Source organism: Pan troglodytes, chromosome 10 (assembly GCF_028858775.2).
Source record: "Pan troglodytes isolate AG18354 chromosome 10, NHGRI_mPanTro3-v2.0_pri, whole genome shotgun sequence".
Taxonomy (NCBI): Eukaryota; Metazoa; Chordata; class Mammalia; order Primates; family Hominidae; genus Pan; species Pan troglodytes.
The window spans coordinates 35,706,317-36,225,450 of record NC_072408.2 but is presented as its reverse complement, the minus strand read 5'-3'; the positions used below and the strand labels follow the sequence as shown (position 1 = coordinate 36,225,450).

The 519,134-nt window shown below is 35.2% G+C and overlaps 1 protein-coding gene and 1 long non-coding RNA gene across 2 annotated transcripts; one reads left to right on the top strand and one right to left on the bottom strand.

The window, feature by feature from the left end:
* Positions 1-4,166: 4,166 nt before the first annotated feature.
* LOC101058405 (polyadenylate-binding protein 4) lies at positions 4,167-21,276 on the top strand. The gene is given in 3 exon segments (XM_054664097.2): positions 4,167-4,268; positions 20,674-20,745; positions 20,747-21,276. Coding segments are annotated over 3 exon segments (588 nt in total). The 3' UTR covers positions 21,161-21,276.
* A 70,060-nt stretch (positions 21,277-91,336) lies between these two features.
* LOC129136633 (uncharacterized) lies at positions 91,337-476,088 on the bottom strand. Its single transcript, XR_008538451.2, has 5 exons — positions 475,462-476,088; positions 185,286-185,424; positions 129,332-129,863; positions 92,732-92,786; positions 91,337-91,458 (listed from the first exon to the last, which is right to left on the bottom strand). It is a non-coding gene; the product is annotated as an uncharacterized LOC129136633 (long non-coding RNA).
* Positions 476,089-519,134: the final 43,046 nt, after the last annotated feature.

Genomic DNA, 519,134 nt, shown 5'->3' with positions numbered 1-519,134 from the left:
AGTCATTTGAGGGAGAGAAGGCATTCTAGCTTTTTGAGTTTTCAATGATTTTACATTGATTCTTTCTCATCTTTGTGGGCTTATCTACCTTGTATCTTTGTGATTGCTGACCTTTGGAGTTTTTGTGGGATCTTTTTTGTTGATGTTGCTGTTGTTTTCTGTTTGTTCATTTGTTTTTTTAACAGGCAGGCCACTCTGCCTTAGAGCTGCTGCAATTTGCTGGGGGTTCGCTCCAGACCTCAGTCGACTTGCTTTCTCCCATACCTGGAGGTTTCTCCAGTGAAGGATGTGAGACAGCAAAGATGGCAGCCAGCTTCTTCCTCTGGAAGCTTTGTCCCAGGTGGGTAGTGACCCATTGCCAGCCTGCCCTACCTGTAGGAAGTGGGTTGGAGACCCACATTGGGTGGTCTCACACAATCAGGAGGAATGGGATCAGGGACCCAACTAAAGAAGCAGTCTGGCTGTTTTTTGGTAGAGCAGTTGTGTTACATTAGGGGTGGGAGGGTCCCTTCCTCATCTGGGCCACCTTTATTCTCCAAACCTGGCAGGCTGGAGTGGCTGAGTCAACTGAACCACAGAGATGGCAGCCACCCCTCTCCCCAGGAGCTCCATCTCAGGGAGAGTTTGCTTTGTCCGTGGAACCCTTGCTGGAGTAGCCAAAGCCTCGCAGGCAGGTCCCACCCAGTGAGGAGGGATGAATCAGGGTCCCACTTAAAGAAGCAGTCTGGTCACAATCTGGCAAGGCAGCTGTGCTGCATTGTGGGGGATCCTTTCTCATCTGAGCCATCTGTATTCTCCACAATCGGCAAGCTGGAGTGGCCAAGTCTACCAAACCACAGAGATGGCAGCCACCCCTCCCCCAGGGAACTTGGACCTGTCTCAGGCAGACTTCAACCCACTGTCATTGGCTGGCTGGGATCCAAGCCAGTGAGTCTTAACTTGTGAGGTACCATGGAAGTGGGGCCCACAGAACCAAGTTACCTGGCTCCTTGGATTCAGCCCCCTTCCTGGGGATATGTACAGATGGATTTCCCACTTTGCCAAGGATCCCAGGGCTGGACTATGTAAAACTCCTGGGTCTCTGTGAGTGCGTGAGCAGCTGCTCTGCCGAGACTCCACACACCTCTGTGTATCAGACCCAAGACCCTGGTGGTGTGGGCTCACTAGGAGATCTCCTGTTCCGTGGGTTGCAAAGATCTGTGGGAGAAGCATGGTTTCCCAGCAGGCTCACACAATCACTCACCACTTCCCTTGGCTGGGGTGGGGATTCCTTTGGCCTTGCCCACTGTTCTTAGTTATCTGTGGGTTGAGATGTTCTTCCAGTCAGTCCTAATGCAAGAACCTGGATATCTCATTTGAAGGTGCTGAATTCATTTGCCCCTTTTCATTCCTCTCTATGCATGCCACAGACGATCGTTGTTTCTAATCAGCCATCATGGATCCACCCCCCTGGCTGGGATTTTGATTGGGATTAAATTGAATCTGTAGATCAACTTGGAAAAAACTGATATCTTGATAATATTGTCTTCATATCAATGAGCATGGACTATATCTCCATTTATTTAGTTATTCTTTGGTTGCTTTTATCAGATGTTTGTAGTTTTCCTTACGTAGATCTTGTATGTGGTTTGTTAGATTTATGCTTGAGTATTTAATTTGGGGGATTCTAATGTAAATGGTATTGTGTGTTTAATATCAAATGTCATTTGTTCATTGCTGGTATATAGGAAAGTGATGAACTTTGTATTTTGCCCTTATATTCTACAGCCTTGCTATAATTGATTAGTAGTTCCAGGAGTTTTTTGTCAATTAGTTCAGATTTTCTACATAAATGATTATGTCATGTGTGAACAAAGACAGTACTGGGCCTTATACTTTCTGTTTGGGGATATCATTAATTACTGATTTTATTAATTTAATCTGTACAGGCCTATTCATATTGTCTATTTGTTCTCATGTGAGTTTTGGCAGATTATATCTTTCAGAGAATTGGCCCATCTAGGTTATTAAATTTGTGAGCATAGAGATGTTCATCGTGTTGCTTTATTATCCTTTTAATGTCCATAGGAACTATACTGATGTCTTCTCTTTCATTCTAACATTGGTAATATGTGTTTTCTCTCTCTATTTTTCTTACATGGCCTGACTAGAGACCTAACAATTTTACTGATCTTTTTAATGAGCCAGTTTCTGGTTTTATTAATTTTCTTCATTAATTTCCTGTTTTGAAATCCATTGATTTCTGCTCTTTTATTATTTTTTCTTTCACTTACTTGGATTTAATTTTCTCTTTTTTTTTTCTATTTTCTAAGGTTGGAATATTAGATGGATGATTTCACATGTTTTTTCTTTTCTTTTTTTTTCTTTTCTAATATATAAATTTGGGTATGAATTTCCCTCTAAGCACTGCTTTAGCTATATTCCACAAATTTTGATTTTTTTATGTTAGTATAGTTCAAAATATTTTAAAATTTTTCTTAAGGTTTCTTCTTCCATCTAGTTTTATTTAGAAGTGTGTGGTTTAATATCCAAATATTTAGGGATTTTCCAGCTATCTTTCTGTTATCAATTTCTAGTTTAATTCCATTGTGGCCTGAGAGCAGGCATTATATGATTTCTATTCCTTGACATTTGTTAAGATGTGTTTTATAACCTGGAATGTGGTCTGTCTTGGTAAAGGTTCCATGTGACTTTGAGAAGAATGTATATTCTGTTATTGTTGGTTGAAGTAGTCTATAGATGCAGGTTATGTCCAGTTGATTGATAGTGTTGTTCAACTATGTCCTTATTGATTTTCTGCCTGCTGGATCTGTTCATTTTTAATAGAAGTGGGTTGATGTCTCCAACTATAATAGTGGATTCATCTATTTCTCCAAATCGTTCTATCAGCTTGTGCCTTATGTATTTTGACAACCTGTTGTTAGGTGCTTACATTAAAGATTGTTAGGTCTTATTAGAAAATTGATTCTTTAATCATTATGCAATGCCCCTCTTTTCACTTGACAACTTTCCTTCCTGTGAATTTTGCTCTGTCTGAAATAAATACAGCTCCCTCTGTTCTCTTGATTAGTGTTAGTATGGTATATCTTTCTCCATCTATTTACTTTTAATCTATATGCATCTTTATATTTAAAGTGGGGTTTTTTTTTGTAGACGATATATAGTTGGGTCTTGTTTTTTGATCCAGTGTAACAGTCTCTTTTAACTGGTCCTTTTAAACCATTGACTTACTACTGATATATGTGGATTAATATCTACCCAATTTCTTACTATTTTCTATTTGCTGCCCTTGTTCTTTGTTCCTATGTTTGTCTTTCACTCTTTTTCTGCTTTTTGTGGTTTTAATTTAGCATTTTATTCTATTTTCTTCTCTTTCTAAGTATACCAGTTATTTACTTTTTTGAGTGGTTACCCTAGAATTTACAATACTCACTTACAACTAATTCAAGTACACCTTCAAAAACACTGTGTCACTTCATGGGTAGTGTGAGTACCTTATAATGACAAAATCATCCTAATTATTCCATCCCTTGTATCATTACTGTTCATTTCACTTATACATAAGCATGCATAAGAATATATACGTGCGGGAGGGCAGGGCCAAGATAGCCAACTAGAAGCAACTGCAGTCGAAGGCTCCTACGGAAAAGAATGAAAACAGCATGCAAATCCTGCACTGGTAACCAAGGTGTCCAGGTTCTATCATCAGGACTGACTAGGTGGTTGACGTGACCCACAGAGGGAAAGGAAAAGCAGGGTGGTATATCAGCCCACCTGAGAGCCACACAGGGCAAGGGGAGCCCCCACTCTTAGCCAAGGGAGGTGGTGAGTGATTGTGCTACCCAGACTGGGAAACCATGCTTTTTCCACAGATCTGTGCAACCCATGGATTAGGAGATCCCACTTGTGAGCCCATGTGACCAGGGCCTTGGGTCCCAACCACAGAGCTGTTTTATTCTCAGCAGCCATTCAGCTGGAGTCTGCCTAAGACTACCAAGTTCCCTGGGGGAGGGGCAGCCATCATCACTGTGGTTGCCTGCTGCCTAAGTCATCTGAGCTCCCTGAGAGAGGGGTGGTAGCCATCACTGCAGCTACCTGCTGCCTAAGAAAACTGAGCTCCCCAGGGGAGAGATGGCAGCCATCACTGTCACTGCCAGCTGCCTAAAATGCTGAACTCCCAGTGGGGAAGGGCAGCAGCCATTACTACAGCTCCAGGCCATCATTGTTCCCCGCTGGTGCTGGGAAACTGGACGGCTTGGACCCAAGAGGTATTCCCCACAGCACAGCACACCTGCTGTGGCAGCTGGTGTCCAGACTGCCTCTTTAGGCCAGACCCTGACCCATCCCTCCTCAGTGGGCAGGGCCTCCCTGCAGGAACTTCAGCAACACCAGCCAGGGGCTTAGGAAGAGAACTCTGATCTCTCAGGGCCTAATCCCCTAGGGGAAAAGGTGGGTGGTCTCCCAGACTTAGTCTTTCTCATTGCTAGCTCTGAGGAATCCGAGCAGCCCAAACAGTGGGTTTCTCCTCAGCACAGCACACCCCTTTCACCAAGGGACAGCCAGAGTGCTTCGTTAAGCAGGTCCCAGACCCCTGCTCCCTGACTGGTTGAGACCCCCCCTGCCAAACAGGGGTCACCAGACAACTTATACAGGAGCATTCCAACTGGCATCAGGTCAGTGTCCCTCGAGGACAGGGATCACAGAGGAAGGAGCAAGCACCCAACTTTGCTGTTCTCCAGCCTCCTTGGGTGACATCTCTAGGTGCAGGAGGAACCCAGGTGAATACGGCCTGAAGTGAACCCCCAGCAAACTGCAACAGCCCTACAGAAGAGGGGCCTGACTGGAAAAACAAACAAACAACAACAAAAAACTGAAAGCAACAATACAGCATCAACAAAAAAGTCCCGATAAAAACTCCATCCAAAGGTCAGCAGCCTCAAAGATCAAAACTAAACAAATCATGAAGATGAGAAGCAACAAAAAAATGTTGAAAACTCAAAAGGCCAGAGTGTCTCTTCTCTAAATGATTGCAACACCTCTCCAGCAAGGGCAAAGAACTGGGCAGAGGCTGAGATGGATGAATTAACAGAAATAGGCTTCAAAAGGTGGGTAATAACAAACTTCACTGAGCTAAAGGAGCATGTTCTAACCCAATGAAAAGAAACTAAAAACCATGATAAAAGGTTACAGGAGCTGCTAACTAGAACAACCAGTTTAGAGAGGAACATAAATGACCTGACTGAGCTGAAAAACACAGCACAAGAGCTTTGTGATGCAAACACAAGTATCAATAGCCAAAAATCAAGCTGAAGACAGAATATCAGAGCTTGAAGACTATCTTGCTGAAATGAGGCAAGCAGACAAGATTAGAGAAAAAAGAAATAAAAAGGGATGAACAAAACCTCCAAGAACTATGGGACTATGTGAAAAGACCAAAGCTATGACTAATTGGAGTACCTGAAAGAGATGGGAGAATGAAACCAAGTTGGAAAACAACTTCAGGATATCATCCTGGAGAACTTCCCCAACCTGTCAAGATAGGCCAACATTCAAATTCGGGAAACCCAGAGAACCCCAGTAAGATACTCCACAAGAAGATTAACCCTAAGACATATAATCACCAGATTCTTCAAGTTCAAAATGAAGGAAAAGATGTTAAGGGCAGCCAGAGAGAAAGGCCAGGCTGCCTACAAAGGGAAGCTCATCGGACTAACATTGGATCTCTCAGCAGAAACCCTACAAACCAAAAGAGAGTGGGGGCCAATATTCAACATTTTTAAAGAGAAGAATTTCCAACCCAAAATTTCCTATCTGCCCAAACTAAGCTTCGTAAGTGAAGGAGAAATAAAATCTTTTTCAGACAAGCAAATGCTGAGGGATTTCATCACCACCAGGCCTACCTTGCAAGAGCTCCTGAAGGAAGCATTAAATGTAGAAAAAAAAAATGGTACCAGCCACTGCAAAAACACACTGAAATACAGAGACCAATGACTATGAAGAAAGTGCATCAACTAGTCTGCAAAATAACTCACTAGCATTATGATGACAGAATCAAATTCACACATAACAATATTAACCTTAAATGTGAATAGGCTAAATGCCCCAATTAAAAGACACAGACTGGCAAATTGGATAAAGAGTCAAGACCCATTGGTGTGCTGTATTTAAGAGACCCATCTCCTGTCAAAGATACACATAGGTTCAAAATAAAGGGATGGAGGAAAACTTACCAAGCAAATGGAAAGCAGAAAAAAGCAGGGGTTGCAATTCTAATTTCTGACAAAACAGACTTTAAACCAACAAACATCAAAAAAGATGAAGAAAGGCAATACATAATGGTAAAGTGATCAATTCAATAAGAACAGCTAACAATCCTAAATATATATGCACCCAATACAAGAGCACCCAGATTCATAAAGCAAGTTCTTAGGGGCCTACAAAGAGACTTAGATGCGTACACAATAATAGTGGAAGAATTTAACACCCCACTGTGAATATTAGACAGATCATTGAGACAGAAAATTTAACAAGAATATTCAGGACTTGAACTCAGCTCTGGATCAAGTGGACCTGATAGATATCTAGAGAACTCTGCACATCAAAACTACAGCATATACATTCTTCTCAGTGCAACATGGCACTTACTCTAAAATTGATCACATGGGTGGAGTCAAAACACTCCTCAGCAAATGCAAAGGCACTGAAATCATAACAGTCTCTCAGATCATAGTGCAATAAAACTAGAACTCAAGATTAAGAAACTCACTCAAAACCACAAAACTACATGGCAATTGAACAATCTGCTCCTGAATGACTCCTGGGTAAATAATGAAATTAAGGCAGAAATCAAGAAGTTCTTTGAAATCAATGAGAATAAAAAGACAACATATCAGAATCTCTGGGTCCCAGCTAAAAGAGTGTTAACAGAGAAATTTATAGCACTAAATTCCCACATCAGAAAGCTAGAAGATCTCAAACCAACACCCTAACATTACACCTAAAAGAACTAGAGAAACAAGAGCAAAGAAATCCAAAAGCTAGCAGAAGACAGTAATTACAATCAGAGCTGAACTGAAGGAGATAGAGACACATACAAAAATCCCTTCGAAAAATCAATGAATCTAGGAGCTATTTTTTTCAAATATTAATAAAATAGACTGCTAGCAAGGTTAATAAAGAAGAAAATAAAGAAGACTCAAATAGACACAATAAAAATGATAAAGGGAATACCACAACTGACCCCACAGAAATACAAACAACCATCAGAAAATACTATAAACACCTCTATGCAGGTAAACTAGAAAATCTAGAAGATATAGATAAATTCCTTAACACATACACCCTCCCAAGATTAAACCAAGAAGAAGCCGAATCCCTGAATAGACCAATAACAAATTCTGAAATTGAGGCAGTAATAAATAGCCTACCAACCAAAAAAAGCCCAGGACCAGATAGATTCTACCAGAGGTACAAAAAGGAGCTGGTACCATTTCTTCTGAAACCATTCCAAACAATTGAAAAGGGAAGACTCGTCTCTAACTAAATTTTATGAGGCCAGCATCATCATGATAGCAAAACCTGGCAGAGATACTACAACAACAAGAAATTTCAGGCCAATATCCCTGATGAACATCGATGCAAAAATCCTTAATAAAATACTGGCAGCACATCAAAAATCCTTAATAATCTTAAATACTGGCAGCACATCAAAAATCCTTAATAAATCTAGCAGCACATCAAAACACTTATCCACCACAATAAAGTTGGCTTCATCCTTGAGATGCAAGTCTGGCTCAACATACACAAATTAATAAACATATTTCATCATACAGACCTAAAGACAGAAACCACACTATTATCTCAATAGACGTGGAAAAGGCCTTTGATTAAATTTAACATCCCTTCATGTTAAAAACTCTCAATAAACTAGGTATTGTTGGAATATATTTCAAAATAATAAGAGATATTTATGACAGACCCATACCCAACATCATACTGAATGGGCCAAAGCTGGAATCATTCCCTTTGAAATCCAGCATAAGACAAGGATGCCCTCTCTCCCCACTCCTATTCAATGTAGTATTGAAATTCTGGCCAGGGCAATCAGGCAAGAGAAATAAATAAAGCATATTAAAATAGAGAGAGAGAAAGTCAAATTGTCTCTGTATGCAGACGACATGAACTTATACCTAGAAAACCTCATCATCTTAGCCCCAAAACTCCTTAAGCTGATGAGCAACTTCAGCAAGGTCTCAGGATACAAAATCAATGTGCAAAAATCACAAGCATTCCTATACACCAACAACAGATAAGCAGAGAGCCAAGTCATGAATGAACTCTCATTCACAATTTCTACAAAGAGAATAAAATACCTAGGAATACAGCTAACAAGCAATGTGAAGGACCTCTTGAAGGATAACTACAAACCACTGCTCAAGGAAATAATGGAGATCACAAACAAGCAGAAAAACATTCCATGTTTCTGGTTAGGAAGAATCAATATCATGAAAATGGCCATATTGCCCAAAGTAATTTACAGATTAAATGCAATTCCTATTAAACTACCCTTGACATTCTTCACAGAATTAGAAAAAACTACTTTAAAATGTATACAGCGTCAAAAAAAGAGCCTGTATATCCAAGACAATCCTAAGCCAAAAACAAACAAACAAACAAACAAACAAAAAAAAACAAAGCTGGAGGCATCACACTATCTGAGTTCAAACTATACTACAAGACTGCAGTAACCAAACCAGAATGGTGCTGGTACCAAAACAGACACATAGACAAATGGAACAGAATAGAGATCTCAGAAAGAAGACTACACATCTACAACTATCTGATCTTCAACAAACTTGACAAAAAACCAGCAATGGAAAAATGATTCCCTATTTAATAAATGGTGCTGGGAAAACTAGCCATATACAGAAAATGGAAACTGGACCCCTTCTTCATAACTTATACAAAAATTAACTCAAGAATGATTAAAGACTTAAATGTAAAACCCAAATCTATAAAAACCCTTGAAGAAAATCTAGGCAATACCATTCAGGACATAGGTACAGGAAAAAATTTAATGACAAAAATATCAAAAGCAGTGGCAACAAAAAGAAAAAATTGATAAATGGGATCTAATTAAACTAAAGAGCTTCTGTATAGCAAAATAAACTATCATCAGAGTGAACGGACAACCTGCAGAATGGGAGAAAAACTTTGCAATCTATCCATCTGACAAAGGTCTAAAATCCAGAATCCACAAGGAACTTAAACAAATTTGCAAGAAAAAAAACAACCCCATTAAAACGTGGGCAAAGGACATGAACAGACACTTCTCAAAAGAAGAGATTTATGTGGCCAACAAACATATGTAAAACCTCAACATCACTGATCATTGGAGAAATGCAAATCCAAGCCTCAATGAGATACCATCTCATACCAGTCAAAATTATGATTATTAAAGGGCCAAGAAATAACAGATGCTGACAAGGCTGTGGAGAAATAGAAATGCTTTTACACTGGTGGTGGGAAAGTAAATTAGTTCGACCATTGTGGAAGACATTTTGACGACCCCTCAAGGATCTAGAACAAGAAATACCATTTTACCCAGTAATCCCATTACTGGATATATACTCAAATGAATAGAAATTATTCTATTTTAAAGATACATGCACATATATGTTTATTTCAGCACTATTCATAACAGCAAAGACATGGAATCAACCCAAATGCCCATCAGTGATAGACTGGATAAAGAAAACTTGGTACACCATGGAATACTTTGTAGACATAAAAGGGAACAAGATTATGTTCTTTATAGGGACACGTCTGTAGCTAGGAGCCATTATCTTCAATAAGCTAACACAGGAACAGAAAACCAAACACTGCATGTTCTCATTCCTATGCAGGATCTGAACAGTGAGAACACATGAACACAGGCAGGGGAGCAACACACACTGGAGGCTGTTGGGTGAGTAGTGGGAGGGTGAGCAGAAGGTAAGTAGCTAATGCATGTGGGGCTTAATACCTAGGTGATGGATTGATGGGTGTAGCAAACCACCATGGCACACGTTTACCTGTGTAACAAACCTGCACATCCTGCATATGTATTCCAGAACTTAAAATAAAATTAAAAGAAAAAATATACATCTATCTATATATATACATGCATACATAATCAAATACATTGTTGCCATTATTATTTTGAACAAACTGTTATCTTTTAGGCAAATTAAGAATAAGAAAACTAGGCCGGGCACGGTGGCTCACGCCTGTATTCTCAGCACTTTGGGAGGCCGAGGCGGGTGGATCACGAGGTCAGGAGATCCAGACCATCCTGGCTAACACGGTGAAACCCCGTCTCTACTAAAAATAGAAAAAATTAGCCGGGTGTGGTAGCGGGCGCCTGTAGTCCCAGCTACTCGGAGGCTGAGGCAGGAGAATGGCGTGAACCCGGGAGGCGGAGCTTGCAGTGAGCCGAGATAGCGCCACTGCAGTCCAGCCTGGGCGGAAGAGCGAGACTCCGTCTCAAAAAAAAAAAAGAATAAGAAAACTAAAAGTTTTTACATTTACCTTCACCTATTTCTTCTCAGATGTTCTTCCTTTCTTTCTGTAGATCCAAATTTCTGATCTATATAATTTTTCTTATCTTTAAAGAACTTCTTTTAACATTTCTTACAAGGGAGTTCTACTGGTAACAACTCCCCTCAATTTTTGTTTTTCTGAGAAACTCTATATTTCTCCTTAACATTTGAAAGTTAATTTCATAGGATACAGAATCAAAAATTAGTCAGTTTTTTTTCTCTCAACACATTAAATATTTCACTGTGTTGTCTTCTTGGTTACATGGTTTCTGAGACATTAGATTCAATTCTTATCTTTGCTTTTCTAATAAGTAAGGTGTTTTCCCCCTCTGGCCTCTTTCGGGATTTTTTTTTAATCTTTAATTTTCTGTACTTTGAAAATTATATGCCTAGATGTAGCTTTTCTGATGTTTATCCTGCTTGGTGTCCTTTGAAATTCCTCCATCTGTGGTTTGGGTGTCTGACATCAAATAGGAGAAATTTTTAGTGATTATTTTCAAATATTAGTTTCAAATATTGTTTCTATTCCTTTCTCTCTTCTCCTCCTGGTATTCCCATTACACATATGTTATACCTTTTATAGTTGTCCCACAGTTCATTGATATTCTGGGGTATTCTCAGTCTCTGTCTCTGTCTCTCTCTTTTGGGGGGCTTTGCTTTTTAGTTTTTAAAGTTTCTATTGAGATACCCTCAAGCTCAGAGAATCTATTCTCAGTCCTTTCTAACCTACTAAGAAGGCTGCCAAAGGCATTCTTCATTTCTGTTAAAGTGTTCTTGATCTCTTACATTTCTTTTTTATTCTTTCTTAGAATTTTCATCACCGTGCTTACATTGCCCCCTCGATTCTTGCAGATTGTTACTTTATCCATTAAAGCCCACTACATATTAATAATAATTGCTTTAAATTTGTAGTCCTGTAATTCCAATATCCTTGCCTTATCTGAGTCTGGCTCTGATGCTTGCTGTTTCTTTGAAATGTGCTTTTTCTTTTGTTTCTTATCTTTTATTATGTCTTATAATTCTTTCCTGATATCCAGACATAAATAACTGGGTAAAATAAATGTATGTAAATAGGCCTTTAGTAATGTGGTGGTAAGGTGTGGGGGAGGGGGAGCATTATATAGTCCTCTACTTATGTTTCAGTCTTTAGTCAGCCTGTGTGTCTGCACTGTGAACTTCATCTGCTTCTCAATCTCCTTTCCTCCCCTTCTGTGGAATAGGATGGCTAGAGCTGGATGGAGCTGGTTATTTCCCTTCTCTAGGGTCACTTAGACTTGGATACAACTCCAGAAGGTTAGGCTTTGGTTAACTAGTTTCTTCTTGTTAAGAATTGAATGCTCTCAGGTATTTCTAAATGGTTCATTTCCCCCTCACCCTGCCAGAAGCATGAGGTGTTTCTCTGATATTTACTGTGAAGACCTGGCAGAGCTCCGTGAGGCAAGTCTTATAAAAGTGTGTGGTAGCCTCTGTGATGGCTGGGTCCCCCTAGAGTACTTATCTCTCAGATTTGTCCTCATTGAGCCTCTAGCAATTCAAGTACAATTCAGGTTTGCTACCTGGGCAGTGGTGTTACAGGACAGGGGTTCTGATCCAGACCTTAAGAAAGGGTTTTTGGATCTTACATGAGAAAGAATTTTGGATGAGTTCGCAGTGCAAAGTGAAAGTAAGTTTATTAAGAAAGTAAAGGAATAAATGAATGGCTATTTCATAGACAGAGTGGCCCCGAGGGCTGCTGGTTGCCCATGTTTATGGTTATTTCTTGATGATATGCTAAATAAGGGATGGATTACTTATGCCTCCCATTTTTAGACCATATAGGGTAACTTCCTGACATGGCCATGGCATTTGTAAACTGTCATGCAGCTGGTGGGAGTGCAGCAGTGAGGACGACCAGAGGTCACTGTTATGGCCATTTTGCTTTTGGTGGGTTTTGGCCGGCTTCTCCACTGCAGACTGTTTTATTAGCAAGGTCATTATGACCTGTATTTTGTGCTGACCTTCTATCTTATTCTGTGACTTAGAATGCCTTAACTGTCTGGGAATTCAGCCCAGTAGGTTTCAACCTTATTTTACCCAGCTCCTATTTAAGATGGAGTTGCTCTGGTTTACATGCCTTTGACAGTGGTTGCTGCAGAGGTTTCTGCTTCCATAAATTGGATTATCTGTATTTACCTGTTGGTGTTTCCATTTGAGCAGGAGGGTAGCAACTTGCTCCCTGATCTTCACTCTTATGGAGCTAAGAAAAGTTCCTGATTTTTGGTTTGTTGAGTTTTTTACTTGTGGTTAGAACAGAGAATTGACTTCCAAGTTTTTAGATGCTGGGCTAGAAAGTAGATTCACCCCATCCTTTTTTAAAAATTGCTTCTAAATTGGATCTCATCTTCTAATCATTATTTTTAATGCAAGTATATTATTCAATGTTTTCATTTTTGTCCTGAACTTTTATCACACAGTTTATTTCAAGATAGTAATTAAAACTACATTTTTTGAATAATAAGAAAAGGTAACAGTTCTGAAATTTATCAACCTGAAAATTGTTGGTCATCATAAGGGGAAGACTTATGGGCTTGCATTTAAAGTACATATTAATGGAGCATTGATAATCAATCTGTGCCAGTCCCACCTATTAACCAAACTATCTTGATGCAGTTCTATTTTGGGTGATATTAATTATGTAACATTCTGTTAATAGATACAGAACATTTTACAATGTGGAAATTAGAGAAACTTTTGTGGGAAAATGATATATATGCAACAAAGAGAGCTTGAGAAATATTAAGTAACAGATTTACATTTGATTTGATACAAATTAATAGAATTATCTTAAAAATTGGATGGAAAATTAAATGTGAAACACTTAAAACTCTATTTCACTTATAATAAGCAATATATATTAGCCATTATTATCTATTATAAGATCCTACCTCTCAAATATAATTTTACCTCATGAAGCCATTAACCCGTGTCAGTAAGTTAAAATTACATATGAAGTTCCCTAATATTCCATTTTTACTTCAATATAACTCATTGCTATCAAATAAAGGATTTCACAAGGAATGTAGTATTGCAAATAAGTAAGTTATGTATTATAGTACTCTTAATTAAAACAAACTATCTAATCAACATATTTGAACCACTAACTTACTACTGCAGTCATTAGGAATACATTTAGAAATACAAAACCAAATTGCAGTGGCCTATGCAAATAAGTTTTATCCCCCTCATGTAACAAGAAATGCAGAAATGGCTGCCTAAGAGCTGTTTCAAGTCTGAGTGATGCCATCAGAGACCAAGAGTCTTTCTGACTTTCTGCTTTGTCAGTTTTAGTACTGACAAATGGTTTTCACTGTATTTATCACCTCATGACTGCTGCACCTTTCACCATCACTTCCACCAATCATTCCAGGTAGGATGATTGGGAAAGTGCAAACGATGCAGTGCAGAGGGGCAAAGGGCTGTGCCAATTGAACGTGACCCTTCAATCATTAAATAAGGGGCCTTTTCTGAAGTCCATTTTGAGGAGCCTCCCACTGCCATCTCACTAGCCAGAACTGACTGGGTGACCATGTGACCGCTCCTTAACAGTCCAGTGGTGATTCTTCCCTGAAGCTTCAGTAGACTCTGTCTTGCCTGAGCTCAAGGGCCTTTCATCTATTTCTAACAAGTTAGTAACAATAAGAGAAGGTCAGATAGGCTGGGCGCGATGGCTCATGCCTGTAATCCCAGCACTTTGGGAGGCCAAGGCGGGCAGATCACTTGAGGTCCAGAGTTCGAGACCAGCATGACCAACATGGTGAAACCCTGTCCCTATTAAAAATATAAAAATTAGCCAGATGTGGTTGTGGGTGCCTGTAATCTCAGCCACTTGGGAGACTGAGGCAGGAGAATCACTTGAACTCAGGAGGCGGAGGTTGCAGTGAGCTGAGATTGTGCCATTGCCCTCCAGCCTGGATGACAAGAGTGAAACTCTGTCTCAAAAAAAAAAAAACAAAAAAAAACCAAAAACTGAAAAACAAAAAAACAAAAAGAAAAATAGAGAGAAGGTCAGATAAATATTAGGTGCCTGTCATGGTGTGGAACTTGACATAATAAGCTACATATATTAGCTTAATATACACAAATGAATTTCACCTAATAGATAAAATTAGGTAAAAAACATTATGTAATATAGCTTTCATCCACAAGGCTATTAAGTCAAAATAGAAAATATTTTTCTCATATATTTTCTCCTAGACAGAAAGGGAGAAAGAAAGTGTGTTTGTATGTTTGTGCATGTGTTTTTAGGGACAGGGCCTGCTGGGCATGGGGGAGTTGCATCTTGTGTTCAGAGGTTTTCTGCACACCAATTTGGCCAAATTCACAAGTGGTAGTAGTAGGGTGATATATATGACAAATGAATAAAAATATTAAAAGCACATAAACAGCTACATAAACCGTAAAACATATTACTTTATGCATTTGACAAATATATTTGAGTACTTATAATTGTAGAGATGTTCTAAATGCTAAGTTTACAGCAGTAAACAAAATAGTAAAACGTTTAGAACACATAATTTTCTAGTGGAGAAAACAATAAACAAAAAAAATCATTAAATATGTTAGATAATAAGTGCTAAGAAAGTAACAGTGCAGGGAAGGGGGATAAAGAGGTTACAATTTTAGATAGAATGGAAAATGCAAATTAGGTGATATTTGCATATAAAGATAAAGGAGGTGAAGAAACAAGCCATGAAGATTTCTGAAGAAGGAACATCCTGAGCAAAGAAAACACTAAGTGCAAAAGCTCTAAGTTAGGAGTATATCTGGCATGTTCAAGAAAGGGCAAGGTGTTCAGCAGTGTTCAGAGATAAAAAGGGAGAAAGCAGCAGATGAGATCTTAGAGGGAAATAGGGACCAATTTTAGAAACTTACTGATCAGATAAAGGACTTTGACTTGTACACTAAGAGAAAGTAGCATTGGTCACAATCATTTTTCATAAAGCTAGAAAACAAAAACAATACAAATGTCACAAATCAATCAACAGGGCTCTACCATCTCCATGTACATTACCACACCCCACCTGTAGTCCCTGTTCTAATTCACATAGGTCTTCAGTCTATTTTTTTTATATCTAATCCCCTAATCTTTATATCCCATAAATATGCCATATCTAATCTTTCACTCAAATTTACCTCATGACTATTTAACCTTCATGTTCTACCTAGATTCTTATCAAATTACCACCACTGTTCCAAATATTCAATGAATTTTTTGTTTTGTAAAGTAAAAAGATCAATATCAAGAGCATGGTATGAAAATTCCTCATTAGGTATCACTACTTAGCTTTCCAGACCTATTTCTTAATAAGTCCTTTTATAATTTCTAAAATATAGACATATGTGTCTCCTTATTTTCATAAGTCTGCCCTTTTTTTGCCTCATGCTGTTTCATAAGCCTATAATGCTCTTCCCATTTCTTGACCTGATGAACTCCTACTTACTAAGATTTGGTCCATGATTTTCAGTTATTGATTTTTGCAATAAGATTTAAGATGGAAGCTTGACATTTAATTCTTCTAATAAATCTAATTGCACACATTCTAAATTTTGAATAAAATTATCATAGGCTCAGAAAGATAATCTACATTTGTATTTGAAATAGGGCAAATTATGTAAACACATCAGAAAACAAAATTTCTTCTTTATAAAGTGTAGAATGGTTATGTGCAAAATGCTTCGGGACTATTTGCTGTTTGCTCCTCATGAAATGTCCCCTGCTCCTCCTGCAAATTCCTATCTTATCATCCATTAACATAGAAATCAAGCTCAAGTATTTTCATCCTCTGTTAGCAAATAATCTTCCTCTCCTTGCTAATAATCTCCCTAGGTTTTGTCCTTTGCCTAATCACTAAATTCTAAATTTACAGTGCTACTCTGACCAAAGAGTTGCTTGCTATTCGGCCCTCTAGTGGATGAGACGTGTAATTTTTATGGTAAGGTGCAGAGACCCAGTGGGGAAGTGCTTAATCAGAGCACTTAATTATAAGACATAGGGAGCAGCTCTTGCTTAATGTATCTTTATTTCCTTCGAAAATATACTATAACCTTCTTAACAGCAAGCATCATGCTTTCATCCTTAAAAAAATTATCAATAAAGTGCTGAGCATGCCCTAGATGACTGTGCATCCATACTGATTATCTTTGAGAATTTACTGAAGTCTCAACTTAGGTTACAGTGTGGAATATTGACAGTAAAATTATATAGGATTATGCTTCATTTAACTAGTAATATGAATTAGATAAACATCTATAAAACATTAAAAAATCAACTCCAGGTGTAGTTTATAAATACACTTCCATTTTTGACAAAAAATGCATCCAAGTTAGATAAGTAAAAGAAATTTCTTCCTCAGAAGTGACTTGACATGCCACTTGATTCAAGGATCTCAACTTAAGTCTTTAGGACTGAGTCTATTTCCATTGCTCAGTATCAATTTCCTCTCTACAGGTTACATTCTAAGACTTCTTATAGTTTCAAAATGTTTGTCAATTGTTCCAGGCTTACATACATGATCATAGCTTCAAGTCTAGCAAAACAGAGAGCATTTTGTCCTAGTGGCTCCTCACAAGCCCCAGAATTCTGCTTCAATATAGTTGGCCAAATACTCATCATTCAACCAATCCCTGTGTCTAAGGAAGTTCCGGGCTTTCCTTGGCCAGGCTAAATCTCAAATGCAGAGATTTAGCCTGTGACAAAGACCCTCCTGAACCTTGTGGTCTGAGTGTGGATGGAGGATATTTTCCTGAAGGAAATTTGAGATTTTATGCCAGAGAGGAAGAGCTGCTAGGTTGAGAGGCAAAATGGCTGCTATATATTGAAAAAAAAATGACATTAAGTTACTATGTTTCTATTGATTATATTTCTTCATTTCCAATTTGCTTTAATTGAGATAACTTATGTCTCATAGATTCAAATTAAAAATATAATTGTCAGGGATCTAGAACTAGAAATACCATTTGACCCAGCCATCCCATTACTGGGTATATACCGAAAGGACTATAAATCATGCTGCTATAAAGACACATGCACACGTATGTTTATTGCGGCATTATTCACAATAGCAAAGACTTGGAACCAACCCAAATGTCCAACAATGATAGACTGGATTAAGAAAATGGGGCACATATACACCATGGAATACTATGCAGCCATAAAAAGTGATGCGTTCATGTCCTTTGTAGGGACATGGATGAAATTGGAAACCATCATTCTCAGTAAACTATCGCAAGAACAAAAAACCAAACACCGCATATTCTCACTCATAGGTGGGAATTGAACAATGAGATCACATGGACACAGGAAGGGGAACATCACACTCTGGGGACTGTTGTGGGGTGGGGGGAGGGATAGCATTGGGAGATATACCTAACGCTAGATGACGAGTTAGTGGGTGCAGCACACCAGCATGGCACATGTATACGTATGTAACTAACCTGCACAATGTGCACATGTACCCTAAAACTTAAAGTATAATAAAAAAATAATAAATAAATAAATAAATAAATTGTCATTATCATCATATCAAGCTTCTTGACTTCTATGTGAAAGGCACTATATTAAAATTATGTTTGCTCATTACCCTAAGTTGAAATGAATATAATCATTTCCTATTTTAAAGAATAAATATAAAGAACAACTAAATAAATATAAAGCATAATTATATTCACTATCACCAAGTTAAACTTTTGTTATTATATTTTACTTTTCAAGTTAATTATAAGAAAATCTATTTAAAGCAGTTTTTTTCCCATTTTCCACTTCACAGAATTTTCCTTATAAATTTTGTTTACATAACTTTTATGTTAAAATTAAAAAGCCAATCTTAAGCTTGGTGTTGTTAATTTGATATAATATTAGCTTGAAGTCCTAGCAAATGAAAATTAAATTGAAAACTTGATTATATGATACTAATCATTTGAATACTATTTTAAGAAAAATATATGTCAAGTTGTATATTTATATTAGGAAAACAGTGTAATCACACATATTTCTCCAAAGTTCTATTATCTCACAGGTTTTTTATATAACATATTAGCTAAAGAATACTTTTTAAAAAACTAATATGAGAAAAAAGAAGTCCAAATATATCACTAATAAAAGCATAATAGATGCAGTCATCCTCACACTGACACACACACAGTCATGCACCACATGATGACATTTTGGTTAACAACGGATTGCATATATGATGGTGGTCCTATAAGATTATAATGGAACTGGTCTATATAGGAATACCACTTTTTAAAATCTTTCATGCCATATTTTTACTGTACCTTTTCTATGTTTAGATATGTTTAGATACACAAAAACCATTGTGCTATAATTGCCTACAGTGTTCAATACAGTAACATTCTGTACAATTTTGTAGCCTAGGAGCAATAGGCTATCCGTATAGCCTAGATGTGTAGTAGGCTATACTATCAAGGTATGTGTAAGTACACTCTATGATGTTCATACAGTGACGAAGTTGCCTAATGACACATTTCTCAGAACATATTTCCATTGCTAAGTGACACATAACTGTATTATAATAAGCTGGGATTCTTAGCAATTGTATTGACCATTACAATTGTAAATGGTTGGGACTCAGTTCAATCCATCTTAAGCAAATACACAAACACATACACACACACACACACACACACACACACGTATATATACAAGATATTAGCGTACTTCACAGAATTGAAGGAAGAATTTTAAGCCTCAGGGCATCTCTGGCATATTGAAACTTGGCACTCTCAGGATAGTCTGCTGTCTGTTATCTCTGCTTTTCTCTGTATGCAGGCTTATTCTTTCTGTCTGTGTGACAGGTAAATATATTCTGGGCCTATATTCCTGCAACTCTATATCCATAGAAGAAAGAGATATTCACCATCCTCTAAACATGCACGTGTACATAATAACTCCAACTCTAACACATACACATGTTCTAGTTAAAAAGCCAGGGGAGTGATTCTTATTGTCCCTTCTTGTATTATTATGCCTACCCCTGGACCAATGCCTTGAAGCCAGTTTATAGATTATGAATCTCTCAACTTGGGTCACATGTCACCCCTGGGGTCAGGGGCCAGGTTAGGTTATCAGAAATGAGGAGGAGATCTACTGGGTGAAGATGTTAAGTACCACAATAACCAAAGAAAAAGTTTGGTTAGAATAATTTGAACAATTACGCTAATTCTTTATTTATTTTTGCTTCCCTCTGGGTCAGAGATATAAAAACATTAGGTAAGTACATGCAAGCTCTGGAGTTAACAAGGGCAATATATGAGGGGAATGAGCATGGAGAGAGTTATATTGGAATCCTCAGAAGCCAATTAATTGGAAAAAGTTTTCAAAATTGTCAATCTATTCAAATATTTAGTTGCAATTCCAAATGACATTAAATGAGATTTTAATATTTTTATGCTTAGCAAAAGTGACCATGGGTTTATAAAGATTTAGAAAATCAGTGTAACACAACTTACTTTGTTCTATTGACAAAATCCAAACCCTGAAATTGATCCCAAAGTAATGCTTAGAAACGAAATGCTAAATGTCAGCAAATAAATAATAATTAACTTTCTACATATGTGCCATGCCATATCTAGGGAATATTTAGTAAGTCTTTAGAATATTTCTTGATGAACTCTAATTTCTAATTGAACTTGAGATAACATATTCAATCTCTTCTCTATTATCTTTATCACATTGTCACCTAGAGAGATAGAAAGCACAATATTAGCATTCCTGACATAGATGATTTTTGAATACTATCTTTTATTCAACAGAAGAGCATTCCTCACCCTTCCTTGTAAAATTTCTAATTTTACCAATTTGATTTAATTTTTACCTATTGAAGACAAAAACTAAGGGAAGAATGTTAATGAGCCAATCTATCTCCAGAAACATTTAACAAAATTGTATGCATATGATTGTGTTTATTTACGCAGGAACATATATGGAGAGGGGACTCATACCTTTTATCAGAATTTCCAAGGCATCTGTAAACTAAAATATGCTTAAAAACCATTTAAAATTGGGGAAACACAAAGTTATTGCTTATTTGAATAGAAATATGTCAGCAGCTGCCAGTCTGGAGGCGTTCCCACAGCTGTGCAGAACTCAGCGCAGCGCGCTGCTGTTCGCGGCTGTTGCCGCTGCTGCTCCCCGGGCTGGGGCTGTTGCCCGCTACAAATAAGCCTCCAGTGTTCGCAGCTCTCATCTTGCCGTACAGCGCCTGCAGGCACCCCAGCCTGAGGTCCAAGTGCAGGGACAGGAGCCACTGACTACCTCCATGCTGGCCGCAGCACACCCCCAGGAACAGAAGCAGATGCTGGGAGAACGCTTGTTCCCACTCATCCAAACAATGCATTCAAACCTGGCTGGGAAGATCACGGGAATGCTGCTGGAGATCCACAACTCTGAGCTGCTGCACATGTTAGAGTTCCCCGAGTCTCTCCACCCCAAGGTGGATGAAGCTGTAGCAGTTCTACAGGCTCATCATGCCAAGAAAGAAGCTGCCCAGAAAGTGGGCGCTGTTGCTGCTGCTACCTCTTAGACAAGGAAAAACCGATTCAAAAGCCAAATAACCCCTCATGGAGTTCAGCTCAAGGTTTGTAGACTTCCTAGCTTGTCCTGTGGACCTCAAAACCAAGAACTACAAATTGCAAATTTAATAGGTCATTTTGTATCAAAAGGTCGAATATGAAGCGCCTGGAATTTTTCAATTATACGAATATGTTCTCGGGGTTCTGCTGTGGCCCAGTGTGAACTTTTTTTTTCTATTGTGGGTTTTGATTTGTCCCCCAAGAAATTGGTTTTATTTCATGTACCCAAGTATTACGTTTCTCAATAAAGAAAAAAAATCTCCATTAAAAAAAGAAATATGTCAGCAATTTTTACCTTTTGGTCCTAGTTCATTCCACTAGGGATCTGCTAAATACGTTGACTACTAATACAAAACGAACAATACTTAGAAATACATAGCTGGAGCTTGTTATGAGCTGGACTCTGTTACATTCCATACATTACCTAATTTAATACTTGGCACCACCCTTTGAAATAGGTATTATCATGTCCATATTACAGTTGAGAATACTGCAGCTCAGAAACATGAAATACAAAAAAGTAAAATACTTTCCCAGGGTCATATAACAGCAAATGAAAAGAGCCGAAACTGGGATCTGTTTCTAGTTCTCAATCCCATCATGTTGCCAGGAATAGGGTAGACACTCAATAAACATGAATTGAACTTAATTAACATGTCAGCATGAGGAGTGCTTGATAGCAAGATAAGAATAAACCTATCACTTCTCATTAAATTGTCCTTCAAGTAAATAAACTATAATATTCTTTGTATCCCATCCCATCTCATAAATATTATTTTTCATATTTTAAATTTTTAAAAAATATTTATTATTTTATTTAAAGTCCTCTTAATGGGAACAAGAGACACTGGAGACTGCTTGAGTGGGGGAAGGTGAGATGGGTGTGTGGGCTGGAATGCCACCTACTGGGTATGCTCACCTACCTATGCTCACCTACCTTGGTGACGGAATCATTAATAGACCAAACCTCAATAACACGCAATTTACCCATGTAACAAACCAGCACATATACCTTCTGAACCTAAAATAAAAGTAGAAAAAAAAAGTAATCTCAACATTATAATCAGTTGGAAAGAACATGTCTCCAGAATGGGGCAGAATTCCTTAAAAGTGCAAAGCTGTTGAACTATCACATCATTTTTTCTGGGCACTCTACTGCCATTAATGGTAGCATAAGGTCACATTAGCCTCTTAGATGTACATATCACATTGTTAATTACGATCAAGGAAACCTAACTCATCTTCATGTTGGATTCTATTAAACCACATCTTCTTCATTTATACAGATGCTGCAGGTTTTGGGACACAATTATAGTATTTTACTTTTATTTCTATGACAAGTATGAAATATTAAGTTCAAATTTATTCCAATTGTAACCAATTAAAAACTTTAGGATGCTGATTGCTACCTGATATTAGCATTCCTTCCTTTTTTAAAACAAAATGATTGAATTTACAGATTAATCCAAAGGAAATATAAATGTAACTTGAAAAGGGGGAAATTATTATCATTATCTTATCTTTCATCTTCTTATCTCTAATGATGAAATTGATAAGTGGTTATTTAAATAACACCTTTTCGTTTGCCCTCGGAGGAGAGAGAGTGATTGTATCTTTTTTACCTAGTAGAATTAGCCATAAAACACTTCTTCCTGCTAAGGACCTCCTCCCCTTCCAAAAAAAAAAGTAGAAGAAGAAGGGAACACACTGTGGGAGAAAATCCTTATTACTCTAAATCAACAGGATATAGGCGGGAGGTGGCTGAGGTGAGAGAGAGCAGTAGAGGAGGACATCACCTGTGACTATTTCCCTTTAATCCCTGCTGCACTCCCTGAGGCAGCACAGACAATTGGGAGTGATTAGACTTTGTCACATTTTAAAGCTATGTGAGAAATTAATTAAACTGTAGAGCTGCTGGAAAGCAACTAAAACAAAATGGAAGATTATTTTCTGTGTGTCCTGAGAAAGAAATGAAGTCACATCATTTAGAAAGCTAAAGGAGTTTCTCTGAAATCTGTCCTGTGCCTTGCAGTCATACGGTTGGGCACTGAAGCATGTCTTATGAAAATCATCAGTCTGGCTTGTTATAAGTAAAAATTTATAAAAGTCTGACTGGCAATATTCTAACCTAACTTAAATCACCAAAGTCTACTGCAGGCCATGATAGAAATAGAGATAAGATCTGAATCTCTCATAGACCCAAGGGCTGTCCCAGCCTAAGACACAAGAAACACAGGTGGAAAAATAATCCATGGAATTAATTTGATAATTATACTTTAACCTGATGAATATGTGACAGCTGTCAAGAGGAAAGAGCCAAGAAGGAATAAAGTAGGGTAGGGGGACGTTGCTTATCAACTTTCGAGGTGCCTGGTTTTAAGCTTGGCTAGGGAAAATTATTATGGTTTTTGAAATGCACCCTGAAAAGATAAGATAGGATGTTGGAGAGACACAATCTCAGGGCACAGATAGTGAGGTATTGTCAGTATTTAAAATGAGAGATTTAAAATTCCCAAAGTTAGGGATAAATTTTATTAAACATCTCTTTAATCTTCTTAATATTGTGTCTTTTTAAGATTATCTGAAGAACTGTTTTAGAACTGATAAATGAAAAGGCATATGTTTAAGCCTTATTTTAGTTTGAAGATGAAGGTAGATCATCTTATTTAAAATTAAAATGAGAGAACAACTAACCACTGAGGTAGCCCTATAATATGATGTTTGTATTTGATATTAATATTTTATTTATTGTATGTATATATGTATTTTTTTTTTGAGACAAAGTGTTGCTCTGTTGCCCAGACTAGAATGTAACCTCCGCCTCCTGGGCTCAAGCCATTCTCCTGCCTCAGCCACCTGAGTAGCTGGGATTACAGGTGTGCACCACTACATCCAGCTAATTTTTGTATTTTTAGTAGAGACAGTGTTTCACCATGTTGGCCAGGCTGGTCTTGAACTCCTGACCTCAGGTGATCCGCCTGCCTCATGCTCCAAAAGTGCTGGGATTACAGGTGTGAGCCACCACACCCAGCCTACAATTAGTATTTTTAATTTGTGTTTTATTAAAGCTGAATATTAGAGAGGAAAATTAAATATAGAATTACACATGTACAAAATAGGTAGCAAGTCCACATCCGTGACCTGTTGTGATCAGTTACAAATGGTCAGTGGTCTATTTAATAAAATTGCAGCTTTTACTCCTGTGTCTTTGGTAAGTGTTAAAAAGATGTAATGGCATATATCTCCTTATTTTTAGGTGAGATATATAAAAATATTTTCTTCTGAATGAAATAAATGCAACAGAGGGAAGTTACATGGCATGCCCAAATTTGCAAATCATGGAAGAGGGAGACTTTGAATACCTAGCTTCCTTCCAGTACATAAAATATCCTCGATTTCTCCACTTTTTTGCATATTAGAAAAGAATAACAGAGAAACAACATAATATCTAAGCCTAATTAATAATCCATAGTTGGTAGAAATTCACTATTTGATTTGCTGCCTAAAATAAAATATTTATGTTCTTTAATGACAAAGAATATTAGTAGAAAGAAATCAGGATGATCAAGAAGAAAAATATTGGGAAACTATGAGAAAGAATCCACAACAGGAAAATTTTTACATCAATTAAGTGTTTCGATCCAACAAGAGATATTTGTACAGACAGACCAGAAGAAATTTACCTGTAAGTTTTAGCTTTTAACATATTTTTAAGGACTCAAGCATTAATAAGTTAATATTGAATATTAATTTCCTGTGATAGTATCCAGGTAATCATTTTCAGAATAGTCATCTACTTCTTTAAATAGTAAAACATCATTAAAGTGACAATTTTTAGAGCTTCCTCTGCTGTATAAAACTGGCAATTAAAAATTTGTTTTATTCTCCAAATTTCTCCCCATATGCTACAAATTAAATATACATGATTTGGATTAAATATAGTAGTTGTGAAAAAAAACTCTATCTAATAAGTATATAAGAATTGTCTGAGGCCAGGCGCGGTGGCTCATGCCTGTAATCCCAGCACTTTGGGAGGCTGAGGCAGGTGGATCACGAGGTCAGGAGATCGAGACCATCCTGGCTAACACAGTGAAACCCCATCTCTACCAAAAATACAAAAAAATTAGCCAGGTGCAGTGGCGGGTGCCTGTAGTCCCAGCTACTCGGGAGGCTGAGGCAGGAGAATGGTGTAAATCCTGGAGGCGGAGCTTGCAGTGAGCCGAGATCACACCACTGTACTTCAGCCTGGGTGACAGAGCAAGACTCCATCTCAAAAAAAAAAAAAAAAGAATTGTCTGAGACATAATCATTAATAATAATGTTCTATTATTACATTTGTTCATGTATGGAAAGGACAAAAGAATTTTTTTGCTCTATCCTCCTATATTCAACAGATGGGGCCTGCAAATTAGACTGACAAAAGACAGATTAGCAGAAGGAAGAAGACAGAGTTTATTTATGCACACAACAAGCATATGCACGAGAGAACTCAGTGATGAGTAACTTGAAGAAGTGGTTTGATTTGGGAGCTTATATACCATCTTAACAAAGAGTGACAAATTTCTGGAGAAGTGGCAAGACAAAAGAAAAGGAGTTTGGGCTTCTAGGGGCAGCAAATTGTGGGAAGAGAAATACATGAGAGAAAATAATGGAAGATGCCACAATCTAAATGTCTGTGTGTCCCCAAATGTTATAAGTTGAAATCCTAACTCCCAAGACAGTGGTATCAGCAAGTATGGCTGTTGTGGAGGCGATTAGGTCTTAAGGGTACAGCCCTTATGAATGGGGGATTAGTGACCTTAGAAAGGAGGCACAGGGGAGCTCATTTGCACCTACTGCCATATGAATACACAGTGAAAAGACAGTGATCCTCCCACCCAGCCTCTGGAGTAGCTGGAAACACAGACACATGCTACCATACCTGACTAATTATATCTTCTGAGAATAGTGCATGTGGAGAGGTAATAAACATGTTATCTAAAGTATGTGATACTGAAAGTAGCATACCATCAATGAATTCTTCTAAGTGGTTTATGTTTCTATAGAATTCAATTTATTTTCCTGCTAGCCTAAATCAGAAAATGTTGAAATGTTTTGTCTTCAGTGCCAATGTTGCCAAGTGAAGAAACAACCATGGGAATTACAATGAGTTAGATAGTCAGATACTGATACACTGGAAACTGAAAGAATTTGGAAGAGGGTAGATCTATTAACCTTCCAAATTTTTCTTGGACCCATGCATTAACTAACAGAAACAGAAAAACAAGTTGTAGACACAATTTAAAGTGACAAAATGCTTAAAATGTATTGAGTTTTGAATAGTTGCACATCGTTTTAGTCACTAATTATGTCGCAGTAACAAACAAATCTCAAATCTTGGTGACTTATTTCCCATTCACATGACATATCAGTTGTAGGTCAGCTGTGGCTCTGCTCCACAAGTCTTTATTTCAGGATCCAGAAAAGAAGAGAGCCCCTTTTGAGGATATATTTTTCTTCTGGCAGAGCAATGGTTCGAGCTATAAAATGGCTCTTTAAGTTCTGCTCAGAAGCAGCATATATCACTTCCCTTCACATTTCAATATTCAAAGCAAGTGATATGATCAATACTGATGTTAATGGAGTGAGGACTTTAAGTCCGCTAAAGGATATCATTTTGAACAATAATACAATCTCTTGCATAAACACAAAATAATTTCCTATAACAAGTCAAAATTTCTTTGTTCCTAATTCCTACACGGTATAGTCTATTGTTTCTCCTTACAAATAGGTTCTAGAGTTCTCCTACTTCTGCTTCCACTGCCACCATCCTTATCCAGGGCACTTTTATTTCTTTTTCAACCATGATAACAGATTCCTAGCTGGTTTCTTCTCTTTATTCCTGGCCTCTACCTTCAATACACTCTCTAAAACAAGGGCCATCTCCTTTAGATGTAAATAGATTCATGCTAGTGTTTAAAACCTTATCATCATTTTTCTTTCACTCATAACAAAACCTAAACTCTCCCCCATGGCAAACAAGGCCCTGCCTCACTGCTTTTGTTTTCCTCTCTTAGCTCCTCCTTTGCTTTTCCACTTTCTTCAGACACTCAACATAAAATGTTTTCCTTAAACTCTTCAAATGTCTCATCCCTTTCTTATATTTTGGTTTTAGTTTAAATGTCACCTTATCAGACAAGCCTTCCTCAACTACCCTATCTAAAGTGAAACACCTCCCCAATGTCACCCCACTGCCTGTCATTTTCTATTTCAGCTAGTATTTACAGCATGAAGCACAATTTATAATTATTTCATGTGCTTGTCTTCTTGTTTTGTTTTCTCTCCCCTATGTAAGCTTCATATTGGAAAAGACCATAGCTATATTATTATTGTATCTAAGCCCTAAGTACTGTGTCTAGAATATACCATAGTAGTTATTTTAGAAACATGTGCTAGTTTAATTCATAAACAAAGTAAGTCTAGGATTTAGCACTGTCTTACAATAAATAAAAGTATTATACTTTCTCTGAATAGCATGGGACACGAGTGTATTAATAAATGATATACAGTACCAAATCTAGCATGTACTAAAAAAAATCTTTCTAGCTGAAGCCAATTTTGCACAATTACACTAGGAGAGAAGGTCTGCTAATGTTCTAAAGGACCCCCCCGCAGCCTCTAGAATAGAATTCAACCAAAAGGAAGAAATCGATGGTTACACACATTATATTCTGCCCCTCTACATGTGACCCAGCAACCCTGAAGATGTGAAGTGATAAACCATGACCCTGAGGCTAAACAGATAATGAATAATCCAACAATGCAACTCAACCTGGAATAAATGTAGAAGGACCCCAGATACACAGCAACTATGTGAATCCTTTAATAGCTCAGAAGATCCAGAAGTCAGTTTGTCTGAGTCTGTTGAATTTTAGAGATGACTTACTGAAATCTCATCTATTTGCCTTCGTTATTGGATGATAGAAGCAAGCAGAATAGAGCAGAAAGTCTAGAAAGAGTACAAAAAGGTTAATAACAAATATCTATATTTATATACACCTTTATGAAAGAGAGACATATGCTTGCATGCTTTGTGTAGCCACTGCCTCATGGCCACCCAGCACACACATGGCCTCTTTACCACTGTGGTCTTACGTTGATGTCTGCTTCCTCTTGTCCTCTGTAACCATGGGGGTTTTAAAAAATATTTTCTTAAATTTTTCAGAAGACAGATGTGCATAAAGGGGGATGTTCTTTCTAACTCCAGGTCTCAGTAATCTTGCTCACATTGTTTACTATACATACCCCTCTTCTTCAATAAAATAAGCCAGATGGTCATGGTAAATAATAATAATAGTGATAAGGATAATACTTTATAGTACATATTTTTAAATTCTTTACTCTTTTATTCTCTCAACACCACTGTGAGATAAATATTGCATACTCAGTTATTTATTGAGTCCCTAATATGTGTCAGTCACTATTCTGAGGGGAATAGTGTTATCAGACATAGTTCCTGCCCTCTAGGAGTTAAGCTCCTATTAGGGAAGATAGAAACAGGACATTATGATAACATTTAAGCAGTTGGCATTTGTTCTTCCAGAAATTGCATTCCTCTGTTAGGAGATATTTGCTGTTCTTTGGGTGTTTGCTGTACAAAACCAGGGGGAAAGGGGAGGCATAAGAGGGATGCTTTTTTAAGCACAACAATGCTCAAAGACTGAACCCCAGGGCCACAGTTTTAACTTGGACACATAAATAACAGTAATAGCAGTAATAGGAGGTGGTATGGCAGAGATATAGATAAGAGATTATGGATTTTTCCGAGAAGGAGAAAAATATTGCAACTTTGTGGTGGTGCAGAAAGTTTTGTAGTGGAACAAAGAGAGATGGTGTGGAAAAGGGGGAATAGCAAAAGCTTGGTAATTGAGACTGCATTGCACCAGTCCTTGAAAGATGTATTTTATCATGTGGAGTTGAAGGCAAAGTCATTCCAAATAGAAGAAACAGCATGAGCAAAGAACCCCAGAATCTTTAAATAATTGGATGTATATCTCCAAAAGAATGTTTTGTGGTTTGGCTGGAAAAAATAAATCAGTGGGTAAACCAGAGGAGAAGGGTTTGGAAAGTTAAGTTGGAATTGATCATAAAAATTGTTTATGTGGTGTCCAGAGATTTTTGAATGACTTACTAATGGGATTGTGGACATGTGCTGCTTCAATTTTCCTTCTAGGAAGGATTTGGTGCCCAGCTCCTGGGAGTGCTATCAGTAATCTTCCCATTTTGTGGCAAAGGATGTACAACGAGTGCATCACCAAGGGCTCCATTTGTAGTACAATGCATTGCATCACCTGGCAGTAGCCATAATGTGGTAATGATCCTTACACAGCTCACCCAAGGTTCCAGCTTAGGGATGAAAGCTGGTGGAGTTGGAGTGCTATTCTCTAAAATGTTGTAAAGCACTGACTCAATACTATTGTGTCTCAAGTACTCATAATATGTAGGCCTTGCAATCAAGGGATATATGTAGAATTAGACCCTCTTACTATTATGCCCAGAGATCTACCTACAGGCTATATCTTTCTTATCCCTACAACTTTAGACTCTGTTGACTTAAAAGTCCTTGTTTTCTAGGAGAGGAATACTTTCACCAATGAACAGAGTGACACTTTCACTGAAACTAAAGCTATGATAGCTGCATGGTCATATGGAGCATCATATGTGAGAAGACCAGCAAAGAAAATGCTTACTATGCTGGTGGGGGAAAATGAATTCTGATTATGATAAGGAGCTAGGTTCACAGCTACAAAACCAAAATAGGGAGTACATCTGGAACTTGGAGATTGACTGAAGCATTTCTTGGAGCTCCCATGCCTGATAAGACTGAATGGAAAATTGCATTTTCCATAGCTTGACAAAAGCAAAACAACCAAATGCTCAGACTCCTCAGGAATATAGTCTTGAATCATACCACCTAGCATATGGAAGTTTAATAGTGTATTTCTCAGTAATCAGTCATTGAAAAGAAAAAGGCATCCAAAGTCTCAGACTTCTCAGGGAATAACTCCATCATCTGACTGGACAAACACTTAATCAGCTACCATGCTGGTTGGACAAAGGTAAATGGGTGGTAGAGATTGGAGACAAGGAACATTGTTTATCACCTCAGGAAAAGCTGCAGGAGTGGGCACTGTGTTTTTCTCATTAACCTTAATTATTGACTCTTATTAAGAAAATGTGGCTAACTCATGAAGAGTTAATTGACATACTATAATTGATGTGGGTTACAAATAGATCTGGGTGATGTATGGGTGGGTCAGATAAGATGCTTTTACTGGCCTGCAGCACATCCTCTCATTTCACTCCTAATTTTAGTTGCAGTGATGGTAGATACTTCTCTGCATGCTGACAGTACCCCTTCTTGAATGTGAGTCAAGAATCTTGCTGCATTTCTGTCTCACAATTTTCACTGAAGAGGCAGAAGTCCAGTCAGCTCACAAGGGCAGGCATTGCCTGGCAGCGCAGGGCTGTTAATGCTTTAGGGGTTGCGATCTGATAAAAACCTCAGCCATCTTCCACGTGGATGCTGTTTGGAGGCCTTCTACATAGTTGTCAGAAGACATGGCTGAGTTGAAACCCTGTTGCCTACAAATGTGACCTCAATAATTCACCTTTCATTAGCTTTCCTGCTTTCTGTCACATTTTCTCTGTTTCTTCTCTTCAGCTTTCTGGAATGAACTCCCAAGTAAAATACCTGTACCTAAATTTGTGTCTCAGGTTCTGTTTATGGGATAATTCAAACTAAACAATTATGATGGTACTTTGGAAAACAAGGATACGTATATATGAGAATTGCATATAACAACTAACTCATGTGTCTAGGAAGCCAAATAGGGCAAAGAATAACCAAGTACAGTAATTCAGAAGCAATAAAAAGAGTTTTACATTATATAAGTCGGACAGCCAGGAATAATGCTAGTGTTGGGGAAAAGTCCATCTGTCATTTGTGTTAAGATGCTTATTATTAGACATCTTGCATTGCTGTGCTCCATGTACCAAATTAAAATGAATTGAGCAAAACAATTATACGAGTCGCTCATCTCCTCAGTGTTTTCTTTAATACAGCATTTATTGCTTGTTTTTCTATATATAAAGTAATATATATTCATAATAGAACATTTAGATATTACAAAAGTCTATAGAAATATTGCTTATAGGCCTGCCATCCAAGAGTTTTCATCAGTTAGTGTGATACAAGTTTAAAGCTGTAAAATAAATAAATGAACATGTGTATGTATAATTGAAATATATATATATTTCAATTCTGTTAATATAAATGTATGACTATATTTATGCTGTATGAATATAATGTGAAAAGTCTAAATTTCAGTCTCTGTGAATGTAAAGCTGGTCCTCTGCCTCTTCACTTACTCATTGTCCAAGGATAGCCCCAACCCCCTTCAACTGTCATAAGCATGATAATACTTCAGTCTGCAAAAATACTATAGTTTATTGACCTACTCTTAGACAATCAGGTTGTTTTAAATTTTGTTAATTATTATTATTTGAGCAAATCTATGATGGGACAAATAGGTTAAAAGTTGGAAAGACCTTTTTTTTTTTTTTAACAATATTGCCAAATCGCTTTTCTGAAAGACTGAACAAATCACTCTTCCACCAGTCGGCAGTGAATAAACCCTCAAACCCTCTCACCCTCTCCCATACTAGGTTTTGTTTTTATTTTGTTTTTCTTTAACAGTGATAGGCCTGGATCATCAGGGGAGCCAGGTCAAGAGGACCCTGCAGACAAGTAATTTGAATAGTGCATTGTAGCCTGAACAGGTACTGCATGGTAGAGAGTGAATATGAACAACAGTGAGAACTTCACAGGGTACCATCTACACTTGAACAAAATAATGGGGTCTACATCTAATTAACAACTACTTGTCCATTTTTGCATGCATATTTTTGGTTTTACAACACAGAGATCTATTTTCAAATGTGACCCTTAGAGGCATGATATTTTAATAAGAACTGAAACTTTTAGCTTGAAAAAATATATAATCAGATCATCCTCAGTGCTGTTTAGCCCTCTGAGTCAAACTCAAGCCCTCCCTCATGAGTAATGCTGTCCTCATTATTTTTTTTTCTGCCAGATGGCTTGCTAATTTAAAGTCCCTGAAGTGATAGGTGTTTTATTATAGACAATCCACTTGGCTGGGAAAAGTAAGACTGCAGCCTTTCACACCTTCACTGATGAAGTTAATGAGTTCATATCAACTTTATGAAACTCATTTCACTTATTCAGACTTGCAGAATTGGATACAGGAGAATAAACATAGATTTCAAGTTCCAGGAATATTTTGATGAAGTTCATCCAGAAAAAGTTATGAAAATGCAAGAAAAAATATGATGTTATTTTCCATGAACACTACCAATGCCTCTAGTCAAGGCCTTTACTAATTTATGACAGTTTATTGTTAGAGATTATTAATTGGTTTTCTGCTTTTAATCTCTCACTTCTCTAAATCACACTTCATATGATGATCAGGATAAAATCCCTCCAAATGCCTCGAATATCATCCAACTAATGATTATTTGAGGTCTTTCTTGGCCCGTCATTCAAATTCATTCAAACCATCCATTCCTTGCTTGCCTTGCTCATATTCTTCAGCACAATCCCTGCACTTCTCCCAAGACAAGTCCACTCAAAGTCCAGTTATGTTATTTCTGGTCAGTTCACCCTTTTGCTTCTATTTCTGGTCTTGGTTTATCTACTTCTGTTTTTATTATTTTTTTTAACTATCCAAAGCCTGGCTCAAGGGCCGCCTTTCCTATGAAATCCTCTTTGACTTCTTTTCTAAAGTTATTTATGCCTCTCATGAATTCTTGAAAAAATTGTTTTCTGTACCACTCATGGGCAACAATTTACATGCTGTCTTTTATTGCAGTTAAATTTACATATCATCTCTGCAGATTACAAATTATGGAGATGTAGGAAACATGGCTTGGGCACTGTTAACATTCCTTAATTCATTTAGCAGAGAACTTTGCAAAAAGCAGATGAAAAATTAATATTTATTAATTTCAATTCTGTATACATTTTCTAGGTAATATTGATGAATATTAAATGACTCATAATAATAAGTACAATGAATCACTTACCAAAAAAATCCCAATAAATATTAAATAATGTACTTTCTTGTTGACACTGCTAAGATGCCTAAAATAGAGTTGTCTAATATAAACCTAACTCAGGCACATGGATAATTTTTAAATAAGAGCTGAAATATATACTTAGAATAATTGAGAACAAGATATAACACATAAATGTGAATAAGATACTATGAAATTAAAGTATCATACGTGATTGTGTAACTGCAGTTGTGGATAGAAAAGGTCATGATTAAGGAAATTACATAATTTTATTTTAGTAAAATAGTGTTTTTCCTTCTTTAGCTGACTACTTTGGAGAGATTCAGAGGTTTTTTTTTTGGAACTATTTGGAGTGTTTATATCTCTTCAAACGCACTTTGGGATAAATTCTAAATTCTAATAATTTAAGTACTACTAATAAGTTTAAATACAAAAGTTTCTGCCTCTGTTTTCTACTTTTTTTTTTTTTTTTGAGACGGAGTCTCACTCTGTCGCCCAGGTTGGAGTGCAGTGGCGTGATCTGGGCTCACTGCAAGCGCCGCCTCCTGGGTTCACACCATTCTCCTGCCTCAGCCTCCCATGTAGGTGGGACTACAGGCGCCCGCCACCACTGTTTTCTACATTATTTAAATCTTTATGCAAAAATTGTGAAAAATGTTAACTATGCATTTTTGCTGAAATATTAGGGTTCCTATAATTGAACCATTACTCTAAAAAACTTTGAAATATACTCCTTGATTATCAAAAATTAGAAAATTATGATGGTCAAATATTTATTTATCAACAAATACTTATTGGGTAACTGCTATGTACCAGAAAGTATTCAAGTGGCAAAGTATTTTAGTTGTAAAAAGATAGCATTTCTGACTGGAGGAAGTATATATACTAATTAGGTAACACAGACCAAAAAATAGAAAAACATGACAAATAATTATATTTATGTATGTTACAATATGACAAGGACTTAAATAGAAATAAGGTGATTAGCAGTCTTGGAGTACAACTTACACAATTTCTATTTTAAGTCTTATTTCATGGATCTGAAGTACTAACCTAGATCAATTGTAGACTGGATAAAGAAGATGTGGCACATATATACCATGGAATACTACGCAGCCATAAAAAAGAATGAGATTATGTCCTTTGCAACAACATGTATGGAGCTGGAGGCCCTTATCCTATGTGAACCAACACAAGAACAGAAAACCAAATACCTCATGTTCTCACTTGTAAGTGGGAGCTAAACATTGAGAGTTTGGTGTACTCAGAGTTAAGCTCCCACTTATAAGTGAGAACATGCAGTATTTGGTTTTCTGTTCAAAGAAGAGAACAATAAAGAAGGTAACAAAGAAGGGAACAACAGACACCAGGGTCTACCTGAAGGTTGATGCAGGGAGAATTGTGAGGATTGAAAAAATGCCCATTAGGTACTATGTGTGTTACCTGGGTGGCAAAATAATGTGTAAATCAAATCCCCATGAGATGCAATTTACCTATATAACAAATCTGCAATTATACCTCCAAGCCTAAAATAAAAGTTAAAAAAAAAAAAAACTAAAAATGAATTTTAGAGTCTAATTTTCTTGGGGGAAATAAACCGAAACTTAGCTTACTATTCATGAAATTATCTTATTTTTTCTTTTCATAAAGAACATATATCATAATGAATTTCTATTAAACTACTGGCTTAAATCAGAAGTTTTTTATTTCTAAAGGTTGATTCAAATTTAAGGTTGTAAATTGATTTTAACTTGTGTTATTTACTACACGAAATTTTTTTGGCAATGTTTTAAGTGACTCTACTAAAACCTTTTTTTCCAAAGCAATATGAAGACCAAACTTGTAATAACACTTGGAAAAAAAAATTTTTTTTCAATGAGTGACATGATTAGACTCAAGTATAGGTCTAGCAGTTCCAAAATTACTATACATGTGTTTTAAAAAAATCTAGGAACACACAAACACACACACACATATACATGCACACAGATATATAGTTATTTTTGAAAGCAAATATAATGAATTTACCTGTTTACTAAAAACCATCTGCTTGTTTTATGCTTTAGAGTCAAACTTGAAATGAGTGCACATGGATCTCATTTTCAACTGAAATGAGACATTTTCTATCCTTACTCTTGATGCTTGCCTTGTTAAGAATAAACTTGCTCACACATGGAAGAGTTGCAAACTGCAGAAAATTCTTCAGTATTTTCCTATGAATGGCAAGTTACTACCTTTCACAGAAATAGATAACTTGTCTTGGGACAGATTGGAAAATCTTATCTCGTACATACGATTAGACAGTTCACAGCATTCTTCTTCTTTTCTCCAAGTCAAGTTCTCAGGCTGAGAAGATTCAAAGAAAGGATTGTTACTCTATTATACACTTATTGTGAAATGGGGTCATTGGGAAGATGCTGTTCAACTTTGTACTGTTTCGTTTAGGTAGTTTCAATTACAACTTACGATTTAGAAATATATTTCCTCATTATCAAGACCAAGAGGCAGTAAGAACACTTCAAGATTTCCTTTTGGAGTCATGATTTTTCAGAATATTTTGTTTGCTTTTAAATCTAATACTCTTATCATTTGAAGTCAAGGCATTTTCTGAAGAGCCTCATGGGGACTTGTTCAACTGGTTCATGAAGTCAAAAATATGTATTAAGCAGACTGGTTTTCTGCAGCCATTCTTCATCTTCAAACACTCAGCAAAATCTGTAATTTAGCTTTCAACTCACTCTACTAAGAATTCTTTCCCTGTTAAACCCTCAGATATCTGTATGCAGAAGGAGAGTTATGAGCTCTTTTCCAGGTTTTTACAAAGTTTCAAAGCATTCTCAAGTGAACAATCATTGTTTAATAAAGTTAAATAAAATGGTCATCCAGGATTCTCTTAAAAATTTCATTTCCGAGAAGTTTTTGACACAGTATCTCTCTGTGAAAAAAGCAGTGTATGGTGACATTATTTTACAAGTGAAGTGAAACCTCTCATAAAGCCAACTGTTGAAGGTGCACCATCTATGCAGATACCAACCCAGTTCTCCAAGACAAATCTTTTGTTTACAAAATTCTTAAATATATCATGGCCTTTGCTTGTTTCCTGTAGTTCCTTATAGCAGAAAAAGTTTTCTTAAATCTCAATGTTATTTACAAACCTTACATCTGCTACAGCATGACATTTATTGGTGAAATCTGTTGACTCAACAACCTGGAGAGAGAAGTTGTTTTCAGTTCATTACATACAACCTTCTCAGCATGATGTGAAGCACCATCAATACGTCACCTTATTTACTACTGGAAAGTGGGATCATTTCATTTTATTATACTGCATCTTGTGGCATTTTCCTCACTCCAATTTTACATGTTGGCATTATTAGTTTTCTTTTTCTGGGCAAGAAGTTTGCTGCTCAGTAAATTGCTTCTCAGGCTGTTCAAAACTGACTGTTTTGAATTTCCAATTGTTGTTTTAAAAAATCAACGCTTTTACTTATAAAATGGCTGTGAGTTTGGTGGAGCCATTGGTGCATTTGAAAGTTGTTTTCCATAGGCCATGCACAACAGAATAGAAGATGTGAATTATCAACCCATATAAAACACATTGATAAGTAACCTTCCTTGCAAAAACAGGTGATCTTGTGTCCCTTGCTCCACTACTGCAGTGAAGTAACATATATAAGATTTTAGTTTCGCATCAATAACCACATTAAACTTTCCCAGAGGCACAGGTCTAGAATTTTCCTATCTCACCTCTCATCTTCAAAAATTGCCCTATTGGACTTCAAATATGTTTGTAAAACACAAATGCTAATTAAACATAAAATAAAAGGGTGTAACAAGTAACTAAACAAAAAAATTGCAAAAAATACAAAATCTTCACAACACAATTTACTTCTTTCACCATTGACATTTTATAACACTTGCCACAACCACAAAGCAATGGAAGAAGGATAGATAGGGGGTGAGTCAATCAACCAGCTGAATCATGGCAGCTTTTTAGTATAGAATTCCTTTTTTAGAATAGAAATGTCTATCAAGCCTCTACACTTGCAAACACTCTCTCCTGTTTGTGTGCACTTTGGCTACAATCAAATATATTGATGTCATTTAGGTCTTGCAGTGTTGATAAACATGAGGAATGAAAGAAGACAAATTCTGTAAAAAAAAATTAAAATAAAGGTAAAACCCAAGTATTTCACACATTGCTTAGGAAAAAATGACAAAAGGGCTGGAGGGAAAATTCTCTATTATGCTAGCAAATATTTTTTGGTTCCCATATTTCCACTGTGATGGAATTGCGATGTGCAAACACCACTCTTGGAACTATATAGAAAAGCTAAACTGGAAGGCAAGGAAAGTAGATTCTGCTATTGGCTCTTCCACCATCTAAATTTTGGTTCTTTCATTCATAAGTCAAGTCACCTACTTGACTTATGATATGGGAATTTTAAGTTCCAAGATTCCATAATTGTTATCCTTGGTCTCAAGAGGATGCATCAATATATTAAAGAGGATAAATTTCTCCCTTAATCATACATTCAGACTTTTGAAAACATCCTACCTAATGCTACATTGGAAAATTCTACTTCATCTGCTTTGCTCCTTGTAAATGAGGAGGTATGATTTTCTGAACTGGGTATAGAGTATGAAGAAGTTAACCCTTTGAAGTTGCAGAGGGAAAAGGTTACAGGAAAAGTATCATGGAAAATTTGGAATAACTATGGTGATAAAATACTTGACATCACGTCTTCGCACTACTGTTTTGCCTTAGGTTCCAGATTCTGCATTTTTACATCCTGGAAAAGATGTGGGAAAAATATTATTTGAAATATGCCTTGCACATGGCACTCAGCGTGTTTATCTAGGGCAGCGTGTGGCAGCTCAGTCCTCCTGCAATACCTCAAACTGCACAACTAAATAGTCAGCATCTGTTATACTCCCGCACACTTTATTGTTGATTGGAAGCCAAAAAAAAAAAAAAAAAAAAAAAAGCTGTGGCTTCTTCTTCACACAACAGAAGGTAAACTATTGGCACTCAGATGTTAAATAATGCCATTATAAAGAATGTTATGTATGAAAGGTAGTTAAAAAATAAACTCATGTACCACTTAAAGAAGTTTGTTTTATAAGGCTAAGCTATGGTAAAAACAAATAACTGCTCATTACTTTCAAGTCTCTCTCAAGTATATTAATCAAAAAAGTAGGGACCTCAGAATTAAAATTCATGTTGTACATTTACTTTTTGAGTACCAATTCACACAGATTTGCCCCTTAACAACACTGGATTATTTATATTCGTTGACATAAATGAAAACTAGAATGTCACCTCATATAATCTCTCCAGCCCTAAAATTGTATCTAACATTAAAATTAAAATTTTAATGGTTGAACTTGGATGATACTTTGACAAGTTCATTAACAGTGATTACACAGAGGTCAAGTGATAATAAATGTAATGTCTTGTGTGCTTTTATGTTAATATGCCTAATTGGTAGATGAAACCTCCACTCAAAGCCATAGTCTTACAATAAAATTAACCTCAATAATTGTCATAATATAAACCCAAGTATAAAAGAGTTAATAAAAGGATAAGTTTTGACCTTAGAAGAGACTAATAAAGTAGAAAAACTTCACTGTCAATCATGCTGGGTTTGAATCACAGCTCCATCTCTTGCATGCTGGACAAGTTATAGTTCTCTCATCCTCAATTTCCTCTATGTAGAAGGAATAATTAAATACCCCCCGCCATTGAGTATCTTGTAGAGTAAATCACATATGTGTCTAAAGCAGCTAGCATAGTCTCATACAGACAGAGTGCTATGAAAGTCACCTTCATCTACTGCTCCAGATTGCTAAGCTCTCTAGAGTAGGTCAGTATCCCATTAACCATCATATTCTCATTGTGTAATGTTACATCTGGCATATAGTGGATTTTCTCTGGTTAAGTTGTTCAACTCACCTTTTGTTTTCTATCCTTCAGGTCCCATCAACATACTCTAAATATAAAAGCCCTATGTGCTTCTATGTCTTCTTCAATTATTTCCTCAAAGAAAGAAGTGAACAAACAAAATAACATATATTTAGAAAGAGGTTAACACTTAGTTCTCTAATCAGTGACATTCTAGAGAGAGTAACCTAGCAGTTGTCTCTAGTGACTTCTAGGTTCACTGTCATGAAAACCTAAATATAAGTACTAATATTCTGTTAATGCTTTACTGAGTATGGACAAGAGGAAAACACATTTCTCCTGCCTATGCAGCTTCAATAATTATTTCCTCTTAATGTCTCTTGATTACGTGGCATAGATATAAAATACAACATTTGGTTATAACTCTGCAAGGTGTATACTAAGAGTTTGTACCACGTCTGCCACCAGAAGCTGGATGTCAGTGAAAATGGCATCTAATTACAAAAGTTAAATGATAGCCAGAATCCCCTTTCCTCTCTTTTCTGTATATGCCAGTTAGCTTACATTGTTTATGTGTAAGATTATTTTTTTTTTTAAGTTTCTGGAGAGTTTTTTAACTTTCACACCTAGTGCTCCGGTTCAGCGCTACTGTGGTGGCTCCGAGGAATTTCACCTAATTATTACTGAGAGCAAAGCAGGAGGAGCATTCTCTCTTCACCCAATTTTTGGTCTTGTAATATTCAGGTCCTGTATTCAAGGGTGTTCAGCCTAGTGGACACATGTGATGAAATCCATTCCACACTCCATGAACCAACATGTGCCTGTCAAGGCTATGCCTGCCTAGCAGAAATACCTTGTCACAATTTCATGAAACAGCCTCCCAGGCTAGGATATCCCTGGTTTCTCTGTTCTTGACCCAGCACTTGAGTAAGGGCAGCTTTCAATGTACTTTAAATGGATTGCCTTTTAAATGATTGCAAACAATTCTTGTTGTCAAGTCGTTATTGTTATTCATAATAAAATCTTTTTTCTTCCCCATATCCTAATTTGTAGCAGTGCCGTCTTAGGGATGCAGAATTTTTCTACTTTGGGATAAATTATCTGATTACATACTTCTGACAAAAATTCCTCATGCAAACCCGCTTTAAAGTGAAATGGTTTCATAATTTTTGTTGGTACTGACATTAAAGGTATTAAATATATTTTAATGGTTCTCTGCAGTTTACCACCTTCTCTTCTTTCCAGTAAATTACATACAAAACTGGGAATATATTGCAAAAATAACAGAGGTGAGATATACTTCTATGTATTAATAATCCTTCCTTCCTTCCTTTCCTTCCTTCCCTTCCCTTCTCTTCCCCTTCCTTCCTTCCCCTTCTCTTCCCCTTCCTTCCTTTCTTCCTTCCTTTCCTTCCCTTCCCCTTCCCCTTCCCCTTCCTTCCTTCCTTTCCTTCCCTTGCCTTCCCCTTCCTTCCTTCCTCCCTCCACCCTCCCTTCCCCTTCCTTCCTTCCTTCCTTCCTTTCCTTCCTTCTTTCCTTCCTTCCTTCTTTCCTTCCTTCCCTCCTTCCTTTCTTCTTTCTTTTGTTCCTTTTCAGCCATCCATCCATCCATCCACCCATCCATCCACCCATTTATTCATCCATGTATATTCTTTGGCTTTCCAGTCTGGTTTCTTAACCACTATAATTCTGGACTACCTGAGTAAACTGTTCTCCATTATAAAAGAATTGTACAGGGGAAGCAATTGGGCAAACCAAGAATTCTCACGCAGATTGTGATTGAAACTCAGTGGGATAGAAAGACAGCACTTTGATTAGGAGCCCTTCATTGTATTTACCATTTCTACTGTCCTTTAAACTTTATCCCGGCCGGGCACGGTGGCTCACACCAGCACGATGGGAGGCCAAGGCAGGCGGATCACAAGGTCAAGAGATTGAGACCATCCTGGCCAACATAGTGAAACCCCATCTCTACTAAAAGCACAAAAAATAGCTGGGCATGGTGGTGAGTGCCTGTAGTCCTAGTTACTCAGGAGGCTGAGGCAGGAGAATCACTTGAACCCGGGAGGCAGAGGTTGCAGTGAGCCGAGATCACACTACTGCACTCCAGCCTGGTGACAGAGTAAGACTCCGTCAAAACAAACAAACAAACAAAAACACCTTATCCTCCAACATAGATAATGAGAGTATTTTGTAAGATGCGAAGACCATATATGCTTGGGAAGCTTACGCCGAAATACAATTATATAACCTGGGTCATTAGTTTGTGATAAAAATAACATTGTACTTATTTTAAATTTGAAGCTATTTTACCAAATTCTCCTCTCTCCTCTAGTGAGAATACCTTTCTTTCCTTCAAAGGATGCCTTTCCTCAAGATAATTGAAAGCATCCTAAGGGCAACCTCATTCCACAAGTCTAGTTTTGGTCCCTAGCCTTTCCGCTGGAGAGGGAAGTTTGATTTATCCCCGTGGCAATGGAGGACTCTAAAACAGCTACTGGAGGCTGAGTGCCAGTGGGATACTCTGTGGTTGCTAAGCCAAAGGTGGGCATCACTGCTGACTCCCAGAGATTCTACAGAGAACCCTCTTCTTCATTCGCTAGAAGACATTGTTACTATCAGTAAGGTTAAAGGGATTGCCTGCCTCCCCACTGAAGTTAGATGACTCACACTAGTTACTTGAATTTAATTTGTCTATATTTATTTCATGTGGATAAAGATCACAGTGCCATAGCTCTTTAGAGACACATATCTCTCAATATGAGAGATATGAACATAGACTTTCTCTCTTTCTCACCCTCTCTTACATGATTTTTTTTCATGATGTTTCCTAAATATCCCCCTTGTTAAAATAAAATATGTCAGGCATAGTGGCTCATGCCTGAAATCCCAGCACTTTGGGAGGCCAAGGCATAAAGAAAACTTGAGCCCAGAAGTTTAAGACCAACGTAGACAATATAGGGAGACACTATCTCTATAAAAAAATTTTTAAAAGCAGGCATGTGACACACACTTATAGTCCCAGCAACTCAGAAGGCTGAAGTGGGAGGATCACTTGAGCCTGGGAGTTCCAGGCTGCAGTGAGTCAAGATTGTACCACTGCACTCCAGCCTGGGTGACAGAGCAAGACTTTGTCTCAAAAAATAAATAAAATGAGCCAAATCAAAGGGTCCTATTTGTTTTTTTTCAGAGTAAAAATAAGAGGTCTTCCAAGATCTGTGCATCCACAATCAATTGTTTTGAGTGACCTCATGTCCTGCTACCTTGTTCCCTCTATAACCTTCTCACTTCTCTCTGAGGATGCCAAACACCACCCATTTCTAGGCATTCCCACCCATATTTCTCTCTCCTAGAAACATACTTCCACCAGATATCTACTGTGTCTCCTGTCTTCACCTCCTTACCTCCTTTAAGCCACAATTCAAATGTCAGCTTTTCAAAGAGGCCTGCTCAGATTACACCATTTGGATTACAACACCCAATGCCCACCTGTAGTCTCAGGTGTGTTCCCCTTGCTTAATTTTTTAAATTTATGCATTGTTTTTAGTCTGTTCTCACACTGCTATAAATAACTACCTGAGACTGGGTAATTTATGAAGAGAAGAGATTTAATTGACTCACACTTCTGCAGACTGTGCAGTAGCATGGTTGGGAGGCCTCAGGAGACTTAAACCATGGTGGAAGGCAAAGGTGAAGCAAGCACATCTTATCATGGCAGAGCAAGGAAGGAATTGGCACACACTGTTAAACTATCAGACCTTGTGAGAGCTCACTCACTGTCATGAGAACAGCATGGAGGATACTGCCCCTGTGATCCAATCACCTCCCACCCTGTCCGCCCACCCCCACCATCTGGGGATTGCAATTCCAGATGAGACTTGGGTGGGGACACAGAGCCAAACCAATATTATGCATGCTATTTCATTCCATAATTAACATGTCCTTATACAAATAAGATTTCACACTATGTTTTTAAAAATTTTAATAAACTTTACTTTTAAAAATAGTTTTAGATTTACAGAAACATTGGGAAGATAGTTTAGGGAGTTCCCATATACCTATACCCCATACAACCCCACACAGTTTTCCCTATCAATATCTTACATTAGTTTGGTGTGTTTGTTACAATTTATGAGGCAATATTAATATATTAGGATTAACTGAAGCATACATTTTATTTAGATTCCCTTAGTTTTTACTAATGTCATTTTCCTTATCCAGCATCCCATGAAAGATACCACATTACATTGAGTTGTCGTGTTTCCTTTGGCTTCTCTTGGCTATGACAGTTTCTCAGACTTGCCTTGTTTTTGATGACCTTAACAGTTTTGAGGAATATTGGTTAGGTATTTTGTAGAATGCCCTTCTATTGGAATTGCTCTGAAGTTTTTCTTATGATTAAACCAGGGTTATGGGTTTTGGGGAGGAGGCTGACAGAGTGCCATCTTCACCATACCATACCAAGGGTATATACTACCAACATGATGAATCTCTGTTATTAATCTTGAACTCCTGACTGAGGTAGCATTTGTTAGTTTTCTCCACTGTAAAATTTCTCTTTTCCTTTTCCCTCTTTTTATACTGTACCCTTTGAAGGAAGTTACTAGGCACAGCTCCCCCTTGTGGAATAAAAAGCTATGATTCATCCTTGAGTGTGTTACATCTACATAAATTGTTTAAAATTCTTTTGTACCAGAAATATATTTATTCTCTCATTTATTTATTTCTCCTCACATTTATTTATGTCAGTGACAACTCAAGGATGTTTATTTTATACTTTGGGTTGTAATCCAATAACACTTCATTGCTCAAAATGTTCTCATTTTGGCCACTAGAGCTCTTTCAGTTGGTTCCTATGTCCTTTTGGAAAATCCCCAACATTGTGGGGTTTTGTTTCATTTTGCTTTGTTCTGTTCGAGCTTATTGTCTGCACAAGATGATCCAAGCTCCTTGTTCCTTTTATTGGGGAATGGAATTAGACACCAAAACCTAGGCAGTTGTTGCTACTAGGGTATTGATGCTTCTAGGCCCTCTTAGCTAACAGAGTATGAAATATATTTATGTATACTGTATTAGTCAGGGTTCTTCAGAACCAACAGGATACATACACATACATACATATACACATACACATACACATGTATATACGAGGAGATTTATTATAGAAATTGGTTCACATAGTTATAGAGGCTAAGATGTGCCACAGTCTGCCATCTCTAAACTGGAGAACAAGGAAAGTGGGTAGTGTGATTCAGCCCAAAGACCTGAGAACTGGGGCCCACAGGTGTAAAAATCTGATGAAAATCTGAAAGCTCAAGAACCAGCAACACCAATGTCAGAGTGCAGAAGAAGATGAAAGTCTCAGCTCAAAAAACCCTTCCCTTGGCTTTTTTGTCTATTCAGGTCCTCACCCAACTGGATGATGTTCACCTACAATAGTGAGGGTGACGTTCTGTACTCAGTCTATGATTCAAATGGTAATCTCTTCTAGAAACACTCACAGACACACTCAGAAATAACATTTTACCTGCTCTCTGGACATTCCTTAGTCCAGTCAAGCTGACACATAAAATTAACCAGCACATGTAACCCATGTACATCTTATCTATACATATTTCTATATGTAACCATTTGCATCTATATTGCTAAGAATGAGATCATAGTGATATTTCAAACTTTAATCCATTACCACATGAACCATACTAGTCTCCTCTCCTTGCATGTCTGAAAATTCCCACTCCAGCAATGAGAACTTGGTTTCAATCACGTGTTATCTGTTTACTTACTTTTCAGTATACATGCAGAGTGATTTCAAAATTGTTCATCTGTGCCATTATGGGAAAAAAAAATTATTAACTCAAGTGTAGCACTGAAGTGTAGCTCCTTTTGCCTTGAGTCTTACAGTCCACTCATTTCCAAAACCTTTCTTCCATTCAATTGAGTTAATATCTTTGTAGCACAATTAGATTGTTTTGTCACATTCTGCATTCCATCCTGAGATCCTCTTACCTGCTAAATGATTTTTTAAATTTGCATATATTAACATTCATTCTTTGTCCTGGAAATCTCTGTGAGTTTTGACAAATGCATAGTTATATATTTACAATTACAATATAATACAAAATAATTTTTCCACTATAGGAGATCACCTGTCCTTTCTTTAGCCCTACCCTTTTCTCCTCCAGCCCCAGGAAATCACTGATATTGTGACAGTCTCTATAGTTTTGCCTTTACCAGAGTGTCATATAAATGGAATCATGCAGTATGTAGTCCTTTCAGATGGGCTTTTTTTTCCAGTTAACAATACATATTTAAGGTTCATTTATGTATTTTTGTGGCTTCATAGCTAATTTATTTTTATTGTCAAATAATATTCCAATACATGGCTGTACCATAGTTTATCCGTTCTCCTATTGCAGGCCATTTTGAGTGCTTCTAGATTTTGGTGATTATGAAAACAAAACTTAAAATCATTCATGTCCATGTTTTTCTGTAGACTTAGGTTTTAAATCAGTTGCATAAATGTCTAGGAAAAAATTACTGGATATATAGTAAGATTTGTTTAACTTTGAAAGAGATTGTCAAAATGTCTTCCAAAGTAGCAGTATGATTTTTCTTTCCCACCAGCAATAAATGACAATTTCTGTCACTCGATATCTTGGCCAGTATGTTGTATCGTCAGTTTTTTGGAATTTAGCCATTCTAATAGGTGTGTACTGGCATGTCATTATTATTTTAATTTGCAATTCCCTAATGGAAAATGATGTTGAGTATTCTTTTATATCCTTATTTTCCATCTGTTTATCTTTTTTAATGCAGTGCCTCTGGATTTCTTCCCCATTTTTAAATTGGGTTGCTTGCTTTTTTATTTTTGAGTTTTAAGTGTTTGTATATTTCAGATACACATTCTTCATCAGATCTGTATTTTCCAAATATTTTTTTCTAGTCTTATCTTTTTGTTCTCTTAACAATGTCTTTCATAAAGCAAAATTTACTTTAATTAAATCTGTTTTTAGTTCTTTCACAAATTGTGCCTTTTGTGTTATTCTTAAAAATTGCCAAAACCAATGTCACTGAGATATTTTCTTGTTTTCTTCTAGAAGCTTTATAGTTTAACATTTAGGTCTGCAAGGTATTTTGAGCTAAATTTTGTGAAAAGTGTATAGTCTGTGTCTGGATGTCCCTCTCCCCTTTTTCATACGGACATTTAATTATCTGAACATGCTATCTTTTCTTGGTTGAATTGCTTTTGCTCTTTCTTCAAATATCAGTTGAGCACATTCATTTTGGTATATTTCTGGGGTTTTATTCTCATTGATTTATCTATGGGCATTTATTTATTTATTTATTTATTTATTTATTTATTTATTTATGACGGACTCTCCCTCTGTCACCCAGGCTGGAGTGCAGTGGCTTGAATTTGGCTCACTGCAACCTGCAACCTCTGCCTCCTGGGTTGAAGCAATTCTCCTGCCTCAGCCTCCCGAGTAGCTGGGACTACAGGCGTGTGCCACCACGCCCAGCTATGTGCCTATTTTTGGTTGTTGTTATTGATACCAATCTCTTTTGATTATTGTAGCTTTAGAGTAGGTCCTGAAATCAGCTAGTGTTAAGTCCCTCAGTATTAGGTTGGTTGTTCTAGGTCTTTTGATTTTCCATGTAAACTTTAGAATCAGTTCGTGAATATTTATAAATAGCCTGCTGGAATTTTTGTTGGGATTGCATTGACTCTATAGAAAAAATTGGGAAGAACTGACATCCAACAATATTGAATCTGGTGGAATATTTATATAAAATATCCCTCCATTTATTAGATCTGCACTGATCTCTTTCATCGAAGTTTGGTAGTTTTCCACATGTAGCTTCTCTGTGTATTTGGTGCTGTTGTAAATGGTATTTTTAAATATTGAACTGATTTTTCTTGTCCTTTAACATGTTTTACTTTTGTTGAAATGTTTTATTGTTGAAAGACTTACATGATGTATTAGATAATAAGAACGGAGGTATATGGCCATTTGTGTGAGGTTTTATGTTATTTTGGCTAGGAGTTGTACTGTGTTCAATATTTGCTTTAGCCATATGTTCCAGAGACTTCACATTCTATGAGATTCTGTTTTTTTATTCTCTACTGTCTTTGGGCTTCCCTAAAAACTCATATGTAAATAGAGTCTGTGCCTTGCAGTTTTTTTAACTGTTCTCCACTATTACTCACTATTACTATATACACTAGTACCCTGTTGATGTGGTGGTAGCAAGTATGTTAAAGGAATCCTTCTATAATCTTATGATGGGATCTTAGTCCTTTACTAGACCTGTGTTCCTGGGCTGTGATCTACACCAGTATTTCCTAGTTTTGTTCTCCCCTTTCAGGTGAGACAGAATTGCTAGATGGGAATGAAGTTGGGTAAACACTGCTCCTGTTGGGTGTAATAAAGCTCTGAGAAGTCTTTTTCCCAGGATAGTAGGTCTTTGTTATAGAGAATGTCCTGGGCATTTTTTTTTTCATTTGATGAAAAAAAAACACTGATGAGTTTAATGCTCAATGGTAGCAACTTATTGTACAAGATGACTCCATTGCCACAAGAGAGATATGTCTGCCGATAGGGTCACATATTCAGATTGGCTGGATATGGCACTATCATCCCTGGGCAGAAGGCACAAAGCAGTTAAGCCATGAAGTCTTAATACACAAGCATCATGATGCTGCCCTAATGAGAAAAGTGCTCTTTCTATGAAAGATGATCTCTCTCCTCTTCCTTTATTAGTACAATAACAGAGAGTGCAAAGGGAAAACAACATCCTAAATATGGTAGAAACATGATCACGCGCAAGAGAGGCAAATGGACAAATAACATAGAACTCATATCATAAAGACATTATCAGAAAGGTGGGGAGCCACCTGGAAAGAAAAGGCAGTCCCCAGAAAAAAAAGCCATGAGAAGCAGCCATTTTGCAAAGCCTCAATAAAATATATCTATAAATATGTACATTGAAAGTGAGCTAAACAACTACATAAGCAGAAACCAAGTTTGGTCCAACCCTTCTAATGAAAGAAAAAAACCAGTTTCAGCAAAGACAATCATGAGACAAGAATTATCTACCATGCATAGAAGGAGATTAGCAGACCAAGGGCAACACGCCCTTGTAACCACCACTCTGGGCATATTTCTGAGTGAATATTTTTTCCTCTCTGTGCCAGAATTCATTCTTGCTTCAAGATCTTTGCATCTGTAATTTCCTTCTGAGAATCTGTTTCCCCCAGATATCTGAGTCATTTGATCCCTCACTTCCTGTAACTCTCTGCTCGAAAGTCATATTCTTATAGAGGCTTTTGCTTATTAACTTTTATATAATATGTTGTTAATACCCCCAACACCAGCAGGCTGGCATTTCCTCCTTACCCTTTTAACTCCTTGTTATTGTGCGTATTTCTATGTTATGTTTATAAATATTTTCTGGTGGTTTTGGATTATTATCTGCTTCCTCCATTTGTATTAGAAACATGATGGGAGACTTTGCTTTGTTAGCTAATGTAACCCTGGTGCCTAGAATAATCCTTTGCACATAGTAGCATCACAATAAACATTTGTTAAATTAATTTCAAGAATATTATGGGTTATTAAGTTTTTCTTTAGCTATACTTCATCTTCTGTTTAACATTTAAATTGCTTTTTCTCTGTTTAAATTTCAATGGTTATATTACTCATTTTTAGCAGTTCTATTTTATTACTCTCCAAATATGCTGTGTCTTCTCTGAGTGTCTTGCTTCCTAACTTACCTTGGTTAATTAATTATCTTCTGTGATCTGACAACCCCCTGTGCAGATCTCTACTAAAGCACTAATCACACTGATTTATAGGTGCCTATAAGCCCTTAAGCTGCACCTTTGCAAAGACATCTGTATTTTGTCTTTCCATCATTAATGTCTTTATTCAACAGTCATCGAATGCCAGTCAGCTATGTCTTGTATGCAATATTAGGTGCTAAAGGAAAAAAAATGGAAAAAAAAGTTAATCATAGTCATTGCTCTCAATAATTGGTTGTCTAGAACAAGAATTTGGCAATGAGTAAAACTAAGAATAGTAGTAATAATAATTTTAATATTAGTGTAATACTAATAAGGAAGAAGGAAAGGATGCCTGTTACCCTTTAATGAGAACGACTATTTGCCATGTACTGTGCAAATCCTTTCCATGCATTATTTTTGCTGACTGAATGGGAGAATGAATGAATGCTTCATCTACTTGAATTAACAATTATTATTGCATACTGCCATGGGGAAAGCTTTTACGGTCCTCATTAATAATGGTGTTTAGTTGATTTTGTAATCCCTCTGTACTACCAGAAAAACCTATTTGAAGAAGAGCATGGAACTGGGTGGTCTGTCTTTGGAGAAGAGACTTCAGAATCACCTCAATCATGGAATCCTTTGAGGCTCTCCTTTCATACATCTGTCCACTTCTTACTTCCTTCTAACATTTCTCTAGCCCAAGACCCTCCACTTTTGGCCACTATGCCTTATTTCTGGAATTTGTCTTTGTCTTTGTATGTAGTGGAGTATCATATCTATTCTCTTTTCATTTTACCATGTGCACTTTAAAACTTCTCAATATTCATGACTATTTCTCTAGCTCTGATATGCTGCTGCTGCAAATCCTTTCTTTCACCCTAGACATAAAGTCCAATAAGCTTACTACCCTTTTTTGGTTCCTCTTGCTAAACCTACACAGTAATGCAGGTTTTTCCAGGTTTTCAAATGCCATTCCTTACCAAGAAGTCTCAATATCAGACAAAGCACTTTTTACTTTTGTCTAAAATGCCTCAAATAATAGACTATTGGAATTATCTTTCTAATGAGAATTGTGTAAGCTTGATTTGTGATTAACAACTGGTACAATTTACTCTGCTTCTCTCCTAGTATTCTAGAATCCTTTACCCATTTACAACTTCCAATATAATTATTTGTTCTCATTTTGACAAAAAATCAATTTTAAGAAATTTTCAGGCAAGTATCTGGAAATATATACACTGTTTTATTTTATTCTTGGGATAATATAGTAAGTATAGCATTTCAAATTTTATATTTAAGTGTATACAGTATCTTGATGTGTCCCTTTTTTCTACTTTGGATAAAAAATGAAAAATCGACATTCTTCAAATTTAAATGTTATTCTTATTTTCTGTTTATCTCCCAAGTATCCTTAGTCAAGAGTTGTGGAAGCTTTATTCTGTCCTGTAACTCTCTTCTATATTCTTTCAAACTAGGAAACAAATCTACATCATGTTCAATGGGACTGCTTTCTACAACAAATCACTCTACTAGCTCAGTGAGTTTTCTCTTTAAGCATTTCCCACTAAGCTCTAGATTTTTAAATTAAAGATCCTAATTTGGTTTTCTAGTTCACTGTCTTACTGACTAAATATATTTGCGCAGCAAGTGCTTTTATCATAGCCTCTTGCTTAAGTCCGAAGCTTTTTTTCCTTTTTCCATAAAGGCCCGAATTTGCTGACTGCATTCCCCATGATTTGTTTTCATAAACAGGCTAACATATAAAGGTCAACAGTGAGAGTCTAACAACCTGAAATTGAGCACATGATTATCATTTAATGTGCCTCTTTTCCACTGATTCAGGGATGAAATAAACCAACCTTGGAGACAGGATAAAAATTATTTGATTTTACCATATGGAAAAAGTGAGTTTGCTAAGAAGTTTGAGGTCTGAATCCTTTTGCCCTTAGAATGAATTATAGATGGCCAGAGAATCTCCATTCCACCCCCTACCCCCACCATAGAGAAACGCAATCGTTACTTCCTATAAAAACAGGTATCTTAAAAGAAAAAAATTGCCCTGGTGCAGTGGCTCATGCCTGTAATCCCAGCACTCTGGGAGGCCGAGGTGGGCGGATCACTTGAGGCCAGGAGTTCGAGACCAGACTGGCCAACATAAAAAAACTCCGTCTTTACAAAAACTACAAAAAATAGCCGGGCTTTGTGGCGTGCGCCTATAATCCCAGCTACTCGGGAGGCTGAGGCAAGAGAACCACTTGAACCTGGGAGGCGGAGCTTGTAGTGAGCTGAGATTGCACCATTGCAGGACAGAGAAAGACTCCGTCTCAAAAATAAAAAAACAAAAAACAAAACCAAAAAAATACTTAAAAGAAAAAATTAAGGGTTGAGAAGAGATGCAAAATGCATCATCATTTGGTCTGCCTGTCTTTAGACTAGGAACATAGCATTGAAGTTAGTAAAGCAGACTGCCCTGTGCTGTTGTGTCATTTTGCTTGAATCGTGGTCCAGAAGGACCATTGCTCAGAATTAAGGGGCCATCCATTTTCAATGACTGTTGATTACTTTGTTGGTCTGTTGAGAAATTCCAATTACAATGTCAGCTAACAGGTAAGCTTCAATTCACTGGGCTCTCTCTTAAGGCCTGTCTGATGCTCTCAGCAAGTCATTAAACAGATATCCCCTAGTATGATTTTAGGCCACTACTGCTCTCACACAGATTTAATTCAAACACATGGAACCTGAGAGAACAGAATCTGTGTCAATTGTCAATTGTCAAGGAACATTTATATTACTCAGTCTTGATAAAAACAGATATTCTAATGATCAATGGAAATGTAAACATTTATTACAGGGCATACAATGTTCAAAGCAGAGCTGATTTGGATTCTTCTCTAGTTAGGGTATTAAATATGGTTAATTATGGTTAAATTAAATGTAACTAATAGCAACAATAGCTAACATTGCAAAAGCACTATTCTAATAAACATTTTGATATATTCACTTATTTAATCCTCATATTAATATTTTGAGTAGTTACTGTTATCCCCGTTTTACTGATGAGGGCAGTGAAGTATAGACAGAGTAGGTGTCCCCAAGTCTACATGATTAGAGGGTGGCAGAGGTAGGATTTGAAACCAGCTAGTCTAGTACTAGAATTATTGTTTGTAACAACACCACTAAGCTATTGACTGAGGAGTGATAGTGTCTATCCCAAAGAAGGCCAGTCAATAAATTTGTTCTCTTCCCATTTTCTTTTATCTTTCTGAACCCTCTAAAATGATGCCTTTGTTTCCTTTGTTTAATGAATTGACTCAATAAATATTTGCCGAGTGCCTCCAGTTTACCAAACACTTTTCTCCTGCCAGGGATGATGTGGTGACTAAAACAAATATATGAATATCACAGGAATAGACATCACTCCACAAGTGCCCATATTTTTATTTTCATGAGTGGCACTGGCACTCATGGAGTGATGTCTATTTCTGTCCTAATCATTTTACCCCCAGCCCAGACACTGCAGTCAGAGTAAAAGCTGAAAACCCAGCACATTATTTCAGTTCTGCAGCTCCGTTTTCACATAAGTAAGATGAAGATAATGATAATGCTTGCCTCCTAGGGTTGTGAATCATTAATGAGTTAACTTATGCAAAGTACTTAGAACCATGCTTGACATGTAAAAGGGGCTCCCTTGCTCTATTGTTTATCCTCCCTGTCCCCCTCCTCTGTCCCATACCCTGAGTGCTATTCACATATGATTTCCTCAGTAATTATTTGTTGACTAGTTGGATCACAAAAAAGAGGAGCTACTCTTAGGACTGCTAAAGATAATACTATTCTTTGAAAGCTCTTTCTCCTAGTCTAATTTGCTTTGATTTTTACTTCCTTTAACACATAATGCTGAGCCCAGTCCTTACATTTGCAAAGGTCTGCCTTTGGCCTTTATACAGTATTAGTAAAAAGTAAGCTTTCATCATTAGTCAACTAATGAATAAGAGTTCAGCCATTGCTGGACAGACTTGAACTCAGAAGGGAAAAAGGTTATTCTTTTTTTCATTGTAATGAAACTATTTATATGAAAATAGACCATTATGTCTTTGGTATGAAATCTGGGACTTTTGAATAGCTTCTTGAATTTTATTTCTTTTCTTTCTTTTAAATAAACCATTATCAGCCTTTTATTCATTACTCATTCTGTTTGAAAAAATAATATGTTTTTTTTCCTAATATCCAAGACAACCCAGTTTCAGGCTTGGTTTTTTGCTGTTAGCAAGACCACATTGCCCTTGCCAGAGAATTTGGTGGGACAGATTTAAAGCTGACTTAAATTAGTTAATTGTAAAAGTCCCCCAGAGTTGACGGAACTCAATATAAAAATTCTATTCAAATCTCCTCTAGGAATGTTCATTGCAAGGCAAGCTCTCAAGGGGTCCATCTGCATTTATATCCAGCAACAAGAAACAGAGCTTTGCTAACTGGTAAGTCTTCTATGACTGTGATGCTTTCACATTGGACTTGAAGCAAAATATGAATCAGCTGATAAATGTGAAAAATTTCAGTAAGGCATTTAAAATTGAGCAGAAAACAAATTTTCTGGCAGATTATGCCACAATCAAATATTTATTATACATCTTCTAGGCAACATTCCAGGCATTGTGCTAGGTGCTGACATAAAAGATGATGATCATATATCCTCTGCTTTAAAGGATATATGCTTTAAAGGAGCTCTCAGAAAAGTAGCTCTCAGGAAAGTAAATAGGCAAGTTGATTGTTTTACATTTTATTGAGGAAATGATAGCAACAGAGATATACACAAAATGCTGTGGAAGCACCTAATCAGCCTGGTGGTGAGAGACAGATGAGGAAAACTTATTGGAGGAAATAATGCCAAAGCTAAATATTATAGGATGATGAGGGTTAGCTAGACCAAAGGTGGAATAAAAGCATTCTAAGAATGAAAATAACATGAGCAAAGACATGGGAGTACGAACTAGCATAGCATGTCTATGAATTTGCACGTAGTTCTGTGTCACTTGAGTATAAACATAAGATGAAGTGGCATGAGGGGTTAAATTATGGTAACTTTTTGCTTTTCTGTCCTGTTAAGGAGACTTAGTTTTAGCCTCAGGCTATGTGGAGCTGTTGAGGTTTTAAACCTGAGAATGACCTGATCAAATTTGCATCTACGTAGATCATTCCATGAATTGTGTGGAGACTGCATTTGAGAGGCCCAAGATTGAATATAGGTGGGGCCAATACAAGGCTGTAGTTGCAGGAGATGGTAAGAGCTTGACATCAGGCTGTATGGTAAAGCTGGAAGGGGAAAAATGTGAAAGTATTTAGGACCTAAAACAACAGGTCTGTTTGCATGTGCTTGTTTGGATTTGGGGGATGATAAATCAAGGCTGAATCCAAAATTTATCATTTTCATGGTTAAATAAATAAGAAAATTAATATTTTAAATGAATTTATTCTCAGATAAGTATGCTGAGCATATTCCTAAACAGTACCCTAGCAAAACAAAACAAAAAGAAAACAATGCAACACATATGTCATAATAAACAGAATACAATTGCAGAATAGTCTTTACTTTGGGCTCTAAAATAAGTGAAACCAGACAAACCAAATACTCACTTTATGAAAGAGTTTAAATGGCAGAAAAAACAATTTTGTACAAATATACATGAATGTATCCTTGGATAATTGAAATCAATACATGAATTAGATGAGTTCTCCCTGCCAATTGTCTTAATGAATGATGTCATGAAGCCAGACTATCTAGTCTTGGTTCTCTATTTCTGCTGCATTGACAAACCATAGAAAATTAAAGCAACATACATAATTTTGATCCGATTTCCTGATCATTGCAGAGACCTAGCTTAATGGCTTTTTACAATTACTATTGGAATTGTAAACCAAAAGTATCTGAGACAGATCTCAATCAATTTAGAAGTTTATTTTGCCAAGATTAAGGACATGCCATGACAGCCTTGGGAGGCCTTGAGAACATGTGCCCAAGGTGGTCGGGTTACAGCTAGGTTTTATATGTTTTAGGGAGACATAGGACATCAATCAATACATGTAAGATGTACATTGGTTCAGTCTGGAAAGGCAGGACAACTCGAAGCCAGATGGAGGGCTTCTAGGTCATAGGTAGATTCCGAGATTTTCTGACAGGCAATTGCCCAAAAGAGTTTATCAAGACTTGGAATCAACAGAAGGGAGTTCCTTGGTTAAGATAAGAGGTGGTGGAGACCAAGGTTTACATTTTGTAAATGAAGCCTCCAGGTAGCAGGCTTCAAAAATAATATATTGTCCTCAAGTCTCTTTTAATGTTAATGCTGGTCAGTTGTGCCTGAATTCCAAAGGGAGGAGGGCATAATGAGTTATGTCTGACCACCCATTTCCATCATGACCGAAACTTGTGTTTCACGTTCACTTTGGAATGCCCTTGGCTTAGAAGAGGGGTCCATACAGTTGGCTGACAGTGCTTAGAGTTTTATTTTTGGCTTACAGTGTTCACAGTTTTTGCTGATGCCCCAAGTCTAGCTAAATTAGATGTTGTTTTAGTTGGGTTGAGGATTCCAATTGTGTATTATTTTCTCCTAATGAAAGGAAACTTGATATCTTTTATTTTCAGTCTAGGTACAGTTGATATTTATTGCATCCATTCCTTATAAAAACACCAATAATACCTCTATTATACAGAAAAGTAAATGGAAGCCAGAGACACTATTAGAGTGAGAAGTGAAGAAAAGGAGATTTCACTCAGTCTCTTGTGAGTATACATGACCTTCTGACACTGCATCTAATAACCTTGCATGTTCTAATCCTTGGGCAGAGAGAACAAGAGACCAATGATCTCCAGTCACTTTTCTTTTATTATAATTTATCACTCATCTTCCCCCCACCATCTTTTTTTCAAGTAAATATATTTGTTTAAATTAAGAGGAAAACAGTATAGGAACTAAAGTGTATTCAGTGCTTACCATGCACCTCATGCATGAGTTACAAAGACTTTTGAGTCATATGGATTTGAGTTTAATTACAGGTTGTCCTCTTTACTAGCTGTGTAGCTCCAGGCAATCACTTAAATTCTCTGACTCAAGCCTTCTCACCATAAAATCAAGTTTTGTAAAGACTTAATACAATATTCTAAAAAATACTGCATAAAATAGGTAGCTTCTAATATTACTTCTTTAAACCTTTTGCCTAGGTTATTTCACATATGTAAGTCTGTGAATCAATACAATAAGGTATTTAAACAAGATGAGACCAAGACATTAAATAAAATTGTCAACATTATCAGAATGAAGCAGAAGCAAAATTTAAATGTCAAATTAATTCTAAAAAAGTGTATTCTTTCTATTGTAACATTAGAATGCATTTATTATAAATAGCAGATCATATTTATAAAATGTTTACTTCAGCCAAATATTTTGTGTATATGTTTTTAATTTAATTCTAAAAACAGGCTTTTGAGGTAAGCAGGATTTTGTCCCTACTTTTCCCAAGGTCACACATTAAGAAAGTGTTGGATAACTCAATATTCTAGACACACTATTAAATAGATATATGCTTTAAAACATATTTTTCTGCGATCAATCTATTTTGTCAAAATCACAGCTAAAAATTGTTGCACAAGTGTCTATGCCTATACAAACTTGGCCCAATTCAGAACATTAACTGCAAGCACCATAGCCTGGTTCCAATCTATTAAAGCAGCGAAATAAATTTATGGAAAGACTATTGAGTAATTCAGTTTCACTGAGAAGCCTAAAGCAATGGAAAGCCTTCGATATCCACAGTCAAACATGATGAAACCAGTTCAGTGAGGACCCTGCTGCCATACTGCCAAGCCCTGGACTGCACATCTGAGGCCCAGCCACCTCCTGCACTGCACACCAGCTCCAATGGCAGCACCCTTCTCTTATGTCCTGGAAAAAGTTTGCATTGCCTCTGAGGCTGCCAGTTGGCCTCCAGGTTGATTCTCCATGAGCTTCTGGCCAGCTTTGGAGGTAGCTGGCAAGGCAATTATCAGGCAATTTCAGATTCTATTGTTTGAGGTGAGCTCTGTCTACCTCCATCCTCAAACAAAGGAAAAGAATTGAGATTTTGAGAAGCAGTTCTTTCTCACAAAAGAGGCAAATATCTACCCCACTGCATAAGCAGCAATGATCAGGCAACCCAACTCTCACCTTAAATTTGTGCTCACCAGGCCATTTTGTAATATATTTGGCAGTGCTTGGAGTTAAAAAAAAAAAAAAAAAAAAAGCTGAGTTAATAATGAATGAATGAAATCATTCTACAGTATGCATTTTAAAAATAATCGCTCGTATACATTATGCTTTGTTTCTTTTTTACATAACCTGAGAATTTTGAAAAAATTTGTTACTCAATATCAACTAATCTTAAAATATTGATGAGTAATATGCATAAGGTAAATGTATTATTAGCCAAATGACTCATGAGATTTGAGGAGTTTAATAACAAAAAGAGTTATTAAAAGTTGATCATCCTATTTCAACACCATCATTTTTCAAATAAGCAGAAAAAGGCCAAGAAACATAAAGTGAATTTTCTTAAATGTGACAGAGACAAAACAAGGAGTTTATTTCTCTTTGTACGTAGATGCTTCTTTTAAAATTGTTAAAGTTTTAGATTCAGGAGGTACATGTATATATTGAGTAATGCTAATGTTTGGGCTTCTATCAAACCTGTCACCCAAATAGTGAACATAGGACCCAATAGGTAGTTTTTCAGCCCTTCCCCACTCTCTCTCTCTTTATTTTGGAGTAGCCAGTGAGTATAACAAAGTTTCTTTGAATTCTAATTTTAAATAATGATCCTTGATTTTATTAGCTTGATAATGGCTTGATACGTATATATGTATATAAGATATTAAGATTGGTGAACCTTGCCTTAAATATTGCATTGAATCTACTAAGGGCATTGATAGTCATCCCTCATCCTCACTCAACTACTTCCATAACTGCCATAGTTTAGTTTACAGAGACACTGAAAATGGCTATTATGATTATTCCACAAATATATGTCTTCAGTAGATTCTCAAGAAGCCTTATCCTTCCATTCAAAAGTCTTCAATTTTAGTGTATATCATTGGCTAGCTATGACAATTCTTCCTTTTTGTTTGAAGTCAGAATATTGAGAACACATTATTTGCCCTCCAGCCTTAAGGTCTCTTCCTGCATTACCAAAATATATTGATTCAGCCATCTTTATATTCCAACAGTAATCTTGTCCACAGGCATGAAGAAGCTTAATGCCCTTGGGCCAACATTAGCTCAGTTTTGCTTTTGGTCCTATGTAATGTTACTACTCTTCTTTCTTAATTTCTGCATATTTTTCATTAAATTATTCACCAAAAACTGTGGGAATGTATAATGTGCTAGACTACGGAGAGCAAATATATGATGTTCATGTTGCTATTCCTACAACTAGGGCTCAAGATGGACATCGTTAATCAATCCTGTCATTTTGGGTAGTATGATTTTGATTCTTCTCAACAGTCTGTTCTGGGTAGATAGTACCTCACAGTTAGATTGCAAGTTGAAAGCTATTTAAAACCTACTTAAGACCTACTTAAGACTTTTGTGCTAGGTATGGCAAATGACAAATGAAAAAAATACCCTGACCACACAGAATAGTGAGAAAGACTGATCAATAAACCACTAGATACAGTATAGTACTTAACATGTTATTATAGATTTGATCATAAAAATGACAACACTTAAGAAAAGTAGGACTTGGGGAGGCAGATGTGAGGCTAACAAAGGCTCTTTTCAGATAGGGTAAAGCCTGAGTTTAGTTTAGAGGAATAAGTAGAAATTGACCAAGTAAACATGGAGGTGGGTGAAGGGCACTTTATGGAGGCAGATGTGAGGCTAACAAAGGCTCTTTTCAGGTAGGGTAAAGCCTGAGTTTAGTTTAGAGGAATAAGTAGAAATTGACCAGGTGGGTGAAGGGCACTTTATGGAGGCAGAGGCAGTGAAGTGTGTAAAGCTAATTAGCCCTGAGAGACCCTGGCTTCTCTGGAGAATACCAGCACACTTCAGTGCAGCTGGGATCAGGTAGTTGTAAGGGATTTGTCAGAGTCAAGGCAATCCATCCTAAAGGAAATGGGAAGCCATTGATGGCTTTAAGATAAGAATTCCTAGTACGGAAAGGTCACTTTCCCAGATGTTTGGAGGACAGAGGAAGTTAAAGCAGGACACAGGGAAACCTACAGGAAGGCTTTTGTATTAATTGAGAGAAATGACGAGTGCAATGATCATACACAGGAGTTTTTAAAAACTTCTAATTGATAGAACTTCATGACTCATTAGCTATACTGAGAAATGGAAAATTAGAACTCTAAATGAGTTCTAAATATGTAACCCGTGGCCTTATTTATTTCCCTGAATTTCAGGATTTCTTGAACTGATTTCTTAGGCTCTAACTCCCATTATCATCATATCAATTGCTCTAAGCTCCTGGAGTTTCTGCAACCATTAAAACCTTAACATTTAACATTCTCTTACTACTTTAAGAGTCTCCCCTGATCATGAAATTAATTTGGACCCAAGACTAATGAAACACATGACCTGGTTGTCTTTTTCCTAGGTAGCCTGGTTTTGCCACTAGTCTTGAATTTTCCTGCAGGCACATTTTTTAAAAATTCAAGACTCAAATCTCTGTTCTTATTTTGGTATTGCAACTCCTAGTCTCTGACTTACACAGTATTTTTGTGAAGACCCCTTATTCTGTCCTCTCTTGAATTTTTATCTCATTTGGCTACCACCTCATCCTGTAGTCTTAGAAAAGAACACTTTTATTGAGAGGAACAACTTCTATTAAAAAAATGAAAAGTAACTGGCTTTACGATGCTTTTTTAATAAGGCATAAGAATGAGACAAGAGATGCAAACAACTACCTAGAAAATTTGCAGGTACTATATTTTACTTTTATAAGTATAGTCTACAGATTCATAACACTATTATAGGGAATAACGGAGAAGAGTTACCATTATCTCCTGGAGACAAGCACCTTGAGGGAAAAAGCTAAAATCTGTGGTTTCCATAGAGGTGAATTTATCTTCTTGTGTCAATTAGACGTTTCCTGAATTATTGACTGTAGGTGAAGATAGTTTATTTAAAACATGGTGGTGCATTTACTAGGTATTAGAAAGCAAATAACTCACTATAGGCCTTTCCAGCCAAGTCCCTCCTAATTCCTTCATTTTCAAGTCACTAGCACACTCTAGGCAGAAGCCAAGATGTCCTAGTGCTCTGAATGCAATAATTGGGTCAATTTTTGGAAACACTGAAGCAGTTTAAGAAGACTCCTTTTTGTTTGAGACCAGACTGGCCAACATGGTGAAACCCCGTCTCTACTAAAAAATACAAAAATTAGCTGGGCATGGTGGTGGGCGCCTGTAATCCCACCTCCTCAGGACGCTGAGGCAGGAGAATTGCTTGAACCCAGGAGGCGGAGGTTGCAGTGAACTGAAATCATGCCATTGCACTCCAACTTGGGCGACAAGAGCAAGACTCTATCTTAAAAAAAAAAAAAAGACTCCTTTTTTGAAAATAAAATCTAACATAAAGCTTAAGAGAAGCAAAAGCTTTGTTTCTACAGGAGTCTCTCACATGTCTGAAATGTGCTTGTCAGATTCACTCAATGTTAAGGCATTGGTTTGTTCTCATTATTGAGAATGAAAGGCACAGCAGACATCTGAATGAGCGGGATGAGGCAGATACGCCTAGATGAAGGTAAAGTAGAGGTTGGCTGGAAGGAGCTTGAGGAAGTAGGAAAGTATCAACACCGTCTCAGAGGAACAAACTGTCGCTTTGTAGTGTATCCAAATGATCCTCTAAATTATTTTTTGAGAGGCATTGTTCTGTATCAAACAGATCACTGAGTCAACAGGGAAAAGCTGATTTTCCCTTCGGAGTTCATTCATTAGCTGAGTGATCCTAAGTAGTAAGTTGAAAAATGTACATTTATTTTCAGATGGCAGTATTAAATATTTAGTAACTAAAAATTGGCTAGTCGATCTTTCAACTGCAAGTCAAGAGATACTAATGAATTTATTTTTCTTGGAAGTCATTACAAATATGACAAATTATTTTTATACCAGGATAATTGAAATATAAATTGCAATAGGAAGAAAATTACATAACTTTGTATTACACAATTGTTTTGACTTTTATGAATTACAATGATTATTTGTATGGCATAACCATTGAAATTGTTGATCTGTGTGTACATTTGCATGCTGAAATATGTGAAGTAATATCTCTCTTCCTATCTGCTGCTTTTGATTTAATATGATGTTCAGGAATGCTACATGCTTATTTTTAAATTTAGGATGGTTTGGCTTTTTTTGCGGGGGGGTGGTGGGTAATATTACCATTAGCAAACGGCATAAGAATACTATATTTTGGTATGGAGAATGTTTGTGAGTAGCAACGAAAATGCAATTAATACACTTGAACTAAGTAGAAAGCTTTCAAAGTCTTTACCTCTTGATTAGAATTAATCATGAGTTTTGGTTTCAAAAAATTTAAATATTTGTGACAAAAAATAAGGTTGTAAAAAAAATCTGTCAAGTCCTGCTATTTATAGTAAGATAAACAGAGGATATACTGAGGCAGAATCTTCTTTTTGAGATTAGTTGAGATTAACTGGAGGATATCCATCATGATTAATATCAATTGGCACTAAAATAGTTACATTAATTGTACTCTTCTAAATCATCTACATGTGTGTTATGTGACATATTAAAGATAAGCGGAAATTTGGAAATAATTCCTTGAACAGAAATGTGAAATTTTTTTCCCAACTCAACCTGACTAACTCACCTGAGTGGAAAGTTATGTCTGCAATCAATGAAAGTGATCTATTTTGTGGGTCACAAAGTTGAATAAAAAAGATGTCCCTTGAACTATAAGTCAGACTCAACAATATTTGTCACTTCATTCTTCCCTGAAAAATAGATATTAGAGAATAAACTTATTCAACTCTAGCTATTTTACAGAATAAAATCAGGTCTTAATGGTAAGTACATTTTACCTATAAAATATGGCTTAAAGTTAATTGCCCAAATAGGGTGATACTGCTAAAATATCCTTAATCACAGCCATAATTCATTATATATTTAATATAATAAATTTTAAAAGACTGCTAGAAATTAATACAAAGGATAATTTATATTGTATTGGGTAGATAAACTTTGTTTTGTTTTCATACATGTAGAGCTAATATATGAATATAAAGTATCAATATTTTATTGTCTTATTGTTTGAAAGAGAGATACATGGTTTGCAAATATTCTAAATCCTGTATAATCTTCTTGAGTTTGGATAATAATAATTTATTTTCCCTTTTGCCTTTCTGCTTTATCTTCCCTAACTATTCTCTCTGTCTCTTTTTTTTTTTTTCCAATTATACTTCAAGTTCTGGGATACATGTGCAGAATGTGCAGGTTTGTGACATAGGTATACACATGCCATGGTGGTTTGCTGCACCCATCAACTCATCATCTACATTAGGTATTTCTCCTAATGCTATCACTCCCCTAGCCCTCCACCACCCTGACAGGCCCCCCGGTGTGTGATGTTCCCCTCCCTGTGTTCATGTGTTCTCATTGTTCAACTCCCACTTAGGAGTGAGAACATACAATGTTTGGATTTCTGTTCCTGTGTTAGTTTGCTGAGAATGATGGTTTCCAGCTTCATCCGTGTCCCTGCAAAAGACATGAACTCATCCTTTTTTATGGCTGCATAGTATTCCACGGTGTATATGTGCCACAGTTTATCCAGTCTATCATTGATGGGCATTTGGGTTGGTTCCAACTCTTTGCTATTGTTAGTAGTGCTGCAATAAACATACATGCCATGTGTCTTTACATTAATATGATTTATAATCACTTGGATATATATCAAGTAATGGGATTGCTGAGTCAAATGGTATTTCTTGTTCTAGATCCTTGATGAATCGCCACACTGTCTTCCACCATGGTTGAATTAATTTACACTCCCACCAACAGTGTCAACGCATTCCTATTTCTCCACATCCTCTCCAGCATCTGTTGTTTCCAGACTTTTTAATGATCACCATTCTAACTGGCATGAGATGGTATCTCATTGTGGTTTTGATTTGCATTTCTCTAATCACCAGTGATGATGAGCTTTTTATCATATGTTTGTTGGCGCATAAATGTTTTCTTTTGAGAAGTGTCTGTTGATATCCTTTGCCCACTTTTTGATGGGGCTGATTTTTTCATGTAAATTTGTTTAAGTTCCTCATAGATTCTGGATATTAGCCCTTTGTCAGATGGATAGATTGCAAAAATTTTCTCCCATTCTGTAGGTGGCCTGTTCACTCTGATGATAGCTTCTTTTGCTGTACTGAAGCTCTTTAGTTTAATTACATCTCATTTGTCAATTTTGGCTTTTGTTTCCATTGCTTTTGGTGTCTTGGTCATAAAGTCTTTGCCTATGCCTATGTCCTGAATGGTATTGCCTAGGTTTTCTTCTCGGGTTTTTATGGTTTTAAGTCTTATGTTTAAGTCTTTAGTCCACCTTGAGTTAATTTTTGTATAAGGTGTAAGGAAGAAGTCCAGTGTCAGTTTTCTGCATATGGCAAGCCAGTTTTCCTAACACCATTTATTAAGTAGGGAATCCTTTCCCCATTGCCTGTTTTTGTCAGGTTTTTCAAATATCAGATGGTTGTAGATGTGTGGCATTATTTCTGAGGCCTCTGTTCTGTTCCATTGATCTATATATCTGTTTTGGTACCAGCACCATGCTGTTTTGGTTACTGTAGCCTTGTAGCATAGTTTGAAGTCAGGTAGTGTAATGCCTCCACTTTGTTCTTTTTGCTTAGGATTGTCTTGGCTATATGGGCTGTTTTTTGATTCCATATGAAATTTAAAGTAGTTTTTTTTTTCTAATTCTGTGAAGAAAGTCAGGGGTAGCTTGATGAGGATTGCATTGAATCTATAAATTACTTTGGGCAGTATGTATATTGTCACAATATTGATTCTTCCTATCCATGAGCATGGAATGTGTTTCCATTTGTTTGTGTCCTCTCTTATTTCCTTGAGCAGTGGTTTGTAATTCTCCTTGAAGAGGTCCTATACATCCCTTGTAAGTTGAATTCCTATGTATTTTATTCTCTTTCTAGCAATTATGAATGGGAGTTCACTCTTGATTTGGCTCTCTATTATTGGTGTATATGAATGCTTGTGATTTTTTCATATTGATTTTGTATCCTGAGACTTTGCTGAAGTTGCTTATCAGCTTAAGGAGGCTTGGGGCTGAGACAGTGGGGTTTTCTAATTATATAATCGTGTCTTCTGCAGAGACAATTTGACTTTCTCTATTCCTATTTGAATACCATTTATTTCTTTCTCTTGCCTGATTGCCCTGGCCAGAACTTCCAATACTATGTTGCATAGGAGTGGTGACAGAAGGCATCCTTTTCTCGTACCAGTTTTCAAAGGGAATGCTTCCAGCTTTTGCCCATTCAGTACGATATTGGCTGTAGGTTTATCATAAATAGCTCTTATTATTTTGAGATATGTTCCATCCATGTATGTGTGTATGTGTCCAGGAATTTATCCATTTCTTCTAGATTTTCTAGTTTTTTTTTTTTTTTTTTTTTTTTTGCGTAGAGGTGTTTATAGTATTCTCTGGTGGTAGTTTGTATTTCTGTGGGATCAGTGGTGATATCCCCTTTATTGCTTTTTTATTGTGTCTATTTGATTCTTCTCTCTTTCCTTCTTTATTAATCTGGACAGAGGTCTATTTATTTTGTTAATCTTTTCAAGAAACCTCTTGGTTTCTGAATTTGTTTGGTCTTGCTTATCTAGTTCTTTTAATTGTGAGGTTAGGGTGTCAATTTTAGATCTTTCCCACTTTCTCCTTTGGGCATTTGGTGCTATAAATTTCCCTCTAACACTGCTTTAGCTGTGTCCCAGAGATTCTGGTATGTTCTGTCTTTGTTATCATTAGTTTCAAAGAACTTTTTATTTCTGCCTTAATTTTTTTATTTACCCAGTAGTCATTCAGGAGCAGGTTGTTCAGTTTCCAAGTAGTTGTGTGGTTTTGAGTGAGTTTCTTAATCCTGAGTTCTAATTTGATTTCACTGTGGTCTGAGAGACTATTTGTTATGATTCCCATTCTTTTGCATTTACTGAGGAGTGTTTTACTTCCAATCAAGTAGTCAATTTTAGAATAAGTGCAATGTGGTGCTGAGAAGAATGTATAATCTGTTGATTTGGGGGGATAGTTCTATAGATGTCTATTAGGTCCACTTGGTCAAGAGCTGAGTTCAAGCCCTGAATATCCTTGTCAATTTTATGTCTTGTATATTGACAGTGGAGTGTTAAAGTCTCCCACTATTATTGTGTGGGAGTCTAAGTCACAGCTTCAGCAGACTTAAACATTCCTGCCTTCCGACTCTGAAGAGAGCAGCGGATCTCCCAGCACAGCACTCAAGCTCTGCTAAAGGACAAACTGACTCGTCAAGTGGGTCCCTGACCCCCATGCCTCCTGACTGGGAGACACCTCCCAGCAGGAGTCAACAGACACCTCATACAGGAAAGCTCCAGCTAGCATCTAGCGGGTGCCCCTCTGGGATGAATCTTCCAAAGGAAGGAACAGGCAGCAATCTCTGCTGTTCTGCAGCCTACGCTGGTGATACCCAGGCAAACAGGGTCTGGACTGGACCTCCAGCAAACTTGCAGCAGAGGGTCCTGATTGTTAGAAGGAAAACTAACAAACAGAAAGGAACAACATCAACATCAACAAAAAGGATGTCTATACAAAGACTGCATCTGAAGGTCACCAACATCAAAGACCAAAGGTAGATAAATCCATGAAGATAAGGAAAAACCAGCACAAAAAGGCTGAAAATTCCAAAAACCAGAATGCCTCTTCTCCTCCAAAGAATCACAACTCCTCACCAGCAAGGGAACAAAACTGGATGGAGAATGAGTTTGACAATTTGATAGAAGTAGGCTTCAGGAGGGAGGTAATAACAAACTCCTCTGAGCTAAAGGAGCACGTTCTAACACAATGCAAGGAAGTTATGAACCTTGAAAAAAGGTTAGACCAATTGCTAACTAGAATAACCAGTTTAGAGAAGAACATAAATGACCTGATGGAGCTGAAAAACCCAGCACAAGAACTTCGTGCATTATACACACGTATCAGTAGCTGAATCAATCAAGCAGAAGAAAGGATATTAGAGATTGATTATCAACTTAATAAAATAAAGCAAGATGACAAGATTAGAGAAAAAAGAATGAAAAGGAACGAACAAAGCCTCCAAGAAATACAAGATTATGTGAAAAGACCAAACCTACATTTGATTGGTGTACCTGAAAGTGACGGGGAGAATGGAACCAAGTTGGAAAACACTCTTCAGGATATTATGCAGGAGAACTTCTCCAACCTAGAAAGACAGGCCAACATTCAAATTCAGGAAATACAGAGAACACCACAAAGATACTCCTCAGGAAGAGCAACCGCAAGACACATAATCATCAGATTCACCAAGGTTGAAATGAAGGAAAAAATGTTAAGGGCAGCCAGAGAGAAAGGTGGGGTTACTCATAAAGGAAAGCCCATCAGACTAACAGCAGATCTCTCTGCAGAAGCCCTACAAGCCAGAAGAGAGTGGGGGCCAATATCCAACATACTTAAAGAATTTTCAACCCAGAATTTCATATCCAGCCAAACTAAGCTTCACAAGTGAAGGAGAAATAAAATCCTTTACAGACAAGCAAATGCTGAGAGATTTTGTCACCACCAGGCCTGCCTTACAAGAGCTCTTGAAGGAAGCACTAAATATGGAAAGGAAAAACTGGTAACAGCCACTGCAAATAAAACCCAAAATGTAAAGACCATCAAAACTATGAAGAAACTGCATAAACAAATGGGCAAAATAACCAGCTAACATCATAATGACAGAATCAAATTCACACATAACAATATTAACCTTAAATATAAACGGACTAAATGACCAAATTAAAAGACACAGACTGGCAAATTGGATAGAGTCAAGACCCACTGGTGTGCTGTATTCAGGAGACCCATCTCATGTGCAAAGACACATATAGGCTCAAAATAAAGGGATGGAGGAATATTTACCAAGCAAATGGAAAGCAAAAAAAAAAAAAAAAAAAAAAAAAAAAAAGCAGGGGTTGCAATCCTAGTCTCTGATAAAACAGACTATTCTTCCTTTTCTCCTTCCATCTTTATCCCGTTTTCTCTACAATGTCCCACTCTGGCTTCTCTTTCTATTTTCTTTCTAATCTTGCTCTGCACATGCTACTTTTGCAGAGCCAATTTGTTTCCCAGAATGGAAGGGACTGCTTATCTCTAGGAGAAGAACTGTGTCCCATGGAGCTGTTATGGTCAGATAAGCAGCCAGCTGCTGTTTGGACAGGGCAAGGTTGGCTGTTGTCCCTCCTGGACTAAACTAAGCAGCAGGAAAAGAGCCACCTTATGATGGATCAGATAGCCACAGACAAAGCTGATAGTAGGGAATGTTTGGGGTAGGATTTCAGAGACTCTAAACCTAAATATGTTTTGCCTGAGTTCGTCATTTTGTCACAGGTTTCTCTCTTTGGCTGCTAGTTAGCATATTCCTAGTGGATTTACAATGGCAGCTAACCAAGTGTTGTCTCATGAACCTGAATTTTGAAAAAATAAATCTTCTTCCACAGGTCCTCATGAAATATCCCTCTATTAGCAACAAGCATCCCATAGTGTCTTATTATTGTTCTTTGCTGAAAATGGCCCAGAATATGATTTATTTTCAACATTTCATAGTCCATAGAACTTTTCAAAATGATATGTTAAATACTAGTGGTTCATTTTGTTTAGGTATGAAACAGGCATTATAATTAAGGATTTATTTGTGTAGCTTTTTGCCAACAAAGATGATGCTTTTGACCCTACAGCTGTGTGTAGTTGTGGCCAAATCTGCTAATCACTGACCATTGCTTGTCACATCACTGTTTGCATACATACAGCTTTGCTTGAAAACTGAGGCCAGTGACTCTTTTCTGGCTGCCTTTCATTAACATTCTTCCATTTTTCCCCCTTGGATTAGGCCATTGCCAAATGTGGACAAAGCATGTGAAAAAGTACAGAATTGTTTTATGGCAGGCTTTTCTGAGATGAAACTACATTAGTATGCAAATTATTAAAATTATTTGGATAGATCAATAGTTCTCAAAATTTCGTGTGCATGAGAATTACCTGGAGGACCTGTTACAGATTACTGAGCTCCACCCACAGAATTTCTGATTCAGATGGTGTGTAAACGGGCATCCAAGAAGTTTTCTTTGTAACATGTCCCCAGGTGATGCTAATGATGCTGGTCCAGGACAATACTCGGAGCATGCCTGAGGTTGACAAGTCAATTATTACAAATATGAATCAGCCCCCACAGGTATACCTCATGATCTGGTCTACTATATGTTTGATTGCAGCAATCATTAACACCCAGGATCTTACCACCACTCATCTCCCCTTCTGAATATCATTTTATAACTAGAGGATGAGCTTCAGGCTGTTTATGTAAGTTCATAACCTATTCTCATCTTCCCTTTCCATGGCATTTCTGGGATGTTTCACAGTGGTTCATTTTCTCCACATAATGTGTTGTGTATGGCTTTTCTCTAAGAGGAGAACAGTTATGTCCTTTGAAGGTGGACTGGGCTATAGGAAATTGTTAGTGGCTCATCTTTTGAATGGTGAGCTGGGCACACAGACAGGTCTAATCAAAGTATTTGAGTAAATGGGAGCTTCATGTCTATTATCTCAATTCTGCTCATTGTGAAGGTTAGGTGACATTAGAAATTCTGATTTTAAGTTTGGCTTGGAGCTTGAAGCCTCTGCTGTCTGGCTATAGACCAGTTGGTGAAAACAATGTATTGATTTGCTTAATTTTTTTTATCTTTCTGTCTAGTCTTTAAAAGGTCTAACAAAGTCACTGCCTTTACTTTGAAGATGTTGATGAGAATATTTGCAGCAGATGCGATCTGTCTGGGAATGTTGGTATTTGACAATTTTGAGTTGCACCCTAAGCCCTTGTCATTTTGTTACAATAATTAATTACTAGCTACATGTTATTTAGAGTATTGCCAGAAAACAAGGATAGATAAAAAGTATTCCTTGAAGAATATTTGGGGGGATAACTTTAAAGAACCAAAAGTAACTAGATTTTAAGTTCCTTGAAGGCAAAAACCATAGCATCCTTTCTTCTTAATCATTATATCAACAAATTTTTTTTTTTTTTTTTTTAGACGAAGTCTCTCACCCAGGCTGGAGCACAGTGGCGTGATCTCAGCTCACTGCAAGCTCCACCTCCCGGGTTCACGCCATTCTCCTGCCTCAGCCACCTGAGTAGCTGGGACTACAGGTGCCCGCCACCACACCCAGCTAATTTTTTGTATTTTTAGTAGAGACGGGGTTTCACCGTGTTAGCCAGGATGGTCTCGATCTCCTGACCTCATGATCTGCCCTCCTTGGCCTCCCAAGGCAGGATTACAGGCATGAGCCACCGCACCTGGCCTATATCAACAAATCTTAACTGCATTTTGCTCTCAATACTCAAACTTAACCCATGTATTTTTAAAAAATGATATTCCCATTATCTTGAGAAAAAGATATTCTGAGAGACAATGTAGCTCAGCATTCCCAAAGTGTGATCCTTGGAAATTCAGTGTCTTAGAAATAGTTTTAATTATAACAAATTTTTGTAGAATTCAGAATAAATATAACCAATCTCCTCTTCACTTAATCATAATATGCATAAGCAAAATAAAGATCCTAGGAGGTCCTGAAGAAAAAAGATATAATAATATTTTTACCAGCTTTACTGAAGTAAAATTGACAAATAAAAATTGCATATATCCTTAAGGTGCTCAACATAATAATTTGATATACATATTCATTGTGAAGTGATTACCATACTAAAACTAATTAACACATCCATTGCCTTATATAGTTATTTTTTGTATGTGTGGCTAAACACTTAATATCTACTCTATTAGCAAATTTCCGGTATACAATATAATATTGTTTACTATAGTCACCATGTTGTATATTGTATCTCTAAAACTTATTTATGTTATAAATGAAAGTATACTCCCTTTAACCAATGTCTCTTCATTTCCTATGCCACCAATGACAATATTTTAAAATCAAAACCATATATTTAGAATTGTTTAACCTAAGATTCTGCAAATTTATTTAAGCAAACATTGATACAGCATTTTTGAAAACATGACCAGAGTGCAAACGTAAGCAAATATTATTGAACACCTCCAGTACAACCCCCACATACACACACACACACACACACACACACTGATTGTCAAACTACCCATCCAGTTAAGTAGCATTATCCCCTCTTCGCAGATTATAACGCTACAAAATAGAGATGTTAATCAATTAACCTATGGTTTTCCACACATGCGTTGTCTCTCCACTTATCAACGGAAATTGCAGCCCAGGGCTCAAAAACCTGAAAGGCAGCCAGAACTCTTGCTTAGGGGCATTTGCAACACATAGCCACAAGCATAGCAAAAGTTTATTTTAAAAATAATGTGGTAATATTACATAAGCATTATTGAAATAATCATCACAAACATGAGTTTTTAACTTCATTCACTTATTTTACAGATGACAACTTATTTTTATTTCATCTTTCATAAGGGGTTCCCCCAAATCTTTGTAGTGTCTGGGGTCTCTGAAGTTCTTATTCTGTTTCTGCTGTTCCTCCTTCAAAATTCCACTTTCAAGTGTACATTCTTTTTTTTTTTTGAGATGGAGTCTCACTCTATCACTCAGGCTGGAGTGCAGTGACATGATCTCAGCTCACTGCAACCTCTGTCTCCTGAGTTCAGGTGATTCTCATGCCTCTGCCTCTCGAGTAGCTGGGATTACAGGCATGCACCACCACACCTGGCTAATTTTTGTATTTACAGAGACGGAGTTTCACCATGTTGGCCAGTCTGTTCTTGAACTCCTGACCTCATGTGATCTGCCCACCTCGGCCTCCCAAAGTGTTGGGATTACAGGCGTGAGCCACCATGCCCAGCCCCAAGTGTACATTCTTAAACTACCAACTTCTACTCATCCATCTCACTTGCTCTAAGCATTACTTCAGAATTTCTTACTCTCTTTAGACATTCCATTTACACATCACATAACACTTTCATTTTTTATCACTCCCCTACCTCAGTAGCTTCCAGTATCATAATCACTTCTTTGCAAATGCCCTCAATACCATTGCCCCTTTTTCACTCCAAATAGTTGCCTGACAAAACTCGTCCTTGCTATGTCCAAGTTATATCTCTCAAATGGGCACTGAGATTAAACTTCTATCTCTATCCCTTGTTAAATCTCTATTCCCAATAGAACTATTCCATACCTACACTCGTTAAGCTTCCATGTTCTTTTCTGGATCTTCACACTAAGTTGACATCCTCAGGTTTGTAATAAACAAGGATAAACAAAATGGCTTACCACCCTCCACGCTCAATGTTTTCTGTCTTTTCTTCAACAGCAGAAGAAAATTGTTTACTCTGAACAGAGACAAACCCAACTCTTAAGCCCCATATCTTAGTCTCTCATTTTCAAGGATTTTAATGGGGCTGTTTTTCCTTCTTGTGTTACATATATTTCTGTTACTCAAACAGATTATTTATCTCAGTGTACTTTATGGTTCACTTTAAATCATGTCATTTTTATGTCTGGGCCTTTTCCCTATGAAATATTCCTTGTCAAAGTCCCAGATGACTTCCATGCTGCCATAGCCAATAGTTAACTTCTGCTGCTCTCAACTTCCCCTCAGCTTTCTTGATATCACAGGGTTCTAATTTTCTCCCTCACTGGCAGCTCCTTCTCAGGTTCCTTTGCTGTTTTTTCTTCTAACTTCTAAATATTTGAAGTGGTCCAGAGTTGAGACCTTGTCAGTTGCTGTTTCCTACCCATACTCTCTTCCTAGGTTTTTTTTTTTTTTTTGAGACAGAGTCTCACTCTGTTGCCAGGCTGGAGTGCAGTGGCATGATCTCGGCTCGGCACGATCTGGGCTCACTGCAACTTCTGCCCCCTGCGTTCAAGCAATTCTCTTGCCTCAGCCTCCCGAGTAGCTAGGACTACAGGTGCACGCCACCATCAGTTTTTTGCTGATGGATTCAAAAGTTGTTTATTAAGCTACTAACTTCCAGAAATCTGAAGCAAAATATCTAACCACCTATTGAGAGCTCCATTTTTAAGTCTAATATTATCAAGCTCAAACTGGGACTTTACAGAACTGTTCCCTTCTCAGTTTCCTCTACTAAAGTTAATAACACAAATATCAATCATTTGCTTAGGCAGAGTTTTACCCTGATTCTTCCGTTTTCCCTAGCATTGGCTCCATCCAATACCTTAGAAATTCCTATTAGTTTTACTTCAAAATAGTCTTTGAACTTGTCCTTATTTCTTCCATATCTACTGCTAACACCCAAACCAGACTGCTGTCTCTTCCCTGGACTATTGCAATTGCCTTCTTATTTTATCCTTCTAATTTCATTGTCACACATGCTTTATTTACATAGCATCAATCTAATCTTTTAACAACATGAATAATATTATGTCACCACCATACACAAACCTCACAATTACTTTTCAGGGTGAATCAATTAAAATTCAAATTATTTATCATGGTCTCCACTGAAAGACGTATATAATGTGGTCCTTAGCCACTCATATGATCTTATTGCGTATAATTCCACTTCTCGCTAAGTATGCTATAGTCACATTAATCTTTTCTCAGGTTTTCAAGGAAGACAAATTCATTCCTCTTTAGGCTCTTTGCACTGGCTGTCCTCTCTGACTGGAATGATAGTACACTGTTCTCTGTATGACGAACTTCTCAGTTGATGTCTCAGCTAAATTGTGTGAATTTTTGTGTATGCCTCAACTGAAGGATAAGCTACTCTCTAGTGTTATCTGATTTCATGTTGTGTTCTGTATAAAAGAAGAATTACAAAAGAATAGCCAGATAATGAAAGGTAAAATATAAAGTGCTTTCAAAACACAAATTGCATTATAGGTGCATAAAAATAATATACAGCAAAGAGTGTTGCTTTCTAATGGGAAGAGTCAATTGTATAAGGCCATTAAAAAGTAACTCAGACTCCATCATGTTAACGAAAGAGTAAAATTCCATTAGGCTAGGGCTAAGAGGTCTCTATTAATTAAACACTACAGTACTTTTCTGCATATATAGTTCATAGAAACTCATGTAAAAAACTTCCTTTGAAGTAAGACAATGTAGACTGATTTTTGGCATATAATAAATATGACTTCTACCTAATGAAATAACGGAGCTAGTTTATGATCATCAATAGATGCTAAAACATTAGGAGAAATGTTGATATGAAAGTTTTTAATAAAAGATTTACGCTAATAGATTTTAGCATTATTAGCCTAATGTTCATATCAATGTTAACATTACCAAAAGAGGAATCACTTCACATTATGTACCTCCTGATATCATGGGGAAAAACAAATAGAAAAAAAAAGAAATGCACAAAATAACAAGAAGAATGGAATCACACCAAACCTCTAGATGTAGCTACCAGCTACCAGAAATATGTGGGGATAGAAGAACATGTGAAATTATACCACAAGCATATTTAGAGTGCAGGGAATTCTATAGCACAAACAACATACATTGTTATGGTTGGAAAAGTATTCAAGAGAGATATCAAATTCTTTTTTAAAAGTATCACCTAATGTGAGTACAATATAAATATGAAAAGAAGCCACTGGAAGATTTTAAGCATGGTAGTGACATGATTTGATTTCAGTTTGAAAAGATCACTAAGACTTCAATGTGAAGAATAGATTGTGAGTTGCAACCATGGAAGCCTGGAGAATGGTGATAAAGCCATTATAGTAGGTGAGATTGAGAGATGATGGCAGCTTGGAGGTAAAAGGATAGAACAGGTGTATAATAGACAAGAGCCAAGTCTACTTGATAATGTGGAGTATGACAGAGGAACTTCAGACAAATTCTATATTTGGGGCAGGAACAATGAAGCGTGTGGTGGAGACATCACTAAGATGTGGAACACAGGGGGAGGAGGAGGTTTAGGTGTAGAAACAAACAATCTTTGGACTTTGTTGCTTTGAGATATTTATGAGCTATCTTAGTATAGCTGTCAAGAATGGAGGTGGCTATACAAGTATGTATCTCAAAAGAATAGTTGAAATTCAAGCTTGAATAGAGTTTGAATAATCCAGAAGACACCATATGTGTTTCTAGATCCGGTCTTCCTTGGTTATAACTCTTTCAGAAACCTTCCTTTCTTCCATGTATCCAGCCACCATTGCAGAAAGAAACAGAGGGAAAAATAGGAGATCTGAGAAAAAGAGGATTTTATATAATAAAATTGACAAATTACCCAAAACATGTTTATATTTTTATTAGAAAAATATTAATAAATTGTTTCAAAACAATTTTATTTTTAGTTTTATTTCTTGTTATTCAGCTAGTGGGAATTCATTAATAATATCAGTTGGCTTAGAAATGATGGAGATAATTTTTCTTTAAACATTGTTGCATGACAACTTAATTCAGTTTGGCTATTTAGGTTATTTTTGATGAGCAGTAATGAACCCTTACAAATACAGGTGGCAGAAACTTTTAGTTTCCTCCCCCAAATTAAGTTACCTGATGGTTTTAAAGCAAGTCTTCTCAGAATGAATTTTGCCATGCACAAGCCTCTTATTACTACATATATATGTATGTATCTCCACACACATATATATTTGTGTATGTATAGGCACATACATATGTATGTATAGGTGTGTATACATACATATACTTAGGTATGTATATACCTATGCACATACATAGGTATGTGTAAGTGTGTATATATGTATGTGTATTTGTATATGTGATTATTTGCATGTTTATTTACATACATTTATATGCATATAGTTATAATTGTACAAACTGTTGTTGATCATAGGCTTTCAGACATTTTGTGTAAAGATTTCAATAGAAAACAATAATGCAATAATATTCTGACTGTAGGGCTTGCTAAACTTTGCAACAGAATACTTAGTTAAAAGATATTTCTAGACTTAAAAAGTTACCCTGAAGATATTAAGCTTCTGTATTCACTAGATTGTTATAACCCATTTATGAAAAATTAGGCTCATCTGTAAAATATTTCCGGCCATTTATCTTGAACATGACTCATTTCAAAAATTAAAATTTATTTCTAGCATTATTTGTACTAATTAACAAAATTTCTAGTACACATTTAAATATCAGTATTTGAAATTTGCCCATAATTGCTTTTGGAATGTAGAAAGGTGATTATCATTATTTTCAAATGCTAGTTTAACCTCATTTGATGTGTGGATTCCTGATAAGGATACTTAAAAATGTTAAAAACTACCTAGAGAATAGATACAAGTTAACTTATGCACAAATATACTGCATTGGCAAACTCAAAGTATATTAAAGTAAATTATAGAAATAACATTCGTTCAAGTTACAATATCTAAGTGTGTAACTTGGTTACATACTTTTTTGATACATATAAATGGCAGGCTAGATTTTCCTCTTTTATTCTTATTCTTCCTAGTCGATGTGAAAGGTCTGATTATGTGAAGATAGACCACAAAATCAGGATCTCTTTTCCTTCTGATTTCATACTTCTTATTTTCCCTTCTCTCTAATCTTTTCATCAGGCTCCACCCAGAATGAACAAATTAGAATTGAAAAATGAACAATTCATTGAAGAATCTGAAGAATTCATACTCTGAGGGTATGAAAGAAAAGCTATACCACCTGTCATAACAGTCATAACTGATCACTGAAAACTGTATTCACATTTATAATTCCCACATACATAATTCTTTGTGTTAGAGTGTGTTATGTAAGCACTTTTTAAGACTCCAGTGTTTTTCTCCTTTGCTTCTTCCTGGTGAATATTTTGCTATCGACAGACACTGACTGCAATTTGAATAGGGTTCCTAAAATCAAAATTAGTTCTGATAATTTAATAGATGGACTCACAGATCCCACTGAAAGCTATTATACTCACAGTTATGGTTTATTTCAAGGAAATAATACAAATGAGAACCAGCCAAACTAACAGGCACAGAGTCTTGGAAGGTTCCAAAGGAAGCTTCCATTGTCATCAGGATGTTACCCTCTTGACGCCAATGTGTGACAATACACATGGAGGATTGCCAACAAGGGAAATTTACCTGAGCTTCATTGTCCAGAATTTTTATTGTATTTTCATTATGTAGGCATAATTGATCAATTAATTTTCTACATGCTTTGACTCAGTCTCCAGCTCTCTGCACCCTCTTCCTGGAGTTCAGGCTGGTATGATGTGGTCCACAAGGGCCCACCTTGAGTTTCATGACTATAAACTATCACTAGGTGTGGCCTGAGGGTCCCATCGTAAATAATAAAGACACTCATCACTGAAGAACTTCCAAGGATTTGGAGATTGCCTGCAAGGAGTCTGGGACAAGGCCAGACCTCTCTTTGCTCAAGGCCAAATTCTTTACTATACAGTCTAGCACACAGCAAGCAAATCCTGCTATACTCCCTTTTCCTGGAGTGCTCTTTCCATGGTTAGCTTTTTGTATTTATTCTGGATTAAAGTAAGTATTGTCTCATCACAGAAATCATCCTTGATTTGACTCTTAAAAGATAAGTTTTCTCTTTCTCAGCACCTTCCATGTATCCTTAAAAAAATTCCCGTATGAGATTGTTTTACAGGAATTACAGTTTGTTAACTACTTTAAAAGTGTTTCTTCTCTACTAGAATAGAATCCAGAGGACAAGAATCACATTTGTCTTTTTCATCTTTATCTTTAGAGTGTCTGACACATAGTAGGAGTGCAGAAATCTTTTTGAATAGATGACTTGATAGACTATTAATTCTGAGACAGCCGTCTAATATCTTTGAAATTAATTAATCTCTAGAATCCTGCTGGGACTCTGGCATATACAAGGCTCACAATTAGCGTGTATTTAATGACTGAAAATGAGTTAAAGGGCTTTCTATTTTCGATTCAGGCTTAGAGATATTAAAGGATTAAGATGTTACATTCTTTAGGAAGTATTTTATGGAGCTATTCATTGTACTGAATTTATATTTTTGACAAGCATATTCTTCTGATTTAAAATCTCAAGTTTCCCATGTATTCAGATATCAACTTAATTACATTAAGCAGACACTGTGTATTGAAAAGAGCAGTGGATTTAGAATATGAGGATCTGGCCTTCTGTAGTACTTATTGGATATACAATTTTGCAACTCACCTATACACTCTGAATGTCAGTTTGTTTTTCATTTTTAAAATAGTAACAACAACAGTTATTTAGTATGAATGCAGAACATTTATGAAAACAACTAGCTAATATTTGCTATATAGTAAATAGTTTGTAAAAGTTAAAAGAAAAACTCTTTCTTTCCCAACCCAACTAAGCTTCTTTCTATTTATCATGCCTTAATGAGGTTTATTGTTCTTGTTGCCTAAAGACAGTTAAAAGGTAAGGGCGCAATTGTAGTGTTAAAAGATGACTGCAGGTGCAACCGTGTCTGATGTGAGTACCAACACTCTTCCTCCGATGCTGAGAGGAGATTTTGCTCATTGATCAAAACACTTTTCCTAGCTTAGCCAAAGGCAAAGTATAGATTGGTATTGAAGCACATGGGCTCTAGTATTAGGCTATCTGGGTTCAAATTCGTGCTATGCAAATAACGCAGACCTTGAGGAGCCCATAGTAGTAGGTGTAAGCATCATCACTATCATCATAATCTTATATTTGTGGTAAAATTTGCCTTGGTTGAAATAATTTGTGAACCTCGGCAAGGAACTCAACGTCTTCACTAAGTTTTCTCATATAATAGTTCCTAATTTATGGGATTACATATATCTGTAATATATATACAACATATTAAATGTATGTACACCTATATACATACATTATATATATATGTATTAGAACAATGTCTGTATGTGCTTCCCTTTATATTTCAGAGAACTTCTCAGAATTCCATTCAACTAAGCATTCTGGGCAGGCACATAAGTTAAGATGAATTTGCCATTCCTCAACTACAAGTTTTAACCATGTTAACATACAGTTAAGCCCTTTCTTTTTAATGCACAAATGGAAATAACCATGATGTTAGTGCCTTGCAAAAAAAGGTAGGCCACTTAGGAACTCATACACTCACAAACTTCATTCCCCACAGATGGGGCAGACATTCCTGGGATGTTGATGCCAGCAAATTTAGCCAATTATATTTTAGCCACCTATTAAACTCCTTGGAAACAAGATTTTATTTTAACTCAGTATGAAGATTATGCAAAATGGATCACAGATTTGAAGGAAATTATTCCTTCATGTACTATTCATGTACATGAAATAGTACATGAAGCTAAAGTCAGGGAAAGATAATATAGAAAGGACAAATTTGGTCTTCAGCCCCACAGTGTGTCTTCGAATAACAGGTTTTTTTAATGCACAAACACATGGTACTGAAACATTTGAGATGGGAAAGTCAAAACTGTCTTGAAGTGAAGATAATATTGTGAAACAAACTCACTGCAGGACTTCATGAGTTTAAAATTCTCAAATAATAACTTGCTGCAGCATGGAATGACTTAACAAAAAATTTCAGAGTTGAAGTATATAATTATTATTAAACAGTTCTGCAGAGCAGCCTTTCACATATTACTAGACTATAGAGATAGAGTCTTTGTTATATAAATTTGCAAAACATTGAATTGCTAGCAGGTCTGTCAACACATATTTATTGAAGGTGTCTTACATGGCAAGCATTACTCTAGGAACTAGAAATAAATGGATACACAAACAGATGTGGATTTAGTCATATAGTGGAAGGAGCAGACAGTAATTAATTGTGGAGTTAAGTTTAATGGGAATATACGGAACAAGGGAGAAGGAAACAAGAATAAGCCTTAACCTACCCACAGAGGATTTCCCAAGAGGATTATATTAAAGCAAATACCTTAAGTATGGGTGGATTTGGCTAGGATAAACAAAGGAGGGAGGGGCACTTTAAATAGAAATGGCAGCATAGTCAAAAGCCCTGTGGCAGGCAAGACCATGCCCTGTCAAGGGAACTGAACAATGCCCAGTATGACCCGTGTAGTAAAAATCAGGTTATGAGAAGACAGGATGGTAAATTGTATAGGTAACAAAGTACACACAGCTTTATAGCCCATGTTTCAGTTTTGAGTCTTCCTTGTATAAAAATGTTGTAAAATAGCTTATTACTTAAAAGCTAATACCAGGAATCCTAGTAGGCACAAAAATGTTCTTGTTTGAAATAAAAATGCAAAATAAAACTTTGGAAAGTTCTCGGGGTAGAAAGTAAGTCTCCCCGATACTCCTAAGAGTTAAGTGTTGTGGGGCCAATGCTTAAGAACAAGAGGAGCCTAACATTTGCAGGTCCCAGATCAAGAGTACAAATGGACACCTACATACCTTCTTATGTCTAAATATTTTAAATAGTAGAGTGGGGATGTCAACAAGATGTGCAATAGGACTTTCCAATGCTTATTCTGTTAGAGAAACAACAATTCAAACAACTCTCCATGCACAAAAATAACTTCGCAGGAACTAAAGAAACAAGGTGAGGGATTATAGCACCTGGGTGTTGCACAGAAATAAGAAAACATGCATTAAAGGGTGTAGGAAGGCATAGTTTTATATTATCCCTGTCACCCTTCCCCCCAACCCCACACAGCACAGTGTGGAGGTACATACCTTCCATATGGGGAAAGGAGAGAGAAAATAAGCACTGGACCTTGCCTTGTATCCCAACACTGGTCCCGTTGCAGTAAAACCCAGCACTAGGAAGGCCCCCATGCCACAAACTGAGCCTTCAGTGCCATGATGAGTCCTTGGTCTGCTGGGAAAACTCAGTCTCTCGCTGCCCCACCACCAAGTTGATCTCAGAAACCTCAAGCTATGAATTACTCCTGGCATCAGACCAATTCCCAAAGCCCTAGACATAAGACCAACACCCAGATACCCAGCCTCGTGGCTGGTCCCTGTAAATACAAAATGCAGGCCCATCCAGCACTTTGGCCAAACCCAGTGCCAGGTCAGCACTCCTGGCCTCAAATATCAGGCAGGTACTATAGACACAGGCTCAAGGCCTGCCAAGGGCCAGGCTGGTCTCTTCAGCCCCATCTTCCAGATCATTCTCTGTGACCCCACACTCCAGCAGACCCAAAATCTCAGCTTGCCCAAGTAGACCCTAGCACTGGACCAGCTGCCCCAGGCCCAGGCTCCAGGATCATTATTGTGTACCAGGTCCTAGGCCTGCCCATGATGTCCCAGGACCCAGGTCAGCCCTCCAGAACCTAGTCTCCATGCCAGCACCTGCACACACAACCTCTGTGCCAGTGGACTCAGGCTCCAGTCTGGTTTCCATGGCTTCAGCCTTCAGGTTAGCCCCAGCGGCTCCAGGCATCAGGCCAGTGCCCATAATCCTAGGTTCCAGACCAGCCCTTGTATACCTAGGCTCTGTGTCAGCCCCAACACTAGGCTGTCCCCAAGCTCCAGACTAGTCTCAGGGTCCCAGGCTCCAGGGTGTAGACCTACTCCAGCAGATGCAGGGTCCAGACCCACCTCATTAGATCCTGGTGCCAGGGACCCCATGGACTGAGATTTCAAGTCCACCCCTGCAGACCCAGAATCCAGACTTGCCCCCATAGACTCAGGTTCCAGTCCTGCCTCTTTACCAGGTAAAACCTTGTGGACTCAGACTATAGGCCTATTCCAGAATAAACTAACAGAATAAGGGGCCCAGGAATAAATGCATTTATCATTAATTGATTTTTGAGAAAGGTGCCAAAACACAGAATGTGGAAAGGACAGCCTTTTCAATAAATGGGGTTGAGCAACTGAATATCTACAGGCAGAAGAATAAAATTAGACCCATATCTTACACTATACACAAAAGTCACTCAAAATGTTATAAAGACTTTAACATAAGCATAAAAACTATAAAACTATTATGTTGGTGCAAAAGTAATTGCAGGTTTTGCCATTAAATGTAATAGCATAAACTGAAACCCCTTTTGCACCAACCAATACTAGAGGAAAATAACAGGAAAAACCTCCACAACATTAGTCTGGGCAATAATTTTTTGGATATGAACCCCAAAACACAGACAACAATAGCAAAAATAGACAAATAGAATTCCAACTAAAAAGCTTCTTCAAAGCCAAGGAAATAATCAACAACCAAGTTGAAACAAAAACAACATACAAAATGGGAGATTGGAAACCATACATCCGATAAGGGGTTAATAGCCAAAATATGTAAAGAAACAACCTGATTACAAAGTGGACAAAGGATTTGAATAGATATTTCTCAAGGAAGACACACTGATATGGTTTGGCTCTGTGTCCCCACATAAATCTCATCTCAAATTGTAATCTCCATGTGTTGAGGGAGGGGTGTGGTGGGAGGTGATTGAATCATGGAGGCAGATTTCCCCTATGCTGTTCTCATAATAGTGAATGAGTTATCATGTGATCTGGTTGTGTGATAAGTATCTGGCACTTCCCCATTCTCTCTTTCTCCTGCTGCCATGTAAGACGTGCCTTGCTTCCCCTTCACCTTCTGCCATGATTATAAGTTTCTTGAGGCCTCCTCAGCCATCCAGAACTGTGAGTGAATTAAACCTCTTTTGTTTGTAAATTACCCAGTCTCAGGTAGTATCCTTATAGAAGTGCGAAAATGGACTAATACACACACACAAATGGCCAAGAGAGGTATATTTAAAAATGCATTTTCTAAAGGAAGACCGCTGACTCCTGGTGGGCACATCCCAGTGGGCCTGCAGATTTCTTACCACCTGGTGAGGGACTTGACCAGAGGAAGAGATTCATCTAAAGTGAATGGGTTTTTATGCCTGAGTCATATTCCACTATATATACCACAGTTTGTTTAGTCACTTGTTGATCGATGGGCATTTGGGCTGGTTTCATGATTTTTCATTTGTGAATTGTGCTGCTATAAACATGTGTGTGCAAGTATCTTTTTCACATAATGACTTCTGCTCTCCTGGGTAGATACTATTATTCTAAATGAAGTAATTCAGGAATGGAAAAGCAAACATCGTATGTTCTCAATGATATGTGGGAGCTAAGCTCTAAGGACACAAAGGCATAAGAATGATAAAATGGACTTTGGGGAATTGGGGGGAAGAGTGGGAGTGAGGTGAGGGATAAAAGACTACAAATATGGTGCGGTGTATCCTGATTGGGGGATGGGTGAACCAAAATCTCACAAATCTCTACTAAAGAACTTACTCACGTAACCAAATACCACCTGTACCCCAATAACTTATGAAAAAAATAAAGTGAATGGCTAAGGGAGTAACTAGTGGGATATTTTTCTGTATAATAAAAGGAAAATTATTTGGAACTTTCAGTTAAATCTGGGAAGGAAAGGAATAAAAAGATATGAGAGGGTAAGATAAAAATGAAAACCAGAAAGATAGTAGAATTCTGGGATTAAATGAGGTCCTTGGACTTTACAACTCGTTTTTTCATTTAAAAAATATATTGCAGAAGGTAGAGCAAGATGGCAGAATAGAAGCCTATACCATTTCTCCCCCTCCCCCTACAGGAACACCAGATTTTAACTACTATCTGCACACAGAAAGACAGCACCACAATTGCAGTACCAGGTTTTTACTTCATATCACTGGAGGAGGCATTAAAAAGAGTGAGATAGTCTTGAATCACTGATGCCACCCCTCCTCCGTGCCCCCAGTAGCAGCCATGTGGCACCGAGAGTCTGCACGCTTGGGGAAGGAGAGTGCAGAAACTGGGAGACTTTACGTTGAACTCAGTGCTGCTGTGTCACAGCAGAAAGCAAAACAAATCAAAACCACAATGAGATACCATCTCACACCAGTTAGAACGGCAATCATTAAAAAGTCAGGAAACAACAGGTGCTGGAGAGGATGTGAAGAAATAGGAACACTTTTACACTGTTGGTGGGACTGTAAACTAGTTCAACCATTGTGGAAGACAGTGTGGCGATTCCTCAAGGATCTAGAACTAGAAATACCATTTGGCCCAGCCATCCTATTCCTGGGCATATACCCAAAAGATTATAGATCATGCTGCTGTAAAGACATATGCAGATGTATGTTTATTGCGGCATTATTCACAATAGCAAAGACTTGGAACCAACCCAAATGTCCATCAATTAAGAAAATGTGGATTTTCTGACTTTTCAGCTTGTGGTACCTGGAGAACAACTCTGAAATCAAGTAAACAAAGATAAAAACTGCTCACTGGCCCAATTTCAGTCAGAGCAATGTTGGCAAAGTGGAAGGGATGAATTTTAGATTATCATGTGAATGGCTAGCCATTTCAAAAAGAAATGATTATCATCAGCAAGTGAATATTTGAACATTTCTACAAAGGGTTGTCTGAGAAAATGTTGCTGACACTTGGGTTAAAGGAGGAGCCTTGGAAGTTAAGGGGTGGTTGAAAAGCTAGACATCTCAGAGACCAATTTCCCTAGTGTTTACATTTCAAAGGGAAGTGAAACCTGGAGCCAGGCAGCCAGTCATTTATATTGCAATGGAATGCAAATTACTAGAGAAAGGTTTTACTCCCTCTCTCAAGAGAAGAGGGGCAGCATGTAACCTGCATAAACACCAGAATTTAATTTCAGGGTAGTTCTCCTGCAGAACAGACCCCTGTATGTGCAGGTCTGACTCGGGCATTCATGTTTTCACCTGGGGAGCACCAGGCATTGGAAATTAATGTGGTGGTTATAAGTTATAATAACTCTGATCTCTGTCCCACAAACCTCCTGTTCACTTTCAGCATAAAAATGATAATGCTTTTTTATGATTTAATGGTTTTATTAAATGATTATTTAGTGCTTATATTTCAGCATAAATACAAGCATTAAAAACTTATCAGTTGATTCTCCATGACTTTTGTCTTGCAATATATTGTCGCATGTCTGTGCTTGGAAAAGGTAGGGGACGTGGGTAACAGGCAGGCTGGCAACTTGAATTACCTTGCAATGATTAACGATGCAATAATTACTAACTTTTATTAAGCAAAACTACTTTGTGTTTCTTGACTCATTAATTCAATCAACAGAGCAGCCATGTGAAGTAGATGTATTTCATCCTTTTACTACTAAAGAAGCAGGCTCCTAAAAGTCACAAAATTTACCTGCTTGATGGAGTCAAGGAAAAAGCCTGTGTCTGACTCTTAAGCTCTCTTAAGCAGCACATTATATTGTCTCTCAGGTAAAAAGCCTGTATGAACAGAAGTTGGAATTTATAGAATTTGCACCAACTTCAGATACTGCTGTGATAGAGTTTGTTACAAATTAAGAGATTTATTCTTTTGTTGAAGTTCTAGAATATGCAAGTAAACTTAGCTGTCTAATAAAGAAGGAAGAAGACTCTCTTTACTGATGTCTCCATACCCCCTCCATCCCCTCCACTGAAAAAGTTGCTTCTCTACCTCATGCTCTAGATTTGTACCTAGCCATATGAAGTGAATCCTTATGCATTATTTTTCTGTAACATTACCTGTGCCAGCTGTTGAAGACATTCTGCTCACAATGCTGCTTCAGAGGGTCACCTGGATGCCAGGTGCATAAATAGCTGGGTAATTGATTATGCCAGTATTAGTTCTATAGACTTTTATTCTCTGACTCTATATCACTCAATACTTGAAAAAAAGTATGTAATATATGTGTGTATATACATTTGTAACTATATCTCTATCTTATATATAAGAAATGTACATGTGTATATATAGTCTAGTTTGCATATTTATCTGTTTAATCTTTAATACTACTTCTGTACTGCTCCTGGGTCCAGTGAGATGGACATCTCAGTTCCTCAAAGCACCCTGAAGCTACTAGAACAGGTAAAACCTGGATATTAATTAAGTTTATCCCAAGGCCACACTGTTGATAGGCCAAAAAAAGTTACCATTAGCTCCACTGTCTTGCCATTCATTTTCCCACTTGAAATTATGCTCGGTAATATTGTTTGATAGAGTTTGGCAGATAAAGTTACATGATACGTATATCCCAATAACTCCATATGCATGTTATAATATATATTGAATAATAAGATTCTCCTCCCATTATTAAATCAATTCCATGTTGCTTCAAGTAATTTAAAGTTCCATAAAGTAGAGATACCCAAGTGGAACTCTTCTATTTTTTTCTGCAATAGATAATCAAAATGCTAATAATGAAGCCCAAACAAAATAAGCCCAATATATAATAAGCCCCTCTACTGTGTTTTCCTAGAAAAGTTAACGTCATCAAATCTTTCTTTTTTCTTCCTCCTCACATCGAAAATAACTGGAGAGGCCTTATCCTAGAAATATCCTTAGCTGTCTTCCCCTGGACCTGAAATAGCATGTTTAGATTCTTCAGGTTCTTTATTTAATTCATTATTTTCCAGACTGGATGTGGTCTATGTTTTTAAAGTTTGAAAATTTAGAAAACAAAAATAAATCTCTAGGAACAAATATTGTTAATTAAGGGTGATACAATATGATAACATATCCCAAGCAAAACGTTTATGTAACCCTATACCTATCGCAGTGGCAGCTCACATTTTTACTGCTAGGAGACATAAGCCCAGAGATAGTGTATCTGGAGAAAAGGGCTAACAGAGAAAGCAGGAAAGAAAAAACAAGAAAAATCTTGGTTTCAGGTTGGCTATCCTGAGAGTCTATCCATGCCAGTTCAGATAACCATTTGCACACCAAAGTTTCGTGCTCCCCTTCAATGATGAAGAGCTGTTGCTGGGATGAAAAAAAAAAATTCTCAGCCAAGGACTATGTTTCCCAGTTCCTCCAGTATCCAACTTGGGTAACGTGATGAATATTTTGGATACAATATGGTCCGAAGTGGTGTATGCCTTTGCTTAGCTTGTCCTATAAAAGATTCCTGTACAATCCTCCACCCTCCCTCTTTCCTTATTCACTAGCTGAATGGAGAAGATTCTGAGGCTTGATAGTTGAGAAAGGTCACAAGTAGAAGAAACACTGTGGAAAAACCATGAACGACCATATGGAAAGTCATCTACCCACTAGGAATGTCTCATTAAATTTTATTTGAATTACAATTCATCTAACATTCATCTCAAGACTACAGCTTGTGAATTTAGAAGTAATTTGGTAGAAATCATTCATCAAAAGGTTATTTTGTATTCTATTTCTATAGCCTAGTAATATAATCTACTTCTACAAAAACTGCCTCTTCTCTTAGAAAACAGCATCTGAAACCCTCCTAATGTCTTATAATATTTTGCATTTTACAAAGGCGGCTAATCTAATTCCTGTCTTTCCTGTGGCTCTGTTTGCCATCTTAGTGTCCTTTTCTATTTTAAAGCTATTAATTTTAGTTTCCCTTTTGCCTCTCTCTTTTAGACACTACATGTGGTTCTTTATAGGACAACAATATTCTCTCTTTTCTAATCTGAACACTCCACTTTTAGTAGGATATCTTCAAGAAGACCACAGTCATGCATTGCTTAACAAAGGGGATAAGTTCTGAAAAAATGCCTTTTTAGGTGATTTCTTCATTGTGTGAACATCATAGAGTATATTTATACAAACTTAGATGGTATAGCCTACTACACATCTAGACTATATGGTGCAGCCTACTGCTCCTAGGCTACAAACTTGTACAGCATGTTACTGTACTGAATACTGTAGGCAATTATAATACAATGACAAGCATTTGTGCATCTAAACATAGAAAAGGTATAGTAAAATATGGTATAAAAGATTAAAAATGGTATAACTATATAGGACACTTACCATAAATAGGGCTTGCCGGCCTGGACCTTGTTCTGGGTGAGCCAGCGAGTGAGTGGTAAGTGAATATAAAGGCCAAGGATATTACTGTATACTACTGTAGACTTTATAAACACTGTACACTCAGGCTACACTAAATGAATTGTATTTATTTATTTGTTTTTATTTACTTTTATTCTTTGAGACAGCATCTTGTTATTGCCCTGCAGGAGTGCAATGACACAATTATGGCTCACTGTAGCCTCAACCTCCTAGGATCAAGTGATCCTTCCACCCCAGCCTACCAAGCTGGGAACACAGGTGTGTCCCAGCACGCTTGGCTAATTTTTTATTTTTTTTGTAGAAATAAGGTCTTCCCATGTTGCTTAGGCTGGTCTTGAATTCTTGCACTCAAGCAATCCTCCCACCTTAGTCCCTCAAAGTGCTGGGATTACAGGCATGAGCCTCCCTCCGCACCTGGCTTTAAAAAGTTTTCTTTCTTCAGCTGGGTGCGGTGGCTCATGCCTGTAATCCCAGCACTTTGGGAGGCCGAGACGGGAGGATCATGAGGTCTGGAGATCAAGACCATCCTGCTCAGCATGATGAAACCCCGTGTCTCTACTAAAAAAATACAAAAATTAGCCAGGCGTGGCAGCGCGCACCTGTAGTCCCAGAACCCGGGAGGTGCAGGCTGCAGTGAGCTGAGATCGCACCACTGCACTCCAGCCTGGCTGACAGAGCGAGACTCTATCTTAAAAAAAAAAAAAAAAAAAAAGTTTTCTTTCTTCAATAATAAATTAATTTTAGCTTACTGTAACTTTTTTACTTTATAAATTTTATAAACTCTCCAGCAGTCCTCTTCCCCATTCTTCAAGTCTATTACATTAAAGAACAACAACAACAACTTTTTTCTTAAATTGATCTTGTTCTTAGGGCTAACACTTCTTCTGATCAGAGTTTCTTCTTTCTGTTTTCTCTTTTGAGAGCATGTCTTTGTTTTGCTTATGTATGTAGCAATATTTTGCCTGTATGGTTATATTTAGAAAGAAATATAATATTTGTGGCGTCTGAGTCTGAAAAGAATTCAATTTTCAAAAATTATACTCTCAGAGTAATTCTCCCCTGAAGGTCAATTTCACATCCATGCTGGCCATGTGCTCCAACTCCCATGCATCTGTGGGATCCACTTTCAGCGGGTCTCATCTTTCCTTTAGACTCTAGCTCCATATATTTGCCTGGCGTATTTTTTCTAGTTTTCTTGTTTAAAAAAATCTTATGTGACCTTGAAATTCACTGAAAAATGCCTGAATTATACATTTGCGAGCCTCTTTTATCAAAGCTCTCAATTTTTGTGGTTGTTAACAATACCTCTGTACATTTTCACATTTGCATCTTCATTCACTTTAAAATACTCGGCTATAACACATGTACACACACATACACACACACAAACATGTATGCAAAAAGTAAATTAATCAAACATATAATTTTAGATCAATGTTTTTCTAAATATGACACATGGGTTACCTGTGTTAAAATTACCCAGAATGCTTAGTTAAAATACAGGTTTCTGAGCCCCTCCCAAGACTGATTGAATCAGAATTTCAGGAGCCTCCAAAACTACAATTTTAAAAACAGATATTCCAATAATTTTTATGAATTTTATAATTAAGGAACTACTGCTTTTATGTATTTAGTTACTTTAATACTAAGGGAATTGTGTTTGTGGAAAGAAGTTTTTATTTTAATTTTTTCTCTGTGTATATAGAAACATCCTCTCTGTTGAATAAACATAAATTTATACAAGCAGACATATGAACATAACTTTTATGCTTTTGGTAGTTATTAAAATATGCTGTTTTAATCATGCATTCTAGTAATAAGCTTAGTGCATTAACATTCAGAGAGTAAATGACAGAAACATTTTTGTTCTGTACTCTAAAATTATTATCTTTGGTGTTTGAGAACAGATTCATTTAACAGCCGTTAAAGAGTGAGAAAATATACAGCTTTAACCTACATTGAGAGGTTAAAAATAGAAATTCCAGCAAATATATTTAAATATATGTATCACCAGACACATATTTCAGGCAAATCCCTCCCTCCTTCCTTTAAAAATAATATGGGAGAAACTATTGCATGCAATTTGATGTTTTAGTTTTGATTTTTAAGGACCATTTACTTCCTTTTCTTTTCTACATGTCAAAAGTCAATTAATATTTATATGAATTTTGCAGTAAAGCTCTTCCTCCACATATATTTCTCTTTTCAATTATAATTTAGTGGTCTCACCTACATTCTGCATCTCTCTCTCTGAAAGGTGCAATGGTGCAGAGCAGTTACACAATAGGATAGGACAATGTATACACAAGTGAATTTCTCCCACTATACTGAGCATAATATGGACATTCAGTACTGGGATGGATCCCATCCAGAGAAGGTAGCTCCTCAAGGTTTTATGTACTGAGGTTGGTAGTAAAGTTACCCAGCTACCTAATAAGAAATATTCCAGGTTATTTTAGTTTGGGTAGTGGCTGGTAATAAGGACCACACTCTTTCAAGTTGGACAGCTTGCCTTGTTCATATTCACATATGCCACAACTATCCGCACATAAGATTGAGTACTAGGCAAGAAGGGCACTACCACAATCTTTCCATAGCAGGTTGGGTATGTTCATAGCAGGTTGGGAGAATAACAGGGATAAGATTTGTCTCTGTGTCCACAGAGACTCCAAATAGGCTACCCTAGTCTGCGCTGAGAAAACATTTTTTTCAGGAGTGTTCCCCAGCACTCAGTATTGTTAGAGACACTGTGCTTGAAGGTGGGATTTTTAATATTAAGATGTTTGATATGCTGTTTAATATAATGCATATACCTCAAAGGAACCTCAGCCCTTTTCTTTTGTAGGCTAACAGGTCATACTTCTGGATTTTATAAGCCATCACAGATGTGATCAACCAGTCCACTCACCATCTCTTCATCCTATCCAATTGATAATGCTACTTAAAATCCAAATCCACACTTGCATCTTCATAGCAAAACAGCTTATATTTTGGAGTATAGATATTTTTATTATTTTCCCAAGAAATTGATGGTGACAAAAAAAGGGGAGTCTTAAAAATCTAGGGAACCAGACCCAGGGAAAATTGTAGGCATGTTCTTTAGCATCAACACTCTGCTCTGGCCCTTTTCTGGACAGTATTTTTATTTGTTTGATTGTTTGTTTGTGAATAATGCAATTCTCCATTCTCTTTAATGTCAAACTGACCATCCTTCACAGAAGTCAAATCTTTCCTCTATTTCTTGAGGGGTACGGGATGAGCAAGAGAGGACAGGGTTTAGTGGAGTTGGTCTTAATTAAATGTGCACAGTATAGTACTAGAAAAACATGCTATTTTTTCTTATCACCATTACTTAGATAAGAACTTTTAATATTAAGCACAGAATCAGATATAACTTCTTATCTATGTAATTAAATGTGACATTAACATTTGAGATAAACATAAGGTCATTTTTTTTTGCTTTTTTTTTAAAATGAAGAGATGGCTGATATAAAGATAAGCTTTATGGATATCAAGTAGGTCATAATAAAATTCTGGAATGGACAGAAAACTTAACATTTTCTGTTAGAAAATCTTTCTTTCATAGTGGAATCTACAGTTTTTTTCAATTCCTGGTTTTGTTGTTGCTTCTTGGCATTAGTAAATATTTCAGTGCAGTAAACTTTGCTACAATTACACAAACTCTATACAGTGAGATTTGGAAAAGGTATGCAAAGACTTACTTCCAGTCAAAAGAAAGTCAACCACTGTGTGAAATGAGGATTAGAAACTAGATTTGCTGATATATTTGTACAGGGTATTTACTACCTAATAGGGCATGTTTTTATTTATCTTTTTATCTTTCAAAATATGAGGCATTTTCCACCATTAGTGGAAAAAAATTTTTTTAACTCACTACATGAGAGGAAAATGTTATCAATGTGATAGTTAAAATATTTTAATGGCAAACATAGATTTTAAAGGGTGATATCGATTTACTTCACACAACTACATACAATTACAAATGTAGTTAACATTTTTTTACCTATTGCTCTGTAACAAATCACCCCCTAAATCTTAGTTGCTTTTATTTCTCACAGAAGGTGGGTTGGGCTGAGATCTCTCATATAGCTGCTGTAAGATGGTAGCTGCAGCAAGAGTCATCTTAAAACAACTAATGAGGTAATGAGGGTCTGGGTGCAGTGGCTCACGCCTGTAATCCTAGCACTTTGGGAGGCTGAGGTGGGTGGATCACTTGAGGTTAGGAGTTTGAGACCAGCCTGGCCAACATGGTAGAACTCCATCTCTACTAAAAATACAAAAATTAGCTAGGGTGGTGGCAGGTACCTGTAATCCCAGTTACTCGGGAGGCCAAGGCAGAAGAATCACTTCAATACAGGAGGCAGAGATTGCAGTGAGCCAAGATCGATTGCACCACTGTACTCCAGCCTGGGCGACAAAGTGAGACTCTGTCTCAAAACAAAACAAAACAAACACAGAACACCAAGTTAGGGTGGATATTCATGATAGCTTCTTCATTCTCAAGACTGTTCCTCAACTGATACAGCTGAAACAGCTGGAAGTTAGCTGACTGTGTTTTGATTTACATGTGGCCTTCAACATGATAAGCTTAGACCTCTTCACAACATGGTAGTCTCACTGTAGTAAAACTACTTACATAGTGGCTGACTTCCACAGAGCAAGTGGTTCCATATACTCAGATGGAAGCCATGATTTCTTATTATCTGATGTTGGAAGTCACACTTCTTAATTCCTATCACGTTCTACTGATTAAGAGCTACTAAAAGCAGGTCATGGGAAGATTCAGTCCATGGGTGGGTATGTATCTTTGGAGAGTTAGTAAAGATGGTACTCAGCAGTAAGACCAAGAAATTTCAGCGAAAAGTCTCATATATTTCATATCCATTGATTACTGATTTTTAGAACAGGAAAAGACCTTAAGTATCCTGGAAAATATCTGATTTACCCTTGAAACTGACACTCAGATAAGCACTTGGTGTTTACAAAAATAAAAATCCAGTATCTTGTTATTTTTAGGCTATTAGGAAGTCACAATACTTTATGTTATTTTAAATAAAAACTGAGATGTAGGAAACATTAATACTTCTCATCTAAAACAAAATAGACAAGAACAAAATGTACAAAAATTTACTTCATGCAACTACAGAAATCTTCCAAAACATGCATAAGATAAACAATGGCTTTTAAAATTTGTATTTAAAATGTAAAAAAAGATAGTATCTGAAAAAGGATAGATCAAAAAATAGGTTTTGGTTTCTCATTATATTTCTTCTTTTTAATTTAAAAATTCAATTTCTCTATTTTAATTTTTAACAGGTAATTTTTAAGTGACTTCAAAATTAAAAAGGATATAAAGGTTTATAATGAAAAGTACACTGAAAATGATAAACACTGCTGAGAGAAAGAAAAGGAGACTCAAATAAATGAATAGATATACCATGTTCATGGGTCAGAATACTGAATATTGCTAAGATGTCAATTTTCCCAAAGTGGATTTATAGATTCAATGCAATTCCAATCAAAATCTAGAAGGCTTTTTTTTCATGGAAGTTGACAAAATGATTTTAAAATTTATGGCAAAGCAAAGAGCCTAGAATAGCCCAAGAGGCTTATATTTTATTTATTTTGTTCTTTAAAATGTTTTAAACAAAACAAAAACAAACATTTAAAGTATACAGCCTGATGTTATAAGATACATACATACATACAGTTGGCCTTTGATGTTTGCGCATTCTTCATCTGCGGATTTAACCAACTGTGGATTAAAAATATTTAAAAATAAAAATTACAAAAGCAATACAATGAAAAATACAAATGAAAGAATACAGTATCACAATTATTTATATTGTATAAGGTATAAGTAATCTAGAGATGATTTAAAGTATATGGAAGGATATGTGTAGGTTATATGCAAACACTATACCATTTCATATTAGGAACTTGAGTATCTAACTGTAAATTTTGATATTCACAAGATATCCTGGAACCAATCCTCTGTGGATAAATAGGAACAACTATATAGGAAAATGGTTACTGTTGTTCAACAAATAATTAATATATGCACCCTCTCAAATAGTTGCCTGTTTTATTCCCTCTGTGGCAGGAAAAGCTATATTCATTTATCAACAATCCTGAATGCAATACACTATTATTAACTATAGTCCTTATGTTGTACATTACATCTTTTGACTCTTTCATGTTTGCTACTTTGTATCTTTTGATCAACATCTCCCATTTCTTCCCCTTAATCTGTCCCTGATAACCCCTGTTTTACTTTTTATTTCTTTATATCTGACTTTTTTATTTTTAGATTCTACATGTAAGTAAGATCATCCAGTATTTTTCTGTTTCTGGCTTATTTTACTTAGTACAATGTCTTCTAAATCCATCAATGTTGTGGCAAATGGCAGAATCTGCTTCTTTTTTAAGGCTGAATATTCCATTTTAAATATACAAATATACATACATACATATATGCATGTATACATGTATATATTTATACATAAAAAGGGATTATATTCCATACATGTATAAAATATATATAAATATGTATTTATAGATGTATATTTATACATATACATATATATGTGTGTATTTATATATAAATATATATTATATATAACATGTATTTTATATATAAATATGTATTATATATTTTATACTTTATATATTTTTATTTTGTATTTTATATATACTTACATATTTATATATAAAATACATTACAATATATATTTATATATAATATACACATATATACATATATGTATAAATACATATATATGCATTTATACATATATGCATATATAATGCATACATATATGCATATGTATAAATTTATATATAAAATACATGTTATATATAATATAGATTTATATAGTTTATGTTATATATATGTATATTTATATATACACACAAATGTATATATGTATATACACAAATACAAATATTAAGTATGTATATTTATATATAAACAAACATTTATTTTTATAAATTGTTTCACAGTTTCTTTATTCACTTATCCATTGATGAATATCTTGGCTATTGTGAGTAATGTTGCAATGATTATGAGAGTGCAAACCTCTCCTAGAGCTGCTGATTTCATTTCCTTTGGGTAAATATTCAGGAAAGAGATTGCTGGATCATATGGTAGTTCTATTTTTAATTTTTGAGGAACCTCCATACTTTTGACAATAATGGTTGCGCCCATCTACATTTCCACCACCAGTGCGCAAGGGCTCCATATTCTCTGCCCCCTCACTAACACTTGTCTCTGGTCTTTTTGATAATAGCTATCCTAACAGGTGTGAGGTGGTATCTCATGGAGGTTTTAATTTGTATTTTTCTGGTGATTAGTGATGTTGAGCACCTTTCATGTACCTGTTGGCCATTTTTATGTCATTTTTGGAGAAAAATCTATTCAAGTCCTTTGCCCATTGTTTAATTGGGTTACTTATTTTCATGTTTTCTTACTATTGTGTGAATTATTTATAAGTCTTGAATATTAACCTCTTATTTGATATGTGATTTGCAAATATTTTTTCTTAACTTGTAGGTTGGCCCTTTTCATTTTGTTGATTTTTTTTTTCTGTGAGAAGTTACCATTTGTTTTGTTCTGTTATTTCATTTACGAAATTGTGACATAAGTTTGTGTCAGGGTGACATACTTAACCATAAACTTAGTAAGAATGTTTTCATTTGAAATATTTTTATAATTTTGTCAGGTACAGATGATATAAGTAGAAGTATTTTAATTAAGCTAATGTTTCATAAGTAAAAAGCAAAATAGTAATAACCCATCTGGAATTTCCCCCAGATTACTCTAGGAAATATACATAATGAGAGAAAATATTCAAAACTATATATTAGCTCTTAGTTATTTCTGCTCTGTGAGTTCTTTAGCAAGAGACTTGTTATGACTATGAAGAAACTGAATATTTCATTGTTGTTGAATGTGTAGTGCATAAATAGAAACTAGGGTCTGTGGACATACTACTTTGATTTGACTGATAGTTTTGCAATGTGAGAACTCCCATCTGAAAACTCAGTGCACATGAAGAGAAAGAATGTTTTATTTCCTAACATAGCATTGAAATATGTCAAGCACATGAACTGAGACTTGCTCAGCTGATATGTGTTCTGAGAATAAAAGAAACATAAATTGCTAAGGCTCAGGAACATGCCCATTCTATGAATAGAGATTGACTTTGCTGCCAAGGGAAGCAAGTTGCTTGGGCTTTAGGTGACACATTCCCAATCTTTACTTTACCAAGAAAACGGCTTGGAAAGCAAACTACTTGAAATGTTTTCCCAAATGTTTCCAATGAATATCAAACCCATCAAGCATCACATTTATTTCAGACACAAACTCTCTATGCCTCAGGAAACTCTCTCAGCTCTAATGTCGTTGGAAGCACCTGTCATCTTCCTTCACCTTACTGTCAGGCTATCCATGCCTTTAAGGTAGGTCACCTTTCTTTGATATCCTGCTTCATTATGGGAAGCTCAAGTTTTTTTCCCTAAGCTACATTTGGAATTTGAGGCCTTTTTGCTTGTCCTTATATGCTCTGCCCAACATTTCCCATTATGTGGTCAAGCTGCTACTCTCATTTACATATTTATTCAACAAATCTTTCTCTATTATACTATACAAATATTATTTATTTAATATCATAAACTAATATTTTACTAAACCATTACTTTTTTAACTCCCACACTGAAGAAGAGTGTTAAGGATAAACAAGTGAAGGATGTACACATGTCTTTTCCACTGAGTTACATTGGGAGAGAAAAATACCAGGAAGAAGGTGAAGGGGTTTCTGCATAAAAAGAATAAAATAAGGTCTAGAAATACTCTAAGAAACAGCTCCAGTGGAGGCTTTCTCATGACATATATAGAGACCATGCTTTTTCTATCCCAGACAATTTGAGCGTAACTCCTCTATGGAAAATAATATGTTGTTTCCATTAAAAGGGGGGAAAAAAAAAAACAGATTTCCGAATTTTTTTTCCAGATGTTCCCTACCTGACTTAGGAGAAAATGAGCTCCTTGGATTCAGTATGCAAGGTTGAGCACTGGCCAATACGTTTTTGTTTTATTATTCTGGAGACATTTCCTAAAGCCTCTCAAGGTTAATCAAGTATACCAGAGGCATCTATGGGGGTTGCAAAATCTAATTATTATTCCTTGTGGTTACCACACTAGTTTCCTCAACCCATTTTTAGAACTGCTTCGGAGACAATGAACAAGTTCCACAGCCATGTATATAGGAATAGAGTTATTTTCTGACTCTTACTGGATTTTGAAGGGCAAAATGAGGAGAGGAAGAAACTACTTTGGTTTCAATGACTGATCAGAGCAGAGTTTTCCTTTATTCTAATTTAGGTTTTTGTTAATAATGCGAAAGAAAATGGTTTAATAAGCACATCATAAATAATAAGAAGCCCAGATGAAACAGGAATAATTTTGTTTTGAAGGAGTGAGATGGAAAGATAATCATTACCACCTTCTTTATCTTGAGAGCAGGCATAGAAATTCACCTTGATTCAAATAATCTTTCTTCAGTGAAGAATGGGTAGGGAGTCATCATTAAGTTTGTATTTATAGACAAAGCAGTATAGGAGATAATTTTATAATATAACCTTCTCTTCTCTGACCTAGTTAAAAAAATATAGGCCAATGAGGCTCTTGTAACAAAATAATCCTGAAGAAAGATAAGATAGGCTACGGACTTTGTCTTAAAAGGAGAGTCAAAGAATTTGATGGTGAGAAATGATTACTTAACAAGATGAGGCTGATGCTTCAGTCTCCATAGAATAATGTGTGTGCGTGTGTGTGTGTGTGTGTTTCTAATAATGGCTCAGAGCGAAGGGCACAATTAAAAACCAGCTTATAACTTCATACCCCAAATAAGACTTGGGAAGGGACTTGGGCTCATAAAGTCACCTTGCTATAGTTGTTTAAAAGAAAAATAGAATCACGTGATCATCTGAATCAATAGCAGCAACTGTGAGATCTGAGGTTACATTCTGAGGGAGACGTACCAAACTTTCTGTAGTTAACATGTAGCAGACATTGTTGGTTGGTTATCCCAAAGCCATTTCTGACTCCTTTATCCCTGCAGCCTTCCCATCTTATAAGCTGTAAAGTTAGGTCTCCTTCACTGCAGGCGGGGGCATATAATCTAATTCTGGACACTGATGTGTAAAAAGAAATCTAATAGGGAGAGTTCCTGAAAAAGATAGCTTCTAGATGAAATGGTAAGATACAAGAAGAGAGCTGGCTGTCTTCCCCTTGCCAATGCCTGCCTTCCCATCCTTATGTGTGTACCTGATGCTCCTCTGGAGCTTAGAAAGTCATTATATTACTTGGAAAAGGGAGATGGTAACATGCACGTGGGTGAAAAAATCCATACTCTAAGGAAAATTCAGAACACAAAGAAAGCTCGTGACCTTTATTGAACCCACGACACAGTTTTAAATGAAAATAAGTGTCCCTATGGTATAAGCAGTTGTTATTCGGATATTGACATTTATACTCAAAAGCATTTCTTACTGATAAAGTATGTGGGTGTTCAAGGCACTGAAAGATTATATATAAACATACAATTATTTCAACTTTGGGAAGTGGATAATATTTATTTCCTGCACCTTCTCAAAGCCCTTTCACACACAAATAATTTTATCTGGTTACTATATTAATCCTCAGAAGCAGACAGGGTTAGGGTTCTGATTACAGTCTTATAAGTGAAGAAACTGAATACAAAAGTAAAAAGACTTTGTCTAGAGCAACAAAACCTGTATATAGTAGAGACGAGATATGAACTAAGATCTTTGACTCCTTAACTAAGAGCCTCTTTTGGATCATACATCAAGTTAAAAGTAATAATACTAAAATGGTCTTGCATCAAAGGAACAAGATGACGAATGATGCTGATTTTGTCTTTTGTTTCAAACTAGGGACCAGCAATATTCCAAAGTAAACCTTTTTGAAACCTAGGCTTTCTCCTTTTTCTTCATAGAAGGGAATTTGTGCAATTACCCCCAAGAGAACTACCTTGCTACAACAACAATTTACATCCTGGCTGCATTAAATGTGTTTACTGTGGTTAGAAATCTAAAACTGAACAGTTAATAAAAGGAGCTAGAGAATGTTGTAGCTGAACCATTATAGCTCTAGTTTTCCTGTTTTTCTTAATTCAGACCCTGCCACAGAGTCGCACTCCCTTCTGGGATGCATGGTTTGCAAAGAAAAAGAGTAAAACATCCAGTTTTATAGCTACTCTGCTGAAATGCAGCAAATGTATAGTTTGTACCTCAGTCTAGTCATGTAAATCTTGAGATGGGTTAATCCGTCGTTATAGAAGTCTGTTTATCACTATACAGATGGAAGAATCAAGTATAGTGTTTCTTCAAATGTCTTTTGAAAATAATGAAAATTCAATTGTTCATCTCTTACCCTGGTAATCCAGTTCATTTGGGATTATCCTTTTATAATGGAGAAAAGAGTATTAAATGTGAAATTCAAGCCACATCCTATTTATTGTAAATAAAGTTTTATTGGAACACAGCTATGCCTGTTTAGGTATTGTCTGCGGCTAATACTTTCCACTACATCAGGAGAATTGACTAGTTGCCACAGAAAATCAGTGACCTACAAAGCTTTTATTATGTGGACCTTTCAAGAAAAGGTTTTTTGACCCCTGTCTTAGGAAATAAGAAATAAGTGAGGGCTTTAAGCTAGAAAGCATTATAATAGGAATCATGATGTGGTGGACACCCAGTGTAGAATAATAGACATTGGAGACTCGAAAGAGTGGGAGGGTGGGATGAGGGTAGGGATGAGAAATTACTTAAAGGATTCAATGTATATTATTTAGGGGATGGATACACTTGAAGCCCAGATTTCACCACTATACAATATATCAATGTAACAAAACTGCACTTGTACCCATTAAATTTATACAAAAAATACACTCTAGAATCATATTAAAAAATCATTCCCTAGTCAGCTCAGTTTTTATTAGTTTTTTTTTCACATGTATGTGTGTAGATGTATATATTTTTGTTTTGTTGTACTGACACTCTCTCCAGGAAGACAGTGTCAATTAAATTGAACTAGAGGACACCCAGCTGGTGTCCACTGCAGAATTGCTTGGTTGGTGCATGGGTAGAAAACTCCACAGATTTGTTTTCAGAAATGTTGTGTTAAATGGTTTGTGAGAGTAGGAAAAACATTTTGGGTTTTTCTTATGTATAACAATTTTAAAAGGGGAATTTTACCTGGCACAGTATATTTTACTTCTGTTTTCTTTTCAGACATAGTTCCCTGGTCCTGGTAGATCTTAATATAAATATAGCAGTTGCTACCAATGACTAAATGGGTGACGCCATGGGATACATTTAAAATTCATCAAGAATTAGGGTTTGATGTGAGATGTTTCTGATTAAAACATGCATACACCATATGGCTTCCCACATAGTTTAGTTAGTTATCTATGTCATGACTTGGAATTGGTTGGCTTTCCAATCTTCTTTCTATCTGCTTTTGGAGAAACTAGAGAAAAACAGTATAATTGGAGAGTAAGTTAATTGCGGAGGTGGGCCAAACACAGCTTAATAATGTGTAATGTCTGCTAGAAAGTGAACTGGAATCATCACACCAATTTCACTTATAAAATTCAAACTGCAAGAGACTTTGCAACACTAATGATAGCCAGTTGCCTAATTAGCTCTGCAACACAGTCTTTTCAATTTATTAAAGCAGAATGAGTCATAAGTTGTGAACCTGGGGCAGCAGATAGCTTCCTGTTAAAACTCTGGGTAGGGTTTAATGATAGAAGTAGTCTAGTACATGAAAATTTCTTCTGCAAAAGAAAACATGGAAGGGATATCTGTAAATTTAATTATATTAAACAGATAAATACCTGTGTCTTTATCTAAAACAGGGAACTCAATAATAATGTGAGCATATTTTTAAATACACACTAAAATATTAAAAATAATCTGTGTGTATGAGAGAAAGAGAGAGAGAGATCTCTGTCGCCCAGGCTGGAATGCAGCAGCATGATCTTGGCTCACTGTAGCTTCCACCTCTCAGGCTTAGGCGATCCTCCCACCTCAGCCTCCCAAATAGTTGAAACCAAGGTGCTCACCACCACGCTCAGCTGATTTTTGTATTTTTAGTAGAGAAGGAGTTTTTCCATGTTGCACAGGCTGGTCTTGTACTCCTGACCTCAAGTGATCTCCCTGTCTTGGTCTCCGAAAGTGCTGGGGCTACAGGTGTGAGCCACTGTGCCTGGACACTTTTTCACCTGGTTTTGGTTTTAAAGGACTGTATTATTTATTTACTTATTTTAAATATTTTACCCAAATTCTTTATTAGATTTATTTTTTGCTTTGGGAAATGAAAAAAATATGAAATTTATTCTAACAAAGCAATTACTAAGATTTTTATCATCACTTTATCCGATTTTCTGTCTAGGTAATACTCAGTTTTAATTTGGAAGACAACCCAAATTATAAAAGACATGATTGTGTTGCTTATTTTAAACCTTAATATGCAGACATGTAGTTAATACCCACAGGGATCTGCCTTGAAGAGGTAGGTGGAAATAGGGCCAGAGTCATTTCTTCTACTTTTATTGGTATTTTGTTGTGCTTGGAAAATTTGAAACTATTCAGGAAAAAAAAGGGAAAGAGGCTGAGAGGGGAAACCAATAGTATGTTAGGTGAATGTGATAACCTTTACACCATGAAAACTTACCCAAATCCAGCAGTATGGATGGAGTGGAATTTTCAAGACTAGCTGTTCTTGAAATAGGTAACACCATAATATGGCATATCAAGGGTAAACTTTTAGAAATTTCTCAAAACTCTGGGCCACAAAGCCAGGTTACCCAGTTGTTTGAACATTAGCAGCATGAATACTGTGGTTGGCAGAGTCCAAAGACCTGTTTTCAACTTAGAGTGGCTGTAAGTCTCATGCATATGTAGATGTTAAACATCAAACAGACATTTCACTGTTCTTTGTGGCTGGAGAAACATGTGGGTCTTTAACTGAGTTGTTGACTCAGGAGTATAAAGTAAGATTGTATTTGCTTTTGTAGCCCATTAAAATGAATACTCTTGAAAATTAACAGGATTGCACAGCGGTTGCCAGTGGTGGGAGTCTGTTATCATTTTACCTAATTGTTCATTCATAGGTTCTGTAAGTTAAGACAACCTTAACTTATAGAAGAAAAATTTGTAAATGATTTTCTATATTTCACAACTATGTCAGCATCCCCATATATCTGATGATCAATAAAGGAACTCTAGCAAGACAAAGAACTCTCAAAGAATCAGCAGGTTCTTCCTGGTTGCCTAGGAGAACAAGATATTCTTAACAGAAGTGGGTTATCCAGTGGTTTTCCAATTGGATGCATCATACCACCTTGATTCTTCTACCAGAAGGGCAGGTTTCCTTTTCAGAGAAACAAATAAATTACATGTTTCTCACTAGATTGATCCCATGGAAATCTACTTCATTATTATTAAAGAACTCACAGGAACAACTGGTTTTGGCATATATATATATATATTATATATATATATATATAATACTTTAAGTTCTGGGGTACATGTGCAGAATTGTGCAGTTTTGTTACACTGGTATATATTATTAAACATCAATGGAAGAGTAGAATTATACCAGAATTTCGAGTAACTATACTACTCAGGAATTATTCTAATAACACTTCTGCTGTTTTAGAGATTCAGCTCTCAAAATGAAATTTTAAAATAAATAAAAACAATTCCCTAGATGAGGATTTGAATTAACTATTGAAAAACACAAGCCATGTTTACCTGGGTCATGCCATACCTGCTAAGACAGTGATTGGGCTGTGTTTGTTTAGAGAGGAAATAAAAGAAACACTGGCTTTTCTTTTATTATACATTTTTTAGATTTCTAGAAACACATTACGTGACATTTTTGAACTTTTCAACCTGTCTTTGTGGCAGGCTGCTCTGTGGGAAATTGCAAGCTTTGAACTTCTGCAGACTTCTTTGTCAGTTACTGGTTTTGCGGTCTGAGGATAATTACCAAATCACTACAGGCCTTGCTTTCTCCATCTCTGAAATGGGGATTAAGTACCTAAATTATGGACTGCTGTGAAGAATAATTGAGATAAATATGCAAAGTTCTTACAGCACAGTAGTTGTATAAAATTATGCAGTAATTTTACAAAATAACTTTGCTTTTGCATACATAATTTAGAAAATAGTTTATTAAACAACACTTACTTCCATTCCTTTGGCATTGTTGATTCTTTCTGTCGTTGGTACCTCGGTAGAAATGTCCTCCATGCATAGATTAGTTTTGCAAAACACACATACACACAGGCACGCGTGCGTGCGCACGCGCACACACACACACACAATCCTTTTTTAAAGGTTAGGTATATTTTATAAAGCACAAAAACAATTTTATTCCTGTTCATAAAAAATCTATTTCATGCCTGTCATTATGCCTTTTAACATCATCTTTTAACAGAATTTACCTTAACTATATCTTTATTTTTTAGGTCAGTCCGCCTACACACATTTTCTATGCTTTCATACAGCGACTTTCAAAGTTCCTTTATTTTTAGCAATCAAAACCCTGCCCTCCTTTTCAAGCAATCTATTACACAGAACCTCAAAATATAAAAATGATGTAAGTTGACCTTTATTAAAGGTGAAATAATGAATCGACAATTTTCTTATTCACTTTTCCCTCTTCCCTGCCTGCCCACCTGTCCCCAGCAATCCCTGAGTCATTCTGGACAAACTGGGCACAGCAAAAGACAAGTGAAAACTACCATTTTCATCAACCCATTTTGTGCTCTTCAGCTACGGTGTGCTTTCATAGTAACACAAACTGTACGCAACATAGTAACACCACGTTGAGAAAATAAAATCACTAAATATCTCTTTTCTTATTAGTGCACTCAAAGTGTCAACATTATCTATCCATGTTCATCACTGGATGCAGCATGACTCCAGGCATCTTTCTGCGCTATTACTTGTCTGAATTGTTATCCTCGCCACCACATGTACAATTTTAACTTCCTTTGTTAATCTTTACCATATTCCTGTAAACCTGCTTCTCTAGTTTCTTATGGTCATTTTAAATATCAGTTCTACATTGTTCTGTAAAATTGCCGTATGTACAGACTTTCTGCCTTTTCGTGGCCATCATGTTGAATTTGATATGATACTGCTGACCACTAAGACTAATGAAAAACACCAAGTTAATTTTTCTAACAACTGTTGTTTCTGTGTGTTTTTGGTGTGCTTTAAATTTCACTGTGACAATCATCTGCAAATAACTTGAGACCCTCCTTTCTATCAGGCTAGGAATACAGCTCTCATATGAGAGAAAACCTGCTTCCATTCTTCTGTCCATTCACCTTAAAACCATACACAGTCTAGGAACTTGCTGCATACCAAGTAAGAGGAAAAGCATTAGCATTTATACAGTGTTTAAAATGAAAACAAGCACACATTGCCATCAATTTGCTGTATCATTTTTGATCACTAGAACGTCCTCCTTGGGAACCTTTAATTACAAATTCTGCATTTTGGAAAGTCATAAGGCATTGCTGGTACTTCCAGTAGTGACAAATATAAAGTTGATTCAAATGAGCAAAATTTAGGTTTCTGTCTCTATACCTCATTAGCATTAGCAAGTTCCAGTCTCATAGCAACCCAGATCTGATGATGAACACCTGCCAGCCCAGATGGTTTGGGGAGAAAATTCCTAGCTAAATAGAATAAAGTTCTGTTGTTGGGCTGTCCAAGCTGTTATTTAACAGGGATGTTGCAAAAACTCTGAAAAGCTATTATTGTAGAATTTAAACAAAGAAACATCTCCAAAGTTGTCACATGCAATTTCTATCACTTCTAATATCTAATGTCCCAACAATTTTAGTTTGTGCAAATAATATATGGTTATTCTATCTTTAGACATACTACAAATGGTATTGGATGTCCACTGGCATGAACACAACAGTAGAGCAAAATCAATAGCATCTGCACAATTATAAAACAAATACTTGTATTTTCATATTTGCTTTTAAATAAATCCAGTCCTGTTCCTTCTTCTAATGAATTGGCTGATATACAAAAAACAAAATCTTCTGAATAAGATCTTAAGTAAATATTGAGTTGCTACTTCAGCCCACAGTATTTTCTCCCTCATTCAAACTCTTAGAACCTTACTGTTTATGCTGTTTTGTTGGAGGAGGAAAGCAGGTGGTAGGGGAGATATGGCTGGATGTGAAGTCAAGAGCACTGAGATATTGGTTACCCTTGCTCAGTGGCTATTTTTATGACCTGATTGAACCCATTAAACTAAGTTTTCCTGCCTGTAAAATAATTTTGTAGTAAAGACTACTTAGATTTTTTTTAGTGTCAAAATATACCATATATCACCATATATTTTTATATGTGCATAGATTCTTTACACAAAAATGAACTCCTCAGGATGAAGACTGTACTATACATCTCTAATTTGTGGTGCAGAGCTTTGTACACAACTGATGCCTAAGGACTATCAGTTCTACCATTGCTTTCACCTTCTTGGTGAAAATGATGAAGATCATGGACTTGGGTAGATAATTTTCTGTTTTCTAGCTCTGTGAGCTTGGGCAAATTACTTGAGAGTATTGAGTCTCTATTTCTTCATTTGTATTTACTTCATAGGGTTGATAAGAGTGTTAGAGAATTAGCACCTACAGTTTACATTTTGAAAACATGATTTCCTGTGCCTCCCTGCCCTGGGTTGGTACCACAGAACTTTGCAAAGAGTCAACACTGAGGTCAATTCATTGTAATAATTAAGAAAGCCAGAAGATCAAGGTTCAAATCTGGTTTTACCACTTAGTAGCTGTGTGACTTTGTGCAAGTTTGTTAATCCTTCTGTTTCTCAGTTTCACCACCTTCAATGGAGGCAATGGTAATATTCACTTCATAGGACTCATGAAAAATAAATGAATACTTATGAATTACTTAAAGAGTACCAGATACATACCAAGTACTACTTAAGTTTAGGTGTTAGTTTTAACTTTACAAATATTTATTAATCAGGTTTACAAGAAAAATGCTATTATTTTAATATGGATTTAAAACTTCTATACTTGATACTGATTATGTTCAAGATGAACATAATTATTCTTAAATTTGGTGGATTGTATAAGATGTACATTCTATAAAATAACAGATTAATACATGCTTTTTAAACAAATCATAATTTACCAATTTTAATTATACGCTAATATTGTAAAATAATGCAAATAAATTTCTCCTTTACTTTCTGCTTATGTGCTTATTTCTTTTTAATCTCTATATTGTGTATTTGTTCATAAACTAATCATAGTCTAACTTTTTAATACCATCAGACTCTGCCATATTTGTTCACTTTGATGATAAATGAAATTTATAAATACAGTCTCTATGTGCTTTTTAATTTGTTTAGCTCTCAGATTTTTACAAACTATCTCAGTTGAGGAGAGAGAAGTGAGCAGGTCTTTCAACACTACAGTCTTATAGCTAGAGGACTATGTCTTGTAATATTATTGAATGTATTTTTTCTCATACTTGGTATATGTCATTTTTTTTTCTGTAGGTTTCAAATAAAACAAAACCAAGCAAAAACAAACTTTAGTAGACTAAGTGTTATAAATATTTTTTAGGGTGAAAAATCATAATTAACATGAAGTAGGGATATAAAAAGGAAATATTCAGTAATCAAAATCAGTATTCGACTGGTTCTTCTAAAGCAGAGTATTTCAGGTGAATTCCAGACTAGTAACTTTTTCCAATAAAAGAACACCAAACAATGATTTTTCTGGTAAATATCTCACTGATAGCATTTACCTATATAAATATTGTGGAATATAAAGTTAGATGACAATGTAATTGATGTGTGAAGAGTCAATGAAAAACATGCTCTACCAGAGGCCTATTAGATCTACAATGAGAGCAGTTAAGGTATGTTTTTAATAGTAAACTATAAATATGCAAATGAGGCTAATGGGGAAGAGGTTTGCTTTAAAACTACAGTTGTGGTAATTTTTTTTCTTGAGGTAGAGTCTTGCTCCCAGGCTGGAGCACAGTAGCATGATCTCGGCTCACTGCAACCTCTGCCTCCCAGGTTCAAGCGATTCTCTTGCCTCAGCCTCCCCAGTAGCTGGGGTTACAGGCACATGCCACCATGCCCAGCTAATTTTTTGTTTTTTTTCATATTTTTAGTAGAGAGGTGGTTTCGCCATGTTGGCCAGGCTGTTCTTGAACTCCTGACCTTAAGTGATCTGCTGGCTTTGGCCTCCCAAAGTGCTGGGATTACAGGCGTGAGCCCCTGGGCCCAGCCACAGTGGTGGTAATTCTTAGTTGTAGCTACCTTTTACAAATAAATGGAGCAAATGTTTTCAAGCTTTTAATTTGCTTCATGTTTCAAATGTTAATGAGTTTTATGGTTCCACCTGTTGGTAAAAGTACTATCAGGCTGCTTTGTTGTTAATATTCCCCTTGTATCAGTCAAGGTTCTCCAGAAAAGCAGAATCAATAGGATGCAACCAATAGGATGTATGTTTGTGTTTATATGTATTTTATGGAGTTAGCTTATGAGACTGTGGGGGCTGGCAAGTCTGAAATTTGCAGGGCAGGCCTGCAGGCTAGGAATTCCAGTGGGAGTTGATGTTGCAGTCTTGAGTCTGAAAGCAGTCTAGAGGCAGAACTCCTTTCTCTTCGGGAGACCTCAGCCTTTTCTTGTGAAAGTTTTCAACTGATTCGATGAAGCCCATCCACATTATGGATGGTGATCTTTCTTTAAAGTCTACTGATTTACACGACGGTTGATCACATCTAAAAATACCTTCACAGCAACTTCTACACTGGTATTTGAGCTTAGCCTAGCCAAGTTGACACGTAAAATTGGCAATCCCACTTCTCCACCCACTTTTCTACATAGCACCATTCAGAGATCTTAATCCATAGATCTCTATGATTTCACTCTTGCTGTTTCTTCATTGCTCCTACAGTATTGACTTGCATATAACCATTTTTTTCTTTTTCATAACCAATTATCTTCCTCTATCTTCATTTCATAGTTCATATATTTTTCTGAAACTCCTTCTCACTTCTAATATCTTCTTCCTTTTAAGCCCTCTCAGTTTCTGTTGGTACCTGTTTCTCTTCCTCTTATTTTTCTTTCCACTTCTGAATGCCACTCTCATCCATCTCTATTCGTATGAAGCTTTAACTGCCTCCTTTCTCCTTTCCCATATCGAAGATGCCTATAATTTGGCCAGTTTCTTCAAGCTTCTTCCCTCTTATTCACTCAAAATTTCTCATTTAGTACAACTTCAAGCTAGTAAGTTTCCCTTCAAACCTGTGTGCTTCACACATTTCCATGTTAGCTGAAGCACTTCACACCCTATTTCTTATTATTTGTCTCTGCTGCTGTATACAGGCACTAGCTCTTCATCTTAGTTAATGCCAACATTAGGGTCTCCTTCTCCCTATTTCCTCAGCCTCAGCTTCTCTGTGGTCCTGGCAGGGTCTTCCTTTTTCCTTGAAAGTTAATCTTACTACACTGATGTTATGATCAATTTATTCTAACTGGATTTCAGCACTCTGATTTGCTTCTTTTTCTTTTTTCTCAATTTCCCATTTCCTCAGTGTTAAAAACACAGCACTGTTCTCTACTATGCTTATGATCAGGTGAAACCATATTTAGTTTTTTTCCTTTTCCCATTTTATCTAAAATTTAATAATGCTTTTTACCCAGCCTTTCAAAAATATTTTTCATTTATGATATTCTGATCCTCAGCTCCCTGGGTATTCACTTTGCAATCTTCTCATGCTGGACCATCCACGGTCCTGCTGCCAAATATGATTTTTTAAAGTGATGCATTAAATCATCTTACTCTTCTTCACTCGTTCTCAAATCTTTTGGAAGCACAATTTTTAAGAAATGAATTTTCTCTGGGCATAACCCCTGTTCATATCTTATCTATGAGTATTCTGATCAATGATTAATAACTGAAGGATTTCTATTCTTCCTATCTATAAGTTTACATTTTTAAAAAATTTTTCTTCACTGATGTAACTTCTTTTTCTTCTAAATTACTTCATTCACACCCTTTTTAAGAACTCTCACATTTCCTTTGTCATTTTTTTACCCTGTTGAGGTTTTGAAGTTGGGCTTCTGTACCTATTTGGCCTAATTAGGAGTCATGCAAAAGAAAAGTATCAAGTATAAAAATTAAGAATCTGAAAATAGATATGCTATATAGTTTGGAGTTTTCATAAAAAAGTAGAAACAAATTGAGATGTAAAATCACATCACCTGTGTATTTCTATGATGTGTTCTCCAAAAATACATACATCATTAATGTTATCAAAAGCCACCATCATGTTTAATAAAGGAGCACTGAAAGTGTTATAAGTCCAGACAAGATGTCACCAATATTGTTATACCTTGTTCTTGAGATGCCAGATTGAATAGACAAGAAAAGGAAATAAAGCACCAGAAATGTTGATAAGACATTATTATTGCATATATGATTGTATGCTTAAAATACTTAAATTATTAAAAATTAAAAGATAATGTGGCTGAGTAAATATATGGAAATGAATAAGAAACAGGCCTCATTTACAATAGTAATCTCCACACTTTTCCCCCAACTCCCTCCAAAATGCTTGTAAATTTATTAATATAATAAAAAGAGGGGGAAGAAGGGCATATAATATTCTTTACTAGCAATATCTGACATCTTTAAAATGACAGTTTTACCTATGACTAGCTAAATGTTTCATGTTCCCAATAAAAAGATCAAACGGACATCTTGGAACTAGCTAGGCTAATTCTAGTTTATATAACCAGAAAATAAACAATAGCTAGGAAAACTCTAAAAAATAAATATGAATGAGAGGAATTATACTACTAGATAACAGATCTCCGAATTATAACAGAAAATAAAGAAATCAACTAAAATACTGTCATCTGAATGGTATCCCCCAAAATTCGTATGTGGAAACCTAATCTCAATAGCATTAAGGGAGGGGCATTTACAAGAAAACTAGGCCATGAAGGCTCCACACTGCTGATGGGATTAGTCCTGTTATAAAAGAGGTACTGAGGGAGCTTTGCCCAACCTGCAATGTGAAACACAGAGAAGATCCCATCTATGAGGAACAAGCCTTACCAGATGATATGGTTTGGCTGTGTCCCCACTCAAATCTCATCTTATAGTTCCCATAATCCCCACGTGTCCTGGGAGGGACCTGGTGGGAGGTAATTGAATCATGGGGGCTGCTTTCCCCATGTTATTATCGTGGTAGTAAGTTCTCATGAGATCTGATGGTTTTATAAGGGTCTTCCCCCTTCACTTGGCTCTTCTCCTTACTGCTGCCATGTGAAGAAGGATGTGTTTGCTTCCCCTTCTGCCATAACTGTAAGTTTCCTGAGGCCTCCCCAGCCATGCTGAACTGTGAGTCAATTAAACCTCTTTTCTTTATAAATTATCTAGTCTCAGGTATGTCTTGATTAGCAGCATGAGAATGGACAAATATACCAGACCCCAAACTTTCTGGACCTTGATCTTATATTTCTCAGCTTCCAGTACTGCGAGCAATAAATTTCTGCTGTTTATACATTATCCAGTTGAAGATATTTTGTTATAATAGCCTGAATGAACTAGGACAAATACATACAGTAATTTGAGAACATTTAAAATAAGTATCTCATTGGGATCAAGGACAGGTGTAAGGTAAATATTGGTATTTTTGGTGGTTATGGAGCTTATATAAGTGCAATAATAATTTTTTAAAAGGTGGAGTATTTTGGTTTATTTTAAATTTAAATTTGGGTTCTAATTTAAATTTTAATCAGAAATGTTACAAACAGAAAATGGAAGCCAATTGGTATTTCAATAAGCCAGAAATCTTCTATTGCAGCTTTTAAGGAAATATCCAACTACAGTAGTCCCAAGGAAAAAGGCTGAAAAATTAAGCCCAAGATACAGTCACAAGGGTGGCAAAACTGCAGAGGAGATGGGCTGTCCAATCTCAATTACTTATAATGTCAAAGTCAGGACCCTGATATGAAAATATAATTCTGAGGCCTAGGATAGACCCATATATGTGGATGAGTCTGAATTAACTGGTGTCAAAAGTTGCCCTCTTTTTCTTTTGTAAGACAGAAAGTTCTTTATTCTTGGTACTAGTGACTTGACTTGTAACTTGTAAGATAACACTTATCCTACCCTGGATCTTCCCCTGCTTTCTTGGTTTGTATTGCTGTGATAGAATACCTAAGAATGAGTCATTATAAAAAAAACATTTTTTCTCCCACAGTTCCGGAGGCTGGGAAGTCCAAGATCAAGGTGCTGACACCTGGTATTTGGTAAGGGCATGATTTCTACTTCCAAGAGGATACTTTCAGTGCTGTATGCTCTGGAGGGGAGAAACACTATCCTCACATCAAAAAGAGCAGAATAGGGTGAACTCATTTCTGCAAGCCCATTTTATAGCAGCATTAATCTCTTCGTGAGGACAGAGCTGGCATAAACTAAACACCTCCTATTTAAATACCATCTCCCAACACTGTTGCATTGAGAATTTACAACACATGAATTTTTTGCAGGAGACACATTTAATTATACCATCTGCAAAGTTTCATTGACTTCATGACTTCAGGGTGATAATCAGTCAGGTATCAGCACCATCCTGGAAAAAATGCCTTAAAGCTGAATAAATTGCAATACTTGCTTAATACCTACTGTTAGAAACCAATGGAACAGATTTTGGAGTGGGTCTTCAAAAATTTGAAACTAGGAACAGAGCATATGACTAGTTGGTAAAAAATTGTTGACATGAGCAGCTCATCCATCACTTGCTGTTCAATGTTTTGGCAAGGCCATCTGGCCAGTATCTGTTGTGATGGCTACCTGAAGGTTGGATGTGATGAGGGACTTTGCTGAATTTTGGATAAATGACAAAACATTTCTGATATAGTATTGAGGAAAAGGCAGAAGGTCAGGGAGGTATGAATGTTAGAATAGAATGATAATGTAAGGCCTGAAAATCCACCACTTTACTGTATTTCCCGAGAGGGGCTAAAGTAAACCTCTTTCATTAAGGCATCAAAAAATGTACTGTAAAAAGATGACACTAGATTATTTAATAAACTTGTGGTGGTCTTTTTTTGTTAGCTGGAGTTGCTGGTAGGATTTGTTGCTGTGGAACTTAGCTCCCTACTATCAATGGAATAAGGAAATTTAAAAAAGGTAGAGACAAAGTTGAGCACTTAAATGTGGGTGGAAAACTGGGTATAATTACCTTAATGGGCAAAAAGGCCAGAGGGGCAATCAGAAAACCTTGACTGTTACGAATCTTTGGTATTGACTAATCACATGGTGTTTCTTAAGAAAGATGGACCACTAACAAGGGTGGTATTGGGTAATTAAAACTCAAGAACTGTTCAACAAAATACTATGCAAGCTGCTACAATGAAAAAATGTGGTCCCTTGCTTAGATCATTTCAAATTAAATTCACAAACCCAGAGCCCATTGGTTGAAGAAGTCTGGAAGTCTTGAAGAAAGACCCTTCAACACCTCTAAAAATATATACAACAAAACTTTCCAATTCTTTCCCCATGGAAAATAACCTGTGGTTGTTTTCCAGGTGTGTTTGATCTAACATTAATACCTGAGAAACCAAAACACAATTATGGGCTTACCAAAGTAAGAAATTATGAAGGTCAGGTGAAAATAATTTGGGGAAGTCTATCTCTTAGCATATCTAAAAGTACCTATGGATATATTTTGTGATTACCCTGGAATGTATATTTAAAATTGATATACCTAGCAGCTGTCAGAATAATCACATTGGTTTCCTAATTAGAGAAATAAGAGACATTATAGTATGAAATAAAAATGGAAGTCTGAGAAACTTCTGGAACTATTCTGTCCCTGCCAAGATATAAATCAGAAGCAACAATGTCTTATGGGAATAAATGACAGGGATTTTATATTATTTAATCAACTGTTATAGTCCTTCCAAAAATGAGATAGAAAATAGTCTGTGAAAATTGACAACCATAAATTTGAACAATTGATAGATTCAATTTCAGCTGCCATGTTGGATTTTTACTTGAGCAGATCATTAAAGTCTCTGGCACTTTGTGTGTGGTCATTGATCTGGTAAGTGTTATCTTCTTGTTCTCCATCCATAGGGAAAATAAAAAGCATTTTGCCTTTTCATGAAGAGATAGTTGCACTGAGTCCCTGTCCTTCCCTGGGGGACAGGCTAATTCTTTCTCTGTCCACTGGGATGTCAATTACCATAATTTTCCACACACATTGTACCGGTTCACTATCTTGATAGCAGCATACTACTTGAACCTGGTGAGAAGGAGAGACACATATTCTAGATGCCTAAATAAAATGTATATGCCAGAAGGTGGAATTTCAGCCTGTAAAGATTCAAGGATCTGCTACCTCACTGAAGTTAGGGTTCAGTAGTCCAGATTTGGTTAGCCTATCCAAGGTAAAAGCAGATTATTTATACTTTACTACTTCTTTTTTCCACTGCAAAAAAGGTGCAGCTCTCATTTGGTATATTTATATTTTTGAAGTAATCTATCTATCCATCCATCCATCCATCCACATCTACCTATCTATATCTATCTATGTCTGTCCATCCATCCATCCAATGGTGCTGGCATCCTCAAAAGATAATGATGCTGCTTGGTCTTTAGCAAGACATGCTGAAATAATGGCTGATATATGATTCTGTGACTCTAAAAATAAAAAAAGTAGGTCTAAAAACTGAGGAATGAAAGTAGGATTGCCCTCCTCCTCCTAAATTTCGGAGGCCCATTCGAGAGTTTTTTTGTTTTCTATCCTCATATAACCTTAGTCATAAAGTTATTGATCCAAATTCTTATGTCTTTTATCAAAGGCTTTTTTAACCAAAGAAATAGAGTCCCACTGATTTTGGTCATTCTCTCACTTATCCAGTAAACCAGTAGAAAAACAACAGAGTGATTTTAATGGCAGAGGTAATAGACTATTATCACTGTGAGAAACTTGAGTTGCTGCTACATAATGGGGACAAAGATATGTCTGCAATTCAGTGATAGTTTTAATATCTCTTTAAGCTCTTATACCCAGTGATAAGTTTTGCCGGACAATTGCCACAACCACAGCTCAACAAGGACAAAGCAACTACAGGCTCATGAGAAGTGACAGTCAGCATCACTCTATCAAGCCAGCAAAACAGACCAGTTGAAGTGTTGGCTGAGGTGAGTGTATTCTAGGATCAGTGTTAGAGGAGTAGTTGATGACTTACAATTATGGCCTGGGGATCAGCTTCAGCAGTGAAGGCTGAACATTCTTGCTATAAGTAATTAATTGATTGAAGCTGGCTACTATTTTAAACTTATTGTGCACTTTGTGACTCATTGGGCTTGAATCTCCCCTCTTATGTTCTCACGAAAACACAGGCTTCATATTGCAATGTGGAATCTGGATATAATGAAGGGCATGGATAATCTGAGTGATGCAAGGTTTTGATTATATCAAACATGTACTATGCATCTATTCAGATCATCTCTTATTCACTTGTCCCTTCTTCAAGCTGTCAGTATAGCAATTAGATCTGTATGGACTCTGATTAACTTCACATAGTCACCACCCAATGCAGACAACTCTGCTCAAACTTTCTGCCTTTTGGCTCCATTTTGGAGCTTGTTTGTTGATGGTGCCGTTGTGGAAACTCACTCACTGCTCAACTTTGTGCAACTTGGAACTGCAGTGAATTAATTCCTCATGTGACAAAACGACGAATAGGAGGTGGAATCTGAATAATATACTTTTCCTTTCCCAGATGGAAGCCCTTAGACATATTTTATGTGGATTTTCAGGGAGATCCTAATCAAGAACCAATTGCACAATCAGGTTGACACTGCCTTATTTTATTGTCTTTCTCACCTTCCCTACTATACTCCTCAAATCCATTGCTGCTTTCTGGAATTTTACTCCCGGTGCAAAAGAAATAAGCCATCTGGCTTAGACTCTGCTTTCTGAGAAATTAATGCTAAGAAAGATAGTAACAGATTTCATAGAAAAGTTAATACAAAACAGATCTTCAATATATGAAAAGATGCTCAACCTCAAACTAAAATAAGAAAGCTTTCATACAGATGAGATCAAGCATTCTGATCAGACATTAGTGGGTCAAAGTCAGCATACGGAGCTGACCTGAAACCGACCTAAAATCTAGGTTTTAAGGCTCTCTTAGTGCTGGGGCTCTGGATCAAAGGGCACCAGCTTCCTGAAGCATGTTATTCTTACGGTACACTAGAAGAGTGCAAAGGAATTGTGCCATACTTTTTAAGGCCTCAGCTCAGAAGCTGCACACTATAACTTCTGATCACATCTGATTAGTTCAAGCAAGTCATGTGTAGTGTGATGGATTCCCCACTAGGCTTAAGGGTGTTATGTCTGCTGCCTGAACCTTGAAGGCTGGGCAGTGAGCCAAGGCCATGTTGCCCAGCTAAGGAACAGGTATTCTTGAGAACCCAAACATCCCTGGGATGTCAAAAACTTACCAAAAAAAACAAAAAACAAAAAACAAAAAAAAACCCAAACCAGTCTCAGTTGGCTATTGCTGCTTTAATTGTCCCCACCTCCCAGAGTTGCTGGTTTGCAACAACAAACATTTATTTTATCCTCATTGGTATGCAGATCAGCTGTGACTTGGTTAAAGTTGTCTGAATTTGTCAGAGACTCTGGTGGGCCAAAGTCAGCATATGGAGCGGACCTAAAACTGACCTACACAAACACAGTAGGCAAAGAGGCAGAAAATTAGCTTACAAGCAGTTTAGAGATGGGAGGCAGTGCAGATCTCTAGAGCTGTCCTGCCACCATCCAAGAGTGCCCTGTATGTAAGTCTTAATAAGTTGACCTACTTGCCAAGGTGGACTCATCTAAGTCATTCTTTGGTCCCTTAGTTCCTTTCCAGTTTGGGGATAGTGGGAGGTAACAGTCCCAAGTTTTTCTTGTAACAACATGGTCAAGACCAAAGTCAGTGGGGTGGTATAAAATATGGAACCACAAGGGTTTGGGAATTGGAATGAATATTTGCTAAATGACAATCCAACCCATAATAACTTCTATGAAATATGACTTAGCACTATCAACATAGATTCAGAAATTCCACATCCAGGATTTTATAGTATAGATATATGGCACAAGTAAGAAACTGTATGCCTGAATTTTAATCAATAGATGATTTGTAAAGTAAATCAAGTTACACCAATTCAACAGGCTCTATGCCGCCCATTAAAAATAATGAGGCAACATGAAACACACACTTGCAGAAGGACCACCAAGATATACAGTAAAGTGTAAACACAAAGTACAGAAGAGTCTGTATAGTTGCTATAATTGTGAGAAAAATATAAATATATTTGAATATATATACTATCTCTGAAAGGAGTTATTAGAATCTGACAACAGTAATTACTCCAGTGAGGAAAAATGAGCGGCTGGGGAAAGAAGCAAATGGGAGACTTTTTCTCTGTATGTTGTTTTATTACCTCGAACTTGTTGCAAGGCATATTTTTACTCACTTAAAAGTAAAGGTGCAAGATACAAGTTAGAAATCTAAAATTCTTCTCATTTGTCATTGGCTTGTAATTGTTAATAGTCCAGAATTTTCTGAGTGTCTGAACCTTTATCTTCCCCTCTCTCCCCTAGGTAAAGCTATGGTACTTTAGAAAAAGTCAACTCTGTGTAAACCACTGTATCAGGAGAATCTTCTGGTTCTGCCTCAAAATCTGCTTTATCCAACTTGTTCCTCCTTGCATTTACACACTTCTCTACTACTCAGTACTTATAAAAACTTTGCCTTGCTCTGTAAATTCCTGAAACTACTTTCATTGCTTTTTTAAACACTTCAAAATTACAGCAAACATTTTATTCTTAAAGATTTTGGCCATTTCATTACTGTTGAGTTTTAGAGAGCTCACCTAGTTTCAGACTTATACCATCTGCTGATTCGTCTCTTTATCTTCCTTCTTTTTTGCTCTGCTCTTTCCCAAATTTGTGCAAAGGTCCCTACTACTCTCCTTCTGTTATGTAGAGAAAAGTCCCTCCAGTTCCATCCTTAAGCCTCAGGCAACAGACCTGGTCCCTGAAATTTAGGGGGCTCAGCTCCAGTCTCTCTGGCTACACCTCTTCTAAGATATCAAGGAATCAAGGAACCAAGGAGGTGGACTCACTTTGAGTCCAGGCCTTTTCTTCTTCTGGACTATGTTCTGGGTACTTGAAATTCTAGAATTCTCTGTCTAAATTAACTTGAGCCAGGTTTAAGCACCTATGCCCCAGGGCTGACTGTGTTTATACCACTGTGGAAATCCAAATCCTCTGAAAATGAAGTTCAAGCTGGGTCTTCTAGGTTGTTATAAAGATATTTATCACGGTAGGAGAATAGGACATGTCTTGTGTAATGGTTTGTTAGCTTGATTTATAACTTTAAATGTATGATTCTCTATTTGTACTCTTGCTCTGGGCCCTGAAATCTTTTGTCAAGGGCTAGTCAAAAACCATCAAAATCTATGCTTAATTGGGCAAAGTGTGGGCTCCCCTTCTATATGGGAGGGCTGATTACTTTTTTCCTGATGTCATATTTGAGAAGAATGATGCATTAAAATATTCCCTAAGGGCTGGGCGTGGTACCTAATGCCTGTAATCTAAGCACTTTGGGAGGCTGACGCAGGTGAATCACAAAGTCAGGAGTTTGAGACCAGCCTGGCCAACATGGTGAAACCCTGTCTCTACTAAAACACAAACAATTAGCTGGGCATGGTGGCAGGTGTTTGTAATCCCAGCTACTCAGGCAGGAGAATCACTTGAAACCTTGAAACCGGAAGGTGGAGGTTGCAGTGAGCTGAGATGGCACCACTGCACTCCAGCCTGGGCAACAAGAGTGAAAGTCCATCTCAAACAAAACAAAACAGAACAAAACAAACAACAAACACTTTCTAAGAAGAGCCCTAGAGACCCATGTGGAGGTGGAAGGCCCGATGAATAGCTTGGAAAGAGAATGTGAATACATTTTCAAAGCCCTCACTTTCCAGCTCAAAGTACAATCCTCTTTTGATCACAAGTATAGTTAACACCATGCAGTTTTACCCAAGGGAGGTTTGGTTGATATACCAACAAGGTGTTAAACTTGTTTTCTCAAAACACTACTTATATCCCCGTGTTGCAGTGGAGGAAGGGGATAGTCTAACCAAAGTGGTTTATGAATTCTCACAGCCCTGCACCTCACTAGATAATATGATGCTCACTCTACGCTTCTTCCCCACTTTGAAGATTCTGAAGGATTCTCAGGAGTGAAAAACTTTTTAGTTATGGAATTCAATGGTAAGTAAGTAAAAGGTAAGTGAACATTAGCTCTAGGGAAGTAACTAACTCTCCCTCTCAGTTCCCATTGATATGCCAAGCTAATCACAGGGGAGAAATTAACAATCAAACAGAAGAAAAATACCAAAGAAATATAAAACAAGTATTTAGACCATTTGCTTTTGGGAGTCAAGGAATAAAGAACATATTCATTTGTTTTTTTGAGATTCAACTAAAGTTTCATAGCAAGAAAAGACAAGTGTCACCAAAAGTAAAACTGTGACTGAGATTACAGCCACCATAAAACTGACAAACCTGGAATAGTGGGTGTCTTTCAGGAATAAGGACTAAGACAGAGTGCATAATGCAATAAGCCTTAAACCAGAAAGGGAGGGATCATGTGCCTTCAAAGAACATCAATAGCTGGGAAATCGATCACTAAGCCACACGTACTTGCAAAAATAGAAGGGACACAGACACAAACACTTATTGGGTGCAGAGCATGATGATGTATGAGCAACTGGCTTCTCATATATTAGAATGCACCTAGGTTTACTGAAGTGGGGAAATCCTCGAGAGGAATTTTGGATTTCATGCTCTCCTGAACATATGGTCATTCAAGCGATTAATTTGAATATTGTCTTAGTCCATTCAGGCAGCCATAACAAAATACCATACACTGGGTGGCTTATAAACAACAGAATTTTGTTCCTCATAGTTATGGACTCTGAAGTCTAACAGCAAGGCACTAGCAGATTTGGTGTCTGGTGGGGGGACTCTTTCTGGTTCATAGATGGCACCTTATCGTTTTTGTCTTCACATGCTAGAAAGGACCAGCTCTGCGGTCTCTTGTACAAGGGCATGAAAGCCCATTCATGGGGGCTCCATCATCATGACCTAATCACCTCCCAAAGATGCTGCCTTCTAATATCACTGTGAGGATTATAATTTTAAAAGATGCATTTTGGAAATCACAAACATTCAAACCACAGCAAATAGATAGATTCTCATATATGTAATAAGCTTATAAAGTGAATATAGAATGCAATCTGTTATTTCTCAAATTTTTTCCCTTGCAAGAAATATTTCAGACTTCATGTTACAATATCTGTAACACTCATGTTACAATATCTATAATTTCTTTTTAAGATGGGATCATGGTATGTCGCCCAGGCAGGTCCTGAACTCATGAGCTTAAATAGTCCTCCCATTTTAACCTCCCAAATAGCTGGGATTATAGGCATGCACCACTATACCTGGCAATATCAGTAATTTCTATAGTTTTTAATTCATTTTTGTTAAACCATTGAAGCCTTTTGTTAAAGTGCAAATGTTATCTAAGTTAGTGGTTGAAACTAAGATGGTTAAATGAATAATATAGACAGAAGGAGATAGCAAATTCTAATATAGTCAATTGGTTGCAAAACGAAGCTATAGTTATCTTAAGTAGGAAGTAGAAACAAGTTTTTAAAGTCCATTATTGAACTGATAAACTGAAGGTAGAGTAATCAAATCTGAGAAATTAAGAGAAAGGATTTTGTTCTCTAGCCTAGTCTGTATCTTTTGTAGTAATACACTTGTCCGCAGAAGGATTTCTGCAATTGTATTATGGAGCAAATATGCTGAGAGTAAAAACCAAAAAAGAAAGCCTCAGTTCATAAATGGGGTCATGGTGTGAGTTCCTAGATTCTGTGGAAAATGATTGGGAATGTCAGCTATTTAGGAGATTGAGGCATGAGAATCACTTGAACTCGGGAAGTGAAGATTGCAAGGAGCCGAGATCCTGCCACTGCACTCTAGCCATGGCAAGAAAGCGAGACTCTGTCTTAAAAAACAAAACAAAAAAAACAAAACAAAAACAAAAAACAAACAAACAAAAAACTGAATAAGAATGCAGCTGAGTGGTGGAGTGAGTACATTAGATGGACTGAAAGATTAAAAGGAGGAAAATGTACAGAAAATCAATGGATAATACAATCTTTTCTTTTTGGCATCTTTGCGCAATCAGTGACCACAAAACAACTTTGTTTTCTCAGATACCATGGAGGAAGAATATCTGCATATTTTGTGCCTACTTAATCACCAGAAAATACTGTTCATCCAAACAGTTCAGATTCTAGTCAAACTGGTAGCAACACTTTAAAAATATTGGCTGTAAGGGAAATAACAGCTTATTTCACCAAAACCGTCTTTATTTGATTAAATTGACTTTCTAAACAACTTCTGAGGTTTCAAACCTCTGAGACAGAAAAATATTAATGGGATCTTGGTCACTTTCACAACCTGGCTACACTTTGAAAAAGTAGAGCTTTTAAAAAATACTGGTGCCTGAGCTCCATTCTAGATCAAGTAAATGCAAATATTCAGGAAAAATTCTGAGCCTCGGTGTTAAAACAAGTCTCCCCAGGTGATTTGTAATGAGAAGCACTGACTTGAAGAGTGTTGTTGCCTGCATCTATTTTAACCTTAACATATCTGTATTTTCACGGGGATATATAGCTGATTTTTCAAGTTTCTGTTTCCCTGAGATCTGATGGGATTGTTTCAAGGTGTGATAGGTCATATTATTTTACCACAATTCTACGTTTACCATTGCTACATTCCCTTGCTATAGCTTCCCTGTTGGCAGAGTATACTTTTCCACACTATTGATTTCAGATATGGCCATATGACTTAGTTTGATGGAATGTGGAAGTGATAAATTGTGCCAGTTTTGATCTAAGGCCTTAAGAGGCATGGCAGTGTCCACCAATACTCAGGGAGCTTACTCTCTCCATGCAAAGAGCAGCCCCAGGTAGGCATTGATCTTTCAGCCTGAATACAGGAATGAAGCTATATGGAGGAAAAATATAACCCCAAATCAGTAGTCCAGCCTGGTCCAGCTAAGTCAATCTCAGTCTGACTGATAGCTGCAAAACTGTAACTCACCTACAATTCTATGAATCTGAAATAAGCTTAATTTCTTAACTTCTTTGAAATTTTGGAGTTTTATTTTTAATTCAGCATTATTACAGGGGAAAAATAACCAACACACAAGTATTTGTAAGTAATCTGCATCAAGCAATGTCTAATAATAGGTACTAAATAAGTATTTAAGTTAATTTGCTTTTATGGAAGGTTGCTTTACATTTACTAACACTAAAAAAAAATGGAATCACCAGATTTCAAAGTGTTTAAATTTAGGTTCAATGATATTAAAAATAATTCAGTGACCGTTAGAATTTAAGTGGATTAAACAGATTGTATCTCTATGGAATGTTAGTTATTCTGTTCATTTATGAAAAGGATATTAGTGAATATGCTTAAAATTGCTTTTTCCAGTAGCCAAATGGATCAGGTTTTCATCCAGATGGTTTTATGGGAAGCATGTGTCTGCTCAGCTAATGCATGTTTATGAGGATCAAACTTTTGTACTGATTTGGAAATATTACTTGTACTACTAGGATATTGTTAAAATTTTTGGCTAAGATTAAGATAATTGATTTTATTATATAGAAATCTGTGTATTACACCGCTGAGATATATTTTATCGTAAATGCTTAAAATTATTCATAGCAATAAACAACACTTCCTGAGCAATAACTGAGTCAAGATGAAGAATTATGAGCAGAAATCTTTGAAAACTCATTTGAAATGCTAACCCTTTGTGATGCATAAGGAAGTTACAGAGAATTAAACAAGCAATCACAGAAACCTTTGAAAGAAAGAAAATCCTAGTTAGAAAGCAAGATATGTCTTAATCCCAAGTAAACTGTCTTTTTGAAGTTCTCCTTGCCTTGATAAAACATTGTGATTCACTTTATAAAGTGTTTTAGTTATATTTAATGTAACCCCTTTGTTTTCAAAGCTGTTTTCTTAACTTCTTCCTTACAATAAAGATAAATTATTTTTATACTGCTCTTTGATGATCCATCAGTGATTGCTGAGGGATTTATATGTATAAAGTAGAGGTACTGAAGAAATGATCTTTACATTATGGGTAAAGCAAGATGTAATTATGTTGTCACTTATATTTTGAGACTTCTTATAAGAATGCATTAGATAAATGCAGAGAAAACCTGTTTTTAAACTCTGAGACTGACATTCATTAGTGATGTTATTTACAGCAAAGGGAAAAATAACATAGCAGAATAATATATGAAATGCAATGCTCACACAAATTGTCCTCACTGTCCAGTGTGAAAGTATTAATTTTACAGTATCTTGGGGACCAGGCTGATGCTCCACACATAATCCATAGTGTGACAAATGTCCTTAGTAAACCACACTCCCAATTGAAAACCCATCACACCTAATACAGCAGAATGTCACTCAGTGCTCACTGGGTTGCCAAAAAGTGCTAGCAGGATTACCACTATATCACCTACCTTCCGCTGAGATGGGAGAAAGTAGACAATTCAAATTAGGTGTAAAGGAAAGCAGGAAGTATATAGTGCATTTTGATTCCAGTTATTTTGTTTGAATCTATGGGACATGTTGACTAAAATCTCATTCCATTCATTAATACGGTCCTGCTGTTGATAAATGTGAGACTTTTAAATCATATTAATTAGGATGCTAAGATTATCCTACAGTCAATAAGTAGTGGATGACTAAATGTTACATTGCAATCATTTACTCAAATTCCCATATTTTCTTTCACTTACATCCATGGATTATATACAGATCTATGGCAAATATGTGCCCAGTTTAAATGCTCACAAATATTATAACACCAGGAAAAGAATCTGTCGGTAAGAAATGTAGGTTTAATGAGAAAAAGTCCTAAGTCCAAAGGGGAAGGCGAAGTCTGTTCTGAACTTTAGGCAGCCCAGAGACCACAAGACACAAGGAAATACTACTGATAAGATGTACCTTCTTTTAAGAAAGTACAGCCAGACTTTTGTCATTTTTGGGAGACGGAAACTCTTAAAACTTTTGAATCATGGGTTAGTTCAATGAAGAGACAATCTCAGAATTCCTGATGTAGTAAAGGTAAGATATGAGGCAAAAAAGAAAAAAAAAAATTGTAGCACCAAAGAAAGGTTTATGGAAACCAGTTGTGTTACTAAGAAATGAAAGAACCTCAGGCAGTAACTCACATCTAGTCAAAGACATTGCCAAAATTTAAAAGAAAAGTAGTGAGTAGAAGAAAGAGGTGCTTAAAGGAGAAAAGTGGACAAGTATAATACTATTTATAGAACATACATTACTTGTAGGGCACTTATATGTATGTTGCAAGGTAACTTTTAAAGTTTGAATTTCCATTTTTCAACGATGTAGTGCTTCATAGATATTGTTTCAAAAAGGGATATGGCAGCAGAAATGAGACAAAAAAAGCAGTTCCCTTTTTTTTTTGGCAGTGGAGAGGGCATGTTTAAAAGCCTAGACACATAGGGTTACAGATATAATCTTGATATTGATAAAAGATATAGGATAAAATTGCTAAAGTGAGACAACTCTCCCTTCTACCTTCCTCCATCACACTACATCCCATCTCTCTAATACTATGTCTGGGATAGGAAATAAAGTATGTAGAGGGTAAAAGATGAGATATTAGATACTTTTTACTTCTAGGTAAAGTGTTATACTCTCGGCACTATGGACTGTGCCTGGCAAGGCAGCAGCAATTCCGTATAAATGTACGCAGATTAAGATGTGAAGAACTGGCACGGTGACTCGTGTCTATAACCCCACCACTTCGGGAGGCCAAGGCAGGAGGATCACTTCAGCTCATGAGTTCAAGACCAGCCTGGGCAACAAAGTGAGACCCTGTCTCATAAAAAATATATTTAAAAAAATTAGTCAGGCACAGTGGCACACACCTGTAGTACCAGCTACTTGGAAGGCTGAGGTGAGAGGATCGTTTGAGCCCAGGAGTTCGAGGTTGCACTGAGCTATGTTGTATGACTGCACCACTACACTCTAGCCTGAGTAACAGACTGATGTCCTGTTTTTTTTGTTTGTTTTATAAAAATAAAAAAGAGCAGAAGGAACTTGTACTTCCTTCTTTATAGAGTTTTGGGTAGACAATCTATCTAAATTTATATCTATATACCTAGATATAGATATAATACAAAATGAATGCATGATGAGGTGATGGCTCATAATGTGGCCTTAGATGGTCCTAATATACCAGGAGTATCATGATTTACATTAATAGAATAAGTAGAATTAATAGTAAGAGCTATGCAATCTAAGAGTAGAAGAGACATCAAGGACAATTAAGGATCTGATGTTATGCTGGTGCAAAAGTAATTGTGGGGTTACTAATTACTATTAATAGCAAAAACCACAATTACTTTTGCACCAACCTAATAGAACTGTGGTCTATGAATTGATACAGTGTAAATCCCTGGAAAATTAAACAGGAACTTGGGAAAAGGCTAGACATAAACTAACTGAGATTATATACTATCATTTTAGTGGAATAAAGATGTTTGTATAAATTCACTTTTGTACACTGGAGTTTGTAACTGAAATTCATACTATGTATGTATCACCTGATTTAACTCTCTAATACAGCTACAAAGTGTCTCATTTAACAGATGGAAAAAAATAGATTAGAAAGGAAGCTAATCATTTGAATTCACATAGTTAAGATGTGACAGACCCAGGATACAGAAAGATTTATCTTACCTAAAGTTAGCAATATTTTCTGTTGTTTTTTTTCTGTCCACTGTAAAATTATCTCTATATCAAAAACGTACAAACGTAGGTTGATGTAATGCTTTCATTCTTCAAAGAACATGTTTTTATTCTTTGAAGAACCTGGGCATATATACACTATATATATATATATATATACACACACCATATATAATATATATACACACACACCATATATATATATATATACACACACACACACCATATATATACTATATATATATCATATACATATACACCATATATATGCCACATATATAATATATACATCTATATACCATATATATATATAGATATGGTAGATATTAGAAATGAAATTCAATATATGATGTGAGTTTAAGGAAGCCTAGCTTTCTAAACTCAAAATTTACGTAGTTTAATTTGGAGTATGAGTCTCATTTATAATATACATTTTATTAAAGCATGTTGATTCTTTCTAGACATAATTTTTAAATTAAAATGTAGAAGAGTGAGTGGTTCAACTTTCAGTTCTCAGGTTGTTCATCCACAAAATAGAGAGATAGGGCTAGATAAATTCTAAGTTCTGTTTAGCACTACATTGTATGATTGTTAAATGAATAATTAAGAAAATTAATTAATGGATAAAGTATAGTAAGACCATGCCACACTATGGTCTTAATGCGCAGTAAAGGAATTAGCCTAACTTCACAGGGTCTCAAAATACTATCTAAATGATATTCCAATAGAAACTAATATTTTGCGTGTTTTCCCTAAGATTGCAAGTATATGGAAATGTTTCTTATCCCTTTTAACCATAGCTGGTATTCCCATATATTAATATATTATAATTCATTCAACGAGTCCTGCCACATTGACCGACTTTTAGGATGCATTCAGTCTTTTGCTATTACAAATAATGGCACAAAGATGAGCCTCACACAAATATCATTTTGTATTTTTGCCAATCGTGTATTTTGAATACATTTCTATTAGTTAAGATTACTGGACTAAAAGCTTAAAAACATACTTTTTATATGTTGGTGTTTAGAAAAATTTGTAGTTGTGTTGTAATTGGTTCATTTACATCAATATGTTGTGAGTTGTATATCTGTTATTTTGTTACCTAACATGAAAAATAATAAAATAAGCCCTTTTTTTTATCCCTTTCCTCTCCCAAACTTCAAATTAAAAGTGATATAACTATACTCTCATTGAAAACCTACGTAGTTAGTCAGCAAACTTATTCTAGTTTCCAAATACTGTTCTCTGTCCACCCTCCCTCCCACCCCTCAAGGCTGTTATTTGTACTATACACAGTTAAAAAACAATAACAAACATTTCTATACCACTAAAGTGGAGTAATCTACCGCACATTTTATTAGGTAAAAATAGCAGGTGGTAAATATTGTTTCTGGTAGTCTACCTTTTGAGTAATGAAAGGGGATTTGAAATGCTTATCTGAAAAGAGATGGAATAGTAAACAAAAAATCATTAATAATTGACCCTTCAGTGTGAAAGGTGCAGAGTAAAAACAATGCTTCTGTGAATGTAAATTGTTTCAGAGTTTTCATTTTGTTTATGTAAATGCATTTTGTAACTTAGGAAGAAACAAAGTTAAACCAAAGTTGTGGGAAAATTCATAAAAAAACCATACTGAATCAAAACATCTTATTGTTTATGAAGTTGATGGTATTTCAACAAAATAGAAAAACATTATTTCAAGTAATTCTAATACACAGCATTTTTTCAGTAGCTTTACTGATGTATAATTTACCTAAAATAATACTCACCCATTTTAAAATTAAATGTAGATTTTTATCATTTTTGGTATATGTACATAGTCATGTAACCCCACCACAGTGAATACATACACTATTGCCAACTCAAAAAATTCTCCTGAGTTTTTTACAAGCCTCAATTCTGTCACTTTGCCTTTCATATAATTTTATGTAAATATATTAATCAGTATGTTATCTTTTGTTTTCTTTTTTCATTTAGCATGATGTTTTAGTTTTATAAAGTTTAATTTTAATTTTTTTGGTCTAGCTTATGCTTTTTGCATCCTATCTATTGAATATTTATTTAAGTTATAATCAAGATTTTCTTCTATGCCTTATTTTAAAAATTTTATTATTCCAGCTCATACATTTACGTATATGATCCATTTTTATTTTTTTTGTTTTTATATTGTTTGAGGTACAGATTGACATTACTTTTTTTTGACAGGTAGATTTAATTGTTTTGGCACTATTTACTGGATAGGCTATTTTTTCTCCATTTAAATACCTTGTCATTTTCGTTGAAAATTATTTGCCCTTGTATGTGTGATTCTATTTCTGGGCTCTATTTTGTTCCACTGATTTATATATCTATCATTATATGAATACCAAACTTTGATTTCTGGAACTTTAGAATATGTCTTGAAATATGGCAATGTTAATTCTCCAAATTGTTGCTCTTTTTCAAAATTGTTTTGGCTATTCTAGGTCCTTTGCATTTCCAGATAAATTTTAGAATAAAGTACTCAATTTCTATGAAAAGGCCTGCTGTGTTTTTATTGAGATTGTATTGAGTCTGTTAATCAATATTGGCACACTGGCCATATTGACAATATTGATTCTTCTTATTAATGAACATTTTATATAATTCCAACTGTTTACATTGTTTTGATATATTAGTTTTCATTGTACAAATCTTGTACACCTTGTATTAAATGTAATCTTACATGCTTTATATTTTCCATGGTATTGTACATGGTATTTATTTAAATGTTATTTCCCAATTTTTTGTAGCTAATATTTTGACTTTGTACCTTGTGACTTTGCTTAATTGACTCCTTAGTTCTAGTACGTATCTTATAGAATAATTTGAGCATTCTATGTAAGTGATTATGCTATCTGTGAATAAATAAAATTTTACTTATTTTCAAGTCTATAGACTAGTTATTTCTTTTTATTTTATTATTTCATTGGCTAAGTCTTCTCCTAAAATGCTGAATAGAAGTGGTGATCTTATTTTATCTTAAATAGAAGGCATTCAATATTACAGCATTAAGTATAATATTAGCTGTAGGCTCTTTATAGAGGCCCTCTATTAGACTGAGCAAATACTCTTCTTTTTCTAGTTTGCTGATAGTTTATTATCACGGATGAGTCCGTCTTTTTTCTGTATCTAAGTGATTGTATAATTTTGTTTCTCTTTATCCTATTGTTCTGTTAAGCTACTTTGCATTCATTGGATTAGCCCCACTTGTTCCTGATGTATTACTGTTTTATACATTGCTAGATTAAATTTGCTAATATTGTTGAAGAATGTTTACATATAGGATATGAAGTATGCTGGGCTTCTTGGTATTACACTACAGGTCTCTGGAGCTTCAGTATCTTATTCTTCTGTTTTCATACTGGATATTTCAATGGGTCTATTAATTTCATTGATTCTTTTGCTCACTTCAATCTGCTTTTGAGTCAATCTAATAAATTTTTTATTTTAGATATTATAGTTTTCAGCTCTAGAATCTTTAGTTTTATATAATTTCCATTTTCTACATAAATTCTTTATTAATAAAATAATTTAAAGTATATTTATATTACATACTGTGAGCTCTTTGTTTAATAAATCCAATACATGGGGCCCATGTCTATTGACTGCCTTCTCCCTTACCCCACTCCCAAAGATGTATTACACTTTTGTTTTATTACATGTCCTATTTGAACACTGAACATTAGACTTATATATTATAATACCTTTGGAATTAGTGTGTATATATACACAAACATATGCACATATATACATATATATATTATATATATATATAACTTTTTTTCTATTAGAAAGTTAACTTGCCTGGAGCCACACATGGCAATCTGCAGCAGCTAATATCTCTGACAAATTTTTGGCATTTTTGCTGCTATTTTTCTTACCTGGCCCCTGAAGTCTTCCTTCTGCCTATGTAGTTGAGAAATTGATCAATTATTTAGGTAGAGCTGTACTCTGAGGTTCATGTGATTGTATCCATGATCCCCTTATTTCCAGAGTCCCTTCACTAAATTTCCAGTTGTTCTTCCACCTCCAATTTCTGGTCTTTATCACCTCAAGACATCAAAGTTTCCACTATTTTTCAATTCAAATCTAATGATAATTGGGGTAGTATTCTCTGCAGTTTGGGGAAAAAGCTCAGTCCAGCATGCCGCCAATTCACAAATCTCATAGAGGCCAGCAACTTTGCTCCTCCTCACCCTCAGAAGCAAATTACCTTTGCTTGGGATGGGTCAGGAAGCTTTCCTATCCTTTTTCAAGTAGCTTAACCTTGTTTCCTATAAAAAAGGAATTGTGAAGTAGGAGCGATTTTGTGCTTGTGTACCAATGAGGGTACCCTCTCATTAGTGCAGACTGTCTCTGATCCTTCTCTGAACCATCTGATGGAGGTCTTTAGAAAATACCTGTAATTGTGGACTCCTCTCATGTCTAAGGTTCCCAAGGATTGTAAACTCATGCAGACTCACACTCAAGAATCCACGGACATTTGTAGCTGTGTTCTTCCTTAACTACTCATATGATAACCAGCATTTTCTCCTAATCTCTGGAAAAACTAATACTATTCCTGTGCTGCCTTTCCTCTGAATAGCTCATTAAACATTTGAATTTAGTTTACTTGGCTGCCTTGGGACTTCAGATCTCTGATAGATTCCAAAAAAGTTATGGTTTTGTACATCATCTAGACTTTCCCTGTGTAATGAAAGCAATAACATTTTTTTTCAAATCCTTAAGCAGAAGCAGAATTGATCATCTTTTTAAAAAACTTTACCAGATTTTCCATGTCAGCTGTGGAAGAAATTACCCAATTTCTTCAAATCACTAATGACAAAATTCTTGTCTGCCAAACACAGGATTTTGACCATAATCCTTACAATTAAGAGAAAAAGAAAGAAAGAGAAATATCATGAACTATATTCGGTAGTCTTACTATTGGTAATAATATTGGTAATGCTATATTGAACCTAATACAGGAATATTGTATAATAAAGCAAATATGTCAATGCTGATAGTGGTAGGAGGCAGGCGAATTTCTAGGCAGGCAGGAAAGGCTCCTCAGTGAAACTCCCCACCTTCAAGCTGAGGACAATCTAAGGCCTGCAAACCAAGCTGCCAGTTCCGGATAGAATCAACAGACTGAAGTGAGGACTCTCACTCCCATTTGGTGCACTTCCTCCCAATTGGTCCTTAGCTTTCACCTATTTTAGATATACCTACCTTTCTTTGATTGGCCATGGGCGGAGTCTTCATTTGTATAGAGTGAAATGTCACTCCAGTCCCTGATTGATTGAAGGCCAGTCTTCACTTCTGTCTCCAGTTTATTCTTTGCTCTACTGTGTCTCTTTCTGAGTGGTGCTTTTTCCAAAATGGCCTGCATACCAATCAGTACACTACTTCTTCCTCCCGGTTCATGAAAACCCTGAACTTAGCCCCACAGCTGGCAACCCTTTTTAGGGTCCCCTCTATTCTGAGAGCTTTTTCTGTTGCTTAATAACTCCTACTCTGCCTTACTCACTCTCTGGTGTTTGAGTGCCTTATTCTTCTTGGTGGTGGGACAAGAACTCAGATCTTGCCAAATTGTGGGAGTACAGGAACTGTAGCGCTCCAGCTTGCCAAACTGCTGGTGGTGGGAGTAAAAGGGCTGTTTTACTTTCTTGCGCTTGCTGGAAGTCATCACTGGGAACCACTCCCTCCGAACATCAGAAGTAGGGAAGTCGCAACAATGCTACTAAGAACGAATACTTCTAACCTAAAAAAAATAGATAAGGAAAAAAGAAAGAAATTAACTCAAAACACCATAATTTGAAATTTGAATTAGAAGTAATAGCATGAAACTTTGATTTGTTATGCATTTACTAGCTATATGCACTGAAGAGTCCTGGAAACAATGTTAATACTGCAGCAATAAACACACTAATGCCCAAATTCTGATCTCTAAAGACGTTTCTCAGGGCTCCATTGAAAATTGCTTGTTTCAAATATGTTGTAACAAAAATGCTAAATTAGCCTGGAAAATTGCTTTCTGCCAGAAAGCAAGGAGGGTTTCAGACTGTTTGGTTATGACCTGATTTGATGGTTTAAAATAGGATGATCTGAACATAAAAAAGAATGATAATTGAAATGCATGTACACATATCAAACACCTAAAATTCCATGTTTGTAATATATATTTATAATAAAAAGATTAAAAACTTTTTCATTGGAAGTTTCTAGAGCACAATTTAAACCACTACTGTGATGTCTTTTACTTTTCTTCTGTAATTTCCTTGAAATTCTATCATTGGGTACGTACTCTTGTATTATAATTATACGTCTGCAAATGTATTTTCTTATTAAATTGTGAGGCTCTGCAGAAAGGCAGCATGATTTAGTTATTATTATATACCCATTGCCTGTAGTAGTCCCTGATAGAATAAGCTCCCAAAGATATGATGATTAAAGCCAGTAGACGATTGATAATAAGACCACAATTCAATCATCATGGAAAGCAGTCTGATGATTCCTCAGAGCTAAAAACAGAACTACTATTTGACCCAGCAATGCCATTACCGGGTATATACTCAGAGGAATATAAATCATTCTACCATAAAGACACATGCACACTAATGTTCACTGTAACACCATTCACCATAGCAAAGAAATGGAATCAGCCTAAATGCCTATCAGTGACAGAGTGGATAAACAACATGTGGTACAGATATACCATGGAATACTGCACAGCCATAAAAATGAATGCGATCATATCTTTTGTGGGAAGACGGATGAACTAGAGGCCAGTATCCTTAGCAAAGTAGTGCATGAACAGAAAGCTGAATAATGCCTAAGTGGGAGCTAAATGATGAGAACACATGGACACAAAGAAGGGAATAGACACTGGGATCTTCTTGAGAGTGGAAGGTGGAGGAAGGAGAGGATCAGAAAAAACAACTATTGGGTATTAGGCTTAGTATCTGGGTAATGAAATAATCTATACAACAAACTCCTATGACATGAGTTTACCTATATACCAAACCTGCATATGTACCCCTCAACCTAAAATAAAATTTAAAAAGAGGCCATAAAAGGCCCCAAAGTGTACACATCATTGCCCTTTACTAACTTATGATTAGTAAAAAATTTTTGTTATGGTAATTTTGTGCCTCTGCTGTTTCTTCTCATGTGTAGAAAACAAATCATACAAAATGAAAAACTTGTAGACTCTTTTCAAGATGCCAGTAAAACTGCTCACATGGAAACATCATGCTCTAAGGGCCCCTGTGGTGCTAAGAAAAGATTCTCTCAGACTTCCATCTCAGAGCCTTGCTCCACTTCAGGTGTGTTCTGGCTCTACCTGGGGCACTGCAGCCTTCTATTGCTTTCTTTAGCACTCCACTTTGTTAATTTTTTTTTATTTCAATAGTTTTTGGGCACACAGGTGGTTTTTGGTTATGTGAATAAGTTGCTTAGTGGTGATTTCTGATATTTTACTGCACCTATCACCCGAGCAGTATACACCGTGATCAATATATGCTCTTTTATCCCTCACATTCCTCCCAACCTTCCCCATACCCCAAATTCCCAGAGTCCATGATATCATTCTTGTGCCTTGTGTCCTCATAGTTTAGCTAAGTGAGAACATACAATATTTGGTTTTTCATTTCTGAGTTACTTCACTTAGAATAATGGCCTCTAGTTCCATCCAAGTTGCTGCAAAAGACATTATTTCATTGCTTTTTATGGCTTAGAATTCCACGGTATACATGGTACATGGTATACATAGTACCACGTTTTATTTGTCTGCTCATTTGCTGATGGGCACTTGGTTCCACATCCTTGCAATTGCAAATTGTGCTGTTAAAAACTTGTGTGTGCATGTCTCTTTTTCACTTAATGATTTCTTTTCCTTTGGGTAGATACCCAGCAGTACCACTCCACTTTCTTTATCTCCACATTGGTTCCCAGGAACTCTGCTGCATAAGCTCTGCCATTGCCCCTGGTCTCTCAGACTGAATTATCATATCCTCATGTCTTGCCAAGTTCATTTTATTCACTTCTCCTCCAGACCTTTGCTCTCTACCAGATCTTCCATTCTATTATATGTACAACACCTCTTTGCAAATATAAAATTATTTCAAGTAGCAATATTTTCTTGAAGTATTGGAATCCAAGTTTTCAGGAACCACATGAGTCCCAATCACCAGGAGAGTAATGAAGACTGCATTTTTAACTCTCCTTTTCACAGCAAACTGTCTGCATTTTAAAGCAACAAACCACTTTCTCTAGCACTCCACTTGACCCTAGAGAGTGTCTTACTTTCCCTGGGTGCCTATTAAGAGACTGTGAGAAAGTTTCCATCACTCCCTCCTGAGAGCAGAGGGTGTTTTACTTCAAATGTGGGGAACACTGGTCTAGGCCCCAGTGTCTGCCCTATAGCCCTATATGCCTTTGTCTTGAACATATTGATGTTGGCCCAACTTCTCATGACTTTTAGAACATGTATTAAAAGTTGAACCCACAGAGTGGTCCTGAGATAAACCTAAGGAAATTGAATAGTTCTGAATTCTATAGTGAGTGGACTTGTATAACATAAATGGATAGAAATTGTTCCATTTACTGAGCCTCACTCGAAGTGGAATACATTTCTCAAGGATCATGCACTTAGAAGTTAAGAGCAAAGGCTCATGTTGATTTGTTTGAGTTCATTGTAGATACTGGATATTATTCCTTTATCAGATGTATAAATTGTGAAGATTTTTTTCCAACTCTGTGGGTTGTCTGTTTACTCTTCTGACTGTTCATTTTGCTGTGCAAAAACTCTTTAGTTTAATTAAGTCCCAGCAATTTATCTTTGTTTTTATTGCATTTGCTTTCGGGTTCTTGGTCATGAAATCCTTGCCTAACCCAATGTCTTTTCCAATGTTATCTTCTAGAATTTTTATAGTTTCAGGTCTTAGATTTAAGTCCTTAATCCATCTTGAGTTGATTTTTGTAAGAGGTAAGAGATGAGGATCCAGTTTCATTCTCCTACAGGTGGCTAGCCAATTATCCCAGCACCATTTGTTGAAAAGGGTGTTCTTTCCCCACTTTATGTTTTTGTCTGCTTTGTCAAAGATCAGTTGGCTGTAAGTACTTGGGTTTATTTCTGGGTTCTCTATTCTGTTACACTGGTCTACATGCCTATTTTTGTACCAATACCATGCTGTTTTGGTGACTATAACCTTATAGTATAGTTTGCAATCAGGTAATGTGATGCCTCCAGATTTGTTCTTTTTGCTTAGTCTTGCTTTGGCTTTGTGGGCTCTTTTTTGTTTCATATAACTTTTATCATTGTTATTTCTAATTCTGTGAAGAATGATGGTGGTATTTTGATGGGAATTGCATTCAATTTGTAGATTGCTTTTGGGAGTGTGGTCATTTTCACAATATTGATTCTACCCATCTATGAGAGTGGGATGTGTTTCCATTTGTTTGTATTGTCTATGATTTCTTTCAGCAGTATTTCATAGTTTTCCTTGTAGAAGTCTTTCACCTTCTTGGTTAGGTATATTCCTAAGTGTTTTTTTGTTTGTTTTGCAGCTATTGTAAAAGACATTCAGTTCCTGATTTGACTTTCAACTTGGTTGCTGTTGATATACAGAAGAGCTACTGATTTAAACTCAAATAAATCAACAAGAAAAAACGTACAATCTCATTAAAAAGTGGGCTAAGGATGTGAATAGACAATTCTCAAAAGTAGATATATGAATGGCCAACAAACATATGAATAAATGCTTAACATCACTAATAATCAGGAAAATGCACATTGAAACCACAATGCTATATCACCTTATTCCTGCAAGAATGGTCATAATCCAAAAATAAAATAATAGATGTTGGCTTGGCTGTGAACAGGGAACACTTCTACACTGCTGGTGGGAATGTAAACTAGTACAAACATTATGGAAAACAGTGTGGAGATTCCTTAAAGAACTAAAAGTAGGTGACCATTTAATCCAGCAATCCCACTACTGGGTATCTACCCAGAGGAAAAGAAGTCATACAAAAAAGATACTTGCACACACATGTTAATAGCAGCACAATTCACAATTGCAAAAATGTGGAAGTAACCCAAATGCCCATTAATCAACAAATGGATAAAGAAGCTGTGGGGTGTGTGTGTGTGTATGTATGTATATGCGTGTGTATATATATGATGGAATACTACTAAGCTATAAAAAGGAATAAGTTAATGGCATTCACAGCAACCCAGATGAGATTGGAATGGAAAACCAAACATCATATGTTTTCACTCATAAGCGGGAAATAAGCTATGAGGATAAAAAGGCATAAGAATGATATAATGGACTTTGGGGACTCAGGGGGAAAGGGTAGGGAGGGGTTGAGAGATAAAAGACTACAAAGAGCATGCAGTGCATACTGCCTGGGTTATGGCTGCACCAATATCTTAGAAATCACCACTAAAGAACTTACTCATGTAACCAAACACCACCTGTTTCCCAATAACCTATGAGGAGGAAAAAAACCTTAAAAAAAAAAAAAAAAGAGCAAAGGCTCAGATAAAAAAAAAATTCTTGCTTTTAATACAGCTCTGTCATTTGTTAACTTTGTGATTATTAGCAAGTTGTTATAACCTTACTGAGTCTCAGTTTCCTCATCCATAAATGTGGAGAGTGGGACCAAATAAAAGAATATATGTAAAGTGCTTTACCCAAGGTCTGATCCATGGTAAATATCCAATAAATACGTATGTATATTTTAGTTAAATTTTAAATGAGAGTAAAAAAACTGGATTTATTTATCTAAATAAACTTCTTAGACAGCAAGCATAAGACTCATAAGACTGGTTCTTATCTTGTGTTTCACAAGTATAATAGTGCAAAGAATAAGTAAAGTGAAACCTAAAAAAGATCCAATCCTAAACTAGTACTTTACAATTGGATAGTGTATGACTTATTAAGCTTACTAATACTTAGATCTCCTCACATGGCACAAAGAATGTAGTATCTTTCATAATTCAGAACTCATTTATTTTCTTGTTATTTTTGCATATGATCCACTATGAGAATGAAGAACTTGTTAAGTGAAGGCTGTGGAGTCAGCTTCACGGCATTCTGTCTGTGTAGATGCCAATGACTTCACAACTACAATGTTATTTTGAGCAGTGAAACAATTTATTAAAAATGAAGAAAAACATAAATGACTCCTGTAAAGAAATTAAATTAATGTTAGGTACTAGAACACAGATGTTCTGTGTGCCATACCTATGCAACCATGTCATTAAATCCAAATCTCTAATTAACAGACTCCTGTTTCTTGTTCAAATTTGAAATGATTCATTAAAACCATTTAGAAACAAGTATAACTCATGAAGAAAAAAAATGTTGACCTTTTCTCCACTTTAATTTTTTTCTACTTTGTTATTATTTTTAAAAATTGACTAGCTTACTGACTCAATGATTCAGAATTGAGACATATCTGACACTTCAAAGCCTGTCTCTCTTACTCATTAGCTTCACATCCTGTACCAACAAAAAATTGTGCAATAAAATCAGAAACACTAAATAATATTAAGTCATGAAAACGGTTGCCAAAACTTGGGAAAAGTAGTGCAATTAATTTTTGGAGAAAAGATGAACTAAGTTTAGACTTACACTGTTGCTCAGCTTCTACTTATAAAGAAACATTAACATTTTAATTTAATTAAGCAAATATTGTTGAACATCTATCTAATAGAGAAGTAACTGTATTTCAGTAGACAGAAAAAAAGGCTTCAAATAAGATAGAATTTATTCAAATTCTAATTCTGAAACTAACTTTGTAACTTTGGTAGTTAGCTTCTCTGAATTCCCTTTTGCTTACCCATGATAATAATAGTATTAAGACCAACATCAAGGACGAAGATAGCTGAACAGAACCCTCTAGCAATCATCCCATCTGCAGGAACACCAAATTGAACAACTATCCACACAAGAAAGCATCTTCATAAGAACCAAAAATCAGGTGAGTGATCACATTACCTGGTTTTAATATCATATCAAGGAGAGAGACATTGAAAAAAGTAAGAAAGACAGTCTTGTATCACCTATACTACTGCATCTCAAGGCAGCTTTGTGCCATGGAAGGGCAGGGTGGTGGGGAGAGAATCTGTGTGCTTGGGGAAGGGGAAGTAAAGCAATTGTGAGGTTTTGCATTGGAACTCAGGGGTGCCGCTTCACAGCAGAAAATAATACAAGGCAGAATTCAGCTAGTGGCCACAGAGGAAGCATGTAAGACCAGCCCTAGCCAGAGAAGAATTGCCCATCCCAGCATTCAGAACCTGAGTTCTGGCTAGCCCCGTCATCTAAGGCTAAAGTGCTCTGGGGTTCTAAATAATCTTGAAAGGCAGTCTAGGCCACAAGGAAAGCAATTCCTGGGCAACTCCTAGTGCTCAGCTAGGCTTGGACCCAATGGGCTTGGGGTGTATGTGATCCAGTGAGACACCATCTGGAGTAGCTAAGGGAGTCAGTTTATGACCCCATCCCAACTCTAGGCAATGAAGCTTGAAGTTCTGAGGGAGACCCTAGGCAATGAAGCTTGCAGTTCCTCTGCTTGAGAGAAGCAGAGGGAACAGTAAAGGGGATTTTGCCTTGGAACTTGGATACCAGCTCAGCCACACCAAAATAAAGCACCAGGCAGAGTCCTGAATCTCCCATTTCAGACCCTAGCTACTGGATGACATTTCTAGACCCACCCTGGGTCAGAAAGGAACATATTGCCTTGAAGGGAAGGACCCACATCTGGTAGGCTTCAACACCTGCTGACTAAAGAGCCATGGGCCTTGAATAAACATCCGTGGTAGCCAGGCAGGAGTCACCACAGGCCTTGGGTGAGATCCAGTACTGTGCTGGCTTCAGGTGTGACCAAGCACATTGCCAGCTGTGTTGGCCATGGGGAGAGAGTTCTTCTACTTGAGAAAAGGAGCAAGAAGAGTAAAAAGGACTTTGTCTTGCAACTTGGATACCAGCTGAGCCACAGTAAAATAAAGCATCACACAGACTCCTAAAATCCCTGATTGCAGGTCTTAGCTCCTGGATGGCATTTCTAGACCTGCCCTGGGTCAGAAGGGAACCTGTTATTATGAAAGGAGAGATGCAGGATTCATCGCCTGCTGATCAAAGACTGTTTCAGCCTTGAATAAACATCAGTTGTAGCCACACAACAGTCACCACTGGCCTGGGATGGTAGTGGCTGTGGGGAGAAACTTCTGCTTGAGGTAAGGAGAGAGAAGAGTAAAAAAGACTTTGTCTTGCAACTTGGGTGCCAGCTCAACCACAGTAAATTAAATCACCAAGTAGTTTCCTAAAATTCCTGATTACAGCTACTAGTTCCTAGATGGCATTTCTAGATGTACTCCAGTCCAGAAAGGAAACCAATAACCTGAAAGGAAAGACATGGGCCTGCCTAGATTCACCATCTGCTGACTAAAGAACTCTTAAGCATTGAATAACCGTCAGCAATAGCTACGTAATAGTTGTCACAGGCCTTGGGCAAGAACCAGTAATGTGCTGGCATTGGGTGTGACCCAGAACATTCTCAGTGGTGGTAGTCATAGGAGTGCTTGTGCCACTCTTTTCCCAACTCCAGGCAGCTCAGCATGGAGAAAGAGATGCTGTTTATTTGGGGGAAAGTAAGGGAAGGGAACAAGAGTCTCTGATAGACAATTGGGGAATTATCCTAGATTTCACCCGAGACTACAAAGGCAGCACACCTATGAGTCTGCAAGAGTCACCCAGTTATGGAGCTTGGGGTGTCACCTAATGCAGATACAGCTACAGTTCCCAAAGACTTAGATTACAACACTCAATTCCCTTTGAATACTTGGAAAGTCTTCTCAAGAAAGATGGGTACACAGAAGCCTTGACTGCAAAGATTAAAATAAATACCTAACTCTTTTATGACAAGACACTGATGCACATCCACAGGCTCGAGACCACTCAGGAAAATTTGACCTCACCAAATGAGCTAAATAAGGTACCAGTGACCAATCCTGGAGTGACGGAGATATGTGACTTTTCACACAGAATATTTAAAATAGCTGCTTTGAGGAAGATCAGAAAAAATTAAGATAACAGAGAAGGAATTCAGAATCCTGTCAGATAGATTTAACAACGAGATTGAAATAATTTTAAAACTCAAGCAGAAATTTTGAAGCGAAAACATTTGATTGACAAAATGAAAAATGTATTAGAGTCTCTAGACAGCAGAAATGATCAAGCAGAAAGAATAGTGAGCTCAAAGATAGGATATTTGAAAATACACAGTCAGAGCAGATAAAATAAAAAAGAATTACAAAATGAAGCATGCCTACAAGATCTAGAAAATAGCCTCAAAAGGACAAATCTAAGAGTTATTGGCCTTAACAAGGAGATAGAGACAAAGATTTGGTTAGAAAGTTTATTCAAAGCAATAAATAACAAAACTGTAAAAACTTAAGAGAACAATATCTATATTTAAGTACAAGAAAGTTATGACACAACCAGCATATTTGACCCAAATAAGACTACCACAAGATGTTTAATAATCAAACTCCCAAAGGTCAAAAGAAACAAAGTTTCATACAAGTAGAAAGAGGAAAGAAACAACACATAAAGAATCTCCAGTGCATCCAGCAGCAGACTTCTCAGCGGAAACTTTATCAGAAGAGAGTGGCATGACATATTTAAAGTGCTGAAAAAAAAACCTTTTATCATAGGATATTATACCCATTAAAAATATCCTTCAAACATAAAGAAAGACTTTCCCAGGCATATAAAAGCTGACGAATTTTGTCAACATCAGATCTGTCCTAAAAGAAATTCTAAAGAAACTTCTTCAATCATAAAGAAAAGGACTTTAATGAGCAATAAGAAATTATCTCAAGGTACAAAACCCACTGGTAATAGTAAGAACACAGAATATTATAACACTGTAATTGTGGTGTGTAAACTACTTGCATCTTGAGTAGAAAGACTAAAAAATAAACCTAAAAAATAGTGACAATAATTTTCAGGACATAGACATATAATCAGATAGAAATAGAAACAACAAAAAGTTAAAAAGCAGGAAAGATGAGGTTAAAGTGGAGTTTTTATTGGTTTTCTTTGCTTGTTTGTTAGTTTCTTTATTTGTTTTTGGAATCAGAGTTTAGCTATCAGTTTAAAATAATGAATTATATGATGTTATTTGCAGTCCTCATCGTAAGCTGAAATAAAAAACCTATAATGAATTCACACACACAAAAAAGCAAGAAACTAAAACATCCCACCAGAGAATATTTCTTTCACAAAAGGGAAGACGGGAAGAAAGAAAGAAAGAAAGAAATGAAGGAAGGAAAGAAAGAAGAAAAGGCCATGCAAAAAGCAGAAAACAGATAACAAAATTGCAATAGTGAGTTTTTACTTATCAATAATAACGTTGAATGTAAATGGACTAAACTCTCCAATCAAAATACATAGGGTGGCTGACTGGGTTAAACAATGAAACACAAGACCCAACTATCTGTTGCCTACAAGAACCATACTTCACCTATAAAGACAAAAATACACTGAAAATAAGAAATGGAAAAAGATTTTCTGTGGTAATAGAAACCAAAAAAGAACAAGAGAAGCTATAATTTCATAAAATGAAATAGATTTGAAGACAAAAACTATAAGAAAAGACAAAAAGCATTATTATGTAAGGATAAAGGGGTCAATTCATCAAGAGTATATAAGAATTGTAAGTATATATGCACTCAACACTGGAGCACTCAGATATATAAGGCAAGTATTATTAAAGCTAAAAGAGAGACCCCAAAGCTATAATAGCTGGAGACTTCAATACCCCATTTTCAGCAATGGACAGACCATCTAGAGATAAAATCAACAAAGAAACATCAAACTTAAACTGCACTGTAGACCAAATGGAAAAAACAGATATTTACAGGACATTTTATTCAATGACACAGCACAACACACAGTTTTCTCCTCAGCACAAGGATGGTTCCTAATAATAGACTTATGTTAGGACACAAAACAAATCTTAAAAACTTAAAAAATAAAATCATTTCAAATATCTTCTGTGATCACAATGGAATAAAACTAGAAATAAAAAACAAGAGGAACTTTGGAAACTATACAACACATGGAAATCAAATCATATGCTCCAAAATGACCAGTAGGTCAGTAAAGAAATTTTTGAAAATTAAAAATTTATTTAATCAAACAAAAATGGAAACATTTCAAAACTCATGGGATAGAGCAATATTAAGAGGAAAGTTCATAGCAATAATTGCCTACATCGAAAAAGTAGGAAACTTTAAATAAACAACTTAATATCACATCTTAAAGAACTAGAAAAGCAAGAGCAAACCAAACCCAAAGTTAGTAGAATGAAAAAAATAAAGATCAGAGCAGAAATAAATTAAATTGAAACAAGAAATACAAAAGTCAATAAAATCAAAAGTTTTCTTAAAAGATAAACAAAGTTGACAAGCCTTTAGTCAGACCAAAAAAAAAGTGAGAGAGAGAGAAGATTCAAATAAATAAAATCAGAGAGGAAAAAGGATACATTAAAATTGATACAGCAGAAATTTGAAGGATCATTAGAGACTGTTATGAGCAACTATATGGCCATAAACTGGAAAAGCTAATCAGAAATGGATGAATTTCTAGACACATGCAACCTACCAGATTGAACCATAAAGAAACTGAAAGCCTAAATAGAACAATACAAGTAACAAGATTGAATGAGATTGAAGCCATAATAAAAAGTCTCTCAGCAAAGACAAGCCTGATACCTGATGGTTTTACTGCTGAATTTTGCAAAAAAATTAAAGAAGAACCAATACCAATTCTATTCAAACTATTCTGAAAAATAGAAGGAATGCTTCTAAACTCATTCTATCAGGCCAGTATTACCCTGATACCAAAACCAGACAAAGACACATCCAAAAAGAAAACTACAGGCCAATATCTCTGATAAACATTAATGAAAAAATTCTTCAACAAAATATTATCAAACTGAATTCAACTGTACATTAAAGTCATTCGTCATGGTCAAGTGGGACTCAGTGCAGGGATGCAAGGATGGTTTAACATATACAAATCAGTGAATGTGATACAATGTATCAACAGAATGAAGTACATAAACCATATAATCACTTCAATTGATGCTGAAAAAGCATTTGATAAAATTCAACATCCCTTCATGATAAAAATCCTCAAAAACTTGGGTATAGAAGGCACATACCCCAACATATTATGCCATACCATATATGGCGGACACACATTTAGTATCAAACTGAATGAGGAAAAACTGAAAACTGAAAAACTGAAAGACTTTCCTCTAAAATCTAGAGCATGATAAGAATGTCCACTTACACCACTGTTATCCAACATAGTATGAGAAGTCCTAGCTAGAGCAATTAGGCAAGAGAAATAAATAAAAGGCACACAAATTGGAAAGGAAGAAGTTAAATTTTCCTTGAATATATATATATATACACACACACATATATATATATACATATATATACACACATCTATATACACACACATATATATACACATATATATACACATATATATACACATATATATACACACACATATATACACATATATACACACACACATATATATACACATATATACACACATATATATACATATATATATATATACATATAAAAAACCTTATATTTGGAAAAAACTCCACCAAAAAACTATTAGAACCGATAAATTTAGTCAAGTTGCAGAATACAAAATCAACATATAAGAATCAGTAGCATTTCTATATGCCAACAATGAACAATGTGAAAAAGAAATCAATAAAGTAATCTTTTGTTGTCGTTGTTGTTGTTGTTGTTGTTGTGGAGATGGAGTTTTGCTCTTGCTGCCCAGACTGGAGTCTAATGGTGGGATCTCAGCTCACCACAACCTCTGCCTCCCAGGTTCAAGCAATTCTCCTGCCTCAGCCTCCCAAGTAGCTGAAATTACAGGCATGTGCCATCATGGTCGGCTAATTTTGTATTTTTAGTAGAGACGGGGTTTCTCCATGTTGGTCAGGCTGGTCTCAAACTCCTGACCTCAGGTGATTTGCCCACCTTGGCCTCCCAAAGTGCTGGGATTACAAGCATGAGCCACTGTGCCTGGCCTAAAGTAATCTTATTTACAATACAATAGCTACAAATAAAATAAAACACCTAGGAATGAACTTAAGCAAAGAAGTGAATTATCTCTACAATGAAAACTATAAAATATTGATGTAAAGAATTGAAAAAGACATTAAAGGAAAGACAGTCCATGTTCATGGATTGGAAGAATCAATATTGTTTAACTGTTCATACTACCCAAAGCAATCTACAGTCAACACAATCCTTATCAAGATACTAATGTCATTCTTCAGGAAAAAATAATTCTTATAGAAAAAATAATTCTAAAATTTATATGGAACCTCAAAAGATCCAGCATACCCAAAACCACTCTGGGCAAAATGACCAAAACTCGAGGAATCACATTATCTGACTGCAAATTATACAACACAAAATGGCATGGTACTGGCATAACATCAGACACATAGACCAATGGAACAGAAGAGCCAGCCCAGAAAGAAATCCACACAGCTACAGTGAACTTATTTTGACCAAAGCTGCCAAGAACATGCATTGGGGAAAGGACAGTCTTGTCAATAAGTAGTAATGGGAGAACTGTATATTCATATGCAGAAGAATGAAACTACATCCCTATCTCTTATAATATACAAAAATCAAATCAAAATGAATTAAAGGCTGAAATCTAAGACCTCAACTTATGAGACTACTACAAAAAAAATTGGGAAAAGTCTCCAGGACATTGGTCTGGTTAAGCATTTCTTGAGTAATATCCCACAAGCACAGGAAACCAAATCAAAAATGAACAAGTGAGATAACATCAAGTTAAAAACCTTCTGCACAGCAAAGAAAAACAATCAACAAGTGAAATGACAACCCATAGAATGGGAGAAAATTTTTACAAACTACCCATGTGACAAGGGATTAATTACCAGAGTATGTAAGGAGGTCAAATAGCTCAGTAGGATAAAATTTAATAACGTGATTAAAAATGAGTAAAAGATTTGAGTAAACATTTCTCAAAAGAAGACAGACAAATGTAAAACATGCATATAAAAAGATACTCAATATCATTGATCATTAGAGAACTGAAAATCAAAACTACAATAAGGTATCATCTCACTCCAGTTGAAATGGCTTTTATCTAAAAGACAAGCAATCACAAATGTTGGCAAGGATGTATAGAAAGAAAACCTTCATACATTTTGGTAGGAAGGTAAATTAGTACAGCCACCATGCAGAACAGTATGGAGGTTTCTCAGAAAACTAAAAATAGGATTACCATATCATCCAGCAATTTCACTGCTAGGTAGGTACCCAAAAGAAAGGAAATAAGTATATCAAACAGATATCTGCACTCCCATGTTTACCGTAGCATTATTATCAATAGCCAATATTTGAAACAGATGAATGAGTAAAGAAAATATGGTACATACACACAATGGAGTACTGTTTAGCCAGTAAAAAGAATGAGATCTTGTCATTTGCAACAACATGGATGGAACTGGAGGACGTTATGTTAAGTGAAACAAGCCAGGCATAGAAAGACAAACTTCACATGTTCTTACTCATCCATGGGAGCTAAACATTAAAATAATTGAACTTATGGAAGAAGAGAATACAATGATGCTTATCAGAGGTTGGAAGGGCAGTGGTGGGTGTGATGGTTAATGGGTACAAAAATATGGTTAGATAGAATGAATAAGAGCCAATATTTGACAGCACAACAGAGTGACGACAGTCTTTAAAATTTATTGTACATTTAAAAATAACTAGAAAAGTATAACTAAAATGTTTGTAACAAAAAGAAAGAATAAATGCTAGAGATGATAAATATCCCATTTACTCTTATGTGATTATTACACATTGGTGCCTTATCAAAATATCGTGTACCCCATAAATATACACAAACACTATGTCCCCATAAATTTTTTTAAAAATAGGGCAAACTATTTAGAACAGAACAAATGCCATCTTTAAAGCACTGAAAGAAAAAAATGATTATCAACCTAGAATTCTCTATATTATATAGACATACTTAATATGTGAAGGAAAAATGGAAAATTCTTAGATTAAAAAAATGTTAAGCAATCTTATCAATAGAACTATACAGGAAAGGTTAAAGAAATTTAGACTGAAGGAAAAATGATACCAGAGAGAAAGTTACATCTACAGAAACCAATAAAAAGCAGCACAAATAGAAAATATATGGTTAAATATAAAATGAATTTTTCTTCTTTCTTAACAAAGAAACCTCTTAAATAAAAATAATATGTTGTGGCTTTTATAAGATATGTAGAAATAAAATGTGTGACAAAATTAGCTCAAAATGTGGGAACAGTGTAAATGGAAGAATACCATTTTAGTTTCTTACATTATACAAGAAGTACATAATAATTCTCAGTTCACTGTTATAAGACACATACTATAAATTCATAGGTTAACTACTAATAAACAGTTACAAATAAATGTTAATAAATGAAATAAAATATATTTGTTTAAGCTCAGTTAATACAAAAGAACTTAAACAGGAGAAAAACAAAACAAACCAGCCAGTCTAACAAGTAACTCATATGGGATAAATGAAAAGTAAATAGCAATTTTTTATCTTTAAGCCTAACTGTAGAAATAAGGCACAACTCTTTGTGACACCTGTATCTGAGATAAGGACTAGACTCAACCACAAAGAGTTTGTTCTAATCTTCTTACAAAAAGCCCTTTGAAGTACAATGACATTAAAATTTATTCATAATGCCTCTGATATCAGCCTGGTGATTGTTGTCATTTTTACCAAAATACCACACTTCATCGCCTGGTGTCTGGTTTCTGAAAAGGTAAAATACCTGTCTACAAAATGGATTCCTGAAGGTCGACTTCTAGGCTCCAATCCAGAATAAGTAAATAAGAGAGATTTTATCAAACTATAGTTTCAGTTCCTTCCCAGTATTCTGAGGCTTATAAAAGATTTCTTATAGGCCAGGTGTGTGGTGGTTCACCCCTGTAATCCCAACACTTTGTGAGGCCAAGGTGGGTGGATTGCTTGATCCCAGAAGTTCAAGGTCAGCCTAGGCAACATGGTGAAACTGCATCTCTACAAAAAATACAAAAATTAGCCAGGCATGGTGGCACATGTCTATTGTCTCAGCTACTCCAGAGGCTGAGGTGAGAGGATTACTTGAGCCCAGGAAATAGAGGCTGCAGTGAGCCGTGACCACACCACTACACTCCAACCTGGCTGGGCAACAGAGCGAGACCCTCTCTCAAAAAACAAACAAGCAAACAAAAACAACAAAGTTTTTTAATACCAAGAGTTAAAAATATCTGGATATAAAAGTAAGCCTTTGGGCTATATAACATAGATAGGCTAAACTCCACCACTGTCATGAGTTTTCAGACTTTCTAAGACCCACCTCACATGTAAGCTTAGAACACTGGAGACAGTGGTGGTGTGTTTAAGTGGAAAAATGAAACAAGATGCTATGCAAGGAAAAGGCCAAATGCCTGGCTACATTCCTGGGATTCTTTTTGATATTTTCCTTTTGGAGTAGGTGACATCTCTTGCTGCACTGATAGGGACTTTGGCATATGTTTAAGGCCTCATCACTATTTTTGAATATACTGAAGCTAAGAAGCTGCTACCCCTGTAATGTGCAGTGACTGGAACATAAAAATTACCATTGGGAAATCTCACTTTGTCTTAGAGAGTGGCCCAAGTTATTACATGCTTGATTTTTCGTTGTTGGTCCTTTTTTTCTTTGCTTTGATCCAATTAAAAAAATTATGTATTTCTGAACATGAAGAGTAAGACTTTTACTGAGGCCTGAGATTTCCAAATTCGCTTATTCTTGACTACTCCTGTGTTTCCTTTCCTCAGCCCTTGACTCTGATTCCTTGCCCTTCTAAGATTGTCATCTGCTCTTTTGGTCTAGTCCAATTTGGAAACCAATTAGGATTATATTTTCTAACTTTCCTCCTGGTTTTTATATTTACATGATACCATGATACCAGGAAAATGATTTTCATCTTCTCTGAAAATTTTTTATTTTTCTTAGAAATCTAAGAGTGGTGTTGAATAATAATTTTAGGATTGGAAAGAACACAACAAAGTGGGAATAAAGCTATTAGATAAAAATTTAAATAGAAATTTAAGTAGGAGCTCTTACAAGAAAAAAGGACTGGGTAGATTTGGTACCTACAATGAAATAGAATCTAGTTGAAAAGGCATGTCAGTGTTGGAACTCAAATCTCCAGGGAGTTTCTGATTATTATAAGCACATTTCCAAAATAATTATTATATACAATTTGGGTAAAATAACATGTGAGGAGGCAGCGGGGTGAAAAATAAAATTTTCCTTTAAGTTTCTCTGTTTAGTTGTTTTGTTTCAAAAGACTCAGGGGGAATTCTTAGATACAGACACACTATCTTTGTGGAAAACAGAGGGCACAATTCAGTCTCCAACAGATTGTTTAGCAAGATGATTTTTCTCTAACTGTGAAGAAAGAGAGGAGAGAAGAGAAGATGGCAGGAGGGAAGGGGAAAGAAAGGAAGGAAAGGAGGGGTGGAGGGACAGAGAGGGAAGGGAGGAAGACTGAGGTGTATCTGGGAGTTCTGCAAGTAATTGTTCTTGTTTCCTGCTGACCAGTTATAGTGGCATAGGAATGGCAAGACCCAAGAGAGAGAGAATTGTGTAATATGTCAGGTCAGATGGGATTCTCAAGTCCAATATTTGGCATAAAGTAGCAATATAGTCATTTTCAAGTTTTGTGTACTACATAGAAACAGCAATAGAATCAGTGAAACTGAAGGAGTGTAGAAAAATAGATGGATATTTCGGCGGCAGCAGCCTATGTGAAAGGCAAACCAAGCACTAGATGCCTTCCGCCACTGAACTCTCACTCAAGCGTTTGTATGGGATTAAATACAAGGACTGTGGCAACACCATGTAAACTAACCATGGAGATCAATGATGTTAAATGCATTGTCATGATGGCTCATGAGGACTGGAGGCTGGTATTCAAAACAAACAAAAAAAGGGAAATAAAATTATTTTAATAAAAGTAAAAACATTGTGTTACATCTTAGTTTGTGAATAGACATTTCTGTTAATGGCACTAAAAGTTAACAAGTGTTTTGTATACGGTGTTGTGCTAAGAACTTTGCACACAGTATCTGGTTTAATCTTCACAATAATTTTTTCCTATGAATTCCAGACCATTATTTTAAATTGTATCATCCACAAGGAAATTTCCAAAAATTGTACCCAGACATTTTAACCTCCATGAGAAACCCAAGGCTTAGAAGCTTGGTTCTATCAGTCAGCCAAGTTGGTTTTTCTCTTTGTACACACTAATTGTTATTGTTATAACTATGTTATACCTCCCCCCTCAGCTGTATAGGCATGAACAAAAACTGAGTGGTTTCTCTCTGAGCAAGAAAAGCAGCATATAAAGCTGATGGAATTCTTCAGGAAGAGAATTGCTTGCTAAGAAGGGTTAATATGGAAGAAAGACCTAGAACATATGGTGTTCACTGCATTAGTTCATGTTTTATCTCTTTGTTTCTTCAACCCAAATTGCTCTATGCATGAGAGTGAATGCTTAAGACTTTATGTTTTAAAACATGCTCTTGGGGACACTATTTCTACAGAATGTTAATAGGCATAACTAAAACGGTTTGTAGGTCAGCATAAGTGAAGGAAACTGAGTGTAACAAGATTAAAATCTGTGTGTGCAAGAATGGAGAGGGGGCAGGTAAGTTCTTTTTTCAGAATTCACAAAGCCTTTAATAACTGCAGAAACTCTTAGATGTTCTAATGAGTATTTCAGTGTAAATCTCCTAGGATGATTATAATTTGGAATGTTTCTTCAACTTATTTAGGCAGGGGTTTCAAAAATACAGAAAACATTTATTTGTTTACATATGTTTATGTGCATATGCATTTACATATGTATTATTTGATTGATTTGCTAGGTATGCAACTTTTGTGATAAGATGTATATTATAAAACACTGGTCTATAAGAAAGATATTACTAACTAGCTTAAAATCTATGAATCAGTCTTCCAGTCCCCTATGGGGCCATTACTGGAGATGCTGAACCTTTTTACTTTGTCAATTATCTTTGCTTGTGGGCACAGGAAGACCATGCTGCAAGACCTGCTTCCTTGGGTAAGTGGTACTTACATGGCAATGTAATCTTATCTTTGAGTCTTTGGCAATGATTTGAACTTTTAACAATAATGCACAGGCAATCACTCTGCTGACTATGATACCTGGAAATTTCACTGCTTGGTATTTTTACATTTTTGACTTTATTTAGGCAAGCCAGTTGATTATTCTGCAGTTTAATTTGCCCTTCTGTAAATGAAAATCTGAGCTAGAATAACCTTAATATCTCTTTTACATATATAATTCTCATATTTTACCCCAAAGTTTAGAAAGATTTTAAACTCTACCAGATCAACAGCCTGTTTAGTAGCCTCAGGATGTTATTATCAACAAATTAGCCTCCATGGTAAATTTCTCCAAGTATTTCAGAAAAGCTTGTTTGTACTTCTTTACAGCTAATTAAAAATATGAAAATATAATAAAGAGAACAGCTGGCATGGTGCCCAAATCCCCCCATTCAATTAACCCCAAATCCTTTTTATGAAGTAATACATGAAAATTTTAAAATGCCATTATTTTTAAAATACATACTTTTTTCTCTTGGTTTAGAAATGCAGAATTGCTACTTCTCTTCCCCACTCCCTCCTCTTTCAATCCTCATTCTCCAGAGAATGGCAGACATCTTGCATTAGACCTGTGACCGTTGCCACATGATATTTTCCTGAGGTCATGTTTTTCTCTCTGTGCACATATTTACTAATTTATGAAAGCATATTTCTTGAAAAGAATATCTAAAAGGGAACATAGGGATGTGGATCAATAGGAACCATGACTTTAAAAAGAGACTAGTGGGAAACCACAGAAAATGTCAATATAAAAACTCTTATCAGGTCTACACAAAGCTGTTTAAGAAGTAAGCTTTGCCTTGGGTTGCTCTAAACCAGTTATTCATTAACTGACAGGAAATGCCTCACCCAAGGGATATTATTATTTCGAACTTCATCTTTTTCTTTTCTTCCCAAAATCTACAACATCTCTATTTCACTGAATGCTTCTAATAAAATCCTTTTTTTGGCAACGACACATTTTCTAGAAAATGATAAATTGTGTGCAGAAGGAAAAATAGAATTTGTTTTAAATGTTGTCTGAAGGTTACAATCTTGTTAGAAGTCCATGAATTTGAAAAATGTTAACTATGCGATGTATGACAGCTCCTGCATTATGCAGCAATTGACATCACATTAGCTAGTGCCATTCTCTGCAAATATTTTTGTTCAGAAATTCCACCAAATTTTTATTTACCTAACACATAATTATTGTTCCTAAAACATTACATAATTTTTGGTTTATAATTTTATTAGTTTTCATTAAAGACCAATTGATGACTGAGAATGTATAAACTGATGAAATGTAATATTCAATTTTATGCACGTTTTTCTTTTCTTTTGCTAAAAGTTGTGTCTTACATCTCTTGAATACCATCTATCATCTCTGTATTTAACATTTGGTTCACCAGAATACAAATGGTAGTATTTTGAAACTGGTCTCTAACCTGAAAATGTTTTAGGATAATCCAGTGTTTTGTATGAGAAAAGTCTAAAGCAATAGCTATAGCTGATAAAACTGTCCTGAATAACTCTGCTGTGCATTTAACTCCTGAGCTTTGTTCCCATAATTCCAACCTTGAGCAATCAACTTTGGGATGAATTATTAATAAAAGAAAGTACATGTTCACTCTAAATTGTAATGGCAAATGATCTTCAGTGTTTCTTGTTATATGGTAAAATGAAATCCAGGGTAAATAACTTTTAAGTAGTATGTGCTATATTTCACAACTGCTTAGGACATTATGTTGTCAGGAGAGTGGCGGGTATGTTACATAACAATTAGTGCCTGCCTGTATAACACCTGTTATGTATGTGTAAGTGCTCTTCTGCTTTTCTCTTTGGAGTATTTTAAAGATTCCCTGGTACTGCTTGGGTGACATCAGGAAGGTTAGCAATGTTTAGATTCTGGCTAAACGGTAAACAAGAATACTTAGCAATATCCAAAAGGAAAAATAAGATACATTTAAGACGTATTATGAAAAAATATCAACTGGCTTCATAGGTCTCATTTATGGGTTAGAAGAAGAAATGAGACATGGTCACAGTTTTTCCAAAGATTTCATTCACAAATTATCAGTACTCTAAAAATAGTTCAAAACAGAGAAGCAAATTCTCCCTCATTGTGTACTTATTTGCTATTCTCAGGTTTTGGACTAAGTAGACTGGCTTGTCTTCTGTGATTCATATATTTTTGAAAGATTTATCTCTAAAATGTTTATCAGTGTAAGTGAATTACAAGAAAATATTTTAATATCAATAATGAGGTCTAAGCACACTGAATACTTAACATTCCAATTAAGTTTATGTGAAGTAGTGAGGTAATAGGAGACCATATGACACCATGCCTTCTTTGGAGGCAGAAGGATGAAATATATAGTCAAGGGAATTTATAACAATACGAGAAATGTCATGAAGAAATAGGAGCATAGGAAAGAATAACTTGTAGCCATGTAGTAATTAGATGCAATGGATCTATGCAGACTAATATTAATTATATATGGAATAGAATGATCAACAGCAATCTAAGAGACTATATATAACCAACATTTAAAAATCTACAGCTGATTTAAATGTTTCATTAAAAAATTTCTATAAAGATGTAGATTAACACAAACAAAAAAGGCAATTACTGCAATTACTGTTTGTATGTTTCTAGCCAATGACTTTTATAGGCTCCTGACAAATCAGATTTCCAAGGCGTACCCTAAGTTGTATTAATACAATTTTTTTTTTTTTGCAAAATATCTTTAACATGAAAGAGTTCAGGAAAAGTGGCAGAAGAATTACTAGTTTTTCAATCATATTATGCAAATTGAAAAACCCATTCATTGTTGCATTCAAGCCTCTCCGACATTAGTGGGCTCTGCAATTGGAGAATGAAATATTTACATTTTTCAGTTCAAACACTCTAGAGTGCCAGAATGTCTACATTCATAATCTTAATGAGTAAAATAAATTTTGATATTAAATTTGTTTAAAATATATCTGAGAAATGAGAAAACAGGATTATCTTATCCATCCTTTCATTAATATTTTAATTCAATGTTTTATATATTCTACAAATAGACAATTTTTAAAAAATTAAACACAATCTTAGGCACGGGGGATGCAGAAATGAATAAGACTCAGGGATGCTTAGTTTGTAATTGAGAGGATTGTTGGTAAGCATTCAATTGCAATTCAAGTGCAGTGTGGTTTGATAAAGGTACAATGTACTTTGGTTTAGCCTAGAGAATAACTCCTTTGAATTGTCCTGTAGTTTATTCTGCAGTTTACTCAGGTGGGAATGTCCACTAGGCAAGGCATACATCCAAGGAGAATGATTTGGGAGTCACAAGCATCCTTTAGGGCTCACTTCCTACCCTGCCTCTTTCTCCGCCAGTGCCTTCTAAGACTTCTTCACCTAGAATTTAATTGTATCCTTGTCCTCTCACAATGCTTCCCATCAGAAGTATTGCTAATTTCCCAGTCATCTGCTGAGGATTGTATTCAAGGTGTAACTTAATAGCACAACAGCTAATCTACATCTTCATTTACTTTTTCTTTTCTTTGGTTGAAAAAGGAAGGTAATTTCTGGAGTCCCTGACACCTGCCAGATCCTTTTTGTTACCAAGTGATTGATGGAGTTCTCCCTGGCTGACTACCCCAGGACAGAATGCCAGAAGAATTCTGACTCCTTTGGCTTGGGCAGGTAATAGGCTTCTGGGCACAGGCCACCAAACGTATTGTGACTACAGTTATGTAAAAGGCTAAAGGTGTTCTCACAATGAATCTGCCATACTTCACATGACAAGGATTCATATATGTGCGCCTTTTGTTCTGCTCATATTCTGCAAGAACTGCCTCCTAACTGGCATTTTATTTTACCAGGCCCCATTCTTAAGAGTGGTTGTAGCTTCCATCCTCAAATTTCAAACCAGATCACCACAGTTCCATTAGCAGTCTTATTTTGGGCAAAAACACAAAAATGGTAAGCTACCATAAAATAAAAATGTAATTCTATTTTTTTATTCAATTTCCTGACCACCATATTGGAGCAAAATGGTTGTGACGTCCTCAAGGGAAAGCATCATTTGTATATTTATGTTGGCCAGGTAGCCATTATTCCTGGTTGGGTATTATATTTATAGATCTCTCTCAAGCCTCATAAGCTTTAGCAGCACCAGACTATGAATTTACAGTTTATGGCCCTCTAGAAGGATTGACAGGCAATATGGACCATATACAGATGTCCTGTTTTACATAACCAGGCATATCAGAGACAGCTGTAACCATCAGTATCTGTCACAAATTCTAATGTGCATCTAACAATGACTAAAGCTGCAGAGCTTATTTACTGTCTTTTACTGTGTCATCATTTTTTATTTACTGTCTTTTACTGTGTCAACATTTGATGTGTTTCATCTGTAACACAGAATGGAATTTTGTGCTACTTTGATTTTCCTGGGTCTTTTTTTTATAATGCAGAATGTCTCAAAGAGTGACAGTCACACTTGACTCATTATTTTTTTGTTTATGAAAATATCAGAAAGATGATACCTAGGATAAGTTTTCAGTATCAGTGTATGTAAACAATAGCAGTAAGAAAACAAAGGCACTTCCTTAAATCTTTTTCACTTAAATAGCGAGTATGATATTGTATTGGGGGAATAAAGTTATACTTGGGATTTTTAGATGTTTAATTTCTCAACAGATATTGTTTACATCAATAGTTCCTGAGGCAAGAGATATACATCATAATTAATGTCTATCAAATTATTATTTTATGGGAATCTGCAAATAATTTGATTTAAAGAAGGGCTCTTCATTCTGACCTAAGTGAAATATGTACTCCTATTCTTATAGGTAATGGATGGAAGGAAAATATTGAATAATTATTTTTGTATTCTAGAAAAATCTTCTATTGAAAAATATCAAGTTTAAATAATAATCTTATCCTGCCTCTCCTATTTCAAGCAACTATTTCAATGTCATTACCAAACAACAATCTTATGCCTGGAACTGTAAAAACACACATTATATTATTTATGTTTTACAACTCTATGAGGCAAGTTTTATTTTCTTCTCTTAAAGAGAAGAAAACAGACTTAGAGCACTGTACTTTGGCAAACAGGACCACAGCCCTATTATGTGACAGAACATACATTAAGCCATGTAGGATTTAATACTTCTGCTGTACGCAAGCCAACAAAAGGCAAAAGTCACCTTCAAAACAATGCTGAAGAGACAAGGATCAGCAATTGTAAATAATTATATTAAATGAGAAGTTCATTTCTCAATGATGGGTCAACTTCTCTTAGCTGCTAATAATATTTTTTGAAATATTTATTTGCTCTTTTTATGGAATGTCTGGGGTAGGTGAAACAAACAACCTTTTCAATTTTAGATGGGTTTAGATGCTGTTTAGATTCTAAACAGCAAATTAGATGTTTAATACAGTTGTTCTATGATTAAAGTTCTTATGGGAGACCTTCCTACCAAAAGAATTCATTCAGTAGGCAAGAAACCGCTGCACAATCTTGGGTGACTCTTAGAATATTCTTCAGTTATGATGACCAAGAACAATTAATGGTATAGAGGATTCTGGAATGTATGTATGTATGTATGCATTTTTGAGATAGAGTCTCACTCTGTTACTCAGGCTGGAGTGCAGTGGCGCGATCTTGGCTCACTGCAAGCTCTGCCTCCCGGGTTCATGCCATTATCCTGCCTTAGCTTCCTGAGTAGCTGGGACTACAGGTGCCCGCCATCATGCCTGGCTATTTTTTTATATTTTTAGTAGAGATGGGGTTTCACCGTGTTAGCCAGGATGGTCTAGATCTCCTGACCTTGTGATCCGCCTGCCTTGCCCTCGCAAAGTGTTGGGATTACAGGCATGAGCAACTGCGCCAGACCTCTGGAATTTATTTTTCTTTTATTTCTTGGGTTATCACTACATGAGCTGCAGATGCAGAAGCCTTGCAAAGACTTCTGCCATAGCTAATTTTTTTTTATGGCTTTTACTCATTTGCATGACTGATATACTCATATACTTAAGTGTAAAAATGGCATTCTATTGAAAATTTCTAGGGAGTTCCCTAAATGCAAAACATATTTTGAAAGGAGAAAAATGACATCTATATTTTTATAAAGGGTAACTAATCACAAAATAAGATTGACTTTTTAAATACACCTTTTTGTCTTGGAGTAGTTTTAGATTTACAGAAATGTTGCAGAGATAGTACACAGAGTACCTATGTACTTCTACACCCAGTTTCATTATTAAAAGTTGACATTAGTATTGCACATTTGTCACTACTCTGAAGTGATATTAATACATCATTGTTAACTAAAGTCCATGCTGTATTCAGATTTTCTTAGTTTTTACCTAATGCCCTTGTTAGGTTTCAGGATCCCATCCAGTATACCACATTACATTTAGTTTTCGTATTTCCTTAGACTCTTGACTGTGACAGCTTCTCAGGTTCTCATTCTTTTTGAAGACCTCAGCAGTTGAGGAGTACTGAATAGGTATTTAGACTGGGTTTCTGGGTTATTGTGAGGAAGACCACAAAGACGAATTGACATCATACATTACATCAAGGGTATATTCTGTCAACATGATTTATCACTGTTGTTGACTTTAATCACCTGGCTGAGGTAACTTGTCAGGTCTTTCTACTGTAAAGTTCTTCTCTCTCTTCCCATACTTTTCCAAATCTAAACTAAAATCACGTTTAAATTGTAAGAAATTTGATGTTTAGAGATTGTCTGTAGCAATACAATTTATGTAGTTTTCTTTACCAGAGACCCTTTAAATTGATTACTAAACAATATTAACTTAAAAAGTCAGCACTTTTCCCCATCATTTTGGTTGAAACTATCCAAGTGCTTCAATACAACACACAGTAGTTACTGAAAAGTATTAATTTATTTCTTCTGTCCCTCTGAAAATATTTGCATACAGAAAAAATAGGTATCGTTCTACCAAATGGATCCACTCTTTGAATACAAGGGATTAAAACAGTCAAGAAATGTATGTTTCCTCATTATGTGTTATCCCAGAAATGGCATTATCATCAAGATGTTCTGCCCTCTTGAAGCTGATAATGCCTGCTTTTTATTTTTCATTTTTTGCTTACGAAAAATTAAAGCAAAAATAATAGGAGAGACTATAACTAGAACAGATAATGTTATTAAAAAATATAAAACATAAAGTGGTCATGATGGTGCATGCCTGTAATCCTAGCACTTTGAGAGGCCAGGGCAGGAGGATCGCTTGAGGCCAGGAGTTCCAGATCAGCCTGGACAACATAGCAAGATCCCATCTCTAAGAAAAATTTAAGAATTAGTGTAGTATGGTGGCACACATTTGTAGTCTTAGCTACTGAAGTGACTGAAGCAGGAAAATTGTTTGAGCCTGGGAGGTCAAGGCTGCAGTGAGCTGTGATTGTGCAACTCACTGCACTCCAGTCTGGGTGACAGAGTGAGGCTCTGTCTCTAAAAGAAAAAAGATGTATAAGAGGATGAAGATGACTTTGAATATGAATAAGAAATCCATTGTTATAAAAAGTGTTATATCAGGGAAAGGGAATTTTCAGCCAGCAAAAAAACAAATTCCAGTGCCCCACACTGTTTCATATGTTATTAAAAAGACTGAGACAGATCCCATACTTGTCCTTCTTTCATACCTAGAATAACAACTAATTTCCTTCCTTGCATTTTAGTGAGATACATATGTTACTCTGCAAATGGTAAATTCTTACTTTGCTATGCTCCTTTTTAGAAAAATATTGAGTATTTTGCTGCCTACTTCGCAGTCTATGATAATGGCCTAATAAGATATAATACATAGTATGTGAATTCAAACCAAAGGCAAAGAAGTTGAAAACTTTGAAAAAAATTTAGACGAATGTATAACTAGAATAACCAATATAGAGAAGTGCTTAAAGGAGTTGATGGAGCTGAAAACCAAGGCTCGAGAACTATGTGAAGAATGCAGAGCCGATGCGATCAACTGGAAGAAAAGGTATCAGTGATGGAAAATGAAATGAATGAAATGAAGTGAGAAGGGAAGTTTAGAGAAAAAAGAATAAAAAGAAAGGAGCAAAGCCTCCAAGAAATATGGGACTATGTGAAAAGACCAAATCTGCGTCTGATTGGTGTACCTTAAAGTGACGGGGAGAATGGAACCAAGTTGAAAAACACTCTGCAGGATATTATCCAGGAGAAATTCCCCAATCTTGCAAGGCAGGCCAACATTCAGATTCAGGAAATACAGAGAATGCCACAAAGATACTCCTCGAGAAGAGCAACTCCAAGACACATAATTGTCAGATTAACCAAAGTTGAAATGAAGGAAAAAATGTTAAGGGCAACCAGAGAGACAGGTCGGGTTACCCACAAAGGGAAGCCCATCAGACTAACAGCGGATCTCTTGGCAGAAACTCTACAAGCCAGAAGAGAGTGGGGGCCAATATTCAACATTCTTAAAGAATTTTCAACCCAGAATTTCATATCCAGCCGAACTAAGCTTCATAAGTGAAGGAGAAATAAAATATTTTACAGACAAGCAAATGCTGAGAGGTTTTGTCACCACCAGACCTGCCCTAAAAGAGCTCCTGAAGGAAGCACTAAACATGGAAAGGAACAACCGGTACCAGCCACTGCAAAATGATGCCAAAATGTAAAGACCACCGAGACTAGGAAGAAACTGCAACAACTAATGAGCAAAATAACCAGCTAACATCATAATGATAGGATCAAATTCACACATAACAATATTAACGTTAAATGTAAATGGACTAAATGCTCCAATTAAAAGACACAGACTGGCAAATTGGATAAAGAGTCAAGACCCAGCAGTGTGCTGTATTCAGGAAACCCATCTCATGTGCGGAGACACACATAGGCTCAAAATAAAAGGATGGAGGAAGATCTACCAAGCCAATGGAAAACACAAAAAGCCAGGGGTTGCAATCCTAGTCTCTGATAAAACAGACTTAAACCAACAAAGATCAAAAGAGACAAAGAAGGCCATTACATAATGGTAAAGGGATCAATTCAACAAGAACTAACTATCCTAAATATATATGCACCCAACACAGGAGCACCCAGATTCATAAAGCAAGTCCTGAGTGACCTACAAAGAGACTTAGACTCCCACACAATAATAATGGGAGACTTTGACACCCCACTGTCAACATTAGACAGATCTACGAGACAGAAAGTTAACAAGGATACCCAGGAATAGAACTCAGCTCTGCAACAAGCGGACCTAATAGACATCTACAGAATTCTCCACCCCAAATCAACAGAATATACATTTTTTTCAGCACCACACCACACCTATTCCAAAATTGACCACATACTGGGAAGTAAAGCTCTCCTCAGCAAAGGTAAAAGAACAGAAATTATAACAACCTGTCTCTCAGACCACAGTGCAATCAAACTAGAATTCAGGATTAAGAAACTCACCCAAAACCGCTCAACTACATGGAAACTGAACAACCTGCTCCTGAATGACTACTGGGTACCTAACGAAATGAAGGCAGAAATAAAGATGTTCTTTGAAACCAATGAGAACAAAGACACAACATACCAGAATCTCTGGGACACATTCAAAGCAGTGTGTAGAGGGAAATTTATAGCACTAAATGTCCACAAGAGAAAGCAGGAAAGATCTAAAATTGACACCCTAACATCACAATTAAAGAACTAGAAAAGCAAGAGCAAACACATTCAAAAGCTAGCAGAAGGCAAGAAATAACTAAAATCAGAGCAGAACTGAAGGAAATAGAGACACAAAAAACCCTTCAAAAAATTAATGAATCCAGGAGCTGGTTTTTGAAAGGATCAACAAAATTGATAGACTGCTAGAAAGACTAATAAAGAAAAAAAGAGAGAAGAATCAAATAGATGCAATAAAAAATGATAAAGTGGATATCACCACCGATCCCACAGAAATACAAACTACCATCAGAGAATACTACAAACACCTCTACGTAAATAAACTAGAAAATCTAGAAGAAATGGATAAATTCCTCGACACATACACTCTCCCAAGACTAAACCAGGAATAAGTTGAATCTCTGAATAGACCAATAACAGGCTGAAATTGTGGCAATAATCAACAGCTTACCAACCAAAAAAAGTCCAGGACCAGATGGATTCACAGCTGAATTCTACCAGAGGTACAAGGAGGAACTGGTACCATTCCTTCTGAAACTATTCCAATCAGTAGAAAAAGAGGGAATCTGGGCTCTAAGGCAAAAGAACAAAGCTGGAGGCATCATTCTAGCTGACTTCAAACTATGCTACAAGGCTACAGTAACCAAAACAGCATGGTACTGTTACCAAAACAGAGATATAGATCAGTGGAACAGAACAGAGCCCTCAGAAATAACACTGCATATCTACAACTATCTGATCTTTGACAAGCCTGAGAAAAACAAGCAATGGGGGAAGGATTCCCTATTTAATAAATGGTGCTGGGAAAACTGGCTAGCCATATGGAGAAAGCTGAAACTGGATCCCTTCCTTATACCTTATACAAAAATTAATTCAAGATGGATTAAAGACTTAAACGTTAGACCTAAAACTATAAAAACCCTAGAAGAAAACCTAGGCAACGTTAGACCTAAAACTATAAAAACCCTAGAAGAAAACCTAGGCATTACCATTCAAGACATAGGCATGGGCAAGGACTTCATGTGTAAAACACCAAAAGCAATGGCAACAAAAGCCAAAATTGACAAATGGGATCTAATTAAACTAAAGAGCTTCTGCCCAGCAAAGGAAATTACCATCAGAGTGAACAGGCAACCTACAGAATGGGAGAAAATTTTCACAACCTACTCATCTGACAAAGGGCTAATATCCAGAATCTACAATGAACTCAAACAAATTTACAAGAAAAAAACAACCCCACCAAAAAGTGGGTGAAGGACATGAACAGACACTTCTCAAAGGAAGACATTTATGCAGCCAAAACACACATGAAAAAATGCTCACCATCACTGCCCATCAGAGAAATGCAAATCAAAACCACAATGAGATACCATCTCACACCAGTTAGAATGGCAATCATTAAAAAGTCAGGAAACAACAGGTGCTGGAGAGGATGTGGAGAAATAGGAACACTTTTACACTGTTGGTAGGACTATAAACTAGTTCAAACATTGTGGAAATCAGTGTGGCGATTCCTCAGGGATCTAGAACTGGAAATACCATTTGACCCAGCCATCCCTTTACTGGGTATATACCCAAAGGACTATAAATCGTGCTGTTATAAAGACACATGCACACGTATGTTTATTGCGGCACTATTCACAATAGCTAAGACTTGGAACCAATCCAAATGTCCAACAATGATAGACTGGATTAAGAAAATGTGGCACATATACACCATGGAATACTATGCAGCCATAAAAAATGATGAGTTCATGTCCTTTGTAGGGACATGGATGAAACTGAAAATCATCATTCTCAGTAACCTATCGCAAGGACAAAAAACCAAACACTGCATGTTCTCACTCATAGATGGGAATTGAACAAGGAGAACACATGGACACAGGAAGGAGAACATCACACTCTGGGGACTGTTGTGGGGTGGGGGGAGGGGGGAGGGATAGCATTAGGAGATATACCTAATGCTAAATGACGAGTTAATGGGTGCAGCACACCAGCATGGCACATGTATACATATGTAACTAACCTGCACATTGCGCACATGTACCCTAAAACTTAAAGTATAATAATAATAAAAGATAAAGAAAGAAAGCAAAAGAGGGAATCCTCCCTAACTCATTTTATGAGGCCAGCATCATCCTGATACCAAAGCCAGGCAGAGACACAACCAAAAAAGAGAATTTTAGACCAATATCCTTGATGAATATTGATGCAAAAATCCTCAATAAAATACTGGCAAACCGAATCCACCAGCACATCAAAAAGCTTATCCACCATGATCAAATGGGCTTCATCCCTGGGATGCAAGGCTGGTTCAATATACGCAAATCAATAAATGTAATCCAGCATATAAACAGAACCAAAGACAAAAACCACATGATTATCTCAATAGATGCAGAAAAGGCCTTTGACAAAGTTCAACAACCCTTCATGCGAAAAACTGTCAATAAATTAGGTATTGATGGGACGTATCTCAAAATAATAACAGGTATCTATGACAAACTCACAGCCAATATCATACTGAATGGGCAAAAACTGGAAGCATTCCCTTTGAAAACTGGCACAAGACAGGGATTCCCTCTCTCACCACTCCTATTCAACATAGTGTTGGAAGTTCTGGCCAGGGCAATCAGGCAGGAGAAGGAAATAAAGGGTATTCAGTTAGGAAAAGAGGAAATCAAATTCTCCCTGTTTGTAGATGACATGATTGTATATCTAGACAACCCCATCATCTCAGCCCAAAATCTCCTTAAGCTGATAAGGAACTTCAGCAAAGTCTCAGGATACAAAATTGTTGTACAAAAATCACAAGCATTCTTATACATCAATATCAGATAAACAGAGAGCCAAATCATGAGTGAACTCCCATTCACAGTTGCTTCAAAGACAGTAAAATACCTAGGAATCCAACTTACAAGGGATGTGAAGGACCTCTTCAAGGAGAACTACAAACCACTGGTCAATGAAATAAAAGAGGATACAAAAAAATGGAAGAACATTCCATGCTCATGGGTAGGAAGAATCAATACTGTGAAAAAGGCCATACTGCCCAAGGTAATTTATAGATTCAATGCCATCCCCATCAATTTACCAATGACTTTCTTCACAGAATTGGAAAAAACTATTTTCAAGTTCATATGGAACCAAAAAAGAGCCCGCATCACCAAGTCAATCGTCAGCCAAAAGACCAAAGCTGGAGGCATCACGCTAGCTGACTTGAAACTATGCTACAAGGCTACAGTAACCAAAACAGCATGGTACTGGTACCAAAACAGAGATATAGATCAATGGAACAGAACAGAGCCCTCAGAAATAACGCCACATAACTACAACTATCTGATCTTTGACAAACCTGAGAAAAACAAGCAATGGGGAAAGGATTCCCCATTTAATAAATAGTGCTGGGAAAACTGGCTAGCCATATGGAGAAAGCTGAAACTGGATCCCTTCCTTACACATTATACAAAAATTAATTCAAGATGGATTAAAGACTTAAACGTTAGACCTAAAACCATAAAAACCCTAGAAGAAAACCTAGGCATTACCATTCAAGACATAGGCATGGGCAAGGACTTCATGTTGAAAACACCAAAAGCAATGGCAACAAAAGCCAAAATGGACAAATGGGATCTTATTAAACTAAAGAGCTTCTGCACAGCAAAGGAAATTACCATCAGAGTGAACAGGCAACCTACAGAATGGGAGAAAATTTTCACAACCTACTCATCTGACAAAGGGCTAATATCCAGAATCTACAATGAACTCAAACAAATATACAAGAGAAAAACAAACAACCCCATCAAAAAGTGGGCAAAGGACATGAACACACACTTCTCAAAAGAAGACATTTATGCAGCCAAAAAACACATGAAAAAATGCTCACCAACACTGGCCATCAGAGAAATGCAAATCAAAACCACAATGAGATACCATCTCACACCAGTTAGAATGGCAATCATTAAAAAGTCAGGAAATAACAGGTGCTGGAGAGGATGTGGAGAAATAGGAACATTTTTACACTGTTGGTGGGAATGTAAACTAGTTCAACCATTGTGGAAATCAGTGTGGCGATTCCTCAGGGATCTAGAACTAGAAATACCATTTGACCCAGCCATCCCATTACTGGGTATATACCCAAAGGACTATAAATCATGCTGTTATAAAGACACATGCACACGTATGTTTATTGCGGCACTATTCACAATAGCAAAGACTTGGAACCAACCCAAATGTCCAACAAGGATAGACTGGATTAAGAAAATGTGGCACATATACACCATGGAATACTATGTAGCCATAAAAAATGATGAGTTCATGTCCTTTGTAGGGACATGGATGAAATTGGAAATCATCATTCTCAGTAACCTATCGCAAGGACAACAAACCAAACACTGCATGTTCTCACTCATAGGTGGGAATTGAACAATGAGAATACATGGACACAGGAATGGGAACATCACACTCTGCGGACTGTTGTGGGGTGGGGGGAGGGGGGAGGGATAGCATTAGGACATATACCTAATGCTAAATGACGAGTTAATGGGTGCAGCACATCAGCATGGCACATGTATACATACGTAACTAACCTGCACATTGTGCACCTGTACCCTAAAACTTAAAGTATAATAATAATAATAAATAAAATAAAATAATAATACATAGTATGTGACAAGTGTCAGAGATGAAGTAATTTTTAATTTGAAAGAGTGGAAATTTCAACTTAAAAACCATATGCAATTTTATTCTCTAACCATATTACAGCATCAGACATACCCATTAGACAATCATTGCTGTGTCAACTAGGCAAAAGTTTACATGTATATTTTCTTTTATATTATTTCTGTGTGTGCTTATTTATACTTCTAAGTTTTGTCTAATATTGATTGTCTGTTACAAAGTGCTAGAATTGCTACAGTTACACCAAGCAGATTTAGGCAATGTACTCAGAATAAGCCAAAGCTACATGCTGAAGACCATAGTGACAAACACACCTCATGTGTAATGAGTGTTTACTGTGTAACTGGCTACATTCATTTAACACTTTCGATTTTCCTTGAGGCAGTAAATTATTATTCCTACTTTATAGATGAGAAAGCCAAACCAACTGTTTGGGCTCAAATTCCAGCTCTGTCACTTATTTTACAAGCTTCGAAGCAGCAGTTGGTTTCTAGATACTGCCTTCACCTATTATGTGCTTACATTGCTTTGCAATGTCAAAAAAATAAAGTCAAAAGAAATTAAGAAATAATAACTAAGAAAGGAATTTTAGAGTCAATGATTATTATTTGTGCTCTCTTGTTGCTACTGACCCGAAATGTGAAAATCACCAGCAGAAACACCCTTGCATCAAAGAAATAAAATGAATAGGCAAACTCTACAGTGATAGAAGTTCATATAAATGTGAAATTACCTCTGAAGATTATGTTTAATAATATTTTTATTGTACATTTCATTAATTTTATATATGTGGTATATTTGTCCTCTGTATTCCACTTAATTCAAAATAGAGAAAATTCTACCCTCTAAGATCTTTCAATTTGAAATTAGAATTGAAATCAGAACTCAACAAGTCAATATTGTCATTCAATGTCATTACTTTTTTGCACTAAAAACAATAATTCAATCTATTTCTCTAAATATTTTGAAATGGTAATCTAAAATCCCTGCATATAGGGATTCTATGCAAGTGATTCTCTCCTGCCCTTTAAGCCTGCACATGGGCTTCTAAGTCAGCTACGCAACAAATGAAGTTTTCTTGAAGCTATTTTTAAATTATAAATTTCTTCAGTAAATAACCACAGAACAAAGGTGAAAAGCTTCATGACATTAGTCTAGGCAATGATATTTCATATATGAATCTGTAAGCACAGGCAACAAAAGCAAAAATAGACAAATGTGATTACATCAAACTAAAAAGCTTTTGAACACCAAGAAAACAAACATCAGATTGAAGAGACAAATTGTGTAATGAGAGAAAGTATTTGCTAATCACACATCTGATAAAGGGTTAATATTCCAAATATATAAGGGACTCAAACAATTCAGTAGTAAGAAACCAAATGACCTTACGTAAAAATGAGCAAAGACTCTGAATGGACACTTCTCAAATGAATACATAAAAATGGCTATCAGACATATGAAAAAAATGTTCACAGTCACATATTTTCAGAAAAAGGCAAATTAAAACTACAATAAAGTATCACTTTACACTTGTTAGATTGGCCATTATCAAAAGGATGAATGATAATAAGTGTTGAAGAGGATGTGGAGAAAAAGAACCTCTTGTGCGTTGTTGTTGGGAATGTAAATTAGTAGAGGAGTTGGAAAACAGTATGGAGGTTCCTCAAAAAAATAAAAGTATCAAGAACTACCATTTGATCCAGCAATCCTACTAACTGGGTATATATATATTAAAAAATGAAATCAATATATGAAGAGTTTCTGTACTCCTGTGCTCATCCCAGCATTGTTCACAATAGCCAAGATATGGAATCCACCTATGTGCCCATCAACAAATAGATAAAATATAAATAAATATATATATATACACACATATACACACACACACACACATACAATGGTATACTATACAAACTTAAAGAAATAAATCCTGTTATTTGTAACAACATAGATGAACCTGGAGGACATTATGTTAACCGAAATAAAAAAGTCACAGAAAGACAAATAACATGTGATTTCCACAATATGTGGGATCTGTAAAAGTAGAACAAGTAGAATGGTGGTTACCAGAATCTGGGGATAGGGCAAGGGTTGGAGAGATATTGATCAGAAAGTACAAATTTTCAGTTAGATAAAAAGAACAAGTTCAAGAGTTCTATTGTACAACCTGGTGACTGTATTTAACAACAATGTATTAGAAAATTACTAAGTGAATAAATGTAAGTTTTCTCACCTCAAAATATAAGTATGTGAGGTAAGACATACGTTAATTAGCCTGATTTAGCCATTCAACAATGTATACATATTTCAAAACATGTCATACATAATATATAAAATTTTTGTCAACTTAAAAAATTAATTAATTAAAAAAAGATTTGGTCTGGCAAAGGAAATAAATCCCAGATTGTGAATATATGGCCTATCCAGAGAACAAGTAACTATGTTGTGTGTCTGGAAGTAAAATGGTGAACATCTAGAAAGATGAGTTAGACAGAAGCCACCTTGATAATATCCAAATAAAATATTTTATTAAAATTCTAAACATTTAAAAATTATTTTAGAAACCTCAGAATACTTTTTAACAGATGCTGATTGTACTATCATAATGACTACAGATTTCTGAGAAACAAGCAACCAACCAGACTTCTTGGTTTAATTCCAAGTTCTAAGATAACATCCTTTTTCCTGTTAGAATAAAGAAGGCGGACTTCCTCCTTAGGTCAGCCAAGACATGAATCTGATTCTCTTTTCAGAGATCTTGAGTATCAATCCAAGGCACTCTCTTCCTATATGAAACTGTCATATGGAACCAAAAAGGAGCCTGCATAGCCAGGACAATGCTAAGCAAAAAGAACAAAGATGGAGGCATCACACTACCTGACTTCAAACTATACTACAAGGCTACAGTAACAAAAACAGCATGGTAATGGTACCAAAACAGATATAAAGACTAATGGAACAGAACAGAGGCCTCAGAAATAACACCACACATCTACAACCACCTCATCTTTGACAAACTCGACAAAAACAAGAAATTGGGAAATGATTCCCTATTTAATAAATGGTGTTGAGAAAACTGGCTAGCCATATGCAGAAAGCTGAAACTGGATCCCTTCCCTACACCTTATACAAAAATTAACTCAAGATGGATTAAAGACTTAAACATAAGACCTAAGACCTAAAACCATTAAAACCCTATAAGAAAACCTAGGTGATAACATTCAGGACATAGGCATGGGTAAAGACTTCATGATCAAAACACCAAAAGCAATGGCAACAAAATCCAAAATAGACAAATGGCATCTAATTAAACTAAAGGCTCTGCACAGCAAAAGAAACTATCATCAGAGTGAACAAGCCACCCACAGAATGGGAGAAAATTTTTGCAATCTATCCATCTGACAAAGGGCTAATAACCAGAATCTATGAAGAATGTAAACAAATTTATAAGAAAAAAACAAACATCCCCATCAAAAAGTGGGCAAAGCGTATGAACAGACACTTCTCGAAAGAAGACATTTATGTAGCCAACAAACATGAAAAAAAGCTCATCATCACTGGCCATTAGGGAAATGCAAATCAAAACCACAATGAGATACCATCTCATGGCAGTTAGAATGGCGATCATTAAAGTCAGGAAACAACAGATGCTGGAGGGGATGTGGAGAAATAGGAATGCTTTTACACTGTTGGTGGGAGTGTAAATTAGTTCAACCATTGTGGAAGTCAGTGTGGCAAATCTTCAAGGATCTAGAACTAGAAATACTATTTGACCCAGCAATCCCATTACTGGGTATATACCCAAAGGATTATAAATCATGCTACTATAAAGACACATGCACACAATATGTTTATTGCGGCACTGTTCACAAGAGCAAAGACTTGGAACCAACCAAAATGCCCATCAGTGATGGAATGGATAAAGAAAATGTGGCACATATACACCATGGAATACTATGCAGCCATAAAAATAGTTGAGTTCATGTCCTTTGCAGGGACATGGATGGAGCTGGAAACCATCATTCTTAGCAAACTAACACAAGAACAGAAAACCAAATACCGCATGTTGGCACTCATAAGTAGGAGTTGAATAATGAGAACACATGGACACAGGGAGGGGAACATCACACACCAGGACCTGTTGAGGAGTCGGGGGCTAGGGAGGGGTAGCATTAGGAGGAATACCTAATACAGATGATGGGTTGATGGGTGCAGCAGACCACCATGTCACATGTATACCTATATAACAAACCTGCACATTCTGCACATGTACCCCAGAACTTAAAGTATAATAATAAAAAAAAAAGAAACTATTTCTACAGGCATCTTTGCATGAAATGCACACATGCATAAATCTTTCCCATTTAAAGAAAATAAGTTCTTGACTCCCTTTACTAATCCAGATGCTATTTCTTGTTCCTTTTCATAACAACTTCTTAAGGAGTAATCTAAAATGTTTTTTGTCAATTTTTCACTTTCTACTCACTTTCCAACCCATTCCATTTTAATCTTTATCACTCCACTCAAAGTGTAAAAGCACCAATGTTCTTTTTGTCACTGAATAAAAAGACATTTCTTAAGGCATTATCTTATGTGACCTTTCAGCATAATTTTACCTAACCTCTTTCTCCCTGAAGCAATCCATTTCTGTTAAACATTCTCCTGGTTTCCATCTGTTCTCCTTTTCTATCTTTTCTACCTTCCTTTAGATGCTGATGTTGCCCAGGATTCTTTGAGTCAGGTTTTTCTGCTCCTACACACTCTTCTGTCACAACCCCATTCATTCCCAAGGCTTCATTTACCATCTACATGCCAACGATTTCTATATTACTATGTCTAGTCCAAACCCCTTTCTGAGCTTGAGATTTCCATTTCTAACTGCTTATTTGACATCTTATGTATCAAAAGCATCTGAAAATCAGCCCCATCTAATTGTTTAAACTTGAAATCTATAAATCATGCTTTACTCTGTAGTTTCTTAATCCCCATTTCTAATAAAAACTAAAATCTGGTTTAAAAATATTCCTAGTAATTTATTGTGAATTTTGGGGCCTATAATTTATTTTTTGTTTATATTTTATTGTGGTAATATACAAATAACCTAAAATTAGCCTTTTAAACAATTTTTAAATGCAGTAAAACAGCATTAAGTACATTTACATGATTACAAAACCACCACCACTATCCAACTCCAGAAATTTTTCATTAGTCTAAATCAAAGCTATTGTTTTAATCAAGAATATTTCTTCATAATCCACTGATTTTCTTCCATGATAATTGCTTCTACACTATATTATTGCTGTTGATTCCTAAATAGTATTTCTACATACATACTTTATATTATAATCCAATCCTCATATTTTAGGCTGATATTTTTTAAAGTTTTAGACTGTTTGAGGTTCCATTGTATTTAGGAAAAAAAGTTAATGCATAAAGCAAGTCTTTTCTAGTTTTATTTTCTGTTGTTCTTTTGCTTAATGTGCTTTAATGGTTTTATTTCAAAGTTTTCAACTTTTTCAAATCAGCTTTGCTTGCTCTTACCGTATTTGGCAGTCTTTGCAAGTGCTATGCCATCTCCTTGGAAATCTCTCATTGCCATCTAAGTCATATTCATGCTCAATGTAGGAGACCTTGCCAAATATTCCAATCTAGGTTATGGTCATCTGATACATTCTGCCATGCCACCATGCAAGTCTTGATTTCTGTTACTCAATGTTCTCAAAATTAACTTGGTCAAAGTTTTGTTTTTAACACTAGAGTGAAATCTTCAGAAGATGATATCAATAACATTTCTGATACTTAATATTTGTTGAATGTGTTAATGTCTCAAATATTTATGGTGTCTACTCTTCCAGATACCATTTTAGGCACTAAAGATACAGCAATGAGCAAAATTGAAGTCATTGCTCTCTTGGAGATGCCATTCTGGTAATACAATGTTGACAATGAAACAAAACAAATAAATTCATATCAGTTGATAATGTGCTAAGAAGAAAATTAAAGCAGGATAATGGAAGAGTGATTAGTATAATATTTTAAATAGGTTGAAGACAGTTTTCTTTTTGATAAGGCTTTATTTAGTGAAATACTTGAATGAAATAAAGTACCATGATGGATATCTAACAGGAAAGCAATCTAGAAAGAGGGATTCTAAAAGGGCACGAGGCAGTGTGGGCTTGACTTGATCAAGGAGGAAGCCAGTACTCCTGGGGTGGAGCAAGTGAGAAAATGGTAAGAGGACAGCAGATGAGCCAGCATCTAGGGCTTTAAGAACACAGTTAGGATTTTGAGTGAAATAGTGAGCTATTGCACATTTGTGAGTGCAAAAGTGACATGATCTGGCTTTCTTTTTCAAAAGAACAAGATGGCTGCCTTGAAAAGTATAGGCTTTAGAGAGAGTGAGTATGGAATTAGAAAGACCTCATAGGAGACTACTTACATGGTCCTGGTAAGTGATGATGGGTTAGAGCAAAGTGATCAAAGTAGAAATGTTTAGAACTGGTTTGATTCAGGATAAGTAAGGTAGAACTAACAGAATTTGCTTATGAATTTGCTGTGGGATAACAAACACGGAACAGCTTACTATTTCACTCGCAGTCCTAACTATGGTCTTGAAGCCCTAGATGATCACTCATTTGCTGTTCTCTTATCACTTTCTCACTTGCCCCACCCCAGGAGCACTGGCTTCCTCCTTGACCAAGTCAAGCCCACATTGCCTCAAGCCCTCTGAAAATCCCTCTTTCTGGATTGCCTTCCTGTTAGATATCCACCATGGTACCTTATTTTATTTAAGTATTTGAAAAACTAAACTATAATATATATAATTCCAAGAGTTTTGGCTTAAGAAACTGGGTGGATGATGTTGTCATTTACTGAGATGAAAATAGAGAGGAGCAGATTTGATAGTGGCAATAAACAACTCATTTCTGGACATATAAAGCTGAGATAACTCAAACATAGTCAAGTGAAATAGTGAGTAGACAGTTAAATATATGAATAAATAAATTTCACTTACTGTGTAGTCATGAAACAAACACCCTGAGCCTTGGTTTCTTGGTCTACAAATTAACCCAGTTACATTCTTTTTTGTGATTAAAAGAGATATAAATTCAAGTATTCAAACTATACCAACATGAAATAAACATTCCATACATTTTAGGATTTTTTTCTCTCATTAAAAGTCAGCTGATTTCATAATTTTTGTGAGATCGAAATAGGGTATAGGAAAATTTCTATAAACTCAGAAACATCAAAATATAAAGTGTTAGTACTATTACCACTGGCAATATAACTAATAAGATCTCGGTACATTAAATTTGTTTTTATGCTAGCGTTGCTTTTGGAGTATAAGGCAACAGATTAAATATGTATAGGAAATATAAGGTCTATTTCTTTGGCTTTTGTGTAGTAGAAATCTCAAGAAAAAGAAGCTGTTTTATTTTCTTGACCTTTATATAACCTTCAAGTCAATGGAAAATTGTAGTTCTTAATCATTAGTTAGACAAAAGTCATATTAGTACCCAAGTATTATTTATGGCATTAATTTCTTAGACGATACAAGTGGGATAATTTTTCCTGTGAAAGAAAAGATACAATCAACTAGGAATCATGACCACTTTTCAGGATATAGAAATAGATGGTGCTCAGTGCCACAAATACAATTTATCCTGGTATAATCTGGTTTCAGTTTGATTAGACATCAGATAAAGGGAGCAACACAAGCAGAATGTCTTCTCTAATAAAACCAAATTTTTATTATAAACCTATCAGTAGTGCTCTTCTTTCTTTAATCTTTGTCAACGTCAACTACTCTAAGTCCTGAATACTCATGAGACGCTGATAAAGACAGTATATCCTTTCTGCCCTTTTTATCAGCATAATGTAGAAAATGAAAAAAGGATCTCATTCTGATATCTATCATGTTAATGGTCATGAAAGTAAGATAGAAAAATGACATATTCATTTATTTAATGTAATAGGTTTATTTCCAAAAGTCAGAGAGAAGAGATCAAGTGAGATAGTCATTTCTGAGTTAAAAAAACTGACTATGGTCCTATAGAAACTCATTAATAAGTGTTTAATAACTTCTAAGATGGAGATCAAAAAGAACAATTCAAAAGAGATTTTCAACCAAAAGTCAAATACGTTTTTATATTCCTATATTTCCTCTGTGAAAAGCTACATTGTCTGAGAGTAGTTCTGAAAACCAAAAATAAAACATTAAAAAAATGGAAGAATAAAGCTAATAGTAAAATGTTGAAAGTGACAACTTGATCAGTGTGAAAATGTATGAAGTAAGCAGACTGACACTAGTATATTAAACTCTGAGTAAGAGTCAGGCAGAGGAGGAGGTGTCATCACCAGTAGCTGTTAGATATAAAGGCACCAAAGCGTGCTCCTTCAATTAAGTAACTGGCTTTTCTCTCCTTATTTTGTTGTATTTAACTTAGAGGTCTGAGTTGTGATATGCATCTTATCCTTATGTCTGGTTTAATGACCTTGAACATGAAAACCTGTCTTTAACCCCCAATTCTTGGTTTGCATATGGATTATGATTTCCATTACCTTTGCTTTTGATCACTTAGTTTTTGCTTAGTTTACACCACAGATTTCACTGCTTTTTCCTGACTCATAACTTTTTATTGCCTCCTTTCCTTGATGACTTTGCTTGTGTATCTAATCCTTAACCTCCTCTAACTCTGATTAACTCAACTATGGTAGCCCATATAAAGAACCAGACACTCATTGGCAATGAAGATGATTTAGTTCAGATAAGAGGTTAAGTGATAATTGAATATGTTTTACTGTCCCTTTTACAATCAGAAGGTGCTAAAAATATTCCTCTCACCTCTCAGAGTCCAAAAGCTGAGATACATCCCTGTTATCTTTGGTAAGGCCTTTTCCTTGGTAGAGAATTTCCTGACTTCAGCATGTTCTCTTTGAGTGCAGAAAAAGAAAAGCTATTGCTGTTTGCAAAGCTCTCAGCTTTCCTGCAGAATACATTGCTTTATTCATTAAATCAATAAATATTTCCTGAATGGGCAGAGCACTATAGTAAACACTAAGAGATCTAAAGCAAGGTAAGGCTCAGACCCAAAACCCCGAAGCTTATCAGTGCTAGACACCTGGACCAAAAAGGTCATCTATGAATCTTGATAGCAGTACCTCATGTATGTAGGTGGCAACTTTCTTAGGGTTCTTATAAAATCATACAATGGCAACTAAGTGTCTTGCACTGTGGCATGTTTTAGTCTGTTTCGTCTTAATGGAGATTGTCAGAGAATGTAGAATTAAGGACGAAAGAAAGAAACTGCATATACTTTCAATGTATGCATTTTTAGAAACACACAGCACTTGATAAATGCTCTAATAACATTAAGCAAGATTAAAAGGGTTTTATTGATCTGTATGGATTTATATTTGGACAAAAATTATTTTCTTAGAATATATTCCAAGTAAAATAGCTAACCAAATGAGAGTGTAAAAAAAATTCTTATGGAGGTCCTTGCAATATATCAGACCTGAGTGCATGTATGTGTCATGATTTCCTATCATCCTACTTTTTATGAATCCAAACAAATTGGTTGCTTCTGTACTAGTATCTGAAATATGTTATATTCAAAAAGCAATATTATAACCTTTACTCAGTGACTTTTAACATTCTAACTGATTAATTTGTCAGCTGAATGTGTTTTCCAAATGCTTTCATTAGTTATACATTTTTCTTTTATTTTACAAATCTTTCCAAGAGAAATATAAGAAATGATTACATTTCCAGAACAAAAGATTAAGTTTCAAAAGAAAAACATGTCCAGATTCTGAATGGACTGTCTCAAAGAATCTTCACCCTTAGAGGGGAAGTTATTGATAATTAGGTTAACTCTTTTCACGAATGAAGACCCTGTGATTTATGTCAAGTCGTTTCTTTTCAAATCAGGCAATATAGCATAATGCTTACCTATCAAGGCATTTGGAAAAGACTCAGAGGTTCCATGCCAGCTGTGCCTCTTTCTAGAAAGTCAGATATTCTCTCAATTATCATCATTATTATCTGTTAAATTAGAATAACAACACTTCTCACCTCACAGGGCTATTTTAGGATTACATGTGATCCTGCATACAGAGCACCTAGTAGGGGGTCTAATAATATTCTCTCTCAGCTTGACTCTAATTAGGGACTGCCCAAGTGGAAAGGTGAGAATAATTATTCACAGGCTTGTCTTTAAGAATCCATGAGAGACATTTAAGTTTAACAACACAAAGGAGGAAGAGAGAACAAATATGTATGTTGGGAGTGGTTGGGGAATGGTGGGTAAAAAGGAATTTGAACCTTGCTAAAATCAGTTCAATTAAATATATTTAATGATGTATACCAAATCTCCAGAGGAATACGAAAGTGGAATGGAATCCGTGAGTACAATAACCCATTGAGGGTTGCAGATCGGGCAGTGATAATGGCAAGTTTGGACTGACCACATAACCAAAACAATAAATGAGCTGAGAATTAAACTCAGGTTGTCTGATTCTTAATTTAGAGCCACTTCATCTTTCTTTCACACACCCCTAGGCTGACATTCCTTGGCTTTTTTTTTTTTTTTTTTTTTTGCTTTAAGTTAATGCAAAGATTGATGCCATTGTAAATTCTTCTATAATTTAGAACTATTCTGGATTGGCTTAGTCCAAAGTTGAATTGACTACTGATCAAACCAATAGTAACATTCCCAGGATATGCAACTTGGATTCCTGAAAGATAGTTCTCTTATAAAATGACAAATTTCAAAGCAAATTATTTTGCCCATTTCTGTAGCAGTCTTGTCTTATTTTCTTGTTCACTCACTGAGGTATAAGACATGACAAGCTTCCTTTGACAAGGTTTTAATTAGTTTCCATATGTGTTACTTTTATACCATGTGGTCCTGGAATTTTCTTTTTGTATGGGAAAAAAAGGCCACTTAAACCATTTTAATTATTTACCTGCATCAGTTCTGATAATCCCCAAACAGATGGCTTTGCCACTTTTTTGCTTATTTGTGCTTCTGATTTTTTTAAAGCTTTGCTTTCATTCCAGCAAGTCAGATGGACTACTTTCTGAGCAATTGTATTAGAGAAAAAGTAAAAGATCAACTGTAGGTCAGCTGAAGGATTTTGTGCAGTTAAACTCAATTACAGGGAATGACTGAAATGAATTTAAAATTGCCTTTCCTGAAGGGTGAATGGATGTTGTCCTCTGGTTTCTGACAGGACAGTGCTCACACGGCTTTATCAAGATGGACAAGATTTTGGCTTTTTAAAATATATTTTTGGTCATGGGAGTTGGGTGGCAGAAAAGAAAGTTGTTGTTTGGTTTGAGCTTCATTCTATTTCCACAGCTGCATTAAACTAACAGCCAGTTTCGGCAAGAATAAATCATTTTGTATAAGCAAATGAGGCATGTATTTGACAGGACTGACTAATTTTTAACGTAGATGAATCTTTTCCACTCTTGAAAATGAAGGTGCTAGCTGTGCTGCCTTTTGAGAGTCAAGGGGGAACACTGACCCCTTTCTCTTCCTCTTTCTTCTTGACCTTGGTTAATCTTGTGCCTGGCAGAGAGCTGCAAAGAGGAGTCCACAGGAAGGCTTGAAGGCTATACTCTCTCAGAACTTTGACAACTCTTTCTAATCTCAGAGTGTCCCTTTATACCTCCGCCAGCCTAAAAATTCTATTTCCACCCCATCTCCTCTTTTCAAATCTCTGCTTTAAATTTGCCTCCTTCAAGAAACTTCTCCTTTTCAAGCTCCTCCACACTAATTCCCCAAAGCCTTTTGTTTGGCATTTACAGCATGAACACTTCTTATTTACATATTACACTTGAACACTTCTTTTAATATACGTATGAAAGTCCTGTGTTCTTAACTGGAATTTTAAATCCTTCTAAAGCCAGATATATTATTATTTCATTTTATGCTGTATAATACTTAATACTCTCTATCCAGACAGCATTCCAGAAACTTTGAAATTCCCTCTTCTCCCACCTCTCTGCCTCTCACTGATTTTTGAATTGGTATCTCGAGTTTCTTTCCTGCTCTTGATTTTCTTGGTTCACAGTCCTTCAGTTTTAGCAGTTGTGGCTATTTAGCCTCAGCTGATAATGCCATTCTCATTATTCACTACTCTTTTTATTTACTTCTACTTAATCATATATCTTATTTGCCATAGTATCTGTTCTAAATTTTCACTAGGCTTCTCAGTCTCCTTAGCCTTATAACTACTCTTGACTCCAGCAAATGACATAGCCTCCTACATTACTGCAAAATTTGAGGCTCTTCATCTCCTTTATCTCTACCTATATTTTATAGGTGTATTTTCATACTACTATAAAGAACTGCCAGAGATTGGGTAATTTATAAACCCAAGAGGTTAGTTGACTCACAGTTCAGCATGGCTGGGGAAGGCCTCAGGAAACTTACAATCATGACGGAAGGCGAAGGGGAAGCAAGGTACCTTCTTCACGAGGCGGCAGGAAAGAGAAGTGCCCAGCGAAGGGGGAAGAGCCCCTTATAAAACCGTCAGAACCCATGAGAACTCACTCACTATCACGAGAACAGCATGGGGAAAACCGGGCCCCTGATTCAACTACCTCCACCTGGTCTCTCCCTTGACAGGTGGGGATTATGGGGATTATCATTCAAGATGAGACTTAGGTGAGGACACAAAACCTAACCATATCACTCTGTATCTTCCCACCTGTCTCCTTTGTAGCTGCTGACCCTGAAGAGGCGTCCTTCTTCCCCTCCAGCACATGCTACTGATCCTTCCCATGACTTACTCTCCTCTCAGAAATGCTGACCCATGGATTACTTACTACTGCTACCATCTCTACTCCCCTTACTTAACAATGTGCTTGAATCTGTCTCTGACACATTATAGATTCCCAAGAGCATTATTGCATTCTTGGATGAATGAATGATTGCTCTTTTATTTTTTCTTCTTTTTTTTTTTTGGATGGAGTCTCGCCGCTCTGTCGCCCAGGCCGGAGGGCGGTGGTGAGATCTCGGCTCACTCGGCTCACCACAAGCTCCACCTCCCGGGTTCACACCATTCTTCTGCCTCAGCCTCCCGAGTAGCTGGGACTACAGGTGCCCGCCACCACGCCTGGCTAATTTTTTGTATTTTCAGTAGAGACGGGGTTTCACCGTGTTAGCCAGGATGGTCTTGATCTCCTGACCTCGTGATCCGCCCGCCTCGGCCTCCCAAAGTGCTGGGATTACAGGCGTGAGCCACCACGCCCGGCCCGTGATTGGTCTTTTCTAGCTACTCTTTTTCTCCATCTAGCTACTCTTTTTCTCCACTTTTAATATCAAAGTGCTGTATATATTAGGCAACATTTGGTGTCTTTACTTTCTAATCACAGATGAATTGCGTAATTCTAGAAATCACATTTCTGTGTTCATCACATCACTGAAATTGCTTTCAGCAGCAGACAGAAGACTCCTCCGTGTTGCTTTCTAACATCTTCTCTCATCTCTTGTTTCTCTTTATTTTTTCTCTTGGCTCTACATGTCATTCACTTAGTTTTGAAATTTTCGAATCTGGTTCACTGTTAATTGCACCCTCTTTTTTCCCTTTACATTTAAGTGTCTTCCCAAGTTTATTTTTTTCCTTTCATCTACTCATTTTTTCCCCTTGAAAATCTTACATAATTGGGTAGTTTCAGTAATCAAATTTTTCCTAAATTATCTCATAGTTACATCTTTTGAACTAACATATCACCTACAGGAATTTCTACCTAGAATTCCAGAAAACTGCCTGATCAATCTTGGATCCCAAACTTAAATTCAGCATGCTGTCTTCCTAACATGTCTACGTTACTTTACAAACAAATCCCTAAAAGTATTTTTTTATTTGCAATAATATTATACAAACTAATCAATCCATTATTTTTGACTCACCTACAATGTGTGTCATATGTTTCGTCTTATTTCTTATCTGGCTGCCACCTCACCTGTTTAGGCTAACACACCTGTTCATGCCTCTATTATGTCCTGTAGTTGGTTCTTAGCAATTACCACAACTCCAATATTTACTCCATTAATCCTCTGCACTCTTCTATGCCAGCTTAATTTTTCTCTATTGATGAGGCTAACAGTAGCTATATTATAATAAATAAACAACTAAATATCGGTGGATAAATGCAACAAAATGTTAATTATAGTTCACATAAGGGTCCAAGATCATCCCAGGTAGACAAGGAAGGTTGTGAATTTGCCCCAAGTAGTTATTCAGAAGCTTAGACTGGCAGAGGCTTAGACAGCCAAAAGAGATGGCTCCCAATGTTGCCTTGAACCTCAGCATCCAACTGATTGGGTGGGATAGAACAGCATGGAATTTCCTGTGGGAGGTAATTATATGCACCATGATAGAAAATGAAGGCAATAACTTGTGCATCCATTTCACAGGTTAGAATTTATGGCCATATGGCCACATGTCACTGAAACAGTTCTAGAAAGTATCATTCCTAGCTGTTCAGGCACTTCTCAGTAACAATTCCATAGCATGGAACAGTAAAGCACAGTAGAAATATTTCAGTAGTAAAGCCATGTGGGCATAGAGTTTGCTTTGCAAATTCTTTTCTTGTAATAATTCAATTTCTTTAACAAATATAAAAGTGTCTTACCACATGTGTGCACACCTTGGGAATCAGAAATGGAAAATTATACATAGAATAAAGGATACACTTTTATGCAGTTCTATATTGTCCAATATATTCTATATTGACCCATGACTTTTTATCTCCTTAGTAGCTCTGAACGTCAATATTTGTCTTTCCAGCCAAGTGAGGCTGCCACAAGGTTTCGGACACTGCTTTCTTATTGGCTTTTATGCCTTAGGAATAGAATCAGCAAAAATCTTAAGTGAAAAAAAAAGTTATGGTAAATGGTAAACACAGGACTTACTACAACATAATTACTGTTTCTTGGAAATATTATATTTTTGTTATCAATTGAAAGGTTAGTCCAAGGTAACCTATTCTATTTTAACTGTAAGCAAAAACCCCAATAGGGGATTTTAAGCAAGGAAGAAATGTGAGATTTGACTTAAATTTGAGAATTTCACTGTGAATACTGGGTAAGAATAGACTATAAGGGAGGAAGGGTAAAATTGGGAAGAAAAATTAGGTAGCTATTAAAATAATCCAGGTGAGAGATAAGGATTAAGAAAACATTGATGGTGCTATACATTCCCTCTATGTGAGGTCATTCTGCTATGCAGGACTGAAGAGCCCTGGCAATTCCCCTTTAAAGTGTCACCTTCCTGTGGCCCCAGCTTAACTTCTTTTGGAATACTGTCTATGAGTCAAAATAATAAACATTAGGTCACCCTATAGCAGCACTGTAAATATATATAAGCATTTAATTAACCCTCCCTCTACTATGTATTTTCATTATCATAAAAGATCATATGGATATTTCCTTTCAAGTGTTAGTGATATAAATGAGCAAGATTAAATGTCAGAAATGATTTGCTTCACTTTGAAAAATATTTTCTTTCTCACTCCAAAAAAAAATCTGTCATTGATTGATTTATGTGGGATAAAACAAATCAATTCTTCTCTTGCGTATCATCTATTTATTATTAATGAGATAAACAAGTATTTGCCCTCACTTAATGTTTATCTATTTAAAGATACATCAATGTAATATTATTGATTAAATTATAGTACATTGATTTTTTTTTTTTAATATTATACTTTAAGTTTTAGGGTACATGTGCACATTGTGCAGGTTAGTTACATATGTATACATGTGCCATGCTGGTGCGCTGCACCCACTAACTCGTCCTCTAGCATTAGGTATATCTCCCAATGCTATCCCTCCCCCCTCCCCCCTCCCCACCACAGTCCCCAGAGTATGATATTCCCCTTCCTGTGTCCATGTGATCTCATTGTTCAATTCCCACCTGTACATTGATTTTTAAAAACCATTCAGAATTCTTAAACCATGGGTACAAATCAGGCTTTCTTTAAATATTTTAGCTCTTCAGGCCAGGCGTGGTGGCTAACGTCTGTAATCCCAGCACTTTGGGAGGCAGAGGCAAGTGGATTACCTGAGGTCAGGAGTTCGAGACCAGCCTGGCCAACATGGTGACACCCTGTCTCTACTAAAAATACAAAGATTAGCTGGGCATTGTGGTGGGTGCTTGTAATCCCAGCTAATCGGGGAGGCTGAGGCAAAAGAATTGCTTGGACCCGGGAGGCAGAGATTGCAGTGAGCCAAGATCGTGCTGTTGTACTCCAGCCTGGGCAACAAGAGTGAAACTCTGTCTCAAAAAAATAAATATGTATATATATATATATATATATATATATATATATATATATATATATTCTTCAAAAAGCAGTATTACAGAGAGGTTGCCCTGGAATAAATTTGCTGGCTATAAAGGCTAGCCATGTTCCATGCTAGTATTATTAACCTGAGCATATGTACTTATTTAATAAAGGAATTGTGAAACCTAAGTAAAATAATCATGGAACATCCTTAGGAATAAGGACTTATGCTGGGATCACAATAAATTATTCAAATTTATAAATTGAATGCAAAGGATACCTTCATTTTTAGAGGCAAAATTTAAGGTATCTGCAAGATAATTTACTATTATCTTTTTAAAGTTTAGATGCTCTATTTCCTTCCAGCTACCCCATTATCAATAAATATCTAAGATGAAATGAAGAGAATGCTGAGAGTTACCCAAAGCAAATTGTATTAGTAACAATAATAAAAATTTAATTGACAAAGACTGACAAACCAAAAAATGCTGAAGTTCAACTTTTTTTTCTCCTGTTTCTGTAGTTTTACAAAAACAGCAATTGAGAAAACATATTTCATTTTTCCTTTGGCTACCGAGGAATATAAATTGGTAAATATAAATCTACTTGTAATTCTGAAAGTATAGCATACTTTATCAAGCAATTGGGTGCTTCATAATCTGGCTCAATTGCAATTGGATTGTTGATATGCCAAAGTGAGCTCCAAATACATAAAAATAACTTTGATTGATATATTTTAACGTGAGCAAAGTGATACCTCAAACCTGCATCTTAGCTCATGAGATAAAACATGAGTGGCAGGCATTGCTAGGACTATTCCCTTATGGATGACTGCTGCAGCATATTGAAGAAAACACATTATTAATGGGCTATACTTAGGACAGAAAGTTTAGTCAGCAAGAGAAAAACAGCTTTAGTTAATAAGGATAAAAAATAACTATTGACTCAGTAAAATGATTCTATATATTTCAAGGCTGTTTCACTGGTAGAAAAAAATTCTGTGTCAAGTGTGGTATATTTGTCTTATGTCTTTTCACTTTCTATGATTTATTTTAAAATGTTTTTGAGTACTTTTTATAAGAAGGCACAGTGGGAGATGCAAAGATAAATAGGCACGGCCTCTAATGTCTTGATATAAGGTAGAATGTTATAATTGATAAGAAAACCATAAATATAAAATATGATGCTTGAAATAAAAGTCCACTCTGGCCAGAGAGATACAGTAAGACTGCAAAAATAGTGGTGTCTGATGTGGACCCCAACTGATAGATATGTTACATTCATGCCTTTTAGAATAGAGGAAAGACATTTTTAAAGAAATAAAACATAGGAAATTGGAAATGGAGAAAATAAAAGTTATGTGTAAGAACCAAAAAAAAAAAAAAACACCAAAATGTACATTAGGTTAGAAAAGTTAGGTTGGGTCCAGGTTGTTGAATAATACAGGGTTTATTTCTTTACTCCTGGGACATTTTGGGACTACTGCAATTTTTTGAGCTGACAAATTTCAGGGTGTGTATTAAAGAATTATTTATATCTCAGGACTTTATTAGATTGTTTAGAGAGGGAAAATAATTGGGACAGACAGATCAATTAAAAGCTTATGAAAGTAGACCAGCTAAACTGATTTTAGAGCCTGAGCCTGAATAGGAATGGAACTAAGATAAGGCATTTTTAATTTTTACTTACTGATCTTCCTAAATTATTGCCTCTGTGTAGTTTAAATTCCAATTTAATTTATTGAAAAGTAAAATTAGAAAGTGCAAGTGAAGCTGTACGTATGACGACATATTTCATAGAACTTGAAATAATACTTAGGCCACAGTTTCCAGGTTTCAGTAGCTGAAACCCCAATTTGGAGGAGTGAGAGCTGCGTCAGTACAGGTTGTTTAAAAGTGACCACGCCAGGCAATTTGGTGATCCTGTTCCCTGAGTAGCAGTGTCTGAGAAAGAAATTTGCATTCAGGAAATTGGCTGGAGAATGCTCTCAGACCAACACCTAACTGGAGCCGGACAGACTTTGGGAGAATTGAACTCCAAAGGCCTCAACCAATCCTCTGCGGAGCTCTAGAACTGAGATAACCTTTCAGAGTCGTCGTGGATTGGGAAAAGGAAACACTAGAGTAGGGCTGGCCAAAAAGAATTCAGCTATCAGTACTTCCAGCGGCTGAGACAATGAGTGCTTCAGTCCAAAAAGTGGTGGTGTCACAATCTGGACAACATACCACAATGAAGTATACAAGGGAGTAGAGATGGGAAGTCATGTGTAACCTGAGTTCTTTAAGAAGATAATGTCAGCATTGTGAGATGAGAAGCAATTTTCATTTAAAGAGTTAAATCATCATTGACTCACACATTTAATTAATTATTCTCCTATTTTTGAATATTTCCTAAATATTTTTTCGTTACATTATAATAAGCATCTTATCAGGCATAGTTTTCCATTAGAATTTTTTTTAGAATATTTGCTTTTGATATATTCAAATCTGCATGCTTTCAAGGTAAATATAAATACTGATTCTCTAAGTAATAGAATCTGTCAGTTTCTGAAGATCTTCTACTAGATGAATGCATGGCTTCATTCATTCAAAGTTCATTCAAGATTAATCTAACAGAGATTAATTGGCTGCCTAAATGCCTGAAAGTAAACCACTAACGATTACTCATCAGTCAAAAATTTACATTTACCCTGTCCATATCAGAGCTTCATCTTTCTCAATTAATATTACCCAGTGAATCACACAGTTTCACAGTAAACTCTCTTCCTCTGAATTTATAAAGCACGGATACGATCTGGTCATACTATTCTTTATTGGCTGGTGCAATCATGGAAGATGAACAAGCCAGGCAGGAATCAGATGTAAGGAATCACACAATTACTACTGCAGGGTGATTCCACAGCTTGTGGTAAGAAATAATTATGGAATGGTGCACAATAACTGTGATTAACTGTGCACCATAACAGGGATGGTGACCTGTCACTATTGGGCCACTGCCTATTCTTTACTGGCAGCAAGTGCCCACAAAATGTGGCAGAGTTGGATGTGGTGACAGAGAGCAAGAGAAAGCAGAGGGTCTAACGGATTTCCTTAGGGCTCCGAAAAGAGAAGCACTTTCAGTGTTGCTAATCAAGAAAGAGCTGTATCTGTATCTAAGCTATACTTATGTCTATATTTCTCTCTATATCTAGTTAATCTATATTTATATAATAGGTATTTTTGTTGTGTGTAATATAATCAGGGCACTTTTATATTCGTTAATTCTTCTGGCAACCCTTTGAAGCAGGAGTTAATGGTATCAATTTTCAAACATATGTTGCATAGAAATGGCAGACCTAGAATTGAATCACAGAACAGTCTATTTCAAGCCCACATTCAGAGGTTCCCAATCCAGGCTACACAGAAGAAACACACTTGGAGCTTAAAAGCAATTACAGAGGCTGGACCACATACCTGGGAATTCTGATTCAATAGGTCTGAGATAGAATCTCAAAAATGTGCGCTTTAAAAATGCATGGGTGGTTCTGACAAAAAACTAAGATGGAGAACTATCGCCTGTAATTATTCCAGTCTATTTTTCTGCATTTTATGTCAAAAAGAGATGGCCACCAAGTTTCCCAGATTGCTTATTATTGAGAGTACTTAGTATTGAGAATATATACACTATGCCTGAAGGTTATGCATTGTGGATGTCTGGTCAAAAAAGTTTCTGTTCCTGTTTAACATCACAGCCATCTGTTATACTCATAAACTTGTAAAAATATTTTATAAGTTATTATGTAAAAATGTACTAATATTATAGATAAGCAGGACATATTGACATCATAGTAAAATTGTTGCATCAATGATGCAAATAATTAAAATACTTAAGTAGAAATAGTATTTTCCCTACAGAAATTTTCCTGTTGTAAATACTTTTTGCCATTCTTGATTTATTTCTATTCATAAAATTTTATTTGCATTTTCACTAATGACCATTTAAATTATAATTTCTTAATGGTGCGCAAGTTGTATCAAGATGCCGAGCATTACTGTGAATGGAGATTTTTCAGTCTGAACCCATATAAAAGAACCAACACAGTGAATACCTATTAAGTTATAAGCACCTAACCAGGTACATTAAATTGTTTTAAATTGAGCACTTACTATGTGTCAGACATTATGCTAGGAATTTTATATTTATTTAATTATCAGAACAACCTAGGGATTGGGGAAGCATTCCTGCTTTCTATCTACAGATGATATAGCCAAGGGTCAGAGAGGGTAGGCTAGCTGCTCACGACCACACAGCATCCAAACTAGAGCCGAATTCAATGCAGGTAAATTATCTGAATTATGATGGCTTCCCAAATTGTTTTTGATATTAGGATATCTAATATTCCTTTTATTGGTTTGAGTGTTATTCTAATTTCTGCTGTGACATTTATTCATTCATTCATTTGTTGTTTCTTAAATTCAGATTTTCATATATATCTGACTCTCTATCCCATTTTTTGCCTTTTCTTTAGATGTACGATGCATAATATGTTTATCTGGGCCACCTTTCTTTACTATTTATTGTAGTAAAGAAATAATTCACCATATTGGGGAAATATAAATCTAGGAAATGCTATCATTTTCTCAGAAATGGCCATTTGATATTAAACCTTGTTAATTGTTTCAGTGTGCTAGATATCTAATATAATACTGACAATATTTCCAAAGAAATGCAAATATTTTTGCTTTTTTTAAAAATATTTTCTGTGATTAGCTGTTTTCTAAAAGGTGTTGGTATATTAGTTGTCATCTTTTTGATAAATGCGGAAAGAATTGCCTAACCCTGTGGTATTCCCAGAACATCACTCTCATAATTCTTACATTTTGTAAAAGGTACCCAGATGTGCCTGCTTTCCAGATTATTCAGTTTAGATTGATATAGAGTATTAAGCTCAAAGTCACCAATCACCACCATATAAAATACACAGAAAATACCTCCAATAATTTCTCAAGCATAGTTCTTCTCACGTATTGCATCATTTTATTCAGAATGTACAATTTTAAAATGTCCATTTGGACCTCCATAGTAGATACATTTGTCAGCATAGGTCTAGGAAATGTTGCTTAAAGGCTAATGAGTTGAGTTCTGTACTTTAGGAGGTACCTTTTTGATCCCAAAATGTTCAGTTTGAAAATGGAAGCAATGAGAAATGGTAACTGTATTGATATTTGAACAGTTCTTTTTGGTCACCTACTCACATTTCTCTTCACTCAAATCCACTAGGTACGTTGGTCTGTCTCTAATGAAGGACACTAGGTACGTTGGTCTGTCTCTAATGAAGGACACTAGGTACGTTCGTCTGTCTCTAATGAAGGACACATGATAGATGACTATATTCCAGGGTTTTGATGCAAGGAAAAAAGGTACCTACATTCTCCTGTCTCTATTTCATTCTCCTTCTTTTTTGCTCTTGCTCTCATTCTTCCTTATTTTTTTCTCCTTTCAAGAGCTGCAATTTTAGCATTATAATAAGATTTGGGAATGAGAGTGACCCCAGATTAGAAGCTACTTTCTTTGGCTTTGGGGAACAAAAGGACAAGAAATAAATCAGGCTGAAAGAAACATTTCTTGCCTTTCTAGTAAAGAACGGAGTTCCTCAGGTGTTCAACCTACCTCACCACGGGGAAGAACAGGCAGGAATCCAAGGAAGAAGCATTGCTGAAGAATACAGAGTGTATTCATTCTTGAAGAATGGCATCTGAGTATTCATTTATTTTTTAATTCTTTTTTATACTTCAGTATGTTAGTGGGGTTGGGCCTTAGTATAGATCCGTCATTCTCAATTCAGAAAGTATAGGGAGCTTTTAAGAGCTGCAAATACTATGTATTCTCCCTATTGGTTCAGTTTTAGTTGGTCAGGGCTCACACACACCTAGTCATTGGACTCTTTAAGGTGCTTTTCATGTAATTCCTATATGCAGCCAAAAGTCAAAACCACTGATCCAGAGACAGCTAAAGACACACTTCTGGTACTCAATTTCTACTTTAGATCAATCAATCCTGAATAAAGTTTCAGAGTTTAATTAATTTCTAGACCAGTTCTCTGAGATTTATTTTGCAATATTAGTTTAGCAGTGTTTTCTGCAATGTCACCCTTTAGGTATTGTGGATTTCAAATTCAGGGGACTGAGCTTATGACACTCCAAAGCAAAGCAGTGACTTGAGGACACTCACCTGAGAAATTCCACTTTTATGAACAGCCCTGAATTGCACATGACCAAGGAGTGATTCTGTTGGTATGTCAGTGTCACAGAGAAAGGATGGCAGGGCACGGTACAAGGAGGGCAATCACTGACCAGAAGATCCCGTGAAACTGAAAGAGTGAATGAAGGGAAAAGAGGGTTTTGAGAAATGATCAAGCTTGCGATCTTAGATCTGAATTGGTATTTAAATATTTATATTCAATCATAGTTCAGCAAGAAGATTTTTCTTATAATTTTCTCTAGCCAGGAATCATGCTCAAAGACAGACAACTCATTTCCTCAGGTGAGTCTAGGCAAATAATTTTACTTGATTAGGAGTCTGGAGATGTGGAAGCTAACTGGAATATCTGATATCAGTAACAAAAAGTCAGAAAAAAAGGAACATGACTGTATTTAATGTTGTTCTATTTAATCTTAACTGCAGCACTCTGTGATACTCAGAAAACATAAAAATGAATCGATATTGAGCATAGGGATTTTTCAAGTTATTTACTCTGGGATTAAGGTGATGCCTGACAAGAGATATAGTACGCTTTTCACACGTTGCTGTAGAATCTCACTGGAAATTTCTGCTTCATAAATAGGAAACTGTATAACATTATTATTTATATTCTTTATGTTGTCAAAATCAGGACTTAGTCAATGGTGTAGCAGACCAAACCCGGAGACTAGGACGCTTTGCAGAAGAACCAGTAATGTTGAAACTGTGGGCAGTGACCCTACAGAAGGTGAAAACACATCTGAGACTCCAGAGTAACCAGGAAATAGCAAACTTAGACGTGGTTGGTCAGTATTAGGTGATTCAGAGAAAGGAAGCTACCCTCTTGAGAGAATGTCAGAGGATTTGATTAGCAATATGTAGCTTTTGTAGCTAAAGTAGTTTTATCATGGAACGCAAAAATAGGACACTTCTTCTGGGACTGAGATAAAAGTGAGAGCATATTCACAGAGTAAACACAAGGTCAAAAATTGGGGTAGAAGGCACGAAACTGTGGAGAAGGCTAAATTAAAGATAAAACACCCAATCTGACCAGGGACAGTAGCTCATGCCTGTAATCCCAGCACTTTGGGAGGTTGAAGTAGGAGGATCACTTAAGCTCAGGAGTTCAAGACCAGCTTGGGCAACATAGTGAGACTCTGTCTTTACCAAAAAATTAAAGAATTAACCAGGAGTGGTAGTGCACACGCTTATAGTTCCAGCTACTCAGGAGGCTGAGGAAGGAGGATTGATTGAGCCCAAGAGTGCAAGTCTGCTGTGAGCTCTGATTGTGCCACTAAACTCTTCCCTGGGCTACAGAGCAGAAATACACTCAGCTTGCTCCTGAATAGTCTTTTACATCCCCCTAGATGGAACATGGTAGTGGTGAAATTCTAATGTATCTCAAAGCAATAAAAAATAAGTGCAAATCCTAGTACAAAAATCACATTATAGCATGCAACTCTTTGATTTGCATTTAGAAGTTAAATTCAGTAGTGTATTTTAAACCTTGATATTACCATGCAAAGTATATGCTAAAAATACATGCAAAATTTTGAACTGTACTTTAAATTTTTCCTCAAATGGGGTGAACCTCATGATGACATAAATATATTTGAAACATTTTTGTATTATTTTATTCTAACTCAAATAATTTCTTTTCTTTTAAAAAAGTTTTATTGAGGTAGAATTGACATAAACTGCATGTATTTATAGTGCACTCTTGGATAAGTTTTGACTATGTGTGTGTGTGTGTGTGTGTGTGTATATATATATATATATATATACACTCATGAAATCACCACCAAAATTAACATAATAAACATATCTATCACTCCCAAAAGTTTTCTTCTCCCCTTTTGTAATCCCTTTGTCCTGGTCTCACTGCCCACGTCCAAGCAATCATTGATCTGGTTTTGTAACTATAGACCTCTTTGCATTTTGTAGTTTTATATAAATGCAATCATACATTATGTAGTATTTTTGCCTGGGCTTTTTTTTTTTTCATTCTGCACAGTTATTTTGAGTTGTGTGTTTCAACAGTTTATTCCTCTCCCCTGGTTTTTTTCTTTCCTGAGTAGTATGCCACCACAGGAATATATTACAATTTGTTTATCTATTCATCTATTGATGGATGTTTGTGATATTTCCAATTTTTAATGAAATAAAGCTGCTAAGGAGCACATGTACCATTTTACCATGTGTAGAATCCTTGTGTTTTCATAGTATAGCTATTGAGCTTCGGAGGTCAGAAAAAAATTAATGAAGAAACTGTTTAAGAGATGTTTCAGAGTGTGTCAACAGAAGGCAAACTGACATCTCTTCCCCTCCGTGACATTTTGTTGTGTTCTGTCAAGGCAAGAACCTGATGTTTCTTATTGACTCAGGATGAATATATACCTAAATGAGATTCTGTTGTATATTAAAGTATAATGAAGTTAACTTCTCTGTTAGTTTGAATGTCAAATACCATCATTGCATTTCGTTATTCTCAGAGTGCTTTTCTAAGAAACTGTAATGCACATGTCCAAGCTTCATAATTGCAATGTTTTCAATATTATCATCTTCAAATTATTTCTTATTAAATTTTAAAGCTTTCAATAAAAGATATTCATAACCACATTCTTTGATTCCTAAGATGTTCTAAAAGGCAGACTTGAAATTCATTATATTTGAAAGCATTTACAACTCATTGAAAACTGTTCTGCAAAACAATGATAATGGGCAGTAAATAGGAATATTAAACAACATCCTCTCAGTTACTCAGTAAATACTTTGCACAAGTTAAAATCACAGGGTGTAAGAATTAGTTGAAAGCTTAGATGTTATCCAGTCATGGCTATTCATTTGATACTCGAGGTCAAATAATTTGCTTTGAGCCACACAAGAACAGTTGCTAGTGACTGAGTAGATTTTTAAGTCATTTACCTCTGATGCAGTTTTATTTTTATTACTATTCCTTACTATCTCTTAATATTCCTCTTGCCTTCTCAATTTTTAAAATGGATTTTCAAATGTGAGGAGACATATAATATTTTTATGCTAATTTTTTAAGGAAAATAGATGTGGGTTTTCTTAGCCAGAAGGTATCATTTTACCTTCTGGTAAAATGGTAAAATAACAAGCTGTCATCACTGTGACAGCTACAAACTTTTGTCCATGGAGACATTCAAAATCATACTTTTGTTCTTCCTCTAAGTAAAATGTTGTCTTTATTTACTTTAGCTTAGGGCTGCTCTTGCTCGTAGAAATGGCAACAGTTTGCTTTAGATTAAATGTTCTTTTAAAATGTCATAGCTCTCTTTCCTCCTACCCAACTACCACATTTCCATCTAAAGAATTTTCTATATATAAAATTTATTCTGCATTTGTAATGATAAAAAAGAAGTAAAAAAGTTTATTTATGCCACATAATGGATAGAGTATGTGCTTTGAGGTCAGACTATTATGCCGCTTAGTAACTGTACAAACTTGTGCATTGGAATTTAGCTCCTAAAGTTTAGGTTTTATTAGAACGTATGTATAAGATTCTCTACTGTGCCTAATTCAGAAGTTTTTATGAGAAGAACATGAGATATTTTATGGGAAAGCACTTTATAGACTACCACATGATAGACAATATAATTGCAATTTTATCAGTTCTCTGAGGTTGGATAAAGCCAATGTGAAAAGTCTTGTCAAAATGCCAAGTCAAATGTATTTGGGTTCCTACATGGCAAAGTAGAGTAAAGTGCTACAAATTTTAGAAATGCAGATCCACTGGGTCAAGACACTGCAATGGCTTTAACAACAAATATTAATTCTGTGCCTGAAGTGTGCTGAACACATGATGAAGGGTGTCCTCATGACGGCTAAAGCACTATTGGGGGGCGAATAGGATGCAGAAGTTTCCCAAGACAAAAAGACTTGTGTGTTGAAGTATGGATTCTCTCTGCCTCATTCATATTTCAGATTTGAGTTGTATAATTGAGCCATAGTTAACTGAGGCTATCACATTTTAATTCAGACATGTAAATTTAACATTTGTGTACTTAAATAATTTCCTGTAAATCAAGCATTGCTAATTCATGGATATATATTAACAGACAGTATCAACATAGGTTCTGATTTCAGTAACTTATAACTGTATACATAAACTTTCAATTGTTTAACACAAACTGGTAGATGAGTGAAGCTGTAGAGTGATTTGTGAATCTCACCAAGATTTTAGAAGTAAAAGATCAAATTACAATAAAGGAAATACTTCTTTGCATCTTCACTTTATCTCCACTCATTTAATTCCAATACATATTTTTATTGCTGCTACAGTCCAAATGTTTGTGAATCCTCCAAGCCCCAACAAATTCATATGTTGATACAATGTGATGACGGTAGGTGGGGCCTTAGGAAGGTTATTAGATCATGAAGGTGGAACCCTTATGAATGGGATTAGGGCCCCTTGAAAGAAGCCCTAGAGAGCTGCCCTGCCCCTTTCACTATGTAATGACACAGTGAGAAGGCACATCTATGAATTAGGAAGAGGGTCCTTACTAGACACAGAATCTGCCAGTGCCTTGTTCGTGAACTTCCCAGCCTCCAGAAATGTGAGAAGTAAATTTCTGTTGTTTAAAAGTTACCAGTATGTCTTTATTATAGCAACTCGAATGGAATCAGACAATTGTCTACTGATGTTAGTCATTCTCTATTTTTATAATAGGGAGTGTTGTAAAAATACATAGGTAACATCTTTGACAAATTTCCAATGTTTTGTGATAAATATACTATGAAAATTTGTACATAATAAGCATCTGCTCCAGAAAAATGATATTTGTTGATAATGAGAATTTAAAAAACCTTAGCTTAAAATATTGTAGAGTATCTGATATATGTAAATACAGCCCTGGAGTATGATCAGCTTCCAGATTTCATATTCCAAATGGTTCTGAATTTCTATTGCATTATGGAGAATAATTCTAATTTTAGTTTATGATTGAATTTTTAAAATATATCTGAACTTCAATTTTTTCTTGAGTAGAGATCTCTGGTTTTCTTTGAAAAGTCTGGCTGAAGTAAAAAGAGTAATTTTAATTTTAAATATTTAGGAACTAGATTAAAGTATGTCTGCTTTCAGAAATTATCTTTCTAACTTAAAGGTCACATAAATCTTGAGTAAATTCTTATTTCATTTTCTTTTATTTATAAAGCCATTTTCATTCATATATATTTTAATTGCTAAAACTAAAAGTTAACATTTGGAAGGAAGATTATGACTTTCGATTTCACTTTTGCTGCGATTGTTTTAGATGTTAAGAGAAGTTTAAGCATTGCCTTTTATGGAGCAACTGTGCAAGCATGGATAGAAGTTGGGCACTCTCACCTGAGCAAAGGCTCTCTCCCACCAAAGCTGATCTAGCTGCTTCTGAATTCCAGAACCACAAAACAAGACACAAATGCCGGGCCCCAGATATACTAACATCTCTCAAGGAATCTAGCTAGCTACTTGGAAGCCAATTATTGATATCAGAATGCTTTTACTATGAAGGTGACAAAGTTATGGTCCTAGTAGAATATTTATCTATTCTGGATATGGGTTTGTCTTCACTGTTTATAATACTTAGGCCAGGATAACTATGTGACTGCTTTTAGGAAATTTGATTTACTGATACAGGATGCTTAGTTCCACCTTGGATCAAGGAACATTTCTTGGATGACAGACTATAGGCTTGGGATCCTGTTTTCCAAAAAACAGTACCAGTATTGGACAAAAACATATATATGGCACACTTGCTCAATAGCTACAATAAATGATCCCCAAACCAAGAGTGGTAGTAGGATTTGCTCCTCTCACCATCACTCTCAAATTGCAAAATGTATGCTTTGTGCCTATGCAACTGTAAGTTCTGCTGGATTGAAGGTCCTGGTCAACGGGGGTATGCCTCTATCGCATAGTTGGAGACTTTAACACCTCACTGACAGTATTAGATCATCAAAACAGAAAATTAACAAAGATACTCAGGACTTGAACTTAGCTCTGGATCAAGTGGACCTCACTGGTATCTGCAGAATTCTTCACTTCAAAACAACAGCATATACATTCTTCCCATTGCCACATGGCACTTACTTTAAAATTGATCACATAATCGGAAGTAAAACATACCTCAGCAAATGCAAAAGAACTAAAATTATAACAGTCTCTCAGGCTACAGCTCAGTCAAATTAGAACTCAAGGCCTGGCATGGTAACTTACGCCTGTAATCCCAGCAGTTTGGAAGGCCGAGGTGGACAGATCACTTGAGGTTAGGAGTTCAAGACTGGCCTAGCTAATATGGTGAAACCTTGCCTCTACTGAAAATACAAAAATTAGCTGGGTATGGTGATGGGTGCCTGTAATACCAGCTACTCAGGAGGTGAAGCAGGAGAATCGCTTGAACCTATGGGGGTCAGAAGTAGCAGTTACCCGAGATTGTGCCACTGCACTCCAGCCTGGGCAACAGAGCGAGACTCTGTTATTTTATTTTGTTAATTTTTTTATTAGAATTTAAGATTAAGAAATTCACTCTAAACTACATGGAAATAGAACACCCTGCTCCTGAATGATTCCTGGGTAAGTAATAAAATTAAGGCAGAAATCAATAAGTTCTTTGAAACTAATGAGAACAAATAGACAGTATAGAAGAATTTCTGTGATGCAGCTAAAGCAGTGTTAAGAGGGAAACTTACAGCACTATGATGCTCACATCAAAAAGCTAGAAAGACCTCAAGTTAACAACCTAACATCACAACTAAAAGAACTAGAGAACCAAGAGCAAACAAACCCCAAAGCTAGCAGAAGACAAGAAGTAACTAATATCAGAGCTGAACTGAAGGAGGTAGAGACATGAAAAACCATTAAAAAAAATCAATAAATCCAGAAACCGGGTTTTTGGAAAAATAATAAAATAGATAGCTAGCTAGCTAGACTAATAAGAAAGGAGAGAAGAACCAAATAAATGCAATCAGAAATGATAAGGGGGATATTACTACTGACCCCACAGAAATACAAACAACCATCAAATAATACTATAAACACCTCTATGTATATAAACTAGACAATCTAGAAGAAATTGATACATTCCTGGACATATACACCCTCTCAAGAGTAAACCAGGAAGAAATTGAATCCCTGAGTAGATCAATAATGAGTTCTTAAATTGAGGCAGTAAAAAATAGCCTACCAACCAAGAAAAGCCCAAGACCAGATGGATTTGCAGCTGAATTCTACCAGAAGTACAAAGAAGAGCTGGTGCCATTGCTACTGAAACTATTCCAAACATTTGAAAAGGAGAGACTTCTCTCTAATTCATACTATGAGGCCAGCATCATCGTGATATCAAAACCTGGCAGAGATACAACAAAAAAACTTCAGACCAATATTCTTGATGAACATCAATGCCAAAATCTTCAATAAAATACTGGCAAACTGAATCTAGCAGCAACATCAAAAAGCTTATCCACCATGATCAAGTCAGCTTCATCCCCAGCATGCAAGATTGGCTCAACATACACAAATCAATAAATGTGATTCATCACATAAGCAGAACTAAAGACAAAAACCACATGATTATCTCAATAGATGCAGAAAAGGCTTTCAATAATATTCAACTTCTCTTCATGTTAAAGACTCTCAAAAAAGGAAGCATTGAACAACGATACCTCAAAATAATAAGAGCCATATATGACAAATCCACAGCCAATATTATAATGAATGGGCAAAAGCTGGAAGCATTCCCTTTGAAAACTGGCACAAGACAAGGTGCCCTCTTTCATCACTCCTATTCAACATAGTATTCGAAGTTCTGGCTAGGGCAATCAGGCAAGAGAAAGAAATAAAGGGTATTCAAATAGGAAGTGGGAAATTCAAATTATCTTTGTTTACAGATGACATGATTCTATATCCAGTAAATCTCATTGCTTCAGCCCAAAAGCTTCTTAAACTGGTAAGGAACTTCAGCAAAGTCTCAGTGTATAAAATCAGTGTGCAAAAATCACTAGCATTCCTACACCAACAACAGGCAAGTGGAGAGCCATATCATGAATGACCTCCCATTCACAATTACTACAAAAAGAATAAAATACCTAGGAATACAGCTAACAAGGGAAGTGAAGGACCTCTTTGAGGAGAACTACAAACCACTACTCAAAGAGATCAGAGAGGACACAAATGGAGAAAGATTCCATGCCCATGGATACAAAGAATCAATATCATGAAAATGGCCATGCTGCTTAAAAGAGAATTAGAAAATAAAACTATTTTAAAATGCATATGGAATCAAAAAAAGTACTTGTATAGCCAAGACAATCCTAAGCAAAAGAACAAAGCTGGAAGTATTACTCTGCCTGACTTCAAACTATACTACAAGGCTACAGTAACCAAAATAGGATGGTTCTGGTACAGGAACAGACACATAGACCAATAGAACAGAATAGAGAAATCAGAAATAAGACCACAAACATACAACCATCTTACCTTTGACAAACTTGAAAAAAACAAGCAATTGGGAAAGAGTCACTATTTATTAAATGGTGCTGGGAGTGCTGGCTAGCCATAAGCAGGAAAATTGAAACTGGACCCCCTTCCTTACACCCTATACAAAAATTAACTAGAGATGGATTAAAGACTTAAATGTAACACCTGAAACTATAAAAACACTAGAAGAAAATCTAGGCAATACCATTCAGGACATAGGTACCAGAGAAGATTTCATGACCAAAACTCCAAAAGCAATTGCAACTAAAGCAAAAATTGACAAATGGGATGTAATTAAACTAAAGAACTTCGGCACAGCAAAAGAAACTATTATCAGAGTGAACAGATAACCTACTGAATGGGAGAAAATTTTTGCAACCTATCCATCCAACAAAGGTCCAATATCCAGAGTCTATAAGAAATGCAAACAAATTTTACAGGAGAAAAACAACCCCATTAAAAAGTGGGCAAAGGACATGAACAGACACTTCTCAGTTGTTGTGGCCAATAAACACATGTAAAAAAGCTCAACAGCACTGATTATTAGAGAAGGGCAAATCAAAATCACAATGAGATACCATCTCATGCCAGTTAGAACACCTATTATTAAAAAGTAAAAAAACCAACAGAGGCTGGTGACGTTGTGGAGAAAAGGGGACACTTCCACACTGTTGCTAGGAGTGTAAATTAGTTCAGTGTGGTGATTCCACAAAGACCTAGAGGCAGAAATTACCATTTGACCCAGCAATCCCATTACTGGGTATAAACCCAAAGAAATACAAATCATTCTATTATAAAGATACATGCAAGCGAATGTTCATTGCAGCAGCATTCACAATAGCAAAGACATGGAATCAACCTAAATGCCCATCAATGATAGACTGGATCAAGAAAATGTAACACATATACACCATGGATCTTTGCAAGGATATTATGCAGCCATAAAAAGGAATGAGATCATGTCCTTTGCAGGGACATGGATGGAGTTGGAAGACATTATCCTCAGCAAACTAACACAAGAATAGAATACCAAACACCACATGTTCTCACTTATAAGTGGGAGCTGAGGGATAAAAACACGTAGACACATTGGTGGAAACAACACACACTGGGGCCTGCCAGGGGTGTGCAGGGAGGAGAGCATAGGGAAGAACAACTAATGAATGCTGGCCTTAATACCTAGGTGATGGAATAATCTGTGCAGCAAACCACCATGGCACACATTTACCTATGTTAACAAACCTGCATATCCTGCACATGTACCCCAAACTTAAAATAAAAGTTGAAAAAAAAAAAACGGGTCTCACTAAACATATAACTACTCCTGTTGCCTGGTCACTTTGGAGTCCTCATGCAGGTGGATGAAAAGGTGAAGAAAGGACTTTTTATCCTAATGGAGATAATCAGCTCTACCTTTCTTGGGAAGATTTGGTTACTGCCATGTAATTGTGTCAGAGATGAGTGTTTGAAACTTACAGATTTTACTGAGTATCTTAGAACTTTCATGACCAGTGAAAATAGTGCATGGGCAATTGCTGAAACCAAACCTGACAAGACCAAGGACACTAAAAACACAGACACCCCAGAGATGAACATCTGACTGACCCCATCAGACAACTTGGACCAGGTGAAGTGCTGGCCAAGAGTGAAAGGAATCTAGAGTGGGTAGATGAAGAAGATGATGAATATTAATTATGACTTCTATGTCAGCTGCAAATGGGAACTGTAGGTTGTTTTCTTAACTCTAGTGTAAACAAATCTTATATTTAGAGATTGCAACAAGTACCACCTTGAAGAGTCAGCAACACAGTGAACTAAATATGAGACATAAGCAGATTCAAGTGGTATAACTGATGATCTATGCGTGTGATGCGCCATACAAAATCTTGGCCCACCTGAATTCAGCAGAAATGTTGTATACTGTTCATTCACCTGATCTTACCGACACAACACATATATGCAGTACAATCTCTTTTTCTGTGCTGCTGTGTAGCTTTCTCTTCAGCTGCAAAAGACTGCTTAGCATTGTGCTACTGCAATCTCAAGTTTTAAGATAGTTAAAGTGCCCTGGGAAATTCCTCAACCAATAAAGGAAAGGAGTTGGTGTGTAGTTCGGTCAGTCCCCTTATTCTCTGGGGAGAATGGCCAATTTGGAGGCACATTCTGTGTGGTTTCTCATCTTTCCCCAGTGGGATTAAGCCCTATATTTTGCAGAGGTAACCAGTTAATTAACATATACTTTATTGGTTTTTCTGCCTTCCATGTCTCATGTTCTCCTCTTTATTTAAATTTTAAGAGCTATTAAAATATGAGGTATAAAAGAACCAAGGGGAGATTATCTCAATAACTTTCATAGCCTCTCTGTGCTAAGTGGCCACATGCAAATGTACTGTTGAAGGATGTCCTACAGGAATATTTACCTAACACATTTCATTTCATCTGTTTTGTTGAGAGTGGTTAACTGTTTGTCACTTCTATACAGAATTCAGATTTCTCAACCCAGAACATGTCTGCATTTCAGTATAGTTTCTATTCCCAGACAACGACTATTTTTGTTCTATAAACTTGCTTTTTGGTTTGGGACTTTAATGTAACGTACATTTCTTCCCTTCATTTCCAGATCATGGTGATGCTTAAAATGCAATAAATGCTGCAGCAAAATAAATTGACACCAGGGAGTATGGAAAGGAACATATATCTGCTTAAGGAGATTTTTTTCAACCTCAATCTGAATATTAAACAATGTTTGTGCCATCAAAGAAGGCTGAATCAAGGGATATCAAATGAATAGCCATCCTATTTAGAGCTGGCACTTGTATTCCTAATAGACTAACAAATATCAAATAGCTAATATCAATTCACTATTCTTTAGCTTAGTTTATGGTCAGTGGCTTTTATACTCATTTATCTAGAGATGTTCTTTATAATAAGATTAAAAAAATTTATGATGTGTTTAACAATTCCCCTTATGGTATCAGGAGACTCTAGGGACAGTAAATTTGAGTACGTTTCTGATTATTATTTCTAAATACCATCCAGGAAGACATCTCCAACAATACAATCATTTCAATTCTTTTTCTTTTTAGTCTTGAATCTAGACAATATTTTACCAAGTAACAGAGGAAATATAAATATTTAAATTTTATTCATCTAAAGTTTCCATATTTTCTATTTAATAGCAAAAAGTATTTAAATGATGACACTGAGGATGCTCAATGCCCAGGCTGGAGTGCAGTGGTGAAATCTCAGTTCACTGCAACCTCTGCTTCCTGGGCTTAAGTGATCCTCCCACCTCAGTCTCCCGAGTAGCTGGGACTACAGGCTAAATTTTGTATTTTTTGTAGAGGTGGGTTTCACCATGTTGCCCACACTGGTCTGAAACTCCTGGACCCAAGTGATCCACCACCTTGGCCTCCCAAGTGCTGGGATTACAGGTGTGAGCCACCTTGCCTGGTCTATCCAGAAAATTAGCCAAAGGATAGGAAAGGATAATTCTATCCAACATACTTACTGGATGCTTAGTAGGTGCCTGACACTGAAGCAAATCTAATGCGATGGGTAAATCTATACAATGTAAGTCTTAGCTTTGCTATTTCCTGACAATGTCATTTGGATTATTATTACTAACTTATCTGCCAATTTCTTTATCATTCAAAGGAAAATATGAATTCTTGTATACCAAGCCTGCTGTTAGGGTTTTATGAAATAGTATATGTAAAATGTCATGCAATGCCTAGGGCAAAGTATTCAACAAATGTTAGTTATTTTTGGACTCCAGGGATCCAGGAATGAACAAGTGAGACATCTCACATGGAGGCAGACAATTTAATATGTAATTAAAATACAGCGTGATAGTGGTAAGTGACAAAGAGAGTGTGTCATAAGACAAAAGCAAACAGAATCTAGATGAAAGTAATATTTAAGTCCAGATCTGAAGAGAAAGAGAAAGTTAGGAGGAAAAAATGAAAAGAATGACATTCCAGAACAAATGAAAAGGCCAAATGAATGAAAGAGTATTATGACTTCGAGGAGCTAAAATAACTTAAGTTTAGCTGAATAGGTAGCATGATTGATGTTGTAGCAAGAGGTAACATGACCTCAGGAGAGGTCAGCAACCTTAAATCAGTGGCTCTCAAACATTTTGGTCACAGGAGCCCTACTCACCCTTAGATACTACCAAGAACCTCAGATGGCTTTAGTTTATATGGGTTATATCAATCAATCAATATTTACCATATTAGAAATTAAAACAGGACGTTTTAAAGTATTTATTAATTTATTTAAAAATAGCAACAATAAACTCATTATGTGTTAACAAATATTTTTATAACAAATATTTTCCCAAAACAAAATATTGTTAGAAGATTGGCATTGTTATACATTTTGAAAATCTCTTTAAAGTCTGTCTGAATGGAAGATAGCTGGATTATTACATCTGCTACTGAATTCAAGCTTCTGTGACAAGTTATTTTTGTTGACATGTATAAAACAAACATAATCTCATAGAAATTAAGTAGGAAAATAGAAGGAATATTTTAATAGCCCTTTCAGGATCTATAGTTTTGTATAGATAGTTTTATATAGTCTTCTATCCACAATTATCTATACAAAACTATACAAAAAATCAACATGGAGTAGTTTCTTAAAGGTTAGTTGCAAGGTGAGACATGACCCCATGCCGATTAACTTTTAATATACTGTTATATTAAAATTCATTGGTCTATTTTGGACTTTGAAAGTTTTACCCATGTATAATTTTGCATCACCAGACATTTGATCATTTGTAAAATATTGACTCACTGTATTGTCCCACAGTTGTCTCTTCAGAAAAACTCTTACGTATTGGGAGGTAACAGGTTAATGATGTTTCATTCGTTTCTAATTTTAACTGAGAAGCAGAAATTTTATTATTGGCAACAAATACTATCATTTTTAAAATAGTCTTGCTCATTCATTTTTGAGAAAATGTTAGGCAAATATCCAATTCTTAATAACCACAGTTTGTCTTTCAGTTGTTCTTTCAAGTAAGAATGATGTTCCATTGTGAAAGTGAGTAGTTCAACTTGCAAATCAAACAATTGCCAAGTGCTTCAGAAGTACTTTACCTATACTTCCCATTCCTTCACACAAAATATTAAAAAGACTTGTCCACGGCCGGGCGTGGTGGCTTACGCCTGTAATCCCAGCACTTTGGAAGGCCAAGGCGGGTGGATCACGAGGTCAGGAGATCGAGACAATCCTGGCTAACACTGTGAAACCCCGTCTCTACTAAAAATACAAAAAATTAGCTGGGCGTGGTGGTGGATGCCTGTAGTTCCAGCTACTCGGGACGCTGAGGCAGGAGAATGGCGTGAACCCGGGAGGCGGAGCTTGCAGTGAGCCGATATTGGGCCACTGTACTCCAGCCTGGGTGACAGAGCGAGACTCCGTCTCAAAAAAAAAAAAAAAAAAAAAAAAAGACATGTCCACAAGGGGTGAGACATGAGCAACATTAATGAATCTTACTTCTTTATTGAGATAATTTTTAAATAAAAGTGTATTTTTAAAAACCTGAGAGTGTATACAAATGAATAACGACCTAGAAAGTTTGATGCCACTGTCTGGATTTGTGATTAAGTGATAGTCCACCTTTATTTTTGCACTATCAGTACAAAGGGCAAAATATATTCGGTACTGTTATGAAAAAGTTATGATCATAAAGACCTCTGCTAGGGTTTCAGTTACCCAGGCATTTTGGCCACACTTTTTCTAAGAACCATCAGATTATAAAATCAAAAATATCCAAGAAAAGGAAACTGATTACAATTTTAAGTGGTGTGTAGTTTATGTTATTTAATTGTGTTTGTTCATCATACAAAGGTCTCATTAAGTGTTTAGGGAGCTGTCACGTAAATAGAAATTAGGTATGTCCTGTGTTTGGTTTCTATGGGTAGAACTAAAACTAATAAATATAAATGGCAATCAGATTGATTAAGGGGCAGCATAAACATGAGTTCCCTAAACATCACTGACTTTTTCCCATTGAAAGCTATTTGGTGTTGAGTTTCTAGGAACTGAGCCAAGGCAGAAAAATCATCAATGCTATTGGGTAGGTTTAAATGCTAGAGAGGTCGCTGGATAAAATGACCTTCAAATTTTCCTAAAATGTTGAGATTCTGTGATTTTTTTATTTATTAGATTACCTGAAATATAAAACAATAAGAAATGTATGAAAAATGACAACCAAAGGCTTTGTAAAATTAGTTCTTCAGGTTTTTTTTTTCTTTTTAATTTTGCTGTTTAACACAGTTCCACTGATTTCCATAGAGCAACTGCTCTTGGAAGGAAATTCTAATGCTATGTCATTTGGTGAAAGCGTCTACCCAAACAATCTGCTCAGGCCTGAATAATGTTAAAAGCTGCACATGGAATTGTGTTAAAACAGAAATAAATTATTTGTAATTTTGCTTAGTGCCAATTAATTACTTTTTTGAAATAATTGTTTTTAATGAAATGTATGTTTTATTTGTCTGGTTATCATAATCACTTTTTGCTTTGTTAATTTATTTTTCATTTTTCAAGTGTGCAATGGAATTTGCATATCAATTCAAAAAGGGTTAGAGCAACTGTACATGTTGAGGAACTACATATATTAAGGAATAACATAATGAGTAGTCAACAAGTTTATTAATTGTTTTAATGAAATTTTACCTCCAGTTAAATTTATGTGACACCTACACAACCATCAGTTAATTTGGAGAGAAAGAAGTGCAGTGATGTTGGATGATCATAGGCTTTCTGTATATTTCAGTAAATTATACTGATAATTTTTGATGCTGTATATGTATAGCAAAATACACTTTGATTTAAAATAATCCATTTTGTATTTTGTCAACTAATTATCATAATGTGTAAAAAGGTACAGAGAAATCTCACTCTCTCCTTTTCTCTCTCTTTCTTCCTATCTCTTTCTCTCTTTCAGTAAAATAAAAAGTAGTAAAGAGACATAAGAAACTAAGAGATAAAAAGATGCTCATCTGTGAAATACATGGAGGTGAAATCATCAGAGATTTTAAAAACAAATGTAAAAAGAAATCCGTGGGTTTCTTTCATTCTTCATTCTCACTGTCTCCTTACTAATATTTAAGAACATTCCAATCACATCATTCCCCATCTGAAGTGGCTATTATCTGCTCCCTTGCTCTTAAATCTCTTCTCTTTTGCATGGTAGCTTCTTTCATCTTTAGCTGTTAAAAGATAACTCTAAACATTGTTTAAAGAACAAGCAATCTGAGGTGAAGTTCAAAAAACACTAAAGAGTATTACATTTATTGAATTGTGCTTAAGATCAATGCATTATGAATTTCCTATTAGAGCTCTTCACTATTTTCTGGACACATTCTTCTATTCTTTGTTACATGTATAATGTACTGAACCTGCAGGTAACCAACATTCAGCTTCACCTTCAGACTTGTCTTGGTTTTCTCATATGGGCTTTCAGTAATTCTCTCTAAATCAATATTTGTTCTTTCTACTGAAATACAAGCTCTTACAAGCAAGATACAATTTACTGTGGATACGAAATCAGCAGAATATAAGCTCAGAATTGTGGTAATTCTAATGCCTGAGATTTCAATACAAAGAAAAATTATTTAACTACAATGTGGAATTTGTCTGCAATAGAAGTTAATTTAAAATTACTTAAAATATTTGTTATAAGGTAAGCCTTGCTGAACAGCTTTTAAGGATAAGATTTACGTAAGTTACAGCACACTCTCAGTATCATGATTACAGTTTTTTTGGAGTTGATTTTTATAAGCCCCCAAATTAAACAAATTTGATACATCTTTTCTTTACTCACTGTGGTTCTCATTTAACAAGGCAAAAATTGTACCTGACAAAATTAAACAGGCAAAGAACACTTTATTTAGGCTAGTGCAATAGGAGAGAATGAACTTAACTCTGATGAAACAGAGGGCTGGAGAGTTTTTAAGAGCTGAGGTTGGGAAGATTCTAGGCCACCTCTATTTGCTAATTAGCTTTACCCAAAGGAAAAGTAAACTTTTTTGTATTTTCATGACAGGAGGTAGTTCTACAACTTGGAGCAAGACATCCACGGAAGTTACGCTATTACTCTCCTATAGAAACAGGGAGATAGGGGTACTATCTTCCTCAATGTTTACATTTCAAAAGAATGGTTCCCAGGTCCTTGAGACAGATCTTCCTGTCTGTCCATAATCATGATATTGATACCATAGTCATGATATTGAGAATGTGCTGTAACTTACTTAAATCTTATTCTTATAAGCTGTTCAGCTAGGCTTACCTTATAACAAATATTTTAAGTAATTTTTAATTAACTTCTATTGAAGAAAAATTCTACATTGTAGTTAAATTATTTTCCTTTGTATTGAAGTCTCAGGCATTAGACTTAACACAAGTTGTAAAACTCGTAAAAAGCTTGTAGAACATTTCCATAAGTTTCATAGAGACAGAGAAAGAATTGACAATTGACAATTTTCTAAAGTAAATTCTCTAAGCAAAGGGAGGTTGAGTTTAGGGGCAGGAGAAGCTTGTCTAATGTTTGATCAGATTGAGGGAAAGAAGAAAACTGTTCTGGTCACATGAACATTTTCTTCTATTGAGACCTGTGGTCTATTCCTTTTTCATCAAATTAGGTCATCCTAATTTCTGACAGATAAAATAATTATATATTACCAAATTTGAAGGGAGTGATTATTGTTTCATGGACTTTTGTAATAAAAATATCCATAACATATTTTTGATTAGTTGTTGAGAGCCCACATGTATAAATTACTTTTGAGTACCATGAAGAAACAGAACTTATAAGATATTTTCTAATGTTGAATAGCTATAATGATGTATTTGTCTTGCTAATTGGTGATTATGACATTTCTAGTATTTACAAGATGGGGAATGTATTAGTGTTCCCTAGGGGGACAGAACCAGTAGGAGATATGTATATATAAAAATAAGTTTATTAAGGAGAATTGACTCACATGATCACAGGGTAAAGTCCCACGATAGGCCATCTGCAAGATGAGGAGCAAGGAAGCCAATAGTGGCTCAGTCTGAGTCCCAAAACCTCAAAAGTAGGGAAGCTGACAGTGCAACCTTCAGTTTGTGGCTGAAGGCCCAAGAGCTCCTCGCAAACCACTGGTGTAAGTCCAAGAGTCTAAAAGCTGAAGAACTTGGAGTCTGATGTTTAAGGGCAGGAAGCATCTAGCACAGGAGAAAGATGAGGGCCAGAAGACTGAGCAAGTCAGCTTCTTCCACCTTCTCCTGCCTGCTTTTTCTAGCTGCACTGGCAGCTAATTGGATGGTGCTCACCCAGATTGAGGGTGGCTCTGCCTCTCCCAGTCCACTGACTCAAATGTTAATCTCTTCTATCAACACCTTCACAGACACACACAGGAACAATATTTTGCATCTTTCAAGCAAATCAAGTTGACACTTAATATTAACTATCACAGAGGATAATAATAATTGGAAAAATAATTGGTTTTTCTTTCTAAAGTCTTGGCAAAAGTTACATATAAGACATGCACAATCATTTGGTTTTAACCAATATGCCTTGAATAGATGTCTATTTTAATCATCTCAACATTATTTATTCTGTGGAAATCTTCAAGGATCTCAAAAGACACATACTTCATGATCTCAGTTGCATGTGAAATCTAAGAAAAGTTGAATTCACAGAAGTAGAGAGTAGAATGGTGGTTACCAGGGGCTGGGGGATTGGGATTGGCAAGACGTTGGTCAAAGAGTATGAAATGTCAATTAGACATTCATTCAAAGAATGATAAGTATGTGAGGTAATAAATTTATTTACTAGCTTGATTTAGCCATTCTACAATGTATACATATTTCAAAATATCCTGTTATACACTATATACATCATTTTTGTTTGTCAATTAAAAATAAATAACAAGAAAGAGAAAGCAACTTAGAAGCATATATTAATATAATTAAATGCAATCGTAGATAATGTCAAGTTCTGCCATATCATTTAATAGGTGAGGAAAAGGATACAAATGAAAATGAGACAGTCCAGAGTCACAGTGACCATCTGGAGGACTTTAACCCAGTCACTAAGCTCTTAAATATTCCTTCAAAGGCAGAAAGTATATATGATTTGAATTTGTCTGGAGAGTTGCTAAGTACTTGATTAAAAACATTTCTTAGGAAACTATGGACACGAGTGAAATGAAGATTAAAGAAATACTAGCACAGATCGTAAAATAAATATTCAACATATGGTCGAGACAGTTGCAAGTAAGGATCACCTTATAATTGTTAAAATTCTACTTTGAACATATTATAATGAATATTGCATTTTATCAGATGCTTTAAAGTGTAACTTGACTATGTCCTATAATTATTTATTGACTCTGACCAAATGTGTGTATAAAGAAAACTTTAATCTTATATGTTGAGAAAGAGTAGTTTTTAGTACCATTTTACAGAAAGAAGTTAGTTTGAGTGACCCCTTTTTATATAGGTCTTGACTGCTCTTAATTTGAATTGAATGGATAATTAGCAGGCAGAATTACCTAGAGAAAACAAGTTATTCTGAGTTCTCCAGTGGGAATTAGCTAGTAGGGGTTCAGCCTAGTGTGCAGAACATCACATTCAAATTATTGTAGAAACATCTTATGTATGGCCATGAAATGGTGCTGTTTAAAGACTTTTCTGAGGATATGAATTAAATAGAGCATTTTGTAATAAAACAAGAGAGCAAAATGGAGTGATAGTGGAGGCAAACCTAAGGAATACCCTTGGCATGAGCATGCTTTTGTTGTTTCTTATTGGTAGCTTAGCCTTTCCATTTCTTTTTCAGCATGGTATATAGACATCAGGAATAGAACTAAAGCTGAACAGAATATTGTTTTAACAGAGCCAAAGGCAAAGTACATCCTCAAGTAAACTTCAAATGCAACCTGGGAAATTAATTCCAAGTTGACTCAAATGACAACACTAATTTTGGTTTTAAGGCAGAGTAGTGTGGAGGGGATAAGAATATTATTACTCTATCATTACTGTGTGTGTGATGACAGGGTTCAAGCTGCATAATTAGATAATAATGGGAAGCAAATGTTCCAGAAATTTAGATACTGAGAAGAGGTGGTCAGAAATGTAATGCCTCTATAAGGAGGTGACGAGTACACTTTTCACCCTGTACATTATCAAAATGGTTCCTGAGTAAAAGAAAAATAACTAGTTTTATACAATCCCTTTAGTATAAATGTTTCCCTATATGGTCTGTAATAAATACATTAAAAGATATTCTGAGTGCTGACTTACATATTATTAGTTTCAAGGGAGTATTGAATGTGACTATAATGTCTATCTTTGAAGATATGAGTATTCAAACAGCATATATATAAATGTATAATATCATATGATATATTTATATGTGACTGCTCTTGAATTGAATAGATAAGTAACAGGCAAAAAGGCAGAAACACCTAGAGAAAATGTTATTTTCAGTTATCTAGTGAGAATTAGCGAGTAGATATTCAGCATATTGTGTTGGTTTTATATGTATATAGCAAGTGCCTAGTTCAGTGCCTAGCACATCCCTGATAATAATAGCAGCTTCTTTTTTATTATTGCTTATGTTGATACTACAAAAACTGTGGAAAACCCTAATACTTATATTTGACTTAGATATGTAGTCTTTGCTTACTATACAATTAAGATACGAATATATTTTATTGTATAAGACTCAAGTGCAAACAAATATAAAGAGGAAATTGTGCAAGTTCCCGTACTCCCTCTCCTCAGGCCTGCTTTCAACTTTCATGATCACCACTACATGGTGTGTATTTTTTGGCTTTGCATTTATAAGCACTTACATGCAAACAGAGAATGTATGAACTTTTTTTTGAAGCTACATAGGGACAAAGGGAACTTTCCTTCCTCTCCCTCCTGAAGGTTAGATAATGTGAGTTTATAAAACAAATTGATCTAGCCTGGGCAATATGGTGAAACCTTGCCTCTACAAAAAATACAAAAATTAGCTGGGCATGGTGGCATGCATCTGTAGTCCCAGCTACTTGGGAGGCTGAGGTGGGAGGATCACTTGAGCCTAGGAGGCGAAAGTTGCAGTGATCTGAAATGAGGCCACTGCACTCCAGGCTGAGCAACAGAGAGAGATCCGGTCTCGAGAAAAAAACAAAACAAAACAAAAAACTCAAAAAACAAAAAACGCAGTAACAAAAACCGACCATAGAGAGATTAACAGGAATTAAGGCATATACATTTATTAATGGGCATAAACACAGAGCCATACAAAATAGGAAGCTCAAAGAAGAGTCAGATGACTGAAACTTTTATACCATCCTGAGGTTACAGAAATATTGAGATTGGACTTTTGGGATGGGGAAGTGTCGTCATAGGTTATGGGAGAGTAGGGAGAGGAAATCATGATAAGCAAAGAGTTTCTTGTTATGCAGATACAAATCTTTCAGGTAATCTCAGAGCTACCTTCTGAAAAAAATAGATGATAGCCTGTGGAAAAAGTTTCTCCATCAGATCTTTAAAAATGTCAGATTTGTAGCCCTCTTTTTCTGTCAGTTAATCTTTCCTAGATCCAGGTAAATCAGGTAAATGAGTCTCAGAGATAGGGTATTGGCACCTGCTGTTTATTTCACTAATGTAGATTTCCTCTACAGATGCAAATCTCCCCCACAAAAGACAGCTTTTCAGAGCTTTCACTGTATTTGAAGCCCCTCTAAATGGTTGTCTTGAAATATACCAAAGAAGTATATTTTGGGGTAAGCATATTTTGGCTTCTTTCATTCCCCCATTTCAAACTTAATTTTCAGAAAGTTTTATATATAAAGTAAGGTTCAGAACTATGGAGAGATTTGGGTCAGAAGTTTTGGGATAAGACATTGATACAGGGGGAGAAAACAGATTGGATCAAGCAGAAAAGAACAAATTACAGCACATTTTCCCATGTTTTCTTGAATCAATCTCTTAGTCTTCAGAATAGGGAAGTTAAGTTAAAAAGTTGTGTCTCATTTCAGGAAGTGGTATTGGAGATGGACTTCCATCAAGGTTAGTTCTCAGTATGGTATAAGCATCTCTATATGGTAGAAGCACATAGGCATTCAATAAGAGACTTTTCTATTAAAACAAAAGAAAAACAAAGGTTAATGTCTGGAGTAATGAGCTAGTCTCTGAGTCTGGAGGGCAATCAGTTGAGAAGATTCTAGACTTGGCCTTAAAGTATTTTCAGTTGGAGTGGGTGCAGGCAGTGACAGGCAATGTGACAGATTGTCCTGGGTTGCATTTTGCATGTCACAAAGTTTGTCCAAATATAAGCTGTTATGGTGACTTTTTTTAAAGCCAAGTTGACTAGCTTCAGATTGTAGGGCCTCAGGTAAGAGGCAGTTTTAATTTCTAGAGATTCCAAATAAGAAGGGTGGGAAAAAAATGGGAATGTTCATTTGGAGACTTGCAGCCAGGAAAGAATTCAGAATTTATTCCAAATTGCAAGTAAATAATAGAATTTCAAAAACCAATGAGCTGGAATCTAAAAACATAATAGGTGTACTATAGGAATTTTTTCTGAGACATATTTTTTCTCTATATATTTACCTCCATTTTTACCAAATATAGTTGTGGTAAGACTAATTTGTTTGCAAAATAAGTTGCCCAGGCTGGTCTTGAACTCCTGAGCTCAAGTGATTCCCCTGCCTCAGCGTCCCAAAGTGCTAAGATTATGTGCATGAGTCACCATGCCTAGCCTATAAGAAATCTTGAATTAGGCTTAAAAGCCTCTAAAGGCTAGTGAGCGAAGATAGAATTGACTCACTCTCAAATTGTGTCTGTAATTATAGTGTCTGGGTGAATTCCTCTCTTCTCAATGTCTTCAAAATAGCTCATGGTTCTTGGGCCTGCCAGAAAGTGACATTCTTTACCTACCTGCAGGGAAACCATGTGGACTATGCATTTAAATTATCAGACCATTTTTTTCCAAGGGGTTTTTACTGGCTCCATAAAGCCCCTTAAAGTAATCTTGTCACTTCTGAAAATATTACATTCTAGTCAAAGCCTCAGTAAAATAACCATTGTTTCTAATTGTGTCCTATTACAAAAGAACACAGATTCTTATTCAATTTATCCAAACGTTATATTGCCTAAAATATGAACACTCACAGATAGGTTCCTAATTCTAAAAGGATCAGTAGAGACAAAGGTAAATGTTTCAATTCTGTTTACAAAATTATACTTAACCAAATGATTGCAAGCTATAAATAACTTAAAAGTGAAAAAGTTTCCTTAAATTTGGAAAACAAAAGGAATCACCAATGTTCCAAACAAAATGTCATAAAAAGACGTTTTATTCAAATGTAATGAATTTTTGTTTTTTGGAATTGAGTTGGCAGTTTCATGAACCCATGTATCTCTTTTTTCATGTCTTATTGGCATTTATTTTATTTTATTTTTTTAACTTTTATTTTAGGTTTTGGGGTACATGTGCAGGTTTGTTATATAGGTAAACTTGTGCCATGGGGGTTTGTTGCATAGATAGATTATTTTGTCACCTAGTACTAAGTCTAGTATGCAATAGTTATTTTTTTCTGCTCCTCCCACTCCTCCCACCCTTTATCCTCAAGTAGGCCTCAGTGTCTGTTGTCCCATTCTTTGTGTTCATGAGTTCTCATCATTTAGCTACCACTTATAAGTGAGAACATGCAGTGTTTGGTTTGCTGTTCCTGCGTTAGTTTGCTAAGGAAAATGACCTCTAGCTCCATCCATATTCTTGCAAAAGATATTATCTTATTGTTGTTTTATGGCGGCATAATATTTCATGGTGTATAGGGACCACATTTCCTTTATCTAAAATCTGTCATTGTGGGCATTTAGGTTGAGTCCATGCCTTTGCTACTGTGAATGGTGTTGCAATTAACATTAGTGTGCATGTTTCTTTATGGTAGAATGATTTCTATTCCTCTGGGTATATACTCAATAATGGGATTGCTGGGTCAAATAGTGGCTCTGTTTTTAGCTCTTTGGAATCACTATACTGCTCTCCCCAATGGTTGAACTTATTTACACTCCCACCAACATTGTAGAAGTGTTTCATTTTCTTTAAAGCTCACCAGCATCTGTTATTTTTTGGCTCTATAGTAATAGCCATTCTGACTGACATGAGATGGTATCTCATTGTTGTTTTGATTTGCATTTCTCTAATTATGAGTGATATTGAGATTTTTATATATATATGCTTTTGGGCGCATGTGTGTCTTCTTTAGAAAAGTGCCTGTTCATGTCCTTTGCCCACTTTTTAATGGGGTTCTTTGCTTTTCTCTTGTACATTTGTTTAAGTTCCGTATAAATGTTGGATATTGGACCTGTGTCAGATGCATAGTTTGCAAATATTTTCTCCCACTTTGTAGGCTGTCTGCTTACTCAGTTGATAGTTTCTTTTGCTGTGCAGGAGCTCTTAAGTTTAATTAGATCCCATTTGTCAATTTTTGCTTTTGTTGCAATTGCTTTTGATGTCTTTGTCATGAAATCTTTGCCCGTTTCTATGTCTGAGATGGTATTGCCTAGGTTGTCTTCCAGGGTTTTTATAGTTCTGGGTTTTACATTTAAGTCTTTAATCCATCTTGAGTTGATTTTTTTACATTGTGTAAAGAAGGAGTCCAGTTTCAATCTTGTGCATATGGCTAGCCAGTTATCACAACATGATTTATTGAATAGGGAGTCCTTTCCCAGTTGCTTTTTTGTCAGCTTTGTTGAAGATCAGATGGTCATAGGTGTGTGGCCTTATTTCTGAGATCTCTGTTCCTTTGGTCTATGTGTCTGTCTTTGTATGAGTGTCATGCTGTTTTAGTTACTGTAGCCCTGTAGTATAGTTTAAAGTCAAGTAGAATGATGGCTCCAGCTTTGTTCTTTTTGCTTAGGATTGCCTTAGCTATTAAGGCTCTTTTGTGGTTTCATATGAATTTTAAAATAGTTTTCTATAGTTCTGTGAATAATGTCGATGGAAATTTAATAGGAATAGCATTGAATCTGTAAATTGCTTTGGGCAGCATGGCCATTTTAATGATATGGATTCTTCCTATCAATGAGCATGGGATATTTTTCTATTTGTTTTTGTCATATCTGGTTTCTTTGAGCAGTGTTTTAAAATTCTCCTTGTACCATTCTTCCACTTCCCTGGTTAGCTGTATTTCTGGATGTATTATTCTTTTTGTGGCAATTGTGAATGGGATTGTATTCCTGTTTTGTCTCTCAGCTTGGCTGCCGTTGGTGTATAGGAATGTTAGTGATTTTTGTACATTGAGTTTGTAACCTGAAACTTTGCTAAAGTTTTTTTTATCATCTAAGTAGCTTTTGAGCCAAGACTGTGGGGTTTTCTAGACATAGAATTGTGTCATCTGCAAACAAGGATAGTTTAACTTCCTCTCTTTCTATTTGAATGCCCCTTATTTATTTCTCTTGCCTGATTGCTCTGGCCAGGACTTCCAATATCCTGCTGAGTAGGAGTAGTAAGAGAGGGTATCCTTGTGTTGTGCTAGTTTTCAAGGGGAATACTTCCAGCTTTTCCCCATGCAGTATCATGTTGGCTGTGGGTTTGTTGTATATGGCTCTTATTATTTTGAGAGAACCCATGTTTCTTTATTAGATATTTGGAAGCTCTTACCCAGTCCAATAAGAAGAACATCAGTATAAAGCAATTAACTGTGGACAACAAGACTAAAGTAGCCGTGATTAAACATCTAGTGGGAGTTCATACAACCTGCAATTGATGAAGAAATTTGGCTATTTCTATGGCATATCATATTTTAATGTAACAACCAAAATGGTGACATTTATATATGACATATTAGATTTTTAATAATCCCATACAATTATGTAATACATATGTCCGTAACATAGCCACACAAACATAACTCAAAGAAAGTTGAAAATTACTTCTTATTTGAAAATGCTTTTTGTATGATTTTAAAATATCAAATAAACCTAATTGTTCTCATTTTTTCTAACTGGAAAGGTCCGTCTTAAATGTCCAAAAGTTGATTTCAGGTGAAAAAACCTTAATTTATAATTTGAAATTGGATTTTAGAAAGGTTGTCAAATGTGTGAAAGGTTTAAAATATTTGATCTAAATAAGATTGCAGTTCACTGTGAAATAATAATCATCCATTTAAGCAAAAGACCTAATAAAGACAGCATGAGGCACACAGGATCTGTTTCTCTCTCTTCTTTTACTCCTTTGTTTGTTTATGCAGTTTGTTTAAAAGGTGAACAAAAATATTTTATATCTTAACAATGTTATACAAAAATCTTATTTAAAGGAGAGTACCAAATTGTAGTTCTGTATTAATCTACCTTGAGAATTAAGCCTCAAAGAATTTTTATTATTATACTTTAAGTTCTAGGGTACATATGCACGATGTGCAGGTTTGTTACCTATGTATACATGTTCCGTGTTGGTTTGCTGCACCCATTAACTTGTCATTGAGATTAGGTATTTCTCCTAATGCTATCCCTCCCCCATCCCCCCACCCCACAACAGGCCCTGGTGTGTGATGTTCCCGCCCTGTATCCAAGTGTTCTCATTGTTCAATTCCCACCTATGAGTGAGAACATGTGGTGTTTGGTTTTCTGGTCTTGCTATAGTTTGCTCAGAATGATGGTTTCCAGCTTCATCCATGTCCCTACAAAGGACATGAACTCATCCTTTTTTATGGCTGCAAAGTATTCCATGGTGTATATGTGCCACATTTTCTTAATCCAGTCTATCACTGATGAACATTTGTGTGAATTCCAAGTCTTCGCTATTGTGAATAGTGCCACAATCAACATATGGGTACATGTGTCTTTATAGCATGATTTATAATCCTTTGAGTATATACCCAGTAATGGAATCACTGGGTCAAATGGTATTTCTAGTTCTAGATCCTTGAGGGATCGCCACACTGTTTTCCACAATGGTTGAACTAGTTTACACTCCCACAAACAGTGTAATAGTGTTTCTATTTTTCCACATCCTCTCCAGCACCTGTTGTTTCCTGAGTTTTTAATGATCGCCATTCCAACTGGTGTGAGATGGTGTCTCACTGTGGTTTTGATTTGCATTTCTCTGATGATCAGTGATGATGAGCATTTTTTCATGTGTCTGTTGGCTGCATAAATGTTTTCTTTTGAAAAGTGTCTGTTCATATCCTTTGCCCACTTTTTGATGGGGTTGTTTGTTTTTTTCTTGTAAATTTGTTTGAGTTCATTGTAGATTCTGGATATTAGCCTTTTGTCAGATGGGTAGATTGGAAAAATTTTCTCCCATTCTGTAGGTTGCCTGTTCACTCTGATGGTAGTTTCTTTTGATGTGCAGAAGCTCTTTAGTTTAATTAGATCCTATTTGTCTATTTTGGCTTTTGTTGCCTTTGCTTTTGGTGTTTTAGTCACGAAGTCCTTGCCCATGCCTATGTCCTGAATGGTATTGCCTAGGTTTTCTTCTAGCTTTTTATGGTTTTAGGTCTAACATTTAAGTCTTTAATCCATCTTGAATTAATTTTTGTATAAGGTGTAAGGAAGGGATCCAGTTTCAGCTTTCTACATATGGCTAGCCAGTTTTCCCAGCACCATTTATTAAATAGGGAATCCTTTCCCCAGTGCTTGTTTTTGTCAGGTTTGTCAAAGATCAGATGGTTGTAGATGTGTGGTGTTATTTCTGAAAGTCTCAAACATTTTTTTAAAAGCCCTTATATAAATTCATTCAATTTTAGTCAGTTTCATCACATTATAATTTTTAAATAAGATTTATATTTTGTAACCATTTTACAATTTTCCTATCCATTCAGTTTTACATATATATTATATATATATTTATATATATTTTGTATATATATTTATATATATTATATATTTACATATATTTTACATATATTTTTATATATATAATTTTTTTTTGAGATAGAGTCTCACTCTGTCACACAGGCTAGAATGTAGTAGTATGATCATAGTTTACTGTAGCCTTGAAGTTCTGGGCTTAAGCAGTGCTCCCACCTCATTCTACCAAGTTGCTAGGACTATAGGTGCACACCATGACAACAGGCTAATTAATTTTTTTTTTTTTTTTGTAGAGATGGGTGGTCATGCTATGTTGCTCAGGTTGAACTCAAACTCCTGGCCTCGAAAAATACTGTTGCCTTGGACCCCTAAAGTGCTGCCATTACAGACATGAGCCACCATGATTGACTGAAACAATTTTAAATAACCTCTAAACTATGCAAAGTGACTTTTCCTTCAACAAAAATACACATCCTCTTGTCTTCCTTAAAACTTTCCTTACCAAAAGCATAATAGTCTGTTCTTCTTGTGAATTAATCTTTCCTAGATCCAGATAAGGCAGGTAAGGAAGTCTCAGGGAAAGCTGTTTGGATCTAGTATTTACTTCACTAATGTAGATTTCCCTCTACCATTGCAAGTCTCCCCAACAGAAGACAGCTTTTTAGAGCTATCTGCATGCTAGAAGCCTTTCTGAATAGCCATCTCAAAATATGCCAGAGAAGTATATTTTGAGGTGGCACACTTAGGTTTCCTTTATTTACATGAGATCATAGGATAAATACATTATGGCAATTTGTGTATTTCAGTTACTAGATTGTGGTGATATTTCCATATTTGCAAATTTTTTCTTAATGGCTGCAGTGTTAATGTATCATATATTATGCAGTTTTTCATCTCTTGATGAACAAGAGATTTGCAATTGCAAACAAATCTGTAATGAACTTTCTTTAGAACCTTTGTGGACTGGTATATTTCTTAGGTTTAGATTTTTAGATGTTGAATTTTCCTGTCAAATGCATACAGTTTTAAAATCTGTTAGGTCTTTCAAAAGCTTCTTTGAAAAAATTGTTATGGATTTACATTTTAACCACCAGTGTAATTGTGCTCACTTCCTTACATTTTGCTCCTTGCATAACTATTTTATATCTTTTGTCATCATACTGTGTACATAATAGAAAAGGGCTTGTGTGATTCTTGACTTGGTGGAATTTAAATTATTTCATCATATTTTGAGAGATTTTACAGTGAGCTATTCTGCACTCTTCTCCACAGGCCAGGACATTATATAATGACCAGTGGCATTAATTCTCTCTGAACAAACATTTTGTTGAAAACACTGCCTCAGAACCTTTAAAATCTTGAGAGCTTACAGAGTTTTATGATTACCTTTTGGAATCTTCCTGTGAAAGCTGCCCTTGAAAAACTAAGTCCTATAATTTTATCATCTAGTGTCTGCTTTTCAGAATTTATTATAGGCTTTTCCCTTATGATTTTGGCTGATTTATTTTGTCTTTATTCTCATATAACACATGTCAAAAATACAAAGTAGGAGAATGTTGATGACATATATTGCTAATAATTGCTTTCACGTATTTTCTAGGTAAAAGGTAACACTTGTTTAATGTTATTATTAGTGTCATGAATATTATCTATATAAAATCAGATGAAACAAATGAAACAACTTAGATTTCCTTTATACAATACCCTTTCAATTGTTTTTGTTGTTTTATGTTATTGACTACTATTTTTCCCCACACTTAAAAAAATCATTATATTGATAGATGAACTGCAAGAAATAGAAAACAATTTGTTCTTGATGATGTTATTTTAATTCAGGCAATATTTCCCTATGTCCCTTAAATATATAAATATTGATGTTAAAATGGAAGCAGTACATATTTCCTTGTCAGATACCTCATATGAAAAATGACTGGAAGAAAGTGTGAACAATAAAAGCAACAGGGCATTTATTGAGCATTTATTATTTGCCTAATATGATGACTTATAAATCTATCATTGATCATATGTGTATAAAAGTATTAGCTGACAATTTATTTAATGCATTGCTATGTAAATACAGAAATTTGCATATATTGGTAAAATCCTTTAAAATGTGCTAGAGAAATCAAGAACATCTGGTTCCTTAGCAGATAAAAGTTTATTAATTGAAAATAAAATCTTCTGTATTGATTTCTAAAATGATGAATTGTAGCAAAGAGCTCAGAGAATACATATTTTAACTAGGTTTTTAATAAATGCCTTGATGGGTCAAGAAAGACAGATTTCTGCTCTCTCATTCTGATACATGCTTGGCTCATCCTAAATTACAGCAATGTTTAATTGCCAGCGAAATTCTCAAGATAAAATTCTCAGCACAACTGCTTGCTAAGCAAAATGAAAAACATAAATTTTATCTGTGCTGAGCAAATGCATTTGGAAACTGACTTTGATTTGGCTTGCAGCGTCTTTTGCAGAACAAAGTTTCTGCTGATTCTTTGGAGGATTTGGTTAAGGTTGAGAGGATAATCTGTTTGACAATCAACTGGTCTCCAGGAAGGGTATTCCAAAAAACATGTTTTCTGTATTGTAAACAGAATTGATTCCTTTACTAACAGCTCACACCAGTTCTTTTTTATAAAAACATATTCTCCTCTGTTTATAGGGAATCTAACATTCCAGCTATAATTATTTTGTTACAATTTTATTAAAGGTATTTTTACTTCTAGGAAAACGATCACATAGAACAAAACATATGCCCATTTCAATTTATCCAATAAAGTTCATTTCAGTCACTGCCATATTCCTTGTATTCTCAAATAACATGTTTTCTGTTTCTCAGTGTGTGGGTTGTCTAAAATTTGTAAGAAGTCAAGTAACGCACATTTATTTTCATGCCCTTCCATTCCCATCATTTATTTTTTCTTATAGTGATTACTTGTTCAAGCAGATAGATTTTTCACATGATTCCACTGGTTTCCTCAATACTTTTTGTTTATTCAGTATGCTAATTCCTAAGCCCTGCTGTAAATTACTCTGTTTCTAGTGTTGCCAAAGAAAGGAAATCAGAACAGATGCTACATGCCTTCTTTTATGTACATTGGATTCCCCATTTCTTTTTTTGAACAGGTTTTCTAATTGTTTAGATTCCCTATTTGTGTTTATTCTTGTTCATACTTGCCTTTTCTTTTTAATTTGAAAGAAAAGGGTTGAAAACCAATGGTCAATGCACAAGTTGGCTGCTAGTCATGTAATATTTAGTTCCAAGGCATAAGTGTGTTTATTTTCTCTATCGAAATAATTTTTTCCTGAATTCACTACAAACTGATTTTAACAGGTGGGATTGAACATGTGTTCACTTCCAGTCTTTCCTAAAACTCCAGTGAAATGTAAATAAAGAGATTTTAAAAGGCATAAAATGTCAAGGACAAATAGAAAACAAGTGACAAACATAGCAGTGATATTTTGAGGCTGGAAAGCAAAAATAGTAAAACACACACACACACACACACACACACATACACATACACACAAACATCAATTCCCTTTCTTGGTCTTTCTCCTTAGCACTTACTAATGGGCTCTGGTCTATTGCCTGAGTCTTAGCTAGAACAGGATCTACATTAAGGATATGGACATGATTCCCAGTAGAAGGTGGAACATATGTTACCATGTCCTGGAATGTGAATCACCATCTTTATCAACTGATGTTACAGTTGATAGAAGTTCAATGTGAATATTAGTTTATGGTATTTTTTTTCATGTAGTTTATAAAATCCATAATAATGTTCCCATTATTCTATATCTTCACAGATAGTGATAATGCAAAGCTTGGAACTCTTTTTAGTTCATGCCATTTAACCAGGAAGACACTACTGCTTTTTCTTCTTACACATTGTTTTATTCTGTGCTTAAACTTTATGCTAGACTTTATTTTATACTAAACTTTGTATAAACTAGTTTATACCAAACTTTATTTTAACCTTTCATACTAGATAAGTTTAGAGAAAAAATATTTCTTCCAACTTTAAATAGATCGGTCTTGGCCAATGAAACATGATCAAACCTAATGTATGAAATTCTGGGTAGAATGTTAAAAGAGAACTATTGTTCTGGCACCTTCCTCTTCCCTTCATGCTGGGTGAAATACAGATAAAATCTTGCTATATCTCCAATCTAGTCAATATATTCTATAGCTACTGAAGCTAGTCAATATTTCTATAGCTAAGGGAAAGAAATTCAAATCAATAATTATATTGCCTACACACATTATGCTAGAGAAATATAGAAGTTCTATCTTATTTCAGCCATGTTATTTTGTTTTTCTATTATAATCTGTTACTGATTGCACTATGTCTCCTTATCCCTCACTTCCCACTTCACATTGAAGTCCTAATCCCCCATGTGACAGTATTTGGAGATAGGACCTATAAAGAGGTAATAAAAGTTAAGTGAGATCATAAGGTGGGGCTTAAACTTGATAAGACTGTTTTTATTAGAAGAGGAGACACCAGATCTCTCTCTCCACCCCACCCTGCCTCTGACTGTGCACAGAGGAAAGCCTGGGTGAGGACACAGCCTTTGATTCTGGGCTACATGGCTACATAGGAAGTAGCCCAGAATTAAAGATGTGGTTGAAATTGTTGACTTCTCATCTGAGCCCATTGTTTTAAGATGATCTCAAAAGATCGTATATTAAGTTGTAGGAGTGGAGGTTAATCATAGAGAGGCTGGAAAACAGAATAATACATTTGTTGGGAATAAAGTTTATGCCTGTAGAGATCATTGTCTGTGGTTACTTCTAAAGAGAGCTAAATGAAAACAAATACAATTGAAATCATCTAAATTTTGAGGCTACAATATTGTCAAATAAATAAGACAGCTCTACCAACTTATACATTTTTTTTCAAATTCTGTGTCCTACTACTGAAATCCAAATCTGCACTTGTAAAAATATTCCTAAAGCTCCAAGTAAAGGCATGACTTCCAATGATCCCTCCAGATAAGGCCCCATGAAAAACTGGAAAAGGAAGCACAACATAGAGGGACAGGCCAGGGGCCATGGAGAAGAATATTGGGTTAGGGAGTTTTTCTAATGAACCCAAAGCAAGGGCTTCCAAAGGGACTATACAAGAAATTTACTGCATTGTAACGGCAGGAACTCCTATACAAATCCAGTCTGCAAAATTGAGTAATTGCAAAAAACAAATGATTTCTTTATGTTTGCATTTATCACTTCAGAGTGTTTGCTTTTTTTTAATGCAGTTATTCTATTCCTTTTCCATTATTCTATAGTGGTGGCGAAGAGGGAAAATATGCTGCTTTTTATAGGTTTAATTTGTAGGTGGATGGACTACGAAGAGCCATGGGGCCTTTTGAAAAAAAACTTGGCAATTCTCTGAAAACCTTAACTTTGAGCTAAACTCAGGAACAGTATATAACTCTGCATGGAAGGTAGCATATATGCACATTTGGATGCCTCAAGATGTACACTGTATCAGGAACTGCAAATTGCCCTTTAATATCTATTCTCGATTCATTATGTAGTAACAGAAATATTTATCTTTAAGAGAGCACATGGTTAAATGGGTGACAAGAATAAATCTAAATTTCCAGAACAACTTGAATCTAACTGGAACCAAGCTCTAAGTTTGGGTCAACTTCTTGATTGTGAAGTTAAATCAAAAGGGATTTGTGTATAGGGTTAATATACATATCCAAACATGGTGAACACAGCACAGAACTTCCTGCTAATCAGTGGTTCACAGCCATATCGTCCAATAGAGAAGACACTGAACACTTGTGGCTTTTGAGATTTGAAGTTTGGCAAGAGTAATAAAGAAACTGAATTTAAAATTTTATCGAATTTGAATGCTTAGAGATTGAAATTAAACACAGTTATTGAAAAATATTTAAATATGTTTAGAAAGACTTGGATATGTACACCTTTTTCAATTGTCAATTTTATAAAATCTAAACATAATTCAATCATTTTCAATAAAAATGTAGTCTACTTTGAGACATCCTATAAGTGTAAAACAAACACCATTTTAAAGACTTAGTACAAAACTGTAAAATATTTTATTAAAATTTTTGTATTGTGAAATTAATAACATTTTAAATTATTTAGATCAAATAAAATGTTACTAAACTAATCTTACTGATTTCTATTTAAATAATGTGGCAACTAGAATGTTTTAAATTGTACATGTGTTTTCTATTCTATTTTTATTGGTCATCACTGCTCTATAACTAAAATCAGATCAACTTGGCCTCATTGTTGCAATATAGAGGCCTTAACTACACCTCCATTACTCTCTGTGTTCCTTCCCATTAGCTGAAATGAGGAAATGAAGGGGATCATATGGCAAGATTAACATCCTAAAGATGGCAGAGCAACCAGAGAGAATCTAGATTCATCACACATTTTAGAGCTGAGCTGCCAGACTTTTGCAGGACAGAGAGCCAAATCTGTATCCAATTTAAAACCTTGGTTTTCAGATCTCTATTGTATGCAGCAAATGTAAATCTTAACCAAAATAAATAAGACAGAGAGTGAAATAGATAAATCCCAGTACCCCCAAACCCTGTGATTATTAAGACACTTTAGAACTCAAAAATAAGCCCAACAATAACATGTATTATTTTTGGATCATTAAATGCAAATTCAGCAATTTAGTTTAGAGGGATACATTAAAGGTTGTGCACATAAAGGGCTCTCTAACTTAATTAATCCTAGTTAGAAAATCAAATGTACCCAGTATCAGAAAAATGTCAAATGTATATTCTATTATTCAGACTGCATTTTGTTGAGGTATCAAAGGAGTGTGGAACAGGCTGGTTCCTGGCTGCAAGAAGTTAGATAGGGGAAAGAAAAGCACTTAGCTGATCTATCTGGCAAAGCCAGCAGATAGGTTTAGAAATGCATTTATTTAAGTATATATCTCAAAAGTTAATCCAGTGAGGTCATACGAGAAAAAAGCTTTCTCAGTTAAATTATTTTGCAACATTAAGTGTTATATGCTTTTATCAAATATTTAAAATACACATTAACTTTTTAATGTTTCAGGAAGATTTGCAGGAAACTCATTTAGCTGTTATTAATTTAATATTTTCCAATTTCATTTAAACATCATACACTATCTTCTCTCTTTTTTTCCACATAGCACTATATATTTCTGGAGGAACTGGGGCTTACTAGAACATGTATTGGGAAATACTAGTCAAGAAATGAAGAACTTGACATCTAATGTTTGACTAAAACTGCCAAAGACGGCCTAAATTCTTGTTGGATCACGATAATTTATTTTTTTCTTTGTGTTTTTAGTTGATGCTTACCAAATAAGGATTTTTCCATCAGTTGATGACAATGGCTTCTAACTTCTATTTGAGAATTAATGTAGTATCTTGGAAACTGACTCCATAGTCAGCCAGGTTTCTATTTTTTTTTTTCTTCTAGAAGTTTTATTATTTAACTTTTTACAAAATAAAGTATAAGGTTTCTATTTGTGTTGACTCATCTATATTCCTCAGAACTAATTGTAGTTGGGAAGCTAGCTGTGAGTGGTTGTTGTCTATTTCATATAACTTCTAATTAATTGATTGCTGGGTTATTAACCTTGAGGTCAGCTGTGGCCTTTTATTCTTTGGAAGTATAGGTAAATTTAGGTAAAAAACTCAGTTCTATGGCCTAAAAGATTTAAACTCCTTCCTAGGATGTCTGAATTACTATTGGGCTCATTTGCTCATCAGTCTGCCTTTGTTTATTTTTTTTGCATCCATAACTTCGTTTCTCCTATTTAATGTCATTATCGATGTGAAATCACTTGCTTACAAGTTTCTATATAACCCAAAACCACTAATACGAAGGATGTATAAGTCTGGGGTCATGGGTTAACATCTTTGAACTTATTACTTCCTGACGATTCTCTTGCTTCCTACTTTTATCTCATTTTTTGATATTCTTTCTCTTCCCCTATTCTTTTGAGAACGATTTTTCCCCATCATACATAGCAGTAACGTTACCTATCTCTATTGATAACAAGAACAGTCATCTCAAGTAGATTCTCAAAGTAATTCTTTGTAGTCATTTACTGTTCTTTCAAAAAGCACTCCTAAAAAGTAGAATTTTCTTCATTATTTGCAAGAAGAGCAAAGGCAAGCCAGAAGGTAGATTACATATTTATTCATATCTATCTGTGTGATAGAAGTCAAAAAGGAGGTCAAAGTATGGAACAGTCAATGTTAGTAAGAAAAATTGTTAGTAAAATCCATGTGAGTAAAATTTGCTTCAAAAATAATATTTTGGTGTCACTCTCAGATATAAAGAGCTTGAAATAGCTCAAAACAACCTCAAAGCTTCAATTTCATGACATTTCTTGAACCCATTAAAGTGCAAAGGTTATAGGGCAATTAACACTGTAACCTAAGAAGAGGTAGGTTCCTGAAAATACAGATAAGATGTGAATATGCACTTACTTGGGCAAGGTCCATGTGGACATTGATAATAGGTGTTCAGCTAGGGTGACTGGTGAACTGGTAAAGGCCAGCTGAGTGTGCACTGGGGAGACATGGGGAAGCTTGGTGCTATAAAAAGACAAGAAGTATGCACCTTTTTCTCCCAGGAAGCTTTATCAATCATTCACAGAAAATATCAAAAGAGTTCTAAAAATGTCTCCATTCTTGTTCAGAACTAGAAATAAGGAACAGCAGCAACTGTGAAAGAAACAGAATACTCTACTAGACCCTTTTATCCTATCACCCCTTTAGAATAAAAGCCTTAATTTGTGGTAAAAGAAAAAAAAAAAAAAAGACGGTTGCACTTAGGGCACTGGTGAAAATTCATTGCATTTAGGGGAAGAGGAAAGGTGGGAAAAAAAAATCTACCCTGTTTGGAGGAGGGCAGGAATAAGTTTGGGGCTCAGAAGAATATTAAGGAGGAAGCTGAGAAGAACACTGTAACAATAGATGAAATAAGTGGAGATAAAATATCTTTTTTCTAACTTTTAATTTCTTTCAAGATTACTCACATTCTAATAAATTATTGCAATATATTTTACATTTTTAGCATGTATAAACAGAAGATAATATGATGGTAGTAGAACATAGAATTAGAGAAAGGAATTGGGAATATATTTTCATAATTGGAAATATATACATGAAGCAGTGAATATACATGTGTCTTATATATAAAGATATATGTAGATTAAAAATAAAAGGCTAGAAAAAGATAAACTATGTGAACACCATTCCACAGGAAGGTGAGGTAAATACAGTAAATTAAAGATGGTCTCATTTTAATTAAAATGTATATTAAAACTATAGATATCTACTAATTTTTGAAGTTTATAAATATTAGGTCAATAAATAAGTTAAAATAAAATTATAAAAAGTCTCAATTACTTAAGACAAGGCAAAATATAAAGAAAAACTCTATTACAAATAGAAAATAGCTAGGAATAAAATAGACACAACTATATCAATGGCATTAATGTCAATAGTCTAAACACAACAGTTAAAATACAGAGAAATTAAAACAATGAAAAAGCAAGATCTAACTATGCTAGCTGCAAAAAAAAAAATTCACTTTAAATAAAGATAAATATACAGGTTAAAAATAAAAAGCTAAAAATAGACAAACTATGTGAATACTATCCCAAAGAAAGTTAGGTTTAGACAAAGTAGAATTCAGATCAAGAAATATTATCAGGGATAATGATAGGCATTGCATAAGGCCAAAGGGAAAATTTTCTAAGAAGGCATTACGTTATTAAATGTGTATGTACATAACACCAGAACTTCAAAATAGTGAGGAGGAAATGTATATAGCAGAAAAGATAAATAGACAAATACAAAACAAAACATGAAGACTTTAGAATTATTTTCTTACATAGGAAGAGAAAATGAATAAACTGTTTCATTAATGTTAATTTTCTCTTTTTGGTTTCTCTTCTAAAAGGTATCTATAATGCAACTCTGCCCATAGGAAAAAAATATATTAGTTTAGTTGATGAACTCCAAAATATTGTTCAAAAGCAAATAGTTGAGTGGTAACATCGGTGAAATGGAAGACTAGGTAGACCCAAGGGCTTGTCTTTTCAGATACAAACATTAAGCAAAAACTGTTAGAATCAACTTTGTCAGAATTCTAGAAAAAGTCAAAGGCTTATAGCAACCAAGTAAACACAGAATCAAGAAAAAAACAACTTAAAATGATAGAAAAGCTTACAGCAACTTTTACTTGGACATTTTATTTACCATTGTACATCACCATGCCTTTACTTCCGGCTGATCTTGAGTTTAGCACAAGCAGGAAGTAAATCTAAGGTAGAGTTGCAAACAGCTTGGATAAGTGTTAAAGGAGTGTTCCAACACAGAAGCAATCTACAAAGACTAGGAGAACTGTTTCCCTCCCTCCCTCCTTCCCTCCCTTCCTCCCTTCCTTCCTTCTTCTTTCTTTCCCTTTCTTTTTCTTTCTTTCTTTCTTTCTTTCTTTCATTTTATTTTATTATTATTATTATACTTTTAAGTTTTAGGGTACATGTGCACAATGTGCAGGTTAGTTACATATGTATACATGTGCCATGCTGGTGTGCTGCACCCATTAACTCGTCATTTAGCATTAGGTATATCTCCTAAAGATATCCCTCCCCCCTCCCCCACCCCACAACCGTCCCCAGAGTGTGATGTTCCCCTTCCTGTGTCCATGTGTTCTCATCGTTCAACTCCCACCTATGAGTGAGAATATGCGGTGTTTGGTTTTTTGTTCTTGCGGTAGCTTACTGAGAATGATGATTTCCAATTTCATCCATGTCCCTACAAAGGACATGAACTCATCCTTTTTTATGGCTGCATAGTATTCCATGGTGTATATGTGCTACATTTTCTTAATCCAGTCTATCATTGTTGGACATTTGGGTTGGTTCCAAGTCTTTGCTATTGTGAATAGTGCCGCAATAAACATACGTGTGCATGTGTCTTTATAGAAGCATGATTTATAGTCCTTTCGGTATATACCCAGTAATGGGATGGCTGGGTCAAATGGTATTTCTAGTTCTAGATCCCTGAGGAATCGCCACACTGACTTCCACAATGGTTGAACTAGTTTACAGTCCCACCAACAGTGTAAAAGTGTTCGTATTTCTCCACATCCTCTCCAGCACGTGTTGTTTCCTGACTTTTTAATGATTGCCATTCTAACTGGTGTGAGATGGTATCTCATTGTGGTTTTGATTTGCATTTCTCTGATGGCCAGTGATGGTGAGCATTTTTTCATGTGTTTTTTGGCTGCATAAATGTCTTCTTTTGAGAAGTCTCTGTTCATGTCCTTTGCCCACTTTTTGATGGGGTTGTTTGTTTTTTTCTTGTAAATGTGTTTGAGTTCATTGTAGATTCTGGATATTAGCCCTTTGTCAGATGAGTAGGTTGCGAAAATTTTCTCCCATTTCGTAGGTTGCCTGTTCACTCTGATGGTAGTTTCTTTTGCTGTGCAGAAGCTCTTTAGTTTAATTAGATCCCATTTGTCAATTTTGGCTGTTGTTGCCACTGCTTTTGGTGTTTTAGACATGAAGTCCTTGCCCATGCCTATGTCCTGAATGGTAATGCCTAGGTTTTCTTCTAAAATTTTTATGATTTTAGGTCTAACATTTAAGTCTTTAATCCATCTTGAATGAATTTTTGTATAAGGTGTAAGGAAGGGATCCAGTTTCCGCTTTCTACATATGACTAGCCAGTTTTCCCAGCACCATTTGTTAAATAGGGAATCCTTTCCCCATTGCTTGTTTTTCTCAGGTTTGTCAAAGATCAGATAATTGTAGATACGTGGTGTTACTTCTGAGGGCTCTGTTCTGTTCCATTGATCTATATCTCTGTTTCGGTACCAGTACCATGCTGTTTTGGTGACTGTAGCCTTGTAGTATAGTTTGAAGTCAGGTAGCGTGATGCCTCCAGCTTTGTTCTTTTGGCTTAGGATTGACTTGGTGATGTGGGCTCTTTTTTGGTGCCATATGAACTTTAAAGTAGGTTTTTCCGTTTCTGTGAAGAAAGTCATTGGTAGCTTGATGGGGATGGCATTGAATCTATAAATTACCTTGGGCAGTATGGCCATTTTCACGATATTGATTCTTCCTACCCATGAGCATGGAATGTTCTTCCATTTGTCTGTATCCTCTTTAGACCAATATCCTTGATGAACATAGATGCAAAAATCCTCAATAAAATACTGGCAAACCGAATCCAGCAGCACATCAAAAAGCTTATCCACCATGATCAAGTGGGCTTCATCCCTGGGATGCAAGGCTGGTTCAATATGCACAAATCAATAAATGTAATCCAGCATATAAACAGAACCAAAGACAAAAACCACATGATTATCTCAATAGATGCAGAAAAGGCCTTTGACAAAATTCAACAACACTTCATGCTAAAAACTCTCAAGAAATTAGGTATTGTTGGGACGTATCTCAAAATAATAAGAGCTATCTATGACAAACCCACAGCCAATATCATACTGAATGGGCAAAAACTGGAAGCATTCCCTTTGAAAACTGGCACAAGACAGGGATGCCCTCTCTCACCACTCCTATTCAACATAGTGTTGGAAGTTCTGGCCAGGGCAATCAGGCAGGAGAATTCAATTAGGAAAAGAGGAAGTCAAATTGTCCCTGTTTGCAGATGACATGATTGTATATCTAGAAAACCCCATTGTCTCAGCCCAAAATCTCCTTAAGCTGATAAGCAACTTCAGCAAAGTCTCAGGATACAAAATCAATGTAGAAAAATCACAAACATTCTCATACACCAATAACAGACAAACAGAGAGCCAAATCATGAGTGAACTCCCATTCACAATTGCTTCAAAGAGAATAAAATACCTAGGAATCCAACTTACAAGGGATGTGAAGGACCTCTTTCTTTCTTTCTTTCTTTCTTTCTTTCTTTCTTTCTTTCTTTCTTTCTTTCTTTCTTCTTTCTTTCTCTTCCTTCCTTCCTTTTTCTTTCTTTTCTTTCTTTCTTTCTCTCTTTTTCTTTCATTCTTTCTTCTTTCTTTCTTTCTTCCTCTTTCTTCTTTCTTTCTTCTCTTCTTCTCTCTCTCTTTCTTTCCCCTTTCTTCCTTCCTTTTTTCTTTCTTTTCTTTCTTCTTTCTTTCTTTCTCTCTTTCTTCTTCCTTTCTTCCTCTTTCTTCTCTTCTTCTCTCTCTTTCTTCCTTTCTTCTTCTTTCTTCTTTAAAGCATTGAAGGAAATCTCCGTCAAAACATAAGTGAACACGAGCTAAAGGGACAGAGACTTCAGAGACTACACACAACAAGAAATGCAGATTTTACAAAAAAATAGTTTATAAAAAGCAATAAACAAAAACAACTACAACTGATGGCAAACAACAAACACTCCTGAGAGGAAAGAAAGGAAGAAATCTAATTTCTAGAGTTGTTACATATGATATTCAAAATGTCCAGTATTTACCAAAATATTATGTATCATGTGAAGAAAAAATAAATTATGGCCCATGGATAGGAGAAAGTAACAGAAATTGTGCCTGAGGAAGCACAGACATACTTACAAGACAGACTTAAAATCAATAGTCTTGAATAAGTTTACAAAGCTCATGGAAACCATGAACAAAGAGCTAAAAGACCATGATAACAATGTCTCAATAAATAGAGTATATCAATAAAGAAACAGAACTTATATAAAGTGACAAAACAGTAATTATGGAGGGGCTAAGTACAATGACATGAATGAAAAACTAGTTTGTGAGTGTCTACAGCAGATTTGAGCAAGAAGAATCACCAGAAAATTTTAAATTAGTTTATTTGGAATTATCTAGTCTGAAAGCAAAATTGAGAAGAATTTAGAAAAATGGAAGAACCTAAGAGAATTGCGGGATACCGTAAAGCTTATCAACATACGTATAACAGTGACCTTAGAAGGAGAGGAAAGAGAAAAAGAGACAATATTTAAAGAAATCATGACTGAAAACTTCTCAAATTTGATAAAGGACATAAATTTACACATCAAAGAAGCTCAGCAGACTCCAAGAGGGATAAACAGATATCTATATCGAGATGCATTTATAAGCAAGGAGCTGACAGTGAAAAAGAAAGAGAAACATCTTTAAGTGAGAAAGAAAGAAGGCAAATGTCACACACCAGTGATCCTCAATAAGATTAACAGTCTTGGTTAAAGATTTCTCATAGAAACCACAGAGGACAGAAAGCAGTGGAATTACATATTTAAATTACTGAAGAAACCCCTGTTAATCAAGTATTCTATATTTGCCAAACCCATTCTTCAAAAATAAAGAAAAAACTTTTATTTATTTCCAAATAAATAAAAGCATGGGGAGTTTATTAGTAGCAAATCCTTCCTACAAGCAATGCTAAAGGCAGTCTTCCAGGCAGAAATAAAAGGATACCTGACAGTAACTTGGAGTCATACAAAGAGAAAAAGAACATCGGGACAGGTAACTACATAGGTAAATTTTAAGAGTCAGTTTTATTATATTTTTGGTAGCTTTTTTCCCATTATTTAAAAGACACGTATAAGATAATAATTATAAATCTACGTTAATCTGCACACAATGTAAAGATATAATTTATGGCACAACAACATTAAGTAGAAGTATAAAGATAGATATTTTGTTATTAATTCAATCTAGATTGGTATAAATTTAAGATGTTTACTAACCCACATAAGAAAAAAAACTGAAAAATAAATACAGAAAAGGAAATGAAGAGTAAATTTAAAAGGTTCCATAGAAAAAAAAATCAATCAAAACAATCTCAAACATACAGAGCCTCCCTCTCCATTCTGAGCCACCTAACGCTGAGAGTGGAGTGACACAAGCACCCCTGTGATTGTCACTGCTATGATTGTGCTGGGTCAGACCTGAAGCCAGCACAGCCACTGGGTCTTGCCTGAGACCTGCTACAACCATTCCCTGACTACTGCCTATGTGCCTATGTTCACTCAAGGCCCTGGGCTTTACAATTAGCAGGTCGCAAAGCCAGCCAGGCCTGTGTCCTTCCCTTCAGGATGGTGAGGTCCCCCAGGCTGGGTCCAGGAGTGCTGTCCAGGAGTCAAGGACTAGAGTCAAAAGCCTCAGAAATATACCCAGTATTCTATTGTATTATGGCTGAGCTGCCACTCGAACCACAATACGCAGTCCTTTCTACTCTTCCTTCCTCTTTCCAAAGGTAGAGGAGCCTCATACCATAACCACTGCCAACTCTGGCCATGAGGAGTACTGCCAGATTACCACCAATGTTCCTTTAAAGCCCATGGTCTCTTAAATCAGCTTGTGGTGAATGCTGCCTGGCCTGGAACTCACCCTTCAAAGCAGTTGGCTCCCCTCTGGCCCAGGACAGGTCCAGAAATGCCATCCAAGAGTCAAGTCCTGAAATTGCAGACCCTAAGTGCCCACTTGGTGCTCTGCTCCCCTGTGCGGTGTTTCCCCTTTACTATTCCCTCTGCTTTTCTTAGGAAGGAGTTTTGCCCCATGGCCACCAGATCTGGTGAGGTGCTGAGTCTCCCTTAAAGCCATCAAGTCTTGGAGACTCACCAAGAGCCTTGTAGTACCTGGCTATTGCTGCTGGTTATTCAGGGCCCAAAGGCTCTTCAGTCAGCAGGTGATAAACCCTGGGAGGACTGGGTCTTTTCCTTTAAAGCAGCAGGTTCCCTTCTGTCCCAGGGTGTGTCTAGAAATGTAGTCTGGTACCTAGGGCTTGGAATGGGGGCTTCATGACCCTGACCAGTGCCCTAACCTGCTGTGGCTGAGCTGATATCTAACATGCAAGACAAAGTCCTTCCCTGTCTTCTGTCTCCTCTCCTCAAACAGAAGAAAGACATCTCTTTTGGAGCCAGCAGCTGTGCAGACTTAGGTTAGAAGAGGGGTGATGCCAACATTCCCTTGACTGCCCAAGCTGGTGTCTCAAAATGTCATGTGCCCCCTAGTTCACTGTCTCTGGGCCTAGTTCAGCCCCAGGACTCACCTAAGAGTTGCAGTCCTAATGGCTTAGACTTCCTTCCAAGTTTACTTACAGACCAAGAGCACTTTGGTTCTTGGTGGTGAGGTTTGCAAGCACTCAAGTTGGGATCACTGGGATCGAAAATTCCCCTCTGGCTAGGGCTGGCTTCAACTAGACTGACAAAGAAAAATAGAAAGAAGCTTCAAATTACTAAAGTCAGAAACGAAAGTGAAGACATTGCTACTGACCTTACTGAAATTAAAAAAAAAAATTATAGAAGTTCACGAATTGGAAGATTTAATATTGTTAAGATGGTAATCCTACTCAAAGCAACCTATAGATCCAATGCAATCCCCATTAAGATTCCAATGGCTTTCTTTGTTAAAGTGAAAAAACTGATCCTTAAATTCATATGAAGTTGCAAGCGGCTCCAAATAGCCAAAATAATACTGAAAAGTAAGAACACATACAGAGGACTGACAGTTTTTCATTTCAAAACTTACTAAAAAACTACCATGTTCAAAATAAGGTAGTACTGGAATGAAGATAGATATATGGACTAATAGAATAGAATTGAAAGTCCGGAAATAAATTCATACCTCTGAATAATTTATTTTCAGCAGGGATGCCAAGACCACTTAATAAGGAAATGAGTAGCCTTTTCACAAATAATGCTTGACATCTGAACATCCACAAGCAAAAGAAGACAGTTGGACCCTTACAACATATATTAAAATTAACTCAAAATGTACCAGTGACCTAATGGGCAACTTAAGGGTAGAGCTAAAATCATAAAACTCTTAGAAGAAAACATAGCTAAATCTTTGTAACCTTGGATTTGCCAGTAGATTCTTAAATATGACACTAAAAGTATAAGCAACAGAAGAAAAAATAGATAAGTTGGATTTCATAGAAATGAAAAAGTTGAAGGCATCAAAAACATTATTAAAAAAGTGAAAAGGCAGCCTACAAGATGTGAGAAAATACTTGTGAATCATATTTGGCTTTGATAATTGTGTAGTATCCAGAAGATATAAAAACATCTTATAACTCAAAAACAAAAAGACAAACAACCTAATTAAAAATATTCAAAGGACTTGAATAGACATTTCTCCAAAGGGGATGTGCAAACGGCCAACAAGCACATGATAAAGTGTGTAAAATTATTAGTTATTAGGGAAATGCAAATCAAAACCACAACGAGATACTGCTTCACAACTACTTGGATGAATATAATAAAAATATAAAAAAGAAGTGTCGGCGAGTATGTGGGAAATAGAATCCCTTGTACATTGCTACTGGGAATGTAAAATGGTGCAACTGCTGTGGAAAATATGTTCACGGTTCTTCAAGAAACTAAAACATAGAATTCCCACTTGACCCAATAATTCCTCTCCTACATGTATACCCAAATGAATAAAAACCAAGCACTCAAACAAATTCTTATTTATGAATATTTGTAACAACAGCACTATTTTATATAGCCAAAAGGTAGAAACAACTAAAATGTCCATCACAACATGAATGGGTAAATTAAATGTGATATATACGTACAATGAAATATTTTCAACTATAAAAATGAATAAAGTACCACTAATTCATGCTACAATATCAATGAACCTTGAAAACACAATGCTAATTGAAATAAACAAAGTACAAAAGAAAAACATTGCATAATTCCATGTGTATAAAATATCCAGAATATACGTCTGTCTATGGAGACACAAAGCACATTGCTAATTACCAGGGTCAGGAGGTAGGAGGAAATGTCAATGACTGCTTAATGAGTAGTAGGCCTTCTTTTGGGGTGAATAATTTGTTTTGGAACTTGATGTGAGAATAATTGCTATTAAATGCCACTTTAAAATGACATTTAAAATCTGAAAGAAAACAGCCAATTTTATGTTATTTGAATTTTATCAAGTTTTAAAAACCCCATAAACTATATGAAGCCATAAATCATCAAGCTGTTGATTACTTAATAATACGGAGGAAATGTCCATGATATAAAGTTAAGTATACATAAAAGTTCACTAACCTGTTCATTCAGTATAGCCAAGAATTATTATAGCATAGATATTCTTATATATTCATCTTGAATAGCAGAAATATATCAAATTTTAATAATTATCTCTGGTTAGTACTGGGATTTGGGTAATTTTCATTTTCATCTTCTTAATTTTTTTAACTTTCTGATTTTTATTTATTAAACATGCATTGTTTTCTATAAAAAAGACAATAATCATTATTTAAAAAGGAAAAAAAATGTAATGGGAGTTCAGTTTTCAGCTAATACATGTAAAAAACTTCCCAAGTTGTCACTTTCATCCTTAAAATAAGAAGCTGAATAGACTGAAAATTCAGTGTTTTATCTTGGCTCCATCGGAGAACTATGATTGCAAGGTAAACCACCACCCTAAAATCTGGAGAGGTGGGCAAATTCATAGTCACAGAGGAAACTTGCTTTTCTGGAGCAAAAGCCACTGGAGCCATAAATGAGTAGGATCACCTAATTGGTATTTTTAACAATTTGATGGAGACTTCATAGTGACTCCTAGGAAAGTGAGAAACTCCTGGTTGCTGCAGACTTAGGAGGCCATGCTTGCATGTGCTTTCCCTATGGAACACAACCAGATCATCACAGGGAGGACTAGAGAAATATGCCTCTCATGGTTCTTGCAGGAGGAGAATGAGTTTAAACCTTGTGAAATAAGCCAGGCAAAGAGAAAGAGCAGTTCTTCCATTCCAGCTGCCTTTAACCTCCCTGTCTCACTTAAGGGGAAACAAAAGTTAAGAAACACGTTGAGAGTCATAGGCCCACTAGAAGACCAATGTAATGATAAGTTTAATGATAAGATTATAGGGTCTCTCCTCTCCATACCTTACCTCACAACAACGAGGCTCCAGTAAAGTAGTGGTGCATTACAATGAGGAATTTGACTTCAGATCAAAATCCTATGTGTCACTTTTTTTAACTCAAAGATGAACAATTATAAAGCAAAGGCTAAAAATCAAAACCACTGTAACAGAAATTAGAAATGCCTATTATGGGCTTGTCAATAGACTGGGCATAGCTGACTAAAGAATCTTTGGGTTTAAAGATTTGTTAGGAAACTTCTCAAACTGAAATGCAAAGAGAAAAGAGAATGAAAACAAGCAAGCAAAGAAGAAGAAAATATCAAAGGATTATGGAACAATTTTAAAAAGTAGAGCACACACATAATTGGATTACCAAAAGAAGCGAAACAGGAAAAAAAAATTATACGAAGCAGCTAAAAAAATGGCCAAGCATTTTTGAAAATTAATGACAGACACCAAACCCACAGATCCAGTAATCTCAGTTAATACTGTTTTGATGTATTTAATTTTTAGGTCATAATTATTTGTGTTAGTAGGATAGGGAAGGGAGTGGACTCAGAAAGAAAGCAAATAAATAAAATAATCACTATGCAATCAAATGGTGAATGTTTCCAAAAAGGAAATAAAGCAATTTAATTTGATTAGGAATTCAATTGGTAGAGTGTCAGGATTTGAGGGTGCGTACATTCGGTGGGCAGGGTAACCTCTCTTACATAGTGATTTTTTTTTAGCTGAAATTTAAATAAGAAGAAAATGGAGAACTGAGAATATATATTCCAGGTGACGACAACCGAGAGAAGGCCCTAAGGTTGTAAATATATTCATGTTTTTAAGAAACAGAATATAGACATAATAACTGAAGAATGCTGAATGAGGAAGACAGAGGCAGGAGATTAGGCAAGAAATATGGTTACATACCCAGTCTAGAGAATCGATGTAATGAGAAGTCTTTCAATGGTCTGATTAGCTCTGAAAAGGTGGTATCTCTGACTGCTATGTAGCAAATGAATTACACATGAGTAGACAAAGGAAACTTACTGCAGTAGTTCAAGTTAGAGGTTATAGTGACTTGTACTAAAAAGAAAGTAATGGAAAAGCAAGAAGTGGAAAGACTCTGGATGTATATTTTTGGTAAAACTGGAAAGATTTGCTGATGGGGTAGATGTGAGAGGAAGGATAAAAGCAAATATAAAGAGCAGGTTTTTGGCTTGTGCAATGAGTGGCATGACTGTGTCATTTTTGAAGGTAGGAAAGACTGAGGGAGGAACATATTTGAGAACAGTAATTGAAAATCCTATGTGGAATATTTTATGGGTAAGGTGCTTGTATGTATGCACACATATTTAATTGAAAGGATAAAGTAGGAAAATTATAGGATTTTCAGGAATTGTTGAGTGTCTATTTGAGACTTTTAGTCATAAACTTAAAAAAATATTATTCATCATGTTTATGTGAACTTTTCCAGTAGTGTTCAGATGCTAAGGGGAGGCACAATAAAGTCTGATATGTTTTTTCCCATATCAAGTTATGTTTTATCCATGTAACTGGAATGGAGAAAGAATAGAGAAAGGAAATTTAGGAAGCTTGCATCAGACAGAGTTGTAATGAAAAACCAAGCCTGGTATATAATGATTAGGTACCAAATTTCACCCAAACAATATTTAATTCACTTCCAATGAAACTTTCCATGCCTTACACACCCAAAGTATATCATTCTCAGTGATTTAAATCACTGGAAAACTTTCTATTAGGTTGTTGCAAATGTAATTGCCGTTTTTGCCATTACTTTCAATGGCAAAAACCACAACTACTTTTGCACCAAGGTAATACAAAGTTATAATTCCTCTGTGTATCTACTCAGTATATAGAAAGCATGAGATTCTTGCCATCCAACACCATCTTGCTTTTACAAAACAGCTGTATATTTTTAAAAAATAAGTATATATTAGATTTGAAACATTTGAAGTCTTCCAGTATGGGTTTGTTTGATTGAGGTAATGAAGGCCAGATGTAATCAGGTTATCTCACTGTGTAAGAAGGGGAACTCTAGGCTAAGAAATATCTAGAATCTGCTGAATCTGTGTCATCATGGTCAAATTCAATCTCTCCAAACATAAATTTACTCATCTACATAACTGCCTATATTATAAGGGAGATTATATGATATATGCTAATGTTGGAGCTTAGAAAATGATACCCCAAAGAATGGTGCTTTGGCATGCTGAATACTTTGAATTGAAGGAAACTGGAAAGTCTTAACAGTTGCCTGAGAAACAAGGTCACTGACTTTCCCTTGTTTCTCTACTTCCCTCCTGTCCCCCAAGCACAGGGAGGGACTTTCTCTGAAGTTTCCTTATCTGAATGAACGAAATTCTTCCAAAAGGAATGCAATTGTCTTGACCTCTCCCTAGGAAATCTCATCAATTCATCAAACAACCAGGGAAGATTAATCACCAGAGAGGAGATTAAATGTCATTATCGTATCCACATGGGCAATCACCTCTTCTTCTGGAGACTGCTCTGAAATAACTTTTATTACAGGAGAGACTTTATCTGCATAATGAAACAATCTTTGTTCATCATGTGGTTCCTCTCCTTTCCCTCAGGTAACTTGTTACCACCTCCCGCAAAAGCCCCAAGCCCTTCTTCCCTTATAGCATAAAAACATCAACTATCTGGCCTCTCCTTTGAATCTTGTATTCTTTTGTTAGGCTCCCATGCACATACATGAAATTAAATTTTTTTTACTCCTGTTAATCTGTCTATTGCCAGTTTATTTTAACAGAGGCAATTATTGAAACTTCAGAGGGAAAATGGAAATTTCCCTATAATATACATCACACATAACATGTAACCTGACAGTAAGTTTAGCTTAATGCAAGTTAGCTATAATTTTTATCAACAAAGGCAGAAAAGTCTGCAGCATGTGTCCTGGTGACACATGTTCAGTTTGCTATAATCTGATCTAAATCGATTCACCTGATAGAGTATTTGAAAGCTAAATTTAGTACAGTTATTAGAAGGACTTTCTTGCCAAGTTAAGGAGTTTAAATTCTATCCTAAGGTAAGGAGAAGTAATTGGAGACTTTTGAATTCAAGTGATCAAAAAATAACACTAAGGATAGGCATTTGGCATCAGAAATAGACTATATTGGAAAAGGTTAAAATTGATAGATCTGTTAAGAAGCTCTATTTCAAGTTGAATTAAAGAATTACCCTCACAGTAGTGACATGTACAGTCAATTGATAAAATACTAAAAGTATGTAAGTAAAATTCAAAGAAAAGAAAGAAAAAATTGGAGGTAGAAGCAACAAAATGTCAACTGAAAACAAGAATGTATAAGCTAGAAGTGGTTCTACAATTTCAAGTACCTTCAGACCAAAATATAGGCCTAATCACAAAGAAACAGGGTACTTCCTCAGTTTATGGGTTATATAGAGACCTTGAATTGAACTCCTGCACGAAACTAGTGACATTAAAGTTATGTACTACCCCTAGAAAGGAACCTAAACATTGTCTCTCAACTCAAGAGTTTTGAAATAAAGTTTATGTAGTGCCCTGTCTATGGGAGGTAAAAAAAAAAGTCATCGATGAGAAACTGAATCTTTAAGCTGGCACCCTACTTTGAAGAATCATCTTAATGCAATATTTTACTGTAATTTGGAAATTTTCAGCCTGAAAAATTAAAATGAAAGGTGGTTTCAGAACCGTAATATTCTAGCACCCTGACATAAAAAAAAAAAAAAAAAAACAGCTGCTTTATTGAAAAATATCCTTAAACCGGGGGAAATTAGATTCCCACAAATAGAATAATATTAACTAACTTAACAGAAAATAATAGTAATGATAGCAAATTGTAATAAAATAGAAACCCCATGAACTCTGAGTCATTACAATGCATACTGAACAGTTACAAGTGAAAGGGAGAAAAATTATTTTTCTAAAACTGAAGTAATGGAATAACCTGAAAGTTTTATAATGTAAACTTCATTTAAAGAGAAATATATAGTTTAAAATGTTACAAAAAAAAGCAAGTTGAAAACAAATGAAAAGAAACCAAACTGAAAAAAAAATGTAATGGATGATTAAAAAGTGGAATGGTTCATAAGGTAGTAGGGAATGGGTGATCAGAATGCAAAGGAGGGTTCAGGTTGGTTGATATGGATTTGACAGCCAACCATGAGATTCGAGTAACATTGTATTCTCAAGATGTGAATCTTGTGGTTGGCTGTCCAATGTTTGTTACAGCAAAAACAAAACACAAAACATAACTGAGGATCTCTCTGCAGGAAATACTTTTATCAGAAGGCAAAATGGTGGAAAACAATGTTAAAATCAAAAAGAAGTATACCAAGGACAATACTCAATTGCATTTCCATGGTTTTTAGAACTTCTAGTGTTTCAAATAAAGAATCAGGCATTCGCCAGGCATCAGTCACAGGACACAAAATATCTCTCTCTCTCCTCTCTCTCTCTGTTTCTGTTCTGTATCTACATATTGAATCACAAATAATGTGATTGATAGAGGGCAAATAAAACTTATGCCTTTTGGCCAGGCCAGTGGCTCACGCCTGTAATCCCAGCACTTTGGGAGGCCGAGGTGGGTAGATCACTTGAGGTTAGGAGTTCAAGACCAGTCTGGCCAACATGGTGAAACCCCATCTCTACAAAAATACAAAAATTAGCCAGGCATGGTGATGGGTGCCTGTAATCCCAGCTACTCAGGCGGCTGAGGCAGGAGAATTGCTTGAACTTGGGAGGCGGAATTTGTGGTGAGCTGAGATCCTGCCACTGCACTCCAGCCTGGGTACAGAGAAACACTCTGTCTCAAAAAGCAAACAAACAAACAAACAAACAAAAAAACCTTATGACTTTGGATCTGAAATCCTGATGCTAACAAAATGTGACTTTTTAAAATTTCTTTAAGGTGCCATTATTAGAACATTTTGAGAGGGAAATATGTATCTTGAGTACTGTTGGAATCCAGAATGAATACATTATGTGGCATGTTGGATTTTAATAGTGTATTTAAAATAATATGATAGGAGGATCTGATTTTTGTCAGAAACCATGAACTGAATGATTTATTTTATAATAAACATTTATCCATTGAATCAATGTGTAGTGTTTAGGCACTTTCTCTATGTTTAGTTTCCATTCATGCCGTAAATTGTAACGAATTCTTTAGAGCAAATAGGTTATAAATTGTGAATTCACATGAATGATAATGCACAGTTCCATGTGACAAATTTGTGAGAAGAAATAAGTAGTAAAATATTTCTTAAGGGATATTTGTGAACCTCTTGATTTCTTCTGAAACATGAATGTGGAATTATTAATACTTTAACTCTCAATGAAGGTGTATTTCAGAATAAAGTAATCTAGTTTTGCTATTTAATACTCACTGTATGTGTGCAAATTATGGACACATATATATTCTATGTATAGACTATAGGTCAAAGGATTTCTAGATATGTATTATGCAAGTTTTGTGCCTAAATTAACAAATTCCAAGTTAATTTTAACTCCTTGTACTATACATAAGAATATATCTATTATTTTACATAATTCAGGGCCTGTTCACTTTTACATAAAATTTTTTGAAATTTGCAATTTGAGAAAATCATAATTAAAATCCTAGACTGAAATTCTACTAGTACCTATTAAAAATACATTATTTAGAAAACATATTAGAAACATTGTCATCCTTCAGTCTTTCCATAGGCTTCATAAATTATTTTGGATACCTAATACCTCTTCTTTTTAAAACTATAGAGTAGAATTAATATGAAAAAACTTGAAGTTTTGGATAAATTTAATGCATTTCAAATCCATAGTGAGATATAGCTGCTATAGAGCAAATATAAATTTAAGGTTTTTAAATGAGTATATGGTATCTAAAATGTGACCTGCATAGATTTGTTCTATTTTACTCAAGTCTGACCATAATGGTAATATTAGATTCAGTTCTATGTTCCATACCTTGAAAGATATTGATCAAGTTTCATGCATTCAGCGAAAAACAAAAATGGTGATAAAAATGAAAAGCAATGAAAGGAACAGGAGACATTTACAATAAAGAAAAGAGGATTGCCAGCAATATGCCACTTATTGCCAAAATTTGAAGACCTGTCATATGGAAGAAAGATTGGATTTATGTTCTGTGACTCTAAATAGTAAAACTAAAAATAACGTGGTGACTCCAGGGGAGAACAATTTTAGTTCAATACATGGCAATACTGTTTCTGCTTAGTAATGATGTACCCGACAAAATTAAAGACACTTCTACTGCGATTTCCTTGAGTGGTTTCAAGTTTCATCTGATGTTGATTTCTTCATTTATAGTGAGCTCTATTTTTAATTACTGCTAATATATCACACTTAAAAACTAACTTTGAGATGAAGAGTGGCACCATGAAGTGGTGGAATGAGCAAGGTGTTTAGACTCACAAAGATTTGGCTTTCGAATGTAGTCTTTGACTTGTAAGAGCCCTTTACTTCACAAGCCCTTTATCATCTGTTAAAAGAAGTGAATAATATCTTCTCAATTTTTTTGCTTTTGTATATTGAGCTCTAGTCTTCTGGTCACTCAAAGCCTAAAATGCAGTGGCAGAAGAGTAGTGCAAAAACTAATTCTAAAAGCCAACTTTCTGGGTTTAAATTCTAGCTTGGCTATTTAAAAGCCATGGGACCTAGACGAAATCACTTCACTTCTATGAGTCTCAATTTCTTCATCTACAAAATGCAGATAACAATAGCAGTTATTTAATAGATTTGTTACAGTGTTACATGAATAAGCACAAATAAAGCTCTTAGAAAATAATGACACATGGTAAAAGCTTAGTAAATATTTCATCTTATTAGTTATTAGTCTATTCTTTTTTTTTTTTTCTTTGGGGATGGAGTCTCACTCTATTGCCCAGGCTGGAGTGCAGTGGTGCAATGTCTGCTCACTGCAACATCCACCTGCAAGGCTCAAGCGAGTCTCCTGCCTCAGCCTCCCAAGTAGCTGAGATTACAGGTGCCCACCACTATGCCCGGATAATTTTTGTATTTTTAATAGAGATGGGGTTTCACCATTTTGGCCAGGTTGGTCTTGAACTCCTGATCTCAAGTGATCCACCCACTTTGGCCTTCCAAAGTGCTGGGATTACAGGGATGAGACACTGCAAGTGGCCAGTCTATTCTTTGTAACTCGCTGGTTACACAACCCATGTCTAATTGTTCTTTCAATTCTTCTATTTCCCTAACTATTCTTTTCTCCATTCCTTCTACTATAATTCTATTTTTTTAGGTTATTTTTACCACTTATTGGATTTGTCATACTAAACTTCTAACTGGCCGACTTCCTCCTTTTCACCCTTCCAGCCCAGTTTGAAATTGCTGTCAAGTCTTCCCAGAAAAACTATTCATCATTTTTCTACCTTTTTCCATATATGCTGAAAACCTCTCTAAAATGACTTCAAAATCTATCCTGAACCTACAACTTCTAGATATCTTCAACTATTTCCACAGAATCTTCTACCTCAGCCTTCTTTTGTATTTTTTTTCCTAAATTTGCGTCTCTATTCATCCACCAACCGTTTAGCTAGAAGAACTTGGCCTACTAACATTTTGGCAGTCCTTGAAACTTCTTCCTGAACTTGATTCCACATTACCACACCCTTAGGCTTTCATTGATCTCTCCCTACAATGAAATTTCATTATGCCAGGTTATCCATCATATTATTTTCATAATGTATACCTTGTGTATTGAAATTTATTTTGAGATATCTTGTAACTTTTCACAATTTTTAGCACCAGTTTTACCAAATAAAAATATTGACTACTATGTATGGATCCTTTTAATAAATTTGAAGTCTTTTGTCAATTAGAATATTAATTATACCCTGTAATGTCAATTAGATTATTAATTATAGATTATTAATTATTACTAATTATGCCTAGTTTGGCCTTGCACATACTAAGTTTTCAAATATGTGCAGATTGGTGGACCAACATAACTTCAAGTGTGTGGATTAGTCTGTTCTCACTGCTAATAAAGCTATACCTGAGAATGGGCAATTTATAAAGAAAAAAAGGTTTAATGGGCTCACAGTCCCACATGGCTGAAGAGGCCTCACAATCATGGTGGAAGGCAGAGGAAGAGCAAAGGCAGGTCTTACATGGTGACAAGCAAGAGAGCATGTGCATGAGGGCTGCCCTTTATAAAACCATCAGATTTTATGAGACTTATTCAGTATGGCGAAAATAGCCCTGAAAAAACCCGCACCCATGATTCAATTACCTCCCACTGGGTCCCTCCCATGACATGTAGGGATTATGGGAGCTACAATTCAAGATAATATTTCAGTGGGGACACAACCAAACCATATCATTCTCCCCCTGGCCCCTCACAAATCTCATGTCTTCACATTTCAAAAGCAATTATGCCTTCCCAATAGTGTCCCAAATCTAAACTCATTTTAGCATTAACTCAAAGATTCACAGTCCAAAGTCTCATCTGAGACAAGGCAAGTCCCTTCTGTCTATGAGCCTGTAAAATCAAAAGCAAGTTAGTTACTTCCTAGATACAATGTTGGTACAGGCATTGGGTAAGTATGCCCATTCCAAATGGGAGAAATTGGCCAAAACAAAGGGGCTACAAGCCCCATGCAAGTCCTAATCTAATAATACAGTCATTAAAACTTAAAGTTCCAAAACAATTTGACTCCATGTCTCACATCCAGGTCATGCTGATGCAAGAGGTAGGTTCCCACGGCCTTAGGCAGCTGCACTCCTGTGTCTTTGCAGGGTACAAGCCCCATCTTGGCTGCTTTCATGGGCTGGTGTTGAGTATTTGTGGCTTTTCCAGCTGCCTGGTGCAAGTTGTAGGTGGATCTACAACTTGCACCATGTCCTGAGGCTGCATAGAGCAAAGATGCCCTGGGCCCAGCCCACAAAACAGATTTTCTCTCCTAGGCCTCTAGGGCTTTGATGGGAGGGGTTGCCATGAAAGTCTCTGACATACCCTAGAGATATTTTCCACATTGTCTTGGTGATTAACATTTGGCTCCTGGTTACTTATGTAAATTTCAGCAGCTGACTTGAATTTCTCCCCAGAAAATGGGGCTTTCTTTTCTATTGCATCATTATGCTGTAAATTTTCCAAACTTTTATGCTCTGCTTCCTCTTGAACGCTTTGCCCCTTAGAAATTTATTATGTCAGATAACCTAAATCTTCTCTCTCAAGTTCAAAGTTCCACAGATCTCTGGGGCAGGGGCAACATGCCACCAGTCTCTTTGCATAGCAAGAGTGACCTTTACTCCAGTTCCCAACAAGTTCCTCAACTCCATCTAAGGCCACCTCAGCTTGGACTTAATTGTCCATATCACTATCAGTATTTTGGTAAAAGCCATTCAACAAGTCTCTAGGAAGTTCCTAACTTTCCCACATCTTCCTGTCTTCTGAGCCCTCCATGCCTCTAGTAAGTTTCATACTTCCCCACATTTTCCTGTCTTCTTCTGAACCCTCCAAATGGTTCTGACATCTGCCCATTACCCAGTTCCACAGTTGCTTCCCCATTTTTGAGTATCTTTTCAGCAGCGTCCCACTACCTAGTAACAATTTACTGTATTATCCTGTTCTCACACTGCTAATAAAGACATGCCTGAGACTGAGTAATTTACAGAGAAAAAGAGGTTTAATGGATTTATAGTTCCACATGGCTGGGGAGGCCTCACAATCATGGTGGAAGGCAAAGGAGGAGCAAAGGCAGGTCTTATGTGGTGTCAGATGTGTGCAGGGAGTCTGCCCTTTATAAAATCATCAGATATCATGAGACTTACTCAGTATCACAAGAACAGCATGGGAAAAACCTTCCCCCATGATTCAATAACCTCCCAACAGGTCCCTTCCATGACATGTGGGGATTATGGGGGCTACAATTCAAGATGAGATTTGGGTAGGGCACAGCCAAACCATATCTGTATGCCTCCACTTCTTACAAACTTTGTGATATTTTATATAATTTAAAAAGATTACCCCTCTCACAATTCTTGCAATCAGTGAAAGTTACAGCAAATAGCTATAAATTATATTTTATAAATTAGTTTCTATTTGCATAGCAGTTTTGGAAATTCAAATGAATTTTTTGTTTTGTTTTGCACTGAGAGTAGATAGTTTTAGAAAGAGAAATGGTAGAACAGTAGAAAAAACATAAGGTTTTGAATTAAAAGACTTAGGTTTTAGTCTTGGTTTTGCCATTTCCTAAGTGTTGGCTGTAAGCAAATAACTTAGTCTCCAAGTCTCTTTCTTCTTGTGTAGAATGTGTGTGATAATTCTGACAATCTGTAAGCTCCTCATAGGGTGTTTGTCTGTTTTGTTCACTATCGTATCTCAAATATTCAGAACAATATCTGCTACAGAAGAAATACTTAATATATTTGTTGGCTAAGCACCTCCTCCAAGAAAAGTACTTGTCATGATGAAAAGTATTAATGCTTGTGAATGGGTTTTGATAAGGAGCTCCTTATTTTTATGCTAAATTTTATGTAAGTTCCTTAAGAAAAGAACAATCATTTAACAACTCTTCCCTACTTTCTGACATGTGGGAAGTGCACTATTGACTCATAACATTCCTGAAGGTGGAAGTAGAGGCTGACAATAGTAATTCCTGTACTTTTATTTGTCATTGTACTTGTATGCCATTGATTGCCTTGAATTTCCTCTTGTCATTTTAAGTATGCTCTGACTGATACAGTTTACAGAGCTAATCTGTACTTGTGTGTCAAAGTCAGGTGTCACTAAGGTACAATCCAGACTGGTAAAGCTATATATGAGTGTAAGATTTTTTAGAGATATATTAAAATATGTAAAGACATTCAGGGAAAACAGTCAAATTAATACATACTGGCCCTGTTATGGAATCTAAATTATTAACTATCCTTCCAATCTAAAAAATGTATTGCATTCCTACTATGTAAACAGAGATGAACATAATGCATTCACATTCTATTTGTTTTTCTTAGGAAAACTATAACTTAGCCTCATTAAACCAATTAATTCTTAGCACCATCCATACAAATGCAGTAAATATGATTTACAGTGAAAAATGAAACAAAATGAAAAGACAAGAACTTAGGCAACTAATTTCCAGACAATGTCAAGCCATACCATATAGTTTGGATGTTTGTTCTTCAAATCTTATGTTGAAATATGATACCCAACGTTGAAGTTGAGGTCTAAGTGGAGATGTTTGGATCAAGGGAGTGGATTACTTATGAAGTGATTAATGCCCTTCCTGGGGAGGGTAATTGAGCAAGTTCCTATTCTATAAGTTATGGTGAGAGCTAGTTGTTAAAGAGAGGTTGTCACCTCCCCTCTCTCTCTTGCTTCTGCTCTTACCATGTGATCTCTGCACACACTGGCTCCCCTTCCCGTTTTGCCATGAGTGGGAGGAGCTTGAGGCCCTCATTAGATGCAAATGCCAGAACCATGCTTTTTTACAGCCTCCAGAGCCATGAGCCAAATAAACGTCTTTTCTTTATAAATTACCCAGCCTCAGGTATTCCTTTATAGCACACAAATACACTAAGGCAAGCAATAATTGTAGTAATATCATTAGCATTTCTTTTAAAAGTGTTGTGTGTCCTACAAAGCTAGGACTCACCTGTCTTCTTCATCACTACATCCCCCTTGACTATATTTGTTGAATGAATAAATAAGTAAATAAATAACATATTAAGAATTCAAATAAGTTGCCAGGGAAATCCAAAATGAAAAGATTTATTTTCGATGAGAGAATTTGAGAAAGGTTTTTAGAAGATAGAGAATTGTGTTGGGGTTTAGTGGAAGAGTGGGAATCTTGTTACATGAAAAGATACAAGATATAACAAATACCTTCAGAGTGGTATTTTATGCAAAAGACTGGGCATAATCCTATTTCTTGAAGTAAAGAAAGGAACAATATTCAACAACTAGAGATTTAACGATGACAGAAGAGAAGATTAGAATGTAGATTAGAATGTGCTCAACTAGAGTATACCCTAGTTCCTTGAGACACCAGGCTTTGGAGTTTGGATTTCAGTTTACATTAAAGACATTGTATGTACTTTACAATTATTATTCTTATAACATTGTGTGGATGGTACTGATAGTAGAGAAGATGGAGCTGAAGAGTTTGTTGGAATAATAAAAAATAGCTCAGTAGAGAGATAACTTGTTTGAAATGCAGTATGAGAGTGCGAAGGAAAGACTGCATGCAACTATCCTGTATATAGCCTTATTTAAAATGGTATCTCAACCCAGTTTTGAGGTATTGGCTAGAGGCTGGTCAGTTTCCCTTCTTGAGCAGCTGGTGAAACCTACAACAAAACCAATTATCAAACTGTTAAACTCCAAGTCCGTATGCACCTGTCCTAATTGACCCAAAGCCAATTACAATACAACTAGGGGGAGCCACTGTGCCCTGAACCCAATAAATTATTCAAATTAGCCAATCTTCAGGAAGCCCACTAAATATATAGCTAGCCCCATCTTGCTTGCCATGCATAAACTGCCCCAACAGCTCCAGCTTACTGTTACTCTGCCCCCAGTCGTAATTCTTTGAGTGGCCCTGCCTGCCAGCCTTCTCTCTTTAGGAGCTATAATAAAAATTGGTGTCTTTTATGTATCCTAGTAGTATTGTGTTGTATCTTGCCATCTAAAGGAGCTTTAAATCTTTTAAAAACACATCCCAAGTCAGATTTATGATCATCTGGTAGCTAAACGGAGGGAGTAGAGTAAAATATTTAGTGGAGTAGAGGGCATAAAAATTCAAGGAATCATCAAAGTAAAATATGCAGCAAAAAGAAATCCAAGTACTGAAGTCTAGGGAGTGCCTATATGTATGGAGTGGACTGAGGAGGGTATAAGCAAGAAGTCAGAATAAACGATTGAAGCCATAGCAGGAAAACTGGAAGAAAACAAGCCAAGGATCATTATGGGGTCTGTATCCATGAAAAATTTAGCAACCACTGTAATTGCTAGGAAATAGAAATGAATAATCTACAGGTATAAATGCTATAGCAAGGGAGAACAGGAACATGACTTAAAAGAATTTAATGGCTACTTAAATTACAAATTAATCTCTGTGACAGCTTCTTTAAGCAATGGGTAGTTTTCTATGCTGCGTTCTCAGCCATTAGTGCATACCCCTTATTGTGGCACTTACATGTTGTACTGTCGTAATTTGTCTGTTTCGTGCATTACAATATAAGCACTCTGAAGATATAAATCATGGACTTGTTCAGCTGTCTGAATTTAATTCTAATATCACTTTTGGTCACCAAGATAGAGCTGTTACTTGGTGAGCATTTGTTGAAGGAAACAAATGTTTATTTTACTCCATTGTTGATATTTTAGCACTCTTCTTCATATTCAACAGGTTAACTGCCTAATGTCCTGGAATTGGAAGAGATCCCTTGCAGGTTTTCTGACTTTCCTTATATAGCTGTGATAATCTACAGAAGCTCAGCTCTGCAATGACTTGAAAATTTGCACTGCCATGCATGTTTAAAATGTTCTCCCCAATATTTTTCCAGTAAGAGCTAGAGAAACTAGACAATTTTGTGTCAGAAGTTCAAAATCAAAGTACTCTTCAATTTTATCCTGTTCCCATAGCAATAGCCCCACCTCATTCTATAAGACATTTCATGCAAAGATGTTCTATATGTGATACAGAATCATGAGTCTTTCCATTGTTAAGTCAGTAGGTTAAAATATTCTGCTTATGAGAACAGTGCTATGGGGAATAACTTCTCTAGGGGCCAATTACATTCATTCTGCCTTATGAATACTGAGTATGTTCTTTACCCAAATAAATCATATTAAAAGTCTATATTCCTGGTCATGGAGAAATTGAATAAGAAAATGTATACCCAAATTTTAAAAATGAAAACATGGCTGGGCGAGGTGGCTCACGCCTGTAATCCCAGCATTTTGGGAGGCCGAGGCGGGCGGATCACCTGAGGTCCGGAGTTCGAGACCAGCCTGACCAATATGGAGAAACCCTATCTCTACTAAAAATACAAAATTAACCAGGCATGGTGGCACATGCCTGTAATCCCAGCTACTCGGGGGGCTGAGGCAGGAGAAGCGCTTGAACCCGGGAGGCGGAGGTTGCGGTGAGCTGAGATTGTGCCATTGCACTCCAGCCTGGGCAGCAAGAGTGAACTCCATCTCAAAAAAAAAAAAAAAAAAAAAAAAGGAAAACATACAGCAAAGTAATATAACACATATATATTGATTTGCTCTTCTGTGCCAGGTAATTGGATACTGGGTCTCTGTCCTAGGCAAAAAGAGGATGGATGGAGAATGTGTTATCTTAGAGGAAAGAATGCTTTTAGTGGGCACATTGACTACTTAGTATTCCTTGCTCCCAGGGAAGGTAAATGATGGACATAAGAATTAAATCAATCACTTGTTAAAAGACCAACAGAATATTATAGTTAAAAAAAAAACTTCTAAGATATTTATAAGTAACTAAGAAGCAAGCCTACAACAGTCGCTCTAACCCTGACAGTGTGTTAGTATCACCTGAAGAACGTGAAATAAACAGTGTTGTTGCCCTCTCCCAGAGATGTTGATTTAGTTATTCTGTGTCTGGCCTACATTTATTATGGAATCATGAAAAGATTAAATGGTATTTTCCTCACTGGGAGAATGAAGTATGATCATATCTGAATGATGAACATCCAGAGATTACAACAATACCTTTAAACAGCCAGATATTCCTGCATTAGTAAGACAAAATCTGCTTTTCAAAAACAAAAGGCAAAGTAAAATAAAGGGAACACAATGCTATTTCCAAATGAAAAGTGAGAATGGACCTTAAATAAAAATGAGCAAATATTTGTTTTTATTATGTTGCTGTTATCACCAACACAAATACAAATTTCATTGTTTAATTTTATTGAATTCTTTGTTTTTTTTTATTTTAGAAACTAAAGGATAAAATTATGTTGTGTGCTGGCTTGTATTTATAGATGCATGTTTATTTACCAAAAAATACAAAATAACTGCAAAATTTAAATAATTCCTAAACTAGAGAAAAAAACTAATTACAAATGTAGTTGTTGAGCAGCAAATAATTTGCAGGACAGAAATTCAAATGAGCCTCAATTCAGGTTTTAATGTGCAGCCAAATTTGAGAATGCAGCCAGGGTTAAGAACACTATCCTTCAAATCCAACTTGAAAAAGTGATAAATATTTTATTCACAATGGAAATAAATATGTACTAGATGTAAACTGAAGAAAAATGTGCAAAAATAAATAAACTAAAAGGCATCAAGAAGTACACAAGGGATCTTGGAGAAGAATGAATTAAGTGGAGAGAGATGCTATAATCCTGAATTAGAAAAGTCAACGTTTAAACATGCTTATAAAATTAAATTTACAAGCTTAATATAACTCCAGTAAAGCATCTTATAGGTCATATTAGTTTTAGGAGGGAGAGTGATATCACAAAAGCATTCTAATTTTGTTATACTTTTCTACTGAAGGATTTAGTTTAGGATTTTGATGAGCATAAAGTAGAATCTTAATAAATGTCTGGTATTTCAGTAAGTATTCAAGACTCAGTTTCAAATGATACTTTAGTATCAAATAATATAACAAATAAGTTATACTAGTGGTTTTTTAAAAAGTGTTTCTTATTAGGAAATGTTCCTCTGAGTTTTATTTATTGAAAATTCAACCTTCTTGTGGTTCTCAATAGACCAAATATTAAACCTTAATAATGTTTAAATGCAGACCCAGAGTTCTCACTTCAGGAGTGGGAGTAAGTTTTGAGGAGCCCTATGTGGATGACATCTAAAATGTATTTCACTCAGTCTCTTGGAGATAAAACTTAAGTCCATTATGGGTCCACTGGAAGCAAGTCCTTAGTGGAGTCAAACTTATTGCTAATCAATGCTATCGCGGGCCAAAAGCCTCATGTGAGCAAAGCCACTTCTCAAAAACTATTTAAAAAGTCAAATGAGCAAAACACAGCTTCCCGTTTTTTTTTTTGTTTTGATTTTTACTTTACTTCTTTGAGACTCCCAAATTTTTTTCCTGACATTGTAGCTTTCTATCCCATCTTCCACTGACTTGTAAAATATGGTTACATGAAGATATTAAGAATAATTTTAATTAATTTACATGGGATAAATGAGTTATTGCCTCTAGTAATACAAATTTACAAACATTCATTACAGTAAAATGATATATTGAGTTTTCAATAATAATAGCATATGTTCAAAGATTTCTTAACCTGTTAATGGGTTATAATAAGTTTCCCTGGAAGTATATTCAAAAACTTTAAAAAGATAATCCAGAAGATGGAGACATTATAATATCCAAAATCATGAGAAACTGTAAATATATTCATCTAGATATTGTGTAGAATAATGGAAACCCATTTTTTTTCCATTTATGAATGAAAATTTGAACTACATAAGTCATAGGAATAACTTTTTTAAGTACTAAGAACTAATTAAAAAATAAAAAAATGTAAAAGATTTGTGTTTTAATTCAAAAGATACATTTATATGTGTTATAAGAAAACAAAATTTCCTGTGTGACAAGTACTCAAGTAACTAACTCAATGCCTTTTTGGTCAAGAATCCCAAATCCCCAAATCAATTTTTCTAAACTAGATTCTCAAAACAGATCTGGCTGGCCACGGTGGCTCACGCCTGTAATCCCAGCACTCTGGGAGGCCGAGGCAGGCAGATCACTTGAGATCAGGAGTCCCAGAACAGCCTGGCCAACATGGGGAAACACTGACTCTATTAAAAATACAAAAATTAGCTGGATGTAGTGGTGTGCTCCTGTAATTCCAGCTACTCAGGAGGCTGAGGCACGAGAATCGCTTGCACCCGGAAGTTAGAGGTTACAGTGAGCCGAGATCTCGCCACTGCACTCCAGCCTGGGCGATAGAGCCAGACTCAGTCTCAAAAACAAATAAACAAAACCTCCCCTCCTTTCTCTCCTGAAAGAAATGGGTGGGGTGAGGAAAGAAAGACACACACGCACACACACAAAGACACACAGACACACACAACGGAGACAGAAAAAGGGAGGGAGGGAGGGAGGGGGGATGGCAGGAAGGAAGGAAGGGAGGGAGGGAGGGGAGGGAGGGGAAAAGAAAGAAGAAAGAGAAAGAAAGAAGGAAAGAAAGAAAGGGAGAGAAGAAAGAGAAAGAAAAAAGAAAGAAAAAGAAAGAGAGAGAGAAGAAAGAAGAAAGAAAGAAAAGGAAGGAAGGAAAGAAGAAGAAAAAAAGGGAAGGAAGGGAGGGAGGGAGGGAAGAAGGAAGGAAGGAAGGAGAAAGAAAAAATAAAGAGAAAGAGAAACAAGAAAAAATTTGTTTCATTGCAAGGAAGCTCATGCTGGTTTAGGCAATTTCTTTACTTCACAGGATTTTTTGATGCCATTAATATGATACTATGCATTGAGAATCTGCAAGCAGAGCAGAATATGTACAATTTCCTAAACTTATTTGGGCACAAAAGCCTTTTTATTGCTAAATATCTGTTAATATACAATAAGGTTCATTTAGAAAATACTCCCCTAAATGATTAGAGGTTCTTAGAGAAAGCAGTTAAGGTAACATTATACTTTTACTCATTCCAATTCTATGATGTCATATTTTTCAAATATTAAGCTAGATCATTCCTCAATTGCTTCTGATAATGAGACAAAGGAAGTAAACTTTTTTATTCTTAGACTAATATGTAGCATTATTATAGCAGTGCTGTGCCTGTTATGATGTTTGTCAATATCATGTAATTATCTAATTTACCACATAGTTATATAATTTTTTGATTATTATTGCTCAATTATCTACCAGTTTTATTACTATTTCTCTCCATTACATTATCAATGGGAGCTTAAGATGACTTTTTAGAGGAATTAACTGTTAAATTTATAGCTGGATACATGCTACTTTCATTTCTTAATGTGGTTCTAATAAAATAGAACAGAGCTGTCACTGGCTAATTTATTTCCATGCCAAACCATTTAAACTCTCCAGAGAAACTTCTGTTTAAATAAGGCATGCTTTACCAAGAAAGGTTGTCATGTATTAACTGTCTCTGTGGGGAGCTGATGTTAAAAATATAATTTGTTCAGTAGAGAGAACAGAAAATAAACTCTATTATGCTAAGTCAGAAAAGCAGCTCCTCGTCTTCTCTGCATGTGTCACTTCTAACTAACACAATTAGCAATGGGAAGATTTCTGCATTTCAAATATTCAGGATTTTTGTTTTTGTCCTGAGGATAAAAATTTTCTTAATGTGCATTCTGATTGGCATTTATTTGTTAGAATGTGAAAAGTTACACTCCAACTTCCTTTTTCTCTTATCAAAGAGAGAATCAGCTTTCCTCTTATTTCCCCCTTATTTCTTTTCTCAATTTTTTTCATGATACTGTATTTCTCCTGGTATTTCATATTTTCTTCTAATACAGAGAGCACATTTATGCCTTGGGATTTCAATGTTATTCTTATGCTATATAAGCAGAAGTATTCTCCAATGCTACAAAAGCAAAACCATTTTTAAAGGGAGAGAAAAAGATAAAAGACAATCTCAGTTACAAGGAGAATAAAAATCCTTTTTGGATTTTTAATTCATATTTCAAACAAGGTTCTGATTTCTTAATCATGGTATAGAAAGACTAATGCAACCAATAGTGAAAACTCTTTATCCCATCTCTCTTTAAATACCTCTACTCAGCAATAATTTCAACCAGGATAAAGTACTTTATATAGTTCTTCACTGTGATTACCAAGTGTTGATACTGCAAACTACAAAGGCATTTGCAACCTAAATCTCAGTTTATTTTAGAAAATGCTTCATCTTCCCTTGGCAGCACAATTTATTGTTTCTATTGTCTTTCCAACAACATTAGGTCAGACTAACTTTTTGAGCTTTCAGAAATGATAGCTTAGTACTATTTGTATTCTCTCTCACACAAGCAAAAAGTGTAAAATGTAGTGACTGATTTGACTTCTAACTGTTTTGTGGTAAGAGAACATGGGTTATTTGCTGTTAATGTTTTGAAATGTTAGGCTTAGGAGTGGCCTAATGTATAATTAACATTTATATAGTTTAATATATACTTAATAATAGTTTATAATTTCTACTAGTTTGTAGTAACAATAATGCAGAAAGATAATTAGTTTTGTTTTTTAAATGTTTATATCCATGTTAAAATTTTTGATCTACATGATCTCAATTTTCCAAGAGTTTAATAAAAATTTCCCACTGCAATTGGTGGGTTTAAGATGTCCATATAAGTTTCACAAGTTTTGTTTCATATATTACTTATTATTAAATGCCAACACATTCTTTATTTTAGCATGTTCTTATCCAATAATTTCTTTTATTACATAATACTAAAATTTATCTATACCTAAATACTATCGTGTCCAATGTCAATATTGCTGAGGATAATTATTCTTTGTTTAGCGTTTGGATCATATATTTTTTCCATATCTTTATTATTTGACTGCTCATTTTGCTTTAAAAGTTATTTTTTCAATTTACATGTAATAATTATACATATTTATGAGGTACAGTGTGTTATTTCAATACATGTAAACAATGTGTAATGATTAATCAGGGTAATTAGCATATCCATCACCTCAAGCATTTATAATTTTTTTGTGTAAAGGACATTCAAAATTCATTTTTTCCAGCTATTTGAAACTATGCAATAAATCACTGTTAACTATAGTTGCCCTACAGTGCTGTAGAATACTAGAATTTATTCCTCCTATCTAGCTGTAATATTATATCCCCTAGCAAACGTTTTTCTCTTCTCCATCTCACCCCTGTTCCTGTACACTTCCCAACCTCTAGCAACCACTATTCTACTCTCTACTTCTATAACACCAACTTTTTTAGCTTACACATATGAGATAGAATGTACTATTTGTCTTCTTGTGTGTGGCTTATTTCTTTTAACGTGGTGTCTTCTAGTCTCATGTTGCTAGGAAAGACAGAATTTCATTTTTTATGGCCAAATAGTATTCCATTGTGCATATGTACCACATTTTCTTTATCAAGTCATCTTTTGATGGACATGGGTTGATTCGATATCTTGGCTATTGCAAATAATGCTTCAATAAACACTGGCATGCAGATACCTCTTTTACATACTAATTTATTTTCTTTTCTTTTGGATTTATACTCCAAAGTGGGATTGCTGGATTATATACTAGTTCCTTTTTTTTTTTTTTTTTTTGAGGAAACTTCATCGTTCACAATGTTTATACTAATTTACATTCCCACCAACTATGAATAAATGTTTCCTTTTCTTCATATCCTCACTAGTATTTGTTATTTCTTGTCTTTTAATAATAGCCATTCTAACTGGGGTATGGTGATAAAAGTCATTGTGGTTTTGATTTACATTTCCATGTTGATTAGCATTGTTGAGCATTTTTTTCATATACTTGTTGGCCATTTATATTCTTCTGAGAAATGTTGACTAAGATCATTCAACCCATTTTAAATATTGGGCTATTTTGGTTTTTGCTGTTGAATTGCTGTATAGTTTGAATATTAATCCCTTGTAGGATTAATAGTTTGCAAATACTTACTCCCATGCTGCAGGTGGTCTCTGTATACTGTTGTTTCTTTTGCTGTGCAGGAGCTTTTTAGTCTGATATGATCTCACTTGTTTATTTTTGGTTTCATAGCCTAAACTTTTGAGGTTTTGCCCTTAAAATCTTTGATCAGTTCAAAGTCACGAAGCTTTTCCCTATGAATTTTTGCAGTTTTTGTACAGATTTGGTACTATTTTTATGTCTTTAATCCATCTTCATTTGATTTTTGTGTGTGGTGAGAGATGGGGTCTAGTTTCATTCTTCTGCATACAAATATCTAGTTTTCCCAGCACTGTTTATGGAAGAGCGTGTCCTTTGCCTAATGAATGTTCTTGGTGCCTCTGTCAAAAATCAGTTGTCTGTATGTGGCTTTAATCTGTGTTTTTAATTCTATTTCATTACTCTACATATCTGCTTTTATGTCAGTACTATGTGTTTTGATTACTACAGGTTTTGGAAGTCACGTAGTATGATGCCTTCATCTTGGTTCTTTTTGCTCAAGATTGCTTTAGCTATTTAGAGTCCTGTGATTCCACGTACATTTTAAGATTGCTTTTTCTATGTCTGTGAAAACTGGCATTGGAATTTTGATTGAAATTGCATTGAATTTGTAGATAACTTTGATAGTATGGGCATTTTTATAATGTGAATTATTCTAATCCATGAACATGGGTAACTTTTTATTTATTTATGTCTTCAATTTCTTTCATCAGTGTTTTATAGTTTCAGTGTACAAGTGTGTCACTTCCTTGGTTAAATTTATTCCTACTTTAATGTATATTTTTGTAACTATTGCAAATGGGATTGTTTTCTGTTTTTGTCTGTGTGTGTGTAGTCTATGATTAACGTATAGAAACACTAGTAATTTTCTTTAGTGGTATGCTTTGATTCCTTACTTTGTATTCTTCCTGCATCTACTATAGGCTTTTGTTTTGAGGCTTACATAAAATATCTTGTTACAGTGGGTTACTTTAAGCTAATTACACTTAGCTTCGCACACAAAACCTCTACACTTTTATTCCATCATCTCCTACCCCACACTTTAAATTGCTGAAGTAAAGTTACATCTTTTTATACTGTATATTCCTTAACAAACTTACCTATTATTTTCTTTAATAGTTTGGCCTTTTAACCTTTATATGAAAGATATAATTGATTTGTACACTAATATTACAATATCAGTGCATTCTTAATTTGACTGTGTACTTACATTTTTCAATGAGTTTTACACTTTCATATGTTTTCTATTCCTTATTGGCATCCTTTTCTTAAAGCTTTCAGAACTCCTTTAAGAATTTCCTGAAACCCAGCACAGGCCTTTCCTATACAGGGTTTTACTCTGGCAGGCTTGGTATTGGTGTCTGAGGCAAAGTTCAGTGTTCACTTACCTTTCCTTCTCCTCTATGCTGGAGTCTAGAAAGGAGTGGTAAGAGTAATGTAAAAATGTCCTTCCTATCCTCTTCAATGTGTGTTTTTTTTTTATTTCTGTGCTACACCCAGGCACCATGATCTCTTACCTGGTTTTCTTGGCTTTTGTGAAGATATTTTTATGGATAATTGTTCAAATTTATTTTCTGCAAGGGGATGAATATAGAAAAGTCCTGTTTTGCCATCTTGCTGATGTCAGTCTTCTAAAATATTACCTTTGCCTTTGTAGTCTCTCCTTGAATATAAGTATTCATTTGATGAAAATCTTTCTCACTCCCAGGAATTCTTATGAACCCAACTGATATGGTTTGGATTCGTGTCCCTACCCAAATATCATGTCAAGTTGTAATTAGCAATGTTGGAGGAGAGGCCTGGTGGGAGGTGATTGAATCATGGGGGTGGATTTCCCCTTGCTATTCTCATAATGGTGAGTAAATTCTCATGAGATCTGGCTGTTTAAAAGTGTGTAGCACTTCTTCCTCCTTCACACTCTTCCTCCTGCTCCAAACATGTAAGACGAGCCTCCTTCCTCTTCACCTTTTTCCATGACTGTAACCTTCCTGAGGCCTCCCCAGCCATGCTTCCTGTACAGCCTGCAGAACCACGAGCCAATTAAGCCTCGTTTCTTTATAAATTTTCCAGTTTCTGGTATTTCTTTATACCGGTGTGAGGATGGACTAATACACCAACTTTTGTGCTTTATGTCTATCTAAAAAATTGCCTTTGTAAGTAAGGTTCTGTGGCATGGTGGTGAGGTAATGTGTAACATCATAAAATTCCCTAATTAACATGGAAAGAAAACTAACAAAACCACTTGCATTTAAATGCTTTTCTCATTTTATATATTTTGTGTATGCCATGGAAAATCCTGAAAGCTTTTTAACTCACTGAATCAAAATACATAGAGTAGTCTGCAAAGTAATTCTGAGATAATGCCCATCTGCTCACTTTATAATATACACTGGGTGTTTGTAGGTGAACTTTGCATAATACCCATTTTGCATTTTTCTTTTCTTAGAAAGACTTAGAATTAGTGGCTTGGCAAGTGGAACCACTTTTAATTTTTTATATTTTTCTATTTGGTTTGGAAGGGTAACTTTCATTATGTCTAACTAACTACAGAGAAAAGAGAATGATCTTTGATCCTCACCACCTTCCACCTAATTTTTTTCCTCACCTTGAACAAGGGAGAAAAGCTTTCTACATTGAGAGATACACACAATCACCAAGAGACAAATGTTGATAATTGGCTTCAAAGTTGATTTACAAAATTTTACTAAGAATCCTGTTGATCACTATTAAATGATAATGAATGACTAATTTACACCTAGGTAGCATCTCTAATCTTGGTTTCTTCCTAACTTAGGTATCCAAATGATGATAATGTTATAAATAAAACTGTGCTTATTATCAAATGAAAGACTAGCTTCCATTATTGTTATAAGGAAAACACCTCTACCTTTTTCTGGTGGAGAGTAAATTTTTTCCTGGCAAAACAGTAAATGTTGAAGTTGAGACTCAAGTTTGTTGAATAATCAAGCTATAAGAAGCTAACATTTTGTTAACTTTCCTGGATTTATAGTTTCTTGATATCTGCATTATGTGACATCCTCTGTAGTTATAGTAAAGTGCATCATTACTATACAAAGAAAACAAGTTGAATTTACTTGATGTAGAAAATTACATAAATATAAACAAAAAACTAAATAACAATATTAGAACGTTTCTGAATACTATTGCCTGACAAAATATCTTAGTGTGAGATCTGTGTTCTCTTTTGAAAAGGAGGATTAGTTAGTGCTGGACAGAGATTAATGATATGCTAGTACCAAAATGAGTGCTTTTCTTGCCAAAATGAGAGAGAGAAAGAAAAAGAGAGAAAGAGAGGACGAAAACTTGAAAAAAAAACTTTGTTATTGGTGACTCGATATAATTTAATGCTATTTTTTCATATACCTAAATTGGCCCTTCTTTCCATCAGAGGTAAGGGTCCCATTCTTTGGATACTCTAGTGTCCAGGCTCCATTGCCCAGCTATGACCCAAAGAACAGTCATTCTACCTTGACCAGCTGAATGGAAGGTACCATTTTGAGATGTTGTCTAGGACTCATTCCTTATATATTGACTGTTTAAGATATGGGAGTGTTAACATTTCTCACTTATATTTACAAAACAAAATTTAATTGCTTTGAAGACAAATGATCAAATATAAAACTTGTAAAATTTGATGCAGGAGTATCAAGCAATGGAAAAGTCACATAGCCATTTGCAACTATTTTTGAAGATCTACTGGAAAATGCTCAAAATAAAATAAGTAAAAATGTATATAACTTAAGTGTATATACGTAGTCATATATTTAAACAAAGAGAAGAAACAATGAAGGAAATGCATTACAGTGCTCAGCATAGATTTCTATTGCCTTATCTAGGATGGTAAGTTATTTTCTGTATATACCAACCTGTCTTGTAAAAGGAATATATGACTTGCATATTTTAAAACCAGCCACAATTTATTAATAGATATGGAAAAAAGGCACTGATACTTAGAATCAAGACCTAAAGTATCTTCAGAATTTGAAGGTAGAGCCAGAAAAATCTAATAATTAAGAAAGGAAGGTGAGATTAGAGATAAAGGTATGATATTGTCATAACTGATTCTCCTTCTGAAAGATGTTTTGAAATATATTTGGGAGACCCAAATAAGCTAATTCAGGATAGCAATTAGTATTTCAGTAGCATTAAAATTTCACTTAATTAATTTGAAGTAAAATTGTCCCAAGTAATAATGTGATGACAGAGGATAATGACCTGAAATAAAAGATAAGTATGAATTTAAAAATACAGAAATGTCATAAAAATGATTACTCATATACTTACTGCTTATAATGGTGACTTTTTATATTTTAAAACATCTCAATGCCTTTGATTGCGTGATTTCTAGTACATAAACGTAAGGAATGAAAAAAATATAAGTTTTCAAGAACAAGTTTTATCACAATGATTTCTAAAATGAGCAGATTTTATTACAGTAAAATAAGATTTGACAGTTATTATTTGTGTAACTTTTTGAATTCTTAGTAATGATACACATGTCTCTTTTATTCTAGCCATAAAGGAAACAACATTCATATACTAGATTTAAATGACCAGAAGTTGGAAAAACTGTTTGTGAAATAAGAAAAAGTATATAATGTTATCTTTATTCTTTTTCTTAATCTTTCAAATTTAATCTCAGGTTTCCATTTTTAAACTAACTAAAATCAATGTATTTCTTTATAGGATATAAATTATGTGATTCAATGTTCAAGAGTTTTTTTCACATATTATCTGTGAGAGGAGTTTAAATAAAATGAAGAGCAATGTTTATTGGCAAATATAAGGATAATTTTATTGCAGAGATTGTATATCAAATATGGCATTTAAACTGGCCAAAATATGTATTTCAAGAGAAAAGATACAAATCACAAAGGATGTACAACCACCTTTTTTTGGTTTTTGGAAAGATTTTAACTAGAGTAATACTACTGGTTTCTCAAGATTCTCCTTCATTTCTCCCCCAGGGAAGAATTGTTATAATGGGAGAAGGAAGTGATATTTGGAGCTCAAGAATATCTGGAACTCCTTGGAAGATGCCTGGCAGAATATACATTTTAGATATATTTAAAGGGAAACACTACAAAGAGAAATAAGTTTTTTGTTTGTTTGTTTGTTTGAGATGGAGTCTCGCTCTGTCACCCAAGCTGGAGTGCAGTAGCACGATCTCGGCTCACTACAACCTCTACCTCCCGGGTTCAACCATTCTCCTGTCTCAGCCTCCTGAGTAGCTGGGATTACAGGCACCCACCACCATGCCCAGCTAATTTTTGTATTTTTAGTAGAGATGGGGATTCACTATGTTGGCCAGGCTGGGCTTGAACTCCTGACTTCAGGTGATTCACCTGCCCCGGCCTCCCAAATTGCTGAGATTACAGGCATGAGCCACGACGCCTGGCCAAGAGGAGTGAGTATTATTAAAAATAACTTTCCCAGCACTTTGGGAGGCCAAGGCGTGTGGATCCCGAGGTCAGGGGATTGAGACCATCCTGGCTAACACGGTGAAACCCCGTCTCTACTAAAAATACAAAAAAATTGTAGTCCCTGCTACTCGGGAGGCTGAGGCAGGAGAATGGCGTGAACCCACGAGGCGGAGCTTGCAGTGAGCCGCGATCACGCCACTGCACTTCAGCCTGGGCGGCAGAGCAAGACTCTGTCTAAAAATAATAATAATAATAATAATAATACTTTTCTATAAGAAAACGAGGCAACAGGATAGAAGAGTTGCAATTAAAACTTAACTTATCTAAGTGTAATGTGTCCACAATTATAATTTGAGACTATTTAATGTTGTATATATTTTTTTAAATATTAGATCAGAAGAAAAAAATTAATCATTACAATATGATGACATATGATGACATACCTGCACAAAGAAAAAATGTTGTAAAACACTTTAAAACACAGTTTTTCGTTGTTGTTGTTTTGATTGTTTGTTTGTTTTTTTGAGACAGAGTCTCTCTGTTGCCCAGGCTGGAGTGCAGTGATAAGATAAGGTAGAGTGCAACCTCCACCTCCTGGGTTCAAGTGATTCTCTTGCCTCAGCCTCTTGGGTAGCTGGGACAACAAGCGCCCGCCACCACACCGGGCTAATTTTTTTTGTGCGTGTGTTTTTGTAGAGATGGGTTTTCACCATGTTGACCAAGCTGGTCTCAAAACTCCTGACCTCAAGTAAGCCACTTGCCTCAGGCTCCCAAAGTGCTGGATTTACAGACATGAGCCACTGCTCCTAGTCTAAAACACAGTATTTAATCTGTACTTCTAGTAGGATGTGTTCTAAGAAAAAAAGAACAGTACAGAAATCTTGAGGTCTATTCAGAGTGTTATTATTTTTTGTATTGTCACATTGGTATATATATACTTGGAACTATAATGTGTATAATGTAAGATATATCAAATTGAGTAACTGTGTGGAATCTTTAAACTAAGGTAAAATAAGTAAAACAATCAACTGATTAAGTAAAACCCCCATAATCTTATATTTGAAATGAAAATGTTAGTAGGAAGATATGATTTTGTTTTATTTGTTCTATGCCGTTTAAAGTCCAAGAAGCAATAACAACTCAGTTGCAATGAATTCACCTACTACCCAGATGATAATCTCTAAATATGATTTCTCCTACATACACACACACACACCAACACACATACACACACACACACACACACACACACAAAAGGAAGTTTCTTGCGGTAAAGAATGGCTGACTCAGATCTGGGGGAAAATATGCAAAATTAACTTATGATATCTTACTGTTCCAAAGAGAAAGGATCATATAAAAATTGGAGTCATGTCAAAGAAAACAAGAGATAGTTTACAGTTTGTCAATATTGGGAGAATTTTAGCTTAAAAAAGAATGTTTAATGCAATGAACTGAAGCATGTCAAATCTATATAAATCTAGAATTTATAAGGCTACTCAAATAAATCTTATGCACCATCTAGTATACCAACTCTTTATTCTGAAAAATGGTAAAAGAGAAAAGAAAAAGAAATATTGGTTTTTCTCTGCTTTATTATTGGGTAGTCAATAGTTAATAAGAGAGAATCTTCTGTATAAATAAAAATCACAGGTAATAAACACAGGAGGAATGATATAATTTTTAAATTTCTGTTTTTCAATCTCCAATGAAATAATGGATCTAGGCAGTGATCAATAGTGAATGCTAAAAGCATGTGGTGAAAGGTTGATGGGGAAGTTTATAAAAGAGGAATAAGTCTGATGCATTAGATTTCTATTGCTGTCTTAGGAAATTACCAAAAGTGAGTGACTTAAAGCAAATTTATTACATTACAGCTCTGTAGGTTAGAAGTCCAAGCACGATGTGGCTGGTCTGGCTTTCTTGCTGAGGTTTCACTATGCAGAAATCAAGTCATTAGGACTGTGTTTATTTCCAGAGGCTCTGGGGATGAATCTATTTTCAACTTCATTCAAGTTATTGGCATAATTCATTTCCATGAGATGGTAAGACTGAGATCCCATTGACTTGCTTGCTTTTGGCTAAAGAGAATTCTCAGCCCCTGGAAGCTGCTTATATTCCTTGGCCTTGTCGCTTCCTCCATCTTCATAGTCAGCAATAGCAGGTCTAGTCCTTCTCATGCTATGACTATCTTTGACCTCCCCTTTCTATCTCTTCAATTCTGCTTTCTCTTCTCTCTGACTCCAGCCTGAGAAATTTATCTGCTTTTAAAAGCTCAAGTGTTTACATTAGGTCCACCCAGATCATTGAAGATGATCTCCCTATTGTAACTACATCCACAAAGTCCCTTTTTAGCACTACCTAGATTATTGTTTGAATAACCAGGGGTTGGGAATCTTGAGTGGGCATCTTTATAATTCTGCCTACAAGAGCTGACAACACTTAAACCCAGTGATTAATCTCAATTGTAGTTTTGATTAAAAACAAGTGATGATGGGGTGACATTTTAAAGGAGATTGGCAGCCGGGTGCGGTGACTCACACCTTTAATCCCAGCACTTTGGGAGGCCAAGGTGGGCAGATCACTAGGTCAGCAGACTCAGACCATCCTGGCTAACACAGTGAAACCCTGTCTCTACTAAAAAAAAAAATATATGAAAAATTAGCTGGGCGTGGTGGCGGGCGCCTGTAGTCCCAGCTACTCGGGAGGCTGAGGCAGGAGAATTGCTTGAACCTGGGAGGTGGAGCTTGCAGTGAGCCGAGATCGTGCCACTGCACTCCAGCCTGGGTGACAGAGCAGACTCGTCTCAAGAAAAAAAAAGAAAAAAAAGAAAAAAGAAAGAAAGGAGATTGGCAAAGTGTTTACTGCTGGAGGCGGGTGATGGGTACACAGGATTTTATGATGTTATTACAAAATCCATCTTTTTAATGCATATGTTTCCATAATAAAAAGAATAAACACACAACCACCTCAGAGTTTCCAAGATTAAAGCCTCAAGTGCATTCAAGAATGCATCCATAGTTCATTTCTTATCCAGACTTCTAGCTTCTTCTCTCTTCTCCAGACCCATAAAATTACTACTTTTCTTGGAAGAATCTTAGTTGGCGACTGCAATTGGTGAAACCAATCCTGCCTTGAAGGTAAGGAGACAGGAACCCCTCTCCTAATAGCTAAACAGCCAATGCTGGTTATATTCACCCTTTGTAATTGAATTTATAAATGGAAATGCCCAGTTGTATCATGGAGCCTTCATTACCGGTGTACTGGTTACAACTTGCTAAATACCCTGGCCACCTTTTATTAATAAATTTGCTGCAGCAGGGAAGAAGCATATGCTCTATGTTGTGCTGCTTCCTGATCTGTTTCCATTTTCCTTGAAGGATCTTATTTCCATCCCTATAATGATTTTTGACTTCTCCATACTTCACAGTTTGGCCCTTAAATCAGTTTTAAAGAAATGTCATTTCTACCAGAAATATAACATGGATTTAACTTACCACAGATAGATGATAACTTTAAAAATACACAAAATAAAGCTAAGTAACACTATTAAAATTTATCTAAATTTCTGCATTCTTTTAATTGTAAGGCTTCCTCAGTTCCTGCTGCAAGATGACATTTCTCAGGTTGATGAATGGTCACAAAACCAATTTCCACTTCATGTGTCAATTTGCAGTCTTTTTCATAGCCTCAATTGTACCAAGTTACAATTATAAAAATAAAATATTCGAGTTTTTTTTTTGGAAAGGCTGAATAATTCAGCCTTATCTATGGTCACCTTGCTTCCTGATGATACACATTGATCTTACTTGAACTCACCAAAACATAAGGAAGCTCTAGCAACAATACCTTGCACCTCTCTCAGAGCTTGCATACTGCTTACATGCTTCTTTCTGAGTGTCTTTCCTACTCTTTTCTTACAAAATGAACTATTACTTCTAAATGTTCTGGAGGAAATCAGTCATGGGATCTTGCAAATTAGAATGACCTGTATTGGTAAATTTGTGGAAAAGCCAGCTGGTTCTTTATCTCCAGCAACCGCCGGGGTTACCAGCTAGTCTAAAAATAATCTTCAGTTGAGTTAGTTTTCTGATCATAGTTTAATAAACTGTCATACTTGGGCAAAGTGTGGTCTAAAATTTTCATGAATAAAAACTGTGTTTGGGTAATTACACCTTTCAGAGTTTGAACCTGTGGTGTACCCTGAATGACATGCCCAGTATACAGTGAAGCAAATGAGTTAAGCTGAGTGATAAATATAGTAGTCAGAACGAAAGACAAAAGAAAAAATAAATTAGAAATGTCTAGAGGCTATAATCAGCAGAAAAACATTTTGAAATCCATTGCTTAAAAAATGGAGGAAGAAATAGTAAACAGAAGAAGAAATACTAATTAGAGTTTCAGTGAAGCTTTGGTTTATTCATTAATTTTTGTTTGTTTGTGTATACCATCCAAACCAAGGCAGAACTGTGTATATTTGAAGACATGACTTGAAGGATATAGGGAAAAAAAGATTTAATACTTTTGGAAAAGGAGGGAATGTCTGATCCACTTAAGAATTAGAAACAGAGGTACTATGTTAACGTATTTCAGGTGGAAATAACAATAGATAATTTGAAGCTGTGTGAAAATATACAAGTCTGATCTACACAGAAGTACTGTATTATGGCACACTTTTGAAGACATATGACATACAAATCGAGTTCTTCTGGGGGAATAGAGTTGGCATCGATGTCATAGTATCTAAGTTTATTCAACAGGATAGGAAAGGAAAGATTATTTTCAGTTCAAATAGTACTTTATTGGCTTGGTTCTTATTCTCTTCGTCTGAAAATATAATATGTGTTGACTCTAAAAGAGCATTAGATTTTACATTAAAGTAGCTACTAATCATGAAAGTAAAAGGTATTTGAAATTTATTTTTTGGAATGTAGGTAGCATATCATGGCCTTGTATCATTAAATTGGTTTGCTAATGTATCTCTACAATTAAAAATATAATCTAAGGCTGTAATTGGATTCCTCTATAAACTGATCCAGAAAGCCTGGTTTTCAAGAGGTCAAGAAAGTACAAGTCATCAGATTAGCTCTGTGCAGATGGGGGCACAGAAGGGACCAGACAGGTGAAAAGATGCTTGCGACAGTCTTTTATAAGTCTCATCACTTTGACTTGTGAAGAAGAAAAGGAAGCCATCTGTGCTGTCATTCTTGTTAACTTTCTGCTTTGGATAGGAAAGATAAACTAAACACTGAGAATAGGTAAATGAATACAAAACAATATTTGCATCAGGGTTATTGAAAATCAAACTAAGGATGAATAACCTTGCTTCTGTCTGTCACACACATTATCCATGTTTTTGCAGATACTTATTTTTATGACTGAGAAGCTATTTGTTTTATGAGAAAATACTAAGCATTAATTCTGATTTATATTTGAAGCCAGTCTATATATTAACCCATTAAAACATGTTAATGTTCATTCACTATTCATTAAGTAATAATGGCTTTTATTTTTAATGTCTGAGTAATCCTTAATTACAAATCAGAGACAGAAAGTAATTCTGATTTGTACATGTCATTTAGAGGAAAGGGTGAAAATTTTAATGTTAATTAAGCCTATACATGTTTTGTTTTGTTTGACTAATAATATTGTCTTCTGCAGCTGCTAATCCCCCAGTTTTATGCTATATAATTGATTTAAGTTTTCAGATCCTTAAGACATTCATTTATTTCCTCCTATCATATTCTGCTTCAGGGAAGAGAACTAATACCATTCAGATACTCAAAAGCCTACTAAATATACGTTATCAGTCACAATAGGTCCTTATTTCTCTAAGTGTCTAGTATTTGGTGTAAAATCGTCTATTTGACCAATCTGTATTTCCATAATTTCTATATCTTATGTTGAACTAGGTGTATGTCTGATATGGTTTGGCTGTGTTCCTACCTAAATCTCACCTTGAATTTTAGTTCCCATAATCCCCACATGTCATGGGAGGGACCTGGTGGAAGGTAATTTAATCATGGGGGCGGGTACCCTTATGCTGTTCTCAGGGTAGTGAGTGAATTCTCACAAGATCTAATGCTTTTATAAGGGCCTTTTCCCTTTTGCTCCTTCTTCTCCTTCCTGCTGCCATTGAAGAAGAACATGTTTGCTTTCCCTTTCACCATGACTGTAAGTTACCTGAGGCCTCCCCAGCCATGCTGAACTATGAGTCAATTAAGTCTCTTCCCTTTATAAATTATTCAGTCTCAGGTATGTCCTTATAGCAGCATCAGAATGGACTAACACACTAAATTTGTACTGGGAGTAGGGAGCTATTTTAAAGATACCCAAAAATGTGAAGTGACTGTGGAACTGGGTAACAGGCAGAGGTTGGAACAGTATAGAAGTCTCAGAAGAAGACAGGAAAATGTGGGAAAGTTTGGAACTTCCTAGAGACTTGGAAGGCTCAGGAGACAGGAAAATGTGAGAAGGTGTGGAACTTCCTAGAAACTTGTTGAAGGGCTTTGACCAAAATGCTGATAGTGATATGGACAATGAAGTCAAGGCTGATGTGGTCTTAGATGGAGATGAGGAACTGTTGGGAACTGGAGAAGAGGCATCTCTTGCTATGTCTGGATGTCCACCCAGAATTTTGGTGCAGGGGCAGGGTCCACCTAGAGAACCTCTGCTAGGGCAGTGCAGAAGGGAAATGTGGGGTCAGATTCCCCCACACAGAAGCCCCACTGGAGCAATGCCTAGTGGAGCTGTGAGACAAGGACCACCATCCTTCAGACCCCAGGATGGTAGATCCACTGACAGCCTACACTGTGCACCTGGAAAAGGCAGTGGCATTCAACACCAGCCCATTAAAGCACCTATAAGGGGAGCTGTACCCTGTAAAGCCACACGGGAGGAGCTGTGCAAGGCCATGAGAAACCACCTCTTGCATCAGCGTGCCCTGGATGTGAGACATGGAATCAAAGGAGATCATTTTGGAGCTTTAAGGTTTAATGACTGCCATATTGGATTTTAGACTTGCTTGGAGCCTTTAGCCCCTTCAGTTTGGACAATTTCTCCTATTTGGAATGAGTGTATTTACCCATTTCCTGTACTCCCATTGTATCTAGGAAGTAACTAACTTGCTTTTGATTTTACAGGGTCATAGGCATAAGGGACTTGTCTCACCTGAGATGAGACTTTGGACTTGGACTTTTGAGTTAATGCTGGAATGAGTTAAGATTTTGGGGGACTGTTGAAAGGGCATGATTATGTTTTGAAATGTGAGGACATGAGATTTGGGAGGAGCCAGAGGTGGAATTATATGGTTTGGCTCTATCCCCACCCAAATCTCATCCTGAATACTAGTTCCCATAATCCCCACATGTTGTGGGAGGGACCTGGTGGGAGGTAATTTAATCACGGAGGCAGTTACCCTCATGCTTTTCTCATGAGAGTGAGTGAGTTCTCATGAGATCTGGTGGTTTTATAAGGGACTTCTCCCCTTTTACTCCTTCCTTTCCTTCCTGCCACCATGTGAAGAAGGATGTGTTTGCTGCCCCTTCTGCCATGATTGTAAATTTCCTGAGGTCTCCCTAACCAGGCTGAACATTGTATCAATTAAACCTCTTTCCTTTATAAATCATGCAGTCTCAGGTATGTCCTTATAGCAGCTTGAGAACAGACTAACACACTGTCATTTGTATTATTTAACTTATATCTCTACCCAATTTTCTACTTAGAATCTCTTGCTTCATCTCTAGTACATACCACGATCTTATTAAATGTGTGCTTTTATTTTCTGGCCATTTCATTACTCATAGAATAAAATCTAAACCTCTTGGTACAACATGAAAGCTACTTTACAATTTGTCTGAAACTAGCATACAGAGCCTCATCTCCTTTGGCTCCACCTCAGACACTGAGTCAGCTGAAGCTCTAGTCTTGCAGTTTCTTCCTTATACACTAGTTTCTTCCCTAGAGCATACACATCTCACCTCTCCATTTTCCCAAGGACAATCTTCAAAACCCAGCCCTGCTTAGCCCATGTAAATCCTTTATGTAAATCGTTACATTTTTTCCATAATAATGACTGTTCTAGAACCCTCTTTTTGTTAGAGCTTCTCCTCATTTTCTCACAAAGGGAAATGGGAAATAAACCTGACTCTGCAAATGTGGAAAACATGTACCTCGTATTTATATTTGACTGCCATCAGTAATAAATTTAGATAATTGTGAAGAAGATATTTATTTTAGAGGTTTTTCTTCTCAAGTTTATTATTGATTTGGTGTAATTATAATTAAATTCTAAAATTTAGAAAGAAGAATAAGGGACTATATATATATATTCTTTTGTAGTATATGTATATTCCAAAGCTGATGCCATTATATTTTTAATTGCAATACATTATAAAATAATTTATTATATAAAACAGTAACACGTGGTTTTAGAAAGTTATTTGCTTATATGTCTGTCTCTACCTTCTACACTGGAACATACATGGTAATAAATACTGTTTTGTATGATTTTTTTTCTAAATGTAAAGTATCACTATAAAAAATGATTCAAATAATACTGAAAGTAATGAGAATTAATATTATTTTGACATGCTAAATATCATCTCATGGCCATATTATCTTAGTGTAGGTAAGTAAGTTAACTGAATAGAGGGACATCCCCTGAGAGCTTAACTCATCAGTTGTAGGTCATGGCTAAAAATTTAGAAAATTTGGTAGTAGTTTCATCTCAGATTCTAAGCATAGTGTTATTATTTGCAGACTCTAACATTAACATTTCTAAATAACTATTATGTGTTATTTCCTGAGACCTGGAAACAAAAGATATTTTTATAAGTGTTTTAAAGGAAATAAACATACATTACCTAGCCCTTAAGAAGAAGAAAATATCCCATATTTTGAGATTCCTAATGAGGATCAAACAGTGAGATGAAATGGGTCATGACATTTGACTACACATAAGAATAAAAAATCACAGAGACACGCCCATTCAGGAACTCAGGTTTAGGTGGGGGTGAGACAAGACACACTGTCAAGTTTTGGCAATTTCAAGTTTTCAATTAGGAAAGCATATTACTATGTAGCATATTACTGTGGAAACAATTTTCTTATTATTCATTTTACATAAATATCTGTATAGACTTGCTATGGATCAGGCAGCAAGGGCTGCATACAAAGCAACTCAGCACTCAAAGACAAAGTTAGTCAGAAGTTGAGCAGTTTGCCCACAGGCAGCGGAGAGCTAGCTACTGAAAAAGGGTTCAAGAGCAGTGTTCAGGAGGTGTAATCTTTAAATGCAATGCTTACATGACTATCAAGGCAAGGGAACAGAAAAACACTGGCAGATAAATAGTCTATAACTTCTTGATTTTATTTCTCATCCATATTATTACTTTATGAGGAGTTAGAAGTAGAGTTGGAAGGTAATTTAATAACATTCTTTTTCTCATGATCACATGCAAGACCGCAGGGAAAATTTAATGGATTTGATCATCTGTCTATTTTCCAAATGTACTTGATTGTCATAGTCTTGGCTATAATCTTCCCTTTTTTCCCAAATCCTATTTTTAGCCCTCTTAATGTGCTTGTCTCTGAGTAAAATTCTATCAAAAATTATTAATCTATGGTCAAATTTCTGTTTCTATATTTTTCATGCAGGAATTCAGTTGGCAGTGTCATAGAGATTAAGGCAAATTTATAACTTCAGATGATTGCCATAATAGAAATGCTGAGTAGAACATAATAAATAGTGCCCGTTCATTCAAAATATCTACTTCAATCCTTAGTAAAATAAAATATAAATACAAGGTTTTCTTAGACATTTATAGAGCATTTCATGTGCACACATAGGCATTATTTGATGTAATTCTTTTAAACCTGGCTTCCAGTAGCATCAAGCAAATCCATTATATACACATGAATATTAAGGCACATTAAAATTTAATTAATCTGAATAAGCTGCAGTATCAGTGTTCTAATTATATTGTTAAAATGTTCAATATAAAAATCTCAGGAAATTATTAAATATGTTCATATATATTAAATTGCTATTTAAACATCTTCAGTTTCTATTCTCATCAATGAAATTTTTTTTGCTTTATTATGCTACCATTCAATAAATTATACTTTCAATCTTTTGTATACAACTGAAAGGTTTACCCACAAAGAATATGCTGAGTAAAGCATTCCTAAGTTTCTGTTTGTACTTTATCGTTTTCATTTTGGAATTCAGATACTTAATGAAAATAATTATTTTTTGATATTATTAACTATTGAGCATTACCTATTTGATCAGCTAGTTTTAATTTACTACCTGCTAAAAGAGAATGAAAATTTTAAAAGGCACAGCATAAAGCTTTTTAAGATTTATTGCCTCATGATGAAACAAGGCAAAAAAAGTATCCCCTGACTGCCTTTAATATAATGTCTGAGTCTTATAATTATGATATGGTGCTAAACCTCTTTGCTCTAGATATTATAGATGAAAGTGCAAATTCCAAGCTTATCTGGAGTACAGATTCATTATGAAGTCGAGAGAGTTAAGAATGAGAAATAAGGTGAGCAAGGTAGAGTAGGACTAGGTTGTGCACAGCCTTAAATTTCACTGTTTCCTTGTGTACTAGGACAACAAAGAACTCTGAGACTTTTAATAGAAAGTAGCATGACAAAGAGTGACTTACAAAGGTTAACCTGGTAATAGGTTCTGAAATTTTATAAGAAGTTTACAGAATGTACTGCTCCATTTCCCTGACTTAATCTTCTATTATCAGTGTATCCAGCCTTAAGCCATTAGCTTGGAGATCACACACGGAAGAGCTTTAGAAGAGAGGAAGACTACCAAATGATTTAACCAGGATCTTAAAATAATTATACTATGTCAACTAGCTTATGGCTACAATATAAATTTCCATTGGTTGAATTGCCAGATCAGTATAAATAAGTCACTTATTAATATTGATAGATTTGGAGAGGCATACTAAGCAGGAACATCTGAAATAGTGTTAAGGAAACTGTGTTTGCCGTCAGTTCTGCTTATAGAAGGCCAAGTGTACTCAATTTATTTCTACCCCATCAAAAAGGTAGGGCATTTAAATAACATGCAATAAGTTAAAAGATAATTGGCCTTTTGGGAAAAAATAATCTTAATGATAAGAGAAAAATATAAATATTTAATAATATTAATATCATCTATGCACTAGTAAATGAAAGACACTCTGATTTTTAAATGGTCAGATAGTATTGAGTAATTTCACAGAGAAAGAAATAACAACTGGTCAATAAAATATGTAAAGAAATTTAACCTAACAGTTAAATAGTGTATTTCAAGTTAATATATTTAGCTGTATTTTTTCCTCAACAAAATGGGACCAGATTGATAATATACACATTGATGAATTTTAGAATGAATAGGTATTCACACTCGGTATGGGTTCTCAGTATACCTGGTATATTTTGAAGCATAATGTGTCTGTTGCATAAGAAAAATTCTAGTTTCAGGAATCTAATCTAGAGAACAACAATCACAAAGACGTTCCCTGGAGCATTTTGTAGTAGTGAAAACCTCTAATGCTAAAATAGGATGCAGCAGTTAAAACAGTAAGATGGAACTATACGATTAGCATGGAAAAATCTTCATGCTAAGTGAAAGGCTGGTGGCAGAATATATACAATGTGATTCTATTTCTACTCTCAAAAACCCAAAGGAAAAAAAATGTGTGTATGTGTGTACACATGTATAACTGTGTGTGCATATATATACACATGTATACATACATCACAATATCACATATACATGAACATATAATGAGCATGAAGAGTTTTGGAAGAAATGCGCTAAAATAAAAACAGTCCATAACAGTTATTGCCATCAAGAAGGAATGCGGTATGGAGGTAACAGCAAGCAGTCCTTTCACTAGTCATGTACTGTTTGAAGTTTTCAGACAAATGGTTCAAGTGTCACTTGTAAAATGAAAAAATAAATGCTTGTGAGGCCATATGATCTTGAAAATAACTGACACAGATTGAATCTAGAACAGATTGAGTACTCTGTAAATTCAAGTATATTTTATGTAATTTTAAAAATGATTTACAACTTTTTAAAATTATAAATATTGGCCGGGCACGGTGGCTCACGCCTGTAATCCCAGCACGTTGGGAGGCTGAGACAGGTGGATGTCCTGAGCTTAGGAGTTCGAAACCAGACTGGACAACACGGTAAAACCCCGTCTCTACTAAAATACAAAAAATTAGCCGGGTGTGGCAGCAGGCACCTGCAGTCCCAGCTACTAGAGAGGCTGAGTCAGGAGGATTGCTTGAACACAGGAAGCGGAGGTTGCAGTGAGCCGAGGTTGTGCCACTGCATTCCAGCCTGGGCGACAGAGCGAGACTCCATCCACCCACCCCCTCCCAAAAAAAAAAAAAGAGAAAGAAAATTATAAATATTTGGCTAGATGTAAGAGTAAATTGTATTTCTGCAGCTCTTGAAACAAGAAGAGTTACTGAGGAAGAATGGTATTCTCTGTAGTCACAAATTAATATGTCAAGTGTTATATTTTAAGTACTGCATGATTCCACTTATATGAGGTATCTAAAATAGTCAGACTCGTAGAAGCAGATAATACAATAGTGCTTTCTAGAGACTGAGGGGTGGGGGAAATGGGGAGTGATTGTTCAAAGATATGAAGTTTCAGTTACACTAGATTTAAAAAATTCTCCTGTAGTTAACCATATGATATTGTAAATTTCAAATATGTTAAGAGGGTATGTCTCATATTAGATGTTCTTACTCCAAGAAGAAAACAAAAACAAAATGGAAAAACCAAAGGAAATTCTGGGAGGGATTGAACATGTCTATTATCTGGATTGTGGTGATACTGTCATGGATGTTTACATATGCCCAAATTCATGAAATTGTACACATTCAATATATGTGGTTCTTTGTACATCAATTGCACTTCAATAAAGCTGTTAAAAACAAATTTAAATCACTTTTAAGTATAAAATTTGCTTTCATCAATCTTCTTTGCCATTCTTAACTTTTCAAAGTTGTAAATGTAGCCATAAATAGAGATGCTGCCGTGCATCTAAATGAGTGAGCATGATGAATGACCTTCCCCATAGAGCTGTACTGCATCACAGCATGCATCTCATGTGGCATGCAGGTGTTTCTAGAGGAGCTTCAAGTTCAGGCGACTATTTTCCTCTGATATTTCTTGGTTTAGGGCACATATCTATAGTACTTCTAGTCTATCTGATACCATTTTTCTTCTCCATAAAGTCAGTATCTATAGATTTTGTTATTGATTTTAAAGTCTTAGTCCAATTTATGGTGAGGATTCTAGTCTAGCTCTGCCCTTTGCCAAACCTGGGACACTGGAAAACTTTACCCCTTTCAACATTAATGTTCCCAGTTGTAAAAATAGGGTTATTTACCCTTTTTATAGGAACTTGTGTGGATTGTATAAGATAAAATAATTAAAGCACTCAACATTGTACCTTATTGATTTTAATAATTCAAATAATAAGTAATCCACTTTCTCAACCTACTTCTTTGTTGCTACTTATATTTTCTGTCAAATCCTCCATGTGTGTTCACTTTCAATTGAAAGGACTCTCACTTTTATAAAAATTTTAAACCAGTCAGTCCACTTCTTGCCATTCATGTCATAGATGAACAATATATTGCACGTCATATGTCTAATGCGCTCTTTGGTTTTTCAAAGCTGTGTTGTCATGGCTATTCCTTCACTATTGGACAACAAGGTCTTGGCTGTTTTCATAAATGTAGCCCTCTGAAAATTCAGCATGGTCTAATTTTTAGACATTTAAGTTTCTACTTATAAATAATAAAGTATGCTTATATAATATAATTACAGGTTTGTGGACTATCTCTGAAATACACATATATACATAGCCCCAGTTTTATGTCATATAATTTTTGTCTTCTTTCCCTTAAAATCTAAGAAGCTCATTCATAAAAAACAAATTCATAATAACTAAAATTTCCAAATAAGAAGTCAGAAAAATGCAAATATTCTTTCTCATAATATTACCTGAAATTACACATACTGCATAATCAACAGCCCATTTAGCAGCCTAATAATTTATAATAATATTTATGTGCTGTGTGAATATATTTATTATACTTATAGTTCTCATATTTCTATAACTCCAATTTTAAACCATCTAATTAATTCTGTCATAGTTTTCCCCCTTTTACTGGTTATTACAACTTCATTTTATTCCCAGTGAAAGTGATGTAAATAAATAAATATATACTTCTCTGTTTTATGTAGTTATTTTATTTTATTTTAAAATTCAGTAAGCAGATGTTTTCCTGTTTAGGAATGTTACATGCTGACTAGCATCTAACTTTCTCCTTTTTCTTCTGACTCTCCTCATTCCAAATTCCATTGTCAAACTGTAAAAAAATCTATCAAATGTGTCTCTAATGACACCACGTTTCCTTCCTTTCTATTTTCTCTCTGTGACTGGAGTATTCGTGTTGGATAAAATTTAATATGCCAGCCCCAACTGACAACATTAAGTTTCTCTGCAAGTGTTATTACTTGATCCATAGGTGCAGACAGTACAACGGACTCTGGAGAGGTTCAGAATATAATTTGTTCTTCACTGGTATTGTCATTAAGCCCATATATATACAGCAGCAAGGCAATATTTCAGTCAAGATTGGAGGCACTGTATTATCAGCCATTCCTTTAAAATTGAGTAGCACCAAGTTCTGTCCAGCAAAATAATTCCTTCAACAAATCTACTCCAGCCACAAGATATTTCTAGGCATAATATTTATGTGAAAACTTATCATGAAGACCCTGCTGTGTTTTTGGATGGTTGGTTTTCCAAACCACTGGAGAGGCTGATAAGCAAATACGACTATAGTAGAAACTCTGGCTTAACTTCTATGAGATGTGATTTGAAGTAATTAGTCAAGCTCACATTGACTTTATCCTACTCTGAATTTCTAATTTATTCTGGGGAAGAGAGCTATTTTCTGTGTTTTCCTGGACTTCCACCACACCTCATAAAATAGGCGCTAATAATCTTCAGCCCTGTTCTAGGAGTAATAAAAATAATAATGGCGATAACATTTACACCATTTATTATGAATCACATGCTGTTCTACATCTATGTATTAATTCATTTAATCCCTTCGACAGCCCTGGAAGTAAGTTCCTTATTATTCTCTTTCTGCAGATGAGGAAACTGAAGCAACAGAGAGTTTAATAGTTTGCTCAAAGTCATAGAGATAAAAGGGTCAGAACTGAGATCCTAAACAAGGCATTATGGCTGCAGAGTCCAGTTCTTTACCACTACTATATTATACAGAAGAACTGAAAAACACTTTTCTGCCAGTGATTCTACCAGCTTTTTCTTTGTTCCTTAGAGCATGCTATTTCTCTGCTTCTGTTTGGGTGTGCTCAGAGCACCTGAGCCAGGGCTTAGTGGCCACCTAGGGGTATGTATCCATCAAGTTGTAAACAACAGAAGCTAACTCTTGCTCATATAAACAGAAAAGCATTTTACTGAAAATGTATTGCATAGTTCACAGAATTGCTTAAGATGTTTTGATAGCAAAGTTAAAAAAACCAAACAAACAAACAAAAACAACAACAAAACAGATAAGAACAAGGACATGGTTCCCGACTCTACTAGTATCAAGCTTTGTAGTGAGACTTGCTTTGAACAATGAAACGTAAGCAGAAATTTTAAACACTACTTCCAAGGAGAAGCTGTAGGAGACATTGCATGATTCTAACATCTCCCTTTTTTTCTATCACACAAGTCACTACATCCCATATAGGAACTGTTCCTAAGGTGTGAGTCCCAAGCGGAAATAAATGATTATTGTCGATGATCTCTGAGTTTTTACTTTACCTGGTAAACACCATAATCTAGTTTAAACTGATTCATAAAAGGGACAATCAGTAGTAAACATTACCATATCCACAGTGAGGTAACAGTGTCAGTTCAATTAGGAAACTGTTTCGTTCTCCAAGGAAATCTGTGTTTGTTAGTTGGCATTGCTGCCATTGTTGGTACTAACACTGAATCCCAATCTTGCCACCATAGGCATCATTGCTCCAGAAAGAGGATTTGCTGTTGCCATAGTCACTGCCATCATGGATTTTGCATTGCTCATGTTTCTTTAGTTCCTGATTCAGTGATTCAGATGTGACTTGAAGTAATTACTCAAACTTACTTTGACTTCATCCTACTCTGAATTCCTAATTTAATCTGGGGAAGAGAGCTATTTTCAGTGTCTGGGAGAGAGGGATCTGATTATTGGAGTCTAGGACTAGTATTTGTGTATGCCTCAGTTGGAAGGGTGTCTAGAAAAGCAAATATCTGAGTTATTCAGGTTTTATAGTAGTAAAAGGGCACTTCTCATCCACACTCATGATGAAGAATTGTTTAAATAACAAAGTGGAATCTTATCAAAGTCATTAGAACTTTCAAGACCTCAAATCTCCCAAGTAAGGCAAGTTGGGTTCTCTCTCCACCCCCTCTCTCAACCCATCACCCCATCTCTCAATTTCTCTCCCTCTGTCTTTTTCTGTCTCTATCTCTGCCTCCCTCTACCTTTAACTTTATCTCTTTCATTCAACTGAGTTCTAAAACAGCTATGATCCTCCATAAATAAGTGAATTATACATGAAGAAAAGAAGTAGGATGAAGACTAAAATTTAGTCTCTGATGAAAGTTACATTGTTTAGTCCAGATTTACCATTAACACAGCTGACACAAATATCTTAATTTGAAAGCTATATGTATTTCTCCCTTTGTTCAGAAACTATAAGAAGGAAAGAGTAATGATTACTAGTCTGCCTCAAAGCCCAATACACTTACTCCGTGAACAATGAAGTAGAGGAGTCTAGCTTCATTCTTCAGAAAAAGATACACAGAGATAGCCCCTAATTAGACCTGCTATTCCTTACAATGGTGCTTGGTCCTGCAGTCCAGAAACTGGATTTTCTTTGTTTATATTTGATCATTTTTATCAGGGACATAAATTTACATAAATAGAATTTAGACAAGAAATATATATATAATATATTGCCAATGTATTAATTGAAAGATATTCCTTTCTAGGAATCAGTATATTGTCTCTTATAACCATTTCTTAAGGAAAAATTAGTAATCAGAAATTTCTTGATGTCATTTATCCCATTGGCTGAGAAACACAACTTCCATTTGCAATGCAGTATCTCTTACTAATTCCAACTATAATGGGCTTCTTTCCTTCTCTTGAGTTAAAAATGGCCATGTGTCTCAGCTATAGCAAATAAATTATAATCAAAAGTCTGGGGTCAATGGGATTCTGAGGAAGCTTTTGCTTTACTGATAAAAGAGACAATCTAGCATTGCTTCTTCCATTTTATTATTACCCTCAAGGCCCCTGTGGAGCAGTGGTCACCATTTGGCAAACTTGATAATACAGCACAAGGAAGAAAAATTAATATGGTGAGGATGGTAGTGCAGTAATATAGAAAGTCCCAGTTACTTGAATACACCTTTTAACAACTGTATACATACCATCTATTTACACCACAGTTGTTAACAATAAATATCTTTGTATTTTAAGCCACTATTAGTCAATTATTTGTTAATTGAAACCAAAAGTATTTTCCACGAATATACCTGATGAACATGAAACCATATGAAAGACAGTAAACTGTTCTAAGAGAAAGGGTATTTAACACAAACATTGGAAAACCCAGTGAAATATTTTCCCCACACAAAATAGAGAAATTTCTTTAGAGGAAAAAAAATTACTTCTGTGACTTTATTTCCAGTGTATTTCTTGAATAGACAGTATTTAATGTACTGTGGCTTTTGTCTATGTAAGCTTATTTTCCATAATTTTTGGCTAGTCACCAATTGCACGGAAAAATTCACATTTCTAATTCAGATTGCCTATTTTTTTTCTAGTAGTAATTTTGTCTTTTATCTTCAAGGGTTGACATGCATCAGTCCCTTGATTATAATGGCATCTTAGAGTTACTGCTTTTAGAGTTGCAGTCTGATTTTTGCAACTAATTAGCTGTTGATCTTAGGCAAGTTATTTAACTGGAGCTTTATGAATCTATGTCTTAAATTATATCTTGGATATTTAATTTCTATACATATGTGCTAAAGCTATTGCTAGCATTGAAACATCCTAGGCTCTCCTCGAAATAAAAGCATACTATTTTGATGCACTTTACAGTTTTTAAAGTTGCTTATACATTTTTAAACACTTGCCTCTGTGATTTTCTCAATAGAAATAAGCAAAACAGCAAAACATTTACAACAGTGACATTGTTTGGCTCTGTGTCCCCACCCAAATCTCACCTTGAATTGTAATAATCTTTACTTGTCAAGGGCAAAATCAGGTGGAAATAACTGAATCATGGGGCGGTTTCCCCCATGCCTTTCTCATGATAGTGACTGAGTTCTCAGGAGATCTGATTTGTTTGTTTGTTTGTTTGTTTGAGATAGAGTCTTGTTCTGTCGTCAGGCTGGAGTGCAGTGGCGTGATCTCAGCTCATTGCAACCTCCGCCTCCTGGGTTCAAGCGATTCTCCTGCCTCAGCCTCCCTGGGAGCTGGGATTACAGGTGTGCGCCACCATGCCTAGCTAATTTTTGTATTTTTAGCAGAGACGGGGTTTCACCATGTTGGCCAGGATGATCTCGATCTCTTGACCTCATGATACGCCTGCCTCAGCCTCCCAAAGTGCTGGGATTACGGGCGTGAGCCACTGTGCCCGGCCGATCTGATGGTTTTATCAGGTGCTTAGGGCTTCCCCCTTCGCTTGGCACTCATTCTCTCTCCTGCCACCCTGTGAAGAGGTGCCTTCCGCCAAGACTGTAAGTTTTCTGAGGCCTCCTCAGCCATGCAGTACTGTGAGTCAATAAAAATTCTTTTCTTTTTACACTACCCAGTCTCAGATATTTCTTCATGGCAGCATGATAATTGACTAATACAAACAGTATCTGCTAAAGAGGAAAATTGCAACAACAACAACAACAACAAAAACAAAACAAAAATAGCTAATGAATATTGCCAAAATTCATTTATTTTAAAATTATATGTAAAAGTTAGTGTGAATGACAGTTAAAAAGACATTATAAAATTTATGCTAAATATCAGTTTTTCCTTTCACTGCCTTCAATCTAACCTGTAACAGACTTTGGTATAAAGATATTTAGTGAACTTTGATACTTACTTTCCTCTGAAAGAGGAGGGAAATCTGTAATGAATTCTTCAAGAGAATATCATCTTCAGTAAATGCCATTACAATCATAAGGTTGTTGGTATAAAGTTATGAATGATCACATTGTTTAAACTTTCAGTGAAAAGCATGACTCATGCACACCTGACATATTTAGGAGGACTATTGGGCTGCTTATGAAACTGATCTCTAAATCTTAGGAATGTTAAAAATACATTTTTGTTTCTATCTTTAATATTATCATTTTTGTCATTGTAGAATTTTCAGGGTATTTAGAAATTCAGCCAACTTTAATTTCTTGGTGGTGAAATAAATAGCTACTCTTTTCTGCCTTAATGTTTATACATATTCAATACTAAATTATTTAAATTCAATGTTAATGCTTGATAATTTAAGCAGACAAATTAGACTATGCAAAATTAAATCTGATTACATGATTGTTGAAAGGTAATATCACATACAGCTTGGTACACCCCAGAAAATAATTCTTTATAAAGGAGCTGAAACTTTAATTACCTGTGTATATCATTTTATATTATTATCCAAATTATTATGCTCTCCCTCACATAAAATTCTAATTTAGTTACAGTGCCATGTAATGTTCCCTACATTCATTTTTTAATGTTCCTCAATTTTAAATTTGGTCTTCTTGTCATATAATAGTATTAATATTATATAGACATATTTATTTTTATCCATTTTATTCTCAAAAGGTATTTAATATCATTATACTTTTCTTTCACAAAGTAATTGAATAATAATCAGAGACTAGAGGAAGCATTTAGAATCTAATAAAGGATTATTCCTTTCTGATATTTGATTCCTGGTAACATTCAAGCTTCATTTCTCCTCCTATACCTTCTGCTCCATATCTGGGCAAAGTTGATAAGAAATCTTTGTGCTCTCTCCTTTCAGCCTGGTTGGAAGTTCAAAGAGTGAAAACCCTGGTTCATACATAAGAACCTTCACCTCAGTCGCATCCCCTAACTACCATAGAAGCAGAGCCAGTCTCCTTTTAGATTGTCATGGGAAGTTACTGTGCTTGTGCCAGAAAGCCTCGATATGTGAGGAATAAACTTTTGTATACTTTCTTTGTGTCTGTGTGTGCAGCATCATTAGTCTCAACCTGAACCAATGCTCAGGGGAGTTTCCACCTTCTTTCTGAATTGGTTACAATTGGCACTCTGGGCAGTTTGTCTAGGCAGTGATCACCACCACTAGGCACCATTATTCTCTCCTGCTTTGGCCTGCTAAGTGGTTTTGGTGCCTGCTGGTAAGCATGCCCTAAAGCTGTGCTTCTCTGTATTGTGGTTGTTAAATCCCACTGAGCCTTTTATAGATGTATAAATATAAGTCAAAAGTTTTAATAGTTGCCATTTAAGTACAGAAGTATGGGACTGGGACTTTCTTAAAGTGACCTTGGATCACCTGTGTTTGCCCAGACCTATCTTTATATCTTAGCTTGAGTCATGTGTCTCGATTCTAGTGTAAGCCACAACTGATGTTAGGCTCAAGGCAATGGCTTACCTTGTGACTGCTGGCTGTGTCTGAACAGAGGCCTAGGTACCCATTCTATAGAGTACTCAGAGAAAAAAGAATGATATTCTTTGCAATATATGCCCCATTGGCTGGCTGTATGGAGCAAGAATAGTTACCATGTGGCATCAAGAGGTCACACTGCTAAAAGCAAATGACTTACTAGAACCCTACAAAATGCTTCTGCTCTTGCTACTGGCTGTACTTTTGTGGCCACAAGAAAAAGATCCTGATCCACTGGGTTCCAGGGTAAAATGCCCATGTGCTGCTGTGGTACAAGCACAGGGCTAATTCAAACCTGATTCAAACCTAGTTACTTAACACATATAAAGCATCCACCAGCTTGGGAGAAATCCCTAACCATGACAATACTGATTTAAGGATCTCTAAAGGAAGGAACTTACAAAAATAGGCAAGACAAACAGGATATGCTTCTGGAGTAGAGACCATAGCCAAAGAAGAAGAGGAGAAAGAGCTTCCTTTTGGATATAGAGGAAAAATACAAATACCTAAAATATAGTGCAAAATTTTACTCATTTGGAAATCCAAAATTTACTAAAACTTTTTTTTACAAAAAAAGGATAAAAGTGTGCTGATTAGCCATTGTGCTTCCACAATGTAAATTCTGAATTAACTTTAACATCTTCTGAAATGCATCAATTGGCAAACTTTAATGGCTTTAATAGAAGGGCTCACTCAAGTTACAGTTATATCTGGGATTCTACCAAGTTTAAATAATGTATCCCCTGTACTCTTTTGGGAATTACCAAATATAGAAGAATCTCACTTTAGCCATTGGAGCTACTGCCTTACTTAAAAATCCCACAGCACTTACTGCCCTAAAATATCCCATAGCAGGCATGGACATTCCAATTCAATGAGTAATACATTAAAATTACACTAAGTCTTTGGGAATTACAATTGGCTTAACAAATAAGATTTGCAATGGACCTCCTCCTCTCCCCTCACTCAAGTTAAAAGAGTTAAATATAGTTCAGTATAAAGGAAAACAGATCTTAAGAATTGAAACTCATTATACAAAACCTGTTTTGAAAGGGGTGATTTTCCCTGTAATTTCCCCATAAAAGCATAATTTGGCCAGATTTTAAACTTGGAAATAATGAATGGAGACTTATTGTAGATTACATCACCCTTAGTGATGTGGATTTACTCATTAAGGCACTCATATCCAATGTTATTGAAATTACTGACTTCATTCAATCAGACTTTAGTAAGCTCTTTGTAGTTACATATTTGCTTCCTATGTATGTTCAGAGCCTATTTCAATAGCCTCACAGCTGAAGTTTGCCTTCAAGGTGAAATGAACACAATGCACTTTTACCTGGCTACCCATAGAGTACTTCAACAGCCCAGCTATCCCACATAATCATTGTAGGAAGGATCTTAATTCTATCCAACTTTCTCTAGGATCATAAGTATGACATTGCATTGATGAATCCTTCTTCAATGAGATTCAGTTGATTCACTCACTCAGGGTATATAAAAACTCACAAAGGAGCTTTACAAAAAAGGGGTGGGCCATTGACCCATATGTAGTACAAGGCCCTGCCACCTTGGTTAAATTTCTGAAAATTACTTGGTTAGTCAAGAGCTTCTCCATCACTGACGCTGTCAAGAAACATGCTCAATACTGAGCATGTCAATGCTGTTTCTTGACACAAGCCAGACAACTTTTAGGCTTTTTTTGTGTTCTGAAGGCAACAACTTTCTCATTTATAAAGTTTACTTAAACACAGTTATACTGTTGCTTACAAATCAGCCCACATTGAATACGTTCCCTTATGACAATAGCTCTAGAATCCATTTGAGTTGCAATGCAACGGCACTCCCCTTAATGTCTCTGAGATATTCGGCCAGTGCAGAAGCTGCAGCAACCTCCTCCCATACATTCTGTAGTCTCTAAATCAAATCAACCAGGGTGTCCATAAATTTCCCATGGGCTTCCAGAGCATGAAACTGCCCTTCCTGAACATTTGCACTCCTTGTAGTGCATACCATTACAACAGCAGTTGCTGGTAGCATGCTGGACCCACACAGGCTCTAAGCCTATCACCCTTCATACCCAGCTGCTTATTATGCCCTGGGTCATGAAAGCAGCATTCTGAAAGCTTGGTATAGTCAAGGTCTCCTTACTAAAATGAAAAGTATACCTACAGGATCAAGCTAAATCTGGGTCTTCTGGCATATCCCAGCTGCAGGGGGCATAGCCTTCCCTATCTCCAGTGTGTTGTCAGATTCCATGGTGTTGTGGAAGTTTACTTCCTCTCCTACTCCTACACCTCACCTAGAGAGCCTCTTGAAATCAATTGAATGAAGAGAAAAATGAAGATAGTTTATATACTTTACAGATGGCAGCAACACTATTGTATGTGATGGAGCTTACTGGAGATCTGCTGCTTTTCATTCCTTAATGAGAACATCGCTGATCAAGGATGGAACCCAAGGTCTAGCACAATAGTTGAAATTTGGGCAGTGATCTTAGCATCAGATTCACTGCTCAATGATCAGTTTTATCTGTATGTTTTTATAGACTCTTTGGCTATTGTCTGGTCCAGCCAATGTCAGCAACAACTATGTCCTATGCAATATTGTCCACTTTGGAATGAAGAATTCTGAGAAGCTCTTGGCTCAAGGTCACATATGTCTCACTCATAATAAAGCCAGTATAAAAGGCCTCATCAATATACTCCTCATTCCCTTCTGAGTTCTAGATACTATCGGTAGTGACCAGGCAACTCATTTCAGTTTTCAAAATACATAATGTTGGGCTTTTAACCAAGGCATTCAATGAAACTTTTATCCTCATTTTTAACACTGAGTTATAGATCTCATAAAGCACAATAATGACTTACTTAAGCAAGTTCAAATTCAATTGAATAAAGCCTGGAATATTTCAGCCATCTGACATTGGAATTAATTGCAATAATGAGTCTAATTCCATTTGTGGTATTTGATGACTGAGAGCTTTTTAGCCCCACCACTCTCCTTTAACCTTCTGATTCACATGTGGGGAACACTGTAAGAAAGCCTGGGTGTTCTCTTCTTTGGCACCAGTGGATGTTAAATCATGCAAGCCCCAGCTGGCATATGGAAAATCTGGCTCCAGCCTTACTACGTAATCACCATGGAAGATGAGGTCATACTGGCTTGGGAAGCCACCCTGCTTTCCCTAGACAGGCTTATTATGTCAGTTAACAATACTTTTTATACCCCCTTGGTGCGTATGTGGCATCATCACTCTTGACACCTGTACTGAACTTGATTGGGGTAATCTTATCCTGCCTCTTTAGAGTTTCTAAACCAGAAACATTGTACATCAAATTTCATTCTTTCCACTATAATAGAATACAGAGAAAATAAAAAATTCAGTGTCCTCAAAATATCTAAGGCAAAAACCACAATAGTTTTTTTGAGCATTTTAACAATCACAGATTCCCGCATTACTGAAACACTGATTGATCTTATTAGATGAGTGTTAAGATATTTAACAACAACAAATAGTGCTATTGCTCTTTTACAGAACCACACCAAAAAAATATGTTTGGAAGGGGGAAACAGTTTGTAGGTCTCTGTTTCCACATTATTAAAATGGTTGATTGTTTTTGCTTTGTGTTTAAGCAAAGAAGCTTGGAAGCATTTTTATCTTTCCAATTATGGTAGTGAATACAAATATGGTGCTTGCACAATAATCACATATATTAGTAAATTTCTGACCCTTGGAAATAAGCATGACTTGCATGTCTGTCTTTAGAATCATTTGCATCCAGCAGTTAATTGCTAATCAACTAGTACCCATGGGAAATCAAAAGCAAAGAAGAAAAAGCACAGAAAAAAATAAGTAAAAGAAAATTTAACACTGGGAAAAGTACGATGTCATTATAAAGTCAAAATCATGCTTTAATAGTAACTTAAGATGTATTGATTCACAGATCAAAATGAAAATAATGCACATTATCCAACCCAAGGAATTTCAAAGTGCAGCAATCAACACGATTTTCCAGTTTTATTTCCTTTCCCTAAAATATCCAGGAATGTATGGGTGCTTAATAGTGTCCCAAAATACAGCTCTGTTGTTTTTTTGCCTCACCACGGCAAAAAAGAAATTCAGATGAACTAAGAGGAATCTTCCATTTTTTCTAGAGGCAGCTTGCTCTGGTATAAGCCCCCTCTTCAAAGAGTCATTGAACTTTTGCTGTAGCCAAGTTCTAGACAATTGCACACAAATTTTAGAAATTTGCTTGCTGCATCACTGTTGCCCATGTTCTTATATTGCAGCATCAGTTGGAACTATAACTATTCACACAGGATGAAGTCCTGGGTCAGGCTTTTAGCTGAGGCCATTTCCTCCTACTCTAGTGTGAAATGATGCTCAGACTACAAGAGTTCTTCAAAATGAAGAGCAATATGGCATCTCTCACTTCAGTATGATGTGCAGCCAGGTGGCACCCATGTCCAAACTGACTTAATTTCCTAATATTAAAGAGAATGGCTGAATTTATTCATTGCCACATCGTCAGGGTAGTCTGTCTATCAGGTGGATTAGGTAAGGTCTCCAGCACAAAGTAATCATTCTTTTTCTACTTAGTGCACTAGTAGTCCTGCTTGTCCTGTCCTTTTCTTTTCTCAGATTGATTGTTTTTTTAATTACACGGGTCTATTTTTCTTCCCACTACAATCCACTGCAAGAGATTTTAATAACTTCAATCTCAGGAAGAAGTGGTTAGAATAAATAGTCTTTGTCTCTAATGGAAATTTCTTTACTGTTCAAAATTTCTCACATTTTATAATATTTCAATCTCATTTAATCAAAAATTTATAGAAAAAATACAGTACTTATCTCTGTTTGAACAGCATTAACTCAATTGCATTCTACTTTCCAGCAACATTTAGGATGCCTCAAAAATAAAAAAAATATATATATATACATTAGAATTAATAGCATGGATTTTTTATTATTTTTATTATTATTTTTTTATTTTTGACACAGAGTTTCGCTATTGTCGCCCAGGCTGGAGTGCAATGACACAATGTTAGGTCATTGCAACCTCCAACTCCTGGGTTCAAGTGATTCTCCTGCCTCAGCCTCCTGAGTAGCTGGGATTACAAGCATGTGCCACCACACCCGGCTAATTTTTTGTATTTTCAGTAGAGACGGGATTTCACCATGTTAGCCCAGGCTGGTCTCAAACTTCTGACCTCAAGTGATCTGCCCACCTCAGCCTCCCAAAGTGCTGGGATTACAGGAGTGAGCCACTGCGCCGGGCCATGGATTTTTGACTTTTGAAAACTTTTTTGTTGTTCAGGCAATGATTTTTGAGTTAAATCATGTGGATGCAATTTTTTAATTTTAATTTTTAATTTTTATGGGTTCATAATAGTTACACATATTTACAAGGTACATATGATATTTTGGTACAAGCATACAATGTGTAATGATTAAATCAGGGTAATGGGAATACCTATGGCCTCAAACAATTATATATTTGTTTGTGTTGGAAACATTCCAAATCCATTCCTCTCATTATTTTGAAATACACAACAAATTGTTTTTACATGTAGTGACTCTATTGTGCCACTAAACACTAGATCTTATTCCTACTACGTAATTGAATTTTGTACCAATTAACCAATCCCTCTTTATTCCCCTACTCCTCACTACTTTTCAAACCTCTAGTAACGATCATTTTACTCTCTACCTCCATGAGACCAATTTTTTAGCTCCCACATATCAGTGAGACCATTCAGTACTTATTTGTCTTTCTGTGCCTGGCTTATATCTATGTTATTGGAAATGACAGAATTTCATTTTTCTTTTATGGCTAATAATATTCCATTGTGCATATGTACCACATTTTCTTCATCTATTCATCTGCTGATGGACACTTAGGTTGCTTCCATATCTAGGTTATTGTGAACAGTGCTGCAATAAACTTGAGACTGCAGCTATCTCTTTGATATGCTGATTTCCTTCCAGTCTAGTAGTAGGATTGCTGAATCATAAGGTAGTTCTATTTTTAGGTTTTGGGGAACTATCATACTGTTTTCAACAGTGGTTTTACTAATTTACGTTCCTATCAACAGTGAACAAAGTTTTCCCTTTCTCTGCATTCCTGCCAACATTTTTCATTGACTGTCTTGGGGTGAGATGATATATCATTGTAGTTTTGATTTGCATTTCTGTGATGATTACTGATATTAAGCATTATCTCATATATATGGTGGCCATTTGTATGTCTTCTTATGAGACATGCCGCTTCAGATCGTTTGTCCATTTAAAATTTATTTCTTTCAATAGCTTTAGAAGTGCAAGTGTTTTTCTGTTAACGTGGATGAATTGTTTAGTAGTAAAGTCAAGGATTTTAGTGCACCAGTCACCCAAGTGATGTATTTTGTACCCAATAGGTAGTTTTGCATCCCTCATCCTCCTCTTTCCTATCCCCTTCTGAGTCTCCAATGTTCATTATGCCACTCTGTATACATTTGTATACCCATAGTTTAACTCACAATTTTAAGCAAGAACATGCACTATTTGGTTTTTGATTCCTGAGTTACTTTACTTAAATAATGACCTTTAGTTCCATCCAAGATGCTACAGAAGACATTATTTTGTTCTTTTTTATAGCTGAGTAGTATTACATAGTATGTATGCATACTACATTTTCTTTATCCACTCATTGATTGATGGGCACTTAGGTTGATTCCATATCTTTGCAATTGTGATGTGTGCTATAATAAACATACACATACAGGTGTCTTTTTGATATGATGACATTTTTCCTTTTGGGTAAATACCCAGTAGTAGGATTGCTGGATCAAATGGTAAATATACTTTTAGTTCTTTGAAAACTCCTTCCTGTTTTCCATAGAGGTTGTAATAATTTACATTCCTATCAGCAGTGCACAAATATTCCTTTTTCACCACATCTCTGCCAAATCTGTTGTTTTTTTGACTTTTTAATAATGGTAACTCTGGCTGGGGTAAGGTGATACCTCATTGTGGTTTTAATTTTCATTTCCCTCATGATTAGTAATGTTGAACATTTTTTTCAACGTTTGTTGGCCATTTGTATATCTTCTTTGAGAAATGTCTATTCATGTCCTTTGTCAGTTTTTTAATAGATTTTTTTTTTTTTTTTTTGCTGATATATTTGAGTTCCTTGTAGATTCTGGATACTAGTCCTTTGGCGGGTATATAATTTGCAAATATTTTCTCACATTCTGTAGGTTGTCTGTTTACCCTGATGTTTATTTTTTATGCTGTACAGAAGGCTTTTAATTTAAGTAGGTCCCATTTATTTATTTTTATTTTTGTTGCATTTGCTTTTGGGATCTTAGTCATAAATTCTTTGTCTAGATCAATTTCCAGAAGATTTTTTCTTAGGTTTCCTTCTGGAATATTTATAATTTCAGGTTTTAGATTTAATTATTTAATCCATCTTGAGTTAATTATTGTATATGGTAAGAGATAGAGATCCAGTTTCATTCTTCTACATGTGGCGATCCAATTTCCCCAGCACCATCTATTATTCAGTAGATGGCTGTCCTTTCCCCAATTTATGTTTTTCTATGCTTTGTCAAAGATCCACTGGTTGTAAACATTTGGCTTTATTTTTGGGTTCTCTATTCTGCTCCATTTGTTTATATATTTATTCTTATACCAGTACCATGCTATATTGGTTACTATAGTCTTGTAGCATAATTTGAAATTGGTCTCAAAACAAAAACAAAACAAAAATTAACAAGGCCCCACCATGTGCTGCCCTTTGAGACTCACCTCCACTTTAAAGACACACATAGACTGAACGTGAAGGGATTGCAAAAGTATTTCATGAGAATGAAAGCCAAATAAATTACTTAATGAAGCATCTTGAAGAATTAAAAGAAGAAAACAACCCAAACCCAAAATTAACTGAAGAAAAGAAATAATAAAAATCAGAGCAGAAATAATCAAATTGAGACAAAACATGAAAGATTAATGAAAGAGAAAGTTGTTCTTTGGGAAACATAAGCAAAACAGAAACACCTTTAGCCTGATTAAAGATAAAAGAAAGATGACTCAAATAAATAAAATCAGATATGAAAAAGGAGACATTATCACAGATATCACAGAAATTCAAAAGGTAATTAAGGATTAGAGACTATTATGAACAAATATATGCCAATAAATTAGAAAACCTGAAAGAAATTGATAAACCCCTAGACACATATAACCTACTAAAATCAAGCCACGAAGAAATAGAAAACCTGAACAGACCAGTAATAAGTAACAGGATGGAAGCAGTAATAAAAAGTCTCCCAACAAATAATAGCCCAATATCTGATAGCTTCACTGCTGAATTCTACCAAATATTTTAAAATATTTGTGTGTTAGATCCATTCGGTCCAAAGTGTCCAATTGTATTTTATTTTGTTGGTTTTCTCTGTAAGTGATCTAACTACTGTTGAAAGTCTGGTATTGACTTTTTTTACTATAATTGTATTACTGTCCGAAACTTCCATATCTATTTATATTTGTTTTATATCTTTAGGTGCTCTGATATGAGATGCATGTAATTTATAATTGTTATTTCTTCTTGATTAATTGACCCTTTTACTATTATTTAATGACACTCTTTGTCTCTTTTTACAGTTTTTGGCTTAAAGTTTATTTTTGTTTGAAATAAATATAGCGGGCAAGGCGCAGTGGCTCACCCCTGTAATCCCAGAACTTTGGGAGGCTGAGGCGGGCGGATCACGAGGTCAGGAGATCGAGACCATCCTGGCTAACCCGGTGAAACCCCGTCTCTACTAAAAATACAAAAAATTAGCCGGGTGTGTGGCGGGCGCCTGTAGTCCCAGCTACTCAGGAGGCTGACGCAGGAGAAAGGCCTGAACCCAGGAGGCAGAGCTTGCAGTGAGCCGAAATCACACCATTACACTCCAGCCTGGGTGACAGAGCAAGACTCCGTCTCAAAAAATAAATAAATAAATAAATAAATAAATAAATAAATAAATGTAGTGACCACTACTCTTTTTTGGCTTTCACTCTCATGAAATACTTTTGCAATCCCTTCATGTTCATTCTATGTGTGTCTTTAAAGTGGAAGTGAGTCTCAGTAGATAGCACATGGTGAGGCCTTGTTAATTTTTGTTTTTGTTTTTGTTTTTAGACACAATCAATCACTCTACACCTTTTGATTGAATTTACTTCATTTTTATATAGAGTATTTATTGATAGGTAAGGTTTCACCATTTTCAATTTGTTAATTGTTTTCTGGATGATTTTTATATCCTTTGTTCCTTTCTTCCCCTCTTGCTGGTTTTGTGTGTGTGTGTGTGTGTGTGTGTGTGTGTGTGTTTTGAGGATTTTATGTAATCATATGCTTTGGTTCCTTTCTCTTCATCTTTCGTATATCTACTATAGGTTTGTGCTTTATGGTTACCGTGATGCTTACATATAACATTTTATATTTATAACAATCTGCTTTAAGGTGATAACAACTTAACTTTGATTTCATATAGAAACTCTACCCTTTTACTACCCCTGAAATAAATTGTGTTTTTGATATCATTCTTTATGTATTTTTATATTGTATACTGATTAAAAATTATGGTAGCTATTATTATTTTATTAACCTTTATACTGGACATATAAGTGACTGATTTATCACCATCACTGTATTAGAATATTCCAAATTTGCCTATATACTTACTACTTCCAGTAAGTTTTACACTTTCATATATTTTTATGTTACTAATTACTAATCTTTTGTGTGAGCTTGAAGAACACCCTTTGGCATTTCTTGTAAGGCAGGTCTAGTGGTGATTCATTTCCTCAGCTTTTATTTTTCTAAGAAAATCTATTTCTCTCCTCCATTTCTGAAGGATGGCTTTCTGAAAATAAGTTATTTTGTTTGGTAGGTTTTTTTTCTCCATTCTTTCAATACTGTGTACATTATTTCCCAGTCCTTTCTGACCATGGAAATTTATTGCTAAGAAATCAGCTGATAGCCTTACAAAGGTTCCCTAGCAGAGGAACTTCTCTTTTTGTTGTTGTTGCTTTAAAAATTATTTGTCTTTGACATTTGTCTGTTTGATTAAATATAACTTGGTAAAGTATTTCGGATTGAATCTAATTAGAAACCTTTGAGCTTCTTGTACTTGGACATTAATATTTTCCCCAGATTTGGGAAGTTTCAGCCATTTATTCTTGTTGCCTCTCCCCTTTATTACATTTATTATGAGACTAATGAAGGATTTTATTTTATTTTAAATTGTGTATATTTAAGGTATACAACAATGTAAATAGTGAAATGGTTACTATAGTCATGAAAATTAGCAGACTCATTATCATACATAGCCTTTTAAAATAAGCTTTCTGTCCCTTTCTCCCTCTGTTCTCCTGAAACATTGAGAATGTGAAAATTAGCTCTCTTTATGGTTTTCTATTAACTCCATTAGGCATTCTTCCCTTCTTTTCATTCTTCTTTTTTTTCTCCACTGGTAGAATACTTTCAAATGAACCGTCTTTGAGTTTACAGATTCTTTCTTCTGTTGTATCCAGTTCACTGTTGATGGTCTCTTTTGCATTTTTTCATCTAACTTATTGTCTCTTCAGCTTCAGTATTTCTGCTTGGCTCTTTTTAAAATAATTTATATGTCTTTGTTGTTTAACTTCTTGTTTTGCTTATGTATTGTTTTTCTGACCTTCTTTTCACCTCTCTGTGCTCTCTTGTAGCTGTTAGTTTCCTTAAAATAATTATTTTACATTTTTGGTTAGCCAATTTGTAGATCTTCATTTCTTTGTGGTTGGTTACCAGAAACTTAGTGTGTTCTTTTGGTGATGTTGTATTTTCTTTCTTTTTCTTCATGTTTCTTATTGCTTATGTTGATGTGTGAACATTTGATGGTGCATCACCTCTTTCAGACTTTGTCATCTAGTTTCAGTGAGAAAAGAGTTTTACCTGTGAATAGATGTGAGGGTGCTAGTTGATGGGGTTTTTCATCTAGTTTCAGTGAGAAAAGAGTTTTACCTGTGAATAGATGTGAGGGTGCTAGTTAATGGGGTTTGTCATCTAGTTTCAGTGAGAAAAGAGTTTTACCTGTGAATAGATGTGAGGGTGCTAGTTGATGGGGTGCAGCAATTTCAGCTCCAATGAGGGTGTAGTAGCAGTCCCATGTACCTCTGCCAGCTGATTGGCAAAGATTGCAGGGATTTTCAGTGGCCAAGGATGTGGGTGTCCACAGTGGTGGCAAGGGCTGCTACCGTCTCAGTGGCAAATACTGCTGGGGTACTCCTCCTAATCTTTCTATTCCATGAGGGAAGTTGTGGCCTTAGCTTTTGTGTTTACAGTGTTGGTGCTATTGTAGTGGCCATGGAGCTGGGGTCTTTCTAGAGTGCGAACATGTGCAGAGCAACAGTAGCTCTCAGATGCAGAGCACAAACCTGTCTGCTGGGGTGGTGGCTCCAGCATTTGATGTTCAAGTTTGTGTGATGTGGCTGCAGAATTAGGGTCCAGAGGGCAGACATTTGTGGAGTGACAATGGTTCTGGGGTCTGGAGCATGGGCTATTTCACTGTGTTTATGGCTCTGATGTTTGAGGCACAGGTGCTCATGGAGTGATGGTGGGACTTGGGATCAACAGCATGGGCATGCAGAGTGACCATAGCTTCAGGGCATAGGCCGAGGCTACCCTGCAGTGGTAGTGTCTCCTACGCATGAGGCATTGATGTGTGCTCTGCAGCTATGGAGCCAACATGTAGAGCACAGGCATTTATAGAGTGGCCAGAGTTCCAAAGCTCTGGGCACACACAGGGTTGAGGGGGTGGCCGTGGTCCTGGGTTAGCACAACAGTGGCTCTTTCTTGATGGGGTCATAATCATCATCAACTTCTCCCTCTCTGAGGGGAAGGTCAGTGCTAGTGATGTCTGTCCTCTGTAGAGCAGGCACTGAGGATCTCAGTGACACCCACTGTGTGGCTTACATTGATAGTCTCTTCCTTTGTTCTTTGTCCCTAGCCACCTCCAGACCTCTCAGGTAAGTCAGTGTCCTCAGTGACCATTTCTGTGTCATTATTCTCCATTTTTTGCTCAATTAAATTGCTGCAGTTTCTTAACTGGAGCCTTGAATCCTCTCAAGGCTATTTTTGTTCCTGACCAGCTGTCTAATTGCTGTTTTTTGTGAAGGCATTAAGGCTGGTGTCTTACTCTGACGTCTTGCTGACATCACTGATGGATTTCTGTTAATAAGATCTCAGTATCTGTGTCTTCATTCATGATGTGTGCATAGCCTATCTCGTCCTGTGGAAATTTTCTTTAATGGCCTGCTTCTCCATGAATATTTCCCTAAATCCTCATTGGAATAAGTTATCTTTTATCTTAGAACATATCATAGAATATTTATATCTTTGTTGTAGAATATTGTATTCTCGCTTGTTTTCTTGTTGTGAGCATGCCTGTAAATTGTAGTGTGAGCCACGGACTATGGTTTATTCAACATCTCTACATCCATAAATATACTAGTTCATTGTGCGCAGTAAATATTTCCTAATAGTTGTGTTGAAATCGGAGCCAATTATACAAATGTTTTAAGGTTGTAATAGGCTTAAATAAAGATAACCAGCATTTCTGTGAAAGAGGTCATTGCAGTTAGGTAGACTTTCTTATAAATATATGAATGTATTTTCTCTCATTGGTCTATCTTTGTAGAATAGGAGAAAATATGGTAGATAATTGTAGGTGAGGGTAGTTACCAATATAATCTGCATATATTCTCACTTCTTATTGTCATTTGAAGTAAAGTTATTATAAGGCCCAATACAATTGTTGCTCATCTGAAAAGCACTGTGTCTTTACATGATGCCAATAAATATTAGGTGTTATTAGGCCTGGGAAAGCTAATTATGGCTGTTTATGCCCTTATATATCACACTGTTAATACTACTATAAAGCCCTTATCATAACTTTCAGTTTATTTCCTCTGAGCTACTTGATATAAAGACTGCCTTCTTTATCTCCTATCTTTTAATACTGGGAGATAATTCAATTCATACTGCATTCTGCATACTCAAACATATTTGTAGAATGAATACATTGTCTCCTTTGGATTTTAAGTCTGCCACCTGGAACTATAGAACACTTTCTATTTCTTAATAAATTTTGTCATTACATATGGCTTTAAAAATCTGTAAATGTATTTTAAGCAAAATATAGTATTGTCTCTATCAGCTTAATTTTAACTTTTGAAGACATGATTAAAAGTATAAATAAAAGTTTAGTTATAAGAGTTTGCAAGGCTATTATGTAATGATTTGGTCTGACAGCTGTTGAGTTAAAATTCTCATCTTTATTCTAATAAATGTTTCTCAGACACATTCAAAGAGAAATTTGCTGCTGGTGCTTCATGAACCTTTATAAGTAAAATAAACATCAGTTATGTAGACAAAAAACAGAAGAAAAAACTGTTACTACTTCACTAAGTTTTCTTCTACCAAAGGACAGATTGTCATTAATAATTCATGTTATTATAATAATAAAGTTTATGGTAATAACTAATACTAACTTTGCTCACACTTATTTCCATTTCCCAGTAGATTAATCTACTCCTGATTTTTAGAGGAAAAAAGTAGTGGTACATTTTTTGCCAATGCAAAAATCAGGAGTAGAATAGTAATGTCTTGTATTTGTAGAGCCCTATTCAGTTTATAAAATATTTTTTAAATTCCTGATGATATAAAGAATATATATTTTTTCAAAATTTTAGCTTTTTAAGCTGAAATGACCTGAGTCTAAAGCGGCTTGCATATAGAATCCATTCATCAGGTGGGGAAGTAGACTGACTTATTTCCAGGGCATCTCCCCTGATAGTCTAGAGCTTGATCCTAATAACAATTTCAGGTAGAAGAAGCATTTTGAAAAACATATTTTTCTACTAGGTTATAAAAACCCTAGATACCAAAATATGAGTGTCTCAGAAATGCTTACATTTCTGATTATAATATTTATGTAGATTGTCCACTGATGGCTTTTGTCAATCAACCAGAGTAGTGGTTTCCAAATTATTACTGTGGAGTCCAAAACCTTGTGCAAAGCACAAGGAGTAGAGAGGAACTACAGGAGAAGGGTTCAGGACCACACACTAATTAATAGAAATTTTAGTTTATTTATTAATTATATTGGAGTGCTTGAAAAAGTATGTATTTGAAAACAGGGGAAGGGTAGGAGGGACAGGGTAGGAGAAAAACAGAGAAAGAGAAAAAGAGGAAGAGGAGGAAGTGAGAGAAGGGAAGAAGAAAAGGGATAAAGAGGAGAAAGAGAAAGGAGAGAAGAAGGAAAGTAAGGAGGAGAGGGAGGAAAAAAAATGCCCTGATCTAAGGAATTAAATGCATGAGGAAGAACAGAAAATCTCACAGGAGTACCTGAAAAACATCAACTGAAAAATTAATACCAATTCACACATAGTTCAAGTAAACATGTAAATAGGAAGATAAAAACAAAAGTTCCAGGTAATATATATGTGTGTGTATATATGTGTGTGTGTATACATGTGTGTGTGCATGTGTGTGTGTATTTATTTATACTTCCCTTTTTACTGACATATGAAATGATAGCAGGGAACAAATTTTTATCTAGCAATTGTTTCCAAGCAAAACATACTAAGGACAGAGACTAAATTGAGAATGCTAAGGGTTAACTTAACTGTCATTTCTGACTGATTAATAAATGTCAGAAATAAAAGGGATATGCATTGTATTATTTTTTCTACTTATTAAAATCTATGCTATGAGGATATATCAGAAATTTAATTTCTTGATTTCAAGCAAGGAAATAAAATAGCATGACCTTTACATTGCCCTTTCATTTTTGAGTGATAAGACATTTCCTTTGGTTACTTCATCAGAGATTTATATTCCTTATGTTTATTGTACAGAGATTCAAGCACATTCGATCTGCACTTGAGAGTTTAAGTCAGAAAGATGAAAACAAGAAAGAAGAGTGAACTACATTGTTGCCACATACAGAGATACACAGAACAATGAAAAACTTGTTTGTATGACCCTGATATGTTTGGCTGTGTCCTCACCCAAATTTCATCTTGAATTTTAGTTCCCATAATCCCCAGATGTTGTGGGAAGGCCCAGGTGGGAGGTAACTGAGTCATGGGAGTGGTTACACCCATACTGTTCTCATGATAGTGAGTGAGTTCTCATGAGATCTGATGGTTTTATAAGGGGCTTTGCCCCCTTTGCTCAGCACTTCTCCTTCCTGACGCCCTGTGAAAAAGGTACGTTTCTTCCCCTGTGTCTTCTGCCATGATTGTAAGTTTCCTGAGGCCTTCCCAGCCCTGTGGAACTGTGAGTCAATTAAACCTGTTTTCTTTATGAATTACCCAGTCTCAGGTATTTCTTCATAGCAGCATGAGAACGAAGTAATACTGACTCTTCAAAGGGGATCTGAGCAAGAATTTTTTGAAATGCCTACCAAGAATATAGCACTGTAGCAACGTGTTCTGGAGTAGGATTGTGTTTTTAAAATCTAATCCTATATATTTCTAATTTAATAATTTAATGCTTCAGTTTCAACATTTGTACAATGAGGATTTTGAACTATTTTCCTCATATATTTGCTGTTGCCTGAATGACAGAGTCCATGTCAAAAGCTTAAAATAATATCTGAATACGTATCAAATACTCAGGAAAGGCTAACTGATATCGTTATAATGGGATGCATAAGTAAAGACATGAACATTTAAAATAATAGTACTGATTATTCTCAATCAATTTGTACTGAGCACTTGTGGGATGCTTCAACCCAAATATGGGATAAAAGAAAATGGCATCATGTAAAACTTTTATATGAATTAGAATCCCAGATGTTTGCTACCTTGGACAAATTAAAATCAATTTTTTTCTTTGTAAAATGGGGAAAAATAAGGTTTTAGTGATGCTTGAATGAGAAGTTCTTGTGAGGATTTTATCATAGGATATTAATAAAGAAATATTGAAGTCTCCAACTATAATAGATGTACCTATTTTTTCACTTCTGTTCTATTAGAGTTTGCCTCTCCTATTTTTACTCTTTGTTGTTAGGTGCATACTTATTTAGGGTTGTAATGTCTTGTAAGAGACTGACTCCATTCTCATTACATATGGACCTTGAATAATTATCCTTCTCCTGAATCTTATCACAGATTTTCAGCTTTCTTTTGATTAGTGTTAACATGTTATATCTCTCTGTATTCTTATACTTTTAACATGCCTGAGACTTTGTTTTTACAGTGACTTTGCAGAAAACATAGAGTTGCTTCATTTTTAATCCATTCTGATAATATTGCTTTCAATTTGTGCATTTATACCATTTACTTTTAAAATGACTATTGACATAGGTGGGTTTGTATCTATTATGGCTGCATATGTTTGCTCTTCAGTGAACTTGTTTTTGTTCCTTTTATCCTCCTCTTTACCTGCCTTCTCTAGTTTTAATTGAGCATTTTATATGATTCCACTTTCTCTCCTCTCAGCATATGAGTTTTGCTTCTTATTTTGTATGTTTCCATAGATTTTTCATTCTACATTATAATTAATCTCGGTTCACTCTCAAATAAATCTATATCACTTTACATGTAGTATAATTATCTTATAACAAAGTATTCCAAATTCTTCCCTTTCATGCCACATTATTGCTGTCATTCACTTCACATATCCATACACTATAATCATCAAATACATCGTTGTGATTATTACTTGATACAGTTTTCTTTTAGACTAACTAACAATAAGTGAATAACATATTTTATTTTACCTTTATTTTTACTCTCTGACATCCTTTCTTTAAATAGATTCAAGTTTCTGACATATCATTTACCTCTTCTCTGAAAATCTTCTCTTTTCACAGAACATGTGTGCTGGCAATGAATTCCATTTTTGCTTGCTTAAGTCTTTATTTAACCCTTATTGTGGAAGAATAATTTTGCTGAATATATAAATTTAGGTTGATATTTTATTTTTTTTAATTCAAAACTCTAAATATTTTGTTGCATTCTCTTCCTACTTGGAATTTCTGCTTAGAAGTCTACTGTAATTATCGTTCCTTTTCTTCTGCAGGTATACTGTTTATTTGCTTGCTTCTGAATCTTTTCAAGATTTTTTCCTTGCCTTTGATTTTCTGCAGTTGAATATAATATGATTAGGTGTAGCTTTCAGGATATCTGTCCTGCTTGATATTCTTTGAACTCCCTGAATCTACAGTTTGGAGTCTGTTACTAATTTTGGAAAATTCTGTTATTTTTACTTCAGGTATTTTTTCTGGTCTGGTCTATCACTCTTCTCCATCTTATATTCCAATTCCACATATGCTACAATTTATGTAATTGTCCCACAATTATGGGATGCTTTGTTCTGTTTATTATTACTGTTATTATTATTTTCTTTTTGCATTTCAATTTGTGACATTTCTATGGAACATGCTCACGTGTTTTTATGATTGTCCAGTCTACTGACGTGACCACAAAAGGAATTCTTCCTTTCTCTTTATGTGTTTTGATTTCTAGAATTTTCCTTAAATTTTTTTCTTAGAATTTTCATTTCTGTTACTGATCTGTTTTTGAATATTGTTCTACTTTTTCTGTTAGAGCATTTAGCATATCAATCCTAGTTATTTTAAATTCCTACCTGATAATCTCACCATCTGCATCATATATGAATCTGGTTCTGATGCTTGTTTGTCTATTTAGACTTTTTTTTTTTTTTTTTTTTTTTTTTGCTTTTCAGCATGCCTTTGGATTAAGGAATAGAAACTAAGGTAAATAGGATTTTAACACGACTTTTTTTGTTGTTAATCTGGCTAATAACTGGACAGTGGATGTTTGCTGTAGCTTTAGGTACCAGAGCCTTTACATTCTTCTTGTGTACTTATTTTTATCTCTCCTGTTTGCTTTGGATTCAGTGTATACATTTAAATAAAATCATTTAGGAGGTCAAGAGACCTCAGAATGGAATAAAAATGTGACACAATAATCTGATTGTATTACAAATATGTGAAACAACTTCTTTGAAGGAGGTATCTGGCAAGTTGCTGGCCTAAGTAACCTTGGAAATGAGTGGCATCTATAAGAGTAAAACCAAAAGTATTTATGAATTGTAGTCAGTTAACAAAGATGCTTCTTGTGGCATTTTGAGTTAACAACTCTTGTACTGCTACATATGTGAATAGTTAAGTAAATGGATTTTGCATGGTGGGATCTACACTGCTCTTGTTAAAATAAGTGGTTATACATAAGCAGGTGGAGGAGGCTAGACTGATCTGCATAATAGTGGATAGAGCTAGAGACATAGTGTGAGCTCATGTTTAGCATAATATAGCTACTGATGGTTACATATAGAAATATTTATAAATATGTATATATACATAGTTTTGTATAAACACATATATTTCCTTGCTCTGTCAGTTAAGAGGTCTAAAAACAGTGACACCATAGTATTAGTAAGCACATTAGCACCCAGCTATTGGTCTCTAATACCATTCCCCAGTTAAAGGAAACTACGAGCCTTTAAGAACTGGTTGATTCTAGCAATGGGGCAGGAAGTATACAATATAAACTTAAAGCATCTTAAAATGCTAGAAAGTAAAAAAAAAATACCTACACATGCACACACAAAAACACAAACACATTGATTGGGGTATGTAAAAGGAACACAGCAGCCCTCTGTAAGAAATTCTGAGCTTTTGGTGGCCAAAGCTGGAACTGTTTGAGTACCACCATGAGTAAAATCTTATCAAATAATAACTCAAAATATAAAATAAGCACAAGTACATATTGACATCAGTATATTTATATTTATACTGATGTAAATAGCTGAATGAATAAATAAATGGGGAAATAGAAAAATATCTATTTTTCTATTTAAAATATCTAAAGTGTAACTTTATACTGGAGAAACTGGACAAAGATTGTCTGAGCCAGGTGATCAAGTTCAACTTTAATAGTAATAAGTCATGTTTATGACATGTACCCTTGATATGACGTGATTTAAAAAGTACTTTACCTCTGTGGTCTTTCTACCCAAACTCATAACACACAACTAATTATGATAAAAATATCAGGCAAATTGCAATATGGGAACATCTTATATAATACATGACAAGTATTCTTAAAACTATTAAGGTCATCAAAATCAAGGAAACTTTGAGAAATTGTCTCAGCTAAGAGAAGCCAAAAGCAACATGATAATTATATATAATGTGATGTCCTGGATAGAATCCTGGAACTGATATAATATGTGGGGTTAAACTCAGGGAATCTGAATAAATAACTTCAGTTAATAATAATGTATTAATCGTAAGGGATAATTGGAAGGACAGCCAAGAAAGGAATGAGGCCAGTAGACCCAAGTTCAGGCAAGCTGATTTATTGTCAGTCCCGTCAGGCTACCTCCTGACAAAAGCAGAGGAGGCAGCCCCGCTTACAGACTACTGCAGGGCTTTATAGGGCAAGGAACGAGGTCAGGGTGGGGAAGCTGAGTTGGGTGTGCAGGAGGGCTGAGTCAGGGTGGGGGAGCTAAGTCAGGGGTACAGATGTCTTGACCGCATCCTGGAGATGTTTTTTGTTAGCTTTGTTATGCGAGGTGAACAGACATGTTAACTGCATCCTGTAACTGCCTGGACAAACAGTTACTGGAGGGGTCAGTGAAGTGGGGTTTGTCTTTAGCCCTGGGGGAGCTGTGCAGAGGTCACAAAGGACTGCATTGTAAGACCTATGGGAAGGGAGGGGGAAACAGTCTGGTTGGGGTGACCCTAACATTAATATTGGTTCATTAATTCTGATAAATGTACTATACTAATGTAAGATGTTAGCAGTAGAGGAAATAGGGTATGAAATATATGGGAACTCTGTATACCATTCTCTTAATTTTTCTATTAATTTAAAACTTACCTAAAACAAAAACTTATTTAAAAATATATTGTACCTCTTCCTTCTGGCCTTCATGATTTCAGGAGAATTCTGCTTTCATTCAAATTGGTGATATTCTATACATGATGAGTTGTTTTTGTCTGACTGTAAGGATTTTTTTGTTATTAATTTTCAGAAGTATAATTAGAAATCTTGCCATAAATTTCTTTGGATTTATCCTATTTTAAGTTCACTTTTCTTCATGAATTGTTAGTTCATGTTTTTATTTTGGTTCTTTTTTGTTTTGCTAAATTTGAAAAGTTTTTAGCTGTTATTTCTTCTGAGAAAAAATATATTTGGCCACATATGAAAATATTTATGAACTTTCTATTCTGTTCTATTAGCCTGTATGTTTGTCTTTATGCCAGTACAATGCTGTTAGGTTACTGTAGCTTTGTAGTATATTTAAAATCAAGAAGTGTGTGTCCCCAATTTTGTTATTCTTTTTCAGGATTTTGTTATCTATTTGGGATCCCCAGAGATTCCATATGAATGGGTGAGTTTTTCTAATTCTATAATAAAACATCATTGAGATTTTGATAGAGATTGCATTACATCTGTAGATAACTTTGGGCAGTCTTAACATCTTAACAATAATAAATCTTCCAATCCATGATCATGTTATGCCTTTTCATTTATATATTTTCATTTTTTAAATTTCTTTCAGAAATATTTTGCAGATTTTATTGTCCAAGTTCTTCACCTCCTTGGTTAATTACTAAGTGTTGTATTCTTTTTAATGCTGTAATAAACAAAATCGTTTTCTTAATTTTCTTTTCATATTTTTATTGTTAATGTATAGAAATACAATGAACATTTTTTGTGTTGACTTTGTGTCCTGCTACTTTGCTGAATTGGTTTATTACTTCCAACAGCATGTTTTTTGGTTGTCACAGCATTTTTTACTGATATATAAGAAAATTTTTAAAGAAGAGTAATTTTTTAGAGTTTCACTTTTTTCAGGGAAGTATTTTCAAAATAAAAACCAAAACTGAAATGGTGACATTTGTTCAGATTCTGTCTTTTGAAGTTTTTGCTAAAAATTACAATAGCTCAAAATGTATTATTTAAAAGACATTGAGAAATGGAAGGGATTAACCAGAAATATTTTCTAGGTATGAAAAAGCCTTACATGCTGAGGTTAGTATTTCCAAACCTGACTGACACAATTGAAGTCTGAGAAGAAGCCAGACTTCCTCTGTCTGCTTCTCTCTTGCTTTTTGTGGATTATAACATCTCTTCCAGACTTGGCCACACCTCTGCATCCTTGAATAGTTGTAAGTTACCATCTCCTAGTTTCATGCTAATATTCATTCACCTGTGGCCCAGGTGACCATTAGAATTGGTGAATAAACTGTAGCATCATTGTAGCTGGTTAGGCTATCATGGTACCCTCTTCCTATTACTTTCTGCCTTACTCAGGGTATGCTGGAACAGGTTCATACTGACTAGCAAGAGCCAATCGTAATTTTTAAAAAATTGTATGAGTTGGTTGTGAAATAGATGTTATTAGAAAATAAATTACATGAACTTTCAATTAAATAAGTGATGTTAAAATAACTGGTAATGAAAATCTAAACGTCATAATTTCCTAATTATTTTGCCATATTTTACTATTATCTATGTTCTTAAGGTCATTTTTATCTCTTGTACCTATATGTTGGAAATACTGTAAATGGTATACTGCTGCACATCTGTTTCCAAGGTCACGTCACATTGGTACCTTTGAATGGGGTATGATGGAAGTAGTTAGATTATACAGATTGACAAAGGCTATAAATCCAAGATTTCACTATAGAGCCAGCTACTAAATATTTACCAGTACACCACTGCCCTAATCCTTTTATATCTTCCTATCTTTGACTAAACCTCAATATTTCCTATTTCATAGAAATTGCATTATTGCATATTAAGATGAGTACTACTATAACCTGGAAATTTGATTATGAAAGTCACTCTCCTCATTATCTTGAATAATGTATTGCAACCAACTGCTCCAAATTTTAGAGGACCAGTACTAATTTCTAATATGTGAAATGTCCATTGTTAATAAGGGAATAGAATAGATGCTATTCAGTGAGAGCTGTAAATTCAAGAGAGATAAATTTGTATTTCAAAATCAGAGGACTAGGAAATAAGGAAATATAAACATTGCCTTTTAAAATTGTTAACACTACTTTATGTCTTTAGTATTAGTCACCTTTTTAAAGAGACAGGAATAGAAGTTTAGAGAAGGGTAGCAATTAAACCGGGGTGCCTCAGTAAGTACATTGCAGAGCTGGGATTCCCAGTCTTCTGAATTCTAGGCTGAGGTTCTTTCTAGCATAATAATTTGTTTCTCAAATTCACTTTCTATTTGGCGTATTTTCCCATCATCTACCATGGTTTCTCTTGAATCACGTTAAAAAGAAGCACTTATTTCCTGGATGTCAAATATTTCTACAGAAAGATATAAGGCAATATTTCTTCTATCTCTCAAATGTTAAAAAGTTATATGCATTATTAATCAAATTAATCCATTTGTTAAAAATGTTTAATACCTTTGTTTCTATTAAACTTTCTTTTCTTAAAAATCAGTAATATTTATCTGAAATACTGAAACCACATTGAAGGACACAAGTAGGTAATTAAATAAAGTATCATTATAAGTCCTTGTAAATCATAGAGAGGATATTCCTGTTAATGCTCATTCTTTTTTTTTTTTTTTTTTTTTTTTAGATGAAGTTTTGCTCTGTCCCCAAGCTGGAATGCAGTGGTGCAATCTTGGTTCACTGCAACCTCCGCCTCCCAGGTTCAAGCTATTCTCCTGTCTCAGCCTCCTGAGTAGCTGGGATTACAGGTGCATGCCACCATGCCCAGCTAATTTTTATATTTTTAGTAGAGACTGGGTTTCACCATGTTGGCCAGGCTGGTCTCGAACTCCCGACCTCAGGTGATCCGACTGCCTCAGCCTCCCAAAGTGCTGGGATTACAAGCATGAGCCACTGCGCCCAGACTTAATGATCATTCTTTAACAGCCCTTTCTTGATTTGTGTGTTTGTATGTGTGTGTGTGTGTGCGTGGGTGTGACTGTAATGCATGTAGTGGAGGTGTTTCTTATATATTATTTTTCCTTTTCCTTTTTTCTTATGTCTATTACTACTCCATTTTATAACATTTATATTCTATATTAGCAAAATTGTTATCTCAAATTTAATGTTTGTAAGGTTCTTGTCACTAACCAATCTATCTTTATAGTTTCTCTGTCAGCAGTTTTTTTTTTATAACAGAGTTATTTACTTTTTTATTCATGCTTCTTTTCATTCATCATCTTTTGGTGTGTTTCTCTCTGTAGTGGATATCATGTTTGCTCATCTTTGAAATGTCTTGTTATATATAACATTTGTAAGAAACATGTTGAAATTTTATGCTCACATTTTCAAGCTGCATTTCAAGCTCTTTCTCTTGGTCTGTAATAATCAATTTATAAGGTTATTTCATTCACAAACTAAACTTAAAAAATTCTGATATGGCATGCTTGTTCATTTGTATGTCTGGATTCTGGTCATACTTACTCTTTATTTTTATTTGTACACATAAATTATACTTCATGAATATATATTTTCATTCATTAAGAATAAATAAAACATTAATAAATCAGCATTCTCTTACTTTCAAAGGACATTGCTATTGATTGCCATTATTTATGAAGTCACTAGACTTAGGTAGTCAGCAGTGCTTACAAAGAGGGGAACTTGAATAGAGTTAATAGAGTTAAATGCTTTTTTCCATATGTTGTCACCTCCTCTATTTTGTTGTAGTTTAGACATTGTAAATGAAAATGTTTTTCTTCTGATAGTAATTAAACAAAAATTATTTTAAAATATTAATTTTTTGAGTTTGTTGGATTAAAGTTCTTAATCAGTTCAGTAATTTTTATTATTTGGTTTTTAAAATTATCTTCCATTTAATACGGCGTCAAATGAATAATACATACTAAGTTCTTATTCTACATATAACATGTGGCAAGGTGAAGATGTATAAAAGTCAAAGGTTAGAATGAAAAATTGACCTTTAAACCGTTACATTAGATACAATTCAATAACAAATTTATATTTTTATTTATATTACGTACATTTTCTTTCTATGAGCCAAGTCACGCTTTACAGCGCCTTGTTGGTTTTCCTCTGTTGAGTTTCCTCAGGTTGGTTTCTATAGTATAACTGAGGAAATGTAATTTCTGGAGAGAAACTAAGTTGTATGCGCATTATTTACCCTCTATCTCAAAATAGCAGAGGCAACAAAAGCTCTTGCCCACTGTCAAACTATCACTCTCACTGGCTAAACTGAGCCCCTTGGTGGTGAAAAAGCCATTCTTTAATTTCCTGCTTCTTACACATTGTCTAAATAAATATAAGCTGGACAAAAGAATGCACACAATCTGTTTCAACCTCTCGATACATTAATGTTGCTTTAACAGCATTTTCGAAACCTGTACATTTAAGTGATGTGCTGTGGTGACTTGGAGAAGTTCATGTAGAGTGGATACAAACAGTTTCCAGAATTGCTACATGCCTAACGACTTCTTTTCAGTGGTTACAGAAACAGAAAACGCCAAGAACCCTGACCAGAGTTGAAGGGTGGTGTAAGGAAGGAGCAAAAAGTAGAATATTATTTCACGGTGTTTGTCTATTGATTAATTGGCTTTAATAAGGTAAAACTTAGGTTGAAATGTACAGATCTTAAGTGTAAGTTAAATGATTTTAGACAAATGTGTGTAGGGTATAGTAAACATCTCTTCTGATTTACATTTCCATCACCTGTGAAAATTTGTTTATGTCCCTTTTCTATTAATTCTACCCTCCTATCCCTGCAACACACACCCCATTCCTGAAAACCCCTTGTGATTTCATTCAGTACTTAGTTTATGGTCATAGACCAAGTTCAACGTAATGATGCTAATACTTCATAAGCGGTTAAGTAACTGGTTTATAAAATTTGTGTATCATGTTGGTCTTCTTGATTAATATTTGCTAAGATTCTAGTGATACCTTTTAGCTTGATGTGTTTAATTTCTCTGGAATCTATGAATTGCTGTCTTCCACATATGCCTATCCTTGAAGGCACTATGTAGAAATTTTGGGAAAAAAAACAGACTACATATTCTGGGATCTTTCTAAAGGGATAAGATCACTGGTATGTGTGTGAAATAAGGAGCATCTTACAATAGGGGCCCAGTGTTTGTCCAAGTATAATCAAGTATATGGATAGTCTAGATCAGTATCATGCTTACTAAAATTCAAATTTCTGAACCCCAATCAACATAGATAATTTAGAGTTCAACATAGAAAATTTAGAGTTCAAATCATGATAAAATAATCCCTAGCCTTATAGAAAGTAGAATCTTGTTTACTCTGTGATAAAATTAGAAGAAGACATAGTTGTTTTAAGGATACAAAATCAATGTGCAAAAATAACAAGCATTCTTATACACTAATAACAGACAAACAGCCAAATCATGAGTGAAATCCCATTCACAATTGCTTCAAAGAGAATAAAATACCTAGGAATCCAACTTACAAGGGAGGTGAAGGACCTCTTCAAGGAGAACTACAAACCACTGCTCAATGAAATAAAAGAGGATACAAAGAAATGGAAGAACATTCCATGCTCATGGGTAAGAAGAATCAATATCATGAAAATGGCCATACTGCCCAAGGTAATTTATGGATTCAATGCCATCCCCCTCAAGCCACCAATGACTTTCTTCACAGAACTGGAAAAAACTACTTTAAAGTTCATATGGAACCAAAAAAGAGCCCGCATCACAAAATCAATCCTAAGCCAAAAGAACAAAGCTGGAGGTATCACACTACCTGACTTCAAACTATACTACAAGGCTACAGTAACCAAAACAGCATGGTACTGGTACCAAAACAGAGATACAGATCAATGGAACAGAACAGAGCCGTCAGAAATAATGCCGCATATCTACAACCATCTGATCTTTGACAAACTTGAGAAAAACAAGAAATGGGGGGAAGGATTCCCTATTTAATAAATGGTGTTGGGAAAACTGGCTAGCCATATGTAGAAAGCTGAAACTGGATCCCTTCCTTACACCTTATACAAAAATTAATTCAAGATGGATTAAAGACTTAAATGTTAGACCTAAAACCATAAAAACCTGAGACATAGAGCCTTACAGAAAACCTAGGCAATACCATTCAGGACATAGGCATGGGCAAGGTTGTTTTAAAATCAGTATAGTCACATTAATTTTTTAAAAAGAACTTTCTTCCTTGTCTATTCTTCAGAAATATTAAATGAACTTAAAAAAATAAAAGTTATAAAACTCTATATATACGAATCAAATTTTAAAAGACTTTTAAAAATTATATTTAAAAATTCTGAGTGCCAACCAAGAATTCTCAGTGCTAACCAAGGCCAAGGCCTTTAGATTAATTCACTGAATTTTAAAACAAAAAACATGTTTTTGAGCTACTTGGGATGTGGGGAGGAAGGGCTCCTTGGAAGAGTCAAAATATTTAAAGCATTGGGAGTTAAACATTTTTAAAAATTTCTTTTAATTTTCATTTTACCTTTATATAAATACCTATATAAGATTCAATAGATGGTACAAGACCTTATAATCTGAGTCATTAAATGCTTGTTTTACGAAGCCTCTCAAATGAACAACCTTATTCATATTAAAAGTTCCTCTAAATGTCACTGCAATTCCAAATTGCCCTTGGTGAAATTATACCAGTTAGAGAGATTTACATATGAGTTAAGATTGCAATATGAGGCAAGAAAGAAACACATTTTCAGTCTGGAGAGAACACAGATTTAAAAGGCTCCATGAGAACTGCAAATATCAGTAAGGATTATACTCATGAAAACATGTGTCTCCAGAACATGACCATAGACTAGTAATTACCAATTTGTGGCCCAAAAGAAACCTCTAGCTCTGGCACATGGAATTAAATGAAATGTTTCAGAGGAACACAAAGGCAATACTAAGAAATATTCTTAGAAGGTTTTGAAAAGGTGAACTGACATAAAATTTGTCCAAAGAACATGGTGGAACATGAAATTTTGAAGCACTCAGGTGCTGTTTTAGCTTGGAGGCCAATTTACCTTACCTTTTATCTGTCTTCTTCCCTTCGTTACCGGTGGAGGGTGACCAGGTTCTTGGCATTTTGGACAAAGAATTGGACAAAACACACAAAGCAATGAGGAAAAGCACAATTTTTTTTAAACAAAAGTACACTCCACAGAGTGGGAGCAGGCTGGGACAAGTGGCTCAAGAGCACTAGTTACAGAATTTTCTGGGGTTTAAATACCCTCTAGAGGTTTCCCATTGGTTACTTGGTTTATACCTTATATAAATGAAACAATGGCCTGCAACCAGTCTGATTGGTTGTGGAATGTGACCAATGAGGCGGAAGTGAAATTATTAATACAAAGTTACACATGAAGACTTGGTCTGCAACTAATCTGAATAGTTGCAAGAGGAGACCAATCAGAGGTACTTTCATTTTTCATCTGTAATAAGAAAAAGGGGTGGGGATTGCAAAGAGAGTAGCCGCTGATCATTTTGTTACTTGGGGGTGGAGACATGGTGTTTTCCTTTTAACTCAGTTCTAGGAAGTCAATGTGAATCGGCCTTGGGTGCCCTCTGCCTCCAGACCCTATTCTCCTGCCTCACCTTTAAACTTCATTTTATAAACCAAGTGTCAGCAAACTACAGTAATGGAGGCTAAATCCAGACCAAGACCTATTTGTGTAAATAAAGTTTTACTGCAACACAGATTTATTCATTCATTTACATATTTATGGATGTTTTACTGCTACAATAGAGTTGAGTAGTTACAACACAAATGGTCTGGTCCACAGAGCTTAAAACATTTACTATCGGACTGTTTACACAAGCATATCTGCTGAAGCTTTTTAGACATAGAGCCTTACAGACAATCAATTGGCAGAGAAGATGGTTAGTGGCAAAAGAATGCTTTGGAAAATCATCACAAAGAAATTGTGTACAAATTTGACCAAGTGACTGAGAAGTCTGGGACATTCTTTTCTCAGGATAAAGAAGTAAACCTAATATTGAGGACTCTGTGAAACGGTTGGAGCTCAGATTCAGTGTAAAACTTAACTACATAGTCATGGGCAGGGTGGCCTTCAGCAGGGGGCAATGCCACATGTCTCAGTTGTACACACTATTACAGAATTGAGGTCCCTGTAGATATCAGTAAGGAACTTGACAAATCTCATTGAGGATTCTGCTTGTTAAGCTTTAACAGACTAAGACCATTAGGGACACTCTGCTGTTAGGTTTATTAGCTTGTTACAGGAAAAGAAAATGCAAACGATGGGGAACCACGAAGATTCTCAAAATGGAGAATCAGGGAAGGTCATTTATAGCATTTTGGATACTGGAGGTTATTTATAGCATCTTGGATACTGGAATTAGTCATCAGATGGTCTTCATAGGGATTGATATGATTTTGTAAAATAAGCTGCTGGAAGATCAGTGGTCTTATCTTTAAAATATATGTGTCTTGGAGTTACTGTTAGATCAGTTGATCTGTGCTTTAGCTTAGAACATAGGGTCTGAATAAACCCGTTAAACGGGTTTGAGCTTAGGTAGTTTGTCTTGTGTGTCATGCTTTGGTACAATTTATTTGTTTTGTGAGTCCTAATATAGTTTTGAAAATATAGTTTCTGTTTCAAGGCTCAGAGTATGAGCATGCATTGGAATAATAACAAACACATTCAGGCTGGTGAGAAGAAAATGCACCTGAGGATGGATAGGTACAGCTTCCATTTGTATTTTTCTTAAATTGGTACAGCTTAGTCTATATTTTTTGTAAGATGCCCCTCCCACCTTTTCTACCAGTAACCACTAATAGGAATTAAGAGTGGAGTGACCAAAGACTAGATACTCCTGCCAAGATCCCTCCCTTTTTCTTCACATTTGACATTTTCAGCTTTATCCCAGTACCTTCTGCTTTAAATTCTAGGGGGATTCTCAATGTTCCTTTTAGCCTGTCATCTTCACATAAGCATTTCTTGTATTCTATTTGTTTTATTCTTTTCATAGCCCTTATCATCTGACATAATATATATTTCATTTATTTCTTTAAGTATTGGTGTCTTCTGTGGTAGGCAGAGTTCTAAAGATGCCTGCTCCCAAGATTTCTGTCTGCAGGACACCCAACCAAACATGAACCTAGGTACTTCTGTGAAGGGATTTTACAAATGTAATAAAAGTCCCAAGTCAGTTGACTTTAAGATAACAGAGATTATCCATCTAGATGGGACTGACTCAATCAGATAAGCCTTTTAAAAACATAATTTCCTCTGGTTGACAGCAGAAAAGAATGTCAGAGATACCTGAAGCATGAGAAGAATTGGATGTGTCACTGCTGGTTTTGAAAATAGAATGGGTCATGTACAAGTAACAGCTACAAAGAGCTGAGAGTGACCTTTGGTTGACATCCAACCAGAAAATGAAGACTTCACTCTACAACTGCAAGGAAATGAATTCTTCCAACTGCTGGAATGACCTTGGAAGCAGATTTTTCTCCAGAGACTCCAGTTAAGAGCCTAGCCCTGTTGGCAACTTGGTTTCATTCTTGTGAGAAGTTAAGCAGAGACTCAGGCAAAACCAGTCTGACTTCTGACCTATGAAATTGAGGTAATAGGTTGGCAGTGTGTTAAGATGTTATGTAGGTAGGGATTTTTCCCATTTTGTTTACTATTAAGCCCTTACTTCCTACAACTGGACTTGATATTTAAGAAGCATTTCAGAAATAATTCCAATTAATCTACTTGGCTAAACACCATGAAGAGTGTGATACTGTTTAATCCTATACACAACCCCTAGATATTTAACTGTAAATTCTGTTGGGTAAAAGATGAAGGGTTTAAACTTTGAAGAATCCAGCTAAAAGTTTTCAATAATTTCTGATAAAATTTTCTTAAAATTAGAAAAGGCATCAATGATATACTTACAAGTGTTTAAATCATTTTTTAATGAATTGATTACCAGACACTAAATATCTAATGTAATGCATGTTTTATTGTACTTTATGTGACACAAATTAATTTTCAATAGAGGCAGGAAACCTATCTCTAAGGTAATTAGTCATGGTCAAGTCTTAATTATCTTCTTAAATAGGAAAACAGCAGGCATATAAAGATATCTATTACGATATTTTTAAGTGGTAATTTCTTTTATTTTGTAATATTCTTTCTACTAAAATAGAAACATTTGATGATACAGATTTCAACACAAGGACTTTGAAATGATACTCACTTTTGAACACCTTCAACCTTTCTTGTACTGTACATTCTTTCCAAACCCTACAAGGTGCTTGTATCTCTATTTTCTACATGAGGAAAGTGAGACACAGAGATATTCAGCAACTAGCTCAAGGTCAGAAAACTTGAATTGGTAAGTCTAAGATTTCAGCACAGGTGGCTGCATATCTAAAGTTCCATGCTTGTCCCATTCCGTCACACTGTCAATCAGTGAATCTTTTGTTGATTAAATGCATCTATAATTATTATTAATATATAAATGAATATCCATATTTGAATATCTATACAGTGTTCATAACAGAGCTTTATTGAATATGAACAAGATATGATTATTATTTCCCCAGACAAAAATTTTATATTGGGATCTGTTAAGAAAAACCGGTTTACGTGAATGATGACGGCAAGAGTCTTTTGCAAAACATATGCAAAAGCAACTTTGATTTACAAAATTAATGAATAACCTTCTTTTAACTAATTATCAATTAACTGACATTTCTTTTCCTGCCTTCCTGCCGGCCTTCCTTCCTTTCTTCCTTTTCTTTTCTTTTTTCTTTCTACATACATTTATTCAGAGTACACTGTGTGACCTGAATTAGGCTCTAGGCTAAATTAAATATGAGAAATTTGTTTTTCATATTTTGGGAGCTTTGAGAGAAGGATTCAAGGTGATATATTGATGGGGAGCTGAGATTGTAAGATGAGAGATGAGTAGGTGGTAGTCTTAAGAGGGGCCACTTAAAGAAAGAAAGACAGCAAAAAGATACGAATATTCCAGACTGAAATAAAGCAACTAAAATGGAGAGCTTGTAGTTTTATTTTGTTATCGCTGTTTTGTCTTGTTTTATTTTATTGCAGGAACTGAAAGAGGTGTAGTGCTATTGGATAATAGAGTACATTGTCGTGGTAAGGGAGGATATGGACAGAGAGATTTAAAAAGATGAGATTTGTGTTTGCAATGCCTCCTAGGTCACATTAACAAAGTTGAAATTTATGTGTTGCCACTGAAGGGAATGCAATAAATAGGTGTTATATTTGTTCATTCACTCATTCAAATATATGCATTCAAGGCTTGCTTAGTGTACTATGTGCCAGGTGCCGGTGCATTGGTTAGAAGTTACAGACAGCAGTGAATTTCTCTTTGTCAGGGGCCTTTCCTTCATGGAGCTTATTATCTGAATTGATGTTTTGAAAGGTCATTTTGGTGTAACATAAATAATAAATTGTAGCAAAGCAAGACCAGATAGAAGGAACTGGAGTAGGAAGCAAACAGAGATGATCGTCTGAGCTAGAGACTCAGGATCTAGCAACAAGGATGTCATTGGTGACAGACAAGAGGATATATTGGGGTAGGAGGCATTTAGATCCAACTTCTTTTTGTAAAGGAAGGACAGGGTGAAGGGCAGGTACTGTCTATGCTTGTCACTGTATTTTCAGTCCTTGACTACTAATTTAACCTTGACTCTAAAATCACAACATTTGAGAAGTCATTGATTCCAAGCATTCTTGATTTTTAAGAATGTTCTATATCTGTTTAACTCAATAATGGGTGTTGAATTGATGAATTCAGGCCCCTTTTCCCAATATTTTAAATTCATGAATAAATATTATTATTTGGGTAATGAATACCTTGACTTTTTGGACGTTTTCTTTTAATCATTATAGGAATACAGTCATGTTCAATTAAATAGTACATTACATGGTAATGAGTTGTTAGTCACTCCTCCTTTACCACAAATATCTACTAACCTCCTCACAAATTTACATGATCTTTGCCCAAATTGACTGTACTACCACTGCAGTAGCTATTTGTGCATTTATCTTTTGTCCTGTGCAACTAATTCTTGTATAGACAAATTTGCTCTATACTTGATATGTAAGTACTGGCTCCCCTCACCGTATCTTAAACAAAAGTGTTCAAATATATGTTGTTTGAATTTTCTTCCATACCCTTGAAATAAAAAAGTAAATAAATTCACTCCTTTTTTTTTTAGTATTTAAAATTATATAACCTTATAGAGTTTATGTTTTTAAAATTATATTTTTGGTTTTAGAAAAGTAAATGTCTTCAACAATTTAATAATTTTCTGAATATTAAGGGTAGAATATACTTATAATTTGAAAAGCAATTTATTCATTCACCACACCCTTTAAATAAAAGCATAGGTCCTCTATTTATAACCTCTACTTTAAGGCCCCTCATTTTTTCAAAAAAGATGATAATTGGAGATATGAAAGGTTGTGAGTTTGTATTTTGGAACTGACAGATTCTACTCTTACATTGCTGATAATTTTTAGCATCTCAATGGTTAATTTCTTATTAGCCATAAGATAGCTTATTCATATATTTGATGGAAATCATAGGGATAAACTTGGACATATTCGTGTTTAGCTTTGCATCTGTTAAATTTATTTGTTTTAGTTTGCCTATTTTTTCATCTCAAGTATTATACATTCAATATTTGGTAACACTGTATTATAAATCATGTAGAATAAGTTTGGCAGTTTTAGAGAACAATGTGGAGAATTATTTCTTCAAATGGTCATAGTCTTTTAATAGTCTTGACCAACTTGGCAACATAGCAAGACACTGTGTATGTACATGATGATGATGATGATAATAATAATAATAAAAGCTGGGCATGGTGGTGCTTGCTTGTAGTCCCAGCTACTCAGAAGGCTGAGGTGGGAGGATCACTTGAGCATAGTAATTCAAGGCTGCATTGAACAATGATCATGCCACTGCACTCCATCCTGGGCAACAGAGAGAGAACCTATCTCTCAATAAATAAATAAACAAATAAACAAACAAACAAGTATCATTCATTTCTTGCATTTCATTTTACGTTAGATATTTCAGTATCCTTAAATGTTTATGGCCTCAGTATGCAAACAATTAACATAAACTGATAGGTATCTTAAATGAACAAGCATTTTAAATTCCTAATAAAAACAAATAAGCATTTAGAACTATTCCTATTTAAGTAAGCCCTCAAAAAACCTAGCCTTTACTATTATAATTTTTATATTGCCTTTAACAGATGAAGGGCAAAGTTAGTGAAATAAGTCAAAGCTTTACATTGGAAAATTTATGAACACATTATAGATACTAAAGGGTAGAGAGGAAATAAAGGTTTTGTTGTTGTTGTTTTGTTTTGTTTTGTTTTTACCTGGAAGGTACTTTTATATGTTCCTCTGGTATTATTTCTATGATAAAAATCTTCCTAGCAAAATATTTTTCTAGTAAAAGGTTTCTATATAATTCAGCCAGGCTTGCCTTATAATTTGTTAAGAGGCGCCTTATGAATGAAACCTATAATTGGTGCCTGTAGTTTATGTCAAAGCCTAATACTTTTTTATTACTTAGAAGATTTTAAACATTAATTATATCTATTAAAATGTATTATTTTCCTGCTCAAAAAATTATTTCTGCTTTTAATATCCAAACATGATTGGTCAATGGCATTTCTCCAAAGAAATTGACAGTAGGATTTAAAATTCTGTTTCATTTTTTTCCTTATAAAATCTTAATTATATTCTTTTGGCTTTATGAAGGTGGACTATAAAATTGACTGATAAATAAGAAAATTTCACCCTGAGGTATAAAAACTGATATGGAAAAAACAGGTTTTGTTAACTATTCAAACATTATTACTCTACTGTCTACTGCAGACTCTTGAACATAGAGGGTGCTGTTACATTAATGAAGATCATCTTTTCATGCAATGTTGTTCGTAGGTTCTTTTAATGGTAAAACCATTAGTTTCAAGGTATTAAATGACTGCTATTTGTTAGTCATTGTTTTTCTTTATCTCAGTAAGTATCTTTTTCAGAATGCCTAAATGAGGTCTTTTCCATAGGCTTTCATTTGAGATAAGTAAAGATGTGAAAGTGAATGCATGGAAATATTTATGGAAAATATTAGCTTATATGTTAAATATCTCATGAAGTTTCCTAACAGCACCACTCTTAATTTTTAACACATATAATAATATTTCATAAAAAATTCAGTATGAATCACTAAACATTAAATATTAAAAATGATGGAAAGACCAATAACTTTCTTCAGCATTCTGGAAAGGCACACATTTTGTCATATTTATGCTCTAGCATAATGCATATGCAGACTATTATGTTTTGTCTGAGTGATATACAATAATTCTAGCAACACATAAAGTCGTCCCAGCTAGTTGTCATGTTAATCATTCCTAGAAAAATTATGTTGTTGAAAATATTTTGGTTGTTAAATTGCATTGTTCTTTAATTTTTATCTAGCTGTCTTGAAAACACAGGCAGTATCTAATCCACTAATAGGTCGGGTTACAATTTTTTCTAAAGTGAGATAAATCAGAAGAGAGATACCAAATTCTTAGTTTGGAATAGTATTCACTCTTTTTCTCCCAGTGCTTAACATTTTACTCACTCCTAAATGTTTACTACCTGTGTTACCACCTGAATTGTATTATTTTCCTTTAGCAAAATTCATAAACCGGCCCAGCTTCTGGGACTGAGCCTTAGCATAACAGAATATATTATCAGAATGATTAGATAAGATACAGTTATACAGTTACTGATTATCATCAATTTTCATACAATAGGTATCAGGCAAATAAAATATCTTATAAACAGCACGTGTATCAAGAGCCGTACATGTGTTTGTATCTTTAAACCACTTCAACCTCATTTTCTAGAATGCTTTCTCAAGGTAATGTTCTGAAAAAGTAAAGATATCTTCATGCAAAAAAAACAAAAAAAAACAACAAAAAAAAAACAGATGACTTTTGCAATGCTGGAATCATCCCAAATGATTGTCATGTCCACTCAATGTGATATTATTGAGATATTGAAATAATTAGTTTGTAAATGATCCCAACATTGACCTTTTTTGTATTTTGTTGTTGTTGTTGTTGTTGTTGTTGTTATTTTGTTTTTTTTTTTTTAATGGAGTCTCACTCTGTCACCCAAGCTGGGGTACAATGGCACAATCTCGTCTCACGGCAACCTCCACCTCCCGGGTTCAAGCCATTCTCCTGCCTCAGCCTCCTGAATAGCTGGGGTTACAGGTGCCCGCCACCCTGCCTGGCTAATTTTTTTGTATTTTCAGTAGAGACAGGGTTTCATTATGTTGGTCAGGCTGGTCTCGAACTCCTGACCTTGTGTTCCGCCCGCCTTGGCCTCCCAAAGTAACATTGACGTTTTCAATGATCTTTGAAATAGAATAGAAAATTGTAGAGTACTCCAGTTAGAATTAATTAAAAAACGTATATTCATAAACATAGAAAATGCACATGAAAGAAATGTAATAGGTGAATGTTGGGCTGGCCAAATTATAAGTGAATTTTTAAGATTCTGTTATTTTGTTATGTTGTATTTCACATATTTTGTTTTTTTGTTGTTTTTACCAAGTTTTACATGGCATAGCAGTTAAGGCATGGATTCTAAAGCTTATTAGCTCAGGTTCCATTTCCAACTGTATTCATCACCAGCTGTGTCACTTTGCTAAACAGTAATCTCTACCTCAGTTTTCTCATCTGTAAAATGGGTATAAAAATGGGATTTTTAAATACAATTTCATAGAATTGTTATACAAATTAAATGATGTGGTTTCCAGCAGGATGTTTAAAAGTATGTTTAGACCATATTAAGGGCTTGCTATTGTTATTTTCATGGATTATAATATTAAGGTGATATTTTATAAAAAATACGTTTTCAGTTACCAATGCCTAAATCTTAACCTCTATCCATACACTATTCAAAGAAAAGATGTTACCAAAAGATGACTTTGTGTGTGCATGGTGGCCTTTGAGGGGGAGGAAATGAAGGTATAATGACCAGTTAATAATATCCTGCTGTACCGGAATTAAGTTGGAATATTCATTCACATCTTATCTCTGTCTGAGAACTAAGCAGACATCAAAAGTGCCCACCTATTATAATTTTGTCCTTTTGTTCCCTGTCATACTTCAATTATGATGTCCATATATGATATTGTCATATTCTAATAATGAGATATTTGTGCTGTTTTATGTGTTTTTTGATGGGAAGAGATATCAGTTGACAATTTAGAGATTCCATGACTGCAGAGTTAACCTCTTACCTGTCACTGGCAAGATTGCTTTTCATAATAGTTACATGAAAGTCATAGAAATTTCAAATCACTCTGCTTATCTTTTATGACACCTCCCTCAAGCTCCCAGGCCTTTGCCCTACATATAATTGGACACTCTAAGCTTCCCCTATCATGGAACTTAATCTTCCTATCCCACACTTACTGACCTGCCAGAGGGCCAATGTCCTCATTTCATTTAAATCTGCCTATATGCCATCATATTAGAGACGGTTCCTGGAACCACAGGTACTAGAGTAGCATCACCATCCTATAACTCTATATTGCCTAATTTGTTAATTTCTTGACGTAGCAATTATGTAAATGCATATTATATTTATTTAATTGTCATTATATCTATTTAATTGTGTATTTTTGTCTCCCTCTTCTAGAATACAATTCTACTGAAGCATGAGCTTTGTCTCTGTGTTCATTCCTACCCACTCTGAGAATATAAAACTAATCAATCAATAAATGTTAAATAGCCAAATGAACATGACTGACAAATTTTATTCTAAATGGAGATGAGATTCAAATGATCTTGAAACTATGTAACTTGTAACTAGGTAAACTGGTTTTTTAATAAGTTGCAGTAGCACTAATAGCACTTTCAAATATTTACAGACTATTCACAAGAAAAAATAATTTTGGGTATCTTCCATAAATTACAGAGCAACTGAGAAAGGGCAATGAAAGCATCAAAGTAAAAATAAAAATTAAAAATCTTTTTAAAAACTGAAGAATAATTTTTGTTTCTGTTTTTTAAATGGTGAGTGCATTTAAAAATAGAAAGAAAATGACATTTTACCTAATCTTAATCATAATTTATGTACTTTTTGGATTATTTTATGACCAGACAGGAGTTTCCTGAGTTGAAAGATAATTATATTTTGGTTTATGCAACAACAAGATTTGTCATTTTATGTTTCAGTTAAATTGTGTGCACTGGGCAAATAAACTGAGAAATGCTAATACCCAAATGGCATTATCTTGGAATATCCTAAGTATTCATATTTTATTGTCTTTACTTAGAGTCAAAAAAGGTAACGATTCTCTCTGAGAGAAAACATAATAAATAGCAAAGCTTCAGGGACCATCCTCTTATATTAAGTACCCACTTGACTTTCTGTAAGAAACCATAGTGTCATAATCAGAGAATCTCAAGTATAGAAATACAATTATCAATCTTATTCCACTGATTCACAACATCTCAACTCAAAATAAGCTTTTGTCTCTTAATATGTTATTTTGCTTCATTTCCTATGTACAAGTCCTGTTTCAATCACTAAAGCACTCTTCAGTGCTTGGAATTTTAAATAATTGAATAACTTTTAATGACGAATGAAAATAAAAATAACCTCAAGTTAGTAAATCCTCAGAAATACATTATGAGACCCTGCCCGGAGAATTGACACATATAGTGATCTCCATAAAGACAAGATTCAGGAGCTCAAAGAGATGGGCTTTGGAGCCAGACCACCCAGATTCAAATCTTGGCCCTCTGACTCAGGACATGTGTAACCCTTGACTAGTTACTTAATTGCTTGTGTCTGCATCTCTTTATAAATAAAATGAGGATTCATGGTATCTTTGACATTGAGGTTGTTTTAAGAATTAACTGAAGAGAACATCTGGACCATTATACACATATACAAAGTTATTATTTCTATGGGGTTTGCCAGATATTTTTAGAATAATATGTTGTTTTGATCATTTCTGACAGTTCTTTTGAAATATTTCTAGAAAATGGTAGAAAATTCATTAAAATAAATATCTTACATGAGCATTAGTAACTTTTTAAAAATCATTGGTGTGGGAGTCCTGAGGTATCTCTACCCTGATCGTGACTTGATAAACTGGCCTTCATTAACTGTTCATAAACGTGATTCATAGTGATATTGGCATGACCACTGTAAATGCTCACTAACAATACTTTATGCCTAATACTGAGAAAAGTGCTTGGAGGAAAGTGATAGAGAACGTAAAGTATGCTTATAACATAGTTGTGGTCCCCTAAGAGATATTCTTATGTATAAATATGGGAAAACATCAGAATGTAACTTATTTTTCAGAAGTCAGGCATAGGTTAGTTCAATTAAAATACTAACATTATATTTTGCAATATTCATTCTCTCTTATTAATGAATTTTTAGGTATCTCACCAAAACCAAGAAACTCCCTTATAAAACTTAGTGAGCTGTCCCCTTGGAGAAAAACCATACTTTTACTAATTTTTTTCTTTGGAAAATATTATGGCATCATTGGAATTTCAATCAATGCCTTGATATACAGGCTTTGGTAAATGACTGTGCTGCTAAAAATGGAAAGGGATTGATATAACTAGAATTTGCATTATTTTGGTTCTTCATAATATTTTTTACTCTTAACTCTCATACCTCTCCCTTTCTCTTACATGCACATGCACATACACCACATACACTCATCTGATACAAAGTATGTTAAACAGAGAATTTAAATCATCTATTTATTGAAAGATAAGCCAGGTAAAGAGTAGGTCAGAAAAATGTGGCACTGTATTAGAATCAAACATGAGGCATATTCAGTGCTAGTCTGATGTTTGTCTGAATTAACTACAATGACTAGGGGACCCAGGTTGTATTTGTTAATCATTTTTCCCTCTTTAATTTTGCATTTATGTGTATCTTCCAAATTGGTTATATATTTTTGGAAATTTTTCTTTGAATATCAGAATGAGAGTTAACATTGTAATATGCCTTTGCTAGCAATACTCTGCTAGGTAATGTTTGTTGTAACATCTTTGTTTCTGTGAGAAAATTTGATGTATAGTCAGTAAGTAACCTGCTAAAAATATTTTAAGAGGAGCTTACCCTAGGGCATGTCCTTTGCTTCGCTTAGTATAATTCCATTGCTTATAATTGTTATTATAACTGTTATTAATATAATTGCTTATTATAATTTCATTGCTTATCCCTTGGTGAGGATGTGCCCTCACTCCTTCCCCCTGATAATACAAGTCCCATAACTATTTAGCTTTCTGACTTTTAGCAGATAGGTTAGATGACTCAGCTCCATTAAAATATTACTGAAGAGTTGATCTGCCTCAGGTTTTCTTCTTAGGATTCTTCTAAAATATATTTAACCATAAAAAATAAAAGCAAAAATTGTGAAGACAAAACTGGAAAAACCTAAAGTTAATCATTATATACATAGCTTGCACAGCACCATTTCCATTTTTTTGTTTTTCAAGCTTATTTCTGTATTAGAATATGTGCACCTAGAGGCTTAAGCTGTGTACTTGCTATGAGATCACATTTATGGAGCATGATATTTATCTTCAGAAACCAAAATAAAATAAAAAATATTCAAGATAAAGTGTAAAGTGGTTATTTATAATGTAATATTAAGACCTTAAATGTTATAATAATGCAAGTATTTATGTTTTATTCTGTATAGGTTACTCAATATGAACAGATTATATAGTTTAGCATTGGACCTGGGGAAGTTTTCTCATATAAAAAAATCATGAAACATAATTATTGATATAAGCAATAAAATTATACCTGACTAAAGTAAGCAAAAATAACACATTAAAAGACCATTGGCAGCAAAAAGAATCGTTGAAGAGCCTGATGGATGAGGCTCAAAAACATGAAGACAAAGTCATATCCAACAGCATGATACAAACAAGTAGATCTGCTTATTCAAGGTTGAGGACTAGATGTCACAACTTGTGCCCTAGCTGTGACCATTCTGATTTGTTCACTGGAGTATCCAACTGTCACTGATGCAAGCTGCTGATGTCACTGATGCACTAATCCAGGCACTACTGCCTTTGGAAATGAAGTGATACTGCCACTGTTGAAGGTCCTGCCAGAAATGACTTCCTTAGCAACTTCTTTTATGATTAGGGCAGCTATATGTGTTTGGCTCAATCTAGAGCATATGTCTATGCTCTTGAAGCAACATACACCAGGAAAATAAATATTTGGCATGTTCTGCTTCTTCTTGTCATTATTTCCCCCCTAATGAGTATAAGACATATGGCATCCAATCTAAAAAATGCCATCTCCTCTCTGTATGTATCTATCCTTTTGTGGTATCTTCCCCTCAAATCTGGTTGGCGCTGTAACTCACTCTTGACCAACAGGATGTGGTGGAGGCAAGGTCAGAAAATTTCTTACTGCTGTCACATGGGTCTTTTGGGACATTCACCCTTGAGTTACTTACTTTAAAACCCAACCACCACACATTGATGAACATGAGAAGCCACGTGTGGAATCTGGTTGACAGCCTTGGTTGAACTTTCAGTTAGCAGTCTCAAATCTCAGCCATGTGAGTGAGCCATCTTAGGTCCTATGCCCACTCAAACTTTAAGACTCTCCAGTTCTCAGCTGACGTATGACTTCAATCCCTTGAGGGACCATAAACAAGAACTAATCAAATGAACCCAGGAAGCCCACAAAATTCATGGACATGACGAGGTCATAATAAATTGCTGTTTAAGTCACTTCATTTTGAGATTGTTTGTTAGGTAGTACTAGTTATAATAAAAAGTAGAGAATTCTGCAAATGTAGGAATGTTTGCAGGACTCTGCAGAAGAGGACAAAGAGAGCGTAAGTGAGAGAGGAAAAAGAAGGAGAAGAAGAGGAAGAGAAGGAGGAAAATAAATAAATATAAATTTTCAGTACAAATTTACAAATTCTCCCTTGTCTGTATTTCATTCAATCCATTATATGTAGACTTAATAATAACTTTTAAAAACACTAGCATTTCTTGAGTGAAAAGGATTGTACTAGATATCTTGCCTTACACCTCTTTATTTTTCTTGACTGTCTGTATGTCACAATTTTTTGAAGTATACAATTATATTTTATAAAATAAAAAAACAGATTCAGAGAAGATAAAGAATTTTCCTCAGACACAGCTAATGGTTACCAGAAATGAGTTGTGAACTAAAATCTTTCTGAATCCAAAGACAAAGTTTAGCTTTATCAGATTGCAAAACTTTCCTTTTTTTCTGTTATTTGATAGCCTGAAATTGGCTCAGTAATTTCGCTTATGTATTTCAAAGGAAAATATGCAACACACAACAGTTCAAAATTGATTAGAATTGCCCATGTGATTTTGAGAAGACAACAGCAATACCTGGTCATCTATATTAGCAATTATGTGTCTAGTTTCATGAACAAGGCTTCTGGTGAAGTTCTCTACACCAAATTATTTACTTTGAAATACGCTTCACTAATTAGTGCTTCTGTCAGTATATGCCTTCAGAGTCATTCTGAAGACATGCAAACCACCCACTTATCCATAAGCTGTGCCCGGCAACCTAAGGATTTAGATATAAACATAACGGTGAATTGTGGGATAAGGGCAGAGAGGGCAAGATGGTTCACAGTCACTATTCATTTATAAAAACCAAAGTAGTGGGAGAATTATTTGATATTTTTAACTGGCATGTAAAAGTGAATGATTATGGAGTCATAATTAAACTGTTACTAAAATAAACTGATCTATTTATAATGAATCTTTGTTTTGGCATTACTGCTAGCCAGTTGCTGTAACAGGTCAGTTATAACAATGAATATGTACAAACACATTATTTCCTAAGGGCATGCTAAGCTACAATCAAAACAGGCATCTATCATCATGTATTATAGTTGAATAGCAATTAAATAAGCCATGATACATTTTCTGATTTGCCTTCCGAATTACTCAATTTTTCATAAACTATGTAATTCAGAAACAGTGCTAAAATAAGAAACCCAAGTGTATTAACATTTGCAAAACTTTTGTGGATAGTTAATAAAATTCCCTTATGATCTAAAGAGAATGTAAAATTATATATTGGAGTAGTTTAACATTTTGTTATGAAATGTGCATTTTTTTGAAGTTCCAAAATACAGATTTTTTTCTGGAAAGAAGGAATGCATTTTTAATCCTAAATTATCAGGCAATATATTGTAACTAAAAATTAAAATAAAATTATCAATTTTATTGAGTTTATCAAGTTTACAATGACTGTCTCATTATTTGGGAACGACTGACTCATTATTCTAGAGAAAACCTTGACATTGGCACACAAATTGTATTATTTAATTTCCCCAGACTTACAAATGTCTTTTTTGGATCCCACTCCCCTATCTAGTTATTGTTCTATCCTTCCTTCGTTCCTTCGTTTCTTCCTTCCTTCCTTCTTTCTTTTTTTTTCGGAGTCTTGCTCTGTCACCCAGACTGGAGTGCAGTGGCATGATCTTGGCTCACTCCAACCTCTGCCTCCTGGGTTCAAGCGATTATCCTGCCTCAGCCTCCTGAGTAGCTGGGACTACAGGCGTGCACCAGCACGTCCAGCTAATTTTTACATTTTTAGTAGAGAAGGGGTTTCACCATGTTGGTCAGGCTGGTCTCGAACTCCTGACATCGTGATCTACCTGCCTTGGCCTCCCAAAGTGCTGGGATTACAGGCATGAGCCACTGTGCCTGGCCATTGTTCTACATTTTTGTGATTGGTGCTACCTTCTTGAAACATTTTCTTCTGTCAGCACACCACCATCTCTTTGATTCTCTTCTTTCCCACTCATTGCTCCTCAACAGTTCCATTTCATGTTTTCTCCCCATTTTCCAGACTTCTAAAACTCAGAGTGCTCTAAAAACAATACCAAACAATATGACTGCTGAGTCCCTTCACCAAGACAGGACTCTGAAGCTCATCTGCCACTACTCCTTAAGCCCACAGAGAATAACCAGACCTATGCTTGGCCTTCCCCCATACCCATTCTTTGACAGAGAAACCTGTTCCAGAGGAAAATGAGCCCATAAACCAAACTAACAAGAAATTTGAAGACCACCTTTATTTTCATAGATAACAAAAAATGCACTGTATTACACACATTGTATCAAGAACAGATATATCAATATTAAAAGTTCTAGAATTTTATTCACTTAATAATCATAGTAACTTACGTAAGAAAGTAGATTGTCATGAAAACATTAAAAAGCCAGTTATAATACTAGACATGGAAATATGTGAGAATTAAAACACATATTTAAATAGATAGAATAGATACAGCTGAGGGATGAATTAGAAAAAATCAGAATCAAAAGCCTCATAGAAGAAAGAAGATTCATCTGTTTGTGTTGCTATAAAGGAATACCTGAGGGATGGTTATTTATAAAGAAAAGAGATTTATTTAGCTTATGATTCTTAAGTCAGGAAAAGTTCAAAATTGGGCATCTGTATCTGGTGAGGGACACAAACTTCTTCCACTCATGGTGAAAGGCAGGGAGCCAGTGTGTGCGGAGATCACCTGATGAGAAAAGAAACAGGAGAGAGGAGGGGAGATACCAGCTTTTTTTAACAACTACCTCTCATGGACTGTAATAGGGTGGACATTCACTCATTACTGTGAGAATGGCACCAAGTGATTCATGAGGGATTTGCCCCCAAACCCAAACACCTGTCACTGGGCCCCATCCCAACACTGCTACACTGGAGATTAAATTCCAACAAGAGATTTGGAGCAGCCAAACAAACCATATCCAAACTATAGCAGCAACATCCCAAGAACAAGAAAATACAAAGGAGATGAAGAATAAAGGTGAAAATGTAACATGTGGGTAACAGGAATTCCAGAAGAACTGAAAGATAAAAATGAAGAAGAAAAAATATTTGAAAAAACAGTAGACATAAATGTATTGAAATTTTAAAAAATAAAATGATAAAATATCTTGATATTGAAAGGGCTTATGAATTGCCAAAAAGGAGAAATAAAAAAACACACAGTTCTAGATATATGAGGAAATTTAATGTACAAAGACAAACAGAAAAGATTGCAGGGAGGAAAAGAAGATTAGAGACAAAAAGAGCAAGATAAAGGAGAGGGCAATATCACACTGAAAGGGCAAAAGCTGGAAGCATTTCCCTTGAGATGGGCAATCAAATCTTAAAGCTCCAAAGTGATTTCCTTTGACTACGTGTCTCACATCCAGCTCACACTGATACAAGAAGTGAGTTCCCATGGTCTTGGATAGCTCTGACCCTGTGGCTCTGCAGTGTACAGTCTCCCTCCTTGATGAGATCATGGGCTGGCATTGAGTGTCTGCAGCATTTCCAGGTGCACAGTGCAAATTGTCATAGGATCTACCATTTCCGGAGTCTGGAGAATGGTGGCCCTCTTCTCACAGCTCTACTAGGCAGCACCCCAGTTGGGAATCTGTGTTGCGGCTCTGACCCAATATTTCCCTTCTGCACTGCCATAGCAGAGGTTCGCCATGAGGGCTCTGTCCTTGAAACAAACTTTTGCCTGGACATCCAGGTGTTTCCATACATCCTCTGAAATCTAGGTAGAGATTCCCAAACCTCAATGAGAGGTCACTGAAGGATATTAAGCCAGGTCACTAAATGATCAGATTTTTATTTGGAAAAAAACCTTAAGAAAATAAATAAATCTTACTTATCCACAGCCTCTAGTATGACTCATGGTATATAAAAATCAACTCAAAATAGATTAAATACTTAAATATAAAGCCTAAAACTATAAAAACCCTAAAAATATACTAGGAAAAAACCATTCTGGACATCAACCCTGGCAAAGATTTCATTATGAAGACTCCAAAAGCAATTGCAACAAAACAAAAATGGACAAAGGTGATCTAATTAAACTAAAGAGCTTCTGCACAGAAAAGAAACTATCAACATAGTAAACAAACAACCTACAAAATGGGAGAAAATATTTGCAAACTGTATCCAACAAAGGTCTCATATCCAGAATTTATAAGGAACTTAAACAAATCAACAAGCAAAAAACAAAAAATGCCATTAGAAAGTGGACAAACGACAAGAGCAGACACTTTCCAAAAGAAGACATACATATGACCAATAAGCATATGAAAAAATGCTCAACATCAGTAATCATTAGAGAAATGCAAATCAAAACCACAATGAGTCACCATCTCACACCAGTTAGAATCGCTATTATTAAAATTTTAAAAATAACAGATGCTGATGAGGTTGCAGAGGAAAAGGAACACTTATAAACTGTTGGTGGGAAGAAAAATTATTTCAGCCACTATGGAAAGCACTTTGGAGGCTTCTCAAAGACTTTGAAACAGAACCACCATTTGACAGCAATTCTAGTACTAGGTATATATTCAAAGGAAAATAAATCATTTTACCATAAAGACACATGCATGTGTATGTTCATTGCAGCACAATTCACAACAGCAAAGACATAGAATCAATCTAGATGTCAAACAGTGGTGGACTGGATAAAGGAAATGTGGTGCATATATACCATGGAATACTATGTAGCCATAAAAAAAGAGCAAAATCATGTCCTTCACAGCAACATGGATGCAGCTGGAGGCCATTTTCCTAAACAAATCAATACAAGAACAGAAAACCAAATACTATATGTTCTTACTTATAAGTTGGAGCTAAACATTGAGTACACACAAACACCAAGAAGGGAACAACAGACACTGGGGCCTACTTGAGGGTGCAGGGTTGGGGGAAGGTGAGGATTAAAAGACTGCCTATCAGATACTGTGCTCACCAACTGGGTGATAAAATAATTTGTACATGAAAGCACAGTGACTTGCAATTTACCCATGTAACAAACCTGTGTATGTACTCCAGAATCTAAAATAAAATTTGAAAGGGAAAAAAAGAAAGAAGATTGACAATAACTTACAAAAACTGTATGAAAGAAGATGATACAATTATATTTCTAGAGTTTGAAAAAAAAACTTAGAATTTTATATCTAGCAAATTGTCATTTAAACAGAGGGCATGAAATATATTCTTAGTTATGTAAGTCTTCAGAAGCTTTCTTACATGAAAACCACCTTGAACAGAGCTATGTATAAAGTACATAAATACCAGCAGACATGGATTAAGGAGCTATCTGAAGAAAATCTGAGCAGATATCTTACAAACATTTGTCACTATCTTAAAACATGTATCTCTATATTTATTTATTTAAATTAATCTATTATCTAATTAATTTTATCTATTTATCATCTTTCATAACCTAGTCTTATAAATCTATGCAATATTAATAATGAAGTTGGGAATTTATCAAGAGTTTTAATAATGTGGTGAAGTTATTTTATTCTTAAGTTGAAAGTAAAAGTACTGTTTTATTTTTAAGGAAGGAAGGATTAAAATAAACAAAAGACCAGAATAAGCTGATATAACAAATTATGTTACTGAAGCAGATCTAAATAATTAATAGAAATGTACTAAGCTGGTCAGTTAAAAGGAAAAAATTGGCAAACTGAATACTTCCTTGTGATGCTATCATTTAGCTTCTGGGCTTGACATTCATTTAAATATTAATTCATCTGTATTTAAATAAATAAGATAAACCTGACTCCCAGGTTGATCTTTCCACCTCAAACTTATTCCCAGAGCTTTATAGTCATATACACAATTACCTGCTCAACAGCAACAATATTGAATATTCCCTTCTTAGAAAGAGTTAATGGGATTTTAATCTGGGGGAGGCCCATGAAGGTTTCCTAAATAAACTGTCATTTGTAGTCAACTATAAAGAATAAATACAGGGAAACAAGTTGAAGTGGGAGCAGGGAGTTTTTGGAGGAAAAGGAAGAGACTCAGCAAAGGCTCTGAGACAGGAAGGAGGCTATCACATTTGATGAAACGAAAGGCCACGTGGCCAGACCTGAGAATACCGAAGGAAAGTGATTCAAGCAAGGCCTTGTATATAGATAGAGCAAGGATCTTCCAGAGTCTTTTAAACCTTGTGAAAGATTTTGATCATTATCTCAATGAGAGGTCAATGAAGGACACTAAACCAGGTCACTAAATGATCAGATTTTTATTTGGAAAAGAACCTTAAGAAAATAAATTAAATCTTACTTATCTACAACATCTAGTATGACTCATGGTATACAGCAGAGGTCTAACAATTTTCTTTAAATGTATGTGAGATTATTCAGAGCTCTATTGTTAATTATCAGATTTTAAGAATTTTATTATTATTGTCTAATACTGGAAAGTAGCTTTTCCATCAGCTCTGTAAAATTGTATTGCTTCATGCAAACACCTCCCCCTTTTATATTATTTTAGATATGTTGTGAGTTAGCAATGAACTGTATTTTTCGAGTCATAATTTATCCATTTAATATAAACTTGAAAAGGTAGAGTGGATTTACTGAGGGTTGTGAATATCTAATGAGCGCTTAAAGTCTGGTTCATGTTATGTGACTACGTAGAAGTTCAAAACCCATTTTTGACTCAGTTTCAGTTCAGTGCAGTGGGCTACTAATTGAAATTAAAAAGAAAAAAATATTTTTACACATGGCTGGCAAACCAAATCTGCTGAGGTTTTATAAAAGTGTAGCTTGCTTTTGTCTGCTATTTAATTAACCAGTTCACAAATAAAATGTCCTTAGTTTAATTTCCATTTCGTAGCTCAATACTGTAAACTATTCACAGCGTAATTAAAAGTCCTGAATTCTCCCAGGAATGATATTACCAGTAAGCAACCAACCCATGAAATAGAGAAGCCTGACTGTTACTCTGCTAAATTGTGTGTGTTAATAAAGCTGAACAAGTGTTCTTTGCTTAATCTGACTGAGCTGAGAAAACTCCAGCTGGCATCCAAGCTACCTGCTTTTAAAACTCTCCAAGCGTCTAGCTCCAGGAGAGCTTCATTAAAGTTAATATAGGAATTGTGTCATATTTTATTGAATTTCATCGAATTTTCTTTGTGAAATAACTTACTTTCCGATAATACAAACTCACTGCAATGCCACCAAGTATAGTTATTTTCGTTTTATGTTTGTTGTTTACTTTGAACACCCAGAGTAAAAATAAATACACTAAGGTTTTAAAAAGAAAAAACAGAAAAATTATTTAGGAAAAAATAATTCATGATGTTTAAGATATTCATATAACGTATAGTTTTAAAACTAAATTCTGTCCATTATCTTGATAGTTATTACTCAAAGAATCAATAATTTGAACACTTAGCTCAAATAACCATGCATTGTTGATGATGCTATTTCAGTCCTATGCAAAGAGTCTGATCACTGCATGGTGAATACATTCACCAATTGATTTGCCAGTCACATTGAAGAGAGGAAAAACATAGAATAGCGTATTGCTACAATGTTTGTATAATCATTCTGTGTACCCTGGCTGTCCTCCTGAAAGTCAAATATTTTCAGAAACCTAGGCTATTACTTGTTACTTTGATATTTTGATGCGATGCATTAAAAATGTTTTATGGTTTGGATTAAATCTAGGTTTTATGAATGATGCTCCTTCACTCGAATTACCCCAATGCATGATCATTTTGTAGATAAATAGAAAACAGAAAAGTTTGGCCTTATTTTATTTTCAGAAAGATTGCACATTTCTTTAATTGTCAAATCCAAACTGATCTCACACTTGAAAAATTATCACTTGAATAGCACACATTTATTCAGAGTGTTAGGGTGAATGTTATGTGCAGAATACTAGTGACTGTGAATGAAGGAGAGAATGAGTGTTGGGCTATTTCATAAATGTTTCCTTGGCAGGTGACAATGAGGAGCCAGTGCTATTGATTTTGATGCTGACTTGCATGTTGCATATTTAAAGAAATTCAATATTAGAATTGATGTAGGTTAAACAACTAAGTATGCACAGTAGACCCTCACAATCATCAGATTCACAGAAGGCTAAAATGACCATGTAGAGATTTCTGAGTTCGGCTTAGAAACTATGTATTCAAATAGCTATAAAAGTTTCAGGGGAAATGCTCTGTAATATCCTTTGATAACTAAACCGGGTACTGGTGTTTTAGAGAAATGTTTCCCCACAAACATTTTCATAATTTTATTTATATGTTGACCTGAACGGAAATGTAAAACCATGTTCTGAAGTTAGTATCCCTTCCAGTAGGTGAGCTATGAGTAAGTTTTTCCTTCTCTAGGCTAGATTAGGAGCCAAACTGCATCCAAATTTGTGTATGGGAGTCGATTTATTAAACATGCCTTTGCTGTTGTTGTTAATGTCTAGATTGTGTTTTGGAAGAGGATGACACTTACAAAAATTGGGTTATAATACTATCAGTTCAGCACCTGCTTTATATATGTATTAGTAGATTAGTATCCCTTGCAGACTTTTGAATATATGTCCCCTGGATAACATGGTCTCAGTTTTCTGTGTCTACTTCTTTTTTGTAAAAAATACTATAGTATTGAAACTTGTGGAACTAGCTTCTCTCACTTAAAAAGCAGATGAGTTTCATCCAAGTTTTTGCATAGGTCAATAGTGCATTCTTTTTATTGCTGAGAAGTATGCCACTGTATGGTTATAGTCTATTTTGTTTATCCATTTACCTTTTGAAGAACATCTAAATTGGCATCAAGTTTTGTTGATATGAATGACTACTATAAAATTATGCAGATAGGTAGATAATAGATTTTGGTTTGGGGAAAGAAGTGGAGAAAATAAGTTGTCAATCCATTTGGATAAATGCCTAAGGTGAGAATGCTGGGTCTTATGGTAATTTGGTAATAAATTTTACTCCTAGGTAGATTTCCAAAATAGTTGTATTATTCTGCATTACCACTAGAAATGGATGAGAGTTCCAATTGTCCAACTTCCTCATCAGCTATTAGTATTTTTTATTTTAGCCATTCTAATAGACATATAGTAGTATCTTACTGTGTTTTTAATTTGCATTTCCATAGTGACTAATGATGTTGAACATCTTTCATATTCATATTTACCATCTGTTTTTCTTCTGTTGGTGAACTGACTTTATAGATGTTTTCTTATTTTTTTAAAATAATAATTTTCTCATTGTGAATTTTAAGAGTTCTTCACATATTTTGAGGAAAAAATGCCCTTTATCATATGTGAGATATGCAGTTATTTTCTCCCAAACTGTGGCTTATCTTTTAATTCTCTTAATAATGTCTCCAGGAGCAAAATTTTAAATATTGATTAAATGGCATTTATCATTTTTTATGGATCATGTTTTTGGTGTGGTATCAAAATATTGTTTGTGAAACACAACCTCCCATAATCGATCTCCCAAAACAGATCTATTTTGCTTACAAAATAGATATATTAGTGTTAGAATATAGCCTAAATATTCAGTACATGGAATAAAGATGCAGGACTAGAGGAAAAAATAGAGTTAATGAGCATATAGCTAATGACTTACAGAATTTACAAGCAGATGTGTTAAATAGGAAATTGGACTTTAACATATATTTCTAAGTTAGAAAGATAGACTTGAGTAACAATTTATATAGGTATACATTGAGACCATTAGTGTTTGGGTGGTCACCATGAAAGTAGACAGATGAAGAAGAATGGACCATCTAGGATTGGGATCTCTATAAGAAGTGAAAGCAAAAAAATGTTGAGTCTATTACTGAGAAAGAGAAATAATAAACAATGGGTGAGTGAAAAATCAAGGACACATGATTTTCTAGAAGGCAAGGGGGAATATTTTAAGTATTAGTTAAGAACTATAGGTAAAAGTAATAAATCCTTCAAAACTGCTATGTCAGATAAAGATTGAAGAGATACATTTCAAACCAAAAACTTAGATACTAATTTTGTTTATTTTATTTAAAAAATTACATTGAGCTTCCTACTAGTTTTCTGGCTGCTGAAAATCTCTATATAGGTAATTCTTATCCACATTGCAGGACTGTGTCAAACTACTGTCATATTGGCCATCAGCTTTTAGAGAAAAAAAAGCCAAATTGTCTCTCGCTGATATTTTTAGATTTATTGATAATGGCACTGAGGTTATATGAGGCACACCCGTAAGTATTTATACAGAACAAGAGAATAAACACTTCCCTCTCCCTCATGACTCACCTCACTAAAACCTCTCACCATCTTCTCTCTATCATTACCATGATTTGACATTTTTATCATGTCTTCAACAGTCTGTTGTAAAAGCATATTAATATCTTTTTCACTTCTAGTATTTCCGTTGCAATCTATTTCCATTCTTCTGCCAGGATTCTTTATAAACACAAATCTGCCCTCTCACCTAATTAAAGACCTTTAATGACTCACCAAGTATTTCCAATCCTCTTTGTAGCATGGATCCAATTTGCCATTCTAGCCCTTTCTCATACCATAGTCTTTCAATAATCCCTAGATACCCATAACTTTGAATTGTTACTTATGGTTTCCAAAATATTTTATGCTTTTTAATATTTTCAACGCTGTATAAACGTCCTTTACGTTGCTTTGCATTTTATAGATTTGAGAGTCAGGTAGATTTGGGTTTGAATACTGGATTCAATACTATATATATTTCAAATTAGAAAAATTTTATTGCTAATCCTTTAATGATCATTGTATTACACATCAAAGTTAATTCAGAAAATTACCAGTTATATAGTCATATACACTCAACTCTAGGCATCTGCATGAAGAATAATTTCAGATTTGTTTAAGTTTACTTTGGGCACAGTATGTGTCTCCAACCATTGCGGTACCATTTTACCATTTAAAATGGTATAAAATTACCATTTAAACATCCTGCTTTTAAATGGTAATTTGGAATAAACTATGATAAAATGGCAATTTAAAACACAAAGAAGCAGAACTCAAGTTTCTGCAATCCTTCTATGTGATCACTTGAATGTAAAAACAAATTCTGCATTGTATTGAGAGTTGGATTTTTACTTAAACCAAACACATTCTTTATTTATAAGATTTTCCCTTTGGGTATATCTTTTATTTACATTAAAAAAGTTTTCAAAAGTAAAGTTTATAAAATCATTCTTTGATCAACTACGTCAACTACGCATGAAAGCAGATTGAAAAATTTGGGTGTACAATCTTTGAAAATGAATATTCAAAGAACAATTTTGATAAAGCCATTGACGACTTCACAAACTGAAGGCTTGAAAACAGAAATATAATACTATTATTAGCCTGATGCTTTTAAGTATATATATGTTTCCTTTATTTAAAAATATATTAATATAATTAAAATTATTAGCACATCATTTTTCCTTTTTTGTAAAGGTAATTTCTCTATTTTCTATTTTATGTATTTTTACTAGCATGATCATATTTTTGAAGTATAATAAAACACTTTTACTTCTGTGTTTCATTTTTGACCACTTTGGTTTCATTTCATATAGATTAGTATTTGAAACAATTTTGTCATATAGAGGAGCATTTATTCAGCTTTATTAACAGGTTTTTAGGTCCCTAAATTTGAGTTTATTGCCAATAGCTCTTACTGTGCAGTTTTTTTTTTTTTTTTAATTCAATTTTCTTTTTATCTCAGTATAGGTGGTGATATGGTTGGGCTGTGTCCACACCCAAATCACATCTTAAATTGTAATCCCACAATTCCCACATGTAGTGGGAGGAACCAGGTTGGAGGTGATTGAATTATGGGGGCGGCTCTTTTCTATGTTGTTCTCATAATGAATGACTCTCATGAGATCTGATGGTTTTAAAAACAGGAGTTTCTCTGCACAAGCTCTCTGCTCGTCTGCTGCCATACAAGATGTGCCTTTCACCTTCTGCCCTGATTGTGAGGCCTCCCAAGCCATGTGGAACTGTAAGTCCAATAAACCTCTTTCTTTTGTAAATTGCCCAGTCTTGGGTATGCTTTTATAAGCAGCGTGAAAACAGACTAATACAGTAAATCGGTAATAGTGGAGGAGGCATTGCTGAAAAGATACCTGAAAATGTGGAAGTGACATTGGAACTGGGTAGCAGGCAGAGGTTGGGACAGTTTGGAAGGCTCAGAAGAAGACAGGAAATTATGGGGAAGTTTGGAACTGCCTAGAGAGTTATGAGTTATGGAATGGCTTTGCCCAAGATGCTGACAGTGATATTGACAATAAACTCCAAGCTGAGGTTGTCTCAGATGGAAATGTGAGGCTTGCTGGTAACTGGAGCAAAGGTGACTCTTGTTATATTGTATCAAAGAGATTGGTGGCATTTTGCCCCTGCCCTAGAGAGTTGTAATATTTTTAACTTGAGAGAGATGATTTAGGGTATCATGCAGAAGAAATTTCTAAGCAGCAAAGCATTCAAGATGTGACTTGGGTGCTATTAAAGGCATTCAGCTTTATAAGGGAAGCAGAGCATACAAGTTTATAAAATTTGCAGCCTGACAATGTGATACAAAAGAAAATCCCGTTTTCTAAGGAGAAATTCAAGCCAACTGCAGAAATTTGCATAACTAATGAGAAGCTAAATGTTAATCCCCAAGAGAGGGGTAAAGGTCTCCAGGGCATGTCAGAGGTATTCATGACAGCCCCTGTCATTACAGGCCCAAAGGCCTAAAATAAAAATGTGGTTTCGTGGGCCAGGCCAAGGGTCCATGTGCTATGTGCAGTCTAGGGACTTGGTGTTATATGTTTCAGCCCCTCCAGCTGTGGCTGAAAGGGGCCAATGTAGAGCTTGGGCTGTGGCTTCAGAGGGTGCAAACCTCAAGCCTTGCCAGCTTCTACATGGTGTTGAGCCTGCAAGTGCATGGAAGTCAAGCATTGAGGTTTGGGAGCCTCTGCATAGATTTCAGAGGATGTATGGAAATGCCTGGATGTCCAGGCAGAAGTTTGCTGCAGGGGGGTGCTCTCATGAAGAATTTCTGCTAGGGCAGTGCAGAAGGGAAATGTGGGGTCAGAGCCCCACACAGAGTCCCTACTGGGGCACTGCCTAGTGGAGTTGTGAGAAGAGGGCCCCAAACTACAGAATGTTAGATCCACTGACAGCTTGCACTGTTTACCTGGAAAAGCTGCAGACCCTCAATGCCGGCCCATGAAAGCAGCTGGGAGGGAGGTAGTTCCCTGCAGAGCCACAGGGGCAGAGCTGCCCAAGACCATGGGAAACCACCTCTTGCATCAGCATGACGTGGATGTGAGACATGGAGTCAAAGTAAGTCATTTTGAAGCTTTAAGATTTGACTGCCCCTCTGAATTTTGGACCTACATGGGATCTGTAGCCCTTTTGTTTTGGCCAATTTCTTCAATTTGGAACAGCTGTATTTACCCAATGCCTATAACCCCATTGTATCTAGCAAGTAACTAACTTGCTTTTGATTTTACAGGCTCATAGGTGGAAGGGATTTTCCTTGTCTCAGAAGAGACGTTGGACTGGGGACTTTTGCAATAATGCTGAAATGAGTTAAGATTTTGGAGGACCGTTGGAAAGGCATGATTGGTTTTGAAATGTCAGAACATGAGATTTGGGAGGGGCCAGGGGTGAAATGATATGGTTTGGCTTTGTCCCTACCCAAATGTCTTCTTGAATTATAACTCCCACAATTCCCATGTGTCATGGGAAGAACCCGGTGGGAGGTAATTGAATTAGGGGGCGGGTCTTTCTTGCACAGTTTTTGTGATAGTGAATGAGTCTCACGAGATCTGATTTTTTTTAAAAACAGGAGTTTCCCTGCACAAGCTCTCTTCTCTTGTCTGCTACCATATGAAACGTGCCTTTCACCTTCTGCTACAATTGTGAGGCCTCCTCAGCCATGTAGAGCTGTAAGTTCAATAAACCTCCTTCTTTTGTAAACTGCTCAGTCTTTGGTATGTCTTTATCAGCAGCATGAAAATGGACTAATACAGGTGGTTTGTTTTTTAATCTCTTTTCTAATCAAGAAAATTTTTCAAATGTATTTCATACTATATGCTTAATCTGACATTTCATACTTTCAACATTTATGTTAATTGTGCGGGCTAATACTTTATAGATAACTTGTATAGTTATTTCTGATTTATGTATAAAAGATAGTGTCTAATTTAAAGACAAACAAAACTTTCCAAATAAAGAAACCATGCCTTCCTTTTTTTCCTAAAAAAAGGCAAACTTTTTTTTACCAAGTTAAACAAAGCTGAACATGACAAAAAAGCCTTACATTTTCAATGTCAACAGCCCATTTTACCTATGCAATTTTCACAAAACTAAGTACTCCTTAAATAAATGTAGTTTGAAACTGTTTGTTTATGAAATCTTGCTTGTAGTATTTAACAACTGAACTAGATATTACATTTTCATTCTGTGGAGAAAATGTCTGTTCATGTAAAATGGAAAGAAATAGCACATAAACGCAAAGTGTCTGGATAGTAAACTCAGAACATATAAAAATTGGAGCAAACTATCTGTGCTTGGATCTAATATTTACAACTTGAAAAGTGTTTAAAGGGTATTTTTAAGATGCTGTAAATAAGACAAAAGGAAAAAAGAAACCTTAGCTAAACTTTATGAGGAAGAGTAGCAGAGCCAGATATTTAAAAATCACATTATACAATTTTAATGTTATTGTCTACAGGGTTTCTACATAAGTGCTTCATATACAGCCAAAATCTACTCAAAGAAGGTAGGGGTAGATTTCTTTTCAAATCCCATTGATCTTAATGAGATGTTTTCCTTGCCTTACATCTTTGGTTCCACATAGTGGACTGTCCCTTCATTGAAAGAGCTATAAATTACCATGTGTCTAGTGCTCTAATCAGAGAGGCATACTGTACAATTTTTACATTCTTCCTATTGTTTAAAGGGTCATGTGTCTTTTTATTCACCCCACAACCCATGCTTCAGCTTTCCTTGCTTTAGATTCCTAACTCACTGTTCACTAAATTAGCTGTGGGCCTTGTCCTTAATCTGAGGCTAGGAGAGCATATGCATCCAGACACTTCTAAAACTGCTCTTGTGGTAAACATTAATGCTGTTTGGTCAAGAACAGGGTGTGGAAATTAGTTCTCCCAGAAATGGAAATCATCAGCACCTCTTGATGATTTCAGCCCATGTAGGTAAAGTAAATAACACCTGTGGCATTCATCCTTTTTCCTAGTATCATTGTTTTAAGGCCCAGAAACACAATACACGTTTACAAAAGTAATGGTATATGTTGAAAGATAGAATTATTTTAACATTGAATGGTTTTCATCCTATTTGGGGTGACTTTAATAAGATGCTATCAATCTTTCATATGTATATGAGATTTCTTAAAAATTGAATTAGAAACATAATTGTGGTGTGTTGATTTTAGGAAGGTGAAAACACATAGAAATTTAGTATGTTTCAGAAGTGAGGTAACAAGTGGGTGGAGACAATAAGGTGGGAGCCAAGGGAACAGAAACAAAGGGAGTTCTGGATTAAGGTGAAGATAAAGGCGGGAGAGAGAACAGCAGGGGATAAGCAAATATAATATTGGATATATCAATCCTAAAACAAATTAGTAGATAGAGCAAAATGGACAGGCTGAGTAGAAGCAGGTAGATGTATCCTGAGTAGAGGCTAACTATTCTTTGTGGATATAGAGAAAGGCAAGCAGTGTGGCAACATCAGAGAGAGTTTCTAGCAGGAGCTGGTGTGGTTCTCATGTTGATCATTTGCCTTTAGTCTGGTGGTAATAATCATAAATGGCTTTGCACTTCCTCCCTTACTTCTGGATTGGAAATTTGACCTGGTAATTTTAGGTAAACCTCATTCATCCAAATAGCTAAAGTTTTTGCAAAGTATATTCCCTGGAGCATTGGTCTTGCAACCCTCCTTTAAAATACATGTTCCTGAAATTCTGTATATTGTAATCTTCACTTTGAAATCTTCAAAGCATACTTGTAATTCAAAAGCATTATAAGGTCTTGCTCTGCTATAGACTGAAAGATTTAGTTCCTTAAAACTTCATATATTGAAATCCTGACCACCATTATGAGAGTATTAGGAGGTGAGTCCTTTGGTAGGTGATTAGGTCCATCCTCGTGAACAGGTGAATGGGATTAGTGTCTTTATAAAAAAAGACTTCAGAAAGCTCACTTCTTCTGCCATATTAGGATACAAGGAAAAAATGCATATCTATGAAACCAGAAGGAGTCCCTCATCAGGCACCAAATCTACCAGCACCTTGATCTTGGACTTCCCAGCTGCCAGACCTGTCAGAAAGAAATTTCTGTTGTTTATAAGCAATCTATTCTGTTATAGCAGCCTAAACTTAATTTAAGACATGCTTAAAAGAAATGTGATTATCCTGTGTAACTCAAACTTCCCCAGATTCTTTAACCAGGTGTTCATTTATTAATTTTTACTTGTACTAGTATACCATTTGAGATTGTATACAATAGACTAGAAAATGTGATATTAGTCAATCTGTTTAACTTAGAATAGCCTTTAGACGTCTGCAAGGAATTTTATTATTGTTATGAAATCTTTTACTTTATAGGTCTCAAGTTCCCATTTTCTTGTATAAAAAGATTTCTAAATATTTTATTATTATAGTGAAAAAATCATTTTAAATTTAAATTTGTGGAATTATTATAAAGAAACCAGAAATTGGGGGGTCATACAAATGTGAGTTCACGTTTTGCTCTACTACTCATTAGTTATGTCAACAGTGATCATTATTTAAAATCACTGTGTTGTACTGTCTTCTTCTAGAAGAGAAAAAAAGATTGTAATGTGTCTTTTATGTGGTGATTGTGAAGATTAAATGAAATAGGACAATATACACAAAAGCAATTATTTTTGTTCCGATCTCACATAAGTCATTCAATCAATGTTATTTTCATTGTTATTTTCCCCTTTAATGAAATATATCTTTTTCATAGTTTCCTACTTGTGAGAATAATGTGTCTAATAATAGTTTTTAAAACTATATTCTCAAATATGTATATAAAACATTTTTCTTCCAGACAAATTATGGGAAAAATTTTAGCAAATACTTTTATTAACTTTTAAAAACAGTTTTAGTTTTTTATGACAAATATTTTGGGACAGAAAAATTCACATTAATTATTTTTAAGAAGTGCTAATTTGCATCAAACTCTTACAATATGTTTTCCCTCTGACCCCAAGTTTTCTATTTTATGAATCTATCCTTAGATAATAATCACACAGTAGACAAATAAGTATCTGTAGAAAGTTAATTGAAAGACTATTTATAGTAATAAACCATAAATGAGAACAACTTATAGCCAATAAAACACTATGTTTAATATTTGCACAATACATTTTTAGAAAATTCTACTTGGATATACATCAGATTTTAATAACATCTCTTAGATACGAGAAATAAGTACACTTTTTCCCCTTCTTTTGTTATCCTGGGTTTGCTATATTTTTCTACAATGAGTATTACTTGTATAAATTTCAAAATGGCAAAAATCAGTTGAAAAGAAGAATTACATTTTTTCTTTGAATTTTGAAGAACATTTTGAATATTTGTTAATTACCCTAAGGAAAGTCAAACTTGATTTAAATGAAATGCTCCAAACTTGGCTTAGTCATAGAAATTGCATGTTTTTCTGTATTCGCCCTAAATCTATGTCTATTTCTGTCCTCACTGAGTACAAATGACAAGACAAAGAATGGGTAAATTCAGAAAATGTCCCTAGAGCCTTCCTGATAACAGTTATAATATTTGCTATATCAATGTTTTGTAAATCAACTGAAGACATTTTGCTGATAGCAGATGGAGCACAATTCCATTCCATGAAATTAGGTCACTGAAATTTTAAGCAAGATTTGACTGTTTGAACCAGTCTGGCACTTTTCAGTAGTTTAAGTAGATGATAAATGTGCAAGTTGGACTATGCCTTGTATATTAGCCTGTTCTCATGCTGCTGTGAATAAATAATCAGGACTCGGTAATTTATAAAGAAAAGAGCTTTTACCATGTTGGTCAGGCTGTTCTCGAGCTCCTGACCTCGTGATCTGCCCACCCTGGCCTCCCAAAGTGCTGGGATTACAGGGGTGAGCCAACTGTCTCTACTAAAAATACAAAAATTAGCCAGGTGTGGTGGCACGTGCCTGTAATCCCAGCTACTCAGGAGGCTGAGGCAGGAGAATCGCTTGAAGCCGGGAGGCAGAGTTTGCAGCGAGCCAAGTTCATACCACTGCACTCCAGCCTGGGTGACACAGCGAGACTCTGGCTCAAAAACAAACAAAAAAAAATGTAGAACAATAACTAGAAAGGGAGGCGGGGAAAAAAAAAGAAAGAAAAGAGGTTTAATTAACTCACAGTTCTGCATAGCTGGGGGGGCACAGGAAACTTAAAATCATGGCAGAAAGCACCACTTCACAGGGCAGCAGGAGAGAGAATAAGTGCCAAGTGAAAGTGGAAGCCCCCTTATAAAACCATCAGATCTTGTGAGAACTATTACGAGAACAGCATGGAGTAAACCACCCCTATGATTCAATTATTTCCACCTAGTCCCACCCTTGACACCTGAAGATTATTACAATTCAATGTGAGATTTGGGTAGGGACACAGAGCCAAACCATATCACCTTGGCACTAATTATATTCTGCTTTGTGTGGCATAGCCTTATTTAATATGATCAGTATCATAGTAAATCTTACCAAAGTTTAGGCTGCCTATTGAGAATTAGCCAAGAAGAACTCTAGACAGCAAAAGCTACCAATAACTCAAATATAATTTGAACATTACAACATATTATTGTCAAACCTATAGAATCAGAAAACAAATGCCAAAAACATCAAAGGGCATGAAACTGATAGCTATATCGTTCTTAACTCTTGTAAATCCCAACACGGTAACGAGATTACTTTTTAGTGTACCTGCCTTTCATTTCACGATCTAAGGCATGTAACATTTTAGAGGGTCGAAATGAAGGTTGGAAAACAAAATCACATAATTATACTGTGTATTCTACAAAAGTATGCATTGTTCCTACAGCATTTGAAGTTTAATTTATATTACTAACTGCCTTAATGAATCTCCAAAGTTTGGTACATGTGAGCTCTATTTTATTACCCTAGAAATTTGAGAATTGTGTGTCAGAGACAAGTGTAATGCAAGATTGGGTGGGGTTTGAGCATATACTCTTGCAATGGTAAGGAAAGAAAGATGCCACAGATCAAATCCAGATATGGGAAATACAGAACCAGAGGAGCAGTAGTTGGTAGTTTATAACAAAGTACCTGAACATGGTAGGTTTTTCAAGCATTTAGGGTCTAATTCTTTTACCATAAATCAAGCAAAGAAAAAGAAAGCAAAACATTTTATTTGCTACAATGGTCAAAATATAAAATAGCTTATATGTCAAAAATAAATATTTACAAAAAAAGCCTATGAAGATTACTAATGCCAATGATTTCTAAACCTTCAAATGCCTAACATTAAAGGAAATACGTTTAATATTTATTACTGTTTTGTTGTCAAGAATATTTCTTAATTCTATAGTATCATAGTCATAACTCTTGAGTAGAATTTTGTTATAAATTTGCATAATTTAAAAGCCAAGAATTCTTATATATAAAATGTGGGAAAACAATGTGAATTCTAAGTTCTGCCTTCCAATGCTCAATATATCTCTTTATCTCATTATAGATACACTTGAAGTAAAAATCACAATTTTAAATTGTAGGCTAGAAGGGGATTTAATAAGGCATCAGGTCTGACCTCCTACATAATTCAGGAATTCCTGTGTATTCTTAAACATCTCCATTAAACAAAAATTCACAAAGCAAAACACTCTAGATAAAAGCTTTTATTACGAACTTTTTCCCTTAAAGGCGATTTAGACTTTGTGTGGGTTCCAGAATTTCCATAAATAATTTTATTGCCTACATTACAAATTGAATGAGGACTGGAAGCTATGTATTCTTCAATATCATATAAGAGCCATAAAATCAATTGGCTGTGTATATCAATGAATAGGTAGAAGCTATTAGGATTATGAACTTTTTAACTCTACCAACAATTAATTGTAGGAACGACTGCGTGGACTAGTTTAAAACTATTATCACAGGTCAGCACTTTATATATATTTTAGATATAAAAACGGTAAGATTCCTGGAAACCAGGACTGATGGGGCAACCTCCTGAAAAGCAGTTGATTGGGGTTGGAGATAGGTCATATGTCTGCTTTCTGGTTAACAGTGGAGAATTCAGATTGGTGGGTCTGTTAGCAAGGGTGCAGACAGGTATGGCTCCCACCCAATCCCACTTTGGTATATATCCAAGAGAAAGAAAATCAGTCTTGAAGAGAAATCTGCACATCCATGTTCATTGCAGTATTACTCACAATAGCCAAGATATGGAAACAACCTAAGTGTCCATCAGCAGATGAACGGATAGTGAAATTGTGGTGTCTGTGTGTGTATACATACACACAAAAGAATGTTATTTAGTCTTAAAAAAAATCCTGACATTAACAATATGGATAAACCTGGAGGACAATATACTAAGTGAAATAAGACAGAAGCAGGCAGAAAAGTACATTTATGCACCATAAAATAACACTTCGATCAACTATGGACCACATATACAATGTTGGTCCCATAAAACTATAATGCAGCTGAAAAATTCCTGTTACCTAGTGATGTCTTGATGATCTTGACTCTGTGTAGACCTAGGCTAATGTGTGTGTTTGTGTCTTCGTTTTAAACAAAATTGTTTAAAAAGTAAAACAACAACAAAAACAACAAAACAAAAATAGAGAAAGCTTAAACGATATAAAGAAAGAAAACATTTTTCTACAGCTGTACAATGTATTTGCATTTTAAGTTAAGTGTTATTGCAATACAGTCAAAAAGTTGAAAAAAAGTAAAAAAGTTTCTAAAGTAAAAAAGTTAAGGTTAATTTATTACTGAAGAAAAAAACGGTCTTTATAAATGTATTGCAACCTAAGTGTACAGTATTTATAAAGTATACAGTAGTGTCCTAGGCCTTCACATTCACTGATCACTCACTCACTGACACCCACTCCTGCAATCTCCATTCATAGTAAGTGTCCTATAGAAGTGAACCATTTTTAAACTTTCATACCATATTTTTACTGTATCTTTTTATGCTTAGATATGTTTAGATACACAAATACTTACCATTGTGTTATAGTTGTCTACAGTATTTGGCACAGTAACATGCTGTACAGGTTGTAGCCTGGAGCGGTAGAGCTAAGTGTGTATGAGGCTGTACTATTTAGGTTTGTGTAAGTACATTCTGTGATATTTGCATGACAAAATCACCTAACAATTAATTTTTCAGAACATATCCCTATCCTTAAGCAATGCATGATCTCAGTTATATGTGGAATATTAAAAAGTTGAACTCACATTAGCAGAGAGTAGAAAGGTAGCTGGCTGCCAAGGGCTGGGGGATGGGGAAAATGGGGAGATTTTGGTCAAAGAGTACCAACGTTCAGTGATGTAGGATGAATAAGCTCTGGAGACCTAAAGTAGAATATGCTGACTGCTAATAATACCATATTGTATAACTGAAATGTGCTAAAAGAGTTGGTCTTAAGTGTTTTCACCACACACACACAAATTATAGCTATGTGAAGTAACGATATGTTAATTAGCTTGATTGTGATTGTCACTTCACAAGATATGTTTATCAAAACATCATGTTGTAACCCTTAAATATATAAAATTTTTATTTGTATACTTCAGCAAAACTGGAAAACTATAAGAATAACTACATTCTTTCTTTTAACCCATTTTACAGTGAAATTATAGTACCTTTCCTCATACAGTATATAGCATGAATTCTTTACCCTCTTTGTTTCTAGTGAAGACTTTTAATGATTTTCCCAGTTTATGTTAAAGGTTGTCTATTACCTTAAATCACTATTCTCAGATACTGGTTGGCATTTAATATATATTAAATTTTTTCTTGAAATAATTTTAGACAAAAAAGCTTGCAAATACAGTATGGAGAATTTATGTGTACATTTCACAAGCTTCCCCTAATATAAGCATCTCTTATAATGATAACAAAATTATCAAAACCCCAAAAGTGAGATTAGTGCAATATTATTAACTAAACTACAGATCTTATTCAAATTCCACCAGTTTTTCCACTAAAGCTTTTCTTCATGTTCCTAAATCCAATCCAAGATCCATATTACATTTAGTTTTAATGTCTCCTTAGTCTCTCCAATCTGTGATGTTTTGTCTCTCCTTGCCTTTCATGACATTGGCACTTTTGAGGAATACTGGTTAGTCCCTCATTTTTTACTTGTTTTTCTTCTCCTGAATAGAATGAGAATGCATTTTTGCAGAAAACAAATTCTAATTAATATAAAATGAAAGAGGAAACTAGAAAATCATGTTTTAAATAATCATATTTATAGTTGCTGCAAATGAGGTCCATCAAAAGATGCTACAGTTATGAGACCTGGTTATTTTTATTGCATAAAGGTGCTTAGAAACCCAAATGTGGTTGCTATGAGTGTTCAATTCTGCTGGAGTAGCAGGGTCTAGGCTTTCTCAGTTGACAGAACTAGCAAATATATGTATCCATATTAATTCAACCATGTACACACTCCTATATTTATTTCTGTATCTATATATTTACATATTGAAAAACATGAGTTCATATTAATATCATTGATTCTCATTAAATAGTGCAGTTTATTCTAGCTTGCTTCTTTGCCTTATTTGGAGGATTTTTCCAAATGTGAAAAATTAAGTTCAATATATACAATGCATCTTCATGTATTCTCAATTCTATATATACATATTGGAGTTTCAGAATTGCTAAACCATATCTATGTCAAAAAACAATTTGCTAGCTGTATTTCAGTATTTCTGTAGAGGTCCTTTGTCTTTAGCTCCATAGTAGTAACTAGTAAAGATGCTATTTAGCTCCATAGTAGTATCTAGTAAAGATACTATTTCACAAAGTAAAGTATTAGTTATTTTCTTCCTCAATGTAGTTATCCATTTATAATACAGTTAGGGTCTTTTGTTATTGTTTTTATTCCATTTGCCAGCCCCACTCTGATTTGTTCTATTTATTTTGAGGGTTTCTGAAACACTACTATGGTGGTAAGGTTGATGGCTATATAAAAATCTACACTAGGAGAGAGGCACTCCTCCCTAATACCTACTACCTTATACCCATTCCACTCTTCTTTCCATTCTTTCCCCTCAATACCTGTAGTTAAGCAATCCTTTTCTTTTCCAGTTTATTGTTTCTGCATGTCTTTTGCATGGATGAAAAAATAAATGTGTATTTTCTCTTTCAGGAAGTATAGTTTATTGTGCTCTTTTGCACTTTGTTATTTTAAATTAAATTTAAAAACTTTTTTTGTTTTTTAAATTAAATTAAAATTTGTTTTAAGTAAATTAACAGTTGCATTAGTGTGCCAGGGCTTCCATAAATAAGTTCCACAGATTGGGAGCTTAAAAAACAGAAATGTATTGTCTTATAATTCTGGAGGCTAGAAGTCTGAAATCAAGCTATTAGCAGGGACGGTTTCTTATGAGGCTTCTATTCTTGTCTTGTGGATCGCCATCTTTTCCCCATCTCTTCACACGGTCTTCCTTGTGTATGTGTGTGTATGCATGTCCAATCTCCCTTTCTCCATGAAGGTGTTAGTTGTATTGGATTAGGGCCTACCCTAATGATTTCATTTTAACTTAATTACTTCTTTAGAGACCTTATCTCCAAAAACAGTCACATTCTGAGGTACTGAGGTTACAATTTCAACAAATGAATTTCGAGATGACAAAATTCAGCCCATAACAATAGTATATTCTGGTAAGCATTCCATATTTAAGTCAATAGAAGTTACCTTCTCTCTCTCTCCTTTTCACTCTCTCTCTCTTTGTAACAGAGCCTTAGTATTCCATTTTAAGGATGTACCAACATTTATTTAGCCACATGTTAATAAATGATCAAACAGGATATTTCTGATGTTTTGCAATTACAAGAAATGCTGCAAACAATAACTTTGTGTCTATCTATTTTCATATAGATGGAGCTGTATTGCCAGTATAGAGTCCTACAAGTTAGAATGCTGAGTCAAAGAGGAAATGCATACGTAGTTTTGTTAGTCTTGACAAATTTCTGCTCAGAGAGTTTTACCAGTTTACATATCAAACCATTTTATATATTAGTGTATTACACTGCCTGTTTCCCCAGAGCTTCGCAAGGAGAATTTTTTTTGTCTTTGCTAAGTTGCTATATGAGAAAAGCCACTTCAGTGTTATTTCAATTTCATTTTTCTCATAATGAATAGGTTTAAAGATATTTTCTTTGGTCTGAGGGCCATTTCTATTTCTTTTTTTTGAATTGTCTATTCAGGTTTTCCCCACTTTTAACTGCAGTTTTTAGTTTTTTGTCATCCAACATGTAAGAGTTCTTAACACGTAAGGCATATAGCTCTGTCTGTTATATATTGCTAATGTTTATCACAAATTGTCAGGTTTTTTTTAATTTATGCTGTTTTATTAGGCATGTACTATACACACATGCAGAGATATTCTCATCAAATTTTTCGAATTGTATTTAAGGTATAGGTAAAAAAAAAAAAAAAAAAAACCCTTTCCCTATCACAAAATTAAAGAGAAATTCGTCCATTTTTTTCTAATATTTACATTTTTAACTAGCAGATTCCTATTTTGAACTTATTTTAGCTAAGTGTATGAGATACAAACCTAATTTAACTATTTCCAAATAGTTACCCAGTTGCCCCTTCCACTATTAAAACATGTAGCTTTCCCCCAGTGACTTGATGAACTATTTTATAATACACTAAATTTCCACCTATATGTTGTTTTAATTCCAGGCTTTATAATTAATTTAGTGTTCTACTTGTCTATTCATACACCAATGCCACATTGTCTTAATTATAGTGACTTTATAATATTTCTCAGTGTTTGGAGGAACATTTCACAATGTTCCCCTATTGTGTTCTTTTGGTTATACATTATGCTTACTTTTTCATTTATACTTCAGTATCAACTTGTCTAATCCAGGAAAATTTTGTTGATGTTTTTATTAGGATAACGTTACCTTTGTAAATTACAAGAAACTGAAATTTTTATAATGCTGAGTCATCCCATACAAGAAAGATGAATTACTTCTCACTTTGGTGTCTTTTGAGGGTGTTTTAAAATTTTCTTCTTTGGCATATTTTTGTTAGTTTATTCCTAAGTTTTTAATTTTCTTTCTTTTTTTTTGTCATTGCAAATGAGGTTTTCTCTATCATTGTGTTCTCTAACTGGTCACAGTTTGTTTGAATGAAGGCTATTGAGTTTTGTTCGTATGATACTTTTAAATTTCACTCTAGTATTGAATTATTATCCTGTATGAGATATTTATCATTGATCTGAAAATATAATTTTATTTCTTCTTTAAAGTTTTTTTCCTTGAATGGCAAACACTTCTAGTACATTCTGAAATAGTAACTGAGCTAGGGGTCATCTTTACGTATTCCTAATGTGAATGGAAATATATAGAATGTTTGCCTATCAAGTGAGATAGTACCTTTAGTCTTAGGGGCTACCTTTAGTCTACATTAATATATTTTAAAATGCACACCATTAGCTCTTTGGCTGAAATTTTCCCAGTCATCATTTGTTTAGATAAAGCTCATCCTCTATCATAATTGTAATAGTTGAAAAATTAGTTCTTGAGCCAATCCAGCCAACCAATTTAAAAAGAATAATTTCTTTTTTTAACATTTTATATGGTTTAAAGAATTCAAAAGAAGATTAAAATCTCATAACATGTGAAAAATATATGAAATACTCCTTGCAAACATATTTACGAATATAGTTTTATTGGAACAGAGTCCTTGGATTTATTTGTGTATTGTCTGTGACTACTTTGACACTGCAATGACAGAGCTGAGTAGTTGCAACAGAGATCTTATGCTCTTGAAAGGCTAAAATATTTGACAACTGATGCTTTGACAAAAGAGTTTGCCAAGACTTATGTAAGTAGATTCCTCAAGAAAGGCTTATGGATACATGTTTTTCTAGCTTTTGTTCAAAACCTTTTTTATACAACCACAAGAATTAAAGAAGAATTCAGATAGAAATCCTTGATTTACACTTTTTTTCACTCAATGTATTTAAACAAAATATTATCTTATTTCTTCTTCACATTTTACGGTTTTAAAATAAACTTTTTATTTTAGAACAAAAAAATTGTGATGTGCAGTGAAGTCCCATATTCTTCACACACAGTTTCCACTTTCATTAATACCTGACATTAGCAAGGTTGAAATTAATGACCCAATAATGAAATAATGATATATTTTTATTAAAGTCAACATATTTTTCAAGTTTCTTAGATTTGTCTACTGTCCTTTTACTATTCTAGGATGCCATCCAGGGTGCCACACTACATTTAGCAGTCATATCCTTGGCTCTTCTTAGCTGGGGCAATTTCTCATTACTTTCCTTATTTTGATGAATGGAAAGCCTTAAGTTGGGATTTTTCTGATGTTTCCTCTATATTGGGTTGAAGTTAGATGTTTTGGAGAGAAAGATCATGGAGGTAAAGTGTCAGCTACATCATATCCTATCAAGATTACTTATTATCAACATGATGTATTTCTGTTGATGCAAAGCTTGTGCATCTGTCTAAGGCAGATGTCATGTTTCTCTAACATAAACTTATTAGTGTTTTTCTCACCCTTTCATATTGAACTCTCTTAAGGAATTTACTATGTGTAGTCTGCATTTAAGGAGTGGGGAGTTATGTACCTCATGGGGGGAATTATCTACATAAATTATTTGAAATTTTTCTGAATAGGAAATTTGTCTATTTTTCCCTATTTATTTAGTCTATGATTTATGTATATTGGTATAGACTCATGGACATGGATTTTATACTTTGGGTTATATTCCAATGTTATTTCATTTATTTTGTTCCTTAAATTATTCTAGCTTTGGCCATTGAGAACTCTTTCAGTTGGCTCCTGTATCTCTGTGACATCATTGTGAGATGTTTTTGTTTGTTGCTTTGCTTTGAGCACTTACTTACTTTCTGCTACTAAAAAATCCTCCAGGCTCATCTTGTATAATGCTGCCCCAGTGACAGAATCACTTATTTCACCAAGGAGACTTGGGAAAGGTTTTTATGGGAAAATGATTGATAGCAGAAACCAGCATCTGAATATGAGATATACTCATTTATGCCAGGATGTGATTACTTCTAAACCCTCTGTGTCCATATTAAGCTAAACAAAGTTTCATAGTAATGTCTCCAACTGTAATCTATTAGCAGATGGATAATGCTAGTGTCCTTCCCTGGTTTATCTGTAAATAGACCTTTAGTGTTAAGTGTTATGTTTATGAGGCTAGTATTTGAGGTATGTTTAATGTTTGCTGTAGCTCTAGGTGTCAGAGACTTCATCTTACTGCAACATCCTTGTTTTTGCCTCCATTTTGTTTTTGGGTTTCTCAAAGCACTGTTCTTCAGAAAGGGACTGTCTCTTGCAACTCTTTCAGCTGTAATTCACTGTTATTATACTGGATTTTTGTTGGTATGGTGGTGAGAACTGGGAGAGGATCTTTCCTGAATCTTCACAATGAGAACTTGATGGAGTTTCTTTACCAAAACCCCACAAAAATATGGAGGTTTTGCTATGATTGTGGCCACAGAAGTTTCCCATTCTCCAACTAATCCACACTCAGTCACCATTAATTCATTGAAGTTACTATTTACCTGTTCCTATCAATTTATGGCTTCATCAGCTTCTGCCCCAAGTAGATCTCATCTATATCTGTCTAGATTTGCCCATCTTTCATCATGCAGGTGTGGTACTTTGTTCTGCAACATCACTTCTCCACTGGGTTCAAGAAGTCACTGATTTTCAATTTGTTTAGTTTTTTCTTGTTGTAAGGCCTGGAGTATTTACTTTTAAGAAATGCCTATGTTGTGCTGAAGCAAGAAGTCCTGTAAGTCTATTTGAAAAGCTTTAAGCCATTACATCTAATTCTTTTGCCTTTGTTAATTATATAAACTGTTTGCCTTCAGGCTTAGAAGATATATTACTTATTTTTGAAATCTAAAAGTTTTACTAGGCTATATCTCAGAGTTGATTACTTGAAGTTGATTTTGTTAGGTATCCATTCATTGAGGCTTTTTAATGTTAAATTTAGCTCTTTTCTATTTCCATAAAATTTTCTGATTGTAGTTTTAAATAATAGCTGTATTAAATTGTTTTGTTTTAGCTCTTAGGTACTGTGATACTGCAATTATTCTTCTTTGCATTTTCACTATTTCCAATATCATTCCAACATTTCTACTCCTTTCTTTCTGATCATTTTTCACTTCTTTTTTTGTGCTAGTTTCTTTATTTGGCTATTTTCCTTTCTTTATAAAATGGCTTTATTAAATTATCATTTCAGTCTTTTCCACTTTAAACTTCTCATTTATTATTTACATCTGATTTTCTTAAGTTTTGTGCTAAATTCATTCAAATATTTTTCTATGATTTTTGTTCATTTCTGCTTGTAATTTGTAAGTTTCTGAATCAAAGTGATTTCATATAATTAAATGCTTGTGCAAGTATATTTAATTTTCTTTGGACTGCTGACTTAAATTTTTCCTGCTTCATTGATTTTTTGAGGGAGAACAAGAGGATCTCCCTTAATTGAAATTGTGAAATTCCCCAGTTGCATGAAATGTTATTTCCTGAATTCCTGCAATTACTTTTAGTTTGGCTTTCCTGTTCATTTTTATCATTTTTATGCATTTTACAAGAATCCTAGTTTAATGATGCCCTCTTCTGTCAGTACAGGTATTCTGTCAGCGTAAGTACCACAGGTAGTTTCGTGGGATCATTTTGGTTGATTGGTTGGATTTTGGTGGAAATGTAGTTGTGAGTCTTCTGATTTCATGGATTTGTTTATTGTCTTGGAGATTCTAAAATGTTCCTTATTTCTTCTTGTTTCTTTCACTACTTCAATGCCAAAGGGTGCTTCTCCCTTCTTTTGTATGTTCTCCACCCCAGCGGCTTCCAGCTAGACAGCTAGAATGTACGCATAACAATGTCTAGCTTTTAAATTTTACCTGGCTCATTAAATTGTGCCCTTGTCTTTAAAGCATACGTACTCCTTTCGAATCAAATGCCTTTTTTTTTTTTTTTTTTTGACGGAGTTTTGCTCTTGTCACCCAGGCTGGAGTGCAATGGCGAGATCTTGACTCACTGCAGCCTCCGCCACCTGGGTTCAAGCGATTCTCCTGTCTCAGCCTCCTGAATAGCTGGGATTATAGGCGCATGCCACCACGCCCAGCTAATTTTTGTGTTTTTAGTACAGACGGGGTTTGGCCAGGCTGAAATCAAATGTACTTTGAGGTTTATTCCCTGTGGTTTATAATCTAATCTGCATGGATACATTTTTAGCATTTTCAGCCTTAATCTTTCTGGTGGCACTTTCTGATGAAACTGGGGCCCCTTTACTAACTTTCCTCTTTTGCTCTCTTCCTGCACTCTTTTTAAATTTTTGTTTTTTTGTTGTTTGATTCTTTTGTATTATTGTTTACTTTTTGTTTTTCTTACTTTTTAAACTTCCCTTGATGGAACAGAGAAAGACTTGTAGCAGCAACAAATTGGGTTGGGAATACAAGTTCATGTACAGGGATTTGGTGTTTTTCTCCTTTTATTCACAGTTAATTAGAAATTTGTCATTCTCTTTCTTTAAGTCATTTTGAGCGCAAGTTCCTGTAGATTTATCTTTTTCTTCTGTTGTTTGGTATTGTTCTTGGAGGCAATATTAGTAGACAGGGAACAAGGCTGCCATTACTGTCTACCTCCATTGGTTTTCTTTATTTTTTATATAATTTAGATTAAAATTATATGAATTATGTAAAAATTAAAATGTTGATTATTCTGTATTCACCTACTTCCATGAGATTTTAATTAATGCAAAGGATTCTCACTTTTTAAAAAGTAATGTTGAAAATATTTAGAGCCACATAGGGGATATCCAATTAAGAAAGGCATTTGAGAAGCAACTTAATATTCCTATAACACTTCCACTCATCAAAATATTCTGACACTAACTGGAAGTGTTTTCACAACTAGCCTCTAGCCCACATTTTAAAATATTCTCAATCTTTTCAACTATGCATTATTTTTGGCCCTCAATAATAATACTCTGATTGAGCTTAGTATTATCTTAATAATATTTGGCTTTATCATAAAATTGAATTGAATCTCAAAGGGTAAAATTTTTATATTCTTCAGCTCATTTATTGAATTATTTTTCTGGTAGAGAAGATGATTTTAATAGCCTAATTAAAATATTTTAGAAAAGCAAGAAGATTATTTTGAAAGAGAAAATACTAATTTAGAGGCATAATGTTAGTGCTTTAGCTTAGATAAAGCTCTCTTTATCTTACAGTTTCAGTTCTCCTGTGTATAGCAGGCCTGTGTTGAATATCCATGAACAGAGTAAAGGTTTAGATTTTAATTTCTTATGATTTCTTTCTAATTTGCTCTAGAGATATGTCTCTTGAGAGTGGCCATAAGTTCTAGCCCAGTCCTGACCAGGAGGAAAGTTAAGTTCAGCTGTGTGTGTCTGATGAGACACAATGAAAAATTGAAATCAAAATGCATGAAACAGAAGAAATTTATTATTCACAGGTCCCAAACAGGTTAGTGGTGCTGATCAGAGTCCAATGGGAAGTCAGAGGTGGCAGGGAGCTCAACCAGCAGGTGGGGAGTGAGAGAGAGAGAGAGAAAGAAAAAAAAAAACCTGTAAGATTAATCTTTTATTACCATTTATGGGCATTATCCCTTAGGTTTTTCCAAGGGGGTTGGTGGATTGGCTAGTTTAAAGAAAACACTACTGAAGAGAGAATCTTATTTACATCACTCTTGTGTTAACCATTAAGTTTTATCATGATCAGCATCTGTGGGGTATGCTGTGGGGTTTGGCTCAGCGAGATAAGAAATAAGGGGACAATATCACAAACAACCACACAAGGAGGGGAAGTTTTAACTAGGCCAAAAGTGACCAAGAACAGCAAAGTTTCAGGAAATTTATGTGAGGCCTAAAGATGGATGCCAAAGCAGCAAATATATTAAACAAACTCATAACAGTAACATACCAAATTCATCCTTTTATTTCATTTTATACTTCAAATAATAAATGGACACCAGCCAGTTATTGTAATTTTAGTTAAATTTCATAGTGCATTTATAAGTGTTTTACTATTATATTTGGAACATATTTTAAATATAAAATTGTATTTTCTCAAAGATATATTTCTTAAAAATCTCATTTACATTGGTACTATGGATAACCACAATATTTTTAATATTTCTAAGTTAGACATTTCCCAATGTCTGTTTATGGTTTATAATTTTTAACATTGTGTTTTCATGAGAATCTTTAGCAAGCCATTTAAGTATCTCCTCTCATTCATGTTGCTTAATCTGAAATAAATATATAGTGTTCTTTTCTTGTTGTGCATTTGTGCTGCTATAATATTTGATAGTTCTCTTTGACATAAAATAATGAAAAATAGTCAATACAAAAAGGTGCAATGGCAAACAAAATATATAAGTCTTCTCTGTTTATGATTCCTCATTGTATTTTATCATTTTCATTCAATTTTTATGAGAAAAGATATTAATTTTGAGTCTTCCTCAAGTGTCAAATATTTTAAAGAAAATAAGCTCATTCTTCATATTTTCTACTAGAATACAATTTTCCACTGTTCTTAAGTACAAAACTCTTTATATTCATTCAAAATGAAGATTTATATTAAAGAAAGTAATTTCTGTCTCTGATCATTTACCTTGTGTTTGGTCTTTCAAATCCCCATGTGGTGCAAAATAATATGTATCTCATTGAGAATAGGAAGAAGATAACATTCTACTATTCAGATGAAACAAAGAGAAATATTTGCTCATTTTAGAATACTTACTATGAAACTTTATGGATCTGAGAAATTTATTTTTTACAATAGGGGTTATACTCTTACATATTGAGAAAAACTAATACATTGGTTATTGATATATATTGATCACTTTTTAATTGGTGGTTATAATCATTGGGTTAATAATAATATTAATCATTGGGTTATAATAATAATAAATCATGAAACTTGGCACTTTAGAATAGCCTAAGACTTGAAGCTTATTTAGTAATGAGTTTGTATGTTAGTCAAGTGAGGTATGCGACATTATAAAAGCTTAGCAGATGTTTTCAGAGATTAAACTATATGAATAACTTTTCTTATTCTTCATCCTTCTTTTGATTTGACCAATATATCAACTACACTCATAATATTTTTTTCATGTAAACCAGAAGATATTCCATATTATTTTAGAAAGCCACTTTCTTAAGGCTTTATTGTCACAAATTATATTGGTTTCCATCAAATCTCATGGTATTATTTGCTCAGAAAAATAATCTTGTTAATTTAATAGACAGTTTCTAGTTTCACACTGATAGATGATCATTACCCTAATTAGATCCAACTGTAGTTTAAACATAATCTCAAGTGTAATGTTCTTTTTATTTATAAAAAAACGTAAAATTTAATTACTTTTGAAAATTTATGTGTTATATAAAGGTCTTGGAATATGAATTCAGTTGTTTTTCTTTCCTGAACTTCAATTTGACAACCACATGTTTTATGAGACCGTTGGAAGATGTTTACAGTTAATAGATCCCTCACTAGAAATACTTTCACATTAGCTACAGCCTTATACATGATAGATTTGGAATAATTTCTTTTCATAGGGAATTTCAAGGATTTCCAAAATTGTTCATTTCTCAAAATGTTGAAGAGTTATTTAGGAAAAGAGGTAAACTTTTCTAAGGAAACTTTGGTAAAGTTTCTGGTAAAGCTTTTGATAAAGAAACTTTGGTAAAAAGAAACTTTTGTTGTGTGTGAGAGAGAGAAAGAGAGAGAGGAAAAAAGCCTAGATCAGATGGATCACCAATTTCCTCACTCCCTGACACAAGATATGTTTCTTGAAATACCTTTAAGAATTGAATGCACTAAAATAGTGGTGGATTTAGAAAACTAGATGTGGTTTTAGAGAGATACTGTTTTATAATCTTGAAAGAATATTTTCACTTGTTTATAAAAATTCTACAGATTAATCCATTACACTGGACTTGAATGTGTAGACATGGTCTGAGCTTTCCTTTTTGAAAGGTAATTCACTTTGAAGTAAATATCTGTAACAACATTCAAATAAGTCTTTTGTATTCAATTAGCAAATTCATAGATAATTATAATATAGAGATGATTCTAACATACGGGTGAAGGAGAGGAAGTAACTGTAGGCCATTTTCTGTCTTTGAAAAACCCATTGCTATTAAACTGTTGTTCTAGTTTCACCACTTCTTTTAGGTATCATTTATATAGTAGCTCTGGTTTTGTAAATAGAAGTACAGCTAGTTCCAAGTAAGTATAAGTGGACTGAAAGGGTGTTCATAAAACACAAGCTGGAAAATTCGACATTTGATATTATAACAATCTCTTCATAGAAGAAAAATTACCTTTGATTTGTGACCTTCTCTCAGTACCTTAGGAACTTCTTACATAAGAAGATCCTAGGTTTCTGAAGGTGCCATGTACAAGCAGTGCAGGGAATATTTTGGAGCTTACTAGAAATGCAAAATCTCAGGATTCTCCCTGAAACTACTGAATTAAAATAAGCTTTTAAATTAAATCTTCAGGAAAATCAAAGGCACACAGAATTTATAAGAACCATGGCCCTAGAATATAGTGCTATCTAGGAAAGATGAAATTTACCCATCAGATTTAGTGCAAAGGATGACCTTGGTTTTACTAAACTATTTTTCTCTTGGCTATTGTACAATATGATCTCAAATCATAATTTTTCTTAAGCAATTAGACATAAAGTTTGAATTTTTTGTTACATTTGATTGAGTAGCTAATGAAAATATCATTTCTGATTTTACAAAAGAGACATTGCTGCTATTTACTTCAATTGTATGACTAAATAAAAATTATAGTCATGGACTTAAATTGTGAGGGTTCTCTCAGAGATAATATGTCAATAATTCTCCAGATAATCCTAGAAAACTCTCAAGGTGAAGGTTTGCTGAAATTAAGTGACTTCTTAGTGAAAGGTATTGCAGTATTTGCAGCACATATATTTCAGGTTAGCAAGATGATAAATATATACCCTGCGCTTTAAACAGCACAGTATTAAAATATTCAAGTACAACAAGAATGAATAGAAAAATAAAGAGGAAAAAGATCCCACAATAAATGAGCAGGTTTGTGCTATTTTATTTCTTTTGCAAGCTGTGAAAATCCCTGCTGAGAATGCCATAATTTCTTACAGATTGTCATTTCCTTTGGATATTATTACATGCAGTAAGTTAACTGGAGCTAATATAGTTCCAGGAGATGTAGTGAAGACTTAGAAGTGCAAAGCCTTTTATCAATGTAAAAAACATCCTGATTAGTAGTACTGGTTATCTTCTGAAGCTGTTTCCATGAACAACCCTGCCTACACAGAGCCTGATAGGCAGGACTGCCAGTAAAAACTGTCCAAAGAACTATTGCCAAGATGTCTGCTTCTTCCTGGAAATGCCTCCTGACTCATTGCATGAGTACCTAATACACATGGTGACTACACATGAACAGTGACACAAGAGGAAAAATATGATTTACCAAGCAAAGAATTTAAAAAGGCACCAAGAGGTCACATGTCATACAGATATATGATACATATGGGCTCGTGCATAAGACGAACTCTGCCATTAACCAGCGATGTGTGCTTCTTTGGGCTTCAGTTATCTTATGAGGAGCTTAGAGTGCATCACAGGTTCTCAAGACTGGCTGCCCATTAAATTTACCCAAAGAGCTTTAAAAAAAAATCTACACCTTACTCCAAATAAAGTAAGTCTTAGCCTCTGAAAGTAGAGCCCAAGCACAGAGTTTTATTTATTAAGCTTCCCAGGTGATTCCATGTATAACAAGGTATCAGAACCACTGAACAATAATAATCACTTAAGTCTCTTCCACATTTAATCTTCCACGCTTTCTAGGAAACCGTGTCTCCTGCCTTTTTTTACTCTCATCTCTTCTTTACATAAATATATACTGTATAGATTGAACATAGTAAAAAGACAGATGTTATTATTTTATTCACAAAGTTTTATAAATAAATATGTGATTTTTTCATCTGCACATGACTCTGGCTACAAACCCAGGTAACCCATATCAGGAAAAGCTGTTTCATATGGGAAATGTAATAACTGGGGAGACAAAGTACAGCTAAGATGTTTTAGACAATATTCCCTTCTACTCTTGAATCATAACTGTTACAGTTCAGAATGGCGCAACAAAAGAATTTTTGGTAAATCAACAGGGAAAGTATTTTGCATGACTTGACCCAGGCTGTGACTCATCTATTAGGATTTACTAGAATGTATCATAAACACTATCAGGCATAACATGGGGAATTTTCCTACTATTCCCTAATGAGCAATGAGCATATAGGATTTTGTTGTATTTCTTTTTATTATTATTATTATTATTATACTTTAAGTTCTGGGATACATGTGCAGAACATGCAGGTTTGTTATATAGGTATACATGTGCCATAGTGGCTTGCTGCACCCATCAACCTGTCACGTACATTAGTTATTTCTGCTAATGCTGTCCCTCCCCTAGCCCCCCAACCACTGACAGGCCCCGGTGCATGATGTTTCCCTCCCTGTGTCCGTGTGTTCTCATTGTTCAACTCCCACTCATGAGTGAGAAAATGCAGTGTTTGGTTTTCTGTTCCTGTGTTAGCAAACTAACTGAGAATGATGGTTTTTCAGCTTCATTCATGTCCCTGCAGAGAACATGAACTCATTCTTTTATATGGCTGCATAGTGTTCCATGGTTTATATGTGCCACATTTTCTTTATCCAATCTATCATTGATGGGCATTTGGGTTGGTTCCAAGTCTTTGCTATTGTGAACAGTGTTGCAATAAACATACACATGCATGTATCTTTATAGTAGAATGATTTATAATACTTTGGATATATACCCAGTAATGGATTCCGGGTCAAATGGTGTTTCTGGTTCTAGATTCTTGATGAATCGGCACACTGTCTTTCCACAATGGTTGAACTTATTTACACTCCCACCAACAGTGTAAAAGCATTCCTATTTCTCCACATCCTCGCCAGCATCTGTTGTTTCCAGAATTTTTATTGCTCGCCATTCTAACTGGCATGAGATGGTATTTCATTGTGGTTTTGATTTGCATTTCTCTAATGACCAGTGATGATGAGCTTTTTTCATGTTTCTTGGCCACATAAATGTTTTCTTTTGAAAAGTATCTGTTCATATCTTTTGCCCACTTTTTGATAGTTTTTTTTTCTTGTAAATTTGTTTAAGTTCCTTGTAGATTAGCCCTTTGTCAGATGGATAGATTGCAAAAATTTTCTCCCATTCTGTAGGTTGCCTATTCACTCTGATGATAGTTTCTTTTGCTGTGCAGAAGCTCTTTAGTTTAATTAAATCCCGTTTTTCTCTTTTGGCTTTTGTTGCCATTGCTTTTGGTGTTTTAATCATGAAGACTTTGCCTATGCCTATGTCCTGAATGGTATTGCCTAGGTTTTCTTCTAGGGTTTTTATGGTCTTAGGTCTTATGTTTAAGTCTTTAATCTACCTTGAGTTAATTTTTGTATAGGGTATAAGGAAGGAGTCCAGTTTCAGTTTTTTGCACATGGCTAGCCAGTTTTCCCAACACCATTTATCAAATAGAGAATCCATTCCCCATTGCTTGTTTTTGTCCAGTTTGTCAAAGATCAGATGGTTGTACATGTGTGGTGTTATTTCTGAGGCCTCTGTTCTTCTTGAAGAGGTCCTTCACATCCCTTGTAAGTTGTATACCTAGGTATTTTATTTTCTTTGTAGCAATTGTGAATAGCAGTTCACTCATGATTTGGCTCTCTGTCCATTATTGGTGTATAGGAATGCTTGTGATTTTTGCACATTGATTTTGTATCCTGAGACTTTGCTGAAATCGCTTATCAGCTTAAGGAGATTTGGGGCTAAGACGATGGGGTTTTCTAAATATACAATCACATCATCTGCAAACACAGACAATTTGACTTCCTCTCTTCCTATCTGAATACATTTTATTTCTTTCTCTTGCCTGATTATTCTGGCCAGAACTTCCAATACTATGTTGAATAGGAGTGGTGAGACATGGCATCTTTGTCTTTTGCCGTTTTCAAAGGGAATGCTTCCAGCTTTTGCCCATTCAGTATGATATTGACTGTGGGTTTGTCATAAATAGCTCTTATTATTTTGAGATACATTCCATCAATACCTAGTTTATTGAGAGATTTTAGCATGTAGAGGTGTTGAACTTTATTGAAGGCCTTTTCTGCACCTATTGAGATAATCATGTGTTTTTTTTCATTGGTTCTATTTATATGATGGATTATGTTTATTGATTTGCATATGTTGAACCAGCCTTGCATCCTAGGGATGAAGCCGACTTGTTCATAGTAGATACGCTTTTTGATGTGCTGCTGGATTTGGTTTGCCAGTATTTTATTGAGGATTTTCCCATCGATGTTCATCAGGGATATTGGCCAGAAATTTTCTTTTTTTGTTGTGTCTCTGCCAGGTTTTGGTATCAAGATGATGTATTTCTTACAGTACATGGAGTGGTAGGAAGAATTTTACAACAGTAAGAATCCCAATTCTGAACTCTGTAACAAAGCCAAGATAAGTAAACACTAAGACATTTTTAGAAGAGTCAGAAAAAAGTTTAAATGGTTGAAATCTAGAATATCAAATATAACCAAAAACATGTACCAGTTAAGTAAAACACCCTGAAATGCTCATTTGAAATTAGCAGAATTGTGAATTCACCCCTATATCTTAAAAATATATATTTTTAAACTTTAATTACAGAAAAGCCTGGAAAGAATGACCAATTCAGTAGTAATGTACACACACTGGCAAATAAATGAAGTTCTGGGATGCATTGCAAAATAATTTGGGAAGATTGAAATGATATAATGTGAAAAAGATCAGCTATAATTTAATAGTTGTTGGAACAAGATGATTTGTATACTCAGATTCATTTTATTCTACTTTTGTGTAAGTTTAAAACTTTCTATAAATTTGAAATGAATGACTCTACTTTGTCAAGTCTCAATATGTTCATCTATTAAATGAGAATAATATATGACAGTTATTTTCATATGTTTAAAAATTTTGTATAATTTTTACCTTCCTTATATGTGTAGAAGGAATACAAATTAGACTTTTCAAAAGCCAAACTGCTGTGTAATAATTCAGTAAGTTACCTAAAAATACTGAAAATACTAAGAAACCTCTTTTATATTCAATAATTATCAGTAAGGCAAATTTAAGGAAACTACATCAAAACAGAAAAGATTTCATTATCCTCTTGATGCATTAATGGGGCAGTTATCACTCTAGTTCCATAGATTTGTGAAGGGCAGATAGACCTGTGGATTGCCTTTAATGAGCCAGGCCTATGACCTTGGTCAGGTTATTAAACTTTTGTCATTTGTGAAATAAGAGGTATAAACTAGATTTTCTTGGGCGTGATTAGCATGAGCAGCATTGAACATTTAACATTAATGAAAATATAGATAGATAGATAGATAGATAGATAGATAGATAGATAGATAGATGATAGATAGATACAGGTAGGTATAGAGAAGTGATGATGGTTGAATTTGAAGTTATATTTATCTGCCTAACCCATTGTGCTGAAACTAGCATAACACCCTTTAATGCTACTCATAAACTTAAGTTGGCTCTGAAGAAAAACAGAAAGGGAAACTTGTTCATTACAGTCTGTATTCTAGAGATTTTCTAGCTGTCACCATTAATCCCCAACTCTTTCCCCCATGACACAGTGTTCAGTTTAGATGGAAACATTTAAGTATTTCTGAATAAATGTTAGATAAAAGCTATCCTTTAATCCACAGGGATTGTTCATAACAATGTTGTTTTCATCAATAGACTTATATATTAAAATTGAAAAGTTAGTCAATTATCTGGAAAATTGAATATAAAAACTCAATATTTTTCAGAAATGTGCTTCAAAGCTCTGTCAGTAGTGGGATAGGCAAGATCATGGGAGTCAGATATTAGGAAAATAATGATGCTTACTAGAGTCAGTTATACATTAAGTTCAATTTACCTGCTGATATTCACAGAGGTATGACAGATGATTTAGTGATCCATACCAGTTCCATACTGAGTCATAGCAGTAGGTGTGTTCTGACTTGAAAAGAAGCAACAAGTAGATGTCTTAGCAGGTAGAACAGTACAACAAAGACAAAGCAGCTTGTGCAAGCAGGAATTACACAGAGAATGACAAAGAGATGTAATTCCAGGAATATATGGAACAGGGAGTGAGGCCCCCATGCTGCATACGGGAGATCAAGGTAGAAATTTAGGGAGGAGGACTAGCAATGTGGAAGCCTTGTCTCCCATGCACTGGTGTACAATGTAGGAACAGGGCATGCTTCTGACATTAAGACATGACTTATGTTTACTTTTACTTAAGTCTGCTTAATATTGAAAAACGCTCCTTGCATGTTTTGACTGAACACAGCTAATCCAAAGCCATAATGAAACTCAACCTGAAGGCAAAGGGTAAAGGAAATAGCTGAATAAGTATAAAGAAAGCCAAGAGAGTCAGGCAGGTCATTGCACTTACAGTTTATGAATGGCAGTAAATAGTTTTGTATGGGGATCATTTTCAGAATTCATATTTGGATTATTCTTGATGAACAGATTTAATGAGCACCATCAAATTCAATAATAGCATGCTCAAAGAGACAATACTTTATTTTGGGAAAAGTTCATCTTTTTTGAAAAACTACATAAGGAGAGAAGAGTGGACATTTTTTTCCTACAGGAAGATAAGAAAGTCAAAGCTTGAAAATAGGTCTTTCCCAACTGAGTTTAAAGGAGAGAAATCTCTTTCTCTTTTCTGTGCACATGAATTATATTAGAATGTTATGCTAAGGATATTTGGCTTTCCCACATATTCACAAATCCTATTCTGATCCCAACTTGATTTTACAAAGTATCATTGGCATACTTTCAAATCAATCTCTGATTTATTCCAGAAGGAAAGGAAATGGAATAATTCCATAAAGAGGGTCTTTTTATTGGTAATAAAATTGGTGAACTTCATATGGTAGAAATATCTCACAGTATTTTTATACTGGAGGAAGATTTAACAATGGAAACTAGTGTACCCTTGACACATTTCATTGTGTAAAGCATATCTATTTAACTGCTTTAATGCAGTCTTGCAGATTTCAGTTCACTGGCAAACCAAGAACCTTATAAAAAAGAATTGAGGCGCTAAAGATACATGATCCTTCAATCATCATAGAGAGTTGCACCATTCTTATTTTATCACATCATCAAAAATGATAATTGTGGTTCGATTAAGGTTGTGTAATATGAATAAGATTACAGAATAGACTTCAAACAATGTGTGGATTTCAGGACTAAACTTTTCAAGGATTAACAAATGAACTTCAATGGTTTCCTTAATAACTCTGAGTAAATTTATGCTAGAGTGTTGAATCTGAAAGATTTGAGAAAGCAGTTTTTATTGCTGACATTTCTGCTAGGTTACCTTCACCATCTAACTGAAATCTGCCCAGATGGTATCCTCTCTTGAGTGTTGAGGTGCTACATAAAAGACAATCCTGACAATAGTAATTAGATCTTTTTTATTGATAAGAAGCTTTTAATCTGTATGTTTCCTTGGAGCCAGCTTTTTTTTTTTTTTATCCCCTTTTAGTGTAAAGAGCATTTTCTTTCTAGGTTTCCACTAGGATAAATAGTCCTAAACGTGATTTTTAAAATGCTCTGTGGTTGTTTCAAAGTCAATTGAAGGATGCAGGTCAATTTTCTTCAGGTTTATTTTTCTTTTCCTCATTTGAAGTTTATGCTGAGTCCACTTGCCAAGATTTACTGTGGGGTCAACCCAATAAAATTTGCCAGGACTGAACTGTACTGTAGGATCCAATTCAAGAGAGGAAATTAGGATTAAGAGGAGTATTGATAATTTATTAAAAAATGATAATTGAGAAGATTTCAATGAATGGAATCAATATTTCTCTAAGAATATTTGATATTATTTAATTTCCTACTGTTATTATACCAGAGGAGTTTATTCTCATTGCATTTAAATAATGAACAGATTAATTTATGTGTTGGGAAGATAATACAGTGATTATTTTTCATAATAAGAGGGCATTTTTCTTCTAACAGGCTATTTTTATTATCCATTTCAATCATGGGAAATTTACTAATTATATATTTATTATATAACATTTGATGAACACAGGATAGATATTGATAACCTGTTTATATGTTTGAAACTATAATAATAAAATTATAATTTTATCCTTTGTGAATTCACTTATCACTTAAGAATTAGAATATTTTCAATTCATAAAAATGCTTATATGCTTCTGTATGTATCTCTCTTCCATGCAACCTCAGCAGCAATCATGATTCTGTTTTGAATTTATATTTCCTAGATTTTTGTATAGTTTTACCATGTAGATATGGCTCTCTAAACATGAAAGTTTTGACTTTTAAATTTACAAAAATGGTAATATATGTTTTCTACCATTTTTATTCAACATTAAACTTTAAGATTAATTTATGTTGTTAAAATAGTCTCACCACTGTGTCTTTTGAGCTTTATATACATTATTTCACTTAACTCTCAGAAGATCATCACAAAGTACATATTTTTATTGTCATATTAAAAGGTAAGAAATCAAAGTTAAGAAATTTGAGGGAAATGCCTCAAGGTCACATGTCTGGAAGATGACAGACCTATCTCATCTTAGTAGCTGCTCCTCTTTGACTCTTAACCATACATTATTTAATAGCATCATTCATACTTCTGTATAGCAAACGAGCTCAAGGATAAATTGCTTTTAAGGTTGTTATATCCACATAAAACACATGAGAAAAGTGGAGGCATTTCCTACGGTTGCCTGTTGTGGATGGCAGAATGATGGCCTTATCAAGATATCTACATCCTCATCCCTGGAACCTGGGAAGACATTGTTATGTGAAAAGAGAGAATTAGGGTTGCAGATAATCAAGCTAACCTTAAAATCAGGTCATTATCTTATTTTATTTGAGTGAGCCCCATGTAATCTTAATGTCCTTTAAATGTAGAAGAGGGAGGCAGAAGAGTAAATGAATATACTTACTTGAGTAAATAAATTTCTAATGTGATTTTTAAAATTCTGACTGCTAGTACATTGCATTTTCCACACATTGTATTTTTTGAAACTTTAAAGTTTTTAATTAGTAATTTTTATGGATGCAATACATTAACATAGTTCAAAATTCAAAAGATGTAAAAGAACAACAGTAAAACACATATTATTTAAAATACCTGATCTACAATTATACACTTTCTTTCCGTAAGTGCAACCTGTGTTATCATTTTCTGTGACGACTTTCTACATAAAGATTTGTTATAAAACCAAATGTGCATCTAAACTCATGCACACTCCCTCCTTTTTTGCATAGTTGATAGCAATTATGCACATTGTTGGACAGTTTTTTAACATCACAATGTATCTTAGAAATCATTACATGAGAAGCTTTCTTGTATTTTTTAACCAACTACATACATTTGTATTACATTGATACACCAGGATTTATTTAACCATTTTCCAATTGATAGACATTTAGACTGTTTCCAGGTTTTGCTATGTCTCATACCCTAATAATGTAAACAAAGGTCTGTTTTACCTAGGAGTAAACAGGTAAAACATTGTGTACTCACTTTTTCATCTTTATCAATATGAAAATAGAAAAAAAGTCATCTTAGTGTAATCTTTATATTTTATTATTAGTGAAATGAATATTTCTCATCCTTTAAGGTTTCTTTACCTGTCCTCCCCTGAGGAATCTCATTGTAGCTTATGCTCATTCTTCTATCATTATGAATTTTTCTCATTGTTGTATAGTAGTTCTTTATATATTATGAAAAATGGCTCTTTCTCTGTAAAATGAGTAGAAATATGTTTTCCAACCTGGCATGTATGCTTTTTTTTTGGTAGGACTTTTAAATTGTTTTATAGCTGAAATTTAAAATATTTTTTGGTAAATCTCAAACATGGTTTTATTCTTCTATGCAAATATTTGATGTCTGAAGTTAATCCTAATGTAGAGTGAAGTTTATTCTTATCATTATTTTTTAAAAGGTGACGACAATGTTTTACCACTTATTTGAAATGCCACTTCTAGCCAATCCAAACTATGAATGTATTTTTGCCTCACATTTCACTCTTTGTGTTTCTTCTTGTTCACCTAATACCATCAAGTGCTCATTATTGGGTCTTCCAGTGGAGCCCAGACAATATTCTGGTTGCTAAAAAGAAGGTCAATGAGGTCAGTGGTAACCCAGAGGTTATCACATATATGGGGTCTTTTATAGATAACAAAAAGGAAGTCTTGCTTCTTCCATTTTTTATTTTTTGGAGAGGCTATTAATATAAGGGAATGTGGGATAAGGAAATAGAAGGTGATGGAAGAGATGGCATGGGGTATGCTTTTCCATCTGGCTTAGACAGATAGTTTTAATACCCAATGGAAAGAGGGATAGAGCAAAGGATATATAAATTCTGTCTTCATAAAGACTCTGAATCTAGAGGCATGAATACTTCTTCCCTGAAGTTCATATGGTAGATTGCAAAACAGAGTCAGCAGCACAGCCATTCTACTCCAAATCTTCACCCAAGTCCTAGTATATCATGGAATAATGCACCATCGTTGACTGATCAGAGTGTACTTGTCAGTCTTTCCTCCACAGCATATACAAGTAGTCAGAACTAGCTCTAAGCGTGATGATAAAGTTCTCTGTTTAGAAGGCTAAAATTAAATAAGAGAAGATTTTCATTTCTGAGAATTTGTTTTTTTTTTTTTCCTTCCATTGCTGCAACCCCTTCCCTGAGTGTCTAAAAAATGATACCGACATGATGGTGTGGAATTGGAGAAGGCTTTGAGCTACATGTAAGCTCATATCCTAGTGAGCATTTCCAAGCTACATGCATAAGTTAAGAATTCATGTTGTTAGTATCATCAGCATTTAAAGACTTTTTAGGATTGGAAAATTAGATCTAAAATATACCATGACATTTTAAGAGAGAAATATTATTATAATACACAAAAATATATCTTTATTAAAATACTATATTTCTTCAACAAATCAATGGCATAAAAAGGGGAGGAAAAGTCTTAGTTGAAAGAGACTTAAAAGATTATAATAACTAAAAGTAATCAATAAATTTCATTGAAATCTTACTTTGAATTCTAAAAGGGAGATGCTTGAGGTAATATGTGATACTTTAATATAAACTAGATACATGATTATTTTAAACATTTCTTGTTATTGGTGGTGTAAATATATGTATGTGTGATGTAAGTACAGTGCTTTGGTAATAAGATGCCCACTTTGAAAACATATGTTAAATGAAATACATAAAGTGAAATTATTTAAGTTCTGAGATTTATCTTACACTTTTAGTACAGACACTTTAAGAATGAGTAGAAGAAGAGAAATATTGATAATTGTTAAACCTTTAACAAGGGTATTAGGGATTTAATTATACTCTTTTATCTACTTTTGTAGGTTTGAAATTTTTCTTCATAAAAATCTGCCCCCAAATTTATGACTTTAAAAATCTTTCTGATTCAAAAATACTCTTTAAGCCTTAAGTCTACAGATTATCCCTTCCAAGTGGTAGATATGATAATATCATTGAACTTTCCTGGGTAAGAAAAACTTTAGGCATAGAGAGGTTTAGGAATGTGCCCAATGCAACAGAACAAGGCCGTCTCGGGAGAATCTCGGGCTTGAACACGTCTCCTCCGGCTGCCCAGCTACCCTCACATTAGGCTGTAACGTTCAAAGGCTTTTCCTGAAGTTTGTTCCAAAAAACACAGGACTATGTTTAAATGATGCCTTTCAAATTGATCTGAAATAATAAAAAAGTTTAAGTTTAAACTATCATTTTATTTCAAGAATAAAGCAAGTTTTCTTTTATTGCTATAGATAACATGGCAAGAGAAGTTAAATCCAGATAGAAACTTTCAAGAACTTAGCGACAAAAGTTAGAATCTCTTGTGCTTGCTATAACCGCCATTTTAGATGTATTTTATTTTCATTTTCTTTGAAGAAGCAGGAAATGAATTGAACAAAGATTTATGCCATTTAATGTCACAGTTGATTACCAACTGAAATTGGAGGAATGCAATTTTTATGACTTTATGTAAAAGTGAGCTATATTTCAGAATGAAATGGAGATTGGCTAGACAGACAGATTTAATTTTTAAGAATGTATGTTATCTTACAGGAAATATTTATATAAATTAAGAAAGTTTAAATCTCTAAATTATTAGTTTTAAATAATTCATCTGACCTGGTACTAGTCACATGCATGTCTGAAATATAATTTTATGAACCAAACTCTTCTGGAAATATGTTTTAAATTTATATATCTTTATATACCAAATTACTAAAACTCATAAAATGCTGAAATCTTGATTAATTTTCTGAAGCATATAGACATTACCTAGCATTTGTTTTTCAAATTCTCTGTCTGACATGGTACATATTAAATATTTAGTAAACCCCTAAAAATTATACCCATTCATTAATATTGGATGTACATAGGTATATTGCTTTCTCTTTCACAGAAACGTTGCCTTCCTAAGATAATTATTTTCATGTTAAATAGTAAGAGCCTGGTTTTGAGGGTTACAACCAGGTTAAAAAAAATCATTAAACAAGGATAAATATAGTCTCTGTCTTTTTCTTCCCTATCACATCCAAACCATATGGAAATTTTATAAATTTATTTATCCACTTATTTAATAAATATTTTGAAGGTGCTTCTTAGGTACTACACACAGTGCTAAATGTTACAGATAAATCTGTTTTACAAAATCAGCAGTCCTCATTGATTACTAGAAAAGACAGTTACTGATTTGTGTCACATGCCTTAAACACAGTAAGCAATTCTATTTCTCTATATATTTGGACATGTTGATCCTTCTGCTTTAAATATCCTTTCATATGTGGAACACCTAACAAATTTCTCCTTATTCCCTCAGGCCAAGTTATACGGTAATTAGATGGCTAGTTTTCTTTTTTCTAAAGCTGTCTGTGAATTACACTAATTCAGTAATCCTGTTATCTATATTTAGAAATCACAACTTCTAGCAAGTGCATGTCACCTCTCTGAGAAGATTTAAAATATTGATGTTATTTGAATTTGCATAGTACATATATATGTATGTATACACACATATATGTACATATACACACATAATCCAACTGCCCTCATTTACAATAATACAGATAATTTTAATATTGTTATACTATTCATATGCTATTAAATCAGCATGTGTTCATTTATTTGAAAAATGAAGAAACTAAAAATAAAATGGTCAGCTTCACATAATGCAGATAAACCTGTAGAGACTTGTCCATATGGAAACTTCTCTCATGTAACAGAATAACTTATGCCAAAATAGGCATAAGAATTGCAGAGGTGGTGTGAATACTTCAATGATTTGATCAGTTTCCAAAAGTGGTTTTATCTGGCTTTTTCAGTATCCTTACTCTATTGCTTGTTACCTTACACTATAAGGATGGTTGCTGTATCTAAGGTAGCACGTATAATTATCATGCAGAAAGAAAGTGAACGACAAAAGAAGAGGACCACCTAAGTCTGATATATTTTCTTAGGATATCAACAGCTTTTTCAAAGTGCCACCTGGACTAAAGCTTATATACATTATTGGCCAGATATAGATCTGTTATACGAATTTAACTGCATGGGAATTTAGAATGTTAAATAATTCTTACTTGGTGCATTATAATTCTGGAAAATGTCCAAGTTCAATTAGAAAAAATATATACAGAGAATGGACATTAGTAGCTACCTTGGAGTATCTATCACACGTGGTCCTGCCAAATATTAGGTTGGTGCAATATTAGGTTGGTGCAAATATTAGGTTGGTGCTGTTTTTTTTTTTTTTTTCCATTAAAAGCAATGGCAAGAATCACAATTACTTTTGCACAAATCTAATAAATACTTTAACTTTAATTTTTCTTTGTATACAAATTTCACAGTAGTTTCAGCACATGCATGCACATTCTTAATATATGTGGTTCCCAATGTATTTGATCTGTGTATTGAGATGGTCCCTAAAATAGCTTTAGCTTGCTTGGTAAAATAAATTCAGTAATTTGACAGAAATAAAGATTCAATAGCATTTATGGAATTAAATAGTTCAGTAACTAAAAAATTATTGATATTCAAAAATTCGCAAATATGATAGATCACTGAAAGCAGAAATTCTTCAACTTCACTGCTGATGTTCCAAACAAAAGTTGCATCCGTAGACCAAAACATAAACTACATAAATGTAAAATCCTAGGGAAAATATACATTTATCTAGCATGGGCCCTGTTTTCTCAGGTGGAGAATTAAAAACCAGGGAAATAAAATCCCTTGCCCAAGTGAAACTCTTAATAACAGATCAAAGAGAAGAATCATTGTGGAGTCTAGTTAAATTATATATATTTACAAACGCATACACACATATACTATAATATATGTATACACGTATACATAATGATGTTATCATTTTCTTATGCACAATGCTTCACATATAGATACAGGCATGGTATTCAAACACATCATTTGAATTATTTAATGTGACATTCTTTTACATGCTTCAGGTTTTTAAAGTAAGAGTTTTTTTATGTAGCCAAAATAGAATCAGGAAAATCAGTACATTAAGATCACAATAATATCAACACAATAAAATCAGCAATATTCAGAAACTCAGAAAATTTTATTTTGTATGAGTGCAAAGTCATAGAAAGGAGTCTTTTAAAAATATTATATTTATAGGAACTTAAGAGAATCCAATGGCTATTGTCCCTTTTTAATTCTTTGGGGGAAATTATTGCTGTAATTTCATTGTCATGAGAAGAATAACACAGACAAGATATCTGCTCTCTTTTCTTGAAATTTTTTTAGTAACTATAATGCTCAAGAGATTTTTTTTTTCTGTGCTGGTAAATGTATCTTAAAAGAAATGCAATTTAACACTTAAATGTTATGTATAGGTTTGCAATTTAAGATGGAAGACTTAGAATAAGCATTTAAATACCATTATTTCCCAACTGCACACCCAATGGCCCATCGAAATAATAGAAACAGGGAAACAACAGCAAAGAGAAGAAAGGGGTCTTTATAAGTGGATGAAAGATTATAAAATAAATTCTGTAGCTGGACACTGGTAGAATGCTAATGGATGAGGCAGATAAGAAGATGCCAGTATGTCACAAATGCCTGGTCAAACCCAGGAAAGGCTGTAGGCTTCTCTTTGGCAGTTTGTTGCAGGGCTAAGATGAGGAGAGGTGCTGAAAACAGGGGGGTTAGTTGAAGTTTAATAGAGAAACAGCTGTATCTTTTGGTACACTACACAAGTGAAAAATACCATACTGTCTAGTGTTTATAGCCCCAGGATAAAAAAATGGTAGATGTCTTCACTGAAGAACTGAGCAAACCTGTGGGGAGTTTTCTTTGTTATTATTGCAGCATTTGAGGAAACAGCAATAAACAGCACAACTAAACTCACTGTAAATGGAAGAAAATTTCCCCTCTCACATGTCACGTTAACAATAGGCAAGCTTGATAGTAAATAGACATGTATTACATGTTCAGCAGAGGAGACTCAAAACAGCAACTAAGTAAAAATGAAAGACAAGAAAATGAACAAAAACTCATTCATGGAAAAATGAAAGATAATTCAGGGAACAGAAAATAATTTAAAAACAAAACTTTGTTTTTAAACAAAAACCTTATCAGAACTTTATCAAAAGATATTACCATTGGCTTACAGGAACAATATAATGATTTTTTAAAAAATGGAAACAAAGAATATTCTTACAGGTTAAAAATATGGTTGCTGAATTGAAAAAGTTTATACATGGGCTTGAATACAAGAGTAACGTTCTTAGAAAAAAAGATAAGGATATAAAGATACAGTAAACCTCAGAGGAAAAAGAAAATTAGAAACTTATAAACAATCAATACAGATGAGCCAATATTCCAGTAATAAGTTTCAGTATGAGAGAAAAGATAAACTGTATAGGAGAAAGTTAACTGTATAGGAGACCAATAAAAAAACTCCAGTGCTGAAAATAAACATGGGTCTTCAAGTTGAAAATATCCACCCAATGTACAGGAAGGCAAATTTTTAAACGGTCACCTAGACATTGCTAGTAAAATTTCCAAGCACCAAAGGAAGATAAAATTAAAGTTGAAGACTCTCCATTTGGAGAAGGTGCTATAAACTTGTTTTTCCTACTCATCCCAGGTAGGGCTGTCCAGAGTAGCACTGGACAGCAGAACGACCACTCTACAGAGCAGGCCCGTCCCATAGGCAGAGTGGCCCAGAGTAGCAGTGGACAGCAGAATGACCGCTCACAGAGCAGGGCTGTCCCGTAGGGAGAGTGGCTCACAGTATCAGTGGAAAGCAAAGTGGCTGCTCCGTAGCCCAGCAGCCCACAGCAGCAGCAGCAGCAGTGTAAGGCAATAGCAGCAGTTCAGAGCAGCAGCCCCAGTGGATTACTGGCTAACTATACTATACCCACTCTTTATTATATCCTAACAAAGGGGCATGTTATTCAGAATATTCTAGAAAAAAGGATGTGGGAGTCCTCAGAACCATATACAGTAATTTCTGCCTAGTTGCCATGTCATTTGCAAACTGTCATGGCGCTGGTAGGAGTGTATGCTAATGAGCATTGCAGGCAACTAGAGGTTGCTTTCTTGGACATCTGCTGGTTTCAGCAGGTATCTTTAGTACGTCCTGTTTTGATCAGTAACGTCCTGATCAGAAAACAAGTCCTGTTGATGTACCTCAATACTAAGAACCAAGAAAATCATATTTTGAATGGAAAAGAGAACTGACACCTATGCTGAGATAAAACAGATGTTGAAATTATTTGATAAGGAAATTTAGAGCATCAGGAAAAAAAAGGAACAACATGAAGGGCAGAAATAAGGGTGTATACCACTGCTATTCTTTTCCTCAGATTTATAAATTACGTCTCTTGATTGAAACAAAAATTATGCCACTTTTTGATATTCAAGACAATAATTTTTGTTTGTTTGTTTTTAGACGGAGTCTCGTTCTGTTGCCCAAGCTGGAGTGCAGTGGCTCAATCTCAGCTCACTGCAACCTCTGCCTCCCAGGTTCAATTGATTCTCCTGCTTCAGCCTTCCAAGTATTTGGGACTACAGGCACACACCACCATGCTCAGCTAATTTTTTTTTTTTTTTAATTTTTAGTAGACACAGGATTTCACCATGTTGGCCAGGCTGGTCTCATGCTCCTGACCTCAGGTGATCTGCCCGCCTCGACCTCCCAAAGTGCTGGGATTACAGGCATGAGCCACCGCACCCAGCCAAGACAGTGATATTTAAAAGTGGGGAAGATAACAGAACTTAAATGGGAAGGAGATGTCCACATTTTACCTATATGGGTAAAATGTTAATATCAATACACTCTTATAAGCCATATATTTATACCTTTAAAGAGCAACCATTTTGAAAATTATACAGATACAGCAGGTCCTTGAATGACATAGTTTTGTTCAATGTATTTTTATTGTAATGTAGATGAGAAAAAAGAACTATATTCTAACTGGAGCCACTATCTGCATGGATTTTCCCCATGTACTCCTTTTTCCTTTCACATCCCAAAGCTGTGCACATTAGGTTAATTGGCATGTCTACATTGTGCTACCTGAGGATGTGTGTGAGTGAGTCCTTCAAGGGAAGAATGTACTCTCCAGGGTTGGTTACCACCTTTCAGCCTGAACTTATGGGATAGACTCTGGCCAACTGTGACTCACACCTGAAATAAGTGAATTGGAATTACTTAATTAATTAATACAAATTATTGCAAAACAAAAATTCATGAAGTGTACCATAGTCATTCAAATGCACAATGATAAACAGTGGGGTAAAAAAGTGCACTGCCAGATAAGTTATGGTTTGATTTTAAACTGTGTGGTGGTAGGACATGCTTTCTGCAATTTTCACTTTGCAAGCATCTATTCCTTGATTTAATCCACCACCAGTATGATCCCAGTCACTCACTGATGAGCCAAAAAATGGGCAAATAATTATGTTTTCATTAAAATTTTTGAAATATGTATAGCTCACATGTATTTCAATATTTAATATTAAAAGTGCTTTGGTCTTTATTTAGATGTTTGGTGATGGTGACATCACCAGATATATGCCATAGAAACTTCACTTGTTTAACTCAATTAACCTATAGCAAAATTGGTTTTGTTAAAATTGGTTTGTTACACTTGAAGTAATGATTTTCAAGAACCTACTAATGATGCTAAATGAAGACTTACTATACACTCAAAAATACTATCAATAAATCAATATGTAATTCTAGAAAAAGTAAGTAACCTGTGAGAAGGTAAGAAAACACAGAGGACTGCAAACCAAAGGAAATATGGAAAACAAATAGTCAAATGGCCGACTATATACTAACCCATCGATAATTGCCATACATATAAATAAACTAAATGCAACAGTCAAAAGACAGAGGATTGACAGAGTACAAAATGTAGAACCCAGATTTATGCTGCTTACAAGAAATTCACTTAATTTTAGTGAGATTTATGCTGCTTACAAGAACTCACTAGATATAGATATACTGAAAATAAAAAAAAAGAAGACATTCCATGCCAACATTAATTTTAAAAAGGAAGTGGATATATTAATTTCTTATATAGTAGACTTTAGAGTGGGGATAAGGAGAGAAATTATGTAACAATAAAAGGATTAATTCACAAGGAAGACAACAATCCTAAAAGTGTACACACTAGAGTCTCAGATACATACAGCAAAATCTGAAAGAACTAAAATGATGAGCTGGGGACTTCAGCATACCCTTGTCAACAACTGACAGAACTATTACACACAAAATCAGCAAGGAGATAGAGAAGCAGAACAAGAAATCAACCAACAGGATCTAATTGACATATATAACACACTCCACCCGACTGCAGAACATACATTTTTTTTTCACATGTCCATGGAACATTCATCAAGACAGACGATATCCTAGGCTAAAAACCAAATCTCTAGACAATTAAAATTACAAAAGTGTATTTTCTTAAGAGAAGGGCAACAGGCACTCTTCCAAATACTAAAACTAAACAACACATTTCTAAATAATTTCTGCAGCAAAGAAGTCTTAAAGAAAATTTTTAAAAATGTAAAAGACCCATTGAAAACAAAAACACACCACATCAAAATTTGTGGTATGCAACTAACACAGTACTGAGAGAAAAATATATAGGACTAAGTATTAGCATTAAAAAAGAAAAGTCTCAAATCAATCTCAGTTACCACTTCAACAGGCTACAGAGAGAGAGAAAGAGACTCAAATCAAGCAGAATAAAAGAAGTAATGAAGAGCACAAATCAGTAAAATGGAAAACAATAAAATAATGGACAAAGTCAATAAAACAAAAGCTTATTCTTTAAATAAAAATCACTGAAGTTGACAAACCTCTAGCAAAACTTAAAAAAAAATGCAAACTACCAATATCAGCAACAAAATGATAACTATCTCTACAGAACTTGCCAGGATCAAAAGGAAGACAACAGACTAACAAGAGCAGCTCTAGACAAATTAAAACAGATGGATTTGACCAATTCCTGAAAAAGCACAAATTCTAACAACTCATCTAACATGAAATAAATAATTTGGATTACCTTAAAACTAACTATTAAGTAAATTTAATTTGCAATTTGAAAACTCCCCCCAAAATGGACCTACTCCTCAAAATCCATAAACTATTAAAACTCAAGCAAGATTAATTAAAAATCTGAACAGCCTATATCCACCAAAAAACTGAATTTATAAATTGGGTCTGGAGTCACTGGAAAATTCTAAAAAACTTTAAAAAATGTAACACTAATTTTACACCATTTCTTCCAAAAATATAGAAAATGGAGAGAAGACTTTACAGCACATTTTATGAGATTACTATTATCCTGTAACAAAAACATAACCAAAAAATTAAAAACAAACAAATGAAAAACTATAGACCAGTATTTTTCATCAACTTGGAAGTAAAAGCCCCCAATAAAATTTTAACAAATAGAATCTAACTCTGTATAGAAATGATTATACATCATGACAAAGTGAGATTTTTCCCAGGTGTGCAAAACTGGTTCAACATTTGAAAATCAATTAATGTAATTCACCATATCATCAAGCTAAAGAAAAAAAATGATATGATTCTATAGACAAAACAATGCCACCCGCACCCCACCCTCACCTCCCATGGCCGAAAATGTCCAAGTCCTAATTTCTAAAATTGTGAATAGGTCATCTTAAATGACAAAAGGGATTTTGCAGTTGTGATTAAATTAAGGATTTTGAGATGAAGAGATTATCCTAGATTATTGGAGTAGGCCCAGTGTAATCACACAAATTCTTATAAGATGAAAGCAGGAAGATCAGAGTAAGAAAACGAAATATGATGATGGAAGCAGAGGTGAATGAGGGACAGAGAAAGAGAGATTTGAAGATGCTACATCACATGTCTTGAAGATGTTGGAAGAGGCTATGAACTAAGGAATGCAGAAGGCCCCTGGAACCCAGAAAAGGAATAGCAACACTTGATTTCTCAGAGCTTCCAGAAAGAACTCAATCCTTCCAACACATTGTTTTAGGACTTCATGATTTTAGAACTAAAAAGTAATATGTTTGTATTTTTTTAAGCCAAAAGTTTATGGTTTGTTATAGCAGCAATTTGCCAAAAGCCAACTTCATTCATGATAAAATTCTCAGCTCGTTAGGAATATAGGGAAATTACTTCAATTTGAAAAAGAGAATCACAAAAAAATCTACAATTCTCATACTTAAAGGATGAATGACAATGTTTTCCCCAAAGATAAGGAAAAAGGCAAGGATGCCTACTCTCACTGCTCTTATTCAACATAGTATTGAAAGTTTTAATGATAACAAGAAAAAAGTCATACCGATTTATATATGATTAAAAATATGATCTTTATTTATAGATAAATGATTATCTATATTAAAAATCTTAAAGAGTCTACAAAAAACAGCTATCACTGATAAATGAATATAATAAGGCTGCAGGATGCAAAATTAGCTAATAAATGTCAATTGCATTTTAATACACCAGCAACGAGCATGTGGAAAGAGAAATTAAAAATGCAATACTATTCACAATCACTACAAATAAAAATAAATACTTGGGTATTGTTAACTTAAAAAAAACACAATTTACAAATTTAGAAAAGGAGAGGAGACTTTATTTCTGATAAAGCATTATAGCCTGCAAGGTGGCCCTCCTACAGGCTAGGAATGGTGCCTTCAGCCAAGACAAGACAGGTACATCAAAGGAGGAGGTGATGGATTAGGAGCTTTATGCTGAATGGGTTGGCTAAACATACATATTCAACAGGTTACAGAAGGAACTATGAATATTCACGAAGGTGGACCTGACACATTTGTGTTGAACAAACATGCATGTGACACACTATTTATGTTCACTTTGGGGTGGAAACTTAACATTCAAATGTATTGCAATTAGGTTCTATTGGTCAAAATGTCTTTTCAGGACACAAAGGCAGGCAAGTATGCAATATCTATAAACCCACCAGCACCAGAACCAGTCCAGACAGTGGTTTTCTTATGATGAGAGAGTTACTGAAATCAGTTTCTTTTCTAATCAAACCTATAGTTATGACTGGTAGAACAGGGCATCAGTTAGTCAGTGTCTGTGAGCTGGATGAGTTGTAATTGTTTGAATATTGCTTATCTTTAGGACAGTGTTTGTTTAGCTGCTAGAGTAAAGAAAACCTTGCGCCAATTGGAACATAGTTCCTTCTTTAAGTGTAGGGATGCGTGACTTAACCCTTGCCCAACACGGCCTTACGTTTTATTTATAGTTTGGTATAGTATTGCCACAAAGAGTCTGTTCTGTTAGTCTTAGAATCTCCATTTAGCTTTTTAACATTAAGTTGTATCTAAACCACAAAACAGAGATTTAAGGCGTGTCTGACCTCCTATCCTGTCACGGTGAGGAACTCAGTTTTAAAGTTATTATGGGGTCCCCTTCACCACAAGGGGGTCCATTCAGTCAGTGGGGAGCTTAGGATTTTATTTCAAGTTTATGAGAATTGTAGATATTTTTGCAGATTCTCCTTTTGAAATCGAAGTAATTTAACATATACAAAATATAAATGTGTACAAATATGTACAAAAATTACAAAATTCTGACAAAAGATATCAAAGGAGACCCAAATGAATGGAGAAATAAATTATGTTCATGAATTTTCATTTAAGATATCAATTCTCCCCTAAATGGCTTATAGGTTTAATACAATTCCTATCAAAATCTCAGTAAGGTTTTTGATAGACATAGGCTATTCTAAAATTTATATGAAGAGGCACAGATCCCAGAATAAACAACCTTGTGATGAAGAATAAAGTGAGAGGAAGGAATTATTTTCCATAATATTAAAGCTTTCTATACATGTATATACAAATGTATGTATGCATATATAATAATTAAGACAGTGTATTATTGATGAAAGGATAGTCACATAGATCAATTGAGCAGACTAGAGATCCAAAAATAGACCCATGTAGTATAACCAATTGATTTTTGACAATAAAAATCAATTTGATTGAGGATAGCTAGCCTTTTCACAAAACATTCCTGTAACAGTAGGCAAATGAATAAACTTCAAATTAAACTTCACATTTTATACAAAAATTAACTCTAAATGGAACACAGATTCAATTGTAAAACGTAAAACTCTAGATCTTTTTTAAAATAATAGGAAACCTTTGGGATGTGGGGCTAGGCAAAGAGTTCTTAGATTTTAAAATAAAAACATAATCTGTTAAAAGGAAAACTTGATTAAAAAAATGGGACTCATGAAATTTAAAAGATTATTTGATCTGTGAATCCCCATGTGAAGAGAATAAACAGAAAATCTACAGAGTAGGAAAATGTAGTTACAACCCAAATATATGACACAGGACCAGTATCTAGAATACAAAAAAAAAATCTCAAAATTCAACATTAGAAGAAATCCAATATAAAAATGGACAAAAGACATGAACGCAGCTATCACTGGACAGGATGTACAGACGTCAAGTTGCATGTGAAAAGATGTTTAGCAGCGTTAATTCATTACAGAAATGCAAAAAAAAACCACAGTGAGACTTTATACACCTATCGGAATGGCTAAAGTAAAAAATGATGACACCACCAAATGCTGAGAAGGATGAAGAAACATTGGATTGCTCATACATTGCTGATAGGAATTTAAAATGATACAGTCACTCTTGAAAACAGTTTGGTAGAATCTGAAATAAACTAAACATACAGCTACCATATGACCCAGCACTTGCGTCCCTGGGCATTTATCTCAAAGAAATAAGAAGCTATGTTCACACACACAAAAATCTGTATGTATTATAAGTAGCTTTATTTGTAATATTAAACAACTGGTATCAGCTCAGATATTCTTCAACAGGTGAATGGTTAGACAAACTGTACTACATACACACTCTGGTTTACTAACCAGCAATATAAAGGAACAACCTATTGATACACAAGCAACTTGGATGAATCTTCAGGAAATTATGCTGAATCAAAAAAAAATCCACTTCTAAAGGCTTACATGATGTATGTTTCTGCTTATATAATAAAATGTTTGAAATAATAACATTTTAGAAATGGAGGCACATTTCTAGTGGCGAGGAGTTGAGGGAGAGGCGATTAAATGGCAATAGGAGGAATATTTGTGGTGATGGGAGTACTCAATATCTTGACTGTGGTGGTGGAGATGAGAGCCTACACAGGTGATACAATGGCATAGAATTTAATACACATCCACACACACATACACACACACACACACACACACACACAATCAAAACTGGAAAAATTTGAGTAAGAGTGGTGAATGCTATCAATGTTCACATCTTAATTGTGATACTATATAGTACTATAGTTTCATAAAAAACATTACCATCAGGGCCGGGCGCAGTGGCTCACGCCCGTAATCCCAGCACTTTGGGAGGCCAAGGTGGGCGGATCACGAAGTCAGGAGATTGAGGCCATCCTGGCTAACACAGTGAAACCGTGTCTCTACTAAAAACACAAAAAATTAGCTGGGCATGGTGGCGGGCGCCTATAGTCCCAGCTACTCAGGAAGCTGAGGCAGGATACTCGCTTGAACCCAGGAGGCAGAGGTTGCAGTGAGCCAAGATCGCGCAACTGCACTCCAGCATGGGCGATAGAGTGAGACTCTGTCACCAAAAAAAAAAAAAAAAAATTACCATCTGGTCAAGTTGATAAACTGTACAAGGTGTTACTTTGCTTTATTTCTTACAACTTCACGTGAATCTACAATTATCTCAATTTAAAAAACAATATCTAGAACACCTAAAAAAAAATGGAACAGAAGAGATAACACTCAAATCTCCTCAATGTAATTATTTTTGACAATTTTATTTATTCTATCCCCATGCAATAAAATATGAAGTCAAAATAAACATATTTTTACCCATTCTAGAACACACACTTTTTTTCCTTGAATACCCTTCAGAGGAAGATCTTTCATAAACCACAACAAAATAATGCCAATAAAAGAAGAAGTCTGAGATTTCAGTAAAGAGAAAAGTTTTGGAACATGTCAAGAAATCAATTAGTCTAGATTGAAACTTTAGGGCTCCCGAAGAGGTGTTTCAGAGAAAATAAATTGACTTCACATAAAAGGAAATATTCTTTTAAGGCTGGATATACATGAGGTGAATAAGAAGCCACATTATTATTTTTTGACAGCATTAAGAAATGACTGTTATTCAGCAATTTTAGGAAAACAAAAAGCTGTTCATCAAAGTGGTGATTAGTTGGTACAAAGTAACTTGTGATATTGTTTCAAAAAACTGAAGAAGTGTTGGGTAAGCATATGCATTTGACCTTGAATATAGGGACATCCTCCATTTATTACACATACAGATTTTTCATTCATTATTATTTCGCTACTGGACCTTTTTAAGTTTATTATTCTTTGGCACTATTAAAGACATCTTTAAGTTGGATTTTTAATCATGTTCTCTGTAAGCTGTATAATTTTAGCAAATGTGCAAACTGCCAAAGATTACAAAAAAGTGTTGATTTCTTACAAAGTGCTAAAATAACTTTTGATTACAACTGGATTGGATTCCTGTCTGTTTTACTAAATGCATTTTTATTCTTTGTATCATTAATATTTCTTTATATAAAATGTAATGTTTTCAAACCCATAATAATCAATGAGTCTAAATTGTTATCTGTTATTTCTACAATATGTGTTTCCTTCTCAGAAATTAATGGAAGTTTGCAAGTCATAATAATTAGGTGTGACTGTTTATCTGAATGACATATGTTGGACATTTTAATAGTTTCAGAGAAATCTGTAAGCATCGTGTAAGAGTCATATAATGAAAAAGCCACCTGATATGAAAAAGAGAATTGTGGATGGTGGAAAATTAGCTATTAAAATAGAAAAATGCAGTTGGCAAAGGAGCAAATAGAAAACAGTAAACTGATGAGCAATTTCTCAACCAGGGAATAGGGTCAGGATGAAAAATGTTACTACAGTGGAATCATTCCTTAACTATTACATTTGCAGTTTTCCTATAATGAGTCAGAAATCCTTATCAAGAAAAAACAATTACTAAAGAATGTACCTTCTGGGAAGTAAATTTATAAGGTGAACATACTTAAGAGACTAAATTTAAAAAAAATTAAAAGATCACTAATATTCTCACAAAACATTAACATTTTATTGGTTGCTAGAAGTTGCTGACAGGTTGTTAATAACAATAGCAAGCATAGAAAAGTGTGCCAAGCTTCCTGTTAACCAGTCTGTGTGGCTGTCAATTTTAGAGATTCATTTTATTGTGTGTACACATTACCAGATGAAATCAGTAGGTGGGTTGGTTTTGCCGCATCCCCCCACCCTACTTTGACTTGAGAAAATGCACTGGTATTTCTATTCAGCTCTACACTAATGCACCTGACTACTTCCTGAAACATTAATCAACCACAGCCAGAATGAAAATCAATATAACCCTGAAACATAGCTCCGGATACCAAAAATAAGTGTGAAAAAAAGACAGAACATGCAGCATTTTTCTCAATGTTTTGGAGAATTGTGCTAGCATTGCAAAGTACAACTGTTCTTTCTTCCCTCTGTAAACAGCTATGGATATGAATTTTATATGACATTTTCAATGCTACGTGATGTACTCCCAAAACAATATTATTAAAGGCTGAGTCTCTGTCCTCTACCGGCTGTTATTTATGATTGCTGCTTTGTGGCAAACAAAACACCAAACACAAATAATGGTGTGCTGTGTATAAAGTTTTTCCCCCCAGTGTAAAAAGCAAATGTATACATTTTGGCATTTGCTCATGAAAGAGGTTTGTTTATGTAAAACAGCATTCCTTTCAAGAGATCATGTAAGAAAATAAAACTGAGGTTGGCAACAAATTCTGTTGTATGAACTAATTGATTCAGCTGATAAACTGTAATCTGGGGCATGACAGATGGCAAGCAGGCCACTGCACCTCAATAAAGAGGAGGCCAAGCCTAATTGTTCTCTCTCTGTCTCTTATACACACACATTAGACTTAAATAGATAGACAAGAGGAGTGAAATCTCTATTTCGTCATAATTTTAGATGTTTAATTAGCAGTTAATTTCAGAGCTGTTTGTTCACCCATATTTAGTTTTATTTTTTAAATAAACAGTATCGTTCAATAATTGTAGATCCTTTAATTTAATTGCCACATTAATTTCTTTGTTAATTTAATTTAATAATTGTTGATGCTTTGTAAATTTAATTAACAAATTTTGATATTTTATCGTTAGTATTTTTTTCTTTTTTTTTCCTTCCTTTTTCGAGACAGTTGCGCAATCACGGCTCACCGCAACCTCTGCCTCCCAGCTCAAGCAGTTCTCCAACCTCAGCCTCCTAAGTAGCAGGGACTACAGGGCGCATACCCAACTTTTTTTTTTTTTTTTTAATTTTTCGTAGAGAAAGGCTGGTCTCCTGAGCTAAGGGATCTGCCTGCCTCTGCCTCCCAAAGTGCTGGAACTATAGTCATGAGCCACTGTACCCGGACCATTAGCACCTTTTTAAAAGTGTCAGAAAATAATATAAAAATGGTGATGATCTTCCACATTTAAAATGAATTGAGATAAATATAAAATTTGTTTGCAGACCAGTAAAATACTGGAAATTCGATCATTATATTTTGTTCACAATCTTGATGCATTAGAAACAGAAAACTTAGGTAAACAGTATTTCATTTTATTACAGAGTTCGTTGTACTGGCACTTTACTGTGCTCTCCAATATTACATAATTCTCACTAAAACACAGACATTATACTTCTCTCCCCCAGTTCTGTAACTAGTGTTTTCTCTAATTTTCATATTATTTCTCATGCACTATCTCAGTTGCCTATCACACAGAAACATTAGAGAGCGTGTGTGTTTTACATAAATATTTTACAGAATTTTACAGAAAAGGAAACTGAAGTTCAAAAACTTACAATGTATATACCAGATAGACAACTTCTGTCCAAATTAGGCAAGCTTTATTCAGGTGTGGCTCTCTCTCTAACCCCTAAACAGTCACCTATCTCACAATTTTAAAGAGGTCACGCTTCTTCAGAACTGTTTTCCTTTTGCTTTCTCTCATCTGGACCTTATGCTTCATTCTTCTTAAGTGAGACTTGGTCAAGGTGTTGACATGTACCCACCAAAAAGCTGAACCTTATTCTGTCAGATAACCACCAAGTCATAGCATTTGTGTTTGTTTTTCTTCATGTTACACTCCTCTAGTTAAAATTCTTGCCAAAAATCTAATTCTCATTCAACCTAGCACAAATTTAGTTTTTTTCTCATTATTTTTGGAGATTATTGTTTTTATGTTGATTCATGGTTTCTAATGTGTTGGACATAATAAGACATTTTGCAAAGAAGTTGGTGTGCACATAAAATTTACATAATCACCGATTACCTCCAGTGCAATGAATGGATCATGCATCCTTCTCATGGCAGTATCTTTCCTTTAGGTTATACAACTCTGGCACATCAAGTTGGCCTATAATCTTGAGCCTTAAGTCCTAAGATTTAGTGCTTCTGATTCTTTTTGGAAATAGACTAAGAAAATTGCCCCTTAGTGTATGTTTTTATAAAGCTATTTAGCAATGAGATTCTGGGCACGTGGGAACTTCTGGGAACACTGTATTTCCATCAGTCTGAGGAAGTCTCCGTTAACATCTGCTAGACGGCACTGATTCACAGCATTAAGTGGAAGCTCAGGACATTTAGCAGTAGGAATTGTTAAAAGTGCTTAAAAATGGTTAAAAATATAGTTAATTTGAGTTATACTTCTCATTCCTATCATTTGTTTCCCACTGCTAGAGAAGATACTTGCTCAGCAAGTGTTCAAAGAAATTCTCAGAAAGAAGCCAAGGGCAGATATAAATCCCTAATAATAAATAATAAGGTACAGGCTGTGCAAAAATGATATTAGAACAATTTTATTGCTTTAGATGGATCTTAAAATTCCTCAGCAATAGAAGAATAAAAGATGATTTATAATCCTTACAATTATGGCATTTGAATAACTGAATCCTGTTTTTAAATCATTGGGTGTGATAGTTCCCAAGTTTCACATGTGTTCTTTGAATTCATTTTTCAAAAAAGAATTATAATCTTCTGAACTTATTATAATTGTGCTAATATCTTCACTGGTCTCATCCTGGAATCCTGAAAGAAGCTTTTCTTTTTCCAGACATTATTCACAAACCTGTTAACTGCGCACCAGGATTTTTGTTTATTTTGGATGCTGCAGCTACACTCTGGCTACTTAAGACAACGCACAGGGTGAGTTTTAGAGGTCTTTAAGATATTTGCCTAAAAATTTCTGAGACTTCATTCCATATTAGTCTTTTTTATGCAATACTGGGAATTCTGAATCAGTCTGGAGCTATTAGGTTCTCTATGTGAGCTTTATATTAAGAAATCAAAAATGCCAAGTTTTCTTGTTACCTAAGGATTATGAATAACAAGAAGTACATGTTATGCACCTTCCTTGTATTAAAAAAAATAGAACTATTACCTCTAGTATTTCAAACAGCGTTGATGTTTTCTTCCTCTCATGGTATTTGCATGCTCAAAATGTCATAAACTTTCATTATTAGACTAATAGGATTTACCCTGATTGAGTCTATGTACTGAACTCTATCCTAGAAACCATATATATGTATACTATAGACATAAGTTAATATATGTAAAGAACTTAGAACCTACTTTGACACATAAGCACTCGGGTAGAGTTTTCTATTATGATGTTTTACTTTACTCTTACAATGTGACATAAGAGATTGTGCCCTCATTTTATAGGTAAGTGATCGAGGTTCACAGGCTAACTTTCATAAGTTAATATAGTTAATAAATATTTGTTCAGTAGTTTAAATGTACATTTCTGATTCCAAAGAAGGTAGTGGTTTCACTAGATTATTTTACCTCTCGTTTAGGGGGTAGAATAAAACTCTCATAATTTTAGTCTCATAACATTTTGAAAATAGTTATTCCCATGTAAGTATTTTGATTTTGGTAGAGAAACACCACATTTTAAGAGAATTATGAATTCCACAAATATCAGAACAAATTACATGATTCAAATACGCACAAAGAGAAAAAAATATTTAGCAATGAAATGTTGTATTGCAAGACTCTTCAACTACAGCCTGGAATTCTGCTCATATGGCTTCATTTTGAGCTATATTGATTCTTATATAAAATATAACCCATAAAAGCTTTGATATATATTTTACTAGCCACAAACAGATTAAAGGCAGTAGAAAAACTATGCAGGTTATTTGAGAAAAATATCATTACTGCTGAGTTTTCAATGATTGACAGAAAGTATATGAGAATAACTTTAAAAGTAAAATTTTATCAAAAACTTGTGGTATAAAATATGATACTCAAAATTAGAAATCAAGGCATAGAAACAATAAGTGTAGAAACAGTATCCTCTACTTTTAAAGACCATCACGTAATTACTCATAGAACTAAGCTTCATTTTACTTGGAAAGTTATTTAAGTTCAGTACATTTTCCCTCAGCAATTCTATACCCACAACAGATGCATAGACTCCCACAATTCCATATGTAAACAGTCTTTAACTGCAACAACATTGGAAGATAAAATCAGGATTGTGCATGTAAATGTAGCAAGGTTAAATCGGCCTCCCATATCGAGGATATACAAAACCTGCTGTACATTTCTACTTATGGTGCATTATCCAGACAATGAGTGTTTAAAAATCCCCTTCCACAGTGAATTGGAACTTGTCAACAAGTTTTCTACTTGTCATTATTTCCCAATATTATTGATAGCTAAAATGTTAAATAATGAAGAAAAGAATTAAGTATCTATTACAATGTTTCAATGGAGTACAAAAGAATGTTGTAAAATTATAGTGCCTTGAGTGATGAAAAAGTTACACAGAAGGGGAAGGAGTATGTAACACACACTCCTGATATGATGCATATTATTTAAATGTGATACAAAACCTGTTATGTATTCTTTCAGCTAAAATAAATAAATAAATAAATAAATATATATATATATATATATAGTGTTTCTAGCAAAAAAAGAGATAATGTTAGAAATGATAATACAAGAAAATGTATATAGGTCACATACATTTATGAATTTATTGTAGAGTGTAAAATATTTTTATCTTGATAAGCTTTCATGAATTAAAATATTTATTGCATATTTGCCAGGTGCTGGGAGAGAAATCAGGGATAATGGGGCTTCTATAGGGTCTTTTTGTTCAAAGATTCATTCATTCAATGTTTCTTTATTTGGTTTGCCAAATATTTACCATCTACTGAACACCTACCAATAAGAGTGGTATGCCTTAAAGATACTGGTCTATATATCTAGATGCCTACCAAGCAGGACCTTCAGCAGGTAACTTAGAGTGAAACTAGATCAAATTAAGTCATTATCTTTGCCTTTTCCCATTCACCAATCCTTTTATGTCCTTTCTATTGATAATTAGCCTCACCCTCAACCCTGTCTCTAACCTTGACACTTCATTCTTTCTGACATCATTTCAGTGTCCCCAGCCAGCTACTAAGCCTTATGGATGGTACCTTATAAATTGCAACTGAATGTGTTTCTTTCTCTTTATTCCATTTGCAGTTATTCCATCCCCTTTATTTCTCATTTGAATTATTACAATTAACTCTGTGCTCAAGGTTCACTCTCTTCATGTCCATTCTCATTGTAGATATCAGTTTGCCCTTAACTAAAGTACACATTAGCTCATGTGGCAAACCACTGAAGAAGTTAGAGCAGAATAGACATCACCTACTGTGTGCTTTAGTTAAGAAAGGGCATATTACTTACATGGACTGACAAGTCATTCTAGAATGGTTCTTGTCTATATTTACTATTTTGTATCTAATAATTGTCTCACTCTCATCCTTCTTTCCAATCACAGTGAATCATTTATAATTCATAATATACAAAATTTAGTTTTAGATATCTATGTCTTAGAACCTCTTGGTCCATTGATTTGTTCAAATAAATACTTAAACATTGAAGTGATTATCTCTCAATTTTGCCTGACCTATGTTTAGTCCTACTTTTTGTATAGTAGGAGACAGAGTTACTCTCTCGTCCTTGTTAGAGGAGTGTAGACATAAATAGAATAAGGCCAAAGAGATTTTCTCTTGAGATGTTTCTATCTTGACTGAAGACAAACAGAGGTGAAAGGCCATTAAAGAAGTGCACATAAGATGTGGCCCAAAAGTTCTTATTAAGAAAATAATGTTTGTCAAATTTTTTTTCAGTAATAGTTTTTATCAAAATGTTTTTTCTTTATTTAAATCATCATATGGGGGCTTCCTTCTTTATTCTGCTAGTTTGGTGAATGATATAAATTTATTATAAAATTTTAAAGCACCTTGAATTCTTGGAATAAACTCAACTTTGTCTCCATGAATAATCAGGTTTGCACAGCAGATTTTTAAAATTTGGAGATTCAAAATATATTTTAATAATTTTACACATGATAAATGTGTAAATCAATAAATATTCAAAAGTGAAACACATTCTTGGAAGCCAAAACCAGTTCAATATATAGGCCAGTTGCTATAGACTTAGTCTGTATATGCCCCGATCTGCAAATTGGTAGGAAGAAACCTAATCCTCAGTGTGATTCTGGAGACTCTGGGAGGTGATTAGGTCATGAGAGCAGAGTCATAATGAATGAGATTATTGCCCTTATAAAAGAGACACCAGAGAGCTTTCTTTCCCCTTGTGCTATGTGAAAACACAGAAAGAAAATTGCTTTCTATGAACAAGCAAAGAGGCTACCACCAGACATGGAATCTATCAGCCCTTGATCTTGTACTTCCCAGCCATGAGAACTGTAAGAAATAAATTTCTGTGGTTTTTAAGCCACCTCTTTATGGTATTTAGTTACAGGAACTTGAACATACTAAGATGTTAGTATAAGTTCCCCCAGAAGCACACCTTGTTTCACTTTTCAGCCAAAATGTCCACTAGTTGAAAACACTCTCCTGATTTCTGTCATCATGGAATAGTATATCTTGTTTCTGAAATTTATACAAATGAAAAGGATTCTTTGAAGTAGCCTGCATCTAATAATTGTTTGGCATAGACAAAAGGCTGACCCCATGCTCCTTTTTCACACCTGGGGCAATTCTGAAGGGCTATTTCAAGCTTCAAAGCCCTCTGAGGCCTTGCTGTGTCTGTGACATGTAACAAGTTACTTTGCCTGTCTGAGCTTTTGCATTCATTTTTTTAAAAGGTTGAAATAATTGTAGTACACAATACATAGAGTTATTATGATCATATGTGAGATTATGCATGTAAAGTCATTAGCATGAATCTGAGAATACAGTAAGGACTCATTATATAATTCTTATTGTATATATTAGACTCTGTATTCAGAGTCCATCACATTTGAATCCTAAATTCCTAAAGAATTAGTTCATTGTTCAAATTCTAAAATATTCGTGTGATATACCCATTATCCTCCTCATTCCAGTTACTACGGTTGTGTAACAAATTATCATCAAATTTAGTGGCTTAAAACAACAACCATATTATGTTCACAAATTCAGAGGATCAAAAATTGAGAAAGAATACAGTGGGGACAGCTTGATTTTGCTCCACAATATCTGGATCATCAGATGTCAAGACTCAAGGGCTGGTGATGACTCAGATGGTTGTGGGCTAGAAGCATCTGAAGGCACATGCCCTCATATATTTTGTGCCCACTCGTGGAGGACTCAAAATCGGGGCTGCTTACTGGGCCACCTACTTGTGGCATTTCTGTTAGGCCTGGCTTCTGCATAATATAGTGACCTCAGGGTAGTTGGAGCCCTAACTGTAAATGTTTGAATAAGTTAAGCTGGAAACTGCATCATCACCTCTTCTGATGAAGCCTCAGAAGTAATGCAGCAGAATATCTGCTGCTTCTATTGCTTACAAGAAAGTTACAAGACCACCAAAGCCTCACCAAAATTATTGTTATGTTTCCTTGCATAACTTTTTTTTTCTATTCTTTACAAGCGTAAGTCTCAAAGCAGTGGGGATATGCCCCATATCCAGTACATGAGGGAATTGAAAACCGTGTGACATAATTGCAAACGGGTGAGTGGTAGAAAGGAAAAAATGAAAAATATAATGAAGATTACAACTCAGAGTCTTCATTTAGTTTGGTATTTCATGAGGGCTTGTTCAAAGAAGTTACATTTAGGCTTATAAATATGTGGTTTCTGAAATTATAAACTCTTGTCTTACACACCATTAATCCTGAAGAAAATACAACTTTCTAATAAGAAACATCTCTCAACTAGACAAAACTTGCTGCAGACAACTCCTCAGATGAGGCCAGTGATTCTCTGGTCACTATTCATTAGAAGATGATTTGACACATATGTGTATTGGAACGACATATAATCAAATGCTCTCTAAAAGTCTTCAAGAGAGTCCCTGTCAATAAAACAGACCTAATTGGTTGGAGACATTTGTTTTCATTTACTACATTAACAATCAAATGTGCTGTATCTCATCATCCCCAAAGGACACCAGTAAGAGTTGGCCCTGGCCTCCTAAGATTACTTCTGATTCTTGGCAGAATATAATAGACTACAGAGCATTGTAAGAGACACTGTAACATCTAAAGATTTCTGTGAGATGTGCTTGATACTATAGAAATAATAACAGATAAACTGTATCACCATTATCATCATCACTAATATTGAGTTATTTCTATGTGCCATGCACATTTTAAAGAACTACAGAAAATAATTTATATTATTGTCTTTATTTTATCATTAACAAAAAAAAAATTCTCAAAAAGAAAATGCTTAATGTTCCCAAGGCCACACATCTTTGAAACAGCACAATCAATATCCCAACCAAAAAAAAAAAATTATTTTTTTTACGTTAAACTTTATGCATTGGCACATGACAATTTTGCTTTCTTGCAAATCTAAATTACTATTGAGGCTGCCCATACTCCAACCTTTAAAAAGGAACCTTAGAGCACAAAAAGTGAGCTAAATGTATGCAAATTTTAAAAACATTTAGGAAGTTGTGAGATCCTATGTTGGAAAACAGAATGTGACAAAACAACTGGGGTGTATTATATGACATAACCTCAGGAATATGACAAGGAGTTAAAACCTACTGACAAAACTAACTTTAGAAACAACTCTAATGAATAAAGTTGTTTCCCAACATTACTGCATTATAATCCTCCATTCATAACCACAGTTATTTGTGCCTATTCTCATTTCATATAGTCATTACTTCCTTCTTTTCTTCTTTCTTTCCTTCTTGCCTACCTACATGCAAGTGGCTACCACGTGGTAGAAGACAAGACAAATAAATATCAGACCTATCCTTTTAACGCTTAAAACCCACTAAGAGGAGATAGATATTAGCATCAACAAGCAGAGTGACAGAAAAATGCACAACATATAGGAGGGCTACATAAAGGAATTTGCAATTAATTACTCCAATATACATAAAAGGAAGACATTAAAAGGCTACCCAGAAGGACTAATTTATATAAGGTAGACAATCCAGTTGTTTTTGTCTGTTTCTATTAACTCTGTCACAAAAGTCATTTCAAAAAATATTTCTCATCTAGCCAAAAAAAAAAAAAAACCCCGGGAAACCAAAAACTACATTTTTAGTCATAGGCAATGCAAACAGTAGATTTAACAGCTACAAATCTATATATACAAAAGCTTAAGTCAAATAAAGTGTATGACTTTCATGGAGGTCAGGATGTGGGCAGTTCCAGGCTAGTATGGTGGTCCTTCTCCATGAGGTCTCCAGGAACTCAGCCTTTTCTCCTCCTGATTCATCAACAATAGTATGTAGCATTGTTCTAACGATTCAATATGTTAATTAGGTCTGGAACATATAATTCACATTCAGGTAGCAGATTGAAAAAACAGGTCTAGGAAAATGGGACAGGGATGACAGCTTACTGCCTTTCAGGGAAAGTTCCAGGAATTTGACCTATAACACTCCTATATAAAGTGTTACATACTATATACTGTGTAACTAAGTATAGAGAATGTAGCATTTATTCAGAACCACTATACACTCAGCTACAATTTTACAATATAGCTATAGGTTCTACCGCACCGACTTACGATCCAGAGGGAATTAATTTGGTCTTTCTGAACATATTTATAAATCAACATCACCATTTTATAGCCATTACACACAGATTGTGGCTATAAAACAATGCTCCCTGGTATAACTTTATGCACTGATGAAAATTTATAAATTTTATAATATATATCTGTATTCTTCAATAAAATGGCCAGTAGCCTCATGAGCTATTATTGAGCACTTGAAATGTGACTTATGTGATTAAATAACTGAAATTTTATTTGATTTGTTTTTGTTTGCTTTAAACTCAATTTCAATAGCTACATGTGGCCAGTGGCTACCATATTAACAGCATAGCTAGAAAATTTAGAAAGCTCTCATAACAATGATTGGCTAAAATTTTCTTCCCAGCATTCGATGGACCACTTACAGATTTGTTTGCTTGATTACCTGTGAAGAGCATGCTTTCCAACGTATAGGAGACTTTTGTGATGATACATTAAACAAAACCATAGCCACAAATACGTGTTCTCTTCCTTTTTCCTATTTCCCTGTAAAGATTTTAGTCTAAATTTCCTATAATCTTGCTGCCTTTTGTATTTCTCATTTTAAAAAATAATAAAAATTTTAAAAAGGATCCAGTATGATCCTTTGTATTAATCTGTACCAATGTCTAAAAGAAATTGGGTCCTCACCCATCCCAGTGAGTGATGCCATAGGGATACATGGTAGAATTCAGCGGTAAAATCATCCTTTCCTTGGCTTTTCTTTGATGGGAGACTTTTTGTTACTGATCAATCTCATTACTCATTAGGACTGTTTGGGTTTTCTATTCCTGTTTCAAAATTGGTAGGTCATTTGTGTCAAGGAATTTATTTATTTATTTTTCCAGGTTTTCCAATTTGTTGGTGTATAGTTGTTAATAATAGTTTTAATATTCTTTTTATTTCTGTGTTATCAGTTGTAATGTTTGGGTCTTCCCTTTTTTTTCCTAAGTCCATCTAGCTAATGGTGTATCGATTTTGTTTATATTTTCTAAAAACCAACTTTTCATTGTTGATCTTTTGTATTTTTGTCTCTATTTAGTTCTGCTCTGATCTTTATTATTTATTTCCTTCTACTAATTTTGGGTTGGGTTTGTACTTACTTTACTAGTTACTTGAGTTACATGTACTTCAAAACTGAATACTGCTACATTACCTGAAATGTATTTCCAAAAAAAAGTTTAGAGAATTTTTAATAAATTTATTCCTAAATTGTTATTATTACTGAAAGTTTTTTTCTGAGGAAAATGCAGTTGAACTGACTACCGACTGCAAAAATCTAACAACTTTCATTTCAAAGAAAGCATGATGTATGCTGTCAAACATGTATTGTTCACCACACACTGTCACAAAATTCTTTTCTTGCCAGCATTCCAGAACAGATTTAAAGATAAATCAAACATTACCTGAGAATGACTGATTTAATCAATGCTCAAATGAAAGCAAGAAGCATTTTGCCTTAAATATTACACAAGAATTCATCATAAATGCACCACATTAAGAAGTACACTGCTATATGTTAGTATCATGCATGATTACTAAAGAACAATATGTTTACTATTTTTCAAAAGCCAGTGACATTTCACAGAAATATAGTTCTAGAAATATTTTATTTCCCATTAAGTTACTAGTGAAAATATTCCTGATGTATATGGGTAGCTGTTGAAATGTTATTTGGCTTTATTTGGTCTAATAATTCATTAACTAATATTTCAATTTGATCTAAAGGACAGACACTAGATATGAGGGGTGAGCTAATGAGTTCAAAATGGATGAACACTATGACATCCTCTTCACTGCTACCATACATGTTTCTAAAATAATCAAAATAGGCCAATGTCTTTGTAGAGTTATTTATTATTGTGTGATAAATTACCACAGACTTAGAAGCCTAAAATACCACACTTTAATATCTCACAGTTACTATGAATGAGGAATCAGGCCACAATATATTTGTGTCCCCAGCAAAGCTGCATGCAAGGAAGGTGTTTTCCAGGGCTGGTTTCTCATCTAAATGCTCAACTGGAGAAGAATTCACCTAAAGGCGAATGCTCTCGTAGCTATTGGTCGCATTCAGCTCTCTATGGACTATTTGCCTGAGTATCTCTCTTTCTTACTAGGCTGGAGGCAGCCCTCAGTTCTATGCCATTTGACCCTCTTATGGAAGCTCACTCCATGACAGCTCGGTTCTACAAAGCTACTTAGGGAGAGTCTCCTTGCAGGACAGGCATTATAATCTTATGTAACACAACCACGTACACATAATGAAGCACATCCTGCTTCTTTGCCATATTCTATTTTTCAGAAGCAAGCCACTGGTTTCACCCACACTCAAAGGGAGGGCATCACATAAGGTTGTGAATACTGAGAGGCAGGTATCACGAGGTCCAGCTTAGAGTCTGCTTGCTACAACCACTTTTAAAAATTGGTTAAAAAAACTGAAAATAGAATATTCATTTCCTACTGATAAAATTCATAATCTGGTGTCAAACGATTTTTACAGTTTCATCCTTTGTCATTTAGACCTGTTATCTAAGTTCCAGTCACTCACTCAAATATTCTTAAAGTTTAAAAAATATCCTTCTTGGGCCGGGCGCGGTGGCTCACTCTTGTAATCCCAGCACTTTGGGAGGCCAAGGCGGGTGGATCACGAAGTCAGGAGATCGAGACCATCCTGGCTAACACAGTGAAAGCCCGTCTCTACTAAAAATACAAAAAAAAATTAGCCAGGCGTGGTGGCGGGTGCCTGTAGTCCCAGCTACTCGGGAGGCTGAGACAGGAGAATGGCGTGAACCCAGGAGGCGGAGCTTGCAGTGAGCCAAGATTGCGCCACTGCACTCCAGCATGGGTGACAGAGTGAGACTCTGTCTCAAAAAAAAATAAAAAAAATACCCTTCTTCTCACTGAAGTATTCCATCTGTATGAATACTTCCCTTCTCCATGTTCACAGATAACTTTCTGCACAGTATTATTTTGTTACTTTTAAGAATAAATTGTATGTATTTGTTTATAGTCAATCTCTGCAACTATACTAGGAGTTCCTTTTTAAAAGTCAGGTTTCTTGCATTTACTTACACAAAATAAAATTTACTGAATACATGAATGTGTAAACGAATGGGGGGGATATGGTTTGATAGGAAAGAAATGTCATGCCATTATTACTTAGATTTAGTGTTTTATAATGTTCTTTTTATTTTCTAGGCTTAAATATTCTAAATGTATTAATGTTAATCACTATTTTAATTTATTTATCCAAGAACTCTTTAGCAGTAATAATATGACTACTTGGTTATTACCTATATTTTGTGTTTTAAAAACTCTAAAATCCTCCTTCCCCTACAATATGCTGTTTCTTTTTGTTCTTCTGAAAGTTCTGGGTAATTGACTCATTTCAGTTAAGATACTAAAAGTTCTGTTTACCAAGTTAATATAAATTGGGAAATTTAACATAATATCCATTAGTATGACAGTATATATGACTTGACATTTGAACTCAGTAAACTTGCAAGACCCAGAAGCTCCAGAAGGTTCCAATGCTTGAATCGAAAAAAATAAGTGAAGGAATATACAGTGCTCAGGACGTTCTTGACAGATAAGATCTATATATGGTATACAGATGAACTAATTTTCATTCACTGATTAATTATTTAATATTATTGCATATTCTTTAATATTTTTCTAATAGTTAGAGATCCTTAAGTTTGAGAAGTCCTGATAAGATACCAAACTTATATTTTAATCTAACAAATACTTCTTGATGTTTATAAGAATGATCATGGACTGACCACTGCTCTTAATGAATTTATGGTCTAAAAAGGCTTTTTGGTATCTACTCCTTGGTAGTCCCAGCTGCAACCTTTCTGCGGTGCAAAGGCTAAGAATGATTTAGGACCAGAAAAGGTAAAATTAAAACATTCTCTCCCATAGAAGGCTCACAAACGGTTAGGAGTTCAGGTAAATTATTGCACGTTTTAACTCACCTATTGGGGAACACTTCTAACTTTAGGAGAGGTGGACAGTGTGGGTCATACTTACGTGGAATGGTGGCCTAAACAAATGCTTTATATTCAGTATCCAAAGGTAAATTGTTATGGAGAAACTGAAGCAGCAAACCAGGAGCCAACGGCAGGGTAATCAATGAGTGAGCTGAACATGAAAACCAAGAATGTAAAAAGATTTTTCACTTAAAGGACAACAAAGTGCCCCTGCTTTCTATTTTGTCCTCAATTCAGACTGTCAATTTGGTCAGAAATACTAACTTATTTTAATAAGACTGAGCAGGAGTTTTTTTTAATCCTAAAATATTAAGCAAAACAAACATTGGTGGGCAAAGAAATAGACACATATATGGAACACGAAGAAAGGAATTTAAAAAAAAAGCAATGTCTTGGTGTGGCAATGATAGCTTTTCATAATTGAATATAACTGATTTATGTATGGTCTTTAATTTTCACACAAACCTCTTAGACATTGTTGCTCCCATATTGTAGTGGAAGAAACTAAGCTTCAGAATTGAGTGATTTCCTTATGACTGATGGGATTTGATCTAAGGTCTATCTGACTCCAAAGAGTAACTTCTTCACAGCCTAACTGTGTTAGTCGAAAATGAATTAAGCCAACACTCTGTTAAGTGACAGTTTAGTCACCATAAATACATACATGCATAACCCCACAAAAAGTCCTGAATAATACAAAGGACATCTCTACAATGTCACAGTAATTTGTAGAATCACTTGTGCAGCTGAAGGACATGTATTTGAAAGAGAAATCTCTAATATTTACAAATTCTTGTGACTCCTTTGAAAGAAGTCATTTCAAGAATATTATTGGTAGCATTTGGAGGGTGCTGTTTGCTCCCTTGGTAGGGTATTAAAGATGTTGTGATTTAAAAGGCAGGCACAATTAAGGAGCATGTTACTAGACAACATCGAGATTGATAAAGGTTAGTAGGTAATATGGGAAACTTTTGCCAAATGGAAATTTGCCAAAATATCCTTGGAGAGACTGTAAAAGCTACTCAAGGAATTTGGTTTCAAGGATATTCAGAATTTTTGATTTAGTGTTCCTATTTATAACATTATATATGAAATTGAGCCATATAGTAAATGACAATGGTCTAATATTTTGAACTCCAGGCACTGTATAAGGCACATATTAAAAGGCAATAAAAAACATACTACCTGCCTCCCAGGAACTCACTCTTTATTAGTTTCCTATGATTGCTATGACAAATTACTACAAACTTGGTTGCTTAAAACTAAAGACATTTATTCTCTCACAGTTCTAGATGTGTTTTCTTTACATTCTTAAAAATTGAAGATCCTAACAAACTTTTGTTTATGTGGATGGTATCTATTGATACTAAGACATTTTAAAATATTTATTTTTAAGTTTATGTAAAATAACAATATTAAAAAATAATAAGCCCATTACATGTTGACCTTAATAGCCTACTTTAATTTAAAATAGTTACATTTTCCAAATTAAAATTTTATTGAAAGCAGGTTTTGTTTCACATTTTAAAAAATCTCTTTACTTTCTGGCTTGAAAAGAGAGCTTCATTCTCACATCTGTTTATGTGTTCATTCCAGGTCAATGTTTTCAGTGAGCTGAATAGTGGCCATGCAAAGATATTAGGTCCTAATCTCTGGAAACTATGAGTGTTACCTCATAAGGAAAAATGATCCTTACGAATGTCATTAAGTTAAAGATGTTGAAATGGGAAGATTACCCGGAATTATCTGGGTGGGCCCTGAATGTAATCACAAGTATTGTTATAAAACAGAGGCTAAGGGAGGTTTGACACAGAAGAGAAAGCAGTGTGATCACAAAGACAGAGATTGGAATGATGCGGCTACAAGCAAAGAGATGCCTATAGTCGCCAGAAGCTGGAAGAGGCAGAAAACAGATTCTCCCTTACAGTCTTTAGAGAGAACAGGGTCTTATCAACACCTTGATTTCGACTCAGTGATACTGTTTTTTGGTGACTTTGACATCTAGAACTTTGAGAGAATAAATGTCTTTAGTTTTAAGCCATGACGTTTGTAGTAATTTGTCACAGCAACCACAGGAAACTAATATAATGTTACTTCACTTGATATTAATGAAGAAAATGTCACCTCCTATGAATAAATAGTTGGAAAAGGACTATTTTAATAGCTTCTTAAGATAATTGCAGACCTTTAATTTGATACTATGCCAAAACTCAATAGATGGTAGTGTTTATTAAAGGTTGTTTGTAATGTGGTGCTTAAACTTTCATACTCTGTTATTTTAAAATCCATTCATCAGTTTTGTGATTTCAATGGATCTTTTAACCACAGATGATTTGAAACATCCTGCATTGGTTGCTTAGAACATTTTTGTTTACTGAGTTATGAAGATCTAAAATTTTATATATAACTTTAATTTAAAATAGTTATATTTTCCAAATAAAAATTTTATTGAAAACAGGTTTTGTTTCACATTTAAAAAATCTGTTTAACTTTAGGCTTGAAAGGAGAGAGCTTCATTATCATATCTGCTTATGTGTTCATTCTGGAACAATGTTTGCAGTAAGCTGAATAATGGTAATGCAGTCACCAGAAACTGGAAGAGGCAGGAAACAGATTCTCCCTTAGAGTCTTCAGAGAGAAGAGAGTCTTACCAAAAGAGTTTTCCCTTTCTCTCACAACAACATCCAAACATATGGAAAGCCCTTTAAAATACAGCATCCAATTATCATACTAGTCTTGTATTTGATCACTATATTCCAAACAACTTAAGCAACAATGAAACTAAATTTTTACTCTTTCTTGCCTTAAGTCATTTGACAAATATTGACTGCATGACTCCTAAAAACAGACAGCACTTTACTAGGTAGTAGACAAAGAAAAATGAATGTCTTTGAAACACTTATTTCTAACTGTGGTAGATCAGATTGTATACCCTATTCCTCCTTCTGGGAACACCTAGACAATTTTAATGAAACATGAAGACAAACAAAAGAAAATCTCTTTGAAGGCATTGGAGAAATACCAAGACAGTCAAAATGTGCAGGGCCAACATACTTGCTAGAAGGGAAATGTAAGGAAATGAGTTTGACATTGTGTTCCTCCTTTCCTCTCATGAAATTTGCATTTGTCAAACTGTATTAGAGAGCCCGAGAAACAAAGAAGGTAAATAGAAAATTTAGGCAATAAATGGGAGAGGAAGACAAAAATTATAGTTCAAGACCTATACAGTGAAAGAGAATGACTACACACTCTAAGCTTTCAGTTTTGATCTTTAAAGGCTAAACTCTAGGAAAAGGGTGGACTCTATGTAGAACAACAATGAAACTGAGCTTCAAATTAGTTAAATCTTAAATGAATGAAGGTGATGTGCCTTTTCACTAGCTGTCCTTTAAAAGCAGAAGTAAACAGTCTATGAAGAAAGGTAATACGTAGTGTCTTAAAATGTCTTTACAGCTTATAATATTCAGCCCTCAATAAAATACAAATTTGGCATCTAAACCAAAAACAAAACACAAAAACATGAACTGACTTAAATAACCAAACAAACCACACAACTTAAATAGATGCACCAGAGATCTATATATTGGAGTTAACAGAAAAAAGGTGTTAATATAAATATAATTCATATTTTAAGAGATGGCAATATTGAGGGTTAAGTGAGAAGAAAAAAAGATAGAAAATAGAGAAAAGCATATAGGATACATACAGAACCTTTCAAAGAGCAAGTCAAACACATGTTACTAGATTCCCAGATGGAGAAGAAAAGTACATGGAGCAGAAACAATATTTGATGAGATAATGTATGATAATTTAAAAAAATCAATTTAAGGGCATGTATTTAAGAAGAAGTAAAGGGGGTAAGATAAATTTGGAGAAGACCACATTGAGTTACATGAGAGTAAAATTGCTGAAAATCATAATGTAGAGAAAAATCTTAAACACAGTCAGAGGAGAAAAAAAGACTATCTTTGAAATAATGAAAGCAAGACTGGTAATTGTCTTTTAAGCAGAAATGAAAGAACTCAAAATATAATGAAATGGACTATCTTAAGGATGAAAAGTAAACAACTGTCAATTTTTAATTCTATAACCAATAAAATGGTGCTAAAAAGAAAACTTAAAAGAGATATTTACAAACAAATAAAAAAAAACTGACAAAACTAGTTAAGAGAGGACACCTAATAAAGTAGTTATTTAGGCAGATAAAAATTGATCCCAGATGAAAATATGTAAAGGCAGGCAGGAATAAACAACAAAGAAACAGTAACTATGTTTATAAAGACAAACGAGTATTAACGCATAAAACAGTGATAACAACAAATTTTAGAGTTTAAAAATATGTAGAATTAAAGCATGTAACAATAAGTTCACAAAAATAGGAGAGGACTGTATTTAAGGTGTTTTAAAGCACCTAACATTGTAAAGGATGTGGTAAGAAAACAATTTATACTGCTCAAGAGATAATAATGTAAAAATAGGAAAACTGTTTAAGTAACAAGTTCATAAAGTGAGAAAATGAATAATTAATAATACTTAGCCCAAAAGAAAGAATAAAAATGAAAAAAAAGTTGGTAAAACCAAATAAAAAATCAAATGGTATAAGGTAATTGTCAAATAGCACATATCAATAATTATGCATATATTAAACACACTGCTGGAGAAACGATTGTCAGACTGAATAAAAACAAAACTCAGAAATATGCTGCTTTCAAGAGATACTTCTTAAAAACAATAATATCCAAAGGTTAAAAGTAAAATTATAGAAAAAAAAAACCTCATGAAAACTCTACTCCAAAGAAATCCAGCATAAAATTTTAAAAGTAGACTTTGCAGCAAGATATAGGTTCCATGTTCCTTGGAAAGTAGACTGTAAGATGAAAATTAGCTACAGGAGTCTTTTTGGATTAGCTACAGTAATTCTTTTTGGATCAATGCCTGTAGGGGAAAGGAAGGAAATAGGTATAGGAAAGGGGCAAGACAGGTTATGCTACAGTTAGACAAAGGACTCAGGTGACTCCATGCAAAGAATGAAGCTGAGAAAGCTCTTGAGAGTTGCAGGAGTTGCAGTGAGGTGGCTAGACTCTTAAATTAAAACTTTTTATCAACCAATCACTGAATGTTGGCTGTCATCAGAAAGGGGGCTTGACCAGTGGGTAAGATGTCTTCCTTCAGCAGAAGGGTAAAAGTTGGAGTTGTCAATCAGGAACATTTCTAATAGCTGGGAGAATAAATCCTTTAGTCCTGATGGGGATCTAAGGAGCACAGAACAGTCAACTATACAGGCTTTTCTTGTTTAGGAACAGACCAACAAGAAAATGGTGCCACTGACATTTGTGCCAAGCTATGCTAAATCATTTATTACTTGAATTCTTATAATAATCATAAAAGATGGGCATCCTTACCATATGCTTACAGATGAAAAATTGAGAATCTGGAAGTCAACTATCCTTATAAGAAAAGTTAAAGCAAACCTAAGTTGATGTGACTCCCAAGTTTTAGTATTTCCACTATGTTTGTAATTTGTAGCCTAGTAAGTGATTAACTGTAAGAGGAATTTGATAGTACAGATAAAAGTTTAAAAGTTGAACTGAGCTTACTTTTAGTTTATTTTCATCTTGTTTTATTCTTTTCTGAACAAATGACACATTTATTCCATAAATAGTTCCATTTTAGTTCCATTTTAGTTTGAAGGAAAGTGATTCTATGTCTTAAAAGTACTCTAGAAACTAGATGTAAAGTACTTTTAAATCTGGCATCATTTGATACAGGGCATCCCAAAGAAAAGCCAGTATGACTCATGCTACTAATATGGTTTTCTCTGTATCACAGAGACAATGAATTTGATTTTCCTTTATTCTCAAGGGATTTCAAATGTGATCATTTCCAATGACTAGCCATATTATTCCACAGCTACAATCTTAGAGCATATAGTATAAAATTGCCCAAGTATTTGGATCAAGGTATAAAATGAAGAAATCACTGTGTACTTTGGCTCAATTTGGGAAAATTCTACAATGGTATATTAATCCTCTAATATTCTATTTATACTGAGTAGTGTAGAATTTGGAGAGAGATAGTAAAATAACCAAAAACTGGAATAAATCTATTAAAGTAGGTAACATCTCCATTAGTTTTCACCTAGGTAAATCAAAAGCAAACAAGTCAGGGTCAGCTATGGCCACTATTTCTATTAGAATTTTGTAAGGTTAGGTATTCTCTTCAGAAATCAGTGTGTGTGAGTGTGTATGTGTATGTGTGTTGTGTATTGTGTGTGTATTTATGTTTGTGTGCTAGCCTTCACATGTGTGTAAGAACCAGAGCAAAGTGATAGCACATTTTTGAGCATCTATAAACAGGAAATTTATTTGGAGAATTATTATCTTAATATGTTTTCCCCTGTTTTCTGGAAATTGAAGAACTTCGATTCTCACTGCCTTACTGTGACAGAGATGCCATGAGATATCCATACATCTTGAAGGCTAACACAAAATCAATTGGAGTTATTATACAATTTAGCTGCATTTGTGGTGCTAATTTATCTACAGGCATCTGTAAATGACTTTTTTATAAAAAATTCAAAGGCTTTGCTAAAAGCCAAATTAGGCTTGGTGGCAACACAAAAACATTATCAACAAGGGAGGTATCTAAAAGCATGAACAAACAAGGAAATATTACGTGATTTCTGGAAAGACATAAAACCTGATATCAATTTATTAAGTACTGACTATTGTTTTAGTTGAGATCTGAACGAAATTGTGTTGATGGTGGATTTGCCAAGTTTCTCTACTGGGCAATTTACCTTTTTCCTCTTGCATACTTCTCCGACAAGGTAACTGGGGCCTGCAGTTATTAGCAAGTTACAGTTACCAAAGTTCAGTGACTGCTCAATGCAGGAGAGGTTATAAATAAAGAAAGAACATTCCTTTATATTATGGTTCCAATGCTATAAAAAATAAAAAATAAAAAAATAAAAATTTGGTACACTGTGAACATCAGTGAAAAGAAACAATGAAAACTAATTTGATCCAATGGCAACAATCTTCAAAATTCATAGAGAAAGCAACTAACATATTAGAGATGCTTATATTTATGCCACTGACAGTAATGACAAAAGGAGGCACTTAATGAAGAAAAAAAATTTAAAAAGACCTTTTTTTCAAAGTCATAAGTACAATTATTCATTTTATTTGAATCTGGTAAATTCTGTCAGACTAGTCACAGATAGAGTTTCTGTATGCTGTAGGTCCTTGCAAAATGTTAAATTTGACAGAAATTTTAAAGGTTATTTGATTTGACATCCTCATTTTAAAGAAATATACAAGCCAGGTGCAGTGGCTCACGCCTGTAATCCCAGCACTTTGGGAGGCCGAAGTGGGTGGATCACTTGAGGTCGGGAGTTTGAGATCAGCCTGACCAATATGGTGAAACCCCGTCTCTACTAAAAATAAAAAAAATTAGCTGGGCGTGGTGGCAGGTGCCTGTAGTCCCAGCTACTTGGGAGGTTGAGACAGGAGAATTGCTTGAAACTGGGAGGCGGAGGTTGCAGTGAGCCGAGATTGTGCCACTGCACTCTAGCCTGGGCGGCAGAGCTGGACTCCATCTCAAAAAATGTAAATAAATAAATAAATAAATAAATAAATAAATAAATAGAGATACAAAAAGTTTAGTGATTGCTCCACTGTGGCTGAGATGAAAATCCATCATATTTTTTTCCTCAGCTGTCTTTCAATCATACTGAGCAATAGAAAATTCTTCCCTCATTTTTTTTGTGGTAATTTTTAGCTGATAGAACTTAGTAACTAAACAATTGATCTTTATTTAAAGGCCATAGAGAGATTTAAAGTCTTAGAATTATATCTATCATAAAACTTCAAGAAAGTTCACAAATGCAAGCCACTACACAAATAAAATGAACAGGCTTATAAGTAGGCTTTCAAAAAGAACATTGTTCATTCTACAAATAGCTTGAAGGGTCAACAAATTGAAGATTTATTAGATGAGAAATTCTGGTCTTTAGTCTCTACATGAAAACGCCACAGTAGCTTGAGTTGAAAATCTTAGAACTAAGTATTCTTGATGCTTTCAATGCATATGAGCAGAGATATTTCTAAAGGCATTGAGGCAAGTTGACAATATTCTTTATAGATGAAATCAAGTGAGTTATATCGATTTTATTACAAATAAATTAACAACCCATTGATATGTAAACAGAAGGATAATGTTTGAAAGCTGGACACTAATTATCACTTAACAGTGCTCTCCAGGTATCCTCAACTCATTTATATGGCAGATTTATCATCTGTATAAACACATACATTTAGGCATTATCCATAGAAGTAATTACTTAAAATGATATAGTTGAGTTTTCTTAGAATGGTAAATGGGCAAACTGACCTATAGCAATAATCACTAATGCTGCTGCAGTCTTTGCCCTTTAGTGTTTTATACTATGCATTGTATGTAACAGCTGTAAAATAGACATGAAATAAAGAATCCAGGTGACATCATTAAAATGGAATTCAAAATGTCATCATCCTCTTCCTTCTGCAAAGTGGTTATTTGTAACTCTGTTGTAGTTTGATTCAAATTAGATATACTATAAATGATTAAAATATGTTTGTTCACAAACAGAAACATTCACATATTCACATATTCATATACTAGTCAATGTTTCACTGATTCAAAGTGATTTTTCTGACAACCTCATGTATTTAAAGTGAAGGTGACTATAGAAGAAGGAAGAAATAATTACTTCAGGCTGGTACAATCAGGAATCACTGTATGGAGAAAACGCACCTGACCAGGAAGCTGAAGTAGGCTTTAGATATTCAGAGACAGTAGGAAGGTATCATTCAGAGACAGTAGGAAGGCCAGAAATCAGCAGTAGCATAATCAGCCAAAGCCAGCTAGGAGAAAATTATCACCTGATACCAGTCAAGTCAACCATTATGTATCCTGAAGTTATGTTGGACTAGAATAACTAATGACATTTCCCCTAAAATTCAATCATCCTTTTAATGTTTTAACATCTGCTCAAGTCTCCATTTGTTTCTGTAGTAATCAGTGTTTGAGGATAATTTAATTTTTTTTCATATTTGTCAAAATTATTAAATGTTAAGAATGAGAAATGTTAAAAAAAATTATGAGAAACCGTTGATTTGGGTTCAGCTCCTGTACTAACTCTCAACAACCAAACCAACATTGAGTCACTCATGCTAAATTTCCACATCACCAAACCAAAACTAAGTTGTTTATCTGACCTTCTGAGAAATCAGAGGAGAAATGATAGCCAAATCCCCACACAGGCCAGTTTTAGCCAGCATGATAAGAAAGTCCCCTCTGGTTTAACCATTGCAAGGAAAGCAATCTAAAGTAACCTGATGTTAACCAATCTGCTTTTTGTATGTGCTATTTTTGTAGTTATTGTTGTTCCTTCTGAAGCTATCTTATAAAAACTAACTGTTCTGCCATATCCAGTGGAGCACTTTTCTGTTCTTCAGATGAGATGGCCAATTTATACATCAGTAATAAAAGCAATGAAATATTAAAACTAAATTTGTTATAATTTTGTCTTTTGGCAAAATATTGTTGTGTACTTAGGTGGAACTTACATTCTTTAATGGTTTTATTTGTTTTTAAATACACTATATGTGTGCAATTCATATATTATAATCAAAATTATAATATACGTTTTCTTACAGATTTTCTAATGAATGATTTTGTAAAGAGTAATTCTTTAAAAGTTAGTTACTTTTATATTGTTTCCTAAATAAAAAATTTCATGTAAAATTTTAGGTTAAGTAATTAAAATATAATAACATAATAATGTCACTTTTAGGATTCCCAAATACATATAAAAATACTCCATGAAAGTTAGATTTTGTATCATCTGGTGATTTTTTTACAAAAATAATTATAGGTGAACTAGTCTTGAAACCAGTACAGTCAACATACTGAAAGTTTTTAATAACAAAAAAAAGCACAGAACACATCAAAGTAGTGAAGTCTTAATTGGGGGAATTGTATGATGTTTTAAGAGACTGGGGGGCTGGGCGTGTTGGCTCATGTTTGTAATCCCAGCACTTTGGAAGGCCAAGGCAGAAGGATCACTAGAGACAAGGAATTCAATACCAGCCTGGGCAACATGGCAAAACTCCATCTCTACTAAAAATACAAAAATTAGCCCGGGGGGTGCGGGGGTGTGGCGCATGCCTGTAGTCCCAATTACTCAAAAGGATGAGGCATGAGAATCGCTTGAACATGGGAGGCGGAGGCTGCAGTGAGTCAAGGTCATGCCACTGCACTCCAGCTAGAGCAACAGACTCTGTCTCAGAGAGAGAGAGAGAGAGCGCAAGTGATTAGGGGAAAATCAATCGGGGCCATATAATGGAGGAATCTGATTGCCAGACAAAGAGTTTCGATTTGGTTAGGTTATGGTAAATAACATGAGCTTGTTTGTATTTTAGGAAAATTTATAAGCACCATGTAAGCTAGATTGAAATGAGAAAAAACTAAGCAGGGCAATAGACCTGTAGACCAGTAGACAATTTAGTGCAGGTGAGGGACAACGGGTTCCTAGTTCAGACTGGGGCAATGTGTGTATGGATATGTGGCGGTGGAACATCTATGCTGCTGTGATTGCAGTTAGTTGGAAAGACGGCCAAATGTGTAAGTGACTGGCAACATTGCTCATACATTATTTGTAACCAGGGAGAAAGATGATTATGAAGCACACAGAGAGAAATGAGGTGAGAAAATGTCACATACATAAGTGAGTAGAAGGGGCAATTTAAAAAAAAGAGAGAAATAGCTTCAAAGCAAAAATTGTATTCTCATGTCCATTGAAATTTTAATATATAGTTTTGATTCTTGAATTATATTTTAATTTCCTTCTACTCCAGTTTAACTCATAAAATAGCATAACAATGATGCTTTAGTGTTATTTAATTACCACCCATTCCAGTGATCTGCATGACCCCATGACTTATAAAAGCAGCCAGGCTTATAGTTCTCTTAATCTTCTACTTTGAAGATATATTTCTAATGTGCAATCCAAGCCCTTTTAAAGGATAATTCTGGATTCTATTACTCTGCATCTTGCATCTAGAATTAAATCGGATTCAGGGAGTCTATGAATGTGGAATGGAAAACAAATTACATCATTATTTCCACCTAGGCCTAACTGCAATTTAGCATTCCCTTTTATATGAATGTGGGCAACAAACTACAGCCATAATAAAAGTATTTATGAACTTGCTATCAAAAGAAATCCCAAATACATTTATATCATATTGCAGTTGTTGAAGCTATCTCAAAAAAATTTATTCTCATTTTCATTTTGAAATTACCAACACAATCACAGACTTCTTGTTTACAGACACTCACGTAACACTTGCCCAACAATGGGCAACCCTGTGCTTAGTCATTCAGTGATTAAACTTTAAATAAAGTCACATCTTCTTAACATTGCTTTCCAAGGTTCCTTATCTTCAGTTGTTGTTTGATGAAGAGGTAAGTTAAAACTATCCTACAATATAATGCGCTAATTCAAACTAAACAACAGACTTTACACTTTGCCAATTTTTTAAATGTATTTTTTGTTAAGTTCATTTAAAATCACGTAAGTCACAATATCACATTGTGTATATTTTGATAGCTGCTTTTCAGTGTAATTAATTTTATTTTCTATTCAATACATGTTATTTTATATATTTAAAATAATGATCTGAGAATAGTTTAATAGACTTCATGTGACCGCAACTGTTACATGTAGTTGGAATAAGCAAGACCTCATGAAGTAGCATATGAATGACACTTTTTGCTAAATAGGTGCTAGAATTCAAAGGACTTTTGTGCAAATAAAAATATACAAAAGTCCAGAAAGAAGTGCATAATAACGGTAACTATTAGGACTTTAGCAAAGCTAATCTGTGATTGACTGGAAAGGACACTAGTCTGTAAATCTTGATTTTGTCTTAATGCTATGCTTTTGGGCAACTCAAGTTTCCTAGATCTCTCTCAGTGCAAAATGTTGGGTTTCTGTCTGACAATATCTATCATTGTTTGAAAATGTGATTATATACCTATTTTATTTTTAGTTTAACATTGAGCTAAGAGAAAATGGAAAGTTCAGACAGGGATAGGTAAAGGTAGATTCTAATTATAGGAATGAGCTTATGGCGAGACAGGCTTGCCAAGGAGAGGGTCTCAATAGGGACGTGGGTCTCCAGGAAGAAGTTATAAGAAAAATGTCTGAAAAATAGTTTGAAGAAAACCAATGTATATTTTAGAATTTTCATTTTCTCTCTTTTATATTAGTTTCTACTATAAATGTATACCTGAGGCTCTCAAATATTATTTTCTTTTTCAGAGAAGAAGTTATTCTCTCTGGGTTGCTGAACTTTAGCCAATATTTTTAAGGCACAATTAATTGACCTCCACCTTTCAAAGCATTGTGTGCATTTAACTCAATTTCCTTAAATTACATAATTTAGGCGTCAGATATAAACTTCGAAATGTTATTTCTGAGACGTTAATAGTGCTTTTATTTGATTCAGAAGAACAAAGGAAAGCCTTTCACAAGGCATTCTGTAACTGATAATTGCTCTACTGCAAAAACGTCTTCTTAAGTCATAAAAGTGTTAATCATAATTATCTCTAGGTCTTGGAATGTGCAGTAGTAGCTGTCCTGTGGCTCAGTTTTAGGTGTAATTTTCCACCATTTGTCTAGCTTTTTTGTGATTTTTTTTCTTGGTTTGTCATATCTTTTTCTTGAGAGTGTTAACAGGTATAAAGTGATACATGACTATCTAAATTATATTTGTGCAAATACTGGTATCATATTATGATCCTCTGATATCACCATAAAATGGTACAGTGCTTCTTATCTAATATTGTAGTGGGCAGAAAGTGAGCACACTAGTTAGTTCTAGTACTCATGAATAATGTATAAGGGTCAGGTAAAACCAGTGAAAGATGAGAGAACATAACTGGGCTTCCCAATCATGTGACCAAGCAGCCTGCAAATTGTCAAACATTTGGGCAAGGCCATCCTAGATAATTCAGCCACAGATTAGCCAACACACACAAGAACTACACAACCAATATAGAAAATTATGAAAATAATAAACGTATGTTCCTTTAGGCCCCTAAGTAGTTATTGGATAGTTCACTAGGCATCAAAAGCTAAGTGATGAAAGAATGGCAGAGTCAACTCATAGTTTTAGATTTCTTGTTGATTTTTTTTTTGGTTGTGCTGAAATGTGGTTTTGCTTAAATTTTAAAATGGGACAAATGTAAACATGCTTAAATACTAACAAGTATAAGTAAGTCTGAAAGACAGCATTGATGTTCCAGGAAGGAGACATGATATTTCTAATACTAAATAAAAACTAAATAAATAGTTTTTAAATAAGAAAATCCCACACGGGAGGATCTAATGTAATGGAAAAACAAAAGAGAAGGGATCAATCTATTAGGGTGTGGCGTTGCAAAGTTGAAGTAATTATTATTTATTACCTTACCATTCTCATGTGAAATAAGATGTTGGGTCATCTCTGAGCCTGGATAAGAAGAAGGTGATTCAGTATTTTTAGCAGAGTAGAGAAACTTTTAAATACTGCTTTGAAAATAAGAGGCAGTGCTGAGCAGAGGAATAAAATGACAGTCTCCTTTGGAAATGAGAAATGACATTAGAGCTTAGAGTTTAAGTTTCAATTTTGTGATTCTTATTGCACAAAAGAAAATCCAATATATTAGTTATGAATAAAATACATACTAAGCCTTATCCTCTCCATATGTAAGTCCCAGAGAGACATAATGCCTACTTCTGGGGTTTGAACAACAGTTGCTCTCACACTGCCTTGGTTGAAAGCCCCCTCAATATACTGCTCTCTTAACATCTGACCTTAGACTTCAGGTCCCAGACAGTATTATTCTTTTACTTTTATCAATCATTATTAATCCTCATCTAGACAGATAACTTTTTAAAATAATCATGTGAAAGCTTATTTTGTTTTCAAATTTCTTCCTTGAGTTCTGATTCAGTTTCTTTGTGGGAATTAGTGGTGTTCCTGATTCATTTTTGGTTTGGTGCTGATGTGAGAAGGAAGGGTAATTATGAATAATAGTAATAGAAACTGTTGCTTAAGAGGCTAGATATTTTAGGTATCACTGCTGTGCTTTTTAGATAACATACACATACCCACATCACATATTCATTAGATTCTCAGGAGCAACAAATTTTTATTTTTTACACTTAACTCTTTGTCTCATCTGTTGATGGACAGATGAGACAGAGAGGTTCAATAACTTGCCCTAGGTAAAAAATTTGCAGTAGCAGAGGAAAGAGGCAAACCCGGGAGTCTGATTGTAGAATTTGTGCTTTTAACTATTAACCTTGTCACAATAGACACTTAGATTGCCAAAGTTATCTGACAAATGTGTTAACATACTATATTATCTTGACAAACATATTAAACATATTAATTCAGATAAATGATATATTTCTGCTAGGCAGAAACTATTTTGAATGAAACAGATGAGTTAAGCAAATGAATACAATTTTTAGTGGTATCAACAGGTCAAAACTTATACTTTAAAATAAAAGGATTTATTTCAGCATTTATTTGGTTCCTCAAACATTAAACATTATGGAGATGTAGAATTCATTATCCACTTGTACATAATTAAGAAATGGTTGTATAAATTCATAAATGTATATGATGTAGAAGAAATGCTTGAATAGCATTGTATTGTATAAGAATGATAAACTTGAATAAAGGTAATAATAGTTTTGTTTAGCAGCCTTTTATGCTACTGAAATCAGTAATAAGATATATTCAAAACTACAATGACAGAAGCTCAAATAATTTATATGTATTTAAACATGCATATTTCTAATGATATTGAAAGCCTAGAAAAATGTAATCACAAAACTTGATATAGGAAACCATTTAGAATACTTAGGCAATGGTTTATGAAAGGGAAGAAATGCTACAATGATAAAATAGTCTTTCTGATGACATCCAGAATTTTTGATTGTCATTTTGACAAAGCTCATTGATAATCCAATGATCAGCAAATGTTTATAGGCCCCAAAACAAAGTCAGTTGGATTAAGTGAATGTTTAAAAATATTGTAATACAGACTGAATATGCAAAACAGGATAAGAAGGACCTCTTTAATTTCTTTTCTATAAATATCATTTTTTAAAAGTTGGAAGAAAATGTAAAGGATAAGTTAATGTTCTACTTTGTATGTTTATGTAAGAATAGTTCAGGGCTAAATTAAATCTTTGTTTGTTTAAATGAAGAACAAAGTTTATACTCAAGTTTTGAATATCCAGTCTAAAATTAAAAATTAATATATACTTGAAATACATACACAACATATTAAGCAGTTAACACTTGTTGAAACAGGCCTGAATCTAACTCACAAAATATAAATCAATATAGAACCTGTTTTCTCATTTAAAAACTTTTTGGAATAATAATATTTATATTTAGATATTGCCTGAATTCAATGGTACCTCAAATAGTTTATTCCAAAACTTCCATGTAAAACAAGACTCGAATGAATTTTTTTACACTAGAATTCTCAGGCAATTTTTGTTGTTGTTGTTACATTTCACTATAGTTGATGAAAGGGATGCACTTCAGAAGTCTGATAGGGCAGTAATGCAGAGCAGCTGTGTCCACAGAAGCATTCTGCTTCTCGTGTTTCTGTTCTGGAGAGAATTCCATGGACGTGTGCTAATGTTTTTGTTGGTCTCCTCCATACAATTATCTCTCACCTTCACTAGTGAAAACAGGCTCCATATCATTTAATCACTTATAAGAAAGGAAATATTTGTTTCTGATGTCCCAACACTTGCCTTACTTTGCAGAAGTAAGGAAAAGCTGAACAGGAAAAATTACATGGAATATTTATAATATTATTACCCATGTTTTCTAATAAGAAAAATCTCCCTTTATAAAATAAGAGTGCTTATATGTTCCTACTAAAGACACTAGCAGTCTTAGCTAGATTTGGTTCAAATATTTTTATCCAAAATTGTGAGGAAATGGTTAGGCAAGGTTTTACTGCTACATTGAAATTTGTCATGTAACTATATTCATTCATTATGCATGATTCTGCAAATGAGTAGTCTCTCTATTGGCAAATGAGTAATTGCTTCTTCCTGTAACTCTTTTTATTGTTTCACAATTAAATATAAAATACCTAAGAACAAAACTGAATAAGGAATATGAAATATATCCAAAATAACTCTGCATAAAGTAGATCTCAATTTACCACTCCCACCTGAGCTCTTTTCATTACCTGTCTATATTCTGCTCAGCTTGGACAATTTGCTCTTCCCTGGACATATCTTGTAACTTGTAGCCTCAGTGTATTTACGGTTGTCATTGCATCTGCTAAAATATCCGTTTGTTAAAACCCTAGCCTTTCTTTAAGCCACAGTAGTGATGTGACATCCATGAAATCATCTCCAATCATTATAACGAAATTATTTCTTCTGGCTTCAATAGCATCATGTATGTTTTCTGAACTATAAATCACATAATGTATTGAATTACAGTTGCTTCCATAAATATCATCTATTCTACTATCTGGTCATTTTTTGAGAACTGATCTTTGTATCTCTGTAAGCCGTTTTAGCCAAGGTCATCTTAAGCCAGCCCCGATCTACTCTACAGCTGACCATATATGCATGAGTTAGCCCAGCCACGATGAGGAGACCTCAACACAGATTATTCAAACAACCCAGTTGATTTATAGATGAATGAGAATAAAATAAATGGTTATCGATTCAAGACGAGATGTTTGTTATGGCTTGTTTTACAGTAAGAGCTGATATTGCAGTTGACTGCCTTTGTGAGCTCTGTTAATTCTAATGAGTCTAAATGTTTGTATTTCATGTGTCCTGTAAGGTGCCACAGTACATCCTCATGACTATTCCTCCTGACATCTTGCTTTTGGTATCCAAAGTATTTCTGTTGTAGCCTAAGATTACTCAGAGCTGATCCTTAGATCTCTCTGTTAACAACCACGTATCTCATGGTGGTCTTCTAGCAAGTTTCTTCCAGAAATACTAAAGAGGCTCCATATGCTTTCTTTTATTAGCAATTTTTAGGTACTACATCTCCTCTAAGGACAAATTACTGAAGTGATGTATATATTCACCATATATTTAAGCACTTCCTTTGATCAGAGGCTCATTTAGATGTTTAGGTTTAAACAGTGATGAGTAAGACTTGGTCCCTGCACTAGAGTTTTGGGGGAGAATGTGGTACTTACTACTCTTATTTTATAGTAATTGAATGGTTTTCTAATATCATATAGTGCTGAGTTAAATCCTAGCTTAGCCACTTACAAATGCTGTGTACTTGAAAAATTTACTTCTTTCTGTCATATGCAATAAAATTTGATTGAATTAAATGTGTGAATCTGAGAAGTGAGGATAACAATAGATGATATGGAGGATTACTTTGAAACTTCAAATAAAATAATGCATGTAAAATACTTAGCCTAATATCTGGTCACATAGTAATGATTCAACAAATCTTATTATTATAAGTATTTAATTGAATTTTAATGTGACAAATATCATATTAAAGGTGTGCAAAAAGTATTATGAAAGTACAAAGTAAATTATTCTCACTGAAAGAGTGAGGTGAAGATACAGGGAAGAAAAGGCATTTGATCTGAGCCTGAGAGGATGAAGGGAAAGTTGTGCAGAAAAGGAAGAAAAGGCAATTCCACATGGAGATACTAGAATGAACACAGGCATAAAAATGTCCCTGTGTGTCAGGAACATCGTTCTGGTGTTGTCAGAACACAGGATGTTTACATTTATGAGGGGGTAGAGACCAATTTGACTTCTCTGAAATTGGGAAAATATAAAAGTAAATAATTATAATTATTCTCTAGTAAACACTTACTATGCACCAAGAATTATGTTAAGATCTTTGGTTGCAAAATCTCAATGACATTATGACATTGTAGTACCTGACATTATTATCCCACTTATTTGATGAGGGATCGAGGAACAAAAAGATTCAGTTACTTAACTAAGGTTATAGTATTGTTACAACAGACTTGTTGCAGAAACATAGTAAGTGCTAAGGTTAAGATCTGAACCGAGGCCAAATGACTCCAAATTCCATACCACTTCCTGGACAATGAAAGCTTAGCTAAGAATATTTAATTTTACATAATTAAGAAGTCACAAAATCTACTGCCTGAATAAGCTCAGCAAACAACATACATATATGAATCCAAAAACCAAAAAATACTGGGGAAACTTAAAGTCCATGGAACTAGAGAATACATGCCCAGCCATGAAAGATTTGAAATCAAATATTTTCTAAACTAGATGAAACAGTCTAAGGGTCATACTTGTCCAGCTAGCCAGTTTTCAACTATGCTAAACAGTAAGTAGTGTGAAAAACTTTTAAGCCACAGAGTGACATGACAGGTTTTATAATTTATAAATTACAAATAAAGCAGGGTTGTATTGTAGTGGGGAGAGATTGGAGAGAGAGATGCAAAAGGAAAACAAAATAAAGCTAATAGAGTCATCCAAACAAAAATGAAGTTGTGGACTGGAGCACTGGCTGTGGAAAGGATTAAAGGTAATAGCCCAGAGACCCTTGTGATAGCCTAATTAAGCAAGCCTGTTATTTTGTTGAAAATGAGACTCAATAAAGGGACTTCAAGATATCCCTTATTCTGTGTTATTTAAAAATACAATCTTCAGGGAAAGTGATTCTTTAGAGATGCATTAGGAAAACCTCACAAGACTCCCTTTCATTATTATTGACTTCCCTACAATTCTCTTACAGCACCTGCCACCTCATCCTTCCAACTCAGGCACAGAGTCAGAGTTGTAATTCAGGCACAGCACTAAACATGAGTTTGTGGCAAATACGCTTGAGTTAATAAAGTAATGATTAAGTCCCAGAACTGCCTGGGTTTAAATTATGGCTCTCTAGATTGAGATATTATTTTCGTTACAATGAAACAGAAAATAATATTAGGAATGTAGAGTGCCTAACACAGAGCATGGCAAGAGGAAAACACTGAATAAATGTGAACCATTTATGCTATTATTTCTATTATTGTAAAATCAGTCCAATGTCTCCTCCAAAACACATGCCGAAATTTAATTGTCATTGTAATGATATTAAGAAGTGGAACCTTTAAAGGTGATGAGGACATTAAAGGTTTGCCCTCACAGGTGGGAGTAATGTCACTATAAAAGAATGAGATTGGCCTCTTTCCATTCTCTTGCCTTCTCTCCTGCTGCCATGTGATGACTCAGCAGAAAAGCCCTTGACAGATGCCAGCACCTTCATATTGGAATTCTCAGCCTCCAGAACTATGAGCCAATACATTTCTGGCAATAAAGTATCCAGCATCAGGCATTCTGTTACAGCAGTACAAAATAGACTAAGACAGAAAGAATAGAAAGTAATACAAATGGGGGCATCACTAGAATTTATGAAATAATTCTTTAGCTTACTTTTCAAATGAAGACATACCAAAATATTGGAAGTATATATTAACACATGCTTTCAATAAATACTTTATGTCTGATAAAATATATGTAATATTTTTATATATTTATGTAAAAATATATAAATAATAGAATATATTTCTTGTTTAACAGACATTGCTAAGTTAGATAAGAGTGGTAGGAAAAAAATATCCCGTTGTCCTCTCTTCATGTTTTTATGGTTTCCTTCTGTAAGTCAGAAACATGAACTTTTAATCTTAACTTGGCGCAGCCCATTTCTTGGTATTCAATATGTAATGTGATTATTAGGACAAGTTATTGTTTTAAGTTTTTGGATAACATGCACATTGTTAGTTTCTTAGGATGATTGCAAGATTATATTCCAGTTTTTATACTCAGTTGAAGTAATTCTTTGGATTTCAGAAAAAGGAAATTGAATTACTGTTGTTCTGAAAGGACAGCTTTACCTTTCCTACAGCAAAGTAAGAATTGGGATTATGTAACAGAGTCCTTGATTCTGTTATTTACTTAAACTAACAAGAGATAGTGTCAACTTTAAAAGCTCTAATGTGACACTTTCTTTATAGGCATTTATATTAACTTGTAGAAATTCCATAGATCTCTTTTTGACAGCTTATCAAAAGCAAATTTGATAGCTAACTCTTTTCAGTAAAATTCTGTAGAAAAAAAAATTCTAACAGAATATAACACTATTCTTCTTATTAAAATATATGCATGGTATGTATGTGATTTATTTATGTATGTGGTTTATGAATAAAAACCTTATGTGAAAAATGTGGTAGTGTCACTCTTAGGATTTACTATATAAAATTATACTTTGTATATAATAGAATCAGCTTCTCAATGTTTGGAAAACATATTTGAATTCAATTCTCCACCTCTATGAGTAGAATAGCACTAAAACAATTCCATAAAAAATTACATTATCTCTCTTTAATCTCCGTATCAAAAATATTTCTAATTTTATTTTTGCTTCAAACAACACAGAAGGAAGCTGATTTCTGTGGAAATGAAACATAATAAAATATGCCATAACACAGGGTACATGCGTTAAACAAAAGGTTGCTGTCCAAAGCGTGGTCATTGTGAATTTCATCAAATATTTAAAAAAGTAAATATCTAAATTCTGGTCCATTATGTCCACTGGGGGCCTGGCACCTGCATTTGGGTGACTATGGCAGACGTTTATTGGTTTGCAATGAATAATGCATAGAGGAAGCAAGGTGCTTGCATTTTCTCACTGGAACTTACTTCCAATTGAATTGTATATAAGCAAACATAGAGTTACTGGCTATTGAGATTTTTCTGTTTGTAGACTACCTTCAAATAGATTCTTGACATCAAGAGTAAGGAATATGTTTGTCTTGGTATTTTAGTGTGCCCTTTTTTTCCTCTCTTTATATGAGTATCAAATTATGATTAGCATTGCTAGTCAGAGGATAATGGACCAAATGCAACGGCAGAAAACTTTCAAGGTTTATCTGCTCTATCATCTCAGTATACAACCACAAACTGTGAGGTAAATGGACAGGAGGAAAATTAGCATGAAGCACTGAAGCCTCAGTTACAGGATCTGATATTACACTCCAATAAAAAATTAGTAATTGCTAAATTTATTTAATAAAACCCAGAAATCTATGGCTTTAAGATTTTTCCAGTAGTATGCACATGCAGAAAAAATATATGTTAACCTTATATACTAACATTAAACTCATGCTTTAATTAAATATCACTTTTGGTAAACACCATACTGCTTTTCCTTAATGTAAGTAGAATGAGAGTAAACAAATCTCCAAAATTAGATGATTATGTTTTGTTAAGTTATTCTTAGTAAAAACACACATTTATGTGATGATCTATATATTTTATACCTAAAAATGACTTTCACTGAAATATATTTGAAAAGAAGGTAATCTTCTCCTTTAACTTTGCTATGTTTTGTTGATGAGTTATTGAATTACTAATTTTATTCTGTATATGAAAACTACAGCAGAGTTAAAATGAAAATCAGGTGACAATAAACTATGTGAGAATCATTTTCTCAAATGATAAAAACAGTTAACATTTCCCAATATTTGCCATGTGCCAGGCACTGATTTAATCCTCACATCAACTCCATAAGTAAGTAGTACTATATCCCCATTTCACAGATCAGAAACTGATTCTAAGAAAATTATCAAGGTTGCACAGGAAGAATTCAAGGTCATGTGCTCTAGCTTCAAAGTTCGTGCTTTTCATCACTGTATTTTACCGTCTTAATATTGCAGCATAAATTCCTCCATTTTTTTTCACATGCAGAATTTAACAAGATGGAATACATAGAGAAGAAAAGAGAAAAGGAAAGCTTTTATGTAAGCAAATTTGAAAGCAACATGGGAGAAAAAAATTAAACCCATGCAAGCATGAGTTGTAATTTTCATAAATTTTTGCAATATCAAAAGAAAATTCTGGACAATCAATGTTTGTATCTTTTGCCACCTTCTGTATTCTTTGTGCATGGCTTTTTTTTTCATCTGATATCTTGAAGAGACTTCAGGTCTGTGATTTACTATCAGCATGAAGAGAAATATATGGTAAGTCTTATGAAACTAATTTCCTAGATAATTTTTAAAATTCAATGAGTTTTCAAACTAGTAGAATAAATGTAATTTACTCTGAGAAAAATGGTGATTGTATATTTTGATCAGGAAAATGCTGTAATACAAGCAATTGATTAGTCTGATTATTTAGTGGGCATTTATTGGTGTACAGGGGAGATTGAATTTGAAAGCACATCTTCATTTTACAATGTATACATATTTCAAAGCATCATATCATACACAATAAATATTTACAATTTTGTCAATTAAAAAAATTAAAAAAGAAAATGCATCTTTATTATTCATTTATTCACTCATCAATTTATGAAATATTGTCAAAACCTCCTAACTGCACTCAGGCATTGTGCTCAGCATATAGGATACAGAGGCACCAGAGAGGTACAGTCCCTATTTTAGTCATGCCGATAATCTAGCATCCAGGAAACCATTAGAATGATGCCATCAAGAGATGATAAAGGCCTGACCTAGAAAGACATATTTTTTAAAAGTTCCAATGTGAAAAAGGCCTGAAGAAAAAATGTTAGGCCTTAAGGACTGACTGTGAAAAAGAAAGAAGGAAATCAAACTGACTAAAAGAGAAACTTAAAAGAAAATATTTTTAAAAAAAATTTAAACATTTTATAACAAATTATATCTGAATGGTTATATCACTAACATGCTAAGGTATATCTTAAGTTCATAATTGATATTATGCTTAGAATTTAAAATCACTCTAATTCAATCAGGCCAAAACCAGTTATTCTTGTAATAAGTCTTCTATTATATATGCACTTTTTCTTGAGAAACCCAAAGCAATATTCTTGCCTACACATCCTTTAGAGATGGAAATAGGGAAATAATTGAGAGTTAAGTGGACAATAAAAAGGGTATGAAATCCTTGGACCTTATTCATGAATACCCTTTCACTCTTCCATTATGCTCCTAATAAAATACCTTCAAGGAGCACAACTTAAGCAATGGACGTCCATCAGTTTTATAAAAGTTTGTGGCTACAACCGAATAAAATTTTATGATAACCTAAGCTACATGATGTAGAAAAGTTTTGTCTAAGATTGATGGATACATAGTGATTAGCTAAGTATTTGGAACAATTACAGCATTCCAAATGACTTCCAAAAAATATTCCACATCTAAATCTCAGGCCATAATAGTTTACCTCTAACCCAGTTGAGAAATGTTAGTGTAGGAGAAATAGTCCCACTAGGAAGAAGAGTTAGTAAAAGAGCAAGAGAGTTGACACAGTGTGTAGGATGTGGCTATTTAGGCTGCTGACAGAGGACACCTTCAGTCAGGGACTCCATAAGAGAAACAGCCCTGACTATTTCTCACTTAGGAGAATGCAAAGGGGGAAATCAAGGGAAAGAATGAGAAAGCTCCACAAGGCACAAGAGTGGTGCAGGGATGGATCACATACTCTGCTAGTCTTAAAACAAAATCTAAACACAATTTTGCATACTCAAATTACAGTAAATAGAAGTGAAAATGTAGAAGAAATATGAGAGTATTAAAAACATTCTAGAAAAATAAAGATTAGGAAACTTCATCCTAAAGATCCTGAGACAGATAAACTTCGGAAAACAATTTATTACAAAAAGTAGAAAAAAGAATGTAAGCAAGTTGGAATTCCTGCTACGACTTAGAAGCGATAGTGGTTAGAGATTAAGACTATAGAAAATGAAACTAGATCACCTGGTCTGGAAACGGGCCATACATACTGCTTACTAGCTGTGACCTTGGTTAAATTTATTATAATTAAGAAACTCATTTCACCATGAAATAATTGCTTTTTGACTTGTAGAAATGAAGACTGTAGTTTCTACCCGTATTTTCTTTATTCTTATAGCCTATGAATTTTTAAATAATTTAACTATTTGTCTTCTGCCTAAATATTCACAGATCTTATTATATAATGTGTATTTTGACGCTTAATTTTATAATATGTTTATAATATGAAGAATATTGAGTTGGGGCTTTATTGAAAATGAACTGAAAATGGGCAGATTAATAGGAGAAATAAAGGCATATAAAATTATTTTAACATGCATAGCATGAGGGACTCACAGAAGGATTACCTAGTAACCTAATGTGGTACAGATGCTTATTTATATACCCTTCTTCATATGCGGAGATGAGAAATGTAAACATTTCTTTTGAGGGGTTGTAAATAATTATTAGGAAGCACTAATAGACCTGGGGAGACAGAAATAACTTGTAAATAATTCCCTCTGGAATTTGAATAAACCCAGGAGGCAGATACTATGTTGTAAAAAAGTCTGTCCAGGTATGGTTGCCTTTTTCAGTCTTCTTTTTTGAAACAAATAATAGATTTCACGGAGGAGATGGAAGTCAAATGTGTTCCTCTTTGAGGTTCTAGTTTCTAGTTACATAAGGGAGCTTCAGAGAATAACTTTACCCTGTTGATGGGGGAGAGTGAAGGTTCAAAGAGACCTTGAATCTGCTTTAGTACAGTATGTCAAAGCCACACTTTTCAAGGCATTGTTTCATGTTCCCCAACAGGAGCATGTCAGATCTAGGGGAAGCTACTTATAATACATTATAGTTGGGTGAATGTGGTTTTGGCAGCATGCAAAATAGTTGCATTAAGTTAGGCAGAAGCACCTTTAATTATGCAACGAATGATGTATATAGATATTGCGCAGCAAAAGTGATAAGCTACAGTGAATTTTTTACTGTTTTTGTCCAGTACCTGAACACTTTTCTCTGCTTCTTTCGCACCTTGGCATATATAATAGCTCATCAGTTTGTGACAAAAGCTAAGCCAATCACACCGTGCTAACTGATGTAGCATGGAGTGAATATTCAACCTTGATTCTGGTGTTAGTAACACCAAAAAGTAGTGACAGTTAAGAATTTTTTCTACCAACTATTACTCTGACCATCAGAATCTGGAGTATACTGAAGACAATGACACCAGAATCATAAAGTCCATCAATGCTCTATTATCTCCTGATGATGATTATGCTGGCTGTGCCTGTCAGTCATTTGTACCCAGCATGAAGAGTGGTGGTCTGGAGGTATTTGAGAGATCTCTCTGTGTTCTCAACCTTTCTCTCTTTCCTCCCACTTTCCGAGGTTGATTTACTAGGCTTTCAGTGAAATCTGTGAGGTTCATGTTATTCATCCAATAATCAATCTTCTAACTACATTAATTGGACTTAATTTCTGTAATTTGCAACTAAGAACCAGGATAGCACATTTATTGACTGAGACTAATGTGTGCGGGTTGGTTAGGGGAATTCAAATAAATCTGAAAAGTTCTGCAAGAGAAAAGTTGACTATGGTGAAATAAAAATAATTGGCCTGAGATTTTCTGACTAACAAGACAACATTGATTTCCAAGTCAACCCAAATGAAACATTTTCATGAATTTTTAAGCATTTCCATAGCTTCAATTTATTGGGCAATTGTCACACCCTTCATAATTTATGTCAGACTGATATCTGGAAGTCTAGATTACAAAAAAAAAACTGTTAAGAAGAAGATGAATTCTGGATAACAGACAGAGGTTAGAACAGTTTGGAAGGCTCAGAAAACAGGAAAATGTGGTTAAGTTTGGAACTTCCTAGAAACTTTGAGGACTCAGAAGACAGAAAGATGTGAGAAAGTCTGGAACTTCCTACAGACTTATTGAATGGCTTTAACCAAAATGCTGATAGTGACATGAACAATGAAGTCCAGGTTGAGGTGGTCTCAGATGGAGATGGAGAACAGGAGTAAAGTTTACTCTTGCTATGCAAAGAGACTGGTGGCATTTCGTCTCTGCCCTAGAGATCTGTGGAACTTTGAAATTGATGGAGATGATTTAACATTTCTGTCAGAAGAAATTTCTAAGTAGTAAAGCATTCAAGAAGAAGCAGAGCATAAAAGTTTGGAATATTGCAGTCTGATAATGCAATAGAAAAGCAAGCCCCATTTTCCGAAAAGAAATTCAGACTGGCTGCAGAAATCTGCATAAGTAACAAGGAGCTGAATGTTAATCACCAAGACAATGGGGAAAATATCTTCAGGGTATATCAGAGACAGCCACAGCAGCCCATCCCGTAACAGGCCTAGGAGAGAAAAATGGTTTCATAAGTCAGGCCCAGGGCCCCTGTGCCCTGTGCAGCCTCGGGACACGGAGCCCTGTGTCCCAGCTGCTCCAGCTCTAGCCGTGGCTAAAAGGGCCCAATGTACAGCTTGGGCTGTTACTTCTGAGGGTGTCAGCCCCAAGCACTGGCGGCTTAGACACGGTGTTGAGCTTATGGGTGCAAAGAAGTCAAGAATTGAGGTTTGGGAACCTCTGCCTAGATTTTACAGGATGTATGGAAATGCCTGGATGGACAGGCAGAAGTGTGCTGCAGGGGAAGAGCCCTCATGAAGAATCCCTACTAGGGCAATGCAGAAGGGAAATGTGGGGTTGGAGCCCCCACACAGAGTCCCCAGTGGGGAACTGCCTAATGGAGCAGTGAAAAGAGGCCACTGTCCTCCAGACCCCAGAATGATAGATCTACCTACAGCTTGCACCTGTGTGCCTAGAAAAGCTGCAAGCACCCAACACCAGCCCATGAACAAAGTCACAGGGTTGGAGCTACCCAACACCATGAGAGCACACTTCTTGCAACAGCATGATTTGGATATGAGACATGGAGTCAAAGGTGATTATTTCAGAGCTTTAAGATTTAATTACTACCTCACTGGATTTTGGAATTGCATGGGGCTGGTAGCCCTTTTGTTGTGGCCAATTTCTTCCATTTGGAACAGGCATTTACCCAATGCCTTTACCTGCATTGTATCTAGGATGTAACTAACATGCTTTTGATTTTTACAGGTTCATAGATGGAAGGGACTTGCCTTGTCTCAGATAAGACTTGGGACTTGGTCTTTTGGGTTAATGCTGAAATGATACAAGATTTTGGGGGACTATTGGAAGGGCATGATTGTGTTTTGAAATGTGAGGACATGAGATTTGGGAGGGGCCAGTGGGGGAATGATATGGTTTGTCTTTGTCCCCACTCAAATCTCATCTTGAATTGTAGTTCCCATAATCCCCACATGTCATGGGAGAGACCCGGTGGGAGATAATTGAATCATGGGGTCAATTTTCTCCATGCTATTCTCATGATAGTGAGTAATTTCTCACAAGATCTGATGGTTTTACAAGGGGCTTACCCTTTCACTCAGCTCTTTCTCCTTGCTGCCATCATGTGAAGAAGGACATCTTTGCTTCCCCCTCTGGCATATTTGTAAATTTCCTGAGGCCTCCAGAGCCATGCTTAACTGTGAGTCAATTAAATCTCTTTCCTTTATAAATTACCCAGTTTGAGGTATGTCTTTATTGCCAGCATGAAAACAGACTAATACAGTGCACAGTTAATTTTACCAGTGGGTTATATAACTTCAAATGTTTTCTTTTTGTACATAATTTTTTGGGTTTTTGTTTGTTTGTTTTCAGTTTGAAGAACTTTCGTTAGCATTTTGTGTAAAATGGGTCTGGTGGTGAATTTTCTAAGTTTTTGTTCGTCTGGAAAATACTTTATTTCTCCCTCATACTTGAAGGGTAACTTTGCTGTATACAGTATTCTTGTATGGCAGTTTTTGTTGTTGTTGTTATTGTTGATTTGGTTTTTGTTTTTTGTTTTAGGACTTTGAAAATGTCATTCCACTCCCTTCTGGCCTGTATGGTTTCTGTTGAGAAATCTGTTGCCAAATGGTTGGAGCTCCTTTATTTATTGCTTTTTTCTTTTCTTCTGCCTTTAAGATCCTCTCTTTGTGCTTGACCTTTGAGAGTTTGATTATTTTATGCTTTGGGGTAGCCTAATTTGGTGTTTGACCTTCCTATAACTATATACTTGTATTTTTTCTGAGGTTTTAGAAAGCACTTTGTTGTTCTCTTGAGCACCAATAATTCTTAGATGTAGTCTTCTCAGGTAATTTTATGATTTTTAAATGAACTTTGCTCCTTTCCATTCTTCTGCAATTTTTTTTTTTTTTTTTGAGATGAGGTCTCATTCTGTCACCTAGGCTGGAGTGAAGTGGTTTAGTCCTAGCTCACTTCAGCTTCAAACACCTGTGTTCAAGCAATTCTCTCACCTCAGCCTCCTGAGTAGCTAGGATTATGGGCATGTGTTACCATGCCTAGGTTTTGTCTGTCTGTTTTTGTAGTGACAGGGTTTTACCATGTTGGCCAGGCATTTTAAAATCCTTTTATTTTCCTTTTTTTATTTCTCTCACTGTGTATTTTCAAATAGCGTATCTTCAAGCTGACTGATTTTTCTTCTGCTTGATCCACTCTGCTGTTGAGAGCCTTCATACAATTTTCAGTTCAGCATATATGTTTCTGATCTCCCAGATTTTTTTAAAATTATTTTAATGTCTGTTAATTGTCTCATAAAATTCTGAAGTTCAGCTTTTATATGTTATCTTGGAGTTCACTGTTTCTTTAAGGCTGCTATCTTGAATTTTTGGTTGGAGAGCTCACAAATCACCATCTCATTAGGGTCAGTTACTGGTTCCTTGCTTTGCTTATTTAGGGAGATCATAGTTTTGTTTGTTGATGTTCCTCATGAATGTACATCTATAGCTTTGTATTAAAGGATTCATTATTTATTCCATTTTCTGTCTCTGGCTTGTTTTGTTTTTTATTGGTGATATTTGCTTAGGGATTCTTTACTTCAATGTTTCTGCCTCCTTTTTGGTTCTAGATGGTGCATTAATACTGCTTTAAGATCAGGTTTGCCTGAGATCTAGGTAAGGATTAAAGTGCTACCCCTTGCAAATAGGATACGTCCCTAAGGGGATATCCTGAAAGTGTGGGAAGGCTGGCTAGAAGTTCATGCCCAGGGCATAGGTAGAACGTATCTACTACAGCATGGTGTTGATGAGCAGCAAATCTGATTTGGGATCTCTTTGGCTGAGTTACACAGTAGAGTTTCAAGGGCCAGGGATGTTGATCCATTTCCTCACTTTGTTTCTGTCCTCAGGAATATTTCTGCCTTCCAGCACTGACAATGCTTCCCATGGGTTGAGGCAGGAATTGGTCTCCTGCCAAAGAACCCAAGATGGTAGAAAAGATAGGTGTCCACCTCAATCACACTTTTACCAATGCAGCAACCATGAATTAAGGAAAATTTTCTGCCCATTCATTTCCAGGCAGATTTGGAGGAGGGGTATTGTGGATATACAAGTCCAATTCTTTTCCTGTCTGCTTGGAGTTTTTTTCACTTTTTCGTGGCCCCAGGAACTGTGTCCTCTCCATATCTGAGTTCTGGGATATTGCTGGTGATAATTTTAGCACTGTATATTTGTTTTTGCTTTTCTATAAGGCGGGAAGTAAAATCAGTTTGTTTCTATACTGTCATTTTGAAAATGGAAGGTTGATTTTCAACTTATAAAAAAATTGTGCAAATGTAAGCAACCATTGTTTTTTCTCAAAATCATTCCTCAGGAATGAGGAGGTTGCCTTATTTTTGAGAACTTACTTAGGCTTTCACATTATGGAGTATATTTTTCAATTGTTTGAAATATTATGGAGTCATTTTGTCTTATCACTAGGTCATATTACAGAGGGGCAGCAGGAGCTGTATTATGTATATTACATATGTAATAGTATATGATATTACAATGAGAGATACAATCAATCATCTGACAACTTGGTTATAAGATGTCTGCCAGTACTCCAATTCTACCATTATGCTTATTGGAAATAACAGTAATTTAGAATCTAGAAGAGAAGTAGACAGAGAAGGTAAAACTTTTGCATAAGAACACGGACTTAACTTCATTAAAACTTCTGCTAAGATTGCTTGCAATGTAGAAGAGGCATTTCTTAACGAAAGAAATTTATAAACAAAATCCAAGAAGGAGTCTCTCACATTGATAATGGGGCAAATAGCATTAAAATTGGCCCTCAGCATGCTGCTGCTATGCAACACATACAGGTTATCAGAGAGAGCAGCAGGTCAGGAAATGCTGCCATTAACTCTGTTTTTACAGTCTAGCTTCCCGAATGGGGTCCACTCACTTATTCTTTCATCCCTTGCCTCCTGCTCAGTTGATACATGAAACTATTTAAAATGGCTTTATGTCTCAGAAGAATTTAATCCTTCAAAGTAATATGATTTTGAATAAACGGTTAATGTTCATTTTAAGATGGATTTTAGAGTTTGTAGTCATATGTATTTACAGTTAATTTCTAAGTCAATTTATAACTATTTTTGTTAAATGTTGTCTTGTGGCATTAGCTATGACCTGAACTGTATTAAATGCTACAAAGTCATCCTGCATATTTTAAATTGGTTTGTGCAGTTAGGTTTCCCAACACCTGTGGTTAGTTAATGCTTAGAATTATAGAACTGCCCTCAAAAAGTCTGTTAATTTTCAAGGATATAAAGAAAAACAGGACTCTTTTAATTCTAGATTTATCATTTACTTTCTGTATGTATAGTTTAATAACCTGCTTGGTGTAATTTACTAATGAATTTTTTAATGTATTTGCATGAATTCCATATTGTTTAGAGCTTAAAGCTACAGAAACATTGTTAGAAATTACTTGGACACTGAATTTTAAAATTTTTAACATTGTTAACAAGCATGCTCATCTTTTCTTGTCACTAGTCTGATAAAAATACCCTTAATTTATATTTTGAAAGGCTTTAAATATGTTAACCTGTTTTAATGCCTACAGTTTGCTATTTGTGCACAATTTCTTTAGATCTTTGGGTAAACACACAAGATAATGAGTAAAAAGGGAGCAAGCAAAAAATTTTCTACATCTTAGCAACTTCAAGAGGAATGAGTATCCACATTTAGATGACACATTATAAGTACGTTAATCTTTCCTTAGATGAACATTATCTTTTTCTTTTATTCACATGATTTCTAATGCATTTTTCATTCTGGACAGCTTTGAAACCTTGGTGTACAGTGACTGTGTAAAATTTGTCTTTCAGTAGCAATCTCTATAACCTTTAAAATACAGTAAGCATCTTTTCTGTTTTGAAAGGAATATGATAATAAATCTACTATATGAAAAATCTTGTTAAAAAGTAGAAAAGCTTTAGTAATTTACTTATTGTAGTGGCTTTATTTTTGTTTTCTTTTTCTCCCTTGGTCTATAAAGAAAGTGCATTTTTTCCTTCCACAGGAAAGTACAATATTTATATTATCTATAATTGAACTAAAACATATTGATATAAATAGTTTGTGCATCTGCATATGTTTCATATTACATTAAAATATAAAAATATAGAATTACAGTATCTATAACTAAAATGATATTTTCAAGTAGGTAATATTACTATTTTTAGGATTTTATTTTGCTGGTGTACCATTGTTTATTTGATCATTACCTTGAGAATTTATCCTGAATTTTTATCTTTTTTGTTATTATAGTACATACTGAATTGAACATAATTATAGGAATAGCTCTATGAATATTAATAATTATGTCTTTGAAATAAATATCTAAAATTAGTATTAAGTCAAAAATCATTTTCTTTTCATAGCATTATTGAGATACAATTACAATCAATATACTCCATCAAGTTGTACAACTTGATAAGAATTCATATACATATACCATTATATATTTAATATACCCACTATATATATTTCCATTTTATATATACACACACACACACACACAGATATATGTACATACATATTAAATTAACACCAAAATCTAGTTCATGAACATACTCATTTTCCCCAAAAGGGCCCTTGTGACCATTTTAAGTCATGTAGTTTGTTTTTTTGGTCTGGTTTCTTTCACCTGGTATAATTATCATAAGAGTCATTCATGTTGTTGTGTATTTTAGCAATACATTTTTATTCATTCCTGGTTAATTTATCACCATGTGACTATACCACAGTTTATTCATATATTTACTAATTGATGAATATTTCGACTGCTTCCAGATTTGGGTTATTAAAAATAGAACTTCTATGAATATTTCAATACAAATATTTATATGGGCATATGTTTTTATTTCTCTTGGGCAAATAACTACCTAGGAGTGGTAGGGCTGGATCATGTATTATAACGAATGTCTATAACATGCAGTAAATGAAAATAATGGCACTCTGTTTTCCAAAATGGTTGTACCATTTTACATTTCAACCAGCAGTATATCAAAGTTCTACTTTCTCTCCATCCTCATCAATGCTTAGAATAAAAATTCTTTTAAATTTTAGCTCTAATAATGTGTGCATAGCTATATATAATTGTGATTTCCATTAGCACTTCTTTAATGACTAATAATATCAAGCATCTTCTCATGTGCTTATTTGCTATCTTTATAAAGTATCTGTTCAAATTATGTCCCAATTAGTGGTGGCAGGACAAGTCTTTGTTTTTATTAATGAGTTTTGACAGATTTTTATAATATATTCTGGATATATCCTTTATCAGCTGAATAATTTCCAAATATTTTCTCATAGTTTGAGCCTTGTATTTTCATGCTTTATGAATACAACTTGAATATCAGAAGATTTTCATTTTGAAAGTGAAAATATGCTATTCTTCTATATGAATCTTGTTTTTATAGTCACATGCAAGAAAAATCTACCTAACCCAAGGTTGCAAAATGTTCTTTCCTCTTTTCTTGTGGAAATTGTATATCTTAAATTCCTTATGTAGATCTATCATCCATTTTGAGTTAATTTTTATATTTTGTGGTAGGTACGGAGAGAGAAGCATAGATTTTACCTGAATGTGAATTCATTCACACTATATGTTGAAAAGCATGTTTTTTCTTACTAAATTGTCTTTGCATCACTGTTGAAAATCATTTTTCTATATGAATCTAGTTATGCATATTTTCTACTCCATTGACCAATTTGTCTATCAGCATGGACATACCAAAATTTCTTGATTACTGAAGTTTTATAACTAGTCTTGAACTAAGGTAATATTAGTCTTCCAAGTTTTTTTTTAAATTTTCTTTGGCCAAATTTCTGATTCTTGGATTTGAATATAAATTTTTCAAACAGCTTTCCAATGTTTACAAAATAACCTTTGCTGGGATTTTGAATGGCTTCACACTATAACTTTAGATAAATTTGGAAGAACTGAGAGCTTCAAAATACTGAATTTTCTTAACAATGGACACGCTTGTTCATATTTTTATTTTTTCTTAGTACACAGGTTTGCATATTTTGTCAGATTTATCTCTAATGTTTCATATTTTGATGCTATTACATAAATAGAAGAAGTTTCCCATATACTTGCCCAGCTTCTTGCAATGATATTTTACATAATACATTATCAAAATCAGGATATTGACATTGATATAATACTATAACTAAACTACAGAACTTATTTGAAGAGCAACAGTTTTTGCATGCCCACATTTTTTCCCCATTGTTGTTGCAGTTCAGTTCTGTGAAATCTATTTTGGTTTATCACATGCTGTTACATAGTTCTATGAAACGTTACCAAAACAAAAGAATACGGTATTGTTCAATCATCACAAAGAAACCTCCTTGTGTTTTTGTCCCTTAGTCATACCGGTTCCCAATGCTAACTTATGGTAAGCACTGATATGTTCTCTATTATTATAATTTCGACATTTTCAGAAAGATGCATCATGTACTATATAGCCTTAAGATATTGCTTTTTTGTCCTCTTCATAATACCTTTCATGTCCATCCAAGTTGTTGTGTATATCAGTGATTCATAATTTTCATTGCTGAGTAATAAGCCACTGCATGGCTGTACCAGGGTGTATCCATTGGTCAATTGAAGAACATTTAGGTCTATTTCCATTTTTTATCTAGTAAAAATAAAGCTGCGTTGGACATGTTTTTGTTTGTGAATATAAGTTCTAATTTTTCTACAAAAATACTCAGGAGTATGATTGCTAATTCATATGGTAAGTGTATGTTTAACTTTACAAGAAAATGTCGAATTGTTTTCCAGAATGGCTGTACTCTTTTACATACCACCAACCATGTATGAAATATTCATTTGACCTAAATTCTCACTAGCACTTGGTATTGTCATTATTTATTTTAGGTGCCATATCACTGTGGATTTAATTTTCATTTCTCTAATAGCTGATGAGTTTCAACACCTCTTCACATGCTTACGTGCCCTCCATGTAACTTCTTTCAATTTGCTTGACCATTCTCTAATTGATTTGCTTTTTACTTGTGGTGGAGTTTATACAATTTATTATACATTCTCCATAAAAGCCTTTCGTCAAATATGTAATTAGAAAATATTTTTCTGCAGGCTATCTTCTGTTTTCATCCTCTTAACAGATTATAATCTGTGAAATATAAGTTTAAATGCAATGTAAGAGTATTAGGATAAAGAAAATGCAATGAACTACTGTAATAAATCAAATGTACCAATAAGCATGCCCTTAGAAGAGATTCTCATCTCCCATCTCTTATTTATTCCAATTATACATAAATTTAGGCTGCTTGAAGTTGTCATACAGCTTACTGAAACTTTAATATTTTATTTTTTATATGTTTTATTTTATACAGTGCCTATGTTATGACTTAAATTTTTCTAATCTTTTTTTTATTGTTCAGATAATTTTTCAAATCTTTATCTAATCTACTGTTAATCACACTGAACATATTGTTCACCTCATACATTACAGTTTTTGTCTCTAAAGCCCCATTTGTGTCTTTAAAACATGTTCTATGATTCTACTTAGCATTCTGAACATATGGGATAATGACTAACTTAATATTCTTATCTATTTACTTTTGTGTTAATTCTGGGTCAGTTTTAATTGGTTAAGTTTTAAACTTTCCTTATGAACCACATTGTCTTGCTTGCTTGCATGCCTAAATAATTTTACTATATTCTAGTATATTATAGTATTAGAACTTACATTCCAATATTTTAAATGCTGTCTTGTTGGATGCTAGATATTTTTGTTTACCTATTCTTGAGCTTTGTTCTAGGACACAATTTGTGTACTTGTCAAGTTTTATTCTTTCTGATGTGCTTTTAAATTTGTTTGACGGGACCAAGGCAGTGTTTAGTAAAGGGTAAATAATTCCCCACAGTTGAGGCAAGACTTTTCTGTGTACTCTATTCCATCCTCCATAAGTTAATAATTTTTTCAGGACTTGTGGAAATAGGTATTATTTATGGCCTTCTAGGAGAACCACATGCCATTTTCTCTAGTCCTTCCCTATGATTCCTTTCCTTGGGTGCTTTCCTTATAAGAATGCACTCTCCTGAATACTTTAGGGGGTTCCCTACAAATATCCAGGGTTCTTTCTTTTTTAAGTGCTCGCCTCTGTTTTTCTGTCCAATAATTTGGATTTTTCATTCTCCTTGAATTTTCAGCCCCACATCCTAACTAAGGTTGTCTGCCAAACTCTTTCATGGTTTCTCCTCCATGTGCTGAGATCTGGAAACCCTCTCAGTAAAGTCAGCTGGACAAATATTAAGGCTCACCATTTTTCATTCCTGCCTTTTAGGTAATATTATCTTTTACTGCCTAATAACTATTTTTTAACCATCACTTCAAATATTTGGACTGGTGCTTAGTTGTTTCAGACAAAATGATAATTCTAGTCCCTGTTGTACAATCTTGGCCAACATTGCTTTTGTCTTGCAATTCTGCTAAGATATAGAAAATTTAGAGGTTTGCTTTTGGTTCTTCTTAGGTAATTGGCCTGCCATAATTATATTACAAAGAACCTGTTGTGGATATTTAAAGAGTTGTTAAAAATGACTATTCCCAATTTTGCCATAAGAGAGTTTTGCAAATTCACTGGACTCAAATTTTACTTATCATCTGACCTCAAGCTTTCCCCAATAAAGATTTATTTCCTTGGAGATTTTAAGGGGCTAATAAGGAAATGGTTCTAGAAACCTCCAAATATTCTGGATATTTCCTCTCACTGAGAACAGAGGTACACAATTAAATGGCTACAGATAATTTTGGTAAAGGTTTGATTGAAAACATATTGTCTATACTTTTAATAGTATTGCCATTTATTCCTCAAATGAATTTAATTTTTCAATAATAGAGTAATTATTTGGGAATTGGCTTGGTTTTGGAAACTTACTGAGAGTCTCAACACCCAATTGTATTGACTCAATTCATTTTTTTGCTTACCAGGCCCAGAATTTTTCAGAGTCAGTACAAGTAATATTTTAGTAAGCTGTCTATCCATTTTATTCAAGACACAAGGTGACAATGTATAACCAAAGATCCTTATGGGTCAAAATATTCTAATTGCTATTCTAGTCCTAATTCTCATTACGGCAATTTCAAGCATCTGGTTTTTAAGCATTGCCGCTTGGCTTCTAACTCTGCATTTATATAATTTTCATTGAAATCAAGGAGATTATTCAATGGCATCAACTCCCTTTATTTTCTTTGACATTCAGAAATAACCACAGCAGAGGTTTTCAAGGATTTTTTTTTTCTCTCAGTAAGGCTTTTCTTAATGCCTTAGTTAAAGAAATGCAACTCTAAGCTTTCCCGAGGACATAGTGGGAAGGTAAATCTGTGATTCACAGTACCACCTCTTAGTCCTCTAAACGTTTAGAGTCTTTTATTTATAATATTTAATGGAAGTTCTAGCCTCTCAATATTATTGAATGAAGATCATATTGAATCCAACTTTTAGTCAATCAACTAAGACAACTATGAAAACCCCTCTGAGTTGCTCAAGATAATACATTGCATTCAAATCTCTTCTTAGGTACCAATAAGGGTACATAAGGTTTATTATGGGAGTTCATTCCATTTTTTTTACTCTAGTACTCTAAATCTGCATTTTATGAATATATTATGCATATGATAATTATATATATCTTTAATATAAATAAGTAATATTTTGAAAATATTTTAGAATATTAGCCATCTCCTCTCATGTTAGATATTAGCAAGAAGAAATTGATTGTAGTCATGAGTATGAAGACAGTGAGTGGTGTTTAAAATGACCATAACTATACATAAAACTGGAGTCACTAAAAGATGAGGCATAGTTCAATGACCCTGTCCCAAAGGGAGGGTAAGGGCGAGACTGAGAGAGATAGAAACAGAGTTAGATTGTTTTGCACTTCTTCTGATTTTCTGATCTTTCACGTGTCTTTTACTGAAAAATCTAGCAGTGACCCAGATAATAAGAAGCATAGGAAATGTAGCCCCAATAAAATGGAACAGTGCAGGAATCTAGAAAGATATATATGGAGCAGAAACACAACAGGCAATTACCTCATCATACTCACGAGCAACAGATTTATGGTCAATTGTATCTCATGCTAGAAGAAGAGACAGGAAATAAACATGTTCTCAGATCTAAATAATAAACAATGTTGATTAACATTGTTAAAGCGATCACCATTCAATGTTCTGATAAATCTTGTTGAGTCCCAGTTACAACTTGGCAGTAAAATTCCTATGCTATTGATTATGAAAATACTGAGATAATAGAAATAATTTCTTAGAAGGCAGAAATAAAGAAGCATTGCAATTCAATCCTTTATACACATAAAGTGTTGATGCAAATGCTTGTATAGTTTTATCATGAGAAAATAGAGATTTGAAAAGTTGCTGTTTGTTGCAATACCTTCCATGCAACTTTTAGGTTATCAGAATTGTTTTAGGTATGTGGGAGTACTGCCCCTCAATGTTTCTTCCAATAACATGGCACAATTTACTAGACAAATACAAACAAATATTATATTCTAAGTTGTTAATTACATTTTGTAGGCAGACACCATCTATTTGTCAGCTAATTCTACCAGAATTCTCAACATAGTGGCTTGCGTGTCTTAAGTGCTTAATAATATTACTGAGTCAACAAACGCACAGATGGATATATATTGTCCAACTTTTCTAGCAACTAACCATATTTCAAAGATTCTGAATAAAAGGATATTTCTAGGCAACTATAGTATAAGTGAGAAGGAGTTAAGTAGAAATTATGCAATAAAAATGAAATCATTATATTTTAAGTATCCCAGGCTGCTCTTTTCTCTACCAGAACCAGTCAAGCCTCAAGGTTTTATTAGATAACCCTTCATGCTAATTTTGTATATGAAGAGACTAAGGCTACTTTAAGCATACACATTGATTTTTGATGCAATCAGGAAGGTTGACTATACCATTTATTTATATCTGAATCCACTATTGGTTCTATATAAACATTCTTCTAAGAACTTAATATATTTCTCGCATATTTCTTCTTAAAGCCAACACATTTTTAGCAACATAATGTTATTTACATATCTACTTATTGAATCCAACTGAATTTCTATTCATAAATGTGTTAAGTATCTATTACTACTATATTAGCCCATTTTGCATTGCTATAAATAAATACCTGAGCCTGGGTAATTAATAAAGAAAAGTGATTTATTTGGCTCACCGTTTTTTAGGCTATGCAAGCATTGTATCAGCAACTGCTTAACTTCTGGTAAAGCCTCAGGAAACTTTATGACAGAAGGCAAAGGGGGAGAGGCTTTCCACATAGTGAGACAGGGAGCAAGAGAGAGAGAGCAAGAAAGAGATGCCAGGATCTTTTAAAGAACCAAATCTTGCATAAACTCATAGAGCAAGAACTCACCCATTACTGCACAGAGGGCACCAAGCCATTCATGAAGAATCCACTCCCATGACCCAAACACCTCCCATCAGGCCCCACCTCCAACATTGGGATTACATTTCAACAAGAGATTTGGAGGGGGAAAATATTCAAACTATATCAGCTACATAACAAGTTACTTTAAATTAGTGGCTTAAAACAACACATATTTTATTAACAGTAGAGAAAAACAGTGAAGGATGAAGCATCAGAAATCCATCTCTCAATTTTTACAACAAATAAATTGTCAAAAATCGTCTGAAGTGATTATTGAAAACTCTGGAATATTTTTATACATTTCAGCATTAAAAGGACAACTTGCATGGTAAAGTGCAATTTATTTCTGTCAATTGTACCAATCAGAGTGGCACTGCTATCTATCACACCACCCCTGCAGCCTGTGGCAGGCAGCCGTGGGGGCGAAAACATAGTCTCTGTTGAAGTCTACTGGAGCCAGGTGAACAACAAGGAACAAGTTCTTCAGATCTTGGTGTTCTGTGTTCAGGTTATAGATTGCTGTTTCTTTTCTTTCTTTTTTTCTTTCTTGAGACAGAGTCTCACTGTCCCAGGCTGCAGTGCAGTGGCACGATCTCCACTTACTGTAACCTCCACCTCCTGGGTTCAAGCTATTCTCCTGCCTCAGCCTTCCGAGTAGCTGGGACTACAGGTGCGTGCCACCAGCCCGGCTAATTTTTATATTTTTGGTAAAGATGGGGTTTCATCGTGTTGGCCAGGCTGGTCTCAAACTCCTGACATCAAGAGATGCACCTGCATTGGCCTCAAGAGATCCACCTGCATTGGCCCCTCAAAGTGCTGGTATTACCATGAGCCACCACACTCGGCCAGATTGTTGTTTCTGATTGCAGAGGTGTATACACAGGGGTGGGCTGCCATTGTTGACATTTACCAGCTGAAACAACTTACAGGAGATTTAAAGCAACAGAATATTTTTTGATTTGAGACATTCAGAAATGAACACAAACATGGGAGTATTTAGAAAATACCACATATGCCTATAAAAAGATTCAGCTCAGAAAAAACCTGAGAAGACCTTAAGTTTTCACCTCAGATTGATAGGCTCAGCACAGAGATACCCTACAATAATTAAAAATAATAACACTAACATCAGGAAGATTCAATTTTCAGATTCTACATAAAAGACTTAAATTTCCAATTTTCAACAAAAGTCACAAGACATACAATGAAAGAGAAAAAACGGCCCATTCAAGGGATCAAAATAAATCAACAGAGAATGTACCTAAAGAAGTTCAGTCATTGAACTTATTAGACAAAGACTTTAAAGTAGCTGTCTTAAAAATGCTCAAAGAGATAAAGGAGGGCATGGACAAAGACAGGAAGACAATGTGTAAACAAAACGAGAACTCAATAAAGAGTGAAACATTATAAAAAGGACTAAAAATATTATGAAAAGAGCAAGAACAGAAATGAAAATTGCATCAGAGAGTTTCAAAAGCAGTTCTGAGCATACAGAAGAAAGAATTGACAAACTTGAATATAGGAAAATGGAAATTGAAATCTGAGGAAGAGAAAGAAGATACGAATAAAAAAAGCGAACAAAGCCTAAAGGACTTGGGAGATAACTCAAGAATTAACAAACACTGTAAGAATATCAGCAGAAAAGTAAAAAAAAAAAAAGAGAGGGCACAAAGGATCTTTGAAAAAATAATAGCTGAACACTTCTTAAATTTTTGACAAAAGACATGAATCTACAAATGTAAGAAGCTCAACAAATTCCAAGTAGCATAAACTCAAAGAGACTCACATTGGGACACATTATAATCAAACTTCAGAAAGCCAAACGAAAGAAAGAAAAAATAAAAGAAAAGAAAATTTTGAAAGTAGTAAGAGATAATTGTTTCATCATCTACAAGTGGTTCACAGTTTATTTCCCATCAGAAATCTTGGAGGCTAGAAAGCAGGTTGATATATTCAAATTGCCTAAAGAAAGTCTTTCAACTAAGAATCCTATATATAGAAAAACTATCCTTTAAAAATAAGGGAGAAATGATGATGTCCCAGATAAAAGGTGAGGGAGTTTATTACCACTAGACCTTCTTGGCAGGAAATTATAAAGGGAGTCCTTTAGGTTCAAATGAAAAGGTAGCAGACAGTATTTAAAAGCATTATTAAAAATAATGGTCTCCAGTAAAGGCTAACCTGGGATAATTCAAAAATCTGCATTATTGCAATTTTGCATTTAACTGTACTTTTTATTTTCTATATGCTTTAAAAGACAAATGCATTAAATTGTTTGTACACTGATGTTCATAGCAAAATTATTTACTGTATTCAAAAAATGAAAACAACCCAAGTATCCATTAATGGATGAAAAGATAAATAAAATATGATATATACATATAATGGAATATTACCCAGCCATAAAAAATAATTAAAGTTTAACATAGTACAACATAGATGGAAGATGAAATCATGTTTAGTGAAATAAGCCAGACATAGAGGATAAATACTGTATAATTCCTCTTATATGAGGTACCTATAATAGTTAAATTTATAGAAACAGAAAGTAGAATAGAAGTTCCGAGCGCAGTGGCTCATGCCTGTAATCCCAGCACTTTGGGAGGCCAAGTCGGGTGGATCACCTGAGGTCAGGAGTTTGAAACCAGCCTGGCCAACATGATGAAACTCTGTCTCTACCAAAAATACAAAAATTAGCTGGGCGTGGTGGTACACACCTGTAGTCCCAGCTACTCAGGAGGCTGAGGCAGGAGAATTGCTTGAATCCAGGAGGCAGAGGTTGCAGTGAGCCGAGATCATGCCACTGCACTCCAGCCTGGGTGATAGAGTGATACTCCGTCTCAAAAAAAAAGAAAAAGTTACTGGGATATCAGGGGTAAGGAGGATTTATTGTTTAACGGGTACCAACTTTTTTGAAGGATGATAAAAACAATTTTGGATTTAAATAGTTGTGTTAGTCTACTCTCCCACTGCTGATAAAAACACATCTGAGACTAGGTAATTTATAAAGGAAAGAGGTTCAGCTGACTCACAGTTCAGCATGGCTGGGGAAGCCTCAGGAAACATACAATCATGGCAGAAGGGGAAGCAAACACGTCCTTCTTCAGATGGCAACAGTTAAGGCGAAGTGCCCAGCAAAAGGAGGAAAAGCCCCTTATAAAATCACTATATCTCATGAGAACTCATTCACTATCACAGTACAGCATGGAGGTAAACACCCCCATGATTCAATTACCTCCCACCAGTTCTCTCCCATGACACATATGGATTATGGAAACTACAATTCAAGATGAGATTTGGGTGGAGACACAGCCAAACCATATCAATAGTAGTAATTCACAACATTGTGAATGTATATAATGCCATCTAATTGTACACTTATGAATGGTTAAAAAGATAAACATTTTATATATATATATATTTTACCACAATAAAACAACAAAAGCAACACGTTTATTATTTCCTAATTTCTGTGGATCAGGAATAAAGGCCAAATTTAGATAGGCCTTCTGCTTCAGAGTCTTTCAAAAGAGTGCAATCAATGCATTTTCTAGAACTAAGGACTCATCTGAAAGTTCTACCGGGTAGAAATCTGCTTTGACATTTACTTACGAGGTTGTCCACTGGGTCAGTTCCTTGAGAGCTGTTAAATTGGGAGACTTAGTTCCTCATTGGTGAGTGGCCCATTCTCACTTCCTTGCTACATGGGCCTTCCCAACATGGCAGATTGCTTCAGCAAAGCCAGGAAGAAAGATAGAAATTACAATCTCTTATATCCTAATTACAGGAGTGAAATCTCATCACTTTTGTCATATTACCTTGGTTAAAATTAAATCACTAAGTAGAGCCAACAATCAGATGAAGAGGATTACACAAGCATGAAAATAGTAGGAAGTAGGGGTCATTGGGCACCATCTTAGAAGTCAGCTTGCTACAAGAGATTGTTATCAGATGAAACCACAACATCTGGATGTAAATTATTAATATCACACTTTTGTATTATCACACAGTACCAAATCAAATATTTCTAAATAGTTGGCAATATGTTGCCAAAAATTGAGATGATTGTCTTAAAATATTCACCCGTATTCTGTATTTTTCTGGCACTGCAAAACAAAGACACAAAGATAAATATATTTATTTTGATACTTCCACCATTTGTTTTTGAAATATGGGAGAATTTTGCATGTCAGCTTATATAAATGACATTTTTGAAAGATGTTCAAACTATCTGGCCTTCTGAGAATCTGATTGCTTTATTATTGAACATCAATACCTTTCTTCCAACAATTTGACATGCCATTAATTGTGACTGTAAATCTTTGCTAGATCCTTGTAGAATTGTAATTGATGCCTAATGGCATCTAGCTAGTGCCTAAATTGTTTATCAATAAAGTTAATTCAGCCTTTGAAGAATATATAAATAAATGTGAATGTGTATGAATGAATGCATATATAATTTGTGCACCAAAATAGGCTGATGCTTTCTAAGAAAAACAGTGGCAAACCCTAAAACTCTGCCTAGTTCTTAGTAAAATAAAACTTTCTCATCTTACCTGGCCTCTCAGCTCTGAGTAAATTGGCTAATTTACTCATATTCCCTTAAGAATAATAACAGACATGTCATAGATGTCTATCAAGAGCCTGCACAGGACTAAATCCTGCTTTCAGTATCAGAAAGTCCAACTTATATTAAAATGGATACTAAGGCAACATAACATTATAGGAATTTACTGCATCTGGTGTGGAGTTGGGTAGGAAATAAGAAGGGCATAGAAAGTTTGATAAAACACTTCACCTTACCAAATAAATGTAATAGTGGCTTCTGATTTAACACAAATAACAACAACAACAAAAATTCAGGTTGAATATGTGTCTTTGGGATAATTGTTCAACAAATTCAACATTTACACTTTCTATCAGTGTTATTTCCCTTCTCCTAATCACCCCTCTGTTCTTCTTTAGAATCTGTAATACTACTAATCTATTACTACTACAGGTCTCCCAAGGACACAGTGACATTTTTTATTTTTTTTATTGCTATTCTGGTAAGGTAGAGAACTTTCAGAGGCTTCCACATAATCTTTCCTAATTTACAGTCCTCATGAGAGTATGAAATATTAATGGTATTTGGTGACTGAGTCAATTCCAAGCCTGTGTTTAAACACCTTGAAACTTTGGAATTTCTCTTTTCCCAGTATACAGTCATTCTGGAAATAGTCTTATGTTTCTTTATGGAAAGGCTGGGAGAACAATTTACAGTAAGTAATTGTGGAAGGATTTCAGGATCCTGCTTAGAGTGACCTCGTCTTATTGCTCATCAAAGAATTCCAAGTATATGAAGTGACTCAGTGTCATTGAAGTATAGTTCTTAGGAATACAAGAACTGAGACCAATCGTGTTAGTTTAAACTGGCTTTGCAACTCATAGGTTGGGTAAGTTTGGGCAAATAACGTTCCTGTGAAACTATTCCTCATTAATAAAGCAGGATACTTGAACATCTATCTCCAAGATTTGTTGTGAGAATTAAACAAATTAAGAGAATTAAGCAAGTTAAGAAATTATTTATTTATTTATTTATTTTTCTTTTTTATTTTTTTAATTTTTTTCTTGAGACGGAGTCTAGGTCTGTCACTCAGGCTGGAGTGCAGTGGCGTGATCTCGGCTCACTGCAAGCTCCGCCTCCCGGATTCACACCATTCTCCTGCCTCAGCCTCCTGAGTAGCTGGGACTACAGGCACCTGCCACCATGCCTGGCTTTTTTTTTTTTTTTTTTTGTATTTTTAGTAGAGACGGGGTTTCACCGTGTTAGCCAGGATGGTCTCGATCTCCTGACCTCGTGATCCACCCGCCTCGGCCTCCCAAAGTGCTGGGATTACAGGCGTGAGCCACTGCGCCCGACCAAGAAATATATCTTAAAGAAGGGGTGCTAAAGCAAGCCAATTCCTGAGAGGCATAGGACTCTTTTAAAATCTGACTTTGATTTAAATAATCTAAGTGACTTTGTCAAACTTTAAATTGTCCTATGGTCCCTAACTTTTTCACTCAAATATTCTTTCCTTTTTCTTTGACTTGGATGTAGATTTCCACTGAAAGCTGATAACTGTACATGATTTTACAGGGTCTCTCTCCATTTTTTCCCACTAGCATTTAACCTAATAAAACTCTTGCTCATTTAATTCTGTCTTGATGTCTGCTTCTCAGAGAGTACGTAGCAAAGGGCATGTTATCACTCAAATTAACTAGGAAGCAGGCTCTGAGACACAGAGTAGCATTCATTAAGCTTATTAGGGGGTGCTCTTGTATATCTGTGAAGAAATTAAAGGGAGAATACCTGGAGAGAGGAAGAATTTGGACTGTGTGGCAGTATCAACAAAGTTCTCACCAGAACCCATGAGGAACTCACAATGTGAGCAGGCTTTTTTCATGTGTCCCAGTTTGGAATTGGTGGCTAGATTTTATACCTTTGCATTTGTCAGTAATTGCATGCAAAACTCTCTAGGAATGCGGTATGGCGTTAGGCAAAGCAGCTTACTCTACCCAGGGACAACTCCCAGATACGGCTAAAGGCTGAGGGCTGTTAGAATGTAGCATTTCTGGCATCTGGAAAAATAATTACTTCGGTCTTGAAAGTGGAATAATACTGTGTATTAAACCATCTATGTAGCCATGACAATAGAGCTAAAGGAAAATTTGGGCCAGTGATGAAACCTAGCAAAACCTCTAGTCAATCAATCAGAAGTATTATTATTGTTTTATGAATATAATATTCTCACTTATGCATTTATAATTCTCAAATCCTATTTGCATATCATCCCTTCCTTCCTTTCTCTATACTGAATTTCTTAAGTTTATGTCTAAAAGTGAATTTTTATACCCAGTGTCCAGACCCCGGCTTTTATTATTATTCTCCAATAAATAGAACCAGGGGAGAGCCACTTCTAAAGAAGTAGAGTAAGGACCTCTGACTATTTATTCTTCCATAAAGGCAATATGAATACAGGCAAATATTTTTAAAATGCACTTCCCAGGTTTTTGGAAATAAACAAGGAGCTTGCAAGAATATGAGGAACATTTATTCAAGAAACTGGCTGAATACTGACAAGATGAGTGAATTTTGTGTCACTTTATCCTATCTAATTCCATCCCTCTTCTCCCGGCTCCACAATAACGTTGAAAACCAAGAGCCTCACAGAGAAACCTTCAACCTCATAGTAAACTCTCAAGGAGACAAAACGATTTAAGGCTACTCCCCAGAAGCCCATGCTCTGATATTTGTCATTATTTTATCTGTCTTGCAGTTTATTTGAAATCCTTATATATATAAAGGACTTACCTGTACTTAACCTGACTCAGCACATACTCTCTTGAAACAGCCTTTTGATAGCATATTTGTAAAAAAATGATTAGCAATATTTATTTAAATTATAGTTGCAAGAGGCAATGATAACAGTTGGAACAAAGAAAATAACTGAACTTAAAAGAAAAGCCAGGGAATTACATGTCCATATAGGACTTTGAAAAGCTTGGGCATATTCCTGGGAATTTAGAAGGCAATTTTCATGTGTAGGACTGTGTGCCTGCTCAGGAAAGCCTTGAGATGAGCCACTTTTCTCCATTCTAGCTGACATTGAGGCTCTCTGGAGGCAAGAAGTGAACACAAAGATAGACTTGTAAACCGCCTACTAGAGCAGGGGTCCCCAACCCTTAGGCTGCCGATGGGTACCTCTCCATGACCTGTCAGGAATTGAGCTGCACAGCAGGTCAGTGGTGGGCAAGGGAGCATTACTGCCTGAGCTCTGCCTTCTGTTAGATCAGTGCTGGCATTAGATTCTCATAGAAGCAGGAACCCTATTGTGAACTGCACATGTGAAAGATCTAGGTTGTGTGCTCCCTGTAAGAATCTAATGCCTGATGAGAATCTAATGCCTGAGGTGGAATAGTTTCATCCCAAAACCATGCCCCTCCCCATAGAAAAGCTATCCTCCACATAACCAGTCCCTGGGGCCAAAAAGATTGTGGACGGGAACACTGAAAACATGCTGAAATACACAAAGAGTCTCTTGGCAGAAGCTGGGAGATTTATGGGTTCAGGGCACTTAAGGAGATCTCTGTCTACTTATTAAATGAACACTATGCTAACTAAGCGAAGACTTCAGTAACTACACATGACAAAGGATACAGAAATTACAGAAGTTGTTAATGGAAGATACTAAACAAACAGTAATAACAACAAAAACCAACTCTTTGCAAGGAATTTAATTTTGAATTCACACATTATATTGTTTAAAAGGTACATTTTCAATAACACCCCAAAATACATAACATACAAAGAAACACAAAAGTCTGGCCCATACACACAGGGAAAAAGAGCAGTCAATAGAAAGTGTCCCTCAGCAATCTCTGGAATTTCTAGACTAATTTAAATCAGCTAATGTAAATATTTTAATGGCTTCCTGGATGGGATCCTGAAACAGAAAAACATCATCAGCGAAAAATCAATGAACTATCCATAAAATATGAAGTTTAGTTAATATTAAAGATCAGTATTGATCCATTAGTTGTGAAAAATGTAACGTAGTAATGTGGGATTCATACAATAAGGGAAACTGAATATTTTGAAATTTAAAAGTGTGTATACATGTTTCTGTTGGCAGTAATTTTTTAAATTATTTGTCTGAAAATGTCTTAAGCTCAACTGAAAACTTAATTCATAGTTATCTTGGATATAAGGTAAGGGTTAGCCTTTTTTTACTTTTTAGAAATCTGCTTTTTGTCTAATTGCTCTGGTTTTAAAAGTAATCCATACAGAAATGCAATTGTTACAATGTTACTTGTTGAAAAAACTTTGCTTCTGCCATTTGGCTCCTTTGTAAAAAACATATCTATCTATACGATTATCATACCTATACGATTCTGCTTCTGGAGTCTTTATTTTGTTTCTATAAATAAGAGTTTTTATCATGAATGACTATTCATTTTAAAAATACCTTTCCTGCATTGCTATCTTCATATTATATTCTCATTTATTTTGCTCACATTGCTAATCATGTTAATTGATTTTCAAGTGTTATACCTGTCTTACATCCATGCACTATGCTTTTTTATATGTCACTGGTCTCCATTTGCTGTTAATTTGTTAAAGTTTCTGCATCTATAATCTTGAGTAAAATTTCCATGGAACTATTCTTTAATTTTATTGTTGTTGTCGGGCTATGGAGAATGGATTACTGCCCTCAAAAGTATCTTGTCATAGATGGCCCTTCTTTCTCTATTTTCTGGAAAGTTATATAAAATTGGTATTTGTTTTTAAATTTTTATTTTTGGTTTGGGGGTACATGTTAAGGTTTGTTACATAGATAAACACATGTCTTTTTTATTACTGGACAAGATGGCTGAATAGGAACACCTTGGGTCTGCAGCTCCCAGCAAGACCAAGGCAGAAGGCGGGTGATTTCTGCATTCCCAACTGAGGCACCCAGTTCATCTCACTGGGACTGGTTAGACAGTGGGTGCAGCCCACGGAGGGTGAGCTGAAGCATGGTAGGGCGTTGCCTCACCCAGGAAGTTTAAGGGGTTGGGGAACTCCCTCCCATAGCCAAAGGAAGCCATGAGGGACTGTGCTGTGAGGGACGGTGCTATCTGGCCCAGATACTACACTTTTCCCGTGGTCTTTGCAACCCACAGACCATGAGATTCCTTCAGGTGCCTACACCACAAGGGCCCTGGGTTGCAACCACAAAACTGTATGGCCATTTGGGCAGACACCGAGCTAGCTGCAGGAGTTTTTTTTTCATACCCCAGTGGTGCCTGGAACGCCAGCAAGACTGAACCGTTCACTCTCCTGGAAAGCGGGCTGAAGGCAGGTTGCCAAGTGGTCTAGCTCAGCAGATCCCACCCCCATGGAGCCCAGCAAGCTAAGATCCACTGGGTTGAAATTCTCACTGACAGCACAGCAGCATGAAGTTGACCTGGGACGCTCCAGCTGGGTAAGGGGAGGGGCTTCTGCCATTCCTGAGGCTTGAGTAGGCAGTTTTCCCCTCACAGTGTAAACAAAAGCACTGGGAAGTTCGGACTGGGCAGAGCCGCAAAGCCCCACAAAGTGGCTGTAGCCAGACTGCCTCTCTAGATTCCTCCTCTCTTGGCAGGGCATCTCTGAAAGAAAGGCAGCAGCCCCAGTCAGGAGCTTATAGATAAAACTCCCATCTCTCTGGGACAGAGCACTTGGTGGGGAGGGTTGGCTGTGGGTGCAGTTTTAGCAAACTTAAACATTCCTGCCTGTGGGCTCTGGAGACAGCACAGCACTCGAGCTTTGCTAAGAGACAGACTGCCTCCACAAGTGGGTCCCTGACCCCATGCCTCCTTATTGGAGACACCTCTCAGGAGGAGTTGACAGACACCTCATACGGGAGACCTCCGGCTAGCATCTGGTGGGTGCCCCTCTGGGATGAAAATTCTAGAGGAAAAAGCAGGCAGCAATCTTTGCTGTTCTGCAGCCTCCACTGATGATACCCAGGCAAGCAGGGTCTGGAGTGGACGCCCAGCAAAATCCAGCAGAACTGCAGCAGAGAGACCTGACTGTTAGAAGGAAAACAAACAAAGCAATAGCATCAACATGAACAAAAAGGACGAACATGCAAAAACTCCATCTGAAGGTCATCAACAGCAAAGACCAAAGGCAGATAAATCCACGAAGATGTGGAAAAACCAGAGCAAAAAGGCTGAAAATTCCAAAAACCAGAATGCCTCTTCTCCAAAGATTGCAACTCCTCACCAGCAAGGGAACAAAACTGGATGGAAAATGAGTTTGACAAATTGACAGAAGTAGGATTCACAAGCTGAGTAATAACAAACTCCTCTGAGCTGAAGGAGCATGTTCTAACCCAATGCAAGGCAGCCAAGAACCTTGATAAAAGGTTAGAGGAATTGCTAACTACAATAACCAGTTTAGAGAAGAATATAAATGACCTGGCAGAGCTGAATGACACAGCACAAGGCTTCATAAAGCATACACAGTATCAATAGCTGAATTGATCAAGTGAAAGAAAGGATGTCAGAGATTGAAGATTAACTTAATGAAATAAAGTGTGAAGACAAGATTAGAGGAAAAAGAATGTAAAGGAACTAACAAAGCCTCCAAGAAATATGGAACTATGTGAAAAGACCAAACCCACGTTTGATTGGTGTACCTGAAAGTGACAGGGAGAATGGAACCAAGTTGGAAAACACACTTGAGGTATTATCCAGAACTTCCCCAACCTAGCAAGACAGGCCAACATTCAAATTCAGGAAATACAGAGAACACCACAAAGATACTCCTCGAGAAGAGCAACCCCAAGACACATAATTATCAGATTCACCTAGGTTGAAATGAAGGAAAAAATGTTACGGGCAGCAAGAGAGAAAGGTTGGGTTACTCACAAAGGGATGCCCATCAGACTAACAGTGGATCTCTCAGCAGAACCCTACAAGCCAGAATAGAGTGGGGACCAATATTCAACATTCTTAAAGAAAAGAATTTTCAGCCCAGAATTTTATATTCAGCCAAACTAAGCTTTAAAAGTGAAGGAGAAATAAAATCCTTTAGAGACAAGCAAATGCTAAGGGATTTTGTCAACACCAGGCCTGCCTTACAAGAGCTCCTGGAGGAGGCACTAAACATGGAAAGGAAAAACCCGTACCAGCCACCACAAATACAACCCAAAATGTAAAGACCATCAGCACTATGAAGAAACTGCATAAACTCATGGGCAAAATAACCAGCTAACATCATCATGACAGAATCAAATTCACATATACCAATATTAACCTTAAATACAAGTGGGCTAAATGGCCCAATTAAGAGGCACAGACTGGCAAATTGGATAGAGTCAAGACCCATCAGTGTGCTGTATTCAGGATACCCATCTCATGTGCAAAGACACACATAGGCTCAAAATAAAGGGATGGAGGAAGATTTATTAAGCAAATGGAAAGGCAAAAAATGCAGGGGTCGCAATCCTAGTCTCTGATAAAACAGACTTTAAACCAACATAGATCAAAAGAGACAAAGAAGGGCATTACATAACGGTAAAGGAATAAATGCAACATGAAGAACTAACTATCCTAAATATATATGCACCCAATACAGGTGCACCCAGATTCATAAAGTAAGTTCACAGAGCCTACAAAGAGACTTAGACTCCCACATAATAGTGGGAGGCTTTAACATCCCACTGTCAATATTAGACAGACAAATGAGACAGAAAATTAACAAGGATATTTAGGAATTCAACTCAGCTCTGGGCCAAGCGGACCTAATAGACATCTACAGAACTCTCCACCACAAATCAACAGAAGATACGTTCTTCTCAGCACCACATCGTACTTATTCTAAAATTGACCACATAATTGAAAGTAAAACACTCCTCAGCAAATGCAAAAGAATGGAAATCATAACAAACCGCCTCTCAGAACACAGTGCAATCAAATTAGAACTCAGGATTAAGAAACTCACTCAAAACCGCACAACTACATGGAAACTGAATAACCTGCTCCTGAATGACTACTGGGTAAATAATGAAATTAAAGCCAAGATAAATAAGTTCTCTGGAACCAATGAGAACAAAGACAAAACGTACCAGAATGTCAGGGACACAGCTAAAGTAGTGTTTATAAGGAAATGTATAGCACTAAATATCCACAGGACAAAGCAGGAAAATTCTAAAATCAACACCCTAACATCACAATTAAAAGAACTAGAGAAGCAAGAGCAAACAAATTCAAAAGCTAGCAGAAGACTAGAATTAACTAAGATCACAGCAGAACTGAAGGAGACAGAGACATGAAAAACCCTTCAAAAAATCAATCATACCAGGAGCTGGTTTTTGAAAAGATTAAAACCACCAGCCAGATTAATAAAGAAGAAAAGAGAGAAGAATCAAATAGACACAATAAAAAATGATAAAGGGGATATCACCACTGATCCCACAGAAATACAAACAACCATCAGAGAATACTATAAACATCTCTACACAAATAAACTAGAAAATCTAGAAGAAATTGATAAATTCCTGGACACAAACTCTCTCCCAAGACTAAACCAGGAAGAAGTTGAATCCCTGAATAGACCAATAACAAGTTCTGAAATTGAGGCAGTAACAGTCTACCAACCAAAAAAAGCCCAAGACCAGACAGATTCACAGACAAATTCTACCAGAGGTACAAAGAGGAGCTGGTACCATTCCTTCTGAAACTATGCCAAACAAAAGAAAAAGAGAGACTCCTCCCTAACTAATTTTATGAGGACAGCATTATCCTGATAGCAAAACCTGGCAGAGACACAACAAATGAAGAAAATTTCATGCCAATATCCCCAATCAACATCGATGTGAAAATCTTCAATAAAATACTGGCAAATTGAATCCAGCAGCACATTGAAAAGTTTATCCAACACGAACATGTCATCTTCATCCCTAGGATGCATGGATGGTTCAACATACACACATCAATAAATGTAATCCATCACATAAACAGAACCAATGACAAAAAACACATGATTATCCAAATAGATGCAGAAAAGGCCTTCAATAAAATTCAACACCCCTTCATGCTAAAAACACTCAATAAACAAGGTATTGATGGAACATATCTCAAAAATAATAAGAGCGATTGATGACAAACACACAGCCAATATCATACTGAATGAGCAAAAGCTGGAAGCATTCCCTTTGAAAACCTGCAATGACAAGGATGCCCTCTCTCACCACTTTTATTGAACATAGTATTGGAAGATCTGGCCAGGGCAATCATACAAGAGAAAGAAATACAGGGTATCCAAATAGGAAGAGAGGAAGTCAAATTATCTGTCTTTGCAGATGTCAAGATTGTATGTTTAGAAAACCCCATCATCTCAGCCCAAAGACTCCTTAAGCTGATAAGCAACTTCAGCAAAGTCTCAGGATACAAAGTAAGTGTGCAAAAATCACATGCATTCCTATACACCAATAATAGACAGAAAGCCAAATCATGAGCAATCTCCCATTCACAATTGCTCCAAAGAGAATAAAATATCTAGGAATAAAACTTACAAGGGATGAGAAGGACAGCTTCAAGGAGAACTACAAACCACTGCTCAAGGAAATTAGAGAGGATACAAAAAAAGGAAAAATATTGCATGCTCATGGATAGAAAGAATCAATATTCTGAAAATGGCCATACTGCCCGAAGTAATTTATAGATTCAATGTTATTCCCATCAAGCTACCATTGACTTTCTTCACAGAAGTAGAAAAAATACTTTAAATTTCACATGGAACCAAAAAAGAACCCATATAGCCAAGACAATCCTAAACAAAAGGAACAAAACTGAACACATCATGCTACCTGACTTCAAATTATACTACAAGGCTACAGTAAACAAAACAGCATGGTCCTGGTACAAAAACAGACATATAGACCAATGGAACAGAACAGAGGCCTCAGAAATAACACCACACATCTACAACCATCTGATCTTTCACAAAACCAACAAAAACAAGCAATGGGAAAAGGATTCCCTATTTAAGAAATGGTGTTGGGAAAACTGGCTAGCCATATGCAGAAAACTGAAACTGGACCCCTTCCTTATACCTTATACAAAAATTAATGGAAGATGGATTAAAGATTTAAGTGTAAGACCTAAAACCATAAAAACCCTAGAAGAAAACCTAGTCAATACCATTCAGGACATAGGCATGGGCAAAGTCTTCATGACTAAAACACCAAAAGCAATGGCAACAAAAGTCAAAATTTACAAATGGGATCTAACTAAACTAAAGAGCTTCTCCACAGCAAAATAAACTATCATCAGAGTGAACAGGCAACCTACAGGATGGGAGAAAATTTTTGTGATCTATCCACCTGACAAAGGGCTAATACCCAGAATTTACAATGAACTTAAACAATTTACAAGGAAAAAAAAACACAATCAAAAAGTGGGCAAAGGATATGAACAGACACTTTTCAAAGGAAGACATTTATGTGGCAAACAAATATATGAAAAAAAAGCCCATCATCATTGGACAAATTCAAATCAAAACCACAATGAGATATCATCTCACGCCAGTTAGAATGGCAATCAATAAAAAGTCAGGAAACAACAGATGCTGGAGAGGATGTGGAGAAATAGGAACACTTTTATACCGTTGGTGGGATTGTAAATTAGTTCAACAGACAGCGTGGCAATTCCTCAGGGATCTAGAACCAGAAATACCATTTGACTCAGCCACCCCATTACTAGGTATATACCAAAAAGATTATAAATCATTCCACTATAAAGACACATGCACACTGCACATATATGTTTATTGCAGCATTATTCACAATAGAAAGACTTGGAACCAAACCAAATGCCCATCAGCGTTAGAATGGATAAAGAAACTGTGGCACATATACACCATGGAATACTATGCCGTCATAAAAAGAATGAGTTCATGTCCTTTGCAGAGACATGGATGAAGCTGGAAACCATCATTCTCAGCAAACTAACACAGGAACGGAAAACCAAACACCACATGTTCTCACTCATAAGTGGGAATTGAACAGTGAGAACTTAATGGGCACAGGGAGGGGAATATCACACATCGGGGCCTGTGAGGGGTGGGAGGCAAGGGTAAGGATAGCATTGGGAGAAATACCTAATGTAGATTATGGGTTTATGGGTGCAGCAAACCACCATGGCACATGTATACCTATGTAACAAGCCTGCACCTTCTGCACATTATCTCAGAACTTAAAGTATAATAATAAAAAACAGAAATAAAGTCATTAAATAACTAAAAAAAAACACGTCATAGTGTATTTTTGTAAACATTATTACATCACCCAGGTATTTAGCTCAGTACCCAGCAGTTATCTTTCCTGCTCCTCTCCCTCCTCCCACCCTGCACCCTCAGGAAGACCCCAGTGTCTGGTGTTTCCTTGTATGTGTTCATAAGTTCTTATCATTCAGCCTTCACTTTTAAGTGAGAACATGTGATATTTTGTTTTCTGTTCCTGTTTGCCAAATATGGTAGCCAGCTCCACTCATGTTCTCATAAAAGACATATTGTCATTCCTTTTTATGGCTGAACAATATTCCATGGTGTATATGTATCACATTTTCTTTATTAGTCTGTCATTGATGAGCATTTAGGCTGATTTCATATCTTTGCTATTGTGAATAGTGCTGCAATGAACATTCACGCTCATGTGTCTTTATGGTAGAATGTTTTATATTCCTTTGGGTATATACCCAGTAATTGGATTGCTGGGTTGAATGGTAGTTCTGCTTTTAGCTCTTTGAGGAATCACCATACTGCTTTCCAAAATGGTTGAACTAATTTACACTCCCACCAACAGTGTAGAATTGTTCCCTTTTCTCCACAACCTCACTGGCATCTGTTATTTTTTGACTTTTTCATAGTAGCTATAGACTTCCTATTTCTTATTTATGTGTGTTATAAAATTCAGCTGTGATGTAATCTGGACTTTTTTTTATTAGTGTGAATTTTTATTAAAAAGCAATGTATTTTATAGATATGTTTATTTACAATCTCTAGCTCTTTTTTGTAATTTGCTAAGAAATTTTCCAACTAATCTAAATTATTGAAAACATTGGCAGAAAAATTTTTATACCATTCCTTACACAATATTTCTCTTTCGTTCATGAGATAACTTGTAATCTCTTTTGTTATATCAGTTGTGTTAGGTAGTTAGACATCAGCAGCTTGGAGGAGGTGAAAGAGGAAAATAGAAAGGCTGTCACTAAGACAGCCCCTGGCCCACCTTAGTTCAGCCCCAAGACCACCTTCACTCCACTAACAGATGGAGTTTGCTGTAAAGTCTGTGGCCAGCACTTCCTCAAGAGAAATTAGGGCACAGGTGGAATCCTCTGAAGTGGCACATGCCCGGTAAGCTAAAACTGTATTTTCGAGTTGACCCTGCAGTGGGCTTTTCTTAATGAATTATAGGTAAAAACATGCATAGTTTAACTTTATTTATATAACCATAAACTGCCAATCAAATAACATTATCCTGTCACTCAGACACAGCCCAAATCTCGACTCCTCTCCACAAACCCCATAAAAGTGAAATGGCCTCATTGTCTGGAGTAACACCTGAAATTAGTTGTCTCATGGCCATGGAAAACTAGGATGTGGACACACAAAGAGTGAGGCTGAGAGTGGAAGATTAATGGGCGAAAGAAAGAGAAGAGCTCTCTGCTGCAGAGAGGGGTGCCAGAAAAATGGTTGCTAGCTCTGTGGTGAAATGCAAGAGGTTTTAGAAATGCCTGGTAAGAAGGCAGTGTTTGATTTACATAGGGTGCAAAAGATGAGTTGGACCAGGAGTGCCAATTGCATAGGGCATAAAAAACTGGTTAGGACTAGGTGTGTCATTTGCATAGGGTGTAAATTTCTGGCCACCCCATCCTAATCTTTTATAATGAAAGTGGGTCCTCTGCCTGAGTTGCACCGTGTTGCACTTTTCTTTACTGTACACGTGGTTAACAAAAACAGGGAAGATGGAGCCTCCATGTTGGACATGCTTGGCCCCCAGGTAGCCCTTTCCTATTGGCACAGCTGCCGGCATTCCCTCATGCAAGCTTCCACCTTGCTTATCTATGTTTGCAGCTTGATTTTTCAGGCTGCTCTTTGTTAGAAAAGAAATTATTTTGGGGCTTCTTTTTGTTAGAAGGGAAGTTCTCCCTGAGGACTATGTTGCCTTCACTATCTGCCTAAATAATTTCTTTTTACCTCCTGCATCAGAAGCACCTTGAGTTTTGTAAAGAGGGGCTGATTTCACTTTATATAAATCAATCCGCTCTCCCTCTGAGAGTGTATTACTGTGCTTCAATAAACTGCTTTGAGCTCACCTTTTGGTGTTAGTTTGCAATTGTTTGCTCACTATCACAAGATCCAAGATTCCTGCTCCAGAGCTTCAGCTCTGTTGATCTCCCAAGGATCCACCCTAATGTAGAATTCTCAGTAACAACTGGTCTAGCTAAAGGACTATCAATTTTATAGAATTTTATAAGTAAAATAATTTTGCTGATATTAGTTTTCTCTATTGTTTGCCCATTTGCTATATTTTATTTTTATTATTGTTATTGGATACTATAGTATAGTATCCAATTTGTTTTCCTTTGTATAATATTCGGAAGCCTAGATTACTTATTTTCTGTTTTTCTCTTTTTTATAATACATATTTAAAGTGATACAATTCCCTCTAAGCAAAACTTCATCTTCATCCCACAGATTTTTATCTGCTATTTTTAAATTTGTATTTAGTCACTCAGTTCATGGTAACTATAATTTTTTATTTTTTCTTTCACTCATGATTTATTTATCTTACTGAATTTTTATTTGAAAATACTGGGAATTCTGATATTTGATTTTTCTATGAATGTAAGGTAAGTCAAGATGCTTGATACTTTTGTTCCAGTGTTCCCTATACTTAATGATTTTCTATTTGTTTATCCATTACTAATGGAGGAGAATTGAAATCCTAAATATAATTGTTAATATCTATGTTTGTCATTTGTTGCTTTATGCATTTTGAAACTCTGTTATATTTGATAACATTTAGAACATTATGCTGCCCTCTGAGTTAACCCTTTTCTATTGTGAAATGCTCCTGATGCTTGATAATATAGTGTCACTCTGATGTCTACTTGTTATTAATTTAGCCACTCCAGCTTTCTTATATTTAGTGTACTCCAGCTTTCTTGTGATTAGTGTTTGGATACTGCATCTTTTTCTTTGCTTATACTTTTTTATCTACTTTGGCTTTATATTTAAATTGAGTTTCTTGTAGGTAGCACGTAGTTGGGTTTTGTATTTTTATCCAATATGACAATCTCTACCTTAAAGTGTTTAGAATAATATTTAGTGTAATGATCTGTATGGTTTGATTTATATCAGTCATCTTGGTTTTCATTATTTGTCTCATGTTCTTTGTTCCAGGTTTCCTACTTAGCTGCTTTAGCTGCATTAAAGTGTAATCTTTAGAATTCTATATTATATTCATTATTATCTCATTAATACATTAAAAATTAAATTTTCCTTTGTCAAAAGAGCTTTGGTTCAATTATATTATGTATACTATTATAAAATAATTATATATTTACTGCAAAATTTCACATTAAATATTTATGATTCTACATATTAAGTAAATTCTCTAATTGCCAATGTTAAAGGTAAAAGTTTATATCATACCCATAAGGACATACAATAACGATTTTTTGATCTTCCATACAAAACATCAAAACTACTAGGTTGAGAAAATTCTACAGTTCAATATTTTCTTCTATGGTGCTCTTATAAAAAGATCAAATAGACACTATAAATATGCTTCTTAGCTTCGAGAATAGAGTGTAGAATACCTTAGGCACTCCCAAATTCTTAAGAGTTTCTAAAACAGAACTAAAATACTAGTATTATTTTTAATACTTTATCTACTATTGTGTACCTGAGGAAAAATCCTCAGGATATTTATATCAAGCAGGAATTCCGTGTAAGTTGCTGTGGGCACTTTTCTAGAGCTTCCAGCACTTGTTCTCTGTTTAGGTGTTAATCATCCTGTGAACTCGAACAAGTAAACCTCTGTCCCTACTTATTTACAGATGCTTTCAGCTCAGCCTTACCATTTTTGTAAGATCTTTCACATAAACAAGTGCTGTTTTCGTAATTTATACCGTAAGGGCAGATAGTGATAATTAATATCCAATAGAATATCCTAATATTCTGACATTAAAAATAGGTTGAGTAAATGTTTCAGAGACTTCTAAATTTGATTTCTTAGGTATTCATTGGCCAACATTTTTCTATATTCCATGGATCATGATAAGTACCCCTAAACAGCAAAACAATCATTTTTGTGCTTCCTATAAATACAGGATCGGTGGGAAAAGTTAACTGAACAATCAGGACAGTGTAAAGGCAGAGAAGTGTTTTATTATGGGCCTCTTTAAAGATCAGCTCATCCTGCCCATAATAACGAGTTCAAATGATCCTGCGTGAGTCTGCTATTAGCAGTTGTACTGTTATATTATGCATGGCATTTGACTATTCATAGAAAAGGAAATGCACTGTTTTCCATTAGTGGTTTTCTATGAGTGTAAGTCTACAAATTACTGATGATGTTTAGCCTCATGTATTGCTCCTTTGCATATTTATAATGCTCCTGTCGCATTCATTATTAATATGAATATAATGTGAAGGACTAAAGAATATGATTTCTATCAATTTTAGATTTTGTGTTTGTGATTCAAGCACTTATGCAAATGTGACAGTGTATTTACATACTAGTTCACATATGCATGAATAGAAAATACCCTTGCACTATGTCTTATATCATAGTTGGTACCCCGAAGTGTAAAATGAGATATCAAAATAATTTAAAGTAAATGTTATTTCTGAAACCAGGATATGATGACATTCTACAGTGGCTGACAATTTTTCTGGTCCAGAGGCACCTGTAGACAATTAATAGGAAGTCAAGCATACCAGCACACAATTATTCTCCAGCTTTTGTGGTATTCTCAACTTTTGTGGTAAATATTCCAAAAAGAGGGAATTTTGTAGGATAAGAATATGAAGAGGGTTCCCCAAACTCTGAGAGGCTTATTATTTCTTTTACTGTTTCTGAGTATAAACATTTTTATGCCACATGATTTCTGAAGGTGTCTAGATGATGGCTCTTATGAAAGCTTAAAATTCTGGGTGAGTAAGAACAGAATATATCTTACATTGTCACTGCATCTGTCACAAATTAGATTGGAGACAATTTAGTTTTCTGGTCCCCCAAATTTATAAAGTTTAATATGAAAATAAATTATTAAAGGTTTTGCTTTCAGGTTTGACAATGTAGATATAATCAGACCATAAATGACAGATAAAATTTTTACAAAGAAAGAGAAAATAAAGCCCTAAAAACATGTGTTTAAAGGCACTGAAGAGTACTCGGCACTCAATTGGATGAGATTGAATAACAAAACACATTGAGTTGACCTGTACATTTGTAGGAATTTTTCTCTTGGGACTTTTGGTCATCAGAAAGCACAAGCTTAGAGTTCACAGTAGTCTCAATGATTTACCAATGCAGTCAGAACTTGAAGAACCAACACCTCAAATAAAAGTCAATCAGAGTTTATTTCAGGTTGCAAGCATATTTACATGGTTGAAAATTAGTTATGTACCTTACTACTTAGTAGACTAAATGAGAAAAATTATATATGATGCATAAAATATATTTGATAAAATTCAGCATCCATTCTTGGTTTGAGAACACAAAATTGAAACAAGCCCTAACCAAAAAATTTTTGGTAGCCAATAATAGCAAGGATCATTGATAAGTTCTTGGAAATTGCAACTTTAAGAAAAACAATGTATAAAAAAATCTATTTTTTTCTCATGAACATTATAACAAAATGACATTGATTGAAATAACATTATTCACTTAGTTTCACTTGAAGTCACAGTTTCCAAGAACCTACTGACAATGTTAAGTGAGGGCTTACCCTGTGTACACACACACACACACACACACACAGAATAAGTGTATACTGTATATACAGATACAGTTGACCCTTGAACAACAGGAGTTGGAACTACATGAGTCTAATTATATGCAGATTTTCTTTCACTTCTGCCACTCCTGTGACAGCAAGACCAACCCCTCTTTTTCATCCTCTTCCTCAACCTACTCAACATGAAGATGATGAGGATGAAGACAGCTATAATGATCCACTTCCACTTAATGAACAGTAAATATATATTCTCTTCCTTGTAATTTTCTCAATACCTTTTTCTTTTCTCTAGTTTACTTTATTGTTAGAATACATACATACAAAATATATGTGAATCAACTGCTTCTGTTAGCATTAAGGCTCCTGGTCAATGATAGTCTATTAGAAGCTACTCCGGAGGCTGAGGCAGGAGAATTGCTTGAACCTGGGAGGCGGAGGTTGCAGTGAGCCCAGATTGTGTCACTGCACTCCAGCCTGGGCAACAAGAGAGAAACTCTGTGTAAAAAATAAAAAAAGAAGAAGAAGAAGAAGTTACATTTGGGGGAGTCAAAAGTTATACATGAAGATTTGACTCTATGAGGAGGGGTGCATCCCAATGCCCATGTTGTTCAAGGGTCAATTGTATATATATGTGTGTGTATACATACATGGAGAGAGAGAGAGCAAGCACCGTATTTAAAGGCAAAATAAAAAAAATCCCCCAAAATATCAGAAAATTAGAGACACTGTTACTCTAATTCTGGCACACACAATAAAATACAATAATGAGAGAAATGGAAGAAATAAAACTCCTGACACAACATTATTTATATAGAAAATCCAAAATAATAAACATGTAAACTATCAAGACTATAAATAAATGTAGCAAGATCACTGGATACAATGTCAATATACAAAAATAAAATCCACTTCTATATATCAGCAACAGGCTATTAGAAAATGGAATAAAAGAATACATTTGTAATAACATCAAAATAATTAAAAATATTGGGAATTATCTAATAAAAGATGCCTAAAGCTTCTTTCTAGAAAAGTAAAACATATTTCTGGGAAGCATTAAAGAAATTTTAAATAAATTGAGGGTATAACATAGACTGCAAGAATATTATAAAAATGCTCCGTCTCTTAAAATTGGTCTTTGCATCCAAGACAATTTCAATTAAAATACCTAAAGATATCTTTTGTTTTGTTTTTCTTTTGTTTTTTTTTTTTTTTTGGCCTGAAGAAATTGATAGGATGATTATAAAATTTATTTGGAAATGCAAAATACCAAGAATAGTGAAGATACCTTTGCAAGGAACAACAAAGTTGAAGGACTTGTACTGTCTGTTATACCAACTTATTTCCATATGGTTGAAATACAAATTGAAAAGTAGATAGATGCAAATGAATATTGAGTCCAGATACAAACCTATTTATATAATCACCTAATTTATAACAAAAGTTGCCACTGTGTTTATGCTGAATCAACAGAATATCCAGACAGAGAAAAGAGAACCTTGACTTCTACATTATACCACACAAAAAGGAATCAATTCCAAATGAATTGTAGGCCTAAAAGGAAAAAGAAAAAATTTCCAGCATAATATTAAAAAAACTTCATGACCATAAAATATGCAACAATACCTTTTTAAAAAGCAACATTAATAAGAGGGAAAAGATTGATACATTGAATTTTATTAGAATTTAAAACTTTGAGTTTATAAAATATATCACAATCAAGAATGTGAAAAGGCAGACCAGAAGATAAGAGAATATATTCAGGATACATATGTCAGAGGTAGAACTCATGTACATTTATATATAAAAGATTGTTATATATCAATAAAAAGGGCTTACTCTGCAATAGGAAAATGAGAAAACGACTAGAAAAATGTCTTTCAAAATAAAATATTAAAATTACAACCAAACATCTAAAATATATTCAATATCACTAGTCAATCACAGCTTTTTACCTGTATATGCCACCAAATTATCTAAAAGATAAAAACTGAAAATATGAAGCATAAGTGAGAGTACTGGGATACTAGAACTCACATACATTACTGGTAGGTGAGTAAACTGGCATAACCACTTTTTAAAAAATAAATTTAAATGTATGCACATACTATGATGAAGCAACTTCATTTTCAGAGATATAACTAAAGTATGTATGTATATCTTTACATCAAAAATAGATGTACAAAACTGTGAAAGCAATAAACTCAATGAAAAACAAATCAAATGTTATCAAGAATAAAATAGGTAGACCAGGCACAGTGGCTCATGCCTGTAATCCTAGCACTTTGGGAGGCCATGGTGAGTGCGTTCACTTGAGGTCAGGAGTTCGAGACCAGCCCGGCCAACATGGTGAAAACCCATTTCTATTAAAAATACAAAAGTGGCCGTGTGTGGTGGCTCACGCCTGTAATCCCAGCACTTTGGGAGGCCGAGGTGGGCGGATCACGAGGTCAGGAGATCAAGACCATTTTGGCTAACAGGGTGAAACCCTGTCTCTACTAAAAATACAAAAATTAGCTGGGCATGGTGGCGGGTGCCTGTAGTCCCAGCTACTCTGGAGGCTAAGGCAGGAGAATGGAGTGAACCCAGGAGGCGGAGCTTGCAGTGAGCCGAGATGGCGCCACTGCACTCCAACCTGGGCAACAGAGCAAGACTCCATCTCAAAAAAAAAAAATACAAAAGTTAGTAAGGCATGGTGGCAGGCACCTGTAATCCCAGCTACTCGGGTGGCTGAGGCAGGAGAATTGTTTGAACTCGGGAGGCAAAGGCTGCAGTGAGCTGAGATCATGCCACTGCACTCCAGCCTAGGTGACAGAGCAAGACTCCATCTCAAAAAAAAAAAAAAAAAGTAGGTAAATTGTTATATACTCACACATAGTATTATAATCAAATGAATAAATCACCACTTTGTGCAGCAGCAGAGATGAATCACACAGATCATTGCTTCATAAAACAATGAAGAATTGTTGTATGAAGATGAATCTCAAAATTATAATTTTGAGTGAAAAAAAGCCAGAATCCAATGTATATAATGTATGGTTTCACTCATATAAGTTTCAAAAACAAGAACAACTAGTCTCCTGATAAAACTCAGACTAAAGTATATATCCTGACATGATATCAAGGAAGAAGCACACAGATATTTCTGGTTCTCATGGTAATCATTTATATTTTGATTTAAGTGGTTCTTGTACAAGTGTGTTCACAGTGAAAAAATTAAAGAAGCTATACACATGTCATGCATACATTTCCCATTCTGTGTACTGTATTTCAATAAAAATATTTTAAATAAAACCTTGATATAACATTTGTTTCAAGGAAGTTGTTATTCAAATAATTACTATATTTCTACTAATAGGAAATGTAAGATCATACAAGAGTACAGATGCTGTGCTATCATATCATAACATTTACTTCTGAGAGAAAAATCATGGAGAAAGAACATGAACAAGCATGATTTTCTTGTTTTCACCATCCAAATGTTAACCTTCATTTATGGGAGGGAAATATTTTTGATATGAATCATAATAAATATGTTATGAAAGAATAGCCATTTTTATTACAATAATGGATTTCTGCTATCAAAACTGTACTCCTACTTTTTTTTTTTTTTTTTAACCCCAGATGTAGTCTTGCTCTGTCGCCCAGGCTGGAGTGCAGTAGCGCCATCTTGGCTCACTGCAACCTCCGTCTCCCCGGTTCAAGGTATTCTCCTGCCTCAACCTCCCGCGTAGCTGGGATTACAGGCATGCACCACTATGCCCTGCTAATTTTTGTATTTTTAATACAGACAGGGTTTCACCATGTTGTCCAGGCTGGTCTCAAACTCCTGACCTCATGGATCTACCCACCTCTGCCTCCCGAAGTGCTGGGATTACAGGCATTAACCACTGCACCCAGCCTGTAATCCTGCTTTCAAAGCTTATTTCACTTGCTTATATTAATTGTAGCTTCCCTAAGATCTTCAGTCAAAATAAATGTTCCTTCTGTTACTCCAGAGTGCTTTGCTTGTTGTCTTTTTTTACTATTACAACACATGTCTAATTTTGTTTTATATCATACATCATACTTTTATCTAATGCCCTCTTCCTCATTGAACAGTTGCTATTGCAAGACAATAACAAGTACACACATGAAATATGTGGAGTTTCTATCCTCTAGATTTTCATTGAAAAGAAAAGCATACACATTCATGAGGAACTATGAATTTTATACTGCAACAGAAACCTGTAGTAAGTACTGCAATTGAGATGGAAGAAGGATACATTTGAACAAAATGTATCACAGGTAAATCTTATCAGGAAGGATATGAGCTAAATCCGGGGGTATAAGTAAGTTGTTCCTTTGTTAGTTCATTTAGTCAATTATTTAAGATTTACTGAGTACTTCTACATGCCCAGTACTGAGATAGATGCTGGAATTGTACAAATGAATAAGATGCAGCCTCTACTCCAGAAAAATTCAGTGTTTAATAGTAGAAATCCACATCTTGACATATAGTCACAACAAAGTGGACTGCATTGCATACGTAAGAGTTATAAAGTATTCTGAAAGCATAGAGGAAGGAGAAATAGTAGCTGGTGGTCAGTAGACATAAAAACAACATCGACAATATTTTTTGTGAGTTTAGCACACATAAAGCACTACACTAAGGGTTTCCCATGCATGAGTTCTCTAATTTACTCCTAGACTAAACATTTCCAGTAGGCATTATTACTAGGTGTAATGGATGAGGAAACCAAGGGACAAGAAGGCAAGTTAGATTGCCTAAGGATACATATTACTCATAGATTCAAGATCATAAACTCAAATTGTCTTGTGTCAAAGCTCTGAAAATACTATCCTCACCTTTAATCACACAGTCTCTGTGACATATTCTAAAGTGCTGCTTTTCAACCTTCAGGCATTAAGGGCAGTGACTGAAAATAATTTACAAAACTGTAAGATACTAAGGGGACTCAGAATTTTTACAAATTCAGATCTACATTCATTACTAATCTATCAGTAACACTGTGTTATAATGTCCTCCTTGGAGAAGTCTCTAGAGGGAGAGAAACTTTGAGCAGAGGTTAGGTAGGAGAAAAATTGTGAAGGGTGGGAGGACCTGAGCACATTTCTAGCCCAGGAATATAGTAGATGGAAGACACAAATGACTAAAAGAGGTGATTTAATAGTGAAATTTCAAGCACAGTAGTTCCAGAAACTCTAGTAAAGGTATATAAAGGGAGAATACGGCAAAAGTGCCGGAGTAAGATTTCAGCAGACATAGGTATGAGTGAAGGGCATTCTGCATAAATAAAATAGTGGCAGCAGTGAACAATGGTGTGACATTTTTAGCTTAAAGCTAGTAATACGTGGAAGCAAAATGTCAAGTGAGCAAATAGTGCCTTGCACATAATATGCATTTAATATATATTTATTGACCAGACTTTAAAAAGACTTTATTATTTACCGAGTTACAGAAGTATAAAAAATTAACATGTTTATTTCCTTTATTATTATTTCAAGTTTTAAATACATAGCTAAGGGAATATGCAGTGCACTGATTTTTTTCAGGATTCTTATTTCTTATTTTGAATTTATTAACCTTTACAATGAGTAATAATAATTACATATGCAATTTAGACTTGTAATTGTATAATAAATCTCTACTTTCATGATATATCTCTGCTTGATATTTAGTACCTGGGATTAACATCTAGGATTACTAAATTTCAGAATCAAAATATATGCAGTATACACCTTAATTTGTTCCATGTTTGATTCAACTGATTAAATGTGAAGAATTATAAGGCAGTATAGGTATTTTGTATCGAAAATCTACTGAAACTTGAAACTTGATGTCTAAAGGAGATTCAAAACGTATCTGATGGTACAGCACTTGCTGAAATCTAAGTGTGAGACACAGGGTGTCACAACCCAAGATGACAGAAACTTGTGTTACTGAAAAAGGCCTTTCCCTTTGACAAAATGTCTGCCACAAAGCATCCCACACTCTTTCATACAGAATGCAGGAAATTGTCATTTTGATGTTTTCTCATGCATGGATTACAGAAGAGAAAACAAAACTAAAGACCATAATTTTAATGTCTGAAGTGAATGAAAGAGAGTAAGCCTTAATTAGCCCATAAAATACAGAATAATGGAAAAAAAATCTACAGCAATTCTCGAAGACTAATTTTAGCTGGTAATTTTAATGCACTTCCCAATAGAACTATTTAATCAGAAACAATGAAAATTAATGGCCACTGGACAGCACTTCATTTTCAAAGAGCTTTAGAAAAGTTAACACACTGTTATATGGATTTAGCTCTAATAGGCTTCTGGGTCACTGGCGAGCCAGTTCAAATATGGATCTACCATGCTGATTAGTTATGAGTCATGTATCTCCAATTGCAAGGGTTGTGCTTTGAGTATTCGTCAAAGACATTCTGTATAAACCAGCTGTCCATTAAAAGCTTTTCTCCAAGCTACGTGAGTCAATTCAACAGTGGAGACACTCCTTTTATTGTTAAGGAAAAAAAAACAACAACAATATGGGCATGTGAGAGAGTAACTCAATGTTTGAATACATAAACAGGTTCCTACAGTAGAATGTCTTATTAAAATAATTTTGTTTAGGTGTTCGATACCAACTCTGATTTTTCTACTACAATTTCTTTCTGAACTAAAAAAAAAATGATTCCTTTAACTATTTTATCTTTCTCTGCTCATTTTGTAAGTCTTCCTCCCTGAAAAATATTTTCTTCTAACTCTGGATGGCATCATTTACTTCCAGCTTTTCAATTCTCACCTGCATCCCCCTTGTAAGTCCTTGCATTCTCTAGTCTCCCACTGACAACCGCTTATTTACTTTCTGTCATTGGTTACATTTTTCTAGAATTTTATATAAATGAATTATACTGTAAGTACAGGTTTTTGTCTGACCTTTTAACTTTACATAATGAGCTATAATTAATCCATGTTGTGTGCATCAGTAGCTCCTTCCTTTTAATTATTGCATAGTCTTCCATGTCATAAACATCCATACATATATCCTGTGTATATGTTACAATTTGTTTATCCATTCACCCATTTCGCTTTTTTTCCAGGCTGGGGCTATTACGAAAGAAACTGCAACAGATTTTCAGATTTGTTAACAAATAATTTTAAAGATATATGCTTTCATTTCCTATGGGATAATTCCAGGAGTAGAACATCTGCATCATATGGCAGATATACATTTAACTTAAAAAAAACAAACCTGTGAAACTGTGTTGCAAAGTAGTTGGGACATTTTAGCTCACCACTAGCAGTGTATGAGAATTTCACTTGCTCCAGGTTCTTAACAGCACTTATACTTTGGTTTTAGCTTTGTTATTTTAAATATGTAGTGTTAAAAAGTTGTGGTATTGTGCTTTTAATTTACCTTTCTGTAATGATGACAATGATGAACACCATTTCAGGTGCTTATTTGTCATCTGCATAACTGCTGGGATTGTCTGCTTAAACACTACGTGTGTATATATATATATTATATATATACACACAGATATATATATTTTGTCTGTGCCTTTGACACAGTATACATATATATAAAGTTATATATATATGTGTATATATACACACACATATATACACATGGATAATGTAGAGAGAGAGAGACAGAGTGTGTCAACAGGCACAGACAAAATTAGCTCCCAACAAAGGCCTGCTAACCAAAAAACAGGAAAACAGCAGCTTAGTTAACAGAAAACTTTTAGATAATAACTGTTCTACTTTAGCCAAACATACACACCAAACACAAAAATAAAAATAAAAAGTTACCTCACCTTCCCTCTCACAAGCAAAGCCTAGTTGAAGATCGCAGATTATCCATTTGCCAAGCTGTAATGAAGTGCCTCCAGTTACCTTGTAGGAGTGGTTTCAAAGGTCAGAGAGGGAACCTAGACTTTCATTCCACCTTTGGATGGTATCAAAAGAGTCCTGGTAAAAGGTTATCATCAACCCCCAGTGGTAACAAGACCATCCCCTCTATGGTGTCAGTGAGGCCTTGTATAGAAACGGTAAGAAGACATTGCTGCGGCCAGGCGCGGTGGCTCACGCCTGTAATCCCAGCACTTTGGGAGGCCAAGGCGGGCAGATCATGAGGTCAGGAGACCGAGACCATAATGGCTAACACAGTGAAACCCCGTCTCTACAAAAATACAAAAAAATTAGCCGGGCATGATGGCGGGCACCTGTAGTCCCAGCTACTCAGAGGGCTGAGGCAGGAGAATGGCATGAACCAGGGAGGCAGAGCTTGCAGTGAGCCGAGATCGCACCACTGCACTCCAGCCTGGGCGACAGAGCGAGACTCTGTCTCAAAAAAAAAAAAGGTGGCATTGCTGCCTCTCTCAACCAGGTAGTACCAGTGGGAGCCTAGCGGAGAGCTGGAAAACCCAAGCCCCTCAGTATAAATGAGGAATGTCAACGTTGGCCCCATGGGGAACCTTAACTACCAAAACCATCTGGCAATAACAATATGTTTCTCTTACTCCTTCTTCTGATTGATCAGTGTCACAGGGGACCAGCTATATCAGAAGATATAAACAAGATCAACAATATAATACAATTTCCAGATTTCAAATAAAACTTTCTTATTATACGACATACCAAGAAAATCTCAACTTGAACGAGAAAAGATAATCACAGATGACAACACTGAGGTTATAGAGTTATAAAACTGCCTTTCAAGGGTGTCAAAGCATCTATCATGTAACTGCCTACATGAGCAATCATGAGAATGCCTGAGATGAATTACAAAATATAAGGTCTCAACAAAGAAACAGAAGATATAAACTATTAAATTGAAAATTTAAAACTGAAAAATTTGGTATATTTTCTTAAATGAGTGGATTGGTTCAAAAACAAAATAAGGTATACAAAGGAAGGAATTAGTAAACTTAAGATAACAACTAAAATAGAAATTACCCAATATAAACAGCAGTAAGAACCTAAACTAAAAAGTAACAATCTTAGGAACATTTTGGACTATAATTACGTATGTGACATTTGCATCACCACAGTCCTAGAAAAAGAGGAGAAAAGAGTGGAGCTGGAAAATGTTTCTGAGTAAATAATAGCCTAAACACTTCCACAAGTTGGCAACAGATATAATCCTATGAACTCAAGAAACCGAACAAATTCGAAATAAAATGATCAAATGCTGTCTTTTTGTCCTGAATAGCATGTTTGTTCCCCATGTTCCTTCTTTACATAGTGTTTCGATGTAGTGAGTAATACTGAAAAAGCTTAATAGGATAGAATGTTTCATAACCAGCTATTTGGAATTTAAATAATTAATGTTATAGGAGATATTTTATGTTTAGGAAGTTTTAATTGCCTTTCCAAAATATAATTGTTATAATTTGTGTCGCAAAGAAAAAAATAGTTTCCATTCTCATTTAACTCTTAGCAATTTAAAATGTTTTATCAATTTAAGAAATGTTTTAGAAATCTTTTAATTCTCAGAAGTTGATTAGATGCAAGTCTGATTATGTTTGATACTGTTAGAGTGATGTGTTATCGAGTCTTATAGAGCTATTTCAGTTTACAGCAAAAAGCATTTGACCACAAAGCAAAGGTTCAGATAACACACTCTCAGTCTTTCTAACACATGCTCTCTCCTGTTAAATGCTTAATATTCCCAAAGGTAAATAGGAAAGCACTTTCTTCTGTATTTTCTGAAAGCAAACATTTTAGATCTTTAATCTTGGAGAAATTAAGCAATGATTTAACCTTCAAACTAAATACTATATAGCACAGACATTTGAAAATGTAGCCTCAATGTGATTTTATCAGGATATTAGGTTTCATTATTTATAATGTTTGGAGATTAACTACGTTATATGTAAAGGCCAATGAAATAAGCAAAGTTTGTAGTGAAACCATTTGAAAGAAGGTTTTCTCCTAGATAAATTAACTGATTCTTTATCTTGATTAGGCTTCATTCTTTATTCCAACGGATACTTAAGTGGGTGAATCCTACAGACAATAAATTCACATTTTTCAATAAATTCAGTTTTTTTAAAACTAATCTACTTCTCCAGATATCTGGTTTAGACTAGGTTTGATAAAATCCAAGAGAAATGTTGAGCCCTAAAACTTCAATTAAATAGACCTTTGAGACCAGAAACAACTTGACATTGAAACTTTTATTTGTCTGGTAAATTATACTTGAATATTTTCAAATGGCTCTACCTTTTTTTTTTGTTCAGACAAATAAGAACCAAAAAATTGGGGGTATTTATATAAGAGTAGCATATTTGAATCAAATTTCTAAATCATTGTCAAGCTGATTTTAAAAATTGTGTTGACACTGTGAAAAGGTCTGTTTTATTTGTACTTATCAGTTATGTTTAAATCTTATTTCCACAATACATACTTCAATGATAATCTATGTCAATAAATTATTACAAGTGGAAAAAATACTTTATACAATTCAATAAAACCAGTGGTGTCTGGAAGAATCTAAATGATTAGGCCCATCAACTAACATTAAAGTATTTAGAACCAGCAAACCTTGGCAGAAAGAAGGTGTTGTGGGGAACTTTCAGAGAAGAATGTCTGTGAAAGTCCAGCACGTCTAATTGCTTGGCAGAGTATAGAGAGACAAAATCTCCTGAGAGGACAAAAATCTTCCTTTTGAAACTCCCAGTTGTGTATGCTCAGTGGGTTTTCGAGTGAATGAAGTAAGCTGGAAAGCACACGAGGGCAGCCTGTGTCTACTAAACCTTGAATTCCAGAGCTATGTGTCAGAGACCCTAATCATATCATAGGAAAGTATGGCCCAGGCATGGTGGCTCATGCTTAAAATCCCAGCTACTTGGGGAGACTAAAGTGAGAGAAACACTTCAGTTCAGAAATTTGAGACTAGCCTGGGATAAAAGACTATCCACTGGGTACAGTGTACACTGCTTGGGTGATGGTGCACCAAAATCTCAGAAATAAAAAAAAAAAGAAATAAAGAAATGTTTGGAAGAAAATGTGTTTCAGGTCAAGGAGCTATATGCTACCTACAATCTCAGCTGCTACTTTTAGTAGAAATTCTACTGTTAGTAGAACTTCAGAAGAGTTGGAATTTGACAATGAGAAAATATATTCTGATATTACATACCAACTCATAAATTGAGGTCTCTAAATGCTGTGTATTAAAATTTTAATGCAATTCTATGCATACAAGAGATAAGATATTGGGAAGAGAGCAAATTGTAATATACATCAAACATTGCATTTTGAGTTACACTCTTGTTCTTGAGTGTCTGCTATCGAAGACACAAATGTTAGATCACAAATAAGAGGCAACAGAATTGACTGTGCTTTATTCATTTTCTAGCTGCAATGTTTTGGTCATGTTACTAAACATCTTTGAATTGTAGTTTTCCCACATAGAATAAATGTTATCATAATAGTTTCTATACAAGGTTAAGAATTAAATAAAATACTTTATATAAGCGAAAATAAGCAAGAAGCCAGCACATAAACTACAGTTACTGGTAATATAATTGATTATTAGTGATAATGTACACATGATGATTAATCTCAATATCACATAATTTACTCAGTATAGTTCTATCTCCTTTGTCATTGTTCATAGAGAAGCACATTTATGTGTTTGTCCCGTAGCTTATTTCTTCGTTAGTTTTTACTCTTTTGACCCATTTTCTCTCCTGGTATGAAATCAAGATGGTGACTGATTTCTTAACATTTGCCTGTCTCTTGTTCTCCTACTTGGGTTTCTAGTGTTGAAATGCATGTGAGTCCTGTTCAAAGTCTTCTTTTCCTAACATGGTATTGATATTTTGGATAAAGTTTGATGTGAATATTTGCTTCACATAGATGTCCTCTGAGTTTTTAAAAAATCCCATCTAAAAAATTATGTATTATCCCTTCATACCATTAAGCTTTCATGCGCTGCCTTAAACAAGCCTCTATCTGAACTCAGTTTGTAATTCATTTCCTCATTCCAATCAAGATTCCTGACTCTTAGTTTGAAAATGTTCTATGGAAAAATAGAATGTGTAATCTTTGGCAAATTTTGATCTTCTGGTGAATTTGTTGTAAGTGCAACAAAATCTGTATATATGTAATAATCCTAATAACTCTTTCTTTTATAAATAGGGTAGCAGAAATTCATCTGTAATTAAGGACTTTTACTATATTAAAAAGAGTAAGCTTTTTTAATAAAAGAGGGGTAAGCTGGGATTGGTAAACATCTCTTGTCCATAATTCTGCCCCTTCTCTCTGCTTTCAGCAAGAGTGAACTCTGTTTAATGGATGCACTTGACAGTGGCAATCCATTATAAGTGCTTTAAAGGCAGACATACGTAAAACAACCTAAACCACAACCATTGTTAATAATTGATGTTTAGTCATCATTGGCAACTATTGATTATAGACTTAAAAAGAAGTTCTTTGTGTATTGATTTTGGACCCTTTACTTTGCTATACAGAAAACTGCAAGTGACTTGAACTTAAGGGAAGTGTGTTACAATTCTTAAAAAATTAAGTAGCCATTAAAGAAACAAGGTGCAGTGTTCCATGGCTTCTTGTGGAATAAAAACAGGTTGTCTTTGAAGAGATTCATGAGAGAATTCTCTTGAGTTTTTTTTTAAACAGCTGACTATTACTAATAATGCAGTTACAATTAAGAACTGTTTATCCTAGAGATTTTAAAGATGTGCATCTTACATTTCATAATACATGTGTAAGTTGAAACTGAATTTTATCAATTGTTTGAAATACCAGACACGCTGTTGGAAATATGTCTAGTCCATTTGTTTTGCTCATGATTTCAAGCATCATTTCATTCTATGACATAACAGGGGCCTATAAATACGCTGATGGAAGGGTGGAACTGGTATAATGTGGTTTTCATGCTTACTATGGCCTCTTGATTTGAGAAATTACACAAATGATGAGAGAAATGAGTCACAAGGAAGAACAAACTAGAACAAACAATACTTCCGTGCTATATGAAACCCTAATTTGAGGTGTAATTTGAACGATATAATTGCATTCTAATATTGGAGCTATCATTCATTAGCTTGGAACATTTGACTTGTCACAAAGCCTGTTGTTGCCCACATAAAAAATGAGGGAGGATAAAAATTATTTAACTCTCTAGCTGGATGTTGCAAATAGTAAACTGACAACATGTACATGGAATCAGATTAAAAAGTATGAAAATAAAAAAGGGTTAAGGATAGAGTCTAATTATTACTTTTCTAGACTTAAGATAGGATATGCTAAAGCCATCGCAAATATAGAAAAATTGGTTAAAAGCAATTATAAAAGTGGTTTTAGTATCATGTGAGTATAATCATTAGTAGTTCCAAATGTCAAGCTGTTGAGACAACGTTTTTGAAGAAATACAAAATAGAATATTTAAGACAAATTGTTTCATTGTCAATAACTTATCCTTTTGGGAACACAAGCAAAAGACTATTAAAATATGTATACCTTTCTATTATTGACTCTTACTTATTTCTATGAATGCATAAAATGTGTGTTCTCTTTATTTTTAATAATATTTTAACTTTTTTTAGGATCGGGGTACATGGCAAGTTTGTTATGTAAGTAAACTCATGCTGTCTTTTTAAAGTGAAAAATCTAGTGCCATACTCTATGTTCATAACGTTAGCAAGTATGTATATCCACCACATATACATCTGCTAAGATATACATTTGTATATGGAAATACATTTTCTAGGCATAGTGGTAGATACCTGTAATGCGCTTTCACAGAACTGTAGTATGGTGAAAATTAATACAGTTTGAAATAAAAAAGATCTCTATTCACATCCTAGCTCTGCTGTTTACTAACAGTTTAATTTTAGATGTTATTTATTATCACTAGTTGATGGTGATCTTTATTGTTATGAATTTAAATAAAAGAATGGAAATGAAAATATTTAGCATGCTTGTCATATAGTAATTGCTCAATAGAGATTAATATTCCTAGCAAGTCAACTGTATTTTCTTAAGACTTTCTATATGTAGCTGTGATACGGCAAACATTATAAACATTTAATAAACAAACTTTTATTGTAGTTTTTTAGAAATCTGTCCATATTTATTTCTCACAATAACCCTCAGAATGCTTTTTTTTTATATATATTATTTTATTTTATTTTTTGAGATGGAGTCTCGCTCTGTCACCCAGGCTGGGGTGCAGTGGTGCGATCTCGGCTCCCTGCAAGCTCCGCCTCCTGGGTTCACCTCATTCTCCTGCCTCAGACTCCCGAGTAGCTGGGACTACAGGCGCCTGCCACCAAGCCCGGCTAATTTCTTTTTGTATTTTTAGTAGAGACGGGGTTTCACTGTGTTAGCCAGGATGGTCTTGATCTCCTGACCTCGTGATCCACCCGCCTCGGCTTCCCAAAGTGCTGGGATTACAGGCGTGAGCCACTGCACCCGGCCAGAATGCTTTTAAATACAAAAGACAACACAACTCTAGCTGACAAAGAACAGAAATAAATATTATTAGTTCAATAATTAAATGTCCAGAGACAGGGTGGGGTTTTGGCCTGGTTTGACCAGGAATCCAGTTTTATTTATTTATGATTTTCTTAGCTCTGCTCTTTTCTATTTGCCATTTTAGTTGAAATCTTGTCAGTAACATGGATAACTGACTGCTTTTATTTCAGCTTTCATGTTTGTACTTTACATCATTTAGACAGAGTTTCTGTATCTCAAATAATTATTAAGTTTTATACTAATGGGCCACCCCTGAAGAACAGAGAAATTCCATGTGGTTGGCCAATTCTTGAACTACTTGAGTAAATCTCTGTTATAATGGAGATGTTAATGCTCATAATGGCTTAGAATCCAATACAGGAGCTGGTAGTAGTATAAATCCTATCCAAACCATATGCCTGCTCTATGATGGAATGGATACTAAGCTAATAATCACAATGTTCCTGTGTTACTCTGTGGCACATGTACAAAAATATCTGTCAAGTTCCTTATTTGTAGTATCACAGTACAGGAGAGGAACTTGCAGATTATCAGTGGGCTTACTTTCCAAAGCTTACGAAGTTTGAATGATATGACTTGTTCAAGACAATTTGAAATTTTTAGTAATGCTGATTCTGTTTGTTTTGCTTTGTTTTGTTTTGAGACGTCTCTCTGTCACCCAGGCTGGAGTGCAGGGGCTGGAGTGCAGTTGCACAATCTCGGCTCACTGCAACCTCCCCTTCCCAGGTTCAAGTGAAGGAATGCTGATTCTGTATTCATACTTCTGACGGCAAGGATTTCCAACAATAGGAGTGATTGCTTACTTATTGACTCTGGACCGCAGGGTTAATGAGAAGTATGGAGTTACTCTAAGGTATTCAGCAATTTATCTATCAAACATGATTTGCATGATAAATAAATAAAATATTATTATCACATGTGAATTAACATTAAAATATGTCCTCATTCTTGAAAAAACTGGGAGCTGTTGCACTGCTACAGGCAGTGCACCACTTAAGATGAAATATGTTTGAAATGTTTATGGGGAACTAATTCTAATTCTTTTTTCATATACTTCTTAATAGTAAAAAATTAATATATACATTAAATTTTTAAACAAGTTATGATGTGTTTGCAGGTACTATAATTGTCAGCTACAATAACAAGTACAAACCAATATTTATGTTATCTCAATGTTCATGGAGTTGAATAGGAAATGAAAAAGAATTTAAAATAATTTTTTCAATGGGAAAGACCAAAACTTGTTCAAAATTCAAAGAAAGGTTAACTTAACTTTGAACACAAATCTTGTTTAAGAAAAATAATAATTTAATTGATAGTCCATGTTAAAAAGATAGAAAACATTTCCAATTTTTCTTATTATGGAACACATGATGCTTTTAAAGATTGAAGCATTTGCACTTTTTCCCACTGTAAGGAAAGAGGAGGCTTAAATCTTCAACTACTTGCAGTATACAATTGTAGACCTTTAGGGATAGAATACAATTTTGCAAAGTATAGATTTACCTAGAAATAAATTAAGTCCAAACGTGGGAATGATTGTTGAATTAAATTATGGCAGAGAGCCAAATGAGATGATACAACTTCAGCTTTCAGTCTTCTCCCTGACCCCACAATTTCTTTTTTATATAATTTTTAGTTCATCTAGTCCAATAAAATATGCAAGACTTTAGTACAGTACGTGGAGGTAATCCTGCATACATGAAAAGAAAAATTATGCTGATATACATCGATATAAGAAAATAGAAGATATGGAGAAGGAGCTTTGGGAAAATTTTAGTACAAACAGGATGTGCTTGAGGTCTGGATTGCTACTATTTTCCTAGTAGCAAATATATGAAGCCCTCTTATAAGCCTCCATTAATAATATTTTTTCACTTAAGTTTGACTTAGGATTTACTGTTTTCAAACAAAACAAGCCTTAACTAATACATATACGCACAAAAGAGAAATTGAAAGTTTAAAATTGCTTAATATTGAAAATATTAATATAATATTAATAAACATAATATTAAGTGGTAGTTCATTATGGTTTTAATATACATTTCCCTGATAATTAGTGATGTTGAGCATTTTTCATGTTTGTTAGCTATTTAAATATCTTTTTTGAGGATTGTCTATTCATGTCCTTTGCCCACTTTATGATGTGATTATTTGTTTTTTTCTTGATGCTTTGAGTTCCCTGTAGATTCTAGATACTAGTCCTTGTCAGATGCATAGTTTGCAAATATTTTCTCTCATTCTGTGGCTTGTCTGTTTACTCTGCTGATTATTTCTTTTCCTGTGCAGAAACGTTTTAGTTTAAGTAGGTCCCATTTATTTGTTTTTGTTTTTGGTGCATTTGCTTTGGGGCTCTTAGTCATGAATTTTTTGCCTAAGCCAATGTCTAGAAGACTTTTACCGATGTTATCTTTTAGAATTTTTTTCAGGTCTTAGATTTAAGTCTTTGATACATCTTGAGTTGATTTTTATCTAAAGTGAGAAATGAGGATCCAGTTTCATTCTTCTACATGTGGCTTGCCAGTTATCCCAGCACCATTTATTGAATAGGGTGTCCTTATCCCAGTTTATGTTTTTCATGCTTTCTTGAAGATCAATTGGCTATAAGTATTTGGCTTTATTTCTGCATTCTCCATTCTGTTTCATTGGTCTACAGGCCTATTCTTATACCAGTATCATGTTGTTTTGGTAACTATAGCCTTGTAGTTTAATTTGAAGTCTGGTAATGTGATGCTTCCAGATTTGTTCTTTTTGTTTAGTCTTGCTTTAGCTATGTGAGTTTTTTTTTTTTTTTTGGTTCTATATAAATGTTAGGATTGCTTTTACTAGTTCTTTGAAGAATGATGATGGTATTTTGATGGGAATTGCATTGAATTTGTAGATTGCTTTTGGCAATGTGATCATTTGCACAATATTGATTCTATCCATCCATGAGCATAGGATGTGTTTCATTTCTTTGTGTCATCTATTATTTCTTTTGGCAGTGTTTTGTAGTTTTCCTTGCAGAGATCATTCACCTCCTTGGTTAAGTATATTCCTAGGTATTTTATTGTTTCTGCAGCTGTTGCAAAAGGGATTGAGTTATTGACTTGACCCTCAGCTTGACTGTTTTTGGCATATAACAGAGCTACTAATTTGTGTATATTGACTTTATATCCCAAAACTTGACTGAATTAATTCATCAGATCTAAGAGCTTTTTGGATGATTCTTTAGGTTTTCTAGGCATACAATTATATCATCTTTGAACAGCAATAGTTTGACTTCCTCTTTTCCAATTCGGATGCCATTTCTTTCTTTCTCTTATCTGATTTATCTGTCTAGGATTTCCAGTACTATGTTGAATAGAAGTGGTGAAAGTGGGCATCCTTGGCTTGTTCCAGTTCTCAGGGGGAATGCTTTCAAGTTTTTGATTCTCTTTGACAGCAGGTTATATTCTTCCATTATCCAGCAGGCTATCCAGGTTTGTTTTCATGGAGACACAGATACAAGATAAAAATTTAAAATGTGAAAGACCTCTTCAGTTCTAGGATCAGAACTGGCTCTTCATCGATACTATACTCCCACATTGTATTTGCTAAATTAAGTCAGAAGGCCAGCCTAAATTCAAAGATTATTGAAATATCTTTCTTTTCTTATTGGAAAGACTGATTGCAAAGTATGGATAGAGAAGGAATGATGTTTTCTGGCTATTTTTATAATCAATATGTTACATACAGCTCTCATCACCACCAGAGTAGAGATAATTCTTTTTTTATTGTTTCTATTTGAAAATAAGAGATCTACAATTGACTGAAATTAGATAACATGCCTATTCTTGAACCAGTCACCTAATCCAATGGGCAATGTACAGATTACCTGAAGGCTGATCATTCAGCCCTCTTGCTGTCTAATACACATTATCCATATCTAATTATAAACTACTACAGATTTTTATTACTTTTCCAGTGTCAGCATGTAGCTTAAAATATGAAAGTCAAACTTGAAGTCTTTATCGTACTGAACTTATTCATTATATACTCACCCTCCTCTTTGTTGCACTCTTGATATACTTAATTTTTAAAAATCCATACTCATTTATTATTTTTGTTCTTTGCTGTAAATTCTATCCATAAACTAAAATACTTAATATCATTTTTAGAATATCTTGATCAATCCACCGTTTGCCTGTTTCATTCTAAATATGTAATCACCTGAGAAGTACTCATCCAGTCTTCTAATTTCAATACCATATATATGTTAATAGCACCAAGGCTTTATTTATAACTCACCTTTAAATTTTTACAGTAGGTACCCAGCAAATTCATGCTGAATAAAGGAATAAATGAGTAAATAAAATAATGGACATTAAAGTATTCAATACATCCCAAAGCTCCAAAAATAACAGTTGTTATAATTATACAAAAAGGCATGCAGCTCCATGTGCTTCTAGAAGTTTCTTTGTTTTGCAGGTCTATTTAAATGATTGAATCACTTTATATTTTTGTATAGTCTGAAATATTCATGTTTACAATTAATTTAATTATAAGGAGATTGTTTTTCTTTCTCATTTGTGTTTTTACCCAAATATTGACACTAGTTTTGTTTTTATTTCATTTTAATAGGGATCAACTGGTTCTGACTGGCAGCTTGCCATTAGAAGGGGGTGAACTACCTATTATGATCCTGTATTAAATTAATTGGAAAGAGTTTATGTTTTCAGTATTCCAGCATGCTCGAAGTTTAAGATGCAGACAAGGAAAACAAGGCAGCCTAGAGAACATTTACCTTTGCATATTCTCATACAATTTTTATCCATTTTGCTTCTCTTAATAAACTTTACACAATCACTGCCTGGAAATGTATTTGGTTGTGTGTTTGCTTTGGAATTCTGCCCTTTCACTGTGTGCATCAAAATGATTTGCAACAGTTTGTTTATTGAATGACTTTAGCAAATTCAGCCATCTTCAAAATCACCAGTTGCTATTTCTAAAAGCAGGTAGATTTAAAATGAGCTGCCACTGTTTGCCAAATGTAGAAGTGTCAAAATGTTCCCAGTGAATAACATCACTTATTACACTGTAAAAATGTACTTTGGGAGCATTATTTACACACAGCTCATTTCTAACCTACATTTGGAACTTGGACTAATTTTAAATGGGCCGACATGCCATTTTTATATATTGATGAGAACTCTTTCTGAGCAAGCCAAGTAACACCTGAAAATAATTTTTAAATCACTCCTCATTGGAAAGATACCACATAGAAACCATTTACAGGTAAGATTGCCAGATGAAAGCATTTAATTATTCTGCTTTTAGAAAGGATACTAAAATTCTGGGCCAATAGCTTGTGATACTTCATTTGAAGTACAGTCATACCTCACTTAGTGAGTCACAGGGATAAGTTCTGAGACATGCGTTTAGGTGGTTTTTCGTGCAAACATCATAGAGTGTATTTACACAAATCAAGATGGCATAGCCTACTACACACCTAGGCTATATAGTATAGCCTATTACTTCTAGGCCACATGTCTATACATCATGTTATTGCACTGAACACTGCAGGCATTTATAACACCATGGTAAGTATTTGCGTATCTAAACATATTTGAACATAGAAAAGTTACAGAAAGAATATGGAATAAAAATAAATACGGTACATGTATACAGTACACTTATCTCGGTTAAAGCTTACAGGACTGGACATTGCTTTGGATGACTCAGTAAGTAAACAGTGAGTAAATGTGAAGGCCTGCAACATTACTGTGGACTACTGTAGACTTTAAACACTGTACACTTAGGTTATACTAAATTTTAAAAAATTTTTTTCCTCAGTAATAAATTAAACTTAGCTTACTGAAACTGTTTTACTTAAATGATTTTAAACTTTTGGACTCTTGTAACAACACTTAGCTTAAAACACAAACACACTGTACAACTGTACAAAAATACTTAATATAATTCAAATATATTTTTCTATTTTTAATTTTTTATAATTATTGTTTATTTTTTAAACTGGTTAAAAATAAAAGACAAACACATATATTAACCTAGGCTTACACAAGATCAGGATCATCAATATCACTATCTTAACACTTCCCTATCTTGTCCTACTGAAAAGTCTTCAGGGGCAAAAACACTCACGGAGCTGTCATCTCCTATGACAACAATGAGTTCCTTTGAAATTCCCTTTGAAGGACCTCCCCGAGGTTGTTTTACAGCTACCTTTTTTAGTAAGTAAGAAAACATGCTAAAATAATGATAAAAATATAGTATAGTAAGTACATAAGCCAATAACTTTATTATTTTCAAGTATTATGTACTATACATAATTTTACATGCTATACATTTTTATTGATTCAAAACATTTTACATATTTAGGGGCTGCATGCATCTGTTACATGCATAGATTGTGTAATAAAGTCAAGATATATGGGGTATCCATCATCTTGAGTATTTATCATTTTGGTTTTGGTAACATTTCAATTCCTCTCCTCTAGCTACTTTGAAATGTATAATACAATGTTGCTAACTATAGTCACCTTACTCTGCTACTGAATTTTGTTGCTTATTTGTTCTATCTAACTGTATATTTGTACCCACTAATCAACCTTTCTTAAATTCCCTACTCCCACCTACATACACTTCCTATTCTCTGGCATCTATCCTTCTATTCTCTACCTCCATTCGATCAGTTATTTTAGTCGCCATATATGAGAGAGAATATGCAGCATCTGTCTTTCTGTGCCTGGCTTAACTTAACATAATAACCTCCATTTTCATCCATGTTGCTGCAAATGGCATGATTTCATTCTTTTTTATGACCAAATAGTTCTATATTTTTATACAATTGGCAGTGCAGTACATTTGTATACATAAGCATCATCACAAATGTGTGAGTAATGAGTTGTGCTATGACATTAAAATGACCATGTCACTAAGCAATGTGAATTTTTCAGTTGCGTTATAATTTTATGGCCCTGCCATTATATATGTGCTTCATCGTTGGCTGAAACATCTTTATGTTTCACCATTGACTGAAACACCTTTATGCATGAGAGTATATGCACAATATTCCTATAATCTCTTGTATATTATAAACAAGAGTTACCCAATTAGAAAAAGCATCTTCAAACAGAAAATATAAATAATCAGATGAGAATTACTCTTTAGTTAAACTTTTTATTGAAATCAAATGTTTGTTACTGACATTAAGTTTTAAGGCAAAATCACACAGATTATATTGTTTGCCTTGTGAAAAATAAGAATAAACAATCAAAAATTGCCAGCATTTTACAACATAATTGTGTAAAGTGACTTTAATTTGAATTTGAGTCTTGTTTACCAACGGCAGTTCATATTATATACGTGTATACACATATATGTGTATATACACATATATACACGTATATACATACATACCCATATACATATATATACACACACACATATATATATACATGCTTCCTTCTTTTGTTATTCTCTTAATGCAAATTAATGGGTATAAACTGTAGGAATATTTCACAACATGCTGTAAATAGGCAGAGTATAAACAGATTTTATTCTTTCTTGGCAAAGAAAAGTGTTTATTAAAAATAATATACTCTGTTTTTTAAAGTGTATGGCTTTGAAATATAACATAAATTTGGAGAATATAGCTAGGAATTTGATATCATGGTTTTACTTAAAAAAAGTATATTGGGTATTGTAACAAAACATGCTAAGCTTAAACTCTCAATGGTCAAACCATGAATCACTTGTCCTGGAAATAGTGTAATTTAGGAATAAGTGTGAACACAATTGGTGGGTGAGTTTCAACATACTATCAGAATTAATGTCATTTTTACTATGTTTCAAGCACTTTCTATGGATGATGTATTAAATATAGTAGCTCATTTAATTTATTACATCGACAAATGTTTGCATAGGAGGAAATACAGATGTATAGAGATTCAATAACTTTGTTATTATTATACAGCTAGCAATCTAAACCCAGATGCCCTGATTATATCATCTTGAGCCACTTTCTTTCTAGCAAATGTTACCTGCTATTCAGGACAAATGGCTTCTGGAATAATAGGGTTCTGATATCAGCTCTAAAAATAGCTAAAGCATACAAGCATTATCTAATTAAATACTTTTTTTTTTTTTTGAGATGGAGTCTCGCTGTCTCCCAGGCTGGAGTGCAGTGACACCATCTCAGCTCACTGGAAGCTCCGCCTCCCGGGTTCACGCCATTCTCCTGCCTCAGACTCCCAAGTAGCTGGGACTACAGGCGCCTGCCACCACGCCTGGCTAATTTTTTTTTTTTGTATTTTTAGTAGAGACGGGGTTTCACTGTGTTAGCCAGGATAAATACTTTCTTTAACATCAGGCTGAGGCATATGCTTCAGAATCTATAATTATGCCAAAAGGATTTTAATAAGAACAACTTTAAAACTGTGCCTGTAACTGCACATTTGATACTGAGATTTCCATCCAGGTATTAAACAGCCAACTAAAAGTAAATCAGTAAAAAAGAAATACCTTCATTCACTTACCCCCATACTGAGAGGTGACAACGTGCTAGCAGCCCTTGCTCGCTCTCGGCTCCTCCTTGGCCTCGGCGTCCACTCTGGCCGCGCTTCAGGAGCCCTTCAGCCCGCTGCTGCACCGTGTGGGAGACCTTCTCTGGGCTGGCCAAGGCCGGAGCCAGCTCCCTCTGCTTGCGGGGAGGTGTGGAGACAGAGGCGCGGGCGGGAACCGGGGCTGCGCGCGGCGCTCGCGGGCCAGTGCAACTTCCAGGTGGGCGCGGGTTCGGCGTGCCCCGCACTCGGAGCGGCCGGTCAGCCCGCGTCCCCGGCCCGGGGAATTAAGAGGCTTAGCACCCGGGCCAGCAGCTGCGGAGGGTGCGCCGGGTCCCCCAGCACTGCTGGTCCGCCCACACCGCGCTGGAATTGTCGCCCTGCCTCAGCCGCCTCCCCGCAGGGCAGGGCTCAGGAGCGGCAGCCCGCCATGCCTGAGCCCCCCTCATGCTCCCGCCGTGGGCTTCCGTTCGGCCAGAGCCTTCCCGACGGGCGCTGCTCCGCGCGCCCAGTCCCATAGGGCTGAAGAGGGCGGGCGCGCGCCGCGGGACTGGCGGACAGCTCCGCCCGCGACCCCTCCGGGGCGATTCACTAGGCGAAGTCAGCTGGGTTCCTGAGTTAGGTGGGGACTCGGAGAACTTTTATGCCTAGCTAAAGGTTTGTAAATGCACCAATCTGCACTTTGTGTCTAGCTCAAGGTTTGTAAACACACCAATCAGAACTGTCAAAACGGGCCAATCAGCTCTCTGTAAAATGGAACAATCAGCAGGATGTGGGTGGGCTCAGATGAGGGAATAAACGCAGGCTGCCCGAGCCAGCAGCGGCAACCCGGTGGGGTCGTCTTCCACGCTATGGAGGCTTTGTCCTTTTGCTCTTTGCAATAAATCTTGCAGCTGCTCACTCTTTGGGTCCAAGTTGCCTTTATGAGCTATAACACTCACCAAGAAGGTCTGCAGCTTCACTCCTCAAGTCAGTGAGACCATGAACCCACCAGAAGGAAGAAACTCTGGACACATCTGAACATCAGAAGGAACAAACTCCCAACACAGCATCTTTAAGAACTCCAACACTCACCAGAAGTGTCCGGGCTTCATTCTTGAAGTCAGCAAGACCAAGAACCCACCAATTCCGGACACAATACCACTATTTTTTCTCTTATGATTTCTCTTCTTAGTAAGTGCCTACATTATTCATCTTTCCTCAAATGCGATAAGAGTTGGAAAAAGTAATCGTTGACTAGAAAGGTACATCCAACCAAGATACAACAGAGAAAAAAGAGCAAAAGTCTTTGGTGAACAGCAAGCCATCTCTGGAAGTCTTCCACTCAGGCCACCAGAAAATAATGTGCAGGTATTTCCCAAGTCCAGAACATTCTCACACTCTTCCCCAGATGAGCAACCCATAGTTATTTAATTCAGCTCAAAGCATTAAGAAATCTAAACTGTATGTACTTATCTCCAGGCTGAAATGCAGCCTCGTGTGATCTGATGCCATATAAATGAGAAGTCAATATATCTGTCTCCATTTTATTCTACTACAAACACACATATATGAGTGTCCGCTGGTGGAAGAGGTAAACCATAATTGCAGCAAGGGCTTTTACTGGGAAGAATGGGAAGAAAACACAGTACCACCGGCCCATGGCAATGATGAACTCCTGTAGTAGATCCTGCTTTTATGGCAGTGAGTAAAGTTCCTTGTGTTTACTTTGATTTAGCTTTGATTTATTTTGATTTACTTTGATTTATAATAGAAATTCCTCTCTCTGTTGTCCTTCGTGTTACAGACTCAGTGGTCTTAAAAGTTTTTCTTGTTCATCATCCTCCATAGACATGTTCGAGGTAAGTATTGGGGACAACCACACTTTTGGAGGCTTACTATAACTGCAAAAGGGTTGTTTTTAGGACTCAAATATTCAAAGGTTTATTTTAGTCAATAATTTATTTAGCAACATAACTCTCTCAAAAACCTTACAGGCTTGTGATTTGTTTATTTCTAGTCAGTTCAGTTCTGTCAGCTAATAACCACACCAAAAATCCTTTCCAGGGATACTTCTGAAACTGTTTTATTTATGTTTCTTAACTTCTTCAGTTATTTCTGTTTACATAATGGATGACTTTGAGGATGCCTGCATTAACAAGTTTGGATGAAGGTCACTTTTTTTTTTTCTTTCTTGAGACGAGTCTTGCTCTGTCGCCAGGTTGGAGTGCAGTGGCACGATCTCGGGTCACTGCAACCTCCGCCTCCCAGGTTCAGGTGATTACTCTGCCTCAACCCCCCAAGTAGCTGGGACAACAGAAGTGCACCACCACACTTGGCTAATTTTTTGTATTTTAGTAGAGGCGAGGTTTCACCATTTTGGCCAGGATGGTCTCCCATCTCCTGACCTCGTGATCCAAGGCAGGTGCCTTGGCCTCCGAAAGTGCTGGGATTATAGGCATGAGCCACCGTGCCCAGCCGAATGTCACATTCTTAATCTGATCTTTGCCAGAAGTGTAGGTCCCAATGGGCCTATGCATCCAATAGCTTTTCCAATTGCATCTCTTACTTTTTGAGGTCTAAAATCAGTTGACTATTCAAACGTTTGAGGCCCCAAATTTCTAGATTCTTTCTATTAGCTTTTGGTATTTGCAAGCAAATTTGGTCAGTCTTGTCAGAGATCATCATTTTTCTCTAATACCTGTTGACTCAGACAATTTCAGTAAATACATGCTTCAAAATAGTGTTTCTCAATGTCTTTCCATTTAGCTTTACTCTCAGAGGGCACCTGGTCACTCTTGAATATCTGACACTTTTACCAATGAAGATATTTTGTCTCCAAATTTCCAACTCTGTTACAAGTTTTCTCTCTGCCTAGTGATGAACTCCTAAGCTGATATCACATTTTTTTAGGGTTTTTAATTGTCATTTTTGTTACAGAAACATCAACATTAGGTTACCAATATCTGTACTATTCCAAATAAAATTAGCAGCTGTAACAAAAAAAATAACATTTTAGTAAGCGATTTCACCTTCAGAGTTCTTAGTCTGATTTGCCATTGTTGTATCCTGACACCTTGACTTATGTGCAATGTTGATTTATCCTGAAACAAATTTGAAAAATATTGAATATGTTGATTTGAACAGGTGAAAAATGAAGAGATTAGTCCATGAATTTTATTCCAATAGTTGTAATGCAAATCCAGAAATGTCCAGAATATGCACATATAATTACCCAGCTCAATTTATGATTTTATTATATAAAACACTTCAGTGAGAAATTTTGTGAATTAACTAGTAAGGGAAAATAAAATGTATTGAAAGTGGGTAAACATTGAAAAGGAAGAAATATGGCTCCCCAAAAACAGAAAACAAACAAACAAAAAAGGTAAATTATAAAATTGTCAATAAAATAGAAGGAAAAATCAATTTCTTGTATGACATTGCTTCTGCAACATGTCTTTAGCAACAAAGTTATAGTAATTTTGAATACATAAAATATTCAGGAGGTAAGCCATTTATTTTTATAACTATGTACATTGAATGGCTTTTTTTCTTTGCATGTGATTATAACAGTTTTCTCAAAACTTAAAATGTCAGAAATTCATCTGACATTTCTTATATATCTGCTCTAGCAACATTATTTTAATTTAACAGGAGATTGTACTCTGTTTTGTTTTTTATATATTCCACATTATCCTTAAAAATGAAAAGTAAACAAAATGTCAAATAAATATAAAAAGAAAAATATGTGACTACGTGGTCACATATATTTTATGCCCAGTATTGTGTAAAGCAGTTTATCCATTTTCTCTAAATCTATCTTTGCCACCACCATGTAAAATTGGTTTTATTATCCCAATTTTACAATTTAGAAAAATATAGGTTCACATAACTTGTCAAAGTCAGCGAGCTAGTAAGAGGCTGACTAGAATTTTGAACCTAGGGAATTCTGCTAGAGAAACCGTGTTCTGCCCTTGAGGATCTCAAACTGTATTTAAGTAGAAAGGCATAAATAAATAGAAATGCTTTGTGGTTAATATTACAATCAAATAACAGGCAAACATCTGTGAGTGTACAGATGAAGGAGAGATAAATCTGAAATAAATGGCTCAAAGATTGTTTGGAAATAAAATGCATAAAACGTTACTTCATGTGGGTCTTCGAAGGCAAGATGAGTGAAATTTACCAAGCAGCTAAGTAAAGGGAGTAAGATCTCTAAGCAGAATCAAAAGCATCAGTAAAGACACAGAAGCGTAGGAATGGCTTTTTTCATAGGTAAGTGCTTTGGTGAAAACTTTGGTTTCTAAAAATAGCTTCATCCCTTTACCCAAATAATGTGATATCTACTTTATTTCTTTTCAGTTGATATCTCCATCATATTTTGCCATTTTGGCATTTCAATATAAAGTTATCATTATAACTTTACCTTTCATTATAAAGTGTTTTCTATATTTTTCAAGGCAGTCAAATATATGTTAAGCTCTACTGTAAAAATTTCAACAACTGGGAATATGTAAGTCAATTCATATTTGAACAAATGAAACATGGCCAAAGATTAAGAAATACTTAGGATGAATAAAAACGCTAAATTTTTTCTGCTTGAATCTAAACAAGAAATGCAAATTGATTTTATATGTTATCTCTCTAACTTTCAAAATAATGCAAAGAAGAGAAGTAATTGATTACATTCTTCTAAATTCTATTTAAAATATGTCTACCAGAAGTAAATATTCAAATATATTTTATGTTTCCATTGATTTCTCATTGACATTTCATTGTTTTACTGTAATTCTTCTTATTCCAATGTTTCCCAAAATTTTCTTTGCCATTTCTTTTAATACAATTTGAAATGTTAAAATACAATACATATTAGCAAAGAAAACCAGAATTAGATTATTTGACACTATGAGAGCTAGTCTTTTATAATACGCATTGAAAGATGTCTGAGACGGGTATCAGAGTGGGATTAAGAAGAAGTACAGGCCCAAATGGGATGCAGAATTATGGAACATAATGCTGTTTTATTTTAAGGCTCTGTCTTCTTCTTCCTCAGATACTTGTAAAGTTTACATTTACCTACACTAATTTTAAAACATACACATCTGTTTCACATCGTTGAGTATCATTTGTGTTTACTGATACATGTGTGTTATTTCCCTCAGTGTAGTGTATCACAAGTCAACTCATTTGTTTTCTTCCTTCCAGGATGTTGCCAAAAGAAGGCATCTCTTGTGCTTTTAGTAGGGTCTCTTTAAGCCAAATTGACATCAATACATGTAACATTTAGCCTCTTCCAAAAATATCTTCATAAAATACAAGTTTGTTGTGCCAGTTACATTTTTAACTCATATAAAATAAATACATAACTATTAAAATTGAAATGTCACTAATATACCACCTAAAATTATCTTATGCAGCACAATTATAAGTATCTCAAGGTTAATTCTAAAGGAAGATGATGTCTAAACCTCTTACCCAAATTTTATAATTTTATGGCTATAGTTCTCCGTCTCATTTGGCCTTGTACTTCCTCTTAATTCCACCCTAAGACCTATTTGAGAGATCTTTCAAATGTGTGTTATAATAGACTAATTCCCATAGTGTCAAGTAATCTATGAAGGGATAGAGAGTAAATGATCCTTTATCTGTTCATGGGAAGAAAATTTTGTTTTATTGTGTGTTAATGTTTGTGTGCATGGATGAATTCTCTTAGAATTATTTTATTTTATGTAGTAGAACAATATTTTGCTTTGAATAAAAAACTAGAGTAAAATAAAGATTTAAAATAAAGATAAGATCGTATTTCCTGTGAATTTTTGTCATTAGAGAACCTTAACTTTCTTAGCTGTATTTATTTAAAGTTTGTATCATTTACGCAACTTTATATCACTCTATGGAAATTGCTAATTATAGTAAAAATGAAAGTTCTACAATACAGTGTAAGTTCTTACATAGACCAATAACATATGCAGTTAAAACTAAATTGGTTTAATATTTTGGAAACAACATTTTTTCAAGGGTAATGAAGAACTTCTGTATCATTCTCTTCAATCAAGAGAAAATATTGGGTATGTAGATTAATATTTTGAACTTCATAGAGTTTTAACTGCTAAAATCATCATTGAAAATATGCTGTATTAAACTTTAGGACTGACTCAGGTTTTGAAGGACTTGACCCTAAAATCATATTTATTTTCAATTCTATTTAATTAATACACTCAGAATTTATGTCTTAATTACATCACACATCAATGCATTTCGCATTTTGATTAGGTAATAGTTTTGTATAATTCTCTGGATCATTTGATTAGGCATCCATGGAAAAACTAAATGATACCCATTAGCCTCACAAAGGATAAAAGTTATATTTGCTGTATTATTGTTTGTAAAATTAATTTACTGCCTTCATGGAGACTTCCTTTCTGTGCTTGGCATTGTACCACCCAGAATAATTTTTGGTGAGTTTCATCCCTAAAATGGTATTTGTGATCTCAATTACTGATAGCAATTTTTTTTTTTCTTTTTGGAGACGTAGTCTCGCTCTGTCACCCAGGCTGGAGTGCAGTGGAGCAGCGTCGGCTCACTGCAACCTCTGCCTCCCAGGTTCAAACAATTCTCCTGCCACAGCCTCCCAAGTAGCTGGGACTACAGGTGCATGCAGCCATGCCTGGCTAACTTCTTTTGTATTTAAGTAGAGATGGGTTTTCACCGTGGTGCCCACGCTGGTCTCGAACTCCTGAGTTCAGGCAATCTGCCCACCTAGGCCTCCCAAAGTGCTAGGATTACAGGCGTGAGCCACCACACCCGGTCAGCAATTATTTACTCATCAATTCCAACTTGCCAATCCTTATAGTGCTGTTATGATTAATTTAGTAGCTTTAACATTGTAATAAGGTCTTCTGACAGTTCAAGAAAATTGCTGGACTCACTTTAAAGCTTTGAGATACTGATAGAGAGCAACAATTATACTTAATATTATATGATCAAATATAAGTAGGATTATTACTTATATATTTACATAAAATATATATTTTACATGATTATAATATATAATTATATTTTATATATGAGCATACAAAATTATATATGATCATCTATCAATCTATATACAACTATATTATAGTAGATATTATACCTTTCCTGCCATTAATATCTAGTACAAAGTATTACCTAGTGTTTTTGTCATTTTGATTATTTGGGTGCTGAGAGTGACACTATTGAAAATATATAATAGAATGCTGAGCAGAATTCTATTCTATTCACAACTGTCTGCCTGGAAGAAAACAATCCGCACAGTTTTTTAAAAAATGAGTATACCCAGAATGCTCAATATTATTTAGTGAAAAACTATATATTTAAATAAAGAGAGGTGTACCTCATGACTTTTACTCCACTATCATAGAAGATGGTCAAGTAGAAGAGGAGGGTTATAAAGCACAAAAAAGCATAAAAAGTAATGCCATGATATCCATTTTCAATTTTTGGAAGTCTCTCTCAAACATATTTGCTAGATATTAAATTCAGATTCTTAGATTTAAAAAAATGCAATGTGGAGGTCACATTTTCTTGTGGATGTATGACAGAATCAGGTTAAATAAGTAGTATTTGATATTAAATGCAAAGCAGGGATTCTCATTTCCCAGCCTGTCTTGAGCTGATAATGGTTGTGAAACATATCACAAAGACTACTATAATGGGAGGAACCAGACATGCCTGCTGTGAATTTTCTTTTTTCTCTAGAAATGGGGTATCATATTTAATGTTGCAAGATATCAATATGCATACCTTATCCTACCAAAAACAAGTCATTTAGTAATGTAATTAAGACTAAATCACACCACAAGTATCCAGCACTCACATTGAAATGTAAATTCAAGTAGAATTTATAAAAGTTCAGGCTATTTCACATTTTTCTTCTTCACTGGGTTTTTTTTTTTCTTATAAACTTTTTTTCTTTACACCACTTTTAATATTTCCAACAGCAGCAAAAATAGAGTTTGGGGGCAACATTTTTTAATAAAATGTTTCAAGGGACTATCTGTCTTCAACATTGTACTGTAGGTCCTTGTGAGATTATAGTCTTTCCTTCCATCAAAAAGCAACATTATTATATTCAAGTATATTTCACTGTCTCTTTGCTGGCCTTTTGTGACACCTCAGTACCAGTGGCGGGATATTGTTAGAGAACACAGTGATAGAAAATCACTAATGGAAATTTTTGCAACTGTCAGCAGCTTTTCACTTTTCACATGAGGATGAGTTTGCTAATTGGATTGAGTCTGTCTCTGGTTGTAATCTAAGCAAGCATTGGTTAAAGGAGGATCTGCCGTGTCACACCTGAGTTGTGTGCTAGGAAGTGAAGCACACAATTAATAAGAATTATTTAAAGCACAGCCCATGTGCATAATTAAATATGCCTTATTTCCTTGATTAAAAATCTGGTTATCAAGGAAAATTTTCAACTAAGTCTTCAGGGATAGCTGAAGTAACTACCTGTAATATTTGAACTGGTGGTAGATTAACAGTGCCACAATGTGTTTAAATTATTAAGCAAAAATATTGCAGCTGATTCTTACAGGATTTTAAAAGAGTGTAAATACTGACTGCATTAGTTCGTTCTCATATTGCTATAGAGAACTATCTGAGACTGGATAAATTATGAAGAAAAGAGATTTAATTAATTGACTGACAGTTCAGCAAGCTGGAAAAGATGCATGGCTGGGGAGCCCTCAGGAAACTTACTATCATGGTAGAAGGCAAAGGAGAAACAGATACAATCTTCACATCAGCAGAGCAGGAGAGAGAGTGAATGAAGTGGGAGGTGCTACACACTGACAAACAGCCAGATCTTGTGAAAACTCTGTCACCGGACAGCACTAGGGGGATGGGGCTAAACCATTAGAAACCAACACAATGATCCAATTACCTCGCCCCAGGCCCCTTGTTTAACACTGGAAATTACAATTGACAGAAGATTTGGGTGGGGACACAGAGCCAAACCATATCACTGACTTTTAGTGATAGTGTATGGCAGAGAATTACAGTGTTGCTTAGAATATTTTTAGTAATGAAATACAGGATCCAAGAGAACATAGAGGATAGCCTCTAAGTATGGAAACTACTCATGAGCTAATTTTTATTCGCATAATGTAATGGTATTTACTGTAGCAGAGAGTGACTTACCACTATCAATAGTCTCTTTTTGTTATAAAACTTCCAGAACACATTCCCAGTGTTTTTGCATCGATGTGGGGTCAAATGACCCAGCTTTAGCCATTGAAAAGTGAACAGAAGCAGCTGGCCACTAAAATGTCCCCCAATATTCTCTAAAAAGTCTCTATCTTTGGTCATTGGCTAATGAGGTACAGAGTTTCCAGTGGAGTACACTAAAGGCTACAGGATAGGCAAATCATTAGGTGGAATGAGCCTGGGTTCCAAATGATTGCATGGAGCAGAGACACTCTCTCTCACCTCTGCACCTGACCCATATTACACTATGTGTGGAATGAGAAATAAACTTGTTATTTATAAATTATTACTGTAATACCTGGAAAATGAGAATCCTGGAAAAATGTTTGGTGGTTGATATAGCTTGAAATTTCTTCTGTACTTTGTGAGGTACTAATGCTGGTATTCTTGATTCTTAAAGAGTTAGTGGGGAATTGTGAGATTTCCTATATAGAACGGACATTTTCTTTTAGTCTGTGCTGTCCCTACCCCCACTATTGTCAGTAGGTGTTAGCACAATTCAACAATTCAGCATCCTCCACACAGTAACTTAGAAAAATGACCAAAATGCCAACATTGTAGTCCTTTCCTTACTTTTTCCTTCAGGATGATTCACTTCCTGGTGTTTACTCTTAGGCTCAACAGTTTCGGGCAGAGGCAGCATGGATAATCTCAAGAAATAAGCATACCATTTCTCCTGCGTGTACTTCTCTTTTTATCCATCACACGCTTTTACTTATGTATATCTCCTAGCATCAAAAGGAGAAGCTGAAGTATATTTCTATTATCAGCTTGCATGGATATTAGAAGACACAAATGTGCCACACACTAAATCAAGCCAATCTGCCAACCCTATGGTCTGTAACCAGCTGAAGCTCCAAGTAATATGTTGTTGAATAGCTCTGTTGCCCTCTAAGGTTGTAAGCAGTATGCTACAATTAAATAGCCATTTAAAAAGATGAGGGTTTTTGTAGTTGTTGTTGTGGTTTGAGATGGAGTTTCACTCTGTTGCCCAGGCTGGAGTGCAATGGCACGATCATGGCTCACTTCAACTTCTGCCTCCCAGGTTCAAGGGATTCTCCTACCCCAGCTTCTTCAATAGTTGGGATTATAGGCATGCACCACCATGTCCGGCTAATTTTTTGTGTTTTTAGTAGATACAGGGTTTCACCATGTTTACCAGGCTGGTCTCAAACTTCTGACTTCAGGTGATCTGCCCTCCTCGGCCTCCCAAAGTGCTGGGATTACAGGCGTGAGCCACCGTGCCTGGCTACATATGAGTTTTTATACAAAAATTTTTTTAGTAAAATTTAGGCATATGTAGCAATTTACAGCTATAAAATTCACAAACTTTATGAACAATTGTCAATTATACCACTTGGGGATAAAGCATTTAGGAAGGGTTTATTATTACAAACTGAGTTAGAATAAAGCATGGAGAAAGAAATATTATTAGGTCATTTGTCAAAGTCCTATTAAGAATAAATGTGATTTTAAAAACATATTCTTTATTACAATTCGACTTCTATCCTTTCAGTTACAGTAAGTGGCTATTATTTTTAAAAACTGTGTTAAAATATTTTCCTTGATTCCTCTTCTTCGTTCTTAGAAATATGTACAATATCATACATAGGAAGTCAATGTTTTGTAAGGAAAGAAAGGATACTTAAGTAGGAGCGACAAAACTCATTCAATCTCTAATTAGCTTTATGCTCTTGAACCATCCCTTACCTCCCAGTGCCTTGGTGCATCTATACTGGATAGTCCCTAAAATCACTTCTAAGATCCTTTATGCCACATAAAAGAAAATGAGGTAAAAATTTGAATAGCCATACAGTTCCTTTGAATTTTTTTGTTTTTACTTCAAATACCAAGTATCTTTTAACTCCTCAATCTCTTTTCCTCTTTAAATATGCAAAATTTTCACCTAATTTTGACTTAGCCTCAATCTCCAAACCTTCTATCAAAGCAGTGTATAAAAAGGCTCTCAGAACAAGACGAGAAAAGTAAAAACAACATCAGTCTGTTGTCTACATCCTTCATTTATTAGTTCACTGAAGAGGAGTCTTAACTCTTTTTTTATTTTTAAATCTTGTATTACCAAAAAACCAACTTTAGGCAAAACATTTTTGTTTCAGCCATTCCATATAATACTACTGGGATAAAAAATTTATTAAAATACCTAACTCTTGCATAGAAAACCATGTATTAATTTCACAAAAGTTTGTACATAACAAGTTAGTTGAGGACCCCATGATAAAATAATTTGAGGGATAATTAAAGACCATTTAGAACCAGCCAACATTTAATAACATTAGAAGAAGACTAATGGAACTATAAATAGACCTTCAAACTGCCAACAAAAATACACAGGAAAACAAAACAAATGGAACATAAAGACCAGACATGCAAGCTTAAAAACTTTACTTGTATAGTAAGATCCTACACTAACCATAAATTACATATTTGGTTTTCTCAAGCTATATCAAGTATCCCTAATGGAAGAAATGCCTTATAGCATAATTTTACAAGTCTTCTCTGATTTATCTGCTTTGAGTCTCTAGCTGTGTGAGATATGTTTCCACAGAGAAAATAAATGCCTGTTCTTTATAACCAAATTCCTTCTAGCATTATATGATTTTTACCCACACTATGTTACAGGATACTTGGGGTGTCACTTTGCCAGCCAGAAACCTCTGTGGCCAGTGGTACCTTTGCCTGAGTTTTACTCTGGCCTGCTGGGCTCATTCCATCCACTCGGCCTAGCAGGCTGCACTCAGCTGATGTTACCGACCTGGACTGCATGCCTGCCATGGGTGAGTCAGGTGTGGATTGGCGAAGGGTGGGTGAGCGAACATGGGGTCTGGCCACTGTGCACAGCCAGGCACACTGGTTACATTGGCATGGCAGCTCCAGGCAACAGAATGGGTGCCAGCTCCCTACGAGGCCATGGCTGGACCAGGCATACCACAAGCAGCTTCCACGGCTGGCACTGGGGAATGTTGTGGTACCTGGAAGCTTGTGGATTCCAGGAACCACAGAGCACCAAGGAGGGTGTCACAACCCTGGTTTGGGGAGCTACTAGGCCTGAGATCCCCAAAGGGCTGCAGCTCTTCTCTGCTTCTTTCTTCTCTCCTTCTTGTCACCCACAACCTGGCAAGCAAGGGGCGTGTTTCAGTCATGTTTGTGTTATAACTCTTTTAGCCCCACCATTCAGGAGGTCCTGAGTTCTTGTTCTGTGTCCAGGAAGAATGAACTACATGGACAAGTAGAAGGTGAGCAAGGAGAAGAGGTGCTTTATTGAGTGAAAGACCAGCTCAGAAGAGACACACATTGGGTGGCTCCTCTCTGCAAGGTGGCCTCATAAGCATTCAGCTCTCAGCACAGAGGAGACCCTGGAGTGGGTAGCTCCTTTCCACAGCTAGTAGTCCCAATGTTTGCTCAGCTCTCAGCAGAGAGGAGACCCTGGTGGGGTGGTTAGCTCCTCTCCGCAGTTCATCATCCTGTCATCTCCTCAAGTCTGGCTTGTCCAGGATTTTTATGGGCTTCAGAGAGGAGGAAGTGTTTGCTAATTGGTTCATGGGCAACCATGGGCAGGCCTGGACAAAGCACCAAGTTCCAAATTCTCTCTATAGGACTGGCAGCACAGGCCCCAGGCTTCAGCCATTCACAGCTTGAAGATGGGGCTTCACCAGGGAGCTGCCCTTTCCGCCCCAGAGCCTGTCTGCCTCCTGCTGCTGTTCCTGTCACCCAGGCTGTTTGTGCCAAGGGGCACCTGCAGGCTTGTGCCAGCTGCCCTCGGCCTCCCTCTTGTGCTCATTGGTGCCCAAAGTCCACAGGGGGCCAAAGTAGCAGCTGCTCTGAGTGTGCACACACCCAGCTAGGCTGCAGCAGCTTCCTGGCTGGGACCCAATCTTGTTCTGAGATTGGAGTGGGCACTGAGAGTAGGGAGAGGCCAAGTGGTGGGAGCAGACACCTCCAAGCCTGCAGGGCAGGGGGGACCTCCTCAGGACCATGAAAATGCAGAGATGCCCAGGTCTGCAGCCATGGCTTGGGTGGCTGCAGCTATGCTCAGGAAGGTGGGGCTGCTGACTGCTCCCAGCTCCTAGGAACACAGGGAGGCCTGGGTCCTAATCTGTCAGCCATGACTTGGGTGGCTGCAGGTACACCCAGGAGGGTGGGGTTCCTGCCAGCTCCTGGCTCCCACCAGCTCCCTGGAACATGGAACCCTGGCCACACCTCCCCCTCCTGCAGCTGGCGTCATGGCAGCGGCTGTTCTAGATGGGCCACCACTGCCGTCACCATTAGGATTAATCCGAAATATCTACAGGTAAGGCAATTATGTCTTACAAGAAAACGCTTGGTAGAATGACCCCAGCAAGTTACTCCTGTAACCCAGTGACTTTAAAACATATTTAGAATGATTCAGAAGATAAGGAGGTATATGTATGTGTATATAAATATTTCATATTCATAAAATGCATTTGGTAAATATAGGAAGACATTCACACAAAGAATGGAGTCAATGAAACAATAGATATTTCACATTATTCAAATAAATATGAAGGGAAGAATCTGTTTCCTTGCTCATTCAGCTTTGGCAGAATTCAGTTCTTTGCAATTATAGGGTTGATATCTCTGTTTCTTGCTTGTTGGTGGAAGGCCATTTCCAGCTTTTAGAGACTGCCACATTTCTTGGCTCACAGACCTTATTCTCATGGCTTATCATGCCAGCCCACTGTTCTGCCTCCCTCTTCTTTTAAGAATCATGTGATTAGATTGGGTCCACTTAGAAAATTTCCCCAACTCAAGGTCTTTATTTAAACTTAATCACATCTGCAACTCTCTTTTGCCATATAAGGCGATATATAATGTGTCATGGATATTGTTGGAGGACATTATTCTGCCCACCACAGAGATTTAGTATGAAAACAATAAACACTATAAAATTAAACAATTTAAGAATTTTGGGGAAAGAATATCTTACCTATTTAAAAAGATTAAAATTAGTTCTGGGTCATTTGGGAATATTGTGAAAGCTTAAATAGTCTTATGTATTGTCAATAGTAACCTAATTCTTTAAGGTTTTAATATTTAGCAGATATTCTTATACAGATAGAAATTATTTTCAATATGCTCAGGAAATGTCTTTGTACTGAGAATATTTCTCTTATAAAAATAATGAAGAAGTCAATTCTATTTTAAACAATCTGTTTTTCAAAAGGAATCGTATCTGTAGTATATTTTGATGATTGACTTTTGATACCAAAAGATGTAATTTGTGTAGAAGATATAAATATCCACAAAGCTCTGAACTAATGCTCTTTAAAAATTGAGTTGTTAGGCCAGGCATGGTGGCTCATGCCTGCCGAGTGAGCCGAGGCAGGTGGATCACTTGAGGTCAGGAGTTCGAGACCAGCCTGACCAATATGGTGAAACCCTGTCTCTACTAAAAATACAGAAATTAGCTGGGCATGGTAGCATGTGCCTGTAGTCCCAGCTACTTGGGAGGCTGAGACAGGAGAGTTGCTTGAACCTGGGAAGCAGAGGTTGCAGTGAGCCAAGATCATACCACTTCACTCCAGCCTTGCTGACAGAGCAAGACTCCATCTCAAAAAAAAAAGTGAGTTGTCACAGATGTTTCATCCTAAGACCATGACTTTTAATTTGGGAAGTTCTCTGAATGCCGCAAATTTACAGGGACTTGCCAACTATTTTACTATATTTTATCTTTCTTCTTTTACTTTCTGCTGGCTCTAGCAGTTTATTTAATTTTACATTTTCTGAAGTATTTTCATTTTAAAAAGTAGGGCCTTGAGCTACATACTGTGATGGACAGAGACAATAAATATCCACTTTAAATTCCATACTTCCTACGAAACTATAAGAAAATTGCTTTAATATGACTATTATTTAATTTAGAAGTTTATTGAAAGTAAATGAACTATTTTACTTGTATTATATTAAACAGCAAATTAACAGACATGCCGAGACCAGCTCGGCATGGTCGTAGAGACTCTAACCCAGCAGCACTAGAGGAATTAAAGACGCACACACAGAAATATAGAGTGCAGTGTGGGAATCGGGGGTGACAGCCTTCAGAGCTGAGAGCCAGTAACAGAGTTTTACCCACATATTTATTGACAGGAAGTCAGTGATAAGCATTGTTTCTATAGATTATAGATTAACTAAAATGGGAAACAAAGGGATGGGCTCTGGCTAGTTATCTGCAGCAGGAGCATGTCTTTAAGGCACAGATCCCTCATGCTATTTTTTGTGATTCAGGAATGCCTTAAGCGGTTTTCCACCCTGGGTGGGCCAGGTGTTCCTTGCCCTCATTCTGGGAAACCAACAACTTTCAGAGTGGGCATCAGAGCCATCACGAGCATGTCACAGTGCTGCAGAGATTTTGTTTATGGCTAGATTTGGGGGCCTGTTTATGGCCAGATTTGGGCACCTGTTCCCAACACAGACATCTGCAATTAAATTTTATTTATTGAAGGGGAGGATATTTCGTACTATAGGCACATGGATAAAGATGGTTTGGAAAGGAGCCATAAGATCAATTTTTTATGAATATGTAACCTAATACCATCGTAACCAAAGTATCATTAAATAGGTTATTTGCATTTGAATGTATATATTTTTGTCCTTGATCTTATGGGGGAGGTACTGAATCCCTGCAAGACATTTTGATGGGGAGAGAACACCTTTTTCAACAAATGGTGCTGGGACCACTGCATATCTTATGCAAAAAGTGTTGGACACTACCTCACACTGTATACAAAAATTAATGGATCAAAAACCTAAAAGTAAGATTTAAAACTAAAATTCTTAGAAGAAAACAAAGGCATATTTCTATGTGAAAATGGATTAGTCAGTGTTTTCCTACATATGATACCAAAAGTACAAGCTACTAAAGGAAAAATTATGATAAATTGACATCTTGAAATTTTTTTAAAAATGTCTTTCAAAGATACCGTCAAGAAAGTGGATCAGGTGTGGCAGTTCCCAACTGTAATTCCATTACTTTGGGAGGCGGAGGTAGGAGGATTGCTTGAGGTCAGGAGGTCAGGGCTACAGTGATCTATAATTGCACCACTGCACTCCAGCCTAGCAAACAGCCAGACCCTGTTTCAAAGAAAATAAAAAGTCAAAAATCATATATCTGATAAAGACTTTGTATCTAGACTATAAAGAAATACTACAATTCCATTATAAAAAGACTATAGCATCTAGAATATAAAGAAATATTACAACTCAAATATAAAAAGAAAAGTAATACAATTACAAATGAACAAAAAGGTAAATACACATTTCTCCAAAAAAACATATATAACATCTTCTAATCACATTTAAAAAATGCTGTCATCATTAGACATCAGAGAAATGCAAATCAAAACCACAATGATACCACTTTACACACATTTGGATAACTACTATCAAAAAGGCAGATAGTAACAAGTATTGGTAAATGTATTTACAACTTGATTCTCCTCATACACTACTGGTGTGAATGTGAAATGATGTAGTTGTTTTGGTAAACACTGTGGCAGTTCCTCAAAATGATGAACATATAGTTATCATATGACCCAGCAATTCAACTCCTAGAGATAATCAAGAGAAATGAAAGCATATGTTCACACAAAAACTTATACATAAATGTTCATAGCAGCAGCATTCATAATGGTCAAAAAGTGGAAACAACCCAAAAATCCATCAACTAACAAATAGAAAAATAAAAGGGATGTATTTATAAAGGGGATATGTCCATACAATGAAATATCATGTAGCAATAAAAGCAGGTTAAGTCCTGATCCTGGCTACAACATGGATGAACCTTAAAAATATTATCTTATGTAAAAAAGACAGTTTCAGGTGACTACATATTGTATATATTTATATAAAATGTCTAGAACAGGTTAATGCATAAAGACTAAAGTTGTGGGTATGGCAATGAAAGAGAAAAAGAAATGACTGCAGGTTTCCTTTTAGGGTTACAAAAATGTTCTGAAATTTTTTTTCTGATTGTTGTACAGTTCTGAATATTCTAAAATCATTGAATTATCTTATTTAAATGAGTAAATTTTATGCCATGTGATGTATATATCTAAAGCTTTTATAAAAATGAATATCTGTGGTAGAGGAAAATATAAACAAATAGGTGAGTGGAATTACATAGGCAGTCATGTATGCTGGTATAGTGTGTGTGTGATCTCTAGGCTTGTATATCCTTCAATCTTATTTATATGTTACTATATATTTTCTTACTGGGAATAGAAAAGATTTTCTTATGTATATGAGAGTTATTATTCTGTTATTGTGGTAATCTACCAGGTATTTACCTTGTTATTTTTTGCTAGAGAGCTTGGACCCTTGGGGAAGCACAGGGCTTCAAGGTCAGAATAGCACACTATCTCTGTTCAGCTTCAGGGATGGTTACGGAGACTTACAAGGAAAGAACCCACTGTTAAAGAAACTGTTTCATAAAAATGCCTGAGGGCCAAAGATGAAGAGAGGCTTAATTTGAAATTGAATTTATAATGAGAAAAGTAGATATTAATGCATGACTTAACAAAAAATAATACCTAAAAGCAAGTTAGGTAAAGGATGTGTTAAAACAAACATGAAGAAACAAAATATAATAGGGATACCTACTTTAAATCTAGGAGTAGAAGAATTTACCTCAAAGTAAGTGATGTTTATGCTAAGACCTAAGAAATTACCTAGTATATATTTTGAATCAGTTTTTATATGTATTGCAATATATTAATTGATGATTATTATATGTTTTATTTGAGTATGAATGCCTAATTTTTATTTAATCTATTAAGTTGACTTTGTGTCTTTGTCTAAAATCATTTATCTCTATGTGTGTTACATTATTCCTAACCCTCTATTGTATTTCGTTTGTCTATATTTTCATCTTTTCCCCAAATTCACACTCTTTTTATCACTATCATTTTATAGTAGGTCTTTATTTCAGGTAGTGGAGATTTTCCTTTTTTTTCCACATTCAATGTATTTTCCCTGTTAAAATTTTTTGAGTTTCTCTACAATTTAGAATCAGATTGTCAATTCTACAAAAGAATATACTGAGATTTAGATTGGAAAGGCATTGAATCAATAGGTCAGATGGAGAGAATTGATGTGTTTGAGGTTTATGTGCGATTGTTTTTAATAATGGATACATAATATACATATTTATGGGGTGTGTATGATATTTCAATACAAGCATACAATGTGTAATGATTAAATCATGGTATTGTGATATATATCACCTCAAGCATTTATCATGTCTTTATATTAGGAACATCTCAATTTTACCTTTAGTAATTTTGAAATACACAGTAAGTTATTAATTAAGTCACTCTATTGGGCTACTGAACACTAGATTTTATTTTTTCTGTATAACTGTATTTTTGTACTAGAATTAATGTTTTAACAATAGAAGAACAGAGTATGACTCTCTAGTTAGGTATTCTTGGATTCCTTTCATCTGTGGTTTGTGTTTTCTAGGGTATAGAACTTGTATTTTGTTAGATTTATACTTAAATAATAATTGTTTTGGATACTATTGCATACACGAGTTTTCTATTTTATAATTTTAATTACCCACTGTTTATTACTAGTCTGTAGAAATATGATAGAGTTTTGAAATGGGTCTTGCATTTTGTGATTTTATAAAGTTGTTACTTCTATTAGCTTTTAAAAATATTTTAAAATATTATTCTACATAAAGAGTTGCCTTCTTTTTACATTTTCAATTTGTATACATTCTTATTTCTTTTTCTGGTCTTACTGAACTTTCTAGAAACTCAGGAAAATGTTGGATAGAACTGGTAAAAGAATAAAATATAACTTTGTTCTTGATTTTTAGGTAAAATTAATAGTAGTTGTTTGAAAAGGTTTTTGTGGTAGGTTTTCTCATCAGATTGATGAAGTTTTATGCTATTTTAGTTTGCTGAAAGGCAAACTAAAATTTATGATTTTAAATTATTATTATTTAAATTTAAAATTATGTTTAAAATTTATTTATGATTTAGCATAAATAAATGACACATTTTGTTACTTTTTCTTTTACACTTATTAAGATATGGTTTTTGTTTTTGTCTGTTGATATGCTGAATTACAATAATGAATTCTTAAATGTTGACCAACCTTGAATTTTCTGAAAAAATTCTACTTGGTCATGATATATTATTTATTTTACAACTATTTTCAAGAAGAGCATTGGTCAGTAGTTTTCATATATTTTTTTAATTTTAGAATCAGGGTAATATTGGCTTCCAAATATGAGTTGGGAAGTGTTACCTCCTCCTCTGTATTCTGAAACAGTTTTGTGAAGAATTCATATTTCTTTCTTAGACCTTTGATATATTTTTTTCTGTAATTCCATATAATCTTAAGTTAGAAAGTCTTACTGATGCATTAAACTCCTTTAGTAGCTATGATTTATTAGTTTATTTTTTTAATAAAGTGAGACAAGTCAGGCTATTCCTTCCGTGTGTTTTGCATTTCTTCCAAGTTGTAAACTTAACAGGCATAGAGCCATTTTAAGTATTTTAGTATTTTTGTACTTTAATAGTAAACTATTATTTTAATGTCTGTAGGTGATAGAGTTGGCTCTGTGTCTCCACTGAAATCTGATCTCAAAGGGAGGGACATGATGGTTGGTGATTGGATCATGGAAACAGTTTTGCCCATGCTATTCTCATGATAATGAATGAGTTCTCAAAAGAGCTGATGATTTTAAAGTGTGGCCCTTCCTCACTATCTCTTACCTGCCACCCTGTAAGACATGCATGACTTGCTTCTCCTTCACCTTCTGCCATGATTGTAAATTTGCTGAGGCCTCCCAGCCATGTGTAATTGTGAGTCAGTTAAATCTCCTTTCTTTATAAATTACCCAGTCTCACATAGTATCTTTAGAGCAGTGTGAAAATGGACTAATACAGAGAATTGGTTACAGGAGTGGGGTACTGCTATATAGATAACTTGAAAATGTGAAAGTTACTTTAGAACTGGAAAAATAGGCAGAGTTTAGAGGGCTCAGAAGAAGACAGGCATATGTGCAAATGTTTGGAAATACCTAGAGACTTGTTAGATGGTTTTGACCAAAATTCTTATAGTGATATGGAAAGTGAAGTCCAGGTTAAAGTGATCTCAGATGGAGATAAGGAACTTATTGGGAACCGGAGTAGAGGTCACTCATGCTATGTTTTAGCAAACAGACTGGGGGCATTTTGCCCCTGCCATAGAGATCTATGGGATTTTGAACTTGAGAGAGATGATTTAGGGTATCTAACAAAAGAAATTTCTAAGCAGCAAAGCATTTAAGAGGTGACCTGGTTGATTCTAAAAGTATTAAGTTATATATACTCACAAGGAGATGGTTTGAAATTGGAATTTATGTTTAAAAGGGAAGCAGAGCATAAATGTTTTAAAACGGTGCAGTCTGACCATGTGGTAGAAAAGAAAAACCTATTTTCTGGGAGGAATTTAAGCCAGCTGCAGAAATTTGCATAAGTAATGAGGATCTGTATGCTAATAGGTGAGACAATGGGGAAAATGTCTCCAGAGAATTTCAGAGATCTTCATGGGAGCCCATCACATCACAAGCCCAGAGGCCTACAAGAAAAAAAAAATTGTCTTGTGGGATAGGCTGAGGGCCTTACACCTCTGTGCAGCCTCAGGACTTGGTGCCCCCATTTCAGCCACTCTAGCTCCAGCTGTGGCTTAAAGGGGCCAAGGTGTAGCTTAAGCTCTTGCTGCTAAGGTTGCAATTCCCAAGCCTTGGCAGTTTCTATGTGGTGTTGGGCCTGCAGGTGCACAGAAGACAAGAATTGAACTTTGGGAACCTCCATCTAGATTTCAGAGGATTTATGGAAATGCCTGGATGTCCAGGCAGAAGTCTGCTGCAGGGATGGAGCCCTTATGGAGAACCTCTGCTAGAGCAGTGAAGAAGGGAAATTCTGAGTTCGAGCCCCCACAGAGTCCCCACTGGGGCACTGGCTAGTGTGAGAAGAGGGTTACAATCTTCCAGACTCCAGAAAGGTAGATCCACTGACAGCTTGCACCATGTGCCTGGAAAAGCTGCAGGCACTTAACACCAGCCCATGAAAGCAGTCACAGGGGCTGTACTCTGACAAGCCACAGGGACAGAGCTGCCCATGTTTGTGGGAGTCCACCCCTTTCGTCAGCATGCTCTGGATGTGAGACATGGAGTCAAAGGAGATCATATTGGAGCTTTCAAACTTAATGACTGCCAAGCCAGGTTTTGGACTAGCATGAAGTCTGTGGCCCCTTTGTTTTGGCCAATTTCTTTCTTTTGGAATGGGAACATTTACTCAATGCCTGTATCTCCAGTGTATCTTGGAAGTAACAAATTTGCTTTTGATTTTACAGGCTCATAGGCAGAAGGGGCTTGCCTTGTATCAAATGAGACTTTGGGTTGAATTTTTGAGTTAATGCTGGAATGAGTTAAGACTTTGGGGGTCTATTGGGAAGGCATGATTGGTTTTGAAATGTGAAAAGTACATGAGGTTTGGGAGGCTCCAGGGCAGAATCATATGATTTGGCTCTGTATCTTCACCCAAATCCCATCTTGATTTGTAATCCCCATGTGTCCAAGGAGGGACCTGGTGGGAGGTGACTGGATCATGGGGGTGTTTTTCCCCATGCTGTTCTCATGATAGTAAATGATTTCTCATGAGACCTGAGGGTTTCAAAGTGTGGCACTTCCCCTGTGCTCTCTGGTCTCTCTCCTGTCACCCTGTAAGACATGCCTTGTTTCCCCTTTACCTTCTGCCATGATTGTAAGTTTCCTGAGACCTCCCCAGCCATGTCGAACTGTGAGTCAATTAAACCACCTTTCTTTATAAATTACACCATCCCTGGTAGTATCTTTATAGCAGTGTAAAAATGGACTAATACAGTAGGTTCTGCAACGAGCCTCATTTATTCCTATTATTTGTAGTGTGTATGTTTTATTTTTATTGGTTAGTGTAGCTAAGGATATATCAATTATATTGAGCTTTTTAAAGAACCAGCTTTTAGCTGTTTTGACTTCTCTATTTCTTTTATGTTTTCAGTTTTATTGATTTCTGCTCTTTTCTGTATTATTTGTTTCTTTGTGTTTTTAGTTTCTTAAGTAGAAAGTTCAGATCTTTTATATGTGTATGAGTGCATATTTTGTAAAATATTCAAAGTAGTTTCTAATATCCTCTGACTTATTCTTTTTAAAAAAAAATTCTAACTTTTACTTTAGGTTCAAGGGTACTTGTGCATGTTTCTTAGGTAGGTAAATTTGTGACTCTGGGGCAAGTGTACAGGTTATTCTTTCACCTGTATACTAAGCATAGTACCTGACAGTTATTTTTTTCTTCTGAATCTCTTTTTCCTCCCACCTTTCTCCCTCAGGTTGGCCCCAGTGTAACTTCTTCTTGAACCCATAGATTATTTTTAAGTGCATTTTCTAATTTTCAAATATTAGACAATTTTCTAGATATCTTTGGTGTTTATGTTCCAAGAACACACTTTTGTATAATTTGAATTTTTCAAATTTGTTTAGGTTTGTTTTATGACTTTTGAATGTTTTATAGATTTGTCAATGTTCCCTGTGTCTTTGAAAAGAAGGTATATTCCAATGTTGTAGGATGGACTGTACTGTAATCTAACTGACATTCTCCGATCAATTATTATTATACCTTCTTGGCAAATTGATCACTTTATCATTTTAAAAAGAAGCTTTATCTGTTTTTCTTTATCCTGTATAATCTTTCTTTTTCTGAAGTCTCTTTTTTTCGGATACTACGATAGTCATGCCAACTTTATCTAGATTGGTTTTTGAATAATATCATTTCCATTACTTTAATTTTAACCTATCTACATTTAAAGTGGGCTTATTGTAAATAACATAAAGGGAGGGTTCTGGTTTTTTATCTAATTATTCAAGTTCTCTCTCTTAATTGATATGCCGTTACGTTTGGACTGATGACATTTAATGTAATAATTGTCTAATAGTCTATCATTTGTAGAGCTGTATTCTGTTTACTCTTTGTTTCTTTTCGTTCTTTATTAGGTTATTTTTTATTGAATTTTATAATGAAATTATTTTTTTCTCTAGTATTCACTTTTTTATACTTGTTTTACAATTTTGTTAGTAATTTTTGTTTGGTGTACACTATATATCTTTAATTAATTGCATCTTTATAAAATAATATTAAAATGCTTCAAAATCTCATTCTCATGTTCTGGTGTATATAACTTATCACAAGAGGTCTGCCATACTTATTATTTTTGTTAATTTTTATTTGCTGTGGCCTTGTTCTTTGTGACTTTCATGGTTTCCTTTTTATTATCAGTTTGGAGAAGTTTAAATATTATTTGTCTAGGGGTGTGTGTGTGTGTTGTTTTTGTTTTACTTGGTGTCACTCAACTGGTTGAATCTGTGCTTTTATGTATTTTATTAACTTTGGAAATTCTAAGCCACAATACTTTTTAAATATGTATCCTTACTGTTCTCTCCTTTCCTGTGCATATTGTGATTATTTATATGTTAGACTATTGATATTGCACCACAGATCTTGGATGCTCTGTTTTGCTTTCATTCTCTCTCTCTCTCTCTGTCTCTTTTCTCTCAGTGTTTACATTGGATAATATACATAATTGACTCACCCTCAAGTTTACTTTTTTATTTCATTGGCTCTGACGAGCTTATCAAAGGTTATTCATATCTGTCCCTCTTTGATTGCTAGCATTTTCATTTGCTTCTTTCTTAGTTTCCATCTCTGTCAAATTCCCCTTCTATTCATGTGTGTTGCTTATCTTCTCCACCAAGATTATTAACATATTGCTAACAATTATTTAAAATTTTCTGGTATTTTAAACATTTATGTTAACTTCAGTCCAGTTTTGTTAACTGCTTTGTATTTAACTGCGTGAGGTTTTTCCCTTGCTTCTTTGTGAGTCTCACAATTTTTTAATGAAAGCCAATATCTTGTGTAAAATAGCAAGTTAGAGCCATTTATGCCTGGAAATGACACTTTTTTTCTTTCTTAGGCCTTTTGTGCCTGGGTTGAGTCAATCTAGCCAGGAGTTGAATTGGCCTTAGACTTTTTGTTGCTATGTTTACCCTCTTTGTGCCACAAGCTTCAAATTCTTGTAATATTACCTTGTGTTAAGTGTAGGGCTGACTTGCCAGATGGTTGTTCACAAATATGTATTGCCCCCTTAGCTTGCTTTAGGTCTTCTTTTTGTGGCGTGTGTGTGTGTGTGTGTGTGTGTGTGGTTTTTTTCCTCACTCATGTATTTCCCGTCTTCCAGCTGTAAGTGTTGTTGTTACTCGGCCCTCTTTAGGCTGGTTAGTTGGAAATCAGGGTAGCGTTTGCTGTTATTTTATTTCATCCTCAGTGGGTGCTGAGGTTGGGCTTTCTCAACAAACTTGCCCTCCCCTACTGTTAGATTTTTCTAATAATCTGGCCTCCTGAAGCCTTCCTGCACTTCCACCATGGATAGAGGGTAATAATTTTCTGTTTTACTTTCTCAGAAGCAATGTGTCTTTACCTCTGGCCTGAGGGTGACAGGGGATGCTGTACATTCCCAGTGGCTTCCCTTAAGGGAGAGAGGGAAGAACTGTCCTAGGAAGGATTCTGTCCTTTTGATGCTTTCTGTGGCTGCTCTTCTCCTTCCTTCATCCTGTGTCATAACTGAGATCTCCTCTCATATTTCACCCTTCCCTTGATCTTTCATGTAATTCTACAAGTGGCTGTGAATCCCTCTTGTGTCTGCAGTTCCTAGGACTTCTATGCCCTTATGCTAGCCTACACTTAGGCTTTAGCAATTTATTACAACTTTCACCTAAATTATTTTTACTGACTTTCATCATTTCCTGCATAGACTCCAGGTATGCAAGTATTTGTACCCTGATTCTCCTTGGATTTTTGTCTCTTCTTAAATTTCAGGTTAGTTTCTTATCCTGTAAGCTCTCTGATTTGTTCAAATAATTATAATTTCAGAGAGTGTCTGGATTTTTGTTTTTGTTGAAAAGATTAGAGTGTTAACTCTTTCAAGCTTTCTTCATTCTAAGGAAAAATAAGTATCTAGTAAAAAGTTTTAAAAAGAAAATTTATGCTCAAATTTTAATATTTTAAGAAAATAAATATCACTTTGGCTGGTTATAGAGTATGAATATGTGGGGTACAAATTTAGAAACAGAAATAAACATTAAGAATCAATAGAGAAAATTTTGGCCAGAGATGATACAGATGCTAATTGGAACTCCAGCCCCTTATGCCTTACAATAAACGTTTTGTTCCTATTACGGGCCAAGTTTTCATGTGGCTTTTGAAGCAATTTATTGGCCTGCATGGGTCCTCACTCTTTGGCCCTTTAAGGATTCTGCCAACTTCCTTTTTTTTTTTTTTTTTTTTTTGCCATTTGTAAGTTCTTATCCCAACCCTCAAGTTCTCCAGAGGTTACTATTTTATGTCAAGAGGGCAAATAAACATTGCCCTCTGGAATCCAAGGGCTGCTATTTTTGCAAACATATGAAGGCTTTCCATGAGTATTTTTCTCGCTTTCTCCCACTTCCTCCTGTACCCTCCATTTCTCTAATCACTTCAACGCCCTTCTCAATATGCATCAAGACCTTTAAGTTCATATTTGAAGGTTGGGGAATCCTGCTCCCTTGTGTCAGTTAGTTGAAAAACAGGCTTCTTATCTACTTAAAGAACACGAGACATGGGAATTTGAGAAAAGAGATAATCACTCTGTTGCTAGTATGCTCTGATTGAGAGTCACTATAAGGTCACAGAGACAAGAATATAGGACAGCCCAAGGCTGCAGGTGCAAGAGACCCAAAGGACAGAGATGAAGGTTGGGACCCGTCTAACAGATTAGAACAGAGATGAAGGCAATGTTAGGGGTACATGATAAGACTGGTTTATTCCAGGTCCCCAAGGATAAAAAGGAGAGGGACTTCTGTTCACTTTGGTGTCTCCTCTGATCTCAAGTGGGTAATTGTGACGATTGGACCAAAGTTAAGGGTACAGTAAAACTGATTCATTCTGGAAACCTAAAGATGAATAAGAGATGCCCCATTCAGGATAATAGGAAAGTACGGAGAGATGCCTTCTTTTGCTTTTTTCTTTTTGGTCCTCTGTTCTCTCTTTGCAAATAGGTAATTTGATCTCCATACCACAGGACACACCCCTCGGATGCATCCTCAAGAACTGGGGAAAAGTGTGATCCTCAAACGCTAAAAATGAAAAGCTTAATATTTTTCTGTAACACAGCATGGATTGAATATAAGCACTGGGGCCAGGCATCTTGGCTTGAAAGTGGAAGCCTGAATTTTAATACTAACAACTAGATTTGTTTTGTCTCCAGCAAGGAACGTGGACAGAAATGATAGCAGCCATAGTCAGGCAGCCCCCTCTAGTTCATTCAGCAGACCCTTTATTGGGTTTACCCAGGGTTCAAGCCTCAGAGGAACCAAGGGAGGACTTAATTCAAACCCCACTGCCAATTCTGCCTCATTATATCCAAGTCTTTCAGCCCTGGAGCCTTCCCTGCCCTACCCAGGGCTGTCCTCTGGACTCCATCTCCTTCAAGAGGTAACTGGCCTCACTGGACCCACTAGAGTCCAGACATTCACTATGCAAGTCCTGAGCCCAATTAACGTGGAACTAAGGAAGTTTATGGAGGACCTTGACAGATACATTGAAGGGTATTTGTAAACTGGGCTTAACATTTGAACCCACCTGGAGGGATCTCTCAGACATACTAGGGCAAACACTGTGCAAGAGAGAACATGACTCCATTATGGAGGCAGCCCAACAATTTGCAAATGCAATGCATATGACTGACCCTGGCAGCTACCTGTAGGAGCCACCACAGTCCCCCAGGTTGACCCCAATTGGTATTACAATACCCAGGGTGATATATGGGCAAAGAACCACATGTTCCTCTGTGTGATTGAAGGAATGAAAGCTAACAGAGAAAAGCCTGTGAACTATAATAAATTGGCCTTAATAGATTAAGGCCCTCTTGAAAACCCCACTGCTTTGCTAGAGAGGCTACAAGAGGCTCTGGTGAAATATACTAACTTAGACCCAGAGACACCAGAAGGGCAACTGGTCCTAAAGGACCATTTCCTAACTCAGGCAGCTTCAGATGTTAGGAGGAAACTCCTAAAGCTAGCACTGGCCCCCAATACCCCTGTGCCTGATATTCACAAAATAGTTTCCTCAGTCTTTTACCACCAAGAGCATGAAGAAGAAAAAATGGCTCAGGAAAGGGAGAAGTAAAAGGGAAAGAGGCAGGCTCAACTATTTGCTGATTCATAAGCTCTCCAGCCTCCTCCAGGTTGCCCTCAGAATATCATTCCAGGTAATTGCCACTGATGTGAGAAGCCAGGCCACTGGAAAACAAACTGCCCCAGTGGGATAAATGGAAAAAAGACCCACACAGCTTGACCCCTCTGCCACAAGCTCAACCACTGGAAATGAGACTGTCCTGAGGGCTGAAGAGCCCCTGCGACAGAATCCCAACCCTTGATGGCCTCGAAGTGAAGGAGCTCTACACTCCAGCCTTCTTCCAAATTAGACATTGTCATCAACAGGACAAAGTCAAGGGCAATTCTGAAAGCAGCAAGTAAAATTATAAGTTTCTCTTTTGGGTTTAAGAGCTGCCTACTCTGTGCTAGTCTCTTTCTCTGAGCAACTCTTTTCCAAATCCTGTCTGGTAATGGGAGCAAATCACACCCCCTCCCTCCAAAAGAAAAGATTCACACCCCTTTATTTACTTAAGAAACTAATTACCATTCTCCTACCAGTCCCTAGTAATGTCTAAATATCCCACACTTCTCTGGGGCCAAGATATACTTTCCAATGTGGGTGCCTTCTTAATGCTTCCCCAATCTCTGAATTCACCTTTCCATCTAATAGCTGTATTTTTCCTGGGGAAGATTCCGAAAACATTAACCAGTAACTTTAGCCTGGATGGTCCTGCCTCAGGGGTTTAGAAGTACTTCACATTTATTTGGACAAACTCTAGCAAAAAATTAACCAATCAATCTCTTGAGAGATGAAACTTCTAGAGTATATAGATTATCTCCTTATCTACTCCCCCTTCACAGGAGTCACACAGAACCACACAGTACAAACCTTAATTTCCTAACAGGAGGAAAATGACTCTTGTCTAACTTAAAGATTATAAAAGTAAACAGGTATTTTGGGTAAAGAATGTTGTTAAAGACAGATTTCATATGAAAAAGGATCTTGTATGGTAAATTCATATCCTAAAGTAAAATAACTGGTTGTTTAAAAATAGAGATGTTTAGGACCAGTCAGAAAGTCTAAGCATGCTGCAGATGGTCAGTGTAAGTCATAAACAAAATTGTAAAAGGGAATTTATAAAAGAAATGTTACATAATTTTAAAGGTTATTAGGCCTACTAAATACTGCATATACTGCTGCTACGACTCTTAACTATACAACTTACCTGCTTTAAAGCTAGTTAAGGCCTGAAACATAAAGAGTTAGCCATTTCCCCCAGCTGTGCTGGAAAGAGTCAAGCCTTATCTTCACTTCTGTCTGGTGTCCTACGCTGAAAACTTAGTATATAATTAGAGTCATTTACTTAGCAGATTTTTCACCAAAAGTAAAAGTTCTAACAGTGTAACATGTACTTGAGACTACTGGAAAAAACAGTTTACATGCAATGCATGTAAGGAAAGTACAATGTGTTTTTGGTAAAATATCATAAAAAGACATGGGAATGTGGATTTTTCTTGCCTAGTTTAGAGGGTTAAAGGATTGTTTTAAGTTAAATAGGATAAAGCTGAAGGGTTGAGAAACTTGTGGAAAGTTTTTAAAAGATTCATCTTATAAAAGAAATTCTGTATGTTACTATATTAGTTGAAGTTAAAGAGATACTCTTCAGTTTATCCAATATTGAACATTGGAATAAAAATACATTTTTTAACTTTTATTTTAAGTTCAGAGGTACATGTGCAAGTTTGTTAGATGGGTGAACTTGTGTCATACGGGTTTGTTGTACAGATTATTTTATCACCCAGGTATTAAGCTTAATACCCATTAGTTATTATTCCTGATCCTCTCCCTCCACCCTCCAATAGGCCCCAGGGTGTGTTGTTTCCCACTATGTGTCCATGTGTTCTCATCACTTAGCTCCCACTTTGAAGTGAGAACATGTGGTATTTGGTTTTCTGTTCCTGTGTTAATTTGCTAAGGATAATGGCATTCAGCTCCATTCATGTCCCTGAAAAAACATGATCATGTTTTTTTATGGCTGCATTCCATGGGCTATATGTATCACATTTTCTTTGTCTAATCTATTATTGATGGCCATGTAGGTTGATTTCATGTTTTTGCTATTGACAACACAATTTTCTTAGAGCATTGTTCCGTTCTTTAACAGAAAATTAGAAAAGATTATAGGAGGTGTATGAGAATCATACCTTATGGTCAAACTTATTAAAATTGAATAGATTTGTCTATAAGGATTTGTTAAGAGTTGAGTTTGACATCAATAGTACACTAATGCAAAGGTAACATTTGGGTTTCTTTGGACAGTACTTATATAAATATGTTATTGTTAAGTGTTCCAGAATTACTCAAAACTCTTATAATTCTGATATAATTTAGTATAGGTTATCAGTAATAATTATAATTGTTATGCTAAATTATTGTGTGCCACAGAAGTAACAAATATATTTGTCAATTGTTTTTGACTGTGGCTGTCCTAAGATGTTTTGTCATCTATGGACAACTATTGCCTTGTTTTGATCCTCTTTAGATGGTGACTCTATAATCAGCTATAGAGCTCTAACAGGTGTTTGAATGCAAGGTTCTGATAACTTTGGAGATTATGACATTAAAATAGAAAAAAAAACTTTTAGGACTCTCATGGAGAGCTGAAATATTCATGAATATCAAGCGGAATAAGCATTAACTTCATATACTTAACCAATAGGAGACTAAAATAATCCGTTTATTACGTTTTGCATAAAATGTTGCTAATCTTTTGTTTTTCAAAGCCAAGAAACTTTTCTTTTGAGCTATTTACAGCTTTTAACGATTGAATAGACTACTATAAACAAAATTTGGAACATATTTGTTTCTCTCTACCTGATTTCTCCAGAATTTGGAAACTATTTCTGAGTATTCTTAATTTATGGCAATACATTTATTTACTTAAGTGCAATAGTAATCCATTTTCTTTCGCAACAAGACACAATTTGAGAAACTTATTTTACCAAGATTTTGACTGGAATGACATGCTTTCTTTTAAGGAATCAAATCTGAACTTATAGTGCCAATAAAAGCCCATTGGGAAAACTGACCTCATACTTTGTCTACACAGTCCCAGCGCAGGCTCCTGACCTATGGTAAGTTAAGAATATCACTTTATAACAGGCCCTGGGGCCCTAAGTTATCATGGAATCTCAAGAGGAGAGGAATTTACCTAAATTACACAGGTATTTTATGGCATTAACCCATGGCTGGGCTTAAGGCTTTAAAAAAGTCCTATCTGAGATTCCTTAGGAAACAAACTTCCATCAAAGCCAAGTTAAAAAGGAGGCTACATGGAAAATAATTACTCTTGTTGTGCTTTATGCAAATAATCTGGACAAATATAATAAGACTAAGGCTTATTTTGCAAACAAATAAATCCTATCATGACTTATTTTTAATAAAAAATGATGACCAAAGAGAGAAAAACTATGTTTCAAGAACCATGGTATTCCTGTTTTTAGATTCTAGTTTCATCAGTTGTTCACAAGTTTTTGTCAGCAGTTTAGACTAACCCTGCTTATTTCTGTGAACCAACCACTGATCTCTGGCTGAAGCTCAGAAGAAACAAGAAGGATAGATAATGTAAAAATTTGGATCAATATTCTAAGTATGAACACATACTAGAATCGGCAAGCAACCCCATCCCCCCATGAATGTAGCTTCCAGCTACCTGAGCATGTCAGCATTCTATAAATTTTTTAGAGCTGTAATCACCCCCTTATTTCATTTTGACATTCTTCTAAATCTAATAACCTGTTTTGTCTCTCTCACCTTCATGCCATCAAGCTCCAAATGATTCTCAATAAGGACACTATCCTCTCAATATTCAAGAGTCACCCTTCTACACAGTGTGCCTACGTTGTCCATTAGTGGGGCATGTCAGAAGTAAAATCTATCTTACCCCTGTCTTCCATGGTCCTGGCTGGATACCACTTTCACCAACCCACAGAGCTACTCTCCTTCCTTGACAGCTAACAAGAGGCCAAGACCAACAGACAAGCCACCACCACCACTCTGTTAGCAGGAAGCAGTTACAGAAGACCAACCTTTGTCTAATTTCCCCCAAATAATTAAGGTCTTGGACTCTTGAGGGGGAAAATGTTACAGAAGGTAACCAGTCAGGCATGAGCTGGGTAGGTGAAGCCCCTCCTGTCCCCATCACTAGGAATGTCAAGAGACCATTAGGTGATGGTCAAGCAGTTAACTCTCTCTCTAAAATAGTAATTGATCATAGCTAGCACCATGGAAAGGCAGTCTCCCAAAAGAAAAAATAAAAAGAAACAAAAACTGGTGATCAGCAGCTTCTCAATAAGATATCAGGAGTTGGGCAAGTGGGCTCAAGCATGTGCATTAAGAGGCAAAATGGCAGTTTAACTGATGTACGAACTTCTAGGGACATTCAGCTGGCAAGGCAGGAATGCCTCAATGGGGCATGCATACAACTCCAGTAAACACACTACAAATACTCACCTCCCAAGTGCAGGCGGGCCACTGTGCATTTGTACAGCCCACACCAAAGGAAGAATCAGGGGAGAAGAAATGCAGACCCCAGAAGCATGCCAACATATAAAATCCCAAGTCAAAGCTCAAACCGTGCACGTGATGTCTCAAGTCACCTGCTTGGCCCTCTTCCAGGTGTACTTTACCTCTTGTAATTCCTGCCATAAAACTTTTTAATAAATCTTCACTCCTGCTCTAAAACTTGCCTGGTCTCTCCTTCTGCCTCATGCCTCTCAGTTGAATGCTTTCTTCTGAGGAGGCAAGAATTGAAGTCACTGCATACACATACAGATTCACCACCAGTAACATACTTAGTGCCTCATGACTTGGATATGTTCCATAGCTAACAATATCATTTTAGATGTAATGATGAAAAAATAAAGGGAAGTGGACAGATTTTAGGAATATTTTTGGATTAGAATATATAGGAACTTGATTGGATATGGCTTATTAGAGGATTGTTAATGATCAACAGGTTTCTTTTTAAACAATGGAAAATAGTGATGTCTTTTACTGGTGTGTGTGTGTGTGTGTGTGTGTGGTGGGGGGTGTTGTGTAGCTAGAGTAAGATAGAGCACTAGTTACTGAAACTTGTGTAGGAAACCCCAGAGCACAGGAATTGTCACATAACAGTCTATGCATCTATTCAGCATGTGTGCATACTATAATTCAGGAACCCCAAGTTCTTTCACCTTATAACTCTGTCATCTTCTATGATTTCAGAATTCTTCTTTTTTAGACATTGGATGAAGAATTAGATAGCAGAAAAGACACCCACTTCATTACAATTTTGGTCAAGAAATGACACACAGTAGTCTGCATAAGAATATACCACTTTTGATCAGAATGAATTAGTTGAAAGGTCATGCCAACGTTTTTGAGAAGGACCTAAAATAATTCATCTTTATTTTAGCATATTTGTCCATGCCTCCCAAGAAATATCTACCACCCAAGTTTGTGTGTCTCTGTTTTACATACTGTATTTTATATAGCTACTTCTTAGAAACCTTTCACATACACTAAAGTAAAATCTTTGATTTCTTTTTTTTAATGATAAAATACAGAGCAAGTCTAATGACTTTGACTTTAGGGCTTTAATTTTATACATCTCTTTTGGGATTCAATTCAATCTGAGATGCTTACAGTACTATTTACTTTCATATTTCATAAGTTTCCTATTTAAATGTTATATAATTTTAGCATATTCTATAATTAAATCAGCTTAAATTTTTGCTGCATGTTAAGAAAAATAGAAATAGCATGCCATTCTTAGACTACAAAAGATTAAAATCGGTATTTTTTCTTTCCAAATTAAACTTTGTAAATGTTAAATGAAGTTTTAATTATTATAACTAAATAGTAATCTGGAATTCAGAAAGCTTCTTTGCTTCTACCTCAATAAAATTTTATGCATTTTCAAAATGCATTTTCAAAGTGGCAAAAGTAAAGTAATTTAACAATTCAGTGTTTAAATGTCTGTCATTTAATGTCTCACACTTGAAAAAATCTGTAATGAGAAATACGTTTGTATTTGTATACATACATTTGTATACATTTGCATTACAGCCTAGAGTAAAACTGGAAAAAACATGTAATTCATGGGACATCAACTATATACCAGGCTCTATGTGAGACATTACTGATACAAAGATAAATAAATTAGAATCCTAATCTCTAGAGACCTTGAAGCCTGAGTAGAAATAATGTAATCTTTTTGTCATACAGATTGTTACTTCTACGAAGCATACAGATTTTACAAAACTATTTATATTTTTACTAGTATAAACTTATAGATGCATTTGTAAATACAGAGTTAGCTCTCTCACCATAGCAAAAATTTAGGAATTTATATTCTGTAGAGGTAGAAATAGAATATAAATGAACATCTTCTGCTCAGCATCAAGAGTAGGCCTGTTTATATGAGTTTTTCCCATTTTTATCATATTAACCTGACACCTGCTACCAATCAGTCATTCCATCAAAGAGTCATTTATTTACAGGTTGGCAATAGTGTTGATTAAATAAACAGTCAATTGTTATGCAATTAATTCTGTCCATTTGATCATTCTTGTAAATACTACTTGTACTATATATATATATATATGTAAACATTTACACAGGATTATTTTCAAGATGATATAGGGATGCTATACCACAAAGAATGATACTTTTAGTGGAGGAAAAAGTCTAGATTAACTTTACTCTATTGGCGGAAAAGATGAGCGAGAAAGACAATTTTAGGATACAAATCTAGCCAGGCTTTCTGGGCAGTATTCACCGCTCTTCTGATAAATGTCAATGTCTCTCTTTAAAGAAGGGGCCAAGTCTGTAGCTACAGAACAAAGATAAACTCTTGTCCCTCAAGAATAAAGTTTCATAGGTACTAGACAGATTAACTGGTCCCTCATTAGTTGGGTTGGTATTTAGATAATTATTCAGTACAAGGTTGTAATTACAAGTAGGGAACAGAAAAGTAAAGCAGTAACTAGTGTAGACTAATAATCATTTTAGAATTGATATCCAGAGTGGAGGTTAGAAGAATCTTGGCTTCAATACATATTATGTGTTAAAAAGATGGGATTTAATACTGGGATTATGGTCAAAAAATAATTTCAGATTCAAGTCAAAAGTAGGTGCTGATTAGAAAAGAAAATACATTTAGCAATTCAGAGTTTATAATTTAAGAAAGTAGTAGTTTTTTTGTTAAGAAGTTATAAACTTCTTGGACTCGTGTGTGTGTGTGTACATGTACAAACAGCATATATATAAACATTTTTCCCCTGATATTTATAACACTCCTTTAAGTTAAATGTTTTCTTTTTCTATAAATGAAAAATCTGAGGCTCAAAAAGTTTGTTTAAGTAAATTTAAATGATCCAAGAATGATATATAGTAGAGTTTCTTTATTTTATTAAATATTCATTATGAAATGGCATATTCACTTCTCTGTGTATTGGAATAAATCTATTTTTACATACTTAAATGGTTGAATCTGATACATTCTAGTACTTTCTTCTTGTTCTGTTAAAAGTTCCTATGTATATTGGGCATGATTCAAGTAACTTCCATGTTTCCAACCAGTTAAAATCATTTAACACACATTTAACTAGCATAGCATATATACTATGCCAGGCAGTCTAATGCTGACTTGGTTTTTTCTCATCAATTATAATTATGTCTAAGCAGAAGGTGCATTTTTTGCTCCTCCTACCTTCCGAAAGCAAAATAAAATGTGAGTTAAATTAGCTATTTGTTTAAGTGGAATTTGTCTACTTGTAGAATAATCAATCACATTTTTTCCTTTGTATTCAATTAGTATACTCTTCTTTGGCCATGAATGCATTGACTACTTTCAAAAACCCAAGTGTTAGAGATCAATTAATATAATTTCCTTCTAAACATTTTTTCACTTTATCCAAATCTTATAAGTATCTTGGAAATCTAAGAGCTTTACAAAATTTTACCTAAATGTTTTTAACGATAAGATGAGAATTAACTCACCTGTTTAATTTCATTGCTTATGTAATTCTCTTTGATATTGGTTTAAAATTATTTAATTGACATTCACCTTCAGAGATTACCTATTTCTTGTCCCTCTGCCCTTAGGATTTTACCCGGAAATTAACATGACATCGCCTGAAAAATCCATACAAAGAGATTTTATAGCAAAAACACCACAAAATTCTCCTGTCTTCTGTAACTGTTATCTTTGTCTGAGACTGCTCTGTTTAATACTTCCACAGAATTATCTCTGAGAACCAATGTGGCAGACTATGCTTGTTCAGGTATTTTTTTTTAATTTCTCCATTGGAACTTGAATACATAGATTACAAACAGTAAAAACTTATTTTTGCTCAAATATATGTTTTTTAAATTCTCATCTTAAATGTGATTATTAATATATGATATTTATTTATATCATATTCTTGCCATATACATAACTATGTTTGGAAGAAATTTATAAATATTGCTTAGTTCTTAGATATCTTTATCAATGAATTTGATGAATGAAGGAAATAATCCACAGTGGAAGATAATCAAGAAAACATGCTAGCTATGGAAATTTATTTTACCTATACAATAGCAAGGACAAAATATTTGCCTTATTATTATCTGCTTACCCATACTTATCTGAATATTCATAGATACCCTTCATTGACAAACATAAGCCATCTCAAAGTATGGTTGATGGCAAAAGAAAATGTGTTTCTCATTTGAACACTCTCAGTGGAAAACCAAAAGAGCTTATTTAGAGTTGAAGTAATTTGAGCACAGCAAAGATGGTTTCATATCTAAGTATTAATATGTGTGAAGCAATTTAATATATATTAACATTTTATAATTTAATTTTCTGTTGCAATTGACAGAAATAAGAACTAAATAGATTGGCCAAATAAGAAATAATTTATTTAAAAGCATTAAAATACCTTATATACTTAAGAATAAGTTGAACAGCCAAACCCTCTCAACTAAAATAATACAGTTGGACAAAAAAAATCACCTGGAAATAGCAAATATGAGACAAAACATTATTTCCCACATATTTTTCATTTCTGTTTCCCTGTTTTTATTAGTCTCATTCTCAATAAAGTTTCTCTTCTCCAGATGGTGAGAAATATGACTACTGATATTTCCTGCATCCTGCAACTCACAGCTTTCACTGGCAGATCTCATTAACATAGCAACTTTATATCTGTAGAAGAGGAAGTTTAATAAATAGTAAAAATAATAAGTTCTCGATAACTGGGGGGACTGATAGCACCACGTCAGTCATAGCTGTATTTGTGTGTATGTACATGTGTGTTTGTTACATGTGTATATATATTTGTGAAAACTGTTCTTTTTTAGCTAGACTAGTAAAAATGTTATTATTTTCTTTAGAAGTCATTCTGGTAGTAATGTTTCACTTTGGTGCTCAGTTTCTATTACCTGAGGTGCTGTTTTTAGGTAATTTAGCTTTTCCTTAACATATAATGTCCTCGTCAATGAAATAAACCAAAAACGATCTCTAAATATATCCTAATTCATTAAAATATATTCACTAAGTTGTTTTACCATAAGACAATTCAAATGCTTCTTTATTAGCTAAATCATTGCGCACGTACTTATCTACATGTAGCTTTACGGAGGGGCGACTTTATGTAAAGGTTTGATAGTTTACTTCAAAGTTAAATTTTATTGTTTGTCTTCTCCAAATGTTTTGCCACTTATTGCTTAAAGCTTCGAATTCCTCTAACATTGGATGAAGCATCTCATTCCATTGTTAGAGAAGCTCTTTAAAATTAAAATAGTGCCTAAAGACATGACACATAATTATAAAATTATCCAGACTAATCTTTCGATAAGAAAGGAGGAAAAACATGAATGTAAAGGGCAGACATCAAATTTTCTCAATTCAAGGAGTCTGGCAAAGTGACAAACTTTAGCAACTTGACAAAACATCTCTAATTCTTTTTTGACTTCCACATTGATTTTGATTTTCTTTATGAGACTCGAAGACCTCTAACAAAATAATGATTTTCAAAAGAATACAAATCAAAACATGTAAGAGCCATCTGTGGTTTTTAATTATGTGTGAAAACAAATCTAGCTTCTTAATATGTCCAATTAAATCTTAAGAAATATGTCTCTTAAAACCTCATCTTAAGAAATCTGTCTCTTAAAAGCTCATGCTCACCAGACTTACTACATATTGGACCCAGTGGTCTTTGGTCCTTGCAGGGAACATGTTCAATTCTTCTTCAATAAGGGCCTTCTAACATTATATAATATTATCTATTTCTGGTGTACTATAGAAAAGCAGGCTTGTCACTGGTGGATAGTTCACCAGTCAGCAAATGGTATGTCAAAAATCAGCAACCAGATCAGCTTTTGAGACAAATGTGAATCAACCACAACACTCAGCTCAGCTGATTTTGTTGCGCTTTCTCATTAGCAAAGCTTTTCTTGTGATGTGCTTTATCTCTTCTCAACTAGTAGATTGAGCAACAATGCTCTAGACATTTTGTCTTCTCTTCCTTTTCATCATTATCTAACACATTTACACATACTATGACACAAAGACTATGTTTTTAATGTATATTTATCTATGGGTCCCTTCTCCTGCTGAAAATATTAAGAGTAATCTCCTCAGGAAGAATTTGCTGATCATATGGCTAAAATAAGCTGTCTGACCCTCTCTGTATTTTCTGTCAAGACATCTTTTTCAATTTCCATGTGGTAATATTCACAACTTGCAATTTTACATGTATAGGTTTGTTTATTTAGTCATTTGAACCCCAACATTTTGTGTGCTATGCCCAGTGGCTAACACATTGTATTCATGTCTAAATAAAAACACTTACATACGTATTTGGCTGAGTTACTGGATATTTACTGAGAAGAAACAAGGCTCTCTCCTGAATTGTTTTGCTCTTGCTCATCGATCTAGAGAATCTCTTGGGTGTTATTAGCACTTGTCTTTTGTTACCTAGAGAATTGTTCTTTAAGAAAATAACTGATATTGGAAACATATGTTTTGTCTCAGGCCATAGCTTCAGAAAACATCTTCTCTAACCTAATTTGGACAAGATAGCCTTCAGGTGTATGTTACTGCAACTTGTTTCTACCTGTATCATAGGAAAAATCACTTCACATTATATTTGTTTGTTTTCATGTTGTATATTCCACTGGGAAATATATTACTTTAGGAGGGGGATTGCTATAGTTCTGTATTCTTACTTCTAAACGCAAGGCTTGGGGGTTAGGTGGTACTCAAAAGATTTTTTTTTTCACTGATTATATAGCCATACAACAACCATTGACAAAAACTCTCTCCTTAAACAAACACTAGATGAGCTCCTGCTGAATCATTTTGGTAAGAATTCCCCACCCTTGATGTTCTGGTATGATTCCTAACCTCTTACCATCCCCAGGCAATATATGCTCACCTGGCATACCTTTAGCAGGAAGTCTCTTAAGTCAGCTTAGCAAGAATTGCCCCTACCCTTAATGTCTCCTCTTAGTAATTTCCTGTTCATTGGCCCCTCCAAACTGTTCCTTGGCTATCAAGCTTCACTTTTCCTTATTGTGCTGGGAATTAAGCTCAGCTCTGTACTGTGGTCTCTTTTACTCTGTTGCAATCATTCCTGAATAAAATCTATTTTTACCACTGTAACTACTGCCTAGCTGTGGTTTTCTTTGATACCACATAACGTGGAGTCCATTTAAAATAACTTCTAGGAAAATATGTCTTGCTCATTATGTTTTTATCCCATTGAAATGTGAATGCTTTGAAAACAGAAAATGATTTGTGCTTTGTATCTTTATTCCCAAGTATTAGCATGGGCAATATTAGCACACATTAAAACCTTCTGTGCACTCTAAACAAAAATCAAGTAATCTTAAATGATAGACAAGATCTTCAACTAATCTTGTTGTCAACCAGGCATGGTGGCTCATGCCTGTAATCCCAGCATTTTGGGAGACTGAGGTTGGAGGATCACTTGAGCCCAGGAATTTGTGATCAGCCTGGACAAAAATGGAGATCTTGTCTCTACCTCTACAAAAAAAAGTAAAATAAAGGTGGCAGGCACCTGCAGTCCCAACTATTTAGGAGGCTGAAGCAGGAGAATCCTGCGAGCCCAGGAGTTTGAGTTTACAGTGAGCTGATTGCACCACTTCATTTCATCTTGGGAGACAGAGCAAGGCACCATCTTAAAAAAATCTAGTTACCAAACATTTTCTTTCAGAGATGAGGAGATACCCCAATAGAATGAGTAATTGTTCAAAGGCACAAAGCCAATTAGTATCACAAACATTACAACTAGTTCTCCTGTAGCCAATTTATAAGTTGTGCCATCATCTAGTGTATTTTTAAATGTTTGTTTTAGCTACAACTCCTCTATCTCTCAGGCAGCCATACAAGGACAAAAAAAGAAGAAATATTGAATCTCTAAAAAGATTCTGAGAACCCAAAAACTACATATGAATTAAGGGCAAAAGCCTTCTTAGGATTCTGACATCTGTCTATTTTTTCCTTCCCTTTGGATCATGAATATATTTAGCAGATTTAATAGATAATACAGGTGAAAAAAAGAATGACTTTTATATTATAAATCTTTCTTTTCCTTGAGCATACTGATATATTATGTTAAAATATTTTCTTCAACAAGAACAACAAAAAAGCTTATCTCACATGGACAGGCAGACATTAGCCAAACATAATTTGTAACATTCCTCCGGTTTTAGCCAGTAGAAGGGTGATCATACAAACACAGTCCAACCATATCTTTAGGCTCATAGCTCAAGATCTCTGTTTTTCTCATCCATACTACAGGGCTGACTGGCACTAAGTTGAACTAAACTCATGTAAGAATATCCCGTTTCCACCAAGGTACAGGATCAGAGTACTCATGTGCAATGAAGAGCAAAACTATCCTGTCTTGAGTTACATTTATCTTGATTTCCTTGTCATCTGTGTGGCATGGAAGGTCCTCCTTGATCACAGCATGCAAAAGAATAACAAAGTAATAATGAGATATGGCCAAGAAAAGTGGAGCAAGCAATGCATGCTTTCTTTTTTGGTCACAAAAATAGTATCAATTCATTTACCTTATTGAGGGAATAAAGGCACCATAAGACAAAACTGCTGTTTTAGGCTTTATTGTTTTTGAACTTAGGCTTCCTTCTAGTTGGAACTACTTTTAGGCTCCCAAACATGCTCATAAGTGTCAGCATGTCTTTGCTCAAACTGCCACATATGTTAGGAATGCACCCACCCCTGAGTCCCATCTATCCCACACTCTCAGTGTGCAACTAAAACGTAGAAATGAGAGGAAATGACATGCTTTCAGTTGATTAGAACAAGCAATGGCTAAATCAGAGTAGTGTAAGAAAAACAGAAATCAGGTAAGTCTGATAAGAAGCCAATGAAATTAACTGACACCAATTTTTTGTAAAATTAAAACTAAAAAACATTTATAAATTCTGCAAGTAAAAGTGGAAATGAAATCATTTGGAATACACAAATAGGAAATGAATACATCTTTACTCAAATTTTTGTAATTATTTCAGTTCTTATTCCATTTTTTTTTTCAAAAAGTTATCATTTTTCTGTTGTAACAGAAGAATTACTGTTAGGAGTCCAAAGATTTAAAGTAAATATTGTTTCTTCAATGTTGGATGTTAACCCAAAGTAAGAAGATGATTATTTTGTGAATGATTCCAATTCACAGCAATGGTCCTAAGGCAATGTTCCAAGTGATCTCTTCGCTTCTTCAAAGCAGCTTTGCTAAGAAATTGCATCTTTCATAGAAACAACAATTGGAACAATTAATTAGTTTCAATTTTAATTAAAAGATGATCTCATTTAGCTCTGATTAAATTACAACAGCTAGATAAATCCAGACAGCAACATTTAGCTAATTTAATTAGGTAGGGTAATGCTTTTCTGTGTTACCACTCTGAATGACTAATAGTGGGGTTCTAGTGTTTTTCCTACACAAGATTCTCTGCACTTTCATTGGCTAGGCATATGTAAACAATAAGCAAACTATAACTGAATGATATCTTATATATTTTGAATTTTCATTCTTGAAAATATATTAATATGCATGACAAATAATTGTAATTTTATCGTATATACATTTTTTAAAGACCTCAACAAACCACATGAAGTTAAATTTCTCAAGAAATAAATTTAAAAATTATTTTGAAATAGTGAACAGTGATTTCACTATAGAAAACCTAATCCTTCTCACTTTAAAAAAATATTTTATAAGGATTTTGTTTTAATTTTGTAGTTCAATACTTGGATTCCATTTTTCTTTTCTTTTTTTTTTGTTTTTGTTTTTCTTTAGCTTTATGTGCCTAAGAGGATTGAACTTCAAGTGGTTACAATCCATGATTCAACTTTACAATATCTAACTTTCTTAGAGAATTAGAGTATATCAGTTAGGAATTTTAGATTTTAATTCGCAAATAACAATAACTGGAATAAGACTGAGATTAACATTCTCTCAGATAACAGCAAGTCCAGCGGTAGGCATAAGCAGCTGTTAGAATTTAAAACATCATACCAGATAAGATGGGCAAACATAAATTAATTTTCTTTCAATAGCATTGCAATAGGGGAAAGATACTGAACTCAATCCTGCTGAAATTAAAGGAGGAAAGTTTGTAAAAACTGGGCTTGTGTATAGGGGGCTAAAAAGTTGTAGGCCATCTGTGTTTACTAATTGACCAACTGACCATACCCAAAGTGAAGGTAAATTTCCTCCAATTTCCATGACTGAAAGTAGCTTTACAGCATAGGCACAGTGCCCACTGTCAGGCTCCTAAGCCTCCACAGAGACTGTGAGGTAGGGATGCTATCTTTCTTCCATGCTTATATTTTAAGGAGTTGCTTCCCAGGTCCTTGAGAAAGACATCCCCTGTGTCATTAAACTGGCAAGAGGTTTTAAAGAAGATTTATGTACATTTCAGCAGAGCAGAGAAATAATTTGCAATTATAAATTTTCTAAAGTAAAAGCTGTAAGAAAAGGGATGTCGGGGCCTAGAGGCAGGAACAAACCTGTCTAAAGTTTAGTCAGTCTGAGAGAAATGTTAAGAACCTCTTGTTATAGTTTATGGGTATTTACAGCTGAGGGCTCTGCGATCCTTTCAGCATTCTTTTCACTACCTGCAGTCATGTAATTGTTAAAGCTCCAACTTTTATGTCTACATTTGGAATGGGAGAAAGTGCAAAGGGCAACAAGGAGAATCTGAGCTGAACCTGGCTTGTTTTAAAAGGATTTTTAAAACCCAACCCAACAAGTTCAACATACAATAGAGTGGCCAGCACTGAGTCTTATGGTCATGTCTAGTCACAAGAAAAGCTAGAAGAGTAGTTTATATATATATATATTTAATCTGGGCATAGTTCCACTTCAACAAAATTGGCTTATACAATGTTGAAGTCAGGAAAGTTTATTTAATGTATTAAGAAAAATAACAAAATAGGTCAATTTTAGTCTTTTAAATCAAAGTGTATGATGTTGTCCTAAGTAACAATTAGAAACTATATTATCTTCTCAGTACAGACTTTTCATATGATATTAAAACTCGACTTAAGGACTACCTTGGGAGCTTATTACTGCATGTTCTTTATGCTTTTGTTGTATTGCTTTCCTGCTGTCTTAACATCTCTGGCCTTTCAGATTCAAAGGGCTTTTCTTCTCATTTAAACACCATGAAATATGTCATTGTTAGGCTTACTTTGGAGTTGAATTTGTTTTTAGGGCTCAGTTTTATTCCTTTTCTTATTTTTAGACACAGGGATTTTCAAGGATGTTTTGTGGACAGATACAGGATTTGAGATTGAGTTTCAGTGAAAAGGTCTCTTTCTATGTAGTGATACACATAATGAGGATCCCCAGATTCGTCTCTAAACCAGCTTGCCCACTGCAAATTCAGACCGTTGGAGTTTGTAGACATCATTCTGGGGCAGGCAGACCTTTAAGACTGGCTAGCAGGACTTTGGTTTGTAGAAACATAAGTAAAATTCTTTCATTTCTTAAAGAGGCCATAAAGACAATTTGGAGCAAATGGCTGGTTCCCAAACTTGATTTATTCAAACAATTTGTGAATAATAGACAT